The 576716-nt window shown below is 43.7% G+C and overlaps 3 protein-coding genes and 1 pseudogene across 5 annotated transcripts; 3 read left to right on the forward strand and 1 right to left on the reverse strand.

The window, feature by feature from the left end:
* The first annotated feature begins 191524 nt into the window (after window positions 1-191524).
* On the forward strand, window positions 191525-364801 carry FREM1 (FRAS1 related extracellular matrix 1). 3 transcript variants are annotated; one of them, XM_088472659.1, is made up of 36 exons: window positions 191525-191764; window positions 195013-195107; window positions 201931-202232; window positions 206396-206595; window positions 213616-213939; window positions 220822-220930; window positions 223520-223651; window positions 226791-227135; window positions 227856-227998; window positions 231433-231632; window positions 233322-233412; window positions 234543-234710; window positions 237833-238041; window positions 238488-238581; window positions 241859-242111; window positions 242410-242607; window positions 249728-249913; window positions 250657-250853; window positions 254828-255050; window positions 257004-257148; window positions 261214-261355; window positions 263613-263808; window positions 267458-267722; window positions 278229-278643; window positions 281881-282086; window positions 283868-284008; window positions 287323-287452; window positions 297141-297213; window positions 321511-321660; window positions 339952-340169; window positions 351704-351751; window positions 354267-354446; window positions 356295-356423; window positions 358956-359062; window positions 360400-360485; window positions 363249-364801. In XM_088472659.1, exons 1-36 carry the CDS (start codon window positions 191525-191527, stop codon window positions 363440-363442), a joined length of 6534 nt encoding a protein of 2177 aa, XP_088328785.1. In that variant the 3' UTR covers window positions 363443-364801. The 3 variants fall into 3 exon arrangements, with proteins under 3 accessions (XP_088328785.1, XP_088328784.1, XP_088328786.1); XM_088472658.1 differs by having other exon boundaries at window positions 281881-282082; window positions 283864-284008; XM_088472660.1 differs by lacking the exon at window positions 356295-356423 and having other exon boundaries at window positions 281881-282082; window positions 283864-284008.
* LOC148523842 (5S ribosomal RNA) lies at window positions 309566-309684 on the reverse strand (annotated as a pseudogene).
* Window positions 364802-378659: 13858 nt separating the features above from the next.
* CER1 (cerberus 1, DAN family BMP antagonist) lies at window positions 378660-382739 on the forward strand. Its single transcript, XM_088472581.1, has 3 exons — window positions 378660-379154; window positions 380554-380604; window positions 382455-382739. Exons 1-3 carry the CDS (start codon window positions 378660-378662, stop codon window positions 382737-382739), a joined length of 831 nt encoding a protein of 276 aa, XP_088328707.1.
* A 4201-nt stretch (window positions 382740-386940) lies between these two features.
* Window positions 386941-463387, forward strand: ZDHHC21 (zDHHC palmitoyltransferase 21). The gene is made up of 8 exons (XM_088472628.1): window positions 386941-387120; window positions 399465-399671; window positions 420493-420591; window positions 440151-440262; window positions 444329-444467; window positions 445491-445607; window positions 456632-456675; window positions 458421-463387. Exons 2-8 carry the CDS (start codon window positions 399518-399520, stop codon window positions 458551-458553), a joined length of 798 nt encoding a protein of 265 aa, XP_088328754.1. The 5' UTR covers window positions 386941-387120; window positions 399465-399517; the 3' UTR covers window positions 458554-463387.
* The last annotated feature ends 113329 nt before the right edge of the window (window positions 463388-576716 follow it).

Genomic DNA, 576716 nt, shown 5'->3' on the forward strand with positions numbered 1-576716 from the left:
GCATCCTCTCGGGGTTAAAATAGGCATCAGTATTTCGATGACTATGTTAAAGCCCTTGCTGGGATTTCCTTGTCGGGACTGAGACCAAATTACATCCCATAAGCCAGTAGAGTCTCCTACAATGTTGGAGAACATTTTGTTTGCTTCTTCAACCTAATAGATGATAATTCTTAGCACTGCTATAGTGGAATAAAATAATTTAAACATCCTGGAAAAGGAATTCAAGTTGCTACACTAGAGCTTACAGAAGACGTTCTTGTGCCGGAGTCAGTGTAGGTCACATAGTCATGGTTGATCTCAATTATTCATCGTTGAATACTGCACAGGTAAATGAATATTGGCTGATTTCATGCCTTTCATGCCGCACATTTGCTAGCAATATCAGAACTCCACTAGCATACACCCCCATAGCTGTGGCGTTCTGAACGACCCTTTGCCTTTCCCCAAACCTCAACTATACCTGTTCTGTTTTATGTCTTCCGCTCCTAAGTAGCTCCTAAGGCTAGCATAGAGGAGGTCCAACAGTGCAGGCACGCACCGAGAGTACCTGGGGCACGTCTGTATTGTAAAATTAGCCTGTACATCCATCAGTAGCTTCTGCTAACAGAGTACATAATGCAAACTGTTTGCACATGTGCATGGGCCAGTTTCTGATTAAAAAAATCATGGAAACTGCTCAGGCTTCTCCCAGTCACGGGTGCCGTGGCCGAGGCTTTCAGCATCAGCACTTAGCTCAGGCCTCCCATCAGCAGCAGGGACACAGCTGCCATGAGCTCTCCTTCATGATAAACCGGTCTGATGTCAGGGCCAGGGTGGTAGGTGGGAGCCACCTCAGAGGTGGAAAAGAGGAGAAAAAGGAGGTGATGATGGGAGGGGACTGCATCCTCCTCCCTCTTTGTTATTGCCCATGGCTCCACCTTTCCCACCTTCTGTTCAGTCCCAGAGCCAGATTAAGATCACAGAGGACCCTATGCAAAATACTACCTCAGGGCTACATATTAATGTATATATAAATACATACAGTGTATACTTTTCTTTCACAGCTCTCCGCACTCTCTCAGATATTCCTCCTTCTCACACATATCTACTCCCCTCAAACACACACAACAATCTCCCCTCATTCAGATCCTGCCACAGTTCTCTCTCTCTTACACAGCTCTCCCCCTTACACAGCTCACCCCCTTACATAGCTCACCTCCCCTTCCACAGCTCACCACCTTACACAGCACACCCCCTTACACAGCTCTCCTCCTTACACAGCACACCCCCTTACACAGCTCTCCTCCTTACACAGCTCACCTCCTTACACAGCTCTCCCCCTTACACAGCTCTTCCCCTTATACAGCTCACCCCCTTCCACAAGTCTCCCCCTTACACAGCTCACCCTTTATACAGCATACCCCCATACACACCTCTCCCCCTTTCACAGCTCACCCCCTTACACAGCTCACCCCCTTACTGTACACAGCTCTCCCCCTTACACAGCTCACCTCCCCTTACACAGCTCTCCCCCCTACCCTCACACACACAGTGCTCCCCCCTCACTCAGATCTCCTCACTTAGATACCCCTCTTCACACACAGACACACACACACAGTTCCCCCTCCTCACACTGTTTCAGGGCGCTGGAAATCATCCATTAGATTAGGGGTGGGGGGTGGGAATCACCTGCTGATGAGCAGAGCGTGAAGCACATAAAGAGATCAGTGCCTCCATATTGCAGGCGTGGCCACAACCGCCGCTCTGTCCGCACCAAGGATGTCATTCAGACCCACTCGCAAGATGCGTTCGCTTGTAAGCAAAAAGGGGCTGGATATTTAAATTAAGCACTCACACTGCATCGCGTAAGGACGCCCTCTATGTCTTAGTGAGCTACGGCAATGAGCGCTCGCTAGTGTACAAAGATGCCCCCTTTCCACTCGCAACACACGTCATCTCCGGGAATTGTAGGATTAATCGGTAACATTGAGAGCCATCGGAGCTGCTCGCAGCCCCTGAGGTTGCCTTACCCCGCCGCAAGCACTGCGAACAGTGCAGGCAGAAATACATGCAGGTGTACATTGACGCTACGTTGCTAATTATGCACGCCCTTTAAATGGCATTTTGCTGGCCTGACACGCCTGCGTTCGCACATCCACTCCCCTGTACACCAGCACCTTCCCCTGTTACCACCCACAAACGGCACTATCTGTCACTCAAAGCAGCAACCTGAAAGTGGCTTACGAGTAGGGATGTGCAGGCTCGGTTCTACTCGGTTCTGTTCGGTTCTTTTTACCGAATCTTATTGGCTATCCAAAACTCGTGACAGCTGAAACCCAATAAGATTCGGTAAAAAGAACCGAACGGAACCGAGTAGAACCGAGCCTGCACATCCCTACTTACGAGCAACCAAAATCAGATCGCAAAGAGCGGCTTGCGCACGCGCACTGTGAATTATACGCATGCGCAGATGGGCAAAAATCGCTCAAGCGAGCAAGCGCAACCTAGTGACCGTGTCTGAATCAGGTCCCATGGCCCACTGTCTGGAGGCACTGATCTCTTTATGTGTTTCACGCACAGCTCAGCAGGTGCTCTGCTGTTCGTTTGATGGCTGTTCTCCAGCACCCTTGCCGGAGAAGGCGTATGGAGCAGGTGCTCCACTGCAGCCACCCTCACTACACCCCTGCTCACATTAATATAGGTGTAATGTAAATTGCAAAGAGGAAGCTTCCCATAGGTGTTCCCACGCCAGTGAAAGCTGCTTGGGGCAGTAATTACAGTAATAAGCTGTGCACCCTGTGGAATTTTACTCTAGCACATGTATTCTGTCAATTTAAGTTAAATGATCAGTGCTATACAGAAATAAAGAAGACCTTAAGATCATCAAAGCATTCTATTCCCCCAATTGGACATCTACTCCCAGCGTGATACTGCCACTGTTTGCTGTTTTTCTCTTCACTTCAGTATTTCCCTACAGGCTGGCCATACTCCACTGGCACAGTTCAGTACAGAGGGGGGCGCTATGACATGCACTTTCTCCGGGCCCCATGGTTCCACGCTACTCCTCAGAGAGGGGTATAATGGCCGATGGATTGTACAATAAGTCCCCCTTACCCTGGCAGTGCCTACACAGGGAAAAAAACACATTCTGCCACTCTGAGTAAAACTGTGTAAATAGGTCCAGGCTGATGCACATGCAAGATTAGTGATTGAGTCTTGACTAGTTAAAGGGACAGAGGACTGATTACACACTGCCAGCCTGTGTGTACAAAGCAGAATAAAATGAAGCAGAGCCCCATGTAAAACACATTCATATATTCCTTCTGGAGTGTGTGTGTGTGTGTCTGTGTGTGGTGTGTGTGTGTGGCATATTTTTATCATTAATGAATAATGCATAGTAAAGTATTACTATTAAGTTATAACAACTACTGTTCCTGAAAATCCTGCACAATGGCTATTATATGCTACATTGCTGTGAGTGTCAATTGCCCGCTGAACAGCAGTAGGAGTGCTCTATAATAGCAGGTTACTTATGGTAAGAGGAACCCCCAGAGCATTCAGTAAAACCACCTTTCACTCCGCAGACAGGGTGGCAGAGTTAGCGCATCCTGCCACATCTATCACTAGCCTTTATATGTAATTTTATGTTGTACTTAGAGGAGATATATTGTTGGATAGCATGATCCCTAATCCTCTGTGCTTCTTCCATAGGTGAAGATTTCCTCCAACCCAATCTCTACCTCTTCCTTTATAGGCGTCCATGGGTGTAGCAATAAAGGGTCCAGAGGGTGCCATTGCTATGGGACCCAGAGGCTTAGGTAGCCCTGGATACAGGCCATATTGTTGTCAACCATGCCCTCTAAACAATTGACACGTTGCCCAGCTTGATAAGAGGAACTTATCAGAGCTTATATAGGTGGTGATCGCTATCTCTCCCTCTCAGTTATGCTCCACACTGATATGATCCATCTCTCATGCTCTTGTTTTACCCACACAGGCATAGGTAAGCTAATCTTTAAACTCCACACTGTTATACAATAGGCTTCTCCTTGATTACTGCCTTTGTAGAGTTAGCTGGGGCTGTAGTGAGATATGTGGCATAATATAAACTGGGAAAAGTACAATGTGGCATAATATGAACTGGGGACACTGTGACATAATATGTACTAGAGGCACTGTTTGGCATAATTTGTACTGGCAGCACTACGATGTGGCATATTGTAAAATGGTGGCACTACAATGTTGCATAAAATAATATTGGGGCACTGTAGGTGTAATGTGAACTTGGGCATTCCTATGGGGCATAAATTGAACTAGAGCACTACTATAGGTAATAACATTACTAGGCAGGCACTAAGATGGGATATACAATTTAATAATATATAATAAGTTATCTAGGGCACTATGAGGCATAATATTAACTAGGCACTACTATGGGACATAAAATAAATGTGGGTATTACTATGGGTCATAAAATTAACAACTGGTGTGGAATGAGCATTTGGGAGGGAGCACCTTCAAAATATTGCTATGGGGCCTTCAAAGTTTTGGATATACCCCTCAACACATGGCGATGTCATGATGTACACAGAGCAATGACATCTAAGTTTTTGACCCATACTGTACATGAGTGCACCTCCATACTGGTCAAGGCATTTTAGTAGACCAAGGGATTCATTTACTAAGCGATAGTTTATTGTGTGGTTTGACAACTACTATAAATTAGATGAGGTTTTAAGATTGAAACCACAATATTTACTATCCTGCAGTTTGGAGGCTGAAAACTCAAACAGGATCCTAAGTACTGAGATTTGCAATACCCTATACCGCATGCTGCACCATCCAAACTGCATTATAAAACCAGATATGAAATGCATAAATGTATCTCAGCCAATAATTTAGCCAGCGGTGGTATTGCTATGCGGATGTCTATCAGAGAATCAAATGACAATCAACCATATGGTCTTAAACACTGGAAAAGGGACAAAAATGATTGATCAAATTGATTCAATTAGTTTGGTTTAAACAATTTGTCTGAACAACTATTTGTGCCTGTTTTCCAGTGTTTGGACAAAATATACTAAGCGTCGGTTTGATGGCGGTTTCTATTCTATTCTAAACCCCGGTGGTTTGGTGGCGGTTTCTATTCTATTCTAAACCCCGGGGGTTTGGTGGCGGTTTTGCAGCAGTTTCTAAATGACAGCCCTGTTCTATTCTATTCTAAAAAATTTGATGGCAGTTTTGCAGCGGTTTTGGCCTTAGTAAATCTGCAGAAAGCCAAACCGCTGCCAAACCACAGTCAAAACACATTTTAGAATAGAATAGAACAGGGCTATCATTTAGAGACTGCTGCAAAACTGCCACCAAACCCCCGAGGTTTAGAACAGAATAGAACCCGCCACCAAACCTCTGGAGTTTAGAATAGAATAGAAACCGCAGTCAAATCGCCGCTTAGTAAATTTTGCTCTTTGTGAGCAAATAGTCATGTACTGCATGAGGTGAGACAGGTGAGGCAGAGCCTTTCCTGTCATACTTCAGAGTTTTGACTATAAATATTATAAGAAAGATTAAAAATAATATTATATAGATCTTTTTTGTATTATTTTAATTATTTTTTATAGTCAAAACTCTGGAGTAAAAAGTGTATGGTAGGTGAGGCACTGCCTCGCCTGTTTAACTGGTCTGCACATCCCTAATCAAAACACACAAAATTTCCAGCACTATATACTGCTAGCCAGTGCATCCCCAGCCATTTACCTCACTGCACATCACTGTGAATTGATGACCTGATATAACATAGCTGAGATGCTAATGATTAAAGCTCAGCTGGAGAGGTCAGTACACAATCAGCCAATAAGCAGTGACAAGCTGGTGCTGCTAGTTGTCACCATCACAACACAATGCTCTGGTCCTGGACTTCCCTGGTAACTTATGATTGGTAACGGCTCCAGAGGTGGGGCTGCTGTACAGTCCAAAATTCAAATAAGGGAGTCACATCAACTGGCAGTGAGTCCCAGCCAGTGATGTTTGGCAGCATGTGAAATGACAGTTGGTGTGGCTCCCCTATTTGACTTTTGAACTGCGCTGCAGCCCCACCTCTTACCAGGGAAGTCCAGGACCAGAGCATTGTGTACCTCCTGGAGAGGGTCATGTTGGGAGGTATGTCATTGTGTATGGTTGCACCAGCACTAAAGCCACCGCAAGAGATACATCTCCAGGCAGGTGTATCTACCTTCAGGTCTGCATCAGTCATTATTATGAGAACACGCACCCTTTCCTTCCCTTCTTCATGCCACTGCTCCAGGGCCTAAGAAATCATAAGTACAAGAGGTGCCAAAATTTGAATACAGGTGTATATGCACATTTTATAGTATGTAGATGCAGTATGAAAATGTGTATCTGACTCAAAACAATAGTACATCCAACACTACATGAGGCTCATTCTGTATATATTTCCACAGATGCATAGTATGGTCCTGAATGTATCACAGACACACACAACGCACAGATAATACACATCACTGCTGTGTGGAATGATTACATTTCTGCTCATCCCAGTTATGTGTTTTTATTTACTGACATGTAGTCATCACATTGTATTTCCTATTAACCTTCAATGCCCTGCCTGAGATACATGGCAGTGCCCCCCCCCCTGCCATGGAACCTAGTGATGTCATAGTGGCAGCTGATGATGCCACTATTGAAGGTGTGATGGGTATAACAAGGCAGCTGAAGGCTTCCTGTGTCATATCTGATATTGCTGGACTAGTGACAGTACAGATATTTTTCTTCTCATTTCTGAGTGGATAAAATGAGATTACGATGAAGAAGGCGGGAAATAACCATCCTAAGCACCATCAAATGACTGTAAGTATCTCTTACAGAGCCATGGACTCACTGTATTACTGATGGGTAATGGTAATAGGTCACTGCTATATGATTTCATATAAGTTCAGAGTTAGATACATTAGTTTTAAAAACTCCCTTTTTCTTTGTATTTACTATTAATATATGTTTTGCTTAGTAGCTTTCCAGACTTTCTAATATTTATGTCAAGGTTCTGATTTCAAATTATTTCAAATAAAAGCAAAAATATTGTGAAATGCTTTTATACAATGGGAAGTGCACCTATATCACTTTTTGCTTTGCTTAATATCAGTTGTTTTTTGCCACTATAGGGAGATTATCTTGGCATTAAAAATTCTGTATTGTTCTTATGTCTGTTTCATTATTTCACAGGTCGCTCTACGCATCCGTCCGTTTAATAGGACAGAAGCTAAGAGCAGCGCCCGATGCATTATACACCAGCTCGGGCCGCAGGTAAGAAAATGCTAATAACATTATTTTAGTTTAAACAACTGAATTAGTTTAACATTAAACACAATTATAAAATTGTTTTCTTACCAATACATTTATTTATTTGATTTCTCACATGGTTTATAGCTCTGTGTTTATAAATATGATAAAAAGAAAATGTTTTGCTTTGTGTATCAAAGGTGGAATGCTATCCACGGTCCCCATATACCCATAAGCAAATCAGAGTAATGACCTGCTGCACAGATAGAGCACAAGAAATGGGAAATCATGGACCATTGCTGGACTATGCAAATGCTGGGCCTGCTGCAAAACACCATCACAGGGCTCCTAAGCTGCTCCTCCCTCTTACTAACCAGCTGAATATGTTTGTCAGACAGGGGTGTGACCCCACAGACCAGTAGAAAGTGGTGATCTCTCTGCTTGTGGCTTCCTATTGGTCTACAAGATCACACCCCCCTAGGCTGCACATGCAGCACCAGCTATTGCTATATCCTCTGAAGATAGTGTGAGGAAAATATGTGTCTATGTTTATACTGCAGAGAGGCAGGACAACATCTTCCATCTTGCCCTATCTGCCCAATCCAGGGTTCTCGGTTAAGTAGGGATGTCATGTACATATGTTATTGATAGTAACAATTCCCTCCAATAAGGAGGTTATGCTGAGAACCACTTTAGACACAAACCAATAAGTTATTATTATAATATGTCTCACTTACTGTTGGAAAGACCGCCAAGCTTATGAGTTAGACCATTCTATGTCTTAAGGGCCAAAGAACCAATGACTAGAAGAGTTTATATAGATATCAGCAGAATGTTCCTGGAAACTGTGCTGAAATGCTGACAAATATGACTCTATACTCCCAGATCACGTTCCCATGTGTGACTTTGCTTTTATCCATTAATATAAACTGGACTTAAGATCTTCTGCTCCAGCCGCAGAGGTGCTTGTAGAGCCTGGTGAAATATAGTGAACATGTCTTCTCTTTCCTTACAGACAGTACTACTGCAGGACCCTGGCGAGGATCCTGATGATGTCCTGCGCTGCTGCAGGACCAGGGAGAGGACGTTCACCTTTAATGAGGTGTTTGATCAAGCAGCTACCCAGGTGATTGTAATCCTGAGATATTTACAATGAATAATAAAAGTTAATAGTATATATAATACAGTACTCAGGGACATTCTATGAGAGGAGGGTTCCTGTGTGGGGATGCAGTCGGGATGCCGATGGTCTAAATGCCGACCGTCAGCATCCCGACTGTCTAATGACCGGGTGTGGACAGCCGCAGGGGGTTAGGTTAGGGGCTCCCAGGCGGGGACTTAGGGTTAGCCCCCCCTGGATTGTTAGGGTTAGGCACCCCCCCCCCGTAGATTTAGGGTTAGGCTGCGGGGAAGGGGGGGTTAGGCACCCCCAGGGGGAGGTTAGGGTTAGGCACCCCTCCCGGGAGACTTAGGGTTAGGCTGCGGGGAAGGGGGGGTTAGGGTTAGGCACTTGGGGGGCAGGTTAGGGTTGGGCACCCCTAAGGGAGGGGTGGCTGGCGGTAAATCATACTGATTCCCCTGTGTGCAGTCTCTGAATGGGTCCCCCCCAAACCATTGTATGCAAGGTGTAGTCTCTGATACTGTGCACGCATACTGTATATCTCTGGGAAAATGGCACCACAAGGTAGATTTATTTTGAGGTAGCTGCATGGTAAGTACATACAATGGGTGTATGGAGTGCGGTGTGGACCCCTCTGGATTCAGGTGCCCATGTGCACCATACACCCTACACCCATTATACATATGGCAGCGCTGCTCATGCGCATCTGGTAAAGGAAGTAAAATAGCGCATGAGAACAATTTATCATCATATGTGACTGTAGCATCAGCCATTAATGCTTGTACAGCTGCCAATTCTTATTCAGTATAGAGCATATTTTTACATTGTTTTCATGATTGCTTATGTAGCATCAATAAATGTGTCTCATTTCAGGAGCATGTCTATCAGTCCACAATGAAGAACCTAGTGGATGATATCATTTCGGGGTACAGTGCTGCTATATTTGCGTATGGCCCAACAGGTAATATTAATGTTATTAATACATAAGTCTAATTGTTTATATTGTATGTGTAAAAGTAGTAAGCTGGTGAAATGAGTGGTGGTAAAACGTGGACCATCTGTATTGTTAGTAATTGTGAGCTAGTAGTTTCCTTAAGGGCTCTGCAATTATCTAGGTGGTTCCAGAAAGTGAGGCATTAGGTACATGGCACAATCTGGGTATGAGCACTGAATCCTCAGTCTATTGATGATAGATACAGGATAATAGAGTAACATTTAATTGATAACATCCAATCAGGGCACAAGTCATAGTTCATAAGGATAACTGTTCTATTTGGGGCATGGTAATAGCATGAGAATGGTGACAAGTGTGGTAGTTAGAAGGTAAATCTCATTTACCAAAATATTGTTATAGATTTGGTCTATAGTCTAACAATATATTACACTATAGCTATACAGGTGTACAGGTAAAAGTATTGAATCACATAACTATGTTACAATGTTGTTTTGTGTTTAATAAAAAGCCCCAAAAGTGCAAATTTTAGATTTTGATATAGTATCTTAAATGATGTTTACATTTTAATGGTTATATTGTCAGCTTGTGATAGGCTGTAGTTACCACTGCTTCTAACTCTCACTGACCAGGGAATAGGTGCACCCATCACCAAATGTGGAGCCAGTATTTGATGGGCAAAACAAACATACAATAGTGCACAGTCTATCCATTCACTAACAAGTGGTGACATCCCTGAGAGAGTTACCTGATGAGCAGCATCCTGATGAATATTGGCTTAGTCACATGATGTCTGTTACTGTTCATTACTGACATGATACATTGTATAATTACATATCTGCCATTCTTTCTTGTAACGTCAGTGAGTGTATGCTAAATACCTTTATATTTATCACAGGCACCGGGAAGACCTTTACTATGATGGGCAATGGTCATGAGCCCGGAGTGATATTTCTCACTCTGAAAGATCTATATAAGACCATCGAGGTGCAGAGAGGGCAGAATAAGTTCTCAGTGTCAGTGTCCTATGCTGAGGTAAGTATGTGAGGAATATGTGCTTGGTTTATAATCTACTGTATGTGTCTTATTTAGAAATGGAACTCTGGGGGTTTGCATAAGATATGCATTTACATACTGCACATGCACAGGCAGCGGCGAGCATACATAGGCCAAGTAAATTGCAACACAATTAGACATGATGCATAGGCAGATTGGGTTGTGTGTCTATTGCCGGTGCTGGAGGGCCAGATGCAACTACACAGAGTGATGATAACTGTTAGCAATTTAAGGGAGAAATTAAGACCCTCTACTCTGCTTTTTTGAAAATGCATGAGGACTGGTGCAGAACTGAAAGTTAATATGGGCCGCTGCCATGTACCCTTTCTTCTTGATATACAGCATCTGGAGAACTACAAGTAGCACATGCTCTTTGCAGAGAGTAAATGTGGATTACACACTTGTGCTTGTATTGCAGAGGGTGATTATTCCTTGTATTGCAGAGAGTGATTATACCTTAAATACATTTGCAGGTCTACAATGAAACCATTCGGGATCTGCTAAGACCGTCCTCTGGATGTTTGAACCTTAGAGAGTATCCCTATGGCAACACCAAGATAGAAGGGCTTGCAGAGTTCTTCCCCAGCAGTCCTGAAGAGGTGACTATCATTAGTCTGTGCTACCCTTATGCAGCGTCCATGCATGACCACTAGTCATCCCTGCCTATAGTATTATTATTATTATTATTATTATTATTATTATTAATAATAATTTTATCATATTTTAGTTATAAGGCACCACAAGGCTTCTGCAGCACTGAACTAGGGGGAAATGGCAATGTTGTCTGTAAAGAACCCATTAATGTGTGAATTAATAAGCAGAGCCCATGACTATGTGATCGCTGGTGTAGTGACCCTGCTGTAGCTATAACACATGGGCAAGTGTAATTTTATGAGTTGTTTTGTGTAACCACAAGAGTGTTGGTGCATCTATATTACTTTCTTTTTCAGGCCATCACATTACTGACTAAAGGTAATAAGCGCCGCTCCAAGGCAGCCACAGCTGCCAATAAGAACTCATCCCGCTCCCATGCTGTTGTACAAGTCACCGTAAAGCAGACGAGCAATGATGGAGTGTGCACAGGCCGGCTGTACATGGTAGACCTGGCGGGATCAGAGCGAGCATGCCAGGTACTACTTGTATCTTACCTTATCATTTATTTGTATTTCCCCTGCAATGCCAAAGTGGTACATATCATGAGTTTGCTATCCTTCTGCAGTGTTCATGCTTCACCACTAGTCATCACTTTCTACCCTACAGAGAGAATATTTGTCAGTCACATCAGTCTCTGGTCCATTGCAGCTTACACTCTAATTTCTCTAACAAACACAATAACAGAACCCAGGCAATCACAAAGAGGAACATACAATGTGTTTTTGCACCATTTTGTAGTGAAGGAGTTATAACAGAGCCTTGCATGTGTATAGCTTTTTTTTCTCATGTTTGTAGTACTGCGTAATCGTGGCCTTTCTCCCCTTAGAGAAGTGATTCCCAATCTGTTACCAGCCACCTCCCCCTTGGTTACTTACATTTATTTCAGTGACCCCCACCCTGAGACCTTACTCATAACAAATTATATAAATTTTTGATTAATGTCACTTTGTAATTAATAACATAAACCAGTATCAAATTAATGATACTAATAATAACATTTTTTTTTTTTCGTAGCTTCAGTTAAATTACATGCAGTAAGAAAAGCATTTCAGCCAATATCACTAACTAAAACAAAGGTGAATGAATATCCACTGTCTTGGGACACAATTTAAGTAAATTGTCTAATCAGTTTTATCATACAATAGTTTGTGTTTGTACCACATCCACACTGTGACTGGAGTCAGATGTGTCTTCATTATCTTTCCTGTTTCTATGTCAGACTAAGAACACTGGCCAAACCCTGAAAGAAAGTGGATATATAAACCGCTCCCTTCTGGCCCTAAGGAACTGCATTATGGCGCTACGCAAGAGACCGGGCAGCCATATCAATTATCGCGACAGCAAATTGACCTGGCTGCTAAAGGTATGTTTTTTCTATGAGATTTCCTACACACATATGACCATACACCTGTACCTGATGTCAGGGACAGGGATAAGAGAGAAGGGCCCTGTGTGCAGTCTCCATGCAGGCCTCCCCCTTCTCTTACAGGCACATGCACTAATTATACTCTGGCACTGCACTTTCTCTACTGGGCATGTGCAGAACTCTGGAAATATGGCACCCATGTATTTTTACCTGTGACTACATTGGTGATTACAGCAGCACTGGCAGAGTGTTAAGTATAGGTTATGGGTGCAGGGTGTGCGGTGTGAGACCACTGGACATGTACACCATATACTCTGCACCCATCTTCCCAGCTTTTTGTGCATGCGCAGTAGGAAGTCACCAGCGAAAATGGCTGCCACGCCATTTTCCTCCCTTGGGCGAGCTCAGGGAGGACAGAAACCTCCCATGGAGCAGAAGGGCTTAGACTCTGTGCACACTCTAGTGACCGGAGTCTACTGCTGCTGTCAGTTTGCTGACGGCAGCCGGGGAGAGAGGAGGGGGCCCTGGATGAGGAGTGAACATAGTCCTCCTCCTCTTTAATACGCCCCTGGATACACCGATAGCTGATGTATAAGCGGCATTAGTCACTTAGATATCTTTTTGAGATACAAGCTTTTAGGAATATGAGAATTTATTATGCCCTGGAACTAATGGGGTGTGTGCACTAGTGTATGGGGGTGTGGCCACAGCCCATTTGTAAATGCTGAAGCCCTGTGTAAAGGGGGTGTGGCCACAGCATCCATGCCAGAACCCCCAGTCATCAGGAATGTTGCTCCTAACACATTATTCTGCTGTTTTATCTCAGACAATGGCTGCAATCAACCATGATATTAGTAATTAGTACAATCATTTGTTTCTCACAAACATAGAAAAAAACAATAGTAATAGATCTTTAAACTGCTCATTACAATGTGTAAGGATTCCTCAGTGATCTCTCCTATAACCAGAGCTTTATCTATCACAGGGCGCACTGAGTGGCAGGAGCAGAATGGTGATGATCACACACATCAGCCCTGCGGATGCTGCCTATGAAGACTCTCGCAGCACACTCACCTATGGGAGCAAGGCCAAGCACATCAAAACACTGGTGAGCAGCCCCCAAGCGGTAACTACATGTTTATCTATGTTACTGGTTATAACTGTGGTGGAACAAGGGATTTATTATTAAATAAAACAATCATTATGAACATTCAAAATCAGTCTTATTAGAAGATTGGTTGGAATATGATCATTTACTTTCTATTAGAACTTCAGCTGCAAATTAAAATATGTTAAAAATATATACTACAGGCTCAATCAGTCATAAAAGCTACATCTGTGGTATTACATGTCTGTGCGAGGACACGTAGGTTACCCATCCATAATCTCCTGTCTCCCTGCTTTCTCTGAGTGTGCCAGTGCTCAGTAACTAACTCTCTGCTGTTTATCCTTCCTCCTGCAGGTGGAGAGGAACCGTGTTTGTGCCCCCCACAAAATCCCTGAGGCTACAGGAGAAGACAAAGTGCAGCTGAAAGACCCTCGTCCTCCAGGTATTCTTGTTTCTTGTAATGAAAAGATTGAGGGGTCTGTTTATCATGTGGACTAACAATCTGCATCACCACTTATCGCACCAATACAAATTGTAGTTACAGCACAAGCTACCATGCTGGGTTGTTGGGAGGTATGTACATATGCTGGTCTTTACAGTTGCAGATTAGGCAAAGAAAGCAAAACCCAGGAACTATAAGAAAAAATAGGCAGTGGCATCACAAGGGGGGTGCGGGCCGCACCTGGCTGTCACCTGCCGAAGGGTGACACCAAGGTGCAGACTCCCCCTCAGTGACAAGAGCCGGGTGCTGCACTGTAGTATTAAGTGCAGCACTCAGCTCCTGACACTGAGGGAGCAGACACTACACACAGGACAGGGCAGTCCGCACCTCCTGCACCCCCCCCCCAGTAAAAAGCAGCACTGAACAACAGGGTTCAGGCCACGAGGCCATGCCCCCTCCTGCAAGGCCACGCTCCACTGCTCACAAGACCATGCCCCCTTTTCAACAGTACACACAGCATCCCTCCCTGCACCAGGTAACAACTGAAGCAAAACTTATACCAGCCATAGTAGTAACTGTACTGTTTCTATATTCTTTTCCACAGAGCCAACCCATAAGGACATAGCCCCCAGTTCCAGTAACACTGGTTCTATGAGACGCTCTGAGTAAGTACTTTGTGCAGATATCTCATGAACAATATGTAACAATATGATTTATGGATAGAAATGTAAAATGATGAAAATTTGTGTAATTTATAGATATGAATAGATTGTGATGAAGTATTTTTTTTATCTATTACTATATAAATATTAATCATAATTCAGCATAATATCTAGCTATGGGTACATTATTATATTATACTAATCTTAGGTATTGGTACATTCTCATGGAGTCCTTTAGATGCAAATGTGTCTGTTTTCTCTTTTTAGGGCTTTGCTGCCTAAATTGTCATCTGTGGTCCCTATGCCAAGGGAAGACCTGGCAATACCTGAGGCTGTGGTCCCCATGCCAAGAGAACACCTGGCAGTACCTGAGGCTGTGGTCTCCATGCCAAGGAAACACCTGGCAGTACCTGAGCCCGTGGTCCCCATGCCAAGAGAACACCTGGCAGTACCTGAGGCCATGGTTCCTCTGCCAAGAAAACACCTGGCAATACCTGAGGCTGTAGTCTCCAAGGAAACACCAGGCAGTACCTGAGCCCCTGGTCCCCATACCAAGAGAACACCTGGCAGTACCTGAGGCCATGGTTCCTCTGCCAAGAAAACACCTGGCAATAACTGAGGCTGTGATCTCCATGCCAAGGAAACACATGGCAGTACCTGAGGCCATGGTTTCTCTGCCAAGAGAATACCTGGCAGTACCTGAGGCCATGGTTCCTATGCCAAGAAAACACCTGGCAATACCTGAGCCCATGGTCCCCATGCCAAGAGAACACCTGGCAGTACCTGAGGCCATGGTTCCTCTGCCAAGAAAACACCTGGCAATACCTGAGGCTGTGGTCTCCATGCCAAGGAAACACCTGGCAGTACCTGAGCCCGTGGTTCCCATGCCAAGAGAATACCTGGCAATACCTGAGGTAAGTGCTATCAGTGTCATTGTGGTTACTTACCTTTTCTTATGTCCTAATATTTATATATCTCTTTGTCATACAATGTAATGCTTATTACACTGACATCTAAATCTTATAACACTTCACAAGTGTCACAATTTATACACTATATGAGAAAGGAAAATAGGTTTCTTGTAATACAAATGATCTTGCAAAAACATAGTCCATTATAATTGTAAATAAAATAAAAATTATTGGTAGTGGACAAGTCCATGGCCGCAATTTATTTCAAAGCGATGATGAATAGCACCAGGGAGAGAGCTTCCAGAGCATATCATTTCAGCCTGATGTTTGGCCTGACTAAAGTAATTCTTCTCGCACCCTCCTGGGGGTGCGAGGAGAAATCCAATAACAACCTTGCGGCCGGCACTTTAGTCGGAGAAAGCCAGTTCTCGCAACTAAACACCCATGTTAAGTTACGAGAACTGGCATCTCCGTCTTAACAGCACGCTGAATTGAAATGCAGCCAATAAGATTTAGCTGAATATATAAAAGTAAAAAATGTGAACAAAGGCATGAAATACCTCTAAATAAAACTAGTAAAACAAATATATTCCAATTATATATAATAGATCTAGTCATCCTTTGTAGTATTATAGAATTAAATACTGAAATTCTATTTGAAATTCAGCTGACAATTAAAATATGTTAATAATATATACTACAGGCTCAATCAGTGATAAAAGCTACAGCTGTGGTATTACATGTCTGTGTGAGGACACGTAGGTTACCCATCCATTATCTTCTATCTCCCTTATTTCTCTTAGAGAGCCAGTGCCCAGTAACTAACTCTCTGCTGTCCACCCTTCCTCCTGCAGGTAAAGGCACACCATCTGAGTCTGGCCCACAAGATCCCTGAAGGTGCCAGAGCAATCAATGTTCAACTGAGACTCGTCCGCCAGGTATTCTTGTACCATGTTATTAAAAGTTTAAGGGGCCTGTTTATCATAATTGTGGACTAACAATCTGCATCACAGTTTATCACAGCAATACAAACTGTAGTTACCCCGCAAGTTATCATGCTAAGACAGTTGGGACATGTGTATGTATGTTGGTCTTTATAGTTGTGCAATACTTATCTACTGTATGTTACTGGGTATAACTGTGGTGGAACGAGGGATTTATGGGGACACGTAGGTTAACCATCCATAATCTCCTGTCATCCTGTTGTTTCTGAGTGTGCCAGTGCCCAGTAAATAACTCTCTACTGTGTACCCTTCCTCCTGCAGGTGGAGAGAAACCGTGTGTGTGCCCCCCACAAAATCCCTGAGGCTACTGGAGAAGGCAAAGTGCAGCTGAAAGACCCTCATCCTCCAGGTATTTTTGTATCTTATAATGAAAAGATTAAGAGGTCGGTTTATCATAGTTGTGGACTAACAATCTGCATCCCCACTTATCGCAGCAATACAGATTGTAGTTACATCACAGGTTACCATGCTGGGGTGGTTGGGAGGTATGTACATGTACTGGTCTTTACAGTTACACATTAGGCAAAGGAAGCAACTGACCCAGGAACAATAGGAACAAATAGGGGTTTACACTTCCAAACTTTATTCCATTGACTAACTGACGCAAAATATATACCAGACATAGTAGTGACTGTACTATTTCTGTATTCTTTTCCACAGAGCCAGCCCATAAGGACCATAAGGACAAAACAGCTGGTTCCAGTAACACTGGTCCTATGAGACGCTCTGCGTAAGTACTTTGCGCAGATATCACATGAACAATAAATATCAATGTGATTTATGGAAAGAAATGTAAAATGAGTAAAATTAGTGTCATTTATAGATAAGAATAGTTTATTATGAAGTATTTTTTAGCTATTACTATTTAAATGTTACTCATAATACACCATAATATCTAGCTATGAGTACATTATTATATTGTGCTAACCTTAGCTATTGTTACATTCTCCTTGGAGTCCTTTAGGTGCAAATGTATCTGTTTTCTCTATTTAGGACTTCGCTGCATAAACTGCTCCCTGTGGTCCCCATACCAAAAAAACACCTGGCAGCACCTGAGCCCTTGGTCCCCATGCCAAGAAAACACCTGGCAGTACCTGAGGCCGTGGTCTCCATGCCAAGGAAACACCTGGCAGTACCTGAGGCCGTGGTTCCTATGCCAAGAAAACACCTGGCAATACCTGAGCCCGTGGTCCCCATGCCAAAAAAACACCTGGCAATACCTGAGGTAAGTGCTATCAGTGTCATTGTGGTTACTTACCTTTTCTTCTGTCCTAATATTTATATATCTCTATGTCAAACAATGTAATGCTTATTACACTGACATTTAAATCTTATATTACTCCACAAGTGTCACAATTTATACACAATATGAGAAAGTAAAATAGGTTTCTTGTAATACAAATACATAGTCCATTATAATTGTAAATTAAATAAAAATAATTGGTAGTGGACAAGTCCATGGCCGCAATTTAATTCAAAGCGATGATGAATAGCCCCAGGAGGGAGCTCCCAGAGCTAATAAATTCTGCCTGATGTTTGGCCTGACTAAAGTAATTCTCGCACCCTCCTGGGGTTGTGAGGAGAAATCCGACAACAGACTCGCGGCCGGCACTTTAGTTGGAGAATGCCGGTACTCGCAACTAAACACCCATGTTAAGTTACGAAAACTGGTATTCTCTGACTTAACAACATGCTGAATCGAATCACAGACAATAAGATTTAGCTAAATAAATAAAAGTAAGAAATGTGAAAAAAGGCATGAAATACCTCTAAATAAAACTAGTAAAACAAATATATTCCAATTATATATAATATATCTAGTCATCCTTTGTAGTATTATAGAATTAAATACTGAAATTCTGTTAGAAATTCAGCTGCAAATTAACATATGTTAATAATATTTACTACAGGCTCAATCAGTGATAAAAGCTACAGCTGTGGTATTACATGTCTGTGTGAGGACACGTAGGTTACCCATCCATAATCTCCTATCTCCCTGATTTCTCTGAGTGTGCCAGTGCCCAGTAACTAACTATCTGCTGTCCACCCTTCCTCCTGCAGGTGAAGGCGCACCATCTGAGTCTGGCCCACAAGATCCCTGAAGGCGCCAGAGCAATCAATGTTCTATTGAGGCTCGTCCGCCAGGTAATCTTGTACGATGTAATTAAAAGTTTAAGGGCTCTATTTATCATAATTGTAGACTAACAATCTGCATCATGGTTTATCACAGCAATACAAATTTTAGTTACCCCGCAAGTTATCATGCTGGGACAGTTGGGACGTGTGTACGTATGCTGGTCTTTACAGTTGTGCAATACTTATCTACTGTATGTTACTGGGTATAACTGTGGTAGAACAAGGGATTTATGGGGAGACATAGGATACCCATCCATAATCTCCTGTCACCCTGTTTTCTCTAAATGTGCCAGTGCCCAGTAACTAACTTTCTACTGTGTACCCTTCCTTGTGCAGGTCGAGAGGAACCATGTGTGTGCCCCCCACAAGATCCCTGAGGCTACAGGAGAAGGCAAAGTACAGCTGAAAGACCCTCTTCATCCAGGTATTTTTGTATCTTATAATGAAAAGATTAAGAGGTCGGTTTATCATAGTTGTGGACTAACAATATGCATCACCACTTATCACAGCAATAAAAATTGTAGTTGCACCACAAGTTACCATGCTGGGTGGTTGGGAGGTATGTACATATGCTGGTGTTTACAGCTAAAGATTAGGCAAAGGAAGCAACTGACCCAGGAACAATAGGAACAAATAGGGGTTTATACTTCCAAACTATATTCCATTGACTAACTGACGCAAAATATATACCAGACATAGTAGTGACTGTACTATTTCTGTATTCTTTTCCACAGAGCCAGCCCATAAGGACAAAGCCCCCAGTTCCAGTAACACTGGTCCTATGAGACGCTCTGTGTAAGTACTTTGTGCAGATATCACATGAACAATGAGTAACAATGTGATTTATGGATAGAAATGTAAAATTAGTAAAATTAGTGTCATTTATAGATAATAATAGTTTATTATGAAGTATTTTTTAGCTATTACTATTTAAATGTTAATCATAATACACCATAATATGTAGCTATGAGTATATTGTTATATTGTGCTAACCTTAGCTATTGTTACATTCTCCTTGGAGTCCTTTAGGTGCAAATGTATCTGTATTCTCTATTTAGGGCTTTGCTGCACAAACTGCTCCCTGTGGTCCCCATGCCAAGAAAACACCTTGCAGTACCTGATCCCTTGGTCCCCATGCCAATAACACACCTGGCAGTACCTGAGGCCGTGGTCCCCATGCCAAGGAAACACCTGGCAGCACCTGAGCCCTTGGTCCCCATGCCAAGAAAACACCTGGCAGTACCTAAGACCATGGTCCCCATGCCAAGGAAACACCTGGCAGTACCTGAGGCCGTGGTCCCCATGCCAAGAAAACACCTGGCAGTACCTGATGCCATGCTCCCCATGCCAAAAAAACACCTGGCAGTACCTGAGGCCGTGGTCCATAAGCCAAGAAAACACCTGGCAGTACCTGAAGTAAGTGCTTTCAGTGTCATTGTGGTTACTTACCTTTTTCTTATGTCCTAGTATTCATATCTCTTTGTCATACAATGTAATGCTTATTACACTGACATTTACATCTTATATTACTCCACAAGTGTCACAATTTATATACAATATGAGAAAGGAAAAATAGGTTTCTTGTAATACAAATGATCTTCCAAAAACATAGTCCATTATAATTGTAAATGAAATAAAAATAATTGGTAGTGGACAAGTCCATGGCCACGATTCAATTCAAAGTGATGATGAATAGCCCCAGGGAGGGAGCTCCCACAGCTATTCAATTCAGCCTGATGTTTGAACTGACTAAAGTAATTTTTCTCGCACCCTCCTGGGAGTGCGAGGAGATATCCGATTACAGCTTTGCGGCTGGCACTTTAGTCAGAGAATGCCAATTCTCGCAACTAAACACCTATGTTAAGTCATGAGAACCAGCATTCTCCGACTTAACAGCACGCTGAATTGAATTGCAGCCAATAAAATAAGCTAAATATATAAAACTAATAAATGGGAATAAAGGCATGAAAAACCTCTAAATACAACCAGTAAAACAAATATATTCCAATTATATATAATATATCTAGTCATCCATTGTAGTATTATAGAATTAAATATTGAAATTATATTAGAAATTCAGCTGCAAATTACAATATTTTAATAATATATACTACAGGCTAAATCAGTGATAAAAGCTACACCTGTGGTATTACATGTCTGTGTGAGGATACATAGGTTACCCATCCATAATCTCCTGTCTCCCTGTTTTCTCTGAGTGTGCAGTGCCCAGTCACTAACTCTATGCTGTCACCCTTCCTCCTGCAGGTAAAGGTGCACCATCTTAGTCTGGCCCACAAAATCCCTGAAGGCGCCAGAGCAACCAATGTTCAGCTGAGACTCGTCCTCCAGGTATTCTTGTACCATGTAATTAAAAAGTTAAGGGATCTGTTTATCATACAGATGGGTCCTCTTACCTCTAGCCTCCTTGCGCGTTAAACAGCCCTTCTAGTCACCCCATGCCGTGGTGTGATTCGGTATCGCCGAGCATCTTTTGTGCAACTTTTTATCTTCAAATGTGTCTTATTTACACAGTGATGCAAATAGATAGCACAAGCATCTTCTGCTGATTAAAATGATATGCAGAATGTTCTGTGAGCGAGGGCGGATGCATCTGCATGTGAAACGCTACGTTACAGTGTCAGCGGCTGTAACACTGTAACGTAGCGTTTCGCAGGCAGATACACCCGCAGACACACAGAGAACATAGACATGCTGCATATCATTTTAATCAGTAGAAGATGCTTGTGCTATGTATTTGCATCACTGTGTGAATAAGACACATTTGAAGGTACAAAGTCGCACAAAAGATGCTCGGCGCTGCCAAGTCACACGAAGCTCCAGCGTTATGTGGCGCAACTTGTAGCGCACGGAGGATAGATGTATGTGGACACGTCTGTAGTTGTGGACTGACAATCTGCATCACAGCTTATCACAGCAATACAAATGTAGTTACCCCACAAGTTACCATGCTGGGATGGTTGGGACGTGTGTACATATTACAGTTGTGCAATATGTCAAAAAAATAAAAAAGGCTGCCTGGGGATATGCTGTAATGGAGTACATATTGCATAGGGCTGAAATGCAGATTAGGCAAAGGAAGTGACTGGTCTGGGAACAACAGGAACAAATATTGGTATATACCGTATATACTCGAGTAAAAGCCCCCCTCGGCTTATACTCGAGTGATGCTCCAGGACCAGGGCAGGTTCTCCTGTTACGCAGCTGAGTAGGGCGCCACATATTGGAGGGCGCCTCACTCAGCTGCGTACTATGCGGGCCGCGGTGCAGACTGTGTCTCTGTGACACAGCTGCACCGCGTGTGTAGCACTGACTGGACGGAGTTCGGTCAGCACTACATAGTGCCAAACACACAGGCGCCGGTGCCGCCAGCTGTGTGTTTGTTGTAATTAGCAGCCGATGAGAGTCTGTCAGACTCTCATCGGCTGCTGCTGCTCCCAGTGCTGGAGCCATCTTCCGGCTGCTGCTGTTCCCACTGCGGGAGCCATCTTCCGGCTCCCGCAGTGGGTAATGGGAGAGACGTCATGATGTCACGACGTCTCTCCCATAATGCAAAGCAGCCGGAGGAGCCGGTAGCAGCGTCGGGACCAGGAGCGGGGTTTCAGGTAACTGGTTTTTTTTATTTTTTGATTACCGGTACGTCTCTCTACTGGGGTGGGGGCTACTACTGGGGGCAGTACCAGGGGGGAATTACCACTGGGGGCTCTACCAGGGGGGGATTACTACTGGGGGCACTACCAGGGGGGGATTGCTGCTGGGGGCACTACCAGGGGGGGATTACTACTGGGGGCACTACCAGGGGGGGTTACTACTGGGGGCACTACAAGGGGAGGATATTACTACTGGGGGCACTACCAGGGGGGGATATTACCACTGGGGGCACTACCAGGGGGGGATTACAACTGGGGACACTACCAGGGGGGGATATTACTTCTGGGGGCACTACCAGGGGGGTTACTACTACTGGGGGAACTACCCGGGGGGGTTACTACTGGGGGCACTACCAGGGGGGGATTACTACTGGGGGCACTACCAGGGGGGGATATTACTACTGGGGGCACTACCAGGGGGGAGGATTACTTCCAGTAGCTGCTGCATTTCTCACCCTAGGCTTATACTCGAGTCAATAAGTTTTCCCAGTTTTTGGGGGTAAAAGTAGGTACCTCGGCTTATATTCGGGTCGACTTATACTCGAGTATATACGGTACTTACAAATTTACAAACTATAATCCATTGACTAACTGATGCACAACATATACCAGACACAATAGTAACTGTACTATTTCTGTATTCTTTTCCATAGGACCGGACTGGTAGGACAACAGGCTCAGTTCCAGGGACATTGTTCTTATGAAATGTACGTACGTACTTTGTGCTGATATCACTTTAACAATATGTAACAATGGGCATTATGGCTACAAATTTTACATAATGAAAAATAGTGTAATTTATAGATAAGAATAGATTATTAGGAAATATTTGCAGCTAGTTCTATTTAAATGTTAATCATATACCATTAATACAGGGCCGTAACTAGGGCATTGCGGCCATTGCCTCTGCACAGAGGGCCTGATTCAGACCCGCTCACTAAGAAGATACTCTCGCTGCTGTCGATGGTATGCAGTGTGTATGCATTGTGTGCATGCATAGCAGTGCGCATGTGCATACCTTAGTGAAAGTTCACAATGTATTATTAGCTCGCTGCACATAGACATCCCAGCAGAGTGAGTGACAGGAGAGGCCGTTTCTAGGTGATAACAGGGGCTGGCCATTAAAAAGTGTGTGAGGTGCAAACGCAGGCGTGCCTGAGCATCTCAATGGCATTTTAGAAGTTTGCATAATTAAAAGACAGCATCATAGTACACGTCACCTGGCTTGTTTTACACTGAAGTGCTCGCGGTGCTTGCGGCAGGGTATGGTCAACCTCAAGGGCTGCAATAGCATCCGATGTACCGATGGTTGCATACACTTCCTGGACATGATGTGCACAAGTTGGTGTCCTAAAACAGGCTGGTGGGTGTCTGCATACACTATGTGATCGTTGTCTAAGAAATGCTGGGCGTGCTAATGCATTGCTTTGCGATTGCACTGCCTACGCAATTTGTATACACATCGTGCGAGCGATCGCATCTAGCAAGTGACTCTGAATCAGACCCAGAGTGCAACATGCCCTGAGGGTGGAACCAGCTGCCTGACGCAATCTCTATTTGCCACTTAGCGGCCACTGCTATGTATTAGTAGCTATGTACCCGGCTACTTTACTGCAGCAGCAGCCCTGCCTGTCCCTCTCAGGTTATTCCACCTCCAGACCCGTCTGCAAGGATGGGAGAGAATCCATGACATCTCTCCTCAGCTCCCACATTTCCAAGAGGAGCTTTTTGTTGGAAGTAGGAATGGGCGCGCAGGACACGGCGGTACTGGCAGGCAACATGACAGGTCCGGCACCAGTATCCTACACAGAAAGGGCCCAGTGTGAGTGTCACTTGGACACACTGGACTCCAGTGCAGCAGGTAAATAGGTTCTAAATATCAAAGTGCCCTCATACTGACATATAAACCATTTTAACTATAGTACTTTAGACCATGGGGATATTTTTAATCTACACAGCAGAATTCATGTTAATAATGTAATTTAAGAACATAAACGAGTTTCATGAGATTTTCATAAAAGAAAGCGCCATTCAATTAGTCAAAATAAATATTACATTTATTATAATTATAAACACTATTAAATCAGCCAATAATTCATAATATACTTCCACAAATTGATAACTAGTTTGGATTTATATAGTATCTTGCAGTTAAATACTTTCCATACATATAATAAAAAAATACATATATTAAAAAAACACCTCTCTTCACTTAATACATCAATTAACTTTTGTTACATGAAAAAAGTATAGGCAATCACTTCCAACACACAATAATAAAATATCCTGCAGATTATTATTCACTTTCCGTAACCTATTAGTTCCGTAATTTATTAATCCCGGCAAGTGTCTAATGACCAGCATCAAAATCCCGATGCCTGTCATTAGACCTACGCCGGGAGCCCGACACCCGTCTTACCGATAGAAGGTAAGCCGGGCGCGGACAGCCGTGGGGGGGAGGGATAGGTTAGGGGCTCCCGGGGTTCTTGAGGTTAGGTACCCAGCCGGGAGGTTAGGGTTAGGCTAGGGGAAGGGGGGTTAAGGGTTAGGCACCCCCGGGGGGAGGTTAGGGTTAGGCACCCCCTGGGAGACTTAGGTTAGTAAATACAAAAAATACTTACCTGTCGGGATCTCACTGCCGGGCTTCTGCTGTCGGAATTTGAACCGCCGGCCGCAAATCATACTGATCCCGGCACCACAATGTCTAGTTACGGCTCTGCCATAATATCTAGTTATGGATCCCATTCATATACTAATCTTTGCATCTCAGTAACTATCATAGAGCATATTACATTTTATTTCAAATGTCATTGTAATATATTTTTATTTCTATGAGTATAAAATGAGGAGGACAATGTCCAAATGAAATGAATCAGCCTCATTTATTTGTATAATGTTCTCATGGAGTCATTTAGGTACCATGGTGTCTGTTTTCTCTTTTTAGGAGTTTGCGGCATAAATTGCCCCCCGTGATCTCTATGCCAAGGAAATATCTGGCAATAACGTAAGTGCTCTCAGTGTGGCTACTTTCACTTTCCTTATGACCTAGCATTTATATGGGTTGGGTACGGGATGCCGACACTCGGGATCCCGGGGGTCAGAATCCCAAAGCCGGCATCCGGGCAGGGTTAGCATACTGACACTTGTCAGTAAGTATCCTCATCCTACCCCTCCCTCCTTGCACCCTAACACTAACCTCCCCCTAGTGCCTAACCACTAACCCTCTCCCTACCCCAATACTTACTGTCGGGATGCCTGCATTGGGATTCTGACTGGTGTTTGGATTCCGGCACTGGCATTCTGAGCCCTTACATCCCATTTATACATCTATTTGTCATACCAATATATTTCTTATTACGCTGACATTTGCATCTCATATTACTCCTCGTGTCTCATAATTTATACACAATTTGGAGAAAGGGAAAATAAGTTTCTTGTACTGGAAATGACCAGGCAGAGACATAGGGCCTGATTCATTAAGGATCGCTATTGCAATCGCTGCTCCATAATCACACGCAGGTCTGCTGAGATAATATGCTAATTAATGCTATCACAATACCGTAGCACTGCCAGCATAGACGCCCACTGCCTCCCACAACCGCTATCTCACATCTGTAATACCTAGCAAACCTCCATAAACATTGGTAACATCGAGTACGATCGACCCCCACGCAGAATTACAGCAGCCCTTTCCCTACTTAGAAATAACTAACCTCATTGCACGCAGTAAGTACTCAAGCTGTGTATGCAGTCACACTGGCTAATTTATGCACGCTCATTTGGTCCGGCATGCCTGCGTTTCGCCAACCACCCCCCCTTCACCACCCCCAAATGCTCACTGCCTGTCAATTACTCTGCATGGTCTCTTTGATCGCAGTGCGATCACAGTATTGTCTTCGCAAACGTGCGCTGAGATGCATACGCATGCGCAGTACGTAACTATTGCCCATCTGCATATGCTTTAGCAATAGCGATCTGTAATGAATCAGGCCCATAGGCCATTATAGTTGTAAATTACATAAAAATAATTGTCAGTTTTAGATTTATTGTGTCCAGCAGTGGACAGGTCCATAAGATAAGCTACATATATAAAACTAAAGAAATGTGAACATAAGCATGAAAAACCTCCAGATAAAACTGGAAAAAAATATATTACATTCCAATAATATATCATATATTTAGTCATTCGTTATAATGTTTTAGAATTAAACTATCCTTGTAGTAAAATATGCTCCTTTATTTCTATTTAATTAATACTGCCCTTGGGGATGTGAGAGTAGTTACCATTGTCACCTCCTCCCCAAATCCTTACCCTCTTCATGTCACCCCCTTGTGCCACTACTTCAATCTTTTCCCTTTTGAATGTAATGTAATGTAATGTAATGTAAGCTCTCACTAGCAGGACCCTCCTTCCTTTTGGCTACTATACTAAAGAGTCCATTCTGATCAATATTGTAGATCTTAATTTCTCCATAACTGTAACTATATAAGCTGGTGTATTGCAAACATATATATATATATATATATATATATATATATATATATATATATATATATATATATATATATATATATATATATATATAAAGCAGATCTTAGTATATCAGTAACAATTCTTCAGTATACTCAGGTGAAGTTATATAATATGTACATTAATACTCCATATCCACAACCACTCCATGGGGTTTGAAAGACAGTTTTATAGAACAAGGGCCCTCATTCAGAGCCGTACGCTCTGAGCAGAGCGCACGCTCTGCATGAGGGCCGGGCTCCTTTTTCATGGAGCGTCCTCCTGGACGCTCGTATAGCTGTGGGTCACCACCCACAGGCTATACGAGCGTGCATTTTGATGGCCGCGATGGTCGTGACCATCGCGACCATCGAAATTGCGAGCCGGAGCCTGCGGTTGAGGTTTTCAACCGCAAGCTCCGGAGTGATTTTGGCTCTATCAGAGCCAAAATCACTCCCACTGACATCACTAGTGATGTCAGTGGGCCGGCTTCTGACGGGAGGCGTTCCCGTGGGAACGCCCCCGTCAGGGAGGCACGCCCCCGGCACGCCCACCAAAGGGGGCGTGCTGTCAATCAACATTGACAGCACGCCCCCTTTGATCGGACACAACGAGCGAAGGAAAGTCCTTCGCTCGTCGTGTCTGGCGCATGCGCACGACGGAGCTCCCTCCGTCGTGCGCATGCTCAGTGCAGACCATTGACCCACTTGCGAGCGTACAGCCGCTCGCGAGTGGGTCTGAATCAGGCCCAAGGTCTATTAGGATAGTGTCTCAAATACTCAGGAGAACTTTGGGCCGCTCGTAAGCGGCCGCTCGTTCGTTCCGAGCGATGTTCGCACAACTGTGCATGCGTATGGGTTGTAATACGCATGCGCGAACCAGTCATTGCGGTCGGAAATTGTGTGCTCGCAAAATAGCGAATGCCTGCTAATTTGAGTGACAGAAAGAGGCGTTTGTGGGTGGTAACAGGGGAAGGTGCTTGAAAACGGGGAGTGGAGATCCGAACGCAGGCGTGCCAAAAGGTCAAAACGGGCATTTTAAGGGTGTGCATAATTAACAAAGCAGCGTCATCGGCCACGTCACTTGGTTGTTTCTTAGCCTGAACTGTTCGCATGATTGCGGTAGGAAAATACAACCACAAGCACTGCGAGCAGTTCATACGCCTTTCGATGTACTCGATTAATCAAATAAATAGCGGAGATGACGTATGATGCGAGCGGCCAGGGGGCGTCTTTACAAAATAGCGAGCGCATATTTTGTTCGCTCGCTCAGACATAGAGGCGTCAACAGACCGCAAAGAGCGAGCGCTCAATTTAAATAGCCGGCCCCTTTTTCTGAACGACCGTTCGCAAATAACGTCCGGCTCTGAATCAGGCCCTTTGTCATTACATACTTTTCATTAGAATTCTTTGGGGAATTGTATTCTGGTTATATTTTCCTTTCATTGCTGTTATTTTTAGAGTATTCTCACTATTGTTAAAACATAAACGTTTAATTCTTCCTATGAATTGATGATCTGAAACTTTATTTGATTTCCTTGTAGATCAAGACTACAGCTCATTTTAGCGCACATTCTGTCGTCCATCTGGAATGTGCCCATAGAAGGTGATGAAAAGATCCGCTTGGGCCGAAGCCGTCACCTTGCTGCTTGTCAACTAACACCATCGGCCACTTATCAAATTACATCTTACCAATTAAATAAACATCTTTGGTGATTTTAATGGTTTCAATTCATTACGTTTCACAATTGAATTTCATTGTAACATTATTTTATTATGTTCTTGTTACATAGCATCATACTTAGATCTCATAAGGTTTATGTTAGGGCATTACCAGCAGAGATGATAAGACCTTTAGAACTTGAGGTCTTCACATTTAGCAGCAAGACGTGCATAAGCCCTGGGGATCGTACCATCTACGTTTCCCACCCCACAAATACACTAATACATAGTAGGATTTTGGACTGTGGGAGGAAGACAAGGCACCTGGAGGAAACCACACAAACATGGGGAGAACATATAAACCACACACATATAGAACTCATGTTCAAATATAACCCATGACCCCAGCACTGAGAGGCAGTAGTGCTAACCACTGTATATTCATGAGAAGGTAGTTGCTAATTTACCAGTAACAAGTAATATCACAGAGGCATACGGCACTGGTTCCTGGTGACTACACAGACTGAATTAGCATTAATAAGGATGTCTCTGATGTCATTATTTTACTGAACACTAGTGGAAACCACAGTTTGCAAAAGCCGTGGCCACCACCCCTGCACTTGTCAGTCTGACATGTCTGGTGCAGCCGCATTGTAACCAACAGCAGCAGTGCCTGTCACCGGCTCCCTTACCTCAGTCTCTGCATGATGGCTGCTTCCCCCCCGGGACCAACAGCCACCAATATACTGTTGTCTTTCTTCTTCAGGGTCCATAGGGATCCACAGGGATACCATGGGGTGTAGGTGGTTGATAAGGACCAGACACCAAACAGTTAAGCTTTCAACTGTCAGGATGCAGCGGTCCCTCCCCCCTAAACCCCGCCCCTGAGCCTGAGGCCAATCAGTTTGCTTGGTGTCCGTCAAGAGCTCAGATCACCGTGTATAATAGTGGCTGCTTTATGCAGCCCAAAGCTTTATTTTTAAGTTTTCTAATTGTATTTATCTTTATTACTGAGTGTTCATCATCAGACTGTCCTTAAGGACTTAGCAAAGCACAGATTAATAAAGGAAAAATGGGGAAAGGGGAACTCAGTAGGCGCTGTCAAATAAGCAGCTAGTTCAATGGAGATGTCAACTCCTATCAGTAGATTATGGAACCAATTTTGTAACATTACGTATCATAATATAAATATTATAGCACTGTTCATAAATTATTCGTTTGTCCTTAGGGACGTCTGTGCTGCCACTCCATCACACCTCCGGGCGCTGCAACTCCACAGCATCGCTTGGTACTTTTGGCGTGGCTCCCGGGGATCTTGCTAGCCGCCCCCGCGGAGGACCCCAGACTGCAACTCAGACTCAGAGGACAAGTAAGGCGAGTTACTGCTTGCGGTAGCCTGTGGAGGTGCTGAGAGTGAACACCGGCCTCGACCGCATGATCCACTAGATAGGGTGCATATGGTGCGGGAATCCAGCGTCCCCATGGTCAAAAATCAGCTAGGGGAGGTCAGCTTTCCCTATTATAGCGGCTCCTCCCTCACCTCAAGGCGCCATTCCACCCCGCTCTGAGCTGCTCTCCTCCTCGGACCCGGCCCCCTCAGAGGTCTCTGGCGGCCATTTTCTGCAGGCTCAGCCACAGCTCTCTCTGGAAAACGCTGGGTCCGATCCCCCTACATACCTCTCCCAGGAGTCAGGTTATTTAGACCCTACCAGACATTGCATATGAGTAGTTGAATGTAGCGCCCTTTTGCAGTTAGTGTTTTTCTGCATAGTATGTGACTTTTGCTAGCGCTATCTGTATGATTTTTCTAATCTGTCAGCCTATGCGATTCCCTTTCCTCTCACTATAACCCTATGATACCGGTATATTCAAGGTCTACTATACTTCACTTTTACTTATAAATGTGAAGGCTGTCACATACTGTTTGGTTGCACTCTATACAGTACCATATTCTGCGCTGTGCTATCCTGCAGTTTATTTAAGCATAGGCAGGATCACTATACTGCATACCCATTTGTATACACTGTTGCATAATAGCGTCTGCATACCCATTTGTATTTGGTGTATTCAGTCGCATAATAGTGTTTGCATACGCATTATGTATTTGGTGTATTCTGTTGCATATTAGTCATACTTGCCTACTCTCCCGAGACTGACGGGAGCCTCCCCAAAATCGGGTGCCGCTCCCGACACCCCGCAAGACTAGGCAAGTCCCCCAGAATGGACGCCGGCACCCCTCTAACCCCCGTGCCATCCGTAAAAGTGGGCGGTGCGGGGGTGTGATGACGCGATTTGTGCTGAATCACGTCATCGTAGCCCCATCCCCTGCCTTATAATGCCAGTAATATTGGCATTATAAAGCAGGGGCGGGGCCACGATGACGCGATCGCGTCGGCCTGCCCCCGCTCCGCCTATTTGACCCGCCCCCATCCTCCCTGCTGGACGTACCTGCCAGCCCCCTCCCGGATTCCCCTGCCGAAATGTCGGCAAGTATGATATTAGTGTATACTCTGCGACTATGTCTAACAAAGGTCAGGGCCAGATTAAGGTCCAGATGGGCCTGGAGCTGAAATTTCTGAAGGGCCTATTTTGTGATGCCGCAAGCGGTGGAAATTCGGATATGGGGGTGAGGTATACACAGGGTGTGTGGTCTGTACTGTGGGGTGTGGCTAGCACCATGGAGGGCATAGCTACTGCCTACCATCAACCACTTAAATCTCTGTCCCCTCATCGCTTATATGAAGTATGCACAAATATAGATACACACACATTATCTATCTATCTATCTATCTATCTATCTATCTATCTATCTATCTATCTATCTATCTATCTATCTATCTATCTATCTTTACATACATCAGGGTTGCCTACCTTTGCTGTCTCTTCCCCGGGAGAAGCCTTGGGGGGAGAGGCAGGTGGGTGGAGATGTGGGCGGGGCCCGACGATGCACGTCATTAAACCCCGCCCCCTTGTGGTAAAATGCCCTCGATTGGCTTAGATTTAAATAGGGGCAGAGCCAGATGACGCGAATCACGTCATTAAGTCCCATCCCCTGCACGGACACCTGCGATCGCCGCAGAAATTCTAATTCTGCCCACTTACGTATGGTACGCAGCTGCGTAGGGCGCCATATAGTGGAGGGCGCTTCAGCTGTGTACCATGTGGGCTGCGGGCAGTCTGTGTCTCTGTGACACAGCTGCACCGCGTGTGTAGCGCTGACCGGACAGAGTTCGGTCAGCACTACACAGTGCCAAACACACAGCCGCCGCCGGCGTCGGCAGCTGTGTGTTTGCTTTAGCAGCTGATGAGAGTCAGACTGACTCATCGGCTGCTGCTCCCACTGCCGGAGCCGGGCATCTTCCAGCTCCCGCTTTGAAGATTGAAGATTGGATGGCCCTGGCTAAGAGTTAAGTCATCCGCTATTCAATTTGTATTTATAATATCTTCCAAAGGCAAAATAGAAGAATCAAATCTATGCACATACAGCCACATGCACATACAACTGTCCTCCCCGCTGCCAAAACTCGCTTTTCCTCTTTCCTTACACCAGAGATTTTTACATAACGACACACTGAGGATGCTAAAATGATCATTAACATTGTTTTTATTGCCCCCAATACACATTATGCCACAGTGTAGTATCCCCAATACACATTGTTCTACATCATAGTTCCATCGATACACATTATGTCACATTGTAGTATTCCGATACATTGTGCTACATCATAATGCCACCGATACACATTATGTCACATCGTAGTATCCCCGATATACATTGTGCCACATCATAGTTCCCTCAATACACATTATGCCACATCGTAGTGCCCCCGATACACATTGTGCCACATGAAAGTGTCCCCGATACAAATTATGCCACATAATAGTGCCTCTGATACACATTATGCCACATCAAAGTGCCTCCGAAACACATTATACCACATCATGGTCTCCCAGATACACATTATTCCACATCATAGTGCCCCCGATGCACATTATACCACATTGAATTACCCCAAATACACATTATGCCACATCATGGTCTCCCAGATACACATTATTCCACATCATAGTGCCTCTGATACACATTATGCCACATCATGGTCTCCCAGATACACATTATTCCACAACATAGTGCCCCCGATGCACATTATACCACATTGCATTACCCCGAGTACACATAATGCAAAATCATGGTGTGAGAGATACACATTATGCCACATTGAAAAGGAGAAGTCACTTTATCAGGGGATTTGCTGTATCAGTCCAAGGGGGTTATTCAATTCAATGCAACGTTGAATAGCCGTGGGAGGGAGCTCCCGCAGCTTTTTAATTCACCGTGCTGTTTGGGTGCGCTAAGGATTTCTTCTCGCACCCTGGGGATACAAGGAGAAATCCGACCAAAGTGCCAGGTGTGCAGCTGTTTTTCTGCTTAGCGCGGCGCTAACAGCCACGCGCCCTGCACTTTGGTCAGAGAATGCCGGTTAACGCATCTTAACACCCTTGTTAAGTCGCAATAGGCACGATAACCAGCATTCTCCGACCACACAGCGCACTGAATTGAAGAGCTCCGGGAGCTCGCTCCCGGTGCTATTCAATTCATGTTGAATTAAATCGCCCCCCCAAGTTAGAAACCCCAATCTACACACACAGCTGTTGTGGAAATGCATATCACAACAGTTCTGCAGGACATCAGTCGGAATGCCAGCATGTGGCACACATCAGCCACTGACAGCGGAATGTGTGTGTGCGGGGAGAGTGGGTGGTGGAGGATACAAGTTTAAAAGCTTACCAAAGTATGTGCACCTGAGCTTACTACACTCCTCATACTTTAAGACCATGACAGATTTGAGATGTCCGCCTGGTCCTTGAAGTTGCTTTTTTACTGAGGTGAGCCAGCTGATGCTGCTTCTCCGCACCGACAGTGAAAAAGGCAGAGCGCCCAAAAACATTCACCACTGGGGAGCAAATGAGGAGTACAAAGGGAATGATAAGGCAGCCTTTCCAGAGCTGCTTTACAGAGTCTGGGGCAAGCAATGGGAATTCAATAGTCTCCCATCCCCACTGAATATGGCAAGGGTAGGCAACTATTGGTCCAGCAGGCTTGCCCCCGCTCTGTGTTAGTGGGACCTATTGGGGGTCATCCTGGCAGCACAGCACCATTCCTCACCAGTGACCTACTGGTGCGGCATGAGACGACTGAACTAAAGTGGGGCAATTCATTGGCATCAGGATGAGGTCTGACACAGCCAGATCTAATTGACTGCAGCATATCCAAAAGGACACGCTCATTTTGAAGACCTGAGTTGCTACCTGCCTAAACCGTGTAAATGACGTGGTATTGCGCATAACTGTGAAAATATATACACACTCGTCTGCTATGCCGGCGCCCCCCTGTGTGATGCGTGCGGTCACAAATATATTATATTTTTTTGAAGGAGGTCTGACCACACCTCCTTGAGTTGGCCTTGCCCCCTCCCAGTACTGAGCACCGGCAGAGCTGTTGATGGTCCTGGGGGTGTGGACATAATGAAATGATCACTCTGACATGCCCCCACACTGTCCACTTCTGCCACCCCACGACTCCTGCCTTGCTGTCCTGGCTGCCTCCAGTAGTCTGCAAGTATGCACTGACCTGTGAGAAAGATCTTTGGTATTGCATGTTCCCACCCTCGTGCAGCAGGCAGCTCTGCCTAGTCTGCATCTCTACAGCAAGAGCTCTCTCGCTTGGCGAAGTTGCTGAGGGTGAATGGGTGGAGCTTTGGTTGGTTGGGGATGGAGCTTCGGTTGGTTGGGGCAGAGCTTGGTGCACCCAGCGTGATGGGCGGAGCTTCAGGTGACAGGGACATTGATGAGCAGGGGGAATGGGTGTGCTTCTGGTGGTTGGTGGGGAAGATTTGAGCACCAATGAGCAGGTAAAGCTAATGTGCAGGGCTTCTATTGGAGCGCCTCAAGTAAATGTTCATTGTTTCTGGCACCCGTCTGGATGGGCGGAGCTTTTGAATTGTTCAGGTCTGAGTAGGCTGGCGATCTCCTGATGTCCGCAGTCCACTGGTAGAGACAGGAAAAAATATTTTCCTTCAGCACTTTCTGCATGAGATGCCGTAGGCCTATTTTCATTGGGGGCCTGGAGCTGCAGCTCCACCCGCCCCATTTTTAATACGGCCCTGACAAAGGTAAAAGTAGCAAGCAAGCGACTGCACCTACATTGTTCTGATGCAAATCCTGGGCAGCAAGCTTGAATGAGGAGGATGTTGTCCAGGACGGACTATGTACAACGTGTCATATTACATCAGGTAGGTCTTCTGCCCTTGCCCAGGAGTCTCCTTGCACAAAATGGGAGGCTCCCCCAGCAGTAGGTTCCCATTTTACGCGATTGATTAAAAGCTCCACATTACCTATCCCTACAGCTTCCTCATTAAAGGACCCTACTATGGACAGGAAGATTCAAACTGGCCTTAAATCTGTGTATTCCCTTTCTGGACCCATTGTCTACTCCCCCTCTTAAGGACTCCCTCCAAGACTCCTGTGCCTAGCTGATTCCTCCACAGCCAGCTGCTCAAGTGCATGAACCCAGGAATATGAAGAGACCACAACCTCCTGCAATCAAAGGATGCTCCAACTAGCACTGCACTTACTGGTGCTGCTGGCCCCGCCACCTCCACATGATGTAAGGGGACGAACTGACACAGGGTGATCTTACACCCCGTTATGACTTTGCTTATTTACATATCCCAATTTGGGACGGACATCAAAGCTTTTTCTGATTTGTGTTCTTCTTGAATATGAATATGGGCCTTGCCTTTTGGGGTATCGGCAGCTCTTTGGCTGTTCACCAAGGTAATGTCAGTAATGGCGGCCACTCTGCAACTTCAGGGGATTCGGATAAAATCTTATCTAGACAAACTTTGCATTGCAGCCCAGTAAGTGGATACTCTGCAGGAACACCTCAACCTGACAATTCAGATCCCTCAGTCCCACAGGTGGCTCCTCAATTAGTGCAAATCCAGCCTTGTGCCTTCTCAGCAAATGGTACACTTGGGGGTCCTCTTGGACACTCTAGTCCAGAGGGTTTTTCTCCTATAGGGGCATATTCAATTGGACGCGAGGTTTAGCGAGGTAAAAAACCTCACGGCCAATTTTGGAATACCATGGGTATGTGCGTTCTCGATGCCCGCAGTATCCAATTTAAAAAAATGGTTGCAGGGTTTTCAGTGTTCAAAAGCAAAAACCTTCACTTACCTGGCCGGGGGTCTCCGGTGGTCTCCACGGCTCCCTGTGGCCTCCTCTCCATCTTCTCACTGGAGAGGGGGCTGCTGCGAGCCCCGGGGGCTGCTGATAAGCTCCAGGGGCTGGTGGGAGGGGTAAGGACTGCTGGGAGATGTAGTTCTCCCAGCGCCCATTCCAGGGGGGACACACAGACACTGGGGGGGCCACACACCGGGGGGGGTCACACACACAACACTCATACACACTTACAAACACTCACACACACTGCCATACTCACCCTGCAGCAGAGGACCCGGCTTCCGACTCTGGATGAAGAAGATGCAGAAGACAGCGCTGCAGAAGGTGAGTAATTATGGACTAATTAAGCTAATTGGATACTTCCAATTGCTTAATTAGTCCTCAGGGGGTACCACCAGGGTCCCAGAGCAAGTCCCAGTGATTTTCCCAAAAAATAAAGATTTTGAGAAAAATCACACGAAAATGCTAAAAACACGCACCTAATTGAATAGAAAAAATCCCGCACCTGCAGGTAAAACTTCGCAGGTGCGGGATTTTTGCTATTCACGAAACCCAATTGAATATGTCCCATAGTATAACTTGTTCCTTTTGGAATGTGATACAATCTATTCTCCATTTATAGAGAGAGTTGGCACATCTCTGCATGAGTGTTCTAAGCAAAATGGTCTCTACAGTACCTTTAAAATGGTAGAGTTTGCCCAGTTCCATTCCATGACCTTCCAATCGGAAATTCTGACCAAGTGGAACAGATCTCACATTCAGATCAAGTCCCGGTTGAGGTTATTGTCTCGCTCCTCTGGTGGCTTCAGACCTCTCACTTGGATGAAGTATGTTTATTTCTCATTTGGGAGTGGACTCTACTCACTACGAATGCCAGCCTCCAGGGTTAGGGAGCAGTCACTCTAGAGATAACCTTCCAGGACCATTGGATGGACCAGGAATCCCAACTTTCCATCAATATATTGGAAATGCGGGCAATTTACAAGGCCTTCTGGTGAAAGTCTGCTCAGACAAAGCCAGGGCCATCGCCTACATAAATCATCCAGGAAGTACAAGGAGCCTTCAAGTCATGCAAGAAGTAAGCAGAAGCCTCTGATTGGCAGAACAGTTCTCCCAACTCTGTTAGCAGTCTACATTCCGACAGTAAAAAATTTCGAGGCAGACTATCTTAGCCATCAAGATGTACAACAGCTCATGAACTATTTGGTCCACCCCTCCATAGACATATTTGCGTCCCATCTGAATCCCAAGATGCCTCGCTACTGTTCCAGGATTTTAGACCAGAGTGTTTTTTTACTGGATGCACTGTCAGTCCCTTGGACCTTCCCATTAATTTATCTCTTTCCTCCAATGTTCTTACTGCCTTGTGTCAACCGCAAGCTGAAACTAGAGGCCAAGATCATCACCCTGGTCATTTCAGATTGTCCATCAAGGGCATGGGATGCCGTTCTCAGATGCATGTTGGTGGCACCACATTGGTGGCTTCCCCTAAGGTTGGATCTTCTCTCGCAAGGCACTTTTCTACATCAGGATCTTCATTTACCGACTTTGATGAGGTGGCTCTTGAGACAGCCCTCCTGAAGGCCATGAGTTTCTCGAATGCTGTGGTCAATGTTATGCTTTGTACTAGGAAACCAAGGGCAAAACTAAGGTTGAGGCTGCTGCATAGTGTGGGTTGCCCTGGGGACGGAACCTGCTATGCTCACCAGCCACTACAATGGGGGGAGGAGGAGGAGGAGCATCCAGTACCCATCTTCAGCACTCCGCGCACAGGCAGGCTGCTGGCTGCCACAGACTACTTTCACCATACAGTGGCTGCTAGTCAGGGAAGCTCTGTGCCAGCTGTCTGTACTTGGATATCTCTGACAACCCAGGATCCCCGATGGAAGATTGCGCTGCAGCCTGGACAAGCACAAAAGGAATCTGGTAGCATGATGAGTGCGTGCACCACCTTGGCTGATCCTTTCTGGCTGCTGCTGGTTCAGATGGAGGGCTGAGGCCAGGTGAACTAACCAAGACTGGTAAGTCTTGATATACTAGGGATGGTTGTGGTGACAGGTGTATAGTGCTATTTGCACAGGGGGGGCATATGTATAGTTTATATGTACAGGGGGCAGCTGTATAATATTATTTGTACAGGGGTAGCTGGTTTATAGTGTTATAGTATGTGTTCCACTTGCTATTGTAGAATTTTTTTGCTTAATAGTCCACAAGGTCATCCTGCCCATTTGGCCCCTCCTGGCTAAGTACTGCTCAAAGGCCGTACTGAAACGCATTAGTTTGCACAGCAAAGTTTTATTGCAAGGCATTTTTAGCCCTGGAAAGTATTAAGGACTGTTTCAATGACTGGAATGCCAGCTCACAATGGGTGTCCATTCAACTACCTTGGGATGTTTCTTTTTAATCAAATCTTTTCAGCATTTTCAGATAACTAACATAAGGGACGAAGGGGAGAATTTACGAAGCAGTGACTTCTGTAAGCTGCTGCTTCCGGGCGGGTTGCGGGTACATATTTAAAATGGCTCCCGGAGTCAGTGTAAAGCACGCTAGGCTTATACTGACCTCCTTGAAGAAGGCACCTGTGCCAAAACGCATTGGAGACCCCCAAACACCTACCCATCTTGAACCCACCTGTATCTACATCCGCCCCAATCCGGGCACCTGAATGGCAGCAGCGGCGCTTAACCGGACGCTGGTCCCCACTCACACCAGCCCCAGCCTCTGCCAAAAGACAGCACTGCACGCGCTCACCACACCACCACATGCAGCACAGGTTTCACTTGCACTGCATTCACGGACGTGAGCCACTATAACAGTGCACGTCCCCCACCGCAGCATCATACTGGACTTTGAGAAGAACTGATCCCACACCAACGGACCTGGGCACCTACCAGTAGGTCAGCACCCATTCTCCTCACCAGTGCGGGACTCCGCAAAGTGGGAGCACCCCTGATCACCTCCAACAGGGCATCCCAGTTCAGAAGTCTGTTGACCATAGGTCCAGCAGGGAAGCATGCAGTAGTCAGGACCGCATGTCAAGGAGCCCCCTGAAAGGGTTGACCCTACTCCCCACACTGTGGATACACTCTGTCACCCCAAATCACCAACAACTGGGCAGAGGGCCTGATTCAGAGCCAGATGCTCTTTCAGAGCACTCGCTCTGAATCAGTGCCCTCCCTCTCTTTTTTTAGAGTGGCCTCCTGGCCGCTCACATAGCTGTGGGTGACCACCCACAGCTATAGCGAGCGGCCAAAAAGATGGTCGCGATGGTCAAGACCTTGTGGTAGGGTGTCATCTCCCGCAAGCCTTGGAGTGCTTTTGGCTCTGTCAGAGCCAAAAGTACTCCCACTGACATCACTTGTGATGTCAGTGGGGCCGGCCCCAGATGGTAGGCGTTCCCATGGGTACGCCTCCGTCTGGGCAGCAACGCCCCCGGCACACTCACCAAAGGGGGCTTGCTATCACTCAACATCAACAGCATGCCCCCTTTGTAGCGAGACCCATAGCAATGGCTTGGCCATCGATATACGGGTCTCGCGCATGCGCACGACGGAGCCGCCTCCCTCGTGCGCATGCGCACTTGGCCAACATCGACCCGCTTGCGAGTGCTCAGCACTCGCGAGCGGGTCTGAATCAGGCCCAGTGTGTGCTGCCACGAACCATCTAAGACACAGGTTCTCAAACTCGGTCCTCAGGACCCCAAAAAGTGCATGTTTTCCAGGTCTCCTCACAAAATCACAAGTGAGATAATTAGTTCCACCTGTGGATCTATTCAAATGCACCAGCAAGTAATGTTTGCTCTGTGCAGCTGCTGGGTGACCTGGAAAACATGAACCGTGTGGGGTCCTGAGGACCGAGTTTGAGAACCACTGATCTAAGAGACATTTATCTTCCAGGAGCACTGTGCCTCCTTCTGAGCAACTACTACCCTCTATGTGCACACACAGATACAAATAAACGTATTTGTTTTTTCCACCATCCATCCAGCCTCCAGTGTTTCTGTTCTACCACAACACACAGCCATCTGCTCCCCCCAACCTCCCCCCGTTAGTGCCTAAACCTAACCCCCCTTCCGCACCCTAAACTTAACACTCCCGGGGGGTTTCCCCCTCCCCCCAAATGCCTAAACTTAGCCCCCTCTTCCCCTGGCCTAACCCTAACCTTCTCTGGGGGGGTGCCTAACCCTAAGTCCACCTGGGGGTGCCTAAACCTAACCCCCCCATCCCCGGTTAAGTGTATACTTATCCCGGCTGAGGACGATCAGTCTGGCATCCTCTCGGGGTTAAAATAGGCATCAGTATTTCGATGACTATGTTAAAGCCCTTGCTGGGATTTCCTTGTCGGGACTGAGACCAAATTACATCCCATAAGCCAGTAGAGTCTCCTACAATGTTGGAGAACATTTTGTTTGCTTCTTCAACCTAATAGATGATAATTCTTAGCACTGCTATAGTGGAATAAAATAATTTAAACATCCTGGAAAAGGAATTCAAGTTGCTACACTAGAGCTTACAGAAGACGTTCTTGTGCCGGAGTCAGTGTAGGTCACATAGTCATGGTTGATCTCAATTATTCATAGTTGAATACTGCACAGGTAAATGAATATTGGCTGATTTCATGCCTTTCATGCCGCACATTTGCTAGCAATATCAGAACTCCACTAGCATACACCCCCATAGCTGTGGCGTTCTGATCGACCCTTTGCCTTTCCCCAAACCTCAACTATACCTGCTCTGTTTTATGTCTTCCGCTCCTAAGTAGCTCCTAAGGCTAGCATAGAGGAGGTCCAACAATGCAGGCACGCACCGAGAGTACCTGGGGCACGTCTGTATTGTAAAATTAGCCTGTACATCCATCAGTAGCTTCTGCTAACAGCGTACATAATGCAAACTGTTTGCACATGTGCATGGGCCAGTTTCTGATAAAAAAAAATCGTGGAAACTGCTCAGGCTTCTCCCAGTCCCGGGTGCCGTGACCGAGGCTTTCAGCATCAGCACTTAGCTCAGGCCTCCCATCAGCAGCAGGGACACAGCTGCCATGAGCTCTCCTTCATGATAAACCGGTCTGATGTCAGGGCCAGGGTGGTAGGTGGGAGCCACCTCAGAGGTGGAAAAGAGGAGAAAAAGGAGGTGATGATGGGAGGGGACTGCATCCTCCTCCCTCTTTGTTATTGCCCATGGCTCCACCTTTCCCACCTTCTGTTCAGTCCCAGAGCCAGATTAAGATCACAGAGGACCCTATGCAAAATACTACCTCAGGGCTACATATTAATGTATATATAAATACATACAGTGTATACTTTTCTTTCACAGCTCTCCGCACTCTCTCAGATATTCCTCCTTCTTACACATATCTACTCCCCTCAAACACACACAACAATCTCCCCTCATTCAGATCCTGCCACAGTTCTCTCTCTCTTACGCAGCTCTCCCCCTTACACAGCTCACCCCCTTACACAGCTCACCCCCTTACATAGCTCACCTCCCCTTCCACAGCTCACCACCTTACACAGCACACCCCCTTACACAGCTCTCCTCCTTACACAGCACACCCCCTTACACAGCTCTCCTCCTTACACAGCTCACCTCCTTACACAGCTCTCCCCCTTACACAGCTCTTCCCCTTATACAGCTCACCCCCTTCCACAAGTCTCCCCCTTACACAGCTCACCCTTTATACAGCATACCCCCATACACACCTCTCCCCCTTTCACAGCTCACCCCCTTACACAGCTCACCCCCTTACTGTACACAGCTCTCCCCCTTACACAGCTCACCTCCCCTTACACAGCTCTCCCCCCTACCCTCACACACACAGTGCTCCCCCCTCACTCAGATCTCCTCACTTAGATACCCCTCTTCACACACAGACACACACACACAGTTCCCCCTCCTCACACTGTTTCAGGGCGCTGGAAATCATCCATTAGATTAGGGGTGGGGGGTGGGAATCACCTGCTGATGAGCAGAGCGTGAAGCACATAAAGAGATCAGTGCCTCCATATTGCAGGCGTGGCCACAACCGCCGCTCTGTCCGCACCAAGGATGTCATTCAGACCCACTCGCAAGATGCGTTCGCTTGTAAGCAAAAAGGGGCTGGATATTTAAATTAAGCACTCACACTGCATCGCGTAAGGACGCCCTCTATGTCTTAGTGAGCTACGGCAATGAGCGCTCGCTAGTGTACAAAGATGCCCCCTTTCCACTCGCAACACACGTCATCTCCGGGAATTGTAGGATTAATCGGTAACATTGAGAGCCATCGGAGCTGCTCGCAGCCCCTGAGGTTGCCTTACCCCGCCGCAAGCACTGCGAACAGTGCAGGCAGAAATACATGCAGGTGTACATTGACGCTACGTTGCTAATTATGCACGCCCTTTAAATGGCATTTTGCTGGCCTGACACGCCTGCGTTCGCACATCCACTCCCCTGTACACCAGCACCTTCCCCTGTTACCACCCACAAACGGCACTATCTGTCACTCAAAGCAGCAACCTGAAAGTGGCTTACGAGCAACCAAAATCAGATCGCAAAGAGCGGCTTGCGCACGCGCACTGTGAATTATACGCATGCGCAGATGGGCAAAAATCGCTCAAGCGAGCAAGCGCAACCTAGTGACCGTGTCTGAATCAGGTCCCATGGCCTACTGTCTGGAGGCACTGATCTCTTTATGTGTTTCACGCACAGCTCAGCAGGTGCTCTGCTGTTCGTTTGATGGCTGTTCTCCAGCACCCTTGCCGGAGAAGGCGTATGGAGCAGGTGCTCCACTGCAGCCACCCTCACTACACCCCTGCTCACATTAATATAGGTGTAATGTAAATTGCAAAGAGGAAGCTTCCCATAGGTGTTCCCACGCCAGTGAAAGCTGCTTGGGGCAGTAATTACAGTAATAAGCTGTGCACCCTGTGGAATTTTACTCTAGCACATGTATTCTGTCAATTTAAGTTAAATGATCAGTGCTATACAGAAATAAAGAAGACCTTAAGATCATCAAAGCATTCTATTCCCCCAATTGGACATCTACTCCCAGCGTGATACTGCCACTGTTTGCTGTTTTTCTCTTCACTTCAGTATTTCCCTACAGGCTGGCCATACTCCACTGGCACAGTTCAGTACAGAGGGGGGCACTATGACATGCACTTTCTCCGGGCCCCATGGTTCCACGCTACTCCTCAGAGAGGGGTATAATGGCCGATGGATTGTACAATAAGTCCCCCTTACCCTGGCAGTGCCTACACAGGGAAAAAAACACATTCTGCCACTATGAGTAAAACTGTGTAAATAGGTCCAGGCTGATGCACATGCAAGATTAGTGATTGAGTCTTGACTAGTTAAAGGGACAGAGGACTGATTACACACTGCCAGCCTGTGTGTACAAAGCAGAATAAAATGAAGCAGAGCCCCATGTAAAACACATTCATATATTCCTTCTGGAGTGTGTGTGTGTGTCTGTGTGTGGTGTGTGTGTGGCATATTTTTATCATTAATGAATAATGCATAGTAAAGTATTACTATTAAGTTATAACAACTACTGTTCCTGAAAATCCTGCACAATGGCTATTATATGCTACATTGCTGTGAGTGTCAATTGCCCGCTGAACAGCAGTAGGAGTGCTCTATAATAGCAGGTTACTTATGGTAAGAGGAACCCCCAGAGCATTCAGTAAAACCACCTTTCACTCCGCAGACAGGGTGGCAGAGTTAGCGCATCCTGCCACATCTATCACTAGCCTTTATATGTAATTTTATGTTGTACTTAGAGGAGATATATTGTTGGATAGCATGATCCCTAATCCTCTGTGCTTCTTCCATAGGTGAAGATTTCCTCCAACCCAATCTCTACCTCTTCCTTTATAGGCGTCCATGGGTGTAGCAATAAAGGGTCCAGAGGGTGCCATTGCTATGGGACCCAGAGGCTTAGGTAGCCCTGGATACAGGCCATATTGTTGTCAACCATGCCCTCTAAACAATTGACACGTTGCCCAGCTTGATAAGAGGAACTTATCAGAGCTTATATAGGTGGTGATCGCTATCTCTCCCTCTCAGTTATGCTCCACACTGATATGATCCATCTCTCATGCTCTTGTTTTACCCACACAGGCATAGGTAAGCTAATCTTTGAGCTCCACACTGTCATACAATAGGCTTCTCCTTGATTACTGCGTTTGTAGAGTTAGCTGGGGCTGTAGTGAGATATGTGGCATAATATAAACTGGGAAAAGTACAATGTGGCATAATATGAACTGGGGACACTGTGACATAATATGTACTAGAGGCACTGTTTGGCATAATTTGTACTGGCAGCACTACGATGTGGCATATTGTAAAATGGTGGCACTACAATGTTGCATAAAATAATATTGGGGCACTGTAGGTATAATGTGAACTTGGGCATTCCTATGGGGCATAAATTGAACTAGAGCACTACTATAGGTAATAACATTACTAGGCAGGCACTAAGATGGGATATACAATTTAATAATATATAATAAGTTATCTAGGGCACTATGAGGCATAATATTAACTAGGCACTACTATGGGACATAAAATAAATGTGGGTATTACTATGGGTCATAAAATTAACAACTGGTGTGGAATGAGCATTTGGGAGGGAGCACCTTCAAAATATTGCTATGGGGCCTTCAAAGTTTTGGATATACCCCTCAACACATGGCGATGTCATGATGTACACAGAGCAATGACATCTAAGTTTTTGACCCATACTGTACATGAGTGCACCTCCATACTGGTCAAGGCATTTTAGTAGACCAAGGGATTCATTTACTAAGCGATAGTTTATTGTGTGGTTTGACAACTACTATAAATTAGATGAGGTTTTAAGATTGAAACCACAATATTTACTATCCTGCAGTTTGGAGGCTGAAAACTCAAACAGGATCCTAAGTACTGAGATTTGCAATACCCTATACCGCATGCTGCACCATCCAAACTGCATTATAAAACCAGATATGAAATGCATAAATGTATCTCAGCCAATAATTTAGCCAGCGGTGGTATTGCTATGTGGATGTCTATCAGAGAATCAAATGACAATCAACCATATGGTCTTAAACACTGGAAAAGGGACAAAAATGATTGATCAAATTGATTAAATTAGTTTGGTTTAAACAATTTGTCTGAACAACTATTTGTGCCTGTTTTCCAGTGTTTGGACAAAATATACTAAGCGTCGGTTTGATGGCGGTTTCTATTCTATTCTAAACCCCGGTGGTTTGGTGGCGGTTTCTATTCTATTCTAAACCCCGGGGGTTTGGTGGCGGTTTTGCAGCAGTTTCTAAATGACAGCCCTGTTCTATTCTATTCTAAAAAATGTGATGGCAGTTTTGCAGCTGTTTTGGCCTTAGTAAATCTGCAGAAAGCCAAACCGCTGCCAAACCACAGTCAAAACACATTTTAGAATAGAATAGAACAGGGCTGTCATTTAGAGACTGCTGCAAAACTGTCACCAAACCCCCGAGGTTTAGAACAGAATAGAACCCGCCACCAAACCTCTGGAGTTTAGAATAGAATAGAATAGAAACCGCAGTTAAATCGCTGCTTAGTAAATTTTGCTCTTTGTGAGCAAATAGTCATGTACTGCATGAGGTGAGACAGGTGAGGCAGAGCCTTTCCTGTCATACTTCAGAGTTTTGACTATAAATATTATAAGAAAGATTAAAAATAATATTATATAGATCTTCTTTGTATTATTTTAATTATTTTTTATAGTCAAAACTCTGGAGTAAAAAGTATATGATAGGTGAGGCACTGCCTCGCCTGTTTAACTGGTCTGCACATCCCTAATCAAAACACACAAAATTTCCAGCACTATATACTGCTAGCCAGTGCATCCCCCAGCCATTTACCTCACTGCACATCACTGTGAATTGATGACCTGATATAACATAGCTGAGATGCTAATGATTAAAGTTCTATCAGCTGGAGAGGTCAGTACACAATCAGCCAATAAGAAGCGACAAGCTGGTGCTGCTAGTTGTCACCATCACAACACAATGCTCTGGTCCTGGACTTCCCTGGTAACTTATGATTGGTAACGGCTCCAGAGGTGGGGCTGCTGTACAGTCCAAAATTCAAATAAGGGAGTCATATCAACTGGCAGTGAGTCCCAGCCAGTGATGTTTGGCAGCGTGTGAAATGACAGTTGGTGTGGCTCCCCTATTTGACTTTTGAACTGCGCTGCAGCCCCACCTCTTACCAGGGAAGTCCAGGACCAGAGCATTGTGTACCTCCTGGAGAGGGTCATGTTGGGAGGTATGTCATTGTGTATGGTTGCACCAGCACTAAAGCCACCGCAAGAGATACATCTCCAGGCAGGTGTATCTACCTTCAGGTCTGCATCAGTCATTATTATGAGAACACGCACCCTTTCCTTCCCTTCTTCATGCCACTGCTCCAGGGCCTAAGAAATCATAAGTACAAGAGGTGCCAAAATTTGAATACAGGTGTATATGCACATTTTATAGTATGTAGATGCAGTATGAAAATGTGTATCTGACTCAAAACAATAGTACATCCAACACTACATGAGGCTCATTCTGTATATATTTCCACAGATGCATAGTATGGGCCTGAATGTATCACAGACACACACAACGCACAGATAATACACATCACTGCTGTGTGGAATGATTACATTTCTGCTCATCCCAGTTATGTGTTTTTATTTACTGACATGTAGTCATCACATTGTATTTCCTATTAACCTTCAATGCCCTGCCTGAGATACATGGCAGTGCCCCCCCCTGCCATGGAACCTAGTGATGTCATAGTGGCAGCTGATGATGTCACTATAGGAGGTGTGATGGGTATAACAAGGCAGCTGGAGGCTTCCTGTGTCATATCTGATATTGCTGGACTAGTGACAGTACAGATATTTTTCTTCTCATTTCTGAGTGGATAAAATGATATTACGATGAAGAAGGCGGGAAATAACCATCCTAAGCACCATCAAATGACTGTAAGTATCTCTTACAGAGCCATGGACTCACTGTATTACTGATGGGTAATGGTAATAGGTCACTGCTATATGATTTCATATAAGTTCAGAGTTAGATACATTAGTTTTAAAAACTCCCTTTTTCTTTGTATTTACTATTAATATATGTTTTGCTTAGTAGCTTTCCAGATATCAGTTGTTTTTTGCCACTATAGGGAGATTATCTTGGCATTAAAAATTCTGTATTGTTCTTATGTCTGTTTCATTATTTCACAGGTCGCTCTACGCATCCGTCCGTTTAATAGGACAGAAGCTAAGAGCAGCGCCCGATGCATTATACACCAGCTCGGGCCGCAGGTAAGAAAATGCTAATAACATTATTTTAGCTTAAACAACTGAATTAGTTAAACATTAAACACAATTATAAAATTGTTTTCTTACCAATACATTTATTTATTTGATTTCTCGCATGGTTTATAGCTCTGTGTTTATAAATATGATAAAAAGAAAATGTTTTCCTTTGTGTATCAGAGGTGGAAAGCTATCCACGGTCCCCATATACCCATAAGCAAATCAGAGTAATGACCTGCTGCACAGATAGAGCACAAGAAATGGGAAATCATGGACCATTGCTGGACTATGCAAATGCTGGGCCTGCTGCAAAACACCATCACAGGGCTCCTAAGCTGCTCCTCCCTCTTACTAACCAGCTGAATATGTTTGTCAGACAGGGGTGTGACCCCACAGACCAGTAGAAAGTGGTGATCTCTCTGCTTGTGGCTTCCTATTGGTCTACAAGATAACACCCCCCTAGGCTGCACATGCAGCACCAGTTATTGCTATATCCTCTGAAGATAGTGTGAGGAAAAGATGTATCTATGTTTATACTGCAGAGAGGCCGGACAACATCTTCCATCTTGCCCTATCTGCCCAATCCAGGGCTCTCGGTTAAGTAGGGATGTCATGTACATATGTTATTGACAGTAACAATTTCCTCCAATAAAGAGGTTATGCTGAGAATTGTAGTTCTACAATAGGTAGCAAACCACTTTAGACACAAACCAATAAGTTATTATTATAATATGTCTACTGTTGGAAGGACCGCCAAGCTTATGAGTTAGACCATTCTATGTCTTAAGGGCCAAAGAACCAGTGGCTAGAAGAGTTTATATAGATATCAGCAGAATGTTCCTGGAAACTGTGCTGAAATGCTGACAAATATGACTCTATACTCCCAGATCACGTTCCCATGTGTGACTTTGCTTTTATCCATTAATATAAACTGGACTTAAGATCTTTTGCTCCATCCACAGAAGTGCTTGTAGAGCCTAGTGAAATATAGTGAACATTTCTTCTCTTTCCTTACAGACAGTACTACTGCAGGACCCTGGCGAGGATCCTGATGATGTCCTGCGCTGCTGCAGGACCAGGGAGAGGACGTTCACCTTTAATGAGGTGTTTGATCAAGCAGCTACCCAGGTGATTGTAATCCTGAGATATTTACAATGAATAATAAAAGTTAATAGTATATATAATACAGTACTCAGGGACATTCTATGAGAGGAGGGTTCCTGTGTGGGGATGCAGTCGGGATGCCGATGGTCTAAATGCCGACCGTCAGCATCCCGACTGTCTAATGACCGGGTGTGGATAGCCGCAGGGGGTTAGGTTAGGGGCTCCCAGGCGGGGACTTAGGGTTAGCCCCCCCTGGGATGTTAGGGTTAGGCACCCCCCCGGAGACTTAGGGTTAGGCTGAGGGGAAGGAGGGGTTAGGCACCCCCGGGGGGAGATTAGGCACCCCTCCCGGGAGACTTAGAGTTAGGCTGCGGGGAAGGGGGGGTTAGGGTTAGGCACTTGGGGGGAGGTTAGTGTTGGGCACCCCTAAGGGAGGGTTAGGGTTAGAGGGGGAGATTAGGTTAGTAAATAGAAAAAATACTCACCTGCCCGGATCTTCACTGTCGGGATTTGAACCGCCAGCCGCGTGGCCGGCGGTAAATCATACTGATTCCCCTGTGTGCAGTCTCTGAATGGGTCCCCCCAAACCATTGTATGCAAGGTGTAGTCTCTGATACTGTGCATGCATACTGTATATCTCTGGGAAAATGGCACCACAAGGTAGATTTATTTTGAGGTAGCTGCATGGTAAGTACATACAATGGGCATATGGAGTGCGGTGTGGATCCCTCTGGATTCAGGTGCCCATGTGCACCATACACCCTACACCCATTATACATATGGCAGCGCTGCTCATGCGCATCTGGTAAAGGAAGTAAAATAGCGCATGAGAACAATTTATCATCATATGTGACTGTAGCATCAGCCATTAATGCTTGTACAGCTGCCAATTCTTATTCAGTATAGAGCATATTTTTACATTGTTTTCATGATTGCTTATGTAGCATCAATAAATGTGTCTCATTTCAGGAGCATGTCTATCAGTCCACAATGAAGAACCTAGTGGATGATATCATTTCGGGGTACAGTGCTGCTATATTTGCATATGGCCCAACAGGTAATATTAATGTTATTAATACATAAGTCTAATTGTTTATATTGTATGTGTAAAAGTAGTAAGCTGGTGAAATGAGTGATGGTAAAACGTGGACCATCTGTATTGTTAGTAATTGTGAGCTAGTAGTTTCCTTACGGGCTGTGCAATTATCTAGGTGGTTCCAGAAAGTGAGGCATTAGGTACATGGCACAATCCGGGTATGAGCACTGAATCCTCGGTCTAATGATGATAGATACAGTATAATAGAGTAACATTTAATTGATAACATGAAATCAGGGCACAAGTCATAGTTCATAAGGATAACTCTTCTATTTGGGGCATGGTAATAGCATGAGAATGGTGACAAGTGTGGTAGTTAGAAGGTAAATCGAATTTACCAAAATATTGTTATAGATTTGGTCTATAGTCTAACAATATATTACACTATAGCTATACAGATATACAGGTAAAAGTATTGAATCACATAACTATGTTACAATGTTGTTTTGTGTTTAATAAAAAGCCCCAAATGTGCAAATTTTAGATTTTGATATAGTATCTTAAATGATGTTTACATTTTAATGGTTATATTGTCAGCTTGTGATAGGCTGTGGTTACCACTGCTTCTAACTCTCACTGACCAGGGAATGGGTGCACCCATCACCAAATGTGGAGCCAGTATTTGTTTGGCAAAACAAACATACAATAGTGCACAGTCTATCCATTCACTAACAAGTGGTGACATCCCTGAGAGAGTTACCTGATGAGCAGCATCCTGATGAATATTGGCTTAGTCACATGATGTCTGTTACTGTTCATTACTGACATGACACATTGTATAATTACATATCTGCCATTCTTTCTTGTAACGTCAGTGAGTGTATGCTAAATACCTTTATATTTATCACAGGCACCGGGAAGACCTTTACTATGATGGGCAATGGTCATGAGCCCGGAGTGATATTTCTCACTCTGAAAGATCTATATAAGACCATCGAGGTGCAGAGAGGGCAGAATAAGTTCTCAGTGTCAGTGTCCTATGCTGAGGTAAGTATGTGAGGAATATGTGCTTGGTTTATATTCTATGTGTCTTATTTAGAAATGGAACTCTGGGGGTTTGCATAAGATATGCATATACATACTGCGCATGCACAGGCAGCGGCGAGCATACATAGGCCAAGTAAATTGCAACACAATTAGACATGATGCATAGGCAGATTGGGTTGTGTGTCTATTGCCGGTGCTGGAGGGCCAGATGCAACTACACAGAGTGATGATAACTGTTAGCAATTTGAGGGGGAAATTAAGACCCTCTACTCTGCTTTTTTGAAAATGCATGAGGACTGGTGCAGAACTGAAAGTTAATATGGGCCGCTGCCATGTACCCTTTCTTCTTGATATACAGCATCTGGAGAACTACAAGTAGCACATGCTCTTTGCAGAGAGTAAATGTGGATTACACACTTGTGCTTGTATTGAAGAGGGTGATTATTCCTTGTATTGCAGAGAGTGATTATACCTTAAATACATTTGCAGGTCTACAATGAAACCATTCGGGATCTGCTAAGACCGTCCTCTGGATGTTTGAACCTTAGAGAGTATCCCTATGGCAACACCAAAATAGAAGGGATTACAGAGTTCTTCCCCAGCCGTCCTGAAGAGGTGACTATCATTCGTCTGTGCTACCCTTATGCAGTGTCCATGCATCACCACTAGTCATCCCTGCCTATAGTATTATTATTATTATTATTATTAATAATAATTTTATCATCTTTTAGTTATAAGGCACCACAAGGGTTCTGCAGCACTGAACTAGGGGGAAATGGCAATGTTGTCTGTAATAAGCAGAGCCCATGACTATGTGATCGCTGGTGTAATGACCCTGCTGTAGCTATAACACATGGGCAAGTGTAACTTTATGAGTTGTTTTGTGTAACCACAAGAGTGTTGGTGCATCTATATTACTTTCTTTTTCAGGCCATCGCATTACTGACTAAAGGGAATAAGCGCCGCTCCAAGGCAGCCACAGCTGCCAATAAGAACTCATCCCGCTCCCATGTTGTTGTACAAGTCACCGTAAAGCAGACGAGCAATGATGGAGTGTGCACGGGTCGGCTGTACATGGTAGACCTGGCGGGATCAGAGCGAGCATGCCAGGTACTACTTGTATCTTACATTATCATTTAATTGTATTTCCCCTGCAATGCCAAAGTGGTACATATCATGAGTTTGCTATCCTTCTGCAGTGTTCATGCTTCACCACTAGTCATCACTTTCTACCCTACAGAGAGAATATTTGTCAGTCACATCAGTCTCTGGTCCATTGCAGCTTACACTCTAATTTCTCTAACACACACAAACACAGAACCCAGGCAATCACAAAGAGGAACATACAATGTGTTTTTGCACCATTTTGTAGTGAATGAGTTATAACAGAGCCTTGCATGTGTATAGCTTTTTTTTCTCATGTTTGTAGTAATCCGTAATCGTGGCCTTTCACCCTTAGAGCGGTGATTCCCAATCTGTTACCAGCCACCTCCCCCTTGGTTACTTACATTTATTTCAGTGACCCCCACCCTGAGACCTTACTCATAACAAATTATATACATTTTTGATTAATGTCACTTTGTAATTAATGACATAAACCAGTATCAAATTAATGATACTAATAATAAAATTAAATTTTTTCTTAGTAGCTTCAGTTAAATTACATGCAGTAAGAAAAGCATTTCAGCCAATATCACTAACTAAAACAAAGGTGAATGAATATCCACTGTCTTTGGACACAATTTAAGTAAATTGTCTAATCAGTTTTATCATACAATAGTTTGTGTTTGTACCACATCCACACTGTGACTGGAGTCAGATGTGTCTTCATTATCTTTCCTGTTTCTATGTCAGACTAAGAACACTGGCCAAACCCTGAAAGAAAGTGGATATATAAACCGCTCCCTTCTGGCCCTAAGGAACTGCATTATGGCGCTACGCAAGAGACCGGGCAGCCATATCAATTATCGCGACAGCAAATTGACCTGGCTGCTAAAGGTATGTTATTTCTATGAGATTTCCTACACACATATGACCATACACCTGTACCTGATGTCAGGGACAGGGATAAGAGAGAAGGGCCCTGTGTGCAGTCTCCATGCAGGCCTCCCCCTTCTCTTACAGGCACATGCACTAATTATACTCTGGCACTGCACTTTCTCTACTGGGCATGTGCAGAACTCTGGAAATATGGCACCCATGTATTTTTACCTCTGACTACATTGGTGATTACAGCAGCACTGGCAGAGTGTTAAGTATAGGTTATGGGTGCAGGGTGTGCGGTGTGAGACCACTGGACATGTACACCATATACTCTGCACCCATCTTCCCGGCTTTTTGTGCATGCGCAGTAGGAAGTCATCAGGGAAAATGGCCTCAGGTAATGGCCTTAGGCGAGCTCAGGGAGGACAGAAACCTCCCGTGGAGCAGAAGGGCTTAGACTCTGTGCACACTCTAGTGCCCGGAGTCTACTGCTGCTGTCAGTTTGCTGACGGCAGCCGGGGAGAGAGGAGGGGGCCCTGGATGAGGAGTGAACATAGGCCTCATCCTCTTTAATACGCCCCTGGATACACCGATGGCTGATGTATAAGCGGCATTAGTCACTTAGATATCTTTTTGAGATACAAGCTTTTAGGAATATGAGACTTTATTATGCCCTGGAACTAATGGGGCGTGTGCACTAGTGTATGGGGGTGTGGCCACAGCCCATTTGTAAATGCTGAGGCCCTGTGTAAAGGGGGTGTGGCCACAGCATCCATGCCAGAACCCCCAGTCATCAGGAATGTTGCTCCTAACACATTATTTTGCTGTTTTATCTCAGACAATGGCTGCAATCAACCATGATATTAGTAATTAGTACAATCATTTGTTTCTAACAAACATAGAAAAAAACAATAGTAAAAGATCTTTAAACTGCCAATTACAATGTGTAAGGATTCCTCAGTGATCTCTCCTATAACCAGTGCTTTATCTATCACAGGGCGCACTGAGTGGCAGGAGCAGAATGGTGATGATCACACACATCAGCCCTGCGGATGCTGCCTATGAAGACTCTCGCAGCACACTCACCTATGGGAGCAAGGCCAAGCACATCAAAACACTGGTGAGCAGCCCCCAAGCGGTAACTACATGTTTATCTATGTTACTGGGTATAACTGTGGTGGAACAAGGGATTTATTATTAAATAAAACAAACATTATGAACATTCAAAATCAGTCTTATTAGAAGATAGGTTGGAATGTGATCATTTACTTTTTATTAGAACTTCAGCTGCAAAATTAAAATATGTTAAAAATATATACTACAGGCTCAATCAGTCATAAAAGCTACGTCTGTGGTATTACATGTCTGTGCGAGGACACGTAGGTTACCCATCCATAATCTCCTGCCTCCCTGCTTTCTCTGAGTGTGCCAGTGCTCAGTAACTAACTCTCTGCTGTTTATCCTTCCTCCTGCAGGTGGAGAGGAACCGTGTTTGTGCCCCCCACAAAATCCCTGAGGCTACAGGAGAAGACAAAGCGCAGCTGAAAGACCCTCGTCCTCCAGGTATTCTTGTTTCTTGTAATGAAAAGATTGAGGGGTCTGTTTATCATGTGGACTAACAATCTGCATCACCACTTATCGCACCAATACAAATTGTAGTTACATCACAAACTACCATGCTGGGTTGTTGGGAGGTATGTACATATACTGGTCTTTACAGTTGCAGATTAGGCAAAGAAAGCAAAACCCAGGAACTATAAGAAAAAATAGGCAGCGGCGTCACAAGGGGGGTGCGGGCCGCACCTGGCTGTCACCTGCCGAAGGGTGACACCAAGGTACAGACTCCCCCTCAGTGACAAGAGCCAGGTGCTGCACTTTATTATTAAGTGCAGCACTCAGCTCCTGACACTGAGGGAGCAGGCACTGCACACAGGACAGGGCAGTCCGCACCTACTGCACCCCCCCCAGTAAAAAGTAGCACTGAACAACAGGGTTCGGGCCACGAGGCCATGCCCCCTCCTGCAAGGCCACACACACTGCTCACAAGACCATGCCCCCTTTGCAACAGTGCACACAGCATCCCTCCCTGCACCAGGTAACAACTGAAGCAAAACTTATACCAGACATAGTAGTAACTGTACTGTTTCTATATTCTTTTCCACAGAGCCAGCCCATAAGGACATAGCCCCCAGTTCCAGTAACACTGGTTCTATGAGACTCTCTGAGTAAGTACTTTGTGCAGATATCGCATGAACAATATGTAACAATATGATTTATGGATAGAAATGTAAAATGATGAAAATTTGTGTAATTTATAGATATGAATAGATTGTGATGAAGTATTTTTTTTATCTATTACTATATAAATATTGATCATAATTCAGCATATTATCTAGCTATGGGTACATTATTATATTATACTAATCTTAGGTATAGGTAAATTAGCATGGAGTCCTTTAGATGCAAATGTGTCTGTTTTCTCTTTTTAGGGCTTTGCTGCCTAAATTGTCATCTGTGGTCCCTATGCCAAGGGAAGACCTGGCAATACCTGAGGCTGTGGTCCCCATGCCAAGAGAACACCTGGCAGTACCTGAGGCTGTGGTCTCCATGCCAAGAGAACACCTGGCAGTACCTGAGGCCATGGTTCCTCTGCCAAGAAAACACCTGGCAATACCTGAGGCTGTAGTCTCCATGCCAAGGAAACACCTGGCAGTACCTGAGCCCGTGGTCCCCATACCAAGAGAATTCCTTGCAGTACCTGAGGCCGTGGTTCCTCTGCCAAGAAAACACCTGGCAATACCTGAGGCTGTAGTCTCCATGCCAAGGAAACACCTGGCAGTACCTGAGCCCGTGGTCCCCATACCAAGAGAACACCTGGCAGTACCTGAGGCTGTGGTCTCCATGCCAAGGAAACACATGGCAGTACCTGAGGCCATGGTTCCTCTGCCAAGAGAACACCTGGCAGTACCTGAGGCCATGGTTCCTCTGCCAAGAAAACACCTGGCAATACCTGAGGCTGTGGTCTCCATGCCAAGGAAACACCTGGCAGTACCTGAGCCTGTGGTTCCCATGCCAAGAGAATACCTGGCAATACCTGAGGTAAGTGCTATCAGTGTCATTGTGGTTACTTACCTTTTCTTATGTCCTAATATTTATATATCTCTTTGTCATACAATGTAATGCTTATTACACTGACATCTAAATCTTATAATACTTCACAAGTGTCACAATTTATACACAATATGAGAAAGGAAAATAGGTTTCTTGTAATACAAATGATCTTGCAAAAACATAGTCCATTATAATTGTAAATAAAATAAAAATTATTGGTAGTGGACAAGTCCATGGCCACGATTCAATTCAAAGTGATGATGAATAGCCCCAGGGAGGGAGCTCCCACAGCTATTCAATTCAGCCTGATGTTTGAACTGACTAATGTAATTTTTCTCGCACCCTCCTGGGGGTGCGAGGAGAAATCCAATAACAACCCCGCGGCCGGAACTTTAGTCAGAGAAAGCCGGTTCTCGCAACTAAACACCCATGTTAAGTTACGAGAACTGGCATCTCCGACTTAACAGCACGCTGAATTGAATTGCAGCCAATAAGATTTAGCTGAATATATAAAAGTAAGAAATGTGAACAAAGGCATGAAATACCTCTAAATAAAACTAGTAAAACAAATATATTCCAATTATATATAATAGATCTAGTCATCCTTTGTAGTATTATAGAATTAAATACTGAAATTCTATTCGACATTCAGCTGACAATTAAAATATGTTAATAATATATACTACAGGCTCAATCAGTGATAAAAGCTACAACTGTGGTATTACATGTCTGTGTGAGGACACGTAGGTTACCCATCCATTATCTTCTATCTCCCTGATTTCTCTTAGTGTGCCAGTGCCCAGTAACTAACTCTCTGCTGTCCACCCTTCCTCCTGCAGGTGAAGGCGCACCATCTGAGTCTGGCCCACAAGATCCCTGAAGGTGCCAGAGCAATCAATGTTCAACTGAGACTCGTCCGCCAGGTATTCTTGTACCATGTTATTAAAAGTTTAAGGGGCCTGTTTATCATAATTGTGGACTAACAATCTGCATCACAGTTTATCACAGCAATACAAACTGTAGTTACCCCGCAAGTTATCATGCTGAGTCAGTTGGGACGTGTGTTTGTATGCTGGTCTTTATAGTTGTGCAATACTTATCTACTGTATGTTACTGGGTATAACTGTGGTGGAACAAGGGATTTATGGGGACATGTAGGTTACCCATCCATAATCTCCTGTCATCCTGTTCTTTCTAAGTGTGCCAGTGCCCAGTAACTAACTCTCTACTGTGTACCCTTCCTCCTGCAGGTGGAGAGAAACCGTGTGTGTGCCCCCCACAAAATCCCTGAGGCTACAGGAGAAGGCAAAGTGCAGCTGAAAGACCCTCGTCCTCCAGGTATTTTTGTATCTTATAATGAAAAGATTAAGAGGTCGGTTTATCATAGTTGTGGACTAACAATCTGCATCCCCACTTATCGCAGCAATACAGATTGTAGTTACATCACAGGTTACCATGCTGGGGTGGTTGGGAGGTATGTACATGTACTGGTCTTTACAGTTACACATTAGGCAAAGGAAGCAACTGACCCAGGAACAATAGGAACAAATAGGGGTTTACACTTCCAAACTTTATTCCATTGACTAACTGACGCAAAATATATACCAGACATAGTAGTGACTGTACTATTTCGGTATTCTTTTCCACAGAGCCAGCCCATAAGGACCATAAGGACAAAACAGCTGGTTCCAGTAACACTGGTCCTATGAGACGCTCTGCGTAAGTACTTTGTGCAGATATCACATGAACAATAAATATCAATGTGATTTATGGAAAGAAATGTAAAATGAGTAAAATTAGTGTCATTTATAGATAAGAATAGTTTATTATGAAGTATTTTTTAGCTATTACTATTTAAATGTTACTCATAATACACCATAATTTCTAGCTATGAGTACATTATTATATTGTGCTAACCTTAGCTATTGTTACATTCTCCTTGGAGTCCTTTAGGTGCAAATGTATCTATTTTCTCTATTTAGGGCTTCGCTGCATAAACTGCTCCCTGTGGTCCCCATGCCAAAAAAACACCTGGAAGCACCTGAGCCCTTGGTCCCCATGCCAAGAAAACACCTGGCAGTACCTGAGGCCTTGGTCTCCATGCAAAGGAAACACCTGGCAGTACCTGAAGCCGTGGTTCCTATGCCAAGAAAACACCTGGCAATACCTGAGCCCGTGGTCCCCATGCCAAAAAAACACCTGGCAATACCTGAGGTAAGTGCTATCAGTGTCATTGTGGTTACTTACCTTTTCTTCTGTCCTAATATTTATATATCTCTTTGTCAAACAATGTAATGCTTATTACACTGACATTTAAATCTTATATTACTCCACAAGTGTCACAATTTAAACACAATATGAGAAAGTAAAATAGGTTTCTTGTAATACAAATACATAGTCCATTATAATTGTAAATTAAATAAAAATAATTGGTAGTGGACAAGTCCATGGCCGCAGTTTAATTCAAAGCGATGATGAATAGCCCCAGGAGGGAGCTCCCAGAGCTAATAAATTCTGCCTGATGTTTGGCCTGACTAAAGTAATTCTCGCACCCTCCTGGGGTTGCGAGGAGAAATCTGACAACAGACTCGCGGCCGGCACTTTAGTTGGAGAATGCCGGTACTCGCAAATAAACACCCATGTTAAGTTACGAGAACTGGCATTCTCCGGCTTAAAAACATGCTGAATCGAATCACAGACAATAAGATATAGCTAAATATATAAAAGTAAGAAATGTGAAAAAAGGCATGAAATACCTCTAAATAAAACTAGTAAAACAAATATATTCCAATTATATATAATATATCTAGTCATCCTTTGTAGTATTATAGAATTAAATACTGAAATTCTGTTAGAAATTCAGCTGCAAATTAACATATGTTAATAATATTTACTACAGGCTCAATCAGTGATAAAAGCTACAGCTGTGGTATTACATGTCTGTGTGAGGACATGTAGGTTACCCATCCATAATCTCCTATCTCCCTGATTTCTCTGAGTGTGCCAGTGCCCAGTAACTAACTCTCTGCTGTCCACCCTTCCTCCTGCAGGTGAAGGCGCACCATCTGAGTCTGGCCCACAAGATCCCTGAAGGTGCCAGAGCAATCAATGTTCAACTGAGACTCGTCCGCCAGGTATTCTTGTACCATGTTATTAAAAGTTTAAGGGGCCTGTTTATCATAATTGTGGACTAACAATCTGCATCACAGTTTATCACAGCAATACAAACTGTAGTTACCCCGCAAGTTATCATGCTGAGTCAGTTGGGACGTGTGTTTGTATGCTGGTCTTTATAGTTGTGCAATACTTATCTACTGTATGTTACTGGGTATAACTGTGGTGGAACAAGGGATTTATGGGGACATGTAGGTTACCCATCCATAATCTCCTGTCATCCTGTTCTTTCTAAGTGTGCCAGTGCCCAGTAACTAACTCTCTACTGTGTACCCTTCCTCCTGCAGGTGGAGAGAAACCGTGTGTGTGCCCCCCACAAAATCCCTGAGGCTACAGGAGAAGGCAAAGTGCAGCTGAAAGACCCTCGTCCTCCAGGTATTTTTGTATCTTATAATGAAAAGATTAAGAGGTCGGTTTATCATAGTTGTGGACTAACAATCTGCATCCCCACTTATCGCAGCAATACAGATTGTAGTTACATCACAGGTTACCATGCTGGGGTGGTTGGGAGGTATGTACATGTACTGGTCTTTACAGTTACACATTAGGCAAAGGAAGCAACTGACCCAGGAACAATAGGAACAAATAGGGGTTTACACTTCCAAACTTTATTCCATTTACTAACTGACGCAAAATATATACCAGACATAGTAGTGACTGTACTATTTCGGTATTCTTTTCCACAGAGCCAGCCCATAAGGACCATAAGGACAAAACAGCTGGTTCCAGTAACACTGGTCCTATGAGACGCTCTGCGTAAGTACTTTGTGCAGATATCACATGAACAATAAATATCAATGTGATTTATGGAAAGAAATGTAAAATGAGTAAAATTAGTGTCATTTATAGATAAGAATAGTTTATTATGAAGTATTTTTTAGCTATTACTATTTAAATGTTACTCATAATACACCATAATTTCTAGCTATGAGTACATTATTATATTGTGCTAACCTTAGCTATTGTTACATTCTCCTTGGAGTCCTTTAGGTGCAAATGTATCTATTTTCTCTATTTAGGGCTTCGCTGCATAAACTGCTCCCTGTGGTCCCCATGCCAAAAAAACACCTGGAAGCACCTGAGCCCTTGGTCCCCATGCCAAGAAAACACCTGGCAGTACCTGAGGCCTTGGTCTCCATGCAAAGGAAACACCTGGCAGTACCTGAAGCCGTGGTTCCTATGCCAAGAAAACACCTGGCAATACCTGAGCCCATGGTCCCCATGCCAAAAAAACACCTGGCAATACCTGAGGTAAGTGCTATCAGTGTCATTGTGGTTACTTACCTTTTCTTCTGTCCTAATATTTATATATCTCTTTGTCAAACAATGTAATGCTTATTACACTGACATTTAAATCTTATATTACTCCACAAGTGTCACAATTTATACACAATATGAGAAAGTAAAATAGGTTTCTTGTAATACAAATACATAGTCCATTATAATTGTAAATTAAATAAAAATAATTGGTAGTGGACAAGTCCATGGCCGCAGTTTAATTCAAAGCGATGATGAATAGCCCCAGGAGGGAGCTCCCAGAGCTAATAAATTCTGCCTGATGTTTGGCCTGACTAAAGTAATTCTCGCACCCTCCTGGGGTTGCGAGGAGAAATCCGACAACAGACTCGCGGCCGGCACTTTAGTTGGAGAATGCCGGTACTCGCAACTAAACACCCATGTTAAGTTACGAGAACTGGCATTCTCCGGCTTAAAAACATGCTGAATCGAATCACAGACAATAAGATATAGCTAAATATATAAAAGTAAGAAATGTGAAAAAAGGCATGAAATACCTCTAAATAAAACTAGTAAAACAAATATATTCCAATTATATATAATATATCTAGTCATCCTTTGTAGTATTATAGAATTAAATACTGAAATTCTGTTAGAAATTCAGCTGCAAATTAACATATGTTAATAATATTTACTACAGGCTCAATCAGTGATAAAAGCTACAGCTGTGGTATTACATGTCTGTGTGAGGACATGTAGGTTACCCATCCATAATCTCCTATCTCCCTGATTTCTCTGAGTGTGCCAGTGCCCAGTAACTAACTCTCTGCTGTCCACCCTTCCTCCTGCAGGTGAAGGCGCACCATCTGAGTCTGGCCCACAAGATCCCTGAAGGTGCCAGAGCAATCAATGTTCAACTGAGACTCGTCCGCCAGGTATTCTTGTACCATGTTATTAAAAGTTTAAGGGGCCTGTTTATCATAATTGTGGACTAACAATCTGCATCACAATTTATCACAGCAATACAAACTGTAGTTACCCCGCAAGTTATCATGCTGAGTCAGTTGGGACGTGTGTTTGTATGCTGGTCTTTATAGTTGTGCAATACTTATCTACTGTATGTTACTGGGTATAACTGTGGTGGAACAAGGGATTTATGGGGACATGTAGGTTACCCATCCATAATCTCCTGTCATCCTGTTCTTTCTAAGTGTGCCAGTGCCCAGTAACTAACTCTCTACTGTGTACCCTTCCTCCTGCAGGTGGAGAGAAACCGTGTGTGTGCCCCCCACAAAATCCCTGAGGCTACAGGAGAAGGCAAAGTGCAGCTGAAAGACCCTCGTCCTCCAGGTATTTTTGTATTTAATAATGAAAAGATTAAGAGGTCGGTTTATCATAGTTGTGGACTAACAATCTGCATCCCCACTTATCGCAGCAATACAGATTGTAGTTACATCACAGGTTACCATGCTGGGGTGGTTGGGAGGTATGTACATGTACTGGTCTTTACAGTTACACATTAGGCAAAGGAAGCAACTGACCCAGGAACAATAGGAACAAATAGGGGTTTACACTTCCAAACTTTATTCCATTGACTAACTGACGCAAAATATATACCAGACATAGTAGTGACTGTACTATTTCTGTATTCTTTTCCACAGAGCCAGCCCATAAGGACCATAAGGACAAAACAGCTGGTTCCAGTAACACTGGTCCTATGAGACGCTCTGCGTAAGTACTTTGTGCAGATATCACATGAACAATAAATATCAATGTGATTTATGGAAAGAAATGTAAAATGAGTAAAATTAGTGTCATTTATAGATAAGAATAGTTTATTATGAAGTATTTTTTAGCTATTACTATTTAAATGTTACTCATAATACACCATAATTTCTAGCTATGAGTACATTATTATATTGTGCTAACCTTAGCTATTGTTACATTCTCCTTGGAGTCCTTTAGGTGCAAATGTATCTATTTTCCCTATTTAGGGTTTCGCTGCATAAACTGCTCCCTGTGGTCCCCATGCCAAAAAAACACCTGGAAGCACCTGAGCCCTTGGTCCCCATGCCAAGAAAACACCTGGCAGTACCTGAGGCCTTGGTCTCCATGCAAAGGAAACACCTGGCAGTACCTGAGGCCGTGGTTCCTATGCCAAGAAAACACCTGGCAGAACCTGAGCCCGTGGTCCCCATGCCAAAAAAACACCTGGCAATACCTGAGGTAAGTGCTATCAGTGTCATTGTGGTTACTTACCTTTTCTTCTGTCCTAATATTTATATATCTCTATGTCAAACAATGTAATGCTTATTACACTGACATTTAAATCTTATATTACTCCACAAGTGTCACAATTTAAACACAATATGAGAAAGTAAAATAGGTTTCTTGTAATACAAATACATAGTCCATTATAATTGTAAATTAAATAAAAATAATTGGTAGTGGACAAGTCCATGGCCGCAGTTTAATTCAAAGCGATGATGAATAGCCCCAGGAGGGAGCTCCCAGAGCTAATAAATTCTGCCTGATGTTTGGCCTGACTAAAGTAATTCTCGCACCCTCCTGGGGTTGCGAGGAGAAATCCGACAACAGACTCGCGGCCGGCACTTTAGTTGGAGAATGCCGGTACTCGCAACTAAACACCCATGTTAAGTTACGAGAACTGGCATTCTCCGGCTTAAAAACAAGCTGAATCGAATCACAGACAATAAGATTTAGCTAAATATATAAAAGTAAGAAATGTGAAAAAAGGCATGAAATACCTCTAAATAAAACTAGTAAAACAAATATATTCCAATTATATATAATATATCTAGTCATCCTTTGTAGTATTATAGAATTAAATACTGAAATTCTGTTAGAAATTCAGCTGCAAATTAACATATGTTAATAATATTTACTACAGGCTCAATCAGTGATAAAAGCTACAGCTGTGGTATTACATGTCTGTGTGAGGACATGTAGGTTACCCATCCATAATCTCCTATCTCCCTGATTTCTCTGAGTGTGCCAGTGCCCAGTAACTAACTCTCTGCTGTCCACCCTTCCTCCTGCAGGTGAAGGCGCACCATCTGAGTCTGGCCCACAAGATCCCTGAAGGTACCAGAGCAATCAATGTTCAACTGAGACTCGTCCGCCAGGTAATCTTGTACCATGTAATTAAAAGTTTAAGGGCTCTATTTATCATAATTGTAGACTAATAATCTGCATCATGGTTTATCACAGCAATACAAATTTTAGTTACCCCGCAAGTTATCATGCTGGGACAGTTGGGACGTGTGTACGTATGCTGGTCTTTACAGTTGTGCAATACTTATCTACTGTATGTTACTGGGTATAACTGTGGTAGAACAAGGGATTTATGGGGCGTCGTAGGTTACCCATCCATAATCTCCTGTCACCCTGTTTTCTCTAAATGTGCCAGTGCCCAGTAACTAACTCTCTACTGTGTACCCTTCCTTGTGAAGGTCGAGAGGAACCATGTGTGTGCCCTCCACAAGATCCCTGAGGCTACAGGAGAAGGCAAAGTGCAGCTGAATGACCCTCTTCATCCAGGTATTTTTGTATCTTATAATGAAAAGATTAAGAGGTCGGTTTATCATAGTTGTGGACTAACAATATGCATCACCACTTATCACAGCAATAAAAATTGTAGTTACACCACAAGTTACCATGCTGGGTGGTTGGGAGGTATGTACATATGCTGGTGTTTACAGTTACAGATTAGGCAAAGGAAGCAACTGACCCAGGAACAATAGGAACAAATAGGGGTTTATACTTCCAAACTATGGCCCTGATTCAGAGCCGGACGCTCTGACTAGAGCGCTCGCTCTGAATCAGGGCCCTCCTCCATTAAAATGGAGCGTCCTCCTGGACGCTCGTATAGCTGTGGGTCACCACCCACAGCATATACGAGCGTCCAACAAAATGGTCACGATGGTCTTGACCATCGCAACCATCAGACTTGTGAGTGAAACCCTGTGGTCGGGTTTCTCAACCACAAGCCCTGGAGTGATTTTGGCTCTATCAGGGCCAAAATCACTCCCACTGACATCACTAGTGATGTCAGTGGGGCCGGCTTCAGACGGTAGGTGTTCCCATGGGAACAACTCCGTCTGGCAGGCACGCCCCTGGCACGCCCACCAAAGGGGGCGTGCTGTCAATCAACATCGACAGACCCGGAGCGATGGAAAGTCCTTCACTCACCGGGTCTCGCGCATGCGCACGATGGAGCTCCCTCCGTCGTGCGCATGCGCAGTGGGAAACATCGACCCACTTGCGAGCGTACTGCCGCTCACGAGTGGGTCTGAATGACCCCCCATATTCCATTGACTAACTGACGCAAAATATATACCAGACATAGTAGTGACTGTACTATTTCTGTATTCTTTTCCACAGAGCCAGCCCATAAGGACAGTAAGGACAAAGCCCCCAGTTCCAGTAACACTGGTCCTATGAGACGCTCTGTGTAAGTACTTTGTGCAGATATCACATGAACAATGAGTAACAATGTGATTTATGGATAGAAATGTAAAATGAGTAAAATTAGTGTAATTTATAGATAATAATAGTTTATTATGAAGTATTTTTTAGCTATTACTATTTAAATGTTAATCATAATACACCATAATATGTAGCTATGAGTACATTGTTATATTGTGCTAACCTTAACTATTGTAACATTCTCCTTGGAGTCCTTTAGGTGCAAATGTATCTGTTTTCTCTATTTAGGGCTTTGCTGCACAAACTGCTCCCTGTGGTCCCCATGCCAAAAAAACACCTGGCAGCACCTGAGCCCTTGGTCCCCATGCCAATAACACACCTGACAGTACCTGAGGCCGTGGTCCCCATGCCAAGGAAACACTTGGCAGCACCTGAGCCCTTGATCCCCATGCCAAGAAAACACCTGGCAGTACCTAAGACCATGGTCCCCATGCCAAGGAAACACCTGGCAGTACCTGATGCCATGCTCCCCATGCCAAAAAAACACCTGGCAGCACCTGAGGCCATGGTCCATAAGCCAAGAAAACACCTGGCAGTACCTGAAGTAAGTGCTTTCAGTGTCATTGTGGTTACTTACCTTTTTCTTATGTCCTAGTATTCATATCTCTTTGTCATACAATGTAATGCTTATTACACTGACATTTACATCTTATATTACTCCACAAGTGTCACAATTTATATACAATATGAGAAAGGAAAAATAGGTTTCTTGTAATACAAATGATCTTCCAAAAACATAGTCCATTATAATTGTAAATGAAATAAAAATAATTGGTAGTGGACAAGTCCATGGCCACGATTCAATTCAAAGTGATGATGAATAGTCCCAGGGAGGGAGCTCCCACAGCTATTCAATTCAGCCTGATGTTTGAACTGACTAATGTAATTTTTCTCGCACCCTCCTGGGAGTGCGAGGAGATATCCGATTACAGCTTTGCGGCTGGCACTTTAGTCAGAGAATGCCAATTCTCGCAACTAAACACCTATGTTAAGTCATGAGAACCAGCATTCTCCGACCTAACAGCACGCTGAATTGAATTGCAGCCAATAAAATAAGCTAAATATATAAAACTAATAAATGGGAATAAAGGCATGAAAAACCTCTAAATACAACTAGTAAAACAAATATATTCCAATTATATATAATATATCTAGTCATCCATTGTAGTATTATAGAATTAAATATTGAAATTATATTAGAAATTCAGCTGCAAATTACAATATTTTAATAATATATACTACAGGCTAAATCCGTGATAAAAGCTACACCTGTGGTATTACATGTCTGTGTGAGGACACATAGGTTACCCATCCATAATCTCCTGTCTCCCTGTTTTCTCTGAGTGTGCAGTGCCCAGTCACTAACTCTATGCTGTCACCCTTCCTCCTGCAGGTAAAGGCGCACCATCTTAGTCTGGCCCACAAAATCCCTGAAGGCGCCAGAGCAACCAATGTTCAGCTGAGACTCGTCCTCCAGGTATTCTTGTACCCTGTAATTAAAAAGTTAAGGGGTCTGTTTATCATACAGATGGGTCCTCTTACCTCTATCCTCCTTGCGCGTTAAACAGCCCTTCTAGTCACCCCATGCCGTGGTGTGATTCGGTATCGCCGAGCATCTTTTGTGCAACTTTTTATCTTCAAATGTGTCTGATTAAAATGATATGCAGAATGTTCTGTGAGCGAGGGCGGATGTATCTGCATGTGAAACGCTACGCTACAGTGTCAGCGGCTGTAACACTGTAACGTAGCGTTTGCATGCAGATACACCCGCAGACACACAGCGAACATAGACATGCTGCATATCATTTTAATCAGTAGAAGATGCTTGTGCTATGTATTTGCATCACTGTGTGAATAAGACACATTTGAAGGTACAAAGTCGCACAAAAAATGCTCGGCGCTGCCAAGTCACACGAAGCTCCAGCGTTATGTGGCGCAACTTGTAGCGCACGGAGGATAGATGTATGTGGACACGTCTGTAGTTGTGGACTGACAATCTGCATCACAGCTTATCACAGCAATACAAATGTAGTTACCCCACAAGTTACCATGCTGGGACGGTTGGGACATGTTTACATATTACAGTTGTGCAATATGTCAAAAAAATAAAAAAGGCTGCCTGGGGATATGCTGTAATGGAGTATATATTGCATAGGGCTGAAATGCAGATTAGGCAAAGGAAGTGACTGGTCTGGGAACAACAGGAACAAATATTGGTGTATACCGTATATACTCGAGTAAAAGCCCCCCTCGGCTATACGAGTGATGCTCCAGGACCAGGACAGGGCAGGTTCTCCTGTTATGCAGCTGAGTAGGGCGCCACATATTGGAGGGCGTCTCACTCAGCTGCGTACTATGCGGGCCGCGGTGAAGACTGTGTCTCTGTGACACAGCTGCACCGCGTGTGTAGCACTGACTGGACGGAGTTCGGTCAGCACTACATAGTGCCAAACACACAGGCGTCGGTGCCGCCAGCTGTGTGTTTGTTGTAATTAGCAGCCGATGAGAGTCTGTCAGACTCTCATCGGCTGCTGCTGCTCCCAGTGCTGGAGCCATCTTCCGGCTGCTGCTGTTCCCACTGCGGGAGCCATCTTCCGGCTCCCGCAGTGGGTAATGGGAGAGACGTCATGATGTCACGATGTCTCTCCCATAATGCAAAGCGGCCGGAGGAGCCGGTAGCAGCGTCGGGACCAGGAGCGGGGTTTCAGGTAACTGTTTTTTTTTTATTTTTTGATTACCAGTACGTCTCTCTACTGGGGGGGCTACTACTGGGGGCAGTACCAGGGGGGATTACTACTGGGGGCTCTACCAGGGGGGGATTAGTACTGGGGGCACTACCAGGGGGGATTACTACTGGGGGCACTACCAGGGGGGGATTACTACTGGGGGCACTACCAGGGGGGAGGATTACTTCCAGTACCTGCTGCACTTCTCACCCTAGGCTTATACTCGAGTCAATAAGTTTTCCCAGTTTTTTGGGGTAAAAGTAGATACCTCGGCTTATATTCGGGTCGACTTATACTTGAGTATATACGGTACTTACAAATTTACAAACTATAATCCATTGACTAACTGATGCACAACATATACCAGACACAATAGTAACTGTACTATTTCTGTATTCTTTTCCATAGGACCAGACTGGTAGGACAACAGGCTCAGTTCCAGGGACATTGTTCTTATGAAATGTACGTACGTACTTTGTGCTGATATCGCTTTAACAATATGTAACAATGGGCATTATGGCTACAAATTTTACATAATGAAAAATAGTGTAATTTATAGATAAGAATAGATTATTAGGAAATATTTGTAGCTAGTTCTATTTAAATGTTAATCATATACCATTAATACAGGGCCGTAACTAGGGCATTGCGGCCATTGCCTCCGCACAGAGGGCCTGATTCAGACCCGCTCACTAAGATGATACTCTCGCTGCTGTCGATGGTATGCAGTGTGTATGCATTGTGTGCATGCATCGCAGTGCGCATGTGCATACCTTAGTGAAAGTTCACAATGTATTATTAGCTCGCTGCATATAGACATCCCAGCAGAGTGAGTGACAGGAGAGGCCGTTTCTAGGTGATAACAGGGGCTGGCCATTAAAAAGTGTGTGAGGTGCAAACGCAGGCGTGCCTGAGCATCTCAATGGCATTTTAGAAGTTTGCATAATTAAAAGACAGCATCATAGTACACGTCACCTGGCTTGTTTTACACTGAAGTGCTCGCGGTGCTTGCGGAAGGATATGGTCAACCTCAAGGGCTGCAATAGCATCCGATGTACCGATGGTTGCATACATTTTCTGGACATGATGTGCACAAGTCGGTGTCCTAAAACAGGCTGGTGGGTGTCTGCATACACTATGTGATCGTTGTCTAAGAAATGCTGGGTGTGCTAATGCATTGCTTTGCGATTGCACTGCCTACGCAATTTGCATACACATCGTGCGAGCGATTGCATCTAGCAAGTGACTCTGAATCAGACCCAGAGTGCAACATGCCCTGAGGGTGGAACCAGCTGCCTGACGCAATCTCTATTTGCCACTTAGCGGCCACTGCTATGTATTAGTAGCTATGTACCCGGCTACTTTACTGCAGCAGCAGCCCTGCCTGTCCCTCTCAGGTTATTCCACCTCCAGACCCGTCTGCAAGGATGGGAGAGAATCCATGACATCTCTCCTCATCTCCCACATTTCCAAGAGGAGCTTTTTGTTGGAAGTAGGAATGGGCGCGCAGGACACGGCGGTACTGGCAGGCAACATGACAGGTCCGGCGCCAGTATCCTACACAGAAAGGGCCCAGTGTGAGTGTCACTTGGACACACTGGACTCCAGTGCAGCAGGTAAATAGGTTCTAAATATCAAAGTGCCCTCATACTGACATATAAACCATTTTAACTATAGTACTTTAGACCATGGGGATATTTTTAATCTACACAGCAGAATTCATGTTAATAATGTAATTTAAGAACATAAACGAGTTTCATGAGATTTTCATAAAAGAAAGCGCCATTCAATTAGTCAAAATAAATATTACATTTATTATAATTATAAACACTATTAAATCAGCCAATAATTCATAATATACTTCCACAAATTGATAACTAGTTTGGATTTATATAGTATCTTGCAGTTAAATACTTTCCATACGTATAATAAAAAAATACATATATTAAAAAACCACCTCTCTTCACTTAATACATCAATTAACTTTTGTTACATGAAAAAAGTATAGGCAATCACTTCCAACACACAATAATAAAATATCCTGCAGATTATTTTTCACTTTCCGTAACCTATTAGTTCCGTAATTTATTAATCCCGGCAAGTGTCTAATGACCAGCATCAAAATCCCGACGCCTGTCATTAGACCTACGCCGGGAGCCCGACACCCGTCTTACCGATAGAAGGTAAGCCGGGCGCGGACAGCCGTGGGGGGGAGGGATAGGTTAGGGGCTCCCGGGGTTCTTGAGGTTAGGTACCCAGCCGGGAGGTTAGGGTTACGCTAGGGGAAGGGGGGTTTAGGGTTAGGCACCCCCGGGGGGAGGTTAGGGTTAGGCACCCCCTGGGAGACTTAGGTTAGTAAATACAAAAAATACCTGTCGGGATCTCACTGCCGGGCTTCTGCTGTCGGAATTTGAACCGCCAGCCACAAATCATACTGATCCCGGCACCACAATGTCTAGTTACGGCTCTGCCATAATATCTAGTTATGGATCCCATTCATATACTAATCTTTGCATCTCAGTAACTATCATAGAGCATATTACATTTTATTTCAAATGTCATTGTAATATATTTTTATTTCTATGAGTATAAAATGAGGAGGACAATGTCCAAATGAAATGAATCAGCCTCATTTATTTGTATAATGTTCTCATGGAGTCATTTAGGTACCATGGTGTCTGTTTTCTCTTTTTAGGGGTTTGCGGCATAAATTGCCCCCCGTGATCTCTATGCCAAGGAAATATCTGGCAATAACGTAAGTGCTCCCAGTGTGGCTACTTTCACTTTCCTTATGACCTAGCATTTATACGGGTTGGGTACGGGATGCCGACACTCGGGATCCCGGGGGTCAGAATCCCAAAGCCGGCATCCGGGCAGGGTTAGAATACTGACACTTGTCAGTAAGTATCCTCATCCTACCCCTCCCTCCTTGCACCCTAACACTAACCTCCCCCTAGTGCCTAACCACTAACCCTCCCCCTACCCCAATACTTACTGTTGGGATGCCTGCATTGGGATTCTGACTGGTGTCTGGATTCCGGCACTGGCATTCTGAGCCCTTACATCCCATTTATACACATCTATTTGTCATACCAATATATTTCTTATTACGCTGACATTTGCATCTCATATTACTCCTCGTGTCTCATAATTTATACACAATTTGGAGAAAGGGAAAATAAGTTTCTTGTACTGGAAATTACCGGACAGGGACATAGGGCCTGATTCATTAAGGATCGCTATTGCAATCGCTGCTCCATAATCACACGCAGGTCTGCTGAGATAATATGCTAATTAATGCTATCACAATACCGTAGCACTGCCAGCATAGACGCCCACTGCCTCCCACAACCGCTATCTCACATCCGTAATACCTTGCAAACCTCCATAAACATTGGTAACATCGAGTACGATCGACCCCCACGCAGAATTACAGCAGCCCTTTCCCTACTTAGAAATAACTAACCTCATTGCACGCAGTAAGTACTCAAGCTGTGTATGCAGTCGCACTGGCTAATTTATGGTCCGGCATGCCTGCGTTTCGCCAACCACCCCCCCCTTCACCACCCCCAAATGCTCACTGCCTGTCAATTACTCTGCATGGTCTCTTTGATCGCAGTGAGATCACAGTGTTGTCTTCGCGAACGTGCGCTGAGATGCATACGCATGTGCAGTACATAATTATCGCCCATCTGCATATGCTTTAGCAATAGCGATCTGTAATGAATCAGGCCCATAGGCCATTATAGTTGTAAATTACATAAAAATAATTGTCAGTTTTAGATTTATTGTGTCCAGCAGTGGACAGGTCCATAAGATAAGCTACATATATAAAACTAAAGAAATGTGAACATAAGCATGAAAAACCTCCAGATAAAACTGGAAAAAAATATATTACATTCCAATAATATATAATATATTTAGTCATTCATTATAATGTTTTAGAATTAAACTATCCTTGTAGTAAAATATGCTCCTTTATTTCTATTTAATTAATACTGCCCTTGGGGATGTGAGAGTAGTTACCATTGTCACCTCCTCCCCAAATCCTTACCCTCTTCATGTCACCCCCTTGTGCCACTACTTCAATCTTTTCCCTTTTGAATGTAATGTAATGTAAGCTCTCACTAGCAGGGCCCTCCTTCCTTTTGGCTACTATACTAAAAAGAGTCCATTCTGGTCAATATTGGAGATCTTAATTTCTCCATAACTGTAACTATATAAGCATGTGTATTGCAAACATATATATATATATATATATATATATATATATTATATATTAAAATATATATATATATATATATATATATATAAAGCAGATCTTAGTATATCAGTAACAATTCTTCAGTATACTCAGGTGAAGTTATATAATATGTACATTAATACACCATATACACAACCACTCCATGGGGTTTAAGAGACAGTTTTATAGAACAAGGTCTATTAGGATAGTGTCTCAAATACTCAGGAGAACTTTGGGCCTGATTCAGAGCCGCTCGTAAGCGGCCGCTCGTTCGTTCCGAGCGATGTTCGCACAACTGCGCATGCGTATGGGTTGTAATACGCATGCGCGAACCAGTCATTGCGGTCAGAAATTGTGTGATCACAAAATAGCGAATGCCTGCTAATTTGAGTGACAAAATGAGGCGTTTGTGGGTGGTAACAGGGGAAGGTGCTTGAAAACGGGGAGTGGAGATCCGAACGCAGGCGTGCCAAAAGGTCAAAACGGGCGTTTTAAGGGTGTGCATAATCAACAAAGCAGCGTCATCGGCCCACGTCACTTGGTTGTTTCTTAGCCTGAACTGTTCGCATGATTGCGGTAGGAAAATCATCCAACCACAAGCACTGCGAGCAGTTCATACACCTTTCGATGTACTCGATTAATCAAATAAATAGCGGACATGACGTATGATGCGAGCGGCCAGGGGGCATCTTTACAAAATAGCGAGCGCATATTTCGTTCGCTCGCTCAGACATAGAGGCGTCAACAGACCGCAAAGAGCGAGCGCTCAATTTAAATAGCCGGCCCCTTTTTCTGAACGACCGTTCGCAAATAGCGTCCGGCTCTGAATCAGGCCCTTTGTCATTACATACTTTTCATTAGAATTCTTTGGGGAATTGTATTCTGGTTATATTTTCCTTTCATTGCTGTTATTTTTAGAGTATTCTCACTATTGTTAAAACATAAACGTTTAATTCTTCCTATGAATTGATGATCTGAAACTTTATTTGATTTCCTTTTAGATCAAGACTACAGCTCATTGTAGCGCACATTCTGTCGTCCATCTGGAATGTGCCCATAGATGGTGACAAAAAGATCCGCTTGGGCCGAAGCCGTCACCTTGCTGCTTGTCAACTAACACCATCGGCCACTTATCAAATGACATCTTACCAATTAAATAAACATCTTTGGTGATTTTAATGGTTTCAATTCATTACGTTTCACAATTGAATTTCATTGTAACCTTATTTTATTATGTTCTTGTTACATAGCATCATACTTAGATCTCATAAGGTTTATGTTAGGGCATTACCAGCAGAGATGATAAGACCTTTAGAACTTGAGGTCTTCACATTTAGCAGCAAGACGTGCATAAGCCCTGGGGATCGTACCATCTATGTTTCCCACCCCACAAATACACTAATACATAGTAGAATTTTGTACTGTGGGAGGAAGACAAGGCACCTGGAGGAAATCACACAAACATGGGGAGAACATATAAACCACACACATATAGAACTCATGTTCAAATATAACCCATGACCCCAGCACTGAGAGGCAGTAGTGCTAACCACTGTATATTCATGAGAAGGTAGTTGCTAATTTACCAGTAACAAGTAATATCACAGAGGCATACGGCACTGGTTCCTGGTGACTACACAGACTGAATTAGCATTAATAAGGATGTCTCTGATGTCATTATTTTACTGAACACTAGTGGAAACCACAGTTTGCAAAAGCCGTGGCCACCACCCCTGCACTTGTCAGTCTGACATGTCTGGTGCAGCCGCATTGTAACCAACAGCAGCAGTGCCTGTCACCGTCTCCCTTACCTCAGTCTCTGCATGATGGCTGCTTCCCCAACAGCCACCAATATACTGTTGTCTTTCTTCTTCAGGGTCCATAGGGATCCACAGGGATACCATGGGGTGTAGGTGGTTGATAAGGACCAGACACCAAACAGTTAAGCTTTCAACTGTCAGGATGCAGCGGTCCCTCCCCCCTAAACCCCGCCCCTGAGCCTGAGGCCAATCAGTTTGCTTGGTGTCCGTCAAGAGCTCAGATCACCTTGTATAATAGTGGCTGCTTTATGCAGCCCAAAGCTTTATTTTTAAGTTTTCTAATTTTATTTATCTTTATTACTGAGTGTTCATCATCAGACTGTCCTTAAGGACTTAGCAAAGCACAGATTAATAAAGGGAAAATGGGGAAAGGGGAACTCAGTAGGCGCTGTCAAATAAGCAGCTAGTTCAATGGAGATGTCAACTCCTATCAGTAGATTATGGAACCAATTTTGTAACATTACGTATCATAATTTAAATATTATAGCACTGTTCATAAATTATTCGTTTGTCCTTAGGGACGCCTGTGCTGCCACTCCATCACACCTCCGGGCGCTGCAACTCCACAGCATCGCTTGGAACTTTTGGCGTGGCTCCCGGGGATCTTGCTAGCCGCCCCCGTGGAGGACCCCAGACTGCAACTCGGACTCAGGGGACAAGTAAGGCGAGTTGCTTGCGGTAGCCTGTGGAGGTGCTGAGAGTGAACACCGGCCTCAACCGCATGATCCACTAGATAGGGTGCATATGGTGTGGGAATCCAGCGTCCCCGTGGTCAAAAATCAGCTAGGGGAGGTCAGCTTTCCCTATTACAGCGGCTCCTCCCTCACCTCAAGGCGCCATTCCACCCCGCTCTGAGCTGCTCTCCTCCTCGGACCCGGCCCCCTCAGAGGTCTCTGGCGGCCATTTTCTGCAGGCTCAGCCACAGCTCTCTCTGGAAAACGCTGGGTCCGGTCCCCCTACATACCTCTCCCAGGAGTCAGGTTATTTAGACCCTACCAGACATTGCATATGAGTAGTTGAATGTAGCGCCCTTTTGCAGTTAGTGTTTTTCTGCATAGTATGTGACTTTTGCTAGCGCTATCTGTATGATTTTTCTAATCTGTCAGCCTATGCGATTCCCTTTCCTCTCACTATAACCCTATGATACCGGTATATTCAAGGTCTACTATACTTCACTTTTACTTATAAATGTGAAGGCTGTCACATACTGTTTGGTTGCACTCTATACAGTACCATATTCTGCGCTGTGCTATCCTGCAGTTTATTTAAGCAAAGGCAGGATCACTATACTGCATACCCATTTGTATACACTGTTGCATAATAGCGTCTGCATACCCATTTGTATTTGGTGTATTCAGTTGCATAATAGTGTTTGCATACGCATTATGTATTTGGTGTATTCTGTTGCATATTAGTCATACTTGCCTACTCTCCCGAGACTGACGGGAGCCTCCTGAAAATCGGGTGCCGCTCCCGACACCCCGCAAGACTAGGCAAGTCCCCCGGAATGGACGACGGTACCCCTCTAACCCCTGTGCCATCCGTAAAAGTGGGCGGTGCGGGGGTGTGATGACGCGATTCGTGCTGAATCGCGTCATCGTAGCCCCATCCCCTGCCTTATAATGCCAGTAATATTGGCATTATAAAGCGGGGGCGGGGCCACGATGACGCGATCGCGTCGGCCTGCCCCACTCCGCCTATTTGACCCGCCCCCATCCTCCCTTCTGGATGGACCTGCCAGTCCCCTCCCGGATTCCCCTGCCGAAATGTCGGCAAGTATGATATTAGTGTATACTCTGCGACTATGTCTAACAAAGGTCAGGGCCAGATTAAGGTCCAGATGGGCCTGGAGCTGAAATTTCTGAAGGGCCTATTGTGTGATGCCACAAGCCGTGGAAATTCGGATATGGGGGTGTGGTATACACAGGGTGTGTGGTCTGTACTGTGGGGTGTGGCTAGCACCATGGAGGGCATAACTACTGCCTACCATCAACCACTTAAATCTCTGTCCCCTCATCGCTTATATGAAGTATGCACAAATATAGATACACACACATTATCTATCTATCTATCTATCTATCTATCTATCTATCTATCTATCCATACATCAGGGTTGCCTACATTTGCTGTCTCTTCCCCGGGAGAAGCCTTGGGCGGAGAGGCAGGTGGGTGGCGATGTGGGCGGGGCCCGATGATGCACGTCATTAAACGCCGCCCCCTTGTGGTAAAATGCCCTCGATTGGCTTAGATTTAAATAGGGGCAGAGCCAGATGACGCGAAACACGTCATTAAGTCCCATCCCCTGCACGGACATCTGCGATCACCGCAGAAATTCTAATTCTGCCCACTTCACGAGGAATGCGGAAGAAATGCCTACCCTTCCGGGGTGAAAAATCGGGAGCCTCCCACGAAAACCGGGAGGGTAGGTATGTATGACATACATACATACTATGATTGCACCGACACAAAAAGTACAGTACATTATGTGAGTCCCAGGGACCCATAATTTATAAAATTTGAGGTCCTACACAGCTTCAGGGTCCCATCATAATGTAAAACCAGGGTCGGTTCTCTCATTACGCATGGTACGCAGCTGCGTAGGGTGCCATATAGTGGAGGGCGCTTCAGCTGTGTACCATGTGGGCTGCGGGCAGTCTGTGTCTCTGTGACACAGCTGCACCGCGTGTGTAGCGCTGACCGGACAGAGTTCGGTCAGCACTACACAGTGCCAAACAAACAGCCGCCGGCCCCGGCAGCTGTGTGTTTGCTTTAGCAGCTGATGAGAGTCAGACTGACTCATCGGCTGCTGCTCCCACTGCCGGAGCCGGGCATCTTCCAGCTCCTGCAGTGGGTAATGGGAGAGACGTCATGACTCTGCAAAGCGGCCCGGCCAGGGAGGAATGACGCAGGAGCTGATAGCAGCGTCAGGAGCAGGAGCGGGGTTTCAGGTAAGTGCTTTTTATTTTTATTATGTCACCACAAGGGGGATTACTACTGGGGAACTACAAGTGGGGGCTACTACTGGGAGTACTACAAGGGGGGGTCTACTACTGGGAGCACTAAAAAGGGGGGCTACTACTGGGAGCACTACAAGGGGGGCTACTACTAGGGGCACTACAAGGGGGGCTACTACTAGGGGCACTACAAAGGGGGGGCTAATACTGGGAGCACTACAAGGGGGTACTACTGGGAGCACTACAAGGGGGAATTACTACTGGGGGCACTACAAGGGGGATTACTGCTGGGGGCATTACAAGGGGGGGACTACTACTGGGGGCACTACAAGGGGTGGCTACTACTGGGAGCACTACAAGGGGGGCTACTACTAGGGGCAGTACAAGGGGGGGCTACTACTGGGAGCACTACAAGGGGGGTACTACTGGGAGCACTATAAGGGGGGATTACTACTGGGGGCACTACAAGGGGGGGATTACTACTGGGAGCACTACAAGGGGGGCTACTACTAGGGGCACTACAAGGGGGGCTACTACTGGGAGCACTACAAGGGGGGTACTACTGGGAGCACTACAAGGGGGATTACTACTGGGGCACTACAAGGGGGGCTACTACTGGGAGCACTACAAGGGGGGCTACTACTGGGAGCACTACAAGGGGGGGTACTACTGGGAGCACTACAAGGGGGATTACTACTGTGGGCACTACAAGGGGGGATTACTACTGGGGGCACTACAAGGGGGGATTACTGCTGGGGGCACTACAAGAGGGGGACTACTACTGGGGGCACTACAAGGGGGGACTACTACTGGGGGCACTGCATAAGGGGGGAACCTCCACTGGGGGGACTACTACAAGAGGGAACTACTACTAGGGGCACTATATAAGGGGCACTGCACAGGGGGGACCACTACTGGGGGCACTATATAAGGGGCACTGCATAGGGGGTACCACTACTGGGGGCACTGCATAGGGAGACTACTACTGGGGGCACTATATAAGGGGCTTACTACTAGGGGCACAAGGGGCACTGCACAGGGGGGCCACTACCAGGGGCACTGCATAGGGGGGGCGCCATAAAATATACTCGCTTATCAAAAACTTTGGTCTAGGGCCAGCCCTGTGTAAAACAGTTTATGATAAATAACGAAACAATAGCGTAACCAACATTTCTGTAAAACACAATGCTTATGCTTTATTTAATCAGTGAATATAATTGTATACAAACAAAAAAGAGCTTTCACCCTAAATATGTTTGCAGGTAGTTTAGGACACAAGGGGAGTAATAAATTATATACACAGACTGCATGCATCAGGCTTGCAGGGCAGAGTACAGTTATGCTGGCCATACACTAGTATGACCAGCATAAGATAAGATTCACCTTACGATTTCCCTTGAACTCCCCGGAGCTACCTGGCAGTCCCGGCTGCACGAACTGTTTTTTTCGTACACGATCTGTCGTACGATCGATCATGTGCCTCACACGCTCATCAGGAAAAAGTTATAGAAATTACGCCGCTCGGACGTACGATGCATCGCATGCACAAAAACACGGCATGATCTGCACAAGATACGATGGATAATATGGGGTGCACATCTGATCATACGATACGTTTTAAGAGCTGTGGGAGCGCGCATCTCATCTTATCCTACCTTAAAAACCACACGATTTTCACACGATTCATCGTACGGCGCATTGAAAATCGGGCGACCGGCCTGAAATCGCATTAGTGTATGGCCAGCATTAGAGATGAAGATTGGATGGCCCTGGCTAAGAGTTAAGTGATCCGCTATTCAATTTGTATTTATAATATCTTCCAAAGGCAAAATAGAAGAATCAAATCTATGCACATACAGCCACATGCACATACAACTGTCCTCCCCGCTGCCAAAACTCGCTTTTCCTCTTTCCTTACACCAAAGATTTTTAAATAACGACACACTGAGGATGCTAAAATGATCATTAACATTGTTTTTATTGCCCCCAATACACATTATGCCACAGTGTAGTATCCCCAATACACATTGTTCTACATCATAGTTCCATCGATACACATTATGTCACATTGTAGTATTCCGATACATTGTGCTACATCATAATGCCACCGATACACATTATGTCACATCGTAGTATCCCCGATACACATTGTGCCACATCATAGTTCCCTCAATACACATTATGCCACATCGTAGTGCCCCCGATACACATTGTGCCACATGAAAGTGCCCCCGATACACATTATGCCACATAATAGTGCCTCTGATACACATTATGCCACATCAAAGTGCCTCCAAAACACATTATACCACATCATGGTCTCCCAGATACACATTATTCCACATCATAGTGCCCCCGATGCACATTATACCACATTGAATTACCCCGAATACACATTATGCCACATCATGGTCTCCCAGATACACATTATTCCACATCATAGTGCCTCTGATACACATTATGCCACATCATGGTCTCCCGGATACACATTATTCCACAACATAGTGCCCCCGATGCACATTATACCACATTGCATTACCCCGAACACACATAATGCAAAATCATGGTGTGAGAGATACACATTATGCCACATTGAAAAGGAGAAGTCACTTTATCAGGTGATTTGCTGTATCAGTCCAAGGGGGTTATTCAATTCAATGCAACATTGAATAGCCGTAGGAGGGAGCTCCCGCAGCTATTTAATTCACCGTGCTGTTTGGGTGCGCTAAGGATTTCTTCTCGCACCCTGGGGATTCAAGGAGAAATCGGACCAAAGTGCCAGGCGTGCAGCTGTTTTTCTGCTTAGCGCGGCGCTAACAGCCACGCGCCCTGCACTTTGGTCAGAGAATGCCGGTTAACGCATCTTAACACCCTTGTTAAGTCGCGATAGGCGCGATAACCAGCATTCTCCGACCACACAGCGCACTGAATTGAAGAGCTCAGGGAGCTCGCTCCCGGCGCTATTCAATTCATGTTGAATTAAATCGCCCCCAAGTTAGAAACTCCAATCTACGCACACAGCTGTTGTGGAAATGCATATCACAACAGTTCTGCAGGACATCAGTCGGAATGCCAGCATGTGGCACACATCAGCCACTGACAGCGGAATGTGTGCACGGGGAGAGTGGGTGGTGGAGGATACAAGTTTAAAAGCTTACCAAAGTATGTGTACCTGAGCTTACTACACTCCTCATACTTTAAGACCATGACAGATTTGAGATGTCCGCCTGGTCCTTGAAGTTGCTTTTTTAATGAGGTGAGCCAGCTGATGCTGCTTCTCCGCACCGACAGTGAAAAAGGCAGAGCGCCCAAAAACATTCACCACTGGGGAGCAAATGAGGAGTACAAAGGGAATGATAAGGCAGCCTTTCCAGAGCTGCTTTACAGAGTCTGGGGCAAGCAATGGGAATTCAATAGTCTCCCATCCCCACTGAATATGGCAAGGGTGGGCAACTATTGGTCCAGCAGGCTTGCCCCTGCTCTGTGTTAGTGGGACCTATTGGGGGTCATCCAGGCAGCACAGCACCATTCCTCACCAGTGACCTACTGGTGCGGCATGAAACGGCTGAACTAAAGTGGGGCAATTCATTGGCATCAGGATGAGGTCTGACACAGCCAGATCTAATTGACTGCAGCGTATCCAAAAGGACATGCTTATTTTGAAGACCTGAGTTGCTACCTGCCTAAACCGTGTAAATGACGTGATATTGCGCATAACTGTGAAAATATATACACACTCGTCTGCTATGCCGGCGCCCCCCCCACCCTACACTGGCGCCCCCCTGTGTGATGCGTGCGGTCACAAATATATTATATTTTTTCGAAGGAGGTCTGACCACACCTCCTTGAGTTGGCCATGCCCCTCCCAGTACTGAGCACCGGCAGAGCTGTTGATGGTCCTGGGGGTGTGGACATAATGAAATGATCACTCTGACATGCCCCCACACTGTCCACTTCTGCCACCCCATGACTCCTGCCTTGCTGACCTGGCTGCCTCCAGTAGTCCGCAAGTATGCACTGACCTGTGAGAAAGATCTTTGGTATTGCATGTTCCCACCCTCGTGCAGCAGGCAGCTCTGCCTAGTCTGCATCTCTACAGCAAGAGCTCTCTCGCTTGGCGAAGTTGCTGAGGGTGAATGGGTGGAGCTTTGGTCGGTTGGGGATGGAGCTTCGGTTGGTTGGGGGCAGAGCTTGGTGCACCCAGCGTGATGGGCAGAGCATCGGGTGACGGGGACATTGATGAGCAGGGGGAATGGGTGTGCTTCTGGTGGTTGGTGGGGAAGATTTGAGCACCAATGAGCAGGTAAAGCTAATGTGCAGGGCTTCTATTGGAGCGCCTCAAGTAAATGTTCATTGTTTCTGGCACCCGTCTGGATGGGCGGAGCTTTTGAATTGTTCAGGTCTGAGTAGGCTGGCGATCTCCTGATGTCCGCACTCCACTGGTAGAGACAGGAAAAAATATTTTCCTTCAGCACTTTCTGCATGAGATGCCGTAGGCCTATTTTCATTGGGGGCATGGAGCTGCAGCTCCACCCGCCCCATTTTTAATACGGCCCTGACAAAGGTAAAAGTAGCAAGCAAGTGACTGCACCTACATAGTTCTGATGCAAATCCTGGGCAGCAAGCTTGAATGAGGAGGATGTTGTCCAGGACGGACTACGTACAACGTGTCATATTACATCAGGTATGTCTTCTGCCCTTGCCCAGGAGTCTCCTTGCACAAAATTGGAGGCTCCCCCAGCAGTAGGTTCCCATTTTACGCGATTGATTAAAAGCTCCACATTACCTATCCCTACAGCTTCCTCATTAAAGGACCCTACTATGGACAGGAAGATTCAAACTGGCCTTAAATCTGTGTATTCCCTTTCTGGACCCATTGTCTACTCCCCCTCTTAAGGACTCCCTCCAAGACTCCTGTGCCTAGCTGATTCCTCCACAGCCAGCTGCTCCAGTGCATGAACCCAGGAATATGAAGAGACCACAACCTCCTGCAATCAAAGGATGCTCCAACTACCACTGCACTTACTGGTGCTGCTGGCCCCGCCACCTACACATGATGTAAGGGGACGAACTGACACAGGGTGATCTTACACCCTGTTATGACTTTGCTTATTTACATATCCCAATTTGGGACGGACATCAAAGCTTTTTCTGATTTGTGTTCTTCTTGAATATGAATATGGGCCTTGCCTTTTGGGGTATCGGCAGCTCTTTGGCTGTTCACCAAGGTAATGTCAGTAATGGCGGCCACTCTGCAACTTCAGGGGATTCGGATAAAATCTTATCTAGACAAACTTTGCATTGCAGCCCAGTAAGTGGATACTCTGCAGGAACACCTCAACCTGACAATTCAGATCCCTCAGTCCCACAGGTGGCTCCTCAATTAGTGCAAATCCAGCCTTGTGCCTTCTCAGCAATGGTACACTTGGGGGTCCTCTTGGACACTCTAGTCCAGAGAGTTTTTCTCCTATAGGGGCATATTCAATTGGACGCGAGGTTTAGTGAGGTAAAAAACCTCACGGCCAATTTGGAATACCATGGGTATGTGCGTTCTCGATGCCCGCAGTATCCAATTTAAAAAAATGGTTGCGGGGTTTTCAGTGTTGAAAAGCAAAAACCTTCACTTACCTGGCCGGGGGGTCTCCGGTGGTCTCCACGGCTCCCTGTGGCCTCCTCTCCATCTTCTCACTGGAGAGGGGGCTGCTGCGAGTCCTGGGGGCTGCTGATAAGCTCCAGGGGCTGGTGGGAGGGGCAAGGGCTGCTGGGAGATGTAGTTCTCCCGGCGCTCATTCCAGGGGGGACACACAGACACTGGGGGGGCCACACACCGAGCGGGGTCACACACACAACACTCATACACTCTTACAAACACTCACACACACTGCCATACTCACCCTGTAGCAGAGGACCCGGCTTCCGACGCTGGATGAAGATGCAGAAGACAGCGCTGCAGAAGGTGAGTAATTATGGACTAATTAAGCTAATTGGATACTTCCAATTGCTTAATTAGTCCTCAGGGGGTGCCGCCGGGGTCCCAGAGCAAGTCCCAGTGATTTTCCCAAAAAATTAAGATTTTGAGAAAAATCACACGTAAATGCTAAAAACACGCACCTAATTGAATAGAAAAAATCCCGCACCTGCAGGTAAAACTTCGCAGGTGCGGGATTTTTGCTATTCATGAAACCCAATTGAATATGCCCCATAGTATAACTTGTTCCTTTTGGAATGTGATACAATCTATTCTCCATTTATAGAGAGAGTTGGCACATCTCTGCATGAGTGTTCTATGCAAAATGGTCTCTACAGTACCTTCAAAATGGTAGAGTTTGCCCAGTTCCATTCCATGACCTTCCAATCGGAAATTCTGACCAAGTGGAACAGATCTCACATTCAGATCAAGTCCCGGTTGAGGTTATTGTCTCGCTCCTCTGGTGGCTTCAGACCTCTCACTTGGATGAAGTATGTTTATTTCTCATTTGGGAGTGGACTCTACTCACTACGAATGCCAGCCTCCAGGGTTAGGGAGCAGTCACTCTAGAGATAACCTTCCAGGACCATTGGATGGACCAGGAATCCCAACTTTCCATCAATATATTGGAAATGCGGGCAATTTACAAGGCCTTCTGGTTAAAGTCTGCTCAGACAAAGCCAGGGCCATCGCCTACATAAATCATCCAGGAAGTACAAGGAGCCTTCAAGTCATGCAAGAATGTAAGCAGAAGCCTCTGATTGGCAGAACGGTTCTCCTAACTCTGTTAGCAGTCTACATTCCGACAGTAAAAAATTTTGAGGCAGACTATCTCAGCCATCAAGATGTACAACAGCTCATGAACTATTTGGTCCACCCCTCCATAGACATATTTGCGTCCCATCTGAATCCCAAGATGCCCCGCTACTGTTCCAGGATTTGAGACCAGAGTGTTTTTTTACTGGATGCACTGTCAGTCCCTTGGACCTTCCCATTAATTTATCTCTTTCCTCCAATGTTCTTACTGCCTTGTGTCAACCGCAAGCTAAAACTAGAGGCCAAGATCATCACCCTGGTCATTTCAGATTGTCCATCAAGGGCATGTGATGCCGTTCTCAGATGCATGTTGGTGGCACCACATTAGTGGCTTCCCCTAAGGTTGGATCTTCTCTCGCAAGGCACTTTTCTACATCAGGATCTTCATTTACCGACTTTGATGAGGTGGCTGTTGAGACAGCCCTCCTGAAGGCCATGAGTTTCTCGAATGCTGTGGTCAATGTTATGCTTTGTACTAGGAAACCCAGGGCAAAACTAAGGTTGAGGCTGCTGCATAGTGTGGGTTGCCCTGGGGACGGAACCTGCTATGCTCACCAGCCACTACAATGGGGGGAGGAGGAGGAGGAGCATCCAGTACCCATCTTCAGCACTCCACACACAGGCAGGCTGCTGGCTGCCACAGACTACTTTCACCATACAGTGGCTGCTAGTCAGGGGAGCTCTGTGCCAGCTGTCTGTACTTGGATATCTCTGACAACCCAGGATCCCCGATGGAAGATTGCGCTGCAGCCTGGACAAGCACAAAAGGAATCTGGTAGCATGATGAGTGCATGCACCACCTTGGCCGATCCTATCTGGCTGCTGCTGGTTCAGATGGAGGGCTGAGGCCAGGTGAACTAACCAAGACTGGTAAGTCTTGATATATTAGGGATGGTTGTGGTGACAGGTGTATAGTGCTATTTGCACAGGGGGGGCATATGTATAGTTTATATGTACAGGGGGCAGCTGTATAATATTATTTGTACAGGGGTAGCTGGTTTATAGTGTTATAGTATGTGTCCCACTTGCTATTGTAGATTTTTTTTGCTTAATAGTCCACAAGGTCCTCCTGCCCATTTGGCCCCTCCTGGCTAAGTACTGCTCCAAGGCCGTACTGAAACACATTAGTTTGCACAGCAAAGTTTTATTACAAGGCATTTTTAGCCCTGGAAAGAATTAAGGACTGTTTCAGTGACTGGAATGCCAGCTCACAATGGGTGTCCATTCAACTACCTTGGGATGTTTCTTTTTAGTCAAATCTTTTCAGCATTTTCAGATAACTAACATAAGGGACGAAGGGGAGAATTTACGAAGCAGTGACTTCTGTAAATTGCTGCTTCCGGGCGGGTTGTGGGTACATATTTAAAATGGCTCCCGGAGTCAGTGTAAAGCATGCTGGGCTTATACTGACTCTGGGTGCCGTTTTAAATATGTACCTGCAACTCGCTGGGAAGCAGCGGCTTACAGAACCTCCTTGAAGAAGGCACCTGTGCCGAAACGCATTGGAGACCCCCAGACACCTACCCATCTCAAACCCACCTGTATCTACATCCGCCCCTGAATGGCAGCAGCGGCGCTTAACCGGACGCTGGTCCCCACTCACACCAGCCCCAGCCTCTGCCAAAAGACAGTGCTGCACGCGCTCACCACACCACCACACGCAGCACAGGTTTCACCTGCACTGCATTCACGGACATGAGCCACTGAAACAGTGCACGTCCCCCACCGCAGCATCATACTGGACTTTGAGAAGAACTGATCCCACACCAACGGACCTGGGCACCTACCGGTAGGTCAGCACCCATTCTCCTCACCAGTGCGGGACGCCGCAAAGTGGGAGCACCCCTGATCACCTCCAACAGGGCATCCCAGTTCAGAAGTCTGTCGACCATAGGTCCAGCAGGGAAGCATGCAGTAGTCAGGACCGCATGTCAAGGAGCCCCCTGAAAGTGTTGACCCTACTCCCCACACTGTGGATACGCCCTGTCACCCCAAATCACCAACAACTGGGCAGAGGGCCTGATTCAGAGCCAGACGCTCTTTCAGAGCACTCGCTCTGAATCAGTGCCCTCCCTCTCTTTTTTTAGAGCGGCCTCCTGGCCGCTCACATAGCTGTGGGTGACCACCCACAGCTATAGCGAGCGGCCAAAAAGATGGTCGCGATGGTCAAGACCTTGTGGTAGGGTCTTGCCTGCCGCAAGCCTTGGAGTGCTTTTGGCTCTGTCAGAGCCAAAAGCACTCCCACTGACATCACTTGTGATGTCAGTGGGGCAGGTCCCAGATGGTAGGCGTTCCCATGGGTACGCCTCCATCTGGGCAGCAACGCCCCCGGCACACTCACCAAAGGGGGCTTGCTATCACTCAACATCGACAGCACGCCCCCTTTGTAGCGAGACCCATAGCGATGGCTTGGCCATCGCTATACGGGTCTCGCGCATGCGCACGACGGAGCCGCCTCCCTCGTGCGCATGCGCACTTGGCCAACATCGACCCGCTTGCGAGTGCTCAGCACTCGCGAGCGAGTCTGAATCAGGCCCAGTGTGTGCTGCCACGAACTATCTAAGACACAGGTTCTCAAACTCGGTCCTCAGGACCCCAAAAAGTGCATGTTTTCCAGGTCTCCTCACAAAATCACAAGTGAGATAATTAGTTCCACCTGTGGATCTATTCAAATGCACCAGAAAGTAATGTTTGCTCTGTGCAGCTGCTGGGTGACCTGGAAAACATGAACCGTGTGGTGTCCTGAGGACCGAGTTTGAGAACCACTGATCTAAGAGACATTTATCTTCCAGGAGCACTGTGCCTCCTACTGAGCAACTACTACCCTCTATGTGCACACACAGATACAAATAAACGTATTTGTTTTTTCCACCATCCATCCAGCCTCCAGTGTTTCTGTTCTACCACAACACATCCACCACAACACACAGCCATCTGCTCCCCCCAACCTCCCCCCGTTAGTGCCTAAACCTAACGCCCCTTCCGCACCCTAAACTTAACCCTCCCAGGGGGTTTTCCCCTCCCCCCAAGTGCCTAAACTTAGCCCCCTCTTCCCCTGGCCTAACCCTAACCTTCTCTGGGGGGGTGCCTAACTCTAAGTCCACCTGGGGGTGCCTAAACCTAACCCCCCCATCCCCGGTTAAGTGTATACTTATCCCGGCTGAGGACGATCAGTCTGGCATCCTCTCGGGGTTAAAATAGGCATCAGTATTTCGATGACTATGTTAAAGCTCTTGCTGGGATTTCCTTGTCGGGACTGAGACCAAATTACATCCCATAAGCCAGTAGAGTCTCCTACAATGTTGGAGAACGTTTTGTTTGCTTCTTCAACCTAATAGATGATAATTGTTGGCACTGCTATAGTGGAATAAAATAATTGAAACATCCTGGAAAAGGAATTCAAGTTGCTACACTAGAGCTTACAGAAGACGTTCTTGTGCCGGAGTCAGTGTAGGTCACATAGTCATGGCTGATCTCAATTATTCATCGTTGAATACTGCACAGGTAAATGAATATTGGCTGATTTCATGCCTTTCATGCCGCACATTTGCTAGCAATATCAGAACCTCCACTAGCATACACCCCCATAGCAGTGGCGTTCTGAACGACCCTTTGCCTTTCCCCAAACCTCAACTATACCTGCTCTGTTTTATGTCTTCTGCTCCTAAGTAGCTCCTAAGGCTAGCATAGAGGAGGTCCAACAGTGCAGGCATGCACCGAGAGTACCCGGGGCACATCTGTATTGTAAAATTAGCCTGTACATCCATCAGTAGCTTCTGCTAACAGCATACATAATGCAAACTGTTTGCACATGTGCATGGGCCAGTTTCTGATAAAAAAAATCGTGGGAACTGCTCAGGCTTCTCCCAGTCACGGGTGCCGTGACCGAGGCTTTCAGCATCAGCACTTAGCTCAGGCCTCCCATCAGCAGCAGGGACACAGCTACCATGAGCTCTCCTTCATGATAAACTGGTCTGATGTCAGGACCAGGGTGGTAGGTGGGAGCCACCTCAGAGGTGGAAAAGAGGAGAAAAAGGAGGTGATGATGGGAGGGGATTGCATCCTCCTCCCTCTTTGTTATTGCCCATGGCTCCACCTTTCCCACCTTCTGTTCAGTCCCAGAGCCAGATTAAGATCACAGAAAACCCTATGCAAAATACTACCTCAGGGCTACATATTAATGTATATATTATAAATACATACAGTGTATACATTTCTCTCACAGCTCTCCGCACTCTCTCAGATATTCCTCCTTCTCACACATATCTACTCCCCTCAAACACACACAACAATCTCCCCTCATTCAGACCCCGCCACAGTTATCTCTCTCTTACACAGCTCTCGCCCTTACACAGCTCACTCCCTTACACAGCTCACCCCCTTACATAGCTCACCTCCCCTTCCACAGCTCACGCCCTTACACAGCACACCCCCTTACACAGCTCTCCTACTTACACAGCTCACCCCCTTAAACAGCTCACCCCCTTACACAGCACACCCCCTTACACAGCTCTCCTCCTTACACAGCTCACCCCCTTAAACAGCTCACCCCCTTACACAGCTCACCCCCTTATACAGCTCACCTCCTTACACAGCTCTCCCCCTTACACAGCTCTTCCCCTTACACAGCTCACCCCCTTACTGTACACAGCTCTCCCCCTTACACAGCTCACCTCCCCTTACACAGCTCTCCCCCCTCACTCAGCCTACCCTCACACACACAGTGCTCCCCCCTCACTCAGATCTCCTCACTTAGATACCCCTCTTCACACACAGACACACACACACAGTTCCCCCTCCTCACACTGTTTCAGGGTGCTGGAAATCATCCATTAGATTAGGGGGGGGGAATCACCTGCTGATGAGCTGAGCGTGAAGCACATAAAGAGATCAGTGCCTCCATATTGCAGGCGTGGCCACAACCGCCGCTCCGTCCGCACCAAGGAGGTCATTCAGACCCGCTCGCAAGATGTGTCCGCTTGCAAGCAAAAAGGGGCCGGATATTTAAATTAAGCACTCACACTGCGTCGCGTAAGGACGCCCTCTATGTCTTAGCGAGCTATGGCAATGAGCCCTCGCTAGTGTATAAAGATGCCCCCTTTCCACTCTCAATACACGTCATCTCAGGGAATTGTAGGATTAATCGGTAACATTGAGAGCCATCGGAGCTGTTCGCAGCCCTTGAGGTTGCCTTTCCCCGCCGCAAGCACTGCGAACAGTGCAGGCAGAAATACATGCAGGTGTACATTGCCGCTACATTGCTAATTATGCACGCCCTTTAAACGGCATTTTGCTGGCCTGACACACCTGCGTTCGCACATCCACTCCCCCGTTCAGCAGCACCTTCCCCTGTTACCACCCACAAACGGCACTATCTGTCACTCAAAGCAGCAACCTGAAAGTGGTTTACGATCAACCAAAATCAGATCGCAAAGAGTGGCTTGCACACGCGCACTTTTAATTATAGGCATGCGCAGATGGGCAAAAATTGCTCAGAGCGAGCGAGCGCAACCTAGTGACCGTGTCTGAATCAGGTCCCATGACCCACTGTCTGGAGGCACTGATCTCTTTATGTGTTTCACGCACAGCTTAGCAGGTGCTCTGCTGTTCGTTTGATGGCTGTTCTCCAGCGCCCTTGCCGGAGAAGGCGTATGGAGCAGGTGCTCCACTGGAGCCAACCTCACTACACCCCTGCTCACATTAATATAGGTGCAATGTAAATTGCAAAGAGGGAGCTTCCCATAGGTGTTGCTATGACATGCACTTTCTCCGGCCCCATGGTTCCACGCTACTCCTCAGAGAGGGGTATAATAGCCGATGGATTGTACAATAAGTCCCCCTTACCCTGGCAGTGCCTACACAGGGAAAAAACACATTCTGCCACTCTGAGTAAAACTGTGTAAATAGGTCCAGGCTGATGCACATGCAAGATTAGTGATTGAGTCTTGACTAGTTAAAGGGACAGAGGACTGATTACACACTGCCAGCCTGTGTGTACAAAGCAGAATAAAATGAAGCAGAGCCCCATGTAAAACACATTCATATATTCCTCCTGGAGTGTGTGTGTGTGTGTCTGTGTGTGGTGTGTGTGGCATATTTTTATCATTAATGAATAATGCATAGTAAAGTATTACTATTAACTAACTATATAACAACTACTGTTCCTGAAAATCCTGCACAATGGCTATTATATGCTACATTGCTGTGAGTGTCAATTGCCCGCCGAACAGCAGTAGGAGTGCTCTATAATAGCAGGTTACTTATGGTAAGAGGAACCCCCAGAGCATTCAGTAAAACCACCTTTCACTCCGCAGACAGGGTGGCAGAGTTACCGCATCCTGTCACATCTATCACTAGCCTTTATATGTAATTTTATGTTGTACTTAGAGGAGATATATTGTTGGATAGCATGATCCCTAATCTTCTGTCCTTCTTCCATAGGTGAAGATTTCCTCCAACCCAATCTCTACCTCTTCCTTTATAGGCGTCCATGGGTGTAGCAATAAAGGGTCCAGAGGGTGCCATTGCTATGGGACCCAGAGGCTTAGGTAGCCCTGGATACAGGCCATATTGTTGTCAACCATGCACTCTAAACAATTGACACGTTGCCCAGCTTGATAAGAGGAACTTATCAGAGCTTATGTAGGTGGTGATCGCTATCTCTCCCTCTCAGTAATGCTCCACACTGATATGATCCATCTCTCATGCTCTTGTTTTACCCACACAGGCATAGGTAAGCTAATCTTTGAGCTCCACACTGTTATACAATAGGCTTCTCCTTGATTACTGCCTTTGTAGAGTTAGCTGGGGCTGTAGTGAGATATGTGGCATAATATAAACTGGGAAAAGTACAATGTGGCATAATATGAACTGGGGACACTGTGACATAATATGTACTAGGGGCACTGTTTGGCATAATTTGTACTGGCAGCACTACGATGTGGCATATTGTAAAATGGTGGCACTACAATGTTGCATAAAATAATATTGGGGCACTGTAGGTGTAATGTGAACTTGGGCATTCCTATGGGGCATAAATTGAACTAGAACACTACTATAGGTAATAACATTACTAGGCACTAAGATGGGATATACAATTTAATAATATATAATAAGTTATCTAGGGCACTATGAGGCATAATATTAACTAGGCACTACTATGGGACATAAAATAAATGTGGGTATTACTATGGGTCATAAAATTAATAACTGGTGTGGAATGAGCATTTGGGAGGGAGCACCTTCAAAATATTGCTATGGGGCCTTCAAAGTTTTGGATATACCCCTCAAAACATGGCGATGTCATGATGTACACAGAGCAATGACATCTAAGTTTTTGACCCATACTGTACATGAGTGCACCTCCATACTGGTAAAGGCATTTTAGTAGACCAAGGGATTCATTTACTAAGCGATAGTTTATTGTGTGGTTTGACAACTACTATAAATTAGATGAGGTTTTAAGATTTAAACCACAATATTTACTATCCTGCAGTTTGGAGGCTGAAAACTCAAACAGGATCCTAAGTACTGAGATTTGCAATACCCTATACCGCATGCTGCACCATCCAAACTGCATTATAAAACCAGATATGAAAAGCATAAATGTATCTCAGCCAATAATTTAGCCAGCGGTGGTATTGCTATGCGGATGTCTATCAGAGAATCAAATGACAATCAACCATATGGTCTTAAACACTGGAAAAGGGACAAAAATGATTGATCAAATTGATTCAATTAGTTTGGTTTAAACAATTTGTCTGAACAACTATTTGTGCCTGTTTTCCAGTGTTTGGGCAAAATATACTAAGCGTCGGTTTGACTGCGGTTTCTATTCTATTCTATTCTAAACCCCGGTGGTTTGGTGGCGGTTTCTATTCTATTCTAAACCCCGGGGGTTTGGTGGCGGTTTTGCAGCAGTTTCTAAATGACAGCCCTGTTCTATTCTATTCTAAAATGTGTTTTGATGGCAGTTTTGCAGCGGTTTTGGCCTTAGTAAATCTGCAGAAAGCCAAACCGCTGCCAAACCACAGTCAAAACACATTTTAGAATAGAATAGAACAGGGCTGTCATTTAGAAACTGCTGCAAAACCGCCACCAAACCCCCGAGGTTTAGAACAGAATAGAACCCGTCACCAAACCTCTGGGGTGTAGAATAGAATAGAATAGAAACCGCAGTCAAACCGCCGCTTAGTAAATTTTGCTCTTTGTGAGCAAATAGTCATGTACTGCATGAGGTGAGACAGGTGAGGCAGAGCCTTTCCTGTCATACTTCGGAGTTTTGACTATAAATATTATAAGAAAGATTAAAAATAATATTATATAGATCTTCTTTGTATTATTTTAATTATTTTTTATAGTCAAAACTCTGGAGTAAAAAGTGCATGATAGGTGAGGCACTGCCTCGCCTGTTTAACTGGTCTGCACATCCCTAATCAAAACACACAAAATTTCCAGCACTATATACTGCTAGCCAGTGCATCCCCCAGCCATTTACCTCACTGCACATCACTGTGAATTGATGACCTGTATAACATAGCTGAGATGCTAATGATTAAAGTTCTATCAGCTGAAGAGGTCAGTACACAATCAGCCAATAAGAAGTGACAAACTGGTGCTGCTAGTTGTCACCATCACAACACAATGCTCTGGTCCTGGACTTCCCTGGTAACTTATGATTGGTAACGGCTCCAGAGGTGGGGCTGCTGTACAGTCCAAAATTCAAATAAGGGAGTCACATCAACTGGCAGTGAGTCCCAGCCAGTGATGTTTGGCAGCGTGTGAAATGACAGTTGGTGTGGCTCTCCTATTTGACTTTTGAACTGCCCTGCAGCCCCACCTCTTACCAGGGAAGTCCAGGACCAGAGCATTGTGTACCTCCTGGAGAGGGTCATGTTGGGAGGTATGTCATTGTGTATGGTTGCACCAGCACTAAAGCCACCGCAAGAGATACATCTCCAGGCAGGTGTATCTACCTTCAGGTCTGCATCAGTCATTATTATGAGAACACGCACCCTTTCCTTCCCTTCTTCATGCCACTGCTCCAGGGCCTAAGAAATCATAAGTACAAGAGGTGCCAAAATTTGAATACAGGTGTATATGCACATTTTATAGTATGTAGATGCAGTATGAAAATGTGTATCTGACTCAAAACAATAGTACATCCAACACTACATGAGGCTCATTCTGTATATATTTCCACAGATGCATAGTATGGTCCTGAATGTATCACAGACACACACAACGCACAGATAATACACATCACTGCTGTGTGGAATGATTACATTTCTGCTCATCCCAGTTATGTGTTTTTATTTACTGACATGTAGTCATCACATTGTATTTCCTATTAACCTTCAATGCCCTGCCTGAGATACATGGCAGTGCCCCCCCTGCCATGGAACCTAGTGATGTCATAGTGGCAGCTGATGATGTCACTATTGGAGGTGTGATGGGTATAACAAGGCAGCTGGAGGCTTCCTGTGTCATATCTGATATTGCTGGACTAGTGATAGTACAGATATTTTTCTTCTCATTTCTGAGTGGATAAAATGATATTACGATGAAGAAGGCGGGAAATAACCATCCTTAGCACAATCAAATGACTGTAAGTATCTCTTACAGAGCCATGGACTCACTGTATTACTGATGGGTAATGGTAATAGGTCACTGCTATATGATTTCATATAAGTTCAGAGTTAGCTACATTAGTTTTAAAAACTCCCTTTTTCTTTGTATTTACTATTAATATATGTTTTGCTTAGTAGCTTTCCAGACTTTCTAATATTTATGTCAAGGTCCTGATTTCAAATTATTTCAAATAAAAGCAAAAATATTGTGAAATGCTTTTATACAATGGGAAGTGCACCTATATCACTTTTTGCTTTGCTTAATATCAGTTGTTTTTTTTGCCACTATAGGGAGATTATCTTGGCATTAAAAATTCTGTATTGTTCTTATGTCTGTTTCATTATTTCACAGGTCGCTCTACGCATCCGTCCGTTTAATAGGACAGAGGCTAAGAGCAGCACCCGATGCATTATACACCAGCTCGGGCCGCAGGTAAGAAAATGCTAATAACATTATTTTAGTTTAAACAACTGAATTAGTTTAACATTAAACACAATTATAAAATTGTTTTCTTACCAATACATTTATTTATTTGATTTCTCACATGGTTTATAGCTCTGTGTTTATAAATATGATAAAAAGAAAATGTTTTGCTTTGTGTATCAAAGGTGGAAAGCTATCCACGGTCCCCATATACCCATAAGCAAATCAGAGTAATGACCTGCTGCACAGATAGAGCACAAGAAATGGGAAATCATGGACCATTGCTGGACTATGCAAATGCTGGGCCTGCTGCAAAACACCATCACAGGGCTCCTAAGCTGCTCCTCCCTCTTACTAACCAGCTGAATATGTTTGTCAGACAGGGGTGTGACCCCACAGACCAGTAGAAAGTGGTGATCTCTCTGCTTGTGGCTTCCTATTGGTCTACAAGATCACACCCCCCTAGGCTGCACATGCAGCACCAGCTATTGCTATATCCTCTGAAGATAGTGTGAGGAAAATATGTGTCTATGTTTATACTGCAGAGAGGCCGAACAACATCTTCCATCTTGCCCTATCTGCCCAATCCAGGGTTCTCGGTTAAGTAGGGATGTCATGTACATATGTTATTGACAGTAACAATTCCCTCCATTAAGGAGGTTATGCTGAGAACCACTTTAGACACAAACCAATAAGTTGTTATTATAATATGTCTCACTTACTGTTGGAAGGACCGCCAAGCTTATGAGTTAGACCATTCTATGTCTTAAGGGCCAAAGAACCAATGACTAGAAGAGTTTATATAGATATCAGCAGAATGTTCCTGGAAACTGTGCTGAAATGCTGACAAATATGACTCTGTACTCCCAGATCACGTTCCCATATGTGACTTTGCTTTTATCCATTAATATAAACTGGACTTAAGATCTTCTGCTCCAGCCACAGAGGTGCTTGTAGAGCCTGGTGACATATAGTGAACATGTCTTCTCTTTCCTTACAGACAGTACTACTGCAGGACCCTGGCGAGGATCCTGATGATGTCCTGCGCTGCTGCAGGACCAGGGAGAGGACGTTCACCTTTAATGAGGTGTTTGATCAAGCAGCTACCCAGGTGATTGTAATCCTGAGATATTTACAATGAATAATAAAAGTTAATAGTATATATAATACAGTACTCAGGGACATTCTATGAGAGGAGGGTTCCTGTGTGGGGATGCAGTCGGGATGCCGATGGTGTAAATGCCGACCGTCGGCATCCCGACTGTCTAATCCCGGCAAGTGTCTAATGACTGGGTGTGGACAGCCGCGGGGGGTTAGGTTAGGGACTCCCAGGGGGGGACTTAGGGTTAGCCCCCCCAGGACTGTTAGGGTTAGGCACCCCCCCAGAGATTTAGGGTTAGGCTGCGGGGAAGGGGGGGTTAGGCACCCCCCAGGGGGAGGTTAGGGTTAGGCACCCCTCCCAGGAGACTTAGGGTTAGGCTGCGGGGAAGGGGGGGTTAGGGTTAGGCACTTGGGGGGGAGGTTAGGGTTGGGTGGCCGGCGGTAAATCATACTGATTCCACTGTGTGCAGTCTCTGAATGGGTCCCCCCCAAACCATTGTATGCAAGGTGTAGTCTCTGATACTGTGCATGCATACTGTATATCTCTGGGAAAATGGCACCACAAGGTGGATTTATTTTGAGGTAGCTGCATGGTAAGTACATACAATGGGTGTATGGAGTGCGGTGTGGACCCCTCTGGATTCAGGTGCCCATGTGCACCATACACCCTACACCCATTATACATATGGCAGCGCTGCTCATGCGCATCTGGTAAAGGAAGTAAAATAGCGCATGAGAACAATTTATCATCATATGTGACTGTAGCATCAGCCATTAATGCTTGTACAGCTGCCAATTCTTATTCAGTATAGAGCATATTTTTACATTGTTTTCATGATTGCTTATGTAGCATCAATAAATGTGTCTCATTTCAGGAGCATGTCTATCAGTCCACAATGAAGAACCTAGTGGATGATATCATTTCGGGGTACAGTGCTGCTATATTTGCGTATGGCCCAACAGGTAATATTAATGTTATTAATACATAAGTCTAATTGTTTATATTGTATGTGTAAAAGTAGTAAGCTGGTGAAATGAGTGGTGGTAAAACGTGGACCATCTGTATTGTTAGTAATTGTGAGCTAGTAGTTTCCTTAAGGGCTCTGCAATTATCTAGGTGGTTCCAGAAAGTGAGGCATTAGGTACATGGCACAATCTGGGTATGAGCACTGAATCCTCAGTCTATTGATGATAGATACAGGATAATAGAGTAACATTTAATTGATAACATCCAATCAGGGCACAAGTCATAGTTCATAAGGATAACTGTTCTATTTGGGGCATGGTAATAGCATGAGAATGGTGACAAGTGTGGTAGTTAGAAGGTAAATCTCATTTACCAAAATATTGTTATAGATTTGGTCTATAGTCTAACAATATATTACACTATAGCTATACAGATATACAGGTAAAAGTATTGAATCACATGACTATGTTACAATGTTGTTTTGTGTTTAATAAAAAGCCCCAAAAGTGCAAATTTTAGATTTTGATATAGTATCTTAAATGATGTTTACATTTTAATGGTTATATTGTCAGCTTGTGATAGGCTGTAGTTACCACTGCTTCTAACTCTCACTGACAAGGGAATAGGTGCACCCATCACCAAATGTGGAGCCAGTATTTGATGGGCAAAACAAACATACAATAGTGCACAGTCTATCCATTCACTAACAAGTGGTGACATCCCTGGGAGAGTGACCTGATGAGCAGCATCCTGATGAATATTGGCTTAGTCACATGATGTCTGTTACTGTTCATTACTGACATGACACATTGTATAATTACATATCTGCCATTCTTTCTTGGAACGTCAGTGAGTGTATGCTAAATACCTTTATATTTATCACAGGCACCGGGAAGACCTTTACTATGATGGGCAATGGTCATGAGCCCGGAGTGATATTTCTCACTCTGAAAGATCTATATAAGACCATCGAGGTGCAGAGAGGGCAGAATAAGTTCTCAGTGTCAGTGTCCTATGCTGAGGTAAGTATGTGAGGAATATGTGCTTGGTTTATATTCTATGTGTCTTATTTAGAAATGGAACTCTGGGGGTTTGCATAAGATATGCATATACATACTGCGCATGCACAGGCAGCGGCGAGCATACATAGGCCAAGTAAATTGCAACACAATTAGACATGATGCATAGGCAGATTGGGTTGTGTGTCTATTGCCGGTGCTGGAGGGCCAGATGCAACTACACAGAGTGATGATAACTGTTAGCAATTTGAGGGGGAAATTAAGACCCTCTACTCTGCTTTTTTGAAAATGCATGAGGACTGGTGCAGAACTGAAAGTTAATAATGGCCACTGTCATGTACCCTTTCTTCTTGATATACAGCATCTGGAGAACTACAAGTAGCACATGCTCTTTGCAGAGAGTAAATGTGGATTACACACTTGTGCTTGTATTGCAGAGGGTGATTATTCCTTGTATTGCAGAGAGTGATTATACCTTAAATACATTTGCAGGTCTACAATGAAACCATTCGGGATCTGCTAAGACCGTCCTCTGGATGTTTGAACCTTAGAGAGTATCCCTATGGCAACACCAAGATAGAAGGGATTGCAGAGTTCTTCCCCAGCAGTCCTGAAGAGGTGACTATCATTAGTCTATGCTACCCTTATGCAGCGTCCATGCATCACCGCTAGTCATCCCTGCCTATAGTATTATTATTATTATTTTTATTATTATTATTTATAATTTTATCATCTTTTAGTTATAAGGCACCACAAGGGTTCTGCAGCACTGAACTAGGGGGAAATGGCAATGTTGTCTGCAAAGAACCCATTAATGTGTGAATTAATAAGCAGAGCCCATGACTATGTGATCGCTGGTGTAGTGACCCTGCTGTAGCTATAACAAATGGGCAAGTGTAATTTTATGAGTTGTTTTGTGTAACCACAAGAGTGTTGGTGCTTACTTTCTTTTTCAGGCCATCGCATTACTGACTAAAGGGAATAAGCGCCGCTCCAAGGCAGCCACAGCTGCCAATAAGAACTCATCCCGCTCCCATGCTGTTGTACAAGTCACCGTAAAGCAGACGAGCAATGATGGAGTGTGCACGGGTCGGCTGTACATGGTAGACCTGGCGGGATCAGAGCGAGCATGCCAGGTACTACTTGTATCTTACATTATCATTTATTTGTATTTCCCCTGCAATGCCAAAGTGGTACATATCATGAGTTTGCTATCCTTCTGCAGTGTTCATGCTTCACCACTAGTCATCACTTTCTACCCTACAGAGAGAATATTTGTCAGTCACATCAGTCTCTGGCCCATTGCAGCTTACACTCTAATTTCTCTAACACACACAAACACAGAACCCAGGCAATCACAAAGAGGAACATACAATGTGTTTTTGCACCATTTTGTAGTGAAGGAGTTATAACAGAGCCTTGCATGTGTATAGCTTTTTTTTCTCATGTTTGTAGTACTCCGTAATTGTGGCCTTTCTCCCCTTAGAGCAGTGATTCCCAATCTGTTACCAGCCACCTCCGCCTTGGTTACTTACATTTATTTCAGTGACCCCCACCCTGAGACCTTACTCATAACAAATTATATAAATTTTTGATTAATGTCACTTTGTAATTAATAACATAAACCAGTATCAAATTAATGATACTAATAATAAAATTAAATTTTTTTTTAGTAGCTTGAGTTAAATTACATGCAGTAAGAAAAGCATTTCAGCCAATATCACTAACTAAAACAAAGGTGAATGAATATCCACTGTCTTGGGTCACAATTTAAGTAAATTGTCTAATCAGTTTTATCATACAATAGTTTGTGTTTGTACCACATCCACACTGTGACTGGAGTCAGATGTGTCTTCATTATCTTTCCTGTTTCTATGTCAGACTAAGAACACTGGCCAAACCCTGAAAGAAAGTGGATATATAAACCGCTCCCTTCTGGCCCTAAGGAACTGCATTAAGGCGCTACGCAAGAGACCAGGCAGCCATATCAATTATCGCGACAGCAAATTGACCTGGCTGCTAAAGGTATGTTATTTCTATGAGATTTCCTACACACATATGACCATACACCTGTACCTGATGTCAGGGACAGGGATAAGAGAGAAGGGCCCTGTGTGCAGTCTCCATGCAGGCCTCCCCCTTCTCTTACAGGCACATGCACTAATTATACTCTGGCACTGCACTTTCTCTACTGGGCATGTGCAGAACTCTGGAAATATGGCACCCATGTATTTTTACCTGTGACTACATTGGTGATTACAGCAGCACTGGCAGAGTGTTAAGTATAGGTTATGGGTGCAGGGTGTGCGGTGTGAGACCACTGGACATGTACACCATATACTCTGCACCCATCTTCCCGGCTTTTTGTGCATGCACAGTAGGAAGTCACCAGGGAAAATGGCCTCAGGTAATGGCCTTAGGCGAGCTCAGGGAGGACAGAAACCTCCCGTGGAGCAGAAGGGCTTAGACTCTGTGCACACTCTAGTGCCCAGAGTCTACTGCTGCTGTCAGTTTGCTGACGGCAGCCGGGGAGAGAGGAGGGGGCCCTGGATGAGGAGTGAACATAGGCCTCCTCCTCTTTAATACGCCCCTGGATACACCGATGGCTGATGTATAAGCGGCATTAGTCACTTAGATATCTTTTTGAGATACAAGCTTTTAGGAATATGAGAATTTATTATGCCCTGGAACTAATGGGGTGTGTGCACTAGTGTATGGGGGTGTGGCCACAGCCCATTTGTAAATGCTGAGGCCCTGTGTAAAGGGGGTGTGGCCACAGCATCCATGCCAGAACCCCCAGTCATCAGGAATGTTGCTCCTAACACATTATTCTGCTGTTTTATCTCAGACAATGGCTGCAATCAACCATGATATTAGTAATTAGTACAATCATTTGTTTCTCACAAACATAGAAAAAAACAATAGTAAAAGATCTTTAAACTGCTAATTACAATGTGTAAGGATTCCTCAGTGATCTCTCCTATAACCAGAGCTTTATCTATCACAGGGCGCACTGAGTGGCAGGAGCAGAATGGTGATGATCACACACATCAGCCCTGCGGGTGCTGCCTATGAAGACTCTCGCAGCACACTCACCTATGGGAGCAAGGCCAAGCACATCAAAACACTGGTGAGCAGCCCCCAAGCGGTAACTACATGTTTATCTATGTTACTGGTTATAACTGTGGTGGAACAAGGGATTTATTATTAAATAAAACAAACATTATGAACATTCAAAATCAGTCTTATTAGAAGATTGGTTGGAATGTGATCATTTACTTTCTATTAGAACTTCAGCTGCAAATTAAAATATGTTAAAAATATATACTACAGGCTCAATCAGTCATAAAAGCTACATCTGTGGTATTACATGTCTGTGCGAGGACATGTAGGTTACCCATCCATAATCTCCTGTCTCCCTGTTTTCTCTGAGTGTGCCAGTGCTCAGTAACTAACTCTCTGCTGTTTATCCTTCCTCCTGCAGGTGGAGAGGAACCGTGTTTGTGCCCCCCACAAAATCCCTGAGGCTACAGGAGAAGACAAAGTGCAGCTGAAAGACCCTCGTCCTCCAGGTATTCTTGTTTCTTGTAATGAAAAGATTGAGAGGTCTGTTTATCAAGTGGACTAACAATCTGCATCACCACTTATCGCACCAATACAAATTGTAGTTACAGCACAAGCTACCATGCTGGGTTGTTGGGAGGTATGTACATATGCTGGTCTTTACTGTTGCAGATTAGGCGAAGAAAGCAAAACCCAGGAACTATAAGAAAAAATAGGCAGTGGCGTTACACGGGCGATGCGGGCCGCACCTGGCTGTCACCTGCCGAAGGGTGACACCAAGGTGCAGACTCCCCCTCAGTGACAAGAGCCAGGTGCTGCACTGTAGTATTAAGTGCAGCACTCAGGTCCTGACACTGAGGGAGCAGGCACTGCACACAGGACAGGGCAGTCCGCACCTCCTGCACCCCCCCCCCAGTAAAAAGCAGCACTGAAAAACAGGGTTCAGGCCACGAGGCCATGCCCCCTCCTGCAAGGCCACGCTCCACTGCTCACAAGACCATGCCCCCTTTTCAACAGTGCACACAGCATCCCTCCCTGCACCAGGTAACAACTGAAGCAAAACTTATACCAGCCATAGTAGTAACTGTACTGTTTCTATATTCTTTTCCACAGAGCCAGCCCATAAGGACATAGCCCCCAGTTCCAGTAACACTGGTTCTATGAGACGCTCTGAGTAAGTACTTTGTGCAGATATCGCATGAACAATATGTAACAATATGATTTATGGATAGAAATGTAAAATGATGAAAATTTGTGTAATTTATAGATATGAATAGATTGTGATGAAGTATTTTTTTAATCTATTACTATATAAATATTAATCATAATTCAGCATAATATCTAGCTATGGGTACATTATTATATTATACTAATCTTAGGTATTGGTACATTCTCATGGAGTCCTTTAGATGCAAATGTGTCGGTTTTCTCTTTTTAGGGCTTTGCTGCCTAAATTGTCATCTGTGGAAGACCTGGCAATACCTGAGGCTGTGGTCCCCATGCCAAGAGAACACCTGGCAGTACCTGAGGATGTGGTCTCCATGCCAAGGAAACACCTGGCAGTACCTGAGCCCGTGGTCCCCATGCCAAGAGAACACCTGGCAGTACCTGAGGCCATGGTTCCTCTGCCAAGAAAACACCTGGCAATACCTGAGGCTGTAGTCTCCATGCCAAGGAAACACCAGGCAGTACCTGAGCCCGTGGTCCCCATACCAAGAGAACACCTGGCAGTACCTGAGGCCATGGTTCCTCTGCCAAGAAAACACCTGGCAATACCTGAGGCTGTGATCTCCATGCCAAGGAAACACATGGCAGTACCTGAGGCCATGGTTCCTCTGCCAAGAGAATACCTGGCAGAACCTGAGGCCATGGTTCCTATGCCAAGAAAACACCTGGCAATACCTGAGCCTGTGGTCCCCATGCCAAGAGAACACCTGGCAGTACCTGAGGCCATGGTTCCTCTGCCAAGAAAACACCTGGCAATACCTGAGGCTGTGGTCTCCATGCCAAGGAAACACCTGGCAGTACCTGAGCCCGTGGTTCCCATGCCAAGAGAATACCTGGCAATACCTGAGGTAAGTGCTATTAGTGTCATTGTGGTTACTTACCTTTTCTTATGTCCTAATATTTATATATCTCTTTGTCATACAATGTAATGCTTATTACACTGACATCTAAATCTTATAATACTTCACAAGTGTCACAATTTATACACTATATGAGAAAGGAAAATAGATTTCTTGTAATACAAATGATCTTGCAAAAACATAGTCCATTATAATTGTAAATAAAATAAAAATTATTGGTAGTGGACAAGTCCATGGCCGCAATTTAATTCAAAGCGATGATGAATAGCACCAGGGAGAGAGCTTCCAGAGCATATCATTTCAGCCTGATGTTTGGCCTGACTAAAGTAATTCTTCTCGCACCCTCCTGGGGGTGCGAGGAGAAATCCAATAACAACCTTGCGGCCGGCACTTTAGTCGGAGAAAGCCGGTTCTCGCAACTAAACACCCATGTTAAGTTACGAGAACTGGCATCTCCGACTTAACAGCACGCTGAATTGAAATGCAGCCAATAAGATTTAGCTGAATATATAAAAGTAAGAAATGTGAACAAAGGCATGAAATACCTCTAAATAAAACTAGTAAAACAAACATATTCCAATTATATATAATAGATCTAGTCATCCTTTGTAGTATTATACAATTAAATACTGAAATTCTATTCGAAATTCAGCTGACAATTAAAATATGTTAATAATATATACTACAGGCTCAATCAGTGATAAAAGCTACAGCTGTGGTATTACATGTCTGTGTGAGGACACGTAGGTTATCCATCCATTATCTTCTATCTCCCTGATTTCTCTGAGTGTGCCAGTGCCCAGTAACTAACTCTCTGCTGTCCACCCTTCCTCCTGCAGGTAAAGGCACACCATCTGAGTCTGGCCCACAAGATCCCTGAAGGTGCCAGAGCAATCAATGTTCAACTGAGACTCGTCCGCCAGGTATTCTTGTACCATGTTATTAAAAGTTTAAGGGGCCTGTTTATCATAATTGTGGACTAACAATCTGCATCATGGTTTATCACAGCAATACAAACTGTAGTTACCCCGCAAGTTATCATGCTAAGACAGTTGGGACATGTGTATGTATGTTGGTCTTTATAGTTGTGCAATACTTATCTACTGTATGTTACTGGGTATAACTGTGGTGGAACAAGGGATTTATGGGGACACGTAGGTTAACCATCCATAATCTCCTGTCATCCTGTTGTTTCTGAGTGTGCCAGTGCCCAGTAAATACTTCTCTACTGTGTACCCTTCCTCCTGCAGGTGGAGAGAAACTGTGTGTGTGCCCCCCACAAAATCCCTGAGGCTACAGGAGAAGGCAAAGTGCAGCTGAAAGACCCTCATCCTCCAGGTATTTTTGTATCTTATAATGAAAAGATTAAGAGGTCGGTTATTCATAGTTGTGGACTAACAATCTGCATCCCCACTTATCGCAGCAATACAGATTGTAGTTACATCACAGGTTACCATGCTGGGGTGGTTGGGAGGTATGTACATGTACTGGTCTTTACAGTTACACATTAGGCAAAGGAAGCAACTGACCCAGGAACAATAGGAACAAATAGGGGTTTACACTTCCAAACTTTATTCCATTGACTAACTGACGCAAAATATATACCAGACATAGTAGTGACTGTACTATTTCGGTATTCTTTTCCACAGAGCCAGCCCATAAGGACCATAAGGACAAAACAGCTGGTTCCAGTAACACTGGTCCTATGAGACGCTCTGCGTAAGTACTTTGTGCAGATATCACATGAACAATAAATATCAATGTAATTTATGGAAAGAAATGTAAAATGAGTAAAATTAGTGTAATTTATAGATAAGAATAGTTTATTATGAAGTATTTTTTAGCTATTACTATTTAAATGTTACTCATAATACACCATAATATCTAGCTTTGAGTACATTATTATATTGTGCTAACCTTAGCTATTGTTACATTCTCCTTGGAGTCCTTTAGGTGCAAATGTATCTGTTTTCTCTATTTAGGGCTTCGCTGCATAAACTGCTCCCTGTGGTCCCCATACCAAAAAAACACCTGGCAGCACCTGAGCCCTTGGTCCCCATGCCAAGAAAACACCTGGCAGTACCTGAGGCCGTGGTCTCCATGCCAAGGAAACACCTGGCAGTACCTGAGGCCGTGGTTCCTATGCCAAGAAAACACCTGGCAATACCTGAGCCCGTGGTCACCATGCCAAAAAAACACCTGGCAATACCTGAGGTAAGTGCTATCAGTGTCATTGTGGTTACTTACCTTTTCTTATGTCCTAATATTTATATATCTGTTTGTCAAACAATGTAATGCTTATTACACTGACATTTAAATCTTATATTACTCCACAAGTGTCACAATTTATACAAAATATGAGAAAGTAAAATAGGTTTCTTGTAATACAAATACATAGTCCATTATAATTGTAAATTAAATAAAAATAATTGGTAGTGGACAAGTCCATGGCCGCAATTTAATTCAAAGCGATGATGAATAGACCCAGGAGGGAGCTCCCAGAGCTAATAAATTCTGCCTAATGTTTGGCCTGACTAAAGTAATTCTCGCACCCTCCTGGGGTTGCGAGGAAAAATCCGACAACAGACTCGCGGCCGGCACTTTAGTTGGAGAATGCCGGTACTCGCAACTAAACACCCATGTTAAGTTACGAAAACTGGTATTCTCTGACTTAACAACATGCTGAATCGAATCACAGACAATAAGATTTAGCTAAATAAATAAAAGTAAGAAATGTGAAAAAAGGCATGAAATACCTCTAAATAAAACTAGTAAAACAAATATATTCCAATTATATATATCTAGTCATCCTTTGTAGTATTATAGAATTAAATACTGAAATTCTGTTAGAAATTCAGCTGCAAATTAACATATGTTAATAATATTTACTACAGGCTCAATCAGTGATAAAAGCTACAGCTGTGGTATTAAATGTCTGTGTGAGGACACGTAGGTTACCCATCCATAATCTCCTATCTCCCTGATTTCTCTGAGTGTGCCAGTGCCCAGTAACTAACTCTCTGCTGTCCACCCTTCCTCCTGCAGGTGAAGGCGCACCATCTGAGTCTGGCCCACAAGATCCCTGAAGGCGCCAGAGCAATCAATATTCAACTGAGACTCGTCCGCCAGGTAATCTTGTACGATGTAATTAAAAGTTTAAGGGCTCTATTTATCATAATTGTAGACTAACAATCTGCATCATGGTTTATCACAGCAATACAAATTTTAGTTACCCCGCAAGTTATCATGCTGGGACAGTTGGGACGTGTGTACGTATGCTGGTCTTTACAGTTGTGCAATACTTATCTACTGTATGTTACTGGGTATAACTGTGGTAGAACAAGGGATTTATGGGGAGACGTAGGTTACCCATCCATAATCTCCTGTCACCCTGTTTTCTCTAAATGTGCCAGTGCCCAGTAACTAACTTTCTACTGTGTACCCTTCCTTGTGCAGGTCGAGAGGAACCATGTGTGTGCCCCCCACAAGATCCCTGAGGCTACAGGAGAAGGCAAAGTACAGCTGAAAGACCCTCTTCATCCAGGTATTTTTGTATCTTATAATGAAAAGATTAAGAGGTCGGTTTATCATAGTTGTGGACTAACAATATGCATCACCACTTATCACAGCAATAAAAATTGTAGTTGCACCACAAGTTACCATGCTGGGTGGTTGGGAGGTATGTACATATGCTGGTGTTTACAGTTAAAGATTAGGCAAAGGAAGCAACTGACCCAGGAACAATAGGAACAAATAGGGGTTTATACTTCCAAACTATATTCCATTGACTAACTGACGCAAAATATATACCAGACATAGTAGTGACTGTACTATTTCTGTATTCTTTTCCACAGAGCCAGCCCATAAGGACAAAGCCCCCAGTTCCAGTAACACTGGTCCTATGAGACGCTCTGTGTAAGTACTTTGTGCAGATATCACATGAACAATGAGTAACAATGTGATTTATGGATAGAAATGTAAAATTAGTAAAATTAGTGTAATTTATAGATAATAATAGTTTATTATGAAGTATTTTTTAGCTATTACTATTTAAATGTTAATCATAATACACCATAATATGTAGCTATGAGTACATTGTTATATTGTGCTAACCTTAGCTATTGTTACATTCTCCTTGGAGTCCTTTAGGTGCAAATGTATCTGTATTCTCTATTTAGGGCTTTGCTGCACAAACTGCTCCCTGTGGTCCCCATGCCAAGAAAACACCTTGCAGTACCTGATCCCTTGGTCCCCATGCCAATAAAACACCTGGCAGTACCTGAGGCCGTGGTCCCCATGCCAAGGAAACACCTGGCAGCACCTGAGCTCTTGGTCCCCATGCCAAGAAAACACCTGGCAGTACCTAAGACCATGGTCCCCATGCCAAGGAAACACCCGGCAGTACCTAAGACCATGGTCCCCATGCCAAAAAAACACCTGGCAACACCTGAGGCCATGGTCCATAAGCCAAGAAAACACCTGGCAGTACCTGAAGTAAGTGCTTTCAGTGTCATTGTGGTTACTTACCTTTTTCTTATGTCCTAGTATTCATATCTCTTTGTCATACAATGTAATGCTTATTACACTGACATTTACATCTTATATTACTCCACAAGTGTCACAATTTATATACAATATGAGAAAGGAAAAATAGGTTTCTTGTAATACAAATGATCTTCCAAAAACATAGTCCATTATAATTGTAAATGAAATAAAAATAATTGGTAGTGGACAAGTCCATGGCCACGATTCAATTCAAAGTGATGATGAATAGCCCCAGGGAGGGAGCTCCCACAGCTATTCAATTCAGCCTGATGTTTGAACTGACTAAAGTAATTTTTCTCGCACCCTCCTGGGAGTGCGAGGAGATATCCGATTACAGCTTTGCGGCTGGCACTTTAGTCAGAGAATGCCAATTCTCGCAACTAAACACCTATGTTAAGTCATGAGAACCAGCATTCTCCGACTTAACAGCACGCTGAATTGAATTGCAGCCAATAAAATAAGCTAAATATATAAAACTAATAAATGGGAATAAAGGCATGAAAAACCTCTAAATACAACTAGTAAAACAAATATATTCCAATTATATATAATATATCTAGTCATCCATTGTAGTATTATAGAATTAAATATTGAAATGATATTAGAAATTCAGCTGCAAATTACAATATTTTAATAATATATACTACAGGCTAAATCAGTGATAAAAGCTACACCTGTGGTATTACATGTCTGTGTGAGGACACATAGGTTACCCATCCATAATCTCCTGTCTCCCTGTTTTCTCTGAGTGTGCAGTGCCCAGTCACTAACTCTATGCTGTCACCATTCCTCCTGCAGGTAAAGGCGCACCATCTTAGTCTGGCCCACAAAATCCCTGAAGGCGCCAGAGCAACCAATGTTCAGCTGAGACTCGTCCTCCAGGTATTCTTGTACCCTGTAATTAAAAAGTTAAGGGGTCTGTTTATCATACAGATGGGTCCTCTTACCTCTATCCTCCTTGCACGTTAAACAGCCCTTCTAGTCACCCCATGCCGTGGTGTGATTCGGTATCGCCGAGTATCTTTTGTGCAACTTTTTATCTTCAAATGTGTCTTATTTACACAGTGATGCAAATAGATAGCACAAGCATCTTCTGCTGATTAAAATAATATGCAGAATGTTCTGTGAGCGAGGGCGGATGTATCTGCATGTGAAACGCTACGTTACAGTGTCAGCGGCTGTAACACTGTAACGTAGCGTTTCGCAGGCAGATACACCCGCAGACACACAGAGAACATAGACATGCTGCATATCATTTTAATCAGTAGAAGATGCTTGTGCTATGTATTTGCATCACTGTGTGAATAAGACACATTTGAAGGTACAAAGTCGCACAAAAGATGCTCGGCGCTGCCAAGTCACACGAAGCTCCAGCGTTATGTGGCGCAACTTGTAGCGCACGGAGGATAGATGTATGTGGACACGTCTGTAGTTGTGGACTGACAATCTGCATCACAGCTTATCACAGCAATACAAATGTAGTTACCCCACAAGTTACCATGCTGGGACGGTTGGGACGTGTGTACATATTACAGTTGTGCAATATGTCAAAAAAATAAAAAAAGGCTGCCTGGGGATATGCTGTAATGGAGTACATATTGCATAGGGCTGAAATGCAGATTAGGCAAAGGAAGTGACTGGTCTGGGAACAACAGGAACAAATATTGGTGTATACCGTATATACTCGAGTAAAAGCCCCCCTCGGCTTATACTCGAGTGATGCTCCAGGACCAGGGCAGGTTCTCCTGTTACGCAGCTGAGTAGGGCGCCACATATTGGAGGGCGCCTCACTCAGCTGCGTACTATGCGGGCCGCGGTGCAGACTGTGTCTCTGTGACACAGCTGCACCGTGTGTGTAGCACTGACTGGACGGAGTTCGGTCAGCACTACATAGTGCCAAACACACAGGCGCCGGTGCCGGCAGCTGTGTGTTTGTTGTAATTAGCAGCCGATGAGAGTCTGTCAGACTCTCATCGGCTGCTGCTGCTCCCAGTGCTGGAGCCATCTTCCGGCTGCTGCTGTTCCCACTGCGGGAGCCATCTTCCGGCTCCCGCAGTGGGTAATGGGAGAGACGTTATGATGGCACGACGTCTCTCCCATAATGCAAAGCAGCCGGAGGAGCCGGTAGCAGCGTCGGGACCAGGAGCGGGGTTTCAGGTAACTGTTTTTTTTTATTTTTTGATTACCGGTACGTCTCTCTACTGGGGGGGGGCTACTACTGGGGGCAGTACCAGGGGGGAATTACCACTGGGGGCTCTACCAGGGGGGGATTACTACTGGGGGCACTACCAGGAGGGGATTACTACTGGGGCACTACCAGGGGGGGATTACTACTGGGGGCACTACCAGGGGGGGTTACTACTGGGGGCACTACAAGGGGGGGATATTACTACTGGGGGCACTACCAGGGGGGAATATTACTACTGGGGGCACTACCAGGGGGGATTACAACTGGGGGCACTACCAGGGGGGATATTACTTCTGGGGGCAATACCAGGGGGGTTACTACTACTGGGGGAACTACCCGGGGGGGTTACTACTGGGGGCACTACCAGGGGGGGATTACTACTGGGGGCACTACCAGGGGGGGATATTACTACTGGGGGCACTACCAGGGGGGAGGATTACTTCCAGTAGCTGCTGCATTTCTCACCCTAGGCTTATACTCGAGTCAATAAGTTTTCCCAGTTTTTTGGGGTAAAAGTAGTTACTTCGGCTTATATTCGGGTCGATTTATACTCGAGTATATACGGTACTTACAAATTTACAAACTATAATCCATTGACTAACTGATGCACAACATATACCAGACACAATAGTAACTGTACTATTTCTGTATTCTTTTCCATAGGACCGGACTGGTAGGACAACAGGCTCAGTTCCAGGGACATTGTTCTTATGAAATGTACGTACGTACTTTGTGCTGATATCGCTTTAACAATATGTAACAATGGGCATTATGGCTACAAATTTTACATAATGAAAAATAGTGTAATTTATAGATAAGAATAGATTATTAGGAAATATTTGTAGCTAGTTCTATTTAAATGTTAATCACATACCATTAATACAGGGCCGTAACTAGGGCATTGCGGCCATTGCCTCCGCACAGAGGGCCTGATTCAGACCCGCTCACTAAGATGATACTCTCGCTGCTGTCGATGGTATGCAGTGTGTATGCATTGTGTGCATGCATCGCAGTGCGCATGTGCATACCTTAGTGAAAGTTCACAATGTATTATTAGCTCGCTGCATATAGACATCCCAGCAGAGTGAGTGACAGGAGAGGCCGTTTCTAGGTGATAACAGGGGCTGGCCATTAAAAAGTGTGTGAGGTGCAAACGCAGGCGTGCCTGAGCATCTTAATGGCATTTTAGAAGTTTGCATAATTAAAAGACAGCATCATAGTACACGTCACCTGGCTTGTTTTACACTGAAGAGCTCGAGGTGCTTGCGGCAGGGTATGGTCAACCTCAAGGGCTGCAATAGCATCCGATGTACCGATGGTTGCATACATTTTCTGGACATGATGTGCACAAGTCGGTGTCCTAAAACAGGCTGGTGGGTGTCTGCATACACTATGTGATCGTTGTCTAAGAAATGCTGGGTGTGCTAATGCATTGCTTTGCGATTGCACTGCCTACGCAATTTGCATACACATCGTGCGAGCGATTGCATCTAGCAAGTGACTCTGAATCAGACCCAGAGTGCAACATGCCCTGAGGGTGGAAGCAGCTGCCTGACGCAATCTCTATTTGCCACTTAGCGGCCACTGCTATGTATTAGTAGCTATGTACCCGGCTACTTTACTGCAGCAGCAGCCCTGCCTGTCCCTCTCAGGTTATTCCACCTCCAGACCCGTCTGCAAGGATGGGAGAGAATCCATGACATCTCTCCTCAGCTCCCACATTTCCAAGAGGAGTTTTTTGTTGGAAGTAGGAATGGGCGCGCAGGACACGGCGGTACTGGCAGGCAACATGACAGGTCCGGCGCCAGTATCCTACACAGAAAGGGCCCAGTGTGAGTGTCACTTGGACACACTGGACTCCAGTGCAGCAGGTAAATAGGTTCTAAATATCAAAGTGCCCTCATACTGACATATAAACCATTTTAACTATAGTACTTTAGACCATGGGGATATTTTTAATCTACACAGCAGAATTCATGTTAATAATGTAATTTAAGAACATAAACGAGTTTCATGAGATTTTCATAAAAGAAAGCGCCATTCAATTAGTCAAAATAAATATTACATTTATTATAATTATAAACACTATTAAATCAGCCAATAATTCATAATATACTTCCACAAATTGATAACTAGTTTGGATTTATATAGTATCTTGCAGTTAAATACTTTCCATACATATAATAAAAAAATACATATATTAAAAAAACACCTCTCTTCACTTAATACATCAATTAACTTTTGTTACATGAAAAAAGTATAGGCAATCACTTCCAACACACAATAATAAAATATCCTGCAGATTATTATTCACTTTCCGTAACCTATTAGTTCCGTAATTTATTAATCCCGGCAAGTGTCTAATGACCAGCATCAAAATCCCGACGCCTGTCATTAGACCTACGCCGGGAGCCCGACACCCGTCTTACCGATAGAAGGTAAGCCGGGCGCGGACAGCCGTGGGGGGGAGGGATAGGTTAGGGGCTCCCGGGGTTCTTGAGGTTAGGTACCCAGCCGGGAGGTTAGGGTTAGGCTAGGGGAAGGGGGGTTTAGGGTTAGGCACCCCCGGGGGGGTTAGGGTTAGGCACCCCCTGGGAGACTTAGGTTAGTAAATACAAAAAATACCTGTTGGGATCTCACTGCCGGGCTTCTGCTGTCGGAATTTGAACCGCCGGCCGCAAATCATACTGATCCCGGCACCACAATGTCTAGTTACGGCTCTGCCATAATATCTAGTTATGGATCCCATTCATATACTAATCTTTGCATCTCAGTAACTATCATAGAGCATATTACATTTTATTTAAAATGTCATTGTAATATATTTTTATTTCTAGGAGTATAAAATGAGGAGGACAATGTCCAAATGAAATGAATCAGCCTCATTTATTTGTATAATGTTCTCATGGAGTCATTTAGGTACCATGGTGTCTGTTTTCTCTTTTTAGGGATTTGCGGCATAAATTGCCCCCTGTGATCTCTATGCCAAGGAAATATCTGGCAATAACGTAAGTGCTCTCAGTATGGCTACTTTCACTTTCCTTATGACCTAGCATTTATACAGGTTGGGTACGGGATGCCAACACTCGGGATCCCGGGGGTCAGAATCCCAAAGCCGGTATCCGGGCAGGGTTAGAATACTGACACTTGTCAGTAAGTATCCTCATCCTACCCCTCCCTCCTTGCACCCTAACACTAACCTCCCCCTAGTGCCTAACCACTGAGCCTCCCCCTACCCCAATACTTACTGTTGGGATGCCTGCATTGGGATTCTGACTGGTGTCTGGATTCCGGCACTGGCATTCTGAGCCCTTACATCCCATTTATACATCTATTTGTCATACCAATATATTTCTTATTACGCTGATATTTGTATCTCATATTACTCCTCGTGTCTCATAATTTATACACAATTTGGAGAAAGGGAAAATAAGTTTCTTGTACTGGAAATGACTGGGCAGGGACATAGGGCCTGATTCATTAAGGATCTCTATTGCAATCGCTGCTCCATAATCACACGCAGGTCTGCTGAGATAATATGCTAATTAATGCTATCACAATACCGTAGCACTGCCAGCATAGACGCCCACTGCCTCCCACAACCGCTATCTCACATCCGTAATACCTAGAAAACCTCCATAAACATTGGTAACATCGAGTACGATCGACCCCCACGCAGAATTACAGCAGCCCTTTCCCTACTTAGAAATAACTAACCTCATTGCACGCAGTAAGTACTCAAGCTGTGTATGCAGTCGCAGTGGCTAATTTATGCACGCTCATTTGGTCCGGCATGCCTGCGTTTCGCCAACCATCCCCCCTTCACCACCCCCAAATGCTCACTGCCTGTCAATTACTCTGCATGGTCTCTTTGATCGCAGTGTGATCACAGTATTGTCTTCGCGAACGTGCGCTGAGATGCATACGCATGCGCAGTACGTAACTATCGCCCATCTGCATATGCTTTAGCAATAGCGATCTGTAATGAATCAGGCCCATAGGATATTATAGTTGTAAATTACATCAAAATAATTGTCAGTTTTAGATTTATTGTGTCCAGCAGTGGACAGGTCCATAAGATAAGCTACATATATAAAACTAAAGAAATGTGAACATAAGCATGAAAAACCTCCAGATAAAACTGAAAAAAATATATTACATTCCAATAATATATAATATATTTAGTCTTTCGTTATAATGTTTTAGAATTAAACTATCCTTGTAGTAAAATATGCTCCTTTATTTCTATTTAATTAATTCTGCCCTTGGGGATGTGAGAGTAGTTACCATTGTCACCTCCTCCCCAAATCCTTACCCTCTTCATGTCACCCCCTTGTGCCACAACTTCAATCTTTTCCCTTTTGAATGTAATGTAATGTAAGCTCTCACTAGCAGGGCCCTCCTTCCTTTTGGCTACTATACTAAAGAGTCCATTCTGGTCAATATTGTAGATCTTAATTTCTCCATAACTGTAACTATATAAGCATGTGTATTGCAAACATATATATATATATATATATATATATATATATATATATAAGCAGATCTTAGTATATCTGTAACAATTCTTCAGTATACTCAGGTGAAGTTATATAATATGTACATTAATACACCATGTCCACAACCACTCATGGGGTTTAAGAGACAGTTCTATAGAACAAGGTCTATTAGGATAGTGTCTCAAATACTCAGGAGATCTTTGGGCCTGATACAGAGCCGCTCGAAAGCGGCCGCTCGTTCGTTCCGAGCGATGTTCGCACAACTGCGCATGCGTATGGGTTGTAATACGCATGCGCGAACCAGTCATTGCGGTCGGAAATTGTGTGCTCGCAAAATAGCGAATGCCTGCTAATTTGAGTGACAGAATGAGGTGTTTGTGGGTGGTAACAGGGGAAGGTGCTTGAAAACGGGGAGTGGAGATCCGAACGCAGGCGTGCCAAACGGTTCATACGCCTTTCGATCTACTCGATTAATCAAATAAATAGCGGAGATGACGTATGATGCGAGCGGCCAGGGGGCGTCTTTACAAAATAGCGAGCGCATATTTCGTTCGCTCGCTCAGACATAGAGGCGTCAACAGACCGCAAAGAGCGAGCGCTCAATTTAAATAGCCGGCCCCTTTTTTTGAACGACCGTTCGCAAATAACGTCCGGCTCTGAATCAGGCCCTTTGTCATTACATACTTTTCATTAGAATTCTTTGGGGAATTGTATTCTGGTTATATTTTCCTTTCATTGCTGTTATTTTTAGAGTATTCTCACTATTGTTAAAACATAAACGTTTAATTCTTCCTATGAATTGATGATCTGAAACTTTATTTGATTTCCTTGTAGATCAAGACTACAGCTCATTTTAGCGCACATTCTGTCGTCCATCTGGAATGTGCCCATAGAAGGTGATGAAAAGATCCGCTTGGGCCGAAGCCGTCACCTTGCTGCTTGTCAACTAACACCATCGGCCACTTATCAAATTACATCTTACCAATTAAATAAACATCTTTGGTGATTTTAATGGTTTCAATTCATTACGTTTCACAATTGAATTTCATTGTAACCTTATTTTATTATGTTCTTGTTACATAGCATCATACTTAGATCTCATAAGGTTTATGTTAGGGCATTACCAGCAGAGATGATAAGACCTTTAGAACTTGAGGTCTTCACATTTAGCAGCAAGACGTGCATAAGCCCTGGGGATCGTACCATCTACGTTTCCCACCCCACAAATACACTAATACATAGTAGGATTTTGGACTGTGGGAGGAAGACAAGGCACCTGGAGGAAACCACACAAACATGGGGAGAACATATAAACCACACACATATAGAACTCATGTTCAAATATAACCCATGACCCCAGCACTGAGAGGCAGTAGTGCTAACCACTGTATATTCATGAGAAGGTAGTTGCTAATTTACCAGTAACAAGTAATATCACAGAGGCATACGGCACTGGTTCCTGGTGACTACACAGACTGAATTAGCATTAATAAGGATGTCTCTGATGTCATTATTTTACTGAACACTAGTGGAAACCACAGTTTGCAAAAGCCGTGGCCACCACCCCTGCACTTGTCAGTCTGACATGTCTGGTGCAGCCGCATTGTAACCAACAGCAGCAGTGCCTGTCACCGGCTCCCTTACCTCAGTCTCTGCATGATGGCTGCTTCCCCAACAGCCACCAATATACTGTTGTCTTTCTTCTTCAGGGTCCATAGGGATCCACAGGGATACCATGGGGTGTAGGTGGTTGATAAGGACCAGACACCAAACAGTTAAGCTTTCAACTGTCAGGATGCAGCGGTCCCTCCCCCCTAAACCCCGCCCCTGAGCCTGAGGCCAATCAGTTTGCTTGGTGTCCGTCAAGAGCTCAGATCACCTTGTATAATAGTGGCTGCTTTATGCAGCCCAAAGCTTTATTTTTAAGTTTTCTAATTTTATTTATCTTTATTACTGAGTGTTCATCATCAGACTGTCCTTAAGGACTTAGCAAAGCACAGATTAATAAAGGGAAAATGGGGAAAGGGGAACTCAGTAGGCGCTGTCAAATAAGCAGCTAGTTCAATGGAGATGTCAACTCCTATCAGTAGATTATGGAACCAATTTTGTAACATTACGTATCATAATTTAAATATTATAGCACTGTTCATAAATTATTAGGGGACAAGTAAGGCGAGTTACTGCTTGCGGTAGCCTGCGGAGGTGCTGAGAGTGAACACCGGCCTCGACCGCATGATCCACTAAATAGGGTGCATATGGTGCGGGAATCCAGCGTCCCCGTGGTCAAAAATCAGCTAGGGGAGGTCAGCTTTCCCTATTACAGCGGCTCCTCCCTCACCTCAAGGCGCCATTCCACCCCGCTCTGAGCTGCTCTCCTCCTCGTACCCGGCCCCCTCAGAGGTCTCTGGCGGCCATTTTCTGCAGGCTCAGCCACAGCTCTCTCTGGAAAACGCTGGGTCCGGTCCCCCTACATACCTCTCCCAGGAGTCAGGTTATTTAGACCCTACCAGACATTGCATATGAGTAGTTGAATGTAGCGCCCTTTTGCAGTTAGTGTTTTTCTGCATAGTATGTGACTTTTGCTAGCACTATTTGTATGATTTTTCTAATCTGTCAGCCTATGCGATTCCCTTTCCTCTCACTATAACCCTATGATACCGGTATATTCAAGGTCTACTATACTTCACTTTTACTTATAAATGTGAAGGCTGTCACATACTGTTTGGTTGCACTCTACACAGTACCATATTCTGTGCTATGCTATCCTGCAGTTTATTTAAGCATAGGCAGGATCACTATACTGCATACCCATTTGTATACACTGTTGCATAATAGCGTCTGCATACCCATTTGTATTTGGTGTATTCAGTCGCATAATAGTGTTTGCATACGCATTATGTATTTGGTGTATTCTGTTGCATATTAGTCATACTTGCCTACTCACCCGAAAATCGGGCGCCGCTCCCGACACCCCGCAAGACTATGCAAGTCCCCCGGAATGGACGCCGGCATCCCTCTAACACCCGCACCATACGTAAAAGTGGGCGGTGCGGGGGTGTGATGACGCGATTCGTGCTGAAGCGCGTCATCGTAGCCCCATCCTCTGCCTTATAATGCCAGTAATATTGGCATTATAAAGCGGGGGCGGGGCCACGATGACGCGATCGTGTCGGCCTGCCCCCGCTCCGCCTATTTGACCCGCCCCCATCCTTCCTGCTGGACGGACCTGCCAGCCCCCTCCCGGATTCCCCTGCCGAAATGTCGGCAAGTATGATATTAGTGTATACTCTGCGACTATGTCTAACAAAGGTTAGTGCCAGATTAAGGTCCAGATGGGCCTGGAGCTGAAATTTCTGAAGAGCCTATTGTGTGATGCCGCAAGCGGTGGAAATTCGGATATGGGGGTGTGGTATACACAGGGTGTGTGGTCTGTACTGTGGGGTGTGGCTAGCACCATGGAGGGCATAGCTACTGCCTACCATCAATCACTTAAATCTCTGTCCCCTCATCGCTTATATGAAGTATGCACAAATATAGATACACACACATTATCTATCTATCTATCTATCTTTACATACATCAGGGTTGCCTACCTTTGCTGTCTCTTCCCCGGGAGAAGCCTTGGGGGGAGAGGCAGGTGGGTGGCGATATGGGCGGGGCCCGACGATGCATGTCATTAAACCCCGCCCCCTTGTGGTAAAATGCCCTCGATTGGCTTAGATTTAAATAGGGGCAGAGCCAGATGACGCGAATCACGTCATTAAGTCCTGTCCCCTGCACGGACACCTGGGATCGCCGCAGAAATTCTAATTCTGCCCACTTCACTAGGAATGCGGGAGAAATGCCTACCCTTCCGGGGTGAAAAATCGGGAGCCTCCCACGAAAACCGGGAGGGTAGGCATGTATGACATACATACATACAATGATCGCACCGACACGAAAAAGCAGCTGCGTAGGGCGCCATATAGTGGAGGGCGCTTCAGCTGTGTACCATGTGGGCTGCGGGCAGCCTGTGTCTCTGTGACACAGCTGCACCGCGTGTGTAGCGCTGACCGGATGGAGTTCGGTCAGCACTACACAGTGCCAAAGAAACAGCAGCCGGCGTCGGCAGCTGTGTGTTTGCTTTAGCAGCTGATGAGAGTCAGACTGACTCATCGGCTGCTGCTCCCACTGCCGGAGCCGGGCATCTTCCAGCTCCCACAGTGGGTAATGGGAGAGACGTCATGACGTCTCTCCCATGATGCAAAGCGGCCCGGCCAGGGAGGAATGATGCAGGAGCTGATAGCGGCATCAGGAGCAGGAGTGGGGTTTCAGGTAAGTGTTTTTTATTTTTATTATGTCACTACAAGGGGGGATTACTACTGGGGAACTACAAGTGGGGTCTACTACTGGGAGCACTACAAGGGGGTCTACTACTGGGAGCACTACAAGGGGGGGCTACTACTGGGAGCACTACAAGGGGGGCTACTACTAGGGGCACTACAAGGGGGGCTACTACTAGGGGCACTACAAAGGGGGTCTACTACTGGGAGCACTACAAGGGGGGTACTACTGGGAGCACTACAAGGGGGAGTTACTACTGGGGGAACTACAAGGGGGGATTAATGCTGGGGGCACTACAAGGGGGGGACTACTACTGGGAGCACTACAAGGGGGGCTACTACCAGGGGCAGTACAAGGGGGGCTACTACTGGGAGCACTACAAGGGGGGTACTACTGGGAGCACTACATGGGGGGATTACTACTGGGGGCACTACAAGGGGGGATTACTACTGGGAGCACTACAAGGGGGGCTACTACTAGGGGCACTACAAGGGGGCTACTACTAGGGGCACTACAAGGGGGATTACTACTGGGGGCACTACAAGGGGGTGTGTTACTACTGGGGGCACTACAAGGGGGCTACTACTGGGAGCACTACAAGGGGGGGTACTACTGGGAGCACTACAAGGGGGATAACTACTGTGGGCACTACAAGGGGGGGTTACTACTGGGGGCACTACATGGGGGGATTACTGCTGGGGGCACTACAAGAGGGGGACTACTACTGGGGGCACTACAAGGGGGGGACTACTACTGGGGGCACTACAAGGGGGGGACTACTACTGGGGGCACTACAAGGGGGAGCTACTACTGGGGGCACTACAAGAGGGGGCTACTACTGGGGGCACTGCATAAGGGGGGAACCTCCACTGGGGGGACTACTACAAGGGGGAACTACTACTAGGGGCTCTATATAAGGGACACAAGGGGCACTGCACAGGGGGGACCACTACTGGGGGCACTATATAAGGGGCACTGCATAGGGGGTACCACTACTGGGGGCACTGCATAGGGAGACTACTACTGGGGGCACTATATAAGGGGCTTACTACTGGGGGCACAAGGGGCACTGCACAGGGGGGCCACTACTGAGGGCACTGCATAGGGGGGGCGCCATAAAATATACTCGCTTATCAAAAACTTTGGGCTAGGGCCAGCCCTGTGTGAAACAATTTATGATAAATAACGAAACAATAGCGTAACCAACATTTCTGTAAAACACAATGCTTATGCTTTATTTAATCAGCGAATATAATTGTATACAAACAAAAAAGAGCTTTCACCCTAAATAAGTTTGCAGTGTAGTTTAGGACACAAGGGGAGCAATAAATCATAGACACAGACTGCATACATCAGGCTTGAAGGGCAGAGTACAGTTATGCTGGCCATACACTAGTATGACCAGCATAAGATAAGATTCACCTTACGATTTCCCTTGAACTCCCCGGAGCTACCTGGCAGTCCCGGCTGCACAATCTGTTTTTTTTGCACACGATCTGTCGTACGATCGATCATGTGCCTCACACACTCATCAGGAAAAAGTTATTGAAATGACGCCGCTCGGACACACGATGCATCGCATGCACAAAAACACGGCATGATCTGCACACGATACGATGGATAATATGGGGTGCACATCTGATCATACGATAAGTTTTAAGAGCTGTGGGAGCGCGCATCTCATCTTATCCTACCATAAAAAACCACACGATTTCCACACGATTCATTGTACGGCGCATCGAAAATCGGGCGATCGGTCTGAAATCGCATTAGTGTATGGCCAGCATTAGAGATGAAGATTGGATGACCCTGGCTAAGAGTTAAGTCATCCGCTATTCAATTTGTATTTATAATATCTTCCACAGGCAAAATAGAAGAATCAAATCTATGCACATACAGCCACATGCACATACAACTGTCCTCCCCGCTGCCAAAACTCGCTTTTCCTCTTTCCTTACACCAGAGATTTTTAAATAACGACACACTGAGGATGCTAAAATGATCATTAACATTGTTTTTATTGCCCCCAATACACATTATGCCACAGTGTAGTATCCCCAATACACATTGTTCTACATCATAGTTCCATCGATACACATTATGTCACATTGTAGTATTCCGATACATTGTGCTACATCATAATGCCACCGATACACATTATGTCACATCGTAGTATCCCCGATACACATTGTGCCACATCATAGTTCCCTCAATACACATTATGCCACATTGTAGTGCCCCCGATACACATTGTGCCACATGAAAGTGCCCCCGATACACATTATGCCACATAATTGTGCCTCTGATACACATTATGCCACATCAAAGTGCCTCCGAAACACATTATACCACATCATGGTCTCCCAGATACACATTATTCCATATCATAGTGCCCCCGATGCACATTATACCACATTGAATTACCCCAAATACACATTATGCCACATCATGGTCTCCCAGATACACATTATTCCACATCATAGTGCCTCTGATACACATTATGCCACATCATGGTCTCCCAGATACACATTATTCCACAACATAGTGCCCCCGATGCACATTATACCACATTGCATTACCCCGAATACACATAATGCAAAATCATGGTGTGAGAGATACACATTATGCCACATTGAAAAGGAGAAGTCACTTTATCAGGGGATTTGCTGTATCAGTCCAAGGGGGTTATTCAATTCAATGCAACGTTGAATAGCCAAGGGAGGGAGCTCCCGCAGCTATTTAACTCACCATGCTGTTTGGGTGCGCTAAGGATTTCTTCTTGCACCCTGGGGATACGAGGAGAAATCCGACCAAAGTGCCAGGCGTGCAGCTGTTTTTCTGCTTAGCGCGGCGCTAACAGCCACGAGCCCGGCACTTTGGTCAGAGAATGCCGGTTAACGCATCTTAACACCCTTGTTAAGTTGCGATAGGCGCGATAACCAGCATTCTCTGACCACACAGCGCACTGAATTGAAGAGCTCCGGGAGCTCGCTCCCGGCGCTATTCAATTCATGTTGAATTAAATCGCCCCCCAAGTTAGAAACCCCAATCTACACACACAGCTGTTGTGGAAATGCATATCACAACAGTTCTGCAGGACATCAGTCGGAATGCCAGCATGTGGCACACATCAGCCACTGACAGCGGAATGTGTGTGTGCGGGTAGAGTGGGTGGTGGAGGATACAAGTTTAAAAGCTTACCAAAGTATGTGCACCTGAGCTTACTACACTCCTCATACTTTAAGACCATGACAGATTTGAGATGTCTGCCCGGTCCTTGAAGTTGCTTTTTTACTGAGGTGAGCCAGCTGATGCTGCTTCTCCGCACCGACAGTGAAAAAAGGCAGAGCGCCCAAAAACATTCACCACTGGGGAGCAATTGAGGAGTACAAAGGGAATGATAAGGCAGCCTTTCCAGAGCTGCTTTACAGAGTCTGGGGCAAGCAATGGGAATTCAATAGTCTCCCATCCCCACTGAATATGGCAAGGGTAGGCAACTATTGGTCCAGCAGGTATGCCCCCGCTCTGTGTTAGTGGGACCTATTGGGGGTCATCCTGGCAGCACATCACCATTCCTCACCAGTGACCTACTGGTGCGGCATGAGACGGCTGAACTAAAGTGGGGCAATTCATTGGCATCAGGATGAGGTCTGACACAGCCAGATCTAATTGACTGCAGCATATCCAAAAGGACACGCTCATTTTGAAGACCTGAGTTGCTACCTGCCTAAACCGTGTAAATGACGTGATATTGCGCATAACTGTGAAAATATATACACACTCGTCTGCTATGCCGGCGCCCCCCCCCCACCCTACACTGGCACCCCCCCCCCACCCTACACTGGCACCCCCCTGTGTGATGCGTGCGGTCACAAATATATTATATTTTTTCGAAGGAGGTCTGACCACACCTCCTTGAGTTGGCCATGCCCCCTCCCAGTACTGAGCACCGGCAGAGCTGTTGATGGTCCTGGGGGTGTGGACATAATGAAATGATCAATCTGACATGCCCCCACACTGTCCACTTCTGCCACCCCTTGACTCCTGCCTTGCTGACCTGGCTGCCTCCAGTAGTCCGTAAGTATGCACTGACCTGTGAGAAAGAACTTTAATATTGCATGTTCCCACCCTCGTGCAGCAGGCAACTCTGCCTAGTCTGCATCTCTACAGCAAGAGCTCTCTCGCTTGGCGAAGTTGCTGAGGGTGAATGGGTGGAGCTTTGGTCGGTTGGGGATGGAGCTTCGGTTGGTTGGGGGCAGAGCTTGGTGCACCCAGTGTGATGGGCAGAGCTTCGGGTGACTGGGACATTGATGAGCAGGGGGAATGGGTGTGCTTCTGGTGGTTGGTGGGGAAGATTTGAGCACCAATGAGCAGGTAAAGCTAATGTGCAGGGCTTCTATTGGAGCGCCTCAAGTAAATGTTCATTGTTTCTGGCACCCGTCTGGATGGGCGGAGCTTTTGAATTGTTCAGGGCTGAGTAGGCTGGCGATCTCCTGATGTCCGCACTCCACTGGTAGAGACAGGAAAAAATATTTTCCTTCAGCACTTTCTGCATGAGATGCCGTGGGCCCATTTTCATTGGGGGCCTGGAGCTGCAGCTCCACCCGCCCCATTTTTAATACGGCCCTGACAAAGGTAAAAGTAGCAAGCAAGCGACTGCACCTACATTGTTCTGATGCAAATCCTGGGCAGCAAGCTTGAATGAGGAGGATGTTGTCCAGGACGGACTACGTACAACGTGTCATATTACATCAGGTATGTCTTCTGCCCTTGCCCAGGAGTCTCCTTGCACAAAATTGGAGGCTCCCCCAGCAGTAGGTTCCCATTTTACGTGATTGATTAAAAGCTCCACATTACCTATCCCTACAGCTTCCTCATTAAAGGACCCTACTATGGACAGGAAGATTCAAACTGGCCTTAAATCTGTGTATTCCCTTTCTGGACCCATTGTCTACTCCCCCTCTTAAGGACTCCCTCCAAGACTCCTGTGCCTAGCTGATTCCTCCACAGCCAGCTGCTCCAGTGCATGAACCCAGGAATATGAAGAGACCACAACCTCCTGCAATCAAAGGATGCTCCAACTAGCACTGCACTTACTGGTGCTGCTGGCCCCGCCACCTCCACATGATGTAAGGGGACGAACTGACACAGGGTGATCTTACACCCTGTTATGACTATGCTTATTTACATATCCCAATTTGGGACGGACATCAAAGCTTTTTCTGATTTGTGTTCTTCTTGAATATGAATATGGGCCTTATGGGAGTTAGGATCTCGCTGAGGAACCCTTCTCTGTTAAATACTCCTAGCAGTGCATCTGATACCTTTTATGCAGTGATTTTCTAAAGCCTTTGGATACAAGGTGGTGTATGCAGAGGATGTATCTCTCCCCTGACCTACTGGACACATGTATGGTGCTTACTATGTCCACAGCCATAATTGAAAAGGTTTCCTGACTACTGCAAGGACCTGAGAGAATCATGGACACTGGGGCACCTAAACTGTTAGCACACAATATAGGACTTACAGAAGGTCTGAACTTCATCCAACATTCCAGGCCAGAAAATGTTCTGTGTCAGGCAGCTCAGTGTTTTATCATCAACTGGGTGCCCAGTAAAAGGGATTTTATGTGCAACTGACAATGGTTGTGAATTAAAGCTCTGTTGAGCCAACAATTTAACATGTTCTCTGATTGATCTATCCTCTTCTATCTTCTTATATGCCTAGTGCAGTAATCCTTTACACCAGGTCACACTCCCTGCACCCATTCCTGTAACTCTCTACTAAGTTCGGACACTCCACATAGGGGTCTGTGTTGGGGTTTATAGAGACAGAGAGGATAGTGTCAGTCATTTGTAGGACAATATGGTTGTTGCTACTTAGTGCTGAAGATGACAAACTACTAGTCACAGGAACATCACTGGGCAACCTCACAAAGACCAATGAGTTGGAACAAACATTCACCATATTACTTGGGTAGTCTTGCCAAAGGCAAATGACTTTCTGCCTAGTCGTGTATGATCTTTTCTTCTGGGCTGATTGTTACTATGAGATCATTTTGTTTTTAACAAAAACAGACACACCTGAAGACTGCAGCTTCAATTGAAAATTAACAGGTGACACACCATAGCTTTTTTAATTTTCACACAGTGCTGTTTCCTCACCAACTGATAATGACTTACACCATTCACATGAGACAAAAAAACATATGGATAATAGTGTAATATTATTTTAACAACTTAAATTGAATAAAATCCATCTTGTGTGTACAATACTGAATTTTCAGAGTGTAGAATTGTTATTCATCTCCAAAGTATGAAAAAGAAAGAAAAAATACTTCCACCATACCCAGATCATATACCCTTACACAGTGCCGAATTAAACCCTGTGGAGGCTTCTAGGCAGTCAAAATCTCGGGCCGACCCTCGAAAATTATCTCCTAATACGTTTTTTAATTATACCAACCAACATTAATAAACCAATTTTATTGCACAAAACAAACATTAACAGTTATTAATGTTATTAAACAAATTAACATATGTAATTAAACAAAAATTATTATACAATATTAAACAATGTTATTAAATACATTTTTTTTATTTTTTTATTTTAATATACCAACAAAACTTTAAACATTCACTTTCCTTTATAATTTAAGAAAGCTTGATAAGTTTCTTGTAAGTTTCTTTCATGATGAAATCAATATTTTTTTGATATGTTGTTGCAGGGCCCCTAAAAGGCGCGGGTCCCATAGACTGGTTCCTACTCTATTGTGAGGATATACAAGTTTGGGGATGTCAAAGAGACGGTGCTACTCAGTGTTCCCCACAAGAAGAAGATATAAGCAAATATGATATTAAAAAACAATGCAAGTGAATGCAGTAAAAATATAGGCATGCATATTTAGTAGACGAATCAAGTGTAAGCAATTCACTTATAACATGTTCAGAACTTATAAAAGGCTGAAAACCTCCCAATTGGGAGGTGACATAGGCTAAAAGGCAATAGCTACAGCAAAAAGTTACTCCGCGCTGACTGGATATAAAAACAAACAAAATAAAACAGATACACAAGGAATGGCCAATAATGGAATTGTTCAATGGCACATATGTCTTGTACAAGATAAAAAATCTGAAGGTAAATGGTATCCTACCTGTCTGGCTGATGTGGAGTCGTAGGTACGGAAATGTAGAGTACTCGGGTATACCCTACATAGGCTCCAAGGCTTTAACCCAGCGGAGGTGAACCAATGATGGTAAATTATGAATTCTTCTAATAGGCACAGGTGCAGACTTCCAAAGCATTTTGAGACACTCTGATCTCTTCTTAAAGGCTTCCTACTAAAGACCTTACAACGGGATGTAGTCGGCATCCCAAAAGTCAGGATGACGACGGTCACAATACCTACAGTGGCATCCTGTGAGATTGCAGAGGTAAGTATTAGGGTTAGGAGTAGGCTTAGGGGAAGGGTTAGGCACTCGGGGGAGAGTTATGGTTAGGCTGCGGGATGGAAGGCTGCAGGACGGGAGGGTTAGCGTTAGGCTGCAGGACAAGTGGGTTAAGGGGAGGGTTAGGCTAAGGGTTAAAATACTTACCTAAATCTGTCGGGATTTTGACTGTCGGGATACCACTGTTGGTATTCTGACCACTGGGATCCTGACCGTCGGGATCCCTTTCAACACAATCCCATATATGGAGGAGAGAGACTGCACAGTGTAGTGAACTGATGAATCTGGTAGCAATAACCCAAACAATATTAAGCAATGATACATCTTGACTACAAAAGATTACATAGTATAAGATTTGGTTATACATATAAAAATAAAACCATATGTATAAAAGTGTCATTCTCACTAATAAATTAATATTAAAGAGGGATAATACCAAAGATGAATACATCTATTGCACATCAACTGGTTAACCACTTAACTGGTGCGGTCACATGGAATGCAACTGCAACCAACTGAGCTTTAGCTGACACATTGCTTCCCATTTGACTGTACCGTTCCACAGAGTCCCTTGACTTTTAAAGAGGAAATGTGTTCTGCACATGTGCTTGTACGTCTCCCTGCAGTGATGTGGCGGTCTGTGACTTCACTGCTGGAATCGTGCTCCAGAATCTCCTCTGAAATGGTGCTGAGCTCAGAGATGTTATCACCAGTACTTCTTGGATTTCTGGTAAGCTATCCTCTCAGTCACTGTCAATGCTTTCCACCTCTAGCTGGTGCTGCTCATCCTCCCCCATCTTGTCACTTGATACTGTATATTAATGGATATCAATGCCTTGTCTTTGGGAAAGGATTTTGAACAGCCTTTGAAAATATGCATACTTAGCCATCCTGTGCATTCTACCAATGCACAGGATGGTTAAGTGTTCAGATATTCCAAGGCTGGTGCATGAACTGGTGCATGAAAAGTCACATAAATTATCCCACCATTAAGCAACCAATATCTGTGAACTGATGGGTTTATGCTGCCAACTGGTTACTATTCTTTGAACTGGATTTGTTTACTCCACCACCTGGTCACTTACTCTGGAGTATAGGGTTTCTTCTTACCAACAGTAACCACTTAGTACTGACTACTCCTGCTGTATCGTAAGAGGTTTATATGCTGCCACCACGAGGTTCCTACACTGACAGCTATGACCACTTACAGCCGAGTGTTTGGTTATGCTGCTAGAGCACCTTTTTACAGGAGACTGGTTCCTCCCAATCCTTCACTATGAATCAGGATTGCTTATGTAGTGAGCAGAGTGTTGCTATACTCGCCAAGAGATACTGCTCTCCATCAGGACATCCAGAACATTAATGATGTTATCATCATAGAAAAACAGCAGATGTATTAGAAGTAGTAGATGTTTAGTCATTCGTATATCCCATGGGCTACAGCAACACCTTTTATTCTGATAAGGTACACAATACAGCTGGGGGCAATCCAGCCCATGCCTTTTCAAATACTGTAATTCAGCTTGAAGCATGCAGTCTGACAGCACCTCAGGTTGAAATGACCCGTATTTTTACATTGTCACTAGTAGACAGGATGGAATATTCTACCCTCTGTGAATAAGATGGTTCAGGGGAGAAAGGCACTGAATACTCCTCTCCCATACAAATATGAGTAGGATGTTTAATTTTTTTAATCACCTGCCCAAAGCATTCTCCAGAAGTTTGGTTGCAGGACCTAGTGCTGTACTGAGATTGGCTTCCCGTGGGAGATTGGTCATGTCCCAGGACAACCGTGCATTGCCAATTACCTGACTGTCAGACCCCCTGGCAGCTCACTGAAAACTGAATGCAGCTGCTGACCGGTGGAATCTGTTCAGTGACCTAGTGTCACTACTACATGCAGGGACTGCTCCTGTATGCCCTCACTGGACTACCAGGAAAACCTTGTCGGCACCACAGAGCTCCAGTGCCTGAGGACCTAATCTGTAGTTGCTGCCATTTGAAGGTCAGCATTTTGGGGGGTTTGTCACAGCTAAGTGATTTAATGCAAATCTTCTCATCAGCAGAACCACCCAGTTCACTTGGCGGGTGGCTTCTGGGAGACTTGCCCACTCTTTCAGGCATCCAGGAGTGCAAACTGAAATTTTGGAAACTCCCGGATGAGAGTAGGTAAGTATGGCTTGGATTAGATCAGAAGAGCCCCAGGCCCACTGAACCACCAGAGTATATACTGTACGTACAGTTTTCAATAACTCTTTGAACACTATTGATTTGGACATTGTTCCAGTGCTTCAGTACAACTCATAACTAAAAATTTTTAATTTCTTTCATTTCAAGCACACTTTTTTGTTGCTTAACTGTTTAGTAACCTCATGGGTAACATCAGTTGCCAGGTCGCCAGCCAATCAGAAGCCGCTCTAGAGTAAGCGACCGCTGATTGGCTGTGAATTGCGTAGCTGTTGATTTATCCACGAGGTCTTCGTCATTTGCAGGGGGAAGAGATGTATGTGGTAACACATACATCTCTTCAATGGGGATGTAATCAGCATCCCGGCACGCTGATGCCGATGGTCTAAATACCTGCATCGGAATCCAGACAGCGTCGGGATCCCGGCACCAGTATCCGGTAGGGAAGGCACTAGGGGGAGGGTTAGGGTTAAACACTAAGGGGGGAGGCTTAGGTTTAGGGTGTGGGGAGGGGGAGGTTAGGTTTAGGCACCAAGGGGAAAGTTAGGTATAGGAACTGGGGAGGGAGGGTTAGGGTAGGGGTTAGGGTTAGTTGTAGTATACTTACCTATAGCTGTCGGGATCTTCACTGTTGGGATGCCGCTGTCGGTATCTGACCACTGGCATCTCATGCTGAACCCATTCAATGTTCATGGGACGCATTACTCGTTTTTTTCAAAGGGCAGGCATGCTGGCACCTGTAGTCTCACTGTAAAAAACAATAGTATACATCTATTATTAACACTATTACCCCTTCACCCACCGTCCAGAGGTGCAGGGAAGAGCCCCAGGCTTCAGCCCAGGCCTAGGGTGCTCAAGTTTGGGGGAACTCTTTATTAGGGGGTAACCCATGCCTATCCAAATGGACCTCGCCTATGTGAGTAACCCATGCCTATACGAATGGACCTCGCCTATCTGAGTAAACCATACCTATCCGAATGGACCATGACAATCTGAGTGGACCACAGTGATCCCAGTAGAATGCAACCAAGAAAACTGCAAGGAAATCCTACAGGAACATCTAATCTTTATTTCAGGCTAATCCCAATCAGTCTCATTGCTGGCAGGAGTATGCTAATTACCATTTAACATGATTTTGAATGCGATTGGTTATTCCTGAACATAACTACAGCCCCAATAAGAAAGGCTACACACGTATGCAATCAGAGTATTATAGGTTTTGTATTTCACTTCACCTAGAAAACGTTGATTTTGTTGATTGAAATATCACATTAAAGATGGAAAGGGGTCTGATAATTATGCAGTTCACACTTTTTCTCACAAAACCCAACATTTCAATAATGGTGTATAGTTTAATGTAATATTTTATACCTTTCCTCTCCTTTCACTTCTGTACATCCTATTGTACATCTACTCTCATAAATATTCCTTTATCTTCTACAATAGCTCTTTTCAGTCATAACCTAAGGATTAATTTCTACACAATTAGCTTGTGGTACGGTCTGCCTAATCTGTAGTGTTTCATGAACCATGATTGCAAGACAATAGGCCGTGCTGCATCCATGGCCCATCCAGCATTCACTATAACCTCTCCGGTGTAGTGATGGCAAGCTCTGTATAAAGTTGAATATTCCCTATTGGAAGTGGCATCTTACCAAGTGACAAATGTAGCTCAGATAGAACACCCTGAGTTCACATGAAAAGCAGAATTGGACGCAAGTGAAAAAGAGGTGCCAGGCAAATGGTGTATTAATGAGATTTATTCTCTATATATATTGTTTATGCTGTGGACACTGACAGCGATGATATATGCTTCATAGAAATTACCATAAGTAAATAATGCACAATGGGAATCCAGCAAGACTAATGTGCCATGTGGATGAGCATTAAGGATGTAAAAATCAAAACGGATTTAACCTATTTGTCTGAACGAACATTTTTGTCTGTTTTCCAATGCTTGGGAGCAAATGGTCGATTGTCATTTGCTCCCACACATTAACAGATTTTCGTTCCAACCAGCCAACTAGTGGATGGTTGGACAAATCATCTTAAGGTGTATGGCCAGATACAGATATGTATGTGCAAAAATCCAAAAATATATTGGTAGGCTAATTTGCTCCCAAAAAAATTTACCCTAGTGTGTATGTTTGTGATCATGTCGTAGGGACTATAGATTGTAAGCTCCACTGGGGCAGTGACTGATGTGAATGGCCAAATATTCTCTGTAAAGCGCTGCAGAATATATGTGTGCGCTATATAAATAACTGGTAATAAATAATAAATAAATAAAATAACGAGCAGAGTCTTTTTAATCATTTTATGTGTATACAATTGAATGTATTTCATTTAATGTATTGTATTTATTGTTAATGGATGTGCAGAATACCTTGAAAACAATTTAGGCATTTTCAGTTTGCTGTATGGCATTAAATTAGTAGTGAAGTCGGACAACTAACTTGGGGACAACTGAATCAAGGAGTCCAAACTCTCAGATATTTTAAAACTAATCCAAGAAAGGGGCCTCAGGTATTCCCTCCAAACATATGCTGAATTCTTTGAACAACTTGATCAACGGTCAGGTATAATAACGGGAGGTAGTCAGCATACCGGCGTGCAGGCTGCTGACGTTCAAAATACAGGCGCCAGAATCCCGACAGTGAAGGAATCCCGGCTCCAGTATCCCGACCGCCGGAATCCCGAAGGTAAGTATCTGGGGTTATGGGGAGGGTTAGGTTTAGGGTTAGGCATTAGGCGAAGGGTTAGAGTTAGGCACTGGGGAGAAGGGTTATGTTTAGGATGCGAGGAAGGTTAGGTTTAGGCATTAGGGGGATGTTAAGTTCAGGCACCGGGGAGGGAGGATTAGGGTTATAGTTAGCATTAGGTTACTTACCTGATGGTGTGGGGATTATGACTGTCAGGGGGGCGCTGTCAGTATTCAGACCTGAGGCAACCCGACCGCCGGGATCCCACTCTGAACCCATAATAACCTCTAGGTGAAAGCAATACAAATGGATATTGCTGCAAATATAATTTGCGTTAACCTGGCACCATCCTCTATATGAATTTGTCAGTTAAGGCCAAGCACATAGTCACATACCTCCCAACATCACCCTCTCCAGGAGGGACACAATGCTCTGGTCCTGGACTTCCCTGGTAACTTATGATTGGTAACGGCTCCAGAGGTGGGGCTGCAGTACAGTCCAAAATTCAAATAAGGGAGTCACACCAACTGGCAGTGAGTCCCAGCCAGTGATGTTTGGCAGCGTGTGAAATGACAGTTGGTGTGGCTCCCCTATTTGACTTTTGAACTGCGCTGCAGCCCCACCTCTTACCAGGGAAGTCCAGGCCGAGAGCATTGTGTCCCTCCTGGAGAGGGTCATGTTGGGAGGTATGTCATAGTCAGGGTCAGTCAGTATATTCCTTGAAGCAGTCTAAAGGAAAACTTAATAACATGCAGTGTAAATAACCACAGGTCATCCCCAGTATTCCACTTTGTTCCCCCCAAACTTTTTTTTGTTTATCAACTCTATTTTGCACAAAGTTTTATTAAATACATTTATCAATATATTATATGTATGTTTATATGTTTGCATAAAATAATTTATCTTTTATAGACCATTGCTCTGTTTGGTGAGATTCCAGGAGTCTAAAAGGCTGAAATATTTGTGCTTGTTTACATACACATAAACAAAGTGTCTGTTAGACCAGTTTTCTCTGTATTTTTTCTGTACATTTAGAATAATTAGAACATTCAATTTATTTTCTGCTTTCAGGTCACAATTACTGCTAAAATATGAAAGGAAAATAGTATTTGTCATTACATAAATTTTTGTCTGGAAAGCTCTTAAATACCAAAATGAACAACTAACATGAAGAATACACAATTTTTTTCTATTTATTTATTAACAGTTTCTTATATAGAACAAAATATTCCGTTGAGCCTCACAATTGGAACATTAATAGAACAAAACTGGGTAATAATTAGGAGTGAGCGGGTTCGGATTTCTGAAATCCGAACCCCCTCGATCCGAGGCAGATCCGAGTCAGGCTCGACTTTTCCCGCCTGACTCGGATCTGAAATCGAGGCAAAACGTCATCATCCCGCCTTCTGGGTCTCGCGGGTTTTGGATCCTATATAAGGTACCCGCGTCGGCACCATTTTCTCACTCGGCTGAGGACAGTGAAGAGGGAGGGTGGGAGTTAGGGCTGGCTGGGCTGTGTAGTGTAGTGTAGTGTAGTGCAGAGTAGTGTTGTGCTGTGCTGTGCTGCGCTGTGCTGCTGTTGTTAATAGGGGCTGTGTCCACTACTTCAAAGTCCATAGGGGCTGGCTGGACTGTGTTGTGCAGTCAGTTCTCCATAGGGGCTGTGTCCACTCCAAAGTCCTGTTCAGTGTCCCAGTCCTAAAGGGGTGCTGTAGTGTTGTCCAGGGGGTGCTCTGTCCATCAGGGGTGCTCCCCCCAAGTGCTAAAAAAATAATATTTTTTCTGTGTTTGTGAATTGTGTGCGCAGTAGCCGCACGGGCATCAACAAAGTAGTGCCAAGCGTGCGCCTGTGTCATAAGTAAAGGGCCGGCTGGCTTGACCGTTAAAGGGTGCTGTAACCCCCAAAGTCACTCCAGTCCAAACCAAATAAAAAAATATTTTCTGTGTTTGTGAATTGTGTGCGCAGTAGCCGCACATGCATCAACAAAGTAGAGCCAAGCGTGCGCCTGTGTCATAAGTAAAGGGCCGGCTGGCTTGACCGTTAAAGGGTGCTGTAACCCCCAAAGTACACTCCAAACCCAATAAAACATTTTTTTCTGTGTTTGTGAATTGTGTGCGCAGTAGCCACATATGCATCAACAAAACAGTGCCAAGCCTGCGCCTGTGTCATAAGTAAAGGGCCAGCTGGCTTGACCGTTAAAGGGTGCTGTAACCCCCAAAGTACACTCCAAACCAAATAACAAAATATTTTCTGTGTTTGTGAATCGTGTGCGCAGTAGCCGCACGTGCATCAACAAAGTAGTGCCAAGCGTGCGCCTGTGTCATAAGTAAAGGGCCGGCTGACTTGACCGTTAAAGGGTGCTGTAACCCCCAAAGTACACTCCAAACCAAATAACAAAATATTTTTTCTGTGTTTGTGAATTGTGTGCGCAGTAGCCGCACGTGCATCAACAAAGTAGTGCCAAGCGTGTGCCTGGGTCATAAGTAAAGGGCCGGCTGGCTTGACCGTTAAAGGGTGCTGTAACCCCCAAAGTACACTCCAAACCAAATAAAAAATTTTTCTGTGTTTGTGAATTGTGTGCGCAGTAGCCGCACGTGCATCAACAAAGTAGTGCCAAGCGTGCGCATGTGTCATAAGTAAAGGGCTGGCTGGCTTGACCGTTAAAGGGTGCTGTAACCCCCAAAGTACACTCCAAACCAAATAACAAAATATTTTCTGTGTTTGTGAATTGTGTGCGCAGTAGCCGCATGTGCATCAACAAAGTAGTGCCAAGCGTGCACCTGTGTCATAAGTAAAGGGCCGGCTGGCTTGACCATTAAAGGGTGCTGTAACCCCCAAAGTACACTCCAGTCCAAACCAAATAAAAAAATATTTTCTGTGTTTGTGAATTGTGTGCGCTGTAGCCGCACGTGCATCAACAAAGTAGTGCCAAGCGTGCGTCTGTGTCATAAGTAAAGGGCCGGCTGGCTTGACCATTAAAGGCTGCTGTAACCCCCAAAGTACACTCCAAACCAAATAAAAAAATATTTTCTGTGTTTGTGAATTGTGTGCACTGTGGCTGCACGTGCATCAACAAAGGAGCAGCGCCAAGCGTGCGTCTGTGTCCCATAAGTAAAGAGCCGGCTGGCTCATTTCTTAAAGGGTGGTGTAACCCACAAAGTGCACTACTGTCCAGCAAAAATAAAAAAATATTTTCTGTGTTTGTGTGCGCTTTAGCCGCACGTATATATCAATATAACATAAATGGAGGTCCAAACTTTCTCTGATAAAAATAAAATAGGGAAAGATCAAGAACCACTTCCTCCTAGTGCTGTTGCTGCTGCTGGGAGTTGTTCATCATCCCAGAGAGGAAGTAGGAACACCACTACTTTTACTAAACAATTGACCCTCCAACAGTCCCTAGCAATGAGGATGAAGTACGACAGCAGTCATCCTGAAGCAAAACGTATAACTGAGGCCTTGACTGCTATGTTGGTGTTAGACGTGGGTCCGGTATCCGCCATTAGTGCAGTGGGATTTAGACAATTGATGGAGGTAGTGTGTCCCCGGTTCCAAATCCTGTCTAGATTCCACCTGCATCCTCAAAGCAGCAGCGACAAGCGTGCGTCTGTCTGTTAAAGGGTGGTGTAACCCTCAAAGTGCGCTCCACAAACAATAAAAATATTCTTCTTTTTTTTTCTGTCTTTGTGAATTGTGTGGGCTGTAGCCGCACTTGAATCCTCAAAGCAGCAGCAACAAGCGTGCGTCTGTCTGTTAAAGGGTGGTGTAACCCTCAAAGTGCTCCAAAAAATAAAAAACTATTTTTTTTATGTGTTTGTGACTTGTGTGCGATGTAGCCGCACGTGCATCAACACAGTAGCAGCGCCAAGCGTGCGCCTGTGTCATAAGTCAAGGGCCGGTTTGGACATCTGGTCCGGACTGAAGGACGTGCCAACAATTTCTGACAAGTCTACTGTCACTGCATATGATACTGTCCTCAAAGCAGCAGCGACAAGCGTGCATCTGTCTGTTAAAGGGTGGTGTAACCCTCAAAGTGCGCTCCACAAACAATTAAAAAATTCTTATTTTTTTTCTGTCTTTGTGAAATGTGTGGGCTGTAGCCGCACCTGCATCCTTAAAGCAGCAGCGACAAGTGTGCGTCTGTCTGTTAAAGGATTACATCGGTGACAACATCCAAGTAGGCATGTCAGACAGTCCGTAACTGTACTGGCAGGAAAAAGAAGCAATTTGGAGGTCCCTGTACAAACTGGCTCTATTTTAACTGAGTTGTCCCCCCTCCAGTGTGTACTCCGAAAGAGTGTTTAGTGCAGCCGGGAACCTTGTCAGCGAAAGGCGTAGGAGGTTGCTTCCACAAAATGTGGAGATGATGTTCATAAAATGAATTATCAACTCTTCCAGGGAGACCAGCCTCCTGAACGTACAGAGGGACCTGTGGTTGTGGATTCCAGCGGGGACGAATTAACACTCTGTGAGGATGAGGATGTACACAACACTGAAGAGGGTGAGGAATCGGTGGATGAGGAGGATGAGGACGACATCTTGCCTCCGTAGAGCCAGTTTGTGCAGGGACAAATTAATTGCCAGCTTGTTTTGTGGGGGCCCAAACGAACCAATCATTTCAGCCACAGTCATGTGGCAGACCCTGGCGCTGAAATGATTGGTTTGTTAAAGTGTGCATGTCCTGTTTATACAACATAAGGGTGGGTGGGAGGGCCCAAGAACAATTCCATCTTGCACCTCTTTTTTTTCTTTGCAGTATGTACTGTTTGGGGCCTAGTTTTTCAAACTGCCATCCTGTCTGCCACTGCAGTGTCACTCCTAGATGGGCCACGTGTTTGTGCCGCCCACTTGTGTCGCTTAGCATAGTCATCCAGCTACCTCGGTGCAACCTTTTGGACATAAAAACACTATTGTGAGGTGTGAGGTGTTCAGAATAGACTGGAAATGAGTCGAAATTAAGGTTATTGAGGTTAATAATAGCATAGGAGCAGAAAAACCCACACATTCTGTGATTTTAGCTGTTTTTATGCTTTTTTTAAAAAAATACAGATCCAAAACACAAAACCCAGAACCCAAAACACGGAAGGGTGGTTTTGGCAAAACCAATCCAGATCCAAAACACGAAGAAAGATCCAGATCCAAAACACGAAAAGTGGCCGGTGCACACCTCTAGTAATAACAGACAGATGTATAGGTAGGAAGGCCCTGCTCACAAGGTTACAATCTATAAGGAGAATAGGTATTGATACACAAGGATAGGTGCTACATATTGTATTTTGGTCCAGCCAGAATGCAGAGTTTCTTGGTGGTCACAATGTTGGCCAAAGGTAAGGAGGATGTGAAAGAAAGACAACGTGTGAGGTTATGTGTGAACTCTGAAAGGGGATGTAATTAGATATGGAAGCTATGAAGGTTATGTGGCGGTTCTGGAATTTGGTAAGCTTGTCTGAAGAGGTGAGTTTTCAGGGAACGCTTGAAGGTTTGGAGATTAGTGGAAAGTCTTACTTTGCGTGGGAGGGCATTCCACAGAGTGGGTGCAGCCCGAAGAAAGTCCTGTAACCATGAATGGGAGCAAGTAATGCGTGGAGATGAGAAACACAGATCTTGTGCTGAGCGGAGAGGTCGGGTTGGGAGATATTTTGAGATGAGTGAAGAGATGTATGTTGGTGTGGTTTGGTTAATAGCCTTATATGTAAGTAAAAGTATTTGTATTGAATACGGTAGAAAACCAGTAACCAATGGAGGGACTGACAGAGCAGAGCAGCAGACGATGAAAGTTTAGTGAGGAAGATCAGCCTTGAAGCTGCATTCATAATGGATTGTAATGGCGAGAGCCTGATTTTGAAATGACCAGTAAGGAGACTATTGCAATAGTCAATGTGGGAAATAATGAGTGCATGGATTAGAGTTTTTGAGGTTTTGTGTGAGATATGGTCCAATTTTGGATAAGTTTATTAGATGTTCAACCTAATATTGATCAGTAGCTGTAGCGAATGGTATAATTCATTATTTTTATAGAAAACCTTGGTTATGTTATATATATATATATATATATATATATAAAAGAATTGGCTGGTGCCACAATGCGGTGTAAGTGTATTTATGTACTAATGGCCTTCATCCGGTCTTCCCCCCCTTCCACCTCCCCCCCTTGACCCTATCCCTTCCCATCTCTCCACTACCTCTCTCCTTCTGCCTGTTCTCATTTTGCCCACCTCCTCAGTCTCTCCCTCTCATCTGGCACTGTCCCATCTGTATTCAAACATGCCCTTGTCTCCCCCATTCTTAAAACACCTACCCTTGATCCTAACACTCTTTCCAACTACCAATCCATCTCTCTCTATTCTTTTGCCTCCAACTCCTTGAGCATATTATTTACAACCACCTTACCACATATTTTATCTCCCACTGCCTCCTTCACCCTTTTAAGTCTGGTTTCCGTTCTCTCCACTGCACTGAAACTGCCCGGACGAAAGTCAGCAATGACCTCCTTGATGCCAAATCCGAGGGGCACTGCTCTCTGCTCATTCTCCTCAACAACTCTGATGCTTTTTACAATGTGGACCACCCTCTCCTCATGCTAGTCCTTCACTCTCTTGGTCTATGTGACACAGCCCTCTCCTGGCTGTGCTCCTACCTCTCTGACCGTTCCTTCTCTGTCTCCTCTCATGACTCCTCTTCTCCCCCACTTCCACTTAACGTAGGTGTTCCCCTAGGTTTTATTCTTGAACCTCTCCTATTCTCTCTCTATACATCCTCTCTAGGTGAACTCAACAGCTCTTTTGACTACAAATATCATCTCTATGCTGATGATACTCAGATCTACCGTTCCTTTCCTGACCCTCCCCCTCCTCACTCGTATCTCCAACTGTCTCTCTGCTATCTCTTCCTGAATGTCCCAGCGCTATCTTAAACTTAATATGTCTAAGACTGAACTTATCATCTTCCCACCATCCCACATTACCTCACTTCACAAAATATCTTTATCAATTGACGGCACAACTATCTCCTCTAGCTCCAAAGTGTGCAGTCTTGGAGTTATCCTGGACTCCTTCCTCTCCTTCAAACCACATATTCAGCACCTCTTGCAATCCTGCCATTTCCATCTCAAAAAAATACTCAGATCTACCGTTTCTCTCCTGACCCTCCCCCTCCTCACTCATATCTCCAACTGTCTCTCTGCTATCTCTTCCTGAATGTCCCAGCGCTATCTTAAACTTAATATGTCTAAGACTGAACTTATCATCTTCCCACCATCCCACATTACCTCACTTCACAAAATATCTTTATCAATTGACGGCACAACTATCTCCTCTAGCTCCAAAGTGTGCTGTCTTGGAGTTATCCTGGACTCCTTCCTCTCCTTCAAACCACATATTCAGCACCTCTTGCAGTCCTGCCATTTCCATCTCAAAAATATTTCCAAGATCATACCCTGTCTCACCCAGGATGCTACTAAAACCCTCATACGCTCACAGGTCATCTCCAGATTGGACCACTGTAACCTCCTTCTATCTGGCCTCCCAGGTTCCTACCTCTCTCCACTCCAATCTGTCCTCAAATACTGCTGCTCGGGTCATCTTCCTCTCCAAACATTGTACATCTGCCCCTCCTCTCCTACAATCCCCCTATTGGCTCCCCTTCCCCCTCAGAACCCAATTCAAGGTTCTTACACTCACTTACAAAGCACTCACCCATTCCTCTCCCATTTACATCTCTGATGTCATCTCTCTTCACACTCCCATCCACCCTCTTCATTCAACAAATGCACACCGCCTCTTCTGCCAACTAATTAATTCCTCCCACTTCCACCTCCAAGTTTTTGCCTGTGCTGCTCTCTACCTCTGGAACTCTCTCCCTCTCCACATCAGACTCTACACCTCTCTACAATTCTTCAAATGGGCTCCCAAGACCCACTACTTCATCATAGGCTTCCAGCTCTCATCCTAACCCGCTGCTATATGCTCCTTTCTCCCTGTCTACCCCATCTGTGTCACGCCTGGTTGTCTTGGTTGCTTACGCCATGTTGCTTATTTGAGTGTCATGAACATTAATGCTGCAATGTATATAAACCATGTCCTTGTCCTGAATTGTATTGTACTGTAAGTCCCTGGATTCTTGTGCACTTGTTTATGTACCTTGTAAGGTGCTGTGGAACACTTATGGCACCATATAAATAAACAATATTAATAATTTATCAAGAGTCAACATATACATAGGGTGGTCCATAAGTGTGGAAACACCCTTATAAAAAGGAAATGAGTAAAGAAATATTGATCCAGTGTCTACACATATGATATGGGAGTGGGGGGAAACTTTTTGAGTTTGTCACCAGTATGGTGGCCATCTTGAAGTCAGCCATCATAGATATAAGTAAAACCATGGCAGGTTCTCAAGTAAGATGTAAATAGGGAGGAACACTTTCTTCTGGGCTCTAGTTACCGTCTGACAGTTTCTAGCACTGATGCAAAGGAGGACTCAATCTGCCCAGATCCTAATAAATAAAAATATAGTGTTTCAACCATTGTAAATGTGTTCTCTTTAATTTGTAACCAGGAATAAAACTTTAAGGAAATCTGTTATCGGTTCAAATATTTATAAACTCTTAAAATCTATGAGTGTAATCCACAGTATGTGCCTTAGTGATTCCATGTTTACAGCAAAATCTGTGATGCTGAACAGATTGCTCTATCTTGGAATGCTGCTTTGTGTTTAAGTGCATAGTGATTACAAAGTAGTAAATACAATTCCATTTCCAAAGAAACGCGTGTTATTGGTAATAAAATCTACAGCTTTCAGCTATGAAATTACCCAAGTAATTAAAAGTATGCACCTTTAAGTTTACTCCTTCTTAAACCACTGCATATAAAGAGCCTCAAAACAATATATTTGAACTTTTTATTGTTAGCCATTATTAGTATCGCTTTTATAACTTTTGTTTTTTAATAGCTGTTTTTATTTTACCACTAGCCTAATTTGTTCTCTTACAGATTCTAATTAGGTTGGATTTAGAGAGAGCTTAAATAACTGTTATAATTTGCTGCTATCCTGAAACGAATGTATCTGTAAACAATATCGTTTATCGTTCAATCGTTGCAAAAATCGTTCACTTTCTAAGTTAAAACAATGAACGATTAACGTTCATGTGCGTTCACGTTTGTAATTTGTAGTTTGTAGTTCAGTCAGACTGACCAACTCAACAATTTTCATTAACGGAATATGCAAAAATCGTTCATTACACTTTAAAAAATCTAACAGATAGTCTGACAGATAATCTGACAGAAAATCCTTCATAAAATCGTTAGTAACAAAATCGTTGTGTGTGTATGCAGCTTTAGTGTCTTCCCACCTGGACATTAGGACCCCCTTATCAATGATCGGTTTTGCAATGCGATTAGGGCATGCCAGTAACGCCCATGATTGCATTGAAAAATACAATCATACCGGCCGGATGTATAATTTGGGACATACAGGGACACAGACTCCGGTAGGAGCCTGTCCCTGCAATGTCTCTGGAGAGCTGTCGGCCAGTGCAGGGGGTGCTTGCGCATGCGCAGTCCCGCGGACTGCACATACACAGCCGCCATAGCCGAGGAGGGTTCCGGTGGATCCCTCCGCCGGCTAATTATGCGTGGTGTAGCCCATAGGCTACAGCGGCTAACGTTATCTTCAGATGTCGTTAGCTGAGGGGTCCAATAACGGGAATGTATCGCATTCCGAATATTAGTAAATTTGGCAGCATCGCATCCCCTATAGAAACCTATGAGGGAGGTGGCTGCCAGCGATAATGGAGGGATCACAGCGGTTCCTCCTTAGTACATACGGGGGATACTTAATATTTGAGGCAAACCCCCGAAAACAGGTGTTTTCGGGGATTATAACTCAAATACACTTTGATAAATGGGCCCCTAGGTCCCTTACAAAGGTTATGTGCATAACAAGGGATTCTCCATGTAACCTTTGCAGCCACCACGCACATGTGTCAAGACTAAAGCTGCTTAGTCTTGAATAGCAATGTTTATGTTCATAACGAGGAAGAAAAGAGAGCATATTTAAAACCACATCCCACTACTCTGTTATCTAGATTGAATCTTGATTGCAAAACTAAAACTGACAGAGAACTGAAGAGCTGAAGTGTATGTCAGCTGTTTCAGAAAAAGATAGATTTTATTTTTATCAGTATCATTTTAAACAATCTTTGCAATTTAGTTCATGAACCTTTGCAGTGCAATATATTTAATTTAGCCACATTGGAGGTTTTCAAGAATGAACTGTCTGACAGGGGTCTCAGCTGGATAGTGCCCGGGATGGGTGCGTGAACACAATCCCGGGTGCAACCCGGCATTCTAGTGGAAAATAGGTATTAGGGTCCTGCCACAGCATTTCGGTTATATCCCTTTTACACCAAGTCTCGGGTCTGACTCAGGTTTTGGAACACTCCTTGGAAGACGCCACTGTTTTCTCCATTTGGAGATAATAGCTCTCACTTTGCTTCACTGGAGTCCCAAAACCTTAGAAATGGCTTTGTAACCCTTTCCAGACTGATATATTTTAATAAATTTCTCATATCTTCTGTAATTTTTTTTGATCACTGCATACTGTGTTGCTTGTGGAGACCATTTAGGCAACTTCACATTGCTGGGAAGGTTTTATTTAAGTTATGTTTAGATTTAACCGGGCGGTCAGTAATCAAGTTTGATTGTGTTTAGTCTAATTATTTATTTTATTTATTAATAGTTTCTTATATAGCGCAGCATATTCAGTTGCGCTTTACAACAACATTGATAGAACAAAACTGAGTTGTAAGAGACTGACATAAAGGTAAGAGAGCCAATTAAACCCAATTATTAATTAAATTTGGTTCATTGGTTGAATGAGTAACTAGGGGGTAATTACTTTTTCGCACAGGGCCAGTTGGTGTTGGGTAACTTTTTTACTTCAATAAATAAAATGATAATTTAAAAACTATATTTTGTGTTTACTTGGTTTGTCTTAGTCTTATATGAAATTTTGTTTGAATATCTGAAACAATTATGTGTGGCAAATATGAATAAAAAATAGAAAAAATCTGGAAGGGGGCAAAAACTATTTCACGCTACTGTACATACACACCGACAATGGACCCTAAAGCAGATGTGGTCCGAACTGAACGACAAACATGACTAACTTTTATTCTTACTAGTAAGTGTGTAGGAGGCAGCTATTAAAGAATAAAATAATTAAAATTATTTTCCATTCCAAAATAAATAAAATGCAGATATCCTTTACATCCCATATAACAATCAGAACATAGGAGAGCAAAAGTGGTAACAATATTTGAGAACAATTCAAAAGAGATTTATGGGGTCTATATACCAGTAGTGAATAACATTATGTATGGCAGCTATGAAGAACATTTTGCTGTTCCTAAGTTATACCCCTTTTACACCACATCTAAAACCCGGATTATTACCGAGTTAACCAAGGTTTCTGCTAGGTGTAAAAGGCGCCCGGGTTGGATTCCCAGGTCGAGTGACCCGGCAATCCAGCCCATGAAGTTTGCGGGGTTTAACACGGAAACGACCTGTGTAGCCCTGCAGTGTAAACGGGTAACCCGGATTATCCGACCTGGGTCACATTTACAGGATGGAGAGTTCCGGATTTTTCGGCGCTTGGATATTTTGTTATCTCCAAGTGACGGCAGACCAGTTGCACACGTATGCAGTGTGAACGGCGTTGGCACCGCGGTCTGAAGGGGATCTGTCCCAGATCTGACCCTTTTGGCAAACTTGTTCCAAATACAGGGTCAGACCCAGGAATTTAGTGTAAAAGAGGTATTAGAGAAGGACAGGCTAGTTTTTTTTTGGGCGGTAAGTGTGCCAATTTCTCCATACTGACTAACCACACAATATAAACAATGTTTTTTTTGCACACTGGATAGCATGTGTGTGGGGAAATTGGACCCAGCTAGAGTACTTCAGTGTTCAGACTGAGCAGCCAGATCTGTTCATGATGTATATGCAGCTTAGTTTACATGACTTAATTGTAACATGCCTTGCATACAACAAACATTGCATATATTTACGTCTACGAAACTGTTTTAACCATCTGAAACATAAAATAAATTAGGTTTAAATGTACATGGATATTCTAAATATGTTTTTACAATTTTATGACTTGTAATGTTAATTACTTACTGTGCATTTATTAAATACATTTTGTGCTATTTTTCAAAGATTGCGGAAAGTAGTTGTGTTTGTTTTATGTATTGTGTTAGTTATAGTTTCATTGACTGATATTTGTTTTTTTGTATGCTCATGACATTATTATTTTCTTAATCACTTTTGTCCTTATGGTGCTTTGAATCCCATGGTGCATTTCCCGTTCCCAGCCCGTTAATACTGTTTCAGTTGTGAATATTTTTTTAATGTTTTTGTTTAATGTGTGACAAGTTTGACTGCCAGGGGCCCCTGTAAAAGTGCCTTACTGGTAGAAACAGAACTATCCATCTTCTTTACTCCTGCATATAGCATCTACAAAGTACATCTCTCATCTCTACATGTTCTTTTCGGATTCCTCAGAGGTGAGATTGTGATAACCTTGAAGTATAGAATCGTACATGTGATGGTTAATCTCTGCAGCATGGGAATCTAGGGCACCGAGCTTTCAAACCCAAGCACATCAATGTGGGAGTGGGATTTCCAGCTGTGTCATCTGAGGAGGGGAAGTAAAGGTTTGCAGTTGGCAGACAGCAGCAGCAGGACCTGATAAAGCCCAGATCTCATTAACAAGTGCTCTGTGGGGTCCCAGCGGACCGGTGCAGGAAGAGGCAGGAACGGTGGCTTGCTGCCAAACACTGCTTGTATAAACATTTAAAAACATTTTTTTTTATAAGTGCTCTTATCGCACTAATCCCCCAGATTTCGCTTTTCTGGGCATTTTCAACTACTTTGTTTTCACTTGCAGAGTACCAAGGTGCAAACACTGGGACCAGCACTGCAGAATAAGCCAGCGCAGAACTGGGGCACAAGGATTTGCGCAGAATGTTCTAATTGCCTACAAGATAAACTTAGCGGAGTTTCAGTGACAACTTGTACAAAACGATTTGTGAGTATTAACATATTTGTTACAGTGCATGCTTCTAGTTTCCCAGTTGTATTACAGTGTAATATTTTATTGTGAAGTAGGGTCCGCTGGATACGTTCTTAAGAAACTTTGCTTATATTTATGTTTAGTATAAAATTATACTATATTGGTAAACACTATACTTATGTGATGTGTTATTTGGTAGTGTAAACAAAGTTGCTTGTATTCTTGTACTGTTTGATGTTTGCTTTTATGTAAATTGTGCTAGTGCTTATTCTTGTGTGACATAGAAGTTAAACCTACTATGTACTAACTCTGTACTGTATTATAGAAACACGTTTTATTCTTTGAAACTTTGGAAGCAGTTTGAGCCACTTCTGTTTTGAACTTTTTTTTTAAGCAACTGTGTGCAACTAATGTACTGACTAATTAGGTAGTTTACTGCTTTTTCCCATACCTGAAACTGTTGTTTTGCATGTGTGGTTTTGGCATACACTCCTGTTTAAGGGAGTTTATTACTTTACAACACTGCATGAAATTGTACATGCTTTTGATATTTGGAATAGTAAAATAACAAATACAATTTTGAACATCACTGATACATAGCCTATTGTTTATCTGTGATTATCCTTGTATTAAAATGACATACAGTGTTATTGTATTTTAAGCTTTTTATATCAAGTTGCACACTTCAAAATAATTTTACTCAGTCTATATAAACAATGTGGACATAACCATTTATAATATATTCCATTAGAAGTGGGAATTGATAAAGAACACATCAGCCTGTAGTTTTAATGATGTATTTAGTCCAGGTCATGCTCTTACTGCAAGTAACTGAGAACTGAGTGCAATGATCCATAAATTGTTCGTTACAGAACTGTTAGTTTAGCAGATTAACCCATTTTCTTTAGTACTAATAGTTTAAAGTTTATTTCATTAAAACTCTTCCCCTCTTCTGTTTCACTTTATACAAATTAGCAAAATTTGCAAAGTTGTTCCACAGAATAATCACATCAACCTTCATTTGGCTGTAGAATTACACACAATTATCATATTGTGGGTCCCATTTAACAACAAGCCAAAGAGCCTGATTCAGACCCGGTCGCAAGGCTGCATTCGCACGAAGCCTGTCATTGCGAAAATATGCTAATGACCTCATACGCAATGTAACTGCAGCACAATAAGTAGACACCTTCACTTACGTTCTAGCAAGACAGCAAAAGCATCAGTAATATTGGGAACCATCGGACCCACACACACATATTGTGGTTGACCTGACCCTACCACAGACATTGCTAATGTCTGTGTGTGTAACTAGAAGTTAGGCTGCATATGCCATCGCTAGGGCCTAATTATGCACGCCCCTGAAACGGCGTATAGATGCCCAGGCTCGCCTGCATTTCTCTGACCACCTCCCGTGACCACCGCCAAACAGTCACTACCTGTCAATCACTGTATGAAGCCTCTGCGTGCTCGCTGCGGTCGATTTCCAATCGCAGCGGCCGGTTTGCACACACGCACTGCGATACATACGCATACGCAGAATGCAAACATCGACAGGCTGCGTTCAAATGCAGCCTTGCGGCCAGGTCTGAATCAGGTCCTAAGTACCAGCAGCATATTTCGATTAAACTGGTATTCTGCTCTCCATCATGCCAAAAAGATGCCAGAGAACATAAACGGACACTGTCATTGTCTCCGGTTTATTTATAAACTATTAAAACTACTTTCTTATCTTTTCTATAAAAGGGTTGACCATATTAGGACAAACCAGCCCTCATCAGTTACTGCTACACCACCCTCGTTATTTATCAGGTACCATAGCCATCCATTCAGATATAGTGTAACATTTTCTATACACACGTGGTCTCACAACTGCAGGAGTCTGGAACTCTAGAGTTCTCCAGTTTCCCAACTTTGTAGAACTGATTATTATACTAATGCTGGATACATACTCTGCAATATCTACATTAACATGAAACATTTAGTGATATATTTAAAAAAATAAAATAAGATTACATTTGTTGACACTTTTCTCCCATTTTCACATATTTGTTTTCATTATATTTCTATAAATAAAATATGATGGGGCAGTCTATGCAGTAGAGGGCTGACTTGTAGAGGAGATTATTTACATCTTTCACATTTACTAAAGACGTCTGAAGCTGTTTCTACGCTATTGCACAAACGCCATTTCAGGTACACCACATTGGTGAAGTCAGTGCTCCCCTGACCTATAGTGTTCCTGAACAGTTCCTACTAAACCAATGGGGGCTGCAGGATCAGAAAGGATAAATAAAAAACTAAACATAGAGAAAACAAAGGCTAAAATGCTGTAACTTTTTAAGTTTATTAAATAGGCTCCTTAGCATTATACTGCAGCATTGGGGGATTCTCAAAATAACTGCCATGCCCAATAATAATGTACTTGAGTCGTTAATGGGGGCAGAAAGCTGATGTTGTATGTGCGGTCATCTTCTGGCTGCACTAATATCAGTGACACTGGAAGAGGTCTGACTCTGATCTTGTCATTCAGAACTTGGACCAGGCGTCATGATTATACTATTAGGGCCTGTTCATTATGTTAATTAGGGTTGGACGGCCCCTGATAATTTACTATTCAACTTGCTGAACATAGGGGAGAGAAAATTCAACATTGCTCTGGTGCATAGACAGCTGGTATGAAAATCAGCTGTCTCCGCGATCCCCTTTACTACTACTTCTGTAGCAGTGAAACTTTGCACTGCTGAGTCTGACTCGGCAGTGCTAGCTTGCCTCGCACAAAACCCCGGTATCTGCTGGAAGAAGCTGAACAGGGGCGTAGGGTTCCAAAAGGATCCCACTTTGCAACTCGGTACTCCTTCCCATAGGGTAGGAGCAGGGTGCAGGAACAAATGCCATCTGAAGATGGTCAAGATACGAAAATCTCATCATCACCTCTTTCTCTCCTTCACACCCCAAACCCAAACTACCCAAGTATACCAGCAACCCATCTAAATACATTCCCATCTCTCTTCAGTTTCTACACCTCTAATGCACCTTCTGAAATGCCAGGTCAGTCTGCAACATACTGTTCTCTTACCATGATCTCTTCATCTCTAACTCCCTCATCCTCCTTGCTGAAGCTTTGCTAACTCAGACTTGCACCACCTCTCAAGCTGCCCTGTACTATGGTAGCCTCTTCTTCTACCATACCCCAGATCCATGCTCTGCCAAGGTGGTGGAGTGAGGGTCCTCTTTTTACCTACACTGTAGCTTCAAGATAATTCCACCTGGCTATCTCTTTCCACCTCCTTTTGGGGACCACTCCATTCAATTCTTCCATCATGTCCACGCTTTGTCACCATCTATTGTATCCTTGTCTTTTCTCCAAATTTTCTGAAAAGTTATCCATTAACCCTGCTGCTGATGATTCCACCAACCCTGCTGCCTCCAAACTTGACTCACTCTTACTTTGTTTGGGCTCTCTCAATGGACTTCTTGGCCCCTCTCCAAACAGTAAAAACTTAACTGATTACATCTCCCTCTTTCTGACCACGGAATTGGTATGATCAAATCCCGATCCCGGAAGGCCGGCAGATGAAGATCCCGACTAAGGTAAGTAACTACCCTAACCCTCCCCTCTCCCCCTAACCCTCCCTTAGGGGTGCCTAACCCTAACCACCCCCCTAGAGCCTAACCCTAACGACAGATTGACCATGTTCAGGGATGAGGGAGGGTGCATACACTGAACGACATATCGTACAGTGTAGGCACTGCAGGAGAAGAGGAACAACTGTACGATTACAATTTTGTAATCGTAATGTTGTTCCACTATCTGCTAGTGGATACGCACCACCTGGGTCTCTAAAGGTAGACTGTCACAAGCCGTGGCAGCGGCTTGTCTCCTTCCGGCACTGGGCTTCCACTTACTAGCAATGCACTGGATTCAGCTCCATTGGTTGCTAGGCACTCTAGACGCCGCAGGGAGTGACATATGGGGCCAAATGTAATAGGGTGTCTGTTTTAGTAACAGTACAAACTCGCACTTTCTCGCACTTTTAAAAAGTGCGAGTTTGTACTGAAACTCGCAAATTCAATAGCCTGCAAACTTTTCAGATTGAGGCTACTGCATTTGCGAGTTTAGGCGAGTTTAGCACAATGTAAACTGACACCTTTTAATGCGAGTAGCATTAAAAGGTGCGAGTTTTAGAGAAGCCATCACAGATCAGTGAGATCCGTGAAAGCTTCTGTGTGTGTTTAAAAAAAAACGTGCACCCCTTCCCCAAAAGCATAACCAACCCCGGGCTTTATAAAGCCTGTTCTGGTTCTAAAAATACAGGGGCCAAAATGCGTAGGGGGCCCCTGTATATTAAGAAGCACAGATCTTTGTTGAGCTGGTCCTGGTTCTGGAAAATCAGGGGACAAAATGAGTAGGGGTCCCCTGAAAATTCCAAAACCAGCACCAAACTCTTTCTAGAGGGGGGATAATGCCACAGCCAGGGAAAACCTTTCACCGGTTTCCCCGGCCAAAGCATTATCTCTGACCGCTAGTCAGTCCAGGCCTGGGATCCCTGGGGAGTTGGGTACCCCCCCAATAAAGGGGTACCCCTCTCCAGGGCACCCCAGGCCTAGACTGATAGCCCGGGGCTATCCCCTGCACCCTATGGCCATGGGTGCCGGGTTGATAGTGTTAGTGTAAAGTGTAAAAATAAAGTTTCCATATTGTCTTTAGTTGTAGAACCACAAGTACCAGCAAGCCTCCCCTGCATGCTGGTATTTGGAGAACCACAAATACCAGCATGCGTGGTATTACGGGCCCGCTGGCACTTGTAGTTTCACAACTAAAGAAATACGTAAATAAACAAACATACACCGTGAAAGTAGAATTTTAATAAAACATACATGCACACTCACACTCACACATACTCACCTAGTATCCGAAGTAATCCATAGGGGTACCTGTGTCTCCCATAGACTTCTATGGTGAGAATTCCCCATTGAAGTCTATGGTGGGAACCGCTACATCGTAGCTGCAAGGTTACCTCAGGTTAATCTTGTGGTAACATCACTGATACAATGTCGCGACATTGTATCATTGATGTAACCACAAGATTAACCTCAATTAGTCTTGCGGTTACGATGTAGCGGCTCCCTGCATAGACTTCTATGGGGAATTCTCACCATAGAAGTCTATGGGAGACACAGGCTGATCGCATTCAGCCAATCAGGGAGCTGCTCTGACGGAGATGCTACCTGATTGGCTGGTGGCCCCTTCACAGACGGGGCACACGTGTGCCCCGGTCATTTACGCGGAGCAAAGGTATGTGTACACACATACCTTTGCTCAGTCCGCATGGATCGGGTTTTTTGCGTGTTTGTTATGTTAACCCCTGGATTGCCTACTTGGACAAGTGGATGTGATCGACGCATAGGAGAGGTGAGTATGGATTTTTTATTTCAGGTACACCCCTATGGATTACTTAGGATACTAGGTGAGTATGTGTGAGTGTGAGTGTGCATGTATGTTTTATTAAAATTTTACTGTCACGGTGTATGTTTGTTTATTTACGTATTTCTTTAGTTGTGGAACTACAAGTGCCAGCGGGCCCGTAATGCCCCGCATGCTGGTATTTGTGGTTCTACAACTAAAGACAATATGGAAACTTTATTTTTACACTTTACACTAACACTATCAACCCGGCACCCGTGGCCATAGGGTGCCGAGGATAGCCCCGGGCTATCAGTCAAGGCCTGGGGTGCCCTGGAGAGGGGGGGCCCTTTATTGGGGGGTCCCCAACTCCCCAGGTGAAAGGTTTTCCCTGGCTGTGGCATTATCCCCCCGCTAGAAAGAGTTCGGTGTTGGTTCTGGAATCTTCAGGGGACCCCTACTCGTTTTGTCCCCTGATTTTTCAGAACCAGGACCAGCTCAACAAAGCCCTGTGCTGGATCTTAATATACAGGGGCCCCCTACGCATTTTGGCCCCTGTATTTTTAGAACCAGAACAGGCTTTATAAAGCCCGGGGCTGGTTATGCTTTTGGGGAGGGGGTGCACGTCATTTTTTTGAAATTTAAAAACATTTTACATAAGTACATACAGTGCATGTTTCTGTGTCAATCTGACCTGCTCAGGATATACTCGCTAGCCTGAAGCAGGTCTAATATTTGGGGAATTTTGGTAATCTTTTTTTTGCGAGTCTGAAACAGACACTCTATTACATTGGGCAAGTTGATTGTTTTCAATGTGAAAACATCTGGATGCGAGTTTGAGAATGGGGAGTTTTAGTAACTCTGAAAAATGTGAGTTTTAGTGAACTGACACCCTATTACATTGGAGAGTTGTGAAAAATTGCGAGTTTAGCACCAAACTCGCAATTTACCAAAACAGACTACCTATTACATTTGGCCCATGGTCTCAGATGTTGCTGATTGGCTCCCTCACCTATTTGTATCATCTGGACGTTTGCTGCCTTGCCGGTTATAGCGTTTCTCGTGTTCCAGTAGTGTCTAGGCTCCTGTTGTTCTTCCAGTCAAGTATTAGTCATCCTATCTGCATATTTCCTGCCTGCAGTTTGTACCATCCAGGCGGCATGGTCCGCATAACATCTGCCACCTGCCGCTCATGTCATCTAGACAGCACGGTGTGTACTCCTGCTCCCAGCCGCTTGTGTCAACCCGGCGACATAGGCCACACCTCAGCGTCCAAAGTACACAACCCAGCATACCATCGCTTGTGTCAACCCGGCGACATAGGCCGCACCTCAGCATCCAAAATATGAAACCCAGTGTATTATCACTTGTGTCAACCCATCAACATAGGCCACACCTCAGTGTCGAAAGTACGCAGCTCAGTGTACCATCGCTAGTGTCAACATGGCGACATTGTTACACAGCCTAGAGGCTGCTTCTTACCAAGGCTCACCAGCCCTCAAGGCTGCTACACAGCTAAGGCCGCATCTTGTTATACAGCCCAGAGGCTGCTTCTTGCTAAGGCTCATCAGCTCTCAAGGCTGCTACACGGCTAAGGCCGTATCTTGTTATACAGCCCAGAGGCTGCTTCTTGCCAAGCTTTACCAGCCCTCAAGGCTGCAACTCCTTACCAGCCCTCTGGGCAGTTATGGCCGCCACTTGCCACATTTTCCAGCCCTCAAGGCTGTAGCAGGACAATGTTGCTCTCAGTTTGCTAGGGGAACTTTCAACCTATCAGCTTGTTGACCACTACATCCCTTCCAATCCTGGTAAACCATCCTGATATGTCTATAGCTCTTTAAAATTATACCCGGCCACTATATAAAATTAAATTTTCTTTGTTTTCATTTTTTCTGTGTCCGTGGACATGGAGCAGGCTCTGAATCCTGCCCAAGTCCTAGTGGCTCAGATCCAAGTGCTCATGCAAAGAGTTCAGGAGCTCACCTTATGGGTGGAGGATGTTCAGGCTTTAACCTCAGGCATAGTTTCCAAGGAGCCAAAGATGAATCTCCCTGATAGATTTTATGGTCATCGCCCCCGTTACCGGAACTTTCGGGAGAGTAGTAAACTCTATTTCCATCTCAGACCTTGTTCCTCTGGATCCGAGACTCATTGAATGTGTTTAGTGATCTCGCTCTTACAAGGGACATGGGCATTTAGTCTACCACCGACACAGTCTGTGCTTCAATCTGTGGATGCATTCTTCAAGGCTTTAGGAGTATTGTATGCAGATCCAGACAGTAACTTTCTGGCTGAATCAAACCTGCGGACACTTCGGCAGGGGAAAAGACCTGCAAAAGATTACTCTTTCGGAGATGAGCGGTGGATTCTTGGTGGAATGATCCGGCATTGCAAAGTAGTTTCTGCCTGGGTTTCTCGGATGCCATCAAAGATGTTTTGCTTCAACATCCACCACCGGAGTCTCTAAATGACTTAATTTCTTCTGCCATCTGTATTGACCGATGCCTCCGAGAATGCAGGAGGGAATGCAGTCTCTCGATGGAGTCACCTCAATCACCTGCATGGCATCTGGTTGATGATTCAGAGGAACCCATAGAACTGGGAGCATCTTGGCTATCTCCCGAGGAGAGACAAAGAAGAAGGTCCCAAGACCTCTGTTTATATTGTGGTGATGGAGGTCATCCTTTGAAATCCTATCCTCACAGGCCAGTAAAAGGTCAGGTCTAAGTGTAAATGAGGAGTTACATTTAGGCCTGGCACCAATTTCCTCACAAATTTCTATTCAGGTTCCTGCGGTGGTGCATCTGTCTCAATCTGCCCATTCCATCTGTGGATAGTGGAGCTGCTGGAAACTTCATGGACTTTTCCTTCTTCCATTCCTTGGGTCTGTCAGCAGTTCCTTTGAACCAAGAAGTTCCTATCTGTGGCCTGGATGGTGGTTTGGTGGCTGACGGCATCATTAAATTCAAGACACCACCTCTTGTCCGTGGGGATTATGCATTCAGAGATGATTTCCTTCATGTTGCTTCAGTGCCCTTTTGCTCCCGTCATCTTGGGTCTTCCATGGCTCAGAACCCACACTCCCATCGTGGATATTGGGGATATCATCAAATGGAGTCCGGCGTGCCTCACTTGCTGTTTATGTACACCTATCCGGATGATTTTTCCCTCTACTCGGAATCTCTTCCTGGTCTACCAGTTCAATACCATCAATTTGCTGACATATTCTCCAAGTCCAAGGCCAATTCTCTAACACCTCATCGTCCGTATGATTGTGCCATACATCTGTCACCAGGAGCCAGGTTACCCAAGGGTCACCTCTATTCTCTTTCTATTCCCGAGAATAAGGCCATGGAGGAGTATATTGAAGATGCTTTGGTCAAAGGATTAATTCGTCCCTCCAAATCTCCAGTGGGGGCAGGTTTTTTCTTCGTCCAGAAGAAGGATGGGTCATTACACCCTTGTATTGACTATAGATTGCTGAACAAGATTAGCATCAAAAACTCATATCCACTGCCCCTCATCTCCGTGTTTTTTGACCAACTCCGGCAGGCTACCATCTTTAATAAAATTGACCTTCAAGGAGCTTACTATTTGATCCAATTAAAGCCGGAGATGAATGGAAGACAGCGTTCAGCACACATACAGGGCATTATGAATATTTGGTTATGCCATTCAGATTGGCTAATGCCCCAGCAGTGTTTCGAAGATCTGATTAACGATGTCCTCCGAGAGTTCCTTGTCAAATTCGTGGTCGTCTATGTGGATGACATCCTTATTTACTCTCAATCTATATAGCAGCATGTCCAGCACGTCAGTCAGGTCCTGCGTAGACTAAGAGAAAGTTTGTTGTTTGCCAATTTGGAGAAGTGTTAGTTTCATGTGGAGCAAGAATTGTTTTTTCTTGATATGTCATTTCTCCTCGTGGCTTCTCCATGGATCCTGGGAAAGTGAATGCACTGATGAAGTGGGTTCAGCCTACCACGTTGAAAGGCATCCAACGATTCCTTGGTTTATCCAATTACTATCGGAGATTTATTGGCTCTTTTCCACCATTATTGTCCCCATAGTAGAATTAACCAGGAGAGGTGCGGACACCTCCAACTGGCCTTGTCAGGCTCTCTGGGCATTTGAACTTCTCAAGCTTGTTTTCACCAGCGCTCCAGTCCTTAGACATCCGGATCCAGATCAGCCTTTTGTGATTGAGCTGGATGCCTCTGAGGTTGGAGCTGGAGCTATTCTCTCTCAGAAGGATCCGTTCGATGGCAAACTTCATCCGTGTGCATTTTTCTCACGCAAATTTTCCTCAGCTGAAGTAATTAGGTAATAGGGAGCTGCTTGCCATCAAGTTGGCTTTTGAAGATTGAAAGACATTGGCTTGAGGGAGCCAAACACCAGATCTCCATCCTCACGGACCACAAAAATTTGGTGTACATCGAGTCGGCCAAAAGACTCAACTCCAGGCAAGCATGTTGGGCATTATTTTTTACCAGGTTTAATTTTCTCATTTCTTTTTGCCCTGGATCTAGATACATCAAAGCTGACGCTCTGTCCAGGAGCTTCCCCCCAGTCCAGCAGGATACTGTGGTCAAAAAATCCATCATTCCCAGTTCCTGTATTCACGTGGCTTTGTCTCGGAATTTGGCTGAGGATCTGTCTTGATTTCAAGTGGAATCTCCTCCCAGTAGACTGTCCAATCACTTCTTTGTTCCTGAGAGTTTCAGGAAGGCTGTCTTGCAGGACTTTCACGTGAGGCGGGCTTTTGGACATCCAGGCATCAATAAGACCTAATAATTTCTCATGCTGCCTGGTGGCCGTCCTTGTCTTCGGACATTAGAGAGTTTGTATTAGCATGTGAGGTTTGTGCTCGCAATAAGGCCCTTCGGACTCCGCCTTAAGGATTGCTGCTCCATCTTTCTACACCTAGGAGACCATGGACACACATTCCAATGGACTTTATTGTTGATAAACCTTGCTCTGCTCGTTGCTCAGGAATTTGGCGAATTGTTGCTCCTCTGCCCAACTTGCCATCTGCCAAAGAACTTTCTGTCCTGTTCTTAGGACATGTCTTTGCATGGACTTCCCAGTGACATTGTTTCCGACCATCGGACACAATTTGTTGCCCAGTTCTGGAGGCGTTCCTGTGCTTCATTGGGCATCAGTCTCAGCTTGGCTTCAGAATATCACCCACTGTCCAATGGGCAGACGGAATGTGCTAATCAAACCCTGGCACAGTATTTACGTTATTAGGTCTCCAAATGTCAGGGTGTCCCATCTGCCCATGGCTGAATTTGTGTTCAACAATTCCTGTCATTCAGAATCTTTAGTCTCTCCATTCTTTTATGTGACTGGGCAACATCCTTGAGCCAATTAATTTGTCTTCAATTTCTCCAGGTCCTCTGATTCATCGGCGGGTTTCCAGACTTTGTGGAATTTGTACCAAGGTGCATCGTAATCTCAAGGCCTCTCTCCGTTCTAAGAACTTGGCGAATAGGCACCTTCAGGAGGGGTGACTTGGTCTGGCTGTCTACTAGGAATATCTCACTCCAGCAGCCTGCTCACAAGTTGGGTCCTCGGTTTATTGGCCCATTCCAGACCATTTCTCAGGTTAACCCAGTGGCTTTCAAACTCGAATTGCCAAGCTCGTTGAGGATCAACAACACCTTTCATGCCTCTTTATTGAAGCCAGTGCACAGATCGGATAAATTTTGGGTCAGAGTTTCTTCCAGTCCTGCTCCGGTGGTGATCCATGGTCAATAGGAGTTTGTGGTGGAGAAGATTCTTGACTCTAGCGTCTCTAGAGGACGGCTGCAGTTTCTTGTCCATTGGAGGGGCTACGGTCCAGAAGAACGTTCATGGATACAGGAAGATGCCTTACATGCTTCCAGGCTGAAGAAGATGTTTTTCTGGAGTTTTCCTTTAAACCAGGCTCTAGGGGTTCTTCAACCCCACGTCAATGGGTGGGGTACTGTCATAAGCTGTGGCAGCGGCTTAACTCCGTCCGGCTCTGGGCTTCCACTTACTTGCAATGCACTGGATTCAGCTCCATTGGTTGCTAGGCACTCTGGACGCCGCAGGGAGTGACGCATGGTCTTAGATGTTGCTGATTGGCTCCCTCACCTATTTGTATCATCTGGATGTTTGCTGCCTTGCTGGTTATAGCGTTTCTCGTGTTCCGGTAGTGTCTAGTCTCCTGTTGTTCTTTCAGTCGAGTATTAGTTATCCTGTCTGCATATTTCCTGCCTGCCATTTGTACCATCCAGACAGCACGGTCCACATAACATCTGCCACCTGCCACTTGTGTCATCTAGATGACACGGTGTGTATTCCTGCTCCCAGCCGCTTGTGTCAACCCGGCAACATAGGCCACACCTCAGCATCCAAAGTACGCAACCCAGCATACCATCGCTTGTGTCAACCTGGCGACATAGGCCGCACCTCAGCATCCCAAGAACGCAACCCAGCGTATCATCGCTTGTGTCAACCCAGCGACATAGGCCGCACCTCAGCATCCAGAGTTTTATACATATATATATATATATATATACAGTGGCGGACTGGGCAGGGTGCCATCTGCCCCCCGGGCCGGTACAATCGTGCAGCACTAGGGCCGCCTCTGCGTGCATATACTAGCGACAGCCGGGGAGGTTCATGTGCCTGCCTCCCGGCTGTCAGTGTCAGGCTGCGCCAGTGCAGCTAGAATGAGCAGGGGCACAGCAGACACAGAGGCACTGGGCAAACTATGGGGTGGTCCTCCGGAGATATGTGCTGACCGCATATGTGTCAGCACATAGTCACATACCCTAATAGATGACGGAAGGGAGGGCACGGGCGGGTGGGCAGGGCCTTAAGGGACCATGTGCTGAGCCTGTAGCTGGAGAGATCAGTGTTTTCAGAGAAGGGGGCGTGGTGTGGGCGGGACAGCACTCGCTGCTCCTGCCACGCCCACACCACACCCCCTTCTCTGAAAGCACTAATCTCTCTCAGTCATGCAGGCTCAGCAGGTGATCTCCCTCCTCCCCTTTGTGTTCTCTGTTAGGGAAGGGGGGATCTATGTGTGGGTGAAGTGCTGTGTGAGGGAGCGGAAGGGGTGGAGAACTGTGGGGTCCTGAGTGATTGGGGAGTGTGTTTGTGTGAGAGGGTATGTGAGTAAGGGGAAAGATTTTTTTGATATGGGGGATCTGAGTGAGGGGGATCTGGATGGGTGCAGCGCTGTGTGTGTGTGAGGAGGTGATTTCAGTGAATGAAGAGAGCTGTGTGTGTGAGTGGGGGAGCTGAATGAGTGGGTAGAGTTCTGTATGGGTGAGTGGAGAGAGCTGTGTGTGTGAGTGGGGGAGTTGAATGAGTGGGTAGAGAGCTGTATGGGTGAGTGGAGAGAGCTGTGTGTGTGAGTGGGGGAGCTGAATGAGTGGGTAGAGAGCTGTGTGTTGAGGAGGACTGTGTGAGGAAGGGAGAGATATGAGAGGGTGGGATCTGTGTAAGGAGGGGAGAGCTATATGAGGGGAAATATTTGAGTGAGTGGCGAGAGCTGTGTGTGCGGAGGCCAGGATGGCACTCGCCAGTGGCACCGGCCGAGGGGGGACTCTGCCTGGTGGTGCCACCCGTGGCCAGGGGGTTGACATCAGGACTGCCGATCATGACAGTGATCAGTGGTATGTGGACGGGGAGCTGCTGATATCAGTGTGCCCTCCCCCCCTTAGGCAGAAACTAGTCAGTGAAGGTGGGTACTTTTTATATTAAATTAATATCTATTTTAAGTTTTTTATTTTTAAACAATATAAGTAGAGGATGTAATTCTTCTGAAAATATGGGGGGGGGCGCAGGCCCATACTTTGCCAGTGGTGCTCAGACCCCTAGATACACCACTGGTGGTGGGGGGGGGAACTGTGTGAGGTGTATATATATATATATATATATATATATATATATAGTTTGTATTTAAATATATTAATATGGGCCCCTAGTACTGAGAATTATAATTTTTTGTCCCCAATATTGCACGGGTGGGTGTATGTATAAATAGAGTGTGCTGCATTGCCGTTCCCTTCCCTCCCCCTAAACGTTTATCTAATAATGTAGCGGGAGGGTGGGGTGCAGGGTTTTCCTGGTGCATTCATGCATTACCCTATCGGGACCAAGCTCCTAAATGCTTCACAATGTGCTGGCAGAAAAGCCGGGGCCACTTGCTTGTGTTTGACCCCCAGGCTGAAAGTTGCCAGCCAGCCCCTGTATATATATATATATATATATATATATATATATATATAAAAACTATTTACACGCATACACATCATACATGCCTATTTCAGAAAACTAGTTTCAGGGAGATTAGAGACTTTAGCAGAATACGCAGAGCAGGGGGCGCCATCGAGGGGGCGTGGCCAGCTCCAACCAAAGGGCGTGTCTAGCTTCACTTAAGAGAGTATCTATTCCCACTAAGGGGGGTGTACTGCAGTGGCAGGTGAGCCCTGCTTGTGAGAGAGCTCACAATCTAATGGGAAACAGAACTGGCACAAGAGGAGTGTAACTCTTGCTGCACTATGGGGACAGTAACAAGGGTGCACCAGTGTCAGTATAGGTGGGAGTTTGGTAGACTGATGTAAAAGGGTGGGCTAGTGAATGTGAGCTAGTTCAGTGTGAGGCTGGGGCTGTCTGTACTAACTGAATTGCCTTATCTTGCAGGGATATGATCTCATTAGATAGCTCTCTGGAATGACAGGCAGTCTGTCCTCCCAGTGGGGACCTGCGGAGTGCAGACTGCCTGTCATTCCAGATACTGTAACTGTCCACAGAGATCACAACCTTGCAAGTTAAGGTAATCCCGACTTTATCTTATCCCTCGATCCTTCCACCCATGGGAAACCATATGCGCAGAGCAAAGCAAGTACACAAAGCTGCTCAGTCAAGCTCGGTCATATAGTAAACAAAAGTCCCGAGTCCCTACTCCCCTTTTTCTAGGGGAGTAGTTTAGAGCTACCAGGGGAAGGATGCTGTTGCTGCCTTCAGTCACTGCCATGAGACTCTGGGTGGGAATTCACTGCAGAGAGTCTGAGAGTGCTGCTGCACTGATTGATTGGGCCATTGCTACTGCACTGATTGATTGGGCCATTGCTGCTGCACTGATTGATTGGGCTGTTGCTGCTGCACTGATTGATTGGGCCGTTGCTACTGCACTGATTGATTGGGCCGTTGCTGCTGCACTGATTGATTGGGCCATTGCTGCTGCACTGATTGATTGGACCATTGCTGCTGCACTGATTGATTGGGCCATTGCTGCTGCACTGATTGATTGGACCGTTGCTGCTGCACTGATTGATTGGGCCGTTGCTGCTGCACTGATTGATTGGGCCGTTGCTGCTGCACTGATTGATTGGACCATTGCTGCTGCACTGATTGATTGGGCCATTGATGCTGCTCTGATTGACTGGGCCGTTGCTGCTGCTTGGCTTCCTGGAGCTGCACAGCACTTTCAGTGACACTGTGTCACCATACCTCCCAACGTTCTTAATTTCAGAATCGGGACCCCTTGGGACCCCCGGGAGCTGCTAGACACGCCCCCAGTCCCTCTCTCCTGTGAATAGATGCAGCGCACAAGCGCATGTCATCTATTCACTGCTTGCTTTGCTAAGCAGAGCAGCGGGTGAGAGAGGACCTCCCAAACCGCCCCTTTGTGGGACACTGCGGCCAGTGGTTGGGACAGTGTGAGAGTCTCAGAAGAGCAGGGCTGTCCAGCCAAAATCGGGACGGTTGGGAGGTGTGCACTATTGCTTTATTTCTCCCTTTGTGCTTTATTATACACTGCATGTAAATCCATTTTACAGACAGATCTTACAGTTTTCATATGTATTTTAGTCACAACTGCACTTGCTGCTGAATAGTTGGAATTGGACAGCAATGGGGTGTTCACACATAGATTAGGTGTCTGAGGATGTGTGTAAGTGAAAATGCTGGCTATGCTGAGTTGAGCCTAAGCAGAGACCCAACTGATTTCGGGTGGATCTATAGCACACGGTACAGTACAGTACTGTTACAAATGCTCACTGATAGTAATGACAGCTTATTTCACAAGCAGATGGGTGCGATGTGGTCACATAGCTATGTGCAACTCTGCATACAGGTTTGTCCTTTTATACTGTGGCTTCAATTGTGCCAAATACCGTCTCATGGCGGCAGGTCCAGTGTGACTTGGCCGCGCTGATTGTCTTCTTCCCTCAAAATGTGCATCTTATTTACATATATAAAACAACTGGAATTTTTGACAAATGTACATCTGAGTGCACCTGAGTCCAAGTCTGTGTAAAACGTCTCTGATGCGAGCAGAAGACGCAGCTTTTCCTCACGCCTGATTTCATTGTGCTTCACCTGCTTTGTATGTGTGTAAAACCAATTACTGTGCGCCATTAGTGGCTTTTGGCTGCATTTACGATCTGTCTAATATGCTACATTATAAGAAAAAATAGTCTAGTTGTCCTGGGCATAAAGATGCTTAGTGTATGAGGACACACATCTGTATAAGCAAAGATCCACATTTATTTCCATGCACACAGGGGTGCTGAGAGCCGCACCGGGCCCTGGGGAAGGGGGCGTGGACTAATCACGGTAGGTGTGGCCACGCCCCCTTAGGATTAAAAAAAATATATAATAAAAAATACGTTTGAATCACCGCATAGCGGTACTGCTCACTGGGGAGGGGGCGTTATGAGCCCCTCAATCTGGCACAAAGCCAGGGAGGGGGTGCGATCAGTGCAGGGCCGGACTGGGACTAAAAATAGGCCCTGGCATTTAAAGAGCACACAGACCCACCTCGCGTCAGCTTCTGTGTCCTGGCATAGACTCCTCCCCTAACTATTCCTGACCCCTCCCACTTCTTAGTCTACGCTCTTACAAATGTAATTAATATTAGAACAACAGACAAGTACACATCATTATTTATTAAAATACATACAACAGAGCTCATCCTGCATGGGAGTCAAACATTTGGTATTGTGTTGGTTCTGTTAAGTTGTGCAGACACCTATAGATATATCTGTCCAATTCGTATAGTGGGACAGAAAATCTGGGAATGTGTGGGAGCAAATAACAATAGAAATTTGCTCCCAGATGCTGGAAAATGGACCAGATTTTCTTTCCCACCAGACAGATTGGACAGATATCTATAGGTAAAGCTGGCACTTCACTGGTGTAGGTCATACACAAGAAAGGGGAAAGCATTTTCCCAAGCGATAGTTTAGCAGTTGTAGAAGATTAGTGTTCACTGTAGGACTTTTTTAGGGCAGGGGTGCTGAATGCAGAGGACACCTCTGTGCACACCAAAGCAGAGCCACAACTACACATTTTAACAAAAGAGCGTTTGTGCCGCCAACCATAGGGGAAGCAGGGAGAGTGTGTGCCATAGGCATGCGCAAAAAAATTCAGGCGTAGTTTTGCTGGGAAGGGGCATAGCCACCTAATATTTCACGTTATGTCACACAGTAGTGTCCCTTTTTCACATTACGTCACACGGTAGTGCCCCATAGTCACATTACGTCACACAGTAGTGTCCCTTTTTCACGTTATGTCACACAATAGTGTCCCTTATTCACATACACATATATAAATATTTGCACATAAATATTATAAAATAGAAATATAATAAACAATATATTGTATACAATTAATATTAATACTACATGGATCTGCAGGTTTGAAATAGCAACATACTAAAAGGAATAGAGAGACAGGAAAAAGAGAGGAGGAAAGGGAGGAGCCAGGAGAAAAAGAGAGGAGGAATTTGGGCAGCTGGGGAGAGAGAAGGAAAGAGGGGACCCAACATAGGAGAATTAGGGAGAGCCCGGAGAGAGAGAGGAGGAATAGGAGGAACTTGGGTAGAGAGAGAGAATATGGGGAGCCAGGAGAGACATAGGAGAAATATGGGGAGTAGGAAGAGAGAGAAGAAATAGGGAGAGCCGCGAGAGAGTGAAGGAAGAGGTTGAGCCGAGAGAAAGGGAGGAGGAACTGGGGAAGCTAGAGACACATAGGAGAAATAGGGTGAGCTGGGAGAGAGAGAAGGAATAGGGGAAGCTGGGAGAGAGAGAGAAGGAATTAGGGAGGCCGGGAAAGACATAGGAGAAGGGAGCTGGGTGAGAGTAGGAAGGAATAGGGAAAGATGAGAGAGCGAGGAGGAATAGGGGGAAACAGGAGAGACATAAAAGAAAGGGGAAGCTGGGAGAGAGAAGAGGAATAGGGGAAGACGAGAGAGACATAGAAGAAAGGGGAAGCTGGGAGAGAGAAGAGGAATAGGGGGAGACAGGAGAGACATAGAAGAAAGGGGAAGCTGGGAGAGAGAAGAGGAATAGGGGGAGACGAGAGAGACATAGAAGAAAGGGGAAGCTGGGAGAGAGAAGAGGAATAGGGGGAGACGAGAGAGACATAGAAGAAAGGGGAAGCTGGGAGAGAGAAGAGGAATAGGGGGAGGCATAGGAGAGGGGGAGACGGGAGAGATGGAGGGGGAGAGGGGGAGAGATGGAGAGGGAGACAGATGGGAGAGGGGAAGAGGGAGAGAGGGAGAGGGGGAGAGAGAGGGGGGAGAGGGAGAGAGGAAGGGGTAGAGGGAGAGAGGAAGGGGGGGAGAGGAAGGGGGGGACAGGGAGACAGATGGGAGAGGGGGAGAGAGAGAGAGAGACGGGAGGGGGAGAGTGAGACGGTAGACGGAAGAGGGGGAGATGGGGGAGACGGGAGAGGGGGAGACGGTAGATGGGGAGACAGAGACGGGAGATGAGTTAGAGATAGGAGAGGGGGAGAGGGAGGGGGAGAGGGAGACAAAATAGGGAGACGGGAGGGGCATACATAGGAGAAAGAGGTGAACCTGGGAAAGAGGGAGAAGGAATAGGGGGAGACAGGAGAGACATTGGGCTCGATTCAATTCAACGCAAATTCAATAGCACCGGAAATGAGCTCCCGGACCTATTGAATCCATTGCGCCACTAAGCCCGACTAAGGATTTCTTCTCGCATCCCTCCTGGGATGCAAGCAAAAATCCAACAAAAGTCCAGGCGCAATGTTGTTTTCTTCCCTTTGCGCAGTAGAAACAGCATTGCGCCGGGTAGTTTAGTCAGAGAATGCCCGTTCTCATGACTAAACACCTTGTTTAAGGCGCGAGGCACAGGAGAAGGGCATTCTCCAACCTAACAACAAGCAGAATTGAATTGAGCCCATTGGAGAAAGAGGGTAGGAATAGGGGGAGAATGGAGACTGGAGGAATAAGGGCAGGCAGCAGAGTTTAGGAATAGGGGAATATGCGAAGGGAATAGGGGGAAACCGAAAAAAGAGAGAAGAAATCAGGGAAGATAGAAAAGAGAATAAGAGGAGGAGGAATAAGGTGAGATGAGAGAGAGACAGAAGGAAATTAATGGCGGAGATGGCAGAGATACCTGATGTAGTTTTGGTGTGCAGAGGTTTTACCTACTCACCATATGCAGTCCCCCATAAAGCAGCGTTCTGCTGTAGTGTAGCTGATACCCGGAACCCGGAAGTGCGGCTCCTCTGAATGGCATGTACTCCTCGTGCGGCTCTGCCTCCCGGGCAGCAGACTGTCTGCATAGCGCTGCCCCAGATTCCTTCCCACTGACCCCAATCCCATGGGGCTTGGTCGCGGCCAGGGCAGTTTCTAGGGTCTGAGGCTCCCAGTGCGAGCAGTCAAAATACCCCCCCCCCCCGAAGAAGCAGTAATATTGCTGAGTGGGCGTGGCCTCATCGTGAGGGAGTGTGGTATCACAGTAAGGGAGCATGGTCTCGAAAGAAGACAGGATGTCAGCCGCTGTACACCCTCCAACTGACATAGCTCACGCTGTACACCCTCCAACTGACATAGCACATGCTGCACCCCCCCAACTGACATAGCACACGCTGCACATCCCCCAACTGACATAGCACATGCTGCACACCCCCCAACTGACATAGCACACGCTGTACACCCTCCAACTGACATAGCACATGCTGCACACCCCCCAACTGACATAGCACACGCTGCACATTCCCCAACTGACATAGCACATGCAGCACACCCCCCAACTGACATAGCACATGCTGCACCCCCCCAACTGACAAAGCACATGCTTCACACCCCCCCAAATGACATAGCACATGCTGCACACACCCCCAAATGACATAGCACATGCTGCACACCCCCCCAAATGACATAGCACATGCTGCACACCCCCCGACATAGTACATGCTGCACACCCCCCCAAATGATATAGCACATGCTGCACACCCCACCAAATTACATAGCACATGCTGTACACCCCCCAAAAGACATAGCACATGCTGCACCCCCCCCCAAATGACATAGCACATGCTGCACGTGCATTCCCCAAGGCCACAACATCCTGCTGCAGGCTGCACTGCACCCCGCACAACTGACATTATTTACACATGCTGCTTGCACTCCCCCCCACTTCCCCCTGCTTCCCCCGTGGAGGTGTAGTTACCTGGTGAAGCTGCAACAAGCACATGTGCAGCGCAGCACATCTCCCTGCTGTGCGCTTGCCTCATGATCCTGCCCAGTCAGTGCCCAGTTCGGAGGGCGGGTGCGGCAGATGGGAGTGGACAGCCTGGCCCCAACCACCGTCCAGAGAGAGGACAGCCCGGACAGACTGACAAGTGCAGCCAGCAGCAGGACGCAGAGGCCAGTCTCAGCCGGGGTCCAGACTCTTCAGTGCGGCTGTGTGCGTGGTGCGCCGCCCCCTTTCTTTCATGTGCACCCAGGAGGACAGGAGGAAAGGCGGCTATTGGTTGCGCGCCGTGCGCACGCGAAGTTAAGTTACTGTAGCCGCCCGATTGGTTGAGGCTGGGAGACAGACCGTGTAAGGGCGGAGCGCGCCCGCCCCTATAAACGGCCCTGGTCGCGGCAGTATAACCTCCCATACCTCGCTTTGCTCAGCAAGAAGATTTCAGGAACGCGCGGCCGCGTCATGACGCAGCATGACGTCACTGCGTCATGACGCGGCCGCGCTTTCATGCAATCTGTTTACTGAGCAAGGCGCCGCCCGGGAGGTTGTACTGCCGGGTGAGCCTGTGCTCAGCCAAAGCGGCCCATTTGGCCATCGACCCTTCTGGCATTTGCCAGAAGTGCCCAATGGCCAGTCCGGCCCTGGATCAGTGTGAACGCTCCCTCCCACAGGCATAGGAGACTGCTGCGGCTACTGTTCAGTAGTGTGTGCTGGGCTGCTGTGAGGTAAGAGGGAGGGAGATACGGCTCTGGGCCCCTTTAGCTTGCCCAGGCCCGGGTAAATTGTATACGCTATCACCCCCTCCCTCTCGGTGCCCCTGCATGCACACAATGCAGCTGCACAGAAGACAAAGGACACTAATTGAATGCAAGGATCATTTCATTATTATCTTTACTGTTTGTGCACATACAGGGCTCTATTTACTACAATCCGGATTAAAATTAGGGGTGTGCACCGGCCACTTTTCGTGTTTTGTGTTTTGGTTTTGGATCTGGATCTTTCTTCTGTTTTGGATCTGGATTGGTTTTGCCAAAACCACCCTTCCGTGTTTTGGGTTCTGGGTTTTGTGTTTTGGATCTGTATTTTTTTTTTAAAAAGCATAAAAACAGCTAAAATCACAGAATTTGTGGGTTTTTCTGATCCTATGCTATTATTAACCTCAATAACCTTAATTTTCATTCATTTCCAGTCTATTCTGAACACCTCACACCTCACAAAAGTGTTTTTATGTCCAAAAGGTTGCACCGAGGTAGCTGGATGACTATGCTAAGCGACACGAGTGGGCAGCACAAACACGTGGCCCATCTAGGAGTGACACTGCAGTGGCAGACAGGATGGCAGTTTGAAAAACTAGGCCGCAAACTGTACATAATGCAAAGAAAAAAAAGAGGTGCAAGATGGAATTGTCCTTGGGTCCTCCCACCCACCCTCATGTTGTATAAACAGGACATACACACTTTAACAAACCAATCATTTCAGCGCCAGGGTCTGCCACACGACTGTGGCTGAAATGATTGGTTCGTTTGGGCCCCCACAAAACAAGTTGGCAATTAATCTGTCCCTGCACAAACTGGCTCTATGGAGGCAAGATGTCGTCTTCATCCTCCTCATTCACCGATTCATCACCCTCTTCAGTGTTGTGTACATCCTCATCCTCAAAGAGTATTAATTCGTGCCCGCTGGAATCCACCACCACAGGTCCCTCTGTACGTTATGGAGGCTGGTCTCCCTGGAAGAGTTGATAATTCATTTTTATGAACATCATCTTCTCCACATTTTGTGGAAGCAACCTCCTACGCCTTTTGCTGGCAAGGTTCCCGGCTGCACTAAACACTCTTTCGGAGTACACACTGGAGGGGGGGCAACTCAGGTAAAATAGAGCCAGTTTGTACAGGGGCCTCCAAATTGCCTCTTTTTCCTGCCAGTACATGTACGGACTGTCTGACATGCCTACTTGGATGCTGTCACTGATGTAATCCTTTAACAGACAGACGCACGCTTGTCGCTGCTGCTTTGAGGATGCAGGTACGGCTACAGCCCACACAATTCACAAAGACAGAAAAAAAATAATTTTTTATTTTTTGTGGAGCGCACTTTGAGGGTTACACCACCCTTTAACAGACAGACGCACGCTTGTCGCTGCTGCTTTGAGAATGCAGGTGCGGCTACTGCGCATACATTTCACACACAAACACAGAATAAAAGAAGATTATTTTATTTTGGTTGGAGCGCACTTTGGGGGTTACACCACCCTTTAACAGATAGATGCACGCTTGTCGCTACTGCTTTGAGGATGCAGGTGGAATCTAGACGGGATTTGGAACCGGGGACACACTACTTCCATCAATTATCTAAATCCCACTGCACTAATGGCGGATACCGGACGCACTTCTAATACCAACATAGCAGTCAAGGCCTCAGTTATACGTTTTGCTTCAGGATGACTGCTGTCGTACTTCATCCTCCTCGCTAAGGACTGTTGGAGGGTCAATTGTTTAGTAAAAGTAGTGGTGTTCCTACTTCCTCTATGGGATGATGAACAACTCCCAGCAGCAGCAACAGCACTAGGAGGAAATGGTTCTTGATCTTTCCCTATTTTATTTTTATCGGAGAAAGTTTGGTCCTCCATTTATGTTATATTGATATATACGTGCGGCTAAGGCGCACACAAACACAGAAAATATTTTTTTATTTTTGTTGGAGACTAGTGCACTATGTGGGTTACACCACACTTTAAGAAATGAGCCAGCCGGCCCTTTACTTATGGGACACAGGCGCACGCTTGGCTCTGCGCCTTTGTTGATGCACGTGCAGCCACAGTGCACACAATCAAAAACACAAAAAATATATTTTTTTTGGAGTGCACTTTGGGGGTTACAGCACCCTTTAACGGTCAAGCCTGCCGGCCCTTTACCTATGACACAGGCGTACGTTTGGCGCTACTTTGTTGATGCACGTGCAGCCACAGTGCACACAATTCACAAACACAGAAAATATTTTTTTATTTTGTTTGGAGTGCCCTTTGGGGGTTACAGCACCCTTTAATGGACAAGCCAGCCGACCCTTTACTTATGGGACACAGGCACATGCTTGGCGCTGCTCCTTTGTTGATGCACGTGCAGCCACAGTGCACACAATTCACAAACACAGAAAATATTTTTTTATTTTGTTTGGAGTGCACTTTGGGGGTTACAGCACCCTTTAACGGTCAAGCCAGCCAGCCCTTTACCTATGACACAGGCGCACGCTTGGTGCTACTTTGTTGATGCACATGCGGCTACTGCGCACACAATTCACAAACACAAAAAAATATATTTTTTTATTTTTTTTGGAGTGCACTTTGGGGGTTACAGCACCCTTTAATGGTCAAGCCAGCCAGCCCTTTACTTATGACACAGGCGCACGCTTGGTGCTACTTTGTTGATGCACATGCGGCTACTGTGCACACAATTCACAAACACAAAAAAATATATTTTTTTATTTTGTTTGGAGTGCCCTTTGGGGGTTACAGCACCCTTTAATGGACAAGCCATCCGGCTCTTTACTTATGGGACACAGGTGCACGCTTGGCGCTGCTCCTTTGTTGATGCACGTGCAGCCACAGTGCACACAATTCACAAACACATGGACAACAGCAGCACAGCACAACACAGCCAGCCCCTATGGACTTTGGAGGAGTGGACACAGCCCCTATGGACAACAGCAGCACAACACTACACTACACATCCCAGCCAGCCCTAACTCCCACCCTCCCTCTTCACTGTCCACAGCCGAGTGAGAAAATGGCGCCGACGCGGGTACCTTATATAGAATCCAAAACCCGCGAGACCCGGAAGGCGGGATGATGACGTTTTGCCTCGATTTCAGATCCGAGTCAGGCGGGAAAAGTCGAGCCTGACTCGGATCGGCCTCGGATCAGGGGGGCTCGGGGGGGTTCGGATTTCAGAAATCCGAACCCGCTCACCCGTAATTAAAATGCAGATTGTAGTGTGATATTACCATTCACTTTGCGAAGTCATGCATATATCACAGGGATTTATTAAAAATCCCTTGCAGGGACAGAGCAATACCCTCCACCGATCTCCTGTCCCTTGCCGGGACAGAGCAATCCCCTCCGCAGCCTTTTCACTGTATTTTTCGGAAAAAATACACTGACGAGGTGCCTGCGCATGTGCCGACTGGCCTCCCCGCAGGCCCCCGATCCTGCTACCGTTCCCCTCCCCCTTTATGTCACTGACCTCCGGTGATCGCTGCTTCGATGGTGTCCTCCGTGGCTCCGGTCAGCTGGTCTTCCAGCTGACCGGAGCCACAGAGAACATCACCGGAGCACCGATCTCCTGTCCCTGGACAGGAGGACAGAGCAATCCCCTCCACCGATCTCCTGTCCCTTGCCGGGACAGAGCAATCCCCTCCGCAGCCTTTTCACTGTATTTTTCGGAAAAAATACACTGACGAGGTGCTTGCGCATGTGCCGACTGGCCTCCCCGCAGGCCCCCCATCCTGCTGCCGTTCCCCTCCCCCTTAATGTCACTGACCTCCGGTGATCGCTGCTTCGATGGTGTCCTCCGTGGCTCCGGTCAGCTGGTCTTCCAGCTGACCGGAGCCGCAGAGAACATCACCAGAGCACCGATCTCCTGTCCCTGGACAGGAGGACAGAGCAATCCCCTCCACCGATCTCCTGTCCCTTGCAGGGACAGAGCAATCCCCTCCGCAGCCTTTTCCCTGTATTTTTCGGAAAAAATACAATGACGAGGTGCCCGCGCATGTTCCGACTGGCCCCCCCGCAGGCCCCACATCCTGCTACCGTTCCCAGCCCCCTTAATGTCACTGACCTCCGGTGATCGCTGCTTCGGTGGTGTCCTCCGTGGCTCCGGTTAGCTGGTCTTCCAGCTGACCAGAGCCGCAGAGGACATCACCGGAGCACCGATCTCCTGTCCCTGGACTCAGGTAAGTTTTAGACCACACTGTTGATCACTGGAGCCCGGCTCCGGGCTTTGCTCTGCCTGTTAGAGCAGAACAGGAGTCCGGTAACTGGGGGAAACCCTTGATAACGCCACCTCCAGGTGGCGTTATTATTATCACAGGGCCTCCCCCGGTATTTTTTCACAATTTATTTTTAGTAAATCTTAGGCAGATTACATTTCAAATTACAATTATGAGCAATGCGATCTGCTTACTAAAAATATGCGATAATTAGGGCTTGGAGTAGAATTTTACGAATTCTACTCCAATTACTCTTTAGTAAATTTAGGTGAAACTAAAATAATGTGAAAAGGGTGTGAAAACACCCTTTTTCATTTTATTTTAGTAAAATAATGTTAGTAAATAGAGCCCACAATACTGTGCAAAAGTTTGAGGCAGGTGTGGAAAAAATGCTGCAAAGTAAGAATGCTTTTCAAAAATAGAAGTGTTAATAGTTCATTTTTATCAATTAACAAAATGCAAAGTGAATGAACAGAAGAGAAATCTAAATCAAATCAATATTTGGTGTGAGTGACAACCCTTTGCTTAAAACAGCATCAATTCTTCTAGGTACACTTGCACAAAGTCAGGGCATTTGTAGGATTATAGTCAGGTGTATTATTAACCAGTCATACAAAATAGGTGATAATGATAATCATTTTCATATGTAGGTTTAAACACAGTTATCAACTGAAACAGAAATAGCTGCGTAGGAGGCTTAAAATTGGGTGAGGAACAGCCAAACTCTGCTACAAAGGTGAGGTTGTGGAAGACAGTTTCGTGCCACAGGTCATACACCATGGCAAGACTATTCAGAGCAACAAGACACAAGGCAGTTATACTGCATCAGCAATGTCTCTCCCAGGAAAAGATTTCAAAGCATACTGGGGTTTCAAAATGTGCTATTCAAGCTCTTTTGAAGTAGCTCAAAGAATCGGGCAACGCTGAGGACCATAGATGCAGTGGTCGGCCAAGGACACTTAGTGTATCAGATGAAAGACATGTCATGCTTACCCCCCTTCGAACTCGCAAGATGTGCAGCAGTGCTATCATCACAGAACTGGCAGAAACCAGTGGGACACAGGTACACCCAGGAGCACCAAGGGGGGCGGGTACTAATTACCCAGGCCTGAGCTTCCTGGAGGGGCCCGGCGGGGGACCCAGGTCCGGCACCACTCCCCCTCCCTCTCACGTCAGAACAGCTTAGCACACGCTGCTATGTGCTGGGCTGCACTGGGAGACTGTTCGTGCAGCAGCCGGAGCAGTCTCCTATGCCTATAGGGAGAGCGATTACGTTGATCGCGCCCCCCATGAGCTGTGCGCCAAGCAGCGCCGCACTGCAAAAATGTTTTTTTTATTTTCTAAGGGGGCATGGCCACGCCTCCCGCGATTAGGCCACGTCCCCTGTTACCTGGGCCTGGCGGAGCTGTCGGCGGTCCTGGGTACACCCATCTACTGTTTGGAGAAGTCTGTCCAGAAGTGGTCTTCATGGAACAATTGTGGCCAAAAAGCAATACCTTCGATGTGGAAACAAGGCCAAGCGACTCAACTTTACATGAAAATGTAAGAACTGGGGTGCAGAAAATTGGCAGCAGGTGCTCTGGACTGATGAGTGAAAATGTTAAATTTTTTGGCTGTAACAGAAGGCAGTTTGTTCGCTAAAGGCTGGAGAGTGGTACAATAATGATTGTCTGCAGACAACAGTGAAGCATGGTGGAGGTTCCTTGCAAGTTTGGGGCTGCATTTCAGCAATTGGAGGGATTTTGTCAGAATTAATTGTGTCCTTAATGCTGATAAATACAGGCAAGTACTTATCCATCATGCAATACCATTAGGGAGGCGTCTGATTGGCTACAAATTTATTCTGCAGCAGTACAACGACCCCAAACATACAGCAAATGTCATTAAGAACTATCTTCAGCGTAAAGAAGAACAAGGAGTCCTGGAAGCACGCTTGGCAGCTCAACAAGAGAGACAAAGCTAGTCCGCCAATCTGCTGATGCTTCTAGACATGCAGCATCCAGGGCCATGGAGTCCCCAGCTGCAAGACAAACACGTCAGTGGGGGCTTCCAACAGCTTGTTCATTCTAGCTCCTAATGGAAGAACAAACAACAATTTTTATACCTCAGTGTTGCGATAACAGTGTCTAAATACTCTATAGAAATGGATAGATAGGTCCTTTCAAGGGCTAAAACTATGTTAGCAAACATTGGGGTCATTTACAGGATCAATGGAATTGGGCTATAGGCATGGACAATGTAACAAATGAAGGCTGCAAATGGACTTCAAGGTACATTATTCAACCCATGCAATGTCGAGTATCACAGCTAGTCTAAAATGAGTGTAAAGAAAGAACAGCTAGTACAGATAGTAAGGAGAGAATGGACATAAATATGCTAACACAAGTTTAGGTTATTCCCTCCTTTTGGGGGAATGTTTGAAGCAATGGATTCTGGGTTAGCGTATAATAGGTCAAGTGAGAGTATATCATAGATTAGGAGCAGTGATGGAGAGGTCTTGGAGGGAGGAGTGAGAAGTGGTGACAGACAAACCACCTTGTCTGGCACCAGCATTCATTCCACAGTCAAAGTCACTTGGATAACATTTCTTCCTCATTCTGGTGTTTTGTCTAACAACAACTGAACCTCTTGACCATAACTGAATGTTTTTATGCATTGAGTTGCTGCTACATGTTTCGCTGATTAGATATTTGCAGAGGCGCCGAGAGGGGGGGGGAGCGGGCACAGATTACCCGGGCCCGGGCTTCCTGAGGGGCCCGGCACCAGCTCCCCCCGCTGTCACAGCAGCCCAGCACACAGCGTGTGCTGAGCTGCAGTGGGAGACTGCTCGTGGCCACAGCAGTTTCCTATGCCTGTGGGGGGGAGCGATCACACTGATCGCGCCCCCCCTGGCTTTGAGCAGGGCTGAGGGGGCTCAGAGCGCCCCCCACCGCAGCCCAAAGATTTTTTTTTCTTGGGAAGGGGTGTGGCCACACTTCCCGCAATTAGGCCACACCCCCTGTTACCCGGGCCCGCTGCGGCTCTTGGCGGGCCTGGATATTTGCATTAACTAGCAAGTGTACAGGTGTACTAAATAAAGTGTCAACTGAGTGTATATATTGATGATTTATTTTTTAAATGGTTAATGGTTATTCATGAAAACTGGTACACATTTAAATGTGCTGATATCCACATACATTTGGTTTTATTGCCTAAATTTAAGCATGTTACAGTCACATTGGATGTCATGATTACTAAATGTAAAAATAATTGGTCATGCCACAAACCCCCCACCTCCTACCATATAACTGAAAAATGCCATTCATGGACAAGGTTAGTGGCTGTGGCAGCATATCTATTGGGGCCTTCACGCACCCACAGGGCTGGCTCCTATGGTTACAGCTCCACATCTGTCTGTACATCAGTTTTTATAAGTATACCTCAATGAGCTTTGAGTTTATAACATACATCATGACAGTAATTTTGCAATGTTTGCTTCTCCTAATTACAGTTCCAGATTAGTGTATTATTATTTTGGAAATAATCTTTGATACAGATTGATGGGTCCTAATATTTCCAGGTTAGGTCACATCCACTCCTGTGTGTCCCTAATTATGATGTTCTTTAGTCACTTAAGAGCAGACAGAGGAAGACTGTAAAACACAAAATTATTTGTTTTGTCTGCGTTAGCTATTATTGTCAAGCCTGGAGCATTGGCTTAACGTCCTCTGAATGCTGGCTTGGAAGATCGGAAAATTATAACTGTGTGATCTGTTTGATTTGTAGATAAATGCAGCAGCCAGCTGACTGAAGCAATTATGGCTATGTACTGAGCACAATGGGGATATTCATGCCTCATTTGCCATGGCAGATGTATGAATTTCAGCATTTTATGGTTATTTGTGACTTGCAATAAATTTATTCTTTTGCTTTGGGAAATGTAAAATGAGTTTTATCTGGTTAGATTGAAAATCTATAGCATAGTACAACTAATAAATATTTTGTATTGCACTGCCTGTAACACATCAGTCATTGAAACAGCTTCTGTAAGGGGTCCATGACTATAAGAGATTGTCTCCACTTTTACTTCTTGATCATCATTGATCAACAGAGCATATTTATTACGTTACTATCACATGCATACATCCATACACAGGAGACCGTTATAACAGCCACTGAAACGTAACATGGACTTTAAAATATTTTTACTGCTACTTACTTGCTCTATGTATTCTGTTCTAATGCTATGGTGATTTTATTCTTGCATGCTTGATTTCTGCTTGAGGGTTTCCTTTATTACTAGAAGGGGGTGATTAGGATATCAATTTGAAGCATTTACCATATGATGTTTTGCTATTTGGATTATGTACAGCTTCCTGGTGGGAGACAAACCCCATTAACCATAATCTATCTTGCCATTTTTCTTTAGGAGTTATTTGCTATTAGTGGTTGTAACCACCCTACCAACAGCTGTTAGTAGTAAGTTAATGCAGTGTGTAATTTTCTGATGCTACTGCAACATTAAGGAGTTCATTTAGTAGTAGTTACAATGGTGGCCAGGAGTAAAATTAGATTTTCAAGGATAAGACTAAAAGGAAGTGAACGCTCATATTACTATGTGTCGATGTCTTCTGTAGCTCTGTACAGAGTAAATAATACACAAAGCAGTAAAATTTACATGATTTTAACATTGACACTAACATGAGACAATAGGAATGAGAAACCTACTCAAAGGGATTACAGTCTTGAAAGCAAGAGAAACAACAGGTAATTGAACATGTAAATCAGACTAGTGTGAGAAGTTCAATAGATTAGAGGCAGGATGCATTAAGCATTGCATTTTGCATGCAGTGCATCTTGCCGCTCACTGTATGCATGCCAGCATTGATAACGTCGGTATGCATGAAAATCTTTGAGTAAAACCACAAAGGACAGCTCTCCCGAAAAGAGGTGTCCCTTGGTATCTCTGCACATGTGTTGTATGAAGTTTACACAGAAGAGAGTTCTTGGAGGGTCCCTCTCAGAGTACTTTGTGAAAGAAGTTCATGGGCTTCTGTTGGGTAATGCCATCTGAAGAGGGCGTTGCCCACCAGGTACAAGCTGCAGAAAGCTTTGCTTTCCATAGTTTGATGCATGTGAAGAATTGCGGTCAAACCCCCGAAAATGGAATTTTCGTGGGTTTGACCGCATAATTGATGATAATGCATCCCGCCCTAGGTAACATAACTAAATTATAATGGGATTCAGTTAAATACTTGTCTGAATAGATGAGTTTTGAGTGAGTGTTTTAAATCTTTGAGACTGAGTGTCTGGAAAAAGTATTTGTTGGCATGAGGAATAATGCTCCAGACAGTAGGTGCAGCATGAGAAAAATCCAGTAGAAGGAAGTAAGAAATGGTGATGGGAGGTCATAACCAGATCAGAGGTACACTTTGGGATAGTACCTGAAGATTAGGGAAGAGATGTAGTGCCTTGTAGGTTAAGACTGGGATTTTGAACTGTATCCTGTAGGTAATAGGAATCCAGTGCAGACACTTAGGGGTCTATTCATCATAACTTAATTTCTACAAAAGCAGGTGAAAATTATCATTTTCACCTACATTTGAAGAAATTAAGTGTCGGGGCTATTTATTATAAAGTTAATGCAGGAGATATCACTGATATCTCCTGCTTACCTTTCAGATCCAATCTGTCCCGCTGTCCCCATACACTGGTATTGGGACCTAAATTCATCAAGCTCCAAAACTACAATATTTTCGAAGCTTGATTGTGGGGGCATTCACCATATTTAGACGGCATTTGCTCCCACAGCCCCACTCTTTTACTATGGTAAGGAGTCCGGGTTGCAAAGAGGGATTCTTTCAGATCTCTCCCTCCCTGTCCAGCTCCTTCTGCCAGATGCCGGGACTTTGTGTGCCGGCATAAAGCCAGTTCATGCAGGCGCACTAGCACTGCGAGTCAGACCCGGCAGTACTAAGTTTTGCTGCTATGGAAGAAGGGCATCGTGGAGACAGCTGATTTTCGGATCAGCTATTTTCACAACAGAGCAATATTGAATTTCTCCGGTAATTTTGTATCCACCGTTGGTACTCGTAGTGAGCTGGATACTTAATTATCGTGTGCCGCATGATCCCTGATAAGTAACATAATGAATAGGCCCCTGACAGAGAGGAGTAGCACTTGAAGAGTGGGAGAAAATATGTATAAGTTGAACTGCAGAATTCATAAAGTTGGAGTGGATTCAGTCTGTTCAGTGGTGGGCCACAGAGAAGAGCGTTATAAAAGTCTAGAAGGAATATAATTATAGCATGCTCCAATATTATCATTGTATCATAAAAGAAGAAAGGGACAGGTGTGAGAGACAGAAGTTGCAGGCGCTTACATCATAAATGTGAGAGTCCAGAGTAAGGAAACATACCTATAAGCCGCAGGCGTGGGGAACTGGAGGGTTTTACAGTGATTGTTGTGTCAGAAAATGGAACAGATCAGAAGGAAGTAAAATAAAAACTTTAAACAGTGAGGAGACATGAAAGACAGCAGCAAGGCAGGAACAAAATATAAAAGAGCTGAGAGATCATTTTGAGTATAACCAGTGTATAAAAGGTCAGATGTATAGATAGAGAAGTGGAGGTGTCTATGTACATAACCTACAACCATCCTGCTTTGCTCGGGACAGTCCCTCTTCTCAGGTCCTGTAGGAATAGGGGTAAAGGGGGAACTTGGGGGGGGGGGGCACCCTCTCAATTCTACTCTGCATAATTGCTCTGGGGCCCGCACAAAACTTAATCTGGCCGTGACTAAGGCTGCTTCTGTGGAGTAATTGGAACAGCAACAAATTTTTATACAGTCCAGTATGGAATTAGAGGAACCATAGGTCAACAACATAAATTTGCTGTTTAATTGACTTAGAACTGAAGGGGTTAAGTAGTTATTTAGTACCAGTTATTTATACAGCATATAAATATTCTGCAGTGTTTTACAGAGAATATTTAGTCATTCACATCAGTCCCTTGACCAGGTAGAATTGGTTGTTGAATAACACAGGATTAATGCAGTAGGCATACAGTGTACATAGCAGGTTCAACAGATCCACCCAGGAGCATGTGGGGGTTTAATACAGGTGGTGTGCTGCTTAGTGAAACACACAGCTGCACTAACCCACCGCAGTGATGGCAGTTGAGTATTGTTTCAACTAGTGGTGATGACACAGTGGCACTTTCAGGGTTCCTGTATAACTAACCCTCGGAGGTTACACCAGGTCTGGTGACACCCAGTGTGCATTTCATACCAATCTCTGCATGCAGCTCTGCAGAGTTCCTCGAAAAGGGGGCATGGCCTCACAGGTAATCCTGATTGCATCACTCCAGTGGCGTGCCAGCATTCTCGGAGATGCTGGGCTACCCATGCAGAATAGTGCCTGTACTGCTGGCTCTTCCTCTGTGACAGGAGCCAAGTGTTGCAGAAGAATGCCACAGTGCAGCACTCGGCTCCTGTCACTGAGGATGAAACAGCATTTTGGGGTCACCCCCTCCAAGGGTGACACCTGGGTGTGGTCGTACCTCCTGCACCTCCATAGTAATGCCACTAGAACCCTCTCCACACAGGCACTGAGGGGCACATCCTTCCACAAAGCTGCGTGGACAAGTCGCACATGCGCAGTAACACATCTAACTGGCCGGGTTGGGTCATGGTGACGCAACTCCGTCAGTACGGGGTCTCAGTGGCTCAGATCGCTCTCCTCCAAAAATTATTTTATAGAGGTATAGAGTAAGTTATGAGGGAGGAAATGCATGTTATGAAGGTCGAATTGTGTAGATAGAGGGGGTGTAGGAAGTCCTCTACAGAATCATTTGTTGTTTTTCAGTTACCAGGTTAGTGAGCACTGATGGGTATGGTCTTACTAGTATGTAATTACGGTCCCTTGATATTTAATATGTTTACTGGGGGGGGGGGGGGAGACTCTGACCAAAGTCATACAGTGACCAAAAGTAGATACATAGAAAATACAGACAAATATTTCTGTTTTGTCCATAGTATATGCTTTCCTTTGGTCTATATAATTAGACAGCATAACCACTCATACTTTTCAATAATCCAATCTAGATGTGAAGATCTGAAGAATGGTGCTCAGTGTAGTAATAGCATGACATAATGAATGGTAAAACTGAAATGTTAAACATAAAAACATACATGAGAAAGAATACATAATGTACTATCAAAAATTTGTATAGACTGAAGACATCGTCAATTTACACATTAAGATACCTTGAATGGCTCGTGTTGATATATATGGATTGACTTGATCAGACAAAAGAGCGCTTAATTAATAAAATGTAACAATTTATTACACAATTGCACAATATAAACAGAAATATAAATAAATAAGGTAAAACAGAATACATACACACATGTATAAAATACAACTGATAAGCTATTTCAGATAGTGGCTCACAAATTGTATGTGTATATATATATATATATATATATATATATATATATATAAGAGAAATTCACCTCTGCAGTAGGTGTCTCTTGTCAATATGCATAGTGTCCAGCCATCTGTTACTCCAGCTCCACAAAGCAGTTATTAGCACCCAGTAAGATAGTAAGGGCAATACTCATTACGCGATTCCAAATACTGTGTTTAATGGTATAGATTGTACTTGTGGTATTTATTCAGAAACTTCTGTCTATATGCTTAATATCCAAAAACTCCACAAAGTCCAGTAGTTATATACAGCAGGTGATCAGCCTGAACTTGTTTAGACAGACCACAGCAAAAAAAATTAACAGTATGTGTTACTGCTTCAATATTGTTATCAAAGTCCGTATGCAGGAAAACAGGGGCTATGGTTAGCTCACCAACAGTGATGGATTGGTAATAGCTTATTGCCGGCTGGCTAGAAAGGAGATAAGATAGCCTGTCTAGGTAGATCAGATGGAACTCCGCAATCGTCGTTGGAGGACCTTATATTCTTCAATGTGTTGGTAGAGTCCTATGACCACATATCAATTCTTAACTGGACCAGTTTGTGGCTGGAGCAAAGAAACCGGTTGGTAGCAAACAAGGGAGACCTCTTACGCATTTCTCCACTATGAGTAATGTACTAACTATATCACATGAACTTAACAGGACTCTGAACTGATAGCAGATTTTACCATCAATGCTGTTCTGAAGGGAGGAATTTATGCACCTGTTTGCAGTAGACCATGGAGAAAACTAAGATGGATAGCTCCACTATCCCCTACCCAGGGTGCATTGGCTAGCTGGGGTTAGGGGCTGCTCCTGGAGACTTGCCCACTACTCTAGGTGACTGAGAGTTTCATTAAATTTTCAGGAGCATCCAGGCTATTTCGGGAGAGTAGGCAAGTGTGCATAAGGGGTGCATGCCACGCCTGAGGTAAGAAATGTGGCAGGGGATAAGGGGTACATGCCATGACTAGGGAAGATGTGGTTAGGGATAAGGGGTTGGGGATAATGTAAGCATACCATGGCTGAGGGAAGACAAAGCCCTCTTGCTTCACAATGACAGTAATTGCGGAATTGTCTAGTAGGGGCATCAATGACATAATCATATTGCCATGTTCCACAGCACCACACACCTCTGCCGCGCCACACCCGGTGCTGACCTGGAGGGGTGGCCCAAATGTTGGAAAGTATGTCCTTATACCTGCCAAGTATTTCCTCTGCCATTGCATGCACTCCTTATTCCCGCCAGAGATCTTCTATCGGCCATGGCATACCCCTCTTATTTTACGACACATCTTGCCTGATCCATGGCAGCTATGCACCCATTATTTTCTGACATGTTTTGCTTGATCTATGGCATGCAACCCTTATCTCTCACCACACATCTTCCATGAGATATGGCATGCACCCTCATACCTACTACTACATGGCTTACCTGAGCCATGGTATGTACCCCGCACCTATCCCCTATCACATGCCTTCTCTGAGCCATACTGTCCCATCAGCTCTGCACATGGTGATCTCTCTACTTCCTGGCATTACACAGCTAAACAAGCAGCATTAATTTCCCTCCATCTTCTGCTTCCGCTTCCTATAGAATCTTCAAAATAACATAATGACAATGCGCTCAAGATTTCTAACAATGTGCATATTTGCTTGCTTAAATATATTACTCCACAAACATACATCATTTCAGCTAAGGAGTTTGTTTATGTGTGTATGTGATTGAAGTTCAGTGTTGCACAAATTGACATTCTTTACAAGCACAGCTTATACAACCAAGCACACTCATAAAATTATGCACATAGCTTACCACTGGCGTGGTAATGGGCATTCAGAACCGATATTAACCCCTTCAGTGTTATGGACAAGTGGGACTCATTCTGAGCCTTTAAGTGTTTTAAATGGTAAATAAACTTACTTAAAGAAACTTACCTCTGTTATGGTGCATACACACGATCAGATTTTTTCTTCAGATATGGACGATAACGATTTAAAAATCGTTCAGTCGTTCATATCTGAAGGAAAATCGTTCATATCTGACATGCCTGAACGATGGACGATCAACGATGCGCGTTCCCGTTTGTCAGATAACGATATCTGACATCTGATGGGTTTGCAGTCAGACTTGGACGATTCCATTCATTTTAATGCAGTAAAAAATCGTTCAATCGTTCAAATCGTTCAAATCGTTCAAAACTTTGGTCAAATCGTTCAAATCGTTCACATCGTTTAGTCGTTCAGTCGTTCATCTGACAAATCTGACAAGTCTGACAAATCTGACCGTGTGTACGCTCCATAAATAGTTGATTTCACTGGGAGCTGGGAGAGGTGGGTTCTTGATTACATCATAACACATAATATAAAGGGGTGTTATAGAGCATTCCAAGTGCTCTGTGTAACACATTCTGGCACCCATAAGCTCTGAGGTACCTCCATTTGAAAAATAGTAGTAACTTTTTTCATGGAATGATACCCGTGAGAAGTTATTCTCTGTTGAACATGTGCGACCCTTAAAGAACACCCCTGACCTGCTGAAAACAGGGATGGTGGAGTATATACCCCATCCCTGGGTCTAATAATCTCAAGGTCACCCACATTTAAAAGAGGTAAGATCCATATTAGAAATCGTGGCCTTTTAGTGGTTAATTTCTGGTGATAACTTGTGTTCACCAGATATCATCACCCTGCATTGCAGATTTACTAGTATTCACTTGTGGGCACCCTTGTTTGAGATGATAGTCCAAACAATAACATCCCATACTACATGGAAAATATCACCCTATGCTACAGAAAGCATTAAGAAGTCAGGCATAGGGGGTTGTAATGACCAGACCTCTTCCATCCTGGCATCAATAAACACATGGGTCACCTCATTTCATGCAGTAGTACACATTTTTTATAGAATGAAATACTGAAATCTATCGGGATTTTGACTGTCGGGATGCCGCTGTCGGTATTCAGACCGTTGGCACCCTGACCATGAGGATCCCGTAAAAGTAACCCAAAAAACTTTTTTGCCAGCATTACTTATCATAATGGAAATACATATAAAATATGCTTTTGCAGTTCTCAGCTTCCTGACGCTTTTCATGCCCTCATAGCTAGAAAGCCTGTCTGAGTATCATGTCATGTAACATCAAACATTATTTTTTCATCCATCAAGTCCTGTTTTATATATTGCAGTGTACGGTGTAGGGAAAGATAAAAATAATTTCTAAAATAATATATACAACTATATTTGACTGATATAATTAAGTATATCCTGTTTATTTCCATTTTCTATTTAATGCCACCCAGTTTCTAACATCTGGAAGACATTAAATGCAAAAGCTAAGGTTATCAAGGCAAATGTATTGTCAGCATTCAGATCTTAATCTTTTCTCAAATTCCTGATTGTTTTGGATGATTTTATCCCATGCTAAGCTATTTAGTCATGGGAAAGAACAACTCCTATCTCTATTGCCATGAAATAATGGAGCTTAACACAGGGAGGGAAATATGATCTCCCTGAAACATGTTTCATTTAAACATGTGTATTGGAAAGATAAGATTTCCTGCATTAGTGCAGGCACCAGTTTGTAAAATTAATTTTGTAAAAAAAACAAAACATAGCCACTAGGGGTTTGGAAAGAGCACAGTTTTGAATCAATAGCACTGAGAGCAGCTGGACAGGTACAAAGTTGATGATCCTCCCCTGGGGAGGCTCATCAGCTCTTTAGGATAGGCGGTGGCAATTATGGTGGAGATGGACAAGGCTCCTGACTTATCCAACAATTCACTGCCCCATCTCAGCCCGATTGTGGGCCGTCGACCAGGGCCAGAGCATTCTCTTGGCAGACATGTCTAGAATAGTACTTTATCCATAATGGTATCTATGCACATGAAGATGATTAATAAGGAGAGCGGTTTTGCTTTTACAGCCATTGTCAAGGTACCTTACACAGTTTCCACATTGCAATATACATGTATGGAACTAGAGCTATTCAATCAATCTGCATATTGAGTCTCAAACCAGTTTGACAAATCGGGTCTATTATCCTATTGGTTTACTCAATTTGTTTAATTTTAGGTTGATTTGAAAAATATTAAGCCAATTCACACATGGCCGAGTTACTTCACACGTGAGCAAGTGTACTCAAATGCAGTGAATTGAGACAGATGCATGTTGTCAGTTTTAAGGTTAGATTTAAGAAAAATATAAAACAAAAATTAATCATTGAAAATTATAATTTTCTAAAAATGTTTTATAAATTTTAATAAAAATAGTCAATGCGAAAAGTTAGCCTTCAATGTGAACATTGCACCACAAACGTGAATGGTGAACCTTGAATGTGAAAATGAGAATACGAGCTGCAATGTTGATCCACAATTTCAAATTGAGAACTACAGGATGAGTCTCCTATATCCAAATATTCCGAAATACGGAATATTCCGAAATACTACATTTTTTTAGCATGACTGAGAAAGTGACACCCTTACTTTTTGATGGTTCAGTGTACAAAAACTTTGTTTAAGGCACAAATTATTAAAATAAAGTATACAATTACCTTCAGGCTTTGTGTATAAGGTGTATATGAAACATAAATGAATTTCATGTATGTACACAAACTTTGTGTGAGCCACAATAATATTGAAAATATTGTATAAAATTACCTGCAAGCTATGTGTATAAGATGCATATAACACATAAATGCATTCTGTGTTTACATTTTGGGTACCAAGAGATTTCATTATGGTATACAAATATTCCAAAATACGTAATATTCTGATATCTAAAATATCCCTGGTCCCAAGCATTTTGGATATGGGAGACTCAACCTGTATTGATGATTGTGCTGTGAACATGTCCATAGCCAACCAAACATGAAACTAGATACAATTTTGAACTGATTTGACGTTTTCCAGCATCTCCATATTTCACAAACTTACAGTGAAGACGATACTTAAACATCAGTATTAAGCTCACATTAATTTACTCATGGAGAGGACCAAGGGAGCACATAGAGACAGTCCTCAAATGTGTTAAATGTGAGTTTGCATACAGGGACACGGGGTAGGTAGTCGCAATGGGGCAATTGCTTTGACACGATTCTCTTGGCTACATTTCCCTTATATTGAGGCCAGGAAGATCTCCTGGTGGCACTACGTATATACAATAATAATATATAATTTCTTTGAAATGCAAGATATATATGGTTTTACATTTTATTTGGTGTCACTGATGGTTACTCTAACATGGTCAGACATCTACAGCAATGGTTACCAAACTGGGTGCCGTGATACCCTATGGTGCAGCGGGGCACTTGCAGGGGTGCCATGGGCTGGTGATCCTTAACCAAATTAAAATATTTATGGTCCATGTGATAGGCAAAACCAGAGCTAGTTGCTGACATTCATACAATATTTGGACAATAAATCGCAACCCTGTCCATCACCACAAGCACAATTTACTTAATTTAATAGTTTTTGCAGAATTTATCATTTAGAAACTCTAGGGCGCCGTGATTCAAAAACATTTGGGAACCACTGATCTACAGCATAAAGGTAATGTATCCGCCCCAATGAATCCATATAATATAGTCATGTTTTCTACAACGCTTTATGGATTTAGGGCCCCATTTATCAACGAATCTAAATACTGGTGACATATTTAGTTTAGCATTGCAGTGATACTAACGAATATGTTACCGGTATTCATCTTTACTTACCCCTCCAGCGAGGTCCAACGAGGTCCAGCGAAGATCTCTCTCCTCAGTAGCGTCTTCAGTTCTGTTGCTGGCAGCCTATCATGAGCATGCGCATGACACAGAAACCCGACGGAGACCGCATCATTGGATGGCGAGAGCGATGCATTGACAAACAACAATAATATTGAAAGGCTGACACTCACTAAAGGGGTTATGTCTCGTTGATAAATAGGGCCCTTAATATCCTCTCTGCAATGCTTTAGAAAATTATAAAATGTCATTACTAAAAGACATTTTGAGCACATGCTAATAAAATGAATGTAAAATAGATTAGTATACAAGCACGCTTATTTCATTAACTGTTTAAAAGTAATGAAATTATTTTAGAAATTGTTAGTTTTGGGCAGTCAGTCCGTGTGGCCGGGTAGCAAATTGGTTGACCTATAATAAATGTGATTACTGCCAAACTGTGGGCCACAGCACTGGACTGAGTCTGGGTGCTGTATTACTGCAGTGCTTAGGTCTCAACACGAGACATCAGGGTCAGAGTATACAGTAAACATATGTACATATTTTGTGTTTTACCCTGCAGCCTCGGGCAAGCTATGCCCCAGACAACAGGGCTGTACTAGTGGGAGCCCGACACTGCACTGTATAGCATTTGTGTGCTGCAGAGCGGTGGGGACCAGAGAAGCTTCCACTAACATTAGGTGCTAAGTCTAGTATAATTGCACGACATGTTTGGTAAAATTATTAAAATATGTCTTGAAATTTATTGGGACAGTAGATCCTGGGTTTCAGTGCAGTGGTGTAAAATAAGTTTGGTATGTTAAATTAATGCACTTCTCCCCAGGCAACTTCATGCACAGAGGGGAGAACATTCCCCATTGTCCACTGGCAACATGAGTAAATTTTGTGCAGCCTGTCCACATTAATTCATGTGGGCAGTCCATGCATTGAGTTGGATTGGTTTAAAGGAACAGGGGCTGGATTAGCTTCTGCTGTATTATGTGTTTTTATTGTATAAAAGAGGTGCTGTGTGAACTCAAAGATTAAGTATCTAGAGGATTGTATTTTATCTGAACTACCAAAAATATCTGTGTGCTATGATATCCCTGGTACCTCTAATTTGGAATTGTCCTTCTAAGGACATTTTACTGGTGCTAATAAATATCTTTATGCTTCCAAAGATGCCTGCATCTAGTTGTATCCTGTCGCTACCAGATAAGCTTACCCAGATGTCCAGAGGTTGAGTCCAGTGTCTCTTTAGCTCACTTTCCACAACCAAGCATAGCATTGGTCCATAGTAAGTGGCTAGTGGGGAAACTAGCCAACACCAACCAGGAAGTGTTGCAGAAGCGTGATCACATATACCAAAAAGTATGCAGTTCCAGGTCATGTGTTAGGAGCCTGGTGGTGGCTGCAAGTTACCCTCCTACAACACAGTGCGAGGAGAGAGTAACAGGCAGTTACTGGTGATGAGAGAAATTCCCTTTACCTCAAGGGTGGTGAATTAAGACCACTTGGGTTGCTGTGCCACCTGGCGGAGTAAGACTGTCCGGTCACAATCTGCTAGTAAGGGCCATATTCAATTAGAAGCGAAAGTCAGTTTAGGTGATACTTTTTCGCCGATGACGTCATTTTCGCTGATTCCACTTTTCCCCGTATTCAATTTGGCCGACTTTTCACCGGTGCGAAAACTCAATGCAACAGACCTGGTGAAAAAGTATCCCCATTGAATAGGTGGCGAGAAAAACTGCAGAATTGGGGTCTTGGGGTGCAGAATTCCAAAAACCACCATGCACCCCTTGGACAGTCCCCTAAAGGTAATCTGTGTCAAAAAAAAATAAAAAGTACCTTAGGACACCCCCCCAAAAAAAGTACTTTCGTTTTGGGGGCAAAAAAAACAAAGTTGGGGGACATACTTTAAAACTAGCAAAATAGACTCAGGGGGGGGGGGTCCCCAAGTATGCCCCAGGTGTTTTTATGATTGCAGATGGTTGTTGCAGGAGGATTTTTCATGTTTTTAAAACTTCATATTAGCAACTTTAAAATATGCTTGCACCCATTTTCATGTACCCCAATTTGATGGAACTACTTATTTTGCCAAAAATACACTCCTAAATGCTATTCTTCACCACTTGCTGAAAGACACTAAATAGCGCCTATTGAGCAGGGGCGTATCTACCCAGTGGCCAGGATGGCACTCGCCAGGGGCGCCGACCAAAGGGAGGCGCCGCCCGGCAGTGCCACCAGTAGCCAAGGGGTGGACAAGTCCCCTGGGCCCCACAAGTGTAGGGCAGACCGTAGTGAGAGCGGTCTACCCTACACATTTTACAAACAGACAGCCACCAGCGGCGGCTGTGTTTGTTATAGCAGCCAGCTAATGAGAGTCTGCCTGACTCTCATTAGCTGCTGCGTCGTCCGCGGAGGGAGCTCACTCATGAGCTCCGTGTTCCGGCTCCCCAAGCAGCATGTGCTGGGAGAGACGTCATACGTCATGACGTCTCTCCCATGCAGGAGAAGAGCGGGCCAGGACTCGGACAGCAGTGTGTGTAAGCCTGGCACGGGGGGGGGGGGCACTGAAATAGGGGGTGTCCACTACTGGGTGCACTTTATGTGGGGGTGTCTGCTACTGTATTGGTGTGGCCACTACTTGGGGCAATTTATGGGGGTGGCCACTACTGGGAGCACTGTATAGGGGTGGCCACTACTGGGGGCAATTTAGGAGGGGGTGGCCACTACTGGGGGCACTGTATAGGGGGGTCTACAACTGGGGGCACTGTATAGGGGACTACTACTGGGGGCACTGTATAGGGGGGACTACTACTGGGTACTATTACTGGGGGCACTGTATAGGGGGGACTACTACTGGCTACTATTACTGAGGGCACTGTATAGGGGGGACTACTACTGGGTGCTATTACTGGGGGCACTGTATAGGCGGGACTACTACTGGGGGCAATACAGCATAGGGGGGATTACTACTGGGGGCAATGCAGCATAGTGGGGATTACTACTGTGGGCACTGTATAGGGGGGCTACTACTGGGGGCTCTGTATAGGGAGGACTACTACTGGAGGCAATGCAGCATAGGGGGGATTACTACTGGGTGCACTGTATAGGGGGCTACTACTGGGGGCAATGCAGCATAGGGGGGATTACTACTGGGGGCACTGCATAAGGAGGGTAGGGGGGCGCCAGTACCTTACATTTCCAGGGGCGCTTGGATCCCTAGATACACCCCTGCTATTGAGACCATTTAAAAACCCGAAATACCTTTAGCAGGGCTATTCAGGGGTGCCCATAGTGATCTCCCATGCCAGTGCATCTTTTGGGGGGCTGTCAGGCTGATTTCCCCAAAACTGATACAACTTTTCGCCGATTTCAATTTAGCCGGCTCCCATTTTTGCACATTTGCAATTGAATACGGGGATAAGCGGGGACGAGCGCGATACTTTTTTGCACCCAAAACCAATGATGACGGTGAAAAGTCTGGCAATGGACTTTTCTCTTAAAATTTAATATGGCCCCAGGAAACTGTTCATCTTCTAACCTTCCCTCAGTCATCTGATAATCTAAAAAATGTGTGTGTGTAAATATTCTGTTTTTATTTGTTTTAAATAAAATACAAAAAGATTGTGACTTTTTGTCATACTATACTCCATATTGTGACGTTCTGGCTTATGGTTGTAAATAATTTGCATATCAGAAAGGCTTGATTTTTTTTTTTAATGTTACACTTATGAAATTTGAAGGAAAATGTTTGGTTTACAGTACATATGATCAAATTAGATAGTCATTGCATTGTGCTGATAGTAACTGAATACTTCATAAAAAAGTCAGTTCTTGAACTAAATCTTAGTGGATCTGGCTGTGACACCCACAAATCATCACCACGTACAGTGATAAAGGTCAGCTACCATCTATAATGACACCAAATAATCACATTTGAAAAAGTATTCTTATAAGTTTACATATTCTTCCATACCTACTCACTCTACAGCATAATTTCATAGAAAAATGTATACAATTTTTAACAATCCACATTAAATAGCAATTCTAAATTAAAATGAATGTATATGTCTATATTTATTTACCTTTAAATAGTGGTTACATAATTTATCTTCATTATAACCAAACAACACACAAATGGGTGTGGACTACCTTTGGCTTTCTAGTAATAAACATGGATATTGATGTAACAGCATAGACATAAAAATACAAGACATATATGTATAAAAATATATTATTGTCCTAACAACTGATAGCAGCCATCAAATTGGAGGAAACTGGACCCTCCAATAATTATGTCCACCAGAAACAAAACACTATCAGGCACTATGTCAAGTAACTACCTACCTGTGGTTGTTCACTTGTTGTAACAGCTTCAGGTTTTTCTTGTTAATTTCGATAAAGTTCATTCACTCTGCACTGTCTCACGTACCAGTGGTTCTCAATTTTCTATTTCAAGTGGAGGCTGACCCACAAGTAGTGCATCATTTGCAAAACCTTTATGTTCAAAATGTGTGAGGGTCCATGAGAGGTTACAGTAGCTAATGCCCATTACCTGGCCAACTATAAGCTGTCAAAATACATTAGCTAATCATGGTGGCAAAGTACAGACTTTTCCCCCTTAATGTGTGATTTCACCCAAAATTAAAAATGTGGTTTTGAGTGGAATTAGCTGAGACAAATAAGACCATAAACTCTCACCTGAGCTATCTGATTGTTTGATTTGGCAGGTAATGCAACATCTATAATGTTCTCTACGCATTGTGTGGGCTGCTCTCCTCCAGATCGGAGGATCTAATTTCACACAAAATACAATATTTAACTTTTGGTGGTATTGTCCATAGCATTACCAATTATTTTTTGATTTAAGCATTTACATTTTTCGTATGGGTTACTACCAACATGTAAATTGTTCTTTATTAATAAATCCCTTAATTTAATTGTTGTGAAAGAATCATTGTAACAGTTTAGCACACTGATTAAAGCAGTAGATTCCCTTTGTTGAACATCTGCACTGCTGTTTGTGTATGTTTATTGGCTGAGTTGTTATGATTACGTGTATCTACACAATTAGAGCTCGTCATCAGAACACTTATGTCTTTTAAGAGCACATAATTAAAGTTGTTTTTTACAATAAAATGTGTTTCTCATGTCTTAATGAAAGGACTTCGCCAGACTAATTAAATTCCAGCTCCAGGCACTTGAGGAAGCAGAGCTTGTAAACAGTTCAGTAACACTTCTCACCTTAGCACCACTTTGTGAGATTAAAGCCTAGCTCACCATTAGAGTCTTCATGTGTGTTTGCAGTAACAAACAGATGTTTACATGTTGTACTGTACAAGAGTTCTGCACAGCATTTGGTGTTTGTATTCACTTTTCTAGATTAAATACTATAGTAGATGAATATGATTCATTTACCATCTTTCCACATCTAAGGAAAATGTGAGATGACCAGACAGACAGTTTCAGAACTGATAAATATATAAATTGTTGTGCGTATTGGACAATCTGTGTAATAAATTATTGTCCAGTGCCATTATATAGTTTTTCCCCTACAGCATGGATAGTCTCTTTAGATAAGGTAATTGGTTCTGTCTATTCCAAATATGCCATTGCTTATTCTGTAATTTCAGATTAAGAAACTGATTGCTTTAAAATTTGTCTAAAAATAACAAACCTAAAACTCACCATGTACTACACATTTCTTTTTATCAACTCTCTCCTTTGTATTTTCTCTAAGGATATAACATCCCTAACTCTCCCTGCATCTCCCCTCTCTGGGCACACTGCCGCCCTATTGAGTCACTCACCTCCTCTAAAAATTAATGAGCTTTCTTTTCATCAAAAATTTACAATTACAGCCTCATTGTGTCACTATAAAAAACTTTTACACACCTACAACTATATCTACTTCTCCATCCTTCTGCTTTTATTATCTGGTGACATATCACCAAATCCAGGCCCCTCACACATACAGCGGATTTACTATGGAATAAATATCCTGCAAACCTCACATGTCTCCCATCACCCTCCAAATCAATAAATGTGCCTTATAGAATTCACACTTGATCACAACTTATTATTTTGCATCTGAACATCTCTTTACAATAACTACTTTCACCAATTTCGACATTTACCTGAGACTGCTGGTTCACACGTTAACCACACTCTCTAAATAGCCCCACATGAAGTGGCTTCTGCCACCCGTCAGACTTCACGTAAACTGATATAACAGCCATGGCTCTCCACAAACACCTACAAAACTGCCTCTTAAAGTAGAATGTCAGTGGCGTAAATCTTAATTCAAATGACTTCCACATATACTGTAAAATAAGAATCCAGCCATCTGTCATCCTAACCCTCTGTCCCACGCTCACTGTCTACCCCATCTGTGTCACCCCTGTCTGTCTGCCCATCCCCTTTAGAATGTAAGCTCTCACGAGCAGGGCCCTCTATCCTCTTGTGCTTATCCTTTCTTTACTTATACTATCTGCTCTATACTCAAAAGCACCTAACCCGTGACTTTTGCCATCCTGCTTCTGTTGCAGCAGTGTTTATATACCATGTACTTGTCTTGTAGTGTCTTAAACTGTATGACACTGTTTTCTTGTTCTGTTGAACTGTTTATGTACTATGTTTCTGTACTATGTAAGGCGCTGCGGAACCCTTGTGGCGCCATATAAATAAAGAATAATAATAATAATAATATTCACCTTATATTGCAGCATACGTACAGTAGAACAGCATCTACAGGAGGATTGCATTCATCATACAGAAATACGGAGCAACATAAAAACAAAAGTAAAATATGACATAAACAGGCAAGTATATCTTTGCTCCAAACATGGATGCTTGTTGAACTTCTGTAAATGGACGTATAACAATCATCATGTCCTAATTAAGATGAGATAACATACAAAGCAAACTTATACCAAATTTCGGTGTGCCGTTGTCCCTTTCCAACATTTTTGCACTGCTTTCCTCTCTTCTAATAAGATCAGAATTATACAAACCACCGTCAATGTCCCTCCCACTATTAATGTAAAGTTCATGGCGGAGGGCCATCAACAATATTACTGTCTTTTGGAATCCAAAGTGAATTGCAGAGCTGGACTGTTAGAGCTGTTTTTGCCTTAAAACTAATTGCCATTTAAATGTAGTGATAATCTCGCTGGAATCGCACGCAAATCACAGGCTATTACATTTTATAGTTTAGTAAATACCACACTACATAAAGGATATTATGGGTAAAGAAGATATTATGGATTTCATTTAGATTTTGCCACAGTTTGCAACCTGTTCCAGAAATTGCGTTCTTATGTGAGTGTGCAAGGTGCATGCATCTGCAGGGCCAGATTAACGATGGGAGATGTGAATACAGCTTTAACACAAAAATAGGCCCATCATCATGACAGGATGAGGATGATGATGATTAGCCATCCAACTGGCCACAGAGTCGTCCATAAATCATAAGTATTAAAATTGTATTTTTTATTTCCTCACAAAATGATGCAATATATCTACTTTTATGTATTTAGGATGACATTGGGGATGGTCAGATGCTCCTCCACTATAGGCCCTTCATCATTTTATCCCCAGGCCTATATGATATTCATGCCAGCCCTGTGTTTTTCAAATAACTTCCAACTGAAAACACAGAAGTATTTGTTCATCATGCTTACAAATCCATACACTGATACCAAATGATCATGTACAGATGCTGCTAGACAGTGTTGGTTACTGTGTATGTGAAAGTCACATTACCTTATTCTCACACATTATAATATATACAAGAGAGAATCCTGTCTTGATTGTGTTATTAATAAATGGATGTTACATTTTTCTTCCCCACATTTGTCATTTAATATTTTATCAATCCCGTAGATATAGTCTTTCCTGCAGAAGTCCAACTGGCTAAAACAAATCTAAATAGATGACCGCAACTTAACATAATACAGGTTGAGTCTCCCATATCCATAATACTTGGAACTAGAAGTACTTTGGATATCGGATGTTTCCGTATTTTGGAATATACTGTATGCCTACAAAATGAGATATCTTGGGGATGGGACCTAAGTCTAAACTCAGAATACATTCATGTTTCATATACACCTTATACACACAGCCTGAAGGTCATTTTATATCATTTTATTTTTGTCATTTTGTACATCAAAGTTTGTGTATATACACAAGATTAATGTATGTTTCATATACACCTTCTACACACGGTCTGATGATAATTGTATACAATATTTTGAATAAATTTGAGCAGTAAACAAAGTTTGTGTACATTGAACCATCAGAAAGCAAAGGTGTCACTATCTCAGTCATGCTCAAAAAATTCTGTAGTTCAGAATATTCCATATTTCAGAATTTTGCATATGGGAGACTCAACCTGTATAGTCATGACACTAGTGAATGAAGTACTTTTACCAATACAGTTACAAATACTCAGAAATGACTAGATACTGGCGTCATCGTCATCATATACAGGTTGAGTCTCCCATATCCAAAATGCTTGGGACCAAGGGTATTTTGGATATCGGAATATTCCGTATTTTGGAATAATTGTATACCATATTGAAATGTTTTAGGAATAGGGCCCAAATCTAAACACAGAATGCATTTATGTATTATATACACCTTATACACACAGCCTGAAGGTTATTTTATACAATATTTGCAATAAATTTGTGGTACAAACAAAGTTTGTGTACATACATGAAATTAATTTATGTTTCATATACACATTATACACACAGCCTATAAGTAAATTTATACTTTATTTTTAATAATGTTGTGCCCTAAACAAAGTTTGTGTACATTGAACCATCAAAAAGCAAAGGTTTCACTATCTCAGTCATGCTGAAAATATTCCATATTTCGGAATATTTGGATATTGGAGACTCAACCTGTACTTAATCCCAGGCCTCCAGAACACGCAAGAGAGACACCCTCTAAAATGTGTATTTGAGCATGCACACAAATCTCATTAGGGCCCTGATTCAGAGCCGCTCGTAAGCGGCCGCTCGTTCGCTCTGAACGATGTTCGCACATCTGCGCATGCGTACGGATTTTAATACGCATGCGCGAACCAGTCAGTGCGGCCGAAAATAGTTTGTTCGCTATATAGCGAATGCCTACTATTTTGAGTGACAGAAGGAGGCGTATGTGGGTGGCAACAGGGGAAGGTGCTTGAAAACAGGGGTGTGGAATTCGAACGCAGGCGTGCTTAAAGGTCAAAACGGGCGTTTTAAGGGAGTGCATAATTAATACAGCAGCGTCATTGACCACGTCACTTGGTTTTTTTTTACTCAGAACTGCTCGCAAAATAGCGGTTGAAAAAACCAGCCACAAGAATAGCGAGCAGTTCATACGCTGTTCGATGTACTCGATTAATCTAATAAATAGCGGACATGACTTATGGTGCGAGCGGCAAGGGGGCGTATTTTTCAAAATTACAACCGCAAGTTATGCTCGCTCGTTCAGACTTAGAGGCGTGAACAGACCACAATTAGCGAACGGTTCATTTGAATAGCCACCCCTTGTTTTAGAACGAACGACCGCAAATAGCGAGCGGCTCTGAATGAGCGCCTAGGTCTCATATAATGGGGTGTGTCATTTTCCACCTCTACAGGCATAAAGGGTACAATATAAGGGTGCATTTTGTTATGCATGCACAGTATGGAAATGCATATATTTATGCCATAAAAATGAATATACTTAAACTCTAAATGAGACTCTAGTTGCTATTTTAAAATACTCCGTACATAGGATACATTTTTAATATGTATATCTACAGTACACTATTAAGTGCAAATGGTTTAATAAAGTAATAAATTATGGTAAACTGATTTGTTTTCTTACAGATACTGTACATTTAATAATAGCAAAAAAATAATGTTGCTAAATACAGTCTACCCTGCAACGTTTTTTCTTTTCAAGAAGGCAATCTCTGTATAAATGCTAACTGGCATATTAGTACCTGGTGGTTTTCTGCCATCTGTGTGCAGGTGCAAATCATTATCTGTTAAGCTATGAGCCTTTGTATGAAAATCAAGTTACACACATCTGATTCAGTTTTCATCCCAGTTGTGTACAAGATACTATATTACTTTTATCTTTAAAGCTGGTCTTTTTAGTGATCTTGCCATCAACTTTCTCCTTTTACCACCTCATTATGCAGGATTAGAGAGCCAAAAGGAGCACTTTAATATTTGGCGTTGTCAGGATTCTTCGTCGAGTTTGATTAAACCACCATGACTTCCTGAAAGGGCTTGTTGTTGTGAAGAGTTTGGCTGAGAGGGGGTCATTTCTGCTTGTTGAACAGATGACTGGAGATTCACTACTGCTGGATGGTGTGGGAAATAATCCAGAATAGAGGAAAATACTGAAGATTTTAGATTTAAGGATATATGTGAGCGCAAATAAAAATGAATCCTGTCTGGAGATGTCGCTTGAATCAGTCACTTGCTCTATTATTGCTGACTTTGAGGTACCTGAACTCTTCATTTATCAAAGTTAATAATGGCATCACAGTGATGAAAGGACAGAGCGGCTACCTGTCAGAAAATGACCTACGTTTCTCCATCCCCAAAGAGAAAGATGCCTGCAAAGTGGAAGTAATTGTTAATGAACCGATAACACAGAGGGTTGGAACGCTGTCTCCACAGGTAGGGTTTGTTAAGATTTTTTAAATGAAAAAATATGTAAATATTGACATCTATCTTTCGTTACATAGGGGTGTATTCATCATCACTTAATTTCTACAAAAGCAGGTAAAAATTTACATTTCCCCTACTTTTGCAGAATTTATTTATTGGGGCTATTAAGGTAATAGCGATATCTCCTGCTTACCTTTTAGCCCGATCTGGCCCGCCATTACTAGTATGAGGACCTAATTCATCAAGTTCCGAAAATATAATATTACATATTATAACTTCGGAGCTTGCTAGTACACACTACTCCTTCCCTTCCCTATGGGAAGGGGTCCCGCGTGGCACGCCCCTGTTCAGCTCCTTCTGCCGAACGACGGGGATTTGTGCGCCTGCATGAATCCCAGTTCACGCAGACTCGGCTGCTCCGGAAAGGAGCAGTGAGGGGAATGTGGAGACAGCTGATTTTCGGACCAGCTGTCTCCGCATCGGAGCAATGTTGAATTGCTCCAGTGATTTTGTATCCACTGCTGCTAATCCATTCCTACAGTATTATTAACATTCAAGAGCCTTAATTTCCAGTCATTTCCAATGAATTTTGACCACCTTACATTTTACAATATTGTTTTCACCAAGGCTGCAGTGAGCGGGCTGCCTACACTAAGCGACAGACTAGTAGCACAAACACATGGGCAGTTTAATAGCACATCTATAATACATAGTGGCACAGTAGTGACAGACAGGATGGCAGTTTAAAAACTACTGTATATAACACTATATAATTCGTTTTTATTAATCAAGAATTAATAGCCTAAAATTAATAGTCTACTAGAAAGTATAATATATTACCAACATACTTCTCCAAAACCGCTAGATAATAGATACATTTAAATTTCCGCCCCCCCCACCTAAAAAAAAATAAAATAAAAAAATAAATAAAAATCAATAACTAACCCCGGACAGCTGAGCCTGGTCTAGTATTGGAAAATAGGAGGAGAAAACAGTGCAGGGTTCCCCCTGGAACAATAAGTACCAGCATGCCTGGATATTGAAGGCCTGCTGTTTCTTCTAGTCCACCTTTAAAAAATATTAAAAATAAACACTGCATGTTATATCAATTTATTTAAAAAAAAAACACTCCCCCACCCCCAACTTTTGTATAACTGAAGTATTGTTGCTATTCATTATATCACGGATATCTCCTGCTTACATTTCAACCCTGACCTGGCCCACTGTCCGCATACACTAGTATGGGGACCTAAATTCATCAAGCTCCGAAAATACACATTTTTTGGAGCTTGACTGCAGGAACATTCCTGCACCCTGTGGGAAGGAGTCCCTGATTGTGAAGAGGGATCCATTTAGATCCCTCTGCCACTGCCTGGCTCCTTCTGCCGGATGCTGGGGTTTTCTGCACCTGTAGGATCCCCAGTTCACGTAGTTGCACTAGCACTGCTGAGTCAGAACCACTAACTGAGAGCGGGATGTACTAAGCATGAAACTGTGGCCGAAAATGTTGTTTTCTGAGTTTTTTCTGTATTTCCATATGTATGAAGCATTTCCATATGTACCAAGCTTTAGATGGTGTTACCCAATAGATGGCCTATGTACTTCTACTCGCATTTCTTCTGGGAGGGATCCAACTGGATCCCTCCCAGTGTCCCCCGTAGCGGCACGCGTCTATCTGCTCATACACCAGGAATCTCTCTATCCCAGTCTATCCCAAAGGACAGTCCTTTGTGATTTTAATCTTATTTCTAGGTACATACCGGCATAATTAACGCCGGTATGTACACGATAAGTGGCAACATTTCTCCGGAACAGCTGTATCCATGCAGGAGCAATGATGAATTGCATCAGCGCAGCAAGATGTTAATTATCGGGGGCCCTCGATAATTAATATAATGAATAGGCCCCTAAGAATTGCTAAAGCACTTCTATTTATACAGTGGAATTTTTCCACAGTTTGAATCATACCATAGGAGAGCCTCAATGTAGTACAAAGCATAGCTACGCCAGTAGCGTAAGCAGGGCTGGCTCCAGGAGTTGCCGCGCCCTGTGCAGCCCGGCTAGCAGTCACCCTTCATCATGCGCCCCTGAAAATGGGGGCATGGTCTAATTACCATAGGTCACCAACCCAAATTACATTACTTGGGGGCGTGCCCGCATGGCACGCCTCCCATGTAACATCAGGTTGGGGGCAAGCCCAGCACTCCATCACTAGCTAGGCTTCCACCAGCCCTCTCCCTGCACTGAATGAATGCTGCGCGCATGTGCGCATCATCCATTCAGCTACTCCGCCAGGGTCCCGCACCGGTGCACAGCCATGGCGGTGGGAGCGCCCAACCTCTCGACCAGACCACCCGCGGGACACTACGGCCCACGGGTGAAACAGTGCTGTCCTGCTGAAATCGGGATGTTGGGAGGGGTGCACCCTCTATGGGATGGTGCCCCTGTTCGACCGCACTGGTTCGAAAATGCCTCGAGCCAGCCCTGAGCGTAAGATACACACTACAGTGTACGTTATGTTATTATGGCCGAGAACACAAATTCAGTACTTTATGCAGTTTGCATAAGTTGCAGAAAATACGTCCAAGCATATTGCCTGCAACTGCACATTACAGACATGAGCGAGACATCATTTACTGAAATGCAGTACTTCCATTTGCTAGTTATTATTAATACTTCTGAAAAATGTTGCTGGATCAGCTTTTACATTGTTTCACAAACATGTACAGCAGCAGTGCCCAACAAAATACATTGCTGACCCCTGCTGGCAGGAAACAGGTTTAATTTCATTTAATACACCCACAGTTGTTTCTGTGTACATACTTTTAAGATAATCTGTCTTTACAAGGTGGTTTCTGCCAATCATCATCCATCTAATAAGGTGCAGTAGTCTGAGATGATCCCAAAATATATAAAACCACATATATAATAAATGAGGAAATCACAGTATTTAATATATGAGCAGTCCATATATCCAGATCATCTTTTGCCATTAGTAGTGGTCTCTTGCACCCAATAAGGTAGTTCCACACAAGCTACCTACAAAACCCAGAGGTTATATAATATTCATTCAATGATTTCAGCATACTTACATTAATTATACAGCGTCTTTTTATTTTTACTGCTATTGCATTGATATCCAGGGGATGGACAAAAATGATTTCCTATTAAGTTCCAGTTTAAAACAGAAGAATAATACTGTATTATACATTTTGTCCTTATTGATGGTTAAACACTGTGTCCAACACTATCCCCAGGTATTTGACTGTCATTTTCTGGCTGATGAAGTCCAGTATATACATAATGGCTGCCCCATCATAGATGAAGATGAAGTTATGCTCCGACTTTACAGGTCAGTTATATTTGTGGTTTTGTGGAATAGAAAGATAGAGAATTTATAAGAAACATCCCACAGTATGAAATATTGGCAGCAATAGGTGGTGTGGTTATATTAGGATGAAATAAAGGCACATTAGGGAATTTTATTATTATTATTATTATTATTATTATTATTATTATTATTATTGTGCCACAAGGGTTATGTGTGGCTGTATAAGGGAAAAAAAGGTTAAGAGGATATTGCCATTAAGTGAGCCTTAAATGGATGCAGCCTGTTGTGGGCTATACCATCTTTCTTTGCAATGCATCCCAGTGATGTGCGGTGAGGTAAATGGCTGGGGAGGCACTGGCTAGTATCTGAGCCAGATTTACAGAAACATATATGAACTCGAGAGTTCATGTGGGCATTATACAAAGGTGCAGCAGTATATAGTGCTGGAAATGTGGTGAGTTTTGATCAGGGATGTGCGGAAAGGTAGATAGAGGAGGCAGTGCCTCACCTGCCATACACTTTTTACTCCAGAGTTTTGACTATAAAAATTATTACAATAATACAAAGAAGATATTTATATTTTCTTTAAATTTTTCTTATAATTTTTATAGTCAAAACTCTGGTTTATACCTAAGTATGATAGGAAAGGCTCTGTCTCACCTGACTGCATATCATTCCTATAGTAGGGTTGCTGCTATATTTCCAAAATAAAAAACCGGGACACATTTGCGGGGATCCTGCTACCGCTGTCAACCTGCACCGCACCCTATTACATAAACCCCATAATATGTGAATTATTTTGCTATGAAGACAAAATGCAGACTGTACATAGAATTTGATCACGTTTGGATATCTAAAGCACATTTAAAGTTCACAATCAATCCTGATAACAAGAATTTTCCTAAAAAAAAATGTGTCTACTGAACAAAGGCTCTGATTCAGAGCCGGACGCTCTGACAGAGCGCTCGCTCTGAATCAGGGCCGTCCCAGCTCCTTTTTGGAGCGGCCTCCTGGCCGCTCGCATAGCTGTTGGTGACCACACACAGCTATAGCGAGCGGCCAAAATGATGGTCGCGATGGTCAAGACCATCGCGACCATCGGGCTTGCGACGAGACCCTGCAGTAGGGTCTCGTTGCCGCAAGCCCTGGAGTGCTTTTGGCTCTATCAGAGCCAAAAGCACTCCCACTGACATCACTAGTGATGTCAGTGGGGTCGGCCCCAGACGGTAGGCGTTCCCATGGGAACGCCTCCGTCTGGGCAGCCACGCCCTCGACACGCCCACCAAAGGGGGTGTGCTGTCAATCACCATCGACAGCACGCCCCCTTTGGTGCGAGACCCATAACGACGGCTTGGCCGTCGTTATTCGGGTCTCGCTCATGCGCACGACGGAGCCGCCTCCGTCGTGCGCATGTGCACTTGGGCAACATCGACCCGCTTGCGAGCGATCAGCGCTCGCAAGCAGGTCTGAATCAGGCCCAAAGTACGAAATATTTTTAAAAACTCATGTGAGATGATGATGTTCCTTCACTTTCATTTTGGTTTTGAGAGTAGGAGACTCATTATCTGTTTTGACAGGTGTTAAAAACTAGTCACTTTCCTGGAAGTTAAAGAAGCCTGAGATGTAAGTTTGTGTTTGATTTAATATGATAAGTAATATCAGACCTCCCACCATGGACAACAAAGCACTGCACATTGAGCATAACACAGATTTATTGTCGTTTTCTTTACATTTCTTAATAAAGGGAAAGTCGGTGCGCATATTATCAGTTAACTGACATTTTCTTATTGGTGGTGGCATTCTTAAATAATTATAAATTAGATCTATGAGCTTAAAGGCAAAATAGTAATTAATATAAATTATGGGAGGCAGTCTTTTGAGTTAAAAGGGATGCGGTCAATTTACAGACGGCCGGGATGCCGACTGCCGAAATCCCGGCGCCGGAATCCAGATCAGCGTGGGAAGACCGGCAACAGAAACCCGACATGGCTGGAGATGCTGATGCTGAAATCCTGACAACCAGCATCCCGATCATAAGTACAGAGGGGCCGGGTAGCTGTTAGCCGCAGAGGGGGAGGGTTAGGTTTAGGCATCCCTGGGCGACTTAGGCTATGCGAGGGAGAGGTTGGGGTTAGGCTCCAGACAGGGGCGGTTAGGGTTAGGCATCCCGGTGGGGAGGTTAGGGTTAAGCACTAAGGGGGAAGGGTTAGGGCTAGGCACTAAGGGGGAGGGTTAGGTTTAGGCACTTACCGGGAGGGTTAGGGTGTGGGTTAGGGAGGGTTAGTGTTAGGGTGCAGAAAAGGAGGGTTAGGCAGGGCCGGCGCTACCATTAGCCAGCTTTAGGCAGCTGCCTAAGGGTGCTGGCCTCTGGAGGGTGCCGGAGAGTCCACCTAACAAAAACATGGTGCTGGCAGGGCCCAAGCTCCCATTTGCCAACAGTACCTGTTCCTGGCAGCGTTGCAGATGTGATGTAATGACATTGCAATGCTGCCACTACAAGTCTGGACTGGAGGAGCCAGCTGCGGAAACACAGCACTGCAGATTGTTAGGTCAGTGGAGAACACTAGAGGTGGAGCAGACACAGACAAAGAATGGAGGAGCACAGCACGAGGTCAGAGGATGGCCTGAGGTGACTGAAGAAGTGGATAGAAAACTGAGGGGAGCAGGGGCAGCAAAGGGAAGCTTTGCCTAGGGCGCTTGCAAACCTAGCACCGGCGCTGGGGTTAGGGGGTAAATAGGACAGGGGAACACTACTTACCATTCCCCTGTTGGGGTTGTAGCCGTTGAGATGCCGCTGTCAGTATATTGACAGCTGGCATTCTACACATCAGTATATCATACCCAACTCAGTCAAAAGACCCAAGACTAAGTTGAGATACAATAAAAAATATTTTCAAATCCCTTATATTTCAGGGTAAAAGTGTATTTTATATTTACTATATGGAGTCATTTGCAGGAGGTAAAAATAGACTATATAATACAGTATTCAGTAGAGATGTGCAGGTTTGGATTCCTGGAATACACAGCCGAACTTAGGGCTGCCAAGTTGAACTGAGACGGGGCTCAGGTCTTCCCGCCTTGCTCCGATCTCAAAATGAGGCAAAACATAATCTTCCCAGCATCGGATCTTGTGTGTGATGCATTGCATATTAAAGTCCCTCCCTCAGATACAATTTCACACTGGAGACAGGAGAGAGAGGGTATGGGAAGTATAGGGACTCTTTGTGCTAAATAAAAAAATTATTAGGAGCACAGTGTTTAATGGGCACTGTAGAGGCACTGTGTGGACTATTATGCGTCCCTAAGGTAGTCATCGGGACGCTGGGACGGAAGGCCTGAAACTGGTATGTTCCCAGGAAAAACTGGATGTTTCACATCCCTATACTATAGCTACCTAGAGTGGTGCTTTAAAGTTTGTGAACCCTCCAGAATTGTTTATATTTCTGATGGAATTTGGCCTAAAACTACCTCAGATTTTTACACAAGTCCTAAAAGTAGATAAAGAGAATCAAATCAAATGAAACAAAAAAAATTAGACATGCTAATTTTTTTATTGAGGAAAATGATACAATATCACATATCTGTGATGGCAAAAGTATGTGAACCTTTAGCCTTAGCAGCTATTTTGAAGGTAGTAGAGAAGGGATCACAGACCAGATACTGAGCCAGAGTATGAACTGGAATCTGTAACATAAGGACTGGAACCAATCGTGGATACTCAATCCCAGCACCTGATTTCAGGAACTAGGGGCATGCACCCACTCCGGGGAACTTATACCTGGACCGACTTCTAATATTCTTTAGTATACATACCTTCAGGTGTCCTGTTTACAGTGGAATAGCCCTGATTTGTGGACACTATTCTGCTTTCTCATGATAAGGGCATTCATCCTGATTCATGGCAATAACATGGTGGTGTTTTTTTCTTAATAATGCTGATTTGGATAGTGGCCATGTCCACTAAGACATGTTTATGACTCCCAGTATGCCATAGCCACAACCCAAACATTCTGATTCCAAAATCCCAAATGCTGTTTTTCCCTGTTCAATTTATTTTTGGTGCCTGGTACACAGAGATGAAAAGACCTCATATTCACCAATAGTCCTTGAATTTAGCAAGCAAGTCTCATTGTTACTTAGTGTATTTAGCACTGGGTTAATGATTTCCATGACAAGTTTAAACAACTATTTAATCATTTCAATTTATATACTGAATTTCATCATGCCTGAAGGTGCCATAACACGAGGCAGACACTATCAGATGTCATGAGAATAACTAGAACTTTATGAACCCCTAGCAACATTTTGAAGAGGACTACGATGCTTCTAGACAGACTGCCACCTATCATTTTAATGCATTAACATTCTTAAGTCTCTTCATAATCTTCACATTCCCTCATATCACCATCATCTTCTTCCATCTCAGTCATTACCCCATATTATAATATCTACTAACCACTTTCAGTAGAGAAAAAAACAAGCACCTACATTTTGTCCTTTCCTTTGCTGACTGTGTATTGCAATAACCGACATGATAAAAATGGAGTTGAAAAACTTAAATATAAATATTTACAATTATGTATTATTCAAATGTAGACTGCTGTGAAATAAACATGCCACACACTAGTGCCCCAGTGTCATAATATGCCCAAAGGGGATGCAGTCAATAGACTGGCGGACGAGATGCAGCCCGTCTATATCCAGACCACATAAGCCCGGCAAGGGACTTAAGATAGGCACCGAAATACTGACGCCTATCTTAATCCCGACTCCGGAAGCCCGACCCCCCGCCATCAGGATCATCAACAGCCTGGTAAGTATACTTCTTAACCCGGGGATGGGGGGGTTAGGTTAAGACACCCCCGGGGGGAAATTAGAGTTATGCACCCCACCAGGGAGTGTTAGGGTTAGGCTAGGGGAAGGGGGGGTTAGGGATACGTACCAATGGGGGGTGGTTAGGGTTAGGTACCCCCTGGGAGGGTTAGGTTTAGGGTGCAGGAAGGAGGAGTTAGGGTTAGGCACCACCGGGGGGGACTTAGGGTTATGCACCCCCGGGGGGACTTAGGGTTATGCACCACCTCGCGAGTTTTAGGGTTAGACATCACTAAGGGAGGGCTAGTATTAGGGGGGGTGGAGGGTTAGAATACTTACCAGCCCCAGTTAGGAACTTCTCCGTCGGGCTTCTGCAGTCATTTCATCACCATTCCTACCCAAAGTAGTGCCAACAATTCACAATATGACCCACAGTGTGCCCTATTTTATTGTATGCCCCATAGTAGTGCCCTAGTTCATTATATGCCCCATAATAGTGCCCTACTTCATTTTATACTCCTTTATAGTGCCCCAGATCATTGTATGCCTCATAGTAGTGCCCTAGTTCCTGTTATGCCCCATGGTAATGCCCTAGTTAATTTTATGCCCCATAGTAGTGCCCTAGTTAATTTTATACTCCTTTGTAGTGCTATAGATCATTGTGTGCCCCATAGTAGTGCCCTAGTTCCTTTTATTCCCCATAGTAATGCCCTAGTTAATTTGATGCCCCTTTGTAGTGCCCTATTTAATTTTATGCCCCATAGTAGTGCCCTGGATTATTGTATGCCCCATAGTAGTGTCCTAGTTTATTTTATGCCCCTTTGTAGTGCTCTAGATCATTTTATGCCCCTTTGTAGTGCCCTAGTTCATTTTATGCCTCTTAGTAATGCCCTAATTCATTTTAGGTCCCTTAGTAGTGGCGTAGTTCATTTTATGCCCCTTTGTAATGCCCTAGTTAATTTTATACCCCGTAGTAATGTCCTATGCCCTTGTCTACTTTATGGCTCATAGTTCCATAGTACACTTTATGCCCTATAAATGTACCCTAGTTCATAATAAGCCCCATAGTAGTGCGCCTTCCCCAGTCTATAGTGTACCCCCCACAACACACACACACACACACACACACATCTACGTTATCTGGTAACCCCTTATATACTGGTGCCTATTCAACCAGAAGCTCCTCCATCCATCTCCCCATTGGTGCTGAGAGACAAACGGAGGAGCCCCCAGCAGATGTGACCTTAGGTTATATCAGTGGAATGCTGGAAGGCATTCTCCCAGCGGAAGTTTGGCACTGATGCCGATGTAAGCTGGGTGGAAGTGGAGATGCGCCCCCAAGCCTCCAGGACCCATAGCAACGGCACCCCCTCCACCCATAGTTATAGTTGTGCTGGTAGTGTCATTTTCTTTCTTTCAAAATAAAACCCTCCTCCTCTGTTATAATTCCCTGCTTCCTTTTCTACCATAACCCATTGGACTTTATACTTCCTGCAATCTGCATGGAAGATTCCCGACCTTCATAAAGGCTAGCAGAGTACACTTATGGGTGCTATAAACACCAATTCAAATCCATTAGCAGCACCAGTGAGCTCTATCCCCACAGTGAGTACAAGTTGTGAGGACTGGACTGGCAGTGGCTTTGGAAGTGCTTTCTGCTAGCTAATCACACGCCAAGCAGACAGTCCCATGGGGAGGTGCTGCAGCCAATACAGTTCCTAGAAGGTAGAGATAAGGGGTTCTGGCTCGGATCTTCCCACCAACTTCGGAGCTCATCTCTACTAGAAGGCGGCTTATAATAACAAGACAAAAGCTTATAAAGAATCTATTATGATTATTATTATTATTAGTAGTAGTAGTAGTAACCCAATTAGGGTCTGTGGTAGTATACCCAGAAGGTCAGCCTCCTAATAATTGTTAGTATAAGATAGGCTGAGTATTTAGATGTTTTAAACATGTTGTTAGTTTTTAAGAAATGTATTTGATGTATGGTGATTGTTAACCACTAATTCTGCCATTTCTGTTTACACAGGTTTACAGAAACTGAAACATTCACCGAAAATGTTATATTAAGGGTGAAGTTAGTGGAACCAGACTGTAATATTATAAATCAGGGACCTAAGAAACTGGAAGTGACAGAATTCTATGGTTTATCAAATCCTATTGACAAAAACATTCTCAACTTTGATTATGAGAAAAGAATAAATCTGGAGTGCACAGTGCGAGTGGCGTCTTTAGAATCTCACCTGCCAGCCCATGGCCAGCTCGTCACTGGAGATCCTGTAACAGAGGCCCCACGTGGAGATCACCCACACAGTATCTTCAGTGCTTTCAGTAAGTTTCTTTAGTAAGCAATGGACATTTTGTGGATTCAGTTATACCGCTGCTAAAAAAATACAGCCATTCTGATCTACTGGTACTAACATATTCCCTTGTCTAAGCTGCATGTATTTGTCTCTCCAATGGGCCTATTTCTGAAAGTATTTTCCCCCAAAATCATGCGAAAATTGCAATTTAAGAAATCCCTAATGCGGGATTATTTGATATATCTCCTGCACTAGGCAAGCTAACAGGATAATACAGTCCCCATTATTCTTAATGAGACAACTAATCTGGAAAGCTTGGCTTTTTTGGAGCATGGTCCTGTTAGCTAACATCATTTCCAGATGGCATTAGCCGGAGGCATTACCGCTAGAGGGGGATCTCCTGTTCCCTCCATGGAAACCTCCATGCTCTGCCCCTCATGTCAATCGCAATTTGACACTGCACATTCGTGACCTTTTAGCCCCGCATGTGCATTGACAGAGATCTGCGCCAACCCCTTGTGTTTTGGTTTCGGTTTTGGTCCTAATTTGTCATCGGGTTTTGGTTTTGCCAAAACTGCCCTCAAATGTTTTTTTTTTGTTGGATCTGTATTTTTTTTTTAAATGTATAAAACTAAAATCACATAATTTGGGACTGTTTTTGTTCCTCCAGTATTAACCTGAATAACATTCATTTCCATTCATTTCCAGTCAATGTTGAGCACCTCACAGCTCACAATATTGTTTTCATACAGTTTAGGGCAAAAGGTTGCACTGAGCTAGCTGGCTGACTAAGCTAAGCGACAGCAGTGAGCGGCACATACATGTGGCGATTCAACTTCAAATATGACACATCTAGGAAACAGAGTGGCATTGCAGTAACAGACAGGATAGCAGTTTAATATAAACTATACAATGCAATATTATGTTTTCATTAATCAAGAAATAGATCAGAGGCCCAAGAGCCATAGAGGGAAATGGAGGTAGAATATGTAGTGAAAGAAAGATTGACTGATTAAGAAAATTACATTTAAGGCCATAAAATATGACATTGTCAATAGCCAAGGATTTCTCACAAGGGTTGAATGAGAAAGAAAATTAATAGTTGCACTGCAGAGCAGCTAACTCCAAATCAGCCTATCTTATACTAACAATTATTAGGAGGCTGACCTTCTGGGTATACTACCACAGACCCTAATTGGGTTACACACCCCTGTAGTACATATATGAGGTGCACCAGAGAGTGTGAGAATGAAGGATAATACAAACAAAAAATGTTTGATTTTGTTAAAAGCAAAACAAATTTAAAAAATCATGCCACCAGCTGCAACACACTGTGCAGATATTAAGGTGGCGGCCCTTGACCTAGTGACCATTAATGTCCTTAAAAACTTCAGTATCATGGCCTGAATTTTTGTAGAAAACACCAAAAAATTTTGGCTAAAGCCTGGCGGATGTAATACCAATGCCGGAAGGCAGAAGAATGAAGATCCCGACAGGGTAAGTATTTAAAATATACCTAACCCTTCCCCCCCCTAACCCTAACCCTCCCTTAGGTGTGCCTAACCCTAACTCCCTCCCCCCTAGTACCCAACCCTGACCTCCCCCCAGGGGTGCCTAAACCTAACCCCCCCTCCCTGCACCCTAAACCTAACCCTCCTGGGGAGTGTCTAACCCTAACCTCCCACCAGGGTCTGCCTAACCCTAACCCCCCTTCCTCTAGCCTAACCCTAACTCTACCAGGGGGTGCCTAACCCTAAGTCCCCCCAGGAGCCCCTAAACCTAACCCACCCCTCCCCCAGCGGCTATCCGCTCCCGACACCCGGCTTACCTTTGTTCGGTATGCCGGGTGTCGGGATTTCAGCGTGGAGATAATGGTAGTCGTTGGGATTTAGGTGCCTATCATAAGTCCCATGCCGGGATTTCACAGTCGGGAAGCCGCCGGTCAGCATTTCAACCGCCGGCTTCCTGACCGCATACCGTGAAGACACATCGCTTTTATATGTACATGAACAAACACACTGGGGGACAGTGCACAGACGTAGTACACTACAAACAATAGAAGAAATTATTTTTTTCTACTTTTTTTAAATTTGCAGCTCAGCTCACACTGTGAGGATTCAAAGGGCTTTTATATGTATGTGAACAAACACACTGGGGTACAGCGCACAGAACAGTACAAACAATAGAGCAATATATTTTTAAAATTTTTCAATTCACAACTCAGCTCACACTGCAGGGATTCAAAGGACTTTTATATATATGTGAACAATCGCACTGGGGTAGAGCGTACACAGGCTGTACAAACTTTTTTAAATGTTAAAACTATTTTTTTCACACTGCTTATATGTGAACACAGTGGGGTATGGCCTGTGTAGTCAGTGCATAATAATTAGACTAAGGGGACTGGACACAGCACAGCCACTTGTGGTTGGACACAGGGACAGGGAGTGGATGGACACAACACAGCCACTTGTGGATGTACACAGGGACAGGGAGTGGATGGACACAGCACAGCCACTTGTGGATGGACACACGGACAGGGAGTGGATGGACACAGCACAGCTACTTGTGGATGGATACAGCACAGCTACTTGTGGATGGACACAGCAGAGCACAGCACACAGCAAGCATGGAGCTCGAATCACCACGGGAGGGCCTTATACAGAATTCTAAACCTGCAAGAATCCGATGCCGGGATGATGACGTTTTGCCTCAATTTGGAATCTGAACCTGGCGGGAACACCCGAGCCAGGGCTTATATTTACTTGTAAATCGAATGTTTAGGGCAGGGGGCAGCGGGGGGTAGGGGGGGTTAACAGGCATTGAGCGCACATATTGATAAGTAGGCCCACAAGACTTTCCTGCTGAGTCTTGTTATGCAGCCTCTGTACCATTTTTAGTTGCATTCTCTGAAAGAATATAATGCAGATTGGTAACATACATAAAAGTTGTTTTCGTGAATACCCCACTTCTGATATTGTGTTGCTTATGTTGTCAGATATGATGTGAAATAAATGGACTTTAATAAAAAGCATCACTATGACTGGGACCCATTACTTAAGTCTCTTTAGTGCCTGCTTACAGTGGAGGCAACCAACTGATAGACCAAACCAGTAGATAGGACAATGCGTCCTATAAATTCACTAGAAACCATACTTGTCTATTCTGACAGAATTTGGAATCCCAGGATTGTACACCAGCCTTCCACCTCCCAATTGCAGTGGATGGTATAGGGGCTTGATGACATCATTAATGGTAAATCCTGTTAGTGTGGTATTGTTCGTGGCCAAAGTCACATCATAATGCAGCAGGCTGTGGGGCTGATATACGCAGTGTCATGGACCCTTGAATCCTTTGTCCTAGGATTAATAAGTATGCAAGTATGCTAGGAACTAGTGCTATGACTAGTACCTGGTGATCTGCTAAGATGAATATTGAATCATACCAAAAATGGCCATCTCCACTGTGTGTAAGCGCTTTCATAGCAAAGTGATATGACAGAAATATTAGGACTGAAGTGTATGGTCAGTATTGGACAGGGTTGGTTCGGGGAAATCCCTTGTGGGCCCCACTGCCTAAGGGCCTCCCCCCCTGCAGGGGTCAGACTGTGCACTGAATTGTACATTGTCAGTCTATTAGAAGGTCAGTTACCTTGGAGCAGGACCACTGATAAACATTGGTTCTTCATTTTCTTCTATATAAACTACACCAATATTTTCCTACTGGTTAGCCAAGCAACTGTAGTGGCTGGCCACACCCTCTCTGATGGATGACCACACCCCTTAAGCATGGGCTTCTACTACTGCATTCCTACGTTGGGCCCTTTATGCCCTAGACCGACACTAAGTACAGTGAATATGATATCGTTATATAGGATTTCTGCTGAATTAAGAAAGGTTGTTATATAACCACTTTTTATACAAAATCAAATCCTTGTAAAAATAAATAAAAATATAGATATGTATTCTTTTCTTTCTTGGAATAGCACTTACATGGAATATTTTATAGTGAACTAGGTAAATATTTATGTTAATAGATTTCAACAACATATTAAACTCTAACTATAAATGTAGACAAATAATTCATTAAATTGTATTTAAAATATTTGAAACTGATTTGTAGCAATATTCTTTTGTCTCCTATAAAAAGAATAAAAGAATGCCATAAAAATATTTATACATTCTCTTTCAGATCAGAAACCAAGCCCATTATGCAAGAACGGGGGTTGTATTACAGGCATTACTAAACTACGGACTGTCATAAAAACTAGCTGTGAGGAGTTCCTGCTAATGGGGATCAGATATCAGCATCTAAACCCCCCATCACCAAACATTGATTACATCAGTATCCGCCTGGACTTAACTGACACCCGGAGCAGAGCTTTGTACAAGGTACAGAGCTTCCCAGAATCCTTATTATGACCAATAACATCCGAAGAAGATAAAATAAGAACTTATATGAAATAGTGTGTACTTATAGCCACCATGTACACAATAATGCATACAGGGCCTGATTCAGACCCGGTCGCGAGCGCTGAGCGCTCGCAACCGGGTTGATGTTTGCCCACTGGGCATGCGCATGACGGAGCCAGCTCCGTCGTGCACATGCGCGAGACCCGGCTAGCGACGGGTGCTCCGTCGCTCCAGGTCTTGCGCCAAAGGGGGCGAGCTGTCGATGGTGAGTGACAGCTCCCCCGTTTGGTGGGTGGGCTGGGGGGTGGCCAGCCAAACGGAGGCGTTCCCAACGGAACGCTTGCCATTTGGGGGCGGCCCCACTGACATCACCAGTGATGTCAGTGGGGAGCTTCCTGCTCTGTTAGAGCCGAAAGCTCTCTGGGACTAGCGGCCACGAGACCCTACCACAAGGGTCTCGTCGCAAGCCCGATGGTCGCGATGGTCTTGACCATCGCGACCATCAACCTGGCCGCGCGCTATAGCTGTGGGTGGTCACCCACAGCTATGCGAGCAGCCAGGAGGCCGCTCCAAAAAAAAAAAAACGCCCTGATTCAGAGCGAGCGCTCTTTCAGAGTGTCCGGCTCTGAATCAGGCCCACAGTACGGCCTGATTCTGAGTCGCATACACTACCAATATTCCTGCAAATGGTCAATGTTTTTCAAATGCGCATACATCAATGGTCACTAAAAAGTCGCACAATATATGTCCCATGCCTACGGTGTGTATGCCCAGAGGCACAGTTGTTATTAGGACTCGTGGGGGTATATTTACTAAAGTGAGAGTTTTTAGAAGTGGAGATTTTGCCCATAGCAACCAATCAGATTTTATTTAACATTTAACTAGCACTTTATAGAAGATAATAGCTCGAATCTGATTGGTTGCTATTGGCAGCATCTTCACTTCTAAAAATTTTCACTATACTAAATTTACCCCACGGTATCAGAAATGTATTGGAAATGTGGGGATCCCTTGGTGGTTACTAGGAGGTGGCTATTTAGACGTAGATCTTATAAGGGGCGTATCTATAATGGGTGCAGGGTATGCTGTGCACACGGACCCCGGGCCCGCACCACACACCCTGCACCCATATTATCTAATACTTACCTCTCCGAGGTCCTACGTTGGGTGTCTCAGCCCTGCACAAAACGCTGGAAAATGGCCACCGTGGCCATTTTTCCGGCGTTTTGAGCATGCACAGTGAGGAAATTGCCGGGAAAATTTCCCCGGCAACCTGCGCATGCGCAGTAGACTCTGGGCACACTCTAGAGCCTAGATTCTACTGATGCTGCGGTCGGCGGTCAGACGAGTCAGTCTGCTGCCAGCCGCCGGGGAGAGAGGATGGGGCCCCGGATGGGAAATTAACACGGGCCCCCTCCTCTCTTAATACGCCCCTGGATCTTATGGGCATGTTTTGGGAGTGTCACAGATGCCACGTTTAATAATTCACATTGGTGGCCATACTCTGACAGAGAATGTGCACCTAGCATGGGGTTGTTGCAAGGTCCGTTGGTGCGACCGATGGATGGTTTCAATGTTGCTGAAAGTGGACGTCTCAGTCCTTGCACAGTCAGATGCACCCTTGTACACTGGGGAAGGGCTGATACTAGCATTAGCATAAAGTCAGAGATGCGACTACAGCAAAAGACGCTAAAGCGGTCTCAGCAGCGTGCGACTCAGAAACAGGCCTATAGTGTGTTACTTTATGGCATGCCCATAATAAATGAATAAATGGTAATACATTGCACAAATGGAAAATAGTTTCTAAACAGGGGTGGGTGCAGTGTAATAGTTGTAGCGCTATCATGCCAACATTACATCATATAATCAGGGATACCATGAAAAAGTATGAACTACAGTACTTTAGGGGGCATGGTCAGTTACGAATACAGCAATATTGTTCCTCAGGCAGAGGTCATTGAACACCCGCCACCCAGTGCCCCCACATATAATACACAACTATCCCATTACATGTTCTATAAAGGCTAGAAATACACACTGTATCACATCCTGTGGACATACCTAGTAGCTAGGTCTATGTGCAATTAAATCTTGCAGTTGATTTCGACACTTTACAGACTAACATTATTTTAGAGCTAATTGTATGCTCCCTGAGAAGAACCGTCTTACTTTATGGCATGCCCGTAATAAATTAATAAAATTTATAGTTATGAGCACAAGTAAACAAATTTTTACCTTAAACTAATAAGTAAAATTGAATTACAGCATTTTAGATGCACTGGCTACACAAACACTATATTTAATATTCTTTTCTGCCGACTTGAATCAGGAGTGTAGATTAACACCCTATTTCAAACACAGGGGTCAATTTACTAAGCCTACGATGGAGATAAAGTGGGCGGAGACATGGTACCAACCAGGGGCGTAACTAGCACTTTGTGGGCCCCATAGCAAAATTTTTAAGGGGCCCCCATTCACATTATGCCACAATTGTACTCCTTATAAACATTATGCCACACAGTTGTAGTGCCCTTTATAACCCATTATGCCATACAGTAGTAGTGCCCTTATTATGCCCCATGGTAGTAGTTCCCTTATACATTATGCACCACTGTAATGCCTCTTACACATTATGGCACACACAGTAATGCCTCAAACACATTATGCTACACACATAATGTCCCTTATAACACATTATGCCCCACAGTGCCCACCCTCCTGAATCCACCTATACACATACACAGACACACTGACACAGGCACACAACCTCACTGACACACACACCTCACTGATACAGACAGATACAGCCACACACTGTCCCTCACTGATACAGACACACAGCCCCCCTCCTGAATCCACCTATGCACAGACACACAACCTCACTGACACACACAACCTCACTGATACAGACACACAGCCCCCCCTCCTGAATCCACCTATGCACAGACACACTGACACAGACACACAACCTCACTGACACACACAACCTCACTGACACACAACCTCACTGATACAGACAGATACAGCCACACACTGTCCCTCACTGATACAGACACACAGCCCCCCCTTCTGAATCCACCTATGCACAGACACACTGACACAACCTCACTGACACAGACAGATACAGGCATACACTGTCCCTCACTGATACAAACACACAGCCCCCCCTCCTGAATCCACGTATACACAGACACACAGCCTCACAGACACACATACTGACAGACCTTCCCTCCCCCCAACATGAGAAACACACACCTGCAGCTTTGGAATACAGCACAAACACTACAGTCAGTGAGTCATCATCCAGAGGCTCTCACTCAGTGCTCTATTGGAACTGCCTGGGAGGGGCGTGGATAAGAGGCAGAGCAGGCCAGGCAGCTGCCGCACAGAGTTCACTTCCTACTATTAAAAAAAACCAGTAGTCAACCATGCCATGCTGGTGATGGATCGGCTGGCAGGGGAGGTATGATAGCGTCATAAGCCTCCTCCCCTCCCCCCATGGTTGAGCGGGCCCACCGGGGAACGGCCAAAAAAGTAATAAAAAAGACTCGGCAGGGGCGGGGTTGCTTGCTGGGCCGCCGGGCCCCCTAAGCCGCCGGGCCCCATAGCAACCGCACCCCTTGCACCCTCCATAGTTACGCCACTGGTACCAACCCGCACCCCCCTTGTGACGCCACTTCTCCATTCAAGGCTTAGTAAATAGACCCCTGTGTTTGAAATAGGCTATTGCCCTACACTCATGATTCAAGTGTGCAGAAAAGAATGTTAAATATAGTTGTTCCTGTAGCCAGTGCATCTAAAATGCTGTATGTTGTTTAATGTGTATGTCACATCATATATATCCAGAAAGAGACCTACAGTATGTATCCAAAAAGTAACATTTCAAATATTCTTTCTTAGAATAATGTAAAATTAAACTAAAGTGACATTAGACAGTTAAGCTATGTGTGCTGAGTGCAGATATTTACAGAAAGGTCTGAATTATCACTACTGACAGGGGATCTGTGAAATGCATTGCTTTTGCACATCACACACTGAGATTATTGTTGATTTTAAATTCCTATTTATTTACAAGGGCAGCACCGATGGTGTAATGGTTAGTGGTACTGCCTCACAGCACTGAGGTCGTGGGTTTGATTCCCACCACAGCCCTGACTGTGCAGAGTTTGTATATTCTGTGCTTGCATGGGTTTCCTCCCACACTCCAAAAATATACTGGTAGGTTAATTGGCTCCCAACAAAAAATTAACCCTAGTGTGTAAGCATGTGATAGGGAATATAGATTGTAAGCTCCACTGGGGCAGGGCCTGATGTAAGTGGACAAAAATTCTCTGTAAAGCGCTGCGGAATATGTGTGCGCTATGTAAATAACTGATAATAATACAAGGATAATAAAATATTAATTATTCAACAAAGAGCATTTGGCTCTTACTTACAGTGAACACTTAGTTTTTTATGTACTATAGCTAATATATTAGTAAATGATGTTCCAGAGTTGGTTTGATATTTGCCATTTATTTAGGGATAATTTGTTATTTGCATATTCCCTCTGGAGTTATTTTGGGAGCTCCTTCTCTCCCCCAAGGCTACAGTCTTTTTTACCCCCATACATCCTATGATAACTCAATAATAAATTGTGCATTTCATGATAGTGTAGCTTTAAAGATGCATACAGTACTACTTTTTGTAATCCTTAGCTGCCAATTAGATATATGCTGTGACTAGTATTATTATTATCATTTATTAATATGGCGCCACAAGTGTTCCGCAGTGCCTTACAAAGTACATGAAAAAATAAGTAACCAGTGACTTACAATACAATACAAAGCAGGACATGGACATGTATAATAAGCATTGCTATATTAGCGACCTATACACCCACATAAGCAGCCGAGTGTTAGTTGCCCTAGTGGGGAGTAAGAGATAAATTAAATTACAGTAGGGAGAAGCACAAGAGGGTAGAGGGTAGTATGATTTAAGTCATTCTAATGAAAATAAATGTATGATGTGTTAAAACATGGAGTATGCTATTTCAAATATTGGTCATGTTAATACATCAGCTTTTAAGAGCAAAGAGTGGAGAATAATATAACATACTGTAACTGCTCACCAGCCAATTTTATGGGAATTTAATTGTATATGAACTTTTCTTATTGAAAGCATTGCAATTAATTTGTATGCTTGTTTTTTTATATTGCTGTACAACTGTACATTTGTCACTGACATTAGTCATCCAGATGGTGCTTTGTTAAGTCAACAACAAATATGTGTATTCATTATAAATAACAAGGACATATTTCTTGATCTTTCTGATTGCATAAAATAACATAAAGTAGCATTAAATTAGTATTAAAAGAAACACTAAGGGCCTGATTCATCACGGATCGCAACTGCAACAGCGTACGCAGATTGGTCGATGGTGCGTACTGCACATGCGTATGCCCCGCAGTGCGCTTACATGAGCTAGCATTGCATTCATGCAAAATGAAAGTGACGGGAGGTCAGCGTATGGGGGTAGTGACGGGGTAGTGGTCGGAGAAACGCAGGCGTGCCTGTCCTTTTGATTGCAATTGTATGGTCGTGCATAAATTAGCCACTGCGACAGCATACGCAGCAGTGAGAGGGGCAGATGTTACAGATGTATACACAGGACTGCAAGGTATTATGGATGTGAGCTAGTGGTAGTGGGCGTCTCTGTGCTGGCTGTGCAACGGCTTTGCGATTGCATTCATTAGGATATTTTCGCAGCAGTCCTCCGTGCATAATCACAACTGCAATCGCAATAGCGTTCCGTAGTGACTCAGGCCATATGTACATATTCAACTGATTAAGATAATATTATGAATAAATATGTAAGTTTCTGGAGTGACAATATCCTAAATTACAGTTTTATATGAGTGTGCACTGGAAACACCTTAATTGTTGTCCTTTAAAGAACACCTACAATGTTCATGTTCATTTAGAGAAGTATATACTCTATATGATGAAATACTTGAACATCAGAGGTGACTTTCAATGTATTTCTTCCTGGTAAATACTATATAAATAATATAGCCAACTATTATATAATGGGTTTAATAAGGGGCGCTGAGTCAGCACCGGCCTGAGGGGAAGGAGGCATGGCCTAATAGTGGGACGCATGGTCACGCCCCCTTAGGACAAAGAAAATTGTAAAAAATTATTTTTGAAGCGCCGCGTAGCAGCACTGCATGTTGGGAAGACGCAATGACAGGGAGGGGTGTGCGATCAGTGTGATTGCTCCCCCCCACAGGCATAGACTGCGTAGTGGTGACAACTGACATTGTAGTTCAAAGGGAGGCACAGCTAATCCCAGTCACTCCCTCTCCCCACCCCCCCAAACTCACCAAGTGGTCACAATCAAAAGGGTAATGACCACTTATGCCACATGTGGCTAGTAGCACCTTACCGCCTTTTAAGCTGTGCTTAAAGTTACTAAAAGATTTAGTAAGACAAACAAACAGATAATAGTAATGGCTTTGGGTGGGACTTCCAAACTGAAAAGAGGCTGAACCAAATTCAAATCTCCCCTTAAATAGCCCCCTAAAAGGTATACGCCCCAAACTATACGCATAGGCTAACTCCTTTAAACCACTCAATAAAAATCCAACAAAGAATCTACCTAGCAACAGGTTCCTACCACTAACCAATTACAAAAAATTAGGCCACTTAATAGCTGCATGCCTATACAGCCCTGAGCTAATCTAATAAAAGTAATAGTAAATATAATAATAATACAATTGTTCTAAATGAGTACTGAAAGTGTATTACATATTTATAATAAATAAGAACATGCTATGCAGTGTAGCTAGATGTAGAATCCAGGACCCTTTGAGATTGTGGATGGTTTAAAAGATAAATGTTCATAGCTATTTATTTATTGATTGATTGATTGATTGATTTATTGATTGATTTAAAACATGATCTTTTGAATTCTACAGTATACTAAATATGTGATATACATTTGTACCTTTTTTACAGTCAGAACATGCTTGGATTCCAGTCCACATTCGGGACGCAATGCCCAATCAGATCCCCAAGGCTGCATTCATGTCGATGTTTATTTTAGAAGTGGATCAGTTCATTCTCACTCCATTGACCACAGCAGCAGTTGATGCAGAGGACAGTGAAACAAGCAAACCTCTGCTAATCTTCAACATTACAGACCCTCCACGTGAAGGATTCATTACAAACCTCAATGATCACACCAAGCCCATTACATCTTTCACTTGGAAAGATCTTAATGAGATGCTCATAGCATATCAGCCACCAAACAGTAGTCACATTGAAAGAAGAAATTTGGAGGTAAATAAACAGTGTATAATTTGTGGAGGTTCATTTGCTGCTGATCAAACTGTGTTTTTTATAAAATAAGTTTATATATATTTACGGTTACAATAGTGTAATTGGACAGTAACATGCACATACAGGCCCTGAGTCCCATGCAAGTCCACAGGCGGACGGATGCATGTAGTAATTGGGCAACTGCGCATGTGCTGCAACATGTATAAGCGCCATGATGGAGGCTCTGTGAGCTCTGTGTAATGGGGATTTCTGTGTATCAACTGGGTGGCGTAGCTTGTGAATGCATGCAAGTGTTCCATTTTGTAAGAGTGACGTGGGAATGTCATAGGCGTGGAAGTCAGTTCTGTGCTATAAAGCGCATACCATCAGGATGCCAACTTCTGACGGATCTGTTGCACCAAGTACAGGGTAAGGGTAAGTGCTGATACAAGTAATGATGGTTGAGGCTGCAGATGGAAAAACAGTGGGTAATTGACTATACGCCTGAAGCCATACATATACTGGCATTAGCATAAGGTAGTCAATCGGCTGCTGTAACCATTCATACTTGCAGGCCACATTGCGTGCAACTCAGTATCATTCCCACAGTATCTATCACCATCACCCTCTTTACATAGCTCTGTGCACACAGTCTCTATCACCATCACCCTCCTTACTTAGCTCTGTGCACACAGTCTCTGTCACCATCACCCTCCTTACTTAGCTCTGTGCACACAGGCCCTGATTCAGAGCCGGACGCTCTGACCAGAGCGCTCGCTCTGAATCAGGGCCCACCTCCATAAATATGGAGCGTCCTCCTGGACGCTCGTATAGCTGTGGGTCACCACCCACAGCCTATACAAGCGTGCAGGATGATGGTCGCGATGGTCTTGACCATCGCGACCATCGCCAGTGCGAGCAGAAGCCTGCGGTTGAGTTTCTCAACCGCAAGGCCAGGAGCGATTTTGGCTCTATCAGAGCCAAAATCACTCCCACTGACATCACTAGTGATGTCAGTGGGGCCGGCTTCTGACGCTAGGCGTTCCTTGGGAACGCCTCCGTCTGGCAGGCACGCCCACCAAAGGGGGCGTGCTGTCAATCAACATCGACAGCGCGTCCCCTTTGATCAGACACAACGAGCGAAGGAAAGTCCTTTGCTCGTCGCGTCTCGCGCATGCGCACAACGGAGCTCCCTCCGTCATGCGCATGCGCAGTGCACACCATCGACCCACTTGCGAGTGGACAGCCGCTCGCGAGTGGGTCTGAATCAGGCCCACAGTCTCTATCACCATCACCCTCCTTACTTAGCTCTGTGCATACAGTCTCTATCACCATCACCCTCCTTACTTAGCTCTGTGCACACAGTCTCTATCACCATCACCCTCCTTACTTAGCTCTGTGCACACAGTCTCTATCACCATCACCCTCCTTACTAAGCTCTGTGCATACAGTCTCTATCACCATCACCCTCCTTACTTAGCTCTGTGCACACAGTCTCTATCACCATCACCCTCCTTACTTAGCTCTGTGCATACAGTCTCTATCACCATCACCCTCCTTACTTAGCTCTGTGCATACAGTCTCTATCACCATCACCCTCCTTACTTAGCTCTGTGCATACAGTCTCTATCACCATCACCCTCCTTACTTAGCTCTGTGCACACAGTCTCTATCACCATCACCCTCCTTACTTAGCTCTGTGCACACAGTCTCTATCACCATCACCCTCCTTACTTAGCTCTGTGCATACAGCCTCTATCGCTGTCACCCTCCTTACTTAGCTCTGTGCATACAGCCTCTATCACCATCACCCACCTTACTTAGCTCTGTGCATACAGCCTCTATCACCATCACCCTCCTTACTTAGCTCTGTGCACACAGTCTCTATCACCATCACCCTCCTTACTTAGCTCTGTGCACACAGTCTCTGTCACCATCACCCTCCTTACTTAGCTCTGTGCACACAGGCCCTGATTCAGAGCCGGACGCTCTGACCAGAGCGCTCGCTCTGAATCAGGGCCCACCTCCATAAATATGGAGCGTCCTCCTGGACGCTCGTATAGCTGTGGGTCACCACCCACAGCCTATACAAGCGTGCAGGATGATGGTCGCGATGGTCTTGACCATCGCGACCATCGCCAGTGCGAGCAGAAGCCTGCGGTTGAGTTTCTCAACCGCAAGGCCAGGAGCGATTTTGGCTCTATCAGAGCCAAAATCACTCCCACTGACATCACTAGTGATGTCAGTGGGGCCGGCTTCTGACGGTAGGCGTTCCTTGGGAACGCCTCCGTCTGGCAGGCACGCCCACCAAAGGGGGCGTGCTGTCAATCAACATCGATAGCACGTCCCCTTTGATCAGACACAACGAGCGAAGGAAAGTCCTTTGCTCGTCGCGTCTCGCGCATGCGCACAACGGAGCTCCCTCCGTCATGCGCATGCGCAGTGGACACCATCGACCCACTTGCGAGTGGACAGCCGCTCGCGAGTGGGTCTGAATCAGGCCCACAGTCTCTATCACCATCACCCTCCTTACTTAGCTCTGTGCATACAGTCTCTATCACCATCACCCTCCTTACTTAGCTCTGTGCACACAGTCTCTATCACCATCACCCTCCTTACTTAGCTCTGTGCACACAGTCTCTATCACCATCACCCTCCTTACTAAGCTCTGTGCATACAGTCTCTATCACCATCACCCTCCTTACTTAGCTCTGTGCACACAGTCTCTATCACCATCACCCTCCTTACTTAGCTCTGTGCATACAGTCTCTATCACCATCACCCTCCTTACTTAGCTCTGTGCATACAGTCTCTATCACCATCACCCTCCTTACTTAGCTCTGTGCATACAGTCTCTATCACCATCACCCTCCTTACTTAGCTCTGTGCACACAGTCTCTATCACCATCACCCTCCTTACTTAGCTCTGTGCACACAGTCTCTATCACCATCACCCTCCTTACTTAGCTCTGTGCATACAGCCTCTATCGCTGTCACCCTCCTTACTTAGCTCTGTGCATACAGCCTCTATCACCATCACCCACCTTACTTAGCTCTGTGCATACAACCTCTATCACCATCACCCACCTTACTTAGCTCTGTGCATACAGCCTCTATCACCATCACCCTCCTTACTTAGCTCTGTGCACACAGTCTCTATCACCATCACCCTCCTTACTTAGCTCTGTGCATACAGCCTCTATCACCATCACCCACCTTACTTAGCTCTGTGGATACAGTCTCTATCACCATCACCCTCCTTACTTAGCTCTGTGCACACAGTCTCTATCACCATCACCCTCCTTACTTAGCTCTGTGCATACAGTCTCTATCACCATCACCCTCCTTACTTAGCTCTGTGCACACAGTCTCTGTCACCATCACCCTCCTTACTTAGCTCTGTGCACACAGTCTCTATCACCATCACCCTCCTTACTTAGCTCTGTGCATACAGTCTCTATCACCATCACCCTCCTTACTTAGCTCTGTGCACACAGTCTCTATCACCATCACCCACCTTACTTAGCTCTGTGCATACAGTCTCTATCACCATCACCCTCCTTACTTAGCTCTGTGCACACAGTCTCTGTCACCATCACCCTCCTTACTTAGCTCTGTGCACACAGTCTCTATCACCATCACCCTCCTTACTTAGCTCTGTGCATACAGTCTCTATCACCATCACCCTCCTTACTTAGCTCTGTGCACACAGTCTCTATCACCATCACCCACCTTACTTAGCTCTGTGCATACAGTCTCTATCACCATCACCCTCCTTACTTAGCTCTGTGCATACAGCCTCTATCGCCATCACCCTCCTTACTTAGCTCTGTGCACACAGTCTCTATCACCATCACCCTCCTTACTTAGCTCTGTGCATACAGCCTCTATCACCATCACCCACCTTACTTAGCTCTGTGCATACAGTCTCTATCACCATCACCCTCCTTACTTAGCTCTGTGCACATAGCCTCTATCACCATCACCCTCCTTACTTAGCTCTGTGCATACAGTCTCTATCACCATCACCCTCCTTACTTAGCTCTGTGCACACAGTCTCTATCACCATCACTCTCCTTACTTAGCTCTGTGCACACAGTCTCTATCACCATCACCCTCCTTACTTAGCTCTGTGCATACAGCCTCTATCGCTGTCACCCTCCTTACTTAGCTCTGTGCATACAGCCTCTATCACCATCACCCACCTTACTTAGCTCTGTGCATACAGCCTCTATCACCATCACCCACCTTACTTAGCTCTGTGCATACAGCCTCTATCACCATCACCCTCCTTACTTAGCTCTGTGCACACAGTCTCTATCACCATCACCCTCCTTACTTAGCTCTGTGCACACAGTCTCTATCACCATCACCCTCCTTACTTAGCTCTGTGCATACAGCCTCTATCGCTGTCACCCTCCTTACTTAGCTCTGTGCATACAGCCTCTATCACCATCACCCACCTTACTTAGCTCTGTGCTTACAGCCTCTATCACCATCACCCACCTAACTTAGCTCTGTGCATACAGTCTCTATCACCATCACCCTCCTTACTTAGCTCTGTGCACACAGTCTCTATCACTATCACCCTCCTTACTTAGCTCTGTGCACACAGTCTCTATCACCATCACCCTCCTTACTTAGCTCTGTGCATGCGCGAGACCCGAATAACGATGGCCAAGCCGTTATTATGGGTCTTGCACCAAAGGGGGTGTGCTGTCGATGGTGATTGACAGCACGCCCCCTTTGGTGGGCGTGCCGGGGGCGTGGTTGCCCAGACAGAGGCGTTCCCATGGGAACGCCTACCGTCTGGGGCCGGCCCCACTGACATCACTAGTGATGTCAGTGGGAGTGCTTTTGGCTCTGATAGAGCCAAAAGTACTCCAGGGCTTGTGGCAGCGAGACCCTACTGCAAGGGTCTCATCGCAAGCCCGATGGTCGCGAAGGTCTTGACCATCGCGACCATCATTTTGGCCGCTCGCTATAGTTGTGGGTGCACCCACAGCTATGCAAGCGGCCAGGAGGCCGCTCAAAAAAGTAAGAGGGCTGGCCCTGATTCAGAGCGAGCGCTCTGTCAGAGGGTCCGGCTCTGAATCAGTGCCACAGTCTCTATCACTGTCACTATCTTTACTTAGCTCTGTTAGGCAATATTTGCTCTGCAGAAACAGATTGCCCAAGTCTGATCTAGCAGCAGAACTAGTGTTGTATAGTAGAATTCCTATTTATTCCTAACTAGCTGAAGTACCCGGAGTTGCCCAGTTTAAATTTTAAAAGTTATTAAGTTAGGCATCCCAGACCAATTGCCACCCATCTGTGCAGTTTTATCCAAATCCATCCAGTGGGAGGCCCAGAACAGGCTCCCCAGGTCAAAGTTCTGCCCAGCCTACACCAATGGGATGTCCAACAGGGACCTAGGCCCTGATTCAGACTTGGGAATAGAGTGAGATATCTCTCTCAACTGATTATCTGGGTGAAACCATGCTGCACTGCAGGTGGGGCAGATTTAAAATGTGCAGAGATTTAGATTTGGAAGGAGTGTTTCCAAACTGACATCTAAATTGTAGAGTAATAATAAAGCTGTGCAGTATTTGTGGGCTACATGCAAAAGCAACCAGTATTTACCCCACATGTAAAAAAAATTATGTATTTACACCCCTTGCATTGCAATATGGTTTGTTCAGGTTCACAGTTGAAAGAGATATCTCACTCTATTCCCAAGTCTGAATCAGGCCCCTAGTGTGCAAGTTATTAAGTTAGGCATCCCAGACCAATTGCCAGGCATCCCAGACCAATTGCAACCCCTCTGTGAAGTTTTCACCCAATCCATCCAGTGGAAGGTCCAGAACAGGCTCCTCAGGTCAAAGTTCTGCTCAACATACACCAACGGGAGGACTGACCGGAACCTCAACACCCTAGTATGTCTTCTGGGATCCAATGTTACCTCTCTGAAGTTTTCATCCAAATCCAAACAGCGGAAGGCTCCGAATAGTCTCCACGGGTCAAAGTTCTGCACAGCGAACACCAACGGGAGGTCCAACCCCCGTAAAGCCTGGTCAAGATCCAACTGGACCACTTCACATTGGCTTCATCTCAACCGGTACAGGGGTGTCCGAATGCATAACTGGACAAGCAAACAAACAGACCAATGGATTTTATATATAAGATACAGGAATCATGATAATTGTAAGTCTCTCTGTACCTAGAGGCATTAGTGGAATGGAATAATGTGTAAGGGGCATTATTGTGTGGTATAACGTGTAAGGAGCATTACTGTGTGGCATAATGTGTAAAGGGATTATATTGTGTTGCATAATGTGTAAGGTGCATTACTGTGTGGCATAATGTGTAAGGGGCATTACTGTGTGACATAATGTGTACGGGGCATTACTGTGTGGCACAATGTGTAAGAGGCATTACTGTGTGGCATAATGTGTAAGGGACATTACTGTGTGGCATAATGTGTATAGGGCACTTCTGTGTGGCATAATTTGATTTGGGGGTACTATTCCCCACGCCCTGTCCCTATTTAAAGTATTTGGAGTGGGGGCACTAATGCTCTTTCAGGCAGAGGGCACCAAAATGTCTAGTTACGGCTCTGGTATCCACTACCCACCCCGCTCCCTTACTTACCATGTTCCCAACAGCAGGACCTCCTCTTCTAGGTCTGTCCATCTCCACTGTGCGCATTGAGGAGATGGTAAATCCAACATAATATTCCATTTCAGTCTCCCAAGGAGACTTTTGTCAAAGACTGATGATTGCCCTTGATAAAAATCACCATGGTAGACTGAAACATCAGAATAAATAGTTTATTCAATACTAGATGGTATATTTATATATATTTAATTATTCGTTTAATTATTTATTTATTTAATTGCAAACCTGAGAAATTCTTGTCTATAGGTGGAGTTTGAAGTTCATGATTTCTTTTTTGAAAGGAGTTCCCCCATTGCAGTTTATATATCTATTAGAACTACTGACACAAATGCCCCCCGAGTATCTTGGAATATGGGTGAGTTTTTAGATTTAATTTAATTCATTTTGCAGTAATTACTGGTTTTATGTTAGTGACATCTCATCAGTGCTATAGCCATATACAATTTTATATACTATTAGAAATAGTAAGCCAAAGTTCTGGCAAATGTGTTGCAGAATGCAGTGGAGGTCATTTCTTGGCCCTAGTTCAGCATGTTCACATGTTGAAGTAATACTAACCTTGATGTGTTATTTCAATGTGATCAGTACAGTGTTGGACTGGCCCACAGGAGTACAGGGGAAATCCCCGGTGGGCCCCACTGCCTGAGGGCCCACCCCCCTACTCTAGGTGTCAGGTTCCAGACCTCAAATCATACACTGTTACTCAATTATTTGGTCAGTTACCTGGTGGAGTAATACCACTGATCAACATGGGTGCTTGTCTCCTTTCTATAGAAACTACAACCAGATTTGCCTATTGGTTAGTCAAGCATCTCTGGGGTCTGACCACACCCCTTAAGCATGAGCCCCTACACTACATTCCCCCGGTGGGCCCTTTATGCCCCAGTCCGACACTGGATCAGTACATGTATGGGCTGATTCTGAGTAGGACTCAAAGTGACTGTATTTGTGTGATGATGTAGAAGCCTGTCTTACTACCATATGCTAATGCAACTTTCCATAGATAATAATATGTCGATCGGTGCGGTTGCATGCAGGAAGCCACTCCATTGCCTCAACCGGCATCATTAGTAAATTAGTAAATTAAACACTTGCACCAGCCCCCTGCGAAGTGCAAGTGATCTGTCTAAAACAGGCTTCCCTTCTCCGTACACACCAGTCAGAATAGCACGGACCTCTAGCTGCACACACACGACACTCACAAAAGGACAGTTACGTGGAGTCGCATTGTTACTGCCCAGTACATGCTTTGAAACACTCTTACATAGGCAGATCCAACAAAGGGGCCCATTTATCAAAGTGCATTTGAGGTAAATTCCCTGAAAACACCTATTTTCGGGGGTTTACCTCAAATACTTAGTATCCCCCGGATGTATGAAAGAGGGACCGCAGCAGGTATCGGAGATACCTGCTGCGATCCCTCCATTGCCGCCGGCAGTCGCCTCATGGGGGATGCGATGCTACCAAATGTATCAATATCAGGAATGCGAAGCATTCCCAATATTGGCCCCAGCAGCTAACGCTATCTTAAGATAGCGTTAGCCGCTGTGTCCTTTGGGCACTTACCCGCATTTCAGCCAGCGGAGGGATCTTCCAGATCCCTCCGCTGGCAATGAGCGCCGCTCATGTGCAGTCCACGGGACTGCGCATGCGCAGCAGCCCGGAATGCGCTCCGGCCACATCGCAGGGACGGGCTCTTTTCGGAGCCCGTCTCCCTGCATGTGCCGGGTCATACATTCGGCCGGTATGATCGCATTTTGCAATGCGATCATGGGCGGTACTGCATGCCCTGATCGCATTGCAAAATGCGATCCTTAATAAATGGGCCCCATAAATCTGTCCAACTTAGAATCATACAGAGGTGCACAGAAATATGTACATTTGCTTCTTCGCATGCGCCATATGCTAAAGCTCGCCATTAGCTCCCGCAGAAAGAGATACATTCCGCCCCATAGTGCACAAAAATATATTGTCATTTTATATACTGTAGATTGCAACGTTCTTTTGCATTTATTTAATTGGATCCCATGTCCATGTGGTAATGCAGCACTTCCTGACATTTCTGCACTTTAGATGGATGTATCCTAGAATAGACTATAACATAGTGGTTTCTTGTGTGAGCTTAGACACATTATTTATAAAAGGATTGGGAAGCATTTAGCAAAACAGTATTTTACAGTTTTTGTTTACATTTGCGATAGGAACTTTAAAATGGAAAACAGAGATGTGTGATATTCTGTCATAGGTTATATATATGATCACACATCAGCCCACTCTGCTTTTCTTCCATTGGTTTACTTCAATACGTGGGTTGCTGGAACATTGTAAACATTGGAAACAAAATAGCATGAGGTGTTTTTCATCATAGAACAGGTATAAAATGAGACTTGTGACACAAATGGACAAGGGCAGAAACAATCACAAAAAAGTGCTTTTAGTTTTTAGCAAGACAAGTTGAGACAATTAACATGAAATAATTCTCTGCCACCCATTGAGTAGTAGTGCCCTGAGCCGTACTAGTCACTTTTCTTCAGCTCCCCTCCAGGAGGAAAGGTACAAGTGATAGATGCAGGAGGCATGGTCTTGTGAGTCACATCATTACAGCCCCATCTCCTACTGTGTACTGATGCTAATTGCTGCAATGTCCTGCATGGGGCTGGGGACGGCAATTCACCACAAATCATGTCACCGAGCTCCCAGGCTACTCACTTCTTTGGGGACGGGGTGGGATCTCGGAGGCTGTTCTGCCCTCCTGGGAGTCTGGGATAACATCACAAAAGTGGGGATTTTCTCTGACTTTCTAAGAGTGCTCAAGTATGAGCTAAGCCTGTCTTTCCCTGGGTCCAAAGGGTAATTATGGTTCTGGACCAGATTCCTATATGAAGTAATATCTCAGAGAGCATGTAATGTAGAATTAATCTGCAAATGAATCTGCTTTGTATAGGTCTTGATCTGTTGGAGGGTCAGTCTCGAGCAATCACATGGGAACAGTTTCAAGTGGTAGATAATGATAATATAAATGCAGTACACCTGGTAATTGTGGATGGGTTGCAGCATGGACGTATTACTTTAAGAGGTAAAGCTTCATATTTTCTCATGTGCAATCAATATTTGTCATACAAATCATTTTAATATGCAAAGAATCCCTTTAGTGTGAAAAATTGTAGTCAGTAATTGTTTCCATAGACTGTAATATTAAAATGTAATCAGAATTTCCTTACAACAGTAACAGTGGTATAGAATTTAATGGATTCTAGTGCAGGCACTCCAGGGACCAGTGCTGTGCTCTTCTGAGAAGGTACGGGGGCCAACACATGTGAAACCCCATTACCGCATGATCTGGTGTATTTGTTACACACAACTTCACAGTTAATATGACAAACTACAATTACAGAGTGCATTTGTCAAGACATTTCTGATATAAATTGTAAATCTCTTGAGACATGAATTGCACTTACTGTACTTTTGTATAACATTAAAGGAACTATACACTCTTTCTAAGGAATATTTTGCGTCTTAGTTTAAAAGTCCAAGGGGTAGATGTACTAAGCCTTGGAGATAGATAAAGTGTACAGAGATAAAGTACCAACCAATCAGCTCCTAACTTCCAAACACAGTCTGTAAAGTGACAGTTAGGAGCTGATTGGTTGGTACTTTGGGGTTTATGTATCAAGCAGCGGAGAAGTGGACTAGTGGAGACGTTGCTCATAGCAACCAATCGGCTCCTACTTATTATTTTATAGACTGTACTTGATAAATGCTACATCAGAGCTGGTTGGTTGCTATGGGTAACTTCTCTACTGGTTCATTTTGCCATGCTTTTCACTGATTGAAACATAAAATCCATTAAGAAAAATGATTCATGAGACCCTATCACATTTCAACATTGGGGATGTGGTCCTGGGTATGCGGTCAGGAAATCGGCGATCGAAATGCCGACCGCCGGCTTCCTGACTGTCAAATCCCGGCATGGGACTAATGATAGGCATCGAAATCCCAATGCCTATCATAATCCACCCGCCGAAATCCCGACGCCCGGCATGCCGAACGAAGGTATGCCGGGCATCGGGAGCAGACAGCAGCGGAGGGGGGGAGGGTTAGGTTTAGGGGCTCCCGGGGGGACTTAGGGTTAGGCACCCCCCCGGGAGGGTTAAGCTAGGGGAAGGGGGGCTAGGGTTAGGCACCCCCCCAGGAGAGATAGGTTCAGGGTGCAGGGAGGGGGGGTTAGGTTTAGGCACCCCTGGGGGGTGGTTATGGTTAGGCACTAGGGGAGGAGGCTAGGGTTAGGCTCCCCTAAGGGAGGGTTAGGAGGGGAGAAAGGTTAGGTATAGTATAGTTATTTACCTTGTCGGGATCTCCACTCTTCTGTCTTTCGGCGTCGGTATTACATCCGCCGGGCTCACGTCCGGCGGTATGTTATACCGATTCCGGTCATAATGTTGACATCCAACAGTGATGGGTTCTGTAGTGTCACTGAGAAAGATTTTCTAACATGCAGTAATCACCTTAGAAGGCAAGGTCACTGCTAATTGTTACCTAATGTTACAGAGTGATCTTCTTCATCCAATGTTGTATATTTATTTCCTGATGTGAGGGGTGTCTTCCAGAATAAGAGTGCAACAAAGTAGTTTAAAGAGCATGACACTGCTATTATCTTTATATAATGATGTTCTGAGTCATCAGATCAGATCCCAATTAAATATTTATGGGATTTTCCCGGAACAACACCTAGACATCACTTACCACCACAGACCAGGCGTCTGACTTTCTTATGAGAGAATGGCACTGAATCCTTCCCTCACACATCAATACATTATACCACAGTGCATATAAGCTATACTGGATGCATGCAATGGATAACTAACTCCCTGTTATGTGACTTTATAGTAGGTGTTTCCATTTTGTTGTCTGCTACTTGTATCTGCCTCAGAGAGACAAGCCCAAGGAACTAAGTGAACTTTGAACAAAATATACATCTAACAACACCAAATCTAAAGAGCACACCTGCTACTGTTCTGTCAATGCCAAGCAGGCTCTCCATCCAGTCCGGCAGAGTATTTTCTCTTCTATATTGTTTAATATTGGATTCTTCTAAATCTCACATTATCTGTCTTTTGAGTGGAAGGAAAGGACTGCAATATGTTTAAGCCTCTTGATCACTGGAGAGGTTAGAAGTCACCTTATTTAATTCTGCTAAACCCCTAAATAGCAGACTTGTAAATCCACCTAGATGTCAGATTTGAGTTGATAGCCTGTAATCCTCTGGCTATTAAATATTCCAAATAAATTGAATTTCCACAGGCCCGGAACAAATCGTTGAACTGAAAAATTGAGAGATTAGGGAAAATCTTGTAGTTTATGTGGCTCAGCTTTTACACAAATAAGTTATACAAATTGGTATGGAACTTTGACAAATGGCAATGGACATTAACAAATCTGGAATCAGTGATGTGTGATCATACATTAGTGTCGAGTCTGTATATGTGTAACCCATTAGTAGTATGTAGAATGGACTCTTTTCTATCATTTTCTACATACTTGTTAAACACACCACAAAACCTAAAACCATATACATATATTACACTACTGTAAAAAAATCAGTGTTTACTTGGGCTCAAATATTATATTTACATGCACAGATATACTAATTCCAAAAAGGAAATAAAACCATGTTTAAAATATTAGGCATAAAGGGGTGGATTTACTAAGCCTTGGAGGGAGATAAAGTACCAACCAATCAGCTACTAACTGTCACTTTACAGGCTGTGTTTGAAAAATTACAGTTAGGAGCTGATTGGTTGGTAATTTATGTGTGTATACTTTATCTCTCTCTCCAAGGCTTAGTACATAAACCCCAAAATAAAACCACAGGTTACGCACAGTTGTTAACTGTGTCATTGCCACAAAAATAAAAGGGAAGTCCCCTTCACCTGCCCCAAAGGGGTCAAAATATGTTCTGCTTCCTTCAGCCACAAGCAAATTATATATTGTTTTGTCATCCACTGTTGTATTCTGTAGCACATGCTGGCATTATATACTGGGACTCTGTTAAGTCTGTGCATGGTAAATTTGTAATTTATCTTTCTTCATGCCTATTCGCATAAAAGTAAACCCAAACTAGTATGTCAACATCATATCTGTAATTTTATTATTATGTAATTAATACAAAAAAGTGTCAAGTCTTGCTAACACAAACTCTTGTGTTCTGTACTCAGGAGGGAAAGGATTCATGTTCACCATAAAGGACATTCAGTCTGGAGTTGTCTGCTATCATCATGATGACAGTGACACAACCAAAGATTTTGTCGTTTTCAGAATATTTGATGGGCGACACAGCATTCGACATAAGTTCCCAATTAACATCCTTCCTAAAGATGACAGTCCTCCTTTTCTCATCGCAAATACTGTCATTGAGCTCTTGGAAGGCCAAATAGTTCTTATTCAAGGCTCAATGCTGTGTGCCTCTGACATGGACTCAAGTGATGATTACATTCACTTCAATATTACAAAGCAGTCAGAGGCTGGAAACATTATGAAGAAACCAGGACAAAATGCATTAGGTATTACTGGGGGTCATTGCTTGTTTTTTACATCATAGTTAACACATATCATACTGAGGGGTCAATTCAATTATATGCGGGGGGTGCGAGTTGCCATTGCAATGCCGCTAAAACATCGGCATTGGACCGGCACCTCGCACCCATCACAGCCTGCTCTGAGCCCGAATTCGCTTAATTTTTTGCTCGGAACCCTATGGGGCTGCGAGCACTCTTAAGCGAATCCTGGCTGCTGTCAAGTGCGGGCGCTGTCGCGATAACTCGCGCCCACAAGTACATCGCTAGTAATTGGATTGAGCCCTTAGATTTATCACAATTGATAATATATTTTATTGTTTTCAGAAGTTAAAAGCAAACATTCCAAACCTAAAGAACCTCTCTGGCTCCCGTGTTTGCAAATAACAGATTGCTGTGAGCAAGTTGCAGTTCTTGAGACAAGTACAAATTGTTTGTAAATATGTATGACTGTTGATACGCAATTTGTAAAATATGTATGACTGTTGATAGGCATCATTTTTAAGTGAATCTATGATGTGGATGCATATGTGAATGTTCTACCAAAAATGTCACATTTAAAAGAAAAGATAAAACATTCCAGTGCATGAATATTTTTCATTTTGCCAACAAGTTAGTCTTTATTATATAATCATTGGGCAAACTTTACAAATATTACAAATAAACATGTTTTGTTTTAATACACTATTTCTTTATTCCCATCATAAGCTTATCCTGTGACCACCTTTCTGCAAAGAGATTTATTCAGTGGCATTATTTACTATAAGCATCATGGAGGAGAAATGTTTGAAGATTCATTTGAGATTATTCTCGCTGACAGTCACATTCCCCCTAACCTCTCTGGCCCTCAGGTATGTATAGTTGAAAACAACTCTGTCAATTGTCCTGCTCATTGGCTTATATCATGAAAGCTTGGCGAGAGATAAAGTGGATGGAGATAAAGTACCAACCAATCATCTCCTAACTGTAACTTTACAGGCTGTGTTTGGAAACTGACAGTTAGGAGCTTATTGGCTAGTACTTTGGGGCCTATTTACTAAGTCTTGGATGGAGATAAAGTAAATGAAGATAAAGTACCAACCAATCAGCTCCTAACTGCCATGTCACAGGCTGTGTTTGAAAAATGACAGTTAGGAACTGATTGGTTGGTACTTTATCTCCATCCAAGGCTTAGTAACTAGACTCCCATATCTCTCACCACAAATGTATCTCTCTCCAAGCTTTCATGAATGGCCCCCACAGTACATAATACTTTTACCCAGGGAATAATCTTGGCACCTGATGCTGCCGATTCTTTGGCCCCGGTGGGTGCAGCTTGGGGCGTGGGAGATATAAAGCTATTATGCATAAATGACGACCTTTAGCAAAGTGCTGTTTGCATCTGTAGCTGGTACTGCAGTGTATCTTCACACGTGACTGTTCCACTTTAAGTTTAATACCTTCTTAGAACTACATTACACGTAATGTACATAACGTGCAGATAATTTTCATCTAAAGCAGATTTATGTGTCTATTTATCAATACACAATGATAACAATAATTTCTATAAAAGCTTATCATAGCCATGGAAAATCAGTTATGGCCACAATTTATTATTAAGTGTCACTGGAGCAGCAAAGTGATCAGTGGCGGATCTATATTTTTGTGGCCCTGAAGCCTGAAATGTTATGGGGGCCCCTTTGCAACCAGCAACAATATGACAACATCCAGCAAGGTCCAGTGGGTTTGCTGCCCTTGCAAGGACCTTGAGGTCCAAATGACGGAATGTAGAAATCCCCCAGAGAGTGAGAGACTGTAGACAGACAGACATAGATAGATAGATAGATAGATAAATAGATAGATAGATAGATAGATAGATATAGAAACCCCCCAAAGAGTGACACTGTACATAAATAGATGTAGAAACCCCCCACAGAGTGAGACTCTGTAGATAGTTAGATAGATAGATAGATAGATAGATAGATAGATAGATAGATAGATAGATAGATAGATACAGTGCATCCAGAAAGTATTCACAACGCTTCACTTTTTCCACATTTTGTTATGTTACAGCCTTATTCCTAAATGGAATAAATAAATTTTTGTCCTCAAAATTCTACACATAATACCCCATAATGACAATGTATAAAAAGTTTTCATGCGATTTTTGCAAATTTAATAAAAAACAAACAAACTAAGAAATCACATGTACATAAGTATTCACAACCTTTGCTCAATACTTTGATGATGCACCTTTGGCAGCAATTACAGCCCTAAGTCTTTTTGAATATGATGCCACAAGCTTGGCACACCTATCTTTGAGCAGTTTCACCCATTCCTCTTTGCAGCATCTCTGAAGCTCCATCAGGTTGGATGGGAAGCGTCGGTGCACAGCCATTTTCAGATTTCTCCAGAGATGTTCAATTGGATTCAAGTCTGGGCTCTGGCTGGGCCACTGAAGGACATTCACAGAGTTGTCCTGAAGCCACTCCTTTGATATCTTGGCTGTGTGCTTAGGGTCGTTGTCCTGCTGAAAGATGAACCATCGTCCAGTCTGTGGTCAAGAGCACTCTGGAGCAGGTTTTCATCCAGGATGTCTCTGTACATTACTGCATTCATCTTTCCCTCTACCCTGACTCCCAGTTCCTGCCGCTGAAAAACATCCCCACAGCATGATGCTGCTACCACCATGCTTCACTGTAGGGACGGTATTGGCCTGGTGATGAGCGTTGCCTGGTTTCTTCCAAACATAACAGCTGGCATTCATGCCAAAGAGTTCAATCTTTGTCTCTCATGGTCTGAGAATCCTTCAGGTGCAATTTGGAAAACTCCAGGCAGGCTGCCATGTGCTTTTTACTAAGGAGTGGCTTCCGTAGGAGGAATGCTGTAGCTCTGACAGAGTGACCATCTGGTTCTTGGCCACCTCCCTGATTAGGGCCCTTCTCCCCCTATCACTCAGTTTGGATGGCTGGCCGACTCTAGGAAGAGTCCTGGTGGTTCCAAACTTCTTCCATTTACAGATGATGGAGGCCACTGTGCTCATTGGGACCTTCAAAGCAGCAGATACTTTTCTGTACCCTTCCCCAGATTTGTGCCTCCAGACAATCCTGTCTCGGAGGTCTCCAGACAATTCTTTGGACTTCATGCTTGGTTTGTGCCCTGACATGCACTGTCAAGTGTGGGACCTTATATAGACAGGTGTATGCCTTTCAAAATCATGTCTAATCAACTTAATTTACCACAGGTGGACTCCAGTTAAGCTGTAGGAACATCTCAAGGATTATCAGTGTAAACAGGATGCACCTGCACTCAATTTTGAGCTTCATGGCAAAGGCCATGAATACTTATGTACATGTGATTTCTTACTGTTTTTTTTAATTAAATTTCCAAAAATCTCAAAAAAACTTTTTGCGCGTTATCATTATGGCGTATTATGTGTAGAATTTTGAGGACAAGAATGTATTTATTGCATTTTGGAATAAGGCTGTAGCATAACAAAATGTGGAAAAAGTGAAGTGTTGTGAATACTTTCCGGATGCACTGTAGATAGATAGATAGATAGATAGATAGATAGATAGATAGATAGATAGATAGATAGATAGATGTAGAAACCCCCCAGAGAGTGAGACACGATAGATAGATAGATAGATAGATAGATAGATAGATAGATAGATAGATAGAAGTAGAAAAAAAATTGGGGCCCTGAAAGTTTCATTATTGATTGCCCTTCTTACTTGAATGATAGACACAGCATAGCATGAGGCTGGAGAAGCACAGGGGGTGGAATGAGGCTGTAAAAACATGGGTGACATGAGGCTGGAGAGACACTGGGTGTGCGTGAGACTGGAGAGACACAAGGAGTACATAAGGCTGAGGAGACATTGGGGAAATAAAAAGACTGGAGAGACACAGGGGGTCTGAGGCTGGAAATACATTGGGGGGGGCATGGCTGTAGAGCCAGGGAGGTATAAGGACGGAGAGACACATGAGGCATGAGAAGGAGATAAAATGGCAATGCATAGCAAGTATATACATTTTGTATAGTTTTACTCTGTCAAAATAATATCTCATTCATAAAATGCAACAGACCACGACCTTTGTTTTTGTGTTAGAGTGGATAATTGATCATGGATGTTTAGATGTAGCACTATTACTGTTTGCATCTGATATGGTATTTCCATATAGGATAACTAAGATATTCTGTGTATGTATTTCGATGACTATGATCCTATATGTATCATATATATTAAGTTGCAGTACAGTGGATAGGAATTAATAATCATCCCACATTTTTTTCTATTTCTAGTCTGTGATCATACATATAACACCAGTGGATGATCAGCTTCCTAAGGAGGTACCTGGAACAGTTCGGTATTTGATTGTTAAAGAAACTGAGATTATTTACATTACAAAGAAACAGCTGCATTTCATAGACACAGAATCTCCAGAAAGAGCACTTGTTTATTCTGTTACTACACCACCATGTCGCTCATCACCTTCTACCAGGTAATAAAATGCAGCAAAAGAGATACTGTACTCCTCTGCTCCCACCTTAATACAGACCTACTGTACTCCTCTGCTCCCACCTTAATATAGACCTACTGTACTCCTCTGCTCCCACCTTAATACAGACCTACTGTACTCCTCTGCTCCCACCTTAATACAGACCTACTGTATTCCTCTGCTCCCACCTTAATACAGACCTACTGTACTCTTCTGCTCCCACCTTGATACAGACCTACTGTACTCCACTGCTCCCACCTTAATACAGACCTACTGTACTCCTCTGCTCCCACCTTAATACAGACCTACTGTACTCCTCTGCTCCCACCTTAATACAGACCTACTGTATTCCTCTGCTCCCACCTTAATACAGACCTACTGTACTCCTCTGCTCCCACCTTAATATAGACCTACTGTACTCCTCTGCTCCCACCTTAATACAGACCTACTGTACTCCTCTGCTCCCACCTTAATACAGACCTACTGTATTCCTCTGCTCCCACCTTAATACAGACCTACTGTACTCTTCTGCTCCCACCTTGATACAGACCTACTGTACTCCACTGCTCCCACCTTAATACAGACCTACTGTACTCCTCTGGTCACACCTTAATACAGACCTACTGTACTCCTCTGGTCACACCTTAATACAGACCTACTGTACTCCTCTGCTCCCATCTTAATACAGACCTACTGTACCAATCCATGCAAATAGTTTTATGATTTTTGTGTTTATATATTATTTTTGCATCTTAATACTACACTATTTTGTGGTGCTCCTTGTGTTTTGCATTTATGTTTAATACAAAATTTGGCATTGTGGTCTGCAGAAAGGTGACTATCTGTTACTAAATAAATTTATAAAACTAAATTATTGTGGCAAATATGACACTAATGTAATATGCATAGTGTTTATATAAACATCAGTGATATTCCCTCATATTTTATAAATTTAAGTAAAGATCATAAGAAAATGCATAAATGTCTAGGTGGGTGTGGTTATGCAAAATACCTGATGCATAACCACACCCACCTAGACATTAATTTGGAATTTAAAAAAAATATTTTTTAAGGATGCATACAAGTACTTGTTAATTTCCACACACAAATACCCCATAACTTCTGACCATCTACTTTGCAGATACACCTCCGGCTGCCAGCTAGCTGTTGTACAGGTAGTGTTACTATAATAAGCCTTTCATCAAGAACATATATGCATTACACAGGTTATATGGCTTATTAAAACCAGGTGAAATGCAGACTTGAATATAACCAGCCACTTTACTTGTGTAATTCATATCTAGCCCTAATTAAAGGGATATTAAAGCAATCTTATGCACAAGTGATCCCATTTTCAAGTCACATTTTGCACCGATTACTTTTCTTTACTCCCATATATGAGAAATATACCAAATAATAGGTCTTCATCAGAATATCTGTGGCCTCCTTATCTGTTGCTAGATGTGGTGGGTCTATCTAAGACAATTAGAAAGTGCTTATCATTACTGATTGCCCCAGAAATTACATGAAATTGCCTGAAACTGAAAAATGGTATGTTCTGGCACTCAGCCCCCTGCCTTTTAAGGAACATTCATTGTCAGCAGATATTGTTGACATGGGTTAAAGTGTAATAGTGTAATTTTGTTAATACCTGAAAAGTAAAACTGTTTAATTTTCCTCTTAATTGAGCAGTGGTCTAGAAGCTGGGAAGATTGTTCTAGTAGAAACTATCCATAATTTTGTAAAGGATCCCACAGTTAACATAGCATCAACATTCACCCAGGTAAGACCTGTCTTTAAATACTTACAGCAAACATGAGCATTTTGACATGGATGGTCAGGACAAATATCACAGTAACTTAAAGTACTTCTTACAGATGTTTTTAAAATGAACAGTCTGCCACTGCTATGCCTTAATCTGTATGCCATACATACTGCTTTGTGTATATTATAATCAAATTGAAAGATGCCAGTTGTCTTTCTGAAACAATTTAATATATGTGCTTTGCCAGGTCAGCTTATTGTGGTATGTTTATAAATCAACTCCCTTCTCCTGCTATACGTCTGCATGTCAAACATGTTGCTTTATAACACTATGCATCCAGATCAGTATCCAATCAAATCAGTACATAATCAACTTGTTGGGTTATCTTCTTTTTTTAAATCAGCCCCTGCTATCCCTCTACATGTCAGATGTGTTGCTCTATAACAGTATATAACCAAATCAGTACCTAATCAAATTATGACCTAATCAAAATGAAAGACCCCTAGGGGAGATCTATCAAGCTTTAGAGATAAATACAGTAGAGAGAGATAAAGTACCAACCAATCAGCTGCTGTCACTTTACAGACTGTGTTTTAAAATGACAGCTGATTTGTACTTTATCTCCATCCACTGTATATCTCTCCAATGCTTGATACATCTCCCCCAATTGTCTTTCTCAAACCATTTAAATACTGCTGCTAGGCCTCTCCATATCGCACATGATATCATCTTTCTCAAACTATATCACTTCTGGGGTTTGGCCTTCTTGTAGTTGGTGATTGCATATAGAACTTCTTTAAATGAGCACTCTGCAGCTGCTATCCCTCTGCATGTGAAACATGCTGCTGTATAATGTTATCCAAAAACCAAAGCACATCAGGGTGGTTTTGCCAAAATGCGAAGATGGTTTTGGAACCAAACATTTTGTGCACTTCTCTAATGTAAATGACAGTATATAGTCATGGTGTCAGTTTATAACCGCAAGCATAACATTTCAATATTTTTGCTATTTTAAGACATTTTACACCTGATATATTAAGATTGAGTCATTTAGTGTTTGCTCGCTGTTCCATTGCATTTGTTAAATTACACTTTCTAGACTCTGAAAGAGGGATTACTTCTCATATGTGTATATCTTCATTCTTCAGCATGCTGTGAGCCACATGAAAGTTGCATATATGCCACCAATAGAAGATATAGGTCCTGATGTTCTACAGATTTACTTTGTGTTATCAGTTAAGAACCGCAATGGAGGTATCTTGCATGGCATCTGCTTTAATATTACTATTCTCCCTGTAGACAATCAGCCTCCGCAGGTATGTACAGACACAGTTCCACAAATATGCTCAGAGTTACTGTTACTCAGATTCATAACTAGAAATGGTGACATTTTAATTGTTCCTTTTACAGTCCAAAATTATAATATCAGTTTTCACTAAGTTTATTTATGCTTTTATATCCATTTCATATGTGTTTTAAATGTTCTTGATGGGGCTGATTCAAAATTTGGAACAAAGATAAAAAAGGAGCAAATTTGTACCTTGGTAAAACCAATTTGCACTGAAGATGGGGCAGATATAAATCATTCAGAGACATTTAGAGCGGAGGGACATATTCTAGACCAATTCTAAATGCAATGTAAAAATAAAAGCTGTCCAGTATATGTGGGCTACCTGCAAAAGCAGTCAGTATTTACCCCACAATAATAAAATAAATAAAAAACTGTGTACCCTTTGCATTGCACATAGTTTGCCCAGGAGCAAAGTTGCTCCTTTTTGTGCTTTGGCTTTGCTCCCAACTCTAAATCAGCCCCAAAAAGCATTACAAGTTTGCTTAATGTGTATTTTTCAAACGTGTCCTTAACAAAACAGGAAGTTATTTACGGCAAACGCACAAGTAAGCTCTTGTGCACCACATCTTATCACATGTACAGTGGATTTACTCCCTTTGAGATTAATAAAAGGTTTCAGTTACATTAATGTGCATCAGATGCAGTAATTTAGAGCAAGATCATTCAGAACAACTCTACACATAATTTACTTGCTTAACTTCAGTTAGACTTCTCGATTTACCACTTTGGTGGTTATGTAGCTTTAATTAGTGGAATGAATTTTAAAGCACATGGGAAAACATTACCGTACATTATCTAGGGTTCCGTTTGGCCCTGGCCAAGTGAATGTCTAAACTAACTAAAACTTCTACTCACCTGCATTACGACATCATGACATTATACATGCTGCAATTCTGTGCGACAACAACATGGAGAGCCCAAAGCCAGGAGCTTAGACCAAAAGGCACAGTTGAGGTAAAATGCGGAGAGCCATCACTGGTTGTAAAATCAAAATAACTGCTGAATACTGAATACTGCAGTCTCCATAATTCTCAATGGAGACTGCAATCTGTACTAATTTATCAAGCTCCCAAAAGCTTAGCATTTCGGAGCTTGATCCAAAATTATAATGCTGTTAGCATGTATAGCCTATTGGTTACAATATCAAGAGGGATCTTCTGATCCCTCCCTGGAAGGATGGACTAGCTGTGTCTTAACCGGGAAGTTCATTCTCAGAACTTCAGGATGGCACAGCCTTTTATCAGGTGCGCTGTTCTGGCATGACTGTAATAATAAAATGGTCAGTAAGTTTATCTCCGGCCATTGGTCACAAATGTGCAATGGGACTTCCGGGTCATAAACCAAAAAGTCTTCTCATCGCAAGGGACAGCTCTTATTGGAAGAGTTGTCCCTGTAGGTAAATATTCCTGCGTATCTCTGATCACAGATGCTGGTATGCAGGTGAGTATTCCTGCATACCTCTGATCATAGATGCCGGTATGCAGGTGAGTATTCCTGCATACCTCTGATCACAGATGCCGGTATGTAGGTAAATATTCCTGCGTACCTCTGATCACAGATGCCGGTATGTAGGTAAATATTCCTGCGTACCTCTGATCACAGATGCTGGTATGCAGGTGAGTATTCCTGCATACCTCTGATCACAGATGCCAGTATGCAGGTGAGTATTCCTGCATACCTCTGATCACAGATGCCGGTATGCAGGTGAGTATTCCTGCATACCTCTGACCACAGATGCCGGTATGCAGGTGAGTATTCCTGCATACCTCTGACCACAGATGCCGGTATGTAGGTGAGTATTCCTGCATACCTCTGACCACAGATGCCGGTATGTAGGTAAATATTCCTGCGTACCTCTGATCACAGATGCCAGTATGCAGGTGAGTATTCCTGCATACCTCTGATCACAGATGCCGGTATGCAGGTGAGTATTCCTGCATACCTCTGATCACAGATGCCGGTATGCAGGTGAGTATTCCTGCATACCTCTGATCACAGATGCCGGTATGCAGGTGAGTATTCCTGCATACCTCTGACCACAGATGCCGGTATGCAGGTGAGTATTCCTGCATACCTCTGACCACAGATGCCGGTATGCAGGTGAGTATTCTTGCATACCTCTGATCACAGATGCCGGTATGCAGGTGAGTATTCCTGCATACCTCTGATCACAGATACCGGTATGCAGGTAAGTATTCCTGCATACCTCTGATCACAGATGCCGGTATGCAGGTGAGTATTCCTGCATACCTCTGATCACAGATGCCGGTATGCAGGTGAGTATTCCTGCATACCTCTGACCACAGATGCCGGTATGCAGGTGAGTATTCCTGCATACCTCTGATCACAGATACCGGTATGCAGGTAAGTATTCCTGCATACCTCTGATCATAGATGCCAGTATGCAGGTGAATGAGGGCAGGATGAATAATAATTTTCATCCGAAAATTGATACATGTAGTCTTGTGTCATTCAAAAAGCACACAAGTAGATAAAGTCCTGGGAGAGTTCCTGGAGGAGAAAAGACCTTTAATATGTTGCAATCCTAATGGAGAATCTGGAAAATGTTTAATAATTATCAGTAAATTTACTGTAAGCCATCAAAAAAGTAGCACATTTATAAAAAAAGAAAAAATTAATTGTCTGCAAAAATGATACTGTACATTCCCTGTTGCTATTACACTGCATGCCTTACTGACTATTTGAAGACAATATAAGTATGTAAATCACTTTTTGTTTTACTTTCTTGATCCACTTTTTTCCTTACCTGCCAATACCTCATTCACTTTTGAAGAAAGTTTGATATAAAGTATACAATGTCTCAGACAAAGTTTTGTAATGTTGCTATTAAGTAGTTTAAAGCATTGGTATCCTAACTGAGAAATGATCAGATGTGAAGTGCATTGTCAGTATCAAACAGATTTAAGACGGGGAGGAAACAACCATATACCGGTGACACATTATTTAAGAGGACAAGCAAGAACCATCTTTTAGGCTGCCAAAGTGTGCTTTGAAGCAATTTGTAAATTTGCAAGTACATTTGGTTGTATAGAAACATTAGAATAACTTAAAGCCTTTATTTGGCAGGTATTCACATTTGAAATGAGAGTGGAAGAAGGGGGCTCTCATCAGCTGACAGTGGATCATATTTCTATCACTGACAAGGACACAAAACAAAGCCAGCTGGGAATCATCCTGCAGAGAGCACCAGTACATGGCATAGTTCAACTTGACGGAACAGCAATGAATGAAGGAGAACAATTCAGCTATCTGGACCTCCGCATGTTAAAAGTTAGGTTAGGATTGTTGCAATAATTGTTTTATTATATATAATGTCAAAGCTTTAAGATTTGTTGTTATCTTACAGATATCTCTCAGCTCAGTGATATAGAAATGATAATTTTAAGAACTGAACTTGTAAGGAAAAATCCATTGTTTTAGTTGCAATAAACATCCGTTTTGATCTGGTTTTGATAGATGAGATTGCTCAAACTGAATGTACTTTGAGCAATGTGCCTATCAGAACAGACAGAAAAAACATGTCCAATTCATCCAAACAACATGGTTTGGCCAAGCAGTTTGAATTGGAGCTATAAAACTTGTAACAACCAATTAAAAAATCAGACAGTGTACCTCTGCTGATTAAACCAACCCCAGCGCAACACATACTGGCAGTAAAAGAACTTCTGTACATTAAGACTACTAACATTTAATAAGTTAATATGCACTCTTGTTACCCAAGGTACAAACATGATGGCTCAGAGACCCTGCAGGATGACATTCAATTTATAGCCACGGATGGTATTAATTCTGCTGAGTTTCTTCTAATAATACAGGTTAGTGACATTATATAATGGTAACAGTGATAGTGTAGTATAACATTGTCCACAGACAAAGGTGAGTAAATTGCGTGCCACAAACAAAAGACAATTTACATGTTTATTTTGAGTTGCACATATCTTTAAGTCAAACCGTTAATCATTGGACAAACAGCATATGGTCCTGCCACAATCAGCACCAAGCTATAGCAGGCTTGGCTGGTCACACTGTATAAAGGAAACCCATAGCAAGTCATAATGTGACACAACCTGGCCTGGTCAGTACAAGGCTGAATTCCATAGGGAAATCAGTGCCATGACAAAAAAAAAGTGGGCTTTCTACTACAGGGTAATAAACAATTAAATTAAAAAATTGCTGAATTTTTGTAGGTGGCACTACTGACCCCAGCAAACCATGACAGCCATAAACTATTTGGGTATGCTTCTATCTCTCATACCCATGATGCCAGACCATGCTGGTGCTTGTAAAAATATAAACACAAGCATGTCCTGGCATTTGGGGCCACTGGGATCAGTGGTACATCATACAAAATACAAGCACAGTGAAACATATTTTATGTACATATAGAAGCTACAAAATCTGCTTTTACCAGTGTATTAATAATCTACATCCATGGTGTGATCCTCTTCTTTTTTCCAGGTTTTAGCCCAGCCTTTTGGGTTAATAAGTCAGAACGTGTAAACATTGCTCTGATTGGTTAGTAGCAGACAGACCCTATTTGGCTTCTAACTGCAATGTATTACATTATGCAATGTGGTGAATTCATGGTCGGATTAAGGGTCACATGGGCCTGGGGATGAAAAAGATCAAGGACCTATAGTGGGAAGTGGAGGATGTGTGACCAGTGCCATGCTGGCATGTACACTCCCTACACCAGTGGTTCCCAAATGTTTTTGAATCACGGTGCCCTAGAGTATCAGCATGTTTTCCACGGAACCCCTGGGCTAAAAGTTTCTAATCGAGAAATTCAGCAAATATGAAGTAAATTGTGCTTTATGTCACTCTTATGTTATGGTTGCCAGAGCTGTGCACATATTTTTTGATTGACTGCAATTAGCACTGGTTTTACTTATCACTCTGACAAAAATAATTTTATTTGGTACTGGACCACCAACCCGAGGCACCCTTGAAAGTGCCCTGAGACATCCCAGGGTGCCATGGCACCCAGTTTGGGAACCTCTGCCCTACACTAATGTCACCCTAAATACGTAGGTAATAAGAAGATAAATTGCATCATTTTTTAAGGAAAATTGAAATGCAAATTTAAAACTCATGATTTACAGATGTGTCCTTATGCATCTTTGCTGCAGTCGCGCTAAAAGCCCCTTTCGGCGTCCCATGTCCCATGAGGCTCTGCTAGCACTGAGCATTTTTTTGGCATCTTTTTTCGCCGAAAATATGTCTAAGTTGCAATGTGATGCGACTAGGACGCACCAGGATACTGTGCTGGCGTGACTAATTTGATATGTGACACTAGTATATCTGCATGCGACTGAGAGGGGTATTCAATATAAAACGTAAACGTCGCTGTCGAAGTTTACGTTTCATATCGGAGTTTTTTCTGGGATAAAGTATCGGGCGCGCGCCCGCTTTATCCCAGTATTCAATATCAAATCTACGAAAACGGGAAGGTGCGAAGTGGGATTTGCGTAAAAAAAAAAAATTTTCCTTGAAAAAATTGTAGGACCCCCCTAAAGTTGTAAAAACATGTGGATCACTATCGGTACCCCCGTTTTAGCCTGCAAATGAAAGTCGGGGATTTAAATAGCCGCAGCAGGTGTTTTTTTCCCGACATTGAAGAAGTGATGCAGAAGAGCACTTAGGTTATTTTTTTTATTTTTTTAAGTGGTCCCATCAAATTTGGGGTACATGAAAATGGGTACTAGCATATTTTTATGTCCCTAAAGTAAGTTTTTAAAAATTCTGCAACTATGCACCTGGCGCTATAAATCTATTCTAGAATACACCTGCCGCATACTTGCAGAATAGCCCTGAACCTATTTCCCTATTTTTAAACACTTTATTCCCATTTTTTTTTTTTCACCCCAATTTTTAAATTAATTTTTTGGGGTGTCCCTATTTTTTTAAAACTTTTTTTGACACAGTTATTTTTAAAATGTCATTCCCAGGGGTGCAGGCTATTTTTTTTAAGCCTGCACCCCTAAACCCCAATTCTGCACTTTTTTTCGCCACCTATTCAGTGGTGAAAAGTTATCCCCGTTTTTTTTCAAAGACTTTTCGAACCTGCGAAAAGTCTTTGAAATTGAATACGGTATAAAACCAAAACAAGCGAAAATGACGCCATTTTTTGCGAAATTGTCGCAAAAAATGACTTTTCGCTCCATATTGAATACCCCTATGAGTCTCTGAAGTGCTATAATGTAGCGGTCGCAGCTTTTTTCATTCAATGTTCCACCATTGTGCTTCATATACAGACTCAGGTGCACACAGATATACAAGTGTCATATATCAAATTAATCAGCACAGATGATAGTGTGCTCTAGTCACATTACGTCTTAAGCTGGGTACACACTGACAGATACATTGGCCGATCAATTGATCGGCCAATTTATCTGCTGCCCATCGGGCAGTGTGTACTCGCGATATGTCGATGAACGTCGGCATTCACCGACATATCGCATTGGCTGTGCTGCACAGCCGATGGACAGATATGTCTGCAGACATATCTGTCTATCGGCAGGTGTGTACAGGCGGTCGGCAGACATATCTGTCTATCGGCAGGTGTGTACCAGCGGTCTGCTGACCGCCCGTGCACACACAGCAGCAGCCGCGGAGAGGGGGCGGGACATGCACCCCGCCCACCGGGACACGCCCTCTGGTTGCTTGGACCTGCGGCAAGACACACATGATGGTTATTCAGTGTGTACGAACAACCATCATCTGCAGATATATCTGTATAGTGTGTACCCACCTTTAGACACATTTTTGGCAGAAAGAGACGCCCGTCGCTAGCAGAGTAGCACGGGACCTGGGACTCTGTGGGTCTTTAGAGTTGTAATTGATAATGAGTCTGCTAGTTAAAAGCATCTTGAGTCCTGACCCCTGAAACTGAAAGGAATTGCAAACAACTAAATGTAAACTGCCAGATAAACTAAATGAATATGCATAGATTGTATTATTTTAACTAACAAATAATAAATGTGACATAAATTGGTATTGTACTCTTATTATTATGGCTATATTATCTATAAAGCCAACTGTAACATAAGAGCCACATTATCTGGTTGTTTCCTAATCATTGTAATTTTTCAGGTTTCCCCAGTAAATGATGAGGCCCCAGTTATGAAGGACAACCTTTTACCCATCATATATTGTCCAGAGGGGAAAGAAGTGGTACTTTCAGCTGATTATATCTACGCCACTGATGCAGATAGTGAGGACGTGAAGCTGATGTTCATGATTGCTCGCCAGCCTCGTTGGGGGATTGTTGAAAAGGATGGAATCACCATTGACCGATTCTCTCAAAAGGATGTTTTGGAAGGATCCGTCATATACAGACATACCAGTATGAACACAAAGTGTTGCAAATGTTACATTTATCTTAGTTAATGATTTAACTTTTAATGTGTGTCTGGTATCACAAAGTCTTCATACACGAAAAAAAACTTTAATTGAAAATGTAAAAAAAAAATGAATTAAAATAGACAAAACAAATATAATGATTGAATGTTTGTTGAAAATATACATTTGTTGTACAAGTAAAATCGGCTTTATGTGAACATAGGATAATTTATGGGCCACCTGGTAAAATGTTATAATGAGTATGCCACGCTTGTAACAGCTGTTAATATTTAATTCTGCAGGTGGAGAGATTGGAATAAAGCCTTGCTTTGACATTTTAACACTTGTTATTTCTGATGCTGAATTGGATACGGAAGTGAAAAACTGCTGTTTTAATGGACCACATAATCCTGTATTGCCAAATCACGACTCTTTTCCTGTATATGACCTCAATATCACTGTTTTTCCAGTGAATAACCAGCCACCAACAATTACAATAGGTAAGAGGACTTCAATATAACTATCAATATTTTCGGAATGTATCAACGTTTTCGTAATATATTAAGCTTAATTTTACTTTAATTAGCAAGCTGTATACACCACATATTGCCAGTCACTGCCTGTCGTCCTAGAAGTAGGTTGCTCCAGAGGCTATTCCATCCTTATTTGGCCATCAGTATGAATAGTAGATTGGGTGGCAGCTATGGGTATTGTCCCTGATTGCAGTCATTAAATGCATATAAGAACTTTAATGAACCAGCAGTCACACCAGTAGAGTCTTGTGAGTTTCAGCTCACAGTGCTGCACCCACAGTACTCTCTAGTTACATCTAAAAAACACACCTACATGTACACACAAATACCACACGGGACCACACGGGTAGAAGACATCTCTAATGAAGCACACATACTGTATTTCATATACCTACAGTATACATTGGGTGTTTAGATGAGCTCCCCAGTGGTCTCATTAACTGTGTGAGAACAACAACTGACCACAGTTTTGGTAGGACATTTCCAGAAAGATTCAATATCTATCTTCAACATTTAAAATATCGTCAATAAGAACAGGGACACTTTTAGATTGAATCCGGTATGCCAACATGCTTATATTGTGATTTCAAGCAATTTAACAGTGTCATCTCTGCAACTTCAAACATGATGCTTTACCATGATGATTAAAGTTGTATATCCGACACTGTTAAGATGCTTGAAATAACATTATTAGCATGTCGGCAGCAGGCAGTGTTCAACCTAACAGTTGACATTTTAAGTGTTGCACTCGCAGCTACATCCTTCCCAAATCCCTGATTATGAAAGAGGTGCCATTTATGAGACAGTGGGTTGAGTTTCATTCCAAGGAGTGTGTTTGGGGACAGATTGAGTCATGGTTTGGGGGAGATGAAGTGTAGGGCTAATTTTGGCACAATTTCAAATGCATAAATGTTGCGATATATGCTATTTGTGGTAATATTTTTACAAACAGATACAGCGTTTATTTCAGTATCCTAATAAAGGAATTCCAGTTTTGGCAACAGAAATATTTTTATATAATATACTAGTTAAACTGTTAACCCAATCTGTGCCATAGCATAGGATTTATTTTTTATAATCCTTTAGTATATTGCACCAACATACTACACAGCATTAGTGCCCACTCTACTAGTGCTTGCAGGCTAAATTATCACACAAGCACACCTACTATGATTCATTTCATAAGAGGCCAAATAACGCCCATGTTCCCAGTGCTCTGAGGTAGCAATGCTAACCACTGTGTAACCATGTTTTCCACTCATTCTACATCACTTTGCACTCGCTCCAACCTGTTGGCCGCAAATTACAAATCTGGTGTGCCACAAGTTACACTGTTCTCAAGTTAATGGGCATCTTTCTTGACAACCAATAACTAATAAAATACATGGGGAAAGCAATCCACTATGGTAGGAAGATAAATAGTAGTATATGTAGTTTTAATGAAACATTCTGAGCACTTCGTAGTGTGAGGAACAGCTGTTGGAGAATATACACATAACACAGCAATAAATCACAGTTGGGTACTGTACATGTATACAGTTAAAACTTACTTAGAACACACTCCTGTCTGCCTCTATGGAAAATAAGTTAGTCTGCATATATACATATATATATATATATATATATATATATATATACAGTCAGGTCCATAAATATTGGGACATTGACAGAATTTTCATATTTTGACCTCTATTCACCACCACAATGGCTTTGAAATGAAACAAACAAGATGTGATTTAACTGCAGACTTTCAGATTTAATTTGAGGGTAATTACATCCAAATCAGGTGAACGGTGTAGGAATTACAACGGTTTCTATATGTGCCTCCCACTTTTTAAAGGGCCAAAAGTAATGGGACAAACTAAACAATCCTAAATCTAAATTTCACTTTTTAATACTTTGTTGCAAATCCTTTGCAGGCAATTACAGCCTGAAGTCTGGAACGCATAGACATCACCAGACGCTGGGTTTCATCCCTGGTGATGCTCTGCCAGGCCTCTACTGCAAATGTCTTCAGTTCCTGCTTGTTCTTGGGGCATTTTCCCTTCAGTTTTGTCTTCATCAAGTGAAATGCATGCTCAATCGGATTCAGGTCAGGGGATTGACTTGGCCATTGCTTAACATTCCACTTTTTAGCCTTAAAGAACTCTTTGGTTGCTTTTGCAGTATGCTTTGGGTCATTGTCCATCTGCACTGTGAAGCGCTGTCCAATGAGTTCTGAAGCATTTGACTGAATATGAGCATATAATATTGCCTGAAACACTTCAGAATTCATTCTGCTGCTTTTGTCAGCAGTCACATCATCAATAAATACAAGGGAACCAGTTCCATTGGCAGCCATACATGCCCACGCCATGACACTACCACCACCATGCTTCACTGATGAGGTGGTATGTTTTGGATCATGAGCAGTTCCTTTCCTTCTCTTCTCTTCCCATCACTCTGGTACAAGTTGATCTTTGTCTCATCTGTCCATAGGATGTTGTTCCAGAACTGTAATGGCTTTTTTAGATGTTGTTTGGCAAACTCTAATCTTGTCTTCCTGTTTTTGTGGCTCACCAATGGTTTGCATCTTGTGGTGAACCCTCTATATTCTCTCTTGTGAAGTCTGCTCTTGATTGTTCACTTTGACACATATACATCTACCTCCTGGAGAGTGTTCTTGATTTGGCCAACTGTTGTGAAGGGGTTTTTCTTCACCAGGGAAATAATTATTTTGTCATCCACCACAGTTGTTTTCCGTGGTCTTCCGGGTCTTTTGGTGTTGCTGAGCTCTCTGGTGCGTTCTTTCTTTTTAAGAATGTTCCAAACAGTTGATTTGGCCACACCTAATGTTTCTGCTAACTCTCTGATGGGTTTGTTTTGATTTTTCAGCCTAATGATGGCTTGCTTCACTGATAGTGACAGCTCTTTGGATCTCATATTGAGAGTTGACAGCAACTGATTCCAAATGCAAATGTCACACCTAGAATCAACTCCAAACATTTTACCTGCTTAATTGATAATGAAATAACGAGGGAATAGCCTACACCTGTCCATGAAATAGCTTTTGAGTTGATAGTCCCATTACTTTTGGCCCCTTAAAAAGTGGGAGGCACATATTAAACTGTTGTAATTCCTACACCGTTCACCTGATTTGGATGTAATTACCCTCAAATTAAATCTGAAAGTCTGCAGTTAAAGCACATCTTGTTTGTTTCATTTCAAAACCATTGTGGTGGTGAATAGAGGCCAAAATCTGAAAATTCTGTCAATGTCCCAATATTTATGGACCTGACTGTATATAACAGAAGGGAATGGCAATGATCATAGGTGATTCCTGCATGAAAGGGACTACCTGGGCCTACTGAGACCCTCACCCTCTTTGCTTAAGCACCTTAAGTGGAAACACATGCCCCAACCTGAATCCTTTAAAAAAGTATTTATATGTAACAGATAGAATTGGGACTGCCATTCTACTAATGGTACCCTAAATATCTTCTTTGATACATCTTCCCTAGATATTTAGCTTTTAACTTGTATTCCAGTATAGTATACTTGATTGACACTCTGGAATGTTTCTATTTAGCTGTGGATTTAGGTTTTTTTTTTGTTTTTTATTCCCTCCCTTCTCTATTCTGTTATTCTGCACCCCTTTTTCATATCATATAAAACATTTCAAAAAACATTATTGATGAAAAAAGTAGTATTCATAAAAAGAATAAAATGAAAACAATGTAAACGTAATACTAAATGAGTGGTTCTCAAACTCGTTCACATTTTCCAGGTCATCTAACAGGTGCACAGGTGTACTCATTAGTCACTGGCACATTTTAAAAGATCCACAGTTGGAGCTAATTATTTCACTTGCGATTCTGTTAGGAGGCCTGGAAAACATGCACTGTTTGGGGTCCTGAGGATCGAGTTTGAGAACCTGTGTACTAACTGAATACACAGCCACACAAACCCATATGTTCGAAGTTGCAGAATAGACTAAGGTACATCATTGTTAAGTTTAACTTTAATTAATATCATGAATGTAGCTAAAGGAAGAATCATGTAAACTTTTCTTATCCTTTTTCGCCAAATGCACAACATTTTTTAGTAAGATGTAAAACCAGCAGCATTGGGTACCTCTGTGACCACTGTAGTGGCAAATTTATTTATTTTTTATATATATCAGTGTATTATTCACTTATCTATACTAAACGTGCATAATAGGTATTGGTACTAGGAACCACTGCATACTTGCCTACTTTCCCGGGACTGCCAGGAGCCTCCTGAAAAGCGGGTGCCGCAAGACCCCCGGAATGGTGGCTGGCCCCCCGCGACCACCATGAAAGTGGTCGGTCCGGAGGTGCGATAACGCGATTTGCGCTGAATCGTGTCATCGAAGCCCCGCTCCCTGTTTTATAATGCGGTAATATGGGGAGGGGGGGGGGGCTCCCACAGCTTAGGACACAGATAAGAACCACATTTCTTTTCATTGCAGGGCTGGTTGTAAATTGGGAGGGAGGAAGCCTCAATGTTGTTTTTTTGTTGTTCCCACTTTACCATAAATGCTGTCTAATGTTGGGACTGGGTAAGGGGATGTGTGCACACAATTGTTTTGCATTTATTTATTTAGCAATGAAAGACACAATATTCATCAATATCAGCATATTCCCATTGCCATTCACAGAGATTGCTCGGGGAAGGAGTTGGTTATACAGTCAGGTGCATAAATATTAGGACATTGACAAAATTTACATATTTTGGGTTCTATTCACCACCACAATGGCTTTGAAATGAAACAAACAAAATGTGCTTTAGCTGCAGACTTTCAGATTTAATTTGAGGATAATTACATCCAAATCAGGTGAATGGTGTAGGAATTACAACGGTTTCTATATGTGCCTCACACTTTTTAAGGGGCAAAAAGTAATGGGACAAACTAAACAATCCTAAATCTAGCTTTCACTTTTTAATACTTTGTTGCAAATCCTTTGCAGGCAATTACAGCCTGAAGTCTGGAACGCATAGACATCACCAGACGCTGGGTTTCATCCCTGGTGATGCTCTGTCAGGCCTCTGCTGCAAATGTCTTCAGTTCCTGCTTGTTCTTGGGGCATTTTCCCTACAGTTTTGTCTTCATCAAGTGAAATGCATGCTCAATCGGATTCAGGTCAGGGGATTGACTTGGCCATTGCATAAAATTCCACTTTTTAGCCTTAAAAAACTCTTTGGTTGCTTTTGCAGTATGCTTCGGGTCATTGTCCATCTGCACTGTGAAGCGCCGTCCACTGAGTTCTGAAGCATTTGACTGAATATGAGCACATAATATTGCCCGAAACACTTCAGAATTAATTCTGCTGCTTTTGTCAGCAGCCACATCATCAATAACTACAAGGGAACCAGTTCCATTGGCAGCCATACATGCCCATGCCATGACACTACCACCACCATGCTTCACTGATTAGGTGGTATGTTTTGGATCGTGAGCAGTTACTTTCCTTCTCCATACTCTTCTCTTCCCATCACTCTGGTACAAGTTGATCTTTGTCTCACTTGTCCATAGGATGTTGTTCCAGAACTGTAATGGCTTTTTTAGATGTTGTTTGGCAAACTCTAATCTGGTCTTCCTGTTTTTGTGGCTCACCAATGGTTTATATCTTGTGGTGAACCCTCTATATTCACTCTTGTGAAGTCTTCTCTTGATTGTTGACTTTGACATATATACACCTACCTCCTGGAGCGTGTTCTTGATTTGGCCAACTGTTGTGAAGGGGTTTTTCTTCACCAGGGAAATAATTCTTCTGTCATCTACCACAGTTGTTTTCCGTGGTCTTCCGGGTCTTTTGGTGTTGCTGAGCTCTCCGGTGCGTTCTTTCTTTTTAAGAATGTTCCAAACAGTTGATTTGGCCACACCTAATGTTTTTGCTATCTCTCTGATGGGTTTGTTTTGATTTTTCAGCCTAATGATGACTTGCTTCACTGATAGTGACAGCTCTTTGGAACTCATATTGAGAGTCGACAGCAACTGATTCCAAATGCAAATGTCCAACTCCAGACCTTTTACCTGCTTAATTGATAATGAAATAACGAGGGAATAGCCCACACCTGTCCATGAAATAGCTTTTGAGTTGATAGTCCCATTACTTTTGGCCCCTTTAAAAGTGGGAGGCACATAAAGAAACCATTGTAATTCCTACACCGTTCACCTGATTTGGATCTAATTATCCTCAAATTAAATCTGAAAGTCTGCAGTTAAAGCACATCTTGTTTGTTTCATTTCAAAGCCATTGTGGTGGTGAATAGAGGCCAAAATATGAAAATTCTGTCAATGTCCCAGTATTTATGCACCTAACTGTATGTTAGATTTTAGTTTGGATGCACTGTAAGATATGTACAACTCACAGTGCAGATGAAAAAACACAAATGTTCTAATTTTCCATGTATGTTTTTGGCAAATGTTTTGCTTGGAGATGTTTTATTGTGCTACACGGAACAAGGGATAACTTTGAGATGGTGCAAGTTGCAAGTCCATTTGCTCAGCTAAAAAGTATTTTAGCATCCAAAAAGCTTCAGGAACACCTTCAGATTCGCTCTGCACCGTTTCTCCTAACAGATAATTTAAATATTGTGTTCTACAAAATAAATTCTACTTCTTGCAGTTAGGTAATTACCAGGGTAATAATTTTTTTATACCACAGTGGTCCCTGTATAGCTAATTAAACTGTCATGCTCACTAATATATACTTGCCTTATAATGTATGCCATTTTACTGCCCATATCCATGACCTGTCCCGTTAAAGCATTCACATCTCAAAAGCAATTTCATAACACCACTGGAGCTCTTGTGCTGCTATGTAAATTACCATTACCGACTGATATTTTTTTGGAATACATTAGACAAAAATCTCACCACAAATTTTTAACAGAACTTGTTCTAGATTGGGGAAATCTTCTACAACTTGGGAGCAAAAGCTTCTATCAAATGTTCAACAAATTGTGTTTGAAAAGCTGTGCAACCACAAATATTTGCACACGTTTAACTGCACTTATTAAACTTAGTAGACTACCTAAAGCCAACATTATCTCACCACCCCTGAACTTGTGTCTTGAACAGGTGAAATATTTGCTGTGGATGAGGGCAAATCAAGCAAACTTACAGTGAGCCACTTATGTGCGAACGACCCAGACTCGGACAGTAACACCTTGCAATTTATATTGGTTTCTCCTCCTCAATACGGCTACATTGAAAATATCCTCCCATCTCCGGGGTTTGAGAAAAGTAACATGGGGATAAGCATTGGTAAGTAGTTTGTAACGACATTGCAGTTAAATGATAATTCATACACTAGACTAAGCAACCTGTTGCTGAATGCTATTTACCCAAGCTAACCACAATATCCGGAGTACTGAAGGTTGCTTATCCCTGCTCTTAGCTGATAAGGAGTAATCACAAAACAAATAAAAGTCAATTTTTAACATGCATAGTTCCTTCTTAAACGATCAACATGATTTTACATATCTTATTGTTCCCATAATAGACTTTCCACAGCATGAGGCATTACTTTATATAGCTACAATGGAATGTTGTTATCTTTCCAGAAATTCTGCCATGTTGTTTAAACATGGGACATTATGCAAAATATCTGTCAGAACTGAAATGGTGGTAGCTTGATTTTTATTTTTAGTAGCTATGATAGTAAAAGTATGTATACAGTATACAGCTGACAGTATTAAAAACCAAGTACTAAAATTGCCTGTAGCCTAGCTTATAGTAGCTGAGGGGCACTGAGATAACTGGCTTGCCTGTGGATGTGCATATACATAGTCTGTCTCAATTGCATTTCTCATGTTTATTCCCCAAGGGTGACTTGATTTACATGCATATATCGTTATTCCTATTTTGTATGTCGTATTTTGCAGTCAGCAGAATAGAAAAGTTCCTGTAAAATTAACTTTCTTCAAGAATTGGTTTAGAATAAATAACATCTGGTTTAAAATGTTTTTTTCCTTCTTGTATTGATATAAAATACTTCTGTCACCCAGATTCTTTTCTACTGAAGGACATCATATCTCATAATATAAACTATGTACAGTCAAGACACCACCGTATAGAGCCAACTGCAGACCAGTTTACATTATATGTCATTGATGGGAAACATCGCTCACTGGAGAAGCCATTTTACATAGTAATCAACCCTACAAATGATGAAGTTCCAGAATTCATGGCCAGAAACATTACAGTAAGGAATGTTGGCAACTGAAGTGTTATCTAACAAAAATATTCTAAACATGAGGAAAAATGTGTTCACGGAATAATAGCATCATGTGTTTTCCCTAACAGCATGCTGGCTCAATTAATATATTTTGGAGTAGATCAAAGATGATTCATTTTGGCTTGCCCATGTGGAAAGGCTGCTACTGTCTCATGTCTTCCTCCATGTTGTGTGTTTTTTCACTCAGCCTTTGAAGAAAATGGCACACTTCCCTAAATAATGATAATATGTTTTTGCTTGTATTTCATCACATATTGGCATAGCAATTTATTTTAATGTCAATTAATAGGGGCTCGGTAATTAGCAGGAGGCAATCAAAGACTGAAAGCATTAACATTATGGGGTATAAGATCATCGTGTTCCCAGTGGAACTATGTTCTTTTGAATATCAAGGTGTTAATATTTGACAATGAACGAGTCAAAACTTCAAAGCTCAATATAACACCATTTTATCCAAAAGATATATATACTTAGCTTCAGGATTGATTCAAAGCAGTCACTCGATGGTTACATGCTAGAGAGCCTTGCTGTCTTAGATGCTTGTACTTGTGGAGTGTGCTGGACTGGACACTATAAAAGCATCTGGTTCCAGGATGAGGCTGCTTTGTATTCTTGCGAGTCCTTTTTATAGGGGCTCCCAGGATTTATACAAAACATTTGACTGATTCTGCTTAGGACAACAGAATGCTGATGTAGCCTAAGGCTGTGTACATACCTATAGATATATCTGTCCAATCTGTCTGGTGGGAAGGAAATTCGCAAATTTCTATTGTTATTTGCTCCCATACATTACCAGATTTTCCTTCCCCCCAGACAGATTGGACATATATATCTATAAGTGTGTACACAGCCTAAGGCACTGGTTCATCATTTAACTTCAATACATCTGACCAGGCACAAAAAGGCCTGAGGGTTGAACTGGGAATGAAATACATCACCTCTCCATGTTTACACTCAAGAAGTCCTGTGAGGTATGGAACAAACTCCGTCATGCCTGCATCTTCATCATACACCAACCTTTCACATACAGTGAGCTGTTCCCTGGCCACAATGGTCACAGTGTTTTTGTCAGTATGGAATCTGTGTTTTGTGTGAAAGGTGACAGCATGTGTGGCCTAGGGGCTTGTGGTTGCAATAACTGTTGCAATGAAGTCCAATCCACAATTACCCTCCTATTGATGCTTCTTACAGCATCCATCCCAACCTCTCAAAGTGTGAGTGGGCATACGCTTCCTCAACTGATCTTTGAGCAAGTCATTCATTTTCTCTATTAACCCTGCTGCTTGTGGATTATCGGTGAATACGGTACACCCAATACACATGACACTCCATGGACCTTGGCACCCGTAACATGTGTTCTATTGTCTGTTTGAACTGCAGCTGGTGTGCCATAATGGGTGTAGATGTCTTCCAACATTTTTTGAGTGGTCTCTTGATCTGAATGGGCTGTACGACTAGCAAGCAAAGTTCCTGAGTACATGTCCACAGTTGTACAACAATACTGTACTTTTTCTCTGCCTAAGGGCATGAGCCCAATAAAGTCCATTTACCTTATTTGACCATCTGATTTACTTGGATGTATAGATCCCAGAACTCCTAACAGAGTAGTTCAATTGGTGACAAGTTTCACACTTCTACACAAAGTCTTCTGTCATAAGTTGTGTCACTGAGATACTTTGGTGTTGGCCCAAGTCATCATAGGTACCTTCTGCTTCTTTATGACCACTCTTGGCATGAGCCCATGCTCCCAGATTGTACATGGCAGTTTGTTCCTCAGGAGTAATTTACATAAACTTCACTTGGACCAGGGTATCTTCGATGGTATTGTTCTCATAGCCAGTATGAGCATTCACGTGACCCAAACTGATTGCTCTGGAGTTACATGCTGACCATATGTGATTCCACACCTCTGGACAGATGCATAAGGGCTTCTTGTTCACTATCCAGTCATCTTGTTTTCAAGTAGGAATCCATTTAGTCAGTCCTTTGAATAATACCCAGCTATCAGTATAGATGATGAGTGGGCCCTCTGTTTTTTCTAATCACATGTTCACGGCTTTCAACTCAGCGTATTGGCTGGACCCACCTTCACCACTTTTATGGAGTATCACTTGCTTTGTAGGCTGAAACACTGCAGCTGTCCAACTTCAACTCTGGATTAACATAACAGAGCCATCTATGAACCAAGCTATTTTCTTTTCTTTATCTGTCAGGGTGTTGTAAGGTACAGCCACTGTAACTGGTACTCCTCTATTTTTAAGGGAGGTAGCTGAAAATTCTGCAGCTTTAACAGTAATCATGCCTGGCACTGCTTTTGCAAGGGGAGGGGCTACTTTGTATATCGGTTCTTTGGGCACTCCTGTATTCAACAAATTGAAGACATTTGCTTTCTTGTCACTTTATTCCTGTGTTTCCTACAGGGGGCTTCTATTGTCCTCCTACTGCGCCACCCGTATCTGGGCGCTGCCTGTGCTTAGCTGTGGAATCTAGTTCTGCTAATTGCCTCAACATAGGACACACATTAGCATAGTTGTATCTGCAGATTGCGTTACTGACAACATGGCAAACAAAGTGCCTTTCAAATGTGGTGGGGCCGATTGCAACAACAGATGTGTTATATGGCTTGATACTTTGACCATATCTGGACCCTCCCATTCAGCAATGACAAACCCACCATATATGGCAGCAAACATTTTTCTAATGCCAGACAGACAAGCCAATTCACACAGCCGGTATGTCAGGCCAGGGGTTTTTTCTTTCTAGATCTGGAGGATAATCATAAACTTGTGCTATGGAATCGCATACCAATTGTAGAAAGGTAAATGACTGGTTTGTGTTTCTTGCCCTCTGCATGTATAAATGGACTCGGGGTCAATCCAGACGATGACAGCCCTGCCCCCTCCACATGACGCCATGTGCTCATGCTGCATTGCCGGCACAGGGCGCTGGGACACACAGTTACAGCGCTGCATATATTAGCCAATATTCAAAGTTGTACACATATTTGTGACCAGACTACTCCTATACATAAACTTATGACTTTTATTTACTAAGCAGCCATTGCTTCTCAGCGTGTTTAAGCCACAAATTTAAAATGGCAATATTTTTTTTAATAAGAAAATACAGTAAGTTTTGCTATTAAAGTTATTTGGGCTTAAACACATATAAATACTTATATTCACAGTCATCAGAGTTCCTAAGGGAAAAGGCCAATATGCTGTATGTGTGACAATTGCGGCCTGAACATTTTAAAGGTTACGTTATTAAACATGAAAAGGTCAATGTTTTCTCACTGCGCATGCGTATACATAGCCAGTGCGATTGGGTAAAGGGCATCTGCATCTTAGGCTGTGGTTGCCGTGCGTATGGACTGATTAGCATATACACGCAGCGGCCGAGTGCGTGCATTCTCTCACTTGCATTCCTTGCTGAATCAGGCCCTAAGTAAACTGTAAAGCTGATTTCAGAATATTGAACATAGACTCATTGGTCATATACTTGAGTCTATTGTTGCCTGACCTTGATCTTAGCTAGTGAATGGGCATTTTTTTGCTGTACAATAATGTCTCTGGTTAGTCCATAAAATAGTAGAGAGGAGTTGAATGATCTCAGAGCTATTTGCTATTGCAATTATTAGATGAAAATGTATGGCAGCAATCTATTTTGCCATGATATACCATTATATTGTGAAATATGTATTATGCTATTAAATGTATCTTATAGCATTGGCTAAGGCTGCCATGATAGCCATTTAAACCTGGACACATATAAAACACATGCTGCAGAGAGCATCTGAGCCTGAGCAGCCTTGCTATATTTGTCTGCTTATCTAACAACCCAACCTCTGAAAAGAAAATGATGTGTGTAACTAAAGATCAGGAATAGTTTTCTGATTTATATAATGACAAGTTGTATGAAATCTCTGTTTTTCTTTTCTTCAGGTGGAGGAGGGTCAAATGAAAGAACTTAATCCCTCTGTAATTAATGTATCGGACATGGATGTCCCCCAGAATCAATTATCATTTATTGTTACAGTACATCCCTGCCATGGTCTTATTATGGAAGAGGCCTATGGCACAAAATACTTGAAGCAACTACCTAAAAATCTCAAGAGTAATACATTTCCAATGGTACATGACTTCACACTGGAATTCCTTAAGAATGGTATGTTAGTAAGTAACTAGTAAAGAGACCCAGATCATATGTCGGGTCATCTCAGTCTGTTTGCTGCTCTGCTCCCCCCGGCTACTGTCTATCGCCTTGCCCCGCCTGTCTGCTCTGCCACATCCCCGCTCTGTCCCTCTCTTAGGGATGGACATAGGTGGGTTAACTATTAATGGTTACCATCGATGGTATCATCTGTGGTTAACATTGATGGTGTGTAACCATTGGCATTAAACCATTGATGAATACAGCCACCGATGGTCAACCCTGCTATATTAGTCAGCCCTGCTCTATTGTGCAGCGGGCTAAAACAGATTTATGGGAGGGGCTCTGCGGGTAGCCCAGCGCTAGGGAGGGAAAAAAACATTGTGGAGCTATGTGACATCAATGGCGGAGTACCATTAGATCCCCTCAATCAATAACAAAACCATCAACCATCAGTAGTAATAATCAATGGTTGGTTCTGCTCTGACCACCACTCTATCTTGTTCCACCCCGCTCTCTGCTGCTCTGTCATGCTCTTCCATCCCGCTGTGACTCCTTGCTCCGTCCCACCCTGTCATTCCCGTACCTGCATCGTTACCCCCTGGCAGGTCCTCTTCCTCTACAGCTAGGGTATGTTTCTTTGCTTTAGTAGTGGGAGCCATTGGAGGAGCAGAGCTTGCATGTAGAAGATGGGACAGAAAATATAAATAGAAAAATATATACTGTATGAAATACATGCTGCATAGGATATCTATCACCCTTCCTAACATAAGGCAAGGTGAGACGATTACCTAAGGTGGCAGAAGTTGGGAGAGATAGAAAGAAGTTCCTCTTGTCATCTTGTGGCCAACAGCCCACTTTAATTTTTCCCTTGTGTCATTGTCATTGTGGAGGTGATTCAGAGGTGGACACAGTTGCAATAGCAGTTGCGACTTTTGTCACAGCTCATACTGTGTCTTTATGCTAATGCCGAGGCTGATGGGAGTCTTATCCAAATGGCCACCGAATGTGGTGCAAATCTGCCGATGTGCATAGAAAGACACACTAATAGCACACCATTGAACATTACGCCTACCATAGAATGTCTGAGTGACCAATGGCCACTGGTGTCAGTGCAACTGACACTGACACGCCCACGACTGTTAGTCACCCCCTAGTTACCGTCCAGAAACATCCATTGAAATTGCATGGATCTCCCTGGAGATGGGCTGACATAACAAAGTTATCAAGGATCCAAGGCAAGGCTGCAATAATGTTCTCTGTAAAAGGGGTGTGGCTAACAGACATGGTGGGATTATGGGGTGAAATGTATTAAAGAGTGGAGAAGTGGAGAAGTTGCCCATAGCAACTAATTAGCTTCTAGCTAGCATTTATTAAGTACAGTATTTAAGCTGATTGGATGCTCCTTCTCCACCTGTCCACTTCTTCACTCTGTAGAAGGATTGAACATCTCCCCCTTTATTACACATATCTAGGCTTAACCTAAAGACCTCCAACCATAGTTCAAAACCTATGCTCAGTATTTACTACTATATACTTACCTACTCTCCGGGAAGGTGCTGGAGACTCCCAATTTTTCAGGTGAAGTGGGCACGGTGGGGAGATAACATGGATAGTATGGAGGGATCAGGGCTACAGTGTTTTAGCCCCACTACCTCCCCATAGTACCGCTCTTTGCACTCTTTTGCAGGGAGGTGGGTGGGGTCTAATGATATGAAGTCCAACTCCGCCCCCAAAGTGACTATTTCTCTGTCCTCTCTGGGCTTGTCCCGGAGAAGAGAAACATAAAGTATGACCTACTACCATTATTTGGCCATCCAGAAACCTATTGTCTTTTTGCACAACAGCAACATTTTGGTACTGGATAGATAGATAGATAGATAGATAGATAGATAGATAGATAGATAGATAGATAGATAGATAGATAGATAGATAGATAGATAGAATAACCAATGTTTATTTTATTAGGTATGAAGCTGGTGTATGTGCATGATGACTCTGAAAATCTTTCTGATAGCTTCACAATCCGGTTGTCAGATGGGCAATATGAATTGGAGAGAACAGTTTTTGTCATTGTCATTGGAGTTAATGATGAAAAACCGGTATTGACAAAGTAAGCATCATATTGTAGATAATCACAGTCTTTAGATAATGTTATACCTCTCATTACTTCATAGGGCCAAAACGGGACTTTTAAACTGTAATGTGTCTGCCATATTATTAACCACAGCTTGTTATACTGTATTTGCTCTAAATTATCTCAGAGTACCAAAGTACATCATCCCATATAGATTTATACACAAGTAGAACAAAAATATATTTTATTAAATAAAAAGTGGGTTGAGGGACAGGAGAAGTATGTAAAGTGTTTAATGCACATTATGTTATTTACAGATCATATCTAATTCAGTATTAAAAAATAAACACCATAAACAATGTCAAATTTACCTGCAACATTTCCCTTTGAAGGCTTCAGTGGTCTATGCTTTCTTCTCTGCTGTCCAACTTGCAGTGGTTTTCTTGCTGCCTCTATGTAGTGCATGGGGGAGGGGCATTGACAACACCATTGATAGGCCCCCATTTACTAACGAGTTTTATCACCAAACTGAGTGATAAATTTCACTATGTATGATAAATAGTGCTCCAGCCAATCAGCTCCCAACTATCATTTTTCTAACAGGTGACAGTTGGAAGCTGATTGGCTGGAGCACCATTTATCATACACAGTGACATTTATCACTCATTTTGGTGATAAAACTCATTAGTAAATGAGCCCCATAGTTTGAAAAAAGAATGCCGTAGTAGGAGAGAGAAGAACATTGGAAATTTCAGCTGACTTTTGTCAGGGAAAAGAAAATGTATATAAAATATTTCAGTCAATGTAAAAAAAATCAAGAAGATTCAATTGATTTGCACAGAAACAGAGAGAGACAATGTTAAAAATGTAATTGGCAAAAATTGTGTGTTTTAACGCAATAGATATAGGATTTTGGTGATGCGGTACAGAAATGTTAGGGTTAACTAGTCATATTGTCAATATATATATTTTTAAATTACTTGCCATTTAAACCATATCAGTGTGTACAATTTCATTTTGCAGTGAGTTATTTTAGAAGAAATTAACCTTCTTTATTTGGTATTAACAGTTGTCTTAGGGGTCTATTTACTAAGCCTTGGATGGAGATAAAGTGACACCGCATTATGGGGGGCTATTCATTATCCTTTAATTTCTACAAAAGTAGTTGAAAATGAAAACGTTCACTTTATTGTAGAAATTACTTAATGGGGCCATTCATCACAAAGGTAATGCAGTAGATATCACTAATATTTCCTGCTTAACTGCCAGTCCCATCTGGCCCGGCATCCCCATGCAATATTATGGGGACCTAAATTCATCAAGCTCCAGAACTTGACAGCAGGAATCTATGTTGGCTCCCGAACCCCTGCTTCTTAATAATAGAAAGGAGGTCTGGGTTGTGTAAAGGGATCAAAAAAGTTTTCTCGCTCCTGTTCAGTTCCCACCGCATGCGTGAACCCAGTTGTCAGTGTACTTTCACTGCTAGTAACGTAGCAGTGTTGAGATCGTGGGTACAGCTGATTTTCAGATCAGCTGACCATGTACTCGAGCAATGCTGGCAGCAACTGTTGGCTACTAAGTTAGCAGCGCTCAATGAATACGACAGAGTTTGTGAAATTTGTAATTTTGACCTTCGAAACGTCTGGCGATGTCCAGCGATTTCGTTTAGAAGTCAAAAATGATACTTAGTAAATTTACCCCCTAGTGTTCAAATCAAACTGAATAATTATAGAATACATAATTGATGTGATCAAACAGTAACTTTTGAACAATGATTGTCAAACAGAAGACTACCTTTGTATAGCATCAGTTATTCCACAACAATCACTCAATCTGTTGATTTAGAAAGTGTCAGCAGATGTCTGATTGCTTGCTCTTGGTACAGCACCCTTTCTACAGTTTTTAGACTAACATTTTACATTGATGTTTCTCATATTATTCTTTTATAGAAATATCTGCATATACTGTAAAAATATGTAACAAAGATAGATATCTCTTATTAGGATCTGTGTGTTTTTTATTTTATTTAATTAATGTTTGTTTACCGCAATATATTATACATTTGAAGAGCAGAAGACTTCAGTATCGTTATTCAAACATACACTTTTTATGTATATTCAAAAACAAGCCTGCATTTATCCCTATGGCCCGTATTCAATTAGAGGTGAAAAGTTGGAAAAGTTTTGTCTGTCCGACTTTCCGCCTCCTTCACCTGTTTCAGAGGTGGAAACTTTACATGTGCGTGTTCCCGGCTTTTCGCCCCATTCAATTCCTAAACACGCGAGAACGGAAAACGGCGAATGCGGAACAGTCGGAAAGTGCTGTCAGAATTGGAGAAATCGGTCAGTAACATAGGGAATCAATAAAGATGTGTACTAATAGCCCTAATAAAAGTGTTTGGGGTACTTAAGTAGTTTCAATTGCTTCTTCTTAGCGTCTTTGTAAAAGTGGTGAAGAATGGCATAAAGCAGTATAAGTAGTCCAGTCAAATTTGGGGTACTTGAAAATGATTGCTAGCATATGTTTATGTCTCTAAAGTGAACTTTTAAAAAACGTGAAAACCACCCTCATGCATGTACCTGCAATCCCAAAAACACTTGGCCCCTCCTTACAGCACACCAGTAAGTCTATTTCGCTAGTTTTTATAGCTGTCCCCCTACTTTTTACTTTTTTGCCCCCAAAACAAAAGTACTTTTTTGGGATGTTGTGATGTAATTTTTAAAAAATATTTTGGTTGATTTGTCCTTTGGGGGGCTGCCACAAGGGTTCAGAGTCGATTCCCCATGTTTGCACCCCAAAATAATGATTTTGCACTTTTTTCTCCTGCTATTCATTGGAGATACTTTTCCGCCTATTACAATGCATTGAGTTTCCGCTTATGCAGTATTGTCCTGGAATTGAACATGGAGAAACTTTTCTGCCTATTACAATGCATTGAGTTTCCGCTTACGCAAAATCATCCTGGAATTGAATATGGAGATACTTTGCAACAGGCGGAAAGTCCAAATCCGCGGAAACTTTTCTCCAAACTGCACTTTTCGTCTCTAATTGAATCCGGCCCTATGCTGGAATATGTGTGTCGTTTACATGGCAGTAGTTTAAGATAAGGTATTATGGGCCTGATTCAGCAGTGGACGCAAGTGCACTGCTGATTGAAGATTCACGGTTATCGGGAATCTGTGCGTGCGCTGGACCCATTCTGCAAGTGTGCAGAATGGGTCCTGCGTAGTCGCACGCAGACCCTTGAATGCCTCTTCCTGATTGACTGACAGACACATTTACGGGGCGGGGGCGGCCGGCAATCCCGGGAACAGGGGCGTGTCTGCCCTGTTTTCTGATAGTGGCCAGCCCAGGATCTGCTTTGATCAACGTTTACTCAGCTGGCCGAAGGCCCGGCGCCACCTACCATCGCGACCATCGACCACCAATGGTCACGATGGTGATCTCTCCGTCGCAGTACTGGGATCGCATATGCAGCAGGGGGTGTCATATACCTCCTGCTGCATTTGCATAATAGCAAGGGTCGCAATTGCAAAGTTGAATCAGGTCCTATATTCAGTATTTTCTCTTGTTTTTCTATGTGCCACATTTAATTAATAATGCTGCCCCAGTGCAAAACACATCTATCAGTGTAGGGATCAATAATCCTTATGTGTGCAGCATTTTAATACCTGTACTTTGGTCTGTCAGTGTATTTTTAAAAGTAATTTTCTGGCTAAGATTTAGGGATAAATTTATGAAGTAGCACTTTTCAAAGCCGCCACATCTTCAGCAATTTTGGACACTGAATTAAAAGGGTCAATGTCATTATATACAAAAACAGGCATGTTTTGAATCTTAGTTTTTTGCCCCTTTAAATCCAGCATCCAAAATCATCAAAGTGACGTCTTCTTTGAAATACGCTCTTTAGTAAATTTACCCCTTAATGTTCTGTAGTGTGCTATAATTTCTACTTTAATGCAAATAAAATGAGTAGTAATGATTTTATAAAAATATGTTTATTAACAGTTGAAAGACTATGTGGTGGGCAAATGTTAGGCTACTACTACAGTCAACTACTGTATTGCAACTGAACTATTTGAAATCATATTTCTATTAAAGGCATTGTGAATTAGAGCTGAGCATGGGTGAACATTACATAATTTCAAGTGCTGTACTGTCAGCTGAAGATAAGGATACTCCCAGAGAAGAAATTCATTATGTAATTGACAGAGCTCCAGTACAAGGAGAACTTCAGATAAAGGTTTGAGCTGATTCACTTACATTTAATTGGAAAATAAAATAAAAAGTTTCCACCTACTAATTGACCAAGAGCATTTAGGGGTATATTTAATAAAGTGAGAGTTTTTAGAAGTGGAGATATTAACCATAGCAACCAATCAGATTCTATTTAACATTTAACTAGCACCTTCTAAAAGATAATAGAATCTGATTGGTTGCTATGGGCAATATCTCCACTTCTAAAAACTCTTGCATTAGTAAATACACCCCTTAGCACCTTACTCACTGCAAACGTAACTGCTCACATATACAAAGTGTATATCTGTATCTAGACGGTGCAAATAGCACGGTGTATCATGTATTCTGGTATTTCCCAACAGCATACTCATCTGTATTCCTTTTCATTCAGGGCTGGGTCTCCACTGTTCTCTCACTCCCTGTTCACTGCCAAAGGCATACAGGGGGCAATATAAACAAAGAGACAATTTTCAAACTGGATCTCTTTACTTCTGAAATAATTTATGAGGAGAATGTTATCCACTTTTTATGTAATAGTAATAACAACATCTTTATAATTGAATTGTCACAATCAATTTCTCCAATAAAAACTATCTCTGCATATTTACGGGATGTGGTGAGGATCCCGACAAGCGGGATGCCGTCTGCTGGAACCCCAGCATCGACATCCCGAACGCCGAGACAACACTGGCGCTGAAATCCCGACATGACTCGAGATGCCGACGTCGGGATCCCGACAGATCCAGATCGCAAGGACACAGCGGAAAAGGTGAGTATCAGCCGTGGGAGCGGACTTAGGTTTTGGCGCCCCGGGGGGAGTTAGCATTAGGCTCCGGGTAGAGGGGAGGTTAGGGTTAGGCTCCGGGCAGGGGGTGTTAGGTACAGCCACCACCGGGGGATAGGGTTAGGTACTAAGGGGGGAGGGTAATGGTTAGGCACTAAGGGAAGAGGGTCAGGTTTAGGCACTTACTGGGAGGGTTAGGGTGTGGGGTAAGGAAAACTAGTATGAGGGTACAGGAAAGATGGTTAGGGGGTAAATAGGACAGAGGAACATTACTTACCGTTCCCCTGTTGGGATTTGAGCCATCAGGATGCCGCTGTCAGTGTACTGACAGCCGGCATCCCGTCCATCAGTATTTCATACCGATTCCGTATATACTTGCTAAAACAGCCTTGGAGTCTCGATACCAGCAATATTGTCTGATGCACTAAATATATAACTGAAACCAAGCTATGATAACATGACTGCAACATTATTTAACTTGATTTGTTTAAATGTGATCATGTTTGAATTGTCATATTTCTCTTATATGCAACCAGTGAAACCCTTGTACTAATGTCTGCAGAAACAGCTTGGGAATTTTAGAACCTGCAACATAGTTTGGTGTATTATTATATATTTGGTGTATCACTGCATACTACTTCTGATTAAGGTACAACCATATATACCTGCAACATTGTTTGGACTGGTTTATTACTTTTTGAATTAGTCCATCTGCAACTCACCTGTGGTAGACATCTCATATTAGATATTATGGGATTTTATGTGACATTGACATTTTGTATCTGTGCATATCCATCCTATGAATGAATTTGCATGGGAGAATTCACATTCCTGATACCTCTTTCTTTTGAAGTTTTAAGTTAACTTCTATTCAGTATTTATAAGATACCTTTTGTTCTTGGTACAAAAGGTATATCCCCCAAAAGGCACTTTTAAATATTATTTACATACACGATCATTTCCTCCATAGTTTGCTCACTGCAACCATAGGCTCACACGTGGACCATGGGAGACTTTTACCTGGTAGAACAGTAGGACGGTTTCCTGACCACGATACACCAGTTTTAAATTTGTAATTTGTCTGTGTTTGGTAAGGTATTTGACAGTTTTTTATTTTTGTATTCATCATTTATATTTTAAAACTATATTTCTAATGTATTAACCATTTGAGAGTGTCCCAAAAAGGAGTCTTGTTTCTTCTAATTCCATTACAATGTGTTATTTTGTCGGATGCATTAATAAAATATGTAGAGGGTCTCATTTATTAATGAGTTTTATCACCAAAACGAGTGATCAATGTCACTGTGTATGATAAATGGTGCTCCAGCCAATCAGCTCCCAACTGTCAACTGTTTGGTGATAAAACTCGTTAATAAATGGGGGCCTTAATTTTATGTCTCTCTCTTCCAGTCAGTATTGCTTTAATTGCAGCTATTAAAACATTGTACTGTCACTGTAATAATGTGTTTTATTGAAGGAATATGAAAAGTGGGTGAGCTTACAGACTGGAATGAACTGCACTCAAATGGATATTGATATGAACCTCATTAGATATGTTCACAAAGGAAAAATCGGTTCTAAAAATCAAGACAGCTTTGCTTTCCACTTGTGGGATAGTAAGAACAGATCGCCTGAGCTGCAGCTTCATATTGCAATCAAGGATATGGAGAAGGGTAAGTTAGAGACATGTGGATGATAATATGGACAAGTCTGAAAACCTAAAATATGTTATGGCCAGTGGTGGATTTTACCTAGAGGCTGCAGGGCTGCAGCTCCCCCCCCCCCACCCAAGTAATATCCACCACCTCAGTGAGGCAGTTGCTATCTGTTTTCTCCCCCTGAAATTGCCAGTCTGGCCTGCGATTAACAGAGAGTGGCTTCCAGTTGAAGAATCACAGTGATACAAATTAATATGCCGCTCGTATCCATCATTACTTCTTTCACTGGCGAGGTCCAGGGATGTCCCCCTCCTCGGAGGTGTTCTCCGCTCACCTGCTGGCAGACCAGTGACTGCCAGCGACGTACTTCTATATCATGCACATATGCGACGGTCAGTCTGAACATGTGACTGACTGTGTAACCCGGCAGTGCCTAGAAGGCTTAGCTGTAGATTAGCACTGTTAGTTGAATACAGAAAGAATGACATAACCCCTTTAGCGAGTGCTAAAGGGGTTATGTATCATTGTTAAATTGAGCTTTGTATTTCTCTGTATAAATTTCTAATGACAAAGTACCATCACTACATTTAGTAGGGAACAGCCCCAATACATATTTTATATAAACACTGTAGGCTTTGGGCATTAGGCTGAAGAATATGTCAATTCCGGATTTCTCATCTATGTTTTTTTGAGCACCATCACTGAATGTACCATGAACATCCTGCTAATGAGAGCATATCAGAGGACAGACAGAGGTTCTGTGTAGCTCATTCCATTTCATCTTACTCGCATTTTCTGCTTCCATCATACTCCAATCAACCCTCAGCTATGACACAGGTAACAGAGACAGGAATAGGTGTTTGTTTATAAGCTCTATCACCCTGTGTTATTACAAGCTGTTGGAGCTTTGCTTATTTCCATTATTACGTACATTGAACTGAAACATCCAATCATAGGGCCTGATTCAGAGCCGCTCTTAAGCGGCCGCTCGTTCGCTCTGAGCGATGTTCGCACAACTGCGCATGCGTATGGGTTGTAATACGCATGTGCGAACCATTCATTGCGGTCGGAAATTGTGTGCTCGCAAAATAGCGAATGCCTGCTAATTTGAGTGACAGAATGAGGCGTTTGTGGGTGGTAACAGGGGAAGATGCTTGAAAACGGGGAGTGGTGATCCGAACGCAGGCGTGCCAAAAGGTCAAAACGGGCGTTTTAAGGGTGTGCATAATTAATACAGCAGCGTCATCGACCACGTCACTTGGTTGTTTCTTAGCCTGAACTATTCGCATGATTGCGGTAGGAAAATCCAACCACAAGCACTGCGAGCAGTTCAGATGCCTTTCGATGTACTCGATTAATCAAATAAATAGCGGAGATGACGTATGATGCGAGCGGCCAGGGGGCGTCTTTACAAAATAGTGAGCGCATATTTCGTTTGCTCGCTCAGACATAGAGGCGTCAACAGACCGCATAGAGCGAACGGTCAATTTAAATAGCCAGCCCCTTTTTCTGGACGAGCGAGCACAAATAGCGTCCGGCTCTAAATCAGGCCCATAGTTCAATGCAGGCCAGGAAACAGAACTCAGTCATGTTGTAATAACACATGCTGATAGTAGTCAGGACCGGTGCAAGGTTTCTAGGTGCCCTAGGTAACATTTTAACCTATCACCCCATCTTGTCACCTGTATCCCACTTCCTCCCATCCCGTCACCTATGTCCTAGTTCCTTTGTGCTGCTTTTCCCCCATCCCATCACCTGTATCCCGGCTCCTTGGTACTGCTTCCTCCCATCCCATCACCTATATCCCGCTCCTTCTTGCGCTTCCTCCCATCCGGTCTCTTGTATCTCAGCTTATATATCTCACTCTCAGCTGATTAATAGATTAAGGCCCAGATATACTAAGCCTTGGAGAGTGATAAAGTACCAACCAATCAGCTCCTAACTGTCAGTTTACAGTCTGTGTTTGAAAAATAACAGGAGCTGATTGGTTGGAAGTCTTTTGGCTTAAGCATAACTCAGTTGGCACATGTATCACACTATCAGTATACATAACTTTGGCACATATATTACTTATAGATTGCAGCTCACTTACAGTAGGGACGTATCCCTTGCTCAGCACAACTCACTGTCATCCTCCACTGATCCTGCTGCAGTCCCCAGTGCACTTTTCAGTGGGTACTCAGTGCCCATGATACTAGGCACTGCTTTAGTGACTCACGTCAAGATGTGACGTCTCTCTCCACAGACCTGCAGCACTTCACCTCGCTCCAGCTCAGGTCCTCAGTGTCTCTCAATCTCCTCTGCGCATATCCAACAATCAGGTCTTTTTCCTTTTGCCAGCAAGCCTCTCCTGTGCTCTACAGCTCCACCAAGTGTCGGCCTCTGGCACTACAATGTCCAAAGGTACCACAAGCTGCCTCCCAACATGACTATAGAGGAATATCACCAGCTGGTTCACAAGGTGTATTGAATCTGTTCCTTGCAGGAATAGGGATTATTGATTGTTCTGCTGTGTGTACAAATATAGCTTAGTATGAAATAAAACAAACCCCAGTCATATGACTATCATATGACCAAAACAGCTACAATTTGGTGGGAAAGAGGGGTAGGGTGTAATGCTGGGTACACACTGGCCGATATATTGTGCGTGCGTCAGCTAGTTGGTAACAACGATATGTCTGTTAATGACGTTATCTGCAGATATATTGGGTCATCGTGCTGTGACCACCCGTACACTTGCTGCATGGGCCAGCAGTGATTGACAGATCAACTGGGAGGTCGTATGTAAATGCCTGCCCAGTTGTGACGGCAGACACGATGTATTGGACAGGCTGTATGCAGAACATATGTTCTGCACAGCCTGCAGATATATCTGCAGATCAGTCGATCTACAGATATATCGGTGTGATGTGTACCCACCATTAGAGTCCAGCACAGACATTTGGAAGTCTTTAAAATTGTCAAAGCTAATCTGACTGACAGTGTTACCTATATATGTATTAAAATAAAAGCATAATTTTGCTAGTTTTCCAGGTCAGTCCTAATTTTTACCACTGGGATTTCAGACTCCAAATAGTTCAATTTAGCTATTTAATGTATAATTAATAGCTCACAAGGCCAATTTACCAAAGCAGAAGACAGAGACTGTAGAACAAGATCTATTTCCCTGAACCTGAACCATTCCCTATTATAAATCGCTGGTGTAAACAAGTCCTTAATATCCTTATAGAGGACAATGCTGCTTATGTCTCCCCTATGTTCCTTGTCAATAATTGAACTGAGGGGAATAAAAGACCACTATATAGACAATCCCCAAACTGTTATATTATCCAAAATAATAATCACTGTGTAAATCATCCCTTATCAAGCACTGTGTTCTACCCCCTGATTTATGACAAGAGGGAGATGTATCAAACCTTAGAGAGAGATAGTGGAGAGAGATAAAGTACTAACCAATCATCTCCTAACTGTCATTTAACAGGCTGTAATTGGCTCACAAAACAAGTGTCTATGATGGACCCATCATCTTTGTTCAATCATGATTTATAACATGCTCTATAATTAAATAGCACATGTAGGTAAAAAAAAAATAACAACATAATTTATTGTGTATATTGCTATGAAGTCCTCGGTGATATTTTTGTTTTTTGCTCTTTGCCATTAGGAGACATTGCAATATTTGTGAAAACACTTCATGTGTCAAGGGGAGACAGGGTCATCTTAAGTACTAATGTCCTTCTGGCTTCTGACGGCACTGATAAACCAGAAGATCTGCTCTATTTGCTCTCCTGGCCGCCTCAGTACGGGCAGATTGAATATGTTAACCATCCTGGAATTCCCATAACAAGCTTCAGTCAGATGGATGTGGCTGCTCAGACTGTCTGCTATGTCCACAATGGCAAAGCTGCAGCTGCTGCTGATATGTTCAAGTAGGTGTCTGGATGGCAAGCCTCCCCTGTCTGTCTTTTCTTTCACAGCTAACAGATGATTTATTGACCTAATCTCTCCAGTGCCAGGAGACCACTTGGTAGCCTGGCATTTCTTGGCACTAAAGAAGCACATAAAGTGTTTTTGAATCTATATTTATTCTAAAGCTTTATGCCACATCCTAAATCATCATCTTACAGTCTGATGCTTCATCAGGTTTGGTTTAATATTCATTTATTTATATTACATATAGATACATTTTTAGGCATAATGGTCAAATAACATAATAAGCAATAATCACTGCACTATAGGAAGCCCTATGCAGCTGTTTTATCTGCCACAGATTTATATTATTACATGCATTTCATTTATATGCATTAAAGATGGGGATAAATACACATTTAAATATTATTGATATATGTCCTTGTTGTCAGACAGGGCTCATTCATTAACCATCTAATACTTTTCAAGATACAGTTCAAGAATCAACTTTGGTTGTCACAATCATGAATGTGACTCCGTCATATTAATGTATTATTTACCTTCCAGCACAAATTAAAGGAAAGAAGCAAAAATTTAAAAATAGGCGAGGATAAATGCTACGTAAATCTTGTTGATTGTTGAAGCAGCAGCAATTTCTTTAATTCTGTAGTCTCTAAAGACCTTTGCGCTTCTCAAAGACCAGACAGCACAGTCCACCTTACCAGCTGGGAAACTCAAACATATTTTAAGACCATTTCATATTAATGTATTTCAGTTAGCACATAAATATCAATGCAGTTAGGATGCAGGATCTGTATTCATCACTACCCGGCTCTATAAGGCTGCTCCTTGTTAATCCCAGTAATGTGCAATTTATAACGTCAGTTAAAAATGGTCCCACAGTATTTAATTTTATTTTCCATTCTATCTACTAATAAAAGAATGGCACATTTATTAGGCTATAAAAAAAGCAGAGGAACATTGAGCATTGGGGTCCCATGTTAATGGTCCTTTAAGAATTAATAACCAAAAATTGGACACATAAACCATGAATGCTAATGAGTGTTTTCAGTAGCCCCTGCATCTGGTGGTGGCACGACTGCACCTGGTGTTACAGTGTTATCTCACAGGAGATTGTCACTGGTCCAAATCAGTGATATAAAGCCAGTATGGACAGGCTGTTTTAAAATGAAAATATAATTAGGATGCCTAAAACAAAGACTTGTTCATTTTTTAAACTCTTTTAATTAACGTTTCTTGCTGTTAAAAATCTGGCAGTAACTCCTATGTCTGTTAACCTGGTGTTCTACCCTTGGCTGTGTTCGGTAGCAGGCCAGGACAGCCGGGGCAACATCAATTTATGCGTGTCTGAGTACAGATTTTATGTTCCACTATTGCACTTTCTGTGAGACGAAAATATTACTATGTATTGTCTGATGCTTCTGGGCTGGAAGAAGAATGTGGCACTTCTTGTTTGGGCAGATGACACCGAGTGATTAGCAACCCCTGACATCAGGTGCCGGCAGCGGTATGCCAAGTACAGACGCAAATGTCCTCCATTTTGACACGCTGGCTTGATTCTGCATAGAATTGGAACTATTTACTGCTCCTGTGCTTTTTTTTCTCCTCTTTATCTTTTCAAATTCCATGACAGATGGCAGCCTCTGTAGCCAGTTCCATCACCATGGAGCTGCAGGCAGCACAGAGGATCTGTAATGTTCAATTGAAGATGTGGACCCTGCTGAGTACCAAAGAATTTCGCTCTTAGATATTAACTGTTTCAGCTAAAGCAATTATTTCTGTGAGTTGTGTTCTAGTTCTGCGAATGAATTTAGGCTTATTATTAGAAATGGAATACAACTTGTTTTTCTTTTTTTACCTCAAGCCACAAATTATTTGGCAGTGGGCAAAAATTTTTATTTAAAATTCAAATCAGTTTATTTTAAACGTTGATGGTAAAAAACAGATCTATTTATTCTTTTTTGTCTTAAGACTCTGAAAATTAACATCCCTCATCACCTTGTATAGCGGTAATATAGAATGGGTTTTTTACCACCCTGGTGAAATCCTTACCGGCTAGGAGTATTAACAGGGTATCAGAATGTTTTTACGTTGGGGGGGGCAAGATATAATTTAATTTTGCCGTTCTCCCCTCCCCCCTTTCCAACTTACAAGTTGCTGGGTCTGAATAGATTCGGTCTGGCCTGATGCCACAGTGATGCTCCTGGTCCTGGATCTTCGCTCTCACGAAGACGGTACCACATGGGGAGGAAGCAGCACCACAGTGGAGCAGGAGGCAAGGGCCAGAACCATAACTAGACTTTCGGTGCCCTGTGCCAGTGAGAGTATTGGCGCCACCCCCCCCCTATTTTTTAAATAGGGACATAAGATAGTGCACCTAAAAAAGGGCCATGGCCTCATGGGGAAGGGCCAGGGAAGAGATAGGGGAGGCCAGGAGATGCTGGGGATAAAAGAAGGGGAAGCTACAAGTGAGAATGATTAATAAACAGGAAAATTGCCCCCTGCCCTGCGGTGCCCTGGCAAGGGCTATGCATTATAGCAATAGGCTGCACGGCCCCTGTAATGCATGTAGAAGGAGGTGTAATTTGCTATCTTCTAAGTAAAAAGACCTTACATCACCTCCTGCAGTGCAAGGGCCGTGCAGCCTATTCCTATAATCCACAGCCCCTGACCGTCTCCGGCCGTCGCTCCTCCGACATATATCAGCCTAGTGCCACTCAAATTTCAGACTGGCGCCTCTCAAATGATTGGGGGGAAGGGCGAGCACCTGTTCCGGCACCAGTGAGTATGAGCAATATGCGCACGTGCTGGGGTAGGCTACTGGAGAGGGATCCTAAGAATCCTTTTTCCTGAAAAAAAATATGTATATTGTAACCCACAGACTAAAACAGGAATTTCAAGACTAATCTCAGATTTACTTTTCAGAGCTTGATAAATTGGAGAAGATCTCAGCACCAGTTAAAATAATGGTGACTTCAGTATCCTGCCTTACTTAGCTGAGCACAGGAAATACCTTTGATATCTTCTGTGTTCAGCCTGTAAATTCCAGTGATACGTAAATCATGCGGAAACTGCTGTTTATTTGTTACCTTCACTAAATAGGTCTACATGTAACATAAACATTTTACAATGTAAGTTCCAGCCCATTACATATTACAGGCACATCTGCTCATGGATATTTATAGTGTCAAGCAGTGGCGGCTCCAGAGGTGGTGCTGCAGCGCGGTCCAAAATTCAAATAGGGGAGCCACACCAACTGCCAGTGAGTCCCGTCCGTCATTGTTTGGGGTGGCAGTTGGCGTGGCTCCCCTATTTGAATTTTGGACCACGCTGCAGCCCCACCTCTGGAGCCACCTCTGTCAATAGTTGCCTATGCCACAACGTTTGGTATGAATTATATGGTATATTTAAGGGGAAGAACTCGCTGTAAGCAACCATAGTGGAAAAGCCCATCAGTGTCAGTCTGAGTGTTAGGACAAGGATGTACAAAGGCCTATACCATTAAAATATAAGGGCCATGCAGATGCAATATGTAAATTAGGGGTGAGCGGGTTCGGATTTCTGAAATCCGAACCCCCCCGAGCCCCCCCGATCCGAGTCCGATCCGAGTCAGGCTCGACTTTTCCCGCCTGACTCGGATTCTGAAATCGAGGCAAAACGTCATCTTCCCGCCTTCCGAGTCTCGCGGGTTTTGGATCCTATATAAGGTACCCACGTCGGCGCCATTTTCTCACTCGGCTGTGGACAGTGAAGAGGGAGGGTGGGAGTTAGGGCTGTGTAGTGTAGTGTAGTGTAGTGCTGCTGTTGTCCACTACTTCAAAGTCCATAGGGGCTGGCTGTGTTGTGCTGTGCTGCTGTTGTTAATAGGGGCTGTGTCCACTACTTCAAAGTCCATAGGGGCTGGCTGGACTGTGTTGTGCAGTCAGTTCTCCATAGGGGCTGTGTCCACTCCAAAGTCCTGTGCAGTGTCCCAGTCCTAAAGAGGTGCTGTAGTGTTGTCCAGGGGGTGCTCTGTCCATCAGGGGTGCTCCTCCCAAGTGCTAAAAATATAATATATTTTCTGTGTTTGTGAATTGTGTGCGCAGTAGCCGCACGTGCATCAACAAAGTAGTGCCAAGCGTGCGCCTGTGTCATAAGTAAAGGGCCGGCTGGCTTGACCGTTAAAGGGTGCTGTAACCCCCGAAAGTACACTCCAGTCCAAACCAAAAAAAAATTATTTTCTGTGTTTGTGAATTGTGTGCGCAGTAGCCGCACGTGCATCAACAAAGTAGTGCCAAGCGTGCGCCTGTGTCATAAGTAAAGGGCCGGCTGGCTTGACCGTTAAGGGTGCTGTAACCCCCGAAAGTACACTCCAGTCCAAACCAAAAAAAAAATTATTTTCTGTGTTTGTGAATTGTGTGCGCAGTAGCCGCACGTGCATCAACAAAGTAGTGCCAAGCGTGCGCCTGTGTCATAAGTAAAGGGCCGGCTGGCTTGACCGTTAAGGGTGCTGTAACCCCCGAAAGTACACTCCAGTCCAAACCAAAAAAAAATTATTTTCTGTGTTTGTGAATTGTGTGCGCAGTAGCCGCACGTGCATCAACAAAGTAGTGCCAAGCGTGCGCCTGTGTCATAAGTAAAGGGCCGGCTGGCTTGACCGTTAAGGGTGCTGTAACCCCCGAAAGTACACTCCAGTCCAAACCAAAAAAAAAATTATTTTCTGTGTTTGTGAATTGTGTGCGCAGTAGCCGCACGTGCATCAACAAAGTAGTGCCAAGCGTGCGCCTGTGTCATAAGTAAAGGGCCGGCTGGCTTGACCGTTAAGGGTGCTGTAACCCCCGAAAGTACACTCCAGTCCAAACCAAAAAAAAAATTATTTTCTGTGTTTGTGAATTGTGTGCGCAGTAGCCGCACGTGCATCAACAAAGTAGTGCCAAGTGTGCGCCTGTGTCATAAGTAAAGGGCCGGCTGGCTTGACCGTTAAAGGGTGCTGTAACCCCCGAAAGTACACTCCAGTCCAAACCAAAAAAAAAATTATTTTCTGTGTTTGTGAATTGTGTGCGCAGTAGCCGCACGTGCATCAACAAAGTAGTGCCAAGCGTGCGCCTGTGTCATAAGTAAAGGGCCGGCTGGCTTGACCGTTAAAGGGTTCTGTAACCCCCAAAGTACACTCCAAACCAAAAAAATATATATTTTCTGTGTTTGTGACTTGTGTGCACTGTGGCTGCACGTGCATCAACAAAGGAGCAGCGCCAAGCGTGCGCCTGTGTCCCATAAGTAAAGAGCCGGCTGGCTCATTTCTTAAAGGGTGGTGTAACCCACAAAGTGCACTACTCACCAGCAAAAATAAAAAAATATTTTCTGTGTTTGTGTGCGCTTTAGCCGCACGTATATATATCAATATAACATAAATGGAGGACCAAACTTTCTCTGATAAAAATAAAATAGGGAAAGATCAAGAACCACTTCCTACTAGTGCTGTTGCTGCTGCTGGGAGTTGTTCATCATCCCAGAGAGGAAGTAGGAACATCACTACTTTTACTAAACAATTGACCCTCCAACAGTCCCTAGCGATGAGGATGAAGTACGACAGCAGTCATCCTGAAGCAAAACGTATAACTGAGGCCTTGACTGCTATGTTGGTGTTAGACGTGCGTCCGGTATCCGACATTAGTGCAGTGGGATTTAGACAATTGATGGAGGTAGTGTGTCCTCGGTTCCAAATCCCGTCTAGATTCCACCTGCATCCTCAAAGCAGCAGCGACAAGCGTGCGTCTGTCTGTTAAAGGGTGGTGACACCCTCAAAGTGTGCTACACAAACAATTAAAATATTGTTATTTTTTTTTCTGTCTTTGTGAAATGTGTGGGCTGTAGCCGCACCTGCATCCTTAAAGCAGCAGCGACAAGCGTGCGTCTGTCTGTTAAAGGGTGGTGACACCCTCAAAGTGTGCTACACAAACAATTAAAATATTGTTCTTTTTTTTCTGTCTTTGTGAATTGTGTGGGCTGTAGCCGCACTTGCATCCTCAAAGCAGCAGCGACAAGCGTGCGTCTGTCTGTTAAAGGGTGGTGTAACTCTCAAAGTGCTCCAAAAAAATCAAAAAAATTTTTTTAATGTGTTTGTGACTTGTGTGCGATGTAGCCACACTTGCATCCTCAAAGCAGCAGCGACAAGCGTGCGTCTGTCTGTTAAAGGGTGGTGACACCCTCAAAGTGTGCTACACAAACAATAAAAATATTCTTCTTCTTTTTTCTGTCTTTGTGAATTGTGTGGGCTGTAGCCGCACCTGCATCCTTAAAGCAGCAGCGACAAGCGTGCGTCTGTCTGTTAAAGGGTGGTGTAACTCACGAAGTGCTCCAAAAAATAAAAAACTATTTTTTTAATGTGTTTGTGACTTGTGTGCGATGTAGCCGCACTTGCATCCTCAAAGCAGCAGCGACAAGCGTGCGTCTGTCTGTTAAAGGGTGGTGACACCCTCAAAGTGTGCTACACAAACAATAAAAATATTCTTCTTTTTTCTGTCTTTGTGAATTGTGTGGGCTGTAGCCGCACCTGCATCCTTAAAGCAGCAGCGACAAGCGTGCGTCTGTCTGTTAAAGGGTGGTGACACCCTCAAAGTGTGCTACACAAACAATTAAAATATTGTTCTTTTTTTTCGGTCTTTGTGAAATGTGTGGGCTGTAGCCGCACCTGCATCCTTAAAGCAGCAGCGACAAGCGTGCGTCTGTCTGTTAAAGGGTGGTGACACCCTCAAAGTGTGCTACACAAAGAATAAAAATATTCTTCTTTTTTCTGTCTTTGTGAATTGTGTGGGCTGTAGCCGCACTTGCATCCTCAAAGCAGCAGCGACAAGCGTGCGTCTGTCTGTTAGAGGGTGGTGTAACCCTCAAAGTGTGCTCCACAAACAATAAAAATATTCTTTTTTTTTTTTCTGTCTTTGTGAATTGTGTGGGCTGTAGCCGCACTTGAATCCTCAAAGCAGCAGGGACAAGCGTGCGTCTGTCTGTTAAAGGATTACATCGGTGACAGCATCCAAGTAGGCATGTCAGACAGTCCGTACCTGTACTGGCAGGAAAAAGAAGCAATTTGGAGGTCCCTGTACAAACTGGCTCTATTTTACCTGAGTTGCCCCCCCTCCAGTGTGTACTCCGAAAGAGTGTTTAGTGCAGCCGGGAACCTTGTTAGCGAAAGGCGTAGGAGGTTGCTTCCACAAAATGTGGAGAAGATGATGTTCATAAAATGAATGATCAACTCTTCCAGGGAGACCAGCCTCCAGAACGTACAGAGGGACCTGTGGTTCCAGCAGGGACGAATTAATACTCTGTGAGGATGAGGATGTACATAACACTGAAGAGGGTGAGGAATCTGTGGATGAGGAGGATGAGGACGACTTCTTGCCTCCGTAGAGCCAGTTTGTGCAGGGACAGATTAATTGCCAGCTTGTTTTGTGGGGGCCCAAACGAACCAATCATTTCAGCCACAGTTGTGTGGCAGACCCTGGCGCTGAAATGATTGGTTTGTTAAAGTGTGCATGTCCTGTTTATACAACATAAGGGTGGGTGGGAGGGCCCAAGGACAATTCCATCTTGCACCTCTTTTTTTTCTTTGCATTATGTACAGTTTGGGGCCTAGTTTTTCAATGCCATCCTGTCTGCCACTGCAGTTTCACGCCTAGATGGGTCACGTGTTTGTGCCGCCCACTCGTGTCGCTTAGCATAGTCATCCAGCTACCTCGGTGCAACCTTTTGGACATAAAAACACTATTGTGAGGTGTGAGGTATTCAGAATAGACTGGAAATGAGTGGAAATTAAGGTTATTGAGGTTAATAATAGCATAGGAGCAGAAAAACCTACAAATTCTGTGATTTTAGCTGTTTTTATGCTTTTTTTCAAAAAAATACAGATCCAAAACACAAAACCCAGAACCCAAAACACGGAAGGGTGGTTTTGGCAAAACCAATCCAGATCCAAAACACGAAGAAAGATCCAGATCCAGATCCAAAACCAAAACACAAAACACGAAAAGTGGCCGGTGCACACCCCTAATGTAAATATATATATATACACATTGTTAATGTTGTGAAATAATTCAATATTCTATATTCACAAAACTTTACATTAAATGGCTTTAAAGTGCACATTGGAAGTGCAGTTAAAACATGTAAGCCAATGGATGCTTTCCCTGCTACAAAAAAAAAAAAAAAGAAGAAAACTTTTACTTACATAGTACTTAGGAGTGGCTGGGTAAGCCTGCCATTGGCTTTGGATGGCTTTCAATGGATGACTTAGAATATTAGAAACCCTGCACATGTTTTATCATGCCCAACTGTCACAATTCTCTAATGTCTAATTTAGATTTTTCAGCTAAATACCAAAGGCCAGAAACTGAGCTGGATGTAGTTTCCACTCATAAAAACTACATATAAAAATAGCATATTTATGCTCATAGGCTAAGGCACACACACGGTAAGTTGTGTGCATACGGTATGTGCATCAGTAGCATATACACCTGGATACATCACGTACACTTACACCAATGTTATTAATCAGCTTGCAAACTATGCATTCGCTATTCGTTTTCAATAGAACTTAAAACAACTTTTTCAATAGGTGTCTTACTCCAAACAAAATCTAAATCAGGCCCACAACAACATAATTTATGCATGAGCAGTGAAGAAAGCACCTATCAGTTTCAGAAATAAGTAATCAGTCACTCAGAAGAGCTTAAGTAGTTCAAGCAACTGACATTATCATCGCAGTGCATGTGCACCTGCCCTGAGGTATCCACAAATTATACATCTTGGTAAAGTCTATATACATCTCTGTGTCATTCTGCAACTGTTTGCATTTACGCAAACACGCCAATACTGTGTATGGCCTACTTTAGCCAACACAATCCTTCCTCTGTCCCAAGAAAAAAGCAGGCACAAGTTTCAGATTCACACAAATCTGTATACATGTGCATCGGGAATTGCAGGGCAGTGGGGGTTTCTAGTTGCCCTACACCCCCTTCCTTCCCTAGCGGCTTGAATTATTACCACAACTGCAGTTGTATACAATATGATTTTACTAGAGCTGCAGCCAAAACATGCAGTATTAGGGACAGAACGGAGCTGCTGCACATGCCCGGTGACAGCAGCTTTCCTTACCAAGACTGCTGTGTGCGGGATCTGAGTACTCAAAGAGTGCACTGGACCTGAGAGACAAGAGAGCAGTTGCTAGCTAAAAAAAATAAGAGATAGGAGTCTTAACACAAGCTGGGAGAATGTGTGCCTAAAAAGCTCAGTACTGTCTCCTACTGCTTACTTATAATATGTATATTAATTATTATAGTATGTTTAATCTTTAAACATCCATGTTTAACTATCAATAGTCCTAATTATTAATACTGTATTACATACACTATCCAGTGTGTAAGGAGACCACTATGTACATATATGTCTAGGGCCGGTGCTAGGCTCTTCTACCGCTTCCCAAGACTCCCGGAATTTGGTCCAATGCTCCGCAGAGCAGGAGACTTGGATTGTCGAATGGTTCCCATATCTAGAAAAAAACAACATTAAGCTGAGGCGGGCTGGCCACGCCCCCTACAAAAATTGGAAAAGCACGATGAGTTATCGTGCCACAGCAAGCTGCACAGGGGGGCTGCACAGCCAGGGGCAGTTTCGGAGGCGGGGGTAACCAGTGTGATCGCTCCCCCCTGCACATCTTGCAGGGAGAGAGACGACTGACTGCTGCTGCTCAGCGGCAACAGCTCCCCTGTAACCTCCGCAGCCCAGCACACAGCAGCATGTGTTCAGCTGGGGAGAGAGGCTGCTGCCTCTGAGCAGCAGAAGTCTCCTCTCTTTTCTCCTTACCCGAGGCACCACTGCCTGTTACAGGGGCGTGGACTGAGGCCCCTCCACCAACCCCGAGTCTGGGTAAAGAGTATCCTCCCGTCACCCTTTCGGCACTCCTGTCTACACTAACTGACTAACTGTCATAGATCTCATTGTGACTCCTATTATTATTCAATTTAAAAAGTGGGCCTCATAATATTGGCATAGGGTAAGGGGTATATATACTAAAGTGTGGATTTAGAGAAGTGGAGATATTGCCCATAGCAACCAATCAGATTCTTCTTATCATTTATCTAGCACTTTCTAGAAGATAATAGCTAGAATCGGATTGGTTGCTATGGGCAACATCTCCACTTCTATAAACCTACACTTTAGTAAATATACCCTTAAGTTTTTCCCTCCCTTTTTCATTTTTTTCTTTTTTAAGATCATACACTAATAAGTTTGATAGGGAGATTTCTGGGCTTAGGACCACTGCCCCTAATGTCTTTATTATATAATATGCCACTCCAATACAATAGCAACCGTAACTCTATGACATTACTCAGAAATGAACAAATATACATGAAGTAAGATGTCCAAGAAAACTAATGGAAAAACCTTCGAGTAAAGGTTTGTTATCATTTCTTTTGTGTAGATGGTGAAACAGGAAACTTGCTGAAGGCTCCCTTGCCTTTTTTTACCAGATTCCTTGTCAGCAATGGGCTGCGAACAAAGCATGGTACCTTGGACATTGCCGTGGAGATGGTAGACAGAATTCTTCCAACATTATCCAAGAATTATGGTCTTAGACAAGCAAAAGGATCTATGGCGTTGATCTTGCCAGAAACCCTTCAAGCAACTGACACTGATACATCAGTGGAGAACATTACATTTTTGCTGGTGGACCCCCCTCAATATGGGCAGTTGTATCTGAGAGGCACACCGCTGCAGCAGAACAACTTTACGCAGAAAGATATTGATGACATGGATGTTGCCTACAGACATGGAGGACAAGATGCTCAGATTGATAAGTTCACTTTTGTTATTATGGATAAAACAAATCAAGGATTCATAATTGATGGGAAGGTGCAGTTTGAGCCAGTATCTTTCATAATACAAGTAAGTGTAATGACATAAGTTGAACTACTGTAATTTGATTATCTACACACAGGTGGAAAACATAAATCGCTTTGACCTGACACGCATGTAAAAAATACCTGCCATTTGTAACAAATTCCTATTCAAATGAGCGGCTGAACACAGAGGAGGCAGCTTTTTACTGGGAATGCACATGACACTACCTGTGTGCATGGGCTCTTAGGAACCGTATTGTTGTGTTATACTTTGGTTTCAAATACATGTGGAATGCTTTAAATAAATATCAACATGTATGAAGACTAAATATTCTCCTACTTTCAGATAATTTGTCTGTGAATTGATATCACTGCACTCGTTTCAGGGAATGTAACAAAAAAGGAAACTACTAATTTAAAAAATGTATTAAGGAAAAAGGTTTTCTATTACTCAAAATACTAGAAAAGGAAGTGTATATTGTATTAATGCAAAGGTAGTTTTCCCAAACTCTGTCTCCATCAACAGCTACAAAATTACTTTAAAAAGATATTATGGGCATTAAAACTCATAAATGTTAATATGATGCACTAGGTAAAATTACTCTATGGTGAATAATGAGTCAAGAAAATGTCTCACACAGCACTTTATGATACAATGTAATCACAATTATTTCATATATCAATAGGTAATTTTAAACTTAACAAACTTATACTGTAGCTTGCTGTGTTGGCTGCTGTGAGCGCTGGCTTATCAATCACCAGGTGGATAACATCACTCTTTGAAAAAAAAACCTATAGAAGGGGCAAAAAGCCTCAGAGCACCCCCAATTGTGAGCGCCCTTGGCTGTGATGGGTGAGCACCCCCGGCTGTGACGTTATCCACCTGGTGATTGATGATCCAGCGCTCACTGCAACCAACACAGTAAATTTGGTGATTCTCCTCCTGCTGCTCTCTGACCACGAATGCTGCTCTATTGCAAGCCGATCTCAGCCTGCAGGTTTTAGAGATACAGGCAGCACTGACCGTGAGTCAGCTTGGTTCCAGCTGCAGTGGGACCCGTTCCAGAAACAGGTCATACAAATAGGACTGGGTAACTCTTTGAATCCATCCCAGTAATTTGAACCATCATTATTTATATATATATTCACAGCTGTGATATTTACATCCTGATTAAGTGGAACATTCTTTATAATTTTTGCAAACATCCCATGGACACACAGTGAGCCAGTATAGCACCGGTTCAAGGGATGCATGCTAACAGCTAACAAAGTACTATATTTAGGTGTCACAACTATTGATGTATTGGACACTGGATAAAATCAACATGAACATTTAAAACAGTGTGGATAAATTTGATTTTATTTATGCGGATATGCAAATTGCTGTTATACAAAGTCGACGTTTCAGGGATCGTGTCCCCTTTCTCAAGAAAAAGGGGACACGATCCCCGAAACGTCTACTTTGTATGACACAATAAAGTTACCCCTGAGATGGTCTTTGTTCACCTCATTCTGGAGCCTCTGAGTGCCGCCTCTTGCAATTGTGGACTATGGCCCTGATTCAGACCCGCTCGCGAGCGTACAGCACTCGCAAGCGGGTCGATGGTCCCGGACTGCGAATGCGCGCGAGCCCCAGCGAGTGACGGCAGCTCCGTCGCTCCTGGGTTCACTAGAAGATGGGGCGGCTGTCCATATTGATTGACAGCTCGCCCCGTTTTGTAGGGGGGAGGGGGGGTGGCTGCGTTCCCGAAGGAATGCCTGCCGTTTGGGGGCGGCCCCACTGACATCTCAAGTGATGTCAGCGGTGAGCTTCTGGCTCTATTAGAGCCGGAAACTCACTGGGGCTTGCGGCAGACGAGACCCTACCACAAGGGTCTTGTCGCAAGCCCGATGGTCGCGATTGTCGAGACCATCGCGACCATCACCTGGCCACTCGTAAAAGCTGTGGGTGGTCACCCACAGCTTAGCGAGCGGCCAGGAGGCCGGCTCCAATTAAAAAAAAAAATGCCCTGATTCAGAGCAAGCGCTCTGAAAGAGCGTCCGGGTCTGAATCAGGGCCTATGTGTGAGGGAGCAATACTCCTTAGGAGGGCACCGGAGCCTGTCAAAATTTAAGGACTGGTGACTGCCGGGCTTCTCTGGAAATATATTTATATATATATATATATATATATATATATATATATATATATGTATACAGTCAGGTGCATAAATTTTGTGACATTGACAGAATTTTCATATTTTGGCATCTATTCACCACCCCAATGGCTTTGAAATGAAACAAGCAAGTTGTGCTTTAACTGCAGACTTTCAGATTTCATTTGAGGGTAATTATATCCAAACCAGGTGAACGGTGTAGGAATTACAACGGTTTCTATATGTGCCTCCCACTTTTTAAGGGGACGAAAGTAATGGGACAAACTAAACAATCCTAAATCTAACTTTCACTTTTTAATACTTTGTTGCAAATCCTTTGCAGGCAATTACAGCCTGAAGTCTGGAACGCATAGACATCACCAGATGCTGGGTTTCATCCCTGGAGATGCTCTGCCAGGCCTCTACTGCAAATGTCACATACTCAATGCTAAAATCCTGTGGCTTAAATGATTACATTAATGCAACTTGAAACTATTTATTATTTCCAAATTATTCATCAGCGCCAAAGTTATTTGATTATATGACACCATTTATAACCTGTCTCTAACCCAGTTATAAAGCCTATTATTGATAATTACGCTCTGGGCATGATCTTTTACTCAGAATTTATCTGTCAACCCTGACATTTTACAGCAGGGGAGGACTGGGTTGTGGGGGTCACCTGCACCCTGCACTAGTAACATTTTGTTCCACACTACTCATTCATGACCGCAATGTATGGTAGTGACGCAGTGGGTTGCTTCGTGGCAGGAAGAGGATGCTCTGTGGCCGCACCAATTGTGTATGTGTTATAAATACAATCAGAAAGCCCAGGAGTATCCTGTGCCTGCCTCTCAGCTTCATTCATACCCTGTAGACTGACAGTGGTGATATTATATACTAGGCAGGACTTGAAAGCAATGATTTTTACTAAGGACATTACCAGTTGGACCCACAATCCTGCAAAAGTAGATACAATTGCATTGTGACTTCCATGGTAGTTCTAGTATGTGTGTGTGTAAGTGTGAGAGATAGGGACATTTGTGCAAAACAGAATGTAAGTGTGCACTTTTCTTTATGTATGTGAGTTTGCATCAGAAACATTCAAGTACTTACGATTTAAACTGCTTTTAAATATATTTTCTTAGGTGGATTTCCCAGATAGCACAAGCCCCAGAATTGTACACATTAACTGTGCTACTAAAGTTCAGTTCCTAAGAGATGGTCGATATGGAATCTACATAACATCTAGGGAGCTAAAGGCTACTGATCCAGGGACAGAGGAGGAAAACACAGTCTTTAAAATTTTAAGTGGTCCTCAGAAAAGTTACTTGGAAAATGTTACCTCAGGTAAGTAAGTATAACGTGTCTTCACAAGGTATATTACCTTGTGCTTTCATATGGATCTCGGAACTCTGTGACACATAACCTATTGTATTTTATAATCAGGGACACATGATTGCTTATAATACACAACTTTTCAATTTGAAGAAAGTTCTTTGAAGTGCCCAGGCTGGTTTTACCGTCATTGACTTTACCGCATTCATCAAGGAACTTTTAGGTCAATGGGCGACTGGAGGTGTTCGGCCAATTCTGTGAGGAGTACTACGGCCACATGCCCACTATGAACGTGGAAAAATCGCACTACTGCGCAATACTGTGCACCAAACACAAACATGTTCCCGTGACATGACGTTATCACTATACACCTTGACAAGTTGGCAATGAATATCAGCTGCTGATGTGCCCTTTAGATGCAGAAATCTGATCACATGCACCTCAATGTTTACCATGTTTCCGCCAGCCCCGCCATCTAACTGCTAATGTTGGGACAGTATGACTGATATGAGGCACAGTCTAATGGCCGTGAGGGGAAGCATTGGTCTACCTGGTCTGGTCTGGTGGGAAATTAGAATGAAATGGAGAACATTACATACGTGATAGATATTGTTACCTTACTTATTGAACTACCCTAGTATACACATAATAAAATAAATTGGATGAAAAATGTTAGAAAATAAAATATTTGCTAAAGACCTTTAAAGATTAAAAAAAAATGTTTTATCCAAACAATAAATGTTTTAATTCTTATCGCCATTCAGAGATGTAATAGTAGTAGAGACACATGCCAGGTGGGTGGGAGTAGTATTAGACACACATATGACTACTGGGAGATAACAGAAGGGGCATACAGATGACAGCTAGGGGATGGAATTAGTACTAGGGACACTGATAATGCTGGGGGGTAGTAGTAGTAGTCCCAATGACACAGATGACAGGTGTGTTAAAGTAGTAGGGACATACATGACAGCTGGGGTTGATAGTAGTAGGGACACAGATGATGCTGGGGGTAGTAGTAGGGACATGGATGACAGGTGGTAGCAAAGACACAGATGACAGCTTAGTAGTGACAAATGGAAGATGGGGAAGTACATGGGATGTTGGTGGTAGTACTGGGGACTGGATAAGGGATGTAGTATGGACATGCTTTGGTTAGCACATGTATAAGGGACACACACACATGATGAGAGGTGCTACTCCTCCTGAATCTGCCACTGTCCTTTACACCCATAATACTTACTGTGTTGTCTGGCCGCTGGCCCCTCTCTCTGCATTCTCCCTGTCTGTGATATGCTGGGAGCAAGGGATAGTCTGCAGACTACTTGCCAGTGTACAAGCATATTCAACAGTGTTTGAATACACTTGTAAAAGGCAGGAGAGCTGGCAGAGTGACCTGACTCACTGCAGGGAGAAGCCAACGCTATCATCCACCCCTGGCAGCGGTGGCTACTCCTGACAGTTTTTCAGCACTGGGCACTCCCCTGCCTCTGGTGCCCATACCACCCACCCACCCCCCTCCTTGCTTTTCTCTGAAAATCCCAAATGTGATTGGCATTGCACAGGCCTTCTTAAACATGATGTGTTAATGGGTCTACGATTTTAGCCTCTCAAAAGTAAACTGTGAAAATTGACTTATTATTGAAATTTATGACTTATGACACCCTTTATAGAATATATATATATATATATATATATATATATATACATATATATATATTACACACATTAGATTTTGATCACTTTGGTGCTGTCCTACCTTTGTACCCAACTAATCAGCTTTCTCTTATTAGGTAGATTTATTAAAGAACAATTCACTCAAAAGGATTTAAGCAGCAAATCTATATTGTATGTTATAAATCCTTCACTTGACGTTTATCATGATATTGTGGAATTTCAAGTTATAGATCCAGCTGGAAACCGAGCTATACCTCAAGTGTAAGTCATGATACATTAAATTATGTTTTTCCTTTTTAAATCTCCTGCATGTTTAATTGGGGATTTACACTAGTCTGTATTAGATTTTATTTTCCAGTAACAAATCATAACAATGTGAAAGTGTGATCTGAGCCCTCATTTTATCTCACTTTCTTCTTGACACAGTCAAATGAAGTCACATCATTTCTTTTTGTTGCAACTGGAACAAGGTCTGACTCAAAATTCCCAAAATGCGGTAGATTTGCAAATTTTTAGGAAAGAAAAATGTAATTAAAGTAATATGAGCACTTTTCATATACTTTTATGGTACGGTGGGTCACTAGGTTCAGAAAGTAGATTAGTAGTGGCCACAGATTATTTGCAACCAGGAAAAGACTTGCCTGAATCTCCAGTGAATGTTATTTATTATCCCAATTTTTGATGAACTAAGAGCCATTCACAAATTTTTATAGAGACAATTCAACTGAATATTAGAATCGGCTGGGTTGATATGCCTATCTCAATGTTTTGCATGTGCCAATGGTTTCAAGCCAAAAATTATGTTCACTGTTTTCTTGTAGAGTGACTCTCCATAATCAAATACATAGGATCCCCACTCATATCTGACTAATAGACTATGGAGGTTTTTGCTCATATATTGCAACCATTATAGAAAAAATATACTGTAGATCATGATGTTCTGGCACCCAGATATATTCTGTAATCTGTAGTCTTTATATTATGCTGCAGATTCCGGGTTACTAGAATGTGCTAAATTAACCAAATCCAAAACTAAAAAAAGGATCTGCACATTGCTTACAATATTTAAAATGAACTTATTTATATCCAGCTGTTATACTCAGCAATGTTACTTACAGTTCACCAGTAGATGTCCCTCTTGTTCTACATTTCTTTGCTCTTTCCTCTCTCAGTCTTATTTCATGCATGTTTCCATTAACATCCTCACATCACGATGTTGCCCTGTCATATATAGCCCTGTCCTCACTCACATATTTTGACAAGTAGACACTGCCAATGCTATCCACATATGCAGTCTGACTTCATGGACAAGCAAGCAATGGGATTAAATGAAGTAAAGTGGACTGACAATACACAATTTAATGTTGGAGGATTGTTTACATGGGAAATTTCAGGCATATCTGGTGGCAATGCGAAAGTAACTAACTTGTATTCAGTATTTAATAATATCTGTCAAAGTGCTTTGAATGCATTATTATATATCACTAATGGTGCATACACACGGGACGATCGACAACGATAACGATATCGTTGTACGATCTCCTGGGTGTGCTGGATCGCGATCGCGGGTCCCTATAGAAACCTGGTCGATATCGACCAGGTTGGCCTGCATGCACGAGTGATGGTCGATATCGTTATCGACCATGCGTGCCCGCGTATCGCAGGTCATTGGCCACCGAAAATGGACGATATGAACGATAACGATATAATCAATATCGTTATCTTTCATATCGTCCATTTTAATTGTTCCGTGTGTACGTACCTTAAAAGGCTAGAAACCTAATAGCAATAATGGACCAAAGCTTATAAAAATATATTGTGCTAAAGTATACCACAAAACAATGTAGAGCAGGTACACGTCATTGGCCTAGGCCCTAGTATAAAGAGTGCATGTTTGAAAAACTGTTGTCTTTTAATGCAATGATGGAAACTGTGCAATTGCCTGTGTGATCTGATTTACCAAATAATAGGAATACACAATTTGTTTCAGCGTTTTACAGTACTTACCATTTATTAAATGTCTCTGTAGTTCATTTTGTTAATGATAACTAATATAAAATACATTTTTGCAGAAATACAAATCCCTTTTCATATCATATTGCATTTGGATGTTGATGCTATTATAACCCTCTTAAACAAGTATTATCTGCATTTTGTATAATATGCTGCATTCTAATCATGTAGATTATGTTTTAAAGCATGAGTTGGACTAGGAGACAGATTTAGGCCCACTGCCAGTTGTGGATGGTTGGCACAGTTTTGTCTAAAGTTGCCAAGGCCTCTATTTCAACCTTATTAAGAAGGAAATGGTACAAGTTGCTGTTTAATACCTTCTAGATTTCTCAAATGTTTTTGTCTGCTTCTCCTCTTTGTTGACGGGGTTGCGGTCTGTGGGGAAAACGACAACATATTTGGTGGTCCTGCGCTAGAAGTTCTATATTCGGGAAATAAATCCAATCTCTGATTAATGGGAATTCTAAGATGTCTATTAAACAATGTGTATTGTCATATCTATATCTATCAACACCTATATAATTCTTGTTGTAGTAATAATTCAAACAAACTTCCATATAAACAGCTAAGTTTTGGTTCAACGGAAAATAAATAATATTCAATTGCAGAATAAGGCAGACGTATTCAATATAATTTGGAATCCCTGTTTTACACGCTCCACATCATACAATTCAGATTACCTTTTATAATATGTATTGTATTCATTAACACATAGATATATCTTAATGTGCTGAAATCCAGCTGTTTGTCCTGTGAAAGTCACTTATTAGTTTCTTGTTTATTCTGGGAAGAAATCTTGTTTCTCTTCCTCCTACCTGGATATCCTATTCCTCTTAAGTTTAACCTGAAAAAATATTGCACAGTTGGACCTGTAGCGGAAATGTTCTTTATTGGTTTTTCCAGAGGTACAAATATTTTATGTAATTGTTAGATATTTCACTTGTTCTGCAACAAGCTCCACAAAAAAAATTCTTAACAATATGCGAGAAGCAAATCATTTCTGTATAATTCAAGTTTTACATGGACTGGGCAGGTGACCAACATATCAATAGCTTCTTATCATGGAACAATTTGTACAAATGTGCAGGAAAATTATACTGTGCGCTACATAAAATGAACATTAGCTTCAGAGGCTAATCACAGTTATCATGGAAAGATAGCTTACAAGTGCAATCTTTTTAAAATAAAATAAAAGAGTTAGTTCAAAATATGCAAGCACTGATTAATGGTTTAACAATTCCTGTTCAGTTAAAACCCAACTAGTCCTAAATTAAGCCCACCTGTATTTTAAAGTTTTTATTTTAATATTATGTATAACTAGATTTGAATTGTTTGCTGTTTTGTTTTGTTTAAATTCCATTGTTTAAATAAACACAAAATGCTCTGTATTCAGTCTGTGCCAAAGTTCAGCATGGTGAGAGCCGCAGTAGTTGTCTTTCAGTGCTATGTGTTCTTTGCTGTAATGGGAGTTGTAACATAGACCTATACCAGTTCATCAGTCAGCATGAACACCAGTGTGACCTGCACTAATTACTTCACTGGGGTCTTTTCATTTTTCACAGCTTGGAAATAAAATGGTCTCGCATTGAATTGCTCCAGGCTATGTATGTGGTGTGTGAGACAGAGGCAGTGGTGTCTTTGAGGATGACACGGAGAGGTTACCCTGTAGACTCTGCTTTCATTTCACTAAAGGTAACGCCCCAATCTCTTCATTTTACTAGTTGGAAACACATACTGATGCTGAATGCAGTTTTATTGTTGGGAGGATCCTACTCTCTGTTCTTTTGTATTTAAGACTAACTCAACAATTTAAAATGATAGAGAAATGTATTAAAGGCACATGCAAAAGTCTATGTTCAGATGTGTAATATACACCTTTAACTGTATGTGGTATAAAAGCACATTAACTGTATGTGGTCTAAAAGCACAGGGGCAATTCAAAAACATTCTGGAGTTATCAAGTCCTCTACAACGTCTTCTAGCTGTACTAGAATATATATACTGCTTACATTATAATAGTAATCTCTGCTCTCTTGCATCTAAACATGGACAACAATAAATTATGGGATGTACTGTTTGTGGAAACTGGCAACTGTGCAAAAAAGGTTCTGTAACCCATAGCAACCAATCAGGCTCTGTACTTTTTGGTACAGTTTAGGAAAAGCAACTTATTGTTGCTTTGGGTTAGGTTGGTGTCAGATGGGGAAAAGCAGCATGGTGCAGCCGAGTTCTAACACACTGTGGCCAATGGAAACCACGGCTTACCCGTCACACAAGCACATTATTTCTTAAAATAGTAGATGTTAATTTTATGCAGTGAACTGTGCACCAGGTTTCATAAATGTTCCTTATGGAATCCTCAGTTAAGAACTGACATTGGGATTATAAGAGGAAATTTTTATGAAATGTCACAATTTATCCATTTATTGTTACATAATAATTATTGTACTTGAAAAAATACATATGTGTAAATGCATTGCATAATGTTTTTTCACTTTATCATTATGAATATTTCACCTACATCCACCATATTAAGGCTACCATCCATCCGGGATTCCTCCAGACAGTCAGAGGATCCCGAAATATGTCCAGAAGCTTGTCAATATTGGACAGGCGTTCCTCCTCCATTTCAGCAGGGAGAGTTAGCATGAAAATCCTAGTAACTATAGTGGGTCCTGAAAGGCATTTACAAGGTATCTTCGTCCTTATTTGATTTTCCATCAGCCCCATGCAAAAAAAGGCACCAACACCTTTCCTGTGTAATATTCCTGGGGAAATTGGATTTGGTAGGATCCTTAAAAGAGGAAGATAAAATTCCAAAAAATGAGAGGGAAGACCAGAACAGTTGGGAAAAAGATGTTCCTACAAGAAACAACAAAAAGTATCCCCCAGCACTCAAAATTACAGTCAGGTGCATAAATATTGGGACATTAACAGAATTTTCATATTTTGGCCTCTATTCACCACCACAATGGCTTTGAAATGAAACAAACAAGATGTGCTTTAACTGCAGACTTTCAGATTTAATTTGAGGGTAATTACATCCAAATCAGGTGAACGGTGTAGGAATTACGACGGTTTCTATATGTGCCTCCCACTTTTTAAGGGGCCAAAAGTAATGGGACAAACTAAACAATCCTAAATCTAACTTTAACTTTTTAATACTTTGTTGCAAATCCTTTGCAGGCAATTACAGCCTGAAGTCTGGAACGCATAGACATCACCAGACGCTGGGTTTCATCCCTGGTGATGCTCTGCCAGGCCTCTACTGCAAATGTCTTCAGTTCCTGCTTGTTCTTGGGGCATTTTCCCTTCAGTTTTGTCTTCATCAAGTGAAATGCATGCTCAATCGGATTCAGGTCAGGGGATTGACTTGGCCATTGCATAACATTCCACTTTTTAGCCTTAAAAAACTCTTTGGTTGCTTTTGCAGTATGCTTCGGGTCATTGTCCATCTGTACTGTGAAGCGCCGTCCAATGAGTTCTGAAGCATTTGACTGAATATGAGCATGTAATATTGCCCGAAACACTTCAGAATTCATTCTGCTGCTTTTGTCAGCAGTCACATCATCAATAAATACAAGGGAACCGGTTCCATTGGCAGCCATACATGCCCACGCCATGACACTACCACCACCATGTTTCACTGATGAGGTGATATGTTTTGGATCGTGAGCAGTTCCTTTCCTTCTCCATACTCTTCTCTTCCCATCACTCTGGTACAAGTTGATCTTTGTCTCATCTGTCCATAGGATGTTGTTCCATAACTGTAATGGCTTTTTTAGTTGTTGTTTGACAAACTCTAATCTGGTCTCCCTGTTTTGGAGGCTCACCAATGGTTTACATCTTGTAGTGAACCCTCTATAGTCACTCTTGTGACGTCTTCTCTTGATTGTTGACTTCGACACATATACACCTACCTCCTGGAGAGTGTTCTTGATTTGGCCAACTGTTGTGAAGGGGTTTTTCTTCACCAGGGAAATAATTCTTTTGTCATCCACCACAGTTGTTTTCCGTGTTCTTCCGGGTCTTTTGGTGTTGCTCTCCTGTGCGTTCTTTCTTTTTAAAAATGTTCCAAACAGTTGATTTGGCCACACCTAATATTTTTGCTATCTCTCTGATGGGTTTGTTTTGATTTTTCAGCCTAATGATGGCTTGCTTCACTGATAGAGTCAGTTCTTTGGATCTCATATTGAGCGTCGACAGCAACTGATTCCAAATGCAAATGTCACACCTAGAATCAACTCCAGACCTTTACCTGTTTAATTGATAATGAAATAACGAGGGAATAGCCCACACCTGTTCATGAAATAGCTTTTGAGTTGATAGACCCATTACCTTTGGCCCCTTAAAAAGTGGGAGGCACATATAGAAACCGTTGTAATTCCTACACCGTTCACCTGATTTGGATGTAATTACCCTCAAATTAAATCTGAAAGTCTGCAGTTAAAGCACATCTTGTTTGTTTCATTTCAAAGACATAGTGGTGGTGAATAGAGGCCAAAATATGAAAATTCTGTAAATGTCCCAATATTTATGCACCTGACTGTATATCTGCAAAAAGATTTGAAAAACTACATGGTGGTAGATAATTCAGAGATCTTAGTTGCATATGTTTGCAAAAATATGTGTAAGCCTCCAGGCCACGTCATGGCTTCTCTGATACTGGAGGTTCCTAATTCTGAGCCAAAGTCTGGGGCGCGGAACCCCAAAAAGCCAGCAAAGGCCAGCCACTCCAGGGTAGCACACCAGTGAAAGACTAAAAGTGTTAGTAAGTGTTAATAATAAAATTAATAAATCAAAAGCTATGTGTTAGGGGGTGATACACAGGTGAATGGTGTAATTAAAATGCTATCTAAAGTAGTATTAGTAGAAAATAAGTTTTAATGAAGTGCTAAGTAGAGTGTTCTAGTGTGCCACCCCAAAGCAGTTCAGCCATACTAACCCAGGGAGCACCGCGCCACAAACTCATCCCCAAAAATAACATACAATCTAGGGCATATAATTGCCCAATGTAAGGCCACATGATAATAGCACATACACAAACATCTAAAAATGAGAGCCAGCTTACCTTGGAGTCACCCCTAGGACCTCCTAATGGCACTACAGGAACCAGCATGCCCTCCAAACGCTGGTCCCATCTATGCGGCATAGATGGGACCAGCGTTTGGAGGGCATGCTGGTTCGGATTGACGGAGCCAGCAGACTGCCACATTGTCATCCACATTGTCATCCGGCGGCTGAGCAATAGTGCGTCACCTATCGCAAATCAGCACAGAAAAAGTGCATGTCCTTTTGCCACAAGACGGATTTACGACCGATGACACAGTGAATTAAGCTGCTGGAATATTCCATCGTTGTGGGGATACATAAAGTCCATGAAGGGCTGCAAATGGTCATCAAGCAATGAAACATAGCGGTTACTGATCAGGCGGAACAGCGGACTCAACCTATGTCATATGAACACAGCTCATATCATTATGGAACCACCACCAGCCTGCACAGTGTCTTGTTGACAACTGGGGTCCATGGCCTCATGGGGTCTGTGCCACAACAGAACCCTACCATCTACCAGAAACAACTGGAATTGTGACTCATCAGACCACTCAGGGTCCAATTAGTGATGTCACGAACAGGCGCGCCAAGAGCGACACCGGACCCGTGTAAAGGGGGTGTGGCCTAGACGCAGGAGGCGTGGCCACACCCTCTTAGGGAAAAAATAATAAAAATATTTTTGCAGCAGCGCAAAGGGAGGGGGGCACTGTGAGATCCCTGAGCTTGGCAAAAATAGCCAATGGGGAGCGCAATCAGTGTGATCGCTCCCCCCACAGGCACGGGGGACTGCTGCAGCTGCTACTTAGCAGCCATGAGCAGTCTCTCAGTGCAGCCCACTGCTGCAATGAAAGAGGGAGGAGGGGCAGAGCCAGATGCGGGCCCCCAACGGGCCCCTCCAGGAGGCCCGGGTAATTAGTATCCGCTCCCCACCTCTTGGCACCCCTGATCACAAGCCCCGATGAGGCATTGTGTCCAGTGTCGTAGTGTTAACAAGGGCACTCTGGTGGGTCTTCTGCTCCCATATCCCATTGAAGCTAAAGCATGCTGCACTGACCTGCTGGATATGCGTCTGGTACCACCTACATTGAATGTGGATGTGATTTGAGCCAATGTCATTTGTCTGTTACCACATCAATTCTGGCCAGATGCCGCTGGTCATGCCACAGCGGTGTACACGGTGGGTGGTAATGCCTTCCATGAAGTATTCCCATTACACACGTGACACTATAGATTGAGATATGTTGAATGTCCGCTTTGGAAATAAATGTCCCATTCGTCGGCCACCAACTATAATACCCTCCTTGAATTCCTTCAATTCACATTGGCTTGCCATGAGCAGCCTAGCCGGTGTTCAAACTGACTCATGAGATATCAGATTCCAACTGATGCAGGGATGCAGGTCTGGGCATTTCCAAGATGTCACAGTATGTTGATGCCACCTACCTTTACATACTACTACCCCATGACTCTTGGCACTTGAGTGTAAATAAATACATATACACATATATATATATTATAGCTAAGCAAAACTGTGCTGCAAGTCCTGGAGTGCCACCTGTGAGTTGGGGAGTTTGTACATAATAATTTGGATGTGCACCTGGGCCAGGTTCAGGAGAAGGGTGAGTGCCGGTTCAGTGACTGTGTGTGTATGTATATATATATATATATATATATATATATTATGACACAATACATGAAAATGTAATTGTATCACAGCAGATGCCAAGACATTTTCAACTTTATTTCTATCTACTGATGAACTTATTGCGACTTCAGATGATGTAGTTAGTGTTTGTGACTGGTTCTATGTTGAATATGATGGAAAGAATTACCCAAGTGAGATCAAGGACTTCAAAGATGGTGAATACTTAGTGAGCACAATGGAGCAAGCTGGCAGCAACTAGAAATGACCATCATCACCAAATTAAATATTTTAAACATCTTCACAGTTAATCAGGAAGATAAACAAGCCTACAGTGTTTTTTGTTTTGTTTCTGTTTTTGATTTTTTCACTTGTATTTCATTCATGTTTTTCATTCATGTTGTTCAAGCAAGATCTCATTGTAGGCATTTTATGGGCCACCTGTTATGTCACCTGTCCTAATATCGATGTTTATGGTTTCCATGCGTGTGTTGGAATTTTTTCCAGACACCTATATGGCCGCCCGTTCAGTGCTTTCACATATAGCACAGCCGGATTTGACACCATGTGACATATAGTGCAGTTCCGGCTAGATGGAACGCACGCTGAGGCTCTGGCGGCATACAGCGCTACAAGTGATACATCCGGCAACACGCTGGAGTTGCCGAGATATGTGCACCGGACGGCTTCTCTCAGAGCCCAACTAGAGAAGGGGGTTCAACAAGGTGTGCCCATTAAGTGCGTTTCTATATATATGCGTATATATATTTGTCTGTGCAGGGGCGTCTTAACAGAGGAGGGGGCCCGTGTGCACTTCCTGGGCGAGATGCACTAACATGCACTTACCGCCGGTCACCGCCTCCCTGCTGATCGCATATGCGCTAACATATGCGATCAGCAGCACAAAGGACAGCTCTTCCGATAAGAGCTGTCCTTTGCGATCTGCCCTACGCCGTGGACTTCCGGGTATATGACCCGGGAGTCCATCTGTGCATGCGCAGAGTGATGCGACGGCCACGGGGCATGCTGGGAGGTATCCGATTGGATCCCTCCTTGCAGCGCGATGTGGTAGAAGCCCATAGGCTTCTATAGGGTCATGCCAGCAAAAGCCCAGCGGCCAGCTGATTGATGCATACGGAAAATGCGGTAAACAGGGGTTTTACTGCATTGTCTGTTTAGTGTATCCCGCCCCCTGTGCGAGTCCCCCTCCTCTCTCCGCGGTGGTCGGCAGCCGACTGATGCGGGCTGGCCAGCCACCGGAGCATTAGTAGACTCCGGGCACTAGAGAGTGCTTGGAGTCTACTGTGCATGCGCAGAATGCCGAGAAAATGGCCGCAGTGGCCATTTTCCGGCGGTCTGTGCATGCACAGTAAACTCTGGGCACTAGAGTGTGCCCGGCGTCTACTGCGCATGCACAGAACGGAAAAATGCCCGCGGTGGCCATTTTCCGATGTTCTAAGCAATGCTGAAACCCGCTGCAGGACCACTGACAGGTAAGTTTAAAATAATATGGGTGCAGGGTGTGCGGTGCGGGGTCCCCAGGTCCCGAGGGCCCGTGTGCCCCGCACACACTGCACCCATTATAGATACGCCACTGTGTCTGTGGTTTTCATTCTTTCACTGTGATTTGCCCCATGATGAAGGTGCTAGTCAGCACCAAAACGGCCGTCGGGCTGTTCTCAACATGATGATTTGATTGCTGTTACATCTGACTCCAGGCACATGTTCGCTAAGTATCTGTTGCTGCTGTGCCATGCACATTGCACTTTTTTGATTTGTGACTGAAGAGCCTCATTGGAGTTATTTTTGTGAAAACATGCATTCTTCATAAGTATTGTTATTTGGCATTTATTTCTGGAGTGCTTTTTTTTCTGGTTTATACTGGATCCAGGCTATATATATAAATCAAATGACTGACTCATCAATGCCCAGCCCAAACCCCTCGACCTAGAAACATGAAAATTAGGGAGAATATTCCATATATGACGTAGGTACCCACTAAGAAGAGATTTTTCCAAATTTAACTCTTAAGGGGGTGAAAATGGCTAAAATGTTTCCTCCCCCAGTGCTATGTCCTGACTGTCTGTCTCATCAGTGCGTTGGGTGAGTGAGGATATATTGTACATATTACACTGTGGGATATTTATCTCATAAAACCTGCATTGAGATTGACAGTGAAAAACTATCTTAAATTCCACAAAGTTCCATTTTTGGACAGTTGGCATCAGTGTTCAGCAGGATTCAGTCTGAGAATTATTGTCTAAATTCGTTATATCACCTTTCCGGATAAGACATTTTTTTGGAAGTGACCATACTTTTTATTTCGGAACTCTAAACAGATTACAGGTTCCATGCTTTTATGCATGGGTTATAACCATCCCTGCCCATACATTTAGCATCTGAAACCACAGCTGCTACACTAGGTGAAGTGGTGATCTAGACCTATATATCACTAGTTATCATTTTATCACAGTGTTAATTGACTTTTTTGATGTTATGTGTTTTTAGAAAGTTTTTATATTCAAATATATTTGTTACATTGGCCAATGATGTCTGTTTCATATTATTAAATTTGTATTTTTTATATATTTAAGTATCTCTTATGAATTATTACTCAATATTTTTTATTTCTTACTTCTGGCACAATTTTGTATTTAATTTTCTTTCTTTAAATATGATTTAAGCTTTAGATGTTACACAGCGCTGTTGTCCATTGTTTTTTTGTGTTTCCTTTTTGGCTTGCAACCTTAAAACAGCTGCGTGTAAACACTTATTAAGATTTCTTAGTGTTCCATTTTTCAGCGCCATTGGTTATAGATTTCTGGTTTGTTTTTCTGTGATAAGCTTGGATGGCCTGCATCAAAACAATCATTAGCAAGATAGCTTACTGCTACTATTCGGCAGGCGTATGTTTCAGCGTGGAACCTCAGCTGAACAGCTGTGCAGAGTAGCATCCTGGTCTTCTGTGCACGTGTTTAGAAAAGTTTACAGGTTCAACATCTTTGTTTCTAGTAAAGCCAGTTTTGGACTTCAAGTGTTGCTTAAGACATTATCAAGCACACGTCCAGACTTTTTAGTCTTGCTTTGGGAAATCCAAGAGTAACAGTGTCCCCCAAATACTGTGTAAGATAAATCAGTGTGCCTTCTCCAGTGCCCAGCCTCTATGCCCAGAGTAAACAGTGTCCCCCTGAAAGATGACAAGAAACAGATTGGTGAGTACATAAAAATCCTGATTTTTCAATGTAAAAAATGAAAAACAATATTTACAAAGAAAAACAATTTTGCATGAACAAAGGTTTGAGCAGCCTACCATTTGATTCAAGAATACTTTATTTAAGGCCGCTAAACTTGATTGACTAATCAATTAAAATAAGCTAGGTGAGGACTGAGGACAATTCCAGGGTTGATTAAATACTCTTGCGATATTGGGGACGATTAAAAAGTTTTTTTTAGCTGTGATAATTAATGTGTGCCCAGTGTTGCAATTCAACTGTTCTGGGCACCCATTAATTATCACGGTCTTCACACCATATTGGACTGGGTTTAGCCATATAAGACGACTTAACCCATCTAAAGTCCTGGTTAGGGCACCCTAACCAAGGGGTTATCACACAGGGTATGAGCAGAAATTCCAGGCCGGCAGCTATCGCGCCCAAATAGAGCAACAATTGAATTGTTCCATCGGGCGCCTTAAGAAAATAGCTGCTGAATAGACAATTGAATCATCCCCATTATGTCTATTTTCAACAAACCTAGGCTCCTCTAAGCAACCAAGTGACGGGTTAAAAATAAAGCTAAATGACTGCTACACGGCAGGTAAAGGCTATAAAAAGACGTGTAATGCTTCCATTTTGGAATTTACACTGTCACAACATGATTAGGAAATAGAAGTTATTAAATTAAAGTCAAGGTAACCTGGAAGACACATAAAATATGTAATAGAACTACTTATGAGGATCTGCAGAAAGGTTTATCAAACAACTGAGGAATTATCCACAGGTTCACAATACAGTGCTGCTTACTTGAAAATTAATCAGTTGCCAGATGGAAATCTTTCCTATAACCTCAGTCTATAATATCAAGGGGGTATATTTATGAAACAGAAGTTTGAGCTCTGAATTGAATTTAAGTGCAAAGCCTGGTGAGTTTAGCATTTAATATTAGTGCACTTTAAATTTTGAGCTCACATCAGCCGTCAGTCGGCGATCGAGATCGATTTTTTTTCTTGAAAAATCGCCTGCAGCGGCGTGAAACGCGTTGGTGAGACGGGGCAAATTGGAGCAGTGCCTTACACAAAGCCACCAGTGTTTGCCATATACAGCCTAGACGCCTGACGTCATCGACGGGTGATGCAGCAATTCGATCTCCGACTGATGGCTCACAGTGATCCACGGAGGACTGCAGTCCCTAGAGGTAGGGTTTAATAGGGCTAGGATTAGTATCCAGCACACACCTCATGGACCTCAGTGTGCATCGTTCATAATGGACTTAACATCTATGCCCCACTAATTCCCACCCGTGCCTCAAAGGGCTATAAACATTATATGTGTTTCTTGCATGTTTTTATACTTTCTCTTAAATTTCATTAGCGCTCGTATATATATTTTAAGGTATGAACTTTTGCATACAACTGTATACTGTACATGACATATAACATATATATTGGTTTTTCCTCCTTTGAAGGTGAATGGAATAAGTGCTTTGGATGGGAAAGACTTTTCCGCAAGTCCTTCAAGACTCATTCAGTTTGACCCAGGTAAAATCATTAATGCTACTTACTCCCCTCTGGTGAGCTGCAGAGATAATTATCACATTACTATTATTATTGCTGCATTAATGAAAGCTGCATTGGACCACATCTGCAAGTTCATAACGTGCCTTGTATGCATATCTAGGGATATATTTACTAAAGTGACAGCTTTTAGAAGTGGAGATGCTGCCCCTGGCACTTTAGTAAATATACCCCCTAGAGTAGACCAGTATAGTATTTATATCTATGCAGATGTATAATATGCTGGATCTAGTTATTATTATTATTTATTCTTGTTATTATTGCCTGTACATTTGATTAAATCCAGTAAATAATATTTTACATAGAGCAATGTATAGTGTTATAAATTGCTATAATTGTCTTGATTAGCAATATTTTCAAAACTGTTCAGTAAAATATTAGTTGTGTTCCATATTTAGCCATGACATTTTGCACTTTTCACAGACAGAATCTGATCGTAATTATTCCCTGTTGTACTCCAACTACAAAATGTAGCAGAATGAATTGGCCATATGTAGTCATTGTATAAAGTCACTTTTGTATACTGGACCTCATTCAGAGTCTCTCGCTAGATGCGATCGCTCGCCCCCAGCGTATGCAAATTTGTCAAAGTTATGCCACGGGAAGCGATCGCTCGCCAAGGCATAAGCACGCCCACCATGTCTTAGCGAGCAGCCAGCGTACACCTAATCGCACAGGCAGAGCCGCCCACCTGCACACGTCATCTCCAGGAAGTGTATTAAAACACTGGTACATTGAGGTAATCAGAATCGATCGCAGCGCTTGTGGTTGCCTTAGCCTACCGCAAGCACTGTGAGGACTTCAGTGTAAAAAACAGGCATGTGACGCGTACTATGACGCTGCATGTTAATTATGCATGCCTCTAAAACAGCGTTGAAACACTCAGGCACGCCTGTGTTCCCACCTCTACTTCTCCATTATTAGTGTCCTGCACCTGTTACCACCCACAAACGGCCTCTCCTGTCACTCATTTCACTGGGCTGTCTTTGCTGGGCGAGCGAGCGGCCTGAGATCGCACAGAGTAGTTTGCGCACGCGCAGAATGAAATGTGCACATGCGCATACGCAAACCATCGGGCCGCTTGCGAGCGCACAGCGCTAGCGAGAGACTCTGAATGAGGTCCACTGTATTTTATATCCCGATTTTTTTGCATTTCCTCATTATGGATCACACCTCAATGTATCAGATGTTGCGCGCCAAAGGTGACTGCCACACCAGGTACTTTAGTAGGATGAACGATCCATGGAACTGATTTATCTGTGCACACCTTGTTTCTTCTATTTCATATTATGCATTCATTGGCTGTAACTATTGTAGTGTACCTGTAATATGAACTCTTTACTGCAAATGTGAAGCGCTTTGAGTTCTTCTGGAGAAAAGCACTATACTGTTGCTGTAACCTATGAGTTACACTTCGCAAAATTTATCAGGAAAGGGTTCTTCTGGAAGCCTCCCTGGAAATGGCCTCTGCTCATGTGTGGTCAGCACACTGCACATGCGCAGTAGCGGGCCAATGGTCCCGAAATAGTAGTGAAGTGACTACAAATATGATCACATCACTACTAACACACCGCAAATAATAATTTCTTATTGATACAAAGGGTTATGATATCCCAGCTGTCGGGATTCCGCTGGTCAGAATACCGACAGCGGCATCCTGACAGCCAGAATCCCGACACCCCTAGAGAACAGTGGTAAGTATTTAACCCCTACCCTCCCTTCCCGATGCCTAACCCTAACCTACCCCCCTAGTGCCTAAACCTAACCTCCCCCTCCCCGCACCCTAAACCTGACACCACCTCTCCGGGGCCTAAACCTAACCTCCCCCCTAGTTACTAAACATAACCTCCACATCCCCGCACCTTAATCCCAACACTACCTCCCCGGTGCCTAACCCTAACCCTCCCCCTAGTGCCTAACCCTAACCCACTACCTAACCCTAACCTCCCCCTAACACCCCGATACTTACCTTCGGGATGCCGGCGGTCGGGATACTGATGCTGGGACACTAACCTGTGGGGATTTCGGCGACGGTCTTTTGACCATCGGCATCCCGCATGCCGGGATGCCGACTACATCCCGATGCAAATAGCTGCGATAAGAAATTACGATTATCGGGTATCAAACTTGATAATTGATAATATGTCCCATAGAATGTCACCGTGGATTTGTCCCCATTATGTAGGGTGGAACCAGAGGAGTAGCGTGGAACCATGGCACCTGGAGAAAGTGCATGTCATAGCGCCCCCCCCCCCACCTTCCCTGTACTGAACTGTAAAAGTGGGGTATGGCCAGCCTGCGGGGGAATACTGAAGTGAAGAGAAAAACAAAACAGCACACAGTGGCAGTATCACCCTCAAACTCATACCTTAAAATTTAAGTTTAGGATTGTACCTCAGATGTATCACTTTTAAGTCCATTGAAGCACAATGAATGAATGAGGAAAGAAGAAATCAGAGAGGACCGTGCCGATCAGAGAGGGGTGGTGACAGAAGCCAATAAGAAAGGAGAGGGGAAGGGCAAAGCCAATCAGAGTGGAACGGTGACAGAAGCCAATAAGAAAAGAAATGGAGAGGGGTGTTAACAGAAGCCAATAAGAAAGGAGTGGACAGGGGCAAAGAGCCGATCCCATGGTAGAGAGGGGAGGGAATTAACCACTTAACTGATGATTTTTTTTTTCTCCAAAATTGTCAGGTTTTTTTATGGGTGAATCAGGTGAGGTCCCTCTGAGAGCAGCAGCTGCGGGAAGATTCTCTTCCTGCAGCAGCCCTCATGTTTATCTAACTGGTGGAAATTTTGCGACCAGAGCAGATAAAGAACTGCCTGGTGTGGTCAGAAAATTACGACCATGCCAGGCAAGTGGTTAAAGAGGTGAGAAGTAAATGTAATCAATCTGACAGGAAATGGGAGGTGACAGAAGATGATCACAGAGGAGGGAGGGCGGGAGGGGAGACAATCTGGGCAGCTTGAGGGAGCATGAAATGTAGAAATGGATCACCGATCCGTAACTTATTTAGGATATAGAGCAAACAAACTGAGATCAAACTAACAGGCGGCCGTCGTATTGTGCAGTGCCCCATGAATTCCGGAAGCCTGAATGGCGCCTTCTGTCCATTTTGGCGCCCAGAGCTCATGCTCCACTGGAACCACCCTCGCTACTCCTCTAGGTGGAACCAAGATGATGTGATACATTGTGCCATACCCCTGCACTTCCCTTCTGAGCCTACCCCTCCCTGGATGTCCCATATTACAAAAGAGGCTACTAGTATAGGCCCACTGCGAAGTCAAAAGTAATATATTTTACACAGCACCCATATTGTATAACATAAATTTATAATCTACAATATTTGGCAAATTAATGACTAAAATCAGTGATCAATAAAGTGCAAACTTGCCTACTCTCTGGGAATGAAGGGAATGAAGCTGGAGGAAAAGCATGTGAAACACACAGGACTTTGGGGCATATGTATCAAGCTGATTTTTACATAAATTATGCAGAAACTGCAGTTTCTCCATAATTGTATGCATTGTTGCTATTTACAATAATAAATACATCTCCGGCACTCTGGCAAAGTGCTAATTAGCACTTCGGATTGCAGTCCCAATTATTGTCAATAGGGACTACGATCTGACCCATATGTACTAAAGTCCAAAAAGCTAAGCTTTTCGGAGTTTAGCCCCGGTAGTTTACACCATCTTCATCTTCTTAATTTATTTTTACATGTAAATCAAGGATTTTATAAACCGTTTCCAATGGAACCCCTTCATACTTAATAATATACTTATTCTATGCCTACAAATTTATGTGCAATCCCTTGTTTATCTAAACAGCAGGGGACTAATGTGCTAGAACAAAGTATTATCTAAGTTACATTATATCTAATTAATTTGTTATAAAACATAGCTATTTGCAGAGAGAATTTGGCATGTTTTTACATTTCCCAAACCTTACAAGTAGAGAGCCTTTGCTTTGCCTGCCAACAGTTAGACTTTTTGTTCACTTCATAGGATAGAATTATCACTTTGGCTGGAGCACAGTTAAACATTTTATTAAGGACATACAGTTTTAGTTTTGGTTGTAAAAATAATACAGCCATATAATTGTGAAATGCTGTATACAGTTTATGTGCAGATAAAGTTGTTTGGAATTTCAGCAGTGTCATATATTCACTGATATTTCAGATTCTGAACATAATTTCACAAAATAGGTGAGTTTCCATTTCAGATAAATAGACTAGGCAAAACAGATTAATTAATCCTTAAATAAATGTGTAACATCTCTCCTAAACAATCAGCAATTAATCAATTAATGTAATTTATATTATTGCTTTGGACTGCAGGAAGGTGGTGATAGCAACATCTTCATTATAAGCAATTCTTTCTTTTTTAAAATTCTCTTTATTTAGTACAGCAAAGTACAAACCTATGTCATAAAACAGTGCAAACAACATCTCATACATTTACCATTGAGAAACAATAACAAAGAAACTCAAAAACAGATAATAATATAGTGACTGAACAAATTATGATAACTAACAGTACATAATCTATCGTAAAGGCTGGTATCCGAAATCGGTAAACATATGGTTAAGCTTATAAAAGTACTGGTACTAAGAATCTCTTAAAATAAAAATAAAGGAGATGTATATCTGCTGAAGTTTTAATTTAATAATTTATACACCAACAAGATGTTATAGGGTTTAGGGAGGTTTGGAGAAGGAACAAAACTAGGGGTGTGTGTGTGTGTTGGAGGGGGGGGGGGTACCTGGTAGGCAACACCTAACCTCACAGTCTATTTGATAGAGGAGGGCTAATCAGAAAGCCTCCATCCAGGGGACAGAATGGTGTGATCCGCTATGTAGAAATCCCCTATATCGTCCCATGTATGGGTCGTTTGTTCTGGGTAAATAAGTTCCAAACATCATGGTATGCTGCTATTTTATCATGAAGGAGAATTGTGATGTATTCCATGGATGAAATGTACCATTTCTTGTTAATAACGGCAGTAAGAGAGGCTGCCAGAGGTTGCTACCAATTCCAATAAGGAGCCTTGGCCACATTGAACATGTCCAAACAGTTTATTACGTGGCTTCAAGACCATCCTAAGCGGTATGCAGCGCAAGACTTGCAGTGGGTCTTTAGTAACTGTTTTTACTACAGACCTACTCATCAGAGTCAAGACCTCATCCCAGAATGTTGAAATGAGTGGGCATTACCACCAAATATGTAGAAAGTGTCCTGCTACGTTGCTGCCAACAGAGGTCATTCGTCAGTGGGTATATAGAGTGTAACTTAGTTGGGACCATATTCCAAAAATAATACATTTTATATAAGTTTTCCTTGATATTAATATTAATAGAGGTCTTAGCAATCCTTTGACAGAAAAAGCGACCACCCCTCCTTGTCCAGACATATCCCCAAATCTTTTTCCCAAGCAATTTCAAATGGTTCTGCTTCAAATGTAGGTGGGATAACTATCATGGAATAAAGAATAGAGATGGCACCCCTTCATTAAGGGTTGTAAGTACAAAGACGTTCAAAGAGTGTTAGCGGTCTGAGCCTATTGACTTGCTTAATGAGTGGATAAAACTTTTGATCTGTAAGTATACAAATTGCAATCTCCCTGCCAAATCATTTGGCAGCTAAATCACATGAATATGTGAGCACAGTGCAAAGTCTCCTGATATGTGTAAAAATCTCATAATACCCGCTGCAGCCCAAGGCCACGTGTAAGCCCGAATACATCCTAAAGAGAAATGTAGGTGTCTCCAAAAAGATGATAGGTCTAGTCGCATATCCAATTAGTCCCATACTGCATAGTAAACCTTACACATGGAACTACATGCATCAAGACTGGTATCAATTGTGCAGCAAGCCAGGGAAGGAACCCACATGGCTGATATCTAATCGAAGCACTTTCAAGATCTACCCATTTTCTATATCCTTAATCTGTGTGCCACAACATGATGTGGCTCAGCTGTGTAGCATAATAGTACCTTTCAAAGATGGGTAGGCCAAGGCTCCCATTAACAGCAGGTTTAGCAAGACAAGTTCTGCGGTTTTGAGGTTTCTTTCCATGCCACACAAAGTTACCACATAGCTATTGAAGATTTCTGAGAGCATTTGGTAACATTTGGAATAAATAGAAAAGCCTGGGCAAAATATTAATCTTTATACAGTTGATTCTACCAAACTAGGAAATACAGAGGGTGTCCATTGAGCTAGGTTGTCTTTAATAGTCTGCAAAAGAGGAGTATATTTAAATGTAAACAATTAGTAATAGAAATTCCCAAATATGTAATAGCTACAGAAAGTCGAAATTGAACTCTAAAGTTTAGCAGTTGGAGAGCATAGGTGGAGCGCCAAAGCTTCTGACTTAGCCCTGTTGACCTGGTATCCCGAATATTTTCTATAGATGTCCAATTCTCACCCAAGATTGGGAAGTGAAGTGTGAGAAGATGGCAGGTTCAACAGCAAGTCATCCGCATTCAACAATATTTTATATTGCCTATCATTCACCAGGATGCCCTTAATATCAAAATTACACTGAAGATTGACCTGTAGTTAGATTAACAAGTAAGGTAGTGAGTATGGGCCCAGGCAGGGGAGGCCTGCAAAAACCCATTAAAGTCGCAGCAGCATGCTCAGAGGGTAGCAGGCAGATTCCCCCAACTCAGGGCAGGCAGTGGATCAGTGCCAGTACCGCAGCCACTCCAGATGACAGGGCACACTCTGGGGCCGATAGGGCCACCTCACCTGCAGTACCACATATATGCAGGAAAGTGAGGTCTGGATGCCAAGCAGCTCTGGAAAGCAGGTGTGGGAAGCCAACAGAGGAAGGGAGGACCTGGGGTGCAGCTGGAGCAGGTGTGTTCCATCCATTGGGTTCCAACTATGGGAAGTGGTTCCAACAATCAAGTCCGCTGCACGGAGGGGCTGCCAGGCTATGAGCAGTACTGCACTGCCCTGGATCAAGGTGACAGGAGCTCCAGATATGTGGGGGGAGATTGGGGAACAGGTACAATAGGAACCAGGAATAGGCAGGAGAGAGCACTTGAAAGGGTGTTTTAAAGAATGCCTGGGCAGGAGCTTGGGTCAGTGACGTCAGTCTCCCACACCACTCAAGCCATGCCCCCTAAGTAACCCTTTCTTTTATGAAAAATGCTACAGGTATTCAGAAAAAAAAGTTCCGGTACCCATCTAAAGTTACAAGTTTTATACTAGCTTCCATACTCTGTACAAGTCTTCGGATGCTTATCTTATTAAGTTCTGAAAGGAATTCACTGGTTTCTTCCTGTTTCTGGAACTGTAGGAATGGGATTGGATAGATGCCTAGTATCGCATGTGTAGGATCCCCTTTATCCTGGCGAAGTGCAGCAACTCGACATGGCATTGGTTCCACAAATGGACGGAAGACCTATGGAGAGATGTTGACCTATGACATCTGGATAGCTTCCCACAGCTCTTTGATTTTATTTAAGTGCAGGATCTTGAGTGTGAATGGACCTCTCCACCACATCCCATAAATGCTTGACTGGGTTTATGTCGGGCGAACGTGGTGGCCACACTATTTGACGGGACTCTCCAGAATGCTTCTTGAACCAATTCCGGACAATTTACGACCGATGAAACAGTGAATTAAACTGCTGGAATATTTCATCATTGTGGGGCTACATATAGTCAATGAAGGACTGCAAATGGTCATCAAGCAATGAAACATAGCGGTTACTGATCAGACAAACAAGCGGACTCAACCTATATCATATGAACAAAGCTCACATCACTATGGAACCATCACCAGCCTGCACAGTGTCTTGTTGACAACTGGGGTCCATGGCCTCATGGGGTCTGTGCCACAATAGAACCCTACATTTAACCAGAAACAACTGGAATTGTGACTCATCGGACCACTCCACATGTTGCCAATCCTCCAGGGTCCAATTAGTGATGTCACGAACAGGCGCGCCAAGAGCAACGCAGGACCCATGTGAAGGGAGTGTTGCGTAATCGCGGGAGGTGTGGCCATGCTGCACGCTGGGGAGGGGGGTGCTGTGAGCCCCCTGAACCCGGCACATAGCCAGCGGGGGGCGCAATCAGTGAGATCGCTCCCCCCATAGGCATAGGAGACTGCTGCAGCTGCTACTTAGCAGCCGTGAGCAGTCTCTCAGTGCAGCCCGCTGCTGCAATGAAAGAGGGAGGGGAGGTGGAGCAAGACCCAGGCCCCCGACGGGCTTCTCCAGGAGGCCCGGGTAATTAGTATCTGCTCCCCCCCTCTTGGTGCCCCTGAGCACGAGCCCAGATGAGGCACTGTGTCCAGTGTCGTAGTGTTAACAAGGGCACTCTGGTGGGTCTTCTGCTTCCATATCCCATTGAAGCTAAAGCATGCTGCACTGACCTGCTGGATATGCGTCTGGTACCTCCTACATTGAATGTGGATGTGATTTGAGCCAATGTAATTTGTCTGTTACCACGTCAGTTCTGGTCAGATGCCGCTGGTCATGCCACTGCGGTGTACACGGTGGGTGGTAATGCCTTCCATGAAGTATTCCCATTACACACGTGACACTATAGATTGAGATATGTTGAATGTCCACTTCGGAAATAAATGTCCCATTCCCACCAACTATCATACCCTCCTTCAACTCCTTTAATTCACATTGGCTTGCCATGAGCAGCCTAGCCGGTGTTCAAACTGACTCACGAGATACCAGATTCCAACTGATGCAGGTCTAGGCATTTCCAAGATGTCACAGTATGGTGATGCCAACTGCCATTACCTTTACATACTACTATCCCATGACTTTTGGCACTTGAGTTTAAATAAATACATATATATATATATATATATATTTGTATTTATTTACACTCAATAAGTATAGTTTGTTTATGTTAGGATCTGTTCATCTTGGTGGCAGTTCCCAGTCATAGTTGTTACTGGGATGCTGCATCATGTCCTGTCCTTGTTCTGGCTTTTTGCAGGTAGCTGGAAATCCTGTCTTGTCTGTGTTTAGATCATAGCCTGTCATTCATGTCTTTCTGTGTTTTTGTATCATGTGCTCACTAATTACCTAGCTGTCTGTGTGCAGAGCAGGTGCACACGTGAATTGATTAGGAATTGCTCTCTCCAGGTATTGGTCCTGATTGGACCCTGCTTCTGTTAAATTTCAGCCAGCCCTTCAGTCCATGGCGGTTATATGTGTCATTACCAGTGTATGTTTGCTGTGTTCAGTTCTTTAGTGCTTGCCAGTCTACTGAGTTCTTCTGTTATTGAATCTGGATCCTGTCACCATTCAGCCCTGCAGTATTATACCACAATCCTGTCTGTCTGCATTCAGCTTGTTACCTGCAGTGTCTCCACATCGCTGCCTCCAGTATGTGTTACTGCAGCATTTGAATCCACCTGTCTGCTGTTTAGGACCCTGCCAAGACTATCTCAGCTGCTTGTGTCAACCTGGCGGTACAGGCCGCATTACAGCATCAGCTGCTTGTGTCAACACAGTGGCAAATTCCGCACTACAGCGTCAACTGCTCGTGTCAACTCGGCGGCACAGGCCGCACTCCAGTGACATTAGTGCACTATCCTGCGCACCAACATCAGAAACTTTGTTACAACTTTACTTGGCTGCTGCCGCAGCTAGCCAAGTACCACCTGGCTCTCAAAGCTGCCCCTCGGCTGTCTCAGCCACACCTCAGCCCACAGGCTGATTCTTTGCCAAGAACTACCCAGCTCTCAAAGCCGCACCTCGGCTGTCTCAGCCACACCTCAGCCCGTGGTCTGCTTCTTTGCCAAATACAACCTGGCTCTCAAATTGGCACCTCAGCTTGCAGGCTGCTTCTTTGCACCTCAGTCTGCATGCTGCTTACGCAGCCCAGTATCACCCTGCGCATCAAGCCCCGTTCCAGCTGTCTAAACCACACCACGGCCTCTAGGCCACATCTAGTACCCTGTGTTTATTTTGTTGTGTCCAGTTTTTGGCTGTTTTGTCTGTCAATCTTGTCATAGTCTTTTCTTGTCTTGTTCAGTCTAGTCTTGCCTTGTTATCCTGCTATTCACTACAGTCCTGGTCATTCCTGCCCTTAGACCCAAAACGTACCCAGACCATTATTTGTTGCTGCTAGCGTAACATTATCCATAACTATTGTGTCATTTACCGCAGCCACACTCCAGCTAGCCCTAGTTGTGAAAGGACTGCCACTCCTCCATCATACCTAGCCCTGTTCAGCAGTCCTGCGATCTCTCCTGTGCTTTTATTGTGTTTCAATCATACGTTTAGGGTCTTATAAGTGTATAGTATAACAATCATATTGTAAAAATAATCAGGAGAGCAGGTTCACATAAATATATAAGTCCCCTGAGTACCTATGTCCATCATGTTGTAACACTAGTCACGCATATAAACTATAAAATTAAACTACTAAGGGTGTACATTTTTTATGCTTCTAACCATTAATTTTGACTACCTATCCTTTCTATAACTGTCATATTTTTTTAAATGTTGAATTTAATTTTTTGTGTGTGGTGGAATTTAAACTACTAAAACTTAACATAAAATGTAATGTGAGTCACACACACAAATATATATATATATATATATATATATATATATATGTTTATATATACAGCATATATATGTGTATATATATATATATATATATATATATATATATATATGAAAATAGTAAAAGATACAAGGTAAATCTCTTCTTAGTGGGTACTTACGTCATGTAAGGAATATTCTCCCCGATTTTCATGTTTCTAGGTCCAGGTGTTCGGGCTGGGCATTGATGAGTCAGTCATTTGATTTTATTTATATATATATATATATATATATATATATATAGAACAAATGTGATGGCTATGGCGCCAACCAACAACAGCAAATAAATATACAACTAAAACTGTTAAACTGTAGTGAACAATATAAAGTGAAAGGTATACATATAGCAGGACGCACTACCCAAAGGTGTCAGCTGAATACCAATAAGAAGGATTGGGGCAAATCCCAAACGAAAATGTGAAAATAGTAAAAGATACAGCGACCGGCGTCACTAATAATAAAAGTGCACAGTGCAATAAATATATAAAATAAAAACAATTTAATCAAAATTCATAAGGACATACTAACATAAATATATAAAATAGAACGCACAGAATAATACATATGACCTTTTTTTTAAAAAATGTCAAGCTGATAGCTACAAGGTAAAGGAGCAAAGATGATAATATATAATATTTGCTGAATTAAAAATGCATATCAATATATCTCAACACCATAGTGTTGGAAGAAAGTGCAGATGGACAATAGTATATATTGCACAGGCCCAATAATATATACTAAAAGCAATTAAACTGAGAATATAGTTCTAAAAACAGCAGTGAGTTAAAAGGTGCTTATCCTAATAGCTCAAAGGCAAGAGTGCAGCTTACCCAACGCGTTTCATCCAATGGGACTTTTTCAAGGGATGATAGCTAGCAAGCATGAGTCCATATTTATACCAAGCTTAAACAGAACTAATTAGTCACCCTCATTTCAATTAGTGACCTTATATCCAGTCTGACGGAGTGATTTAGCAAAAGAAAATTCCAAAACACTCCTATGTATAAAATACATTATTTATAATATGAACGGAATTCCAGTAATGTCCAAATATTTCTAAAAATATGTAAAACTAAGCGTCCATAGACGACGTCATCAACATCCCGCCCAGGTCTTGCGCTTCCTTCTCCTATCATGTTCCAGAAATAGGCATCGTCATAAGTCTGCGGAAGCAAGAAAACTTAGTAGTTTTTGGGAAATTAGAAGCGCCATTTTGAGAAAGGGTAACTTAGCCCAAAGTGTTAACGTTGATAAACACACCAATTAAATAGGCATAACATGATGATAGCGATATAAGACAATAAAACTAAGCATAGCAATATAGTTTTAAAATCACAACATCAAGTTCTAAATAGCAAATGGATAAATATAATAATAAAAAATAATAATAAAAATGACAACAAAGGCACAATTCACTGGCTGGTTAAGAGAAATAAATAATAATAAATTAATAAATATTAGTAATATTGGTAAAAACACTGGCAATTTGAATATAGTAATAAGAAGCAATAGTCTTCATAAAAAGTAGTCTTTATAAAAAATAGTCTTTAAAAATAAATAAAAAAATATTATTTTTTTTTTAAATAAATAAAAAAATTTTGTAAAACGGAGGAGGGGTTTGTAGATAAAATTCGTAATTAACCATGGAACAAGGGTAGAGAGTTAGAACCATTCAGAGACCCAGTTGCTATCTCACGCCCTGTTGTAAGTATGTATGAACACTACAACACCTGGTATTCCCAGGAGGTCTCCCATCCCAGTACTGGCCAGGCCCATACATGCTTAGCTTCCAAGATCGGACGAGATTGGGCATATACACAATGATTTGGTTGTAGTTCCCTTTTGACATACACAACTACCACCTTGTCTCTTACAAGAATGGAGCAATCTCGTAACTCTCATTAAATCCTTGTGGAGTCATGGTATTCAACTCAAAGATCCAGAACATTTCTCTTCTTGAAAGTTTGTTCCCTAGATCGCCCCCAGAGCTATTAAGATAAGCACCTTTTAACTCACTGCTGTTTTTAGAACTATATTCTCAGTTTAATTGCTTTTAGTATATATTATTGGGCCTGTGCAATATATACTATTGTCCATCTGCACTTTCTTCCAACACTATGGTGTTGAGATTTATTGATATGTATTTTTAATTCAGCAAATATTATATATTATCATGTTTGCTCTTTTACCTTGTAGCTATCAGCTTGACATTTTTTAAAAAAAGGTCATATGTGTTATTCTGTGCATTCTATTTTATATATTTATGTTAGTATGTCCTTATGAATTTTGATTAAATTGTTTTTATTTTATATATTTATTGCACTGTGCACTTTTATTATTAGTGACGCCGGTCGCTGTATCTTTTACTATTTTCACATTTTCGTTTGGGATTTGCCCCAATCCTTCTTATTGGTATCCAGCTGACACCTTTGGGTAGTGCGTCCTGCTATATATATACCTTTCACTTTATATTGTTCACTACAGTTTAACACTTTTAGTTGTATATTTATTTATATATACAGTAAGGTCCATAAATATTGGGACATTGACAGAATTTTCAGATTATGGCCTCTATTCACCACCACAATGGTTTTGAAATGAAACAAACAAGATGTGCTTTAACTGCAGACTTTCAGATTTAATTTGAGGGTAATTACATCCAAATCGGGTGAACGGTGTAGGAATTACAACAGTTTCAATATGTGCCTCCCACTTTTTAAGGGGCCAAAAGTAATGGGACTATCAACTCAAAAGCTATTTCATGGACAGGTGTGGGCTATTCCCTTGTTATTTCATAATCAATTAAGCAGGTAAAAGGTCTGGAGTTGATTCTAGGTGTGACATTTGCATTTGGAATCAGTTCCTGTCAACTCTCAATATGAGATCCAAAGAGCTGTCACTATCAGTGAAGCAAGCCATCATTAGGCTGAAAAATCAAAAAAAAACCATCAGAGAGATAGCAAAAACATTAGGTGTGGCCAAATCAACTGTTTGGAACATTCTTAAAAAGAAAGAACGCACCGGAGAGCTCAGCAACACCAAAAGACCCGGAAGACCACGGAAAACAACTGTGGTGGATGACAAAAGAATTATTTCCCTGGTGAAGAAAAACCCCTTCACAACAGTTGGCCAAATCAAAAACACTCTCCAGGAGGTAGATGTATATGTGTCAAAGTCAACAATCAAGAGAAGACTTCACAAGAGTGAATATAGAGGGTTCACCACAAGATGCAAACCATTGGTGAGCCACAAAAACAGGAAGACCAGATTAGAGTTTGCCAAACAACATCTAAAAAAGCCATTACAGTTCTGGAACAACATCCTATTGACAGATGAGACAAAGATCAACTTGTACCAGAGTGATGGGAAGAGAAGAGTATGGAGAAAGAAAGGAACTGCTCATGATCCAAAACATACCACCTTATCAATGAAGCATGGTGGTGGTAGTGTCATGGCGTGGGCATGTATGGCTGCCAATGGAACTGGTTCCCTTGTATTATTGATGATGTGACTGCTGACAAAAGCAGCAGAATGAGATCTGAAGTGTTTCGGGCAATATTATATGCTCATATTCAGTCAAATGCTTCAGAACTCATTGGACAGCGCTTCACAGTGCAGATGGACAATGACCCGAAGCATACTGCAAAAGCAACCAAAGAGTTTTTTAAGGCTAAAAAGTGGAATGTTATGCAATGGCCAAGTCAATCCGCTGATCTGAATCCAATTGAGCATGCATTTCACTTGATGAAGACAAAACTGAAGGGAAAATGCCCCAAGAACAAGCAGGAACTGAAGACATTTGCAGTAGAGGCCTGAGCATCACCAGGGATGAAACCCAGCGTCTGGTGATGTCTATGCATTCCAGACTTCAGGCTGTAATTGCCTGCAAAGGATTTGCAACAAAGTATTAAAAAGTGAAAGTTAGATTTGGGATTGTTTAGTTTGTCCCATTACTTTTGGCCCCTTAAAAAGTAATATAGAAACCGTTGTAATTCCTACACCGTTCACCTGATTTGGATGTAATTACCCTCAAATTAAATCTGAAAGTCTGCAGTTAAATCACATCTTGTTTGTTCCATTTCAAAGCCATTGTGGTGGTGAATATTGGCCAAAATATGAAAATTCTGTCAATGTCCCAATATTTATGGACCTGACTGTATATATATATATATATATATATATATAAATAAAATCAAATGACTGACTCATCAATGCCCAGCCCGAACACCTGGACCTAGAAACATGAAAATCGGGGAGAATATTCCTTACATGACGTAGGTACCCACTAAGAAGAGATATTTCAAAATTTAACTCTTAAGGGTGTGGAAAGGGCTAAAATGTTTCCTCCACCTGTGCTATGACCTGACTGACTGTTTCATTGTGGCTGTGGCCCAGTCCACTAACACCAACTGTCATCCCAAGTGCTGCCAAACATCACTGGCAGTTAGTGTGTCTCCCCTATTTGAATAGTGAGGGAAGGGAATGTGTAACTACATAGGTGAGAGAGGAAAATGTGTTATGTGTTACTACACAGATGAGGGAAGGGAATGTGTTACTATAGAGGTGAGGGAAGGGCATGTGTTACTACACAGGTATGGGAGGGGAATGTGAACTACACAGGTGATGAAGGGGAATATCAAATGTGTTACTACAGGGTGAGGAAAGGGAATGTGTTACAACAGGGTCGAGGGAGGGAAATGTGTTAATACAAGGGTGAGCGGGGGTAATGTGTTACTACAGAGGTGAGGTAGGGTAATGTGTTACTACAGGTGTGAGAGAGGGATTGTATTTCTGCACAGGTGAGGGAGGAATATGTAGAATGTGTTATAACATAAGCAAGGGAGGGAAATGTGTTACTACAGATGGGAGCAAAGATAATGTGTTACTACAGAGATTAGGGAGTGGAATGTGTTAGTACACTGGTGAGGGAGAGTAGTGTCTTACTATAGCAGTGTGGGAGAGGATGCATTACTGTAGAGGTGAAGGATTAATGTGTTACAGGATTGGTGAGATGCAAATTAAAACAGTAAATATCTAAGGTCTACCTGGGTGAAATTGGGTACATTAGTATAAAAACAAATATCCTGCCTCACGTACAGCCCAAACCCCTGGACCTAGAAACATGAAATTCAGGGAGTATATTTCTTCCATGATGTAAGCCCCCACTAAGCAGGGATATTTTGAAATTCAATCCCTTAAGGGAGTGAAAAGTGGTAAAAGTTACCTCTCGACTAAAGTGCTTGGGTGACAAGGCAACATGTCCAAAGTGCTGTGGGACTGTAAGCTCATTGTCTGGGTCGAGTGGCGGCTTCAGAGGTGGGGCTGCAGCGCAGTCCAATATTCAAATAGGGGAGCCACACCAACTGTCAATGATGTTCGGCAGCATTTGGGGTGACAGTTGGGGTGGCTCTGCCATTTGAATATTGGACTGCGCTGCAGCAACACCTCTGCAGTCGCCACTGCTAAGGACTAAGGACTAGGTTTTTTCCAGTTGGATAATTTGCTTGCTTTGTATTTGGATTGTTCATTTTGTCGAACATGGCAATTGAATTTTTGAATGTTAAGGGGAGATGGTGCCTCACACCATTGTCTCCACCCATCACATGAGACGGAACCTGCCTGTTCCAGTCCTCTCCTATCTCATGTATGGCACTCATCTAATGTCTAGGGAGGTGTGTGAACTAATTGTGAGGCATGTTATGGACAACTGGGAGGAGTTCTCCATCATATTCCATGACAGCAAGGGGGACAACTCCTTGACATGTCTCGACCGTTTAATTATGGTGGATTATGCAAACTGGTGGCTGCTAGGCAACTGTTTGTGTCCATCTTTGACATCTATCAGAATTTTGAGCTGTATGAGAGTTTTGGTGTTGAACATCACCCCTTGAGGAGTCTACACTTTACGCAGGACCTCACTAGGGGCCATTGTGATGCGTACCTGCCATGTGAAACTGAAAAGGTGTGCACCACACCACCCACCAGCCCGAATCCGCCTCACACCTCTCACTGGATTCAGTATGATTTACCGCCAGCCGGCAGCTGAAATCCTGACAGCGGCAGCCCGACAAAGATGAAAATCCCGATCGTCCCAAGGTAATCCCCCCCCGCGCGGCTGTCTGCGCCCGTCGCCCGGTTTACCTTCGATCAGTAAGCCAGGTGTCTGTCTCCCGGCGTAGGGAAAATGACAGGCGTTGGGATTTCCACACCTGTCATTTAACCCTTGCCGGGATTATACAGTCGGGAAGCCGGCGGTCGGGATTCTGTCCATTGGCTTCCCGACTGTTTCCCCTCTCACCGGCATCACCTCTTCTTGTCCCCAAGAAAGTTCCTGCCAAATGTCGTGCCAGATGCACTCATGCTAAAAGGAGGAGGCAACTTCAGGACGTGGCAAGGAAATATGCGTAGATTAATCCTACAGTGCACCGTGCTCCGGTGGCTGAGTACCAACAAAATAACTCTGATGGGAACAGAGCAGCAGTGGCCATGTACCAGCAAGATCACTGTAGCCCTGGGTAACATAAGCCACAAGTGTCGGTACTGCAATGTCCTTAAGTGGAAGAAGGAGGTCCTTAGCATGTGCTGCAGTGCTGGCAAGGTGCTTCTCCCGCCCTTCAAACCTCTGTCTGAGCCTCTCTACAGCCAGCCAATGAGCAGCCACCCCAAGCATGTTCACTTCATGGACTGTATTCAGAAGTACAAAGGTTGTTTCCAAATGACATAATTCAGTGCCAAGATATTAGCATGCTCCTTTATACCAGAGACATAAAATAAACTAAGCATATACTGTAAGTTAAGTTGGTATGAAGGAAATTACATTGTCTAAGGTCTACCCTTGTGAAACCAGGTAAATCAGCTAGTGACAATATATAGCGTGAAAGACATTTCTACTATTTTATTTCATTTTCAGCTGAATAAGTTTAAAATCAATGACATAAAGGTTCATTCATAAACACCCTTGATGTTGCATGAGCCTATGGTCTTGTACAGTGGAGTCAGAGGAGCTCACATGTATATGGGTACTCATAAGACTATTGCTGTCATGCATTTTGAATCTAACTGAGTCAGTTGCGTTCACTAGGAATCTGGCCAATGCTTCAAATAGTGTCCTAGTGTACTGACAGCACATTTGTCATAGAAATGATTGATGTTTATGTTTATATCAGTCAAGCTGTGTTCATGTATTGAATCCTGGCTGGTGCTATAATACATAATGTGTACATACCCTACGGTATTGAATTGGGAGTCAGCTCTGATTCTCTCATTGCGATTTACCAAGGACCTCAGTGTCACCCAGCCTGTGTTCAGATTACAAACTCTATATCCCCGTTCATGGATTGCAAAAAACGGACACATTGTTACTGGGGATCACACAGGTGCCAAATGTTTAGTAATGTAGGAAGTGCTTTCTCAAATACTATCTGACAGTATGCCAGTCCTGCGTGAGTTTGTTGGGAATGCGTGCCAGTGGGACGGCTGGAGAGACAGATGTAGTCTTGTAACGTTTAATCTCTGTCAACATTAAAAGACATCCGAGCAGGTTGATGTGTAATTTAGTAAAGCATGATTTTCAAAGAATAAAAAAAGTATGTGCTTATAAGATATAATGGAACTATTTTGTATGAATATATCAGTTAAATAATTGAACTTAAGTCACAGTACACGTTAATACATATCACACCTTTATATTTTTGTTTTAGACCCGGAAAAAAAATATGTATGTAAAATATCTATTCTACATGGAGCAGGTTATCATATTTTGCCTGTAATCAATATAATCATTAGAAAAATTGTGCTCTGGTACTAAAGGATTGTGACCAACAGTGTGAGCATGGCCATGTCATGCTGTGAATATCAAGATGGTGTAGATGCAGCACCTCCAATTTGCTGCCGAATGGGATTTGGCAACACCAAATTAGGGCAAGGCTGCACCTCTTTGGCAGGTCTGGATTGCACAACAGGTTTAGGTTGCTGTACTTTGGACTTCAATGATTTTTTTTTTTAAAAGACAGTTAATTCCGCATCTAAAAGGTGCTAGGAACTCTACAGCATACGAGATGATTCAGAAATGCACTCCTCTCAAGATGGTTAGAGTGCACACATTTCACAACTCACAGAGCCCCATTTTATACATTGAAAGCACACAATACAGCAGGGAGTAATGCCACCCTTGCAGTGGTGTAGCCAGCTTGTGACATAAGGGGAGCAAACATGGAAAAATAGGCTCCTGTGGTCCAGGTGTTACTGAGTTGCCCCCGATCTGCATGTTTTGTATAGTCCACTCCCCCTCGCCCAATTCTCTAAATTTTGTACTGTGAGCTCAATAAATGAATGTTAACTTACCTCATGTCTGCCATCCACCAGTTCTGTCTGCCACCTCTCTGCGCCCACTCCAGTCCTCTGCAGTGTTTACACTCTTAGCTATTCCAGTCTTTGGCTACCAGCCAAGGCTACCATCAGAAATGGTGGGGCCTGGGACTGACAAAATAGACACAGTCCCCCTTCTGCCTCTCCAGCCACCTTTCTGTCTCTCCAGCCAGCACCCTCCCCAGCCAGCACCCCTTCTGTCTCCCCAGCCAGCACCCCTTCTATCTCTCCAACCCGACCCTGCATCCAGCCCACAGACTCTTTCCTTCTTCTGTGTCTTCTGACTGCTCCTCTTCATGCTGCGGCCAGCTCCTCTGTCAGTGACGTCATGTGTGCCTTGTCAAAATAAAAAAAACCCACAGTAATGGATAGTATAGATCCATCTATAACCATTGCCTGCACACTGCAGTGATCAGCAGGGCACAGGCAGCAGTTATAGATAAATCTCTTTGTGCCCCTGACAGCTGGTGCCCGGAGCCCAATGCTTCCATGGCCTCCAGGAGTTCTGCCATTGTGCAGCTCTCCAGGTATCAGTGGTAGGAGCCAGGGGCTCTCCAGGTATCAGTGGTAGGAGCCAGGGATGGACCCCTCTCTCTGACCGGGCCCAGGACCCCCCCCCCCCCTTCCTCCCGGCTATGTCACTGAGCCCTGGTCTTTTTAGCCAATCAAACTATGTGCATATGCCGAGCAAGTGTATTTAGTGTGTAAATTTTACATTGTCCCTAATGGACATTGGAAAGTGGTCGCTTTTCTGTACATGAGAGCACCTGGGGAGGTGGCTTAAAGAGTGGGGAGGAGTTACCTCCAAGAATTACTTCCAGATTTCTGATGGGGGACCAGATGCCCAAACAACAGTTTCCCAGTTATTGCTGTTGGATGAAGCAAGGCTCCAGTATAACAGCCATCTGGCTGTAATGGCCAGCTCTACCTGTACCTCCTAAAGTCAATTGGACTCAGGAGGCTGCAAGGGAAGACATTCTGGATCCCTGGGATGGGGACTGGTGGAACCTGCAGCCCGTGTAGGGCTCCAAGTCCTCCTAGACTACCAGGGAAAAAGTACAGTGCATAGTACTTATTAAATGCATAAATACATTCAAAACACTTTTTATATATAAATACATTTCATATACTCTGTGCCCAGTGCTCAGCATGAAGCTTTCTTCACACTTGCACTGCAGCCCGAGATTTAGCTTTCCCAGCTGCACCTTTAAAATAAATTTTCCTACATTTCCTTTGGCATTTTAACACATACACACGTTGTGTGTCCAGTGCAAAAGCAGCCTGGCACCGTGCTGTCCCTCTCAGTGCTGGGAAGTACCGGAAGCTAGCTGTCCAGATCCCCCATATATCCCCATATGAGTATGAGTGTTACATTGGAACAAAACAAATCAAATTTGAATGAAGCCAATCGTTTTTCGTTTGATAGATAGACTTGTGATAATCATTATTTTGTAATGGATATCCTATAATTAATAAGAATTTATTTAAACACTTATATTCCCCCCCCCCTCTGAATCATATACATTACACACCATTGCTTCTTATATACGCTAACACTTACCTATTAACAAGATTCACATGATATATTATATTATAATGCTTATACACATAAAAATGGCTGGTCATCTGTAAACTATAATAAAATGTAGCTTGTAGTTCACATACTGTAGGTGATTTTGCAATAGAATAATATGAAGGTTTCTGTCCTGTTAGCAGCCCTGATTTGCATTTAGTGGAAATGGAGGTTACTGTGTAATGTCACTGCTTTATTTATCCACTGGTAAAGATGAGTCTTTCTGACAATGTTATTAATAATAGGAAATATAGCATTGAAAGGAAGGCCAGTAAAAGGTGTTAGCACTATTTCAAGCAAGCCCATCTGATACAATTATGCAAATTGTGTTCAGGTTGTAGCTACTGCCAAACAGCAGTTGTTGACTCAGTGAGTTCAGTGACAAGGTTGTTTAAGAAAAAAATTCTTCCTGCAATAGTTACAAATGAGCCAATACAGATTATTACAGTGTTTCTCAGTGCTGACAAGTGTGTCCAATTCTCTGCCTAGAATCACTATGCACACTGGGTCAATCTGTGCCTAGTTTTGTGATTTGATAGATGCTATGGCAACGTGCATGATGAAAAAATGTCAACCTACTATCTTTTAAGAATGTAAGCAATTCTCTCTACAGTGGCACACGCGGGTTGTTTCCACGCCGTGGCATCAGAATTTGCATGGGCATCATACAAGAGTTGTGGCTTCCATTTTAGCCAATGCTAGATTGCCACAATCCTTTCCCACCCACTTCAAAAACAATGGGAATGCGTGCTCCCCCTTCAGAAGTGGATCAATGTTAAGTGGGACTAACCTCCCAACTGTCCTAGCAGTTGCGACAAAGACCTAATTTGGTTGGACAGTCAACCAAAATTGTCACTGCCTGTCCAGAATTAAGAGACTTGGCAGACTGTCCTGCTCTCTCCTACCTGTTCTTGTAGCTTTCACTGCCTGCTGCTGGTGTCTTAAGCTCAGTTGTTGCTTGTCTGGATCCTGGAATGTTATAATAAATACATAATAAATGGAAATCTAGCAATTAATTAGCAGTTTTCCTTTAAGCATCCCTAATGTTAAATCAATAATACTCGGAGGTATTCATTGGGAACAATCCCTCAAGAAGTAGTGAGCCACATTTTGAATTACACTATCGAGCATCCTCCAAATATTTGGGTGATTTGATACACCCCAGTGCTGTCTCCAATTGTGATTTTCCTGGAGGGATTCTGGGCCTGATTCAGACTTGGTCGCTCTGACAGAGCGCTCGCTCTGAATCAGGGCCGGGCTATTTTTATTTTGGAGCGGTCTCTTGGCCACTCGCATAGCTGTGGGTGACCACCCACAGCTATAGCGAGTGGCCATGATGATGGTCACGATGGTCAAGACCATCGCGACCATAGGTCTCGTTCATCGCAAGCCCCAGAGAGCTTTCGGCTCTAACAGAGCCGGAAGCTCTCCACTGACATCACTTGTGACCGTGTGTATGCACCATAAGATGTGTATGGGTCAGAATCTCTTGTAAGTACTTAACCATGTGTATTCAGCCCGCAATGCATGTCTGGGTTTGCTAAGAAATTGCTAGATTCAAAAGCATTCAAACTTGCCCAGTGTTTTCAAAAACATTAGTGTCCCACTCATACTGCAGGTTAGGTATGAGAAGTGTTAATTGCTGAAAAGCAGAACACTGACGTTCTTCAATTGTAAATGCAGCCATACACATAAATATAATCATTTGTAACTTGACATTTAAAGTAAGAGCCTTACCACAGTGTAAACAGTACTATACTGTTCTATTTCCATGTCACCACTCCAGTAACACATTAATCCTTCACCTCTATAGTAATGCATCACTGCTATAGTAGGAAAGGTAAGGCAAGATCACCTTTCCTCACCTGTGTACTACTACTAACATATCATAGACACTCCCTCATCTCTGTAGTAACACATTATCCTTGCTCACCTCTGTAGTAACACATTTCTTTCCAATGCCCATGTTGTAACACATTTGACATTCCCCTCCCTCACCTGTGTAAAAATACAATCCCACTCTCACACCTGTACTAATACATTACCCAGCTCACTTCTGTACTCTTCCTCACCCGTGTTGTAACACATTCCCTTCCCTCACCCTGTAGTAACACATTTGACATTCCCCTCACTCATCTGTGTAGTAACACATTCCTCTCACTGCAATTGACACAGTTTCCTTTCTCACCTCTGTAGTAACACATTCCTTCCCTCGAACCAACATTACCCTCCCTTACCTGTGCTATAAGAGCTATTGAGGAATCCATGAAAACACATTTTACCCCTTTGCAGTGCTCTCTGCCTCATAAGCCACATGAGGATCCTACGGCTAGTGGTGGCTCCAGAGGTGGGGTTGCAGCACAGTCCAAAATTCAAATAGGGGAGTCACACCAGCTGCCAGTGATATTTGGCAGCAGTTAGTGTGGTTCCCTTATTTGAATATTGGACTGTGCTGCAGCCACGATGAGTCTGTCAGTCAGGACATTGAACAGAGGGAGAAAACATTTTAAAAAATCCTTGCTTAGTAGGTGCTTACATCATGGCAGGCATATACTCCCCAAATTTCATGTTTCTAGGTCCAGGGCTTTGGGCCGGGCATTGATCAGTCAGTCAGTCATATATATTTGTGTGTGTGGGTGTGTGCCATATTACTGGAACCTCAAAAAGCAGGACACTGTACAGCAAGGTCCTCTGTGGATCAGAACAGCTGCTGTTGGCCTCCTTTTTATTCTGCTATATCTGATTAAAGATTCTCTTTATTTAAAATTGACATATGTTTGCAAAAAATATTGCTTGGTTTTAATTAATCATGAGAGATGGGGTTATTGCGACTGTGTTGATTACATATGTCACTTTTGTGTGTTTGAAGCCCCTAATTGCGTTTCTTAAGATGCGTCTGGAAATGCGTTTTGCCATGAAGTGCAACTAGAAAAAGCAAAATGCAGCCCATTACAAGAATAGGACTAGACCCTATCTTCAGCTCCTTAGAGGAGTTGGAAAAATCTAGTTCTGTATTCTTTCCAGCAGAGCAAGTAACTGCCATGTAATTGTGCTTGCTTCACCACTTTTTATCTTATACATATATCACATAATCTCATTCCACAAAATGAAATCTAGTTTTAGTATATTGGTGGAAATGTAGGTCCTCCCATCTCCGTACATAAGACGGTCAAAAATGTTCCCATCACAAAAAATTAGAGCAACAATCTTACTTCATTTAGCGTCGTTTGTGCTTTAGAGATTTTTAAATATGCATTATCAATGGCAAATAGAACTTCACACTCAGCAGGTCTTTTTTGTGACCCTTATTTAAATTGCAATATTTAGCCACCTAAGTGAAATGTTATGGCTAATCTTAATTGTATAAATTCTACAACCTTAATTTGTATGTCAGTAAATTGCCAATCAGATTGGGATTTATAGAATTTTGCTTACTACCTTTTTTGTAAAGAAGAATGTTTCTTCATTTGTACATTCATTTGTAAGAACACATATTGCATGTGCTACAGCACATCAAGGGTTAAATAAGACTATCCAGAGGCTTTTGCAGGCGTTTTCTGTGACTCAAGATAACAGTAGGCGAGCAGTCAGATTTTTGCGAGCACAATGGCATCCATCGTCTCTTCCCATCTAACTGCAGACATGCTAATTAATATATTTCTCTATTACTAGGTTGTTTGAAATAGCAATTAAAAGAGTAATTGAAATGTTTACTTGTTGTAGGAGTGTCAACCAAGACGTGGAATATAGCAATTACTCAGGATGGATTAGAAGAAGACGATGAGACCTTTGAAGTCATTCTAAATTCTCCTGTGAATGCTGTTCTTGGCACTAGGACAACAGCTGTAGTGAAAATTGTGGACCCCAGAGGAGGTATTCTTTTTGATCTCCATTTTAAAATCTAGAACAGCATCAACAAAAAATCCACTTTCAGTAGCAAAATGTCACCAGTAATAATATCCTTTATGACAAAAAAAAGTGATTTGAAACAGTTGACTTAATACAGTATATACAGTATTTGTGACCATTAACCTGCTAAAAAATAACATGTAAAAAAATAGTCTGGAAAATACCTTTATCTCAATTTCCATGAAACATTTTAACACTTTGGAGGGAATGTAATAGGGTGCAATTTTCAAGGTTTTCATCAGACACGCTGGAATTACTGTGAGAGGGGCTTTTTTAACACATCACGAAAGGCTATCTCGCACCAGATTCCAGCTACTTTGTTGTTGCTGGAAGCCCGTAACCTATTACATCCTCCCTGTTCAGTTTAAGTCTAGACTTAATATTGCGAGAACTGCCATCATCCACAAATTCATACTGGAAAGAAAAGAAATACAAATGCCATATATAAAGTAACCTGCCCAAGAAAACAGTAACATCATAAAAACATAGAATTTGATCTGTGGAAAAAAAATCACCTGTCTAGCTAATTAAAAGGCTTATTTTACTGTTAGATTTATTTGTATCCAGTTGGCTATGAAATAATTTTCTTGAGTAAAAAAAATGAATAAAAACGAATTTCTGCCATATTCACTTAATTATCAAGATTGAAAATTGCCTTGAATATAGAACAGAAACTTGATATTCAAATAAGTCTAATTTGTGATATAAAAATATATGGGTGCCCAAAACACATTTCACCCATGCTGCTCCAGGTTATCATGCTGACATCACAGATATTACCCACACTGCTCCAGGTTATCATGCTGACATCACAGATATTACCTACACTGCTACAGATTATCATGCTGATGCTTATATTTTACTATAGAAAGAAAGTAAATGGCTTTACACTGAGATACAGTGACTATGCATGCTATCTATTCAAAACTGATACCTAGGGGTATATTTACTAATAGTCGATTTTTGAGGTGATTTTTAGGTCGATTTCAATCTCTCATTTACTAACAATGATTTTGAAATCGATTCAAAATCGAAAAAAATGTGGGTCGATTTTTAAGAGTGTAAGAATGGTTGATTTGGAATGTGCACTTCAAAATCATTACAAATCACCTACAAAATCACTAACAAAATCAACAAACACTTCCTTATGTACTTCTGCTGGGCAAAACATACCACATGCACTGTAAGCAGGGCCGGCGCCATCATTAGGCAGCTTTAGACATGTGCCTAGAACGCCAGCCACTGGGGGGCGCTGCCGAGTCAGAGTCCATTAAACTAAAAGCTAAAGACATCCTTTCTGTACAGTGTGCTGACAGCGGCTGCGGGTTTATTCAGCTGCTGTCACCCGACACACATGACCCACTACACTGGTCACTGACAGTGCCAGTGCGAGGTCTCTGCATTCACCCAGACTTTGAGCGCTGACATGCGCTGTTCACAAGCATGGTACCCACCCACTGCCAGCTCTCTCCTCCCCTTATTTCCTCCTCTTCATTTGGAGAAGACGAGGAGCAGGCTGAGGGCGGCTGACTGAGATAAAAAGCAACACAGAATAAATCAGTACATCCCAGGCATGCATAATGCTAAAGAATGATCAAATGGAACATTAATGGGTATTTCAAATAACTGCTTACAACTTTCATTGTTATCTGCCAGATCTGCTCAATTTGGCCATCCATGTGTGTGGACATATTTGAAACTGTCATATATTATTCAGTCAATGTTTTGGCTATTTAAATTATATAAAATATATAAAGCAAGTCACTTTGGTACAGGTTAAGTATAGCAGGACAGGGGAGGGGGTGTGGGCGTCCTGAGGTGATCCAGCATATAGTATGCTGGTCATAGTTGCCAAATTTTATCTGCCCCCCTCCCAAGAGGCAGCCAGGTGGAGGAGCAGGGCTTGGCGGAGGTGGGCAGGTCTGGGACAGGGCTCGGCAGAGGTAGGCTGGTCTGGAACAGGGCTCACCAGAGGTAGTCAGGTCTGGGACAGGGCTTGGCAGAGGTGGGCTAGTCTGGGACAGGGCTCGGCAGAGGTAGGCGGGTCTGGGACAGGGCTCGGCAGAGGTAGGCGGGTCTGGGACAGGGCTCGGCAGAGGTGGGCTAGTCTGGGACAGGGCTCGGCAGAGGTAGGCGGGTCTGGGACAGGGCTTGGCAGAGGTGGGCTAGTCTGGGACAGGGCTCGGCAGAGGTAGGCGGGTCTGGGACAGGGCTCGGCAGAGGTAGGCGGGTCTGGGACAGGGCTCGGCAGAGGTAGGCAGGTCTGGGACAGGGCTCGGCAGAGGTAGGCGGGTCTGGGACAGGGCTCGGCTGAGGTAGGCGGGTCTGGGACAGGGCTCGGCAGAGGTAGGCGGGTCTGGGACAGGGCTCGGCAGAGGTGGGCTGGTGTGGGGCATGAGTACCGGCATTGTGGAGCAGGGGGCAGAGCCACAATGACACAATTCAACTTGAATTGTGCCATCAACCGTCTGTGCGTGGCCGGGTGGCAACAGACCAAGGAGAATTGTCCACCTTTATGGGTGCCAAGGAGCGCCACCCAAATTTTCGTGAGACTCCTGGCCATTATGGGAGTGTAGGCAACTATATGCTGGGTCCATAATACTAGTATATACATAATGGATATTAAATACATACTATATCTGTGATCAGTCTGACCCTGAAAGTCAGGATTTCAAGGGTCATGTCAGAGCTTGACAAACATTTGAGGATCACTGAGTCCACAGCCTCTTACTCCATGTTTTCTGATGTTAGTGTAACTAAGGGCCTCATTTATCAATGAGTTTTATCATTCACAACGAGCGATAAAACTCTCTGCGTATGATAAATGGTGCCCTAGCCAGTCAGCTGCCAACTGTCATTTTTCAAACAGATGACTGTTGTAAGCTGATGTTACTTGAGCACCATTCATTATATGCAACAAGTTTTATCACTCGTTGTGAATAATAAAACTTGTTGATAAATGAGGCCATGTGTTTATACATTTCAGTTATCTTCAATGTTGTTTGTTAGCTTATAAGTTAAAAAATTAATTAGAGGGGGGTGGTCACTGGTGCTCCTAGGGAGTTTGTCCATATTGGGAGGTCTGAGTTGCATGTAGATGTTGTGAGTGACACGTGGGGATATTTTGGATCTGGTTCTGCTGAGTTCTTTTACAGGTTGTGTTTTCATTCTTGAAATTAAAGGTAATGTGGGGTCCTTTTTGAAGTCTAGGGCCTTTGAAGTATATCAGGTTGCCCATCAGTGTTGTACATCTTGGCTGCAGTCTTGCCAGCCAGGAGGAGATAAGAATTATTATTTATTTTTTACAAGCTTTTGAGGGACAGGAAAGTGTGTATTATGGGCCTGATTCAGACCCGCTCGCAAGCGGATCGATGGTAGGGTACTGCGCACGTGTGGTGCGCACCGCGCGCATGTGCAAGCCTCGGAGCGAGAGAGAAATTTTCTCGCTCCGGGACTCACTACAAAAGGGGCGGCTGTCGATGTTGATCAACAGCTTGCCCCATTTTGTAGGCGGGGAGGGGGGTGGCTACACAAACAAAAGCGTTCCCGAAGGAACGCCTGCCGTTTGTGGGAGGCACCAGTGACAGCACCAGTGATGTCAGTGGAGAGCTTCCTGCTCTGTTAGAGCAGTTAGCTCTCTGGTGCTTGCGACAGATGAGACCCTACCACAAGGGTCTCGTCGCAAGCCCCGATGGTCGCGACCATCGCAACCATCACCTGGCCACTCGCAAAAGCTGTGGGTGGTCACCCACAGCTTAGCGAGCAGCCAGGATGCTGCAACAAAATAAAAAACACCCTGATTCAGAGCGAGCACTTTTAAAGAGCGTCCGGCTCTGAATCAGGCCCTATGTCTTTGGGGAGGGGGTAGACTAAAGCTTTGCCTAGGGCTCCAATAAACCTAGCAACGGCCCTGACTGTAAGCGACAGAAACTTTAAAAAAAAGTCTGGCACACACCCAAGCAAATTGATAAGGTGTTTTTTGGAGAAAAAGAAGGGAAGGAGTGTTTAGCAGGAAAGTGGTGATTTCATATAGGTGCTTAAAAAGTGATTTCTCAGAGTTATGTCCTGTCAGTTTTTGTATTGTTATTTTAAAGTTTGTCTTATTTTTTTGTCTTGTCTAATTTTTTATTTATTTAGTCTTTGTCAGTGTTTCTGTGTGTGTGTTTAAGATTTGTGTTAGTTTTTAAGGGCTCTGGCCCTGATTCAGAGCCGGACACTCTCACCAGAGCGCTCGCTCTGAATCAGGGCCCACCTCCATTAATTTGAAGCGTCCTCCTGGACGCTCGTATAGCTGTGGGTCACCACCCACAGCATATACGAGCGTGCAGGATGATGGTCGCGATGGTCTTGACCATCGCGACCATCAAAACTGCGAGCAAAAGCCTGCGGTTGGGTTTTTCAACTGCAAGGCCAGGAGTGATTTTGGCTCTATCAGAGCCAAAATCACTCCCACTGACATCACTAGTGATGTCAGTGGAGCCGGCTTCAGACGGTAGGCGTTCCCTTCCCATCGACAGCACGCCCCCTTTTATGAGACACTCCGAGCGAAGGAAAGTCCTTCGCTCGTCGGGTCTCGCGCATGCGCACGACGGAGTTCCCTCCGTCGTGCGTATGCGCAGTGGGGACCATCGACCCACTTGCGAGTGGACAGCCGCTCGCGAGTGGGTCTGAATGAGGGCCTCTATTTACTACAATCTGCATTTAAAATGAGGTTGACTTGTAGTATGATATTACCGACTGAATTCACATTGAGAATTCAGGCAATATCACAGGGATTTATCAAAAAACCCTTGCAGGGACAGAGCTTGCAATAAAGCTTTGTCCCTGTGAATCCCCTCCCGCAGCCTTATCACTATATTTTTCAGAAAAAATACAGTGACGAGGTGCCGTGCATGCGCCGACTGGCCCGCGCTATCCCCCCCCAGCTGACCAGATCACAGTGCAGGATGGGAAACCAGCTGACCAGAGCCACGGAGGACATCACCGGAGCACCGATCTCCGGTCCCTGGATGAGTTTTGTTTTTTTTTTCCTTTTTTATTTGCAGTGATCAGCTTGTGGTCTGTTTAGACCACACAGCTGATCACTGGGGCCTATTAGAGCAGATCAGGAGTCCAGAAACTGGGGAAAAGCCTGGATAATGCCACCTCCAGGTGGTGTTATTATCACAGAGCTTCCCCCGGTACTTTTTCACAGTTTATTTTTAGTATATCTCAGGCAGATCACATTTCCCATTACAATTATGGGAAAGGCGATCTGCATGGGCGGATTGGGAAATTAAAGTGGCCCTGGAAAAAACTATGGAAAAGGCCCCATGTGGCCGCGCCATAGGTGCGGCTGAAAAAGTGTGTGGGGCTTAGTTGCAAGGGGTGTGTCCTAATGTAAAATGCCATGCTCGCAAGCCAGTCCGCCCATTTTATCATGCTGGGGGCATGCCCAACGCTCCAGGAGCTGATAGCCATGCTCCAGTCCTAAGCACAGCGAGCATGTGAATGTGCATTTTCTTACCTGTATGATTTCTCTGCAGCAGGGAACCTCTGGAGAAATTGATCCTACCTGGACAGACAGTGTCTTGAGTCGGTATTCATTATTCATGCAGGAGATCACATGGTCCTGAAGCCGCCTGTTTGCGTAGGAATAAAGCCAATGTCATCAACATGCAACCAGAATACATAGTAACGGAAGTTTTGGGGCAGGACAAAATGGGAGTTTCACATATCAAACAATTGTATCTTAATAAAACATATTTTCTCATTTGGTACAATCTGCGTCTCCCCAGTGACGTCCTCCTGCCCTAGCGCAGAATAGGCCCCCTTTCTCTCACGTCATGTTCCCTTAGCACAGAATATCCCCACTCCCCAGACAGATCGTCCCTTAGAAAACAATATCACCCTCCCCCACAGACAGCTCATCTCCCCCTAGTACAGCAGATCCCCCCCTCCCCCAGATCATCTCCCTTAGCACAAAATAAGGAATCGGTATGGATGGGGTGCCGGCTGTCAGTACACTGACAGCAGCATCCCGTTGTTTCAAGTACCGACAGGGGAACGGTGAGTAGTGTTCCTCTGTCCTATTTACCCCCTAACCCTTGATTTTTGTACCCTAATACAAACTCTCCCTACCCCGCACCCTAACCCTCCCGGTAAGTACCTAAACCTAACCCTCCCCCTTAGTGCCTAACCCTCCCCCTTAGTGCCTAACCCTAACCTCCCCATGTTGGTGCCCGAACCTAGCCCCCCTGCTTGGAGCCTAACCCTAACCTCCCCCCTCCCGCAGCCCAACCCTAACCCTCCCCCCCACCGCGGATGATACTTACTTTGTCCCGGTGTCCTTACGATTTGGATGCCAGCTGTCGGGATTCCAGCGCTGGTCTTTGGGATTCCGGTGCCAGAATTTCGGCAGCCAGCATCCTGATCGTCGGGACATTAACTACATCCCCAAAATTGCCCCTCCCCCTCAGACAGAACATGTCCCCTTAGTACAGAATAACCCCCCCACTCATAGACAGACAGATGATCATTCTCCCACCCCCCCAGACTAGTACAGAATAGCCCCCTGCCCCCCATGCAGAGGCAGATTTAGACCTCATCAGGCCCTAAGCAAGATATCACTTTGGGACCCCACTCCCTCAGCTGCATGCAATTTTATACACAGACACTGTCATTATAGCCGCCCGCACACACTGCCATTATAGCCGCACACACACACAGGGCCCCCATAGCCGCACACACACGACACCCATAGCCGCACACACATACATGACACCCATAGCCGCACACACACATACACGACACCCATAGCCGCACACACACACAAGACACCCATAGCCGCACACACACACACATGACACCCATAGCCGCACACACACACATGACACCCATAGCCGCACACACGACACCCATAGCAGCACACACACATACACGACACCCATAGCCGCACACACACACAGACACCCATAGCCGCACACACACATACATGACACCCATAGCCGCACACACACACACACACACGGCACCCATAGCCACACACACACACAGACACCCATAGCCGCACACACACATACATGACACCCATAGCCGCACACACACACACACGACACCCATAGCCGCACACACACACACGACACCCATAGCCGCACACACACATACACGACACCCATAGCCGCACACACACATACATGACACCCATAGCCGCACACACACACAGACACCCATAGCCGCACACACATACATGACACCCATAGCCGCACACACACACACACACACACGACACCCATAGCCGCACACACACATACACGACACCCATAGCCGCACACACACATACACGACACCCATAGCCGCACACACACACAGACACCCATAGCCGCACACACATACACGACACCCATAGCCGCACACACACATACATGACACCCATAGCCGCACATACACACAGACACCCATAGCCGCACACACACATACATGACACCCATAGCCGCACACACACACACACGACACCCATAGCCGCACACACACACACACGACACCCATAGCCGCACACACACACACACGACACCCATAGCCGCACACACACATACACGACACCCATAGCCGCACACACACATACACGACACCCATAGCCGCACACACATACACGACACCCATAGCCGCACACACACACACACACGACACCCATAGCCGCACACACACACAGATGACATGACACCCATAGCCACACACACACACGACACCCATAGCCGCACACACACATACACGACACCCATAGCCGCACACACACACACGACACATATAGCCGCACACACACGACACATATAGCCGCACACACACACGTCACATATAGCCGCACACACACACACAGTGCCCTTACTGACAGATACCACTTTCTGACACAGATAAAGACAATTACTGACATCTACCCCTTATTGACACAGACAGCACTTACAGACAGACACCACTTACAGACACAGACACCACTTACTGACACAGACACCACTTACACCACTTACTGACACAGACAGCACTTACTGACACAGATACCACTTACTGACACAGACAGCACTTACAGACACAAACACCACTTACTGACACAGACACCACTTACTGACACAGACCATTTACACCACTTACTGACACAGACAGCACTTACACCACTTACTGACACAGACACCACTTACAGACACAGACACCACTTACTGACACAGACAGCACTTACACCACTTACTGACACAGACACCACTTACAGACACAGACAGCACTTACTGACACAGACAGCACTTACACCACTTACTGACACAGACACCACTTACTGACACAGACAGCACTTACACCACTTACTGACACAGACAGCACTTACACACTTACTGACACAGACACCAATTACAGACACAAACACCACTTACTGACACAGACAGCACTTACACCACTTACTGACACAGACACCACTTACAGACACAGACACCACTTACTGACACAGACAGCACTTACACCACTTACTGACACAGACACCACTTACAGACACAGACACCACTTACTGACACAGACAGCACTTACACCACTTGCTGACACAGACACCACTTACAGACACAGACACCACTTACAGACACAGACACCACTTACTGACACAGACAGCACTTACACCACTTACTGACACAGACACCACTTACAGACACAGACACCACTTACTGACACAGACAGTACTTACACCACTTACTGACACATACACCACTTACTGACACAGACACCACTTACTGACACAGACAGTACTCACAACACTTACTGACACAGACACCAGACACACGACACACAGACTTATTTAATATGCATTCATAAAGCACACAGCCCCTCCCCATCCTTTCCTTACCATTGGCACTCACCTTTCTGGGCTCCTCTCTCTGGTCACACATAGCACAGAGCAGTGGAGAGGAGGGCTGGCTGTGAGACAGAACAGATCCTGGCAGCTGTCCAACAATGTGCTGAGACAGTCTGCTGGGGCTGGAACTATGTAGAAGGTCTCCCCTCCCCCCAGCCCAGATTGTCTCCTCTCCTGGCTAGTGGCTTCCCATCTAGTTGTACTAACCAGGTCCCTGAGGCTCCCAGGCAGCCAGCCCCGATTGTTTCCTCTTCACTCTGTCCCCTCCCCAGGCTGTGAAGTTACAGTTTAACTTCACAACCTGTGGAGGGGACAGAGTGGAGAGGAGACAATTGGGGCTGGCAGGCAGGCATGGTGGCCCTCCCCTCCTCCTCCGTGACTCACTTACCGACGCCGGCCAAGGACCAGCTCCTCCTCTGTGGTGCTTGCTGTCTGTGATGAAGCAGCAGCAGCAGCACCTTCCCTGGGTGGGTGGGGACTAAAAGGAAAGCCTCACATGAGAGAGGCTGGCTGGCCGCTTTACTAGCTGTGACAGGCAGCCAACGGGCTGCCTGTCATGCAAACACAGGGACAGCCTGTGACGTGATTCGGAGGGGCGGGGCCACAGATCACAAGCGGCCCCACTGACCAATCGGCCCACCGGGATTTATCCCACTGAATATAACAGCCAATCCGCCCCTGGCGATCTGCTTACTAAAAATATGTAATAATTAGGGGTTGGAGGCAGAGGGCCAGGACTACAATTCGGGGGAAGAGCCTCAACCTGGCAAAACTAAATTTGGCCGCAATGTCAGGTTTAAGTTTGAGGAGAATTGTGCGTTGGTTAAAACCTTGTTGTCCAACTCTGAGGAGTTATTTGGTAGCCAGGACCAATGCACATCTTCAAGAAGAAAGCAGACCAGTGATTTGCGGTCAAGTGAGGCAGAGCCTTTCCTGTCATACTTAGGTATACTCCAGAGTTTTACTATAAAATTATATGAAAAATTTAAAGAAAATATAAATATCTTTTTTGTATTATTCTAATCATCTTTATAGTCAAAACTCTGCAGTAAAAAGTGTATGGCAGGTGAGGCACTGCCTCTCCTGTCTATGTGTTCTGCACATCCCTGTTCAAAACACACCAAATTTCCAGCACTATATACTGCTGCACCTTTGTACAATTGTTTCATATATGTATCTGTGAATCTGGCTCTGATACCAGCAGTGCCTCCCAAGCCATTTACCTCACCGGACGTCACTGAAGCAGGCCATGTGTCAGACAACAGTTGATGCAGTGAATTCTATTGGGCATTGAAAATGTCACAAGTGACAGTGTGTGAAGCACTTCTCAGATATCCGGTGCAGTGTTAAATCCAAGATGGCCTTAGAAAGGCACTCTACATACAGCACTTTAGGAGGGTCTCCTGTGGAGATGGATTATTATGAGTTTGTGGAACGGGTCAAGAGAATTATGCCGCAGGAACTGGTGTCAGGAGTTAATGTGTGTGCAACAGTTTACCACGTGCTTGTGTCTCCTTTTATATGCATCACAATTAAGTTCCTACCAATAGAATGGTGTTTAGAAGCTACAAATCACCTGTTGTTTTTTAATAGTCTATTTGGGATTTTTCTGTCAATTTCATAGTCAATTTTAAGTAGCTTTTTAATCCGACTATTAGTAAATGAGAGAATCCTGTAGTGGTTTATGTGAAAGTATTGATGTTTTGTCAATTTTGGACAGGATTCAGGACCTCATTCAGAGTCAGTCGTTGAAGCTGCATGGTCGTACGTCACTGATGTTCGCTAAACTGCGCATGCGTAAAATTCGCAATGCGCGTGTGCAAACTAGCAATTACGATCAGAAATTGCTCTCTCCTTGAATACAGCCAGGTCGTTAGTTAGAGTGACAGGATGAGGCGTTTGTGGGTGGTAACAGGGGAAGGTGCTTGTGAACGGGGGAGTGGAGATCCGAATGCAGGCGTGCCTGACTATGCAAACGGCGTTTTATGGGAGTGCATAATTAACTAAGTAGTGTCATGGCTTTTACATTGACTTGATCGTAGTGCTTAAGAGAGGGTATGGTCAACCTTAAGCTCTACGACCAGCTCCGATGGTCTCGATTAATCCTTATATGCCCGGAGATGACGTGTAATGGGAACGAGAAGGGGGCGTATTTTTAGTCTTACGGCCGCATCCTCCCCTCGCTCGTCCAGCTAACGATTCCATCTTAACGAGGCAACTTGCGAGCGCTTCATTTGCATATCCGGCCCCTTTTACCTTACGACCATGTGGCCGCAACGACCGACTCTGAATGAGGTCCTAAGTTCTATAGTCGATTTTGCCTTTAGTAAATCCCAGATTTGTAAATCACACAGAAAATCACCTATAAATTCTCCAAAATAAACCTTAAATATACCCCTGTGTCTTTACTGAAAAATACTTCATCACATAAGACATAAACCATATATATAACAGTGGTGGGCATCAGCTGGCCTAGCAATCTTTTACCTTAGGCAAACAGGCCCTGATTCAGAGCCGGATGCTCTGAAAGAGCGCTCGCTATGAATCTGGGCATTTTTTTTGTGTGCGGCCTCCTGGCCGCTCGCATAGCTGTGGGTGACCACCCACAGCTATTGCGAGCGGCCAGGATGATGGTCGCGAAGATCAAGACCATCGCGACCATCGGGCTTGCGACGAGACCCTTGTGGTAGGGTCTCGTGGCCGCAAGCCCCAGAGAGCTTCTGGCTCTAATAGAGCCGGAAGCTCTCCCACTGACATCACTTGTGATGTCAGTGGGGCCGCCCACAAATGGCAGGCGTTCGCTTGGGAACGCCTCCATTTGTGAAGCCACCCCCCAGCCTCGCCTACCAAACGGGGCGAGCTGTCAATCACCATCGACAGCTCGTCCCCTTTGGTGCGAGACCCAGAGCAATGGAGCACCCGTCGCTAGCCGGGTCTCGCGCAAGCGCACGACGGAGCCGGCTCCGTCGTGCGCATGCCCAGTGGGCAAACATCGACCCGGTTGCGAGTGCTCAGCACTTGCGACCGGTCTGAATCAGGCCCACAGCTCCGCATTAACCACATGACTTATTTCTCTGCTTTATTAAAAAACAGACGCAAGACAGAACAAAAATAGCTGGTTTCCATGTCATGTGACCTTGCTGGGAGGTCATGCAGCACATCAGGTCACTAAGAGCAGAGTGTGTACTGCATTCTGTACTTCATGCTCTCTGTCCTTCCACTGAGGGCTGCAGTTGTGCAGATACATATTTTTAAATATGTGAGAGGAGGTCTGAGTGGCATGAGGTCAGATTTGACAAGCATATTGTTAAATTTCAGTGGCATGCAAGTGGACTGTGGGGATATCTGAGTGGCATGCAAGGAGCATGCTGGAATGTGTGAATTACATATGAGGGGCATGCTGGAAGATCTGAGTGGCATATCTGGGCATTCTTAGTTCTGAGAGTTCAGGAAGGTCTGAGCACATGTGGAGGTCTGAAGGTATTTGGGGGCATTTCTTGGCATTTGGGGTATCTCAGTCTATGTGGGGGCATTTTGTGGAAAGTGGAAGCCTGATGGTATGAGGGGCTATTTTGGAGACAGTTGGAGTATGATGGAATTTTGGAGCAAGTGTGGGGTCACATTTCAGTAGGTATATTGGATTCTTGCTACTACCAGATAGTCTACATCAGTGGTTTCTGCCAGGAACCCGCACAGGGGATGTAGTTAGAATACAGATGCACGGGAAGCCATCTGACGGAATCCCGGTGTCGAAATCCTGACTTAGTACTAAAATACTAAATACTGACGCCTATCTTTTAGCCCGACAACGCAATCCCAACAGCTTCCCGAACTAAGGTAAGCGGGGAGGGTTAGCTGTTAGCCGTGGGGGGGGGTTATGGTTAGGCTAGGGGATGGGGGTGGTTAGGTTTAGGCACCACCGGGGGGGAGGTTAGGGTTAGGCTCTTCCCGAGAGGGTTATGTTCAGGGTGCGGGCAGGGGGAGTTAAGTGTAGGCACCCCCGGGGGGACTTAGAGTTAGGCCCCACGACAGGAGTTTTAGGGTTAGGCACCCCTAAGGGAGGGATAGGGGATTTCATACCCAACCCCCCATACAGGGAGGTTTGTATTTTGCTTCACCCATTATGCAGGTTGCTATAGGCTGGTGGTGATGAAGTCTGGAAGGTAAGTCCCTGGAGTCAAGTTTGTCAAGAACATGCTTAGAAAGTCCCTGTCAAATGGTTGCTATAAGGACCTCCTTATTCATACTTGCTCAGACCCCAAGTTTCCAAATGATAACATACTGACCCACTGACTGAGGATGCTAGAAGCCGTGCAAGATACACATCAAAGACTCTTTTAAAGGACTCAATGAAGGAGGCTCAATTGTATAACAATGGATCATCTCTTTCCCAGAATGGAGAAGCCCACACCAATGCCTGTTCAGTTAGCAAAGCTAACATGTATGCAATATCTGCTTTCATGAATGGATAATTAGTTGGCATTAACTGAAATTGAATGGAGCATTGGTTGAGAAATCCCCTGCAGATTTTAGAGTCTCCAACTTTGGTGGGATATGGAGCTGTGACCTTATCAATTGTATAACAATGGATCATCTCTTTCCCAGAATGGAGAAGCCCACACCAATGCCTGTTCAGTTAGCAAAGCTAACATGTATGCAATATCTGCTTTCATGAATGGATAATTAGTTGGCATTAACTGAAATTGAATGGAGCATTGGTTGAGAAATCCCCTGCAGATTTTAGAGTCTCCAACTTTGGTGGGATATGGAGCTGTGATTGAAATTAACCTCCTGGAGCTGGACTGTTATTTCCAAGATTCTGATTATAAGCTAAAGCTGCACCAGGTAAAGCATTGATACGCTGTGCAACAGCCTGCAGACAATGCATTACCTTAGTTTCTGCAGTTTCTTGGGAGAAGGACTATCAGCAGAATTCATTCTATTACGCAGAGTGTGCTGTGGGTATTTCAGTGGGTATTCTGGATTCTTGTTACTACCAGCTGGTATCAGTGCTACCAGTATCAGAGACGTGAAGTTTACCACACTGGTCGTTTTCACCAGGGACTCCTGCAAGGAGGTTTAGACTTTGCTGCACCCGGTAGGCAGGTCGTGGCCCTCTGTTCTGGTTTCTAGCATGAGAGCCTGGTAGTGTTAATAAAATTCTGAGAAATGTCAGCAAGCTGGAGTTTGGTACACAAGAGTTCGCAGATATGCCACGGTGATAATGCTAAGAAGAGTCAGGATGAAGCCAAAGGTGATACACAGGGGTCTATTTACTAAGCAGTGTTAGGAGAAGTGAAAAGTGAAGAGTGAAAAGTGATAAGGTGCCAGGTAATCAGCTCCCAACTGTCATCTCACAGGCTGTGTTTGAAAAATGACAGTTGGGAGCTGATTGGCTGGGACCTTATCACTTTTCACTCTTCACTTTTCACTTCTCTTAACACTGCTTAGTAAATAGACCCCACAGAGAGGTCCCGGATTCGCCACATGAGTTATTGCAGAGAGGTGTCATAATCATGCCAGACCAAGTGTCATACACAGGAGGATATCAATATATAGTATACTGTACTGTAGCACAGGAGAAAGGGTTTGTTCCTAACACTCAGACAGGGTGCAGCAGTCAGTGTGATCCTAAATAGGAAATCCAATTTCAAGTACCACCTCCCTGATGTCACTGGTCACATGGATTATTCACTTGTAATATGTTGAATGGTCCAATGAAATAAGAGGCACATTTAATGTTGGATACTCTAAGATATAGATGGTGAGTGGAAAGCCAGACTTTGCCCCCCAGGTAATAGCTCTGGAACAATTATTTTTTCCTGTTATAACAGATTTCATTGTGGTTGGAGATAGCTTGAAGCATATTTTCTAAAGAGCTTAATAATACTGCTCCTATTCCAATAGTGGAGGCATCCTCTTCCAGAAAGAGAGGACAATGGATATCTGGTCTTTGAGTGAAAGTAAAGTTCTGCTTGGGGCGAAAGAAGGCTTCTCTGGTTTCCAAGCACCAGGTCTTGACACAATAGAATCTACGCATCAGAACAGTGATAGCAGCAGCAATGATAGAGTCATTGCTGGTAGTAATTGGTGAATCTGAGAAAATGTTGTGTGGCTTTGAGTATTGATGGTTGAAGCCAGTTAGTGGAAGCTTCCAGTTTTTCTGGATGCTTCTGCACTCCTGTGCCAAAAAGTATGTAGGCCAAGAAAGGCAAATTGAGTCTTCACAAAAACACTTCTCAAGTTTGCAGAATACATTGTTGGCTTGCAAATGTAGTAGAACCTTAGATGCACGTCTTTGATGAGTGGAAATATCCTTGAAAAAATAAGAATGCCATCAAAAAGAGCACTACAAAGAGATGAAGAAAGTCCCTGAAGATTTAATTCACAAATGTTTGAAGAACTGCTGAGACATAAGACTCATAATTGTCCATCCCTGGAGTTAAAATCAGTCTTCCACACCTCTCCTTGTTTTATCCTAATAAGGTTGCATGCTCCTCTTTGGTCCAGCTTGGTTAATATTTCTCTCAAAACGATCTGGAATCAGAGGCAATAAGGACTACATAATTGCCTGAGAAGCATACGTCCATCCCTTTAGGCAGAGGAGATGGTACAAGTATCAGAACATCAATGAAAAGATCCATTATGAAGAGGCAGAGGCATTGTGGATTGAGCAATGTTAGGGTACCGAGGTCATTTTGGGAATGCTTCCTTATTATTGAAATTAAGGGTAATGTGCATCCCTTTTGACACTCAATGTCAGAAATCGGTACCTACCCGCTGGTATGCAGGCCAGGTCATCTATCCAAGCTGGCTGTCCATTCCCTGGTCAGTGCTGTCAATCACCATCCAGATGTGGTGCCCCGCATATATTCCCACCATCTCCGAGCCTGGGCGCCGACATGACACCCGCAGTCAGCTGACCCCTGATCCTCCAGTCCCTGTCTCAGTGGCGGTCACATGATTCCTTCCACCACTCAGCGCTGGTTCCCTTTCCTCCTAACATGTTCCCTACAGCAGACACCTGATCCTGGTAGCCATTCTGGACAGGTCAGGGGGGATAAAAGGATCTCACTGACAAGCAGTCAGTGCCTTGAACAACACGTCTACGTGTGCTATGTATCCAGGCTCCGGACTCCTCTCTCCTTTGCAAGTTTGGAAGTCCTTTCCTACAATCGGTTCCTATTCAATAACCAGTACAATCGGTTCCTATCCGATAACCAGTACAATCGGTTCCTATCCGATAATCAGCCCAATCAGTACCTATCCAAAACCAAGCACACAGGACCTCATTCAGAGTCGGTCGCAAGCGCCGATGAGCTCGTAACCGACTCTATGGTTAGTCCTGCGCACGCGCAGTGGCCGCACTGTGCGTGCACAAGCCCCGGAGCGAAAGAGAAACTCTCTCGCTCCGGAGCTCGTTACCAAAGGGGCGGCTGTCAATGTTGATCGACAGCTCGTCCCGTTTGGTAGGAGGGCCTGGAGTGTGGTTTGCAAAACGGAGGCGTTCCTTAACGAACGCCTACCATTTTGTGGGCGGCCGCACTGACATCATCAGTGATGTCAGTGGGGAGTTTCCTGCTCAAACAGAGCAGGAAGCTCCTTGGGGCTTACGAGTGCCGAGACCAAACCTTAGGGTCTCGTCGTAAGCCCCGATGGTCGCGATGGTGATCACCATCGTGACCATCGATCTGGTCAGTCATTAAGCTGTGGGTGGTAACCCCCAGCTTAGCGATCGACAAGGAGGCGGTCGTTCAGGATGCAAGCGGCCACCCTGATTCAGTGCGACCGCTTGCATCTAACGACCTCCTCTGAATGAGGTCCTCAGTGCCTTTCTGATAACCAGCTTTACTGGTTCTCACTCAACCATCAGCTGTAACCAGCATCATCGGATCCATAACTATCAGCTGTAACCGGAATTATTGGATCGTTAACCATCAGATTAACCGGAATCATTGGATCTCCAACCATCATCTCCTACTACATTACCCACAGTTATCTTGTCCATGGATCTGGGGCTTAGGCCTCAGCATTCTCGGAGAGGACTAGATAGTGTCATTGGGAGACCCTACAAGGGGGCTGTGACCTGCACACCAGACATTGCAAAATCCAAATCTCCTTGCGGGGTTCCTTGAAGAAAAGTGCTGGTGTGTTTAGACTCCACGCCTCTGGTTAGGGTATTAGCAAACTCCTTGTGCCTGTCTAATTCTTAGTCCCCTGAGTTCAGTTACCTGTGCTATCTCCAGAGTCCAGTCTCCTTGTATTCCTTCTCCAGAGTCCAGGCAATTGCCAAAGTACAGCACCTGAGTTTATTCCTTCAGTCCTACCTACGTGTCACTTTGTTGCCTCACTATCTTCAGCTCCTGTGTCTGCACATGTGCAGAGAAACTATATCAGAACCACCAGTCTTCAGATCTCAAGTCACTCCACTGAGCCACCAGCATCATGGTCAGGAACACAAAACACCCCAGTCCTGACACTCAATACCTTTCATCTTCAAGAATCCATGAAGTACAGTATATCAATTGTTGGCAACACAGAGGAAAGGTCAGAGTCTCAGGGCCTGATTAAGCATGCACTGCTGAACGCAGATTCCCGAACATCGGGAATCTGCGCAGGCACATGACTCTTTCTGCACATGTGCAGAACGGGTATGCGATCCCACTTGCAGACTGGCAGCATACTGTCAGTGATTGACAGTCTGCTGCTGTTTGTGGGCAGGGAGGAGGCGGCAATGCCCTCAGTTTCCTGAAACGGAGGCAAGTCGCCGCCGTTGTGGGAGAGGGAAGAGGCTAGGATCTCGGTCGGCTGACGGAGATTTCCTGGCCTCTTCCTTTCATCTACAGCTGCTGGCTGCGGGACCCCATGGGTCACCTTAGCCAGCTGATGTACGCAAATTATCTGATGCTGCGTTGGACAACGCAGCTCAGATAAGTAATGCACAGGAGGCATATTGCCTCCGGCTGCATTACCATGTCTTCAAGGATCACAATTGCCTCCGTGCAGCTTTGCAATTGCGATACTTGCTGAATCAGATCCTCAGTGCACATATTTAGCTCAGTAGTATTGAGTAATTGTGTACATAATAACAGGATATTTTAATAGAGCATAAGTATGGACACAAATAATAAGTATATTTCTGTTATATTATCCTATAAAAGTGACATATCACTACAATCAAAAAACATCAGCGCAAATGTATACATGCAGTTACTTGCAATTAAACTTAGAAGGTATTTAAGGCACAGAACAAGCTTAATTTTTTTTATTATTTTAATATAAATATTGCAAATTGAGACACATACATGATTTTTATTAATAAAACATAATAAATGTGGCCATGGCTGTGAAGATGTAATGCTTTCTGCTATTATTTTTATAAATCTTAGGAAGCTGCCACTTAGACTCTGCAACGTTTACTGCACATGGTCCAAGAAATTGCACCTCCCAGCCAGCATCCGTGCACTGCAGCAAAGGTCTGGAGGAATCACTGCTTAATAACTTGAAGGGGACTGAGGGAAGAGAAACTGGAGGATTGGTACCAGAAGAATTCAGTCCTATACAAAATGGAAAAAAAAGGCTCAAGCTCATTGGCTATGGGAAATCAGTAAGAAATAAATATAATTCACAAACCACAAATACATTGGAAGTGTATTTCCATTGACTAGGGCCACAGAAACAATTTGTTATAATTCTTTACATGCTGTCATTGACTATAGGGGGTACATTTACTAAAGTGAGAGTTTTTAGAAGTGAGTTTTAAAAGTGATGTTGCCCATAGCAACCAATCAGATTCTACTTAACATTTAACTAGCACCTTCTAGAAGATAATAGCTAGAATCTGATTGGTTGCTATGGGCAACATCACTTTTAAAACTCACTTCTAAAAACTCTTGCTTTAGTAAATTTACCCCTAGAAGTGGTTAGGCCGATTATCAACATATTCACCACAGCACAGATTAGTTTAGGAGATTAGTGAGTCCACTTGCGGAATTGTGTAAGTAACAGGGGGAGTGTCATAATATGAGGAGGGAATGGAAGAAAGTAGGACACCAGACTGAGAATTTAGGGAATATTGGATCCTTATTTGAAAATCCAAGCAATAAGTAAACACTTTAGGCCTCCTCCCCATAGCAGGACAACAATAAATTAATAGCACCAACAAACCAATTATTAAATTAACAATGGTTTTGCTTCATAAATAGTCATTCTTCCCTTCAATCAGCCACAAAATTAAATTCATTATTTTAACATTTAATAAACATTTGCAGTAATGGCGCAGTAGCTGGTCATAAAACTGCTATGTTGGAGCCTTATTCTCTCCATTCTGACACTGTTACTTACATGGAGACTCACCTGCAAACTGGACAAGGCACTGAGCATACTTACACCTCGGGGTGAGGCAGACACAGTTGGAGATGTAATAGTTGGTGAGGAACATGTATGGAGGGCCTTGTCCCTATTGCCGTCTTTATATCAAACTCTCAACTGATTGCTGTACAATGATGTATATAACAGTCGAAGTGAGCTGTGTCCCTTTAATCTTACAGTATATCAGAAAAGCTTCACCTGGCATCAACTGAAGAACAGAATAAACATGATAATACATTAATCATATAAACATTACAAAGAAAAAAATGTACTTTCTCTATTTTAAACAATATGCATTATAATTGAAAATAATATAAGTGCATTGCGTGACCCTGTAATCAAGGACAGAATAGTAAGTAAAAAGTATATAGCCTGGAGTGTTTGTAATTACCTCAATTATTCACTAAAGATAGATTAATGCTTTTTCCTGTGATGTGTAATAAATGGATGTTTTGGTTCACAATTAATTGTAAATAGATAATCTGATTAAATTATTGTTAGCTATATGAATGATTCAAATATACATAAATGATGAAAGTGATGTTATTATCACTGTAAGATAAGTGCAGGCTGTACTGTGCAGATGGACAGTTCTGAAGTCATCCAGTAGGGAGCGCCTGTGCAAGACGCATTATCTAGACAGAAGGGAAAGGGCCAGCCAGTGAATATCTTGACAGAGGAGGGATTACAGTGCATGGTAGTTGCATGTAGGATTGGAAAAAGTACCCAGCACTCACTGTAGGGGTGGCAGCAGATCTTAAAGGAGAGGTCCCGTGCCCTCCTTGTGGTAAATAAATTCTGATGGTCTGCGCCTCAGAGGTGTTAGGCCCTCATTCAGAGCCGTACGCTCTGAGCAGAGCGCACGCTCTGAATGAGGGCCGCCCTCCATAATTATGGAGCGTCCTCCTGGAGGCTCGTATAGCTGTGGGTCACCACCCACAGCCTATACGAGCGTGCAGTTTGATGGCCGCGATGGTCAAGACCATCGCGACCATCGCCACTGCGAGCCAGAGCCTGCGGTTGAGTTTCTCAACCGCAAGGCCCGGAGTGATTTTGGCTCTATCAGAGCCAAAATCACTCCCACTGACATCACTAGTGATGCCAGTGGGCCGGCTTCTGACGGTAGGCGTTCCCTTGGGAACGCCCCCGTCAGGGAGGCACGCCCCCGGCACGCCCACCAAAGGGGGTGTGCTGTCAATCAACGTCGACAGCACGCCCCCTTTGATCAGACACAACGAGCGAAGGAAAGTCCTTCGCTCGTCGCGTCTGGCGCATGCGCACGACGGAGCTCCCTCCGTCGTGCGCATGCTCAGTGCAGACCATCGACCCACTTGCGAGCGGACAGCCGCTCGCGAGTGGGTCTGAATCAGGCCCTTAGTTCGGGTATGTAGATAGTTGCAGCTTTCCTATCAATGAGCCTTCTGTGCTTCTGACATGACCTCTCATCTACCCAATAAAAAATAATCTCCAATCTCCATAAAGCCCTCCACCAATCAGCAATGTACATTACCTAGAGAGATAAGATATATGAAGTGGGAGGGAAAGTAAGGGAGGGAGAGATAAGGGAAGATAGAGAAAGATGGGAGGGAAAAACGGATCTCTGATCTGTAATATATACAAGAAAGTGGCTGGTCCTGTTGTAGGGGGCAGCCACCATAAGCACAGTAATGGCTGTGGGGAAATATAAAGAGAAGACCAACAGGTGCCCACCAGATAGCACCCCCTTGAGTTTTGGCAACATGGTCATTGGCTTATGTCACACAGCTCAATTTACTTCTATCTATTGCATTACTTGTGTGACTTCCATAAACACTGAACAATCATGAACAATATCAGCACAAAACTAATTAGACATATAATTGCTGTGTCCATATAGCAGCTCCTTGTAAAACCCCATCACAACAAACAGCAATTATTGGTTATGAAATACTTAGCCAGTTGAATACTTGACTTGCTTTATCAAAGATTCTACCAAATTGTTTCATGAACTCTATGGTAGCTATGGACATCCAATCATAACCTGATACTTTCATTCTCTAGAGAGGATATTACTGGGTTCTTTCATTAATACATGGTGGCTCCTCCGGGCTCACTTACTCAATTTAACATTATGCCTCTGTGTTAGGAAATATCTATATTTGTGACATGTCTGGTTATTGAATAAGTCAGTCCTAAGGTACACAATCTAAATATGTATGAGTCCAACCTTAAGAACATTAGTTCTTCATTGACTTATCTCGTATAAACTCTTAAAAGAAGTGTTTAAAAGAAAAGTGTCAGAAACTACCACAAAGGAATGAAACTGTGCCATAGATTTGATGCCAGGTAAAATGCCCCCTAGGGAACATGTTTATCCATTGTCTCTACCAAAAATGTATCCATCTACAGTACATAAAAGTAAGACTTGAGCAAGGTTTCATCAGACTGTCTACCTCTCCAGGAGGTGTAAGATTATTTTTTGTGGAAAAGAAGAACAAGGGCATAAATTACAGGCCCTAAAGAACATTACCATACAAAAAGAATCATCTTCCATGGGTATTGGAACTTTTTGACCGTATTAAAGGTGTAACCATTTTAATAAAATTCTACCTGCATGTGAATTATAATCTCATCATTATCAAAGCTGTAGATGAGTGGAAGAAGATCAATACCAGTGATGGCCACTATGAGTACCTGGTAAAGCATTAGTAATGCACCAGCCAATTTTGAAAGCTTAACAATTAAATCTTTAATTCTTTTCAGAATATGTTGTACAAGTTTGTAGTTATCTACTTATATGACTTCTTCATTTTTTTCTCAATCCTTCTCAGCTCATAGAGATCATGTCAAGCAAGCACTCTCTTACCATCGGGAGACCCGTCTCTTTGGTAAACTAGAAACGTGCCTGTGCAAATAACTTCACTTGCTTTCTTGGGGTATATTTTCTCCTGCATAAGTCTTCAAATGGATGCAGAGAAATTGAAGGCAATAGAAAACTCTCCCCAAGCGTTTACAATTATTATAGGCAGCTTATATGAGGCTACTCCACTTAGTGGCTCCAATCATAGCCCTTACCTGAAAGTCTTCAAATCCCAAGTTATGGCTTCTTGAGGTAGCATTCCATCAGCATAGAAAACCTTCCCATTAGCACTTATCCCTAACCAACTAAATCTTTCCTTACCATACTTCTTAGAAGTTGATGCCCACTCTGTTGGTGCAGGATTGTCACAGAGACAATCATCTGGAAAGTGATACCCTTGCAGGTAAACTCTTTGGCAGAGAAAAACTATGGTATCAGAGACAAAGAATTTTTAGTGATCAAGTTAGCTTTAGAATTGTAGTGATATCTCCTTGAAAGAGACATTATATCAGTTACCATCTTTATTGACCACAATAACTTTCTATACCTTGAAACTGCACAACAATCCAACCCCTGCCATGCAAGGTGGTCACTTTTTATTCTCTTGATTTAATCTTGTAATTACCTTCCATCCTGGTATTAAAAAGTACAAAAGCTGATGCCCAGTCTCAGTCATTTCACGCATATGAGTGAAAATCCAAGCAATCTAAAGAAGATTCTAGATTTTAATTGTGCACTTATAGTGACTGCTGCTTCTTTAGTTTCTACCACACCTAAAGAAACTTAATGTTCCTCTGGCACAATGCAACAAACTTCTCTTCTGGGCTCACAATGCTCATATTGCTGGACATACTAGGACCAAGAAGATTTACAAACTGCTATCTAGAAATTACTGATGGGACATTCTGCTTCAAACGTAAACAATTTTGTATCCACTTGTATAACCTTCACCCAACATAATACTTAATCTCAACAGCCCCAGGATTCTCTGATTCACTTTGCAGTTCCAGAGTGCCTTGGACTTTATAACAGATCTACCACTGTACTCTAAGGCCACAATACTATTTGGCTGGTGGTCAACCGCTTCTTGAAGCACTTCATCCCATTCAAAGGGCTGACATTAGCTCCCACTGTCACTACTTTATTTATTCAACACATCTTAAGACTTCATTGGTGTCCTACATAGCATATCATGCCCACACCAAACAGAAATAATCAATCAGGATCTAGAGAAATTTCTGAGGAATGAAATCCCTGCAAACCAGGATTACTAGCTGGACCTCTTACCTTGGGCTGAAATACCCACTATCATACATCGTCCTTGATGTTTCCATTTTTATTATTGCATAGGGGGATCATCCTCATCTGCCATTTTTGTCATTTGTGCCTCCTTCCAAAATGCAAACTTCTCCAGCATCTGACTCAGTTTAACAAAATTACAAGGCATTCCAAATTTGTCACCTAGAGATAAAGTCTGGCTGTCCACATGTTACCTCACCTACATTGTATTGGTCCCTTCAAAGTAATCCAAAAGATAAACGCTGCAGTCATGAGGTTGGAGTTACCTGAATCGCTAAGATTCCTGGATTCATTGAATTTGTCCTTGTTGAAACCTTTAATTCTGAATCAATATTCTGAAACTCCATCTACTGCTGTTCTGGTCCAGCAATAATATGAGTTGAGGGGCGGTCGTGCAACATCTTCCACAACTTAAAGGAATTGCTGATTGGTGATGTCACGGCGGTGTGAAATCCAGAATAAGGTCCTTATTTCTACTTCCAGCAATTATTCTTGTTGTTATTCTGGTTGTCAACTTTTTTACAAGTCCCTGCTTGTATCCTGTGACTGTTCCTCAGATTATCCTGTCTTGTACCTCGATTCTGGACCTGTTCTTACCGTAATTGTGCTTATGAGCTTAAATGGCAGTTTATGACTAATTGAATCTCACTGAATATATTTGTTATTTTGGGTAAGGATGCTGGTATGTAAAACAAACACTGTGGCCAGAATTCACATATAGAACAAAGCAATGTAAATATGAAATGACAACGCCAACCTAGGGCGATTCTCAGGCCTATTTCAGCCACACACCCCAAACATGTGACATCACATTGGGGGAAGAAAGAGCACTGCTTGGAGCATCCTTAGGATCCTCCAGGTGGCTCTGAAGGGTGCATGTCTGAAGCATACTCCAGGCACCCTGCAAATAAAATGTAGGTCCCATGAGGCAGCGACGGTGCCGACCCCGAGGAACTGGGCGGCAACAGCACTTGCACACCCCTAGTTTCGGCCCTGTGAAATGTGATTTGAAATAAGAACAAACAATGCAAAGAATAACATCAAATCCAAATGATTTAATTTTACTTTACCCTTTTTATCACCATGGACAATGAGTTTATATATATATTAAACCCTTTTTCCACTGGCCAAAGTCTCCATGTATTGCAGATTGTGACTGATTCCCTCTCTCATACAACGGATACACTCATCCATTTAAAATTGGTTAATAGAAATAACTTGCTGTTATCTGAGCCCTGGGAAAAAAGAGTATTGCTGGGGCTTTGGGGGAGATAATCTTAGAAAATAATTTTCCTGGGTGGTAACGAAGGTTTAAGATGCATGCAACTGAAAGTACAGCATAAATATGGACATGTGCAGACATATTTGTGCATGTGTGTTCAGGGGGCCTGTTTTAGAGTTGTACACTATTCTTATCATTGCTAGGTCTTTTGACGCAGCAACAATGAGAAAATATTCTAATGCTGCAGGAGGCGCCTGACAGTATCACTGTCACTATCACTATCTGAGATGCCCCCTGCAGGCAGATCGGAAGACAAAGACCCTGGTCTCAGCGCTCCCAGAAACACTGGCCAGGCTTGCCCACTCTCTGCTCCTAAACGGGCATAGCTGCTTAAGGGCACTACAAGCGTACTCGCAGATAGAGACCTGCACATGCGCAGCGCAGATCCTGCGCATGAGCAGATCTCTAACAATCGGACTTGTACACAAATCAACGGGTTTGCGCACAAGTCTGAATTAGGCCCAGGTAGTGTCTATATGTTCAACACTAATGGAAGCCCTATATTCACACAAGATTCCAAGAATTGCACATTAAATGCAGTCCACTGAACCATATATTTTATAAACTATTTGTTTTTTATGATACAACCCCTTTAATTCATCAAAAACATCACATTTTCAAAAATATCTAAATATAGAAAATTACATTCTCATCTTCTGTTTGAATAATAAAAAAAAGATTATTTCAAGGCTGTGAATAATTTTGTCTTTTATGTTTAAATAAATCTAAAATATACAGAGGTAATTTGTAAGTATAATGCCATTTAATATGTCAACTTGTGCACTGGAAAACCAATACTGTGTTCATAGCATTGTAAAACTTGGACACAACATACAATTTCCATTGTGATTGGAACTTGGTGTTAAAGTATTTTAATAGGAACCCAAGGGAAATGTTTGACTTCCACACTAATTATATGAGCTAATGCTTAAATGTTGCAATATGATTTTGAATGCCCAGCACTCAAATAGTAAAATTATTTCCAATTATCCATAGACATATTGGAGTTTGCCTTAGGCGCTTAATGACAAGGCCCACGTTTACTGTTAAACAGAATGCCCAAATGTTGTAAAACTGCTGGCATCTTACAGACCATTAATTCTAGCTCAGCCTAACCTGCACATATAATTCTAACTGCCTATTTTATACCTCCTGTGTACTTATTGTACAGCTTAGTAAAATATGAGCAATGGAGTAACCTCTCTAATTATCCTCCTATTATTAAACAATGCACAGAACATTTATCAAATATATAAAATTTATTTAGAAGACATAAATGATTAAATATACTTTATTAGAGACAAAAATAACTATATGTTTTATAAAATATATGTACTTGACATAGGTAAAGCAACAAATAACATACAGTGTATGTCTGAATCTTATATATAAAATTCATTGGTCTGTTTGTTTGTTTGTTTGTTTGTCTGGTTATGCATTCAGACACCTCTGCATCATTTGGGATGAAACCAATGCAAGGTGGTCCAGTTGGATCCTGGCCAGGTTTTAGGGGGGTTAGGGTCCCAGTCGGATTTCCCGTTGGTGTACACTGGGCAGAACTTTGACCCAGGTAGCCTGTTCTGTCAGGAATGTGGTCGCTAGACCCCGACGCAAGGCCCACTCAGCGGCATTACGTACCACCGGCCTTTGGTTCACTGGCGCAGAGCATAGAACCTATTGTTCTCTAACACCCGCTCCAGGACTGATTGATACTTCTCCTGCAGTGATGCGTCATCCTCTAATACCAACAGCGAGGATGCCAGTTCATGGGCATGGCCATCTTGCTTCTGCCATGTGATGTCAAATCGACCAATCAGATCTAGCCCTCTGGTCTGCTAGGAAACTGACGCCAATCAGCGACAGGCACTGCCTATATAAGCCATTCATGGACTTTCATTCAGTGCCTGTACAACGTCTTCTCAAGTCCTAGTATTTGGCTCCTGAAATTGTCTATTCCTTTGGCTTCCAGTATATCTTCGTGTCTCACCCTTTGCCTAAAGACGCTACTTTGGGTACAAAACCCGAAGCATCTAAAAGACGCCACTCAGGGTATAAACCCAGAGCACCTATAGACGCACTCCTGTGCATTCTGTCCGTATCTCTGTGACACATCTCTGTACTACATCTGGAGTTTGACGCACCATTGTGTACTCAAGATACAAATTCATCGCAAGCCAAAGACGTGACAGTCTAGCTGGGTATACCTCTTTACCTTTGACCTAGGATCCCCGTCTTGTCTTACTGGGTGAGCTCCGGTGATTTGGACTTAGGAGTCCGGCATCCGTCTATTGAGGATAACTCAGCATCTATTGACCAGTGTCCTGCTTGTTGTGGAGTTTATGCTCTAATATCAATCATCTCACTCCTACTACGTTGCCTCATTCCCGTCACAGATTCATGTTCTAATCATTCTGGACACTTAGTTCTGATTCTACCCATCGTTCCCAACATCCCTCTGCTTGTTCAAATAAAGCCTCGTATTCTTTCACAATCTACTAAGATTCAAGTCGTATTTCTCCTATGAGGAAAAGCTATCTGAAAACTTCTCAGTTCTTGCTACCACAGTCTCAGCTCGCAGAGTCTGATTCGTCACAGGAGGCCAACTTTCCTAGAGTCATGACATTCTGAGCCTTCCACTGGATGGATCTGGACAAAAACTTTACAGAGTGGTAACATTGGATCCAAGAAGACATTCTTGTTGGGTTGAGATCCTGGTCAGACCTCCCATTGGTGTACGCTGGTCAGACCATTGACCCGGGAATGCTGGGCAGAACTTTGTCCCAGGCAGCCTTTTCTGTGCCTGCCACTGGATGGATTTCAACAAAAACTTCATAATGGGGTCGCAATTGGTCAGGGATGCCTGGCAATTGGTCTGGGATGCCTAACTTTTAGGGGGGTTAGGGTCCCAGTCGGACTTCCTGTTGGTGTACACTAGTCAGAACTTTGACCCGGGGAGCTTGTTCTGGGACTTCCACTGGATAGATTTGGATGAAAACTTCACAGATGTGTGGCAATTGGTCTGGGATGCATGGAAATTGGTCTGGGATGCCTAACTTTAGGGTCCCAGTTGGACCTCCCATTGGTGTACAGAACTTTGACCCAGGGACACTGTTCTGAGCCTTCCACTGGATGGATTTGCACAAAAACTTCACAGAGTGATAATATTGGATCCCAGAACACATACTAGGGGGTTGAGGTCCCGGTTGGACCTCCCATTGGTGTACGCTAGTCAGAACTTTGGCCTGGGGGAGCCTGTTCTGGGAATTCCACTGGATGGATTTGGACGAAAACTTCACAGAGGGGTGGCAATTGGTCTGGTTTGCCTAACTTAATAACTTGAAGATTTAAACCCAGGCAACGATGGGTATTTCAGGTAGTATATATGTATAGATAGATAGATAGATCGATAGATAGATAGATAGATAGATAGATAGATAGATAGATAGATAGATAGATAGAAGCCAATCAGAATGTTTATTTAACCTTAAAGAAAGATGGAAATGTCTGGTGTCCTAGTGTGCAATAAATTAAGAGTTCATACTGTAAATAAAGTCCATTGGCAACTCATTTACAAATAACAAAGTGGTTCCCAAAGTAGGCAGTACAGCCCCCTTGGGTTGGTGGGTTTACCTAGGAGAGAAAGAATTCTATTTTAAATAATGTTACATTTTTGTGCTATTATTTGCCTCAGTGAGTCGAAGCACTGGGCATGAGTTTATAGAACTAATTTGGGAACCACCACTGTCATAACACATTTTATAACAAGCTGTTCAGTCTGAGGCATTCCCTTTGAATTACCCAATCTCCATGTGCTGCACAAAGCTGTAAAATGTCTACAAAGAGAGAGGCCCTTCCTTGGTGTAATAAAATTAAGGCTATAATGCAGCCAAATAAGCACATAGCACAGGCTTGCATTTTATCAACTTTATACATGACTGCATTCTCTGCATAGTGCTTATAAATAAACATCAGACAACTCATCTTGCAAAAAGTTTGATGATTTTATCTTTATCTGGTATGTATTTATATGCTGGATTTTAATCTTAATAAAGTGCCATTTTATTACACCATGGAAACTCCCATTCTCTTTAGTTTTAGAGCTTTGTTGCTATAATATGCCCAGCGAGTAAATCAAACTAATGTAGGCCAATTTGTAATTAATTGTTGCAGCCTGTCTTTAAGGTGTAACTAAACCCTATCTATAAATGTATTGCCAATGTATTCATAAATGGCCAATCAATCACAACTTAGGTTATACAAGGATCCATGTGTTTGCATTTATTAATATACTTAAATAAATATATGAGAAACATATATTCAAAACAAACTTGAATTTGAATTAAGATTTATAAATAGTATCCAATGGAATAAGAGTATACTGTATGATAAACGTAAATGTTGAAAAATTAAAGTAATTTGAACTTAAATTTCTCTGTTATTCATGGTCAGGGCACGGTCTTTTGGGTCCACCCTCATATATATATACACATTTAATATGACATCCATTACATTAAATAGAACTTTGCCCTTGCCAACAATTTATCATGGAATTTAGTAGAATATTTTGCTTTATTAAGTGATACTTTTGAACAAGGTTGGCCTCCAACATGAGAGTGTTCTATGGTTGGTTTGTTGTACTTGTCTCTTAATAAACATGCAGCAGGTAGCCGTCTGTCCCATTTTTGGGGGTTTGCACACTCCAAATCCACTGTATGTTCCAGCTTTTTTTTTATTGAGCCCACCAACAAATCTGTTATTAGTGCATACTGATGCTTTACAAAATGTTTGAGCCATGGACATTAAATGCAGCTTGCTCTATTTGTGGTCAGTAAAGTATTTGGAAATATGATGCCGAGCACGAACACATTTAATATAGGGTTCAATGAGCCCTTATATACCTGCCATTCCAGCTGCAGAGCCCACAGCTCAGACAGGACAGGCCTCCATTTGTACAAAATTTTAATGAAACATTGATTTGTTTTATTACTTAGTTAATGCACTTGTCCTATCAGCCTAGACAGATATGTGTTGTAGCTCCTATTTGAAGTAACACTCATTATCATGGATTGTTGACTGCAATTGAATCTCAGGATGTTAACAATGCAGGACAATCATTTTAAAATGAAAACCTTAACAAATAGAACACAAGCTGCATTACTTTTGCAAGGACAGAAAATATCTTTAATTATAAAATAAGAACTGCTGAACCACGGGTGAGTTAAAGCTATGACCTCTGAATTCTTTATTTATTTTTTTTATAGACTCCAGCTTTAAGTATTGCATATTATGTAGTGGCCTCTGTATAATATGTTTGAACTGAACAGAAAATGTTTCTCTCTCGTTATCACAGGTAAAACCTTCCTATGAGTACAAAAATGGAACTGATATTATCTATCGAGTAAGTAATTATTACATTAGGTACTATTTTTACAATGACCATTGACGGAATATACAAAGTGTAAAAATATAAAATGGAAGTATTTTCTATTACAGAAGAACTCTAGAGGAGACAAGCTTATTGTTTTGTTTTATAAAAAATATGGGTGCAATCACACAATATGTACATAATGTCACAAAACATAATTTGCAATGCAGGTTGCAGTTTAGCACTTTTATATGTTGCCCCTGCGCCAACGCACAAGTTAGCGCACATGGTAGGGAGAGGAGTGGTAAATCTCACAGTTGTAGTAAACTCACCTCTCACCTTACGATTCAAAAATGCAGTGTTTTTACTCGCATTGTGTACTCACTGTAGTATATAGCTCTTAGCAGCAACCACTAGGAGTTGACTCGGGAACCCCTGCCCAACTCTGGGTAAAGTACAGCAAGTAAGAGGATAACAATGTATGATTAAGAGGAAAAGACATATAAGGCTGTCCTCAGACATTGAGTACAAATTAAACAGGCAGGGCCTCTTCCCTTACTCCCTCATCCTACCCTATGGCTAGTCCTTATCAACAGTGCAGTTAGTATATGGGCAGCATGTTCTGTCCACTCCCACAGGACATGGGTCAGACAAGGTCATGTCCACTCCTCACCTACATTACAGATGATCTACGGGCAGCAAGGTCAGTGCTCACCCACAGTACAGAGGACATAGTCAGGCTCCATTAATAGTCCAGATAATTTACAGGGTAAGGGTCACTCCTTACCCCATGTGTATACACAGAGCAGGGACAGTAAACATCCATAATCTAGATGCCATACAGATGAGCATGCTCACGACCAACAAAACACATATTCCAGGAGGTATACAACAGACATAGTCAGTAGTAACTCGTATATTCCAGATGTATACAGCGGACATGATCAGAACTATCGCATATATTTCAGTGAGTATATTAGGAACATGGTAAGCACTATTATCTACATTTTATGAGGTATGCAGTGGACATAGGGCCTAAACGCAGTTTTCTGATGATCGGGAATCTGCGCAGTCGCATGACCCATTCTGCGCATGTACAGAACGGGTCTGCGATCCAGCACGTAGACTGGCAGCAGACTGTCAGTGATTAACAGTCTGCTGGCGTTTGTGGGTGGGAAGGGGGTGTCGATGGCATGTCACCGCAGTTGGGGGGGAGGGAAGAAGCCAGAATCTTCGTCGGCTGACAGAGATTTCCTGGCTTCTTCCTCTCATCAGCCATGGGTCACCTTAGTCTGCCGATGATCCCCAAAGTATCTGATACTGTGTTGGCCAACGCAGCTCGGATACGTAATGCAGCAGGGGGCATGATGCCTCCAGCTGCATTATCATATCTGCATAGGGGCATGGACAATGCATATAGACAATATCAGCACATTCAGCTCAGACCTTTTCTGAGCACCAAAGCATTACTCTCAGTTCTCAGATTCCCCAGAGAGCAGCAGCAGCAGCACTCATAGTGGGTGGTCTTATAGTTGTCTGTGTGACAGAGCCTCTTCCCTTCATCTGGTATAATGCAGCAATAACAAACAATCTTGGAAAGGGGCACCCTCTTTATACCTGACTACTCTCTTGTCCTCCAGTTCCAACCCATTGCCATGTTCTGCATGCCAAGGCCATACCATTCTATGCCCCCCCCCACAAAAAAATGAAGTGGCTGGCCCCCCACTGCTCTGGTCAGTGATTTTATATATATATATATATATATATATGCAGCAATATACATTTTATTAAAGAAAGATTACATTTTAATTGCAGGTCCCAATGGGCCTCTTATGCAGTCCATGACCCTTAAATATGTAGCCCATGCCACCCTGATGGCGGTCCTGGTAGTGTACCCAGCTCATATAATAACTGGAGGTGATCCAACTGTCCTTTGTACAAGAAAATGGATAGTAGTCCATGGTCAGTAAGGTAGCCGTTGCTTTAATAAGGCTTAAACACTGGCAACTACCTCCATGTGTGGTACTGTGAAGTATAATGCAGGTTACTTACTCTGCAGCACAAAGCCCAGTTTTGGAAACCTTTAAACATGCATCAAGGGCCTGGATGCTTTTCCATTCATTATTATATCTGAATGTTGTATAGTTGTAGGATTAGCAATAGCAGAGGACAATCTGCTGACAACTGAAACAATTCCAAAGTCTCTCTGAAAACTTCTTTAACAGTATTATAGGGGTTCCATTTGCACCCAACGTCTCCAATTCACTGCACCATGTTAGACCCTTGCAAACCTTGAAGCTTTAACATTGAGACCTAGATGCATAGGATATACTGTAAGGCCAGTAACCCACGTGTGATGCTACTGCTTCATTTTCCCAGCAAAATGAGATTTCAAAGTCCCAGTGCATGTAATAACTAATCTGGGGATTTTATATATAAATACCTTCATAACACAGATAACGTAGCTTAATTATAAAGGAAAATCATAATTAAAAAAAGACTTATCTGTGCGGATGCAAAGAATATTAGTTGTAACTTTTTTTTGCAGTATCACGGTATGATGTCTATTAGAGTGGAGGAAGACAAACCATCACTCAACTCAACCAAGATAGCCACATTAGTAGCAACAAGCCATCGTCAGCAGAGGATGAGAGCTCCCCCACAAAATATGGAAATTCTGCAGTCCGACAGAGCCCTGGTGACCTCTGATATTTCTGCCGCGAGCCAGGTATGGAACTATATTTAAAAACTTATAATATCAACTTGTATGAGATATAGATTTTAAAACAGCAAAACAATTTCAGATGAAGAAAGATGGAACTTTTAACAATTTCATGTATGCGCTGAAAACTGGAAACAAGGTGTATCCAGGCACGCATGAAGCAAGTAGCTTTGTGTGAGTCGTATCTCAAGCTCATGTAGCCTAACGTGAATTGAGCATTTCTGGACGGTGACTATGTGAATGCACTGAACAGATGCATCTAGTGGGACTGTCTTGGGGCTGTAGCTCCACTTCCTGCTTGTTTGAGGCATCAGGACAGAGATGAGATATCTGTTTCAGACAGAGCTTTTGCACCTAGCATGGGGTGGGTGCAAATGTCGATACTAATGATGACTGCTACTGACGAAAAAGCAGTGGGCGGAGGGATTGATACGTATATAGATGCAAGGACATTCGAATAGACAGGCTGATAATCGCATTACCAAGAACTAGTAAGTAGAGTGCTGCAGCAGAACACAAAGGTGACCACAGGTGGGGTCCTGATATCCTAATATCTGCTCAGTGCTGTGGAATTAGACCCCATCCTGCTAATTCTACCACCAGACTTCTGGTTGGAAATGGTAATCCATTTATCTCATCATTTCATTTTACAGGGATACTATACCTTGCAGCAACAATACTGTTCTATTGTGACCAACCTAAATCTGTAGAATCAATAACACCTGGTACTATACAAGATGCTTTAATCCTTTACCACTATCCCCAGGGACATTTGGGGTAAATTTACTAAAAGTTGATTTTAATCAGTTTTTGTCTCAGAGGTTAATCACACATTTGCTAACACTTACAAATTGATATTAAAAAACTGACTTAGTAAATGTGTGTTTCAGACCCTAAAACACAAAATCGATGTCAATCGATCTTTAGTAAATTTACCCTTAGATCACATTTAAGCTACCATAACATCACTGGCATGGAGATTGGGGGTATAATATCCTGTACACAAGAATTTACCAGGAGTGAGTTCAGGGACTATCCTATTTCAATCTTCCACATTAAGGAATGATTAACGTTTGGATTACCTTCATATTTATCCCAATTGTAGACTACCGTTATCTTGGAATGTGCAATTATTTATAATACTAATGGTGCATACACACAGTCCAACTTTGCAGGACGGATGATCGATAACGATATCGTTTATCATTATATCGTTCATATCGTTGACTTTGTTGCATTGAACATCCAACGATGCGCGTGGCCATATGGACGATAACAATATCTGAGGTTGACCGTACATGCAGGCCAACTTGGTCGATATCTTCATTAAAATACTGTCAGATATCGTTCATCGATCATGAAATCGTTCATGATCGTTGATGAAATCGTTCAGCAATATCGTTAATTTTTAAAGTAGAAAAAATCGTTCAGTTATATCGATGATCGAGCAAGTTGGACCGTGTGTATGCACCATTAGAGAGTGTCTGCCTCATCCAACCTCACTACTTTGATACTTTGTTATATGTATGCTAATTGTGCTTTTATATTTTGTACTGAATAATATTTTGTTATGATGTAACTGTTTGTCTTGCATTTATAACTGATTTAACTTCATTGTGACCCTGTGCCTATAATTACAGGTGTAGATATATTTTCTCATAAAAGATTATATACAGGGGGTTTTGTTTTTTTATTCTTTTTGTTAAAGTCACTTTAAAAGTTTCTTTAAGCAAACTACATCTTAGCAATTATAGCTCAAATTGTTCTGTAGGACTTATATATGGAAATGCATTAAGTGGTTTTATTTCTCTAAATGTAAACTCTATTTAGTATTTTGCAATTATGTATTTCTAGAAGAAAACTATGCCCATTCCTAAGAAATGTACTGTGGATTTGAAAGGTCTCTTGCATTTTGATGATAAAACCCAAAAGCTTTTCCAGTGTGATGGTATAACATGGAATCCCTGGTTAACTTCAGCCAAGGTACTGGTCTCTTACTACATTGTATTACTTGTGTTGGTAGTTAGGAGTTGACCTGTGTTGCAGGTCACCATCTAATTTTAATAAAGTTTTAAACTGGATCTGTCAATCAAACATAATGTTACATTAATGTATATTACCTATCGGATAAGGTGCTGTGTGTAATAAAGTACCCCTCCTACAACAGTGTTAGGACCGACCTTTCTTATATATTTACTTATATATCTTATGTACAGTATGTATTTATTTGTTTCCTCTACTTAGTATAGAAGGCCAACAGGAAATATTAAAAACAAATTTTAAAACAAAAACAAGGAAGCATTTAAGCATTTTTGAAATATATAAATAGTGGGCCTGATTCAGACCTGGTCGCAAGCGCTGACTGCTCGCAACCGGTCGATGGTGGCCCAGTGCGCATGCGCACGACGGAGCCAGCTCCGTCGTGCGCATGCGCGAGACCCGGATAGCGACGGGCACTCCGTCGCTCCGGGTCTCGTACCAAAGGGGGCGTGCTGTCGATATTGAGTGACAGCACGCCCCCTTTGGTGGGTGGGCCGGTGGAGTGGCTACCCAAACGGAGGCATTCCCATGTGAACGCCTCCGTCTGGGGCCGGCCCCACTGACATCACGAGTGATGTCAGTGGGAGAGATTTCGGCTCTGTTTGAGCCGAAATCTCTCTGGGGCTTGCAGCAATGAGACCCTACCACAAGGGTCTCGTCGCAAGCCCGATGGTCGCGACCATCTTCCTGGCCGCTCGCTATAGCTGTGGGTGGTCACCAACAGCTATGTGAGCGGCCAGGAGGTCGTTCAAAAAAAAAATAGCCCGGCCTTGATTCAGAGCGAGCGCTCTGTCAGAGCGAGCGGCTCTGAATCAGTGCCAGTATCCTAAATAAATAATTTACTATTATCTTTAAATTCTATTAAATCTGTAGATGTTACTGAATGGTGGAAGGTGCACTTATACGGTAGATATTCATATAACAATATAAGAGTACTTTTCAAATGCCCACGTATTAACTATTAATTAATTCCGTATATATACTATGCCTAATATTGTATGATAATAATGATGCAATTCGATAGTGTAAGTTTAGATTAATGTGGTGTGCTCTTTTTAAAAGAAGAAAGTAATCAACAGTGCTGTGGAAACACCTAAGATTAAATCTATGATGTAAATCAATAATTTAAAACACAATAGTGTTGAAACTATGCAAGATTAATGAATAATAAAAATCATGTGACGATAAATAACTATTTAATAGTGCAAAAAAACAATACACTGATAAAAACAAATAAATAAATGACATTGGCCAATGTAACATACAGTAATATAAATACACCTTGTATCAGATAATTTGTATAAAAATAGCCAACGTAATACTGTGTAATCAATCAATTGTCAAAATCACATCAATACATTTGTGACAACTGGGACTTTTTAATGTAAATAAGAGAAAATAGATGCTTGTAATTTCATATAATAAGCCTCCTTTTAAGCAAGAAGCCTGCAATGTGTAACGTTCACAGGGCAAGAATGTAGCTACTCAAACAAACAATGTGACCGTTTATAAATCCCAAGGACGAAAATTTAACAGTTTTAAGTTGTTTTGTCCATATATAATGTAAGTTATTCAATGATCCTCAGGTCAATTCAGGCTAAATGTAGCAAATAGCCATTAAAATTAGAGAAGCAAAGATCATATTCCACTAGCCTTGTGATGCAGGTAATATAGATTATAATAACCCGCAAAGCTTGCAGTGTATATTCGCTCACTGGTAAAACTCTCCTCTTAAGGGGAAAAGAAACCACCTGTTCTCACAGAAGGTAAGCTTTGGCTTGTAGCTCGGGCCTCGTAGTGAGTGAAACACCAGGACGATTGCCCGCAGGCTCCGTCCGTTATTCATTAATCTGGCATCGTTTCAACACTTTTGTATTTTAAATTATTGATTTGCATTACAGATTTAATCTTAGGTGTTTCCGCAGCGCTGTTGATTACTTTCTTCTTGTGTTGCTTTTGGTTTGCTACCACAACAGCTGCGTACAAACATCTACATTGATTCCAATAGGATTTTTTACTATACTCCATTTTTTGCGCCATTGGCTTAAGGTCTGTATTTACTCCTCTTTTTAAAAGGTTTGATATAGTCTTTTATTCCTTCCAACTTGCTACTTGAGGCATTTGCTGAAATCATTTTTTAAATTTTTATTATGCACATATTATTTCAAATGTTATGGATGTATGAATCAAGAAAACCATTATAACATGTAATAAACAAACCTCAAAATGACATATGGATGTTATTACTTTGTGGGTTTACAATTATTCTACTTTTGTGGTGCAGTATATGTAGTAATTATCCAGGGTCCTGGAGCAGAGTCTACAGCTAAACACAATATTGGACATATTAGAGCAGTTTTTACATTGTGGTTTCAGATGAGCTCAGTTATTCAGCTGAGCTCACAATAAGATGGTTGAGCCCATTTCCTGGAAGGAAGCCATTTTTCTATCAATTATAAATTGTATATGTTTCAGGGAAGAAAATGTCCATTTGGCTGGACTCCACATGACACCAGCTGCTACAAACACATCACTGAGCAGAAGGCCACATGGATCACCGCAGCCCGAATATGTCGGGAAGAGTAAGAAGAACATTACTTTCTAGTATTTTCTGTATTACTTGTAATGTAATCATCCTGTACAGTGCAAAGCTCAAACACTGACATTCTTTATAGATTACAATTATTATATTTCCAACAGTTATGTTTATTTCATCTGTCCTTTATTGTACAAAAGGATAACAAATAGTATGTATAGCTATAACAATGTTTATAAATACGGTACATAGGCCATGCATTGTATTACATGATATATATTTTACTAGTGTTCAGGCTTTCCCCTGTTTGAGGTAATAGGGAAAATATATATATCTCTCACTATGGAATATAAATGGTATATGTAAGAAAATATATTATGGCAATAAACACAATTTAACAAATTTGAAGCAGGTGTTACAAGGAACAAAATATTATTAAAAAGATAAAAAGGTCCTTTACAAGGTAACAAAAATGCGAGTCCACTGAGCAAAAGCACCTTGTTGGGCTGATGCAGAGTGCACTGGTTTGTGGAAAGTATCTTGTGTGATTTCACACTGCACTTACTCCTTAATTGTGCGTCTGCCAGTATGGGCAATGCAAAATCATATGTATTTCAATCTCATCAACACTTAAGAGGCGTAATTGGGCTGTCAGAGGGCAAAATTCAGTGAGGGCATGTCTATGCAACTGTAGGTTATGTAGAGTTGGACTTAAGCACAAATACGTATGTTTCCAGTCACCTAGTACAGGGTAGATGAAAGTGGGCACTGATGATGATGAGTGGTACCATACCATGAGTACACGTAGAGGGCGCACCGCGAGATGTGTACAATTTTAATAGTGGTAGATATATGCATTTTTATCCATGAATACAGTGCTGGAGCACATAGTGCAAAATTTCTGCCCAACTCTGCATCAATGCCTTTTTTACTATGAGCTATTTTTGCAAGACTGTGAAGCATATATATCACAATACACATTTTTATTATAAATGTGATAAATATTTTTTGTGGAAATTACAAAGTGAAAATGAATATGTTATAATTTTACCAAAATCCTCTTGCCAGGAGATGGGTTTCAATAAGAGCCTGTCCTGGCAAAGAGATGGAAGCCGTGTGATAGCGTAATGCACACACTGCAAATGCTCACCCGGTGTGTGTGTCACTGGTGGGCAATGGAGAGTGAACCAGACTCCCTCTCTGACAAATTTAGCAATTTAGTAGCCTATAGGCTACTATACCGTAACGCCATCTGGAGATTGCCATGACAAAAATGGAACTGTACAATATAGCTGTATATGACTATTACTTACTAACATCTGAAATATGTATAGTCTTACTTTGTTGTTTACATGTATGTACGTTTTTTTTTACTCTCTATAGCTACCATGCTACACTTGTAGACATTTTCAGCAAGGAACAGATGGACTGGCTGTGGAACTTCAGTGGCAGAAAGCCATTTTGGATAGGCAAGTATTTATTAATATATTAAAAACCACACATTATCTCTAAGGGGTCTATTCAGCAATGATTTTTTTTTACATAAAAAATGCGGAAACTATGATTTCCGTACGTTTTATGTAAATCCCCTATTCAGCAATGGGATAATGGAGAAGATAACGCAATTATCTTCTCCATTAATTCCCATCTCACAGAGTACCACACTGTAGGGATCAGCCATTGATTTCTACAGTGCTTTAACATTTTTTGCTATTCAGCATTGCAAAAAGTATTAAATTACTCAAAATATCTTTACTTTATATAACGTCATCTCAGAATGTTGTTAAATGAAGAAAATATATTAAATTCCCCGAAAACTGCAGGGACAGAGGGACATTTTCCCATAAGTCTCTGCAGTATCGTTTAACACCGCCCAGTCTCCGTGCCTGCTTCCCGGTGGCCGTCAACAGGTAAGTCCAATTAGAGCATGTCAAAGCTGCCTAAACAGATTGACGTGTATACAGGCTTTATATTAGTCTGTATACATTTATATTTATGTGCTATTATATTTAAAATGTATATATAAATGTAAAATATAAAAGCACATAAATATACATATATAGAGACTAATATAAAGCCTGTATACACATGTCAATCTATTTGTGGGTGGGTCTAGCATGTGAGATGCACCCACTCACAGGAGCATGACATACCACCCAGCAGCTGGGACTAAAGTATTTACTACTGTATTAGGAAGGCAGGACAGTCCCATAATAGCTGCATTTTTAGCGGGATGTATTTATATGCTAAAATGTAACACACACAAATTGAAGTGCTATCCAATCACCATCACTGCACACATTTTTTGTTGTGTAGAAGAGAATGAAAATACTATACTTACATTTGAATATGTAACACATTGAAAAAGAGTTATTGAAGCCATATCCATCCTCCATACACCCTCAGGCCCGGTGACAGGGGGGTGCAAAAGGGACATTTGTACCGGGCCCCGAGACTCCGAGGGGCCCCGAACCCTCGGGAATTTCGGGAGCCCAGTTCACGTGTCCCTCTTGCCTCTGCCACCTGCTGTAGGACATTCGGGCCCAGAACATTGATTACAGCTAGTTCCTCCCATGTCCTGGCAGTGTAAGGGAGACCGGGGCCGGTGCAGCGTGCGCAACGTCATGACGTCGCGCCGCTGAATCAGAGAGGAGCAGCCGCCCGCCGGGTCTGAGCCGCAAGCCAGGGAAGAAGACCGAGGGAGGAACGCAGGCAGCGCTGCAGGTAAGTGTTGGCTGAGGCCAGGCTGGGCTAAAGAGTCACGGGGGGTGGCAGACACAGGGGCTGTGGAAGAGGGGGGGTGTGTGATAGACACTTTGGCTGGGGAAGAGGGGTATGTGACAGACACAGGGGCTGGGGAAAAGGGGTGTGTGACAGACACAGGGGCTGGGGAAGAGGGTGTGTGACAGACACAGGGGCTGGGGAAGAGGGGTGTGTGACAGGGGCTGGGGAAGAGGGGTGTGTGACAGACACAGGGGCTGGGGAAGAGGGGTGTGTGACAGACACAGGGGCTGGGGAAGAGGGTTGTGTGACAGACACAGGGGCTGGGGAAGAGGGGTGTGTGACAGACACGGGCTGGGGAAGAGAGGTGTGTGACAGACACAGGGGCTGGGGAAGAGGGGTGTGTGATAGACACGGGCTGGGGAAGAGGGGTGTGTGACAGACACAGGGGCTGGGGAAGAGAGGTGTGTGACAGACACAGGGGTTGGGGATGAGGGGTGTGTGATAGACACAGGGTCTGGGGAAGAGTGGTGTGTGATAGACACAGGGTCTGGGGAAGAGGGGTGTGTGATAGACACAGGGTCTGGGGAAGAGGGGTGTGTGATAGACACAGGGTCTGGGGAAGAGGTGTGTGTGATAGACACAGGGTCTGGGGAAGAGGGGTGTGTGATAGACACAGGGGCTGGGGAAGAGGGGTGTGTGATAGACACAGGGTCTGGGGAAGAGGGGTGTGTGATAGACACAGGGTCTGGGGAAGAGGGGTGTGTGATAGACACAGGGTCTGGGGAAGAGGGGTGTGTGATAGACACAGGGGCTGGGGAAGAGGGGTGTGTGTGATAGACACAGGGGCTGGGGAAGAGGGGTGTGTGTGATAGACACAGGGGCTGGGGAAGAGGGGGTGTGTGATAGACACAGGGGCTGGGGAAGAGGGGTCTGTGACAGACACGGGGGCTGGGGAAGAGGGGTGTGTGACAGACACAGGGTATGGGGAAGAGGGGTGTGTGATAGACACAGGGGCTGGGGAAGAGGTGTGTGTGATAGACACAGGGGCTGGGGAAGAGGGGTGTGTGATGGATACAGGGGCTGGGGAAGAGGGTTGTGTGATAGACACAGGGTCTGGGGAAGAGGGGTGTGTGATAGACACAGGGGCTGGGGAAGAGGTGTGTGTGACAGACAGGGTCTGGGGAAGCGGGGTGTGTGTGATAGACACAGGGGCTGGGGAAGAGGGGTGTGTGATAGACACAGGGTCTGGGGAAGAGGGGTGTGTGATAGACACAGGGTCTGGGGAAGAGGGGTGTGTGATAGACACAGGGGCTGAGGAAGAGGGGTGTGTGTGACAGGATAGGATAAGGGCTACAAGAGGGGATAGTGGGCCCCAAAAAACATGAGTGTACCAGGCCCCAAGATTTCTGTTGCCAGCCCTGTAAACCCTACTAATACACAGAAAACAGTGAGGGCACAGCAAAATGTAAAACTGATTTTTTAAATATATTTATGTTTATTTTAAATAGGCCTCAGTGACAGAGTAACCAATGGCAAGTGGGAATGGAGCACAGGAGTGAAGGCTGTATTCACCAACTGGAGAAGAAGTCCACTTCGTCGGTCCAGGAAGGGGAGGAATTGTGTCTCAGTGCAAAAGAGAGGGAAATGGCAGGCAAAAGATTGCCAGAAGACTTATCACTATATATGCTCCTTAAATGTGTAGTAGTATATCTGATTTTTATTAAGTGATGTACATTTTGTAGGAATATTTATTGTCATTTTCAATAAATCCAGTTGATTTTCTTTTGTTGGCTTGTGCCACTAAAGAAATTCACTAAGGCAGTGTTTCTCAAATCCAGTCCTCATAGAATCCTAACAGTACATGTTTTCCATACCATCTAGCTGGAGCACCAGTGTCACAATAGATCTAAAGGTGTACCACCTGTAATTATTCCAGAGGATACCTTGAAAACATGCACTGTTAAGTTTCCATGAGGACAGAGTTTGAGAAACGCTGCACTAAAGTATTACCTCTTATGTTATACAAGTCTATAAAAGTAAACTATGTTTTCTATAGTATATAAAAGTATGTGCCTTCAAAACATGGATGTAATGTGATAGTTACAGTATATGTTAACTGCTATTAATTGCATTAGAATCAGCACTATATTATGTACAGACTCAGATAAATTTTTGTCTACTACATGCTAATTGTTCCTCATAGGGGGCAATCATCTAAATGGTTTTCATTAATCATACGGGTCTCACAGCTGCAAATGGCTATCCAGTCTAAATAAATCACATTTAGACCTCCTAATAAGAATTGTGTAAGCAAATGGACCTGTACACTACAAACACACTTTCTGACAAGCTCACTCCCTGCTTTGCTTCCTGTCAGCTTCAATATTACAAGCAGCATTTAAATGTATTAGCATTCGGTAAAGTGCAGTAGGGTCTATGGGAAAAATTCCAGCACTGTTAAATCTAAGGACAAAGTATAAGGTTTTGTCTTTGCTTTGAATGTCTACTAGTCTACCATTGTTTTTCTGTTTGTGTTTACCATGCATTCATCTTTTTAAAGGTCTGCCTTTTGTAAAAGTCTATTTAGCATTGTCCTCAGTTGCTTAGGTCTGCAGATCTTGTTAGATAATCAGCTGTAAAATCTGTCACCTACAGCTAAAGCTGTCTACACCTCAATAGGTGTTTTTCCCCTTCTAATAAATAAGAGGAGCTACTGATAACATGCATAGATATTTATGTACATGGTTTGAAGGCGTATCTTAAATGAAGATATTAAGTGCTCTTTTTATAATGCAAGTGGCATTTTCCATATGAACATCAGACTTCCTATCAAAAAGATGCTTCCAAATATATATAATGTTAAAGCAGCTAAATAATTCTAAACATGACAACAGTTTTACTTGACTGCAGACTAAATATTACTTGTAAATTGCCTAAACCGGCAACTACTGTATGGTACCATAACATCTCATATAATTTAAATATACTGTATATACATTCCTTTTGTCCAACCACTGTTTTTGTGTACCAAAATAATGAAAGCAATTTTTTTCAAACAACTTTCTCAATAAACAAAATTAAAAAAAAAAAATCGAAAATTTTGCGTGAGTCAGTATTTTGTAACGCGTAAAGACAATTGGTTATTGGCATCTAGTAATAAAATTAGTTATGGTAAAACTTACTTTCGTTAACTCTCTTTCTTCGATGTCCATAGGGTCCACAGGGAGACCTTGGGGTGTAGGTGGTGGTTGAGGGCACCGAACAATTAAAGCTTTGCTCCCAGGATGCAATGGTCCTTCCCCTTATACCCCGCCCCCAAGCCAGAGGCACTTCAGTTTGTGACAAGCCTAAGGCCGGAGGACTAGAGGAGAGAAGGAAGACTGGTACACACATTCAATCACATTCTCACACAGAAGGAGACGGGAAACAGGTGACCAGGGAGCATAGCCCATAGAAGCCAGATGTGTCAGGGCGGGTGCCCTGTGGACCCTATGGACTTCGAAGAAAGAGAGTTAACGAAAGTAAGTTTTACCATAACTCTAATTTTCTTCTTCAGGGTCCATAGGGCTCCACAGGGAGACCTTGGGGATGTCCCAAAGCAGTTATTCAAGGGTGGAGATGCTCCTCAGCTGAGAGGAGAATCTGGCTTCCAAATGAAGCATCCAGAGAGGCAAATGAATTGAAGGCATAGAACCTAAGAAAAGTTACAACAGAAGACCATGTGGCCGCCTTACAAAGCTGTTCAGCTGAGGCGCCACGGCGAGCTGCCCACAAGGGACCCACAGAGCGAGTGGAATGAACAGTGACAGTAGCCGGTACAGGAAAGCCTGCCTGCGTGGTAAGCTTGTGAGATTGTCATGCGAAGCCATCCAGCCAATGGAATCAGTATGTTTGACCGCCGAACGTGAGCCGGCAGTTCAAATCCCGACCCCGGCAGGCCGATGGAGGAGATCCCGACTGCGGAGGTAAGTTTACTATTCCTAACCCTCTCCCCCCCTAACCATAACCAACCTTTAGGAGTGCCTAACTCTAACCTCCCCCCTTAGTGCCTAACCCTAACCTCCCCCCGTTACTTCCTAAACCTAACCCCCTCTCCCCATACCCTAAACCTAACCCTCCCGGGGTGGTGCCTAACCCTAACCTCCCCTTTAGTGCCTAAACCTAACCCCCGCTTCCCCTGGCCTAATCCTAACCCTCCCCGGGGGGGTGCGTAACCCTAAGTCCCCCCGGTGGGTCCCTAAAACTAACTCCCCCATCCCTGGCTACGTGGATACTTACTCCCGGCTTTGGACAATCGGTCCAGCGGCCTGAGTTCTGGCATCCAACAAACTATGTTAGATCCCTTGCCGGGATACGCTGTTGGTATTGAGACCAATGGTCATGCGTCCGCCGGTCTCATAACTTCATACCCTAGCCAATGTCTGTTTATTGGCTGGCCAACCCTTCTTGTGAAATCCATAGAGCACAAATAGGGAGTCTGTTTTCCTCAGGGAACTGGTATGGCCCACGTAGAGCCTGAAATGCAAGGACCACATCCAAGGAGGCCTCACCTACCGAGAGGTTTGGTGATTGGAAGGCCGGGACTATGATTTCCTCATTAATATGGAAACGAGAAACAACTTTGGGAAGGAAACCAGGGCGAGTCCGAAGAACATCCCTGACCTGATGAAAGATTAGAAATGGGGAGCGACATGAGAGTGCCCCTAAATCCAATACCCTTCAGGCGGACATCATAGCCAGAAGAAAAAGACTTCGCTGTGAGCCACCTGAGATCCACAAATTCCAAAGGTTCAAATGGAGTGCCCTGTAAGGCCTGAAGAACCACTGACAAATCCCACAGAGCCACAGGAGGGAAAACGTGAGGTTGTATGCGGAGGACACCTTGAAGAAAGGTGTGGACATCCAGCAGTGAAGCAGTTTTACGCTGGAACCAAATGGACAGAGCAGAGACATGTAACGTCAGCAAAGTAAGGCGAAGTCCAAGATCCAATCCAGCTTGGAGGAAGGCCAGGACTCCAGAGACCCGAAGCACATGAGGGTCATAGCTTCTGGCATCACACCACTGGAAGTAGGTATGCCACACTATATGGTAAATCCTGGCAGAGGCCATCTTACGCACTCTGAGCATAGTCTGGACCACAGCGCAAGAAAACCCTTTAGACCTCAGGAGGGATTTCTCAAGAGCCACGCCGTCAAAGACAGATGACCCAAGTCTGAGTGAAGACATGGACCCTGAGACAACACCGTCTATGGAGAGGCTCCAAAGATCTGAGTACCAATGCCGTCTGGGCCATGCTGGGGCCACCAGTAGGACAGTCCCTCCGTCTTGTTTGAACTTCCGAAGAACTTGAGGAAGAAGGGAGACTGGAGGGAATAGGAACACCAGATGGAAGGTCGACTTCACTGATAAGGCATCTACAAAGCTGCCTCGGTGTCCCTTGTTCTGGACCCATACACTGGCAGTTTGTGATTGTGTCTGGAGGCCATGCGGTCCACCTCTGGTAGGCCCCATTTGTTCACTAGGAGTTGAAAGACTTCTGGGTGGAGAGACCATTCCCCGGCATGCATGTCGTGACGGCTGAGGAAGTCCGCTTCACAGTTTAGAACACCCGGAATGAACACTGCGGAGATGGCCGGGAGGTGACCTTCGGCCCATGTGAGAATGTGTGATACTTCTATCATTGCTGATCAACATCGAGTGCCTCCTTGGTGATTGATGTAGGCCACTGCTGTGGAGTTGTCGGACTGCACTTGTACAGGCTTGCCCTGAAGAATGTACTGAGCCAGAGTGAGGGCTTTGTAGATGGCTCAGAGTTCCAATACATTGATTGGCAAGGTCAACTCGGCTGATGTCCAACACCCCTGGAAGGTTAAATGGGATGTCTGTAGCCACCAGGAGAGGGACAGACGAACCTCTGGAGAGAGAACCATCATTTGAGCCTTGATCCGATGGATCAACCCGTTCCACCTGGACAGGATTAACTTTTGCAGGGGCTAGGAGTGGAACTGAGTGTACTCCACATGTCGAAGGTGGATACCATGGATCCTAGAACTTGCATTGCTGAGTGGACTCACACTCGGCGACTGCATAGAAATCAGCGCACATGTATTTGCAGTGTGGAGATCTTGTCTGCTGTCAGGAAGATTCTCTGATCCTGAGAATCCAAAAGAGCTCCCAGATGAACCATCCTTTGTGAAGGATTCAGGGAGGATTTCTTCCAGTTGATTAACCAGCCGTGCTTTTGTAGGAGGGCAATGGTTATCTGAAGATGGCGCTGAAGCACCTCTGGGGTCGTCCAGGTGTTGTAGCAGCCGGACCCCCTGACCATGCAGGTGGGCCGCCATGATAGCCATAATCTTGGTAAAAACCCGTGGAGCTGTAGACAGTCCAAAGGGTAGAGCCTGAAATTGGAAGTGTTTCTGTAGTATAGCAAACCGGATATATTGCTGATGAGAGGGCACTATAGGTACATGTAGGTAAGCTTCCTGAATATCCAAAGATACCATAAAGTCCCCAGGTTCCAAAGCTAGGATAATAGAGTGCAGGGTTTCCATTCTGAACCTGGGTACCCTGATGAACTTTTTCAGGGAGTTGAGGTTGAGGATAGGCTAATGAGACCCATTCCCTTGCTGTGATAGTGGGACTGGAACTATAACCCCTGCTTGCAGCAAGGACTGAATGGCTTTCTGGATGGGCAGAGCCCTGTTCGGGTCTGATGGAGAGCTGGTGTAGAAAAATTAGTGGAGTGGCCATCTGTCTTACCTGTGAGAGACAACTTCTCTTACCCAAGCATCTGTGGTGGTTTGACGCCAGCACTGGGCAAACTGAAGAAGTCGACCTCCTACTCTGGGGTCCCCCAGGGTGAGGCACGTCCTGTCAGGATGAAGGCTTGTCCTTGGATTTTGAAGCAGGACCTCTGGTGGTCCAGGACTGTTTGGTCCTGGACTTAGTGGCCCTAGTGGAAGCCGACTGCCTAGGATAGGACTGACCCTTAGGCTTTCCTTGGGAACAAAAGGACCTAAATTATGTTATCCTAGGTTTTGCGGTAGCTGCTGAAGGCAGAAAGGTAATCTTTGATGCTGCTAATGTGACTGCAATCTTGTCTAAGTCTAAGGTAATGCTTCTAAGGCTTTTTTAGAATCTGCATCCGCCTTCCATGAAACGCAACCACAGAATGTGGCGGGCAGACATCGCCGTGGCCGAAGCTCTAGAAGCTAGGAGACTGGCATCCAAGGACGTTTCTCCAATATATGAAGCTGCATCTCTTATGTGAGCTACATAAGACATCTGATCCCGAGAGGTGTCTGGGGGAAAAGATTCTTCAAGGGCGTCTACCCAGCTCTCAATTGCTTTTGCCACCCATGCAACAGCCATGGTCGGGCGAGCAATGGCGCCTGAAAGAGAGTACACAGATTTAAGGCCAGTTTCAATTGTTCTATCCATAGGGTCCTTTAGTGAGGAAACTATAGGGATAGGTAATGTAGCACTTTTGATCAAACGCGTAACATGGGAATCCACGGCTGGGGGAGCCTCCCATCTTGCACAATGAGCTGCAGGAAAAGTATAACAAGAGGTCAGGCGTTTTGGGGTCTGAAACCTCTTACTAGGCATCTGCCAAGCCGCTGCTATGTGCTCAACTAGTTGATCCAAGAGGGCAAACTCTGCTGAAGCCACTTTTTGTTGTTTAAATAGTGGGTGCTTTGATTTGGGGGCGAGCTCATCATCTTCTATTTGTAAGATAGATCTAACCGCTCGCACCAAAGCAGGTATAATTTTAGGCTGAATCTCTGCTTCTTCCCCCAAAGGAGACTCAGTATTAGACAGATCAGCATCTTCTGTCTCCTCAGATGACACCTCAGTATCTGAGAGCTGCGTAGACTGTGAAGATAATACAGGACGCTTAGTAGTCTTACTGGGTAGGGGCTTCTCACCTTGCAACATATATTTTTTTTTATAACAACATTTTCTTTATTGAGGCATAACAGACATACAACATAAAATTTTAAATAAGCACATTCAGTTGTGAATATAGCAAATTACAGAGTAATAACCATTGTACATTATTCAAACATAGCAAAGTATCAGCAAATTACACAATGGCATATCCATAGATAAATAAAAAATATGAATGAGATTTAATAAAAATAAGATATAATAAAATAGAATAGTGTGAGCCCGGGTCTGCAACCATCAGTACCCAACCATAAACTAGGTAGCATCAAGGGAGATCGGGGGATCTTGTTCACCAACACGTGTCTCATACCAAAGAGTATTTCTGAAACATTTCTGTATCTGTTCCCTGAGTGTCTGCATAGGCAAACGCAGGGGGGTTTCCGTCTGCCTGGAAACCCCACTCCCCAGCACACACCATGGCCTCAATAGAAATAGTAATATAATAGAATGTTATTAGTGCTGCATGTTCTTCTCATTATCACAAATGAAATGATTAGCACCAACTGTGGATCTTTAAAAATGTGTCAGCCAGTAATAAATATACCTGTGCACCAACTAGGAGATGTGGAAAACTGTTAGGGGTGCACTGTTACAAACCATCAATAGGGTTAATAATTAATACTGTATAATAATACACTATTCAGTACGTAAGGAGACCGATATATACATATATGTCCAGGGCAGTGCTAAGTTCTTCTGCCGCTCCCCCAGACTCCCGGACTTGCTCCCATACCCTGGAATGGTGCCCACATCTGAAATAAAACATTCTGCTCAGACAGGATGGACCTACTGCTGCATCTAATGGCATACTGTGATCGCTGGTCCTGTATATGCTGGAATTATGCAACACAATATACTTTGTATGTAACATATTAAAGCTGGATAAGTGCTAATTATGCCCTCTTCATACATATAATATAGTGCCGATCCCTGGGGATGGGGCTGCTATCTTAATCACACCAACAATGGGCTGGCTCCAGTGAGCCTGGGCCTGCATGCACCCTATTGGTTTAGATAAATACATGGGTGGGTTTAGTAAAATGCCTTAAACTGCTCCATGACTTATTGGGGGATGTTCCTGGTGAGTCCTACCCAGAAAACATGTATATATGCATTGCACAACTGATCTAAAATTGTAAGGAATCTACTGAATGGTTATGGCCCATCTGTTTCCTATGAGCTTCCATCATGAACTCCTTGTCACGGCCAGGGTATTTCAGCATGGCGCTAGGCGAGTCTTACCTGTGAGGTCATTGTGGCGCGGGCTGTCTGATGGTGGAGCTGGTACCTGGCGGGGGGCTTTGGCTGCGCACGTTGTTGTGCGGGCCTGTTGTCACTCTGTGCTGGTAAGGCCTGGCGGCATCTCCATTCCGTTTGGCATGGGCGCCGCCATCTTGCCTTTGGCCATGTGATGCGGCTGGCCAATCCTGGTGAGTCACATGTTCCCTCCGGCCAGTAACAGCACGGCATGGGGTATTTAGGAAGGGTCAGTGCCTTCCTTCTTTGCCAGTGCAACGTGTATCTCAGCCTAGCTGAGAGGGAGTTCTCTGTGCTTATCCTGTTCCTGTGAATTCGCTGTCTGCCAGTCTGCCTGTCAGCTCCTAGCTCCCACTGGACTACCCCGCTTCCTCCATCACCCTTGCCCATAGCTGAGTGCCTGAGCCTGCTGACATCCTGCGCTTCAGTTCACTACCTGCATACCTGGCTTGATTATTTTCAGTTCACTACCTGCATACCTGGTTTGATTATTTTCAGTTTCACTACCTGCACACCTGGACAGCTCTAATTGTTTCTACTTGGACATTAACCCTTTTACTCCCACCACAGAACTCTTGTGCACATTTATATATTCCTGGACTTTTATTTACTGCCACATTATATGTCTACTCAAGCACTTATTAAAAATCCTAGTTTTATTTTCAAATCTGCTTCTGTGATCGCTCCTGCTACCACCCCGGGTCCACAAACAACCCAGAACATAACACTCCTAAACCAAAAGGGGCATGTCTAGTTATTATGCTATATAATGCTAAGAGTAGTAGAAGATTAATGGAGATTACTGATTGAATCAGCATTCCTGTGACATGGGCATCCATAGTTTCAATTGTACTTAAAATCAGCAGAAGTTAGTATGTTTAACCAGACTGATACACGCTGAGTCGCATAAATATATCTAGTAGAACTGTTAATTAAGTTTAAACACATTTAATGATTGTGTGGTACTTAATGATTTTAAGAGGGAGGTCTATCAAAGGACAATTAGGTATACTTATTGGCTCTACATTTTACAATGCAGAAATCAATGGATTCTCTGATTGTAAGATATATGGTGAAATCTATTGGAGGTTGAAAAAGAGGAAATATTCTTGGGAATGTGCCATTAGTAGATTATGGCGATTGGAAATAGTCATGTAAACCAATATATTTGGTCAAAATCAACCTTTGATAGTCTCCGAACAGTCATATATAAATTAAAAGAAAATGTTTGTCATGAAAATAACTCTGATCTGCTGTGGACACATACCGTAGGTTAGATACATTAAGCAATTTGACAGGGGTGTAATTAGCTGTTGCTGTGCCCTAAAGCAACAACATTTTACTGTTGCCTTTGTGGCCTAGTGGGCATGTGCTCACCACTCTGTTAGCTCCAGCTCTGCTCTGTAAAGTGGTACTCAGTATAAAAAAACAAATGAGGTCCACTGCACAGGGAGCAGAGTGGGGCCACTACTGTAGATGAACATTCGTAGCTGGATCCTCTCACAACTCAAACTCATAGCAGTTGTAGTTATGTCCCTACTGTCACAAAGCAGGATCTCAGGGTAGTGGGTTCCTTGCTGCCGACCTAGGGTGGCGCTAGCAGAACCAAGGCTGAGTCTAATGGATCCCCTAGTATTCACCAAGATAACCCACAAGGGGTATTTGGGCTTCACTGGAGGAAGTCTGCAAGTTGCTGCCCTCAGATCTGTCTCTTGGTGCAGCACGTTGATGGCCCAGAAAAGCATTGTACCGAATCAGTAATCCAGAGAGAGGAGCCAAATTTGCAAAGTCAGGAACACTGCAGACATTGTGAGGTACCGAATCAGAAGCAAGAAACGTCAATACAAGCCAGAATCAGTATTGCAGGTATAGTATAGAGCTCAGCTAGGACTTTATACTCTGGCACAGAAAGGTGCCCAGTGTGGAATTTAAGCATGCACCCCTGATTTTAATCAGCTGTCCGCAACTAAGAAAAAGCAGACCGAACTATGCGCTCTCCATTATGCAGCAGAGCAGGGCAACAGTGGAAGGAAAAAGGAGATAATCTAGCACATGGGGTCTAGTAACTGCTGAAATTTCAAACCTACTGACAAAATGTAATTGCACACACTAAATGCAAATAAATATCAGATCATTTTATTTGGGAAAATTGTAGCTCCGCCTCCGCCTTTACCTTGATTAAGGAAGCTATCTGACAAATATACAAAATACAGCTTATATCAAGCATTAAAAACAATAAAGCAGATTATTTTGCTGCTATTTAGTTAGCTTGGCTGGCTCATTATACTGCTTCTTCTGCACTGTCCATTGGTCTGAGAAGGAATAATGAGCCCATCCTTTCGCCTCTGGCGGGACCTGGCTATGCAAGTGCTTCTTATCATTAATTTATCACTATTTTCTTCAATTATGAAATTATGATTATTGGCTAAGTTTTTTGATACATATCTTCATATACTGGTGTATCTTCCCTTTGTATCCTTCTAATCTTTTTGACAAAAACTTTAGTAAAAAAAGATTGTTTAAAAAATATTTGACGCACTCAGTCTCTAAGTGTTTTTATATATAAACACAGTAATAATCTGGCCTAGTTCAATAGATGCAAAATATCTGTATTAAATATAGCATCCCCAGCATGATTAATAGAGGCCATAGTAGCATAATGGTGGAGGAAGGCGAACTCTACAAGCAAGCATCATGTGTTTCTCTGAGTAAATTACTTATTTAAGTGATGGTATTGTAGTCTGTATATTTAGAAGATGATGGAGTGAATTCCTTGCATAGCCTTCTTTAGGGTAATCAGTGAACCATAATTATCACAAATAAGCAGTCGGCATTATGCATGGCCTATGTTGACATGTTAAAGAGAACATGAATGAAATGAATATTGTGTTTTAACTTCTGTCTAAAGGCATTCATTCACAGAGCACATAATAACAGGTGATGTCATGTTCCTGTACTTCTCTTGTAACATAATTATATGCTTAGATGCTGCATGCTTACACTGCTTGTGCAGAGACATTGGTAGTTGCTTGTAATAAAACAATGGTCACAGAATTTGTATTAATCATCCTTAAACATTACACAATTGAATAAAATCTAAAATCCCTTTTCATGTGAAATGTTTTTGGAATGATTATTTAAATATTTTTAAACACTTCCATAAAACCAAAACTCGGAAATTAGGTATTTTCTACTGTTGGGGTCACATTGGTTTCTAAATATTGAGTAGAACTGTAAAATGGGTACTGCTTCTGCCCTGTCACCTGAAGAGTTGACAGACGGGTATTTGTGTTGAGAAGGGGGGGGGGGGGACAGTAGCCTGATGTTTTTTTTTGCCAGGGCCACCAAGAACCCTAACACCGGTCCTGCTGGGGTGTTATATAAAATGGAGTGTGGAGTGCAGTGTAAGGAGTGTAGTGTTTCAAAGTCTGCCCGAGTTACATATATATTACATGCAAATATTAGCATCTAGTGGTGGTACCACTTGGCACCCATATGTTTGCAATATGCTTTATTACAAAGTTATTACTCGCTAATTGTAATGCTGAGATTTATATAATTACATATTTATGCACCATTATTCTATTCTAATCTATGGATGACATGTCATTTCACACAGACACTTAAAAAAATCTATTTCGTACCAAAAATTGGCAATAGTTCTAGAAAAAAAATGGCTGTGATTTCTGGGCATGATGTATATCCAAGTGATTTTTTTTAAATAAAAGTGGACAAAACACGAAGAAATAAAAACACTTTAGGAGTATATTACAGTGTACCATGATCCATGTTAGTAAAGTGATAAATCATATGTCTTAAAATATTTTCAGATCATTTTTTTACAAGGTTAAAGCAAAATTAATTGGAATGTAGTATTAGCATATAAAATCATAAACAGGAACAAAAGAAGGTTTAGTTTGATTATCTTAATTTAAAGACTCCAAACAAGATTTCAGAGTCAGAACCACACAGATTAATCCAAAATAGAACCCTTGAAATGTAATAACTGTACTACTGATTGGAATATCAGACCTAGCCAGCTGCAAACTAGGAATGGAAGGACTAGAGGTCATCTAAAATGCTAAAGACATTTTATTCCTTTTTAAGTCAAATATAATTTTATCTTCGAAGGCTAATTTGCAATCTATTTTCTTCTTGAAAACTTCCAAGGCAAGTTTATTATTTAGGAGGAGGGAACAGAATCTGTGGTACATCCTGTGATGATAATTTGCAATGTAAAAACCTTCACCAGCAAGAGGTAAGAATTGAGATTTAAATATCCACAAGTACAATGAGAGATACACAGGCTGCAAATCTGTGTCCTATGTCACAATAATAAGTGGCACTTGGTTCAGCCAAATTAGCAGGTAATAAAAATGAATCCCTTTGAAGTAAGATGCAAATAATGACAAACGTATTTAGCTCGGATCAACATGACAATAATTAGCAGTAATCATCACACTGTTTTGAAGCAAATGGTTGCCAACCTAATTGTTGATTGAAATTTCCAATTGAATCAAGCGGTGTGTGGATTACAAATCCTGGCACTGAGCTAGCAATTATTGTCAAAGACTGCCTCGGAAATAGGTGTTTCTTTTTATCTTGCTGTCAGGATTTGTGAGGCTATAGTTAAACCTTCAAGTCTTTTCTTCATATAAACAGGATATTTAAAATGTTGTCAGCTAAGACTTTCAAAGGAAATGTTTAGTTTGTAAATGTTTTTGCAACTTCTCAAGATGGTCTCCAGTGTCTTTTGTTTTTTGTAAATTGCATATTTATTTAAAGGTCTATTTTCCTTTCCAATTGGACATAGTTTCCAACAATGTTTACTGTCATCTATTTTTCATATATAGCATTAATGATTTAGATCAGTGGTTCCCAAACTTTATCAGTTCAAGGCATCCTTAGGGTCTCCTTAATTTTTCAAGGCACCCCTAAGCCAAATTAATTACCTGTAGTACTACCCTTTATGTAGTGCCCCCTGTAGTACTGCCCATTATCCATTGCCCACTATAGTAGTGCCCCTTATTCAATGCCCCCAGTAGTAGTGCCCCTTATGCAATGCCCCTTGTAGTAGTGCCCATTATGCAATGCCCACAATAGTAGTGCCCCTTTTTCAATGCCGCCAGTATTAGTGCCCCTTATACAATGTCCCCTGTAGTACTGCCCTTTATGTAGTGCCCCCTGTAGTACTGCCCATTATGCAATGCCCCCTGTAGTTGTGCCCATTATGAGGTACCCCTTGTAGTAGTGCCTCTTAGTCAGTGCCCCCACTAGTAGCCCCCACACCCCTGTGCAGAGCTTACCTGACTGAAGTTCATGCTGGGGACCGCTCCTCCTGCTGACACTCCCACTGCCGCTGCGCTGACTGGATCAAGCTGGATCCAGCAGGAGCGCAGGATCCTCACAAGTTCCCAGTGATGCATTCCGTGGGGCCGCGGGCACTGCATCACTGGGAACGCTGAAGCGATCAGAGGCTTCTTTAGTCTCTGATAGCTTCAGAGAAGCCAGCAAATCAGTTTCTGTACAAAAGTGAATCACAATCTACCGGCGGGAGCTCTGCGAGCTCCCGGCAGATCGCGATCGACGTTTTGGCCAGGCCTGCTGGGATGACAGCAGCTCTGGGGTGCCAAGGTGTACAGTTTGGGAACCACTGATTTAGATTATTGATTAGAAATCTAGCCTTGGTTTTTCCACACCTTGCAAAAAGATTCAAAATATTTATTATCACGATCAGGCTGCACAATTACAATCTGATATAGTGGGTATGTCTTCAATTTTAACATGTTGTTTAAAGAGGAACTAAAGCTGAAAACAAATATTAGTGTGGCATATTATATTTTGTTAATGGCTAGAATATACATTATATAGATTATTCAGCATATTGCAATGATCTATTTCTCAACACTAACCTTATATCCTAAGCCTGCAAGTGGAGTAGCCTAAGGAACATGGGTATATATATATATATATATATATATATATATAGTGTGTAAACAGTGTTATAGCTAACACATCCTTGATCCCTGACAAAAACTGGGTCAGTGGGCCTGATTCAGAGCCGGACACTCTGACCAGAGCGCACGCTCTGAATCAGGGCCCTCCTACCTAAACTTGGAACGGCCTCCTGGCCGCTCGCATAGCTGTGGGTGACCACCCACAGCATATGCGAGCAGCCAAAAAGATGGTCGCGACGGTCAAGACCATCGCGACCATCGGGCTTACGACGAGACCCTGCGGTAGGGTCTCGGTGACCGCAAGCCTTGGAGTGATTTTGGCTCTATCAGAGCCAAAATCACTCCCACTGACATCACTAGTGATGTCAGTGGGGCCGGACCCAGGCGGTAGGAGTTCCCATAGGAACGCCTCCTTCTGGCAGCCACACCCCCAGCACGCCCACCAAAGGCTGTGTGCTGTCAATCAACATCGAGGTCTCGCGCATGCGCACAACGGAGCTCACTCCGTCGTGCGCATGCGCACTAGGGCACCATCGACCCGCTTGCGAGCGTACAGCGCTCGCGAGCGGGTCTGAATGAGACCCAGTCTCCTAGCACCTACATGTGATGATGCCTACCAGCCCACTCAGAACAGTGACAGTTTGTCAATGACCACAAACTTATTTTCGTACCACAAATTATACTGATCCAATGAGAACACTACGGGGGCTTCAAATACTTGTATACCTGTACACTGATGACAACAATATTACACTGCCCCAATATTATAGTACCCATATGTTCACAATATACTACACTTGCTTATCACAGAAAATTATATTGTGTCGATGACCACAACATTACATTGCCCTGGTGACCTGAATAATATTCTGTACATTGTCAATTGTCACAATATTAATGCCCTAATTAAAATATAAAACCCACCCTAATGACCAAAATGTCCCACAGCCTCACAGAGCACTACATAATACTGCCTCAATAACCTAAGTGTGTAATTGTAAAATAATATAATATATTGAAACTATTGATATTACAATTCAAAACCATATAAAAGCACCAGGTCAATGTCTGAGGACATTCAGTAGGATCCCTGATCTCAGATTGACTTCTAATATCTTTTTTAATACTATTATGAGGGTACATTATACACTTTAAATCATTATTTTTAATTTGAAAAGGATTTATGTATTTGATATTCTTCACAATCGTGCATGTTCCTTCTAAGCCAGTTATACATTTCCAAAATAGTACATGGTGCAAAACTTATATTACTTGGTCAAATAGAGTTATATTTACATAAACAGTCTTAGATTATACATAATGACATAACTACTCACCAACTATACAATTTCACGTGTGTAGACAGATAGATAGATAGATAGATAGATAGATAGATAGATAGATAGATAGATAGATAGACAAATAGCCTCAATGCTGTAGTTAAAATTTTGGAGTATGTGTACTGTACATGATCATGGCTTTCATGCTTATGTTGATCATGCCACGAATACACATTCAGTCTCCTTAGACTTGTACCAGGTGGGTAACACATTAAAAGTCAGACATAAAACAAACATCTCGAAAACACTTTCATGCATACACAACACTATGAAAGAGCAATTTAATTAACATAAATAAATCAAAGGATCAGGATTTTATCACTGGAGTTGTGATAACTAGATCAGGCTGGTCTTTAAAACCCACATACCCTCACACAGGGAGTTATTTGGCAGCAAGAAGTGGACAGCACCATGTTGTTCCAAATCTTCCAGCTCATCATTATATCTTATATTGCTATTGATGCAGAAGGGAGACATGTGGAAGCAAGGAGAAGGACCAAGCATCACACCACCATTCATCAGCAACACTCTGGAAAAGAGAGAGAGAATTCTTGGAATGTTGTGCTGCATGACACCTTTCTGGGAAAGGAACATGTCAAAGCAGAAGTAAAGGAAAATAATTCAGAGAAAAACAAAGTTTCCAAGTTAAAGCTCTTAGACTCCCAAGGGGAAAAAACTGTGCAGACCATGGATTTGCCCAGTCTGAAGGGCCATGGTGGTACCAGAGAGAACTCTTTCCCTGCTCATCCTTTCAGTAATAGAAAAGTGTATGCCCATGAAAAGCATGCCAAAAAGTCCTGGGAGTATTTTATCTATAAAATTAATGGAGCCCCGGAAGACTTTATTTATCCAGTTAAGACACATGAAATACAACAGGAAGTGTGTAAAACTGTGCCATTCTCTCAGGTAAGTGAACATCCATTACATTACATTGTGTCTATGTGTATTTGTCTTTCTATTGAAAATGCTCTCAGTTGGTACAGTATTGATGCTAAATAATGGCATTTATATTTTGTGCAAGCTTTGTTTGACATACCTTATATTTACAAACAATTATATTTGAAATAAACTGCACATATTATATTTAAATTAACAAATTAATTGTAACCAAACAAAAATAATACTCACATAGCAGATTTCTCCAATGAGACTATGCTTGCCTACACTCCCGGAAGTCACGGGAGGCTCCCGATTTTTCGGGTAGCCCCCAGCACCTCCGGAAGTGTAGGCATATCTCCCGGATCCTGCCCACTTCCTAGTGAAGCGGGCAGGATGGAGAGATTTAATGGGGAATTTGCGGGTTCGCAAGGAGGGGGTGGGGCTAAACGGCACAATTTATGTCATTTAGCCCCACACCCTCATCACAGACCTGCGAATCGCTGTCTTTCCCTAGAATGGGGTGGGGCTTAATTACGTCACGAGTCCGGCCCCACCCCCCAAACTGGCATGCAGGAGGGCTGCTCCCGGAAAGCATTTATAGGAAGTCAGTACATATAGACTGTGGGCCTTATTTCAGAGTTGGTTGTAAACATGATTTGTAGCTTTTTGCAGTCACAACTTGCCCTTTTTCTGGTGCGCATGCATATCATTTTGATATGTGCATCTTTTTTCAGCAATATATGTGACTTTTGACTGCGTACAACTAGGGAACAGAACAAGGCTTGTTTCCCTTAGCGATAGACATGCTCCATGCCACTTGGGTACTTATTATCTGTACTATACAGCGATTAAATGAAATCTGCAAGCATTGTGTACTGATTTTTTGCTTTTGTTGGTACTCAGTGAAGCCACACCCCCAGTTGAATAATAGCCACATACGCAGGGCCAGATTAACAATGAGGCGGATGATACTACAGCTCCAGGCCTCCACATAAAAATAGGCCCATCATCTTGACAGCAGGATGATGACCAGCCACACAGATGCTAAGATACTGGAGCTGTGAGAGTAGGAGGTGTACATACCTACATGGCTCTGGTCATGCCCCCACACCTCCACTGCTTCTCACAATAGGCCCTTAACCATTTTCAGCTCAAGTCCCACGTAGCCTTTAATCCGACCCTGCACATATGACTCAGGTATGTGAAGGGGAGGGAACAGCAGCTTATGTAACCTACTCTGAATAGGTCGTAAAATGCACTTCTTTTTTTTCAGATGCATTTTGCGATCTTGTTTGTGTACAACTCTGAATAAGGCCCTATAAATGTTAGGGAGAAATTTAAAGAATTTGGAATTATGTATGTAGTCTAAGCAAACTATTGAGTTTGCTTGTTAGGACCTCTGACTTTTGATACTTGATGTCGCCAGATGAAGGCAAAAAGAAAATCTGATGACTTTGGAAGCCTTCACCTTAGTGAAGTGAGACATTTTTTGACTTAACCCTGTACAGAATGCAGCACAGGGCCGAAACTAGGGGTGTATGAGTGGTGCTGTTGCACAGGATGCAGGTCCCTGCAGGTTACCAGGAACGGCACCCTGTAGCCAGTAGCTCTACTGCAGAGCAGCCCAGAGGCACAATGCAGTCTGTGGAGCTGGCCGGAACACACTTAAGGTGGGTACACACATGACAGATATATCTGCAGATGATGGGCCTTCATACACACTGAACGACAATCATCTGCATGCTGCAGCGGGTCCTGGCGGCCCGGGGGCGGGTAGGGTGCGTGGCCTAATCGTGGAAGGCGTGGCCACACCCCCTTCGTAAAAAAAAATCATTTGCGGCGCTTTGGCGCTGTGTGCCCCTCAGCCCGGTGCACAGCCAATAGGGGGCGCAAGCAGCATGACCGCTCCCCCCTTTGGCATAGGAGACTGCTTGGGCTGTTGCTTTAGCAGCCTCGGACAGTCTCCCAGTACAGCCCAGCTCTCTGCACCCCTGTGTATGGGTGATCGGCTGATCGCCCGTACACACTTGCCGATGGACAGATATGTCTGCAGACATATCTGTTCATTGGCTGTGCAGCACAGCCATTGTGATATATCTGTGAAAGACGTTGTTCACAGACATGTAATTTGTACACACTGGCCGACGGGGGCACGATATATATATTGGCCAATCAATTGATCGGCCAATATATCGGCCAGTGTGTACCCAGCATTAGGACCTTTCAGGCAGTGCTCCACTTTCTAGAGACAACGGCCCCACCCTCTAGATGATCATGTGACATCATGAGACCACGGGTTTAGGAGGCAGGGGCGGCACAGGTCGAACTGTCACCCTGTTACGGCGCTGATGCAGTCTGTCAATTCACTAGGAAGAGTTATATACCTGAGGTCTTATAAGAATAATGAAAGGTGTGACTGATATATAGTATTTGTCACTGTTTACTAGTGTAATGATCGGCTTTATTCTAATGAAATATCCAAAGTGTTTACAAGATAAGGGCCCAAATGTAATGTGGGCAGTGGCATGATTTGGCTATTAAGTCTAGAAGTTAAATTGCTTAAATCGTGCCACTGTCTGCAACTTGTAGGCTATTACATTCGGACCAATGTGCAATTTTTAAAATCACATTTTGGCCCTCATTCAGAGCCGTTCGCTATTTGCGGTCGTTCGTTCAAAAACAAGGGGTGGCTATTCAAATGATCCGTTCGCAAATTGCAGTCTGTTCACACCTCTAAGTCTAAACGAGCGAGCAAAACATACGCTTGTTTATTTGATAAAAACGCCCCCTGGCCGCTCGCACCATACGTCATGTCCGCTATTTATTTGATTAATCGAGTACATCGTACAGCGTATGAACTGCTCGCTATTCTTGTGGTTGGTTTTTTCAACCGCTATTTTGTGAGCAGTTCTGAGTTTAAAAAAACCAAGTGACGTGGTCAATGACGCTGCTGGATTAATTATGCACACCCTTAAAACGCCCGTTTTGACCTTTAAGCACGCCTGTGTTCGAATTCCACTCCCCCGTTTTCAAGCACCTTCCCCTGTTACCACCCACATACGCCTCATTCTGTCATTCAAAATAGCAGGCACTCGCTATATAGCGTACAAACGATTTTCGGCCGCACTGACAGGTTCGCGCATGCGTACTAAAAACCGTACGCATGCGCAGATGTGCGAACATCGCTCGGAACGAGCGTACTGCCGCTAACGAGCGGCTCTGAATGAGGGCCTTTATCCGCAAGGATTGAAATGATCACTTTGAATGTAAAATAGAGTGGAGTTTTTACTTGATATTGATCAGATAGTCTATTTTTTTTCTTTGCAGAATATTATACATGAAAACTGTGACAAATTGGTGATACAGAATAATCTGTGCTTTGGAATATGCAACTCTCTCTATGTACCTAACCAGAGGGACCAGCTAAACATCTGTTCCTATTGTCAACCTTTTAAATTCACCATGAATAACCTGACGCTGAACTGTACAGGATCTAGCAATGTGGTAAAAGTTATTATGATGGTGGAAGAATGCAAGTGTGTTGTACATGGGTATATTAATCATGGGACAGTCATTGCCAATATGGTTATCAAGTCTTATGGACATCAATAAGAGCTAGCTAGTGGCAGTGATAAACTGGAAATAACATATTCCATATTCCATATTCCAACATATTCCAACAGAAATATGGGGGCTTATGTAATAGGGTGCGATCTGCTACCTCAGCGGGAACTCCTGTGAGTCTCCCATATTTTTAAAGCAGCAGTCATTTTAAAGGCAAAACCAGGGATGTCTGCCTTAATATACTTCAGTATTCAGAATAATTTTGTTTTATATGTATATAAATATATATATATATATATATATATACACACTGTATTTGTGTATATATATATATACAGTGTATTTGTATTTATGTGGTACTGTTTGAAAATGTGTATTTTAGTATTTTATTAGAAGTGTTCGCCTCTCATTTTATAATATTACTCATTGGCATATAGGCCCTCATTCAGAGCCGTACGCTCTGAGCAGAGCGCACGCTCTGAATGAGGGCCGGGCTCCATTTTCATGGAGCGTCCTCCCGGACGCTCGTATAGCTGTGGGTCACCACCCACAGGCTATACGAGCGTGCATTGTGATGGTCGCGATGGTCGAGACCATCGAAATTGCGAGCCGGAGCCTGCGGTTGAGGTTTTCAACCGCAAGCTCCGGAGTGATTTTGGCTCTATCAGAGCCAAAATCACTCCCACTGACATCACTAGTGATGTCAGTGGGCCGGCTTCTGACGGGAGGCGTTCCCGTGGGAACGCCCCCGTCACGGAGGCACGCCCCCGGCACGCCCACCAAAGGGGGCGTGCTGTCAATCAACATTGACAGCACGCCCCCTTTGATCGGACACAACAAGCGAAGGACTTTCCTTCGCTCGTCGCGTCTGGCGCATGCGCACGACGGAGCTCCCTCCGTCGTGCGCATGCTCAGTCCATAACATCGACCCACTTGCGAGCGGACAGCCGCTCGCGAGTGGGTCTGAATCAGGCCCATAGTGTCATTTGTTTTGTATATACATACATAGGCATCCAATAGGGTATTTGATGTTTAGAGCTGTATACGTTTTTGTTTTTCTAGGATGTGATTTATAGGGAGCGTAACGTCCTCACTTTTGTACAGCTGCTTTTATCTCAACCAAGTCTAATATTGTTAATAGATTTATATTTGCATTATACAGTACATAATTATCCTTAATACAAAGATCACAATATAATTTCCAAAGGCCTAGGAGGATCTTTGGTTTGTATATTAAATATGCTTCAATTTTCTATTGCAAATAATTCAACTGCACGTGGCATGCATGCCTAATAACATCTGAAGGTGTGTGGCTCGCAACTGATCTATCTGTAGCATGTGTACGAGTATCATATGATTAGCTGTATAACAAGATTTTGTGGTTCAGATTTAATTTATTTGTGAAATATTTGTGTAATAAAGTGGTTTGTCTATATTCCCTTTATTTCTTGAAATACAGAATAAATAGTATATAATGTTTTCAGATTAAAATTGATGCAAATAATATAAGAATGTACACGTGGCAATGCTGAAACTCCTGTAAGTAATGGATAAATGGTAAGTAGTAGCATCACTTATAATTAGTCGGTAGCAATGTAATACTTTAGAACAGAGGTTTTCAAACTTTTGGGGCCGTGCTTTCCCTGTTGTATGACACACACCTCAGGGCAGATCTGGGAAAAATGACTAGGTGGTCTTCTTGCCAGCTGCATGCGCATGATTGTTGGGTCTACATTATGTGTTTGGGAAGTTTGAAATAAGCGAGCTGGCCCGCTCACAATATGTTTGTATAATCTAGATCATCCACTCCTTACCTGCTGCTGCCCTGTATACCGACAGGGACAGCTTGAGAGTCATTCGCGCACAAGTGCACCACCATCAGGACCGATAACTATAGGGTTACCACCAATCCGGGATTCCTCCAGACAGTCCTGCAATGGCAAGATATGGGCGGGCTTTATCCAGAATTCTCTGTGATTCTGTGCAGCTAAGCTGTCCACCTCCATCCACCTTCAGCATGCCTCCTGGTCCTCCTCCGTTCATCTCCATATCCCACAGAACACCTCCTGGCTCTCCTCCACAAATGTCCATCCCCCCACAGCATGCCTCCTGGCCCTCCTCCGGTGTTTTTAATGAGTCATTAGTTAGAGAGCAAAGCCTGTCCAAGGTGAGGTCACTGGTGGCAGTGGGACCATGGGATTAAACAGAGACATCTAGAGTCACTCACTGTCCAGATCCTGGTCACAACAGTACTGCAAGTGCTGCATCCTGCAGGAGAATGTAAAAAAATTATAGGAGAGGAGAGGACCCTCTGTGTGCCTCCCCCAGTGGGGGAGGAATTGGATGAATATACATATATGGCATGGGATGACATGACATTGCATGGAGGAGAATGTTGCATGTGTTGTATTGGTCCTTGGTGTGTGACATTACATGAGGGATGGAGAGGGTCTGTATGAGGTAACACGGGGATGTAAATGCACTATTTGTTTTGTGTCAGTCTAGATGGAGGATGCAGCATGTGATACAAAACTGATTCCATAAATCCATTTATCTTAATTTTTTCCTGTGGGGACCAATGTGTGTTTTTTATTACTGTGGGATGGATGTAGTTGGATTGGGGTTGGCGCTCCAAAAATTCTCGTACAGGGTGCTATTAGACCTGGGGTCAGCTCTGTATACAAGTGGCCTGCTGCTCAGTAGGACAGGATCATGGCACTCTTAGAAGAAAGAAAAAAAAGAAACCGCATCAGATAATGTATTAGGGGCGCAGTTATGTCAGACAGGCTTACATTTTATGCTACTGAATGATTTTTGGTGTTCAAGAATTTAAATTTATTATATTCCGTATATTGATTCCATTTCTTTCTATCTGTAATATAACCCTGAATGATGTCTCATCTCCATCATACGCAGTGGGAGATGCTACCCCCCCTCCCCTACACACACACACACACACAGACAGTTTGCGCTTTTGTGCCCTGTATATCACTAATACCCCTTTTACATTCAAGTCTCAGGTCTGAACCAGGATTTGGAACATGGTACCAAACTGGGTCAGACCCGTGACAGCCCCCTATTACATTATAGTGTATCAGTGCCGTTCACATTGCACCTGTGTGCAGTGGATTTCTTCAGGCAGCGTTTGGAGATGACATCCTCTCTAAGCGCCAATCACCCCATGCTGGAAACAGGACCCGGAGTTCTCAATCCACTGATGCGCGCTCACGTATAATAACCCAGGATTTTGAGGTCAGTGGAAAAGGGGTATAACAGGGCCTATTCAGAGTAGCATGTAGACTGAGGTGCCCACTGAAATCCATAGACCATGCTGCCGCGTATCCACTAGGCGATTAAAATGAGTGATGGAACGATAATGACATTGTTATCGTTCCATCACTCATTAATCGTGCATTAAAATGTCGAAAACGACCAGCGATGCAGGCTCCTGCTGGTCGTTTTCGACATCAATCATCGCTTGAACATGCTGGTCAATCCGCTGATAACGACAGATTGACCATGTTCAGGGATGAGGGAGGGTGCCCACACTGAACGACATATTGTTTAGTGTAAAGATGCGTATCCACTTCCCGACTGTGAAACATGAGCACGATCATGACATTCTAATCGTGCTGCCGTTACAGTCTGTGATGTGCCTACACTGAACGTTCAGTTTAGGCACATCCATCATCCCCGTACATGCTGAACCTGACGTGATCGTCAGGTTGACTAGCATGTACGGGCGATGATAGATGTCAAAAATGACCAGCAGGCACGCGCATTGCTGGTCGTTTTTGACATTTACATGTCCGATTTGCGGACGATTAGCAAGCGATTGAACGATAATGACGTCGTTATCGTTCAATTGGCCTGTTTGGATACGCACCAACACTACAGGGTATGAGGAACGACTGTACAATTACAATGTTGTAATCGTACTGTCATTCCACTATCTGCTAGTGGATACGCACCTTAAGTGCCCATAGCAACTAATCAGTTTCTGGCTATCATGATTTATCTACCAAAGTCTATGAGAAAATTCTCCACTGCATCTCTTTAATAAGTTTTGATACATCTCGTAACGAGTAAGCTGGGGCTGATAAGATGACGCGGCGGCGTCTCGTCTGCGGAAGGAGGCAGGGCTGTAATTGGCTATTGCAGCAGGAAGCAGCACAGCCAGTGACAGTGTGTGACTGCCCGTACACATAGTATAGACTGTATGATATTAGATCAGTCAGTGCGAGGCGCTGCACGCTGTGCTGGGTGTAGTGTAGGAGTGTGCGGGGCGGTGCTGCAGGAACAGGAAGCTGTGGGAGCTGGGAAGTCATATCATGGGGAAATGAAACTGTGTCTATGACAGCAGGAACACAGCGGGACAGGTGTGAGTGCACTCAGGGTCTGTCTCTTGCTAAAGTGGAGTTTGTGCTCGGTGAGTGCCCGTATTTATTTTCCCATTTCCCGGCGCTATGTGAGTAAAGCATACACTGCATATAATACCTGTATATTATACAGATATTGCTTATGTGAAGTGCCTCTGCTGTATTTCACAATGATAGGGCTAAAGTGGTACATGGCGCCATTACAGCCGCGTTAGGATGAATGGCTGCAGCTATAGGTGTGGTTGCTGGGACTGCTCCCTGTGTTGTGGAGAGGACATGGCCTTATTTCATAGAGTGCTGTAAGGAACCTGTGTGACATTACTGGGGACCCCCCAACTCTGTGCAGTCATTCATCACAAACTTCTTAAATGATATTGATGTAGTAAACCTAGTATATAACACATTACTACTGCTGTGTGCTGGCCATACACTAGCGCAATATCGGCAGATTGCCTGATTTTAGATGCGTTGTACGATGAGTTGTCGAAATCGTGTAGTATTTAGGTAGGATCGGATCCGATGCGCGCTTCTGCCACTGTTCTATCATATCGTATGAATAGATGTGCAGCCCATATTGTATATCGTAATCGTATGCAGAACGTGTGTGAAAAAATCACTAATCGTTGATCGTGCGGCTAGGACTGCCAGGGAGCTGCCGTGGAGTTCAAGGGAAAACGTACGATGAATTGCATCATACTAGTGTATGGCCAGCATTAAGCTGGGTACACACTTTTTCGGTTGCATGCTCATCGGGTAAAACTGTCCCGATCAGCTGTGCAGTCTGTCCCCAGTGTAACCCCCTGTCTGCTGCGTACACACTGTAGACATAGCACAGTGTGTACGGGCTTCTATGGGATCGGGAGGTCCAACCGATAAATATTAAACAGTACATAAGATGCGACCTCCCGATCCCGACCGTTGCAGGAGCGTTAAAAGCCGTTTATCGGCTAGCGCTCCTGCATTGGGACAGCGTATACAATCCAACGGCCGTTCTCTCGATTTTGGATGAACGGCCGATGATTGTATAGGTGTGTACCCAGCTTTACTATTCTACACCAGTTACAGTACCAGTTACTTTCTTTACTGTTCCTACCAATGCTGGGACCACAAATGTCAGTGTGCTAATAAGAATAATAATGGCTTGCTGTAAACTATGGTGCATCTGTGTCCATGACACTAATTGATTAAATTATCTCCTATAAGCCCAGTAGACATCTTTTAATTTATATTGTACTGCACTTGATGTGATTTGTACAGAACAGACCCAGTTGTAGTTTACATGCGTTTCTGAGCAGGAAATTCTAAACTAAATGTAACCTGTCATAGTGTCACATCAGTGTATAGGCAATGGTGCTGATTCCCCTTAGCTTCTCCACCCAATTGGAAATGGTACTGCACTTTAGTAAAAATCCATATCGACTTTAAATTTGACCTGTCCATCTGCTCATTAAATAGTTTCTGGCTGGGGATTTCACTGTCAATTTGCCTTTCTTTACTTCTAGTCATCTGCATAACATTGAACTATAACTGTACAACATGATAATAAATGGGGAGAACAGGGAATTCCTGTAGTTGCTGTATTTTTACACTTAAGCCCAATGTGATTATGGAACTGTACAACGATTTAGCAACTTTGTTTCCAGTTTTGAGTAACAAAGGAAGTTATGCCATTTAATTGTAACTGACGTAATAATTTTTTGTTTTTTTGCTACTGTAGGATGTTGCTAATACCCCTTTCACATTGTGAACCTGGCTTTGACCCGGGATTTTGAACACGGGTCCAGACTTGCTGAGATGCGGGTCAGACCACTTTCACACTGCACCTTCGGCCAGTGTTATTCACGGGTTGGCCTTGTTCACACTGAACCCGGTTCAGCCCTGTAAAACCCTATGGATGCCATTAAAAATTGACTTTTTCAAGCTCACAAAGATAAGATCACAAAAAGGAACACAAGGGACGGGTGGGGACTGCTCACAGCATTGCAAGAATCATGGCTGATGGATTACCACTGTGTAGCCCTGAGATCATGACTGTTTGTGCTTTTCTACTATTTGATTCAGCCAGTGAGAGCATGATGAAGCTTCTGACAACATAGTGTACAGTTCACTTCTTCATCACTCCAATTAGCCATCACTGTAATGACAGTAGTGGTATTAACCCCTTCCAGACTGCCAAAATGCTGCCTCTGCTGTTGTCTGCAGTGTGCTGTCTGTGGGTCTGGCTGCTGACATCATCAAGTGAGACCCAGGATAATCCAATCGGTGTTTGCTGCGTCCCAGGTTGGATAACCCGGGTAGGGCCTGTTATAAAACTGCACTTCAACCCGGCTTGTTCCCGTGTTCAACCCTGGTCGATTGAAATGTCAGGTTACTCGACCCGAGAATTTGTTTGGTGGCGTGTTCACACTACATCTTGACTCGGGTGGACCCTGCAATATCCTGGGTTATTTTTGCGATGTGTAATACCCCTTTCACATCGCCAAAATAACCCGGGTTATTCCCGGGTTGTTGCCGGGTCGACATGATTTTAAAATGCACCGGGTTAAACACGGGTCGGACCCGAGTTATTTGGCTCTTAAATGGTACAGACCTGGGATATTCGACCCGGGTCTGAGAAAATAGTGATGATTGGCTTTTTCCAGTCAGCTGACCAGCCTGCACACAGAGCACGTGTCTCTGTATTTACATTACTGTCCTGCACTGCACACTTTGGACCTGATTCAGACTCTGTCGCAAGCGCTGAGCGCTCGCAACCGGGTCGATGTTTGCCCACTGGGCATGTGCACGACGGAGCCGGCTCCATCATGCGCGAAACCAAGCTAGCGACGGTCACTTTGGGTCTCGCACCAAAGGGGGCGAGCTGTCGAAGGTGATTGACAGCTCACCCCGTTTGGTAGGCGGGGGGGGGGGGGTGGCTGGCCAAACGGAGGCGTTCCCGAAGGAAAGCCTGCCGTTTGGGGGCGGCCCCACTGACATCACTAGTGATGTCAGTGGTGAGCTTCCGGCTCTATTTAGAGCCGGAAGCTCACTGGGGCTTGCGGCCAATGAGACCTTACCGCAAGGGTCTCGTCGCAAGCCCGATGGTGACCATCGCGACCATCAACCTGGCCGCTCACAAAACAAAAAAAAACAACTCCCTGATTCAGAGCGAGCGCTCGTTCAAAGCGTCCGTCTCTGCATCAGGCCCTTTGCACACTTTGCATCTGTGACATGTGCTCTGTCGGCCATGATTGCTGCACTGCAAGCATTCCCCAGCCCTTCCTTTTTCTTTACTGAAAACGTCATCATAATTGTGAGCCAGTAAAATCCTTTAAAAATTACATCACACTGTTTTAACATGGGCAACCTGGGATGAGTTAAAAGGCACCAAATCTGCAATAACCCGGGACTAACCCAGGTTATTATGGTGATGTGAAAGGCCCTGACCCGGGTTCGAAACCCGGGTCCGACCCGGGTTTGCGATGTGAAAGGGCTATAAGGGATATAACATTGCTTGCAGAGCGCATCTTTGCCTCAGCCGAAAATGGGGATGGGGGTTAAAAAACAAGCTGCACCCAATACCTTACAGCTTTTGATTGGTCTTCCTGTGCACACATCCCCCTCTGCAGTCATTTGAGCTTTATTGATTTCATGGTTCTGTATTACAATAGTAGTGTAGCCTTTCTAAATAAAGCCTGCGTGGACCACTACGTGGCTCTCTAGTGAGTGAAAAATATTTTCCTAGGTGGTAGTACAGCTTTAACAGTTTTTGGGTTTGTCCAATAATCCCTTCTCTGATCACAGTGGTTCTGTTCATAGCTGATAAATGAGGTTAATTGTTCAGTCTTGCACTACAGCTTTATTTAAAAAAAATAAAGTTGTATTGATCTGTGTCCAAATCCTTTGGCTGGAGCCACATTACATATCCCTAGCAGTCTGTCTACTTTGGATTAGATGTTCGATAAAGATTGAAATGTGCAGCAGAAGTTTCATCTTTCATTGATCCAGAGTGATGTAAGATAGAGAGGCGTCTCCCTACTAGAAATGGTTGCTCTCATGGAAAAAATAATAATCTATATTTTAGACAAGCTATTCAACTGTCTTTAATTTACGTTACTGTGAAAGTTGCTTACTTGCTCTTTAACCATGCAGGTTTGCAGCATATGGAATGGTTTGAAGTCAGTCAGGTGACTGGGATTTAGCCTTAAACAATTGTTTTAAAACTCCTTGTATGAAATATCTATTCTTTAAACTTTCCAGTTTTTCTGGTCTCTGCTGCTGGTAATATAAGGAGACTGTGTATGTTACCATAGGGATTCTCAGGGCTGTGTTCACTAAGCTTTGCCTTCAGGTTTGTTCCATTCAGAATGTGATGGATGGAAAAAGGAGCACTCCTGTAAACAAGCTCAAAAAGAAGGATCTAAAAATGGTTGAAATGTAAAGGAAAACATTATTCTTTAATGTTCTTCTTCAGCCTCTGTTTGTTAAACATGCTTCTCTGTTTTCATAAAGAATAGGTTGCAGAGCTTTAAAAAATTTAATATATGACCATTTACACAGTAGGTAGCAATGATATTTGTGACCGTTGCACAAGATCAGCAAAGGCTCTCCTTTAGTACGCTGACACTTGTGTAGGCTTCAAACAGAGCTCTGTGACTGCTTCACCTCCTCATTGCGAGGCTTCAGGTTTCTCATGTATAAGGTCCGTGCAGCAATAGTTTTCACACTGGTACCATTGATTAATGGGAGCAAGAGGCAGAGATGGAAGGGGTTCTGCTTGTGGCCTACTTGTGATTTATTACTTCCATTGTGGAGGCCTATGTAAATGTAATAGCATTACTGCCTCACAGCACTGAGGTCAAGGGTTTGATTCCCACTATGGTCCTAACTGTGTGGAGTTTGTATATTCTCCCTGTGCTTGGTTGGGTTTCCTCCCACAATCCAAAAATATACTGGTAGGTTAATTGGCACCCAACAAAAATTAACCTGTGTGCGTACATGTGGTAGGGAACATAGATTGTAAGCTCCACTGGAGCAGTGACTGATGTGAATGGGCAAATTTTCTCTGTAAAGCGTTGCGGAATATGTGTGCGCTATATAAATAACTGGCAATAAATCGTGGACCCCGAAGGGGACGGAGGAGTCCCAAGGCATGATGAACACACATAATTAAGATTAGTGGGAGCAAGAAGGGTGGGGCTATTTTTAAAGTCAAAGGTGATATAAGTCTAAAGCCCAGTGATATAAGTCTAAAGAATCTCTGTCCCTTTCATGGCATTAGAGTCTTGAAGGGCTAATGCATAATTGAATGCAAGTCAGTTTTCTGGACAGGTCTTGGGTCTTTTCAGATGCTGTGGAGATAAGCATACACAAGGGCAGCGACTTTTGTAACTCAGTAGCATCTCTACATTGGGTGATAAAGATAATAGGGTTTTCGCCCATAGGTAATGTTTAGTGAGGGCGTGTCAACAGTATTATTTATTTTAGATGGATTTCTTGTTCATTCAAATTCCTAATTGTTTACCCACCTGCTGGTCTCTTTGTAACACTCCACCCACTAAACAGTAAATAACTTACTGATTAGTATTTCTTTGTTTTATAATTTATATTGATGCATTTTGAGGATATTTGAAGAGTTTCACTTATGTGAGCTTCCAGTATGGGATTTACCTAATGAACTAGTTCATACTGATTTTACTTTTGTATAACTGAATGTCTCCTTGACTCCATTAAAAACTGCTGTAGCTAATATTTTTACTATTTAACTCCCTAAGGGGCCCATTTATCAAAGTATATTTGAGGTATAATCCCCGAAAACATTATCGCTGGCAGCAGCATCCCCCATAGGTTTCTATGGGGGATGTTATGCTGCCAAATTTACCAATATCCGGAATGTGATGCATTCCAGATATTGGCACCCACAGTTTACGCCATTCCCCTACGCGCCTGACAGGAGATATTCAGTTGTTGCTCATGTCGGGCGCGATCAGCTGCCGGTGCACCATTTCAGCTCGCGGCCCCAGGGGGGTGGGAGCTGAAATGGACGAAAAGTGACCTGTTTGGGCGACCAATTGGTACTTTTCGCAATCCCGCCCAGCACTTTGGTCGGGGGTAGCACTATGGGCGCGGAAATCTGCAACAATTGAATAGCGCCCCGCGATCTTCCATCACTTTAGACGGAAGATCTGGTGGACTATAACAATTGAAGACCGCCAAGGATGTTAATAGTTTATGTTTTTGTGTTTGGCATGTGTGTTTTAAAAAAACAAAAAAAACCCCCAGTAATTAGGGAGACCAGCGCTGGATGTAGGTGAGTATGAAATCTTTCTTGCAGGGCCAGCTACCATGGATTTCTACTTGACAAGGGGACCGAACATCTGGTATAGGTAAGTATGTGTGAATGGGTAGGTGTATGTAATAAACTTATACTGGGCACGGTGTGTGTGTTTTGTCTTTTTTCAACTATTTATTTTACAGTGAAATTACAGGTGCCGCATGTCTGCTGGCACTTGTAGTTCCACAAGTGCAAAATGGCAGGCATGCTGGCACTTGTAGTTCCACTGTAAATTACAATAGTCTTACATTATTTGGCCCCCCTATTACCCCCATACCCACCGCTCCAGGGGTATGGGGATGAGCCCCAGGCTTCAGCGTAAGCCTGTGGTGCTCGGGAGAGGGGGGACCCTTTTTTGGGTGGTCCCCAATTCCCCCGAGATCACCAGCTTGCGCTGACCGACTTGGGGTGTAATGCTTTGGACCTGGAGCCCCGGTGATTGGGTCTCCGGGCTGTGGCATTGAACCCCGGTTGGTTGAGTCTGGTGCTGGTCTTAAATATAAGGGGTACCCCACGTCGTTTTTGCCCCCTATATTTAAAACCAGCACTAGTCCCTGCAGCCTGGTGTTGGTTTCTAAAATACGGTGGAACCCTACACATTTTGTTCCCCGTATTTTTAGAAACCACCACTGGCTGGCTAGCCTGGGACTGGTTTGGCTTTTGGGGGGGGGGGGACCTTATGTCATTTTTTTTCTAAATTTTTACAATTTTTTTTTTAAAGGTTAACAAAAACGGGAATTTTTGGGAAATATTCTAGGGACCCCCCTAATGATGTCTAGACATGGGGGATCACTATGGGTACCCCCATATTTAACTCCTGAAGGAAGTCGGGGTTTCTAATAGCCGCGGCAAGTGCATAAATGCGACTTTGAAGAAAGTGGTGCAGAAGAGCATTTAGAATTTTTTTTTTGCGAAAAAAAACTATGCCCAGCAAATTTGGGGTACTTGAAAATGGGGGTCAGCATATTTTAATGTTGCAAAAGAGACTTGAAAAAAATCATGAAAAACCCACTTGCGCAAGGAGCTGCAATGAAAAAAACACCTGGGGCATACTTGGGGACCCCCCCAGAGTCAAGTTCGCTATTTTTTTACTTTGTTCCCCAACATTTTTTTTTTTGGCCCTCAACTTCAAAGTGCTTTTTTTGGGGTGTCCCGATTTTTTTTTTTTGATGCAGACCGTTTCAAGGGCTCATTCTGAAGGGTGCAGGCTATTTTTTTTTAAACCTGCACCCCTAAACCCCAATTCTGCACTTTTTTTCGCCACCTATTCAGTGGTGAAAAGTTATCCCCGTTTTTTATCAAAGACTTTTCAAAACTGCGATAAGTCTCTGAAATTGAATACGGTGTAAAAGTAAAACCTGCGATAATGACGTCATACCTCCGATATTAACGCAAAAAACTGACTTATCGCTCCCATATTGAATACCCCTGATAGTCCCTGTCTCTAGCCTGCCGAGTCGCTTTGCTATTGTCCTATCCAGTTGAGCCCCCCCCACAATTATTTTTTCTCTAGCTTTTCCTTTTTCTTGCCCTTACTCTCTTTTCCTCTATTTCTCTTATATCTTATTCTCTTTCCAATATAGGAAAAAATACATGAGACTGTTCAATTGTATAATTGATATGTCCTCACAATTGCTTATTGAGTACCTTGTGCTATAGGCGATTTATCCACCTGCTTACCTCTGTGATATGGCATGTAGCATTCCCGCCAGGCTGTCTCAGTGGGGTGCCACGCCTTGCCCTATTTCTAAAGGGCAGAAAGCACCCTGGCCTCCGGTGCGGCGCCCGGCTGAAACAGACTGCGGGTTCTGTCCCCTCCCGTGGGCCACAGTGTCCCGGGGTTGGTAAAACGGCGGTGCAGCGGTCACCGGCGGTGAACTGATGCCGGGCGCATGCACCCGGCATTCATTCACAGTGACCGCAGCGCTTGGGGGCTGCCTGGCATATCCGTAAGTGCCATTGACGCCCCCAGGAGTGACGAAAAGAGGACGAATCATCAAGACACGCCCCCTCTTCGGGCATGCGCGCTACTTCAGCGTGTACACAAGTGCCCTTTTTCTAGGTCCCGCGCCCTGCCTGGCACCGGACCTAGAGTGAACACTAGCATGTCAATGCTACTAGACCTCTGCGTAGGCCATCTTTGTACAGTCTCTCATCTTTCTAATAAAATATGTTTAAAAAAAAAAAAAAAAGTGTTATGCAGCAATCCCATAGAATACTGTTGCACTTTAAATTTATAAAAATTTTAAAAAAACGGGACGGGAATAACAGACAGAGGTAAGATTGTTAATTTCTCCTTCATCTGTTTCTTTGGACTGCTCCATGTGATGTAGGTTAAGATTTCCATAGTGTAATGTGACTGCCATGACAATGATGGTCACATGGTTAATTCATGCGGAGAGACTTGACTTGAGTTTTCTTTGACATCCTGTCTTTCCTTCCTCACCTATCTGCTTTCATATTATATGCCGATTTCATATCAGAGCTGTGTCCAGCAGCCAAAATCTGTTTGCCGTCTAGAGTGATTTTGAAAAGGAGAAATGATTTGTAGAAGAATTTGGTGATATATTTGCTATTTTAAAAGATACCTTATGAAACCGCTGCTTTTAAAAGATTCAGGGGTCTGTGTACTAATAATCGCGGCACTGAGGCGATTATGATGTATCAATCTCGCCGGGAATGTTTTCATTTTTAATGAAAATATCCCCGCTATGTACCAAGGGAAACTCGCAGGGACAGCGGTTATGGTAACCTCAGTCCCTACGAGTTATATTCCGAGCATTTAGAAGAAGTCCTTCACAGAAGTGAAAGACTTCTCTGGGGGAAGCTGACACTGCGCATGCACACAGCGTCAGCGCCATCTGAAGATGGTGTAAACTACTGGGGCTAAACTCCGAACAGCTTCACTTTTTGGAGTTTAGTACATAGGGGTCGGATCTTAGGGCCTGATCCAGACCCGCTCACAACCGGGTCGATGGTGGGCCAGTGCGCACTGCGCATGCGCGAGCCCCGGACCGAGCGCAAAAAGCACTTGCTCCAGTGCTCGCATCCAAAAGGGGCAGCTATCAATGTTGATCGACAGCTCGCCCCGTTTGGAAGGCGGGGAGGGGGGTTGCTGGGCAAACAGAGGCGTTCCTGCAGGAACGCCTGCCGTTTGTGGGCGGCCCTACTGACATCACTCGTGATGTCAGTAGGTGGACTTCCTGCTCTATTAGAGCAGGAAGTCCACTGGGTCTTGCGGCCACAAGACCCTACCGTAAGGGTCTCGTCGCAAGCCCGATGGTCGCGATGGTCTTGACCATCTCAACCATCACCTAGCCGCTCGCTTAAGCTGTGGGTGGTCACCCACAGCTATGCGAGCGGCCAGGAGGCCGCAACTTAAAAAACAAGCGCCCACCCTGATTCAGAGCAAGCGCTCGCTTTTTGCGAGCGGCTCTGAATCAGACCCTTAGTCCCCATTGATAATAATGGGGACTGTGACCTGCAGTGCTAATTATCACTTTGCCGGAGATTTCTGTGAAATCTCCTGCATTGTGCTGTTAGTACATAGGTACAATGCATAAAAGCATAATTTTATGTAAAAATCATCTTGATACATATCACCATCATTCATTAAAACATATTGATGGTTTGAGAGGGGAGCTGTATGACATTACATTTGCTTTTTAACAAACAAAGATGGTATGCCTTCTGTGTGCACGCTCCTGAAAAGGATGTGTGGTTTTGTGACCCAGTAATGCCCCTTGCATATTATACCACACAGTAATGCCCCTTATTTAGTGTTCTCACTAGGCTGTTTTAGAGGGGCGCCGCGCCCTACCCAATTGTCCCAAGGACATGCCCCTCCCTGATTGGCCACACCACCTTCTCAGGAACGAGCCTGCCTTAGGTATGCTCAGAAGCTCACGGCCGGCAACCCCTGCACCCTGCCCTGCCTGCTTTCCAGTGGAGCACTACTTATTACACATTATGCCATGCAGTAATGCCCCTTGCACATTATGCTCCTCGCAGCTCATTGCACAAAAATTGCCCACATAACCTCACACACACACTATCCCCCATAGCACCTCCCCTTCTCCATAATGGGCACACCTACCCACCCCCATTGTATGTTTTCCTCCAACAAAAGGGAAGAATCCCTAGGGAATGACTTTATGATGGTTCAAGGAAAAACTCTGTATGTCACAATTGGTTTTTTGTTACACACAAATCTGACCCTTATGCTGGCCGTTTGTCTCCTGGGGTCCTGCAGCCTGCCAGCCACACAACACGGACGCCCCCTTTTCCTCTTTGTTCAGTCACCACCTGACCACTCCCACTGTCCGCCGCTGCCTGGACCCATCCCGACTCTGCCCAACGCCTGACATCAAGAAGGTCCTTCTGGGCAGCGAAGGTTAGCATTCTCTAGTTATTGCCGTGTATCTGGGGGCGCAGGGTTGTGCCCTTCAGCTTGCGGCATTACTAGCGATAACCCTGTTAGCTCGTACCTTCAGCCACCCCTGCACACTATAATGGTGGTGGGCAAGAGCCGCCGGCACTGTCAGATTAGACGGCGCCAGCAGGTTGATTGTGCCCACGACCCCTCAAATGCAGCATTCGGGGCACACACCCCCTAGCTCTCCCTGCATAGGGGGATCTTCAGTTAGCTAAAAGATGCTGTAGTAGCAGTGTGGTTATATTTCCGCATGATGTTTTGGTAAATGATTTCTTATTTTTGCTCACACCTCAGAAAGGCATGAGCATAATTCATGAGGCTGCTGCAGAACCTCAAGGCTAATTGATGCACCCATATATAATGTTAGGATATTTCTTTATGCATGTTATGTTTTGTGTTTCTTTCTTGTACCTGGTCAGTCATTTCTTTAAACCTCATTATCACACTACCAAACAAGGTACAAGGTAAGTCTGTGCCCCTTCCATTGGGTCATTCTCTTAAGCTATGATGAACATCTTGATGAAGTCAAGTTGCCGCATGTGCAGCTTTAAAAAATGACCCCATAATGACCAAAGCATACTCATATCACTAATTACAAAATGCCCCTTAATTGCTTCAACACTTATACTGAACATGAGTAATCTGCCCATTCTGAACCAGAATATGATGGCCTTCAAAATTCTGCCAATTGCCCTCTGAATGCCACTTGCCAACAATTATGTAAAAATACTTATACACAATCCACACTGCACTTCCCCCTCATACTGCTTTCATGTGCTGCGTGACCTCCCAGCTTTTTGCATAGTATTGATATGACTAATTGTTGTAGAACCTGGGAAGTTTCAATAAGTACCAGCAGAATGTAAAATGGTAGTTAGTCCACACAGAAAGTCCTTAACCAGGCTTGCAGGTTTATTGGTAACAGTAGTAACACAGTGATAACAGCGGTGCACAGCGGAAGTCTCTGGTGGTAGCCACAATAGCAGCAGATTATAGTGGTCTCACCTGTGGAGCTGAGTACTGCATATATGTGCAGTAAAGTGACGTTCTTAGACAGAGGTGTGCGCTGGGTTGAGATAGCACAGGAGCGCACTCCTCTCTGTAACACATAGGTCATGTGACATGGAATCCAGCTACTCTTGTTCAGTCTATTCTCTGCTTTAGGAGATAGAACAGAGAATGGGTTATAGTGGGAATTAAGGTGATGGTATGCCCAGCCACAGGTGGCCCCTGGGCTGTCTGTTGCTCACTACTCCTCTATTCAAGTGCCTGGTTAATTCTAGCTGCACAAGGGGGTTATTTTGCCTATATTTTTGTACTGAATGGTGTGTTGCCTCTTTGCAGGCTGGCCACATAATGTGGCTGCACTTTGCTTAGTACTGGAATTGAGTTTCAAAATATTCTGATTTTATTTTTATGTTCAACAACTCTAAATTGATTTTTTTATATTGTCTTAAACATGCACTTCTGATTTATGTAGTGGTGATCCTGGTAACCTGTATTGTGTTTTTTTTTTTTTTTTTTTTTTTTTTTTAATATACACTTTCACACACACCATAAATGAAGAAAAACAGAGATGGTTGTTCAAACTACTAAGAGTCACAGCACATTGAGTATGACTAATATGCTCTTTATCATGTCTACAGATTGCTTCTTCGGTCCAGTGTTCTCTGTGAGAAGTGTCCTGAGACTATGAACAATGGGGATACCTATACACTTTGTTGTTGACCCACAAGGATGGTTCTGTGTGGGGCTTATCTTTTTCATCTGGCTTTACAATACAGTCTTTATTCCCCAGCTCATCCTCTTTCCCCACTTTGATGATGGACACCTCTCCGCGGCTGCCATATGTGGTAAATTACTTCAGTCCTTATTTTGTTTTTCTTTGTTTAAATTCAATATTAAGAAAGACAAATAAAAATATGATGTGAAAGATGGTCATTTATAAGCTATGTAAGGTCATAAGCCTTGTCTTGAAGCAAATACAGTTCCCTTACACTGACAGACAATGTATGCAACTGCCAAGGCTTGCAGGGGTTGAGAGACAAAGGGCGGAATTCAATTGATTCCTGCCCCCATCGTGCCCGACGGAGCTATTCAATTCTTGCTCCTGTCAGGCACGATCAGCTGCCAGCGCTACATTTCAGCTCGCAACCCCTGAGGGATGAGAGCTGAAATGTGCGAAAAGTGACATGTTTGGGCGCCCAACCATCACTTTTCGCGATCGCGCCCAGCACTTTGGTCGGGTTTAGCTGCTTTACGCGGCTAAACCCGACCACTTTGGGCGCGACCAGCACGAAAATCTAGAACAATTGCATAGCGGCCCGCAATCTCCTGTCACTTTAGACGGGAGATGTGGGCCGCGAAAACAATTGGAAAATAGCTGAGAGTTGAGGGAATGACAGAACAGTATGTCAACATTCAAAAAAATATTTTTATATGGACTTGGGTGTTTTCTGAAACACTTTATTAAAAACAACAATAATAATTTGAAAGAGTAGCTAACAGACTTAAAGATCACTAAAATGAATGTTGTATTGCATCAAAACTATATATAATAATATGATTGTGACAATCAACAGTGTTCGGAACACAGCGGCAGAAGCTCGAAAGTAGCAGCAGCCAATCTAAAATTATGCAGAAACCGTTAATATTAAATTTCTTCCTTCGCACATAAGGGTAGAAATAGATGTAGCCAATAGATATGGAGTGAGCGTAGAAAGTAACACATTCCAGCAACAATGTTTCCAATTCAAAGTGATACTTTTAAATTGTATCTAAAACAAGCCAGCTCAGTTTGGACTGCAAACTAAGTAAACCGTAAAGGTGCGTATCCACTAGCAGACTGTGAAATGACTGTACGATTACGACATTGTAATCGTGCAGTCATTTCACAGTCTGTTCTGTGCCTACACTGAACGATCAGTTGTTCAGTGCAGGCACCCTCCCTCATCCCCGAACATGACCAATTTGTTGTTATCGGCAGATTGACCAGCATGTTTGGGCGATGATAGATGTCAAATACGACCAGCGGGAGTGTGCATTGCTAGTCGTTTTTAACATTAAGCTGTCCGATTTGTGCCCGATTAACAAGCGATCGAACGATAACTATGTCGTTATCGTTTAATTGCTCTGTTTAATCGGGTAGTGGATACCTTTTTGCCTTTACATGCAGATAATTATTCACTGGTGAAAGAGCGTTACTCAGCAAGGGTAAACAGAGGCTATACGTGTAACACGTTATGCCTGCACACTCCCAGAGTCTGTAATCAAAGTCGACTTACGCTGGAGGTAGATGGATCATATGTGACTGCAGCGATGTCCTATAAGTGCTGGTAGCTCCATAGCTGTAAATTGACTCCAGTCAGAGAGAAGTGCTGACTCTGTGTGCAGTGAGTGGCAATAAGTTGCAAAACCCGGCTGTTAGTAACAGCCGGACTGTGGTGTTGAGTAGCCAAGTTGGGCTTGTTGCTTGAATTCGGTGGTCTGTTGGTTTGTAGTCTCCAGCACGAGGAGACTGCTAATTGGCAAGCAGCAGAAAGCTGCAGGTGCGTGGGTATAGTGAGAGTGCTCCGTGCTGTTGATAACTGTCTCTGTGGCTGCTGGTGTTCTGAACTGCGGTTGTTAGGGTTAGGCTACTGTTAGTTAGGTTTAAATATAAAATTCCATTGACTACATTCGAGCTGTCGACATCCACAACATTGTTAGTGTCGACACATTATACCACACCCTAGAGAGAATATGGATGTATTGAGAGAATAGATATTAGAAAGAGGAAAGAATTAATGAAATAGGAAAGAAATAGTTATGAGAATAGCAAAAAAAAACGAATAGTGAAAAAACCTACTAAATGGCTCTCATAAAGAGAGAGACTGAAGAAACCGTGAAAGACAATAATTGTAAGTCTGTCGGAAAAACAATAATTCAATGTTCACCTTTTAATCACACATTAATGATTTGTCACTCTGTCAATTAGCCTACTGTGACAGTAGGAATATTCACAGTGAGTGGAAGACAGTACATTTGAATGGATCAGGATTAACCAGACAATAGAACAAGAAAAGGGATTGGTGAAAATAGGAATTTCAATTAGGAGTGCCAATAGTCGGACAGAGTAGTTTAAGGTAGAGAGAGAGCAGAGAGAAATCGCAGTAATTGTGCCAGTGAATATTAATGTGCTTTGAGGATGTCAATGGTTCATCATCAACTCAAAAGTGAAGCTTAACTTGCCACAGGGCAGCCCACGGATCAGCCCACTGGGGCAAGCAGACTTTAAGCCAGCCAATATATGCCACTGATTTCAAACAGCACTGACCAAGTAAATGGCACCACACCTAAAGCTTACACATTGAGCTAACCTCACTTTCCCAAACGTAACTACTAAGACCTAGCCTGGTGAATATTCACTTGAAAAAAAAAACAAACTCTACGTAGTAGTAGTACAGGTTGAGTCTCCCATATCCAAAATGCTTGGGACCAGGGGTATTTTGGATATCGGAATATTCCGTATTTGGAATATTTGCATATCCTAATGAAATATCTTGGGAATGGGACCCAAATCTAAACACAGAATGCATTTATGTGTTATATACACCTGATACACACAGCGTGCAGGTCATTTTATACAATATTTTCAATACTATTGTGGTTCACACAAAGTTTGTGTACATACATAAAATTCAATTATGTTTCATATACACCTTCTACACAAAACCTGAAGGTAATTGTATACTTTATTTTAATAATTGTGTGCCTTAAACAAAATTTTTGTACATTGAACCATCAAAAAGCAAAGGTTTCACTATATCAGTCATGCTAAAAAAGTTACGTATTTCCGAATATTACGTATTTCGGGAAAATTTGAATATGGGAGACTCAACCTGTAGTATATTGTGTGGGAAAAAAATACCTAGTTTTACAGAATACTAGAGTTATAGACACCAAGGGGGAGATTTACTAAAGTTTCTAAGACAGACAAGGCAGTAGATGTACTAATCGCCGAGTCGGCATCAGCGCATGTTATGTGCGCTGATACAGCTTCTCTCCCATGTATGATAAGGGGGCTGGGCGATAAATGACAGGGGCGGTATGCGCCCCTGTCATTATCACCGCTATCTACAAGATAGCAGAGCAGCGGTCACCGCCGGCATCCATTCACAGTGACAGCGCGCTTAGGGACTGCCCAGCATGTCCGTGTGTGCCGGGCACGCCCCCAAGTGTGACTAAAAGGGGACGCGTCATAAAGACACACCCCCTTTTCATTGACCATGTCCCCTTTTCGGGCACGCGCGCGCCTTCGGTGTGTGCAGAAGTGCCCTAGCTCTTGGTCCGGCGCCCCTCCTGCCGCCGGACCTAGAGCTAGACCTAGAGTGAACACTAAGCTATCGATATCGACCGCTGCAGCTTGGCGAAGCCCTATCCCCACAGCAGGGACAACGCTGTCCCTGCTGCGGTGGATGCCGGCTCCAGGGCTGCACGCGGGATCTCGCGATACTTGTGGGATCCCGCACATGCTTAGTGGAGCCGGCCGTGAGTGAAACACAGTGCATCAGCACTAGGCTAATGCGCTGTGGGCTCTAGCGGGGATCGCCGGAGGGGAAGTTATCACTCCCCTGCTCCAGCCGTTGAGATGTTAATACATCTCATCGATAGTGCTTCCTGTTTCGCCTCGGTAATGAGGTGAAGCAGGAAGCGTTATAGCAACACGATACATGCCGCTATAATACATCTCCCCCATGAGGTGCTGTTACCCATAGCAACCAATCAGATTGTAGCTATTATGTCTCTGACCACCACTTTTCTGTTTTAGAAGCTTTAGTAAATCTAGCCCCAAGAATAATTCACAGGGAACTTGCAGTAAATAGACTTGAATGAAAATAGTGATACATTTTAAACTGTGAAGATTCTTTAATTGTTTTAAGGCATCTCTGTGTAAAGCTGTGTACACAGTATAGGATGTGTGACCCAGCGATGATGCGATGTAACGATACATTGCATGCGTCATACACACACTGCATGATCCAGTATACAACAGCGCAATATGTTGTTACTCTTGTGACTGCATCAGGGCATTCATTACAATGTCCCATTTGCTGTGCAGTACAGCAGATGGCATGTTTCTGTGAACGACCTTTGTTAACAGATTGGGCGTACACACAATGCATTGTGTACGATATATTTTTCCGATCCACGTCGGAACGATATATAATACATTATATAGTGTATACTTTAGAAATTCTTAATGGTGGTAATAAATATTGTGAAGACATCTTGGTATAACATTAGGTTTAGTCATCCTTTTTAAAGTGATTTATTTAAACAGATAAAATACAGTGCCTTACAAAAGTATTCACACCTCTTGGCTTTTTACCTTTTTTGTTACATTACAACCTGTAATTTTTTTAAAATTTTTTTAATCTGAATATTATGTGATGGATCTGCACAAAATTGTCTAATTTGGTGAAATGAGAAAAATATAAAAAAGAATCTTTATAAATAAAATTCTAAAAATTGGCATGTGCATATGTAATCACCCCCTTTGCCATGAAGCCCCTCAAAAGTTCTGGTGCAACCAATTACCTTCAGAAGTCACATAATTAGTGAAATGAAGTCCACCTGTGTGAAATCTAAGTGTCACATGGTCTGTCAGTATAAACACACTTTTTTTGAAAGGCCCCAGAGTCTGCAACATCACTAAGCAAGAGGCATCACACCATGAAGACCAAGGAGCTCTCCAAACAAGTCAGGGACAAAGTTGTTGAGAAGTACAATTCTGCGTTGGGTTATAAAAATAATATCCAAATCTTTGATGATCCTCCGGAGCACCATCAAATCCATCATCGTCAAATGGAAAGAACATGGTACAACAACAAACCTGCCAAGAGAGGGCCGCCCACCAAAACTCACAGACCGGGCAAGGAGGGCATTAATCAGAGAGGCAGCACAGAGACCAAAGGTGACCCTGAAGGAGCTGCAGAGTTCCACAGCAGAGACTGGTGTATCTGTGCATGTGACCACAATAAGCCGTACACTCCATAGAGCTGGGCTTTATGGAAGAGTGGCCAGAAAAAAGCCATTACTTAGTGATAAAAATAAGAAGACCCGATTTGAGTTTGCCAAAAGGCATGTGGGCGACTCCCCAAATGTATGGAGGAAGGTGCTCTGGTCAGATGAGACTAAAATTGAACTTTTCGGCCACCAAGCAAATTGCTATGTCTGGCTTAAACCCAACCCATCCCATCACCCCATAGAACACCATCCCCACAGTGAAACATAGTGGTGGCAGCATCATGCTGTGGGGATGTTTTTCAGCAGCAGGGACTGGGAAACTGATTTGAGTCGAGGGAAAGATGGATGTTGCTAAATACAGGAATATTGATGAGCAAAACCTGTTTCAGTCTGCCTGTGATTTGAGACTGGGACAGAGGTTCACCTTCCAGTAGGACAATGACCCGCAGCATACTGCTAAAACAACACACGAGTGGTTTAAGGGGAAACATTTAAATGTGTTGGAATGGCCTAGTCAAAGCCCAGATCTCAATCCAATTGAGAATCTGTGGTCAGACTTGAAGATTGCTGTTAATAAGCGGAAACCATCCAACATGAAGGACCTGGAGCAGCTTTGCCTTGAGGAATGGGCAAAAATCCCAGGGGCAAGATGTGGCAAGCTCATGGAGACTTATCCAAAACGACTGCAGCTGTAATTGCCGCAAAAGGTTACAGACCAGATATCAGTGATTTATTCCAAATACTCTAGTCAAGGAAAAAAATCAATAACTAAAAATGGCTCTCTTGGAATTAAAACTTTTGTAGATTTATTTGTCCACAAGGAATTTGAATTGTAGTCAAATAATGACAAAAGCTTTGAAGATCAATTAATTGAAAAAATAACTTTTGGAACTTCAAATGGGCAAAAGGAACTTCAATCTGTGGGAGATGCTTCAGTTTAAACTTATTGCATTGTTTTGGAAAGCAAGCACTCTTTAATTCTTGGTGCGTTTATATTGACTGAGCTTTCATTATAATGTCCCCAGAAAACTTAGATAAATGTAAATACAGAGATATTTACTTGTGTTTTATTGAACATAAGTAAATATCTGCTGCTTTTTGTCATGATCTTGTATATAGATATAGGTAACTGAACAAAGGTTAGTTAGAAAGGATTTGCTCCATGTAACCCCATGCAGTGCTCCCTAGGGCAATAAGGGAATTATATGTACATTTTCCCAAGAATGGTTCCACAGCTGATATGTTTTTGTTCACCAGATTTAAATGGTTGAAGAGGGGTTGTGTGTGAGCAGGATGACACATTGAGTTGCAAACTTGGTTTCCAATGACCCCATAATAATTTGTGAAGATACTCTCATTTGGCAGCATTGCATTTTATTCAGAATGCTGTCTAGGTGTTTTTTCATACTCCATGAAAATGGTATTAAAAACCACATGTCAAACATCTGTTAACTGGTTGACAATTTTGCAAGAAATTCCATGCTTTAGTAGTAACCATTTTATCATACAATATCAATAGTGCTATTGAAGCAAAATAACTTGTGCACCATGCCAAATTTAAAATAAATAAACTTCTTATTTCATATATGGGTTACAGAATTACAATATACAGCAGTCATTGGCATATAGATAATCGGCCAGGCACGAGAAGCAACATGCAGGTTTGGGCTTCAAAACTGAATGCTTATCATTTTATTACTGCACTAGCTTTATATAGCATAACTCATTACAATATTCATAAGTAAACTGTGTCATCATGTAATCGGTATGGGAATCTCAGAGAATTTAAAGTGACATTCCTCAATTCTCATTGCTCTTATGCAAATGTCCTGGGCTGTAACTCAGTGTGCATAGGACAAGAGTCCTCTTGGATTCCAGAAATGGCTCATACATCATACATGGGCAGTCTTTCAGCTAACACCATGTCAACTTGGTTTGGCTTCTCTCCACAATATCGGACACCTAGTCCTAGTGTGTGATCTTGTACCGCAAAGGTGGTCAAACCCGCCCATCTCAAGTCTCATCAGTGAGCTTTCAGACTGTCAACACGTTATGTAGGAAAGATTCCTGGACTGCACACCCTGAATATATATAATGGGAGGTGCTACCTGATGAGACTAATTGTAGGCACAGAACCAGACAAATCTCAGGTGCACAACTCCAAATTACTGATAATATGTAAATGCAGTAAAATTTTGCAATCAATAGAGGTTTTTAGCATAATCATGGCCAAGGTTATGGGAAACCCACCATATCCAGGTAACCGCTTTAGGGTAGGTCCCTAACATACTAGGGTTCAAATCCAGAGCGCAGGACCCCCCAAATCAGCGCAGCCTAGCCACCCCAGGGCATTTCCATAGTGAGAAAAGTGAATTAAAAAAAGTCTGTTTCTGTGCCTACAATAAGTCTCATCAGGTAGCACCTCCCATTATATATATTCCATAGACAAATAAACCTTACGGTTTCATATGTCCCATTAAGGCTGCGAAGACATGATCTGAAAATTCACAAAACCTATTGATTTTCTGCTAATTCACAGAATTGTGTACTCATTGGAATACACACATGCAGTCTATGCAACTGAGGTTTGAGCAGTTATGTGGCTCCCACATCCCACTCAGTGCCCACAATCTTCCCATTTGATCACCAAAACAATCTCACTGGCTTCCAACATCCTTCTCACTGCATACATTTATCTCATGTAGAATACACCTTCAGCTGCCTTATTTTTAAAAATATCATACTCTGTCTATGCATGTACACTTTCTTCCCCTATATGCCTCCATGCTGCTATATATATCCCAATCCCTACTGCTGTGTGGTCTCCCAACTGTGATAGTCTTGTTCCTTCATCCGCACCAATGTTTTTCCCCAGTCGCACTGCCCTGCATCTGTGCGTTCTCCACAGCCACGTTGCTGTCTTTCTCTCATTTGTGGCACGCTTTCTTCCTCCATTTGCACTACTCTGGTCCCCCAACCGTGCAACTCTGTCTCCCCGCACCACTCTGTCTTCCTCCCCATCCACAGCAATCTGTCTTCCCCAATCCCTACTGCTGTGTGGTCTCTGAACTATGGTAGTCTGTATTCTCTCATCCGCACCAATCTGTCTTTCTCCTTCTGCACCTCCCTGCATCCGAGCCACTCTGTTTCCTTCTGCACCACTGCCTTCCACTAAGCCACGCCGCTGTCTTCCTTTCCTCTGTGGAACTCTTTCTTCCTCCATCTGCACCAGTCTGTCCCCCCCAACTGTGCAACTGTCTCCTCCCGCCACCCGCACTACTGTCTTCCTACCCATCCACACTAATCTGTCTTCCCCAATCCCTACTGTTGTGTGTTCCCTTATCTGCACCAATCTGTCTTTACCCATCTGCACTGCTGTCTTCCCATGTCCATGCCACTCTCTTCCCCCCCCATCCGCACCACTGTTTTCCACCCATCTGCATTACTTTGGCTACCCCCTCCCTCTGTACTGCTTAACCTTCCCTCCTCTACACGCCTTTATGTCTCATCTATCCACGCTGCTGTGTCTCCTCCCCCCATCCACACCACTTTTATCCCATCTGCACAGCTCTATTTTCTGCTTAGACCTCAGTTGCATAGACTACATGTGTGTGTTACAATGAGCACACTATTCTGTGAATTAGCAGCTCCACCATTTTGTGAGTGACAGCAATCTCATTCTGTGAGAGTGCTGAATCTGCCGTTAACCACAGGGTGTGATGGCATACCATATCTGTATTGCAAAGGGAAACACGTCCATTAAGGTGTCAGCCTTAATGATCGTAATTTCATTGGTTATTGAAGTTTGAGTGGCAGAAAATCGGTTTTGAGAAATTTCAGATCATGTCTTCGCAGCCTTAATGGGACATATGAAACCGTATTTATTAACTATCAGGGTTTGGATGAGCAAACCAGGCCACCTGCAGGGGAGAAGGGCAAGAAAATGGTACCCTAATGCAGGTAGAAGAGGGGACAGCAAACGGGAGGTTGGTTTGGGAGGTGCAGAGTGTGAGACGGATGTAGGCGTGTGGGGTAACAACAGCAGCAGTGGTGCATAGTAGTGGCAGCGGTGCAGTGCAAAGGGGGCATCAGTGGGTGACAGAAGGCTCACTGGTAGTGCGTATACACCTGAGAAAATCAAATCAATAAGTCACAGATGGAAGAATGCAGCAGTGAGATCTACGCATCTATGTTAAAAGTTGAATGTGTAAAAAAAAAAAAGAAAAGCGTAGCCCCCCCACAGGACAACCAGCCCAGGGCTATTCAGCCCCAGTACTGGTTGTGCTAAATACAGGGAACAAACGACGTAGGGGTCCCCTGTATTAAGCACAACCAGCACCAGGCTTTTGAGAACCTGTCCTGGTTGCCAAAATACGGGGGACAAATGACGTAGGGGTCCCCCCGTATTTAGTGCAACCAGCACAGGGCTCTGAGCCAGTCCTGGTTCTGGAAATACAGGGGGGAAAAAATGCATAGTGCTCCCCCTGTATTTCCCAAAACCAGCACCGGACTCAGTCTAGCGGGGGGGTGATGCCACAGCCAGGAAAGCCCTTTCAACGGGCCCCCCAGCGCAGCATCACCCCTGACCACTAGTCAGCCCAGACCAGGGGTCCCTGGGGAGTTGGGGACCCCCCCCAATAAAATGGTCCCCCTCCTCAGGGCACCCCAGGCTGATAGCCCGGGGCTATCCCCGGCACCCCTGAGCGGTGGGTGCCAGGTTGATTATGTATAGTGTGGTGCATATGAAAAGATAAATATCGTCTTTTGCGATAGTACTACAGGTCCCAGCAGGCATCCCCCGCATGCTGGTACTTGGAGAACCACAAGTGATGCTGCGCCTGGGGGACCTGGTGAAAGGGCTCCCCTGGCTGTGGCATCACCCCCCCCCCCCTGCTAGACTGAGTCCGGTGCTGGTTCTGGGCAATACAGGGGGAGCCCTATGCATTTTTTTTCCCCCTGTATTTCCAGAACCAGGACCGGCTCAGAGCCCTGTGCTGGTTGCGCTAAATATATGGGACCCCCTACGTCATTTGTCCCTGTATTTTGGCAACCAGGACAGGTTCTCAAAAGCCTGGTGCTGGTTGTGTTTAATACAGGGGACCCCTACGTCGTTTGTCCCCTGTATTTAGTACAACCAATACTGGGGCTCCAAAGCACGGGGCTGGTTGTTTTCTGGGAGGTGAGGCCATGCCATTTTTTTTTATTTTTTTTTTTAAACACAGGCAGTCAGTCATGGTTGTGCTTAAATGCAGGGAACAAATGACATAGGGTTCCGCCATACTTAAGCACAACCAGCACCGGGCTAGTCAGAACCAGCCCTGGTTGCCAAAATACAGGTGACAAATGACGTAGGGGGACAAATGACGTATTTAGTACAACCAGCACAGGGCTCTGAGCCAGTCCTGGTTCTGGAAATCCAGGGGGAAAAAGTACATAGGGCTCCCCATGTATTTCCCAAAACCAGCACCGGACTATTTCTAACGGGGGGCTGATGCCATAGCCAGGGGAGCCCTTTCATCGGGCCCCCCAGCCGCAGCGTCAACCCTGGCCGCTAGTCAGTCCAGGCCTGGAATCCCTGAGGAGCTGGGGACTCCCCCCCCAATAAAGGGGTCCCCCTCCTCAGAGCACCCCAGACTGATAGCCAGGGGCTATCCCCAGCACTCCTGGGTGGTGGGTGCTGGGTTGATTGTGTTGTGTGGTGCATTTTAAAGAATATTTTCTTTTGCAGGTGAACTATAGGTCCCAGCACGTCTCCCTGCATCCTGGTACTTGGAAAACCACAAGTACCAGCATGCTGGGCATTAGGGTCCACTGCCACCTGTAGTCCACCTGTAAAAAAAAAAATATATATATTAAAATAACACAACACACTTTAATATTGTAATATTTTATTTTAAAGGTGTTCACCTGGAGGACGGCGGCCTTTAAGCTCTTTTGCATGGCCGCCGCTATCCCAGGACTCAGGCAACTTCGCGCCCGCCAGGGCTTCGGCGTCTTCGCCTGGCAGATGCCAGCCCGCCAGGGCTTCGGGTTATTCGCCTGGCGGGCACCAACCCATTAGGGCTTCGGCATCTTCACCTAGTGGGCGGCAGCCTGTGATATTTCTTTTGCATGGCCACCGCCCACTAGGACTTCCGGGAGGAGCTGGATGAGATAACTAGCTTCTACCCTAAAAGAAAACATCCGCATGGTGATAATTCCATCCCACCGAAAGTGACTTCTGGAGCTATCCCCAAAAGACCAACTAGGAAAGATTCGTCCAATGAAATTTCACAGGTTTTTTTAGAGAAACGTGCTTACCACCCCAAACAAGGTCCCTTGTTGCACAACCGATTCAGCATCCTAACAACCCCCAAAAAGAGACGTCTATCAGATCCAGTAGAAAGAGAGGAAATAAGAAGGACAGATCTAAGATATTAACCTCTAATGGGACTCAGGGAAATAAATCTATTTTCAATCTCTCAGATAAAGTGCTAAGTGAGAATCAAAAGAGAGTGCTCCTTAAAGGATTAAAATTCTCACCTTCTTGTGGTCCAAATATCTTCGAACTTTATGTGGACCTTAACAGATACATTAGAAATTTATGTAGGCAACGATATTTTGCCAATAAAAAATTATCAAAAAATGCACCAGAAAGTACACCAATTTTGCTGGATAGTGGAGACACAAATGCTCTTAACATCCTAGAAGAGCTACTAGATGAGAATAATGAGGAAAATGAGAACCTTAAGCTGTTTGATGTTAAAGATAGCATGAAACAGTTTAGGGTTAAGTCAGAATTCTTCCCTATAAAAAATAAAAGTTCAAGTATAGAATGTTTCTATAAGACAACATTGAATGATTTTAAAGAGATTTGTTCAACATACAAGGCGAAGGATTCGAATCTAAACAATGGGAAAGGGTAGCTATCCGAGAGTTATGTAAAGATGACTCTTTAATAATTAAAGAAGCGGACAAGGGAGGAGGTATAGTCGTTCTAAATAGAGACGACTATATTCTCGAAGCCCTCCGGCAATTGAAAGATACTACTTTTTACCGAGTATTAGCTTCGGATCCTTCAGCAAAATATCTTAATGAGCTTACTCTTTTATTGGATAAAGCCCTAAATCAGGGAGTCATTACCAGGGAGGTATACAGATTCCTGCTGATACCCTTTCCTGTCACCCCTATTTTTTATTATTTACACAAAATTCACAAATCTCTCACTACACCCCCTCGCCGACCTATCATTTCTGGACTTGATTCTCTCACTTCCAATTTATCTCACTATGTAGATTCTTTTCTCCAACCACATGTTGCACGGTTAAGGTCCCATCTGAAAGACACTACACATTTTTTGAATTCTATACAAGATATCATTTGGAATGAAAAATATGCCTTTCTCACGCTTGATGTGAAAGCGCTATATACACATATCCCCCCATGAGTTGGGGATTAATGCGGTAGCAAATTCATTGTCTGAAGATGGAACCCTATCCGTTCAACATCAGGAATTCATTCTCCAAGCTATTCGTTTCATTCTCACTCACAATTATTTTATTTTTACTGACACTTTTTACTTACAGGTGCTTGGGACGGCCATGGGGACCAGGTTCGCCCCGAGCTTCGCAAACCTATACATGGGACAATTTGAGTCCCAACATGTGTGGGGGAGCGAGTTCGGGGGGAACCTGGTCTTCTACGGCCGCTACATAGATGATCTTTTTATTATTTGGGATGGGGACTCTATTAGTGCACAATCTTTTGTTTCTTCCCTTAACACTAATTCTTTTAATCTTTCCTTCACACACACACAGAGCAGGGATCTGGTTACCTTCCTGGATGTGACTCTCACAATTAGTGAAAAACATATTATAACCACTAACTATTGTAAAGAAGTGGGAACTAACAACTACCTGCACTTTAAAAGCTGTCACCATCATCCTTGGAAAACCAATATACCTAAGGGAAAATTTATGCGTATCAAACGCAATTGTTCCAATCTTGAAGATTTTTCCAAACAGGCCTTAACACTTTGTGAGAATTTTTTAGATAGAGGCTACCCTCGAGATCTGCTTGAAAAAGCATATAATCAAGTCTTACTTATACCGAGGGAATCATTACTACAACCTAAAACAAGAGAATCTCATGTACACAAAACAGAGAGTAATTTCGCATTTATTTCCACCTATAACGACTCTTCGAGAAAAATTAAAAGTATTATAGAGAAAAATTACTCTGTTAAAATTCGATCATGTGCTGAAACAAATATTACCAACGAAACCTACTATCATTTATAGGAAAAATAAATCACTTAAAAATATACTTGCACCGAGTATTCTTAAGATTCCCACTAGGACTTTAGAATCCAGATTAGATTGGCTTCCATGCAGACCTCCCGGTTTCTATAAATGCGGTTCTACTAGATGTATCACATGTCACCATGCATTAAATAAAACAAAAACTATTAACCTTGAGGGAATGGATAAGAGCTACACCATTAAGCAATTCATTAATTGCAATACTAAATATGTGGTGTATGTGTTATTGTGCAGTTGTAGGGACGTTAGATATGTTGGTAGAACCATTAGAGGTTTAAAAGAGAGATTCCTAGAACATAGGAGAAACATTCTGAAGAAAAACGTTTTACATAGTGTCTCCCGACACTTTATAGATAAACATAAGGGTGATATATGCTCCCTAAGAGTTTTAGGAATAGAATCAATATTGCCCACTTCTAGACAAGGAGATAGATTTAGAACTCTATGTAAACGAGAAGTTTACTGGATTTTTAATCTCAATAGTCTCTACCCTGACGGTCTTAACAAACAAATTGAGTTAAATACTATTATTTGACTACACCTAGCGCTATTCTTATATATATATATATATATATATATATATATATATTTTTTTTTTCATCCTTATTAACATAAGACTTATAGAATTGATCTCACATAGGTACATACCCATTTGTCGCTTATTGTTTTTATTCGTTATACGTGTGTGTATATATACATATGTATATGGGTGTGCACCCATATCTGCATGTATATGTATATATACACAAATGATTCTGCCTGTTCTCCTCTAGAATTATTGTTCCTATGTCTTCCGTTCTTATCAGTAAATATATGTATGTGCATTTATAAAGTGTTTGCTCTATGAGCCATTCATGTGCCTTTAATAGGATCAAACTGCTTTTTCACTCAAACCAGTAATTAACTATACTCACATGTATCTAATGCTGATTAATTGCTGAAGGTACTTAAACTGTTCAAACTTGCAATGCCTCATTCACCTTGAAAAAGGTGTCAGAAGGACGTTGAAACGCGTTGGTGCTTGATTTTGCTACATCTACCCGGTTTTTGATTCCTGGAGTCTCATCACTGGCTCTCTCTGCACGTCTACACACCGTGCCTGGCAAGCTTCAAGCCATTCTATCAGCTTGCAGTGGAATATCCTCCATACCCATCCGGGACGCAGAGCCCTCTGTTCCTTTCCCCCTGACACGGAGCCTCAGAGCGGCGTCATTCAATTCTTCCCAAGTCTCCCCGCTGGCCGGGTAGAGCACGTGCATCTTGATCAGACGACCCATTCACTTATAGAGCACGGAGTACATTGTTTTGCCCCTCCTGTGCCGGACCTGGAGCACTAGAGCGACCACCCACTCCCCTCTGCATCTCCATCGTCAGCTGGGTCGAAATCAGGAGGTCTGCCATCTTCAGCCACGGTAACCATCATCCACATTGTGGTCATATACCCAGATCTGGGTTTGATCCAACTATACGGAAGGTAATATCGACACCCATTTATTACTTTGTAACTTTTATACCGGATGATGAACTAATCAACATCAGTTCAAAAAATATATTTGTGTATGGAGGAATTCTTCAGAGGGTTTCACCAAATGTTGTTCAAAAGTCCGGGACTCTATATTCATACATTTTAGGAACCATTATTTACATGCAATTTCATTATTTACATGTGTGTTTTATTGTTCTTATTGAATTTATAAGCATTGGCTGCTTTGTCTTAATAAAGATATAATTCATTTATTATATACATTGTTGCTACTGGTTTGAGTGATTTTTTAATTATACTAACAGAATCTGTGGTTGCTTTATCTTTCATGTACTTTTTATTGAGTGGGACTGTCTACCCCACACAACCACATTGAATCTGTTCAGTAAATATCAACCCCTCAGCGCTTGGGCTGTATCTTGTGTCTTTTCACTTCCGGTGTCTTCGCCTGGCAGGCGCCAACAGGCCAGGGCTTCGGCGTCTTCACCTGGTGGATGCCAACCCGCCAGGGCTTCGGCGTATTCGACTGGCGGGCACCAACCCGTCAGGGCTTCGGCCTCTTCACCTAGTGGACGGTAGCCTGTGTCAGCTCTTTTGCATGGCCGCCGCCCACTAGTACTTCCGGTGTCTTTGCCTGGCGGGCGCCAACCCACCAGAGCTTCGGTGTCTTCACCTGGCGGGTGACGGCCACGGCTTCTTCGCCTGGCGGGCGCCCACCCAACAGGGCTTCTGGCATCTTCACCTAGTGGACAGCAGCCTGTGTCAGCTCTTTTGCATGGCCCGCCACCTACTAGGACTTCCTGTCTCTTCGCCCAGCGGGCACCAACCCGCCAGGGCTTCGGCGTCTTCGTCTGGGGGGTGGCTGCCACCTCCCCAGGGCTTCTAAGGTCCTCTGCAGGTGAAAATCTGCGGGACCGGCACCTGTTTGGGTGTCGGCGGCGGGCCTGGATCCGAGAGGATCTAGTCCCCGCCAGCCTTTCTGCCGAGTACGGCAGCGGCGCCCGTTTTAAAATTCAAAGATGGCCGCTGCGAGCCATGATTGGCTGAGGCGCCATTTTTGAAATGGGCGACGCTGCCGTATTCGGCATAATGGCTGCCGGGGTCTGAATCCTCTCGGGTCCATGCCCACCGCCAATGCCCTCACCGCCGTTGGACCCTCCGCCGCTGCCAGACCCTCCACCGCCGACACCCGTGTCCCCCGCCGACAACTGCGACCCGCTAAGGTCCCCACCGCCGCATCTGTTTCACCGCCGCTGCTTTGCCCACTACCACCCGCAAACGACGGCCATCTTGCTACACCCAAGTGAAGCCACTATGACTACACCTGCTGGAAGCTCCTACTGCGGCTGTGCAACAAGTTGAAAAGTCCTATCTTTATAATGGCGCATTCTTGAGGTAATCGTTTAAAAACTGTGACTTTCTAATTTACCTGAACCCCAAAAGGACGTACCCTGGCACAATAGCTACCTAATAAAACAAACCCCAAGTCTAAATTCTCCCCCTACCCTGAGTTTTTCCTTCCCAAATATCCCCCATAGGCTACTGCAGAAACGGGTTGCTAATTGAGAATGTCAGAAAAAAGTGACAGTTGGAGCTTTAGATTACTCCCATGTCCTAATTTTTTATGTTTGTGCCCTGAAATTTGGCATGCAGCGCCGTGCGACCGTTCTACCTGGCCATGCCAAATTTCAGATCCGTACCTCCTATAGCTTTTGAGGTGTTGTCCCTTGAACACCCTGCCCCCCCCCCCCTTCAGAATTCCATTTTTTTAGATGCAGCCTTAATATAAGGGCACGACTGTACCCTTATAATTCAGGGTATGCAGTCCAGGAATCTTTCCTACATACGGTACTCCATTTAATGTGCTTTATTGCACACCTGAGTGAAAGGAGACGCTTTCAGTCTGGATTAGCACCCCTTTTTATTGGTTTAAAAGCATAGGGTCTGGTATAGTATATGCACAATTTTAGGTAAGTCCTACAAGTTTGTATACTGCAGTGCAATTTTGGGTTGATTTTTGGGGTGTGGGTCCCCTGGATTGCTTTGGTGGTTCTGCTCCAGGGCATTGCATTATAACACATTCTTTCTTTTCTGCACAATTTTAATACTTTGTTTGTTTCATTATATTTGTATTCTCACCTTTCTATGCAGCCATAGCTGCTCTTACTTTTTTTACTTCACTTTTCTCACTATGGCAATGCCCTGGGGTGGCTAGGCTGCGCTGATTTGGAGGGCCTGCGCTCTGCATTTGAACCCTGGTATGTTAGGGACCTACTCTAAAGAGGTGTCCCCGGATATGGTGGGTAGGCCCATAACCTTGGCCATGATTATGCTAAAAACCTCTATTGATTGCAAAATTTTATTGCATTTTATATTATCAGTAATTTGGAGTTGTGCACCTGAGATTTGTCTTGTCTATTTCTGTGTCAACACGTCATGTAAGCAACAAAAACATGTTTTTAATATGAAGACTCAATTCTTTAGGATTTTAAATCTGTGCATTTTGTATATGTTGAGTTTTTTATTAGCTTCTAAGTACTTCTAAATATATATATATATATATATATATATATATATATATATATAATATAATCAGGGTTGCCTACCCTCCCGATTCGGGCGGGAGCCTCCCGATAAACGGGTGCAGCTCCCGCCCCCCCGGAAAGGCAGGCAAGCCACCCGCCTGCCGCCGATCCCCCGACCCCCCCCTCCGAATTACCTAATAAACCCCCGCAGCGGGGGGGCCGCTGACGCGAATCGCGTCATTTTGGCCCCGCCCCCTGCTTTGCAATGCCTATTTTTCCTGCATTGTGTAGCGGGGGCGGGGCTAAAATTACGTGATCGCGTGGCCCCGCCCCCTGTCACGCCCGCAAACTGACCTCACCTCATTTGGACCGCCCCCTTTTGCCGGCCACGCCCCCTGTGTTGCCGATCTGGCTGCTCCCTCCCGGAAGGAGCAGCCAGATTGTCGGCAAGTATGATATATATATATATATATATATATTTTTTCATTCTTATTGCACATCAATATTTTATTATGTGTATATAGTATGCAAGACTATTTTTATTAGCTAAAATTCACTTATGATTATTGCATGATTATTTTGTTAGCATTAATTCACCTCATATAAATGCCTCAAATTATAATATAAGGGAAATTATATTTTCGGTTTATCAGTGCAATCCAATATAACCCCCGATTTTACTCTACAAAGGGATCCTAGGTTACCAACCCTCCTTAATGTCAAGGATGAACCTACCCTTACTGCACGTTAAGTGGTATACCCTTACATCAGTTCAGTGCCTCCACCCAAGAATCTGTAGTATTTGCCTACTTGGGAAAACCCTATTACATCAGTACAGTATGTATTGCTGTAAATTCCAAGCACATTATCCTTTGGTCAATACAACCCATTACCACCTTACTTTGATCGCCGCCGCTTCATACCATTTTCTTGGTTACAGACCAGTCAGATGCAAAGAGCCCAAAAATATCTTTAGGTATGTCAAAGAGCCAAGATCATGCGCATGCCGAAGGTGCACGTAGAATACCCTGGTATGATGTTTGTAGGAGCATGTAAAAGCGCATGTACACAATCACCATGGAGGTAACTATTCAAGGGAAAGAAAAAGCCAGCACAATATAAAAAAACATTGAAAAAAACAGATCCACATAAAATACACTGAAAAAAGCCACATACACTAAAAAAAAACCATATAAAATACACAAAAAATACATTGGAAAAAAAAAAACAGATTCACATAATACAATCCACCCCCTCTCATGTGTCACTCCAACCCCTTTCATGTGTCGCTCCAGCCCACCATGTCACTCCAGCAGACCCTAGTGTGTCGCAACAGCAGGCGCTCATGTGCCACTCGAGCTCCCTCTCTCCCCGGGCCACTCCAGTCCAGCCACCTTCCCCCACACTCCCTCCTTCCCACTTCACGGACCACTCCAGCCTCCCACATATAAAATGAAAAAAAATAAAATAAATAAACCCCCCCCCCCAAGTTCTTACCCTGTTGCGACTGTGTCACGTACTGTAGGTAGGCTCTGGCTTCTGCGACCTCCTCGTAGCTGCAGGTTCAGTCTTTAAGTTGAGCTTCGCCTCCTGTTTGTAGTGTGACATCACCACATCGCCCATACATGCCTCCGGAGCCGCACCTATCAGAGGAGGCAGTCAGTGTCAGGGGAGCCATATCAGAACAACGGAAAAGCCGCATGTGGTTCAAGAGCAACAGGTTGGCCACCGCTGGTCTAAAGCCTCCTGTTCTATGACTGCAGCAACAATAAGTTAGTCTTATGCGGCCCATACACTGTGTGATAAAGTAGCGAATCCGATGGATTGGTATGATATCGCATTGTGTATGGGCGTGATTTCATACTAAGCGCGCTCCCGTGGGGTCGTACATCACATTGCCTGATCGCACTGCAGAACCATGCAATCAGGGGATGCGATGTGCGATCCCATGTATTGCTATGCGGGTGAGGCATGGGGGAGCCGGCATATTGGGCGGTCTACTGCCAGATTGCACATTGTGTGCGGACCGCCCGATATGTCTGATCCCCCGTCGCCTCATCGCACCGTGTATGGCCGGCTGGCCTTACTATACTGTATCTTATCCAATTGCGTAACATATACTTTTGTTTCATTTAGGACAGCTCTCCTAAACAGTATTTTGTAGTGTCTGTTCATTGTTATATGAACTCCAACAGCTTAACCTATGCAATAGGCTATGCCTAAGCATTTGTTTAAATGTCTCTGTATGAAACTCCCCCAGCTCGTTCCTCCGGCTCCAGAGTTTATAGGAGGGCAGGATGTATTTACTATATATGACTGAACCTTATCTGGCTGTTAGAGGGCTGATGTAATCAGAAGCCATGTGCCTTGCACCTTCCCAGCTCTTGTCTCCTCTGCTGCTGCTAGTAGCTGACAGACACCCAGTTACTCCCAGCTATATCACTGGTTGTATGTGTGTGTATATATAGAGCGATATATAGAAAGCGAGAGAGAGATCCAATACCTGGAACTCCATCTGAAAATACCATTTCAATGCTCTGGTGCCTTCCCTAGGGTATGCAAGCAGCCATGTACATGAATCCAAAATGGATGGCACTCAAGAGACTTATTGAAGTATGTTTAAAACTGTCCTTTATTCCATATTTCCGATGTTTCGGGAGTCACCGAGTCATTAGGGACAAAAGTTAATCAAATACATATAAAGCAATTACTTAAATACTCTCAAAGCAATCTAATTGGTGCTGAGACTTACTCACCTAGAAGAATGAATGTCGCCTCCCGATGACATCACTAGTTAGCACCCTCCAGTGCAAGTGCTCCACCAAAGCTACACACCGTTGCTTAGCAGCGTATAATAACATATTGTGATGAAGTTAAAAACAAGGTTTAATACAACAACCTTGATACACACCAAATACTGTGTATATGTGTGTGTGTATATGTGTGTGTATATATATATATATATATATATATATATATATATATAATAAAAAAAATGTTGTCAATACACTGTTGTATTTAACCCTTAACCAGGGTTACACCACCACTAAGTTGACGCTGTCTGGTGTTTTAAAAAAATGTTAAGTCATCAATAGATTTTTTTTTTATACACATCAGCAGCACATGCAGTCTGTTACGGAAGCAGCAATGTGTTATGCTTCTTCACAACTTAATGCTTGCCGCAGCTATGTCTGCTTCATTCTTTAGATTTTTTTAGTATATTGGCAGAAATGTTTCACGCCTTTTATATTACCTCTTAATAAGCAGGAACTTCTCATTCACTCAATGATTTTAACAGATAATGCACATTGCTCTAAAGTTTTATTCTTAATGTGGTGTCTTTTTGTCTGTCTTTTAGCTTACTATATGGCCTCTATCTTTTGTGTGGTTTCACTTTTAAGAGCATCAACTGCAGATCCTGGCAAATTGCAAGATAGTCCAAAGATCCCTCTCACAGGTAATAACTGATATATGGAAGTAATATAAATGCATCTTTTATAAAGGCTTAAAAATTGGTACTATCAAAGTTTTAAGGGACCTCTGAAAACTGTAGGGTTAAAATTTTATTACTAATACAAATTAAGTTGTAATATGTAGATCAGTCTTTTTAGTATGTCTTCAGTATGATTAAATTTCAGAGATCATGTCAACTCTGCTATAAAAACAAGATGGTAGCAACAGAGCAATTATGCACCAAGAGGAATGATGACAGTTTGTTCTGACTTATTAGTATTCATATAGGGCAGTGATTCCCAAACTGTGTGCTGGGGCGCCTTGGGGCCGTTGCAGGGGTGCCTGAAGTTGGTGGTCCAGCACCAAATCAAATTATTGTCAATGTAATGTAAATATGTGAACAAACAGAATTGCAAACCTGTCTACCACTACATAACTGAACCTAAGCATCACAGGTAAGTACAGTTTACTTCACTTTACTATTTTACAAGATTTTTTTTTTCTGAATAACAAACTTAAACTAATGGGTGCCATGAAAACAATGCTGATATTCTAGGGTGCCGTGATTTAAAAGAGTTTGTGAACCACTGATATAGGGCATAGCAGTTTGAGGAAGTTTTTGTATTCTGAAGCGAAAAGCATACTATAATTTACCTGTAAGAGTGATCAAATAAAATTGGATTAATAGACAAGGCACACATCAGAATACATCTATAGAACAATTTATGCCTAATATCAATTTATCTTTCATTCTCCTCTTCCATAATCATGATCTTTGTTCAACTTCGCATAAAATAAGAAATAAATGTTTTTAAAATAACTTTCCTTATTTCTCCCACTGCTGGGAAATGCTGAATTTCAAAAAGGACAAGCTGTCTACCTTTTCAGTGTTTGGTGATGGGAAGGCCCAAGTACCATCATAACTGATTTAACTATCAAGAAACCGCTAACCTTCTTAGCAGCTAATTATAAATTTGATTTTATCCGTGATTTACAATTCTGGTAGGCTCAGCACTATACACATGCAGTCTGGAACTTCCTTCCTTATTTAGATTCAGCCAGTCGTTTTGACTACAAAATTTGCAATTGTTCCCTAAAGCAATCTCTTAACTTTATTAAGTTATTATAGCCCCACCCCCCACACAAACACATATACATACACTTTTTTTGCTGCAAGTAGACTGGCAATTCTCAGTGTTAAAGAGACTATACTTTTACGTGTTTAATCCTACCATTCAGCATGTAAATTGAAATGAAAGGGCTTCTTATATACAGTAGGTTACTAGTCTCCATCTATAAAATATTTAATTGGAGTACAACTTACCTCCATACTGTTCCAAATGTACCCGCAGAGGTGCATCCCTTAATCATTGTTTGATCACTGGGCAATCCCAATGACAATCTGTGGCCCAAATGATAACTTATGCGACTATGGGGCATATTCAATATGAGAGCGAAAAGTCCGTGCTGGACTTTTTGCTCCACATCGCAGGTTTTCCGAAGATAATGTATCGGGCGCGTTCCCGCTTTATCCCCGTATTCAGTTAGAAAACTGGAGCCGGCGGAAAGGTAAGTATCGGCAAAAAACAGGAATTTTCGGGAAATATTCCAGGGACCCCCCTAAAGATCACTATTTTACCTGGGTCGAAATTGTGCTTAGTGTCTCAGTCTATGTGTCCATGAGGAAGGCGTGCAAGTCACGCTGAAACAGCTGTTGGGCTACAGACTGTTTTCCACCAAAGTGATGGACTGGCAGTTCATTTGGCCACCCTGGCTGGCTTAAGTACCACATTTTTCGTCATACCTTTAGTTATTGTAGGGTTAACACGATGCATATATGCACTTTATTGCTGTTGCTGACATGTGTATGTATATATTATAGCTATGTATCTTTCACTTCGTCACATTTTAACAACTGTTTGGATCAGGGGTTCTCAACCTTTACTTGGTGAGTATCCTATAGCGACTATGCAAATAGGTCAAGTACCATTTTGCAGAAGGTATAAACATGTAAACATTTGTGTCATTCATTTTACATATTACATTGCACCCTCCATAGCTCTTTCTGCTTCTGCACTTACCTTAATCCTGTGTCTTCATACTGCTGATTTGCACTCCTTCCTATTCCGCTTAAGCAAGGAAGTGAACTCAAGTTCACATCCAAGTCTGAGGACTTTGATGCGGCTAACTGACATGTCTCCTCTGATCACTCAGCAATGCTGTCAGATTAGCCATCAGCATGACCTCTTTGATGTGTACTATAATGTTGAGGTCGACTGTTCTTGTGAAATTGGGAGCAGCTGGTTGGGGATCTAAGGCTGTGTAGATGGTATTCAAGAGTATTGAGTACCACCTAGCCTAGCTTAATTGTGCCACTGGTTGAGAACTGTTGGATTTGATGATGGGATCATGTCTAATTATGACATGTTGTTGTATCTCTACTTAAAAAGAAGAAAAATATATTTTTTAGAGGCCATGTCATTGGACAGTATTTTACTGAGCATGCCTGTGGTTCTGACTGGCATTTTCTTCAATGTGCTTATGGCACTGGACGATTGAGGATGGAGGTTTTGTGTGTGTAAGTAATAGTAGTGTTGGTGTATACTCATCACTGCAACTTTTACAAACTCTTTTTGAGCCCATTGGTTCTCTTTAATGCATGCTAATGGGGCTTGAATCCATCATGATTTGCAGCTATTTGTGATTGTATGAATATTTACAGATCTTGGTAAACACTGCTTTCTTTAAATCTTTGGCATCTCCGGTTTAATATCTAAATGGTTTATACACTGTGTCAAATACACAACGTGATGGAAAAACATATTGATTTAGTTTTCCAAAACCCGACAGGCATTGCATGGAATCTATAGTGATTTTCAGGCACTTCCTGGTTTCTAAATTTCCAGTTTACAATTATTTTATTTTATGAGTAATCTGCAGTATCTCCAGGTGAACCATATATAAACTTTAAATACAAACACATTTTAAGCAATTTTGTTGTTAAATTGTATAAATAAGTTTTACACTCTGATTTCCCATAAATTCTACTGCTAAATTATCTTAAAGAAATATAGAAAAGGTCTCTGTAGTACAAACAAATGCTTTATGAAAAACACTCCTCTGGATTTTAGTGAAACTATTTTAATCGTAGTATCTTCTTAAACTGCGTCATGTTAAATAAAATAATGAAACAAACCATTCAAAAACACAAAGCACCAGTATGATACCCCAACAGGTGCGGTGTGGGGTTTCCTAATTCTAGCAGAACTGAATGAGGAATTACCACTACAGGTTTCAGAAAAAAAGATTTGCCCCCCAGCACACTGCAGCAAAAACAATACTTAAATCCTACATGATAATAGCGATTCAGAGGTATTAGTTACATACATTTGCAAATATATGAATAAGCGCCAGGCCAATCGTCAAGGCTCCTCTATACTGACGTCCCTAACATTAAGGGTTTCATGTCCGTGAAGCAAGGCACCCCAAAAAAATTCTATAAAATTCTATAAAAAGGTCTAGCGCTTTTTATAGAGGTGGTGCACTTTAAGTAACTCCCGTTTGTGGTTTCCCACTTTATAAACCATGTTAGATACTTGCTGAGGGAAGATAAGCTGAAGATTGATGTCCAGAATAGTTTAAATGAAGATAACTGTCTTCACTACATTAGATTTAAATACTGAAATCTGAGCACCAGTTAAGGGCTATATTCAATTAGAGGCGATAATTTATCGCCGATGACGTCATTGTCGCCTATTTCAATTATCCCCATATTCCATTTCAAAGTCTTTTTGCCGGTGCGAAAAGTCTTTGTTAAAAACGGGGATAACTTTTCTCCATGTAATACATGGCGAAAAAAAGTGCAGAATTGGGGTTTAGGGGTGCAGGCTTAAAAAAAAATAGCCTGCAGCCCTTGGAGGGTCCTCTAAAAGTAATCTGTGTAAAAAAAATTAAAAAAATCCTCAGTACACCCCCCAAAAAAATTTACTTTAATTTTGCGGTGAAAAAAATATTGTAGAACAAAGTTTTAAACTGGCGAAATTGATTCACAGGGGGAGGTCCCCAAGTATGCGGCAGGTGTTTTCTACAATGCGGCAAGTGAATTTAAAATATAAATAACTTTAGGGACTTAAAAACTGGTTCAAACTTTTTTTTTTTTTTTTTATGTACCAAAAAATTGATGGGCATAGGGGTTTTTATTGGAAAAAATAACTAAGTGCAATTCTTCTACCACTTTTAGTAAAGCCGCATTTATGCACCTGCCACGGCTATTTAAAAACCCAGACTACCTTCAGCAAGCAAAATTGGGGGTACCCATAGTGATCCCCCATGTCAGACCATCTTTAGGGGGGGGGGGGGCAGGATGACTTCCCAAAAATTCCCAGGACTTTGCGAAACTTACCTTTCCGCCGGTTCACTTTTCGCTGGATCCTAATTGAATACTGGGCTAAGCGATACTTTATCCCAGCAAAAAAACGGCGATGAGGGCGAAAAGTCCGACGTCAGACTTTTCGCCCCATATCGAATATGGGCCTAAGTCTCCAAATGACAAGGTCTTGACTAAATTTATTGCTATGCAGCTGTACAGATGATTTCTTCTTCAGGGTCCATAGGCTCCACAAGGAGACCTTGGGGTGTAGTGATGGGAACCAAATCCGGGCACCACGCAGTTAAAGCTTTCAACTCCCAGGATGCATTGGGTCCACTCTCCCTGTACCTCGCCCCCGAGCAAGAAGCACCTCAGTTTGAGTTGGTTCCCGGCCAGAGCTGGGTCACTGTTAACTTAGTAGCCCCTGAAGCTATTTTATTTCATTTTATGATTTGATAGTTTTTTGAACTGTCTTCAGAGCACAAAGCAACAGACTGTCCATTGGATGTGATCTGGGGATCTAGGCGGGACCCCGGGGTCCGTGCTAGCCAGGCGACACGGATTTCCCAGACTGCGACCGGACGTACGGGGACAAGGTAAGGCGTGTCACCACTTGCGGTCACCTGCATATTAGAAGTCATTGCCTCTGGTCTCAGGGGACAAGTCCGGAGGCGCTGAGGTGGACGCAGGTCCCCCATACCCTGTGCTTCCACTAGACCACCAGGAACAGTATCGGCGTGGGAAGCCAGCGTCCCAGGGGTTAATATTCAGCCAGGGGAGTCTGGGAGCCTTCCCAGTTGTAGCGGCTCCTCCCCTCAACTCACCTTTCCACTGCGGTCTGGCTTTGCTGAGCTGTTTCCTCCTGTGGCCATACCCCTTCTGAGGTCTCCGGCGGCCATTTTCTCTGGTAGTTAATCGCAGATCTCTCAGGCCAGCGTGTGGTCCAGTCCCCCTGCATACCTCACCCTTGGTTTTGAGGTATGCAGCACTATAGCCTTTCCAGACACTGAATCTGGGTAGTTGATTGTATGCCACTTTGCAGTATACTTTCTGCAATGTATGTGACTTATGCTAGCGCTGCCTGTCTGTGTCTTTATTCCTAACTATCAGCATATATCTATACCTCTAATTCTGCCCTAATACAGGTGTAGTTAAGGTGGTTCTTTTACGTCACATATATAAAAGTTAATATTTGTGAGGTCTGACACATACTGTTGTGTGCTGCACTGTGCCATATTTAGGCAAAGGGCTCCTGCAGCTTACCAAAGTGTCGGACAGGACCAGTGTGTTGCATACTTAGACAGTGGGCTCCTGCAGCTTATCCAAGCATCAGTCAGGACCAGTGTTTTTTTTCTCGGACTATTACCTTAACATACAGGTGTATTCAGGGGTTTTCCTGTGCCTCACATTTATAGAACTATTTGTGACATACATTCGTTGCACTGTGCCATATTTGGGCTGTGTGGTCCTGCAGCTTACCCAGGACCAGTATATTGCTTTCTACTATTATCCTACATACACGGTGGTTGCATTATACCCAGTGCCATATTGTGTGCCATTTTACTCTACAGCTATGTCTAGGAAAGGCAGGAGTATTAACAGGCATCTGCCCCCATACAGCTATCATGCAAGTTATGGGCTGCAGGCTTTAAGTGAGGAGGAGTTGATAGGGGCTATTGATTGTACGGTGAGGGCTTGAGATAGGGGGTTGCACCCCGAAACGTAGCTTAATGCATAACTTTTCGCAAGACTCCGTGCGCTCTCTCCCTTTCTCTCCCTTTCTCTCTCTCTCTCTCTCTCTCTCTCTCTCTCTCTCTCTCTCTCTCTCTCTCTCTCTCTCTCTCTCTCTCTCTCTCTCTCTCTCTCTCTCTCTCTCTCTCACTCTCTCTCTCTCTCTCTCTCTCTCCCCCTCTCTCTCTCTCTCTCTCCCCCCTCTCTCTCTCTCTCTCCCCCCTCTCTCTCTCTCTCTCTCCCTCTCTCTCTCTCCCCCTCTCTCTCTCCCCCTCTCCCTCTGTTCAGGTTCTGGCCACTATTTCGGACCACCTTACTGAGCCGCCTGTAATTCCCGTGAGGGGGTTATCACAGTAGGACGTAATGCCCCCTTTGGGGTTTGTTACCTCAGGTTCAGGAGATCCAGGTACCTCCTGCATCCCCACCATGGGTAGACTTTTTTTAACCTTTTACTGCCCGATTTGCGGGCTATTACCAAGCGATGGACAGTCATCGCTCCATCGCTAGGTATAATCGTATAATCGCCTAGTGGATGGGCAGCTTTACTCTCTAACTCTGTAAGAGTCTGATGACTACATCTCATGCCTTTCTGATATTTCACCAGGATAGGGCTGTGCTTCGCACCCGCCCTGAGTGGCTTCCTAAAAGTGGTTTCTAATTTCCATGTTAATCAGGAAATTATTGTACCGGCCTTTGTCACCAGACACTTCATTTGATACCTTTGCCTCTCAGGGTGCTTCCTTTTGGGCGCAGGATTCTCCCCTCAGCGCAGGAGCGACCCCACCCTTAAAAGGACTGCTTTGGGACATCCCCAAGGTCTCCCTGTGGAGCCTATGGACCCTGAAGAAGAAAATGAGTTATGGTAAGAACTTACCTTTTGTTGACTCTTTCTTCGAAGTCCATAGGGTCCACAGGGCACACGCCCTGACACACCTGGCTTCTTATGGGCTATGTTACTGGTCACTGGTTTCCCGTCTCCTTCTCTGTGAGTGTGATTCTTGAGTGTTCCAGTCTTCTTTCTCTTTCCTGCTCCGGCCTTTGGCTATTTACAAACTGAGATGCCTCTGGCTTGGTGGCGGGGTATAGGGAGAGTGGACCCAATGCATCCTGGGAGTTGAAAGCTTTAGCTGTGTGGTGCCTGGATTTGGTTCCCATCACTACACCCCAAGGTCTCCCTGTGGACCCTATGGACTTCTAAGAATTAGTGTCTCTGGTGAGCGTCAGGTCGTCTACATCCAGAATCTGAGGCATCACATTAGTGTGTCAGTGTCATCAGCAAACCTCACTAATGAGGTGTATAATCCACATTTGTGACTCTAGTGATTACTATAGTTTCTCTGGACACACACAGCCTCTCCCCCAATGACAACTTTCTCACACGCACATCTCCCCCACACACACGGACAGTACACCTACACAAATCCTGTCGCTCACCATGGTGTCTCAGGCTCGCAGTACAGAAGGTCCAAAGACAGCCCAGGGACTGTCACAGCAGCAGCTGTGCTCCTCTTCACCTATCCACATCCCACACACTGTGCTCCTCTTCACCTATCCACATCCCACACACTGTGCTCCTCTTCACCTAACCACATCCCACACACTGTGCTCCTCTTCACCTATCCACATCCCACACACTGTGCTCCTCTTCACCTATCCACATCCCACACACTGTGCTCCTCTTCACCTATCTATATCCCACACACTGTGCTCCCCTTCTCCCATACACATCCCACACTGTGCTCCCCTTCCACATCCCACACTGTGCTCCCCTTCCTCATCCCACACACTGTGCTCCTCTTCCACATCCCACACACTGTGCTCCCCTTCCACCATACACATCTCACACTGCGCTCCCCCTTCCCCCTTCTACTTCCCACACACTGTGCTCCCCTTCCCCCATCCACATACTGTGCTCCCCTTCTCATCCACAACCCACACAGTGCTCCCCTTCCCCCAGCTACATCAACACAGGGCTCCCCTTCCTCTTTCCACATCCCACACAGGGCTCCCTCCCCTTCTCCCATCCACATCCCACACTGCGATCCCCATCTACATCCCATACACTGCTGTGCTCCCCTTCTCCCATCTACTTACCATACACTGCACTCCCCTTCCACATCTCTCACACTGCGCTCCCCCTTTCCCCGTCCACAACCCACACAGTGCTCCCCTTTCCCCAGCTACATCATTCCTGCTTAAGCAGCAAATTGCGCCATGCATTGTGTGAGGTGTGTGCCCGCGAGCGAATATGCAAATTGATAGGATTGCATGGTGCGATGCGCGACATAGCATGTCCTAGCGTGTAATGCTTCTGCGGGTAATCGCATGGCGTGATGCGTGCGTACGTTTGTAGCGCGATCGACTAAGATGTAGCTGGACACATCTGTACATCAACACAGGGCTCCCCTTCTGCCTTCCACATCCCATACAGGGCTCCCTCCCCTTCCCCCATCCACATCCCACACAGGGCTCTCCTTCCCACATCCACATCCCAAACAGGGTTCCCTTCCTACATCCCATACTATGCTCCCCTTCCACCTCTACATCCAACTCAGTGCTCCCCTTCCACATCCCACACAGGGCTTCCCTTCTCCATCCCACACATGGCTTCCCTTTCTCTTTCTACATCCCATACTACTTTCCCCTTCCCCCTCCACATCCCACACACTGTGCTCCTCTTCACCTATCCTCATCCCACACACTGTGCTCCTCTTCACCTATCCACATCCCACACACTGTGCTCCTCTTCACCTATCCACATCCCACACACTGTGCTCCTCTTCACCTATCCACATCCCACACACTGTGCTCCTCTTCACCTATCCACATCCCACACACTGTGCTCCTCTTCACCTATCCACATCCCACACACTGTGCTCCTCTTCACCTATCCACATCCCACACACTGTGCTCCTCTTCACCTATCCACATCCCACACACTGTGCTCCTCTTCACCTATCCACATCCCACACACTGTGCTCCTCTTCACCTATCCACATCCCACACACTGTGCTCCTCTTCACCTATCCACATCCCACACACTGTGCTCCTCTTCACCTATCCACATCCCACACACTGTGCTCCTCTTCACCTATCCACATCCCACACACTGTGCTCCTCTTCACCTATCTATATCCCACACACTGTGCTCCTCTTCACCTATCTATATCCCACACCCTGTGCTCCTCTTCACCTATCTATATCCCACACACTGTGCTCCTCTTCACCTATCCACATCCCACACACTGTGCTCCTCTTCACCTATCCACATCCCACACACTGTGCTCCTCTTCACCTATCCACATCCCACACACTGTGCTCCTCTTCACCTATCCACATCCCACACACTGTGCTCCTCTTCACCTATCCACATCCCACACACTGTGCTCCTCTTCACCTGTCCACATCCCACACACTGTGCTCCTGTTCACCTGTCCACATCCCACACACTGTGCTCCCCTTCTCCCGTACACATCCCACACACTGTGCTCCCCTTCTCCCATACACATCCCACACACTGTGCTCCCCTTCCACATCCCACACACTGTGCTCCCCTTCCACATCCCACACACTGTGCTCCTCTTCACCTATCTATATCCCACACACTGTGCTCCCCTTCTCCCATACACATCCCACACTGTGCTCCCCTTCCCCCTTCTACTTCCCACACACTGCGCTCCTCTTCCACATTCCACACACTGTGCTCCCCTTCCCCCTTCTACTTCCCACACACTGTGCTCTCCTTCCCCCATCCACATACTGTGCTCCCCTTCTCATCCACAACCCACACAGTGCTCCCCTTCCCCCAGCTACATCAACACAGGGCTCCCCTTCCTCTTTCCACATCCCACACAGGGCTCCCTCCCCTTCTCCCATCCACATCCCACACTGCGATCCCCTTCCCCCATCTACGTCCCATACACTGCTGTGCTCCCCTTCTCCCATCTACTTACCATACACTGCACTCCCCTTCCACATCTCTCTCACTGCGCTCCCCTTTCCCCGTCCACAACCCACACAGTGCTCCCCTTTCCCCAGCTACATCATTCCTGCTTAAGCAGCAAATTGCGCCATGCATTGTGTGAGGCGTGTGCCCGCGAGCGAATATGCAAATTGATAGGATTGCATGGTGCGATGCGCGACATAGCATGTCCTAGCGTGTAATGCTTCTGCAGGTAATCGCATGGCGTGATGCGTGCGTACGTTTGTAGCGCGATCGGCTAAGATGTAGCTGGACACATCTGTACATCAACACAGGGCTCCCCTTCTGCCTTCCACATCCCACACAGGGCTCCCTCCCCTTCCCCCATCCACATCCCACACAGGGCTCTCCTTCCCACATCCACATCCCAAACAGGGTTCCCTTCCTACATCCCATACTATGCTCCCCTTCCACCTCTACATCCAACACAGTGCTCCCCTTCCACATCCCACACAGGGCTTCCCTTCTCCATCCCACACATGGCTTCCCTTTCTCTTTCTACATCCCATACTACTTTCCTCTTCCACCTCCACATCCCACACAGGGCACCCCTTCCCCATCTACATCCCACACAGGGCTCCCCTTCCCCATCCCAAACTGTTCTCCCTTCCACATTCCACACTGTTCCCCCTTTCTCCCTTCCACATCCCACACTGTTCTCCCTTATGTTCCTATTTCCCTCCTCCTAATACCACAGTATAAACTAACCCCTTCACCTCCGGCAGTCGTGGCTCACCTAACTGCACTTAACTCTTAAGATGCATACACATACAACGGTTTTTTGAACGATGATCGTTAAACGATATCGTTTAACGACAATTACCGTTTATGCGCGTTCGTTTGTAGTTCAGTCAGACTTGTCAACTCAACGATTTTCATTAAGGGAATATGCAAAAATCGTTTGTAGTTCAAAAATATCGTTCATTACACCTTAAAAAAATCTGACAGATAATCGTTCATAAAATGGTTGGTAACAAAATTGTTGTGTGTGTATGCAGCTTAAATTTCAATGGAGTTGCTAACCGGCCGGAAGCTGCTGGGCGGTACCTGGAGAGGCTGAGCACTGGGTTGGGGAGCGGGGCTGCTTAATGATGACTCCTCGGACCACTGGCTGAGAGATCCATATAGTCATCAGACAGCCCTGCCTTCACCTTAGTGCTGCTCAGCCTCTTACGGTACCTTCGGCAGTGTCACAGATGCTGATGCCGGCCTTCCCCCTTCCAATTTAGTAGTTACCCTTGGTGGTTTCATATATCGCACCGCCTTGGCTACGGATCTGGGTATGGTACTAATAGGTTTAATTTTACGAAGCCTTTCAAATAATGCATAGCTATTCTACTTCAGCTTTTGAGTTCATATACCCCAATACTTTACCCACTGTAATTCTCCTCCACTATCACTCCCCCACCCATAGCTGACTAGACCCACATTACACTTTTACTTTCCTTATTTCCTGCAGTGCTGTCTGCCACACAGGTCTAGGAACAAACGGTACCCCGTGCAGTGTGTAAAATGCATTAGTCACTTGGCACATCAGCAGGGAGTCATCTGATTCTGATCAAGAACTATTATGTGTAGTAACCTCCCCCTGAGGTCTGTTCATCAAAAATGCACTGCAGAAGGCGCCCCCCTCACAGCCCTACTGCCTGGAGCATGAGTGCTGCCCACCCTATGTCCTTACTGGTATTCAACCACTTATTTGCCATGTCTGGTAGAGCACTGAGAAGAAACATACCATACCTTTATTTCAACGTTAAATTAATAGAATTGATGGCAGAGAATAACTCCAGCCACTAGATGGCAGGAGAGCCATATGCAAGACATAAAATTAAAAATTATCTATTTTGACATGTGTAATCCTCAGAGGTAGTTGAAGGACATAACACTAACATTTAAGAGACATTATGTACCAGTAATTTTAATCCACCTCTACATTCATTTGCTGATAGTGAAACATGTTTATGAGACTGTTCAGAAAGAAATGATCTCTTATGAGAGAAAATGAGTTTTAAATATATGAATACATATAGAATATGTCTGGCTAATATATATATATATATATATATATATATATATATATATATATATATATATAATATAATAGACGAAATGCAATATTCCCAACACTTTACTGTTCATGTTACTAAGGTTTGATAATGGAGCTGGTTGAACCTTTAAAATGGGGGGACTGCATTATGCAGCCCAAAGCTTTATTTATTTTCTCTCCGAGCAAGCAACGCTGGGCGTCCGAATGGGCGCCTGCACTGCTACTCCAACAACCTCTGCCGATGCCGCAACATCTGTGAGCGGTCCAGTGATTACGGCGGATGCCGGTGGTTAGTGGACAACTTATCAGCCCTCATGCTGTCTCTCACCATGGGGTACCCACAGCAGTTACTGCCTGCTATGTCTGCCCCTATGCATCCTTCTTGGATGCATGTTTTTGCCCACTCAGTTCAGATTATGGCTCAAACGTCTGCCACCTATCTGCAAATGTTACAGGCGGACAGACCGTTAGCCACCCAGCTTTCGGATGCTGACACATCATCTGGGGAGGCAGATGATGCACATGTTTCTCCCCTCGGGCGAGGAGGACCATCATTTAACAGTGGATGTCCCTTCTCTAGTTAAGGTGGTTAAATCGATCCTGAACATAGAGGATGAGGAACTGGCCCCTAAGTCTAAAACCCTGTTGTTTAAATGCCAAAAGATGGTTAATGCTGAATTCCCTAAATCGGACCAGCTCACTGAGATCATGAGGGAAGTACTCCTTGTAAACTGTTCCAGATTCCAAAAAGACTAGTGTCTTTTTACCCTCTCCCACCTGGCGAGTGTACTAAGTGGGAAGTCCCCACCTACCATTTTTTTTCACGTGGCACGCTTAGTCATAAGCTCTACACCTCCTATACCATCCGCTTCCTCCCTTAAAGACGCCACGGATAGAAAACTGGAACCTTTTCTCAAGTCTGTTTTCTCGCTTTCTGGTGCCGTGGCCTGGGTAGCTAAGACTATCGAAGGATGGACGGATGCACTTGAAGGCAGCCTTTCCATCAGAAGCTACCAGGCAGCAACTGGCCTACATCTCCCATATCCGGGAAATGGCCTCTTATTTGGGAGAAGCTGTGTTTGATACTGGACTCCTTGTCTCTAAGGCAGAGATTCCCAACCATGGTCCTCAAGGCACACTATCAGTCCAGGTTTTAAGGATAGCCATACTTGAGCACATGTGACTTAATTAGTACCTATTATTTTGATTTAACAATCTGTGCTTAAACATGGATACCACTAAAACCAGGACTGTTAGTGTGCCTTGAGGACTGAGGTTGGGAATCCCTGCTCTAGGGCATCTGCGACCTCGGTAGTTGCCCGCTGGGTCCTTTGGCTATGATCTTGGAAAGCGGACACAGAATCCATGAAGGCTCCGGAATATTTACATTTCTCTAGAGACATTCTGTTCGGTGCAGAGTTGGACAAATTTGTGGCTACCGTGGCAGCCTCAAAATCAGTTTCTGGGGGTTTTTTTGTCGTCAGCAGCTGCCCCTAAGTCTAGACCATCCTCCTTTCAGTTCTTTCCCCCCCAAGGTAAGGTAGAAGACAGGCCTTTCCCAGGCAGCCTAGTTCACACAAGACCACCAAGCCTTGATTCAAGCAGCCTTGGTCAGCCAGTCATCAAGCTCCCAAGTCTGACGACAAACCCTCCGTCTGATGGTGCTGGCCTTCTCCAGGGGGATCCTTCGATTTGCCGACTCCTGGCGTCAAACAACAACAGATGCCTGGGTCCGATAAGTGGTCTCACATGGGTACACCCTCACCTTCCTGAGGTGTCCTCCCCAGCAATTTTTTTTTTTGTACAGGTCCCCCATCAAGGCCCTTGCCCTCCAGGAAGCCATTTACTCCCTGCTGCGTTCAGGTGTGATAATACCGGTTTCTACGGCTCATCGAGGAACTGGTTTTTATGTCACTTTTATTTTATTTCAGAAGCCCATCGGGTCTCATCGGCCTATTCTGAATCTCAAATCCCTCAACAAAATTATCCGAGTGCCCAAGTTCCACATGGAAACTCTGTGATCAATTGTTCTGGCATTGGAACCTGGGGATTTTATGGTTTCTCTGGACATTCAGGATGCATACCTGCACGTGCCTATTACTCCATCCCACAAACTGTTTCTACGGTTTGCTGTCTTGCAGGAACATTACCAGTTTCAGGCGCTTTCCTTTGGTCTGTCAATGGCCCCTCTGGTCTTTACCAAATTAATGGCAGTTATGGTGGCCCTCCTCCAGACATCAGGGAGTCAGAATACTGCCACACCTAGACGACCTCTTAATTTTGGAACATTCACCAGCTCTGTTAGAACGCCATCTCCAGCTGACCATTGCCTGCCTGCAAGCACATGCCCAGCTCGTCAATTGGAGGAAAAGTCCTCCCTCTCTCCAACACAGTGGATGGTACATCTGGGTGCACTCCTGGATTCTTGAGGATCTTTCTGCCAGCGGACTAAATTTTGGCATTGCAGTTGCACTTGCGCAAGTTCCGCTGCAATCGAAGGGTATCCATTCACTCAGCAATGCAGGTCCTGGGGTTCATGGTATCCACCTTCCATGTGGTGGAGTACACCCATTTCCACTCCAGGCCCCTTCAATAACTGATTCTCTCCCGGTGGTACGGGCACTATCCTCTGATCCGGTACTAGACTATCTTCCTCCCTCCCGGAAGTCCAGATTTCCCTGTCATGGTGGCTGCAGACGTCCCATCTGGCCAAGGGCCGTCCCCTCTGGATTCCAGATTGGGAGCTCCTCACTACAGATGCCAGCCTTCACGGATGGGGCACAGTGACCAGTCAATATACCCTTAAGGGACGGAGGAAAACCCTGGAAAGTCACCTGCCAATAAACATCCTGAAGCTTCGAGCAGTGTACAGAGCACTCACTCTGGCGCAAGACCTCTGGGGCATGCCAGACAAAATCCAGTCTGACAATGTGATTGCGGTAGCCTACCTCAACCATCAGGGAGGCATGCGAAGTCGGGCAGCCATGCAGGTGGTAGCACACATCCTGGTCTGGGCCGAACATCAATTCCTGGCAATTTCGGCAGTGTTCATTTCTGGAGTCCTCAACTGGGAAGCGGACTTCCTAAGCCATCAGGATGGCTCTCCACCCGGAGAGTGGGCTCTCCACCTGGAGGTGTTTCAACTCCTGATAAACATTTGGGGCCTACCGGATGTAGACCTCATGACCTCACGTCACAACCACAAGGTCCCCAGGTACGGGTCCAGGACCAGAGACCCCTCAGCTGCCTTTGTGGACGCTCTGTCATAGAGGTGGGACTTCAATCTCGCATATCTCTTTCCTCCGATCTCCCTCCTCCTGAGGGTTCGCTGAAAATCAAGCAAGAAGGTGGCACAGTGATACTGATAGCACCAGCCTAGGCCAGGCGTCATTGGTTTACCGACCTACGGAGTCGCTCCATAGACACTCCTTTTCCACTTCCTCTACGGCCGGATCTGTTAGCGCAGGGCTCTTGTCTGCTCCCGGACCTATCTCGTCTGTCTTTGACGGCTTGGCTCTTGAGTCATCCCTCTTTAGAGCCAAGGGTTTCTCGTGCTCTGTGGTCCAGACGATGCTCAGGACACAAGCCTTCCTCAGCTTGCATCTATTAGAGTTTGGCACTCTTACTTTCAATGGTGCTCCCCCAGAGGCTATGGCCAAATTGTTTTTAGAGTTTCCCGGGTGCTTGCTGTTCCCCAGGCTGGATTAAAACATGGCCACCGTGTGGCCTTCCTTAAAGTTCAGGTTTCTGCGCCGTCAATCTGTTTCCAGTGAAGAATCGCTCCTTTGCCTGATGTTAGAACATTCCTTCCGGGTGTTCTCCACATTCAACCTCTGGTGGCCTTGTGGGATTTGCCCTTGGTTCTACAGGCTCCTCTGTTTGAACCTCTAGACTCAGTAGACCTCAAGTGGCTGACGGTGAAGATGCTCTTTCTCCTCGCTATCTCCTCTGCCCACATGGTACCTGACTTGGCAACGCTCTCTTGTCGCTCCCAATTCTTGATCTTTCATCCGTACAGAGCTGTCCTCCGTACCCGGGCTGGTTACCTGCGTAAAGTGGTATCCCGGTTCCATTTGAATTAAGAGATCGCCTTTCCGACTTTCCAGTCCTCTGACCTCTCTGCAGGTGAAGCCTCCCTGGATGTGGTTCATGCTCTTCGGATCTACGTGGATCGTACCAATTCCTTCAGGAAATTGGATTCTCTTTGTGTTGTACGGCTTTCATAAACTGGGCTGGCCCGATGGCTCCGCATGATAATCTCTCAGGCTTACACGCAGGCTGGTCTTCCAGTTCCAAATAGGATTGCAGCACATTCTACTTGGTCTGTTGGACTCTCCTGGGCGGTTAGCCGTGGAGCTTCTGCTGAACAAATGTGCAGGATGGCCACGTGGTCTTCTGGACACATCTTCCTCAGGTTCTATGCCTTTGACACCTTTGCCTCTCAGGATGCCTCCATTTGGGCGCCGGTTTCTCCTTTCTGCTCAGGAGAGTCCCCACCATTAGGGGAAACTGCTTTAGCACATCCCCATGGTTATCCTTGTGGATCCCTATGGACCCTGAAGAAGAAAATAAGAGTTATGGTAGACTTACCTTTTTGTTAACTCTTTTTCTTCGAGGTCCATAGTATCCACAGGGCAACCACCCTGACGCACCTGGCTTCATTGGGCATTTTTCTCTTGGTCACTGATTTACTCCTCTTCAGTGAGTTTCTTGTGTATACTGTTCTTCCTTCTCTTCTTTCCTGCTCATGCCTTAGGCTTGTTCACAAAAAACTGTCTGCCTTTGGCTAGGGTTGGGGTTATAATGGTGGAGGACTGGTGCATCCTAGGAGCTGAAGCTTTGACTGTTTAGTGCCCGGTTAGCTCCAACCACCTACACCCTATGGTTACCCCTGTGGACCTCGAAGAAAGAGTTACCAAAGGTAAGTATACCATAACTCATATATATTTTTCTAAGAGCCCATCTTTAGGGGACCATTTCATCCCCAATCCTCATTCTGATTCCACTAACAATTTTTAACTATTAAAGAGTTCCACAAACTTTTATTTTCCTCCATTTTCTTTTTTAGATTTAACCCTTAAAACCTCCCTGTCACCAAGTGTCAGAACAGCAGGGGTGGCTTCTCTTCCCAGTGCTTTAGTGATGGCAAATTATTTTGCTACTGATTTGTGTAGAATGGATTTCAGAAGTCTTCCACCAAGTGCCTTCTCACAACGAACTATTGATTACAAAATACGTCAGTAGCATCATATTAAACCCACTGGAAGCAGATTTATCCTTGTACGGTATAAAGGGAAGACACCATTTCTTTCTTTTTTAGGCGTTGACCCTGCTATTTTTAGGGTTGCAGACTTGACCATGCGACTTTGTCTTCATCATTATTGTGCTGATTATATGAATGTCTACAAATTTTTTTTTTTTAGACTTCCTGACATCGCTTCAATACTACAACCTGCTCTGTTTTTCCCATCTAAATAATTCTATTAAATCCTGAGCAGTACACAGGGCCAGGTATTTCTTGCAGGCCAACCACCTTCTGCCTTGAATTAACAATTGCTTTTTTCTCTGTTCTGTAAGATCTTCTCTGTTCATTATTCTCCAATTTAATAATCTGCTAATCTTCTAATAGAGTGTGTGTGTGTGTGTATGATAATATATATATGTGTGTGTGTGTGTGTCTAGAGATACACCTATCAGCCATAATAATAAAACCGCCTGCCTGCTTAGTCAAACTTAAAAAAGCAATGAAATTCTGATAATCAAGACGTACGCCTTAATGGACGTGTTCCTTGCGCAATACAGATATTGTCCCACGGCCAAAGCATTACCCCATACCACTAGTCTGCCCAGGCCGAGGATCCCTGGGGAGGTGGGGACCCTCCCAATAAAAGGGGTCCCCCTCTCCAGGACATCCTAGGCCTGGGCTGATAGCCCAGGGCTATCCCCCGGCACCCCTGGGCGGTGGTTTCCGGGTTGATTATGTAAAAGTGTAGTGCAAAGAAAGATGTAAAAATATTGTCTCTTGCAGGTAAACTACAGGTCCCCAGCAAGCCTTCCCCACATGCTGGTACTTGGAGAACCACAAGTACCAGCAAACGGGGCATTATGGGCCCGCTGGTACCTATAGTAGCCCTGTTAAAGAAATATTAAAATAAAAACATGACAAAAAAGGGTCCCTGCGCTTTAATTATAATACTGTTGTGAGATGCCAGAAATTGTTAATCAGGACTTTGTAATTGTATCGTATATAAATATTATTTAATATAAATTAAACACATATAAATAGTTATGCATTGATTAATGTGCAATAAACCACAATAAAAAAAATTACTCAGATTCCAAGTTTATGATTCTATCATAAATCTTTATGAATTTCTGAACATTAATCATGCTACTATCTATTACATGCAGAAAAAAATAAATAAAAGCCAATTGATGTCGACCTGGATTGGAGTATAGTCCAATAGTAAATATTTGCAGACCTCCTGAATTGTCCACTCAAAGCCGAATGTAATGGTCCTGCTTGAACAGTCTATTTGACCTTCCCCTCTATATCACAGTTGTAATGATACCTTGTAGCACTTCCTTCCGGATTATGTAGCAAATAGTTACCCAGTCCTCTTCGCTCAATATTCTCACGTATCAGGGGCAGGTTACTTTGTCAATTCTGTACTCAGGATTCCTCCCAGATCACAGCAGATTGCTGTGAAATTAGTCAGCGCTGACTGAATTTGGTTTAATGATAAAAATAGGTTCGGATTGGCGCTACTATCCTTATGTGGTCTTATAAATGAACCTAAAGAAGGGGCAGCCTGGAATAATCGGAACTTTCAACAGAGATCCGGATAAAGATAGTTTTTTGTATAAAAGTATTCCGGCGCTCCCAAGGATCAGTGTTATTTTTGGGGAAGAAAAAAAGAATGGAATAAAATATAGTGTAAATCTGTGATAAAATACAAAAAAGAAAGTATATAGACATATACTCACCCTTTATAGGTGAGATCAGTACAATGGACACAATTCAACACCGTGGTCCTACAGTGGTTGCAATAGAAACAATGAATCAATCTGGATGGGTCTCAAATCCTGGCAGTAGTCGTTCTGTGAAGAAAATAAAACATGCCTCCATAGTGCAAATCGGTTGTCATTAAGTCAGAATAATAGTAAATAATATCCTGCTCACCTTATTCCAATTGCATAAGCGCCTTAGACATTCATTTTAAATCCCGATGTCTGTCGGTATTGAAAAAAATATATATCTCTTAAAAATTATTTTTAACAGCAATAGACCTGCTTTGTCTGGTCTTAACTTTGTACATTCAAGCCACACCAGAGTTTCATAGTGCTGTATGTTTTATGGACACCTTTAATTCATTGGAAATATTCCCAATTTGCTAATGCTTGTGATGTTTTTTTATTTCAATTTCTTACTAGAAAAAGAATTATGGGAACTATGCAACAAATGTAATATGATGAGACCAAAACGCTCTCACCACTGCAGTCGATGTGGGCACTGTGTCAGGAAAATGGATCACCATTGTCCATGGTAGGTTTGTTTGTTTTTTAAATACAAGTGACACACCAGACAGACTCAGAGCATGTCATCCACCCAATTTTAACGAAAACCAAAGTTCTCCCTAAATTATATAGATTTAAGGTAGTGCTTCCTTCCTTGGTGCACTGGAACCAAAAAGGGTTTATATGGGGACGTTGTTCTATTTCCAACATCCGCATGCTCTTGGCCGTACTACAACAGGTTAGCTAAACAGTAACAACAAATCAATAAGAAACCGATGTTCCTAATTCAATATGCTGTAGCAATAAAAGAACAAGCTGCTGAAACGGACGGAATAGTATCAATAATATCCCCAATGTATCCCTTCTGAGATGTAACCGTCCAGAAAAGTAAGTAGAAATAATAAAAGGTTATAAAGTCTCACCTAGTCGGAAAGTGTTTGCAATGTCCAATCCGATTATAGGGAATAAAGGGCCTGATTCAGAGCCGGATGCTCTTTGAGAGAGCTCGCTCTGAATCAGGGCGTCCCTGTTTTTTTTTTTTTTTTTTTAAAGACTGCCTCCTGGCCGCTCGTTATGCTGTGGGTGACCACCCACAGCTTTAGTGAGCGGCCAGGTGATGGTCGCGACCATCGGGGCTTGCGACAAGACCCTTGTGGTAGGGTCTCGTTCCGGCAAACCCCAGTGAGCTCTTGGCTCTAATAGAGCTGGAAGCTCACCCACTATCACTTGTGATGTCAGTGGGGCCGCCCCCAAACAGCAGGAACGCCTCAGTTTGGCCAGCCACCCCCCCCCCCCCTGCCCGTCTCCAAAACGGGGCAAGCTGTCGATCACAATCGACAGCTGCCCCGCTTTGGTGCGAGACCCGTAGCGATGGAGCGCCAGTTGCTGGCCGGGTATGGGTACGCAGTGGGGGACCATCGACCCGCTTGGTGGACTGGCCCAATTAAGGTGAGGATAGAAGCTGCCGGAGTATGCAGATGATTGAGGGTGCCGTGGTATAATTCCCGTTCAGTCCTGGGGCTCACCTCTGTCTGAGTTGGCTTCTTATGACACAGTCTTTGTTTAGATCCTTCTAGGCCACTGGTCGGGGAACAGGGGTAAATTACCCCATATGGGGTAAAACTGAAATTCCTGGGGGCAATGGATGCAGGACTGGAGGTGAACATGAACCGGGTGCGCCGCTGCACCCGGCGCCAGTGACCTCCAGCCCGGCGCCGCAGGGAGGTTCTAAGCTGGAAGCCCGGCTCCTTCCCTGCAGCGCCGCGTTAGCCGGAGGTTGGAGTTCTCTTCTGAACTCTAGCTTCCGGCTCTCCCCATGCGCATTATGGGAGAGATGTCATGACTTCTCTCCCATAGTTCCGAGGAGCAGCCTGACGGACAGGACGGTGGCTGATGCAGGAGCGGGGATTAAGGGAAGTGAGGTTTTGGTTTTTTTGTTTTTTTTTACAAGCGGCACTACAGGGGCATAACTATAGGGGCACTGTTACAGGGGCATAACTATGGGGGCATTGCTACAGGGGCATAACTATGGGGGCACTGCTACAGGGGCATAACTATGACAGCACTGCTACAGGGGCATAACTATGGAGGCACTGCTACATGGGCATTATATGGGGGCACTGCTACAGGGGCATAACTATGGGGGCACTACTGTAGGATTTACTTCCTTTCAAATCAAGGGGGTAACGTCGGCGTATCTAAATATATTTTGGGGTAAAAGGTAAAAAAGTTCCCTGACCCCTGCTCTTGGCCGTCCCCACAGTATGCTGTATGTGTAGCACAATGGAGCTGGAGCTGCCGTAATGGAGAGGTGCCGTAGCGCAATAGCCGCCTGTGTCATAAGAAGCCAACTCAGGCTGAGGTGAGCCACGGGACCGATCGGGAATTATACCACGGCACCCTCAATCTTCTGCATACTCCGGCAACTTCTATCCTCACCTTAATTGGGCCACACACACACAGTCCACCACAGAGACTTTATTCCCTATAATCGGATTGGACATTGCAAACCCTTTCCAACTAGGTGAGACTTTATAACCTTTTATTATTTCTACTTACCATCTGGACTGTTAAATCTCAGAAGGGATACATTGGGGATATTATTTATACTATTCCGTCAGTTTCAACGCATTTCATTACATATCTGGTGTCTAGGACTCACAAATTTCACTAACCCTTAGGTGGAACAGATACCTGCTAATATTTAACATCATTTGTTATTCAGGGACACCTATATGCCATGGCTAGCTGTTCAGAAGACGTTAGGGTCTTATTTCACTAATTTTCTTCCACTATGGTTTAACCCCACTTTTTCACAGTCTATCACCATTTCTCACTATATTACATAGAGGAAGAAAGCTATAGTATGACTTGCCTCATTCACATTGTTTTCTATATTTGCAAATTAGACACTACATTTTTGGAGGTTACCCCTTGGCACCAATTGTCTACACATGACCAAATGTGCATTTTGATGCATGCTCACACTTTGTGCTTCCACTAAATTTAAATTACGATTTCTCTATGCTAGTTTACTACCTCCATGAACAGACCAATTGTGGGCAGGAGTCTGGAAGTCTTGGTCAGCTGATTTTCCTGAATTTGAGCCCTCTGATACTCTCCTTTCCACAATGCCTGTCATTATGCTCTCAGTTGGTTCAGCTATATTACAGCATGTGCTTTCAAACAATATTCCTAGTATTTGCCTCAAATGTCATTGCTTCTCTGCAACCTTTATTAACAATGTGTGGCAATGTTCCAAAATCAAAATTTTGGTATAAGTTTCATTATTTTTGTTAGTGGACTTGGCAAAGGTCATCTTGCCTTTCACATGGACACCACTGTTACTTGCAAATTCTGCAGTTTGGACCCAGGCTACTCTATCTCAGAAGCATATTCCACTCTTCTCAATATTGGTCACACTAGCTAGGAAGGCCATTTTGCAAAGGTGACTCTCTCCAAACCCACCATCCACAGCTATGGTGAAATCTGATCTACTCTATTCTGTACTTTGAACGAGACAGAGCCATTATTATCGAAGAAGGGGCTGCTCTGTTTCTCAAAAAATGGGAATTCTATTTGGACTATCTACCCACGACCACATCAGAACATTAGGTTACATTGTGAAGTAATAACCAACAGTTGAGCAACGTGAGATAGATCTCCATCTTTCTCTTTGTCTCTCTTCTTTTTGTTTGTTTTCTTTTCTATACAACTATGCTGGCAGCACGGATCCTTCCCTGATCCTTCCCTATCTCTAACTTTTTCGTCTTTACTTCTCTCATCCATGTTCCTACATGTCTGTCTATATCTCTATTATCTAAACAATATCATCTCAATCTCCATATTATTTTTAACGTATGACATTTCATATGGCTCTATTCTCGTCTTGTGTACTAATGTAAATACTGTCTTCTTAATGCTAATAAAAAATAGTTTTACAATAAAATGGAAATAGGATGCGGTCATGTGAAAGCAACAAAAGTCTTGCATACTTTACCAACATAGTTGTGTTTGTGTTTTTTTTTGTTATCTTGCATAGGTACAGTGAAGCGCAATTATAACGAATCTGTTCTGTAACTTATTAGTGGTGGAAATTAAATACATGACAGTCAGGGCTAGAGCTCACATGGCTTCAGATGCAACATGCAGCAATGTGGAGATACATGGGAGGACATTCTGGAGCACTTAACAGTCTAAAGGTCCCCATACATGGTGCGATAAAGCAGCCGATCCGACTGGTGCGATTTGGCTGCTATATCACACCGTGTATGGCCCTGATGTCGGACCGAGCGCGCTTCCGTGGGGTCGTACATCGCACCCCCTGATCTTTCTGCAGGACCAGTCGATCAGGGGATGCGATGTGCGATCCCATGCATTGCTATGCGGGTGAGGGAGGGGGGAGCTGGCATATCGGGCAGTCGGCCACCCAATCGCACCGTGTGTGCTGAATGCCCAATATGTCGGGCGTCGGATCCCCCTGTTGCCTCTCACGGTGCCATCGCACCGTGTATGGGGGCCTTAAGAGCTGTGTTTTGAGTGAAGATTTTCAACCCTGTTACTTACTACTTTCTAAATACTTTTTTTTTTCACAGGATAAACAACTGTGTCGGAGAAGATAATCACTGGTTGTTTCTCCAGCTTTGCTTCTACACTCAACTCCTCAGTGGCTACACTCTCATCCTAGATTTCTGTCACTATTACTACTTTTTACCATTAAAAACCATCACCTGGGTCAGTATTCTTTTCCCTTAAGTGTAGTTATGCGCTTTTTATTTGTGTGTCCTTGTATACTTATGTTTGTATGTATGCATAAATGTATGTATGTCACTGTGAAGATGGGCGGTAGAACTGCGTGAGTCTCACACCAACACGCGGGACGCCGCACAGATGTTCCAACCCACTCTGCAAATCCCCCCACCCCCCGAGACTTCCTAGACTGTCGACCATAGGTCCAGCAGGGGTGACGTGCAAGGTCACTGAACCGCACGGGAAGGAGCCCCCTAAAAGGGTCCACCTACCTCCCCAGTCTCATCACCACTCATCACTGAACCCCACCCACCTGCCCGGGATCTTAACAGAGCAGCATTGTGACTACTCAATAAAAGATTTTGCCCAAAATGACTGTGTCTCGCTGGCCTCATTTTGATCCTATTCCATTCCCCTTTTCACATTACTCCAAACTACACTCCATACCCAATTACACCCTCCTCACTCCCAAAACATCACCACCACCAGAAGAAACATTCTAATTAACACCACTAACAAACACACACAAGTCATCACCATCACCATTACTAGCAGGAAGAGCGCACCTTACCCCCCTACCCCCACATGTATGTCACTGTGCCTGTAATGTTTTGTTGGACTCCGTACTCCAAATACCCTAGTTACGCCACTGGCTGATTGTCTGTGCTTTTAACTAGAGTTGATTTTCAACCGTGTTCTCAAGGACTCCATGCAACATACAGGTAGTGTATTATGTACCGTCTTGGCATGCCCCTAGAGATCCAATATATTTTTGAACGCTTGACCACTGCAAACAGTATAGAAATTGCTGCAAAGCAAATACTTTTCGCAAAATGTATGTCTCTATCCATTTGCTTAGATTTATTATTGGACAATAGACATTAAAGTTTAATAGGCTTTAGGGAAGTTGGTTAAAAAACCCTTTTTTTTTTTAAAATGGAAGCCTATTTGTATGAGGGTGCTATATTTCTTACATTAGATGCATTACTTTGGTTTTGTTCTTTGCAGGATGTTTTTGTATATAGACATGAACTGGCATTGCTCAGGATATCCACATTTATGGCTATTGTCATGTTTGGAGGCATGTGCAGTCTGTTCTACACACAGGTTATCGGCATATTAACGGTAAGTATCGATTCAGGATTTTATCTTCTTACCAACAAGTGCCAGATATATATGCTGCATTTTTTATTGTTTGCATCAGTGTATTGGATGTATTATGAGCCAAGTAATCTATTTTGTTTATTGTCCTGTAAAGAGTAAAATTAAATTTATTTGGACTCTTTATTTGGACTGTACCGGCTCACTTGGGCATGGCGCACTCTGAAGGAACACACATGACCAGGGCCATTTCTAGGGGCGGGTGAGCCATGCAATCGCATGGGGTGCCCCGCCTCCTGCTGTAATGTACTGCCTTCCTGTATCAGCCAATGGAGTCTGGTTGCTATGACAAAAGGGCAGGCGCGATTTGACACTGCTGGTATCTGGCGCTCAGACTGCCTGGAAGGCACCTCATTTCACGAGACTATGGTCACGTGTTTTTTACCAAGAGGCTAAAGCACTGCAACAGCCTCTTCCTATGCAGTGTGCGATTCCTGATGTGTGCCGGGTGAGTGGCAATGACACTGACAACAGCGAGTCGGATCACTGCTATATTATATATCTGACAACAGAGGTGAGTTTGAGCATTTATAAATTATATTGGTTGCTTTGCAGCAGTAGTTGCAAACCATGTAGATATATGTGCTATTGTATTTTTATGACCGGTTACACTACACCCTATTAAAAACAGGTGCCACTAGTTTTGATTGTGTTTGATTGGCTTGTATTATCACATGACCCAGATGTGGAGATATAGATATATATTACAGTATTTCGTAGCTTTATCAGCATACATAAACATATTTGCAACCTGTGTCTATTCTGCTTTCACTTCCAGCAAGTTGCAACCATTTGCCTGTGACTGTCTTTGAGAATTTAACGGAGACTGGGGCCATTATAACTCTTTCTGGATCCCTAAACATTTCCCAAATACAGTGACATTCTATTTGTGTGCTCTTCTGTGCCACAGGAGTTAATCTGGGGATTGTCTGACATACCAATAATGTGATAACCAGGGTTTCCTTTCTGACAGGAGAGGTTTGGGTTCCGTGTCTAATGGTTTTGCATTCTCAGTTTTCTTATGGCTTAACTTACATGATTTATGCTCCTTTTCATCTATAGTATAGATAATATATTTTATAGTATAAAAGTGCTTACCAAATTTGTGAGCAATTTCGCCACACACAAAAACTACATTAGTCTTTTCTTTTTTGTATGGCCAAATTGCTAACAAATTCGTTAAACAATGGAGCCAGATGCCTAGATTGCAACAGGTTAGGTACGGAATGCCGGCGCTCAGAATCCCAACACCAGCATCCCGACAGGCTTAGAATACCAACAGCTGTGTCGGTAAGTATCCTAACTCTACCCCTAAACCTAAGCCTTCCCCCCCCCCCCCCCATAGCCTAACTGACCCTCCCCCTAATTTTTTTTTCCATGCTCCAACTGCCCAATTTTGATGAGACTGTTCCCACTGTAGCCTCAGTTTCTTCTTCTTACCAGACAGGAGTGGAACCTGGTCTGGTCTTCTGTTCCAGTAGCCCAGTCTCTTTGCTGTGCATTCAAAGATGCTCTTCTTGTGTTTTTATGCATGGTTATTTCAGTTACTGTCTTTTTCCTGTCATCTTCAACCAGTTTGGTCATTCTCCTTTGACCTCTGTTATGAACAAGACATTTTTGTCCACAGAACCTGCTGCTCACTGGATGTGTTTTGTTTTGCTTTGCTTACCATTCTCTGTCATCTCTAGAGACTGATGTGCTTGAAATCAGCAGTTTCAGAGCTACTCATGCCACCCCATATGGCACCAAGAATAATTTCCACAGTCACTTACAACACATTGTTCCCCATTTTGGTGTTTGGTCTGCCACATGATTTGCTTATTCATATTCTGTATTATCCCTGCCAATCAATTGTTAGGGAATACATGCCTTCTGCAGTAACCGTGTGGAAACGGTCACGGATTGGGTTCGGGATGCTGGCGTTTGGGATCCCAGCGGACAGAATCCCAAGACTGGCATCCCGACCGGGTTAGGATACAGACACTTGTTGGTCACGCAACTTCTGAGTGAAGTCTGACCTGCCTCAAACACTGCTCTCCTGACACACTGAGTGCTCTCATGCTGCGAAGTAGATCACAATGGCTAATGTATGCACGCCAATGAAATGCAGTGTAAACATGTCCTGACGCCTGCGTTTGCCTAGCCACCCCCTCCCATTACCTCCCTCAAATGTGATTACCTGTTACTCACTTTGCGAGTGAATTCTCTGTGAGCATAATCGCAAATTGCAGAGCATGTGCAGTGCGGCTCTTGTGCATGCACCGAGCCAACAATTGCTCAATCTCCGAAAACATTGGCATTTGTGTGCGGATCTGAGTCATTTCCTTGAGCTACTTGTATTGTAGGTGTGTTTAATTGCTTTATTACTTTGTTCTATCGATTTGTGGAGAACATAGAAAGCTGCCGTTTCCTACATTTGCTGACATCACAGGGAGAAATAGTGATAACGTAATTGATCAACTGCTGTGCCATTTGAACCACTTGTAAGCCCGATTTGGCCTTACAAGTTTCGCCATTATTTTAAATTATGCTAATGACCCACAGAGATGCTAGTTGGAACCTGGTTTTAGGTTTTAAATCAAGACGCCATCAAAATTAAATTGTATTGTGGACAATTTCAGTGAAATACGACTACATTTGGACATTTCTGCCACCCACCATACATGAATTTCCTAGTTTTATCCCTTTATGAGCGGTTTATACATGTACAGGCAGAGTAAATCTATTCTCTGTCTGGGTAATTTGATCATGATTTCGGCAATGATCCCTTCTCCTTTCATGCAGCTGTGTATAGCTACACAAGTAGATTATCAGTGACCCAGATAAAGTAATTAGAAATTACCAGACACTTGGATAGCATGGATCTAGTAATCTTATTTCCATAAGTTAAAAATGTCCTCCTTCCCTCATAATGCTACCAGATGTTTCAGATGGGTTACATCCTTCAAGCAGACTAATCTGCAGCCTAATTTTGAAGGCTTATCATAATTGTTTATATAAATAATCATATGTTAAATAAACTAGGTAATAAAATATTGTTGAATATTTCTTTACTTTTTTATATCTTTTTTTTTTTTTTTTTCCCTGCTGATTTTCTTGTCATGTTAATCATGTTGGAGGTTCTACGGGGCAGATTCAGTTTAAGAGCGGTATCCAAATAGCCCCGAACATTGTTCAGCACACTAATGGACTCCCCGGGGCTATTCGATTAGCCCCGAAGTCCACCCGATCCGGCACCAAAAAAAAAATAGGTAGAAATCAAATGTCAATGTATCTTACCCCATATTGACTTTTCACTTTAATATAATTGTTGACAGCACTGTTACTGGGAAGGTCTGTTTACTAAGCTCCAGTTGGCTTTCTCACAAGACACATGACTGCTATCTGCAACTTCAGTGTTGTCACAAGCCGCTGCGTTGCTAGGTGATGCGAATGTCGGGCGATCAGTCGCTGAACTCCTCCTGTCTTTCATTCCTGAACTAACCAGATTGGCTCCTGTGGCTTTTTCGATCTTGTCCATAGGTTGCTCGGATGCCAGTGATGGCGTTTTCAAGTGTATCCGGTTCTGGTGTTAGATTAGATTCCTGTTCAGTCGAGTGTCCAGTAACTCTGCCTGTTTTGAATATCTCCTGCCGTTTGTATCATCTAAGCGGTACAGGCCGCACCTCAGCGTCCTGCTGCTTCTGTCATCTAGTCAGCACGGGCCGCAACCCAGCGTCCTGTCGCTTGTGTCAACTCGGCGGCACAAGTCGGACTCCAGCATCATCTTGCCAAACATTACCAGCTCTCAAGGCTGCTACATGACTCAAAGGCTGCATCTTGCTAAAACATCACCAGCCCTCAAGGTTGTTATACGGCCGCATCTAGCCAAGCATTACCAGCCCCCAAGGCTGTTGCTGGACTCTGCTCTTAAGAGATACCCCCTTCAGACATAACAAGTGTACACAGTGCGTAAGCAGAATATCTCAGTTTGCGTCACTGTGAGATAGGGCATCACCAAACAGACTAGTACTCTGGGTCCTCATTATCCTTTGTAATTTTTATGGTCACTGTCTCCCCTTTATATTATTAAACTGGCCTGGTACCAGCTTTGTCACGGTGTTATTTGGCATTTAAGTAGATCTAGTACTGATTTAAATGTAATGTGCACTATATTATCTTGCAGAAATTCTACAAGTGTATATATGTGGACATGCCAGCAATTCCTGTGCAATTAATTACCAGAGAGATCCTAAACACTGCATGTCTTAGTTGTGGCTTTGATGTTTTTGGTTTTATATAATAAATAAAGACAATTCTATTTCATGCAGCCCTTATTGTAGTTTTTCCTTGGCATAAATGTCAAAAACATTACTACAGCCAAGAAAACTTAGGTTGTGAAACATGCTCTCTGCCTTCCATTAAAGTCTCCGGGTGCCCTGGATCACTGATATTTAAATCACTGGAGGTTGATCCATAGTGGACAATTTAACTATCCACTATGGCTGTGAAGTGTCTCCCGGAGTGGTCAGACAAAGCACAATGTGACCAGTAAAGTCTGTACATTTTCCTTGTGCCCAGGGCAAGATGAAAAATGGCACACCGCCAACTATGTGTGCGCCCATTAATAATGGGCATGACCACATGCCTCAATGGGCGGTGTTAACATGACACACAACCGTTTCTCATCACTCTGGAAACATTCCTTTCCATTCCATATGCAGTGCCCCTAGTAGTAGTGCTCTTTATGCAATGCCCACTGTAGAAGTGCCCCGTATGCAATGCCCCCTGTAGTAGTGCCCTTTATGCAGTGTCCTAGTAGTAGTGCCCTTTATGCAGTGCCCCCTGTAGTAGTGCCCTTTTATGCAGTGTCCCTTACACATAAGACACAGACACACGCACACACAATGCTATACTTACTTGATTTCCTGCTCCTGCGCCCATCGCTGTCCTACTGCTCCTCCCGCTCGGCACTATGGGAGATATGTCATGATGTGTCTCCTTTCACCCACTGTGGGAGCTGTAAGGCGGAGCTCAAAAGTGAGCTCCAGCCTCCAGCTGTGCTGCAGGGAAGGAGCTACCGTCCATCCGTTGGTAACAAAATCTCAGCGGTTGCCCGGCAAATGGAGTAGGCAACTGCTGCACCTCTCCAGCCCGGCCCTGGGTGCAGCAGCCAATAAGAATCTGCCTGACTCTTACTGGCTGTTGTGACCTGGACGGCGGTGATTCATCCCCCACCCCTCTCCCATTGCCGGATCTGACACAGCGCCCAGGCACGTGCCCTGTTCGTCAACCCCCGGTTACACCACTGGCACCATAAAGATAGGTACGCAGGAAAATGAGTGATGTTTGCGTACCACATTACGCAATGATCGACACAGCCAAACATTGCGACTGCACATCGCAGATAATTCACTTGCCACCTATATGTTTTAAACTAGAGACTGGTCAACCCTTAAGACGTAAAGTTGGTCCAAGTTATAAAATGCACTTTTTGACTATTCTCATTCACTGAAAACATCCTTCACTAAAGAGTATAGGTGTAATGGTGATCAGGGTCTCTTGTCTCATTGCACCCTGCCCTCTCCACCAACCTTTCATTGATCTTTGCAATAGCCATAAGGTTACATTTGCTGTCTGCCTTTTTATAGTCAGAACCCTTATTAATCTGTTATTTTCTTTAGTAATAATACGTCTAGATTTATGCACTGATGTGACATAAACTAAAGATCATCTAAAACTAGGGACCCGCCCTGGCTTTGCACAGGAACAATTTCATCTCGCCAGTCTCTCCTGCATTTCATAACAACCTACACCATGTCACCACAGTTCTTTTCTTCACCCCCTTCCTTTTTGATAACTTCACTGTCATGATAATTGACCACACCGACATTCTTTACCTTAACCTGCGATGATTCCAATGGGTAGTATCCTTAACTCTAACCCTCTGTTCCCTGCAGAATGTTGACATGTCATCATTCTGCAGATGCCTACATGTTCAATGTCGACATTTCAACACTGTCAAAATTGTGTTGTTGACAGCTTTATGATTAAAATCCCTACAGGTTAATAAAGCTGAATTCTTTAACTGCTAAGTGAATGTAATGTACTGGTAATATGATCAGGTAGAATTGAAGTGGGATTTATGTATACTTCCACTTTATTTTTCCTGCAGTCTCTTATAGCTGTGAGCTTCCCGCATCATATGATGTCCTATATTGTATGTCTGGCTGTTTGCCTTTTTATCTGTTGCCATTCTTTCTAGAGGTGTTACATAGGCATTTCATCTTGCTAATCCTAAAGTAATGAGTAACATCGCTGTGGTTTTCTCACCCCTTCATAGATAAAAGCTTTATGCTGACTTATATTACACCTACAAATGCCAGTATTGTGTGGCCTGCTTCTTGCAGCAACTCTGCTTTGATGGTCATATCACTATATGATGTACCATGCTGATGCCAGTGGTATGTTGGCATCTTTGCTACAAGTAAAATAAATGTACTATAATTTAGCAAGAAAACCTCTCGATATATATTTTAACATCATTGAATACATTTGCATGTTTATTGTAAATTTTTACTTTGCAAACAAATTGTGTCATCTTTAAAGTGTGATTGTATGTTTTGTACTATACTGGAGTTATATACACCGTTACTGTTATTACTTTGTCTCTCTTTCTCTCTGGGGGAGATGTATTAAGCTGTAGAGAAACATAAAGTACCAACCAATTAGCTTCTGTCACTTCACAGGCTGTGTTTGAAAAATGACAGTTATGAGCTGATTGGTTGGTACTTTCTCTCTCCACTTTATCTCTCTCCAAGGCTTAGTACATTTCTCTCCCTCCCCTCTCCCTCCCCTCTCCCTCCCCTCTCCCTCCCCTCTCCCTCCCCTCTCCCTCCCCTCTCCCTCCCCTCTCCCTCCCCTCTCCCTCCCCTCTCCCTCCCCTCTCCCTCCCCTCTCCCTCCCCTCTCCCTCCCCTCTCCCTTCCCTCTCCCTCCCCTCTCCCTCCCCTCTCCCTCCCCTCTCCCTCCCCTCTCCCCCTCCCCCTCCCTCCCTCTGAGAGAGAAAGTGGAGAATTTGCCGAAGCAACCAATCCTCTTCCTAGTCGTTTATCTATTACAGTATTTGAAATGACAGAAGCTGATTGGTTGCTTTGGACAACTACTACACGTTTTCTCTCTCTCTACGAGACTTTATACATCTCCCCATCTATCCTTTTTCTTTTTCTCTCTCCTTTATGACCTGTGTTTTTGTTAAAATAAAATCTCTACTTGTAGAACAAGTTCATAAGGCCCATAATGAAGAGAAATATGGATTAAATAGAAAAAGTGTGTGTATATATATATATATATATATATATACACACACACACACATATACACACATATATATATATATATATATATATATAGTATAGCGTCAGGCGGCACTCGAGACGACTTGTAAATAATACACAGACCGCAATACAATGTGAGAATCAACGTTTCAATGCTACTGCATTTTCGTCAGGATACCTGACGAAAATGCAGTAGCATTGAAACGTTGATTCTCACATTGTATTGCGGTCTGTGTATTATTTACAAGTCGTCTCGAGTGCCGCCTGACGCTATACTATACAATTTTTCCTCACTGCTGGAGAGGTAAATGGAAGGCACCGGACGCAATTCATTCTTTTAGGCAAGGAGTGCCGGCCTCTACGTCTTTTTATATATGTGTGTGTGTATATATATATATATATATATATATGTGTGTATGTATATATTTATGTATGTGTATATATATATATATACACACACACACACACATATAATAAAAAATGTTGTCACCAGGTGGCGTTAATCACTTTGGTCCTGGCACTCAAAGGATACCGTCAAAGCCGCATTCTGTATACCAGGGGTATTCAAAATGCGGCCCTCCAGCTGCTCTGTAACTACAAATCCCAGCATGCCCCGCTACATTTTTCCTATTAGGGCATGTTAAAACTGTGCAGGTCATGCTGGGAGGTGTAGTTCCACAGCAGCTGGGGAGCCACTTGTTGAATACCCCTGCTCTATACTGTATAACAATATGTTTATCTCATTTATAATAGTGAATAAAGGCCCTGATTCAGAGCCGGACGCTCTGACCAGAGCGCTCACTCTGAATCAGGGCCCACCTCCATTAAAATGGAGCGTCCTCCTGGACGCTCGTATAGCTGTGGGTCACCACCCACAGCATATATGAGCGTCCAACAAGATGGTCGCGATGGTCTTGACCATCGCGACCATCTGTCTTGCGAGTGAAACCCTGTGGTCGGGTTTCTCAACCGCAAGGCCAGGAGTGATTTTGGCTCTATCAGAGCCAAAATCACTCCCACTGACATCACTAGTGATGTCAGTGGGGCCGGCTTCAGACGGTAGGCGTTCCCATAGGAACGCCTCCGTCTGGCAGGCACACCCCCGGAACGCCCACCAAAGGGGGTGTGCTGTCAATCAACATCGACAGCACGCCCCCTTTGGTGCGAGACCCGGAGCGATGGAAAGTCCTTCGCTCGCCGGGTCTCGCGCATGCGCACGACGGAGCTCCCTCCATTGTGCGCATGCGCAGTGGGGAACATCGACCCACTTGCGAGCGGACTGCCGCTCGCGTGTGGGTCTGAATGACCCCCAAAGGTATTAAATATCACAAGATTATAATGAACACCAGTGTGATTTTAAATATTATGAGAGGTTATACACTTTAAGACTGCCACAGACATGAGCTGTGTAACACTCTAACATCTACAGATGTGTCTCTATACATCTTTGCTGCAGTCGCGCTAAAAAGCCCCTCTTAGCATGCTAGGTCCGTGAGACTCCACTAGAGCCAGGCGTCTTTTTTTTTTTTTTTTTTTTTTTCTGGATCTTTGTTGGTGAAAATGCATCCAGTTTGCAATGTGATTAGAACGCACTAGCAGACTGTACTGATTAATTTAATATGTGACACTTGTATATCTGTGTGCGATTGAGTATCTGAATCTGTATACGTATTGAGGCTAGATGTATGAGGACATCTTGGTATACATATATGTCCTTTATAAATATAGCCTCAACACACCACGCAGCGCTACTTACCTGGCGAGTGAACCGCCAGGTCCTATGAGACTCTGCTAGCTTTGGGCATCTTTTTTTTCGCTGAAAATGCATCCAAGTCACAATGCGATGCAACTAGAACACACCAGCAGACTGTGCTGTTTAATTCCATATGTAACACTTGTACGAGGGCTGATTGAAAAGTAATGAGACTGCCTGTGTTTTTCTGCCCCATAGCTAGACATGGCAACGCTATGCTGGTTATTGTGAAGCTAAAACAGCGATGTGTGTGAACCTGCGGTTGGAGTGCCGTCGTCCTTCTTTTTTTGTTTGGTCACAGCGAGCGGAAGATCTTCATACGTTTCGTCATAGCAGATGAGGAAGACGTGTCTGTGAGCTTATGTCAGAGATGTGTGATTTGAATTTTGTATTAAACTTGGAAAAAGTGGAATTAAAACTCATGAAATGTTACGGCAAGCATGCGGTGGAAGCACTTCAAAGAGGGTAATACACGAGTGACTGACGAAGCGCGTTCTGTGAGACCACCCACCGCAGTTACAGATGTCAACATTGCCAAACCTGCGGAGATGTTGCAAAATGACAGAAGGTTAAGTTTATGCGAACTTTAGTCACACGTCACAATTGATGTCAGAAAATCGGGTATCCTCTCCGACATTTCTAAGGTGTTCTTGTACGATTCAACTCGCCGTCGCAGCTTCTCTTCTGTGAGATTTCTGTGTACCCACCTGGTACACACGTGACGCATTTTCAGTTCCTTTCTTACAATATTCTGAACCCTTTTGAATGAGATGCCAAGTGAAGTCAAAAGTTTTGGCTGTGGTCATAAGAGACCATAATTAGATAGAAAATGTCTAGATAGGCACCAGATGTTAGACAGTCAATAGTTATACAGGGACAAAACTCAGACACACTAAAGTTCAACATGTAAAGGTCGACAGGGTCAAAAGTTCGACATGAAAACGGTCCACGCAAAAATGGTCGTCAATTTTTTTTTATTTTTTTTTTCACCCCAACCCTCCCTTCTGGTGCCGAACCCTAACCATCTGGGTAAGTGCCTATATCTCCAGTAAGTGCCTAACCCTAAAAAAAAAAAAAAAATCGACCATTTTCATTTCGAACTTTTGACCCTGTCAACCTTTTGTACCTATCGACCTTCTTACATATCGAACGTTAGTGTGCCTGATTTTTGTCCTTGTCTAACTATTGACTGTTTAACATCTGGTGTTTATCCAGACATTGTCTATCTAATTACTGTCCATTTATAGTCCGGAACCCATCTGTAAACGTGGTGGATGGTCTCCCAGAACGCTCTTAGTCAGTCACTCACGTATTACCCTCTTTGAAGTGCTTCCATCACCGAAATATTACAGCACGGCTAATTGTTTCTCCAACGTATGCTTGCCATAACATTTCATGAGTTTCATTTATCCATTTTCCAAGTTTAACATGAAACTAAATCATACAGCTCTGACTTAATCTCACAGACACGTCTTCCTCATCTGCCATGACGAAACGTATCAAGATCTTCCACACGCTTTGACCAAACCAAGACTACGGCAGTCCAACCGTAGTTTGACACATCGATGTGCGAGTTTCAAAATAACCAGCATAGCGTTGCCACATTTACCTATGGGACAGAAAAACAGAGGTAGTCTCATTACTTTTCAATCAGCCCTTGTATATTTGTGTGGACCTGAGTCTATATATGAAACACAATGGAACTTGATATGAAAAAAGCTGCAGCTGCTACATTGTAGCACTTCGTATACAGATTCAGAGACTCAAGGCCCCCATACACGGTGCGATATGCACCTTGTGATGCGAATTGCGATCCATCGGACGACATATCGGGCGGTATACAAGTTACATATTTACATTAATGTGTATAAATATATCCCATGTTAGTAACTTGCCTTTTTAATTTTTTGTTCAATTTAGGATATGACAACTATAGAAAAAATGTCCAGCTGTTGTGAAGAAATGTAAGTATTATTATTTCTAACTATTGTTTTAAGTGTATTGCTCTTGTTAAGGTTATGTATGTAACTTTAATATCCATTGTATCTGGGAACAGTAGTTATTTATATATCTGGTTATATTTTATAACTTTTTGGTTTTGATCATTTTGACAGCGGCTCCTTTTATTATTTTTTTCCCCCTGTATTAGCAATACTGTAGATGCAGTTAGTGTTATGATTACTTTCTGCTGCTTTGCCTGCTTAAGGTATGTTAATAAAGGATTGGAAATATGGGTGATTTAAAAAAAAAAAAAAGCTTCTTCCAGTTTCTACAAGCTGTTCAAGACCTATGGGCATACTATCAAAATCCTGTGCCATAAAAGCAAATTATTCATGTATTTTTTTATGTGAAAGATTTGCCAGAACTTGCTTTGCGGTAGTTAAATGTACCGCCAGAATTGATAAAAGTTGAGGTGCTGGAACAGAATTTGCGGAAAAGCACTGTCCCAGCGAAGAGTTAGAAGTAAAGTGATAGCCACCGCTATCGCTTTCCTGCCGGGTACAGATTTGTCAAACCTAATGAGTATGGGCTGATGGGGAGGGATATTAATGCAGAACAGTAGCCCATAGATTACATATTCCAGAGCTTGATAGATTTCACAATTTAGCAGCCACCATAGAATATATGTTCTCTGCTTTTGCAATCGAAAATGGAGGGGGAGTATCAGATATTGGAGACAAATGCCGCGCTTTACCTTTCATACATCCTGGGGATGCTTAATTTTTCTAGGTATTTCCCGCAATATTATTTTGATAAACATTCCCCCTGCTCATGGTATGTTTCACCTAGTATCATTGATTGGAGTTCTCTTGTTTGTTCTTGGACCACAATAGAGCTGTTTCAGTGGCTTCACACAGAATAGATACAAATCATTGTAAGTCACCACTTCAATATATATTGGAGCACACTGGTGTACACAAAGTAATCTAGGAGGGTCCAAGGAAGCCAGCACTACATATCTGTTGATATATTTCTAAAATAAATTAGGTACATTCACTATAAAGCAGTTTCCCAAACTTCACCATTACAGTCCAAGTTTTAAGGATATCCATTCTTGACTCAAGATGGTTAAAACAAATTCACTGAGCTGCTAATTGTCATCTGTGTTCAAGCATGGATATCCTTAAAACCTGTACTGTAATGGCAGTATTTGGAAAACTCTGCTATAAAGGCTAATGAAAACCAAATTGGCTCATTGCAGTGAAATGGCTGATCTCTGTTAATTATTCAAAGCTAAATTTGATAAAAGGGAAAGCATTTTTGGATTTTTAAACTGCTGCCATTTCTGTTGTTCCGATTTCAAGAAGTGTGCCTTTCTGCCAGGAAGTGGAAGCTGCATTTTTATCTTTGTGTTTTTGTTTGTGTTCTTATGAAGGGGTGTTTTCGATCAGACAAAATGGTATTTCCAGTATCCACAGATGAATGAATGGACTTGCCACTGTTTAGCTGACATGAATTCTTGTCATCCCAGGATTGTCTACAACTTTAGAACTTGCCCTCCGTTGATTGACAATAAAGTTTCAGCCCCTGCTAGGAGGTGTTAAAACGCAGCTGCATGTCACAATAAAAGGAAAGCTGCATTTGTGATGTTGGGAAACACAATTCATCTAAGCCTTCTAATAGATCCCCAGCCAACCCTGTATTGTCTACACTGACTGAAATGCACCATGGGTATGCTGTCTTTCACTAATAATGCTGTCTTCTGTAGATCGAGAGCTCGAAAACCATGGCAGCAGACCTTCTCAGAAGTTTTTGGCACTCGCTGGAAGATCCTGTGGTTCATTCCTTTCAGGCGAAGGCGACCACTGCGAATCTCCTACTACTTTGCCAATCATGTCTAAACAGATGGATGGTGAGCACAGATGGGTCTGCCATGCTGGAAGCAAGTTACATGTTTTATCATAACAGTGCTATGACAGTCTTCAAGTCAATTATAATCCACCCACCAATCTTAGACATCACAAAGTGCCCCAGGCTTTGTTTTAATAGTGATCTCAATGCATTTGAGGGAACGGTACAAGATATGTATTTATGTGCTGAACGTTGTATCCTTTCAAGGTGTCCTCTTCCCCTTAGGACACATCGAACTCCCTCAGGCTAAGGACTAAAACCATGGATTAAGATTTGTGTCGTGTCATGTCATGTAAAAGTTCTAAAATGTTTTTCTTTTAGTCTTTTTTTTTTATTATTTTTTTTATCAATGCACTGACAAATGTTGATACCTTGAGTCTGTTCTAATAATTTTTTTTATTTATTTTTCTAACCTTAAGAAACCAAATGGTATTTATATTTATAGAAAATGGATTTTCTTTTTTTGCAAAAAAACTATCTTTTTTTAATGTGTCAATTTTATTTTCTTTTGAGCTTGTGCTGTATGTAAAGCTTCTCGCATTCTCATATTGGAAATCAAATATGCGTTTAACTTCAATGATCAGATTTTATAAACCACTTTACAAAATTTTATTTTAATGTGTAGCTTGTTCTGTTTGTTTGTTTTTTTCTTGTAGAATGACATACAGTATACTACCCTGTGGCTGGTTTTATAACAATGTGTATCTGTTCTGCAGGGAATGAGTATTATGTGTGTGTATGTACAGATACTGGATGTCTGTCTGCCTACTATGAGAAGTGCTAATTCTGGTGGGTTTTTTTTCCAGTGTTAAATACTGATGTTGTGATGGTGCATCATTAACATTTGCCTTCCAGTTGTCATCCCAGGTACAGAATAGCTAGGAATGCACCCAGATAACTGCACCGCTTTACAAAACACTTACATAGTGCACTATAGGTACAATTATAGAACTGTATTATCTCAAGAAATAGATCCTCTTTAGGTGAAATAGACAATGTCAATATTTTCCCTGCAGTACCACGGAGTATCCCCTTTTATTTAATTTAAACATATTAGTTGTTTGTTTTTATATACTGCCATCCTTTTCCAAACTACTGAAAGCTTGGACACAGAATCTATATTTATATGTAACAGCTAGACTGGAAATGTCAAATATTCAGGGACACTTAGAAAAAACAAACATGCTCCTAAGCATATCCTAATTTTATCTACAGGTTGAGGGTCTATTTACTAATCTGCAGCAATGAGGATGATTTTTGTTTTAAAGAAAATTTTATATTGCTGCAATTTAAGAAAGGTTCATCGGGCAGATGTGTGATCCTCTGCCCTCAAGTAATACTGACTGGCAGCAGTATGGCTGAAGTGCACTGACCAGTCTGGTTCCTTATGCGTTGGCTTTGCAAACTAACACATGCGCAGTGGACTGGAAGCCTTGTTTGAACTTCCAGTTCCACAGTCCTTCAAAAAAATATAACTTTTTTTTTTTATTTTAAATCAATATTTTCTGCTGGCTTCCCCTGCTTTTGCCATCCTAAGATTGCGATAACAGTATTGCGCTATTGTCCTCCTAAAATAATCATCCCCATTGCCTTTGCCTGTTGGGTAGGAGTTGTTAATTGGGAAGAATACATTTTAAGGTTGATCTACCTTTTAATAAATACACCCCTGCATGTTAATTGTAAATTATGCAAATTTGCTTTGGTTTTCGTGACCATTGTTTTTATTTTTTTTTAAATGCTATTTTCCATAATCGTTTGTCATCTGAGTCACAAAATTCCAATGGTTACAACTAGTAAGTGTTTTAAGTATTGGTGTAGGGTCTGCAAAGTAATTCTGTACTTGACTTTAGAAGATCATTATTTTTTTTGTTGACAGTCAACATATTCGCAGGCAAAAATAATCTTATTCCCTTGCAAAAAGCAATGTATAATTAATGGCTGCTGCTTTCTCTTATTTATCTATCACTTTTGTCCTGTTAACAAAAAGAAAATGTTAGTCTGCTGCAGCTTATTTTCTGAAAAGTTGTAAATTATTTTAAAATACTGTCTGAAATATGTGACAGCAAATTTTATTTTTTTAGCGTGTGCTTTCTGTTAACCTGGTTTATATAAATGTCTCTTAATGACCTTGATGGACTGCTGAAATACAGCCTATTAGAACAACTCATACACACTTATGTTTTAAAAGTGAATAGACAATCAGGCATTTAATGTACATAACTTTCCCTGTGTATTTAAACAGTTTGTATTGTTCTTTCTTTAAGTGATTAAGATGTTTTTCATATTGGATGTTTATCTTTGAAGCCTTATTTAAAAAAAAAATAATAAAAAAACGCTTCTAAAATTATAATAGTTTGCCAACTGTGACTATAAATTTGATCCATTTGTCAAAGCCTAGATTTATTTGTAATATATAGTCAAAATCAAACACATTTTATCTGGACATTATATTATAGTGCACTGTTAGATGTGTATGCCATATCAAATTATGGTCTTTTTAAATGTCTTTAAAAGAAGAAAAAAAAATATTTAGGACAGATTGCATATTACATTATTTAAAGCACCATATTGTTTCATTAAATGAGCGGATCAGGGACTTTAAAATCCTTCATCCACTCATTCTACATCAGAGCTTGTACTATCTCATCTGGGGATTTATATTATTATCCTGCTGTCTCTGATCTCAGTACTTGTTGGTCATTCTTGATGAGCAGATTGTTATGCTGTAAGCTACATATCTTTGCAATGTACAACACCCTAACCTAGGGAGGAAATGTCCCACTCCATTACAATCTCAATCTCTCTCTCGTATACATAACTGCAAGAATGACCTCACTGATTGAGTCTCATGGAAGCAATGGATTACAAAGGTCACATGTTGCTCAGAGTCATGTAAATGTCAAAATATGGCTAATTTAGGCACATTATATATTTCCATCATTTGGTTAATATAATTAATCACAGCAGGGATATTTAAGTGAATACTTTCTAAAGGAGAATGATGAAGAATGAAATTGGCACAAAAACTCAAACTACAATTTTAAAACCAGCACATGAGTAAAAATCTGAATTTTAGTAAAAGACTATTAAAGCAAAAACAGAATTGTATTGTTGTACAGAAGTTCCGTCTGATTATTAGAGTCTGCTTATCAAGGTTTTCTTGTTTTAGTGACCCGGATTTGCTGCTATGCTAAATACACTGATGTTCGGGAAACGCCAGTGACACTAGTTTGTATGTGGCTTGCGGTCATGGGGGAAGGTGTAGTGAATGCTTCTAAACAAAGCATGCAGCCTCCATGAGCTTCACTGCAGGAAAGTGGGTGGTATGGATTATTGGAAACAGTAGGCTTCCTCCTCCTATTCATTTCCCACATGATTAAACTGTTCCAATTAAAATTGAAGATAAAAAAAATAGCATTTATTATTCATTTTAACCTCTTGAACACACATTTTTTTAAATCATAAATTGTTAATAATTAACAATATAGTTCCAACTTTCCCTCCTTACTCAGAATCTCACAGGGATGTTTTCACCTTTTACCAATATAACTAATGGCTTGTGTATCCATACTTTCACAACTTCTGCATATAGTACAGTCAGTCAGTGCAAGAAATGTTAATAAAATCACTATATTCCAAACATTAGTGTGTGCTGCACATTGTACACCCAGGTAAATAATGAGAGGAATGCTCTACATTAAGGGTCATACCTAGCACAACACAGGTGTATATCTAGCACTATTTTCACCATCCTATCCTCCATAACATAATTCCCTAGTAATCTTTCCAACTGCTTCATCCCACTTACCTATGTCCATATTTTGCTGCATAGTAGTGCCCCCAATTACTATTCTATTGAATAGAACTAGACTCGGTATTTTATATAGTACATGTACAGTACTCCTTTGCCCTCCGCTCCTGTAGTGGCAGGGGTAATTAGGGCACATGGGAAAGGTGCCACTGCACTGTACGTCTAGTGAGTCATTGAGTGGCTCACTCACCGACTCTTTCATTTCATTGGAAAACTGACTCCAATGGTGCTCTTGTTGGCAAGCATGGGAACTGTGTTTAACATTATAGTGTGCCTGGACACAGTCTGGATTAGAGATGTGCGGGTTCGGTTTTACTCTGTTCTTTTCGCCAAAATTATCGCAAGTTCGGATTTACTTTATTGGCTATCTAAAACACGATAGCCAATAAGATGCCATGTTTGAGATCCGAACATTTCAGAGTAAAACCGAACCCGCACATCTCTGCTCTGAACCCCATGTGCGCATGCCCTATGATTCTGAATCCTATTTCTGGGCCTAGGCAGAATGTTCTTAGTACCTGTAAAATGTCCTTCATTGTACTTGTCAATGAAATATGTGCCTTTTACCAACAATGTTAGACTCCCTGCAAAGTATTTTTATATGTAAAGTTAAAAAGAAAAACCCATTGTGCGATCATCTAATGTGGTGCACGCCCTATCATGCAGTTTATAATGTACCATTTACCTTGAATTGAATAGACTCTGTTACAGAATATTAGTAGCCATGAGAACCTAGGGATGTTGCTTCACCCTGAACAAATGTTTATAGTCTTCTTCAAAAATTGCATCATTTTACAAGCAACTTCACATTTCTCTAGTGATGTTGCCCAACACATCACTATTATACGGTTCTACATTCTTGCAACTGAAATTCCCAACATTTACCTATTTTACACATGGCATCATCATGGGTTATGGGATTATTATTTTTTTTTAAGTTTATATTTAAAAATGTATTGTTTACAGCATGTTTTCATTATGATTTTGTGAATACGTTAATTTAATTTTGGAATATGTCCTTCCATTTTTATTGTACTATTTTAAATTCTGAAATGTAATCTTATAAAACAAATATTACCCATATTTTGTTTATCATTGTTCTCTGTCATTGTTTACTATTACTAACTGTATACATTGGAGCAAAAGAAATAAAATGTCAAAATAATGTTTCGGGTGGAGGTAATCTTATTAGTTAGTCCATATTTCTGGATGTGACAACGGTTTGTTCTTTTCACATCTGTGCTACATAGCGAGTATTTTGTTTGACATGCAGAACACATAAAAAGAACCTGGGTGATATACGCAGTACTATAAACAATGTTACACATAGTTTGACTTTTTTAAGGGGAAATGCAGACTCTATTTTATTTATACATATGGTTTTCTATTCTTAGAAAAAACTTTACTTTTTCTAGTGTTTTAAAGAAAAAATTATTCCAAGTGTTGCCTATTTTTTAATGTATACCAACAATGCCCTGATGGAATAGAGATCATGCTCAGAATCTATGGAAAGTCAAATGAGGGCCGAACGTCCATTAAATGCTCATATCAAAGCTGTATGCAGAAAGATCTAAATTAGTGGTAAGGAAAACTGCATAAGAGGATTTAATAATATGAAATTGTAAACATATAAAATAAGATGTTTTATATAAAACACCAATGAAGCTTCACAGGATCTTTCCATGAACTTCAGATCCCAGTTGTTTTTGAGGATGTCGGGCATTAGGTGCTCATTTTTATATTGATATACAGCATCCACTTGCTGCAATTATTTTGGAAAATGGTGGTAGCACAAATGCTTTCAAACATGTTTAGCATAAATGTCCTCCTTCACATCAGTCCCTGTCTCAGTGGGTTCATTTCTGTCAGCAGCTAGGATCTGGATCACGTGCAGGAAACCCACAAGAGTATACAAACTCCACTCTGCTGTCCAAAGTGCCAACTATGTCGGCTGTAAATCTGGGTACACACTAAACGATGTGTACCCAGCACGATATTCCTGGCATGCGGCAAGTGCATACACACTTGCCAATGCCGGGTCTGGAGGGAGGGGGGAGCTACGTGTCATGCTACATTCTTCAGCATGGCATCGTTGGCGACATCCCTCTTGAGCCCTGCAGGAGCGAGCATATCATGGGTACACATTAGACTATGTACCCGACATGTAGCTCCGATCCGCGGGATTGAACGACCTATTGTCTAGTAGTGTGGACCCAGCTTTAATCTAGCCTCAGAGGTCTGAGCTTCCCATTCTGCAATGCCTTCACCAAAACAAATCTGAAAACCTGTTCTAGATATTAAAATAGTTATACTGGATATTGGCATTAATAGATAAATAGCATATTTTTTTTCTGAGGTCTTACTTAATTATCTAAATATTATAAACGAAAAATATAATAAAATGTTACTAGAGTTCAGATCTAAATAATTTCTAATTACTGATGTGATGTTCCATCATTGTAATGTGCACAGTATAAGCAATAAGGGCTGAGAACCTGCTCTGACAAGCTGGTGAGGAGGTCATTAGATAAAGGTTCATGTGCCTTTACTCGTGATAATTCAACACTGAGAAACTGTAAGCGAACATCTGGACACTTGGGCTGCAGTGCTGAGACTTAAATAATTTATAGTCTGGTTTGTTCTGTATTCTCTCTGTACTCACTCTGTAAAATTGGATTTCATGGGAGTCAGATCAATTTCTATGAAGACATCTACTCTTACACCCACCGGGTTTGGTTGGCAAATGTGATTGCAGTGGGCTTTGCTGATTACTACACATTTTAAGTGCAGTGTGAGGCATATTTTCACAGAATACATCCTGTTAGGAAAGATAAAGCCTCTTCATAGACTTGCAGAAAATGCGAAACAAAATGCTCTACGGTTATATATTTGGTGTCCCATAAATACACGATTATCTCTAAAACATACACACTTTGCCCTAATGCAGTTTATACACATCACATGGTCTACTGTGATATTTATAAGACCCATTTTGCCAAAACTCCATAAAAGATGCATAATCTTTGTGATATATTTGTATTGCAGTCGTCTTTCTGAGGACATGTGCCTAACATTTTACTGTTCTCATTTCCTGGTAAAGTTACATTTGCAGAATGAGTAAAAGCACATAATGAACACCAGCAAAGCTTATTTGTTACCAATGTAATAGCAGAAGGCCAGTGGATACAAATATACTTTATATTCCCTATCCTTCAATTACGACTCCATGTCCAAAAAATATTGTACTTTATTGTTACATAACTATTAAGGACAGTGAGTGCCTGGATATCAATTACTAAACTACCTAGCAAAAAAAAAAAGTTTTCCCCTGTAGAATAGCATTTCAAATGCTTGAATTAAAGTACTAGCAATTTTACTTGTCACTACAAATCCTATTGTTTAGTATCTAACTTTGGGGGGGAGATGTATCAATTCTTGGAGAGTGATAAAGTGGATAAGTTGCCCAAAGCAAACAATCCGCTTCTGTCATTTCAAAGACTGCTAGATAAGAAATAGAAGATGATCGTTTGCTTTGGTAACATCTCCATTTTATCACTCTCCAAGGCTTAATACATTGCCCCTTTTGGGCTTTACTATAGACCACAGGTTCTCAAACTCTGGAGCTCATTCAGACCCGCTCGCTAGATGTGTATGCGCACACCCAGCGTATGCAAATCCGGCACACGCCCAGCAAGGCATTAGGTCGCCCACTATGTCTTGGCGTGCGATCGCTTTGTGTATGCAGACGCCCAGTAGCCTGTCTTAAGACGCCTACTTGCGCACGTCATCTCCAGGAAGTGTATGCAACCTTCGGATGTGATCGCACTGCTTGTGGCTGACCATACCCTAACGCAAGCTCTGCGAGATCTTCAGTGTAAAATCCAGCCAGGTGACGTTCACTATGACGCTGCATCTTAATCATGCACGCCTCTGAAACAGCGCTGAGACGCTCAGGCACGCCTGCATTCGCACCTCCACTCCCCCATTTTTAATGGCTAGCCCCTGTCACCACCCACAAACTACTTCTCCTGTCACTCACTCACTGCTGGGCAGTCTATACTCAGCGAGCGAATGCTTCCCGATCTCTCGCACTGGTTTGCGTATACGCACTGTGATGCATGCGCAGAATGAGAAAATCGGCCAGCTACTAGCGAACGGGTCTGAATCAGGTCCTCTGGACCCCAAACAGTACATGTTTTCTAGATCTCCTCACAGAATCACAAGTGAAATAATTAGCTCCACCTGTGGATCTTTTAAAATGTGTCAGTGAGTAATGACTACACCTGTGCACCTGCCAGTTGACCTGGAAAATGTGAGCTGTGTGGGGTTCTGAGGACCGAGTTTGAGAACCACTGGTCTAGACCATGCCTATAATCAATATATTCAGTAGTTGTAGCATTGTATCAGACCACTAGATTTACTTTTTCTTTTGTCAGGCCATTTATAACTTTACAATTGTTTTATTTTTTTCTGGTTTATATATAGAAATGGGGCCCCATAGCATATTATCTTCTTAAAGCACAATGGTAGTTTAGCCAAAAGAATGAATACTTTATATATAAAAAATTAGTCTGATCTGGTGTTTCTCTATTCCACCCTTCCAAAATGCGTTCTTCTCCAACTCACTCTTCCATATATAGGTTTTAAAAACAATGTCGCTTTTCTAAAAGCTCCGGAGCCTGTTTGAAGTACAATATCCACAATGGAGTCCAAAGACATGCACTACCAGTTGATCCAGACTCCACATACACAACATGGAAGGCCATATCACATGGATATTCACACTATATTCATTATATGTTATTTAGGTTCTCCTATATGTGGTTGGGTAATTTTATTATATATATTGGGTTCTCTGAACCCCTCACTTCCTAAGGCAGCACCCCACTCAGATTCACACAATTTGTTTCTGCCCACTTTTTAGAAAAAGTGTAGTGTGCTTATATGTGCTCTTCACAACTCAGAAATAATAGGCAGGAATTTGTTACTGGAAGCTGTTCACAATCTGCATCATTAGGTTTATTATACGTTAATATGAGTAGTGACAGACTACATGCACTTTATATAATTACTACACATATGAGTGGTTTGGGGTATTAAAGCACTTTGCAATTGATAGTGCAGTGGGCTTACAGATGCCAAGTTAGGGGAAGTTATGTGGGAGCACATTGTTTAAACGTAAGTCTTACAACGAACTACAAAATAAAAACTATTAGCTTGAAGTAATAACTGGTATGTGGTCCCATTTACATGCATCAAAAAAAGGTTTAAGCTATAGACTCTTGTGACAATCAGACTGACATCCTATTTAGTTATCTATCCTGGCATAGAAGAATTCTTGAACAGTAGGTAAATCTATTTGTAAGCGTTGGGTTGAGTAAATCCAATTATCATAAGGGTCAATAGAAATCTGAGGCATCTGTATGTAATATCGAAAGAGTGGATCCAGGTGGTCAGGATCCCGACAGGGTAAACCTTACCCTCCCCCCTTAGTGCCTCACCCCTAACCCTCCTCCCACCCCGCTACTTACCTTCGGCATCTTGGCGGTCGGGATTCTGGCGCAGGTAAGGTAAGCGTCGGCATCCAGACTGCCGGTATGCCGAATGCATACTGAAATCGGATTATTAGCTTTTATATACTTTTATAAACGTGGTACACATTGAAAATGTATATTATTGTAGAGAATTTTTAGCTAACTAAACACATTTTTGTACAACTAACCTGTAACCATCCCTATCGCTGTTGGCCCTGTGCTTCCATGTCTTTTTGTGTTGTTGACTTGTTTTTCATAGAGGCATAAACACCCTGACATTGTCATGATCACCCTTCATACACAGGCACCAAGTAGAGGAACTTTTAGATAATCTAGAAATAGTGTAAGAGAATACACTGCAAGCAGTATACGTATATATATTACAGAAACATTTCCCTTAGTGCCCCTATGCTGTGCCATGCCACCCTATTCTTCTCGGTCACATAAAAGTTACATATTGAATGTCTATGTAGGCCTATGTTGATGATTGGAACAAAACAAAATACATTAAGATCAACATTTGAAGGGTTTGTTTTGAAATGGTGCAAAATTTAATGGGAACAATATTTACTCCTCTGAGAATCACCATTACTGACATAGGTTGCATTTATCACAGACTCTCTGCTCATTTACAAATCCGCTTAGTGCCATCACACAGCTTCATTTGCATATGTGAGAGTAAAAGTATAGCCCAGGCAAAACAAAGAGTTGTAGTTCCTGATTCTAACAAAGACTCTCATTGTTTTCTAAACAATCTCTCCTATTCCAATGTGAGCTAATGGGTAAGATGTATTCCCTATGTACAATGTACAGATGGATAGACAGGAGACCAGTTGTACAGCTTTTGTTGGCAAGTCATGGTGTTTTGCAATACACATTTTCCAGCCTCTATAATGAATTGTACTCTTCATACAACTTTCAGCGCAGTCCATAAATCAGTGCAAATAAATGTCTGCCTGCTGGAAGTTCTTTAAAGGAGTACAGTAATTTTAGACTCTGTATATACTCCCTTAGATAAGTGTCATCTATGGTATGGGTTCAATCATTACATTGTGTTTTTGGTTTATAAGTGAAGGCTTCCAAAGAGATTGATATTCACAAGGACACCAACAAATTAAAACAACAACATCCTTACAAACAGCTGTTGCTAAATGAATAAGCTATATGCAATTTGGTGGTGGATTAAAAAAATCAGTTGATAAAATGTTAGTTTAGGCTTTGGCAAGTGTATTGGACAATAACGCTGATGGTGAGCAGTCTTCTGAATTTCAACAGATGCAAAATAAAAAACACCAAATATTTGCACTAGGTACAAACTGGTCATTTATTAGAATAATGAGATTCATTGGCAGCATGTCTCATTCATAACGTACAAAGAGCAGCCTTTTCTAACGATGACATACTGCAGCATAGTGGGCTGAGAATGAATATAATCCATGTTTATTCAGAGATTGTATGAATTCTCACGCTAATGGTATCCCATTACAGATGAAATGTTCTGAAGATATATACATAAGAAGAAATCAAATGATAAAGAAATACATGGAAAAAAATATTTTTTATGGTTGGGAAACATCATATGTGTCTATAAACTTCTAATGGGGGAAACACTTGCTACACAGGAAATGGTTTGGGGACTGTCTACTGTATAGTATATTTATATTATTTAACTATAACTGAAAATCATTACTATAAGCCAGAGGTTTCCAAACTCAGTCCTCAAGGCACCCTAACAGTCCAGGTTTTAAGAATAACCATGCTTGGGCACAGGTGACTTAATTAGTACCTCAGTCTTTTGATTTAACCATCTGTGCTCAACCATGGATATACTTAAAACCTGGACTGTTAGAGTGCCTTAGGGGCTTATTTATATAAACGTTCAGAAGTTTTTGTATGTTTGTTTGTTATTAGCTGACAATAATGTGCGAAGAAATAAACCTAATAAGTACAAACTTGTTTTGCAGTTGACTAGAATTTATTGGACTGCCTTCTTATTCTCTTTCCCAGCTACATTGACAGTGGCTATTTCATTACTAAGATAAATGGAATAGCCAAGTGCTCTGATATTACGCCGCGCTTTTCTACAAAACAATCCACAAGTTTTTTTTTATAAAATAAAAAAAATTGTTTCATTTTTGATTATAGCAAAAAAAATTTATATATGCAGTGCTCTCTGTTTAAGATGTACGCTTTATAGTGAGGGTGGTATTATAACAATGCATCAAAATAAATGTTGATCTTGTTAGCAAGAAACTTCTGAAGGGAATGCCATGCCAGAAGCCAGCCTGACCCTCTTCCACAGGGTGCGGTAGACAAGATCTATATTCATTATGTCGACATCATAAAGTTTACATGGTCTGAAGGTCGATATGTATCACATCGAGATTCAGAGTGTCGATAGCAGTATAATGTCGGCAATGCCAGAATATCGACTTTGTGAATGTTAACAGTTAGAATGTTGATAACCCTAATTCTAATTGCAGCCTAAAGCTGGGTACACACTGACAGATACATTGGCCGATCAATTGAGCACCGGGACACGCCCCCTGGTTGCGGGACACGCAGCAAGACACAGATGATGGCCGTTCTGTGTGTATGTACGACCATCATCTGCAGATATATCTTAACTCTAACTACAACCTAACCCTAAAGATAATTGAAGCCACCCTAAAATGATGTGCTGACATTCTGGCTGTCAACATTCACAGTCAGTGTCAACTTTGTGAATGTTGACATTCTTAACATGTCAACATCCTGAATGTTGACATTCATACTATATCAATATTATGGTGTTGACATTTTGAATATTGATTTAGTAACATACCCGTCTAAATCTATTGATTTGATTTAAACCAAGTTAAGTGGGGATTCCTAAATCCCCGATACGATTCTCTGATCTCCGACTTGCTGATGATCAGCAGAATCCAGCAAGTTAGAAAGCCCCAGTTCACCGATTCCAATAATTTTTGGGTCGGAATCGGGAAGGTTTTCCAACATGTTGGATTTTTCTATTTTTGGGGTTTTTTTTTTTTAACAAAATCATCGGCAAAGTGCAGAACCTGGACAATTCTTGGTGCATGGCCCCATTAGTAGGAGAGCAGACAAATATCACCTCTATGTAATGGTTCAGGTTGTCTTCTATGATTTTAATATGTAAACAATGTGCTCCCACTGGAAAAGCCTCAGACCCAAAGGCTTAAGTCATTTATCTGTTTGACTGCTCAAATTCACATATAAAAATCAAACACTATTATTTTAGTCTCCATTGAAATATATTAAAATATTTGGGACCCATGGACTATTCAACTGAATACACCTTATTTAGGTACAGTATTTAATTGTGTGTGTAACATTGCATCTTTTATTTTCTTGTGGTATCGTCCAACAATTCTTAATACCAAAAAATATATCTATGAGACTGATAGCGCTCCCACTTGATAGATGTATAGTGTGTTATGCCACACAATATATACCACCTTGGACTCACACAATGGGTATCTCAATAAAAGGTGTATTTATTAAATGCACTTGATAAAGGATCAGGACGATTCGAAACGCGTTGTGCCTGCTGTGCTTTTGCTGTACCTCCTGGGAAAGGACTTCGGAGAGTTCCAGAGAATTTCGGATTTTGGCTTAATACCTGGTGGTGTGAAGAAATACTAGCCTAATTCATCAGGACTATCTCCATCGTGTTCTCACACCACCCATCCAAAACGGTAACCTTCCAGGAGGATTACTATTGCTTCATTTTGCACATAAATGTTATTGTTTTTTATTCTATTTTAATCCATTTATATGTTTGAAGTCCATTTAATAAATACACCTTTTATTGAGATACCCATTGTGTGATTCCAAGGTGGTATATATTGTGTGGTATAACACACTATACATCTATCAAGTGGGAGCGCTATCAGTCTCATAGATATATTTTTTTGGTTTCCAGTTTCATAGATTATGGTGTATAATTTTTTATCTGTGAGGAAGTAAGCTGCACCCCATTTGTTTACTGCGCAAATTTTATCCCCAAAATATTTCTTCTACAACAATTCTTAATAATCTATACTAATATAATAAGATTGTTGTGTCTGTCTGTTTGAAAACCGCATCATTTGTAATGGAAAGTCCTAGAAATAACCTGCACTTTGTTGCATCTATTCTAGATCCATCTAGTTAAAACTAAGCAATAACAAAAACTAAATTTATTGACATAATTAATGCAATAGATAGGCGTAGTACCATCAGGGCTAGCCTGAGCCTAATTTTTTTGGTAAGCGGATATAGATTTTGGCGCCCCCTGGAAAAATGAACCCTCATATTTCAGTGTGTGAAATATTGGGAGTACATGTAATGATGTAACAATGGCAAAAGGGAATCTGATCAAAAGACCTACATATGGTTATAATTTAATACTATACTCAGTGGAGTCACTAGGATTGGTGTAACCAAGGGCAGTAACTCATGGTGTCACCCCATACAGAATCCTTAGTATTAATATACAATGGGAAACAAAACGCACACATTAACCCCCACTGCGAGTGGCCCCACATGATAAATAAAAAATACACACACATAGGCCACAACACGAAAAAAAAAATCAAACATATAGGCCCCCACATGAAAATAATAACCACATAGGTTTTGCATGAAAAAAACAAACACATAGACCCACACATGAAAATAATAAAATAAATAGGCTCTGTATGAAAAAAAAAAAAAAAACACATTAGCCCCCATGTGAAAATAAAACATATAGCGCTTTTCAGGAAAAAAAAACACACTTAGGCCCCACATGAAAATAATTAAACACACACTTAGGCCCCACATGAAAATAATTAAACACACACATAGGCCCCACATGAAAATAATTACACACACACAGGCCCCACATGAAAATAATGAAACACACACATAGGCCCCACATGAAAATAATGAAACATAAACATAGGACCAAGCATGAAAATAAACACACACATACATGAAAAGGTATGAAGTGTTATAGGGCCTTTATAAAGCTGGATCAGAGAGAGGGTGATGATAGGGAGAGGGTGACAGGGAGAGTGAGACAACCAGGAGAAGGTGACAGCACTGGGTGGCAGGAAGAGGGTTACGGCAGGAGAGGGTGACAGCAGTGGGTGCTAGGGAGCGGGTAACCATAGTGGGTGACAGGGAAAGGGTTGACAGCACAGGGTGACTGAGAGGGTAATGATAGGGAGATGGTGACAACAATAGGTGACAGAAAAGGTGACGACAGGTAGAGGTGACGGGGAAAGAGTGACAGCAATGGGTGACAGGGAGAGGATGACAACAGGGAGAAGGTGACAGCACTGGATGGCAGGGAGAGGGTGACATCAGGAGAGGGTGACAGCAGTGGTTGATAAGGAGAGAGTGACAGCACTGGGTGACAGGAAGAGGATGATAGCAGTGGATGATGGAGAGGGTGACGACAGAGAGAGGGTGACAGCAATGGGTGACATGGAGAGGATGACAACAGGGAGAGGGTAACGTCAGGAGAGGGTGACAGCACTGGGTGGCACGAAAAGAATGCTAGCAGTGGGTGACAGGGAGAGGATTATAACAGGGAGAGGGTGACATCAGTGGGTGATAGGGAGAGCAGTGGGTGGCAGGGAGAGGGTGACAGCAGTGGGTAATAGGGAGAGGGTGACAGCACTGGGTGGCAAGGAGAGTGACGTCAGGAGAGGGTGACAGCAGTGGGTGGCAGGGAAAGGGTGATGATAGCGAGACGGTGAGGACAGGTAGAAGTGACAGAGTGTGACAGCACTGGGTGGCAGGGAGAGGGTGACATCAGGAGAGGATGACAGCAGCGGGTGATAGGTAGAGGGTGACAGGGAGGGTGAAATCAGGAGAGGATGACAGCAGTGGGTGATAGGGAGTACATACAGCACTGGGTGGCAAGGAAAGGATGATGGCAGGAGAGGGTGACAACCAGTGGATGACTAATACTGTATTTCAATGCTCTCACCTGTGCCCAGAACTTCAGTGCAGAACATGGATAGTTGCCCCTGGTTTAACGTAACCCTGGGGACGGTCACGAGATGGTGACGTCAGATGCCCGGCACCCAAGCACAGACTTTCAGAGAGGAGAGGAGACCGTAAGGTGGAAAGGGGAGGAGCTGAGGAGAGGGGAGAGTGTGGCCCCTCCTCCCCCTCCAGCCGAGCACGGACTGCAGTAAGTCGCTGTATCACTCTGGGAGGAGGAGCTGAGGAGAGGGGAGGAGAAAAGAGAGCGGCCCCTCCTCCCCCTCCAGCCGTGCCTGTACTCTCATTTATCGACTGTGTTCAGGCTGCAGCTGTAGCAGTGGGGGCGGGCAGGGCAGCGGCATACATTAAGTCAGTGTGACTTATTGTAATGCCGGCTGCTGCGGGGGGCTCAGTAGATGGTGCCCTCACAGCTTGGCGCCGTACGTGGCTGCGTAAGTTGAGTAATAGGACGGCCGGCCCTGAGTACCATGCGCGCAGATGGTAAGTGGTGGGGGAGAGGTGCATTGGGCTCGTGTTCACTTGAATAGGATAAGCTACATAGCAGTCTGTGCACAGGGCACACAGTGACATTGGTGTGAGTGGTGGGTGAAGTGGCTGCTGCCACCAGTCTGTATAGTGCTGATGGTCACATGGGCCGCTCCCATGATAGAGCCCCAATGCAAAGCAATACAACTAGAACACCTCAAAAAAAAAAAAAATGTTGCAGATGCGATTTCATCATGGCTGAAGCCACGGCCAACAGCTAGTAAAGAAATAAATTTAGAGCAGTTGAAAAATAATAAAGCAATGTAAAGCATGCAAAGAAAAAAAATTGTCAACTGTAAACAACGCCAATTATCAAGAAAATTACGGTCAGAAAAATCAGGTGGACCTGTCTCCCTCTAATGTAATTATGCACAGTCTGTTAAGGATATGCACATATGATGCTAAACAACTTCTCAAATGTAAATGGTAAGGATGTTTCCCAGATGATGGTGCCTTTCCCATTTCAATACCGTGTCAGGCGCTGTCAACAAACCACTAATCAGCCATATGAGCATAGACAGTAGGGAAATAAACCCATCAACAATCAAACTGACAGAACTGCTTAAATGTAGCTCCATAGATTTAATAGTCATTACCCCATGTATGCCTATTTAAAAAAAATCTAAATATAAATCCATATCTCAAAATGACAATAAGTAACTTGCTTAATACAGGTGATACAAAGTTTGTTGGCAGTAATTTAGGTGTGTGTTATATGCTTTTGTCATACATCTGGCCTGTCCATAGGGGCTGCCTGCCATTGTATATTTAGATGATAATTTATCATACTTAACCAGCAATGTGTGTGTAAAGTTCATTTCTCTATTCTTGGGCTAGCTAAAAATTAATTAATAATAAAAGTATTTAGTAAGGTGACGAATATATATATATAATATATACTGTATATAACAGAAAAAAAACAAACTTCATGACAGTAAGGTTTATATTTAAAAGTATATCATGGAAATATGAATATAAGTGGACTTGCTATTTATTTTATATGTTATAATTGATTTTGTTCAAAATGTACAGCTCTTAGCTTCTCTGTTCCTTTAAGACTCATACACATAGGCCCTCATTCAGAGCCGTACGCTCTGAGCAGAGCGCACGCTCTGAATGAGGGCCGGGCTCCATTTTCATGGAGCGTCCTCCTGGACGCTCGTATAGCTGTGGGTCACCACCCACAGGCTATACGAGCGTGCATATTGATGGCCGCGATGGTCGAGACCATCGCGACCATCGAAATTGCGAGCCGGAGCCTGCGGTTGAGGTTTTCAACCGCAAACTCCGGAGTGATTTTGGCTCTATCAGAGCCAAAATCACTCCCACTGACATCACTAGTGATGTCAGTGGGCCGGCTTCTGACGGGAGGCGTTCCCGTGGGAACGCCCCCGTCAGGGAGGCACGCCCCCGGCACGCCCACCAAAGGGGGCGTGCTGTCAATCAACATTGACAGCACGCCCCCTTTGATCGGACACAATGAGCGAAGGAAAGTCCTTCGCTCATCGTGTCTGGCGCATGCGCACGACGGAGCTCCCTCGGTCGTGCGCATGCTCAGTGCAGACCATCGATCCACTTGCGAGCGGACAGCCGCTCGCGAGTGGGTCTGAATCAGGCCCATAGTCCTTTATGAGCGATGGATGGCTCATGAGTGCACCATGTCTGATTGCCTTGGTACATGGTCAGTACAGCAATCATTATGAGCGTCATGTGTACCATAGACACGCTCCTGTTAGGCAGCAATGACTCCTGGTTCCAGCACAGTTTATGCTGTATTCACTATGTGCAGGAGTTTACCATAGAGATAAGTAATCTCTATTATAACAGGCATCCTGTCTGTTTCCACCATATACTAGAGACACAGCAGCTTACTGCACAGCAAGTGAAATGCTATTGTTCTACTTAGTGGGTACATGTCCTTAGAATGCGTATAAAGAATATTAAAGTCATACATTAGTCATAATCATTAGAAAACATACATAAAAACAAATATGCAAATTAGTGTCTAATGTTGGATTAACTAACAAATGTCTCTGTTGACAATACTGTTTGCTAGCATTCAAATTTTGTTTTTAATGCTTTTTTATGGTCATTTATTTCAAATGTACAATTAACAATCGTGGGCACATACACAGTGTACTTCTAATGGAAATCTTTAAACAACAAAGTAGCCTGCAAGAATGAAGGTGACTAAGAAAAAAGTTTTTCTTTTTTAGTGACTCTTGTAAACATATTATTGTATTGTGTTGTTTCAGTTAAGTGTCGCTAATAACACTGACAACTGAATCTCACACCATAAGATTTTCTTGTTAATTAGCTAAGAAGTACATAGGGATCAGAAGTCAATTTCCAACTGTACTTTTACACTTAATCCATAACTTTTAAAATAGGAATGTAATAAATTGCTGTTCATGAAAGAAAATATATCTGTATTATATCCATGAGAAATTGACAAAGCTGGAAGAATGAGCCACAGAGAGCCTGGAGAATCTGCCTGAGGCTTCAGTAACACAGAGAATCAGTAACTGCCACAGCAGACATCCTGATACAAAAAGTACAGATTCTAACTATAGCAGCTAGTAACAAGAAAGATGCTGCCTAGAGCTGCTAATGGATGGGGAAGCCGAGAGAGTCTGGAAGACAGATAAGCAAAAATTGTTAAGTACTTAGTTGCATTTTCGTAGAGATAGAACTAAGTAGCTGCTAATGTTGAAGCAAAGAACATCGAATACACTGATTGCCAGTTCCTTTAACTCCTTTGCTGCTAGAGTATCCCCCTCCCCCACCATGTACTGGTTCTACTTTGCCCTTTTGGTCTCATCGCATTCTAACTTCATTGTCAGTAAAATCCCTATACATTACCCACAAAAACAATAAGAATGTGTCCTATTTGTATGGGCTGACTCCCTACACTAGTACCACTGAGTTTTTCTTTTTGTTTATTTGCAAATATGCATTGTTAATATTGCAGAGGCACTAAAAAAGGTGTGGAAAAATTACCATCTATGACCTTGGACAACCAACTGCATCACATGAGAGGACATTTTTCAATTGTTTTCTAAATTAAAGTTGGTAGACAGTTAAAAAAGTTCCTATTGATCTGGTGCTTTTGGGCCTTAGCATTCAGTGACCAAGCCAGTGAATAAACGGATTGTCGTGGCTGATGGAATACCTGCATTTTGACCAATTGTACCCATAGCTCTATCTACCTCTTCTGAATTTGGATTATCACCAGGATTGCTATTCATTTTCCATTGCTTCTCTCGCTTTAACTGCATCTCCATGGCAAATGTTCATGTAGCATAGTTTTCTGCACCTGCCAGCTCTTCAAAACTCATGCTGATCCCTGCACTGTACATTTTTCTCATATAGGTGAATAAGGGTCTGTCTGTATTTACTGTTGTTCCACACCGAGGGTATCTGGACTGACAGCCTGGGTTCCAATCCCACTTGTGCTGGTTTCCTGTAACTGGAGCGATGTTTAAACAATATCTTGTGTACTGCTTGGGATGAGAGCAGTGACTGAGCCCATAACCTATTAGCAGAGTATTGTGCTGCAGGGGTAGGACATTGGCGCCTGCAACCTATTAACTTGTCGCTGCTGGATTGGATCTGTAGCCTGTTAGCAGTGTGTCACAGCGGTAGACGTGTCTGGGTTCAGCATACTGGGTGTTATTATGTTTGTCCAGTTGAAAACATTGCACTAGATCAGTTTGTATAATGGTGTTAACCGTGTTACACAGTAGATTGGTGCTGGTGGCGGTTAGTCCACACATTGTACAGCTTAACAAGGACTTAGGTTTATTTAACCAGTTAGAAGCAATATGTAGCATAGAGACCCAGGGATGTATAGGTATAGTAGCTGTATAGAGCAGCCTAGAGAATGAGGGTATTGTTGGGTGTTGTAGTGCGCCGAGCATTATAAGGAAAAAAGTTATTTGTGGCGCTATACCCCCTTAACACTAGCAGGAAAGACTCACCAACAGGACACACAGTAGTGCATGTCAGAGGTCAGGCCTTCTGCAGAGCACCGGCACTTCCGAGAGACCGCCATGATAACCATGCTTTATCATATTACCATGTAAAATGACTGGTAAAAGTGCCATGTTAATTTATATCACTCTTAAGGAGCATACACACTGAACGATTCGCACCATGAGTGATATCGTTAAGTGTTTGCCGGACTCATTGTTGTTAACGACATTGAGCCTATACAGCGAACGACATAACGATATCATTAGATTGGCCTGCATGTTTAGGTGATGAAAGATATCGCTAACAATCCGCAGGAGCGAGCATCGTTAACGATATCTTGCATACACACTGGACAATATTGTGAACGATTGAATGATATCGTTATCGTTCAAAATATTGCCCAGTGTGTACGCGGCATTATGGTGGGATGTATCAAGTATAAAAATGTGGTAAAACCTCCAAAAACTCCAGTTTTCAGAGGTAGACAGCAATACATATGGATCCCCATATGTATTAAAATGGCCCGCAGCAGATATTGGAGATATCTGAACCCCGGCACAGTACTCGCCATAGGATTCTATGGATGTTACCACATGCATAAAGCCCCAGAAAGCGTAACTTTAAAGAGGTTGAGCAACGTTATCTATAGATGGCAATGCCTATGCTTCTAAAAAAAAAAAAAAACAGCAGAGAGGGATCAGAAGGATCCCTCTTCGTACTCTGCAGCCTGTGCATGTGCATTAGGACTCCTCGGTAATAAACCCAGAAGTCTTTTCATTGGAGGGACACCTCATTATCAGAAGAGCTGTCCCAGCGGTTATATGATTTGGCATACCGGCAATAAGAAATGCTGGTATGCAGACATTTTTGGGCGGGATGTATCACAGTCTTATTCTGAAACTTGATTCATCCTGTCCTTAGCATGCAAACTATGAAACAAAGGTACATGGTGCCAAATGTAATAGTCTGCGAGTTGAAGCAGCCCTGCTTATCATTAGCCTCTCTACAATGGTGTGCCTGTCTCTACAGCTTTCCTCACAATGCTCACTCTCCCAATGGTTTCTCTGCTCTTTGGGCTTGATTCAGAGTTGTGCAATAAAATATACGTACGCAGCTGCGATGCTAAAATATGGAAATATTGCAGCCGCTGGAGATGTATTGAGACGCCAACCTGTGGCTTTATAAATCTAAGTATCTTCGTAAAATGTTGCAGCGACATTTTGCATACAAAGATGCAGCATTGGTTGCAGGTCATTCGATTGTTGTAGTCCTGAGTGAGTCTATGGTTCCACAAAATGACAGTGGGAATTGAGACGCTGGAGCACTATTCCTTGTGTACGGGCTCACAGTCGCAGGGTGAAACATAGCCTCGCAATGGTCATGATACATCTGCATTCCTTGCCATCACTCCCCGTAACTCCCACAAACACTCCCGGACTGTCAATTGCATTGTGAATATATAGTCACCGCGAGTGACTACGGTAATGTACCTTGACGTATGCTTAGTGCGACTCAGATGCATGCACAGATGACTGATACCACAGGCCTGCAAAATTGGGGTCATTGAAAATTGTCTGAACTTTGATAACTGAATCATATGGATTTTGGCACGCTGATTTCAAATATGACCACCGTGTTTTCACAAAGTTAATGTCTTTCATGATACACTTAAGCTGCATACACACAACTATTTTTTGAACGATTATCGTTAAACGATATCGGCCAACCACTCAGCTCCTGTCATGTTGCAGGCTGTGTTTGAAAAATGACAGTTAGCAGCTGATTGGTTGGTCGTTTATCACTCTCCACTTTCCAGAGCTTAATACATCTGCCACTCTGTTAAACCTTTCCATCAGTCCAGGGACAAATCAAGTCACCATTTTGGGAAAAATATGTAATAAAATATTTTTCTCTTTTTTTAAACCATGAGAAAGAGGTACCAGGGGCCAACAAGTTCTTTTCCTTTAACCTAGAGTTACAGTTTTGCAGATTTTTCTGGAATTTTCTCCATGATAACTGGGAAGCACAGACGGTGTAATGGTTAGCGTTACAGCCTCACAGCACTGAGGTCGCGGGTTCAATTCCCACCTTGGCCCTAACTGTGTGGAGTTTGTATATTCTTCCTGTGCTTGCGTGGGTTTCCTCCAGGTGCTCCAATTTCCTCCCACATTCCAAAAATATACTGGTAGGTTAATTGGCTCCCAACAAAATTAACCCTGGTGTGTGTGAGCATGTGGTACGGACTATAGATTGTAAGCTCCACTGGGGCAGGGACTGATGTGAATGGCCAAATATTCTCTGTAAAGTGCTGTGGAATATGTGTGCGCTATATAAATAACTTGTAATAAATGAATAAATGATGACTAATGGCACCTATTATAATCGCTGAAAAGTCACACCCCCATTACCCCTCTCTGTTATGCTCCTTATTCAAAACTTGATCAAATAATAGTATAAAAAATGTTCTTAAAGCACCATAATGAAATTTTTGTTTTAAAGCTTAATACAGTAATTCTGGAAATATTGAAAAATCAGCTATTTGTTTTCTGACAATTTTCCATTGCAGACCTGTGTTATCACCTAACTATGAAAACATTGGAAGACAGTAGTGTACATCTCTGCATCAGGCCCATTGTGCAGTTTTGCCTCCTCTATTGACTGCTTTCAGGCTGCCTGTATGTTGACAGCCGCTGCACCCTCTCCCGAAGTGACAGGCCCTGGGTTACTTCTGGCTTCTCTGGTTCTCGGGCATAATAAGGGGTACATTTACTAAGAATTGAGTCTGATCAAGTTTTTTTTTTTCAACTCGATTAGCATCGCCGAAACTCGGGTGAATTGAGACTCCTGAAACTCACAAATTTACTAAGACGTGAGTTTAGCTGAGAGTGAGTTTTCGGATGATGAAGCACATCGAGATTTCTCCTCCTAGTAGCTAGTTTTGAAGGAGATTACTCACCCGAGATTGCAGTGATTTCTCTCTGCAAAACTCTCCCGAGCTAGCAGCCTGTACATATCAGTGAGATACTGTATGTGAAGGCTGCTTGTGTGTTTCACTGTAAAAAAAAAAAGGGTTAAATGTAAAAAAAAAAAATTACGTAGGGTCCTCCCCAAAAGGCATAACCAGCCCCGGACTGCTCAAAATTACGGGGAAAAAAATGTGTAGGGTTCCCCTGTAATATAGGAACCAGCACCTGGCTGCAGGGCCATTCCTAGTTTTAAATATAGGGGAAAAAAATGCATAGGGGTCACCCTATATTTAAAACCAGCACCGGACCCAAACCAACCGGGGTGTAATGCCACAGCCAGGAGACTCTATCACTGGGCCTCCATGGCCAAAGCAGTTACACCCCAAGCCGGGGATATCAGGGGAGTGAGGACCCCCCCAAGAAGGGTGCCGGTTGCCTGCTGGCACTTGTAGTTCCACAAGTGCAAAAGGGCAGACATGCTGGCACCTATAGTTCCACTGTAAATTACAATAGTTTTGACCTATTTCCCTAATTTTTACCTCTGTACCCACAGCCCAGGGGTACGGGGAAAAGCCCCTGGCTTTAGACTAAGCCTGGGGTTTCGTGAGAGGGGGAACCCCTTCTTGGAGGGGTCTCTACCTCCCCTGAGATCTCCGGCTTGGCCTGACCGGCTTGGGGTGTTAATGCTTTGGCTGGGGAGACCCGGTGATAGGGTCTCCTGGCTCTGGCATTATACCCTGGTCGGTTTGGTTCCGGAGCTGGTTTTAAATATAGGGGGACCCCTAGGTATTTTTTTTCTCCTATATTTAAAACCAGGACTGACCCTGCAGCCAGGTGCTGGTTCCTAAATTACTCATTTCCCCTCCCCATAATTTTAGGAACCTAGACTGGCTGAGCAGCCTGGGGCTGGTTATGCTTTTGGGGGGGGGGCCCCTAAGTCACTTAAAAAAAAAAAATAACCCTTCGTTTACTATTTACAGGCAGAAACATACATGGATCACACTGATCTGTGCATATTTCTGGCAAACTCGCAGCTCACAGGCAGGTGAATTGATTTCACAAATTTTTACAGGAGTTTTGTCCGTTTAGAAACTCTCATCTTGGTAAATTCCCAAATACTATCTTCACTAGTAAAAAGTTACTCGAGTTTGGCCGATGATGAAGTAAAGAGAGTTTGTTAACTCTCCAGAATTTTCCCGTAGCAAAGGAGATTTCTCTCCGAGTTTGTCATTAGTAAAGTGGAAGTGGAAAAAAATGCCCAAACTCCCCAGAGATTGCTAACTGGACCAAACTCGAATCGTAGTAAATTTACCCCTAAGTGTTTATTCTTCAGAGTATTGGACTGACCCCACCAGCAGTCTCCCCCTCCACACCTCTCTATGATCTTGAGACCCAGATGGATGAATGCTGGGACCATGGTTATAGGGTACTTATATTTTTAATAACCATCTAGCAGGCCTGGCCAACCTGTATCTCTCCAGATGTTGTGCTACAAATCACAGCATGCTTTACCAGCTGATCGGTGGGAGGATTTGCTGGGACTTGGAGTTTCACAATAGCTGGAGAGCCACAGGTTGGCCAGACCTGGTTTTAAGCATATGTTTTATTAAGTGCAGTGCAAACACACTACTCACCTTTCAGTTTCAGCTATTGTGCTGTGTATTTATTAAGTTGTTGCCAGACAGAATATACGACTGTTATAACTGAATTGCCTGATGGGGTGTATTCCCGCTGGCCAGTTCCCGCTGGGCAGGCCCCATGAACCCCTTTGCTGGGCTGGCCAACTCTGTCTGCCAGCTGTCACGCTTCCGAGATTTGCATTCCGCTATGGCTAGACTATCAATGCGCTGTGTGAGGCTGCTGTCAGCACTGAGAAAGGGACGACGGCTGGGACCCATGAGCTGCGGTGAGCTGAGATGACCCTGGAGTGGCGGTGATTCTTGTTCAGCTTCTTCCACTCCCATTCTGCCTGCTTATTCCCACCACTACTCCCATTCTGCCCCTTGCTCCACACTACTACTCCCATCCTGCCACTGCTTCCCACTATTGAGTTCTGTAGGGGCCAATTTGTTTGTTTCTCCAGTGGGGACCAATGTGTTTTATTTTTTTCCTGTGGGGGCCAATATGTTTTATTGTTTTTTGTAGGGGCCAATGTGTTTGTTAACTTTCTGTGGGGGCTGGTGTGTTTTATTTCTTTTCTTGCGGGGGCCAATGTGTTTGTATTTTTTTCCTGTGGAGGCCAATATGTTTTATTGTTTTTTTATAGGGGCCAATGTGTTTTTTCTGTGGTGGCCGTTGTGTTTTATTTTTTTTCTTGTTGAAGCTAATGTGTTTTTATGTTTTTTCTTGTGGGGCTCCCAACTGTCTCTTTTCTAACAGTTGACCATAACTCCCCCTTCCCCTAGCCTAAACCTAACCCTCCCGGTGGGGGGTCGGGGTGGCTAACCCTAAGCCCCCCCCCCGGGAGCCTCTAACCTAACACTCCCCCCCACACGGCTGTCACACGCCCGGCGCCCGGCTTACTTTCGATCGGGATGCCGGGCGTCGGGCTCTCGTTTTGACGCCTGTCATTTACCCCTTGCCGGGATTAGACAGTCGGGAAGCCGGCGGTCGGGATTGCGTCCGTCGGCTTCCCGACTGCTTCCCGTCCTGACAGCTAAGTATACCTGCATACTGTACCAGTGATAAAAATTGCTGGTATGTTGGCAAATAGGGGTGGGATGTATTACAATGTATGTGCAATACTTGATACGTCCCGCCTTGTATGACAAACATCTGTCAAACCCAGGGCAGTAGAGAGCCTGCCCGAGGATGGGTGTGTGCCTAATTGTGGGAGGCGTGGGCATGTCTCCTTAGAAAAAAAAAAAGAAAAAAAAAACTTTTTGCAGCGCTGTGCACTGGTTAGGGGGGCGCTGTGAGCCTGGCGCTAATGCAGGGGGGGTTGGCACGATCAGTGTGATTGCTCCCCTCCACAGACAGAGAAGAATGCTGCCCAGCACACAGCAGCATGTGCTGGGCTGCTGACAGGTAAGAGGGAGGGGGAGCAGCGTCAGACCCAGGCCCCTGCCGGGCCCCTCCAGCAGGCCCAGGCCCGTGTAATTACTAGTACCCGCTCCCCCCCTCTCGGTGCTCCTGGTCATACCCAGTAAACTGCTGATAGAATGCTGATTAATCAGTGTCTTTGGCCATTCACCAATAAAGGTGCATACACACGTAACGATTTTTTAAAATGATTTGTCGATAACGACGTCGTTATCGTTAAATCGTTCAAAAAAATCATTCAGTTTATGAGATATAACGAGGAACGATAATCACAAATGCACACTCCTGTTTGTAGTTTGTAGTTATCATTCATCGCCCATTTCAGACTATCCAACATGACAATTTTCATTAAGGGAAGGAACATTGGGCCTGATTCAGAGCCGGACGCAATTAGCGCTCGCTCGTCCTGAAAATAGGGGTGGCTATTCAAATTAACCGTTCGCTGTTTGCGGTCTGTTCACGCCTCTAGGTCTGAACGAGCGAACAGAACTTGCGGTCGTTTTTTGGGAAACTACGCCCCCTGGCCGCTCGCATCCTACGTCATGTCCGCTATTTATTAGATTAATCGAGTACATCGACCAGGGTTTGAACTGCTCGCTATTCTTGTGGTTGGTTTTTGCTACCACAATTTTGCGAGCAGTTCTGGCTTAAAAAAAACCCAGTGACGTGGTCAATGACACTGCTGTTTTAAATATGCACACCCATAAAACCCCGTTTTGACCTTTAAGCACACCAGGGATCGGATCTCCACTCCCTGTTTTCAAGCACCTTCCCCTGTTACCACCCACATACGCCTCATCCTGTCACTCAAATTAGCAGGCATTCGCTATTTTGCGAGCACGTGAATTTCGGCCGCACTGACTGGTTCGCGCATGCGAATAACGATCCGTACGCATGCGCAGTTGGGCAAACATCGCTCGGAGCGAACGAGCTGCCGCTTACGAGTGGCTCTGAATCAGGCCCATTATTCGTTCATCGTTCAAAAAATCGCTCATTACACTTCAAGAAATCGTTCACAATTTCAAGGGAAAATCTGACAGAAAATCGTTGGTTACAAAATTGTTACGTGTGTATGCACCTTAAGAGTTATGGTGGAGTGTTGGAAGCTGTAAGGGAGCCAAGAGACATTGAGGGTCCGCAGGAGGGGTAAGTCATTTTAGATCTTAAATCTGATATTTAACCAGGGAAGGGAAAATTTAGTTTTTTTTATTGGGGGGTTTGAACTTGAAGGGAGTCAGATCTGGGGCATGAACAGTGTCAGAAATTTTCAACCACAGACCACAATAAACATTGGGCAAACGTTTTATAATTACAATAATAATTAGTACCTTGGTGAATTTAGTTTTACATTAACATTTTATCTCATTTATAGTGTAAATCAATCCAACTCTGACAGTCTTTCCTCATAACTTTTATCATCCATATTTCTTTTAAAATGAGTTGCCAGCTCCAGTATTCTTTGTGAATTATTGGGCAGAATTTACTTTTGAAAAATGTAGTGAAATCCTGCGTACAAATCATTTTGTTTTATCATTCAATAGTACACTTTTAATTAAAATAATGGAAAGACAAATAAAAGATTTTGATTAATGGTGAAATAAGCGCTATCGGCTACACCCTAGTAGTATAAACTAAGACAAATGTTTATTTATGTTTTATGATGAATGCCAAATTATAGCTAGAACAAAATAGTTTGTTGCTGTGTAGTATAGACCTGTGTCCACAAGGGGGAGCCCATTGCTTGTAGTAATAGCACAACACTAGCTTTCAAATCTGCCATATACATGATTAGTAAATAGAATGTTAACATTTGTCACGAATGTTTTCAGCTGTTCACATCTGTGCCTAGCTGATCTCATTACTGCATGTAATTGTAAATTCAGCTATTATGCAAATCTCCTATAAAAGGTAATAGATTTTCAACCTATTCACTAAAACTGTTAAATGCTAGTGAACAGAATTGCAAAACATCAATGTTTGAAAAGGTTTTCAACAAATGTCGAAATCTGGTGGGAGTAATGAAAAATAAAAGACAAACTCCAAATTGAGTAGCAATGGGTCGGTAGGGATTTATTTTTATTTCATATAAATATTGGTGATGTGCCAGCTCCAAACAAACCTGAGGGCTGATGTAGAAAAGCATGCAAGTTCTCTCTGTGGGCAGATGCACAAGCTCCATGGCTAGTGTACGCATTTGCCAGCTATTCAGAGTCATACTGATTTCAATTGCATCCCCACTTGCTGCTGAATGGGCGTACCTGGGTGGCAATGGAGCGTTCGCACGTAGGCCATGTTTATGAGGGTGTGCAGATGGAACTGCTGGCCAGGGCCGGTGCAAGGTTGTAAGGCACCCTAGACAAAGGTTCACTATGCTGCCCCTGCTTCCCCCAAACCCTCCGCCCAGCTCCTCACATACATATCTACTCCAGCTCCCTAATAGTATACTATCGCAAGTCAGACTGTATCTGTGAAAAAATGTGTATGCAGACTCAAAAAATGCAAATTACAAAGCCGATGCAAATTTAGATAGATATGATATGATATAGATAGATGAAAAGATATGGGATAGATGGGTAGATATTAGATAGATAGATAGATAGATAGATAGATAGATATGAGATAGATAGATATACATGAGATAGATAGATAGATATTAGATAGATAAGAGATAGATGGATAGATAGATATGAGATAGATAGATATGGGATAGATAGATGATTGATAGATATAAGATAGATAGATGGATAGATAGATATGGGATAGATAAATATGATATATATATATTGGATAGGTATGATAAAGATGGATAGATAGATATTAGATAGATATGGGATAGATAGATGATTGATAGATATAAGATAAATAGATGGATAGATAGATATGAGATGGATAGATAGATATGGGATAGATAAATAGACATGATATATATTGGATAGATATGATATAGATGGATAGATAGATAGATATGGGATGGATAGATAGATGATTGATAGATATGGGATAGACAGATGATCAGAGCCGGCCCTAGCCAATTTGGTGCCCTAGGCAAAATTTTGACTGGTGCCCCCTAGCAGATAATCTCACCACCGGAATGGTATTGAAATACTGACGGCTGTTTAGCCGCTGGTTCAAATAACACTTCCGGTAGCCCGACAAGAGGAGATCCCGACGCGATCAGGTAAGTGTACTAACCCTCACCTGCCCCCCCCTAACCCTTACCCACCACTAGTGGTGCCTAAGTCCCCCCAGTGGTGTCTAACCCTATCCCCCCCTTCTGACACCCTAAACCAAAGTCTCCCGGGGGGTACCTAACCATAACCCCCCCTTTCCGCACGCTAACACTAACACTGCCGGGGGGTGCCTAACCCTAAATCCACCCGGGGGTGCCTAATCCCAACCACCCCCATCTCCGGCTTACCTGCATAGTCACCCGGCATCCGGACGTTCGGGCTTTTGGTGGTTGGGATGCCGACGCCGGTATCCTGATGTCCATCGGGATATTGGCATCGGCATTATGCCCACGCGTCGAGATTGCGTTGTCTGTATTTCGACTGCCGGCAACCCATCCGCCGGCATAATAACTCCATCCCCCACCACCAATCTTATTGTTTATACGCAGATGCCAAAAATAACACATTTGTTTATAACTGTCTGGACAAAACCACTCTTTACCCCCAGCCCCAGTTATGGGTGCCCACCTTTCTCCCAGATCCAGCTAGCCAGCTAAACATTCATTTATTTAAGTTTAACACACACCTAACACACACACCTAATATACCCAGAGAGTGAGAAAGCAGTCACTCGCCTGGCTGCTTCCTTTGTTTTAAATTATGCTGGCGCAGTACATCTAAATTTAATGACGCTGTTGTTACTTGCCTTGCCCCTTCTTTATGATGGCTTGGTCTGATCATCTAAGATGGAGGCGGTGGCAGAGCCATGAGTTGCAAAGGCCAATGGGAGGAGTGGCAGCGGCAGGGCATGCGCAGCTATCTTGTCTTCTCCTGTAGACAGAATGAGCTTCTGTGCAGAAGCTCATTCTAACTAAGGGCCATGGGCAAACGCATGATTTTTAAAGGGGGGTTTCCAAAGGGTTGATGAAAAAAAAAAAAAAATAGCAGCCACATATATTCTTGTATGTGTATATCTATCTATCCAAATACATATGTACATATGTATATGCGTATATACATCGTACATAGACAAAAATGGCAGCAGTTCTGGACTATATATATATATACACACACACACAAACACATGCATATACAGTCAGGTCCATAAATATTGGGACATTGACAGAATTTTCAGATTTTGGCCTCTATTCACCACCACAATGGTTTTGAAATGAAACAAACAAGATGTGCTTTAACTGCAGACTTTCAGATTTAATTTGAGGGTAATTACATCCAAATCGGGTGAACGGTGTAGGAATTACAACAGTTTCAATATGTGCCTCACACTTTTTAAGGGGCCAAAAGTAATGGGACTATCAACTCAAAAGCTATTTCATGGACAGGTGTGGGCTATTCCCTTGTTATTTCATTATCAGTTAAGCAGGTAAAAGGTCTGGAGTTGATTCTAGGTGTGATATTTGCATTTGGAATCAGTTGCTGTCAACTCTCAATATGAGATCCAAAGAGCTGTCACTATCAGTGAAGCAAGCCATCATTAGGCTGAAAAATCAAAACAAACCCATCAGAGAGATAGCAAAAACATTAGGTGTGGCCAAATCAACTGTTTGGAACATTCTTAAAAAGAAAGAACGCATCGGAGAGCTCAGCAACACCAAAAGTCCTGGAAGACCACGGAAAACAACTGTGGTGGATGACAAAAGAATTATTTCCCTGGTGAAGAAAAACCCCTTCACAACAGTTGGCCAAATCAAGAACACTCTCCACGAGGTAGATGTATATGTGTCAAAGTCAACAATCAAGAGAAGACTTCACAAGAGTGAATATAGAGGGTTCACCACAAGATGCAAACCATTGGTGAGCCACAAAAACAGGAAGACCAGATTAGAGTTTGCCAAACAACAACTAAAAAAGCCATTACAGTTCTGGAACAACATCCTATTGACAGATGAGACAAAGATCAACTTGTACCAGAGTGATGGGAAGAGAAGGAAAGGAACTGCTCATGATCCAAAACATACCACCTCATCAGTGAAGCATGGTGGTGGTAGTGTCATGGCGTGGGCATGTATGGCTGCCAATGGAACTGGTTCCCTTGTATTTATTGATGATGTGACTGCTGACAAAAGCAGCAGAATGAATTCTGAAGTGTATCGGGCAATATTATATGCTCATATTCAGTCAAATGCTTCAGAACTCATTGGACAGCGCTTCACAGTGCAGATGGACAATGACCCGAAGCATACTGCAAAAGCAACCAAAGAGTTTTTTAAGGCTAAAAAGTGGAATGTTATGCAATGGCCAAGTCAATCCCCTGACCTGAATCTGATTGAGCATGCATTTCACTTGATGAAGACAAAACTGAAGGGAAAATGCCCCAAGAACAAGCAGGAACTGAAGACATTTGCAGTAGCGGCCTGGCAGAGCATCACCAGGGATGGAACCCAGCGTCTGGTGATGTCTATGCGTTCCAGACTTCAGGCTGTAATTGCCTGCAAAGGATTTGCAACAAAGTATTAAAAAGTGAAAGTTAGATTTAGGATTGTTTAGTTTGTCCCATTACTTTTGGCCCCTTAAAAAGTGGGAGGCACATATAGAAACCATTGTAATTCCTACACCGTTCACCTGATTTGGATGTAATTACCCTCAAATTAAATCTGAAAGTCTGCAGTTAAAGCATATCTTATTTGTTTCATTTCAAAGCCATTGTGGTGGTGAATAGAGGACAAAATATGAAAATTCTGTCAATGTCCCAATATTTATGGACCTGACTGTATATATATATATATATATATATATATACACATAGTCACACACCTACATCTATGTCATGCTTCCCACCATGACCCATGTTACCTTACTGGGAGGAGTAGAAGCGGCTCCACAGGTCCCGGGCTTGTCTCTAGCTCCAATAAGCTGCCGGCCTGCCGCGCATGTGCAATAGCTCTGAACACACTGAGCACAGCGCGGCCACTCTGACCACAGCCCACCTGGAAGGCAGAGACTGCTACTGCGGGCGGATGCGAGTCACAGTCACATGACTGGCCTGGCCATCCGCTGCGCTGCCTGTTCGGAGAGCTCCAATCGTGGCAGCGCACTGGGAGAGAGGGAGGGTAGCAGCGCTGGCGGGGTGGATACTGCGGTAGGTAGGGGCAGCGGCAGAGCCCTGAAATGCCCCAAGGGCATTCCAGTCGCCCCTAGGCATAGGCTTATAATGCCTATGCCTAGGGCCGGCTCTGCAGATGATTGATAGATATGGGATAGACAGATGATTGATAGATGGATAGATAGATTAGATTTATTGATCAGGGGTCAGGGAACTTTTTTTTACCTTTATACCCCAAAATATATTTAGATACGCCGACATTACCCCCTTGATTTGAAAGGAAGGAAATCATATAGTAATGCCTCCATATAATGCCCCTGTAGTAGTGCCCCCATATAATACCCCTGTAGTAGTGCCTCCATATAATGCCCCTGTAGTAGTGCCCCCATAGTTATGCCCCTGTAGTAGTGCCCTCATATAATGCCCCTGTAGTGCCGCTTGTACTTAGAAAAAAAAACACTTACCTTAATCCCCGCTCCTGCATCTGCCGCCGTCCTGTCCACCCAGCTGCTCCTCGGAACTATGGGAGAGATGTCATGACGTCTCTCCCATAGTGCGCATGGAGAGAGCCGGAAGCTGTAGTTCAGAAGAGAACTCCAGCCTCCGGCCAACACGGCGCTGCAGCGAAGTAGCCGGACGCCCGCTGGTAATAACATCTCAGCGGGTGTCCGGCTTAGAGCCTGCCTGCGGCACAGCCGGGCATGCATATGAATCATTCTATATTATAGAATGATTCATATGTATGCCCGGATGTCCGTCCATTAGCCCCAGGAATTTCATTTTTACCCCATGTGGGGTAATTTACCCCTGTTCCCCGATCACTGGGATAGATAGATTGATATGATATGGATAGATAAATAGATAGATAGATAGATAGATAGATAGCTATTAGATAGATATGGGATAGATAGATATGATATAGATAGATAGATATTAGATAGATATGGGATAGATAGAAAGATAGATATGATCTGATATAGATAGATAGATATGGGATAGATAGATAGATAGATAGATAGATAGATAGATAGATGGCCCCCAGCAGCAGCAGGGAGGGAGTGGCACAGATGTGTTTACAAAACATAGTAGGTGTCACTTTACATTTCTGACACAGGCACATGGTCCTTACCACCAGTGTGTCACTCTTCAGTGTGAAACTGCAGCTCTCATCCCAGCTCCTCATCAGTCTGTCTCTTCTAGGGGGCGGAGCTACTCTGTGTCTGGCTTGGAGTGAGGGAAGGAAACAGCAGGGGACAGGAGCTGTTCTGTCTGATGTCTGTGTGAAGAATAACAGGCAGCACAGCCTATGTGACGTCTCTCCCATAGTGCGCATGGAGAGAGCCGGAAGCTGGAGTTCAGAAGAGAACTCCAGCCTCCGGCTAACACGGCGCTGCAGCGAAGTAGCCGGACGCCCGCTGGTAATAACATCTCAGCGGGTGTCCGGCTTAGAGCCTGCCTGCGGCACAGCCGGGCATGCATGCAGAGAGCAGGGGAGAAGAAGAAGATTGGGCAGAGGGGCCACCTCCAAATTCTTCAACCAGCCCCTGCCCTAGACAGCCTGGCGATTGTTTCCAATAAACCCGAGAAATGGGATCATAGTCACAGTGCTATATTGGGTAGAGACTGAGCCTTTATCAGAAGGTGGAGAGGCACAAAAAGAAAACTACAAAGGATGCAGTTGCAAAGACGCACGCAATCGGTCGATTAATTTACATTACACATGCGTATGCATTGCAGTGCGCGAACTAGCAATTGCGATGGGAAATGCGTTTGCAGAGGCTACACAGACCTGAGCACAGTGATTGACTGGAAGTGCCGTTTGTGGGTGGTGACGGCGGGGGGGTGGGGGGGTGGTCGGGCGAACGCAGGTGTGCCAGTACATTGGGGCGGCATTCCAGGGGCGTCCATAAATTATTAATTGTAGTCCAAACGCAGCCTGAGGCCTCATAGCGTGACCTGAACTTAGCAATTCCTGAGTGAGGTCTGACCTGCCTTAACTGTGCGTATGGGTCCGATGTTTGTTGATGTTACCGATTATTTAGCTATGTTGCCCAAGTATACGGATGTGTGTAAGGAGAAGTGGGCGTTCTTAGGGTAAGCTGTGATCGCAATGCGATTGCAAACATTTACATTTCACCGCTAATATTAGCAACTGCGGTGCGTGCAGGCCCGTCAAGAGCCGCGCCGGGCCCCGGTAAATAAAGGGGCATGGCCTAATCGCGGGAGGCGTGGCCACACCCCCTTAGGTAAAAAAAAAGTTTTGCAGCACCATGTGCTGCCGAGGGGATGGGGGGCACAGTGAGCCCCTCAGCCCAGCACATAACCAGTGGGGAGGCGCGATCAGCTTGATCACTCCCCCCCACAGGCATGTGGTAGGAGACTGCTGTGGCTGCTTCTTAGCAGCCACGAGCAGTCTGTGTGCTGGGCTGCTGTGTGATGTAAGAGGGGGGAGCAGTGCCGGACCCGGGCCCCCGCCGGGCCCCTCCAGCAAGCCCAGGCCCAGGTAATTTGTACCCGCTCCCCCCCCTCTCGGCGCCCCTGGGTGCGTGCGTTCTAGCAGAATATGTATCCTTGCTGAATCAGGCCCTTAGTCTAAAGATTAGAAGACCCTGTGGCCCCTGCCCATTGTACCAGGACAGTAGATACAAGTAAATAATATATAAAAACAAACTTTTAGAATCATTTTTATTTGTTAAAAACTTGCCACTAATATATGTTGTTGTTTTTTTGTCTGTTTTTTTTATTTTATCTTATCTTCCTGTAACTATAATCCAAATCTTCATTCTTTTTAAGAACTAATAAATTTGATACTACAAAGAGACGCCTCAAGAAACTATGGACTAGTCTAGGAGTTACTAATGCTGAATGGCTGTGACCTGAAATGACCGGCTGTGTCATCAGCCACTTAGCCAGTCACATTGCAGCAGGAGCAGGAAAACTATTGTTATTGGTTGAGCAGCTAATGAAATTCCTTGTTATAGTTATGAAGTTTATATTAGTTGCCTTATGTAAAAGTACTGCTAATAATATTCACAAACATATATAATAGTTCCAATACTTTCACAAAATGTTAGATATTTGAATTCTATATACATTTAAGGGCCAATGCAGAGTTGAACCCAAGTCAGTTTTGCAGACAAATATTGTGTGTTTTTGAACTGTACAAGCTCCGAGCCTAGGGTAAGCAAGTATCGGTAATGTAGTCACATGTCTACATGCAGCTGATAGGTGGTGACGGAGCAATTGGGAATAGCCTAAGTTAAGTAAGGAATGGTGGGCTATGCATAGTTGTGCTTGCACATAATTATATCTGTTTCAGAAGTATCTTTTGCACCAGGGATAGGGCTGATATAGGTGCACACTGATAGTGTTGACAGCTTTGAAACCAAAAGAACATATGGGGGCATCATACCACAGAGATGCGTATAACTTGTTAGAGGCATGCTCTATTCTGCCTCTGTTTACCAGAGCACAGTATCCTCTTGGCAGGGCCGTAGCTAGGGTAGTGCGGCCGGTGCCATCGCACAGGGCACCACTGGTCAGGGGGCGCTGTTTGGGCCTGTCAAATTTCTCTTTATCATCAAGCTTGCTTGTAGCTTCCTCTTATTTCATCCCCAGCATCTCCTGGCCTCCCCTATCTCTTTCCTGTCTCTTCCCCATGAAGCCATGGCCCTTTCTTGGGTGCATTATATCCCTTTGAAAAATGAGGGTAGCGCCAATTCTCTTTCTGGCACAGGGCACCAAAAAGTCTAGTTACGGCTCTGCCACTTGGGCACTAGGACTCAGCGGCTTTCTTACCGGAGACATGACCTCTGGCCGTGCTGTCTTTTTTCTTCCATCCATCCTTCATTCCGGACATGCCCCTGAGTATCTCCGTCCACGGAGAGCCCCAAGAGACCCATTAATACAATGTGCCACCACCACATAGTACATGTATATAAAACATACTTGCCTATCGCTCCCGGCCCCCTGGAAAGGCAGGCATGCTTCCTGGCCCCTGACAACCCGTCTGTATAAACCCAGGCAGCTGGGGGGGGATGGGGGCGGTAACGCGATTTTATCGCGTCATCGTGGCGGTCCCTGCTTCACAATGGCATTAATCTCAGCATTGTGAAGAGACATTTGCCGGGCCACGCCCCCTTTATTGCCGCGACACGCCCCCCATGTGGAAGCCCGACAGCTCCATCCCTGAAGGAGGGAGCTAAATGTCGGCAACCCTGATATAAACCCCGTTGCCACCACTGTATATCAGTCTGCAGTGTGTGAATTAGGCGCACTATAACACCCAGCATATCTCTGATGCTCTTGGCTGCAACTGAACAATCCTATCATATGTACCTGCTGTACTCTGTGTTGTCCTGTTACCTGTGGACTAACCTCCATTTGCACACTGCTGCAACCTACCACCATAGTGTTTGCTAATACAACTCAACATACCATTGAATGTGAGCATGGAGTTCCATGCACAAAATAAGGGAACAATAACGGCCAACTTGCATGTAATTCTGCTTCAGTCCCTAACTGTAAAGCTGGATCCAAACTATTATTGTTAAGGAGACAGACTACATAGCCCATCAATGGAGTCACAAAAGTATGATATGAGTGTAGAAAAATATTATCCCTCGCAGTTAGTTCTTTATGTGAAATATATTGAGTTACAATTATCTTGTAAGTTTATTTTATATATTTGTGATTAATATTAGACATTTTTTTTATTGTATTTTAGTGTTCCTATAATAATGTTAGATGCTAGTCATATTCTGTCTCCTTGTAATGCTAAATAACTTTACTTAAAATGATATTGTTCATTGAATAGCTTAAGTTCCCTCCAACAGTTTACAAAGAGCTTTTCAAGACAGCTCTGTGTAATGTAAATGCTCGGGTTGTCTAGACTTTTTCACTTCAAAGTCAGGGCCCCCTTTAACAACAATCTTTATTACCAGTGCCATATTTAGTTTAGTATCACAGTGAAGCTATAATGAAGATGCCGTTGTTATTCAACATTACTTACCCCTCCGGCAAGGTCCAGCGACGTCCCCCTCCTAGGTGGCATCCTCTGCGCTGTTGCTGGAGGCCTATCACTGCCAACAACAGGCTTTTGTGTAATGCGCATGTGCGATGGCCATCTGCACGTACGCATAATACTTTCACCCGGTGGGGACTCAGCAATGCCTGGAAGACTTCACTTATGCCATCTACACATGGTGTAAGCACTACAGTGACAAACAGCGGTAAGCTAAGCCGTAAGCAGTAAGAAAACCCATTTAGTGCATGTTAAAGGGGTTATGTCTCGTTGTTAAATGGGGCCCTCAGTTTTGCACTAACCACCGTATTTCCTAATTAAGTTCAATAATATATACACACTACCTTAGGAAATGTTCAGTATAATATCAGTTTAGTGATCTTCACTGAACTGATGTTGCAATACGATGCAGTGACAGCTCGTTTTGATCTGTTACGTGTTTCTCTGCACATGTATACCTGGGTTTCTTCCGAAGTATTCAACACAATTAAGAAAGACAATGGTGCAGAGTCGGATTAAGGGAGGGGGCACAGAGGGCCTCATTCTTCATGAAATATGGTTTATATACACAAGTGGGGCACAGTCACTAGGCAGCGGAGAGGGGTGCGACACTTCAAGTCCACCTCAATCTCATGGTCGTGACTGCAGCGACTTTCAAAACTGCAGTTATTCCTTCATGAACTTTTACTTTTGGGAGCACTGGGCTTCCATACTTCTAGTCACCTGTATGGCTCCTAGTAACGAGTCACCTGACCAGCACTCGGGATGGCACAAGAGGCTGCATAAGGTACTGGTTGAACTGCTATGATGAAGGAAGATTTGAAAAGATGATGGAGAGAAGAATGCCAGATGAAAACACAAAAAGCGCTAATGGCCGTCAATAATAATAAAAAAATATATATCTGCAACAGTAATCTTTAAGCATAAAAACTTCTTCAATTAGTTAATCGAAAAGTATTTAGTTACGGCACCATACCCCCCCCCCGCCCCCTCATGGCATTGCCCATAGCAGTTATCATTGATACCTCGATCCCTCGGGCCCACCATTGCTCTCTACGGCCCACGTGGGGTTCTCTAACTTTATACTCTGATTAAAGAATACTGTGATGAAAATATGCAATAGGCTTGGAAACAAACAACGTAGAAATTAATTACAATGTACTACAAATTACCCCACTAAAACCATGCATCAACTAGGTTCCAAATAAATGTACAGTTTCAATAAATCATTAAAGCCCTAAATGATTAAAATCACACTGATAAAAGTTCTGCTGTAAAAAAAGTCTCTTATTAGCTGCAGTAATGAACTATACAGGTATTGGCTCTCAACAAAAAATTAGCCCTAGTATATGTATGCATGTGGTAGGGAATATAGATTGTAAGCTCCATTGGGACAGGGCCAAATATTCTCTGTAAAGCGCTGCAGAATATGTGGTAATAACTCAATTAGAACAACATATGTCTGTCAGGGGATGTAATCGGCATCCCGCACCAGTATCCCGACCGTCGGCATACCGAAGGTAAGTATCGGGGTGTAGAGGGACATTAGCATTAGGTAGCGGGGTTAGGGTTAGGCATTAGGAGGATGGTTAGGTTTAGGCACTAGGCAGGGAGTGTTAGGATTAGGGTGCGGGGAGGAGGAGGTTAGGTCTAGGCACTAGGGGGGACGTTAGATTTAGGCATCGGGGACGGTTAGGGTTAGGGTAGGGATAAGGAAAATACTTACAAGCAGTTCCTATGCGTGACGGGATTCTGGCTGTTGGGATGCCGCTGTTGGTATTCTGACCAGCGGCATCCGGACAGCCGGGATTTCATACCCAACCCGTCTGTCAGTATCAAGGTTGTAAAAATACCAACACTGCAGCCTGTAATAAACCAAAGGCAGGTCAGTTTATTAGCGTGTTTCTTTGAGAAAATAAAAAGGCTCAGGATAGTCCAGCATTACAATTTGTGCTGGTAATAATGATGATTATTTGAATGGGAAGTACCTTTATTTGTAGTTCCACACTGGTGTAATATGCCTCAATCCTGATGAGAGAGGCCACCCGGCTGCTGCACAGCGAGTCATAGTCCAACGTGCACGGTCATCATGGAGTGCACAGAAACAAGCACTCTCGCCGAGCTGCTTGTTGTGCAGTGCAGTAGACAAACAGTATGCACAGGACTAGGGATGGTGTCCAGCGGTCTTGCTTTAGATCCATGGGAATAGGTTTCTGCTCTGTATGACAATACTTGGTATTTTATGCTGCCAAGCTGGTGTGCTTGGACCCCAAACAGCAAAGCGTTTTCTCTACTTCTGTGGACAGCTTGAAAAAGTCCACAGAAGTGGACGAAAGCTTTGTTGTTTAGGTATAGTGTATACTGATCAGTGTGTATCAGGTGCGTAATATCAGTGTAATCTGTGTATAGTGATCAGTGTGCATCAGGCATGTGATATCATTGTTACCTGTGTATAGTGATCAGTGTGTAGCAGGTGTGTAATATCAGTGTAATCTATGTATAGTGATCAGTGTGTATCAGGCATGTGATATCAGTGTTACCTGTGTATAGTGATCAGTGTGTGATATTAGTGTAACCAGCGTATATTGATCAGTGTATATAGGTGTGAACTATATATAGTGTGGATACATGGTAAATAAATGTTCTTTTTGTGATGGAATTGATTTATCTGCCACTTTAACACTTTCCACTTTCTTTCTCTCTCTCTCTCTCTCTCTCTCTCTCTCTCTCTCTCTCTCTCTCTCATCAATAAAGAATGCTCTCAATTTTAGTCCTTTAGGGGTCCCCTGTTTTAAGTGCCCTGGGCCCCCAAAAGCCCTGATCCACCTCTGCAATGTTGATATGAAAAATGTTTTCATTACACCAAGGAATATGCAGCTGGTTTGCCATTTATACTGTAATTGTTACAAGTTGTACTCAAAAGCAAAGAGCTTGTTTGTATATTAATAGAGGGCCTGATTCAGAGATGTCAATGTTGGACATAGTGCAGCAATTTTTTGCCACTGCACATCCGTCACAACCGCACTGCACACGCGCAGAGATGGATTAGTGTTGGTAGTCGCAGTGAGGTTGTATTTGCAAAGTGAGTAACTGGCAGTCAGCATTTGTGGAGGTAACGGAGGGTGGTTAGAAAAATGCAGAGGTTACAGGACAGTTTTCTGGGTGTGCTCTAGTGAGGCTTTGCAAATTTGTTCACAGCTGGAGAGGCCCCAGCATCTTAGGAGAGCTGCTCTGCCTGAGACAGCATAGACTTATTCAGAAGTTCGATGTGCGACTTCTGTGTGACCGATGTTTCCGTTGTTCCCGCTTTTGTACGTAAACTGCAGATGCAAGAAATCAGATGTGGGTGCACCAGTGCACAAGACGATAGCTGAGCCACTGTATATTTTCGCAAGTCCACTGTGTACACAATTGCAGTCATGGTGGTATTTGCTCCAATCTCTGAATCAGGCCCTGAGATCGGATCTAATCACCTGGATAAGGGATGTTTTCATTTTCCCAGACTATGGGGCATATTCAATTGGGTGCGAGAATAGCAAAAAAAAATTTTCATCGTGCCGGGAGGTTTTTTTTCTTGCACCTCCTAAGCAAGTGTGTTTTTTTTCCTAAAATCGTTAATTTTAGGTAAAAACACCGGGACTTGCTCTGGCACCCCTGCGGTACCCCTCCTGAGGACTAATTAAGCAATTGGAAGTTTCCAATTAGCTTTATTAGTCCATAATTACTTACCTTCTGCAGCGCTGTCTTCTGCAGCCAGAGTCAGGAGCCGGCTCTTCTGCCGCAGCAGTGAAGCCAGCTCTTCTGCCACAGCGGTCAGTGTGTGTGGTGTTTGTAAGTCAGTGTGTATGAGTGAGTGTGTGTTTATATGTGTATGTATGAGTGTGTGTGTGTGAATCCCGGTGTATGTGTGTACCCTCCAGTGTAAACGTGGTCCCCGGAATGGGCGCTGGAAGAACTACATCTCCCAGCAGCCCTTGCCCCTCCCACCAGCCCCTGGAGCCTCCCAGCAGTCCCAGGGACTCCCAGCAGCCCCCTTCTACAGTGAGAAGATAGAGTGGAAGCACCGGGACTGCATAGACCACCGGAGACTCCCGTGCAGGTAAGTGAAGAATATATACAGTATATATTTTTTTTTACACGACGCATGGTTTTCAGAGTTGAAAACCATGCGACCACTATTTTTTAAATTGGATACCGCGGGTATCAGGAGAGCGCATACCCGCGGTATTCCAAAGTTGGGCGCAAGGGGCACAAGGTATTTTCCTCGCTAAACCTCGCGCCCAATTGAATCTGCCCCTATATATCACAAGGGAATCGGTATGAAATACCAACGGTCAGGATCCTGGCAGTCAGAATCCCAACGCCGGGATCCCGACAGAGTTAACATACCGACACTTGTTGGCCGGTATGCTAACCCTCCCCCTCTCCCTACCCTAACCCTTCCTCTTTGGTGCCTAACCCTAACCTCCCCCCTAGTGCCTAACCCTAACCTCGCCCCAGTGCTTGAACCTAACCTCCCCCTCCCGCACCCTAAACCTAACCCTCCCCATTAGTGCCTAACCCTAATCCTTACCCTGGTGCCTAATCCTAACCCTAAACCTAACCCTCCCCCACACCCTGTTACTTACCTTCGGCATCCCGACGGACGGGATGCCGGCGCCGGTATTCTGACCGGCGTCGGTTTTCTGGTGCCGGTAATGTAAGCATTGGCATCCTGACTGCCGGGATGCCGAACGCATACCTATCACAAGATGTTACATTGGACAGTACTGCTGAGTTTTAAGTTATGCACAATTTTTGTTAGTTGATTAGTTTATATGGTTTGTGTTTCTATTAGTCTGTATAAATAATTCTTTGTATTTTTTACTTGTACTTGCTATTATGTAAGGTGGTCTAAGCAGCATCAAGGGCATATGGGGAGGTCTGTATGGCATGTGAGGATATGTGGTATGTGGACAGTGTCAGGCTGTCCCACTGGGCCACTGCAAAAATCCCCAGTAGAGCCTGCTACCTGAACCTTACCTTAGAGGATCAGAGCCTTAACTGTGCACTACTGCCCACATTCATACTGACCACAAAAGCATTGTAACGTTATTAGGTCATGTCTGCATGTGGAGAGAAGCCAGAAAGGAAATGTGAAGAGGACAGATTAGTAAATGAGCACAGCAATTGGAGGGGAAGAAGGGTCAAAGAGTGAAGAGCACCATGGAGGAGGATGATATTGGAGAGCAGTAGGTGGAATGCAGGATGGATAAAACAGGAGAAGGGAAGACGGCAGTGCTACTGAGTGTAGTGAACCAGTAAGTAGGAAGGGGGATGCTCTATTGTATTTCCCCTTTTAATGCGTATACAAATATACAGTATGTTGCCTCTGCTGCCAAACTCATTTAGAGCTGATAAGTGGGCAGGAGTGATGTCATGAGTTTATGGGATATTAACTGCCTGTGTGGCTTCTGAATCATCATTGCTCATTCTGTGTCCATTGACATTTCTTGAGTCTCATGTGTCCTCTCTTTGTCACAGCAAAACCTAAATATAGAGAGCTTTCTGCCAACTGTCCCGATTCTGATGGGACAGTCCCAATTTTGGCTCACTGCCTTACTCAGTCATGACTTAGGGCCTTATTCAGAGATGGACACTTTTGCACAAATATGTTAAAATATGCAAAAGCCTCTGGAGGTGTCTTGTGTATAAAGCTGCCCACTGCCAGCTGTTGTGTCACTTAGGATTATATTGTGTTGGATATGGGGATAAGGAAAAATATAGGGAAATGGAGAAAAAAGGAAGAATAAAACAAGGATAAGATACCGCACAGAGAGATGGTATTTTAATTATCAAAAAGGACAATATATATAATCACAATCCTAAATGAGGGTGCTCCCTAGGAGCTATAGGCATATTAAAAGGAAAAAGAAAAAAGTACTCCTCTTTTGTGGGGCACACCTCATGTATTTTAAGATTTAACTTTTATTATGTTTCGTTAAAACATGTAATATAGTCACAATATTATAAAAACATGCAAATTCAAAGGAAAAAATATCCTATTGTGAGATATAGAGGGGTATTTAGGCTGTCATAAATATCCCAATGTACTTCCTTGTATTGAATCTCACAATAAATACAATAATAGAACACCTCAAAAAACCAAAATGGACAAAAACAAACACAAAACTACCTATAAATCCCAGTGAGATATATACCTAAGATAATTGATGATATGACAATAAGATATATTTCCTGTCCAGAGAATGTGAGCTCATATGAAATACCGGCAATATTCACATAGATCTGGACTGATAGATGGAATTTGTCAAAATTGTTGTACACGTCTTCTACTATGTGAGGAACATTTGCTTGACCTCTCACTGGAATACTGACGTTGACATAAGAAAAACAACAATCATAAAAACTACGTGTTAATAGATGTTTGTATAGGCATATATCGATACAAATTAGTAGCTCTGAATAGAAAAGTCTGTTGTAGTAGGTGGTTTACATATGCAAATACGCATGTATCGGCGAACATATAGGTACAAATAATAGAAAAAAATAATAATGACGTAAAATACACACAATTTAAAAATTGGCACCTTTAACCAGACCTGTTGTCACCAATTAATTTGTTGGGTGAGGCGTCCCTCATTTGACTGGGAAATTAGTTTGTCAGGAAGATTTTGCTGCCTTGATATATAGTATAAAATGAAAAGCAGTATCCGTGCATTTAGATACACTGGGATCTGCTTTCCCCAGTCATATACAGATATCAGACTGGAGATGAGAGTCCCTGTGTAATGGCACAGTTAAGGAACATAGAACCGCTTCTGCTGCTTGCTCTGGGTCACAGCTTTGCCCTGTTGCTATGCATTGCAGGGTATCAGCATGGATCCTAAGCTAGTGAGAGAGCAGTGAAAATAAGAGCAAAGTACCTGATAGTAATATATTGTGAGATCCCAGTGGACATAGGTCTGGTGGTGCAAGGGTCCTCTGTGCGCACAGAGGTACCCGTGGAGCAGTGCCTGATGCGCATTTCGCCGGGGGCTTTCTCACAGGAACGCGCATCAGGCACTGCTCCACGGGTACCTCTGTGTGCACAGAGGACCCTTGCACACAGAAGCCTGTGGTACACCACATGGAAGTGGCACTGGTGATGAAGAATGTACTCCAGAAAAAACTGTATGCGACTTGCTTGTGGGAAATTATTTGAACCAGCTAAAGACTGTGCCATCCAGTCCACAGCATTTTTTCAGGCACTCATTTAGAATCCCATGGTCCACATTATCAAATGTTGCAGAGATCACAGTTGATGGGACGCAACATTCAGTTAATATTAGCAATGTATTTTATCTCCATTATGTCAAAGCTGTTCCATGGAGACTGATGGCTTACCTTGGCAAGCTTGGTAGTTTGGCACTCTTTTGATGGCACTGCAGGGATTCTAGCCTTGATGGAAGATATTTTATCTTTTGCAAACTCATTGAATCTTGACTCGGAGAGGGATTCATCAGGCTGCAGGCATGCTGGTTTGCAAAGCATCTCTACTGAATAGAAAAGCTGAGTTGGCCTACTGTTTGCTGTCATAATCTCATTTGAAAGGAAATCTGTTTTCTCTTGTGAGTAATTGTTGATTGATAGTTTGATTTGTTTTAACTTATCGTCTACCAAGTTTGTCTTCCTCCATCGCCTTTCAAGTCTACGACCCTTTTTCTTGAGTTCACTAACACTGTTGTAAAACCAAGGGGCTTGAGCGTGTGGTATGCCAGGTCGTTTATGCACAGAGGTGATACTATCCATTGCAGCTGTCACATCCCTGTTATAGTAATGGACTAGGGAACAAGGATCTTCACAGGCCCCCATTATCGCAGAGAGATCCAGGTTTGCTGCAAGAGCTTGTGGAGTCATACCACTCCTTGGGTGATACCTGGTCATCTCCATGGGTAAAATTCTATTTTGAGGGTTTGCAACTTAGAACCAAATTGACTGGTGGTCTGACCAGGTGACTGGGTTTATTTTCAGGTCAGAGACTTCTAATCCAATCGAGAAGATAAGATCAGGAGTGTGACCCTTTTATGTGTAGCGGTAGGAATGACTTTATTGAGGCCCAGAGAATGAATTTTGCACAGAAGGTCTTGGCCAAGGTGTGAGTGCTCATCATCAACCCATGCTTTGAAATCTCCAAGGATCAGCCATCTTCGATGCTATAGAACTAGTCCAGCAACAATATCTGCAAATTCTTGTAGAAATATCTTTCCATCTCTAGGGGGCTGGTAAATGAGAAGTACTCGGAATCTTAATTCTATAGAACTCCGAGCAGTGATGCACTCAAATGAGTGATTAATTTCCATTAGGTGGACCATAAGTGCTATTTTAAAGCAGATGGCCACTCCACCTCCCCTGCGGTTCAGTCTAGAGTTGTGAATGACAGAATAATTTGTTGGAACTGCTTCCAAGATAGGTGCTGCATTTTCTGTAATACAGGCAAGATCTGAAGATCCGATAAGGTCAGCAATTGTAGTAGTCTTGTTTCTTATAGATCTGGTGTTATAAAAGACGTACCTGATTGGGTATATCAGAGGGCCTGTAGTTTCTTTATATTAGGGGCTAAATGTAATAGAGGGCCCGATTCATCACAGATTGCAACTGCAATAATGTATGCAGATCGGCCGATGGTGCATACTTTGCATGCATATGCTTTGCAGTGCGCGTGCGTGAGTTAGCATTGCGATCTCACTGCGATCACCTACGCAGATACAAAGCCATTGCAGATCAAGGGACTGGATGTCAATGTTTGGTGGTGGTGATGGGGTAGTGAAAAAGTAAAAATGGCTAATTGCTCAATCAATTTATATCAACAAAAAGTAGAAAGAAGTTATGCGACTGTTCAAAACAGGTTGGGTATTATATGCTGGTGGATGAAAAGTCGCCGGTTAGAATCCCGACGCCAGAAGCCCACTTTTCAGAATCCCGACTACAGCTGATAAGTACCCTAACCCTCCCCCTCTTCCCACCCTAACCCTAACCCTCCCTTGGGGTGCCTAACCCTAACCTACCCAGGGGGATGCCTAACTCTAACCTCCCCCTGGTGGTGCCTAACCCTAGCCCTCCTTTGTGTAGCCTAAGAATAACCTCCCGCAGCCTAAGCCTAAGTCCCCCTAAGGCGCCTAAACCTAACCCTCCCCCTCCGCGGCTAACAGCTACCCGACACTGATGCACTTACGGTCGGGATGCTGGCTGTTGGTATTATGGCTTCGGCATCTCCAACTTATCAGGATTCCAGCATCGGCATCTCCAGCTTATCGGGATTCCGGGGCCGGGATCCTGCCAGTCTGCATCCCGGCCATCGGTCAATTGACCGCATCCTGTTCAATTCAAATACAGAAGAAATAGATTACCAATGAATTCCAGAATTTAAGAAAATAATAAAATAATAAATCTTATTTGCATATTTTAAATACAAATTTATTTAAGAATGGTTAAATGTCATCTTTCACTGGATATCTAGATGAAAGAAGTTAACATAGCTTCTGTAGAGTACAAAGGTGAGCATGACATATTGCACATTATTACACTACTTATATTAATTCATTTATTTAAGTTAATTGAAAAAAACCCCCAGTGAATTCATGGAAACATTTTCCAGCTTGTCAGTGCTTAACATACAATCATTTGACAGGGCATGGTCAAGCGCCTAAACCTCACCCCCCCCCCCACCTTGGCCTAAACCTAACAAGCTCTGCTACACTTATGTTCGGGGTCCCGGCTGTTTGGATTCCAGCATTGGCATCTCAAGTGATGTTGGGGATTCCGGCACCGGTATTCGGGCCACGGGTCTGTAATCCGGCGCCGGGATTTTGACTGTTGGCCTCCCGCCCGCCGGCATCTTAACTGCATCCCATTTCTGGAGCCTCCGTCCACTCTTACATAGAGACTGGAGGTGCTACCAAGCCAGCACTCCCTCAGCGAGTAGAGCAACACTGTCGCTTGCTGGAGCTGGACCCACCTACTGGCGTGGCTCAAACCTGGAGCTTCTGCAGTTCCTTGCCCATCAGATTGGAGCATCGAATGATGCCCTCCCAGTGCCTCCCCTCCTAGGAAACAGATCTTGGAGAAATGACCCCCGGATTAGAAATGTACCTGAAACAATCACAACTTCCTAAGGTACCTTTTCAAAAATGTCCTGCCTGACCTCAGTGAGAACGAATTCTTACTTGACAGAGCTCATCGGGCCCTAAGATCAAAGCCCCCACAGGACAATATCCCAGAGATATCATCTAGATATCAAGACTGCATTTTTTCCATACTGAGGAGACATTTATTGTGGCAATGAGGGTCAGATAATACATTGACTTTCACGACATGCACATTCCAATTTTCCAGGACTTGGTACTGTCTACCATACACAAATGCAGAGACCTGCAGCCTATAACAAAACTGCTTCAGCAACACAATATTAAATACCGTTGGAACTTTCCTTTCCAATTTCAAGTCATGGCGGCCAACTCCACCTTACATGGTTAAAAAACAAGGTCAAGAAATTCTTGAGAAGCTGGGTGTTCTGCCAGAGACTCCACTGGCCTCCATTGGCAGAGACCTTCGGCCTCAGAGTCGTTGATGTCAGGGTGGAAACATGCTGAGAACTGTCTCCCTCTATGAAGTTTCCTAGCAGCAATACCAAGCTCCACTCTGTTCTGTGAGGCGACCACCAATCGGGTGTTACTACTACCGGACTGACCACTAAGTCTTAAGGCCCCCATACACAGCACGATATACATGCCGATCTGATGGATCGGCACGATATAGATGCTATATCATGCTGTGTATGGGCACGATATCGTACCTGATATCGTGCTGTGCGCTCCCGCGGGGTCGTACATCGCATCCCCAGATCTTCCTGCAGAACCATCTGAGCTACCGGTCTGCATCCCATTCAGACAGTAACTGTTCCAAATGGAATTGCAGATGTGAACGGTGTAGTGCCCATGAGGGAAGTGGTAATGCATTGTCCTTGGACAAGAGAAGAACTAAATTCCATCATAAATGATTTCCCCGATCCCAAAAAGGAACTAGCCAATTGTCAGAGATTCTTGAGGAATTTGGGTAGTTCTCATGAGCCAACTAATAAATATTGGCGTGTGGTGTTAAGGGCCTGTCTACCACGCAATACCGACGTGACAAAATTTATCACGGTTTGTGTATTGGATGGTGACGTTCCCTTAACAGACCAAGTAAACCAAGGTAACATTTCTCGCATTGTAACTCAATTGGTTATATATTTTCCGGTAGTAGTTAACTGGAACAAAATTTTCACCATAAAGCAAAAGGAGAGTGAATCTGCAGAAGAGTATTGCGACCGGGCTCTGCAGGCTATCACCCAGTACACTGGGATAGAAGATATTAAAGATAGCACTCACCACAGGGGAATGATAGTTACGGTTCTCATGGACGGTCTTAAGGAAAACTTAAAGACTCGGGTTCAGACCTCACAACCTGGCTGGAGGGGAGTCACAATAGATACACTCATAGAATCTGCCATAGAACATGATAAGAACATTCCAAAGAAGAGAGAGACCCAGAGCGAAAAACTAATGGCTGTCAGTATTCAAGCTCTGGAAGGAATGACGGTAACATCACAGCCAACAGACACACTTGCATCTACACACACGCCTACACCTGAACAGTTATGTGCCCTCACTAAAATTCAAAATCAGTGTATAATAAATAAAGGCCCTCATTCAGAGCCGTACGCTCTGAGCAGAGCGCACGCTCTGAATGAGGGCCGGCCTCCATGAAAATGGAGCGTCCTCCTGGACGCTCGTATAGCTGTGGGTCACCACCCACAGGCTATACGAGCGTACATTTTGATGGCCGCGATGGTCGAGACCATAGCGTCCAACGAAATTGCGAGCCGGAGCCTGCGGTTGAGGTTTTCAACTGCAAGCTCCGGAGTGATTTTGGCTCTATCAGAGCCAAAATCACTCCCACTGACATCACTAGTGATGTCAGTGGGCCGGCTTTTGACTGGAGGCGTTCCCGTGGGAACGCCCCCATCAGGGAGGCACGCCCCCGGCACGCCTAGCAAAGGGGGCGTGCTGTCAATCAACATTGACAGCACGCCCCCTTTGATCGGACACTTTCCTTCGCTCGTCGCGTCTGGCGCATGCGCACGACGGAGCTCCCTCCGTCGTGCGCATGCTCAGTCCAGAACATCGACCCACTTGCGAGCGGACAGCCGCTCGCGAGTGGGTCTGAATCAGGCCCAAAGTTAGTTGAAAATAAAAACAACTGGCTCTAGAAGATAGTCAGAATAGAAAAGATACAATGGAGAGTATCATTGCATGACTATCGGAAGGCAAGGACCCTCTGTAGAGAACTCATGCCAGCTAAACCACTTCATAATCGGTGAGTTAGCTGAGGAGGAATAAGGACAATTCAAAGTCTCCATCAGAAATCTATAATTAATTTTGGACTTAATCAACGTAAGGGGTGCAGCTTTGTCTTGTTTCCAGAACTGAGCAATAGCTGTTTTAGTAGCAATGAGAACATGGCTTATAAAATATCTATGGTACACTGGAACATCATTAGGGAAAATACTGTATGTAGAAGTGCAGTGGAGGGGGACAGAGACACCTGTAAGCCAGTAACCTGTAAAATTAAATCCCATCCCCTACTTCGGACCAAAGGGGACGTATGACAGGGCACTTCCAGAAAACATGGAATATCTCTCCTACTTGACCACATGAATGTCAACACAATCTAGATTTGGAGGGCCATATTTTATGTAGTCTGTCAGAGTCAGATAAAGGCAATAGAAAAACTTCATATACATTCCAGTATGTGAGATACATTTTGACATTTTGAAGATGGAAAAAACTTGTTGGGACCATACATAAGGTTCTAAACAAATATCCAAGTCTTGTTCCCATTTCAAAGTGGCTTGGGTCTTATTAGGTTTTCCTGTAGCCAACAGATGGGAGTGCCAAAAAGATATTCCGTCTTTGCGAGAATTTGAGGTTATATGGGAAAGACCATGGGATGGGACAGTACCATTCAAACTTACCAGGAGTGGAAAGGATTAGATCCAATCTTGTATTTGAAGAAATTGATAAAAAATATCTGGAGGGTAGAGAGAAGCGAGATTGTAACTGGAAGAATGATATAAGAGTACTGTTAATAAACAAATCACAGAGAGTTTGAGTACCATTAGGGAGATATAATTTTAAACTTTAAACAAATAACAAGTATTTTTCATAATCATCCAGTCTAATTCCATATCACATGATCTCTGTTGCTTACACACAATTGTTCTTAATCCCATATAATTGCTTCTCCTGACTTAACTTATGGAGTTGTGACCTGTATTGGTGTTCCAAACACCTTATACCTTTCTCCCAGCTTCCACATTTATTTACACTTGCCTACACTCGCCTCACACACTTTCTTAACACCCACAACTTATTGGATCCACTTCAGTCAGGCTTTCGTTCCCAACACTCCACTGAGACAGCACTGGCTAAGGTAGTAAATGATCTGGTCACTGCCAAGGCTAAAGGCCATTATTCACTTCTAATTTTTCTAGATCTCTCAGCTGCCTTTGACACTGTTGACCACTCTCTTCTCATACAAACACTACAATCCATAGGTCTTCAAGACACAGCCCTTTCTTGGTTCTCATCTTACCTATCTAATCGCTCTTTCACTGTTCGCTTTTCTGATTCTACCTCCACTTCGCTACCTCTATCAGTTGGAGTACCACAAGGTTCAGTATTAGGTCCTCTGCTTTTCTCAATATATACCACCTCTCTTGGCAAACTAATCAGCTCTTTTGGTTTTCAGTATCATCTGTACGCGGATGATACTCAAATTTACCTATCCTCCCCAGATTTGTCACCATCTGTGCTGTTCCGTGTCACTGAATGTCTCTCTGCCATTTCATCTTGGATGTCATCTTGCCACCTCAAACTTAATATATCCAAAACAGAATTAATTATATTTCCACCAGCCAATAGCAGTTACCAACCTGATATCTCTATTACTGTTGACAACTCGACAATCTACCCCACCCCACAAGCTCGCTGCCTAGGTGTCATCCTTGACTCTGAACTGTCTTTTGTTCCCCACATTCAATCTGTCTCTAAATCCTGTTACATACATCTAAGAAACATAGCCAAAATTCGATCATACCTTACTCAAGACACTGCAAAAACTCTTATACACGCACTCATAATTTCCCGCATTGACTATTGCAATAGTCTCCTTATTGGTCTTCCCAAAAACAGGCTCTCCCCACTACAATCCATTTTGAATGCAGCTGCGAGGTTGATCTTTCTCACCAAACGTTCAGTGTCTGCTGATCCACTCTGTCAGTCCCTCCATTGGCTGCCGGTCTTCTACCGTATTCAATTTAAAATACTTACACTCACACATAAAGCTATTAACCAAACCACACCAACATACATCTCTTCACTTATCTCAAAATATCTTCCAACCCGACATCTCCATTCTGCACAAGATCTGCGTATCTCATCCCCGCGCATTACTTATTCCCATGCACGGTTACAGGACTTTTTTCGGGCTGCACCCACCCTGTGGAATGCCCTCCCATGCACAATAAGACTTTCCACTAGTTTCCAAACATTCAAGCGTTCTCTGAAAACTCACCTCTTTAGACAAGCTTATCAGATTCCAGGACCGCCCACCTAACCTTTTATAGCTCCCTATCTAACTCTCTTCTTATAGTAAACACCTATCACATCTTCTCTTTCTTCAATTGAACATCCTCCTAACCCTAGGCCAACTATCCAGTGTGATTGGATTATACAGCCCACCAAGAATATCTGCAATTGGGCTGGACCTATTTGCAATAGCACCTCTCCTTGTGTATCAACACCTATTTCCCTATAGATTGTAAGCTTGTGAGCAGGGCCCTCTTACCCTTATGTATGTCATGTATGTATGTCTTTTACAACCCAGTATAATGTTAATTTTGATTCAAATTGTAAAGCGCAACGGAATTTGCTGCGCTATATAAGAAACTGTTAATAAATAAATAAATAATAAATAAATAATTTCAGGCCGCAGTAATCGAGTGGGACAGTAAGGGATCAGGAGCTGCTTCAAGTACCTCGGGACCTGGTCATGCAGGGCTTTGAAAGTCAGTAAGCCAATCTTGAAAAAATTCACAATCTTACAGGCTGCCAGTGAAGAGAGTAAAGATGGGTGTTATGTGGCTGGAATGGGGCTGGTTGGTTAATAGCCTGGCAGCTGCATTTTGTACCATCTGCAAGCGGTGCAATTCTTTTGCTGGGAGACCAAGGTAGAGGGCATTTCAGTAGTCTAGGCATGATGATATAAATGCATGAATGACTTTAGGCAGATCTCCTGAGGGAATTAAGTGTTCAATTCTGGCTATGTTTCTCAGATGATAGAATGAGGATTTGATTGGGGCTGATACTGTACCTGATGTTTGTCAAACCACTATCCAGGACAACACCAAGATCTGCACATGTTAAGTGTTTTGTAGTTCTGAACCCCCAAGCATTAGTTCTGTTGGTTGGCTATGCTGCAGCCTTGTCCTGTGACCTATCATCAGGACCTCTATTTTATCAGGGTTCAGTCGCAGCCAATTGGCACTCATCCACTCATGGAGCTCAGCTAAACAGCCATATAGGGTTGGTATTTGTTCCTCATTACCTGGAGCAAAGAACAGGTACAGTTGTGTATCATCTGCATAGCAGTGGTAAACCATGCCATGATGCCTGATTATTTCACCCAGTGGTAGTATGTATACTGCAAAAAGCATGGGAGATAGTATAGAAGCCTGTGGTACACCACATGGAAGTGGCACTGGTGATGAAGAATGTACTCCAGAAGAAACTGTATGCGACTTGCTTGTGGGAAATTATTTGAACCAGCTAAAGACTGTGCCATCCAGTCCACAGCATTTTTTCAGGCACTCATTTAGAATCCCATGGTCCACATTATCAAATGTTGCAGAGATCACAGTTGATGGGACGCAACATTCAGTTAATATTAGCAATGTATTTTATCTCCATTATGTCAAAGCTGTTCCATGGAGACTGATGGCTTACCTTGGCAAGCTTGGTAGTTTGGCACTCTTTTGATGGCACTGCAGGGATTCTAGCCTTGATGGAAGATATTTTATCTTTTGCAAACTCATTGAATCTTGACTCGGAGAGGGATTCATCAGGCTGCAGGCATGCTGGTTTGCAAAGCATCTCTACTGAATAGAAAAGCTGAGTTGGCCTACTGTTTGCTGTCATAATCTCATTTGAAAGGAAATCTGTTTTCTCTTGTGAGTAATTGTTGATTGATAGTTTGATTTGTTTTAACTTATCGTCTACCAAGTTTGTCTTCCTCCATCGCCTTTCAAGTCTACGACCCTTTTTCTTGAGTTCACTAACACTGTTGTAAAACCAAGGGGCTTGAGAGTGTGGTATGCCAGGTCGTTTATGCACAGAGGTGATACTATCCATTGCAGCTGTCACATCCCTGTTATAGTAATGGACTAGGGAACAAGGATCTTCACAGGCCCCATTATCGCAGAGAGATCCAGGTTTGCTGCAAGAGCTTGTGGAGTCATACCACTCCTTGGGTGATACCTGGTCATCTCCATGGGTAAAATTCTATTTTGAGGGTTTGCAACTTAGAACCAAATTGACTGGTGGTCTGACCAGGTGACTGGGTTTATTTTCAGGTCAGAGACTTCTAATCCAATCGAGAAGATAAGATCAGGAGTGTGACCCTTTTATGTGTAGCGGTAGGAATGACTTTATTGAGGCCCAGAGAATGAATTTTGCACAGAAGGTCTTTACCAAGGTGTGAGTGCTCATCATCAACCCATGCTTTGAAATCTCCAAGGATCAGCCATCTTCGATGCTATAGAACTAGTCCAGCAACAATATCTGCAAATTCTTGTAGAAATATCTTTCCATCTCTAGGGGGCTGGTAAATGAGAAGTACTCGGAATCTTAATTTTATAGAACTCCGAGCAATGATGCACTCAAATGAGTGATTAATTTCCATTAGGTGGACCATAAGTGCTATTTTAAAGCAGATGGCCACTCCACCTCCCCTGCGGTTCAGTCTAGAGTTGTGAATGACAGAATAATTTGTTGGAACTGCTTCCAAGATAGGTGCTGCATTTTCTGTAATACAGGCAAGATCTGAAGATCCGATAAGGTCAGCAATTGTAGTAGTCTTGTTTCTTATAGATCTGGTGTTATAAAAGACGTACCTGATTGGGTATATCAGAGGGCCTGTAGTTTCTTTATATTAGGGGCTAAATGTAATAGAGGGCCCGATTCATCACAGATTGCAACTGCAATAATGTACGCAGATCGGCCGATGGTGCATACTTTGCATGCATATGCTTTGCAGTGCGCGTGCGTGAGTTAGCATTGCGATCTCACTGCGATCACCTACGCAGATACAAAGCCATTGCAGATCAAGGGACTGGATGTCAATGTTTGGTGGTGGTGATGGGGTAGTGAAAAAGTAAAAATGGCTAATTGCTCAATCAATTTATATCAACAAAAAGTAGAAAGAAGTTATGCGACTGTTCAAAACAGGTTGGGTATTATATGCTGGTGGATGAAAAGTCGCCGGTTAGAATCCCGACGCCAGAAGCCCACTTTTCAGAATCCCGACTACAGCTGATAAGTACCCTAACCCTCCCCCTCTTCCCACCCTAACCCTAACCCTCCCTTGGGGTGCCTAACCCTAACCTACCCAGGGGGATGCCTAACTCTAACCTCCCCCTGGTGGTGCCTAACCCTAGCCCTCCTTTCTGTAGCCTAAGAATAACCTCCCGCAGCCTAAGCCTAAGTCCCCCCAAGGCGCCTAAACCTAACCCTCCCCCTCCGCGGCTAACAGCTACCCGACACTGATGCACTTACGGTCGGGATGCTGGCTGTCGGTATTATGGCTTCGGCATCTCCAGCTTATCAGGATTCCGGCATCGGCATCTCCAGCTTATCGGGATTCCGGGGCCGGGATCCTACCAGTCTGCATCCCGGCCATCGGTCAATTGACCACATCCTGTTCAATTCAAATACAGAAGAAATAGATTACCAATGAATTCCAGAATTTAAGAAAATAATAAAATAATAAATCTTATTTGCATATTTTAAATACAAATTTATTTAAGAATGGTTAAATGTCATCTTTCACTGAATATCTAGATGAAAGAAGTTAACATAGCTTCTGTAGAGTACAAAGGTGAGCATGACATATTGCACATTATTACACTACTTATATTAATTCATTTATTTAAGTTAATTGAAAAAAACCCCCAGTGAATTCATGGAAACATTTTCCAGCTTGTCAGTGCTTAACATACAATCATTTGACAGGGTATGGTCAAGCGCCTAAACCTCACCCCCCCCCCCCCCACCTTGGCCTAAACCTAACAAGCTCTGCTACACTTATGTTCGGGGTCCCGGCTGTTTGGATTCCAGCATTGGCATCTCAAGTGATGTTGGGGATTCCGGCACCGGTATTCGGGCCACGGGTCTGTAATCCGGCGCCGGGATTTTGACTGTTGGCCTCCCGCCCGCCGGCATCTTAACTGCATCCCATTTCTGGAGCCTCCGTCCACTCTTACATAGAGACTGGAGGTGCTACCAAGCCAGCACTCCCTCAGCGAGTAGAGCAACACTGTCGCTTGCTGGAGCTGGACCCACCTACTGGCGTGGCTCAAACCTGGAGCTTCTGCAGTTCCTTGCCCATCAGATTGGAGCATCGAATGATGCCCTCCCAGTGCCTCCCCTCCTAGGAAACAGATCTTGGTGAAATGACCCCCGGATTAGAAATGTACCTGAAACAATCACAACTTCCTAAGGTACCTTTTCAAAAATGTCCTGCCTGACCTCAGTGAGAACGAATTCTTACTTGACAGAGCTCATCGGGCCCTAAGATCAAAGCCCCCACAGGACAATATCCCAGAGATATCATCTAGATATCAAGACTGCATTTTTTCCATACTGAGGAGACATTTATTGTGGCAATGAGGGTCAAATAATACATTGACTTTCATAACATGCACATTCCAATTTTCCAGGACTTGGTACTGTCTACCATACACAAATGCAGAGACCTGCAGCCTATAACAAAACTGCTTCAGCAACACAATATTAAATACCGTTGGAACTTTCCTTTCCAATTTCAAGTCATGGCGGCCAACTCCACCTTACATGGTTAAAAAACAAGGTCAAGAAATTCTTGAGAAGCTGGGTGTTCTGCCAGAGACTCCACTGGCCTCCATTGGCAGAGACCTTCGGCCTCAGAGTCGTTGATGTCAGGGTGGAAACATGCTGAGAACTGTCTCCCTCTATGAAGTTTCCTAGCAGCAATACCAAGCTCCACTCTGTTCTGTGAGGCGACCACCAATCGGGTGTTACTACTACCGGACTGACCACTAAGTCTTAAGGCCCCCATACACAGCACGATATACATGCCGATCTGATGGATCGGCACGATATAGATGCTATATCGTGCTGTGTATGGGCATGATATCGTACCTGATATCGTGCTGTGCGCTCCCGCGGGGTCGTACATCGCATCCCCAGATCTTCCTGCAGAACCATCTGAGCTACCGGTCTGCATCCCATTCAGACAATAACTGTTCCAAATGGAATTGCAGATGTGAACGGTGTAGTGCCCATGAGGGAAGTGGTAATGCATTGTCCTTGGACAAGAGAAGAACTAAATTCCATCATAAATGATTTCCCCGATCCCAAAAAGGAACTAGCCAATTGTCAGAGATTTTTGAGGAATTTGGGTAGTTCTCATGAGCGAACTAATAAATATTGGCGTGTGGTGTTAAGGGCCTGTCTACCACGCAATACCGACGTGACAAAATTTATCACGGTTTGTGTATTGGATGGTGACGTTCCCTTAACAGACCAAGTAAACCAAGGTAACATTTCTCGCATTGTAACTCAATTGGTTATATATTTTCCGGTAGTAGTTAACTGGAACAAAATTTTCACCATAAAGCAAAAGGAGAGTGAATCTGCAGAAGAGTATTGCGACCGGGCTCTGCAGGCTATCATCCAGTACACTGGGATAGAAGATATCACTCACCACAGGGGAATGATAGTTACGGTTCTCATGGACGGTCTTAAGGAAAACTTAAAGACTCGGGTTCAGACCTCACAACCTGGCTGGAGGGGAGTCACAATAGATACACTCATAGAATCTGCCATAGAACATGATAAGAACATCTCAAAGAAGAGAGAGACCCAGAGCGAAAAACTAATGGCTGTCAGTATTCAAGCTCTGGAAGGAATGACGGTAACATCACAGCCAACAGACACACTTGCATCTACACACAAGCCTACACCTGAACAGTTATGTGCCCTCACTAATCCCACGCAACAGCAAACACAGCTCTATTCTACTAACCCTACACAACCACGGGTCCCACACTACTCACAAACTTCATATCCCCCACAATACCCTTATCCTCCATATCCCTACCCATATCCACCACCTTTTCCCCCTGCTCAAACCTCACAACAGCCTGTGTCTTCATCCGATCCACAAATATGTTTTAATTGTAACCAGCCAGAACATTTAATTAAAAACTGCAGAGTAAAAAGGGTAGGACCCCCAAACCAGAGAGTACCTGGATATCCCCATAAGGGATATGCACAGAGAACAGCAAATGTCCAGCAGGCACCAGCTCCAGTTGTGGCCGTTAATGCTTTATTGGAGAATGGTAGCCAACGCTAGGGGTCAGATCATACCTGTAGTCTACAGATAGCCAGGTTAACGGGAAGTACTATGGAAGAACCGGTCATGATGGTTGATGTAGCTGGTACTGAATATCCTTTTCTTGTAGACACAGGGGCAACCAGGTCAGTGATAAAATCTCCCGTTAATTTACAGGTGACCAATGAGACAGTACCAACAATGGGTGTAACAGGTAAAGTGGAACATTATCCTTTAACAAAGTCCACAGACGTTACTATTGGGCCGTTGCATACCAGGCATTCTTTTCTTTTGGCTGCTGCGGCTCCTACTAACCTGCTAGGCAGAGACTTGTTATGTAAGATGGGATGTATTATATATTGCACCCCTAATGGTGTATATTTAGATATCCCCGAGAGAGTTGCGTACGAGGTGCGGGATATGTTGGACGCTCCCCAAAGGATAATATATTACTCTACCAGTTTAAATGAAAATCCATCCCAGATAGATCAAATGTTGTCCCAAATTCCAGATTCCCTTTGGACTAAGGATGGACAGGACACTGGATTAATGGCAAACGTAAGCCCCGTAATGGTAAATTTTAAAAACGGTAGGCAAGCTCCTAAATTCCCAAGTACCCACTAAAACAGGAGGTAGAATTAGGGATTTTTCCAATAATTGAACAATTATTGCAACAGGGAATTTTAGTCCGTACAGCTAGTGTAGCCAACAGTCCCATCTTCCTGGTGAAAAAGAGTGGTGGGAGGGGTTATAGGCTGGTACAAGTCCTTAGAGGTGTTAATAAGGTCGTAGAGAGCCAATTCCCCGTAGTGCCAAATCCAGCTGTCATCCTGATGCAGATCCCACCAAAGGCCACCCATTTCACTGTCATTGACCTCTGTTCTGCTTTCTTCTCTGTTCCTCTCCACCCTGACTGTCAGTATCTATTCGCATTTACATACAGAGGTGTGCAATATACATGGACACGGTTGCCCCAAGGTTTCATAGACAGCCCCAGTATCTTTTCCCAGGCATTGCACTGTTTACAATCTTTTCAACCTGCCAATGGATCTGTTCTAATTCAATATGTGGATGATTTATTGCTGTGTTCTGATTTGTTTATGTCATGTTTGAATGATACTAAACTTTTGTTGCTTCATCTCTCGTATACAGGACAAAAGGTGGCTAAGGACAAACTACAGCCGTGCCAATCCAGAGTAAAATATTTGGGACACTGCCTAACCCAGGGGTTAAAACATCTCACAAATGATAGAATCCAGGCCATACAGAACATGACACTTCCGCAGAATCAACAGCAAATTCATACCTTCTTGGGAATGCGTGGATACTGTAGAATGTGGATCCCAGGTTTTTCTATTTTGGCCTTGCCTTTACAGGACTTAATCTCTTCCTCAAAGCCCGATCGTGTCATACACACAGAGGAATCAGAGCAGGCTTTCCTTAATCTTAAGGATAGTCTGACAAAAGCACCTGCATTGGGAATACCTGATTATGAAAAACCTTTTGATTTGTATTGTACGGAAGCTGATGGTTGTGCTGCAGGTGTCCTTACACAAAAACATGGTGATGCCAATAGGCCCGTAGCATACTACAGTGCCCAATTGGACACTGTGGCGAGATCACTCCCCACCTATTTGAGAAGTGTAGCAGCTACCGCTCTATTGGTGAGTAAAAGTGAGGACGTAGTATTGGGTCATGATATGATTGTCTACACTCCCCACACTGTATCTGCTCTGCTGAATTCTGCTCAAATCAGACACGTCTCTTCGGCTAGGTTTACCAAATGGGAACTAGCTCTAATTGCACCTGCAAACATCACTGTTAAACGTTGCAGCACGCTGAATCCAGCAACGTATTTACCATATGTACAACATGATGTACAAAGGGTGGAAAGAGACGAGTTGCTGGCGGGGGGTGAGTTCAGCAGACATAATGATACACACGATTGTATGGAATATTTGAATCAGACCTTTACTGCTAGACCTGACATATACAACACACCTTTAGAGAATGTAGATGTAACTTTTTACACGGATGGGAGTTGTCATAGACAAACAGACACAGGTGAATTATGTACAGGTTATGCTGTTGTAAATGACACAGACATCATAGAAGCTAAACCTCTTGGTCCTCCTCATTCAGCCCAGGTGGCAGAGTTAGTAGCACTAACTAGAGCGTGTGAACTGGCAGCAGGCAAATCTGCTAACATTTACACTGACTCGAGGTACACGTTCCGGGTGGTGTATGATTTCCGGGCTCTATGGCGTCTGAGAAATTTTATGACAGCAGCAGGCACACTAGTTGCACATTCCCGACACATAAAACATCTTTTAGAAGCAATCCAACTGCCCAAAGCGGTGGCAGTAATCAAGTGTAAAGCCCATACATGTGAGGATGACCCGGTGTCACTGGGCAACAACAGAGCCGTTGAAGCTGCAAAATGGGCAGCAGGGTTAAAAATGTTTTCTCCCACTGAAAAAATTATGTCTTTCCATACAATTGATATGCTGAAATTAATTGAGATGCAAAATTTGTGTTCAATTCAGGAAAGTCCATTTGGAAGTCCAAGGGATGTGGGCAAGAGTCCTCCGGGCTCTGGAGGGATGGACAAGGTAAGCCAGTAGCCCCCAAGGCATATTACCCCAGCCTGGCTGAGGCAGCACACGGTCTGACTCATCTGGGAAAGCAAGGTATGTGCAAGTTGGTGAGAGCATACTGGTGCGCACCAGGTTTTTCTTCACAAGCAGAAAAGATAGCAATGTCCTGTCTGACCTGTTTGAGGAAGAACATAGGGAAAGCGATCCCTACCGAACCGTCCCACATTCCACTTACTGATGGACCTTTCCAGGTGATACAAATTGATTTCATCCAATTACCACCCTGCAGGAATCTTAAGTATGTATTAGTGTGCACTGATGTATTTTCTAATTGGGTTGAGGCCTACCCAGCGGCCACTAATACTGCTGCATTTACTGCCAAGAAAATAGTTCAGGAATTTGTATGCAGATACGGTATCCCTAAAATCATTGAGAGTGGCAGGGGTACTCATTTCACAGGTGATGTTTTTCAAAATATGTGTAAGCTGATGGGTATTAATAGTCGACTTCACACCCCCTACCGACTGCAAGCCAGTGCCAAGGTAGAGAGGATGAACGGGACTATTAAAAATAAGTTGAGTAAAATCATGGCAGAGACTGGACTAGGATGGCCAGAAGCGTTACCTTTGGTCCTACATAGTATAAGGACCACTCCTAGATCCCCTCTAAATCTGTCCCCATTTGAAATACTGTTCGGTAGACAACCTCATTTGATTATAAGTCCACAGGAAGACTTGAAGGGTAACAACGAGGTAACTGTAAATAAAGTATCTTATATCAATGAGTAAGCAGTTAAAACAACAGCAGCAGAAACTGAAATTGTTGTCCAATGATATGCCTGAAAACCAGGATAATATGTTATGATCAGAAATTTCTTGCATTCAGGCTGTTTGACTGATCGGTGGGAAGGGCCATACCAGGTGCTGCTGACAAGTACTACATCTTTGAAGGTGGCTGAGAGAGATACCTGGGTCCTTTCCACTCACTGCAAAAAGGTCAATCAACCGGTGGAGAAACAAGTCGGAGACAAGGCTGATAGCGTGGACCTGTCGCTCGCAAACTTGTTCCGGGAGGATTGAAAAGGTCGTGGTGAGATACCCGAACTAAAAGAAATCTGCAGGTCTTGTTGTGGCAATGGATGGGCCTGCTGTGTTCATTTTCATGTTCTCTTTTAGAGTGTTCACCATCCTGGTCGGTTCGGGAATGTCCGGTTTCTGTGAAGGGGGACCGATTGTGGAGAGGGGAGTTGATGGCAGTGCTGATGGAGTGGAGTCAGAAGGAGTGCAATGCCAATCAGGGGAGTGTCTGACCAATCTTAGTACTGTTATTGTTAAGAGAGCTGTTATTCCGGATACTCGGGGACGGTGTGGAGGTTTATCGTCTGAAGATTCCTGTATTTGTGAGCTTTGTGGGTCCCTAGTTGATGAGAACTGTATCCAACGGTGCCAGCCTAAATATAACCCATACTGGGGTGGGTATCCTTTAGAGGATTATCATAGCATGGTAGGCAAAGTGTTAAATCAAACTGATTGCTGGGTGTATTCACATGTGCCACAGGGACAGCATAATGTAGGGTTGGTGCCATTTTCCGCTGAATATCACGGAAATTTTAGAATTACAAAAAGGGAAAACATTGGATGGAAAATTTCTCTCATCTAAGCCACCTAATTTCAAACTCTATCAATTCCAAGTAGATAGATCACTTTTGTGCTTAAACATAACCAACCCCAATAAACCCGGGAGTTGGGAAGTGACAGGGAATAATCAGACGATGACCTTCTCACAAAGAGCTGATAATGAGTCCATAAACCATGATCTGTTACGCTCAATTAAATCTAGTGGGAGACATTTTAAGTACCGGTATGCATTGAGTTCCACCAAAGAAATTATTGGTAAGGTGCCAGATGGTTATTGTGCTAAAATAATACAGCCAGAAACTTGCATGTACCAGGTGGAAGACCCAGAAATAGGATTGTTTGCAAGGGAAATGTGCTTAATGATAATGATGCATACCATTCCTTATGTTCTCCCTGATAATGTATATTTTATATGTGGAAGAAAAGCGTATAAGTGGCTCTCCCCGAGTTCTGAAGGTTTGTGCTACCTGGGAAGAGTAGTCCCAGAAGTTATGACCCTCACACATGTTGAAATGCTTGGTATACATAAAAACACACCGTCACCATATCTTCACACACAATATGAACACAGAGGCAAACTTGTTCCTGGTGACGTGCATAAAGCCACTCAGTTAATTAGTGAGACAACTGGCTTTCAAGTTTTAGTCGTATTGGATCCCACCAGGATCGCTCGGGGTACATTAAACTTTAGATATATTCAGGAACTTGCTAAATTGCTAGATAATATCACTGAGATGTACGATGACACATTCAGGTATACAGGGAGAGAATTGCAAGTGTACAAGAAAGAACTGGTGCAACACAGGCTAGTGTTAAATTATTTAACTGCTGTTACTGGAGGGTACTGCATAACTTTGGCCACCCAATTTGGAGTAAAATGTTGCACCTATGTCACCAATGATACCAGCGACCCCAAGGAGGTGATAGACCGAAAGATGGATGAAATTCTGCAGCTAAAATGGGAATTTCGTAAGAACCATAATGCTTCAGTGGCTGAAGTAGGGGAGCAGATAGAAGGATGGGTTTCATGGCTGAACCCAGTGAAATGGTTCTCAGGTCTAGGGGAATGGGTCCAGGAAGTGATCGCCAGCATAGGCAAATTGTTAATCCTTATACTGACTGTCATCATAATAATTGGCATATGTGTCCGGTGTGTTCCTATTGTGTTGAAGTGTGAAAAATATAAAAATTTAGTAAAATGAAAGAACGAAATTATGATGGTGGTCAGTATGAATACTGAAGTAAATACAGAACTGCATTACAACCCTGAACTAGGAAATACCATCATTTAATGTATTATATTTAGACATGCATAGAATATATTATTGAAATGTTATTTTTTAAAACACCTCAGATAATGTAAAGTCTCAAATTTCCCCTTCAAGACTGCCTTTATAGGACTGGTGTATCCCCACACCTTTCACATGATCTTCCAAGATCCGCGGTGTGCGTATAATAGTAGTTTTATGTCCCCACTCAGAGACACATTATTGATGGATTAAGAACCACCTTGTGCCATCCCATAATAACACTAAATAGTATATAAATCGTAAGCCTAAAGATTATAATTTAAAACCAGATTTTGATAGCATGTTGTTCGCTATCAAAGAGTGGACTGTCGAAGCTGGATTATTGGCTGAGACAAGATAGTTTAAAATTGAATCGCAGCGACGCCATCTTGTGACTGGCCGCAAGACGCCATCTTGGAAATGAAATCGCAAGACGCCATTTTGCGAATGGCCGCCCAAGCGCCATTTTAGATAAACTCACACTCTAGTACATGTGGCGATATTACTATTAGCATCATGCGATTGCATCTTACACCATTTCTCATACACACATTAATATGCACAATTGCGCAGTTAACTAGTCACATATTAGCGAATGCATAAGATCCTGTATGAAAAACGCCAAATATTAGCTTCATGCACACGCATCTGCCCCAAGTTAACTAGCGTCTTTACATCAAACCCCACATACTCATATATTATATATTCACATACAAGGTTCCATAAGCTTTAAGGTATAAGATTCAAGTATGCACATTTACTATAATTGCTATGAAATAAAGATTATTTTGTAACTAAGGTTTTATACGTGATAAATAAGCCATGTTTGGTTTTGTACTGATGCGTACTCTCTGAACAGTATTCCAGTAACATCGATGTAGAGATCGCAACATGCATTCTCAACTTATGGACCGCAGAGACTTCAAGCAACAAAATGTACATTATATGACCAACTGTTAGGATTTGCATGAGGCAGGAAACCAGAGACCACCAGTTGTTAGAGGCTGGACTGTGTCTATTTGAACCAACTTGTTAGATGCCTTGTAACACATGCCCTCTCTTTTAGGACCAATGGTATTAGCAACAAACTTCTCTATTGTGTTGTCTGTCTCTGGGGGGGGTATAATTATGTGTGTGCTCTGACCCTGGGTTTCTAGTCTTCGTGCTGAATGCTGATTGACGGGGGTTTCTTGCTGATGCCTACATCTGGTCCAGAGAGCGCTGCGTATGTATAACTGTACTTGGGTGTGTATAATTCCTTTGCGCTAAATTGTACTTAGAACTAGCGTGTAACTGACTGTACTTTTACTTGAATAATACTTTGTGCTTTGGAACCACAGGTTCTAGGTCTGGAGTCTTTATTTACTGTATAACTGCGTATGCAAAATAGCATCATCCTTAGAGGTTTATAGGCCAGATATCAGAAGGTACAGGCAGGGGTGTATAGAGGTTCAAAGGAGGTATCCTTAGTATCCACTAAGGGAAATTTAAATGAACAAGAATTATCAAGAATAGAAGGTCACAGAATCTGTAAAATTGAAACTTTATAGACAGTAAAAATAGCCCAAAGAACAAAAAATTAAAATAAATTGTTGAGACATGAATTAAATTACATATATACAACAATGACATAAAAATCAATATCTGTAAATGAGCCTAGGTAACCTCTTTCATCTCCATAGACTAGACATTAAAATGGTTATAGTTTAATTGTTACTTATGTTTTGGTTCTTTTTTTTCACTCACTGATGCTCTGTGATAGTTCATTCGTTCTGCAAGTTTACTGTGCCTTGCTTTCCACCTTCTATTCTTGAAGTTGTACATATCTTCCCACTACCTATAGCTCTGCTTTTCAACTCCACCTTCTCCCTTTCACCCTAGTCCTTTACACCGTTCCCCTATGATCCCTCTATGGGACGGTAGCTATACAGACTATGATCCACACTCCACCTAGGTAAACCCAGACAGTTCATGTTGGGTCATTAGGATCTTAGGTCAGGGAGTTCCTTGACCAACCATTTTCTTGCTACCACCAGGCACCAGGCACTGATTTTGACAATTCACTTATCGTTTACAATGTATATACTTGGGCTCCACAAAGCAGTCTATTTTCCAAGGGTCTTTGCCCTAAGAGGCTCCCCATCTATCTTTATTTCTACTGAGTGGCCTTTCCCTCCCTCACTACCCATTTCCTGCTTTCTTTCTCTCGACTCGGCCAGAACTCCTCGCTCTCACTTGTGTATTCTCCATTCCTTCTGTCAGAGAAGATATACCTCTTGAAAGTGTTCTCAACTAATGTCAATGGGCTTAACAGCCTCAAACAGTGCATGCTGCTCCTTAGGGCTTGTAGGAGGAAGAGGGCAGATGTGGTGCTTCTCCAGGAGAATCATCTGAGCAGTAGTCACTTTATCCTCAGAGGTAAACAAATCTCCCAAACTTACATAGCCTCCGCTGATTGTGAAAAATGGGGAGTGGCAAATTTGGTCAGTGGCAAGGTACTCGTTGTGCTTCTAAGTCAATTGCTGACCCTGAGGGTTGCTACCTAATTCTTGTTGGCACTCTTAGCTCTGGCAGTGTTTCGCTAATAAAACTCTGTGCCCTAAATAGCGGTCAAGGCATGTTTTCACTGGCCTCTTTAAGCACATTGAGCAAGTTGCGCATGGACACCTTATAATCAGGGGGGCTTTAATGCTGTCTTAGTGCCTGATCCAGCACAGATCGTAGCTGTGTGTTCGCATGAAATGAAGATGCGAAAATATGCTAATATGTGCCACCGCTCAGCCAGCATAGAGACACCCACTACTGCTTTCACACATCCTTAATACCTCGCAGTCCTGCGTATACATCGGTAACATTGAAGTGCATTGGTACAATTACAGCAGGTCTGACCCTTAGCAGAATTTGCAAGTCTCGTCGCACGCAGTGAGTACTCAAGCTGCGTAGGCAATCGCAGTGGCTAATTTATGCACACGGTTGCAATTGCAATCCATGCTGAATCAGGCCCTTAGATTCCAAGCTACATAATACATTATTTGGTAGAAATCACAGCTTGTAATTTTAGGCTCATGAGGTAACATAACTTTTTCAAAAGAGTTTTTGGCTTATCCAAGTACTCTTTAGCATACTTCAGATGTTGATTTTTGGGTTTGTTGGAAAGGTTTCCTACTGCTAACTTTTCAGTGTAGATCATTCATCAGAACCGCACTAGACATTTTGCCAGAAAGCGCTTTGGTGCCCCCCCCACCCCCTGCCCCCATCGAAAACAAGGACAGTGCATGCCTCAGGCCAAAAATGGGGCGTGGTCTCATAGGGAAAGGGCATGGCCACAATATAGTACCCAAAATTCACATTACACGACAAGTATTGTCTCTTATTCACATTACAGTACATAGTAGTGTCCCTTACACATTACGCCACACAGTAGTAATGCTCCTTGCACATTATACCCACGGTACAAAGACCAGCCCCCATCTAGAGAGGGAATAGGGCAGGGATAAATACGGTACCATGTGCACAGTCCATATGCCACGCAGATCCCCCACTTGCCGCATGCTCTAGATCCTACGTGTACCTTAAATTCACCCACATGATACTGTAGTTTTCCTCATACCTCGCCATGTACCACAGAACAAAACCACAGTTCACCCCAGCCTCCCCACAACCATGTAATACATGACCTCCGTACATGTAACACAGGCTCCACGTGTCTTTGCCCCCCTTAGCAGTATCATCAGCCTCCCAAGCGCCCACTATCCATGTCTGTGCTCCCCCCAGAGCAGTGTCACCAGTCCCCTCTCTCCATATTTATGCCCCCCTTCGGCTCTTACCTGTATCTTGTGTGGCTGGGGCAGGTCCTGTTCCTGTAGTTCCGCACTCTGGCTGGATAACTTCCCTAGTTCTTTCTCTGCAGCTGCTCACTTAGACAGGAAGTGAAAGTAAAAAAACTCCCTGTCTATCTGAGGCTGAGGGGTCTCTGGTGTGCTGCTGCAGCCTCCTGATGTCGCCTCCCTCCTACCTGGCTCAGAGCGCTGTCTGAGGAAGATGCGAAGAGCCACAACAGTGAGGAACATAAGGGCCGTGCGTCTGCAAAGCCCAATTCACAGAGTTCTCCAGCCCTAGCTTATGCTGCACAGTTGAGCCTCCACGATCAGTGCCCCTGCCCTAAGCGCGGCCGCAGCTCTGTCGCTATGTGTTACAGTGGGCCGCGGCTGCTAATGACTGGGGGTCTGGCCCGTCTCTCCTGGTGGCCAAATCAGCCCCTGGCTGCGGCAGATGAGAGGGGGTGATAGCGGGTGGAGACGGCCGCTTCCGCCCACAGGGCATGTGCGCTCTGTGCGGGTGCACCGGCCGCACCACCCTAGTTACGGCCCTGTCATTCATGTGTAAATAACAATGTTGTATATGTTGGCCTATTTTGTCTGCCTGGCCAATTTACAAGCAATTCTATACCAGATTTTCCTGGATTATTCAAAACTAGTCTTGACTTCAAAACTTCACTTTAATTTCCATTTCTTAATCATGCTTCTCACATTGGAAATTTCAAGTGATTTCTTTATAGCCTTCATCTAGTTTGTAATAGTCAAGTATCTTTATTTTAAAGTCCTCAGACAGTTACTAAAATGATGGAATAAAGTCCAACATCCTTGGAGATTAGAGCAACCATAATAATAAAATATTTTCTATCGTTCAACTTCTTTTTGGTACATCATACAATAGCGAGGGTCCTTTTCTTAGGCAAAAATGCTTATGTATTAGAACACATGGACAAATGTAATTTTTCCACTATTTATCAAGAAGATACCAGTTTCTGTCAATCTGACATTCAGAATATATTTCAAACTGCATTTGCTCAATAACAACAATTCTTGCTTAATTCATGACCAGAAAGTACATTTTCTGTAGTTTATGGTACAGTCTCTTTAATTCACTTGCTATTTTCAACTCAATCTACTTTTTTGCTTAGCTGTATAACTAAGATCAGACCTTTGTGATATGCTTTTAGATTTAGGCTATTTGTCCAAGTGAATCTAGATGTACACGTCCCATTACCTGTTTGTTTATCAAATACTGGCCCTGATTCAGAGCTGAACGCTCTGACAGAGCGCTCGCTCTGAATCAGGGCCATCCCACTTAATTTTTAGACCGGCCTCCTGGCTGCTCGTATAGCTGTGGGTGCTATAGCGAGCGGCCAGGAAGATGGTCGCGATGGTCAAGACCATCACGACCATCGGGCTTGCGACGAGACCCTTGTGGTAGGGTCTCGTTGCCGCAAGCCCTGGAGTGCTTTCGGCTCTATCACTTGTGATGTCATTGTGGCCGGCCCTAGACAGTAGGCGTTCCCATGGGAATGCCTCCGTCTGGGCAGCCACGCCCCGGCACGCCCACCAAAGAGGGCGTGCTGTCACTCACCTTCGACAGCACGCCACCTTTGTAGTGAGACCCGGAGCGACGGCTTCCCCGTCGCTATCCGGGTCTCGCGCATGGGCACGTCGGAGCCGCATCCGTCGTGCGTATGCGCACTTGGCCAACATCGACCCGCTTGCGATCGCTCAGCGCTCGCGAGTGGGTCTGAATCAGGCCCACTGTCTGGACAACAATTTGCTGTTCAGGCCCCTTAACCCTGCAGTTATCAGGGGGGCTTAGACTGCAAATCCTAATTTTAAACATAATAAGAGGTTCTACCGTGCTTAGTGCATGGTAGTGCCATGCACTAAGCACTAATGGATATATTTACTAAAGTGAGAGTTTTTAGAAGTGGAGATGTTGCCCATAGCAACCAATCAGATTCTCTCTATTATCATCTAGAAGGTGCTAGAAGTAGGCAATACAGGGTATTTCACTGAAATCTTCTGCTTATAGGACATCACAGAAGGGGAACACACTCCTTATACACTAGTATGGGGATGTAAATTCATCAAGCTTGATTGCGTGAACTGACACCATCTTCATATGACGCTAGTCCATGGAGGCCAGCACCTTCCTATTGGGATCCCTGCACCTTCACTGGTCTTCAACATGTGCCTGTGTGAACTCAGGGGGTGATTCAGGCTTGAACAGATCTGCTATCGCAGCTGCTAACATGGTAGCAGCTGCGATAGCACTAATATGGTAATGAAGCAGGAGACGTCCTATCTCCTGCATGCATTACTGATCCGGGCTGCATCCATGGATGCAGCATTGGATCATCTGTGTGATCCTCTGCCAGCTGAATGTCCATGGGGTCTGTCAAGTCAGCAATCGTAGTCGCTCAAAAGAGGCCAGAATATCTCTATTAGCCAAACGGAGATCCTGGTCTCTTCCGTCAGCCATAATTGCGGCGACATGCCTCCGTTTTGGGAAATGAAGGCCATTGTCTGCCTCCTTCACACCCAGAAACAGCAACAGACTGTTAATCACTGACAGTTTGATGCCGTTCTGTGTGTGGGACCGAAGACTTGTAGTGCACATGCGGCTACAATCGAAGATGTGCGCTAACCATCGGGTTAGCATACATCTCTGAATCAGCCCTTCAGTTTGTATGTGCAGTAACAATTCTGCCAGCAAAAGTAGAAGTGATAGGGTTTGCTTTGTATTATTATTATTATTATTATTATTATTGCTTATTTATATGGCGCCACAAGTGTTCCGCAGTGCCTTACACAGTACATAACCAAAAAAGTGACTTACAGTACAATACAATACAATGCAGGACAAGGATATGGATAATATACATTGATACATTGGTGGCCATAGCACCCAAATAAGCAACAGAGCATAAGCCATCAAGTGTTAAGTGTCCTAGTGGTGGGTAAGAAGTAGATGAAAACAAAGTAAGGAGAAGCACAAGAGGGTAGAGGGCCCTGCTCACAAGAGCTTACATTCTTAAGGGGAAGGCTTTGTAGAGCAGATGTCCCGGCACCAGAGCAATATTGAACTGCTCTGGTAGCTTTGGATTTGCTGCCACAACTCACGAGGAGTCAGATCCTTAAATTGCATGGAGCCATTGCATTAACAATAAATATGCCCCTCAATTCCCTTTGTTTGTAATGCTCTGAGGGCAGCCAGGTTGGCGGTGCAAGAAACATTATGTAGCAAATGGGCGGCATGCACAGGGAGTGATGGTGCAATTGTGTCATCATGGCTCTGCTCCATTATACGATGCTGCGACTACCAGCATTGTGGAATGGGGAAGGTGTGCATCATGTCATTGGTTACTCAGAACTTTACTCAAGAAGTGGGTGATCGAGGGTGGCCAGCCTACTCATCTGGTGCGAGATTTGGGAGTCTCCTGAATGTTCCAGTAGAGTAGCCAAGTATGCTTTTATTGCATACTTCTTTTTTATTCTATTCTAAAATATACTTTTTATCATCCAGCCATATTGTTTATGCACAATATTTTTTTAACCATTTTATTTTTAAGTGCATTCTCATTTTCCTGCATCCATGACCCTGCATTAAAAGCATGTGTGTACCAACTATCCCAGGGAGCAATGTTCCTTATTTTGATGTGTATTCCAGCTGCCTGGTGATGCCACTGAACTGACCTCAGATCTACAGAGGTACAGACAAAGGACCTAATTTAGACTTGAATGCCATAATTGCTTGTGCATTAAGTATGCACCACGTATAGCTCACAGTTCTCTGAATACCTAAGTACAATTGCCCTGTTACCACCCAGATGTTCCCCTTTAGCCACAAGTGTAGACAAGACTGAGTTGCATACTTGCTGGGACTTAGTTCTAGAGCATGTGCAGTATGAGGAAAACATTCAACACATCTAAAAAAACAACTTGCCTTCAACTCTGCATCAGCCACCAAGGAGGAGACAGACACTAGAGGTCCTACTGGACCTCTAGTGTCTGTTAGGCCAGCGCAATGCACACTGCATTCCCGGAAGTGCCGGGAGAAGATCCTGAAAGCTGCATCTTCTCCCGTGAACCCCCCTTGGCAATGAGCATAAACCCCATAGCAACGAGCATGAAACCCCCTGGCAACGAGCATGAAACCCCTGGCAACGAGCATGTAACCCCTAGCAACGAGCATAAACCTCATAGCAACGAGCATGAAACCCCCTGGCAAGGAGCACGAAAGCCCAGGCAACGAGCATGAAACCCCCTGGCAACAAGCATGTATCTCCTGCCTGGCAACGAACATAAACCCCATGGCATACCTCCCAACATGACCCTCTCCAGGAGGGACACAATGCTCTAGTCCTTGACTTCCCTGGTAATTTCTGATTGGTGGCGGCTCCAGAGGTGGGGCTGCAGCACAGTCCAAAATTTAAATAGGGGAGTCACACCAACTGCCAGTGAGTCCCAGCCAGTGATGTCTGGCAGTGTGTGAAATGACAGTTGGCGTGACTCCCCTATTTGAATTTTGAACTGCGCTGCAGCCCCACCTCTTACCAGGGAAGTCCAGGACCAGAGCATTGTGTCCCTCCTGGAGCGGGTCATGTTGGGAGGTATGCCCATGGCAATGTGCATGTAACCCCTGGCAATGAGCATAAACCCCATAGCAACGAGCATGAAACCCTCTGGCAACGAGCATGAAACGTCCTGGCAACGAGCGCGTGACCCCTGGCAACGAACATAAAACCCCTGACAGCAGGTAATTTTAAAGTAATTAGAGGACTTACTGTGGGGCATAAAATGGTATCGGGCAAGTATGTAAGTGGCATTTTGGTAATAAGCATTACAGTGTGTGGCATAATGTGCATACCTCCCAACATGACCCTCTCCAGGAGGGACACAATGCTCTGGTCCTGGACTTCCCTGGTAAGAGGTGGGGCTGCAGCACCGTCCAAAATTCAAATAGGGGAGCCACACCAACTGTCATTTCACACGCTGCCAAACATCACTGGCTGGGACTCACTGGCAGTTGGTGTGACTCCCCTATTTGAATTTTGGACTGTACTGCTGCCCCACCTCTGGAGTCTCCACCAATCATAAATTACCAGGGAAGTCCAGGACCAGAGCATTGTGTCCCTCCTGGAGAGGGTCATGTTGGGAGGTATGCATGTGTAATGGGTTTGACTAGTGCACTGCCCATTGGAGGAGCAAGGACAAAATCCAGGTACGGGAAGGGAAAGGGCGCAAAATTGCTCCATTGCACTGGGTGACAGATATCCTAGTTTTGGCCCTGCATTATGTGTAAGGGGCACTACTACTGTGGGCATTGAGGAAGGGGCACTACTACTGTGGGCATTGTGTAAGGGGCACTATTACTGTGGGCATTATGTAAGGGGCACTACTATGGTAGGCATTGTATCAGGGGTAAAAATACTGTGGGCATTGTGTAATGGACACTACTACTGTAGGTATTATGTGTATAAGGGGCACTACTACTGTGGGCATTGCATAAGGGGCACTACTACTGTGGGCATTGTGTAAGGGGCACTACTACTGTAGATATTGTATAAGAGGCACTATCACTGTGCATTATGTGTATAAGGTGTACTGGTAGTGTGTAGTGTAATGTGAATAAGGTACATGATTGTGTGACTTAATGTGAATAAGGGACACTACTATGTGGTGTAATGTGAATCAGGGGCACTATGTGTAGTGTAATGTGAATAAGACTGTGCTACTGTGTGGCGTAATTTGAATTGGGGGCACTATTGTGTGACAATGCCCCCCCTTCTGTGTGTACTGTACCTTTAGAAAAAATAGGAGGGAGGGTGCAAATTTATAGTTTGCAGGGTAGGCACCAAACACCCTAGCATTGGCCCTGGTTGTGTATTCTATTTAGCAGCTCTGAAAATATCACCAATAAAGCATAATGCAGAGCAGGTTTGTGGTTGAATAAATTCTCTCATAGAGTACGTATCTTCATAAATAAAGAATGTAATTGTACTGACAGGCTTAAAAAAGTTGTATACACTAAACACTAATACAATTTAAAATAAGTTTAAAATAAAATGGCTAAACTCTGACTCATACAGTGAATTAAAGCACAACATATGTTTTCATGTTCATTGGCTATTTTGCCCTGCTTAAAACACTTAAATTATTCAGCTCAGTGAAAATAAAGCACGCTTCATTGGAGAATGTAGATCGTATGCATTGTTTTGCCTGTGGCTCTCTAACAATAAACTGCAATATCATTCTCCTACCACGAGTGTATCACTCTTCTTGGCATCTGCATGCAAAACTGTGTAACGCTATTAGTAAATATAGTACATGTAAAAGAAGATATGTATTTTGTGGTTAGTGAAATTACTCTACTAATATAGATATACGTGTAATTATATTTGTAGATGTTGTAAAGGACGAAACATGCCCCAGGAAAGATGATTACACACACCTCCCATAATACTGGGGGACATGGAGGATTTTTTTAAAAGGGACACATGGAGTAAGGAGACCGAGCCACGCGGACAAGTTGGAGGGCAAAAGTACCTCTGTAACTGTTGTAACGGCCAGTCTCCGGTTCCCCCTCGAGTGCTAACTGAAATGTTTCACTCCGCAGCTGCAGGGCTAGAGCTGAGAGCAGGGCCGCCAAGAGCCAAGGCGGGCCCCGGTAATAGGGGGCATGGCCTAATCGTGGGAGGCGTGGCCACGCTCCCTTGCAGAAAAAAAATGAATAAATAAGATTTACAGCGCCGCAAAGCGGCGCTGCGCGCCGGGGAGGGGGGCGCTCTGAGCCCCCTCAGCCCGGCGCAAAGCCAGGAGGGACACGATCAGTGTGATCGCTCCCCCGCACAGGCATAGGAGACTGCTGTGGCTGCTGCTCAACAGCCACGAGCAGTCTCCAACTGCAGCTCAGCACACGCTGTGTGCTGGGCTGTTGTGAGGGAGGGGGGGCGGCATCGGACCCGGGCCCCCGCCGGGCCCCTCAGGAAGCCCGGGCCCGGGTAATCTGTACCCGCACCCCCCCTCTCAGTGCCTCTGGCTGAGAGAATAGTGGCAGCGGGGTGTCAAGTACGGTTAAGCCAGTGTGGGCACGGCAGCCAGGCTCCCAGATGACGACGGCGTCTCCTGCATAGCACTAAGAGTTCTAGAGCTGAGTGACGAGGAAGTCCCATCATAGCTGAGGAGGGGCAGTGGCTCACGTAAGCTGGCCCACTGAGGGAGAAGTTGATTCTGTTAGACTGACAGGAGGCAGGTCAGGAGGCTGGGCCCGCTGATATAAGCTACAACGATTCCCTGCTACTGAATCTGCTGTCGGAAACTGAGCAACCCAGGAGTGTGAAATTGTGGTGGTGGTGGTGAGCCTTAAAAACACCCCAGGCTTTGGTATACTGTCCATTTAGATGTCTACAGTTATGTATATGACAGACAGTGATGTAACTGATGAAAGAGGAGGAACTTACTGTACCACGGATCTACTGTCATCGGTAACACCAGTTTGGGGAATTATTTGTAATAATATTAGTTGACACACTAAACCACTATGGAAAAGTGAGATTTAACTGAAACCATGAATGAAAGTGAATCAATTGTTAAGCTCTAAGTTTTACACTAGCTTAACCTATGTCTTGGAGTTATGTTTCATCTTCAAGTAAAATATATGTACTAGGCATTATAATTGATCTCCCGTCAAGAATTTCTTTGCACTAACTGTTAATCCATTTGATGATTGCAAAGACACGGGAGGATAGGAAGTATTTGGCCAGGGACATCTATATACCCTATTTGGATGTCTACAGGATTTATATTTTAAAGCAGAACTACAGGAACTACAATATTCAATCTCTCTTTATGAACTGAACCATAGGACACTATCCGACAGACCATAGACTATTGGATAATAACTATTTATAGACCTCCCTGCCTACCCCATCTGTCTCACTCCTGTTTGTCTGCCCCTCCCTTAAAGAATGTAAGCTCTTTCGAGCAGGGCCCTCTACCCTATTGTGCTTCTCCCTACTGTAATTTCATTTATCTCTTACTCCCCACTAGGGCAACTAACACTTATGTGGAGGTAAAGGTCGCTAATATAGCAATGCTTATTATACATGTCCATGTCCTGCTTTGTATTGTATTGTAAGTCACTGGTTACTTATTTGTTTATGTACCAACCCTGCCTACCTCTAATATAAAGGGCTGTAACACTTGTGGCGCCATATAAATAAATGATAATAATAATAATAATAATAATAATAATAATAATAATTGCATTTAGTATTGCATAAGCTTCAACTATATTTATTTGGGTAGTATTTGCTCATGGTTTAAGTTAAATACTTTTTTGTGGTTTAAGGAGCCACTTACAGTGTCGTACTGGGACATGAAGGGCCCACCAGGGGATTGTAGTGGTAGGGGCCCATGCTTAAAGGGTGTGGTCATCCACCAGAGGGGTGTGGCCAGCCACCACAGATGCTTGGCTAACCAATGGGTAAATCTTGGTGTAGTTTCTATAGAAGGAAACCATGCCCCCATGCTGATCAGTGTTCCTGTTCAACCTAGTAACTGACCATCTAATACAGTAACAATCTATAATTTAATGTCTGGAACATGATACCTAGAGGAGGAGGGTGGGCCCACAGGCAGTGGGCCCACCGAGGATTTCCTCTGTCCCCCTGTGGGCCAGTCCAAACCTGGCCACTTGTTATATGATTTAAAAAGAAAAGTGTAATAGATTTGTTTTAATATGTAGAATTATATATATATAGAATTGTATGTATTATTATCTATCTATGTTACATCTACCTTTGTTATTGTATTGGATTTTATGAAATATACTAGACAAATAGTGAATGCTTTATTGTGTGGTAACTTACCTATTACCAGGAACCTTGATGACTGGGATCTGTGAAGAAGAAACAGAAAATTATAAGATTTGTATGTGTGGTAAGTGATTATCACATATATACACTGTTACACCAATAGTTATCAAGTGGGTGATACCCAAGCTAACCCACTTAGCATACTCTCCTAATATCTATCTTGGGGGAGGCACTGTGCATAAACACCCTAGAGTAAATATAGGGTTACAACTGTAATAGATGAAAACTCAGGAATAACAAGAATAAAAATAAAGGAAATAAAACAGTCAGCAACAGAAAAGGTGTATATATGGGATGTGGTCAGAATGCCGGCACCGACACCCGACACCTGTCAGAATTGCACTGCCTTCATCATGAAGGTAAGTAGTGGGGTTAGGGGGAGGGTTAGGGGTTAGTGTAAGGCACTAGGGGGAGAGTTAAGGTTAGGCACTAAGGGGGGAGCGTTAGGTTTAGGGTGTGAGGAGGGGGAGGTTAGGTTTAGGCACAAGGGGGAAGGTTATGTTTAGGCGCCAGGAAGGGAGGGTTAGGGGAAGGGAGAGGGGGTGAGTTAGGATACCGACCGACAGGTGTTGGTAACCGAACACTGTCGGGATGCTGGCGTCGGGATTTTGACCACCAAGATCCTGAGTTCCAGCATCCTGTACCCAACCTGCATATACTGCTTTGCATTGTATGAAAAGAAAATTGTGCTCTTCAGATTCAGCTGCATTTTAAATTCTACTTGCAAATTGTGATTTCCTTCAATTTTGGAGATCACAGCACATGCAATCTCCATCACCAACACCTTTATCATCGACCTCCTGATTAATAATCAAAGGTATTCCTGCATCCAATTTGCAAAGGCAAACTGACCCCCTGATTCATGATTCTTAAGAAGTACTCTTGCGCACTATGGCTACTGCTGCTGGGGGTGAATCTTTTTCATAGAAGGAGACAAGGAAGAAGACTAGTAGTTTCACACAACAATTGTCTGTGAAACAATTATTTGCAAAAGGAACCAATATGACAGCCACTATCCTGTTGCACAGCCGATCACTGAAGCCGTGACGGCTATGTTAGTGTCACATTTTATTAAGGGAATTTCCCTGTGGGAATATGCTGTTGCTGGGAACAAGTTCAACACTACTGATAAAAATGAATAGTAATGTTTATTTGACATGCAGGGTAGTGCACAAATGAAGCAGGTACTACAGCAGGCTGATACAAAAGGCAAATATATTCAGGCAATTTACCACTGATGAGTTTGAGCACAGAAGATAATACATGAGTCCAAACACAGGAGATATATTGCAGACAGACACAGAGTACTTGGTAATGCCAATGCCATTTTCGCAATTCAGCAATCGCATGTAGAAAAACACTGGAGAATACTCTCAGTTTTATGCAAGCTACTGAAACTATTTGAAATTGTAACCAATGAAGTAAGTTCAGACACTGCCAACCTGAGTCAGGTAATTGTACTACTGAAAAGCATCTAGAGAAGCTGAAAAGGGAGATGAAACTAAACGATTCTACTAAGTATGTTGGACTTGTAGATCATGTTCTTTATTCACTTAACCCTCTTGCAATTGGATCACTACATTTTGACAATCATGCTTGATCCTAAGTTTAATTCCAATGTAAGGTCTGTCTTTACAACTGACACAGATCTTAAGAGATGCAAAGAGCTCCTTGCGAGCAAGTTGTCAGCTCAAGTGGCACATGACAATGTCTCCTGCATCAGTTTCTTTTACAAATGCTTCTGCCAGGAAAAACTGATCCTTTTCAAGAGACCCACTGGTGATGATGATGAATGACACATTATGACACCAGAATGACACATTATGACATCTGGTCAGGCTTAAAAGAATTGCCCACATATATTGACACCTCTACAGTGACTCAATCTGCTACAGTAAGCATCAATAGAATGGTGGAGGATTACTTTAATCATAATGTACAAATTAGCATGTCACACAGATTGTCAAACATATCCTGAATCCCCCCCAACCAATAAAACTTAATTCTTTTGGTACTGCAAAGGCAGACTCTTCTGTCTCCCTCTCTTACTGGTGGCACACTTATGGGAATAACATGTCAACAGACATACATGCGATCAGTGTAATATGATGTAAGTAGAGTGGGAGGAAAGGGTCATCAAGATCCATGGCCTCAAAAACAGGATAACTGGGCCTAGCCTGTCAATCAAGCACCACAAGATTTACAAATTGAAGGGAGTTTCAGGGCAATCCCTTAAGTGTGAGCTTATTTTGTCCTGTAGTTGCCATTTCCTGTACCCCTTCACTGCATCCCCCTTTTTCAACCCTTAACTCCCTAGCATATGCTTTTGATGATCTCCTCCAACTGGGAGTCTTTACTACCCCATAATGTCATCTGTAGTCTGAGGTTTGTTATGTAACAACAGCCATAATGCAGAGTTGCAGATCAACAGTTAATTTTACGAGTATTACTTATCTATATAATAAGCAAGAAAGTTTGTGTGTGTGTCTATCTGTTTGTCCAGCCAGAGTTTTCTACCTAGCTCCACCAAATTTGGTATGGTGGTGTAGTTTGAAAAAAGATTAGGCATTTGCCTAGGTTTGAACACACTGTAACACAATCCCATTAAACTGGGGCACTCTTCCATTACACAGGTTCTGGTACTGAGGGGCTGGCTTCATACACACACTGTCACACAATCATCTCTTACAAAGTGCTGTGTTATATCACTTTTCCAACAGCCGCATACATGAAATAATGAGTTACTCAGCCTTCTGTATTTGCATGATAATCTTTGACATTAAACAGTGTGCATTATTAGCATTTCACTCTCTCATCTCACAGCAGCCACCCTGGGGGTCTTAGAAGAGTGCCTGGCAGTCTCATGAGCAATACATTCAGACTGTGGCAGACAGCATAATCAATCAGAAGAGAAGAAAGGAAATCAGTTACATTGGTGCAATCTCCAAAATATTGACACCTAAAATCTTAATTTATTAGGTATGCTTTAAAAATTATACTGGCAAACAATGATAACATTTCACGTATAAGTGTCAAAATACATGGATTGAAAGCGAGCGAATTATAAGATAAAAAATAGAGCACTGCTGTCAATTATTTTTATTCTATATTATGTTTGTTTAAATGTCAATATTCACAAATGGATCTGATTCTGTGATATCAAATAAAGGTTCCACCGTTATGTTATCGGTATAAATCGGTATAAATAATTATCAGATCACTATTACAGAGATATAAATTTCACAGATATATATAGTAGAATTAATGCTTTCTATTAATCATGTACTGGTTTCACAAAGAGTGAAATTTCTTATAATACTGACTCATATAGGAATGATACTTTTTATAGTTGATACATAACACATTCAAATTGTTCTGAATGTTTCGATTGGTATCAATGTGTGTTCATATTGAATAATGTAACAACTTCCTTAGTATCGGATTAGGGGAATCCTATTTTAGTAATGTTAGTTATGGATCACATAATTCAGTAGCACATGGACACAGTCACTCTGATTTCATTAGATTGTGTCCTGGCTTATACCAGATCTCTGTATAATATATGATATCTTAATTAGTAGTTGCACTCATCTATACAGATGCATGTGTTCAGTAGCATATGAGCACAGTCAAACTGATTTTATTAGACTGCGTTCTGGTTTATGCCAAACCTCTGTGTAGTATAATGTGATTTGTATATGGAAATACCGTTGATTAATAGTATGTAGTCGCACTTATTCGACAAGGAGGTATTCTAATCCACAATCTTTGATCCTGGCAATGTTTAGCATACAGAGATTACAAACAGCAAGGGAGATTGATCACAGTCACGCAGTGCCACTGCAGGCAAACCTCCTTCTGTCTGGGAATGGGACTCCACCCCCTGATGGCAGCCTTGCTAGACATAGTAATGTTGGTCTGCAGAGTGATTTCAGGGGGTGATTTAGTTGCAGACGCAGTGACGTGGATGCACAGTACAGGTCAGATACATGCACAGATACCCGATAATCAGGAATCTGTGCATGCGTCTGACCTGTACTGCGCATGTGCAGTCCAGCAGCAGACTGTCAGTAATTGACAGTTTGCTCTCATTTCTGGGTGGGAAGGTGGTGACGATGGCCCCCGTTGAGGGGGATTGGAGAGGCCAGGAATGTTGTTGAGATATCTGTGGCTGCCGGCTTGCATGACCCCATGGTCATTCAGCCAGCCGAAGGGATCACAAATGATCCAATGCTTCATCTATGGATGCAGCTCGGATCAGTAATGCATGCAAGAGATGTGACATCTCCTGCTGTTTTACCATATTACAGCTATCACAGCTGCTAACATGTTAGCAGTTGCGAAAGCATATCCGTCTGCAGGTTGGGTACAGAATGCCGGCACTCAGGATCCTGTCTGTCAGAATCCCGATGCCAGTATCCCAACAGGGTTAGGATACAGACACTTGTCATTCAGTATCCTAACCCTCCCCCTCTCCCTACCCCTAACCCTCCCTCCCTGATGTCTAACCTTAACCCTCCCCCTAGTGCCTAACCCTGCCCCTAACCCCAGCACTTACCGTCGGGATGCTGGTGCCAGGATTCTGCCAGGTGTTGGGATTCCGGCACTGGCATTCTAAGCGCCGGCATCCCGACTTTCAGTATTTTGACCTTCTGCAGCTGAATCTCCCCCACTGTTCTGTAGTAATTTTTGAAACTCCAGTGATTTTGGAAGCTACCCTGATTTCTGTTCTCTAAGGCAGTCTGCTCCTGACACCCCATTCCAAATGGTATGAGAATATTCCTGCCTGCACTGTTATTTACTCCTTATTTGCATAGTTATCCAGATTATAGGCAAGGACAATGTCAAAGTATGAAGGCTACAGGTGTGCTTCAGGGTCCATTCTTCAACCCGGAGAACGCCAGGTATCCCAGCTAGTTTCTTTATAATTTACAACAACCACAGCAATCCATGATAGGTGCCAGGCAATCTTGATGGTTTGGGTAGTGTTTTACAAGCGCTGATATTAATAGGTGATGAATAAAGGAGGAGGTCACATAATTATATCACCAAAATACCAAATATTCAGCGTCCAAAATTAACAAAATGAGAAAGCCACAGATCAGTGAGGAAACATGTTTAGAACTATTCCAACAAATAGGAACAGTCACAGGCAATGCAACAGGGGGGGCTAGGGACACAGGGCCTGATTCAGAGCCGCTCGTAAGCGGCCGCACGTTCGCTCCGAGCAATGTTCGCACAACTGCGCATGCGTATGGGTTGTAATGCGCATGCACCAACCAGTCATTGCAGTTAGAAATGGAGCGCTCGCAAAATAGCGAGTGCCTGCTAATTTGAGTGACAGGATGAGGCGTTTGTGGGTGGTAACAGGGGAAGGTGCTTGAAAACGGGGAGTGGTGATCCAAACACAGGCGTGCCAAACGGTCAAAATGGGCGTTTTAAGGGTGTGCATAATTAACAAAGCAGCATCATCGACCACGTCACTTGGTTGTCTCTTTGCCTGAACTGTTCACATGATTGCGGTAGGATAAACCTACCACAAGCACTGCGAGCAGTTCAGATGCCTTTCGATGTACTCGATTAATCAAATAAATAGCGGAGATGATGTATGATGTGAGCGGCCAGGGGGCGTCTTTACAAAATAGCGAGCGCATGTTTCGCTCGCTCGCTCAGACATAGAGGCGTCAACAGACCGCAAAGAGCGAGCGCTCAATTTAAATAGCCGGCCCCTTCTTCTGACCGAGCGAGCGCAAATAGCGTCCGGCTCTGAATCAGGCCCACAGCTTTACCAGGATCTAAGGTTGTAGGGGGCCTCAGAGGCGCCCACTAATAAACTCAGCTCTAACCGCTGCATGCACTGCTGCACTGATCAGCAGGTACGTGATGTACAGGATCTGTCTGGGGAGCTGCTGTAGCTTTACAGCACCAGTGTGGGGTCTGGAGAGACAATGCAGGTGCTGGAGGGATACTGTGGGGGCCGGAGAGACACTGTGGGGACTGGATAGACAATTTGGGGACTGGAGAGACACTGCAGGGGCTGGAGGGATACTGTGGGAACTGGGGAAACACTGTGGGGGCTGGAGAGACACTGTGGGGGCTGAAGAGACACTATATAGGTTGGGATACTGTGGGGCTGGAGGGACACTGTGGGGCTGGAGCTGAAGAGACACTGTGGGGCTGGAGCTGGAGGGACACAGGTAAATTAGGCTGGAGAGACACAGGGGGATGAGGCTGAAGAGTACTTGAGAGATGTTTCAGGAGATTATTCACAACTGGTAGGATTAGAAGGAAAGGCTCAGGGACAGTAATCTTCATTCTAAAGAAAAAATATTGATACAAATGGTACTAAAATAGCAAATACAGTTTAATAATATAAATTTGTTTGATCAGGTCAGTTCACATTTTTGCCCTGCACCAAAACTTCTGTTACTATGTATTATCTAGATGAACATTGCTATATGATGATGAGATTGGTTATATTTCTATGCAAACAGACATCTTCCAGACTACGTGATCTCTTATGTGAATAGTGTATACCAATTGAAGTCACCATCTGCCCAGGGAGGAACAATTTCTTCAGAGGTTCCCCATTGCAGAGAAACCACATATAGGTAAAAGTGCGTACACACTAGACAATATTTTGCACAATTTGCCCGATTTCAACACATCGGAAACAAATTTACCCAATTTCGACACATTGTGTAAAATATGTCCAAATCGTGAGCGTCCACTCACGATTACAATGCCGATCCGCAGCCACGTGGGTCAAACATTGCATCTTCAGATCTTGCCTATAGCATGCAAGATCTGCCAATCTCATTAACAAGATTCAGGTCGTTGGTCAGATCTTTTGTCAGTTTGGACAGTTTATGCAAGATATTGTTTGTCTAAGAGTGCAGGGGAGTTGTCGGGGGAGTTCAAGGGAAATCGTTGATGAAAATCTCAACTTTTGCGAGTTGTCTAGTGTGAAGGCACCTTAAGGCTCTCAAGTTGACGGGCCTATACCTGCCAGGGACCCATGGATGGGGGGGCCCTAAAAAAATGGGTGTACTGGGCCCTATTATAAAATATATCTGCTTATTGTTGCTCTTAAAATGTATTTTAAAATGTTTATAAAAACTGCTCTTATTTTTACTTGTGTGTTTATAGGAATTTGGTTATAATGGTGCCAATTGTTTATGCTTTCAGAAAAATATGCCAGTTCAATGATTCCTTGGTTACAACTTCAAAGTTTTAAAGCACTAAACTGGATTTCATTGAAAAGTCTATGCCTCCACATGTTACTGAATTATTGGCAGCTCTTTTAATTACATCTTTATTTCCCTTTTGGATTATATTGTAATGGTTTCTTCATCATATCTAAATACTGGAGTTGAATATACATGGAAAACAAATAAGGAAAATAGAACAAAGGAAGAAATGAGAGAGAAAGAGAATGGAAGGATTTAGAGAAGATAAATATGCCTTTGATGAATAGGGAAAGAGGCTTTATCTAACGCAAGCATATTGTACTACTCCGTCCACATAAACAAAGAAAGCCTTATGCACCTCACTCTGCTGGCAGACCCACAAACTACTCACTGAATGAGAACTCAAGAAGATGTCTGCGTATAGGGAAATAAAGAACAATTCATAAGGGACTTGAAGGGTGAGGAATTGCCCTTAGAACTCTTTCAACCCATGAGCAAAGGTATTCACATTCCATCTTGAGAAAGTAAAACTGTCTGGAATGATGACCTTATCAAGACTGTTTGGCATGATTTCAGATTTAACTATTTAAATGCTGCTACAAAATCCTCAGGTACTGTAATGATAAGTATCACATCTACAAATTATATTTTACAGTCTTTTTATAGTTACATGGTTCAGTTGAAACCAAAAGGAATTACTGTTAACTAGTTATATTGCTTTATGCGATCTAAACTTTTTAGCAGAGTTCAGAATAAAAAAAGCATTTTAGAACTAGTAAGCCTATAAAAAAAATTGTAAGTTTTAAAATATGATTTATTTATTATTTCTATATACTATTTATGTACAAACATACCACTCTTGGGTGTGTAGTCACATTCTGAAAATGAGTTGTATTGTGCGACTCAGTACTCCCTATCCAGTTACAGGCAATTTCATGCAACCTGTTACCACTCACGCTCACCTATTAATGCAGATCCATGCAACTTTCGACTGCTAATTTGATGCATACACAAAGTGATAAATTACTCATGCACAGTAGTGTAAAAACTGGTCATTCCATCTGTGACCTGATACAAGCGTGGAATTTAGGAGCTGTGTTCCCGGACTGGGCCTTGGATCTGTATTACTTGGCGCAGACGCTCGCTGGAGGAGACTTGGCTTAATGAAGTTTCTCCGCATGAGAGGGTGCAGCGAACTGACAGGAGTTTGAGGAATGCGGCAGTAACGAGGTAGCTAGGAAGCTACGTGGAGCGGCTGGATAGCCGAGGGTAGACGTTGGTAGCTGAGTGGCTACGTGGAGCGGCTGGATAGCCGTGGGTAGATGTTGGTAGCTGAGTGGCTACGTGGAGTGGCTGGATAGCCGTGGGTAGACGTTGGTAGCTGAGTGGCTACGTGGAGCGGCTGGATAGCCGTGGGTAGACGTTGGTAGCTGAGCGGCTACGTGGAGCGGCTCGATAGCCGTGGGTAGACGTTGGTAGCTGAGTGGCTACGTGGAGCGGCTGGATAGCCGTGGGTAGACGTTGGTAGCTGAGTGGCTATGTGGAGCGGCTGGATAGCCGTGGGTAGACATTGGTAGCTGAGTGGCTACGTGGAGCGGCTGGTTAGCCGTGGGTAGACGTTGGTAGCTGAGCGGCTACGTGGAGCGGCTGGATAGCCATGGGTAGATGTTGGTAGCTGAGTGGCTACGTGGAGCGGCTGGATAGCCGTGGGTAGTCGTTGGTAGCTGAGTGGCTACGTGGAGCGGCTGGATAGCCGTGGGTAGACGTTGGTAGCTGAGTGGCTATGTGGAGCGGCTGGTTAGCCGTGGGTAGACGTTGGTAGCTGAGCGGCTACGTGGAGCGGCTGGTTAGCCATGGGTAGATGTTGGTAGCTGAGAGGCTACGTGGAGCGGCTGGATAGCCGTGGGTAGTCGTTGGTAGCTGAGTGGCTACGTGGAGTGGCTGGATAGCCGTGGGTAGAAGTTGGTAGCTGAGTGGCTACGTGGAGCGGCTGGATAGCCGTGGGTAGACCTTGGTAGCTGAGTGGCTATGTGGAGCGGCTGGTTAGCCGTGGGTAGACGTTGGTAGCTGAGTGGCTACGTGGAGCGGCTGGTTAGCCGTGGGTAGACGTTGGTAGCTGAGTGGCTACGTGGAGCGGCTGGATAGCCATGGGTAGTCATTGGTAGCTGAGTGGCTACGTGGAGCGGCTGGACAGCCGTGGGTAGACATTGGTAGCTGAGTGGCTACGTGGAGCGGCTGGATAGCCGTGGGTAGACGTTGGTAGCTGACCGGCTACGTGGAGCGGCTGGATAGCCGTGGGTAAACGTTGGTAGCTGAGCGGCTATGTGGAGTGGCTGGATAGCCGTGGGTAGACGTTGGTAGCTGAGTGGCTACGTGGAGCGGCTGGAGCGCAGTGGGAAGGCTTGCTTAGCTAAACTAAGAAACTAGTTGCACTGGCAACTTGTGTGTGCATTGGGGATCCTTTTATAGTGGACACTGGGAGCTGACAGGCTGAGAGAGAAGGAGAAGGCTCCTCATTGGTGGTAGTGGGGTCACATGGGCAATCCAAGATGGCCACGCCCATGGACCGGAGGACAGCGCTTCCTGGAGGTAGTCAGCGGGGACCAGCGGTCAGCAGGAGCCGGCGTGGGAGCAGCACAGCAGCGGGACCCTCCAGAGGACAACAGCGGAGACTGCCTTGGGAGAAGAGGAAGGAGCGTACAGCGCGGGAGCCGGAAGACAGCACGGGTCAGCGCCCGCACGGTTAAGCGACGGGGTCTGATTCTGGGGTCTCCAGGCTGGCGTGTGACAGTACCCCCATCTTCAAGAGTGGCCACCGGACACTTCCTTGGTTTATGAGGAAATTTCATATGGAATGCTTTGACCAGACGGGGTGCATGGACATCAGAGGCATTTATCCAGATTCGTTCCTCCGGACCATAATTCTTCCAGTCAATGAGGTATTGAAGACGGTTGTATCGACAATGGGAATCTAAGATTCTGTCAACTTCGAACTCCTCTCCCTGCTGTATTTGAACACTAGAAGCTTTAGGCAGGACCTTCTGAAATCGGTTTAAGACTAGTGGTTTTAAAAGAGAAATATGGAAAGAACTTGGAATGCGAAGAAATGGAGGAAGCTTTAACTTGTAAGCCACAGGATTCAAGATTTTGATGACTGGGAATGGACCAATGAATCGCGGAGCAAATTTCATCGAGGGTACTCGGAGTCTTAGGTTTCGGGTAGAGAGCCAGACCATATCCCCAGGTCAGAAATTTGGAACCGCTCGTCTTTGGCGGTCAGCAAATCTCTTGTACCGGGCTGACGTTTTAGTCAGAGAGGAACGAACCTTTTCCCAGATGTTGGAGAACCGTTGAAGGGACATTTTGGCCGCAGGCACATCTAATGTGGGAAGAAGAGGGAAATCTGGCACTCGAGGATGTTGACCAAAAACTGTAAAAAAAGGAGTTGAGCTGGTGGACGTGTGATAATGATTATTGTGGGCAAATTCGGCCCAAGGAAGAAGTTCAATCCAGTCATCTTGGGAGGAGGAGACAAAAGTGCGCAGGAACTGTTCCAGGTCTTGATTGACCCTTTCGGTCTGACCGTTGGTCTGGGGATGATAAGCGGTAGAAAATTTGAGTTTTACCTGAAGGGCTGAGCAGAGTGACCTCCAGAACTTCGCTACGAACTGTACTCCCCTGTCGGAGATGATCTCTTGAGGAAGGCCGTGGAGCTTGAAGATCTCTTTTATAAAGCTCTGGGCGAGTAGAGGTGCAGACGGAAGCCCAGTAAGTGGTACGAAATGAGCCATTTTAGAAAAACGATCCACGATAACCCAAATTGTGTTGTGGCCCCGAGATGGAGGAAGATCAGAGATGAAATCCATAGATAGGTGAGTCCATGGCTTAGATGGAATTGCAATAGGTTGGTGTTGACCGTGTGGAACCCGCCGAGGTATCTTGTGTTGGGCACATTTGATGCATGAAGACACATAAGACCTGACGTCCTTTTTCATCGAAGACCACCAATAGGACCGCTGGAAAAATTCTAGGGTTTTATCCATACCCAGGTGACCAGAGAACCGGGAAGCATGAGCCCAATGCAGTAACCTCTTGCGGAGTTCCGGAGCGACGAAAGTCTTCCCAACCGGGGGTATAGAAGATAATTGGGTAGAGGCGAAGAAAGCTGAATTCAAGATTGGTTGGGGCTGTTCCATGGGTAGATCAGGGTTGCTCGTCATGGAACGGGAGAGTGCATCGGCTTTGAGGTTTTGTGAACCGGGGCGATAGGAGACTTTGAAGTTAAATCTGGAGAAAAACATTGCCCACCGGGCTTGACGAGGGTTCAAGCAATTTGCAGATTTAAGATAAAGGAGGTTCTTATGGTCAGTAAAAATGGTAATGGGGTAATGAGCTCCTTCTAGAAGATATCGCCATTCTTCGAGGGCTAGTTTCATGGCGAGTAACTCTTGATCTCCAATGGTGTAGTTCTTCTCTGCAGGCAAAAACTTCCGGGAAAATAAACCACAGGGATGAAGTTTTTCATCTTTAAATCGCTGGGAGAGCACTGCTCCGACACCTTCAGAGGATGCATCCACCTCCAGGATAAAGGGCCGGGTGGAGTCTGGTTGCTTTAAGATGGGAGCGGAGATGAAGGCTTGCTTAAGAAGTTGAAATGCAGAGGTAGCTTCGACGGGCCATATAATTGGATCTGCTCCCTTGCGGGTGAGGGCTGTAATCGGAGCTACCAGAGTCAAGAAACCTTTTACAAACTTGCGATAGTAGTTGGCAAATCCTAGGAATCTTTGTATGGGTTTTAAGGAAGAAGGAAGAGACCAATCAAGAATGGCTTGTAGTTTTGACGAATCCATTTGAAGGCCTGTTCCGGAGATAATGTATCCCAGGAATGGTACACTTGAGACCTCAAACAGACACTTCTCTAATTTGCAAAACAGTTGATTGGACCGCAACCTCAGAAGGACTTGTTTGACCTGGTCTCGATGAGTTTGGAGGTCTTGAGAAAAAAATCAAAATGTCGTCTAAGTAAACGACCACACACTTGTACAAGAGGTCCCGGAAGATTTCATTGACGAAAAACTGGAAGACGGCCGGAGCATTACAGAGGCCGAAGGGCATAACGAGATACTCGTAATGCCCATCCCTGGTGTTGAAGGCCATTTTCCATTCATTGCCTGGACGGATACGAATTAAATTATAGGCTCCTCTTAGGTCGAGTTTAGAAAAAACTGTGGCTCCCTTGACTCTATCGAATAACTCTGTAATGAGAGGAAGAGGGTAGCGATTCTTATTAGTTATTTCATTAAGACCCCAGTAGTCAATACACGGGTGCAAGCCACCATCTTTCTTTTTTACGAAGAAAAATCCAGCCCCTGCTGGAGACGTGGAAGGTCGAATGAAGCCTTTATTTAAGTTTTCCGTAATGTACTCCGACATGGCCTGAGTCTCAGGGAGAGATAGAGGGTAGGTTCGGCCTCTAGGAGGATTCTTCCCGGGAATCAGATCTATGGGACAGTCCCAATCACGATGGGGAGGTAACAGGTCTGCGCTCTGATTGCTAAAGACATCCTGAAACCCATCGTAGGCTTTGGGCAGGTCTGTAGAATCCCGTACAACGGAAGATCTGATAGGTATTACCCGCTGAAGGCAGCCTTTGAAGCAATTGGAACCCCAGGAGATTATTTGCATGGTGGTCCAATCGATTTGAGGTGAATGTCTCTGTAGCCAGGGTAATCCGAGGACTAAAGAATGAGAGGCTTTGGGAATCACTAGGAAGGATAGTTGTTCGGAATGGAGCACCCCAATGGTAAGTTTAAGTGGTGTTGTACGATGGGTGATGGTTCCACTAGAAATGCAACTACCATCGATGGCGGTTAAAGTGATGACTCGAGGCAACGCTTCCATGGGGATTTGATGCTTCTGGACAAATTCAGTAGTGACAAAGTTCTCTGCCGCTCCGGAATCCAGGAGAGCTAATACAGCTTTGGAACCTCGAGGACACTTTAAATGAGCCTGGATGGTGGAATCAGACTTCCTTTGTGATTCAATGGCAACTCCTAACTTAACCTCTCTTTCATAAGTTAGGAGGAGGCGTTTCCCGGACGAATGGGACAAGTTTTAACTAAATGTTGAGGAGATCCGCAGTACATACAGAGGTTCTGCCTCTGCCTTTTCTGCCGCTCCTCAGCCGATAAATGAGAGCGGTTGACCTGCATGGGTTCTTCACCCAGAGGAGGAGAGGGTAAGCGGGAAACTGGACGTGGCCTTCCACGATCAAATCTGCCTCTTTCCAAGGCACGCTCCCTGTGACGGAGATCCACCTTGTTGCAGAGAGAGATTAACCCATCCAAACTGGTTGGAAGGTCACGGGAAGCTAGGTCGTCTTTGAGCCTTTCAGAAAGGCCACTCCAGAAGGCAGCGATGAGGGCATCCTCGTTCCAATTGAGTTCTGAAGCCAGAGTCTGGAACTGGACTACGTATTGGCCGACGCTCCTGCTGCCCTGACGGAGGCGTAGAATATCAGCTGATGCGGAAGTGGTTCTTCCGGGTTCATCAAAGATTTTGCGAAATGTAGCATCAAATTCGGGGTAGTTGGAGAGCAGAGGATCCGACTTCTCCCAAAGGGGCGAGACCCAATCGAGTGCTTGGCCAGAGAGTAGAGAGATGATATATGCCACCCTGGTTCTGGCCGTCGGAAAGTTGGCGGATTGTAGCTCGAATTGGATTTCGCATTGGTTTAAAAAACCCCTGCATAATTTGGGGTTGCCATCGAACTTGCTCGGAGGGGAAAGCTGAAGACGAGCAGGAGGTAGAACCGGAGGAGCAGGTGACACCACAGGAGGAGAGGCGGCTTGGGAGCCAGCGGGAGCGGGATGAGCCAGTAAGGACTGAATGTTGTCCAGGCGTGACGACATATCTTGGATAAATTGGATCAGCTGAGCCTGAGAGGTCTCCTGTCTTTCCAGACGGGATAGTACATCCTGCAAGGCTTCTATCCCAAATCCTTGACCACTTGCCGAGTCCATCTGGCCAGTGCAAACTGTCACAAGCGTGGAATTTAGGAGCTGTGTTCCCGGACTGGACCTTGGATCTGTATTACTTGGCGCAGACGCTCGCTGGAGGAGACTTGGCTTAATGAAGTTTCTCCGCATGAGAGGGTGCAGCGAACTGACAGGAGTTTGAGGAATGCGGCAGTAACGAGGTAGCTAGGAAGCTACGTGGAGCGGCTGGATAGCCGAGGGTAGACGTTGGTAGCTGAGTGGCTACGTGGAGTGGCTGGATAGCCGTGGGTAGACGTTGGTAGCTGAGTGGCTACGTGGAGCGGCTGGATAGCCGTGGGCAGACGTTGGTAGCTGAGCGGCTACGTGGAGTGGCTCGATATCCGTGGGTAGACGTTGGTAGCTGAGTGGCTATGTGGAGTGGCTGGATAGCCGTGGGTAGACATTGGTAGCTGAGTGGCTACGTGGTGCGGCTGGATAGCCATGGGTAGACGTTGGTAGCTGAGTGGCTACATGGAGCGGCTGGTTAGCCGTGGGTAGACGTTGGTAGCTGAGCGGCTACGTGGAGCGGATGGTTAGCCGTGGGTAGACGTTGGTAGCTGAGTGGCTACGTGGAGCGGCTGGATAGCCGTGGGTAGTCGTTGGTAGCTGAGTGGCTACGTGGAGCGGCTGGATAGCCGTGGGTAGACGTTGGTAGCTGAGTGGCTACGTGGAGCGGCTGGATAGCCGTGGGTAGAAGTTGGTAGCTGAGTGGCTATGTGGAGCGGCTGGTTAGCCGTGGGTAGACATTGGTAGCTGAGCGGCTACGTGGAGTGGCTGGTTAGCCGTGGGTAGACGTTGGTAGCTGAGTGGCTACGTGGAGCGGCTGGATAGCCGTGGGTAGTCGTTGGTAGCTGAGTGGCTACATGGAGCGGCTGGATAGCCGTGGGTAGACGATGGTAGCTGAGCGGCTACGTGGAGCGGCTGGATAGCCGTGGGTAGACGTTGGTAGCTGACCTTCTACGTGGAGCGGCTGGATAGCCGTGGGTAGACGTTGGTAGCTGAGTGGCTACGTGGAGCGGCTGGATAGCCGTGGGTAGACGTTGGTAGCTGACCGGCTACGTGGAGCGGCTGGATAGCCGTGGGTAGACGTTGGTAGCTGAGCGGCTACGTGGAGTGGCTGGATAGCCGTGGGTAGACGTTGGTAGCTGAGTGGCTACGTGGAGCGGCTGGAGCGCAGTGGGAAGTCTTGCTTAGCTAAACTAAGAAACTAGTTGCACTGGCAACTTGTGTGAGCATTGGGGATCCTTTTATAGTGGACACTGGGAGCTGACAGGCTGAGAGAGAAGGAGAAGGCTCCTCATTGGTGGTAGTGGGGTCACATGGGCAATCCAAGATGGCCACGCCCATGGACCGGAGGACAGCGCTTCCTGGACGTAGTCAGCGGGGACCAGCGGTCAGCAGGAGCTGGCGTGGGAGCAGCACAGCAGCGGGACCCTCCAGAGGACAACAGCGGAGACTGCCTTGGGAGAAGAGGAAGGAGCGTACAGCGCGGGAGCCGGAAGACAGCACGGGTCAGCGCCCGCACAGGTAAGCGACGGGGTCTGATTCTGGGGTCTCCAGGCCGGCGTGTGACATGACCTTTGTGACCGCCAGACAATACGGAGAGCATTTTAATGACTGCCTTACAATACTCAGCGCAATTTTAATGACTACCAAACAATACTAATAGCATTTAGTGACTGCCATACACCACTGAAAGCATTTTTGTAACCGCCAGACAATATAAAGAGCATTTTAGTGACCACCATATAATGCAGAGGACATCACAGTGACCACAATATAATGCAGATAATGTTGCAATGACCGCCATACAATGCAGAGAGCATTGTAGTGTCTGCCATATAAAACAGAGACCATCAGTGCAGGCCATATAATGCAGTGTTGCAGTGCCCGCCATGTAATTCAGAGACTGTTGCAGTGCCCACCAAGTAAAGTACAGAGTGTCACAGTGTCTGCCATGTTATGCAGAGACTATTGCATTTCCCACCATGTAATGCAGAGTGTTGCAGTGTTCACTATGTAATGCAGAGTGTGTTTCAGTGCCTGCTATGTAAAATAGATTGTGTTACAGTGCCTGCCATGTAATGCAGTGTTGCAGTGCCCACCATGTAATGTATAGTGTTTCAGTAACCGCCATAAAATGCATAGATCATCAGTAGTGACCCACATGCAGTGTTACAGTGCCCACCAATTTATTACTTACATATCCCTTGGCAAAGATTCTTATTGGTCCATGTAGGCATCCCACATACTTGGCAATAAAAACCTTGTTAAACATTACAATGCTACTTTTGAAAGCCTGTCGCAAATGACAGGTTATTATCAGACACTGGGCAGGATGCATCATGCATCACATATTACATACAAAACATCCTGCTACTGATCGCATGCATAGCAGCTGTATTCATGGGATATGTTCAGTATCCCAGTGCAGGGATGCCGGTGCTTAAAATGCCGCCACCGGAATCCTGACACCGAAATAGGTAGTGGGTTTGGGGGAAGGGTTAGTGGTTAGAGTTAGGTACTAGAGGGGGTTAAGGTTAGGCACTAAGGGGGAGGGTTAGGTTTAGGGTGTGGGGAGGGATAGGTTAGGTTTAAGCAGTAGGGGAGGAGATTAGGTTCAGGCACTGGGGAGGGAGGGTTTGTTAAAGGGTAGGGAGAAGGGGAGGGTTAGGATACCCACCAACAGGTGTTGGTACCCTAACCCTGTCAGGGATGCCGACATCGGGATTTTGATTGCCGGGATCCAAAGCGCCGGCATCCCTTACCCATCTTGTATGCATGAATAATACTCAATATAATGCTAAGGACAGCCCTTCTTTTACATTGTGAGAACTTCTGGGTTTATGATCCAGGAGTCCTATTGTGCATTCTCGGTCGCCAGTTTGCTCATGTGCCAGTCATGGGGGGGCTGGGTATCAGAGAAGGATACTTCGGATCCCTCTGCAGAAAGAAGCTCTTAGGCTATCGGGCACAAACTCCAGAGGGATTTGCTTCCGGAGCTTAGTGGATACCGGCACATCACAAACCTGTGGACTACATTATCCACTGAAAGACCCCTTTAATGCATATGTCAATTGTGGCAATCCTATGAAAATGGCAGTTTTCAGAGGTTTGACTACATTTTGGGGGTTATTACATCCCGTCCACTGTCATAAGAATGAATGAGAGCTCTCTGTAAGAATATTTAACAATGATAGAGTAACATGGAGTTATGCAACAGCTAAAAATGGTACATAGTATAAATACAAACTGGCCAGGGGGAGAACAAGAGGGAAGATGGCCCTGCTGGTTAAATCTTACATACTAAGGGCCTCATTTATTAACAAGTTTTATCATACACAATGACTATGATAAATGGAGCTCAAGCCAATCAGCTCCCAACTGTCATTTATCAAACAGATGATAGTTAGGAGCTGATTGGCTGGAAGGATATATAGTTGAGGAATAGAGGAGATGAGTGGTCAGATGTGAGAAGGGATGGTAAACTTTATTAAAAAGGTGTATCTTAAGGGTATGTTTAAAACTGTGAGGACTGGTAGAAAGTCTGAATAACTGAGTGAGTGAATTCCAGAGGTGGGGTACATCAGGTAGTCTTGGAGGCGAGTGTGAGAGAAAGTGACAAGGGTGGAGTTGAGGAAGCGGTCAGGAGAAGTGTGGACAGTGTTTGAAATGTAGAGTTAGGGGGGAGTGGTGTAGAGCTTTATATGTGAGGAGTTTGAATTGGATTCATAAGGGAATTGGGAGCTGGTGGTGCAGGTTACATATGGGACATGTAAACACCATACAGCGAGAGTGGAAAATAAGATGAGCAGTAGCATTAAGAATAGATTTTAGTCATGAAAGGTCAGGGCCAGTTTAAGACCTTTAGAGACCCTAAGCACTTAAAAGATGTTGGTACCCCCATCTATATTTTGCTCCCCAAAAAACCCTAAAAGAAAAGTTATCTCCAAAATTCCCGCCAAGACTTTTAAAAACCTTCAAGTCTGGAGAAACCCCCCCCATCTGGCAACACTGGACTAAGAGCTGCTACACTCACTCTCAGTGGACGACTGAATGGGACAGCTGACATGACCAAGACAAGAACAGTCGTGAGACTCGGTGGACCGTGTGGCAGTTTACCAATTACCTGATTCTAATTTTGTTGTATTCCCAAGATTAATTAATATCAGTAACCTATTATTACTATTTTATTATTATTATTTTTATTATTGTATATATCCCATTTTTAGGGAACCTGGCTCAACTGCACAATTTGCCGTTTTGCACCATATGGTCCATGGTAAATCCAGCAATGGAAAATTTCTGTGGTGCCCCCTTTCCCTTGACACCCTTTGCTTAATGGTTAATCCAGCCCTGGGAAAGGTGACTGAGAAGGAGGCCAGGAAGGAGGAGGTAACAGTAGCCTAGGCGGGAAATGATGAGTGGATGAGAGTTTTGGTGGCAGCAGGGGTGATCAAGGGCTGGATTCTGCAGATGTTCCAGAGGTGGAAGTGGCAAGATTGAGAGGTAGCCTGAATAGCTTGAACCAACTCTTGTAGCTATTACAGCATTAGTCTTTTTGGATCATTTTCAGTTAAGTTTGAACACATACTGTATATTAAGAAATGTTGGCCATTTCTGCTTTCAAATCGATCAAGCTGAGTCAGAGTAATTGGAGAGTGGCGATGGAAGAGAAATTATGGTTATGGGTCTGACTGGGCCACAGACAGACATACATTTTCTTAATTGTAGGCATATAATATGTTCTATAGTACTTTGGATGATTATCTTGCTAAAAGATAGGTTTTGAACTTTTGTTAGCAGGTGGTAGCAGGTTTGTGTCCAGAATTTATTTGGAATGTGTAAAACTCAATTTCTCATTTATCCTATCAAGACTGCCAGCAAAAAAGAATTTCCATATCATAATTCTGCCATTGCTTTGCACCACAGCAAGGATAGCGTTACCTGGATGGTGTCCATTGTTCAATATATACACTTAAGATTCAGTTAAATTTTATGCCTTTTTGACCAACAAGTAGACTGGTCTATGCAGTCTGGCTATAGTTTCTCCAATAGTTTTTTTTCTTCTTTGAGGTGCTTATCAATATACATTCAGTTATGTATATGCATAGTAATACACTTGATATAGTATACAATTACATATGATAAACAACGTAACAGATTTATAATCCATATTAGAAAAAATATAAATCCATATTAGTAACATTAATTTATAATGCTGAATAAGAAGATTGTTACTTAACTGAGAGGGTCCGCAAATCACAAACTTCTTCCCATTCTGATCAAACAATCACAAGATGATATTGTTGTTTATATTTTTGAATTTTTTTTGCAGGGTTCCCCTCAGATTAAGTGAAAACAAAGCCATGCTGTACAGTAGAAGGGATTCTTAAAGATTATAGGGAAAGGGTACAGTATGTTTTCTTTTTCATCTGTATTAAATGTTTCTTTATTCTTTCAAATTCATAAATCATTATTATCCACTTTTTCATGGGCTAATTTGTTTGAAATACCCAAGGAACAAGTAGACGATGATGACTGTAGTATCCTTGTTTCGACCACATCTTTACATTGTGGTTGAACTGAAAAGTTAAATTTTGTACATATCTTAAGATACAGTGCTTTCAACTCAAAATGCTAATTTTTGCATCTAGATTTTGCCCCTTACTGCTCCCTACCTCTGAAACTCTCTCCCTCTCTCAGACTCTCCACTTCTGTACTAATCTTCAAACAGGCTCTCAAGACCCACTTCTTCATAAAAGCCTTCTAACTCTCATCCTAGCCTACTGCTCCATGGTCCTTCCTCACTGTCTACCCCAGCTGTGGCACCCCTGTCTGTCTGCCCCCCTTTTTAGAATGTTAGCTCTCACGAGCAGGGCCCTATCGGCTCACGTGCTTCTCCCTCCCTTACTTATACTATAATTTACTCCTAACTCCCCACAACAGCACCTAACATTTGGTTGCTGGCGCTTGCTGCTTATTTGAGTGCCTGATCACTAATGCAGCAATGTTTATAACCATGTTCTTGTCCTGCATTATTATGTACTGTTAATAACTCATTTGTTTATGTATTATGCTGCAGAACCATTGTGGCACCATATAAATATAGGATAATAGATGGACCTGGAGTCTTAGGAGAAACGCTCTGTCTGAGACAGCACAGGATTGCCCAGAGGTCCAATGTGTGACCAACGTCTCTGCTTTTGTATGTAAGTGACGGATGTGTGATGCCAGAGGAGGCTGAGTCATTAGCATATTTTCATAATTCCCTGCATACAGGATTGCAGCAGTGATAAGCATTGCATGCATCTCTGAATCAGATCCACAGTTTCTGTAGAAACCTACAGATTTTTGGGTTTTTGTATCCACATGCTTTAATTTTATCTCCACAATAACTATGGGCTAAATTCTGAGATTTACGCAATGTCTATACTTATGGAGATTGAGCAATTGTTAGCCATTGCACATGCACAAAAGCCTCATTGTGCACACTCAGCGATTGAATTGCAGTTATGCTCACTCAATAATTCACTTGCAAGTTGAGTGACAGATAGTCAGGTTTGGGGGAGGAAATGGGGGGTGGTTACAAAAACTCAGAGGTGTCGGGACCGTTCAAACTCCATTTCATGGGCGTACATAAATTAACCATTGCGATCTCCTTCTGAGCATGAGAGTTCTCAGCATGTCCGGAGAGATACAGTGTTTGAGACAGGTCAAACTTGACTCAGAGACTACGTGGCTATCTGATCTTCATCAGTGTTTCTGATGTTTATGCTGTTGCACGTCGTCGGATAGATATGAGAAAGCAGCTATGGGCATCCCTATGCTCGGGTAAGCTTTGGAAGGTATTAGCATATTTTAGCAGTTGTGAATTGTGAGAGATTGCAGTTGCGAATGCATTAGTGTAAATCTCTGAATCAGGCTCTAAGTCATTATTTGCTGATGTACCGTATTCTGGATCTTTTACTTTTCCACACAAAGGTTTGGAAAAGATTTAGCAAAAGTTAAGAATATCATATATAAATAAATTGTGTGGAATAAATATAGTTATTTTTGGAGGGTTATAGCGTTAAACTCTGCTTATTGGTTTGTTCAAATTTATGCTGACATAGAGAGACAGGAATGTGCACCTGCTGATAAAGAGTTCTATGCGCCTATTGTGGAAAGTGGCAGAGATGTATCAACAAATGTTGCAAGATCATAATGTTCATTCTCAGAAATAATGAGCAGAACCACTTAATTATGTGTCAAGAGATATTTAGAATTAGTATTTGCTTATTAATAATACAATGCTGCCCCCTGCTGCTAACACAAGTAATAGCTCCCAGTGTATACGTGACTATTAATCAAATTGCTACTTAAACATTTACGCATGCTCAGAAATGATAAGATAACCAATGAAGAAGCTATATAAATGCTTTACATGCCTAATAAAGGTTAGAGTATTGTCTGAACCATTGCTGTGTGTTTTTTCTTATTCTCTGGATGTGAAATTAACCTTTTCCTTTCCAGATAGTCTGGTTACCTAACAACTTGCCTTTATCAAGGGCAAAGCATTGTGCTGTGCTTTACAGTATTGCTATCAGATTGGCCAGCTGATTCTGCGTCAATCGCCCTGTCCACAGGAACCAGCATCTTTTTAGAGGCTAAACTCCACCCCCAGCTCTATCCTAATTGACTGGCAATAAACTCATGTTTACCTTTCCCTGATGCTTTCCATATAAGGCTGAATGGCCCAGACGCTCTGTTTGGCTTGTGTGAATGCAGCTATACCTTGAAATTTGTACATTGTGTATTATTGTCAGTATCATTTAGACTCATAAAAACTACCAATATTGAACTCATATTGAAATAACAGGCTTCTCACATTTAAATGTTGAAATACCGTATATACTCGAGTATAAGCCGAGTTTTTCAGCACATTTTTGTGCCGAAAAAGCCCCCCCTCGGCTTATACTCGAGTGATGCTCCAGGAGCACAATGAAAAGTACCTGCTTGAGGTGGCCGGCGGTGGCAGTGTGAGATATCCCCGGGGTACGCTGTCCTGTCTGATTCCACTGCGCTGGTGACCTGATCTGCTCTGTATGCTTCCGGGTGAGCGGTGCCTGCAAACCCCCGCCCTCCCCTGTGGAGCCATTTGCTCTATCTGCTTCCGGGTGAGCTAGGTGAGAGCGGTGCCCGCAACCTCCCCCCCCGCGTGGTCCGTGCGCCAGAGCAGTTAGCGCGAGGGGTGCTGATGAGAAGCCGAGATGCCCTCACTAGTTGCAATGCATACATCCTGATGATGAGGAGGAATCCAGTTTTGAGGGATTTTAACTCTTGTGTTTTAGCTTGGTTGCTGATTGAGCTAAGGTTTTTGTACTTTTAAAGTTATTGTTGATACCATATTGGTTTTGTTGACTCTCTTTTCCACTTACAGAGCTAGTTTACTGTTTTTCTTTGAAATAAATATTCAAAAACCTACTGATGCCTCAATTAATGTAATTTTATTGGTATCTATTTTTATTTTTGAAATTTACCAGTAGCTGCTGCATTTCCCACCCTAGGTTTATACTCGAGTCAATAAGTTTTCCCAGTTTTTTGTGGTAAAATTAGGTGCCTCGGTTTATATTCGGGTCGACTTATACTCGAGTATATACGGTAACTGGAATGGTCTTAAGGTTAACCTCTCAAAAACATTCTGATTGTATAAATAGATGCTACCATATTCCATTTTCTAGCACAGAAACATTGTACCGGGCCCCACAATTTATGATTGCAGCCCTGGTCCTGGGTGGGGTATGTAGTGTCTTAAGCTCTCAATGATGATTTTAGAAATAGCCTTTTTCAAAATAGTCTTATAAAAAGCTAAAACAGTGCCATATTTTGCATCTTCTGTGAGATTTTGAGACAATCCTTCAACTCAGGCTGTTTGATTTCTCTCTGAAAAGAGACAGACGTGAGGACTAGCCAAATACAAGAAATGATGACAGTAATAGGACAGAAAACAAAAAGAAAGAGGGCACTCAGTAGCCTAACTAGGTAAAGTCATTACTGGTACAATGGCCTCAGACCCTGGTTTTCACCCATGTGTACTTGCTCACTTAGTGCTATGATACCTGATGAACTCCTGTACTGTCAAAACTTAAACAAAGTGCCCATCGCCAATAACAACTCCCTTTCCCGACAAAAACTAGTTCGTAGGTACTCGGACGTCGCCTGGACTTCGTACTTAAAGTAATAGTGCAGGAAGCAGCACAGGTATCAAAAGATAGACATAGGAATGTAACTCATATAGGGAACTACAACTTGATTCTCTGGAGGTCCCGCATCCAGGAAACAACACAAGCCCTTACTACTTAGCTTCCCACACTAGACAGAAGAAGTCTGTCTAAAGCTAATTGCTGTAGTGATACAAATAGCAGTCCTAAAGAGGGATTACCAAAATACTCTCCTGTAGTTAATGTCACTGCAAGCTAGTAAAAAACAAGGATTCAATTTAGCTATTTAAGCAGCTAACAAAAGGGTATGCAGTTATATTTTCACTACATTAGTAATATATACATTCTTAAGCAATAGCAATAATTCCAGAATGATAATTCAATAAACATGAGAGTGATTGCAAAACTTTGTAATTTCTTTAGATTTTCAGCAAACGGCTGGATAAGACATGTCAAAACACATTGACTATCCAGAGTAGTATATTAGCCAGGTGTATATATGCTACCAATAATATGTAATAGAATGTATCCAGGATACTTAGCAGATGAAGAAACCAGCAATCCTTCTTAGGCAACTTGCAAACAGCTAGAACCAGGGACCAGGCAAGGCATGGAATCCTGTGGGAGACACAGCCAGAACAGAACAATCCGCACAGGCCCAAGAGTCAGCAGCTGAATAAAACTGCTGGCAAACCAATCACAGTCAACCAGGACAGCACTCAGGCTGACATCATCATAACAGGTGAACAAGTTAGCAACCATTCCAATGATTCAGTCTAGACTCGACCAGCTGAGTACAGATATAGCATTTAATTGAAACTGTGACAATGCCACTTACTTTGCAACCCTATCAGTTGCTGGGAACACCTCAGGGGGAAAACAAATGGCGGTACAAACACACAGTCTGTCCTAGCACCCAAGTGCATCAGACATTTATGGCCTACAGAAAAACAAACATGCAAAGACAGTCACCAGTATCACACATGTCTCCTTCATGGAAGCATCACAATATCTCAGCACCTGCATGGAACAAACAGAACAACCCTCCCCTTACAGGTGTGCAAGAGGATAGTATGTCCCACCCACACTAGCCTAACTAACAACATGCATGCCATACAACTGATCCACTAACATGTAACCGATGGTTCAATACTACAGAGCAAAACAAAATACAATACAATATGATGTTAACATGCAGCTACAGTGACACCAGCAGTCTTTAATGGGGTCCTGACTTCTGGAGGAAACCAGTGACTGACCCTGGGCAATGAAGCAAGTTGCCATGTCCTCTCAGGGGCCTTGAGCGCATCACACTCACACAGAGTCACACACACTGGATCTGCTTGCAACATGTTGCGCAATGTCCCAGTACACGCTTTCTCTGCTGGCTGAAACGCTGTGGCTAATATACAACATTCAAAACAAGGATCAGGAGATAAGGCCAACTTTGTGTTCCTGGGCTTTGGGCCCGTAAATATGGCTAGGAAACTGGGCTGAATTTTGGAGTTAAAACAGGAGAATTTAAATCTCTGGTGTAAAATCTCACCAGTTCCTGCAATCAGTGGCGTAACTAGGGTATTTGGAGCCCAGGGCAAATTTGAAAAGGGAGCCCCCCCCACCCAATATGTGCGCGTGCCGTAGGCACACACGGAAAAAAAAATGACACACCCCTTTATTTTCACACTGAACATTCCTATCCATATGCACCTTAACCCCAGTAGTGCCCCTTATACAGTACCCCCAGTATGCAGTTGTGGTCCCTCTTATGCAGTCCCATAGTGGTGCCCCTTATACAGTATCCCCAGTAGTTGTCCCCCTTATACAGCCCCCAATTAGTTCCCCTTTTTCAGTGCCCCCAGTAGTGGTCCCCCCAAATGCAGTGCCCCCAGTAGCAGTCCCCACAATGCAGTGCACCCAGTAGTGGTATCCCCTTATGCAGTGCCCTTTATATAGTGCCCCCAGTAGTAGTCCCCCTCCCATGCAGTGCCCTTTATATAGTGCCCCCAGCAGTAGCCCCCCCATGCAGTTTTCCCAGTAGTGGTCCTCCTTATGCAGGCACCCAGTACTGATCCCCCCTTATCTAGTGCCCCCTGTAGTGGTCCCCCCAGTGCAGTGCCCCTAGCAGTAAGCCCCTTACATAGTGGCCCCAGCAGTAGTCCCCCCCATGCAGGGCCCCAGTAGTGGTCCCCCTGATGCAGGCCCCCAGTAGTGATCCCCCCTATCCAGTGCCCCCTGTAGTGGTCCTTCCTATTATTGCCCCCAGTAGTGGTCCCCCCAGTGCAGTGCCCCTAGTAGTAGGCCCCTTTTATAATGCCCCCAGTAGTAGTTCCCCCCCCCAAGTAGTAGTCCCCAGTAGAGGTTCCCCCTCCCGATTAAGTGCCCCCAATAATAGCCCCCCTCCAGTAGAGGTCCTCCCAGTAATGGTGCCCCCAATAGTAGCAACTCCCAGTAGAGGTCCCCCCAGTAGTAGCCACTCCCCTCCCCAGTTGTGCCCCCAGTAGTGCAGACAGGTTTAAAAAAAAATATACAAATATACTTACCTGAATCCACGCTGCTGCTCCAGACCGCGACACCGCTCCCGCCACCGCCGCCCGCCAGTCCTCCTGGGCTGGCATGCTCAGCATTATGGGAGAGACATGATGTCATGGCGTCTGTCCCATTACCCACTGCAGGAGCCGGACGGTAGCCTGGCTCTTGCAGTGGGTGCTGCAGCAGTCAATGAGAGTCTATCTGACTCTCATTGGCTGCTGTTTAACACACGCATCGCCGCCAGCGCTGGCGGCGATGCATGTGTTATGCAGAGTCTGAGCCCGCCTCCTGGCGCTATTGGGCAAGCGCTCAGGGGGAGGAAACGGGCTCAGCTGTGCAGCACAGGACCGGTACTGGAAGCCTAGCGCCAGTCCTGTGTAAATTGTAGCGCTGACTGCACTCACTGCGGTCGGCGCTACACTGGCTAACTAGGGCGGGCCGGTACCGTGGCCGGCGGTGCCCCCCCGCGCCACCGGTCCCACAGTGCCCAGGGCATGCACCCTGCTCGCCCTGCCCTAGTTACGCCACTGCCTGCAATATGACTGAGCCATGCACCTAAGGAATGGCTCAACAATAAGAGAGTCTGCCCCTCTGAGACCTTAATACAGGCACAGAGGCGTACCCCCTGTGCAGGGGTCAAACTCACTGCTTCTATATAAGTATCAGCCTGTTGTTTTAAATTACTTTGTAAGGTGCAGGAACATAAAAATCATATGTGACAATAGGATTTAATATTTATGACAAAGCCTATGCTATTTGCCGTCTATTACATTTTGGTCGCGAGATTAAAAAAATGATTGCGACACAAAAAAAACATATAGCAACTTTCATTATTAACAGACGTGTCTAAACATATAGAATAAAATTTATTGATATATAGGCATGTCTATATTTTGAATGTTGAAATTTTAAACAAATCAACATATAGGCAGTCAAAATGTCGACATTTAAACTATAAATAACTTTAACCTGCTGTCCGGGGGCGGAACTGCCAAAGACAATAGAGGCGATCTGTGGGGATTCAATCTTTACCTCTATTGTCCAAGTGCCCGAAGCCCCCGGTTCAGTGGTGGCCTCCTTCATATTTAGCAAAAGGCAGAGACAGTCTGGGCACCGGGGCTCACTGTGGCCCTCATTCAGAGCCGGACGCTCTGACAGAGCGCTCGCTCTGAATCAGGGCCGTCCTTCTTAATTTTAGAGCGGCCTCCTGGCCGCTCGTATAGCTGTGGGTGATCACCCACAGCTATAGCGAGCGGCCAGGATGATGGTCGCGATGGTCAAGACCATCATGACCATCAGGCTTGTGATGAGACTCTTGTGGTAGGGTCTCGTTGCCGCAAGCCCTGGAGTGCTTTCGGCTCTATCAGAGCCGAGAGCACTCCCACTGACATCACTTGTGATGTCAGTGGGGCCGGCCCCAGACGGTAGACGTTCCCATGGGTATGCCTCCGTCTGGGCAGCAACGCCCCCGGCATGCCCACCAAAGGGGGCGTGCTGTCACTCACCATCGACAGCACGCCCCCTTTGTAGCGAGACCCATAGCGACGGCTTGGCTGTCGCTATGCGAGTCCGTCATGCGCATGCGCACTGGGCTAACATCGACCCGCTTGAGAGCACTAAGCACTCGCGAGCGGGTCTGAATTATGCCCTGTGTCCACTTCAGACCTGCCCTATTACAACCTGGCCCCCTGACGGTGAGTGGTTTATTTCCTCGGACTAGCCCCGGTCTCCTGCTTATGTCAGATCCATTCCTCTCCCTCCTGTTAGACCCCGCCTCTTCTTTCCTCCTCTCTTCGACCTTGGTTCCCCTTTCCTGCTCTCCCCACCACCAGCTGCACCTCCGACCCCCCTCCCCCACACAGGTAGACCTTTCCTGCTCTCTCTCATCTCACAGCTCTAAACTTCCCCTCCCATCCACAGCACGATGAGCCCACCCTCCCCCACACAGATTTCCCTTTCCTGCCACAAATTTAGCTGTTTTGCATGTTTAAACCCAGTGCTTTTAGGTGCTAAATCATAATGGGATTCGAACAGAGAAACAATTGAATTGCCCTGTCAGGCTCCTATTTGTATAGACGTCCAGTGGGGGGCATGCAAAACAATTGTATTGGCCTCTGAAAAAGGGAAGAGCCAAGCACAGGGCCGGACTTACCATCGGGCCCTTCTGGCAAATGCCCTCCACCCCCTGGCTCTGGATTCACTTTGAGCTTAGGGAGGCCGAAGGGGTGGAGGAAGTAATGGTCTGATGCACTGTGCTCGGCCGGGAAGTGATGGGGCATGCCGCGAGGCCAGGCCCCCTTGACTCGCAGCACGCCCCTTAAAACAAACACGCCCCCTTTGTAAGCGAGTGCACAGGGCGGACTGCCACGGCTGATCTACAGCCCCAGTCCGTCCCTGGCCATGCATCATCTTGATCTCCCATACACTGACACAGCCTCAGCCTGGGAGGGAGCTACAGTACCAGTGGATCCTGCTTTTCCGCAATGAATGTAAGTCACTTACTGTACATGTTACACTTATGATTTATTAATAGTGGCATAACTAGGGTATTTGGAGCCCAGGGCAAGTTAAAAATCAGAGCCCCCACCACCACCACCATTTATGTGGGTGTGGTCACATGCCACAAGGGGTGTGGTCACTGAAAATGGGGGCGTGATAACATGACACACCACCATTTCTCATCACTCTGGGAACATTCCTTTCCATTTAATATGCACGTTAATGCCCCCAGTAGTAGTGCCCCTCTTACAATGGCCACTGTAGTGCCCCTTATATAATGTCCCCAGTAGCAGTGCCCCTTATGAAGTACCCTGTGCAGTAGTACCCCTTATACAGTGCCCCCAGTAGTGTCCCTTATACATTGCCCACAGTAGTGCACCCTTAACCAGTGCCCCCAGTAGTGCACCCTTATACAGTACCCCCAGTAGTGCACCCTTATACAGTGCCCCCAGTAGTGCCCCCAGTTAGGGTTAAGTTGCAGTGAGGATAAGGTTAAGATTAAGGTGCAGTTAGTGTTAGGCTGCAGTTAGGGTTTGGTTGCAGTGAGGGTAGGGTTAGGATTAAGGTGCAGTTAGGGTTAGGCTGCAGTTAGGGTTTGCCTGCAGTGAGTCTAGGGTTAGGATTAAGGTGCAGTTAGGGTTAGGCTGTGGTTAGGGTTTGGCTGCAGTTAGGGTTAGGCTGCAGCGAGGGTAGGGTTAGGATTAAGGTGCAGTTAGGGTTAGGCTGCATTTAGGGTTAGGTTGCAGTTAGGGTAGGGTAAGGGCCGGAGCTTCCATTAGGCAGGTTTAGGCAAATGCCTACCTATGTGCGCAGGGACTTGAGGGGCAGCCTGCGGAGGTTGCCTGAGGCTGGGAGAGAAATTAAGATGACAATTTCGATGGCCACTGATTTTATAAGCTGCTGCCCCTGCTATACCCATTCTGCTCTGGGTTGGCTGGTCCCAATCACAACAACGCTGACACTGACAAATCTGTCGCGTGTTGTGATGTAGCATCCCCTGCTCACCAACTGTGAGATGCTGCCGGCTCAGCCTTCCCCTTGTCGATTGATAACCAATCACTAGACAAGGGGTGGGCTGTGCTGGCAGCATTGCACAGCTGGTGAGCAGAGTAATGGGCAAAGGTGCTACATCACAACACATGATAGACAAGTCAGTGCTGTTATGACCAGCAGGATAACTGAGATTTGCAGCACCTTGGAGAATGGAAGAGTTTGGGTGGAGCAGGAGCTGAAGATCTGCCTAGTGTGTTGTAATACCTTGCACCGGCCCTGGGTAGAGTTAGGATTATGGTGCAGTTAGGGTTACAATGCAGTTAGGGTAGGGTTGCTATGAGGCCATCAAGGTTCTAGTTACTCTCCTGCATGAGAGATGAGACTGACATGTGGGAAGTGGGCAGATATTAAGGTAATTACTGTCTGGAGGGTGATATCTGGAGCACTTTAAAGTAGGTAGACACTGATGGACACTGTTGAATCGTAAATAAACCTTTAGTACATTTCTGCCTATAAACCTCTAAGATTCACCTGCCTAGAACCTCTAAGACAAACCTGCCAATACCTTCTAAAACCACAAGATGTCGCTAATTAGCACTGTGTTTAATTATACCATTAATAAACCTCTAAGACAGTTGAATAGCGGTCCAACGCGCTAAAGATTATTATTCAGGTAAAAGTACAGATGTTACCACGCTATGATCTAACAATGAGCGCAAAATAAATTGTACAAATATTAGGTCATAAGGTACAGTCAATACATACGCGTGCGCTCTAGGACCAGATACCGGCATCAATAATGAGACCTTCGTCGAACAGCATAACAGGAACACCGCAGTCTGGTATCTTGTTTCAGAGCACTCACATATATACACGTACTGGGATAAGCAATACAATAGAATACGTTGGCAGGTTCTCATTGGTTCCTCTTCCTTCTTCTTCCGTTACAGTACAATTCATAGGTCAGTGCAAAGACACAACCCAGCCTCTAACAGTCTGATTGTGTTCACCTTCCCACTGCATAATAAATCTAATCTAACTATGGCATACAACATTTCAAGAAGTTATTCTCTCTAACATTCATATTTCATAGCCGCATGTTCTGATCTTCTCACCGATGCCAACGGAACGCTGTGGGAACAGAGTAGATCAGTACGGCACCAAACACGGTCCAATTGTCATTTACTAAGCCATAGTTACAGAAAACATTAATTTCTTTATATGCTGACATTGCGATTAAACCAAGTAATAATCATTCCTTTTGCGCTGCGGGACCATTGCTTTTAAATGTGTATGCGGGGAGAAATTACACTAAATTGCGTTGTGCGCTTGAGGGTCTGTGGGGCACTTAACGACCAGCACTAAGTTGGAAAGGCTTCTGTGTATGTGTGTGAGCATGCCAGTATGGGTTTGGGAAAGGTCACTAAAAAGCTGGCTGTGCATCTAAATCGCTATTTTGCGTTGTCCTATGTTTAACATGAAGTGCAGGGAAAACACCACTAATTTGCTACTTTTTGCTACATCGCGTATGTGTTAATGTGAATGCAGGGAAAACACCACTACTTTGCTACTGCTCAAATATAAGTCTGTGGTGATTTTAATGTGTTGGAAAGTTATTTTATGTCTGCTAAACACCGTCGGTAGGTGTTAGGGGAAGATTGTTAAAAAGCTGTTCATGCTACTTTTTAGCAACTTTGCGTTGTGAGTAGCAAAATTGCTACTTTTATCAATTTTGCACTGTAGATTGTGTACTATGGGCCTGATTCAGAGCCGCTCGTAAGCGGCCGCTCGTTCGTTCCGAGCGATGTTTGCACAACTGCGCATGCGTACGGATCGTAATACGCATGCGCGAACCAGTGAGTGCAGCCGAAAATCGTTTGTTCACTAAATAGCGAATGCCTGCTATTTTGAGTGACAGGAGGAGGCGTATGTGGGTGGTAACAGGGGAAGGTGCTTGAAAACGGGGAGTGGAGATCCGAACGCAGGCGTGCTTAAAGGTCAAAACGGGCGTTTTATGGGTGTGCATAATTAATACAGCAGCATCATTGACCACGTCACTGGGTTATATTATAGTCAGAACTGCTCGCAAGATTGCGGTAGGAAAAACCAACCACAAGAATAGCGAGCAGTTCATACGCTGGTCGATGTACTCGATTAATCTAATAAATAGCGGACATGACGTAGGATGCGAGCGGCCAGGAGGCGTAGTTTTCCAAAAAACGACCGCATGTTTGGTTCGCTCGTTCAGACCTAGAGGCGTGAACAGACCGCAAAGAGCGAACGGTTCATTTGAATAGCCACCCCTTTTTTCTGAACGAGCGAGCGCAAATAGCGTCCGGCTCTGAATGAGGTCCTATGTATTTTTGACAAAATGGCGCTTGTGTAAGCTTTCTTTTCTAAAACGGAGTCTTGCTGCCATTCACAAGATGGCGTCTTGCAGGTTTTCCTGATTGCCAAACAGATTCCGTCTTACCCAATTATTCGGTATCGACAGCACAGTGGGGGGTGAGGGGCATATACAGAACATACAGATGGAAGGGTTGAGTAGCACAAGAAATTAAAAGTAGGAGGGTGTGTGAGGAGCACATTTTGGTAAGCACCAATGGAGGGGAAACAATTACTGATATGGGATAAGGAGTTTATTATAATAATGGGGGGACGCTAAAATCTATCGTAGTTCCGGGCGGCGGCTGGCAAAAAGTTATGCCAATGCTGCTGTCAAAATAAAAGCAGGTGTACATGCTTTGTTTAGCGCAACTAAGCAGGGACTAGAGCTACAGCTCCTTGTAATTTATTTAGTGCTACTGTGAACAGCATTAGCAACAGCGCCAAATATGGCCGTAGCAACTAATGTATGCTGCTGTGGAACTACACATGACAACATGCCCTGCCACATTATTAGCATGCCCTAACAGCAGCACTACCATCATGGGGTTTAGCAGCCAGAGCAATTACGACCGCAATTAATGTAGCTAGATATGCTGGCATGTGTAGTTCCACAGCAGCTCATAGCATATTACAGACTATCATTTGCTAACTACAATCTGATTGTAAGTTTCATTGCAATTAGCATTACAAAGGAAATATCAGACTCGCTGTTTACTGGTTTTAACTATGTCTACATTTTAACTGTGTCTACATTTTAACTGTCACCATTTCAACCTGTCTACCTTTTGACTATCTACATATTGAATGTCCATGTCGACATTTTGGTTGTCTAAGTATTGTACCTGTCTAAATTTTGACTGTCAATAAATGTATCCAAACCACTTATGTGATATAGATGGCATTAGTGGTACGTCCTCATAGCCTTTCCGGCTTTAGCAAAGTCTTCCAGGCATTGCTTAGTCTCCACTAGGTTGAAGCGCAATGTGCATGCACAGATAGAGGTCACACATTAGTCATTAGCACGTCATCGGAAGTGGTAGGTGGAAGCGAAACGCATCAGAGATACCTACTATTGTGTTGGTACTGCTTGCCAGACATCATCTTGCTTTGATTGGAAGCTTTGGAAACTTTGCTGTATAGATACAGTGAGCCGCATATATCCTAACTGAGACGGACTTCCAGGACTAGCAGCACACGGGCGATAAGAGAGAGGCGGTCACAGGCTGACTAAATTAGTGCCTCTATACATCACTGAAGCCGATCACTTGGAAATCCAACAGAGGTAAATCTCCAGTAGTCGGAGTGTGCAAGCGGCTAAAGAGAGGCAGTCACAGGCTGATGTTATTGGAGCCTTTGTGCACCTTCAAACCGGAGCTTCCTAACTATGCAAGCGGGCTGATCGGAATTGTATACATCAAAAGTTCTATATTATAAAGGACTATCATTGCGAATATCCCGTTTTGATTTAAACTGAAGAAAATTGGTCCGTGGGACCATTAAAAGGACTTCCTTATTCACGAGTCTGGCGAGAGCCAAATGGTTTTATAATACTAATATCGAATTGTGGCACTATGGACTAAATATCGGGTCCTAGTACAGATATATGAGGATCCGAATTGTGGTCTATATTTTATACATGTTTTTTATGTGTGTTTAATGTATGTATATTGTCATTTGATACTCGTTATTGATATAAAATATATTGAGCAAAAATTGGCGTCCTGGTTTAAATTCTGCCCTGTCAATCCTACTTGAGTGTGTTTAACCATTTTTATTAGCGCACCATCATTTAGTTATTTTTAAAGGAAATATCAGACTCGCTGTTTACTGGTTTTAGCTATGTCTACATTTTAACTGTGTCTACATTTTAACTGTCACCATTTCAACCTGTCTACCTTTTGACTATCTACATATTGAATGTCCATGTCGACATTTTGGTTTTCTAAGTATTGTACCTGTCTAAATTTTGACTGTCAATAAATGTATCCAAACCGCTTATGTGATATAGATGGCATTAGTGGTACGTCCTCATAGCCTTTCCGGCTTCGGCAAAGTCTTCCAGGCATTGCTTAGTCTCCACTAGGTTGAAGCGCAATGTGCATGCACAGATAGAGGTCACACATTAGTCATTAGCACGTCATCGGAAGTGGTAGGCTGTTGGCAACAGAGCAGAGGATGATGGAAGGAGGAGGATATCGCTGGACCTGCCGGATAGGTAAGTCATGTTTTTACAAACTGCATGTGCTGTAGACAGCAATCTCAGTCTGCACATGTGCCATTCCATGCACACACGCACTGATGGAGATTAAAAGAGTTGATAGATCTCTTTCAGTGAAATGGGCATTTGAGGGTGTCTACCGGAATGGGTATGCCCGTCAGCGGCATCCCGACAGGAGCAGAGTGCGATGCAGCGGAAGCCCGACAGCACTGGAAATCCCGATCGTGGATAGGTAAGTATCCACTAACCTAACCTAACCGCCCTAACCCTAACCCTCCTTAGGGGTGCCTAACCCTAACTTTCCCCCCAAGTGCCTAACCCTAATCCCCCCTCGAAGTGCCTAACCCTAACCACCCCCTTCCCCACTACCTAAGCCTAAGTCCCCCGGGGGGATGCCTAACCCTAACCCTCCCTCCCCCTAGCCTAACCCTAACCCTCCCGGGGGGGTGCCTAACACTAAGTCCCCCCCGGGAGCCCTAAACCTAACCCCCCCTGTGTGGCTGTCCGCTCGCGGCGCCCAGCATCACTACGATCGTGATGCCGGGCGCCGGTCTCCCGGCATCGGTGAAATGCGGGCATCTACATCTAGACGCCCGGCATTTCACCCTTGCTGGGATAAGACATTCGGGAAGCTGGCCGCCAGTATATAGGCAGTCGGCTTCCCGATTGCTTCCCTGTCTACCATACAGGCACATGGAACACATTTGTCTTTGTCTTTTGGGAGTGTAATGGGAATGTAGCCTTAGCTCTGTGCTTGTTTAAAGCATACGGGCGTGGTGAGACACCTGTTTCTGACGGATTTGCACCCAGCATGAGGTGAGTGCAATTCCCAGTATTAATTATGACAGTTCAGGCTTCAGATGGAAAAATAATAGGCGGTAGGGCCTTCCGCTTGAAGATGGATGGATATTCGCAGTAACATAAGGTTGTAAATCTGGCTGCCGCAGACTTCCGCACTTGCAACCTCTTTAGGTGCGGCTCATAGACAACCCCTTAATAACATCAGGAAGCAAATCAAATTAGCTATTAGCTAATTTGATTTAAACACAATCTGATTCACACTGTATGCTTCCTCATTGCACCAACTTCTCTATCTCTCTATCACACAGACAGGACATTCTAACAATGGCCCTCATTCAGAGCCGTACGCTCTGAGCAGAGCGCACGCTCTGAATGAGGGCCGCCCTCCATGAAAATGGAGCGTCCTCCTGGAAGCTCGTATAGCTGTGGGTCACCACCCACAGTATATACGAGCGTGCATTTTGATGGCCGCGATGGTCGTGACCATCGCGACCATCGAAACTGCGAGCCGGAGCCTGCGGTTGAGGTTTTCAACCGCAAACTCCGGAGTGATTTTGGCTCTATCAGAGCCAAAATCACTCCCACTGACATCACTAGTGATGTCAGTGGGCCGGCTTCTGACGGGAGGCGTTCCCGTGGGAACGCCCCCGTCAGGGAGGCACGCCCCCGGCACGCCCACCAAAGGGGGCGTGCTGTCATCAACATCGACAGCACGCCCCCTTTGATCAGACACAACGAGCGAAGGACTTTCCTCCCTCCGTCGTGCGCATGCTCAGTGCATAACATCGGCCCACTTGCGAGCGGACAGCCGCTCGCGAGTGGGTCTGAATCAGGCCCAATGTTCCTATCTCTCTATCACACGGACAAGATAACATCTTCCCTATCTTTCTATCACGGGTCCCGTCACACGATAGGTTGGTTGGGTACACATTGTTAAATGTGTACCCAGCTTAACTCTCTGTCACACAGACAGGTTACACTGTATGCTTCCTTGTTGTATCAACTTTCCTACCTCTCTATCACACAGACAGGATATTCTAACAACGTTCCTATCTATCGATCTATCGATCTATCGATCACACAGACATGATAACTGCTTCCCTATCTCTCTATCACACAGACAAGATAACGTCTTCCTTCCCTATCTGTCTGTGGCCCCTATTTACTACAATCCACATTTGAAATGCAGGTTGTAGTGTGATGTTTTTGCCTAAATTCGCATTGAGAATTTAGGAAATATCACAGGGATTTATCAAAAACCCCTTACAGGGACAGACCTTGCGATAGAAAGCTTTGTCCCTGCGAAGCCCCTGCGCAATCTTCTCCGATGTTCCCTCCTCCCCCCTTCCACTGTCTACCCCCCTGTTGCTGCTGCCACCACCGAAGTGTACCACCTATAACCCCCCACCTACCACCAATGCATGAGTGTGCCAGCTCTGAAATCTGCCTCCCCTTCCACTGCATGTTGTAATTTTTCACGAAAATTACTCCAATTGCCCTTTAATAATTTTATGTGATACTAAAATAATGTGAAAAGGGTGTGAAAAAACTGTAAGCTACCTCATTGTACCAATTTCCCTATATCTCTATCATACAGACCGGATACACTGTATGCTTCCTCATTGTACCAACTTCCCTATATCTCTATCATACAGACAGGATACACTGTATGCTTCCCCATTGTACCAATTTCCCTATATCTCTATCATACAGACCGGATACACTGTATGCTTCCCCATTGTACCAATTTCCCTATATCTCTATCATACAGACCGGATACACTGTATGCTTCCCCATTGTACCAATTTCCCTATATCTCTATCATACACACCGGATACACTGTATGCTTCCTCATTGTACCAATTTCCCTATATCGCTATCATACAAACCAGATACACTGTAGGCTTCCTCATTGTACCAATTTCCCTATATCGCTATCATACAGACCGGATGCACTGTATGCTTCCTCATTGTACCAATTTCCCTATATCTCTATCATACAGACCGGATACACTGTATGCTTCCCCATTGTACCAATTTCCCTATATCTCTATCATACAGACCGGATACACTGTATGCTTCCTCATTGTACCAATTTCCGTATATCTCTATAATACAGACCGGATACACTGTATGCTTCCTCATTGTACCAATTTCCTTATATCTCTATCATAGAGACCGGATACACTGTATGCTTCTCATTGTACCAATTTCCCTATATCTCTATCATACAGACCGGATACACTGTATGCTTCCCCATTGTACCAATTTCCCTATATCTCTATCATACAGACCGGATACACTGTATGCTTCCCCATTGTACCAATTTCCCTATATCTCTATCATACACACCGGATACACTGTATGCTTCCTCATTGTACCAATTTCCCTATATCGCTATCATACAGACCGGATGCACTGTATGCTTCCTCATTGTACCAATTTCCCTATATCTCTATCATACAGACCGGATACACTGTATGCTTCCCCATTGTACCAACTTCCCTATATCTCTATCATACAGACCGGATACACTGTATGCTTCCTCATTGTACCAATTTCCCTATATCTCATTCATACACACCGGATACACTGTATGCTTCCTCATTGTACCAATTTCCCTATATCTCTATCATACAGACCAGATACACTGTATGCTTCCTCATTGTACCAACTTCCCAATATCTCTATCATACAGACCGGATACACTGTATGCTTCCCCATTGTACCATCTTCCCTATATCTCTATCATATAGACCGGATACACTGTATGCTTATCATTGTACCAATTTCCCTATATCTCAATCATACACACCGGATACACTGTATGCTTCCTCATTGTACCAATTTCCCTATATCTCTATCATACAGACCGGATACACTGTATACTTCCTCATTGTACCAACTTCCCAATTTCTCTATCATACAGACTGGATACACTGTATGCTTCCTCATTGTACCAACTTCCCTATTTCTCTATCATACAGACCGGATACATTGTATGCTTCCTCATTGTACCAATTTCCCTATATCACTATCATACAGACCGGATACACTGTATGCTTCCCCATTGTACCAATTTCCCTATATCTCTATCATACAGACCGGATACACTGTATGCTTCCTCATTGTTCCAATTTCCCTATATCGCTATCATACAGACAGGATACACTGTATGCTTCCTCATTGTACCAATTCCCTATATCTCTATCATACAGACCGGATACACTGTATGCTTCCTCATTGTACCAACTCCTTATATCTCTATCATACAGACCGGATACATTGTATGCTTCTCATTGTACCAATTTCCCTATATCTCTATCATACAGACCGGATACACTGTATACTTCCTCATTGTACCAACTTCCCAATTTCTCTATCATACAGACTGGATACACTGTATGCTTCCTCATTGTACCAACTTCCCTATTTCTCTATCATACAGACCGGATACATTGTATGCTTCCTCATTGTACCAATTTCCCTATATCACTATCATACAGACCGGATACACTGTATGCTTCCCCATTGTACCAATTTCCCTATATCTCTATCATACAGACCGGATACACTGTATGCTTCCTCATTGTTCCAATTTCCCTATATCGCTATCATACAGACAGGATACACTGTATGCTTCCTCATTGTACCAATTCCCTATATCTCTATCATACAGACCGGATACACTGTATGCTTCCTCATTGTACCAACTCCTTATATCTCTATCATACAGACCGGATACATTGTATGCTTCTCATTGTACCAATTTCCCTATATCTCTATCATACAGACCGGATACACTGTATGCTTCATCATTGTACCAACTTCCCTATATCTCTATCATACAGACCAGATATACTGTATGCTACCCCATTGTACCAACTTCCCTATATCTCTATCATACAGACCGGATATACTGTATGCTACCCCATTGTACCAATTTCCCTATATCGCTATCATACAGATCGGATACACTGTATGCTTCCTCATTGTACCAACTTCCCTATATCTCTATCATACAGACCGGATACACTGTATGCTTCCTCATTGTTCCAATTTCCCTATATCGCTATCATACAGACCGGATACACTGTATGCTTCCTCATTGTACCAGTTCCCTATATCTCTATCATACAGACCGGATACACTGTATGCTTCCTCATTGTACCAACTTCCCTATATCTCTATCATACAGACCGGATACATTGTATGCTTCTCATTGTACCAATTTCCCTATATCTCTATCATACAGACCGGATACACTGTATGCTTCCTCATTGTACCAACTTCCCTATATCTCTATCATACAGAGCAGATACACTGTATGCTTCCTCATTGTACCAATTTCCCTATATCTCTATCATACAGACAGGATACACTGTATGCTTCCTCATTGTACCAACTTCCCTATATCTCTATCATACAGAACGGATACACTGTATGCTTCCCCATTGTACCAATTCCCCTATATCTCTATCATACAGAATGGGTACACTGTTTGCTTTTTCATTGTACCAACTTCCTTATCTCTCTATCACACAGACAGGATAACAACTTCCCTATATATCTAAATATCTATCTATCTATCTATCTATCTATCACAGAGATGTCCTTTCGGCAAAGGGGAAAAACCCTGATTTGTACAGAGCTTGGTAGTTCCTCTTTGCCGCAAAGGACCTATCCACTAGATGTCTTAAAAACATAAAAAGGTCTTCTCAGCAAAGGTGAAATAGCGTAATTTGTGCAGAGCTTGCTAGATACCCTTCATATGCAGGATCTTGCCACTAGAGGGCAAAAAGGTCCTTACAGCAAAGGGGAAATAGCCTGCTTATATAGGGTACACTAGTACCCCTTTGCCATAAGGACTGGTCCTTATGATGAAGGGGAACTAGGCTCTAAACATTTACAGAGAGTAGAAGCAATGCTGGAAGCTGAATTGCATTAGCGGTCAGAGGAGATTATTAGTGATGGGTAGTTCACGAATGATTAGTTCAAAATGAACTAATCTTCAAGTGAACCAGTTGATATAGTTCACAGCTCTGGCAAAGATTAGTTCATCAGAAACTAAAACAAGTGAGAGGAGTTAGACACAGTGAGAGAGAGCACAGCAGATCCATTAGGCATGAGTCAGTACTGCTAAATGACCACAGGTAGCACTGCTGTGCTCAGATATTGCGAGTGGCTGATTGAACTAGATTGTCATGATGACTCATGAGTCATTCTCCTGGCATATATTTCAGTAGTTAATTTAGGCCAGTGGATCATGTAGTTCACAAGTCACATGATACATTCTCCATCAGCTCTCTCATGCATTCATCATGAGTTAGTATTGCTAAACTACCACAGGTGGCACTGCTGTGCTCAGTCTTTGTGAGGACTCTGTGGAGCTGATTGAACTAGATTGTCATGATGACTCATGAGTCATTCTCCTGGCATATAGGGCCTGATTCAGACCCACTCGCAAGCTCTATGCACTCGCAAGCGGGTCGATTGTTAGGCAGTGTGCACTGCGCTTGCGCGAGCCCCGGAGTGAGCACAAAAAGCACTCGCTCCGGCGCTCGCATCCAAAAGGGGCGGCTGTCGATGCTGATTGACAGCTCACCCTGTTTGGAAGGCGGGGAGGGGGGGTGGCTGGGCAAATGCTCCAAATCTACTCCAATTGCCCTTTAATAACTTTAGGTGATACTAAAATAATGTGAAAAGGGTGTGAAAACACCATTTTTTCACTTTATTTTAGTAAAAATTATGTTAATAAATAGAGCCCTATAAGTGAAAGGAGGAAGTCTAATGGAGGAATAATAATAAAGCTGGGCATCCTCTATACAATTCTCTGTCAGATATCTGTCCAATCTGGCTGGTTGGAATGAAAACCTGGTAATGTATGGGAGCAAATGACAATCGTCCATTTGCTCACAAACACTGGAAAATAGCCAAAAATGGTTGTTCAGACAAATTGGTTAAAACACACAAATTGAACCAAATTGAACAAATTTTTTTTTGTCTTTTTTTCAGTGTTTAAAACCATTTGATCAACTGGCATTTGCTCCCATCCATTACCAGGTTTTCATTCCAACCAGCCAGATTGGACAGATATCTGACAGAGAATTGTATAGTGGATGCCCAGCTTAAGACAGAGAGTGAGTACATTATCAAGGGAGACAAAGAAATAGCAGATCATCTAAATAATTATTTTTGTTCAGTATTCACTACAGGAGGAGAGGGAAAGGGGCCACAGTTAAGTTGCAGAGGCGTTCATAAAAATTAGATATATGAAATTTCATTTACAGAGGAGAGGATCCTAACAAAACCTCTCAAAACTGAAAGTGGATAAATCAATGGGGCCCGATGGGATACATCCAAGGATACTAAAAGAGCTTAAAGGGGTCCTGGTAACACCATTAACAGAATTATTCAACCAGTCGCTAGTATCAGGAGTAATTCCAGAGGACTGGAAAGAGCAAATGTAATACCAGTGTACAAAAGTGGCAGCAAAGAAGAAACAAGTAACTACAGACAAGTATGCCTTACATCAGTATTTGGAAAAATTATGGAAACACTATTAAAAGAAAGAGTGGTGGAATATCCCAAATCCAACAATTTACAGGATCCCAAACAGCATGGATTTACTCAGGGAAGATCCTGCCAAACAAATCTTATTGACTTTTTTGACTAGGTGACAAAAGTAGAGATCAAGGGGGGGCCGTAGATATAGCTTATCTAGACTTTAGTAAGGCTTTTGACACGGTCCTGCATCGCAGAATGATAAACAAACTGGAAAGCTTGGGACTGGATTCTATGACTGTTGAATGGATAAGATCTTGGCTGCAGGATAGGAAACAGAGAGTTGTAGTAAATGGAGTGTATTCACGGGAGGGGAAGGTCACCAGTGGAGTATCCCAGGGATCAGTACTTAGGCCGGTGCTTTTTAATATCTATGTTGGTGATATTGCAAATGGTATTGAAGGGAAAGTATGCCTTTTTGCAGATGACACAAAAGTATGCAACAGGGTAGACCAGGAGGGGTAAAATGACTGAGGATCTGGGTAGACTAGAGAAATGGACAAGAACATGGCAAATACAGTTTAATGTCAAAAAATGCAAAATCATGCACTTGGGTCTCAATAACCTAAAGGCTAAATATAGTATTAATGACACTATAATGGAAAATGCACCAAAGCATTGAGGAAGGCAAGTCAGATGCTTGGTTGCATAGGGAGAGGAAT

The sequence above is a fragment of the Taudactylus pleione genome, unplaced genomic scaffold (genome assembly GCF_031769625.1).
Source record: "Taudactylus pleione unplaced genomic scaffold, aTauple2 ptg000127l, whole genome shotgun sequence".
NCBI classification, from domain to species: Eukaryota; Metazoa; Chordata; class Amphibia; order Anura; family Myobatrachidae; genus Taudactylus; species Taudactylus pleione.

Excerpts from the sequence above, each read along its gene's own strand:
- CER1 (XM_088472581.1), top strand. The coding sequence starts at position 378,660 with ATGTTGTTCCAAATCTTCCAGCTCATCATTATATCTTATATTGCTATT. Across the intron at positions 379,155-380,553 it reads AAACTGTGCCATTCTCTCAG|ATGAAGGCAAAAAGAAAATC; the intron begins GTAAGTGAACAT and ends TGATGTCGCCAG. Across the intron at positions 380,605-382,454 it reads GAAGCCTTCACCTTAGTGAA|AATATTATACATGAAAACTG; the intron begins GTGAGACATTTT and ends TTTTCTTTGCAG.
- ZDHHC21 (XM_088472628.1), top strand. The coding sequence starts at position 399,518 with ATGGGGATACCTATACACTTTGTTGTTGACCCACAAGGATGGTTCTGT. Across the intron at positions 420,592-440,150 it reads TCCAAAGATCCCTCTCACAG|AAAAAGAATTATGGGAACTA; the intron begins GTAATAACTGAT and ends ATTTCTTACTAG. Across the intron at positions 456,676-458,420 it reads TCCAGCTGTTGTGAAGAAAT|ATCGAGAGCTCGAAAACCAT; the intron begins GTAAGTATTATT and ends TGTCTTCTGTAG.
- FREM1 (XM_088472659.1), top strand. The coding sequence starts at position 191,525 with ATGAATCCTGTCTGGAGATGTCGCTTGAATCAGTCACTTGCTCTATTA. Across the intron at positions 263,809-267,457 it reads AATCAAGGATATGGAGAAGG|GAGACATTGCAATATTTGTG; the intron begins GTAAGTTAGAGA and ends CTTTGCCATTAG. Across the intron at positions 287,453-297,140 it reads CTGCTTTCATTTCACTAAAG|GTGAATGGAATAAGTGCTTT; the intron begins GTAACGCCCCAA and ends CCTCCTTTGAAG.